This window comes from Erythrolamprus reginae, chromosome Z (genome assembly GCF_031021105.1).
Source record: "Erythrolamprus reginae isolate rEryReg1 chromosome Z, rEryReg1.hap1, whole genome shotgun sequence".
NCBI lineage: Eukaryota > Metazoa > Chordata > Lepidosauria > Squamata > Dipsadidae > Erythrolamprus > Erythrolamprus reginae.
Genome location: NC_091963.1, coordinates 56,932,621 through 57,494,408, shown reverse-complemented (window position 1 = coordinate 57,494,408; position 561,788 = coordinate 56,932,621). Strand labels below are relative to the sequence as shown.

At 41.9% G+C, this 561,788-nt stretch overlaps 4 protein-coding genes across 7 annotated transcripts; 2 read left to right on the top strand and 2 right to left on the bottom strand.

The window, feature by feature from the left end:
- Positions 1-72,589: 72,589 nt before the first annotated feature.
- On the bottom strand, positions 72,590-97,732 carry LOC139155002 (uridine phosphorylase 1-like). Its single transcript, XM_070730175.1, has 8 exons — positions 97,675-97,732; positions 97,007-97,079; positions 95,444-95,561; positions 80,211-80,369; positions 78,640-78,754; positions 78,341-78,550; positions 73,203-73,349; positions 72,590-72,808 (listed from the first exon to the last, which is right to left on the bottom strand). Exons 2-8 carry the CDS (start codon positions 97,057-97,059, stop codon positions 72,669-72,671), a joined length of 942 nt encoding a protein of 313 aa, XP_070586276.1. The 5' UTR covers positions 97,060-97,079; positions 97,675-97,732; the 3' UTR covers positions 72,590-72,668.
- Positions 97,733-128,942: 31,210 nt separating this feature from the next.
- CAPN7 (calpain 7) lies at positions 128,943-283,203 on the top strand. 4 transcript variants are annotated; one of them, XM_070726933.1, is made up of 21 exons: positions 128,943-129,141; positions 168,014-168,122; positions 175,107-175,264; positions 190,793-190,860; positions 196,733-196,912; positions 200,337-200,423; positions 221,991-222,117; positions 229,420-229,505; positions 232,758-232,851; positions 233,037-233,183; positions 234,856-234,962; positions 235,795-235,915; positions 241,633-241,777; positions 244,774-244,873; positions 246,233-246,368; positions 248,042-248,117; positions 257,046-257,191; positions 257,947-258,009; positions 282,122-282,252; positions 282,634-282,726; positions 282,817-283,203. In XM_070726933.1, the coding sequence occupies exons 1-21, from the start codon at positions 129,040-129,042 to the stop codon at positions 282,959-282,961; spliced, it is 2,421 nt and encodes an 806-aa protein (XP_070583034.1). In that variant the 5' UTR covers positions 128,943-129,039; the 3' UTR covers positions 282,962-283,203. The 4 variants fall into 4 exon arrangements, 3 of the variants coding, with proteins under 3 accessions (XP_070583034.1, XP_070583036.1, XP_070583035.1); XR_011556772.1 differs by lacking the exons at positions 282,634-282,726; positions 282,817-283,203 and adding an exon at positions 263,245-263,368 and having other exon boundaries at positions 282,122-282,201; XM_070726934.1 differs by lacking the exons at positions 128,943-129,141; positions 168,014-168,122 and adding an exon at positions 173,111-173,173.
- A 9,464-nt stretch (positions 283,204-292,667) lies between these two features.
- SH3BP5 (SH3 domain binding protein 5) lies at positions 292,668-417,430 on the bottom strand. Its single transcript, XM_070726436.1, has 9 exons — positions 416,715-417,430; positions 401,735-401,797; positions 366,043-366,171; positions 348,225-348,389; positions 345,811-345,941; positions 340,598-340,640; positions 308,930-309,149; positions 308,126-308,383; positions 292,668-293,231 (listed from the first exon to the last, which is right to left on the bottom strand). The coding sequence occupies exons 1-9, from the start codon at positions 416,802-416,804 to the stop codon at positions 293,056-293,058; spliced, it is 1,275 nt and encodes a 424-aa protein (XP_070582537.1). The 5' UTR covers positions 416,805-417,430; the 3' UTR covers positions 292,668-293,055.
- A 15,221-nt stretch (positions 417,431-432,651) lies between these two features.
- MTURN (maturin, neural progenitor differentiation regulator homolog) lies at positions 432,652-501,061 on the top strand. The gene is made up of 4 exons (XM_070767322.1): positions 432,652-432,722; positions 432,852-433,107; positions 496,872-496,994; positions 500,540-501,061. The coding sequence occupies exons 2-4, from the start codon at positions 432,946-432,948 to the stop codon at positions 500,645-500,647; spliced, it is 393 nt and encodes a 130-aa protein (XP_070623423.1). The 5' UTR covers positions 432,652-432,722; positions 432,852-432,945; the 3' UTR covers positions 500,648-501,061.
- Positions 501,062-561,788: the final 60,727 nt, after the last annotated feature.

Genomic DNA, 561,788 nt, shown 5'->3' with positions numbered 1-561,788 from the left:
GCAAACCAAGGACGTCTCGGCCAGTGAGGAGCTACCAATATCACCTCTGCCCCCTCCCGAATTGTTTTGTCTAGAACCTTTTGAACAAGACACGTCGGAGGAAAGGCATACAGTAACCCCTGGGGCCATGTTGACCAAAGGGCATTGACTCCCTCTGCCCCTGGCGTCGGGAACCTGGAGTAGAACCTGTCCAGTTGGGTATTTGCTGGGGTTGCGAAGAGGTCCACCAATGGAAGACCAAACCGCAACACTATCTGCTTGAAAAGTGCTGGGTCCAGTTGCCACTCCGAAGGATCCAGAGTGGCCCTGCTCAGCCAGTCCGCTTGCACGTTGCTGGTCCCCGCAATATGCTCCGCCATCAAAGAGGCCAGATGAGACTCCGCCCAGTCGAAAAGAGCCGTGGTCTGAACCATGAGACAGTGTGACCTCGTACCCCCTTGGTGGTTCAGGTGCGCCTTCGTAGCCACATTGTCTGTCAAAATCAGGACATGCCTGTTCTGAACCCAGGGAGCGAAGGCCTGAAGAGCTAAGAAAACTGCTCTGAGTTCGAGAACATTGATGTTTACCTGAGCTAAATCCTCCTGTGACCATAGACCCTGAGCGATATGAGGACCCATATGGGCCCCCCAGCCAGACAAACTCGCGTCTGTTGTGATAATCACGCGCTCGTGGCTGTGAAGAGGAGAACCCTGGAGCAACGCCGGGGACAGCCACCATGCCAGTGACTGTTTGACCGAAGCAGGAAGCGTCACCTTCCGATGCGAGTGACTCATCTTGTCCCTTTGGGCCGGAAGGATGAACCATTGGAGACCCCGTATGTGATGACGAGCCCATGGAACAATCCCTATTGATGAGACCATAGTCCCTAACACCTTGGACAACGTTGCCAACGGTATCTGTCGTTGCCGTCGAAGACTGGATACCAATTTCCTGATATTGAGTACCCTCTCTGGTGTCAGGGAGACAGTGTCTTTCTTGGTGTCTATGATGGAACCCAGATGTTGGATCGTCGTAGAAGGATGAAGATGACTCTTCTCCTCGTTGACCGTGTACCCATGCTTTTCCAGAGTCTGCCGTGTGAGCGCCAGATCGTGTTGCGCCTGGGTCATAGATTTGGACAGGACGATGATGTCGTCCAAGTATGCCATGACCCGTATGGACTGGGCCCTGAGATGTGCTGTCAGGATGTCCATCAGTTTCGTAAAGGTTCGGGGGGCCGAGGACAGGCCGAACGGCATAGCACGGTACTGGTAATGGACACCGTCGAGACAGAACCTGAGGAATCGACGATGAGCTGGCCACACCGGGACATGCAGGTAAGCCTCTTTGAGATCGATAGAGGCAAGGAAATCGTTGTGTCGCACAGAGACCAGGATCGATTGTAGGGAGTGCATGCGAAACCTGCGATACCGAATGAAGGTGTTCAGGAATTTCAGGTTCAGAATCATCCTGAACCCCCCCGATGACTTTGGTACGAGGAACACAATGGAGTAGAACCCCGAGCCCTTGGCATGCTCGGGCACCTTCTCTATAGCTTGTATGTTGAGAAGATGAGCTATCTCCCGTTGTAGATGACATCTTTTGATTGGGTCTCGTATGAACGGACAAGTGACAAATCGGTGTGGCGGGGGCTGCAGGAACTCCAGACGCAGTCCTCGGGATATCGTGGCGATTGCCCATTTGTCGGAGGAGGTATTTCTCCAGGAGGCACTGAAGCGTTGGAGTTTGCCTCCTATGGGCTGTACCGAAAGTAAGTCATTTTGTGCGCCTGAAGCCCCTCTGATTCCCTCTGAAAGGACGCCGAGCCTGCTGGTACCCTCTGGGCCTGTCTTGAAAGCCCGCGCGGTTTCCACGAAATGAGGGCTGGCTATATTGATTTTGCGTGTATGTTCTACTTTGTCCAACAGACAAGGAGGGATCCCACCGAAATGGCTGGCGGCGTGAGTAAGGAGTGGTCCTACGATCCTGTCGCCTGTACGCCCTAGGCAGGGTCTTCCTTTTGTCCTTATCCTCAATGAGGACAGGATCCAACGCCTCCCCAAAGAGCTTTTCCCCTTGATATGGAGAAGAGGTGAGATTCCATTTGGACTTTAAGTCTGCAGGCCAGCTTCTCAACCATAGGAGTCGTCTGGATGCCAACGATGTAGCCATCCCTCTAGCAGAAAATTTTGCGGCGTGTAGAGTGGCATCCGCCGAAAATTCTGCCGCCGCCAATAATTTACTCAGGTCCTGACGTAAACGGCCATCATCTGGACCAAGGCGGGCCTGCACCTCCTGCAGCCACATTATCGAAGCTCGATTGAAAAAGGAAGCAGCTGTTGACGCTCGAAAAGCCCAACTCGCCATTTGGTGAGATTTCCGCAATAAAATTTCCGCTTTCCTATCCTCCGGTTTCAAACTATCGCCAGTTTCTGATGGCACCAAGGCCTTTGAAATCAAAGTCATTACCGGCTGGTCGATAGGCGGAAATTCCAGCATTTTCTCCATGTCCTCATCCAAGGTATAAAACCTCCGCTCCATGACTGAAGGACCTTGAGCTGCTGCAGGCTGCTGCCAGGGGCGTTTGATGCTTTGTCTAAAAATCTCCGAGGATGGCACATGCTCAGACTCGGGTTGGGGCTCCTTAAATAATACCGTAGACGGCTTAGGGTCCTCAGAAGAGTCAGCTGCCTTGGTGGGGCCCGGTAAATCCGCCGCCTGCTTGGCCTTATGTAACAGAATCTTAAAAAGATGGGCCTTAAAGAGTCCAGCTGTTACAGGAGGATCTGGAGTTGTCTCATCATCAGAGAAATCATAATCTTTTTCAGTGTCCTCTAAAGGTGAGGTCTCCTCCATCCAAGACCCCATACCCGAAGGGGGCGGTGCAGTCCACAGGTTCCTGGACTGTATTGGACGGGAGTGCTGGCCACTTTGTTGCACCCCCACAGCCATCCCTTGAGAATAAACATCAGTGATGAGCCCTTGCAAGGCTGGGGACATTTGCTGCCAGGTACCCGGCTGCACTCGAAGCCCAGCAGCCGTGGGCGTAAAGGTGGCTGATGGAGCACTCCTCAGAGACTGACTAGCAGACCCTGGCCTTGCCTGCTGAAGTCCAGATAGAGGGACAGCCTGAGACATAAATGGATTCTGCCTCTCAGGGGACCAATCTTTCAGAGACAAGATTTCTGTAGGTCTCAACCCAGGCTGGCAAACAGACTGATCCCTGGCCTGTAAAGAGGGGGAGGTGGATCTCGGAGCCTGAAGAACTGCCTCCAACCTCTGCTCTAAAGCTTTTATACGCCTCTCTGCCTCCTTGATTGAAGAGGAGGTTTGGGACTTAGCTTTTTCTTTGGGCTTCCCCTTGCCTTTATCCTGAGGCATTATGCTGGGGGAAGACACTCTTTCAACACTCTTATCCTCCATGAGTACTCACGCTTGACAGTTGATACTTGTCAAACAAGGCCAGATGAGATACGTGAATAACTAATGTTACTGGTAACTCGATCACAGCAAAAATGGCGTTTAAGCACCTCAGAGCCCACGCATGCTCAGTATGCCGTTAGTCGCGCCCTTTGATTGGACGGAGAGCAACAGGTCTCCCGCCTAAACATGGCGGGCGTGGTAAATATTTCACACTAAAATGGCGCCTTCGCTGATTTGCCGCCCTTCCTCACTTGCAACTGAGTGCAATCTGGAGGAGCTTGCTGTAGACCCCCACAGCCCCGCTGAACGCAGCGGTTATTAGCGAGAAAAAACGGTGCCGAACAGTGGTCGGGGAGGCGGCGGCGGCTTTATTCGCTTTGCCGCCTCACAGCTGACAGGCGCTGGCCCTGCGCCAAGCTCACCCCCGGCCTGCCTGAATCCAGTTTCCGGGCTCCAACGGCCTCGGCGGCGGCAGCGGCAACGTTCTAAGTTATTTGCCGCCTCCCAGCTGATAGGCGCTGGCCCTGCGCCAAGCTCGCACACCGCCTGTCTCCAGCAAAATTTGAGCGCGATCACGGCTTCGGTGAGTGCTGCGGCGGCGGTAGCGGCTGCGGCGACTCTCTCTTTCCCGTCGCCACCTTACAGCTGACAGGCGCTGGCCCTGCGCCAAGGTCCTTTTATAAAAGCGTTTATAATCAAACCGCCGATTTCAAGCCTCCCAGTGTGGGGGACTGACCCCCACACCTTTGGCTGACAGCAGGGTATGGCCGCTGAGGCCAGTGACCCAGGCTGAGTTGCTCCTCGCTAGGAATGGTACCCTCTGAGGGAAGGGAAACCCGAGGAGAGGCACGGTGGAGGGTTATGCCCACTGAGGGCAGAGACCCCAAGAAGATCCCTTTTTCTTTCCAGCTTCTGCAAGAGAGAAAAGAGAGAAAAAACACAAAGGTTAATGCATTTATTTTGAATTTTAAACATTACTAAACTATAACTTTAACACCAGGAAAAACTCAACAGTCTCTACACTTAGACTGAGTTTTTAAAACTGAGGTATTGGGGGGCTGCTAAGGGGCGGTGACTACCTCATATTTAAATATTTAAATTAACTCAGTCTCTACCAATAAGATTGGTAAATTACCCATGTTGGACTCTCCTTCCAGATGCAGTGGAGAACCAAGGGTTCTCAGCCAAGAATTCTGAAAGAGACCGAGCTTTATGCAATCTCTCTTGGGATTAAAGGAGCGGGTACACAAAAAGAGGCGCTAGAAACACACGCTCAGTATCGGAGCTTCTTTCCTAAGCCCGAGATATCAAGGAAGAGATTTGGAGGTGGGGGGTGGAGGTGCGTGTGTGTGTGAGAGAGAGACAGAAATAAGAAGGGTCCTTTCTCAGAGTCCACAGAGATCTACACCGATGCTCCTTTTATAAAGGAATCTCGGGGGGGGGGGTGGCAATGAAAAGAATCCAGTCCTGGAATAAAAGTCAAACCGGCACAAAAGCCCAATTTGTTCACTAGAAACACACGCTCAGACATTAGTTTTGTTAGAGGCAAATTGTTTATTCGGAAAGGGACTGCCTCAGGGCTTTGAAAAAGTTACGATCTGAAGTCATTTGTCCCGAAATGCCTGGATTAGTAAATCGCTTTCGCTGGTTCCTTTTAAGTCCTTTGTTGCTTGGCCAGAAATTGTAGACCAAAGAATAACAGAAGACCTCAGGCATGGACTTATGGTTGCAAGATTTCCTCTCAGGCAAGTTGATCAGGTCCAAAAGTAGGGAAAGAAAGGAAAGGAAAGGAGGGAGGGAGGGAGGGAGGAAGGAAGGAAGGAAAGTTATGAAAACTCCGGGGAGGGGGCTGGAGAGAAACACTCCCCACAAAACTTCTTCCCCTCCTTCTTTTTTATAGTGAAACCGGAGTGGAGGAATATTATTGGACAGAACAGAAAAGCGGGGAGGAGTGGGAGGAAGGCAAGATCTGCTCCCAACACCCGTTGGGAACGTGGAAACCAAGGGTTCTCAGCCAAGAATTCTGAAAGAGACCGAGCTTTATGCAATCTCTCTTGGGATTAAAGGAGCGGGTACACAAAAAGAGGTGCTAGAAACACACGCTCAGTATCGGAGCTTCTTTCCTAAGCCCGAGATATCAAGGAAGAGATTTGGAGATGGGGGGTGGAGGTGCGTGTGTGTGTGTGTGAGAGAGAGAGAAATAAGAAGAGTCCTTTCTCAGAGTCCACAGAGATCTACACCTATGCTTCTTTTATAAAGGAATCTTCGGGGGGGGGGGGGGTGGCAATGAAAAGAATCCAGTCATGGAATAAAAGTCAAACCGGCACAAAAGCCCAATTTGTTCACTAGAAACACACGCTCAGACATTAGTTTTGTTAGAGGCAAATTGTTTATTCGGAAAGGGACTGCCTCAGGGCTTTGAAAAAGTTACGATCTGAAGTTGTTTGTCCCGAAATGCCTGGATTAGTAAATCGCTTTCGCTGGTTCCTTTTAAGTCCTTTGTTGCTTGGCCAGAAATTGTAGACCAAAGAATAACAGAAGACCTGAGGCATGGACTTATGGTTGCAAGATTTCCTCTCAGGCAAGTTGATCAGGTCCAAAAGTAGGGAAAGAAAGGAAAGGAAAGGAAAGGAGGGAGGGAGGGAGGGAGGGAGGGAGGGAGGGAGGGAGGAAGGAGAAGGAAGGAAGGAAGGAAGGAAGGAAGGAAGGAAGGAAGGAAGGAAGGAAGGAAGGAAGGAAGGAAGGAAGGAAGGAAGAAGGAAGGAAGGAAGGAAAGTTATGAAAACTCCGGGGAGGGGGCTGGAGAGAAACACTCCCCACAAAACTTCTTCCCCTCCTTCTTTTTTATAGTGAAACCGGAGTGGAGGAATATTATTGGACCGAACAGAAAGCGGGGAGGAGTGGGAGGAAGGCAAGATCTGCTCCAACACCCGTTGGGAACGTGGAAACCAAGGGTTCTCAGCCAAGAATTCTGAAGAGACCGAGCTTTATGCAATCTCTCTTGGATTAAAGGAGCGGGTACACAAAAAGAGCTAGAAACACACGCTCAGTATCGGAGCTTCTTTCCTAAGCCCTAGTCAAACCGGCACTTCAGCTGGAGTCACCTCCACCACCCTCTGTTGTCTTTTTAAAAACCTGATTGGGGGGGAGAGCTCAACAGCACAGCCACATGGTTACTGCAGGACTGGTTTCATGGGCAATGTAGTTCCCACCGAAGGGATCACGCCGCCCTCTGCCAGGTGATGGTAGTCTGAGGACTACTGTTCCCAGCATGCTCCCAGCTGAAGGACGAGGCAGCTCAAGAAGGCTCGCCAAAACACAGCAATGTTTCTCTGTTACATCAAAAGGGGAATGTTCGGCAGGCGGACTGTGGAAGAAGCGAAGTTCTCCCTTCATGAGCCTCTTTTCCCCGCTTTTCTGTTCGGTCCAATAATATTCCTCCACTCCGGTTTCACTATAAAAAAGAAGGAGGGAGGAAGTTTTGTGGGGAGTGTTTCTCTCCAGCCCCCTCCCAGGAGTTTACATAACTTTCTTTCTTTCTTTCTTTCCTTCCTCCCTCCCTCCTTTCCTTTCCTTTCTTTCCCTACTTTTGGACCTGATCAACTTGCCTGACAGGAAATCTTGCAACCATAATTCCATGCCTGAGGTCTTCTGTTATTCTTTGGTCTACAATTTCTGGCCAAGCAACAAAGGACTTAAAAGGAACCAGCGAAAGCGATTTACTAATCCAGGCATTTCGGGACAAACGACTTCAGATCGTAACTTTTTCAAAGCCCTGAGGCAGTCCCTTTCCGAATAAACAATTTGCCTCTAACAAAACTAATGTCTGAGCGTGTGTTTCTAGTGAACAAATTGGGCTTTTGTGCCGGTTTGACTTTTATTCCAGGACTGGATTCTTTTCATTGCCACCTCCCCCCTTGAGATTCCTTTATAAAAGGAGCATCGGTGTAGATCTCTGTGGACTCTGAGAAAGGACCCTTCTTATTTCTGTCTCTCTCACAGACACACATGCACCTCCACCCCCCACCTCCAAATCTCTTCCTTGATATCTCCGGCTTAGGAAAGAAGCTCCGATACTGAGCGTGTGTTTCTAGCGCCTCTTTTTGTGTACCCGCTCCTTTAATCCCAAGAGAGATTGCATAAAGCTCGGTCTCTTTCAGAATTCTTGGCTGAGAACCCTTGGTTTCCACGTTCCCAACGGGTGTTGGGAGCAGATCTTGCCTTCCTCCCACTCCACCTCCTCCCGGCCCGGCTCTTCCTCCTCCTCCCCACGTTACCAATCACGCTGTCCCCAAGCTTTTTGCACACCAGAGCTTTTCAAGTCATATTTCGCCTTTGGGTGGCTCCCGTGTGGGGAGCCAACCCCCTTCCTCCCGCAAGCTAAAGTTCAGGTTGGGGCATTGGAGGGATCGTGAGAGGTGGAAAAAAATCCTCTGGGCAAGTTGTGCCGGGAGAGAGCGTGTGGGCTGGGCAGGGATCCTCAGGTTCGGGGGGGGTGCTGGCAAGCCCCCCAGGCCGGCTGCGACCTTTTAAAACACCCGCGCCGCTTCGCAGCTGTCTCCTGAAGCTGAACGCGGAAGTTCGGCTTTGCCGTTGGGCTTCAGGAGACAGATGGGAAGCGGTGCGGCTCTTTTAAAAGGTCGCAGCCGGCCTGGGGGGCTTCCCAGCACCCCCCCAACCCCGAACCCGGGTTCGGGGGGGGTGCTGGCAAGCCCCCCAGGCCGGCTGTCACCTTTTAAAACAGCCGCAAAGCCGTTTTTTTGTGGGGGGTTTTTTGGTTGCACGGATTAATTGACTTTACATTGTTTCCTATGGGAAACAATGTTTCGTCTTACGAACCTTTCGTCTTACTAACCTCCTCCTTGCACCAATTAAGTTCATATCATGAGGTATTACTGTATATTATTTTAATACATTATAGTATAGCATACACTGTTTAGCATATTATGTGCAGTATTTTGTAATAGTATTTCTGTTTCTGTTATGAAATATAGGTAGTCCTTGATCTTATATTTTCTATTGCTAGCAAGATGTTCGTTAAATGTTGTCTTATTTTACCACCTTTCTTGTTAAGTGAATAACTGCAGTTAAAATAGTAACACGGTTGTTAATTGTATGTGGCTTCTCCATTAACTTTTCTTATCAGAAGCTCACAAAAGGTAATCTATTGCAACCATCATAAATACAAGCCAAATTTTGATCACGTGACCATTGGAGATGCTGCAGTTATCGTTGTTAAAATTGTCATGTCATTTTTCAGTTCCATTGTAAGTTCACATAAACATTACATGAATAGTTGTAATTCTAGGATTACTTGTAGCACAGATTAATAAACAGAATTTTAAATTATTTATGACTATTCATTGCTTCAAATCTAATAAATTATTATTATTATTAATTATTATTATTCAGGAGAGAAAAATATATGAAAAAATTACCGCATAGGAAGACAATAAATTTCTCTGTGGCCACATATTTATTTTCTTTCTGAGAAAAGCAACATAGATAAAGTTGGCTTTGATGTCTGTGGTTGCCCATGCACAGTCGCACCTCATACACATTTATTGAACAAACGTTTTGTAATGAGGAAATAATTTACTCTTGTTGCATGTTATCTTCCTCATAAAAATTATGTTAATCTGGCCTGTCAGAGATTTGGGATTAAGTAGGAAATTTGTGAAACACAGCTGCAGATGAAGATATGATTTTTTAAAAAAATCTTTATTAGTTATTTACATTCAAAACAGAAAAAAAGAACATAAACAAACATACAAACAAGAAACATTACATAACAAAGCATAATGCTTTATACAATAATTTACATTGGTATCAGAACTTAACATAAATGCCAGCTGTTTGGCTGGATCTTGTTGTCTACAGCTTATTTATTTACACCCATTTCATTTCCTAATTTCATTATAAATTAATCTTCTTAAATTACCTTTTGCTATCTCTCTATACTTCTTTCCTAGGTTTATATTTAACTGCGAATTAATGGTTCAATAAAAGTCAATGGTTACATTTATATACTTTTAAATATCGATTAATATAAATTAATATCAATTTTAGAGTTAATTGGGTTTTTCTTTTCAATTGATGGATAATTGGGGCAGGTGTGATAATATGTATGAAATGAGTGATTGTTATGGGTGGGATGGGTGGGGTAGGTGGGATTTTGGTATGGATGAGATGAATGGAAATGGTGTGAATGATTTAACTGGCCTACTTGACACTGGAGAGGTGGGAGGGGAGGGGGCACCGATCTCTGGGGTGGCAGAGGGTCGGAATATTCCGGTGTTGCTGGGGAGAGGCAGATATGGTTGGAGCCATAGAGCTAGCCGTTCCATGGGAACAAGAGATCGCTGCTTAATAACGATCCCTTGTTCCGGCTCTGTGAGCTCCACCCAGGGCCCTGGTGACGAGTGTAATTGTGGCCCTGGGCTCAGGCTGTTGCTACTCAATGCCAGGTCGGTGGTAAATAAAGCTCTCCTCACCCGGGATTTGATCCTGGATGAGGAGGCCAACCTGGCATGTGTGACTGAAACCTGGCTGGGCCCGAAGGGAGGAGTTTCTCTCTCTGAAATTTGATATCAGCCTTGACTCCAGGCAAAGGGGGGGGAGTGGCTATTATAGCCAGAGAGAGCCTTTGCCTGCATAAACTCGTTGCTCCAGAGATTGTGGGTTGTGAGTCCCTCCTGGTGAAGTTGGACTTAGGGGTTCAGGTGGGCTTGTTACTCACATACTTGCCTCCCAGCTGCGTGTCAACAGACCTGCCTGTGGTGCTCGAGGAGGTAGCCGTGCTGGCGGTGGGGGTTTTCCAGACCTATTGTCTTGGGGGACTTTAACCTGCTGTCGCTTGGCAAAACCTCTGGGCTAGCGCAGGAATTCATGGCCACCATGACAGCCATGGACCTGACTCAAGTAGTACACGGTCCGACTCACAAGGGGGGGCACACACCCGACATAGTATTCCTGTCAGCAATTGAGTAATGGTCTGAGACTAAGGGGTTTAGAAGTGTTGCCTTTATCATGGTCAGACCATTTTCTATTGCGGCTTGACTTCCTGGCCCCAATCCTTCCCCGCAGGGAAGCAGAATCGACTAGGTGGTTCCACCCCAGAAGCCCCAGAGGGCTTTCAGAGGGCGCTTGGGGATTGCACCATTGCGACCTCTCTGCGGCACTAGACCCCATCGAGCTCCATGGTTCAACGAGGAGCTCCGGTAGTTGAAACGCCAGAAGAGACATCTAGAGAAGCAATGGAGGAAGAGTAAATCCAAATCCGATTGAACACTTGTAAGAGCTCATATTAAGTCTTACAAAGTGACGCTCAAAGCGGCAAGAGGCGCATATCATGCTGCCTTGATTGCATCAGCGGAATCCTGCCTGGCTGCTCTGTTTAGGGTGACCCGCCCCCTTCTTAACCAGGGGGAAGTTGGGGAGCCCTTACAGAGTAGTGCCGAGGACTTTAACACGTTTTTCGCTGATAAAATCGCTTGGATCTGGGCGGACCTCGACTCTAACTGGTTAATAGAGTCGACTGACAATGAGTCAGACGAGGTGACTGGGGCCCATACTTGTCCATCTGTCTGGGAGGAGTTTGATGTGGTGACATCTAATGAAGTGAACAAGGCCATTGGAGCTGTGAGTTCCGCCACCTGCTTATTGGATCCGTGTCCCTCCTGGCTGGTCTCGGCCAGCCAGGTGACACGGAGCTGGGTCCAGGAGATTGTCAACACTTATTTGTGAAGGGGGTCCTTTCCAGATCTCTACAAGGAGGCACTTGTGCGCCCCCTCCTCAAGAAGCCTTCCCTGGACCCAGCCATTTTTAACAACTACCGGTCAGTCTCCAACCTTCCCTTTATGGGGAAGGTTATTGAGAAGGTGGTAGCGCTCCAGCTTCAGCGGTCCTTGGAAGAAGCCAATTATATAGGCCCTCAGCAGTCAGGATTCAGGCCCGGCTACAGCACGGAAACTGCTTTAGTTACGTTGATGGATGATCTCTGGCGGGCCCGGGACAGGAGTTTATCCTCTGTCCTGGTGCTTCTCGACCTCTCAGCGGCTTTTGATACCATCAACCATGGTATCCTTCTGCTCCGGCTGGAGGGGTTGGGAGTGGGAGGCACTGTCCTTCAGTGGTTCTCCTCCTACCTTTCCGGTTGGTCGCAGTCAGTGTTAGTGGGGGGTCAGAGGTCGACCTCTAAGCTTCTCCCCTGTGGAGTGCCTCAGGGGTCGGTCATCTCCCCTGCTATTTAATATCTACATGAAACCACTGGGCGAGATCATCCAAGGGCATGGGGTGAGGTATCAGTATGCGGATGATTCCCAGTTATACATCTCCACCCCATGTCCAGTCAACGAAGCAGTGGATGTGATGTGCCGGTGCCTGGAAGCTGTTAGGGTCTGGATGGGTGTCAACAGACTCAAACTCAACCCTGATAAGATGGAGTCGCTGTGGGTTTTGCCTCCCAGGGACAATTCCATCTGTCCATCTATCACCCTGGGGGCAGGGAACCATTGACCCCCTCAGAGAGGGTGGAGATGTATAACTGGGAATCCACAACTTTGGCGTCCTCCTCGATCCACAGCTCACATTAGAGAAACATCTTTCAGCTGTAGCGAGGGGGGCGTTTGCCCAGGTTTCCCTGGTGCACCAATTGCGGCCCTATCTGGAGCGGGAGTCACTGCTCAGTCACTCATGTCCTCACCACCTCGAGGTTCGACTACTTTAACGCTCTCTACATGGGGCTACCTTTGAAAAGTGTTCGGAAACTTCAGATTGTGCAGAATGCAGCTGTGAGAGCAATCATGGGCTTCCCTAAATATGCCCATGTTACACCAACACTCCGCAGTCTGCATTGGTTGCCGATCAGTTTCCGGTCACAATTCAAAGTGTTGGTTATGACCTATAAAGCCCTTCATGGCATCAGACCAGAATATCTCTGGGACCGCCTTCTGCTGCACAAATCCCAGCGACCAGTTAGGTCCCACAGAGTGGACCTTCTCCAGGTCCCGTCAACTAAACAATGTTGTTTGGCAGGACCCAGGGGAAGAGCCTTGTCTGTGGCAGCCCCGGCCCTCTGGAACGTTCTTCTCCCATAGATAAGAATTGCCCCCACTCTCCTCGCCTTTCGTAAGCTCCTTAAAACCCACCTCTGTCGTCAGGCATGGAGGAATTGAGATATTCCTTCCCCCTAGGCCTATACAATTTATGCATGGTATGATTGTGTGTATGTTTGGTTTTTAATAAAGGTTTTTAGTTATTTTAAATATTAGATTTGTTATATGCTGTTTTTTATTATTGTTGTTAGCCGCCCTGAGTCTACGGAGAGGGGCAGCATACAAATCTAATAAATAAATAAATTTTAGTAACAGTTTCTTTGTTTCGCCATTTTCCCTATTTTCTTTTGAGTATGTATGCAGTGTCAAAGTTTTTTTTTAAAAATTGGTTTATCCAAACATACCACCTGTTCCAAGTACTATGGGATTCTCTATTGTCTCTGTCCTGTACCTTCTGTGTTAGTTTGCTCATCTCTGCCACCTCATGAATTTTAGTTATCAGTTTTAATGTCGTAGGAGGGGTCTCCTGCTTCCAATTTTGAGCATATATAAGTCTGGCTGCCATTAAGTACAACATTAGATGTCTATCTTCTTTGGTGGTTTTGTGCCTAATTATCCCCAAGAGGAAGAGTTCTGGTCTTAGTGGGATTTTTTGGTCCATTATTTGTTCAAGGATGTCCTTAACTCTTCTCCAAAATTTCTTAACCATGGGGCATATGGAAGTATGTTCCTGACTTCTCTTTGCACTTCCAACACTTTGGTGATAATTTAGGGTACATTTTAGCTAATCGGGCCAGCAGTAAGTGCCACCTGTAAAACATTTTATGTATATTTTTTCTGTATGGTACAGAGAGCATTAGTTTGTAGTTGGACGTCCATAGCATTCCCCACTCATCTAGATTTATGGTGTATCCAAAGTTTTGGACCCATGCAACCATGTTGCTCTTAACTTGTTCCTCCACTAATTCCTGTTGCAAGAGGTATTTATATATTTTGGAGATTAACTTTTCATCAGGTCCTAAAAGTATTTTATCTAAATTATTGGTTTTTTGAAATCCCTGTTTATTTCTATCTTTGTTATACCTTGATTTGATCTGAAAGTAATGGATCCAATCTATGATAACCCTTTTTGCTGTAAATCTTGTTTTGTGATTAGCAAATCGTTTTCATCCAATAATTGGTCATAGGTTATTATCTTATTCATATTCATTGTATTTGGATATATAACGGCTTCAGTGGGCGACATCCATCTTGGGATTTGCGGGTATTGTGATTTTTAAATTTTCATCCATGATTCTATTAGGCTTCTCCTTATATAATGTTGTTTAAAGTGAGTGTAAGATTTATTTTTTGTCCCAAAAAGGAAGGAGTGAATTCCAAATTAAAACCCTCCAGTGCTAGTGTTCTTTTCCCCCTAAGGGTTATCCAATCTTTCACCCAGCTTAATGAAGCGGCTAAATAATATAATTTCCAGTCTGGAACTCTCATTCCCCCTCTAGTCCTGTGGTCTTGCATGTTTTTAAGCTTAATTCTTGCTTTTTTCTTATTCCATATAAATTGATGTGCTGTTTTATTTAATTTATCAAAAAAAACTTTTATGTAACCTAATAGGAACAGTTTGAAAGAGGAATAACACTTTTGGTAGCACATTCATTTTAATTAAAGTGATCTTGCCTAAGAGGGATAGTTGGAGGTTAGACCATTTATCTAGATCAGTCTTGTCTGTAGTGTATTATCATAATTATCCTTTTGTATTGAGCTACATTTTGCAGAGAGTGTTATTCCCAAGTATTTAACCTTTTTCGTAGTGCTAATATTTAAAGTACCTTCTAATTCCAAGTCCTGCTTAGCCGTCATATTTTTAGTTATTATCTTAGTTTTATTTTTGTTTATTTTTAAGCCTGCAACAGTTCCAAATTTCTCTATTTCATCTAATAGGAATTTACTGGTCTCTAAAGGGTCCTCCAAAATCAAGACCATGTTGTCAGCATATGGCTGAACTTTAGATTCCTCTTTTTTCACCCTTAACCTTTTATCTCCTTATTAGTTCTTATATTGATTAGTAGTGTTTCTAATGCCAAGATGAAGATTAATGGTGCTAGTGGGCAACCTTGCCGTACCCCTTTCTTAATTTGTATTTTGTCTGTCAGGTCTGTATTAACTATCACTCTAGCTTCTTGATGATTATATACTGCGCTAATTAAACCTGTAAGATTATCACCAAATTTCATTTTTCTTAGTTGCATGATAAAATATTTCCAAATAATTTTATCGAAGGCTTTCTCCACATCTACAAACATGAGAGCTACTTGTTTTTCTATATTTATGTCATAATATTCTATTGTGTTAAGTATAGTTCTGGTATTATTTCTAATTTGTCTATGGGATAGAAAGCCGCTTTGATCTATATGGATGATTTGGTTTAATACCTGCTTTAACCTTTCTGCTATAATTGCCGCTAAGATTTTGTAGTCAGTATTTAACAGAGTAATTGGTCTATAATTTTGAATTAAATGTTTATTAATTTCATTTTTTGGTATTAGACTTATATATGCATGTTTCTAAGATTCAGGTAGCTTCCCTCCCTTCATTATGTCATTGAATAAATCTAACATAGTTGATTATAGAGTATTCTGTAAAGCTTTGTATAATTCAAATGGGATTCCATCGGGTCCCGGGGATTTATTGTTCTTCTGTCTGCCCGTAGCCTGCCTTGGCTCTATTATTGTAATTTGCATTTAGTTTCCCCCATCTTCTTCCGAGATTGTTGGTAATTTGGTTTGCTCTATATACTCTATAATTTTCTTTTCCTCTACTTCTTCTTGGTAATATAAATCAGAATAAAATTGCTCCACTATTCCTTTTTTCAGTGCTTCATTTGTTTGCCTTTCACCAGTTGAATCAATCAATGCTTCAATATATCTTTCAGATTTTTGCTTTGCTAATTTACATGCCAACCACCTTCCAGGGTTATTGGCATATTCAAAAGTTTTTTGTTTTAATCTTTTTAATTTTTGTGCCAGTTCTTATTGGTTTAAGAGATTAATTTCATGCCTAGTTGTATTTGATTCTTCTAAAGTTTTTTTATCAAGTGGATTTTTATGTAGTTCTTTTTAAAATATATTTATTTTTTGGGTTAGAGCTTCTGTTTTACTCCATTTTTCTTTATTGCTTGTGGCTTGATATGCTATGAACAGACCTCTAAGGTAAGCCTTGGTAGTATCCCATAGGTTAACTTTAGTTGTACTGTATCACCACCATTTATCCAGAAAAAAATTTCTAACTCCTTCTCTATCATTGTTATGTATTTTTTTTCTTTAATTATAGACTGATTTAATGTCCATCTTTTTTTAATGCTTATCTCTGGCTCCTTCCATTTAATCCAAATGAGGTTGTGGTCTGCCCATATATTAGGCAATATATCTGATTTCTGTTAATTTTTTAATGAATTCTTGGCTGGCCTAGGCCATATCTATCCTGGACCATGATTTATGTGGGTATGAGAAGAAGGTACTGTATAATATCTACTGATTGGGTAGAAATGTCTCCAAGTGTCTTTCAATCATAGTTCTTCTGCCATTTGGATGAAAGTGAAGGGAGGTGTTTTTCTAATTTTTTTCCTATTATTGCTTTTATAATCTTTTTTCCTGTCTGCTATTGAATTATAATAGCCAACAATTACTAATTTTACTTGTTCTATTTCTAACAGTATCTTATGTATCTTTGCAAAAAAAATATTTTGATTTGAATTTGGGGCATATATTGAAACTACTGTATTACTGTGGAGCTAACTCCTTTATTTATTTGTACAATCAGAATTCTTCCTTCCTCATCTGCATATAATAGTTTTGGTCTCAACCATGTTTTGGCATCAATTGCAATCCCTTTTTAATGTGTACCTCTTGGAGACAGGCGATATCTGGATTTTGTTTCAATAATTTATATCATATTTTGCTTTTTTGGGGGGTGCATTTAGACCATTTATATTTATAGAGAATAATCTTATCTCGTCCTTTTGAGCTGTTTTTTTAACTTGGTTCCTTTGCCCCTGTCTGGGATCGTGTGATTGTTCCTTCCCTGTCATTGTCATTCTGTTTATATTTAATCTCTGGTTCTAGCATGTTTTCTTCTGAGGTCAGCTCTTCTCTACTTTCCCCTTCTCTTCCCTTATTTTCTCTTATCTCTTGTGCCTCTATCTCTTGATCATCGTGTTGATCATAAAAGTTTTTGGCTTCTTCTGCTGTGTTTCTATATTTTTTTCAAGAGTGAGTATAAGGCCTTCTGGAACTAACCATCTAAATGGTACTCTATGCCAATTAAGTTTGGATGACAAAAATTGGTAGGGTCTTCTTTTTTCCCTAATTCATCTAGGGACTTGTCTCAGGACAATGATTTATTTTCCTTTATAAATAAAAGTGGGAGGAAAGAGGGGGGAGACATAGAAAGGATAGAATTATGGATGCAAGAACTTGCTCATGTGTGATAGCGCACGCCCACACTTTCTTTCTTTCTTTCTTTCTTTCTTTCTTTCTTTCTTTCTTTCTTTCTTTACTTACTTACTTACTTACTTACTTATTTATTTATACTTATATGCCGCCCAGTCCCAAAGGGACTGTCGCTCAGACACTATACTTTTCCGCTCACCTCGAAAAAAAAATTAGATGGAACACTGCTCCACACCTCTACTTCTTTTGTTTTTTAACTGGGAAATCTTTAGGTGCCCGTGCATATTTTATTGATATATTAAATCAGGGACGAGCAGTGTTATATCTGTTAAAAAATCTGCTTTATGGTCTACAAGCAAAACTTCGTTTCTATTTCCTGCCTTCAATCTGTATTAGGAATGGCAGGGAGAGAGTTGTGGTGTGCAAATAATGACAGCGTGTGAGTATATGAGAATTGTGATATAGAAACATAGAAACATAGAAGTCTGACGGCAGAAAAAGACCTCATGGTCCATCTAGTCTGCCCTCATACTATTTTCTGTCTTTTATCTTAGGATGGATATATGTTTATCCCGGCATGTTTAAATTCAGTTACTGTGGATTTACCAACCACGTCTGCTGGAAGTTTGTTCCAAGGATCTACTACTCTTTCAGTAAAATAATATTTTCTCATGTTGCTTTTGATCTTTCCCCCAACTAACTTCAGATTGTGTCCCCTTGTTTTTGTGTTCACCTTCCTATTAAAAACACTTCCCTCCTGGACCTTATTTAACCCTTTAATATATTTAAATATTTCGATCATGTCCCCCCCTTTTCCTTCTGTCCTCCAGACCAGTGTTTCCCAACCTTTTTTGAGCCGCGGCACATTATTCACATTTACAAAAACCTGGGGAACATTGAGCGGGGGCGGGTGTGTGTGTGTAAAAATAAGTTTGGACAAAAAATATCTCTCTTCCTCCCTTTCGCTCTATTTTTCTCTCTCCCTCTTTTCTCTCTCTCTCTCTCTCCCTTCCCTCCTCTTTCTTTCCCCTCTCTCTCCATCTCTCTTTGTTTCTCCCTTCCTTCCTCTCTTTTTTGCCCTCCTTCCCTCTCTGTCTTTCCCTTACCCTCCTTCCCCCCTCTTTCTCTCTCTCTCTTGCTTTCTCTCTCTTGCTGTCTTTCTCTCTTTCTCTCTTCCCCTCTCTCTCCCTCTCTCTTTCTCTCTCTTGCTATCTCTCTTTCTCTCTCTCTCTTTTGCTTTCTCTCTTTCTCCCCCCTCTCTCTCCCTCTCTCTTGCTATCTCTCTTTCTCTCTCTCTTTTGCTTTCTCTCTTTCTCTACCCCCTCTCTCTCCTTCTTTCTCTCCCCCCTCTCTCCCTCTCTTTCTCTCTCTCCCTCTCTTGCTATCTCTTTCTCTCTCTCCCTCTCTCTATCCCTCTCTTGCTATCTCTTTCTCTCCCCCCCTCTCTCCCTCTCTTGCTATCTCTCCCTCTCTTGCTATCTCTTTCTCTCTCTTTCTATCCCCCCCTCTCTTCCTCTCTCTACCTCTCTTGCTATCTCTTTCTCTCTCTTTCTCTCCCCCCTCTCTCCCTCTCTTTCTCTCTCTCCCTCTCTTGCTATATCTTTCTCTCTCTTTCTCTCCCTCCCCTCTCTTCCTCTCTCTTTCTCTCTCTCCCTCTCTTGCTTTCTCTTTCTCTCCCCCCTCTCTCCCTCTCTCTTTCTCCCAGTAGCCATGGGGGCGACGGCAGGGTGATCAGCTGTGAAGCAGAGCTCCAGAACGGAGGCACAGACGGCGTTGGCTAGACGCCATACATTTCTGGCATTGCGCTGGGCATGGATGTGGGGCTTGAGCCTCCGTCCTGGTCCAGCCAGCAGGCAAGTGCCAGCCACGCAATTCCAGCATTTCCAGCCGCCGCCGTCGGTGCCTCTGTTCCTCTGTTCCGTAGCTCCGCCTCACAGCTGATCATCCTGACGTCGCCCCACGGCTACTGGGAGAAAGAGAGAGGGAGAGGGGGGGAGAGAAAGAGAAAGCAAGAGAGGGGGAGAGAGAGAGGGGACCACCCTGCCACCGCTCCACGGCATGGCTCCTGCCCGCTGCCGCCGCCATCACCCTCCCGCTGCGCGCCGCCCCTCCCGCTGCCGCTGCCCTCCCACCAAGCCCCAAAGCTCACCTGCTGACAGGGGAAGCTCCAGCTGGGCGGGGCGCCGCAAGCTGCTGGAAAACTTGGAAGGCGCAAAGAAGCAAGCTCAGCTTCCGGTCTCACAACTTTTTTCTCTTCGCAAAAAGTTGCGAGACCAGAAGCTGAGCTTATTTCTTGGCGGCACACCTGACCATGTCTCGCGGCACACCAGTGTGCCGCGGCACACCGGTTGGGAAACACTGCTCCAGACTATACAGATTGAGTTCATTAAGTCTTTCCTGATACGTTTTATGCTTAAGACCTTCCACCATTCTTGTAGCCCGTCTTTGGACCCATTCAATTTTGTCAATATCTTTTTGTAGGTGAGGTCTCCAGAACTGGACACAGTATTCCAAATGTGGTCTCACCAGCATTCTATATAGCGGGATCATAATCTCCCTCTTCCTGCTTGTTATACCTCTAGCTATGCAGCCAAACATCCTACTTGCTTTCCCTACCGCCTGACTGCACTGTTTCTCCCCATTTTGAGACTGTCAGAAATCACTACCCCTAAATCCTTTTTTTTAAGTATTTGCTAACACAGAACTGCCAATACAATACTCAGATTGAAGATTCCTTTTCCCCAAGTGCATTATTTTACATTTGGAAACATTAAACTGCAGTTTCCATTGCTTTGACCATTTATCTAGTAAAGCTAAATCATTTACCATAATACAGACGCCTCCAGGAATATCAACCCTATTGCACACTTTAGAGTCATTGGCAAATAGGCAAACCTTCCCTACCAAAACCTTCCCCTATGTCACTCACAAACATATTAAAAAGAATAGGACCCAGAACAGACCCTTATGGCACACCGCTTGTAACCTGACTCTGCTCAGAATACTCGCCATTAACAATAACTCTCTGATGTCTACGCTTCAGCCAGCTGCAAATCCATTGAACTATCCAGGGATTAAGTCCAATCTTCACTAATTTATCTATCAGCTCTTTATGTGGAACTGTATCAAAGGCTTTGCTGAAGTCCAGGTAGGCAATATCCACGGCACCACCTTCACCCCAACACCTTTGTTGACATTTATTTATTTATTTTATTTATTTATTTGATTTTTATGCCGCCCTTCTCCTTAGACTCAGGGCGGCTCACAACATGTTAGCAATAGCACTTTGTAACAGAGCTAGGCTATTGCCCCCCACAATCCGGGTCCTCATTTTACCCACCTCGGAAGGATGGAAGGCTGAGTCAACCTTGAGCCGATGATGAGATTTGAACCGCTGACTTTCAGATCTACAGTCAGCTTCAGTGGCCTGCAGTACAGCACTCTACCTGCTGCGCCACCCCGGCTCATAGTCAAAGAAATCAATGAGATTAGTCTGACATGATTTGCCTTCAGTAAAGCCATGCTGATTTGGGTTCAATCAGGGCCGCCATCAGGAATTTTGGGGCCCCATACAGCCTAAGTGTCTGGGGGCCCCCCTCCCCGCCATTTTAAAACTACTTTATATTGCGACATACCAATTATGTATGAAATTTACCTTCTTTGGGGAGGGGTGAAAGGGGAGAGTAAGAGAGGAAGGAGTGAAAGAAGGGAATGAGGGAGGAAAGAAGGGAGGAAGGAAAAGGAAAGCAAGAAATGGAGGGAGGAAAGGAAGGAAGGAAAGAAAGAAAGAAAGAAAGGGGGAAGGGACAGGAATAGAGGAAGGAAGCAAGGAAACTTATGAAAGGGGAGAGTAAGAGAGGAAGGACTGAAGGAAGGGAGGGGGGGAAGAAGGTAGGAAGGAGAAAGAAAAGAAGAAATAGAGGAAGGGAAGGTAAAAGAGAGAAAGAAAAAGAGCAAGAAAGAAAGCAAGAAAGAGAGAAAGAAAGAGAATGAAAGAGAAATAAAAATAGAGAGGGGGAATGAAAGAAATGGAAGGAGGGAAGGAAGGAGAGAAAGCGAAAGAAAGAAAGCAAGAGAAAGAAAAAAAGAATGAAAGAGCAAGAGAGCAAAAGAAAGAAAGAGAAAGAAAGAAAGGCAACTTCAAATAAAGGCTCACTGAGCATCTCTCCCTCTCTCTTTCTATCCCTCTTTCTTTCTCTCTCTTCCTTTCTATCTCTCCTCTTCCTTTATCTCCTCTCTCTCTCTGTCCCCCCTCTTTCCCCTCTCTCCCTCTCTTGCTATCTCTCCCCTCTCCCTCTCTCTTTCTCTCCCTCTCTTTCTCTCTCTTTCTCCCCCTCTTTTTCTCCCTATCCCTCTCTTTCTCTCCCCCCTCTCTCCCTCTCTTTCTCCCTCTCTCTTTCTCTCTCTCCCTCCTCTCTCCCTCTCTCTTTCTCTCTCTCCCTCTCTTGCTATCTCTTTCTCTCCCCCCCTCTCTCTCTTTCTCCCTCTCCCTCTCCCTCTCTCTCTCCCCCCCTCTCTCCCTCTCTCTTTCTCTCTCTCCCTCTCTTGCTATCTCTTTCTCTCCCCCCTCTCCCTCTCTCTTTCTCTCGGCGGCGGCAAGGTCGTCAGCTGTGAGGTGGAGCTCCGAACGGAGCACTGACCACGGCGGCTAGACATGTTGCTAGACGCCGTAAATGCTGTCCAGCCGCCGCGATCAGTGCCTCTGTTCCAGAGCTCAGCCTCCGCCTCACAGCTGACCACTCTGCCACTGCCCCACAGCTACTACCCGCTGCCTGGGACTGCTGAGAGAGAGGGAGAGGGGCCTACTACTCGCTGCGGCTGTCGCTGCCGCCGCCATCACCCTCCCGCTGCGCGTGGCCCTTCCGCTGCCGCTACCCTCCCACCAGCCCCAAATCGGAGGAGGGGAGGGGAGGGAAAGGAGGAGCCACCCCCGCCGTAGCGGCTTGTAGAAGAGGGAGCAGTGGCGCGCCCAGCCGATCGGGCAGGTGTGTGTGTGTGTGTGTGTGAGTGAGTTGCGAGGAAGGGGCTGGAGCAGTGGCTGCATCGCCCAACGCCGCGCCCCTGGGAAAAGGTAGAGCCGCGTTAAGGCCCCACAAAGCAGGGCCGAAGCGGCAGCCCAGAAGCCAGCATGTAGAAGCCCACGGAGAAATCCCACAACTTCCGCATCGACGCTCTCCTGGCCGAGGAGCCGGCGCGGCCGGTGCCCAGCGTCTCCCCGGAGAGCTCCGCCAGCAGCCCCCGGCGCCTACCTGCGCACCGAGACGCCTTCGCCCTGCGCCCCGCCGGGCTTGGTCCCCCTGCCCGCCGCCGCCTTTGTCCCCAAGCCCGGCTTGCTCAACCTGCCCCCGCCGGCCTCCCACGGCGGCTTGCCAGCCATCTACCCGCCTCTGCTTTATCCAATCCCGGCTCTGGCCGGCCAGCACGCCGCCTTCGCCTACCCCACGAGCCCCAAAGCTCACCTGCTGCAGCCGCCAGGGAAGCTCCAGCCGGGCGGGGCGCTGCCTGCAGTTGCCGGAAAACTTGAAAGGCCTAAGAAGGAAGCTCAGCTTCCTCTTCTCACAACTTTTTGAACAATTAGGGGCCCCGGCATTCTCATGCCAAATTTGTATCTCCTTGCACATGCGCAAAAGGGCCCGGTCTTGCGGGCCCTCTAATTCACCGGGTCAATTTCACCGGGCCCGGTACGGGGCTCCCAGTAATACCCGTCTATCGGCGGCCCTGGGTCCAATAAGTTATTGTTTTTTAGGTGCTGATTTATCCTCTTTTTGAGTAGAGTCTCCATCATTTTAACTATAACTGATGTCAAGCTAACTGGCCTGTAGTTACCAGCTTCTTCTCTACTGCCCTTCTTGTGAATAGGCACAACACTGGCCATTCTCCAATCCTCAGGAACTTCTCCTGTTAACAAGGATTGATTAAACAAATCAGTCAGGGGGGTAGTAATGACAGATCTGAGTTCTTTAAGAACTCTGGGGTAGATGCCATCTGGACCCATTGCCTTATTTATCTTTAATCGTTCAAGTTCTTCTAAGACATCGGCTTCTAAGATCACTGGAGCTGAATCCGTACAGCTGGAAGCAATGCTATATCCCTCTATATTTTTCGTTTTGTCTAGTGAACCGTTTGGGCATTAAAGTTCCTTCCAAATACTGGATTATTACCCATTCATAAAGAAGCCTTATAAAGAAGCCTAAGCATACACTTTTTGTCTTACATATTTACAGGCCTTTTGAAAATGTAATCCTTGTACAGTTACCAATAAGTCTTTAATTCAGTATTGAAAAGAAGATTAAAGCAAATTGCAGGTGTATATCTGAAGAGTATCTAAGGGTTTTGCAGAGGGAAAAATCTGCATTTATCCCCATAGGGCAGAGAATATAGGATGTTTGAGGAAATGCAAAATGTTTAATTTAAACTTTGCACTCTACAGGTATGAGGAATACAAATAAAGAATGGATCCACAAATTGACAAGTACATTGTTTATACTCATTGATTTTTTTTAAAAAGGGCGGGGGGAGCTGTCTTACTTCAATCCATTACCCTAAGTTAGCTTATATTTAAATTAATGTTAATGTTGTTATAAGATATGTAACATGAAATAAAATACATTTAATAAGCTGAACATTTCAAATCGCAATTTACCTCTTTGTTAATCCAAAAGGAACAGGAATGTACAGAAAATGGCAGTTTTAGTAACAGAATCCTGTGGAGACTCCATGTGGAAAGAGCCAAAGAGATCTAAAATGTTTACAAAATTTAAAGCTTTTATTTGTTTCTTTTTCTTTTCCTAGGGAGCTAGGAATGAATATATGGGAGATAGGTTAAATATGTGCCATACTTATTATGCTAAATATTGTTACTGATTTGCTTGTATACAAAGTTATATTAGTTTGCATTTAAGAAACAGACTAAACATTCTATTACAGGTAGTCCTCGACTTATGATAACAATTGAGCCCAAAATTTCTGTTGTTAAGTGACATATTTGCTAAGTGAGTTTGGCCTTATTTTATGACCATTCTTGCCACAGTTGTTAAGTGAATCTTTGCAGTTGTTAAGTTTGGAACACTGTTGTTAAGTAAATTTGGCTTCCCTGTTGACTTGGCTTATCAGAAGATCGCAAAAGACATGCAGTGGTCATAAATATGAACCATTTGCCAAGCATCTGAATTTTGATCACATGATCATGGTGTAGAAATCACTGACTCAGAGACATGATTTCTAGAACAATATTTTGTCCTGCTTGGAGATGTCTCTCTGGAATGAGCAGAGCTGCCTCGTATTGAGAAGCTCTCTGTCCTTCTTTGAACTTGGTTGGCGGGCCCCACGGGAAGAGCCTTTTCTGTGGCGGCCCCGACTCTCTGGAACCAGCTCCCCCCAGAGATTAGAACTGCCCCTACCCTCCTCGCCTTTCACAAACTCCTTAAAACCCACCTTTGTCGTCAGGCATGGGAGAACTGAGATATGTCCCCCGCGCCTATACAATTTATGTATGGTATGCTTGTGTGTATGTTTGCTTAATAATGGGTTTTTTTAATATTTAATATTGTAAATTATTAGATTTGTTATAAACTGTTTTTATTGTGTTGTGAGACGCCCCGAGTCTGCGGAGAGGGGCGGCATACAAATCTAATTAATAATAATAATAATAATAATAATAATAATAATAATAACTTACACTTTATTATTTATAACCAGTTTTTGTGTACACAAATATAACACATTAACTCTTCACTTAACCTAGTTACAATGTGAATGATTAATATGTGACACATAGCAAGCAGACAATAATCCTGTCAGCAAGGTGGCTAAAATAAACAGAGGAATATCTTAATTAGTTTTTGCCCTAGACCAGCATTTCCCAACCGGTGTGCCGCGAGACACAGTCAGGTGTGCCGCGAAGCTCCTAGGGAAGCTCCAGCTGGGCGGGGTGCTGCCGGTGCCTCCGACCTGGAGCTCCCACTCGCATCTGTTCCCCAGCTCCTGCCGGATGCCGCTGCTTCTGGTGCTCTCCTGCTGGGCCCCAAAGAAGGAAGACAGGAAAAAGGAGAGCTTCATTCTTCGCGCCTTCTTTTTCCCGCCTTCCTTCTTTGGGGCCCAGCAGGTTTGCGCCGGAAACAGTGGTATCGGGGGACAGCTGTGAGTGGGAGGTCCAGGTCGGAGGCACCGGCAGCGCCCCGCCCAGCTGGAGATTCCCTGGCAGCACCAGGTAGTAGCCGGCAATGCAACACCCTTTTCCAGTGCCGCGCAAGGAGCTGGGCGTTGGAGTTTGGGGTTGGGAGCGATGAAAGTGCGGAGGCCGGCGCCGTGGCTGCCCCCACCCCCCAGTGCCTCCGCCCCCCTCGCGCCCCTGGCTTCTCGCCGCTGACGGCCGGCCGGCCGATCTGCCCCTTTCTCCAGCTCCTCCCGCAGTGGTGGCTGCAACGGTGGCGAGCGCTCGGAGAAAACCTTCTCACAGCGGAGGTCGGAGAAGGTTCTTTGGAACGTCGGGGGTGCTTTGCCGGCCTCCGCAGAGAAGAAAGGAAGAGAGAGAACAAGAGAGACAAAGAAAGGAAGAGAGAGAAAGAGATAGCAAGAGAGACAGAATGAGAGAGAAAGAGAAAGAAAGAAAGAGACAGCAAGAGGGGGGAAGGAGGGAGAGAGAAAGAGCAAAAGAGAGAGGAAGGAAGGAAGAGAGAAAGAAAGAGATAGCAAAAGGGACAGAATGAGAGAGAGAAAGAAAGGAAAGAAAGAAAGAGACAGCAAGAGGGGGAAGGAGGGAGAGAGAAAAAGAGCAAAAGAGAGAGGAAGGAAGGGAGAAAGAAAGGGATGGAGAGGGAGAGAGAGAGAAAGAGGAAGGGAGAGAAAGAGGGAGGGAGAGAGAAAGAGAGCGAAAGGGAGGAAGAGAGATTTTTTTGTACAAACTTTTTTGCGCCCCCCCCCCCAATGTTCCTCAGGATTTTGAAAATGTGAATAATGTGCCGCGGCTCAAAAAAGGTTAGGAAACACTGCCCTAGACAAACAGAAGGATTTTAGTTACCTTAAACAAAGGAAGAACCCGGATTGTGGGGGCAATGTGCTGGCTCTGTTTTTTTTAAAAAGGTGCTATTACTGTACTAACATGTTGTAAACCACCCTGAGTCTAAGGAAAAGGGCTGCATAACAAATCAAATTAAATCAAATCAATCAATCAAATAAATAAATAAATGGAAGCTTAAAGGAATAATTATTTCCTTAGGATAATTCAAGCATGTAGGTTTTAATCCAATCATTGTTTGATTTAAACCTTTGCTTAGCTAGAATAAAAGAGCTGAATAAGCAAATAACCTTTATTTTAGATATAATCAAGTATAATTTTTATATTTAAATAATATAAAATAATGAGATGCTTATTGTCAAGATAGGTTTTCTGTATCGTTGCAATAATTTGGTAATCTACATCTCTCATTTTTCTGTTTTATTTAAGGCAATATCCTATTCAGGTTCATAATCATAAACGTTATTATACTGTTGCAGTTGCTTATATAATACATGAGCCTGAGTCTTATGTAAAGTATAGTTTTGTCACTTAACATACAATAAGAAATAATAGAAGATAGTCATTGCATAAAGCAGCAAAAGCAAATAAGTATAATAAAAATACCAAGGGCATAGTGAACAATAACTCTGATCCATCCAGTTAGAAGCCAAGACCATAAACCATTCCTCCAATAATATATAATATAATATATCCCTTTGCATCTGAGAGGCCAATTCTTTCAAGGTATCCAATTGATGTTTTACAATTTGAGATTCATCAGAAAAATTAAAACAATACATATTTTTTACAGATTTATAATGGAAGTGGTATACTAACAATAGAAATTGTATAGCAGCTCTATTGTCCAAGATTGTATGTCAGAGTTCAATCTGTTCTTGATTTAATGCTGCAATAGCTAAAGATGTGATAGTTTTGGCTAAAAAGCAAGCAAAGTGATAAGCAATTTGTTGATTGAGAATTGCTAAGGCTGGTACACCAACTATAGATACAGCAAGGGAAACATATTTAGCCTTGTTGAAAAGAAAGACTTTGCTGCCACGTTTCATCAAGGGCTATGGAAGATCTTTTAGAACAAAGAATAGTATCTTCTTTTGTAGGTAAGACAACTTAAACAACATTGATTTCAGACAGATTAGTAATATAATTAAAAGTCTGCTGGTCATGTATAAAAAATCTAACAGTGGGAAGTGTAATATGTACATAATTAAAAGATACGTTTTGATATTAAGAGCAATTCAATGAAGAAATTCCAGTGGATATACAGATAGGCTTGGCATCTGAAGTGGTAGAGTTCTTAATCTGAGCACATGTAATATAATTTCCATTAGCAACATAAGGTGTAAAGAAAGAGGCAGTGTGAGGAGGAAGAATTCTTGTAACAGGACCCCAACTTGTAGAATATTCATAATGAATTCAAAACATTAAAAAAAGTTAATACTAGAAAAAATAACCCAATGCACAGAAATGTCTAAATTGACCCTTAAAATAAAAGGCAAAGATGACTCACAATTCTATGAATGTTGGAATCTACTCTACCACTGGTTAGAAAACAGAAAAATCCTTGCTAAGTACATTACAAACATGTAATTGAAGAAAAAAAATTATACTTGATGAAAGCAAACAGAGCAAATAAGATAAAGGTATGAACTTCTAAACGAACATCTGATCTCTATGTTACTTATATAAGATGTTCAAGACACAATTATTGGAGAAGGGGAAGGCACTATTGAACCAACTGGGTATCGAGTTCGGAGAAAGCAGAGCAGTTGGAGAGCCACAAGGAGCAGAAGGAGGAGAAGATTATTCCAGCGGTCGTGGTACCCCAGATGAGGAGGAAAGGCAAAGGGAGGAGCAGATGAAGGAATTGTTGGGGAAGGTGTAGCAGAGGAGAAAACAAAGAGCCCAGCGCGAGAGGAAAGCGAAGAAGTGAAGAGTTGAAACTGACTCTGTGTCCACTTTTTGGAGGTGTTTCCGGAAATTATTGTCAATTTTTATTCTCTTTGAGAGAGATGGGAAAAAAGTAAAAGAAGGTATTATTCAAAGGAGGTTGAGAGGGTTCCCCCCCCCCCAAATATATTAAAAAGTGGTTGCAAGGAGAGCTCAGTGACGTAGGAATGTAATCAGCAGAAGTGCCTCATGATTGGATAAGGGAAATTCTTGTTCTCCCCCTCTTTGGCAGGGGGAGCATGGGGGAGGCACTTTGGAAGGGGTGATTGGGGTGAAGAAGGGGAAAATAAGTAAACCAAGAGCAAAACAAGAGGGAAAAAGGGTTATTTTTGTATATTATGAGTGAGCGTATTATAATGGTTTTTAATGTGAATGGTTTGGGATCGGACTTGAAATGTTATATGTTATTGAGGATTGCTAAGCAAAATAAGGTGGATATTATGATTTTGACAGAAACTCATAAAAGACAGGGAGGAAGGGATAAATTGGTTAATGATAGAAATTGGAAATGGGTCTATGAATCTTGAGGAACGCAAAATAGTAGAGGTACTGCGATTCTTATTTATCAGAGGGTTTTATTTGAGGAGGCTGGAGTTCAGAAAGATAGAGAAGGGAGGTGGGTCTTTGTTAAAGGGAAAATAAATCAAAAGAAATTGACATTGCTGGCAATTTATGCCTCGAATACGAAAACAAAACAATTTATGATAAACACTAAGAGGAAGTTGGATAACTTTATGGAAGGCACAATGTTTTTGGCAGGAGATTTTAATATGCAATTAACAAATAGAATTAGAAATAGCAGGATGTTACATTTAACATCCTCCATGCAGGATCTCCATGCAGATATACCAAATAGAGGTAGTTATTATTCAGCAAGATATCATACATTTAGTTGCATTGACTATATATTAATGAATAGGGTGGGCAATATACGATTTTAAAAAGTAGATATAAAGAGTATTTGATTGTAGATCATGCCCCACTATTGGCAGAATTGGAAATATGTCAGGAATGTAATCAAAGAATTTGGAGATATAATGCAGTGGTAACTTCTAATGAACAAGAGTTATAGACAGAGTTACATGAATATTTTAGAATTAATGTTGTAAGCGATATTCAACAATTGTTTGGGATGCATGTAAGGCATAAGGCAACGGGGTTAGAATCAAGATTGTATGAAGTTTTAATACCACTTTATAATGCCTTGGATTCAATTTTGATCACCATGATGCAAAAAGATTATTGAGACTCTAGGAAAGGTGGGGAGAAGAGCAACAAAGATGATTAGGGAACTGGAGGCTAAACATGAAGAACAGTTGCAGGAACTGGGCATGGCTAGTTTAATGAAAAGACTGACCAAGGGAGACATGATAGCAGTGTTCCAATATCTTGGGGTTGCCACACAGAAGGAGTCAACCTATTCTCCAAAGTACCTTAGGGTAAAAAATGGGTGGAAACTAAACAAGGAGAGAAGTAACTTAGAACTAAGGAGAAATTTCCTGACAGTCAGAACAGTTAATCAGTGGAACAGTTTCCTCCAGAAGTTGTGAATATCCCAACACAAAGTTTTTAAGCAGATGTTGGATAACCATCTGTCTGAAGTAATAGCTCCAATTGGTGGCAACAGACAGATGATTGGTGGTATTCCAGGAGATTGATCCAACTGCTAATCAGAAAGGAAGAACAAAGGGGGAGATAGCCAAGTTACAGTACTTCTCTTGCCTGTTGGAATCGGCAGAGCAGAAGTGATTGAAATGGCAGCTTCACTGGGGAAAACACAAGGCTCAATTTCCAGTGCCTTGTGTGGAGGTTAGTGTGCTGCAATCAGCCTCTGCTGACAGCAACATGGAGGAGCAGTGAGGTGGGCAAGTGTTAGAATGTCTAGGTGATATAATAAACCTTCAACAAATTTTAAATAGAGTTAATGTAGCAATGAGGGTTAGTCAGTCAATGAATCAGACTTAGTACAAAACATAACAATATTATATACAGATCACAGAGGCCAGAGCAACTGCTCCTGGCTGAGACCTGAGACCCATTGAGAGAAGGAGGAGAGAAAGGTAGTGCTTTTAAAGACATTTTCTATTTCTTGAATTCAAGAAGCTTGGGCAGATATTCCTGGCTAGGAAGAAGGAGAAAGGGACAATTTTATTGGCAGTTTGAGTTCAAGCACAGACCACTCACAGATTAGGCTGGGGCGGGACTAGACTGGGAAGGATAAAAAAGGAGGGGAAAAGCCATTTTAAATTGCACTTTCAGATCACAGGGGCCAGAGCAACTGCTCCTGGCTGGGACCTGAGACCTAGTGAGAGAAGGAGGAGAGAAAGGTAGTGGCCCATATAACTATAAACCAAAACAGGAAGAAGTTTGGTAGTGATAGGGTTGTTGATTTTCTTGCTAAGTACTTATATTTCAATAAATTGTTAAGATGTCTGGCTTGGTGCAGTGTAACACTTGTTTGGCTGTTGTGTTCCATAGTACATTGTGGATCTTGGGGTGTTGCCCTCTTTCCATAAGGACATCTAATTTATATGGCGAGATCTCTAGATTGCAGTCCTTAGTTTGTAGCTTGCAGTCAGAAGTGGAAAGATTGTCCCAGCCACATGCTGTAATGCAGCCATGTGTGCAGCCTCCACTTCCACAGATGCCCCCGGGGAGGAGGGCTGTGTGGACAACTGTCGGTTCAGGAAGATTATGTGCAGTGGAGCAAAAACATAGCAATTTTGGTCTCTCTGTATCTAATTCCTATAATGTTATTGTGGATTTAAATGGTAAGGATGTTGTAGATATTAGCAAGGCCCCTCAGGCGGAGGATGATGGGATGTTCCAAGGGGAAGTTGTTGTAAGTGAGGTGCATAGCACTTAGTAGAAATAAAAAGAGGACACATTTTCTGTTAGAGGCGTTGATTTGGGACAGAGTAAGGATGTGGTGAAGCTGATGAGGTGTCTCCCAGGGGCCACTGCTAGCAGGGACAGGAGGCAGATTAAAAATATTGTCAAGGCTGTGAGTAAAGGTAATAACGTTGATGTGGTGGTGCATCTTGGCACAAATGATTTGTCCCAGAGAAATGTTAATGAAGTAAAAAGAGATTCTTCCCCTGTGTCCTGCCAGACAACACTGTTTCATCGACGGGACCCGGAGAAGGCTAACTCTGTGGGACCTAACCGGTCGCTGGGATTCGTGCGCCAGACGGCGGTCCCAGAGATATTCTGGTCTGATGCCATGAAGAGCTTTATAGGTCATAACCAACACTTTGAATTGTGACCAGAAACAACCAATGCAGATTTCGGAGTGTTGGTGTAACATGGACATACCTAGGGAAGCCCATGATTGCTGTTGCAGCTGCATTCTGCATGATCTGAAGTTTCTGAACACTTTCAAAGGTAGCCCCATGTAGAGAGCGTTAAAGTAGTCAAACCTTGAGGTAATGAGGGCATGAGTGACTGTGAGCAGTGACTCTGCGTCCAGGTAGGGCCACAACTGGTGCACCAGGTGAACCTGGGCAAACACCCCCCTCGCCACAGCTGAAAGATGGTTCTTTAATGTAAGCTGTGGATTGAGGAGGAAGCCCAAATTGTGGACCCTCTCTGAGGGGGTCAATGATTCTCCCCCCAGGGTAATGGATGGACAGATGGAATTGTCCTTGGAAGGCAAGACCCACAGCCACCCTGTCTTATCAGGGTTGAGTTTGAGCCTTCAGACACCGGCATATCACTTCCACTGCTTCGTTGACTGGACATGGGGTGGAGATGTACAACTGGGTATCATCAGTGTACTGATGATACCTCACCCATGCCCCTGGATGATCTCACCCTGCGGTTTCATGTAGATATTAAATAGCAGGGGGGATAGGACCGACCCCTGAGGCACCCCACAAGGCAGAAGCATAGAGGTTGACCTCTGACTCCCCAGTAACACCGGCTGTGACTGACCGGAGAGGTAGGAGGAGAACCACTGAAGGACAGTGCTTCCTGTTGAATTCTCCTCAGCTTGTTGTAACCAGGGAAAATATGTAAATAAATGAACGCGCCTGATTGGCTAAGGCGCTGACAGCTCGCTTTAGGCGGGAACCAAACAAGTATAAAAGGAGAGCTTTCTCCCTGAAACAGCTGAGACGCGTTCCAGCTGAGTGTCACTTCTTAAAGAGCTGAGAAATAAAGGAACCGTCTCTTTACTCGTGGTCTCGAGTCTTTTTCACCTGGCGACGACGGAAGAAAGAACCTCGCTGTGCCGCTATGGATTCCCTGCCAGTCGGGAGAGCTCCGGAGTTTTTCGATCCGGAAAAATCGACTTGGGACGCCTACCTCGCCAAATTTGAAATTTTCCTCGAAGCAGCTGGCATGCGGGACGCCGACAACGATCGGAAGAGGGCGATTTTCTTAAACTACTGTGGTTCCAAAATGTTCGATCTAGCGCAGACTTTAACAGACCCGGTGCCTGCCAACTCCATCTCCTGGGATGCATTGAAGACAAAACTGTCTGCCCATTTCAAGCCAACGAAGCCGGCGATCGTCTTCAGACACCAGTTCTCGCGAATGGGACAACTGGAATCGGAAAGCATCAATCAATATGCTACTCGCCTCCGAACCGTTTTGACAAACCGGAAGCACACCTCATAGACGCCCTAATCTTCGGAATGAAGAATGCTACTGTCAGGAACAAGCTCCTGACCGAAGAGGAACCTTCACTTCAAACAGTCATCAAGTTAGCCCAAACTACAGAAGTAGCCGAAGCCGCGGCGAAAGAATTAAAACAGAATGACAAACAAGAAGTAGTGGCTCTCATCACCTCGCCTGCGTGCCGAGAGGAATCTCCAAGCAATGTCTACTCAGCCGTCCCCACCGAAGACGACTGCTTCCTGGTACAAGAGAATTCCCGTTTCCAAAAACAACCGCGCACAACAATACCGTGCTCAGGCTGCCGGGGAAACCATCCCCGACATCGTTGCCCCTTTCGGGACGCAATTTGGCACTGTTGTAACTGCCGTGGGCACATAGCCGAGGCCTGCAGAGCCCCCTTGCCGGATGACACATTCTCATCTCAACGGCCAACCAGATTCCAAAACCAACCACGCGAAAACAGAGGGTTCCGAGCGTCTGGAAGGAGAAATCACTACAACACTAACCGCGACTACTCAAGAGGTAAACAGGAAATTTCTATAAATAACTCTGTAGCGTCTAACAAATCCAAAATTACTATTTCTCTACTTTTGAACTCACACCCATGCCAAATGGAACTGGATACTGGGTCACGTTATAGCATAATGCCTTGGGAAAAGGTCAAACTGTATATGCCACATGTTGTAAAACAGGAGTTAATGTCTACTAATTTGATTATAAAAGATTTTCAGGGCAGGGTAATTCCTGTAATGGGGAAACTAAATGTTCCAATTGTTTTTTAAAATGTTAAAGTTGATCTTCCTCTGGTAGTGGTATCAGGCCCTAGACAATCCCTTTTGGGATTAGAGTGGATGCCTCCCTTAGGCATCGAGATATCTGGAATTAATGTGATAACCCAAAACTGCATGCCTGATTTCTTAAAAGAATTTCCGGAAGTTTTTAGCTCAACTTTGGGGTCATATAAAGGACCACCAATATCATTCTCTCTTGACCCTAATATAGCCCCTGTCCGCCTCAAGCCAAGGAGAGTTCCCCTGCCTTTGCTTCCACAATTGGATAGTCAACTTGATAAACTCATCCACCAAGGCATTCTTGTCCCAGTGGACCAAGCTCCATGGGAAACACCAATAGTAACTCCTCTCAAGCCAGACGGCACCTTACGAGTCTGTGCCGACTACAAAACAACCCTAAATAAGGCCTTACAGCATCACCCATATCCCATACCTGTCGTACAACAGCTGCTCCACTCCCTAGGGGGAGGGAAGGTGTTTGCAAAGATTGACCTCGCCCAGGCATACCAGCAATTGCCTGTGGACGGGCCTACCTCTTTAGCTCAAACTATCGTGACCCATAGGGGGGCCTTCCGATGCACCCGATTACAATTCGGCGTAAGTGTAGCCCCGGGAATATTTCAGAGCCTAATGGAGAGGTTATTAGCGGGAATTGGGGGAACTATACCCTACTTTGATGACATTCTAATTACAGGAGAGGATCAAACCCAATTAAACTTTAGAATCAGAGAGGTTTTAACCAGACTACAGGACAAGGGGCTCAGAGTAAAACCAGAGAAATGCGTTTGGGGAACCAATAGTGTTGAGTTCTTGGGATACCAGATAGATGGTAAGGGCATACATCCCACAACCGAGAAGGTCAAGGCAATCCACGAAGCCCCTGCGAAGCCCCTGCGCCCAAGAATAAGGCAGAATTACAGGCTTTCTTGGGCCTTCTAAATTTTTACTCTGTTTTTTTGAGACAGAAGGCCACAGCAACAGAACCTCTCCACTGGCTGCTTCAGAAAGGAGTCCCTTGGAAGTGGGGGAGAATTGAAAGTGAAGCATTCTCACGAATAAAGAATCTGTTAACCTCAAGAAGCGTAGTGGTACAGTAGAGTACATTACTTCCTCTACGTCTTACGTGCGATGCTTCCCCCTATGGGGTGGGTAGTGTCCTAGCTCATGTGCTGCCTAACAACACAGAGGCCCCTGTAGCGTTCTTTTCAAGAACGCTGTCCAGCACCGAAAGGAATTACAGTCAGCTGGACAAAGAGGCTTTAGCATTGGTAGCGGGGGTAAAGAAGTTCCACAATTACCTGTGTGGAAGGAAGTTCGAGTTGGTTACCGATCACAAACCCTTGTTAGGCCTTCTGGCCCCAGACAAACCGACACCGCCCTTCATGTCACCAAGGCTGATTAGATGGGCTATTTTTTTGTCAGGCTACCAATATGAACTAACGCATAGGGGTGGTACAACTATAAACCATGCAGATGGCCTTAGCAGGTGCCCCATTCCTGAAATAGTGGAGGACCCAGCCCCTTTTGAGGATGTTTTACTCATAGAATTAGATAATACCCCCCTAACAACTGCCAAAGAAGTGGCTGAACATACTAAACAAGATCCAATACTCAAAAAAGTAATAAATTGTGTATTAAGAGGTTGGAGTAGTGAACCTGATGTGAAAGACCTGTCTGAATTTAAGAGTAAGAGATTGGAGTTATCCTATGTTAAGGGGTGTCTGTTATGGGGGGACAGAGTAATAATTCCTGACAGCTTGAAATCTAAGGTATTGGATATGTTGCATGTGAGGCATCCTGGCATTATCAGGATGAAAGGATTGGCAAGGGGTCATTTCTGGTGGCCAGGCTTAGATGCCGAGATTGAGGGGTGGGTGGCCAAGTGTGACCCTTGCCAGGAATCCAGACCAAAACCCCCCAGAACTACACCCATGGATTGGAAGCAGCCCAAAGGGCCATGGAGCAGGATTCACATTGATTTCGCTGGGCCCATTGGCTCACAATATTTCTTAATTGTAGTGGACGCCTATTCCAAATGGGTTGAAATAATGGTAATGCATAATATCACTACATGTGCAACTATCAAAGCTTTGCGCCATCTCTTTACAACCCATGGCTGTCCAGATATACTGGTATCGGATAATGGGCCTGTACTGACAGCCAGACAATTTGAGTTATTTCTGGACCAATTAGGGGTAAGGCATGCCCTCATATCTCCTTACTCGCCCTGGGCAAATGGATTGGCTGAACGGTACGTTCGTGTGGCCAAGGAGGCCTTACGGAGGGCTGGCCCTGGAGAGGTGCAGGAGCATTTAGATAAGTTTTTATTGGCTCAGCATATAACTCCTAATGCGACAACCCACAGGAGCCCTGCAGAAATCCTCATGGGCCGAAAACTCAGGTCAACTCTAGACAGGTTACACCCTATGTATTGTAATTATAATATATTATCTGGAAATGCTGAAAGACATTTGTATTTGGGCCAATGTACGTTTGCAAAGAACTTTGATGGTGGTCAGAATTGGCTAAAAGGAACCGTGGTGCAACAAAAAGCACCAAAAACTTCTGTAATTAAATTAGAAGATGGATGATTGTGGACTAGACACATTGATCATCTAAGGAGGGGCCCAGAAAATGTGTCTACCCAAATTGCAAGTAACCTGCTCGACGCACTACCAACTGTAATAGACTTAAATGTGAACTCACCACAACAAAGAAGTTCAGCCAGCGCCGCAGGACCAACTTCGTCGGCGGAGGTCAGTGATGAGCCAGCCAGCTCGACTCTGGTGGCCGGAGTCCAGCCTAACCCCTTTGAAACCAGAGGAGGTACCAGCGAACCGACCTCCTTCCATGCCGACGGCGAAACAGCAACTGAACTGCGCAGGTCGGAGAGGACTACACAGAGACCACGCCGATTGGACGATTATGTCACATGGCTTTCTGACTAACTGGGGGTTTTTTTGTCTAGGAAGGGAGGGGTGTTGAATTCTCCTCAGCTTGTTGTAACCAGGGAAAATATGTAAATAAATGAACGCGCCTGATTGGCTAAGGCGCTGACAGCTCGCTTTAGGCGGGAACCAAACAAGTATAAAAGGAGAGCTTTCTCCCTGAAACAGCTGAGACGCGTTCCAGCTGAGTGTCACTTCTTAAAGAGCTGAGAAATAAAGGAACTGTCTCTTTACTCGTGGTCTCGAGTCTTTTTCACTTCCCACTCCCAACCCCTCAAGCAGATGCAGAAGGATACCACGGTCGATGGTATTGAAAGCTGCTGAGAAGTCGAGAAGCACCAGGACAGAGGATAAACCCCTGTCCCGGGCTCGCCAGAGATCATCCATCAATGCTACCAAAGCAGTTTCCATGCTGTAGCCGGGCCTGAATCTTGACTGCTGAGGGCCGAGGTAATCGGCTTCTTCCAAGGGCTGCTGGAGCTGGAGCGCCACCACCTTCTCAACAACCTTCCCCATAAAGGGAAGGTTGGAGACTGGTCGATAGTTGTCGAGAATGGCTTGGTCCAGGAAAGGCTTCTTGAGGAGGGGGCACACAAGTGCCTCCTTGTAGGGAGCCGGGAAAGACCCCTCCCCAAAGAAGCGTTGACAATCTCCTGGACCCAGCTCCGTGTCAGCCCCGTGCTGGCCGAGACCAGCCAGGAGGGACACGGATCCAGTAAACAGGTGGCGGAACTCATAGCTCCAATGGCCTTGTCCACTTCATCAGGTGTCACCAGATCAAATTCTTCACAGACAGATGGACAAGTACGGGCCACAGTCACCTCGACTGACTCATTGTCAGTCAACTCTGTTATCCAATTGAGTCGAGATCCGCTCGGATCCAAGCAATTTTATCAGCGAAAAACATGTTAAAGTCCTTGGAACTACTCTGCAACGGCTCCCCAAAGAAGAGTTAATAATCTCCTGGACCCAGCTCTGTGTCACCTCCCTGCTGGCTGAAACCAGCCAGGAGAGACACAGTTCCAGTAAACAGGTGGCGGAACTCACAGCTCCAATGGCCTTGTCCACTTCATCAGGTGTCACCCAGACAGATGGACAAGTATGGGGCCCAGTCACCGCGGGTGACTTGTTGTCAGTCGACTCTGTTATCCAATCGGAGTCGAGATCCACACAGATCAGCGAAAAATGTGTTAAAATCCTTGGAAATACTCTGCAAGGCCTCCCCAACTCCCCCCTGGTTAAGAAGGGAGCGGGTCACCCTAAAAAGAGCGGCCGGGCCAGATTGCGCTGATGTAATCAAGGTGGCATGATACGCGCATCTTGCCCCCTTGAGCACCACTTTGTAAGTCTTAATATGAGCTCTTACAAGTGTTCAATCAGATTCAGACTTACTCTCCCTCCGTCGCTTCTCTAGACGTCTCTTCTGGCGTTTCAACTCCTGGAGTTCCTCGTTGAACCATGGAACTCTACGGGGTCTAGTGCCAAAGAGAGGTCGCAATGGCACAATCCGGTCAAGAGCTTCCGCTGCAGCCTTGTTCCAGGCTTCAGCAAGAGACTTTGCCGAACTGTGGACAAGTGCATCTGGAATAACCCCAAATGCCCTCTGAAAGCCCTCTGGGTCCATCAGGCGTCTGGGGTGGAACCACCTAGTTGGTTCCGCCTCCCTGCGGGGAAGAATTGGATCCAGGAAGTCAAGCCATAATAGGAAATGGTCTGACCATGACAAAGGCAACACTTCTAAGCCCCTTAGTCTCAGACCATTGCTCAATTGCTCAGAGAAGAATAGCATGTCGGGTGCATATCCCCCCTCGTGAGTCGTATCCTGTACTACTTGAGTCAGGTCCATGGCTGTCATGGTGGCCATGAACTCCTGCGCTAGCCAAGAGGTTTCACCGAATGATGATAGGTTAAAGTCCCCCAAGACTGGGGAACCCCACCGCCAGCCCAGCTACCTCCTCGAGCAGCACAGCCAGGGCAGTTGACACGCAGCTGGGAGGCAGGTATGTGAGCAACAAGCCCACCTGAACCCCTAAGTCCAACTTCACCAGGAAGGACTCACAACCCGCAATATCTAGAGCAATGAGTCTACACAGGCAAAGACTCTCCCTGGCTATAATAGCCACGCCTTCCCCCCTTCCCTGGGGTCGAGGCTGATGCCCTACCTGAAACCCAGCTGGGCAAATTTCAAAGAGGAACTTCTCCCTCTGGATGCAGCCAGGTTTCAGTCACACATGCCAGGTCAGCCTCCTCATGCAGGATCAAATCCCGGATGAAGAGAGCTTTATTTACCACTGACCTGGCATTGAGTAGCAGCAGCCTGAGCCCAGGGCCAGAATTACACTAGTCACCAGCACCCTGGGTTGAGCTCATGGAACTGGAACATAATGTTGTTCGGGTAATGTGCATGAATGCTTGAGCAACAAGCTCTGTGAGTTAATGGCCATAATATCTAGAGATAATTTGGATATGGTTGCCATAACTGAGACATGGTTTAAGGATTCTAATGAAGGGGAAATATTCATACCAGGATATACCTTGTATAGGAAGGATACAATAGAGAGAAGGGGAGGTGGAGTAGCCATTTATCTTAAGGAAAGTCTAAAAACAACACTAATTCAAAATACATGTAAAGATCTGGAGACTCTGGGTTTGCATCCAAAATAAAGAGGGTTCTGTCATTAGAAATAATAATCATAATACTAATACTAATACTACTACTAATAATTTATTAGATTTGTATGCTGCCCCTCTCCGAAGACTCGGGACGGTCTATAGATCATTGGGGTGATCTATAGGCCTCCAGGGCAATCTGAGGAATATGACAACAAGATGGTGGATGAAATTACCCAAATGGCAGTAAAGGGAAATATTGTGGTTATGGGTGATTTCAACATGCCTGACGTTGAGTGGAATATCCCTAGTACCCCTACATGCAAAGGTAAGAATATAATAGAGGCCTTTACAGGAGCAGCTCTGGCACAGCTGGTTAAGACACCGACTAGAGGGGAGAATATTCTAGATTTAGTTTTTACGAATGGGAATTGGGTTTCAGAGGTTAAGGTGGGAGAAAATTTAAGTTGCAGTGACTACCTATGTTTGTGGTTTGGTGTAAAAACGGATTGTGAGCAATCCTGTACTGCAACTAAAGTATTGGATTTCAGAAAAACAAATTTTAATGCAATGGGGGAATATTTAAATAATGAATTAAAGAGGAGGGATAAAATGGCAGGAGTGAGCACCCAGTGGACTGTATTATAAAAGGCCATCTTAAAAGCCACTGGACTGTATTTAAAGCAAATAACTAAAGGTAAAAGGAAGAAGAAACCACTATGGTTTAGCAATGATGTAGGGGATATAGTCAATGAAAAAAAGTCTGCCTATAGGAGGTATAGAGTCTGGAAGTATAGCTGACAGAGAGGTGTTAAAATGAGAAAGAAGGAGGCGAAACATATAATAATTTTTTCCCAGAGAAATGTTAATGTAGTAAAAAGAGATTTCCAATGTCTAAGCATGGAGCTGGGCAAAATAACTGATTCAGTGACTTTCTCAGAGGTGTTACCAGTTTGTGGCCAGGAGGATAAAATAACTTGTATCAGAGAGTTTAATGTGTGGTTAAGGCAGTGGTGTAAAGCTGAAGGTTTTGGCTATGTAAGTCATGATGTCAGTAAGTGGTCAAATAGGGGGATGTTTAAGAGGGATGGTTTGCATCCATCATACAGAGGTACCCAGGTGCTCAGTGAGGAGTTCAGAACTTTTTTGGACAGGCATTTAAACTAGGTAAAGGGTACAGAGATGTAACTGATATGGATGATTTCTGTCCCCGACCACTGAGGATAAATCAGTTTCTGGAAGCTTATGAAAAGGGAGCTGCAAATAAAATAGATGCACTTGTTGATGATAAGGGGCAAACTAATAATGAAAACAATGTTCTTCGGGTAATGTGCACGAATGCTCGAAGCTTGAGCAACAAGCTCTGTAAGTTAATGGCCATAATATCTGTTCTGTCTGGGTTCCCCCAGACCTCAACACCAACTGGAAAAAACAGCCAGACACTCTGGTAAAAGCAAAAGTACTTTATAGCTGGAAAAAATAAACACAGAGGAAAACCTGTTCTTCCCAACAGACAGGCTATAATACTTTACAGCAGAGTCCTGATGTCCAGACAATACAGCAAGCTTCTTGCTGGCACACCCACCCCAAGGTTTCAGTAGTCAAAGGCACAAACCAGGATTCCAAGACGCCAAAGTTCACAGCCAGGTCCCAAGACTCTCAAAGATAAAACTCCACAAGCCAGGAAGGGTGGGTCTGCCTTTTAGCCTTTCCAAAGAGCACCACACCCAAACCCAGCTGTTGCCTCTTTAATGCTGAAAGTACCTAGCCAATTGGTCCCTTCGCTGTGTAGCTCTTCTCTGTCGCAGATCAATTATGGCTTGTGCATTTTCCTCTAAGGAATCCAGGCTGCTTGCTGGGGAGAGCTCCCTCTGGGGGAACTCTGGCTGTCCTCCCTCTTCTTCAGCCTGGGATTCCTCCTCCTCGTCTGCCTGCACCTCCTGTTCCTCATCCCCTCCCTCTGAGCTGGAAACCGACAGAAGATCAGCCGTTCCCTGAGGGGCCTCAGACGGAACCACAACAATATCTAGAGATAATTTGGATCTGGCTGCCATAACTGAGACATGGTTTAAGGATTCTAATGAATGGAAAATATCCATACCAGGATATACACTGTATAGGAAGGATAGAATAGAGAGAAGGGGGGACGGAGTAGCCATTTATCTTAAGGAAAGTCTAAAAACAACACTAATTCAAAATACTGTTCAGTTCACCTACAAAAAGATATTGACAAAATTGAACGGGTCCAAAGACGGGCTACAAGAATGGTGGAAGGTCTGAAGTATAAAACGTATCAGGAAAGACTTAATGAACTCAATCTGTATAGTCTGGAAGACAGAAGGAAAAGGGGGGACATGATCGAAACATTTAAATATGTTAAAGGGTTAAATAGGGTTCAGGAGGGAAGTGTTTTTAACAGGAAAGTGAACACAAGAACAAGGGGACACAATCTGAAGTTAGTTGGGGGAAAGATCAAAGGCAACATGAGAAAGTATTATTTTTCTGAAAGAGTAGTAGATCCTTGGAACAAACTTCCAGCAGACGTGGTTGGTAAATCCACAGTAACCGAATTTAAACATGCCTGGGATAAACATATATCCATTGTAAGATAAAATACAGGAAATAGTAAAAGGGCAGACTAGATGGACCATGGGGTCTTTTTCTGCCGTCAGTCTTCTATGTTTCTATGTTTCTACATGTAAAGATCTGGAGACTCTCTGGGTTTGCATGCAAAATAAAGAAGGTTCTGTCATTAGACTTGGGGTGATCTATAGGCCTCCAGGGCAATCTGAGGAATATGACAACAAGATGGTGGATGGAATTACCCAAATGGCAGTAAAGGGAGATATTTATTTATTTATTTATTCATTCATTCATTCATTTATTCACCCGTCCAATACACAAATACATAGGAAGAAACTAGACATGTGGTAATATATATAAGGGTAAAAGTGAACTTAGAGGAGAGGATATATGAAAGGAAGAGAATATATATGATAGGTGAAAGAGAGGAAAGACAATTGGACAGGGGGCAAAAGGCACACCAGTACACTTATGTACGCCCCTTACTGGCCTCTTAGGAACCTGGAGAGGTCAATTGTGGAGAGTCTAAGGGAGAAATGTTGGGGGTTAGGGGTTGACACAATTGAGTCTGGTAATGAGTTCCACGCTTCGATAACTCGATTGTTTAAATCATATTTTTTACAGTCAAGTTTGGAGCGGTTCGTATTAAGTTTGAATCTGTTGCGTGCTCTTGTGTTATTGCGGTTGAAGCTGAAGTAGTAATTGACCGGTAGGACGTTGCAGCATATGATCTTGTTGGCAAACCTCAAGTCGTGTTTTAGGCGATGTAGTTCTAGGCTTTCTAGGCCCAGGATTGTTAGTCTATTTTCATAGGATATTCTGTTTCGAGTGGAGGAGTGAAGGGCTCTTCTGGTGAAATATCTTTGGACATTTTCAAGGGTGTTGATGTCTGAGATGTGGTATGGGTTCCAGACAGATGAGCAGTAGTCTAGGATGGGTCTGGCAAAAGTTTTGTAGGCTCTTGTGAGTAGTGTGAGATTGCCTGAGCAGAAGCTGCGTAGGATCAGGTTAACAACTGGCGATATTGTTGCAGTGGGCTTTAGCACTTAGGTCATTCGATATTAGTATTTCAAGGTCTTTTACTGAGTGTGGGTTAGCAGTGAGAGATTGTTTATTCAGTTCGTATGTGCGGTTTGGATTCTTTTTGTCGATGTGGAGGGTAGAGCATTTGTTGGTTGATATTTGAAGTTGCCAGGTGTTAGACCAGTCTGAGACAAAGTCCAGGTCTTTTTGGAGAGTGAGTGTGTTATCAGTGGTGTTGAAAAGTTTCACATCGTCGGCAAAAAGAACACAGTTGCTTTAGATATGGCCACAGAGGTCATTGATGTAGAGAATGAAGAGAGTAGGACCTAGTACGCTTCCCTGGGGAATGCCGCTTATGACAGGGGTGGAAATGGCGCTACCAATTTTGACAATTAGTTGCCTGTTTAACAGGAATGCAGTAATCCAGTTGTGGAGGAGTCCTGAGATGCCATAGGATTTGAGTTTTAGGAGTAGTTTGTCGTGGACCCCTGAGTCGATGGCTTTGCAAAAGTCTATATAAATTGCATCAATGGATTTTCCTTGGTGGAGGTGGGTAGTCCAAATGTTTTTGCAGTGAAGTAGTTGTAGGTTGCAGGATAATTTCTTTCTGAATCCAAATTGTTTGTTTGAGAGTAGTTTATTAGATTCTAAGTAGAGGGTGACTGATCGATTTATAATTGATTCCATGATTTTACAAGGGACGCAACAGAGATATATTGGTCTGTAGTTGTCCATTAGTGAAGGGTCTCCTTTTTTGAAAATGGGGATGACTACTGCTTTTGACCACAGCTTGGGGAGCTGGTTCTGAAGGATTTTTGGAAGATAATGCTTAGGGGTTCAGCAAGAGCAGAAGAAAGTTTCCTTAGGAAGTATGCACAGAGACCATCTGGTCCGGCAGATAGGGAAGGTTTGAGGTCACGGATTGCTTTTTCTACACAGTCTACAGTGAAGACGATTTGGGTTAGGATTTTTAGTGGGTTTGAGGTGCGATTTGCGAAGATGGGGGAAGAGCTATTGCTGTTAACAAAAACAGAGCCAAAAAAAGAGTTGAAGAGGTTGGCTTTGGATGGGGCATCATGGTATTCTTTGTTATTGGGTCCTACGAGTGGTGGAATAGGTCTGGAGTCATTGAGTTTGTTGTTGACGAAGTTATAGAAAGCTCGGTTAGACTTGGTGCGAAGGAGGCTTTCCTCTTGTTTGCTGTAATAGTTGAGGCATTCTGCTTTTATTCGTTGGCATATGCTTTTGTAGCGGACTTTAAAGTTGGTTACTGGGCTTTTTTTGTTTCTACGCCAGAGGGATTTTTTTTTGGTTTGTAGTTTCTTTATCGAGACAGGTATGTTATTTTTTCGTTTACCTCTGGAAGAAGTGAATGGCACATGTAGTTCGATAAGTCTTTTGATTTGGAGTAAGAACATATTGTAGAGATCATCAGTGGTGATGCAGTTAGAGAACAAGGATTGCCAGTTAAGGATTGAGAGATTGGCATCTATGAGATCATAGTTGGCTTTCCTGAAATTGTACTTAGGAGCCACGTTATTCTGGTATTTAGATGATGTAGGTTGAGGTTGAAGTTGATCGTACTGTGATCGCTGTTGGAGAATGGTTCTTTTGTGTGCAGTCCATAGATAGCACTTTTGCTGTTGCAGAATATGAGGTCGAGACAGTTGTTGAGTCTGGTGTTGTTTGATACTAATTGTTCCAGTCCTAGGCTGGTGATGGTGTTATAGATGGAGGTATGTATAGGTTCAGTGGAGCATTCGTTTAGTGACCAGTTGATGTGTGGTAGGTTGAGGTCACCAAGGAAGATAATGGGATGGGGGCAGGAGGTTGCCCAATTTAGGAGGGAGGTTAGTTTAGTTGCATGGGTAATGTCGTAGTTTGGAGCTCTGTAGCACAGTAGGAAATGGAGTGTAGTGTTGAGGGAAATGTCACAAACTAGGCTTTCAGGGAGTATAAGATCATGTGCAACTTGAATGTTTTTTAGATTTTTTTAAATATTTTTTTTAATTAATTTTTAACAAATTTATATTACACACAACATAAAATAGTGCATAGTGAAATGTGCCTACCACCCAGACACACACACATTCCCCACCACCAAATCGGGGGTGTTCCTTGTATAGTCCACTTGACCCAAGAGCAATATATCTATTTACATATTATAGAGTGATTCCAATTTATTTCTTGTAGCTTGGTCTCAGATTCTGTTCGTCATATATCGTCTTACCTTGTCCCACCGTCCCATCAGTTGTCCCAACTCAGTTTCATTATCCGAATTTATCCTTTTATCCATTATTTCAAATTGAATATGGTCCACCATGTACCTATACCAATTTTGCATTGTCCATTTTGTCGCATCCTTCCAACCCAAAACTATTACTGCCTGAGCGCTTTCTATTGCTGCTTTTTTTATTTCTCTACATTCTCCCATCGCATTGCTTTTAACTAGTACTGCCATTTCCTTTTTTTCCCCCAATATTTTTATTAATTTTCTTTAAAATAACATACAGACTTACAAACATTTAACATACAATGTAGGGATGTATCATCCCTGCTCTTCTCAAAAGTATAATTGCAGATACAGAAAAAGGAATACACGATTGAGTATCTAATTCAATGCTACTAATACAGAAAATATCTAATAGGAAAAATTAATATCATATAAAAATTTCTAACTAGTTTAAAGTCAAGAAAATCTTTAAAAAAACAAAAACAAATTTCTATTCTATCTATATAAACTAAATCTAATATAAATCTCAATGAGAAAAAATTATCTAAAATATCTATACTTATTATTACTCTTCTTTCTTTATTTTTTTTGTTCTTATCTATCCATTCATAAACATTGTTCCATGTTTCATAAAATTTGGTTTCTTCCTGATCATTCAAGCGTCTTGTCATCATGTCCATTTCCGCGCAGTCTAATATTTTTGCAATAACTCCCTCTTCTTTGTGGATATCTTCCCCTTTCCAGTTTTGCGCGTAGATAATCCTTGCCGCTGTAAAAATATGTATAATCAAGTACAAAATTTCTTTTTTGTAATTTTGGTTAGTAATTCCTAACAAACAAAACTCCGGGGTGAAATCTATTTTCTGCTTTGTAATCTCTTTTGTCATTTTCTCTATCATTTTCCAGTACATTTTAGCTTTATTACATGTCCACCATTGGTGGTAGTAGGATCCTACTTCTTTCTTACATTTCCAACATAGGGGTGATGTCTTTGGGAACATTTTTGCTATTCTACTTGGTGGGAGATGCCATCTATAAAACATTTTAATTTGGTTCTCTTTCAAAGAAACTGACTTTGTCATCCTCCAATTGCACATCCAAACTTTCTCCCATGTATCTAAATCAATTTCTTTACCTATGTTTCTACACCAATGTATCATGCTATCTTTTAATGTTAACTCAATATTCTTATGGGTAATCAAATATTTATATATTTTTCCAATTGCCCTATTTTGATTTTTAGTAATTAAATCGCTTAACAAATTTTTGCATTTTGTTAAATATGTAAAGTATACTGTCTTTCTGATATCTGGATCTAATCTGTGCGTAATGCCACCAATCAATTTGTATCCCTTCATCTTGTAATTTAATTCTAGATTTCAATTTCATTTGGTTATCTAACAGGTCTTTATATCTTATATTTCTTGTGTCGTTAATGGAATTTGGGTGTATTATTGCATCCAAGGGGGTAACCCAATCCGGAATTGTTAAAAAGTGGTTTTTCTTTATATCTTTCCAGACGTCAAATAAGTATTTTCTCAGCGTATGTCTTTTAAAATAAGAATGATTTTTATCTTTATCATACCAAACAAATGCATGCCAGCCAAGCATAAGATCATGTCCTTCTAATTTTAATGTTCTCATATCCTCTAAAGTTATCCAATTTTTAATCCATGTTAAAGCGGCTGCCTGATAGTATAATTTCCAGTTTGGGAGGGCGAAACCCCCCTTCTCTTTTATATCTTCTAACATATTTATCTTAATTCTTGCCTTTTTCCCTTGCCATAAAAATTTTTTAACCACATTTGTTAAATTTTTAAAAAAGTTGGCCCCTGGATTAATTGGGATCACTTGAAATAAAAATAATACCTTAGGTAAGATATTCATCTTAATCGTGGCAATTCTTCCCAAAAATGATATTTTTAAATTGTTCCATATTTCTAAATCCTTTTTGATTTCATTAATTAATTTTATGTAGTTATCATTTTTCAATGTTATTGTTTTGGCTGTTAGCCATATTCCCAAGTACTTTACTTTTTTAACTATTTGCATTCCAGTAATACATTCTAAATTACTTTCTTGTATTTTACTCATATTTTTAGTTATAATTTTTGTTTTATTTTTATTTATTTTCAAACCTGCTACCTTACCATATTGTTCTATTGTTTGGATTAATCTTGGTGCTGTAACTAACGGATCTTCCATTATAAAAGTCAAGTCGTCTGCGAAAGCCTGGACTTTATATGTCTCTTTTCTAACTGTTAAGCCCTTTATCTTTGGGTCTGCTCTTATTTTTATTAAGAGTGTTTCTAAAGTCATAATGAAAAGAAGAGGTGAGATGGGACATCCTTGCCGCACTCCTTTATTTATTTTAAACGCTTCTAATTGCTCATTATTTAATATAATTTTTGTCGTTTGTTCTGAGTAAATAGCATCTATTAAATTAACAAATTTGGGGCCGAATCTCATTTTATTTAATTGCATCTTTATAAATGTCCAATTCACGTTATCAAAAGCTTTTTGAGCATCTAGGAACATTAGAGATAATGTTTTATCTGAGTATTGCTCATAGTACTCTAATACGTTAATGATTGTTCTAAGATTATTTTTAATTTGTCCACCTGGAAGGAAGCCATTTTGGTCTGAATGAATTTTGCTATTTATCACAGTTTTCAGCCTATCTGCATATATTGCTATAAAAATTTTATAATCTACATTCAATAAGGATATTGGTCTATAGTTTTTAATTTTTTCTTTTGCTGTACAGTATCTGGTTTATGAATTAAAGTTATCAAAGATTCCGACCATGATTTAGGAATTTTACCATCTACTCTACATTCATTAAAAATTTGCAACATATTATTTCTTAATACTTCATTTTCTATCTTGTACCACTCTGCTGGAATAGCATCCGGTCCCGTGGCTTTATTATTTTTCTGCTTTTTAATAACTATAAGGAGTTCTTCCATTGTTATTTGGCTCTCCATCTTTTCTTGTTGCTCTTCTGTTATTTGTGGTAACTCTGCACTCTCTAGGTATTTAAATACTACTTCTTCTTCAATATTGTCATCTTTATACAATTCTTTGAAAAAATTTTGAACTATATTTGCTTTTCCCTCTGAGTCATGTTTTATTGTTCCATCTTTATCTTCTAACTGTCTAATTAATTTAGATTGTCTCCGTTTTCTCAATTTATATGCTAACCATCTACCTGGTTTATTGGCATGCTCAAAATATTGTTGCTTAGCTCTTTTTATTTTTTCCAATGTCTGGTTTTGTTCTTGTAGTCTAATTTTATGTTTAATTAAATGTATTTTTTCCCCCAAGTCTTTATTTTTCACATTTTGTTGTGATAAAGACTCTAATTGTTTTAATTCATTTATTAATTGTTCATATTTTCTTTTTCTTTCTTTATTATATTTTGCAGTATAGGATATTGTTAATCCTCTTATGTATGCTTTAGTCGCATCCCATAAGTTCTGTGGAGTGGTGTCTGTATTTTTATTGATTTCAAAAAAGAGCCGTTGAACTTACCTGAACGGTCTTCTCCATGTCCTGGAAGGAGAGTCCAGCATGGGTTTAGCTCAAGTCTTATTGGTAGGGACTGAGTTTTAAATTAATATAATTAACATATTAATTAGGTACCGCCCCCTTGCTGCCCCAGTACCTCAGTTTAAAAAAAAACGAATGCAAATAGTAAATAGAATTTATTAACCAACTAACAACAACAATAACTGAACCGTAACAACTGTCCATGGTACCAATCTGGGAGGGTTTGGACTCTCCTTCCAGGACATGGAGAAGACCGTTCAGGTAAGTTCAACGGCTCTTCTCCCATGTCTCTGGAAGGAGAGTCCAGCATGGGATATACCCAAGTTCCGGTCTTAAAGGGTGGGTGATTGCCGGACCATGGGCTTTGTCTGTTCACACACTCTTTGCAGTACTCTCCTCCCAAACGATGCCTCCGCCGAGGCAAACACATCCAATTTGTAATGACGTATAAACGTCGTGGGTGTGGCCCACGTCGCGGCTCTACAGATGTCCTCGATGGAGGCCTGTGTGTTCCAAGCCGCCGACGTGGCAGCGCTCCGTGTTGAATGGGCCGTGATACCTCCCGGGAGAACAGTTGAGGAGGTCTTGTAAGTCTCTACTATGCATGACTTCAACCAGTGGCTAATTGATTGTGACGACACCTTAAGGCCTAATCGTTGTTGGCTAAAAGACACAAATAGGGCCTCAGTCTTACGGAATGAACTCGAGCGCCTGATATAAATCTTTAGGGCCCTTCTGACATCGAGCTTGTGCCACTTTAGTTCCAAAGGATGAGTTCCATGAACACAAAAATCCGGAAGCACCAGCTCCTGAGCCCGGTGGAAATGAGTATTAACTTTAGGAACAAATGTTGGATCCAAACGAAGAACTACCCTATCAGGGTAAAACACACATAAATCAGGCCTAACTGACAGGGCAGACAGCTCCGATACCCTGTGAGCTGACGTAACGGCCACCAAAAAGGCCGTTTTAATAGACAAATGCCGTAGAGAAATAGTTCTTAGTGGCTCAAATGGGGGTCCGGTGAGGGCGTTAAGCACCAAGGACAAGTCCCAAGTAGGAAACCGTCAAATCGGAGGAGCGTGTTGGTTAGAGGCCCCTTTTAAAAAATCCTTAATCGGCGGATGATGAGTCAGCAAACTCCCGTCCTGAGTCCGTATGACAGTCGCTAAGGCAGCCACCTGCCGCCTTAGAGTATTAGGGGCCAAGCCTTTGTCCAGTCCACATTGTAAGAATTCCAATACAGGAATTAATTGAGCATCCTGAGGCTGTAGATGACGTCCTTGACAAAACGATGTGAAGGCAGCCCAAGTTGCCTGGTAGATCCGGATTGTCGAAGGTCGCCTAGCCGACTGGATCGTGCTGATAACCTTATCAGGAATATTCCAGGCTCTCAATCTGTCCCCTTCAATAGCCAGGCGGTCAGCTGAAACCATTGCGGGTCCGGATGAAAAACCGCTCCCTGGTGAAGGACAATCAAATGGTCTGGTATCCTCCAAGGCCGGGCGATCGATAGTCCCAGTAAGTCCGCAAACCAGGGGCGTCGAGGCCAGTGTGGTGCTATTAGAATTACCTCTGCCCCCTCCGCCACAATCTTTTCGATTACTCGCGGGATCAGAGGAATCGGGGGAAAGGCGTACAAGAGACCCTTGGGCCATGGATGGTATAAGGCGTTGGTCCCTTCCGCTTCCGGTGTGTGGAACCTGGAATAAAACCTGGGTAACTGGGCATTGACTGGAGTCGCGAACAAGTCCACCGTGGGTTCCCCGAACCTGCTCACCACTTCCTGGAACACCTGCCGACTTAGACTCCACTCTGCTGGGTCTAGGGCCTTCCGGCTGAGCCAGTCCGCTGTTGTATTGAAATCCCCTGCTATGTGCTCCGCTTGGAGCGATGCCAGGTGTGATTCCGCCCAGTCGAAGAGTAGTACCGTCTCTTGCATCAGCCTGCAGGACTTGGTCCCACCTTGATGATTGAGGTGCGCTTTTGTTGCAACATTGTCGGTGCGCACCACTACATGCTTCCTTTCCAGGATTGTCGCAAAAGCCATCAAGGCCAGGCGCACAGCCTTCAACTCCAGGAAATTGATATTTACTGGCGTCAGGTCGTGAAGGGACCAAGATCCCTGGGTGACGTGGGGTCCCACATGAGCCCTCCCACCCCATGAGGCTGGCGTCTGTAGTCAGAATGATATACTTCTGATGGCCAAAGGGAGATCCTTGTTGCAGCCTCGGGGAACTCCACCACTTCAGAGACCGACATAGAGGTTGTCCTATGGTGACCAATCGGTTGGTGTGACTTAGGCGTAGCCTTTGAAATGGAAGTAAAGTCCATTGGAGAGTCCGAAAATGGTATCGTGCCCAAGGGACAATGTCCACGCACGACACTAGGGTGCCCAAAACTTGGGACAGGAAGCACAACGGAACCTTCCTTTGGGCTTGGAGTTCGGATACCAGGTTCCGCACCTTGAGTTGTCTCTCTGGAGACAAGTAAACTTCCCCGGCTATGGTGTCTATGAGAGCTCCTAGGTGGACCAGGCTGGTTGTTGGTTTAAAGTGGCTCTTTGCCATGTTTATAGTGAACCCATGGTCCTGTAACAATGTCATCGTGTCCTGTAGATCCCTGCATGCGGTGATAACATCCCTGGACAACAGCAAAATGTCATCTAGGTAGGCTAGAAGACGAATCGATTTGGCACGTAGGGTGGCACACAGTACCTCCAGGACCTGGTGAAGGTACAAGGGGCTGAGGACAGGCCAAACGGCATCGCCCTGTATTGATAGTGGACGCCCAGCAGGGAAAAGCGAAGGAACCTTCTGTGGTCGGGGTGTATAGGCACATGTAAGTAAGCCTCCTTTAAATCGATCGACGTCAGGAGGTCCCCCGGGCGTATTGATGCCAAGATGGCTCGTAACGATGTCATTTTGAATCGCCGATAAAGAACGTACCTGTTTAGGCGTTTCAAGTTCAAATGAGGCGACAACCCCCCTATGCCTTGGGTACGATAAACACCCTGGAGTAAAACCCCAGGCCTTCCAGTTGTGGTGGAACCAACTCGATGACCTGAATTTCCAGAAGATGGGAAATTTCCTGTTGCAAGAGAACCTTTTTGGCCGGATCCCTGGGGACAGGGCAGGTCACGTAGTGGTTGGAAGGGATTTGCAGGAACTCTATACGTAGTCCCCTGGACACCGTGGATTCCACCCAGGCATTGGAAGACGTACTCCCCCAAGAGGCGCTGAACCACTGGAGTCTGCCCCCCAAGGGAATATTCACCTCGCAGTCACTTTGAACGCTTGAAGGCCCGTTGGTTGGACCCACGAAACGGGCGTCTTGACTGCTGAAATCCTCTGCCTCTGTCCTGGAAGTAAGATCTGTCCCCTCGAAAAGGATAAGGTTGGTTGTATTGGCCCTGAGAAAAGGGTCTATTAAATTGACTGGTGGTGGAGGCCGGGTCCCATCGAAAGGGCTGCCGGCGTCGGTATGGTGCGGCCGTACGATCCTGTCTACGGTACGATCTAGGCAAGATTTTCCTCTTATCTTTGTCCTCCACGAGGACCGAATGCACACTTTGATTTGGCATCTGCCTGCCAATGCCGGAGCCAAAGAATACGTCGGGAAGATATGGTAGACGCCATTCCCCTGGCCGAAAATTTTGCTGCATGCAAAGTGGCATCTGCGGAAAATTCAGCCGCTGCCAAGAGTTTATTGAGGTCATGCCTCAAGCGTGCGTCCTCCGATCCCAGCCGAGCCTGAACCTCCTGGATCCACATGATGGAAGCACGATTAAAGAAAGAGGCCGTAGATGCGGCCCGAAGGGCCCATGCCGCCATCTGATGACTCTTCTTCAAAAGGGTTTCGGCTCTCCGTTCATCCGGCTTAAGACTATCTGCCGTCCCCGACGGTACGACTGCATTTGACACCAGAGTGGCCACCGGCTTGTCCACGGGTGGAAACTGAAGCAGGCTCTCGATGTCATCATCGAAGGTGTAAAAACGACATTCAAGGTTGGAAGGACCTTGCGCCGCCACCGGATGTTGCCACGGGCGTTTAATGTTCTCCAGGAATATTTCCGATGCCGGAATATTATCTGATTCCTTGGGTGGCTCTTTACAAAGCGAAGCAGAAGTTCTCATACCGTCTCCAGTATCAGTAGGTGCTGCAGAACCAGGGACATCCAAGGCCTGTTTAGCCTTGTGCAAGAGGACCCGAAACAATGTAGGCTTAAAAAGTCCAGCTGGGGCCGGCTGTTCAGGGAAGGTGTATTCGTCATCGGATAATTCATTGCCCTGATCACTTTCTCCTTCCAAAAGCCCCGTATCACCCGCCATAGATCCCAGCCCAGAAGGGGGCGGTGGCACTGTCCAAAGGCCTCTGGACTGTCCTATGCGGGGAGGCACCGATGGCTCACGTTGGGCTGCAGCTGCCATTCCCTGCGTATAGGCATTTGCGATTAAATCCTGCAGGGAAGCGGGAAAGGCTTGCCAAGCCTCAGGTTGGGTTCTTAGCCCTGCCGCTGTCGGTGTGAATGTTGCTGAAGGGACACTAGGTGATGTAGTCTGGTGTCCATACACCGACTGAGGGAGGGAGGCAGGTCTGTCAGGCCTGTAGACAGGTGAAGGCAATGGTTGTGTTGGACCTGAAGCTGCAAGGCGGTCAGGAGACCAATCCCTCTCCGTTGCAGAACCCCGGGAACCCATAGCCAGTCCAGGTGACAAGGGACCCGCAGATGGAAGTGGCTGAAATGGAGGTATGTGCAAAACTCCTGGTGTTGGGGGTGCTAGGGCAGCTTCCAAACGTTGTTCTAACGCTTTTATCTTTCTTTCAGCCTCTTTCAAGGAAGAAGAAGAGTGGGAAGCCTTAGCCTTGGAGGAGGCCTTCTCTTTGCCCTTGGAGGCCCCGGAGATGGGCTGGGCCTGTTCCTCCCCTTGGGGTAACTGTTGATCCGCCATCCATTTATACTAATAAGGGGCAGCTACTTACAATATTTTTTCAAATCACTAGCAGTGAACACTAAGCATAAAAGCAATGGCTCTGTCTCCTTCCCTGCACACTCAGACAAGCAGGGAACACGTCATCACCCCGGCCTCAGCAATAACCTTGGTCACGTGAGTGACTGCACCAATCGGGGGCTGTCGTCAGGCAGACTAGAGCTCCTGGCGCTCTGCCAATGCGCGCCAAAAACATGACAGGAAAGTTTCCCGTGCGCCCTTCGCCTCGAAAAAAATGGCGGGCGCGCCCATTTACACTCTGGGAAGGCAGGGCTTCCCTCAACCAGGCGATTTAACCGGCGATGGAAACAGCCGGAACGCAGCAAATATCTCTGCCGAAAGAGCCGTTTGCCGTTCCCTACGGCTGCTCGCGGCTCCGCCTGTCTCACGATTTGCAATCAGCTGAGAGGCGCTCCGTGGGCGGTTCTCAGATGCCGCGCCTAAAGGGCTCTCGTTCCCCTGGATATGCAGCCCCCGTTGTGGGTAGGGGACGGACCCCCCCGCACTCGGGGTGAATGGGCTAGATATGGCCTCGGAGGTCAGGGAACTGAAGCCCAATATCTCCTCTTCAGGGCAGTACTCGCGGGGAGAAGAGGCCCCATAAGGAGAGCGATGGGGGTGGTGCCCGCGGAGGGCAGAGACCCCAGCCGAAATTCACCTGTGAAAATATAAACAACATCATTAAACAACAATAAACACAAGTTTAATAGAAAAACAACACATTATATACATAAACTCCTAGCAAGGAATAAACTCAGAGTCCCTTTCCTTGACTGAGTTTTTTTAAAACTGAGGTACTGGGGCAGCAAGGGGGCGGTACCTAATTAATATGTTAATTATATTAATTTAAAACTCAGTCCCTACCAATAAGACTTGAGCTAAACCCATGCTGGACTCTCCTTCCAGAGACATGGGAGAATATTTTTAATTCCTTTTCAATCCATTCTTTATATTCTTTCTCTTTCAAAATATTTCTATTCATTTGCCAATTATGATATTTTTTAATATTTCTCATATAGACTATAACTGGATTGTGGTCCGCCCAAGTGTTAACATCTATTTCTACCTCTTGTATATACTCTGCTGTTGTTTTAGGAGCCCACACCATATCTATTCTGGTCCAAATTTTGTGGGGGTTTGAGTAAAAAGTATATTGCCTGCTATGAGGATGCCTTTCCCTCCAAATATCATTCAATAACAATTCTGCTTTCATTTTTTGAAAAGTTGAGGGCAATAAATTCTTTTTTTTCTTTTTACAACTTTTCTTCACCCCCGAATGATCTAATTGTCTATTTGTTATAGCATTAAAATCTCCAATAATTAACATGTTTTCCAAATTTAATTCTATAATTTTTTGATGTAATTTTTCATAAAATGCAGTTTGATCATCATTTGGGGCATATATAGAAACAATAACAAGAGGTTTAGGTTCAATATCAGCCTGGACAATCAAAATTCTACCTTCATTATCACTAAATAATTGTTTGGAATTTATAGAGCTCTCAACATACATTGCCACTCCTCTTTTCCTTTGATCTGCTAATGCAGCATACATATTTCCAATTTTATTATTTAACAATAAATTCCGATTGCTTTTTTTTATATGTACTTCTTAAAGTATCACAATTTGAGCTTTTTGGTTCTTAATTTTGGAAAACATTTGTTTTCTTTTCTTAGGTTCATTAAGTCCATTGACATTTACTGAAAAAAAATTTAGGTCTCTCAATGTGGTCATTTGTTGTATTTCTTGGTTTCGCGTTGAGGTTGCTTTCTTCTGGTCCCTTGGTCCTGCTCCTCCGCTTGGGCAAATGCCCCCATAGCTTCAGCTTGCATTGCTTCCAGTTCTTTTGTTAACTGTTCCATTTCGCTTATTCCACTATTTTCATAGAAATCTCTTGCTTGGTCTAAATTCTCCAACTTATATCTTGTTGATTTCCATGTCAATGATAGACCTTGTGGAATAAGCCAGCGAAAAGTTATATTTTCTTTAATCAAAAGTTTGGTCAAGAAATGATAGTCTCTTCTAGTCTCTCGAACACGTCTCGGAATTTGTTTTAATATTTTTATTTCTTTACCTTGGTGTTGTAATTGTCCCGCTCTTGACCAATGCAATATGTCATCTCTCATGCTTTTTCTTACAAATTTGATGTGAATCTCTCGTGGAAGATTAAAACGGCGTATGTAGCTGTTAGAAATTCTGAAGACTTCATCGATTTCTTTTTTTATGTCATCTGGGTCCATCTGGAGGATTTTCCCAATAATGTCAGCCATAATGGCCTTTAAATCTTCATCTTTTTCTTCTATTACATTTTGAAATCGAAGTCCATATGACGCACGTTGCATTTCCAAATGTGTGATTGATTCATCATACCCTCTGTAACGTGAAGCAGCTTTGTCCTCTAAGTGACCAATTCTTTTCTCCACCTTTTCCGCCTTTTCTTCCACTGCCTTCATTCGTTCCTCATTTTCTTGCAAAGCTTGTTTAATCTCTTTCATCTGGTCTTTCATCTCACCTGTATCCACTTTCATTTCAGCCATCTCTGCTTTAATTTCATCTCTCTGTTGAGTTGCATCTCATTGAGATTGTAACATAAAGTCATTTAATGTAGTTAGTGTCTCTTGGATTGAAGCCAGAGAAGGCTGTTTCTCTCTGTCCTTTTCCTTGGTGAACATAGTTGCTGATAAGACCGGCTGTGCGGGGGATGGATGAGGTGAACTTTGCGGAGAAGAAACAACAGTAGTCTGCTTCTTAATTGTTTTAGTATGGGTGGAAGTACTTGACATTTTCGAATTTAAATTTAATGTTATTTTATGTTGGCAGTATGTAGACAAATACTGTAAATTCCAAACCCACAATAACAGTTAAACTAAGTTAATAACAATAAAGATTCTAATTCAAATAAAAGGCTAAATTTCAAATACAATTAAAATTCAAAATATAAAATATAGCTAATTAATGCTCAACTTATTTATTCTTATTACTCTAAAGCCAAAATTTATAACAAGAAGAGAAAAAAAAGAAAGGAGAGAAGAAAGAAGAAAGGTTGGTTTAGCACAGCAATAGAAATAAAAAAGATAAGTCAGCAGAAAAAGAAAGAGAATGAAAACATATGAAGAAAGGGGGCAATCAAAGTTAAAAGTTATTGTTCAACTGGGAGGAACAGGAAACCAAAGACCAAAAAATTCAGCAATGCATAAACAAAACCAAGATTAATTATAATGTAATGTAATATAAAATTGAAATTCAAAAGTTAAAGTTATCAGAGGAAAAACACAAAAAGGAAAAAAACAATTATTAATATTCCAGTTGTAATAGAATAATTTGATTGAAGGTCTAATTTGTTGTCAGAAACACCTTAATAAAGGCTGCAAGGGCATTCCGTAATTTGAAGAGTACTGCCATTTCCTTAGTGATTGTCCATTGTATACTTAGCATTCTATTGATATCCTCTTTCACTTTTTGCCAAAATTCCTGCACTATCGGGCATTCCCAAAACATATGCATAAACACTCCTTTATCTTGACACCGATGCCAACAATTCCCCCTGACATTCTGCTGAAAGTGTGCGAGCTGAACGGAAGTAAAATACCATTTATGTAATATTTTCCTTCTCATTTCCCTGATTCTTGTATTTTTAATTTTCCTTATATTTTCTACTATTTTCCATCTCTTGTACCTCTACTTGTACAGTGGAACCCCGACATACGAGCAGCTCTACTTACGAGCTACTCGAGATACGAGCTGCGAGATTAGAGAAATTTTTGCTCGACTCACGAGCTCACATTCGAGATACGAGCCGAGAAGACCCGGGCTGGCTTGCTTTGCTTCCGAGCGGAAAAGCCGTGCGTGTGTTTTAAAACATTGGAGCCGGCATGGGGAGGCTTTTAATCAGCCCCCGAGCCCCCAACCCGGACTCGGGGGTTGATTGAGAGCCTCCCCATGCCGGCTCCGATGTTTTAAAACACACGCGCGGCTTTTCCGCTGACTCCTAAAGCGGGGAAGTTCGCCAGGAGGCAGCAGAAAAGCCGCGCGTGTGTTTTAAAACATCGGAGCCGGCATGGGGAGGCTCTCAATCAACCCCCGAGTCCGGGTTGGGGGCTCGGGGGCTGATTAAAAGCCTCCCCATGCCGGCTCCGATGTTTTAAAACACACGCGCGGCTTTTCTGCTGCCTCCTGGCGAACTTCCCCGCTTTAGGAGGCAGTGGAAAAGCCGCGCGTGTGTTTTAAAACATCGGAGCCGGCATGGGGAGGCTTTTAATCAGCCCCCGTGCCCCCAACCTGGACTCGGGGGTTGATTGAGAGCCTCCCCATGCCGGCTCCGATGTTTTAAAACACACACGCGGCTTTTCCGCTGACTCCTAAAGCGGGGAAGTTCGCCAGGAGGCAGCAGAAAAGCCGCGCGTGTGTTTTAAAACATCGGAGCCGGCATGGGGAGGCTCTCAATCAACCCCCGAGTCCGGGTTGGGGGCTCGGGGGCTGATTAAAAGCCTCCCCATGCCGGCTCCGATGTTTTAAAACACACGCGCAGCTTTTCTGCTGCCTCCTGGCGAACTTCCCCGCTTTAGGAGGCAGCGGAAAAGCCGCGCATGTGTTTTAAAACATCGGAGCCGGCATGGGGAGGCTTTTAATCAGCCCCCGAGCCCCCAACCCGGACTCGGGGGTTGATTGAGAGCCTCCCCATGCCGGCTCCGATGTTTTAAAACACACGCGCGGCTTTTCCGCTGACTCCTAAAGCGGGGAAGTTCGCCAGGAGGCAGCAGAAAAGCCGCGCGTGTGTTTTAAAACATCGGAGCCGGCATGGGGAGGCTCTCAATCAACCCCCGAGTCCGGGTTGGGGGCTCGGGGGCTGATTAAAAGCCTCCCCATGCCGGCTCCGATGTTTTAAAACACACGCGCGGCTTTTCTGCTGCCTCCTGGCGAACTTCCCCGCTTTAGGAGGCAGCGGAAAAGCCGCGCGTGTGTTTTAAAACATCGGAGCCGGCATGGGGAGGCTCTCAATCAACCCCCGAGTCCGGGTTGGGGGCTCGGGGGCTGATTAAAAGCCTCCCCATGCCGGCTCCGATGTTTTAAAACAAACGCGCGGCTTCTTTGCTGACTCCTGGCGAACTTCCCCGCTTCAGCCGACGTCTTTTCCCCTCAGCCCTCGGGCTTGCACGCATTAATCGCTTTTACATTGTTTCCTATGGGAAACAATGTTTTGACATACGAGCTGTTCGACGTGCGAGCCTCCTTCCGGAACCAATTAAACTCGTAAGTCGGGGTTCCACTGTATCTCATTTTGCCACTATTTAGTCAATCCTTCAATCGTGTCCCCATCTGACTGCACTAGCAATTTATATATATTGGTTGCTTGCGCCTTTATACCCTCACTTTTTTTCTCTTATTATTTTTTCTAACTCTGTCTCCTCCCTCAATAGTACTTCTTTATTCTCCCTTTCATTAAGATATTTACATATTGCATTTATTTGTAGCCACCTTCCCTTACCTAACCACCATTCTATAAGGTTTCTACTTGGCCTGCCATCCTTCTCATATAACTGTTCTATCCTAGTTATCCCTCTTCCCTTCAACTCTCCTATAACCCTATTTAAATTTGTTTCATTATCTCTATTTATTACATAAAGCGATGACAGTTTAGATTTATATAATCCTATTTTCCCCTGCCATTTTTTCAAAATTTCCATAGTCCCTTTCATGGGGCCTATTAATTTACCTAAGCTTTGTTTGTATCATGATGTACCACTGTATACAAAATATGTTTGGTGGTGAGCACTTAAACACTGAGCACTGACAATTGTTGTAAACACTGAGCACTGACAATTATTATAAAAAATAATAAAATAATAATAATAATAAAAGATAAAATCTTAATAAGATCACCCACCAAATTCATAATAAAAATGTATAATTATTTAATTCAATTTGATAACAGGAAAAAACAGTTAAAGATAGCATATTAGCATGGATGAAGAACTTTGGGTACTTGATACAATTAGAAGAATGGGCAAAATTATGGAAAGAAAACTGCAAATTAACACTATCGATACCCTCTAAAGAAAACCTCAAGATAATTTACCGATGGCATTATGCTCCCAATAGGCTCGCTAAGATTCATCTCAGCCTAGATCCTATCTGCTGGAAATGTAAAAAGGAACATGGAACCTAGTATCATTTATGATGGTCATGTCCAATGGTACAAAAGTACTGGTCAAAAATTAAGAGATGGATAAAAGAAATATCACAATGTGACATAGAATTGAAACCAGAAATATACTTATTACGTCTTCTTCGAGGACAATAACCAAAACCAAAATACTACCACATAATAACCGCAGCTAGATTAGCGTACACACAAATCTGGAAAGATAAAAATCTCAGACAATATAGTTATTAGTAAACTTATGGACTGGGCTGAAATGTCGAGGCTCACATTCGAATTGCAAAACAAACGAGAAAGATTTTTATATGATATGGGAAAATTTCTACAAAATATTAGAATTTAAAATAAATAATTGAATAAACAAATAAACAATATAGAGACATACCATATTTTGGTGTATAAGACGCACCCTTTTCCTCCCTAAAAGTGGCTGATAATTTGGGTGTGTCTTATACCCTGAATGTAGCCTTTTTTCCAGCCCTAACTAGCTACTAACAATATTCCCAGCTCTTAACTTGCAGGATCTTTCATTGTTTCTCTCTGCAAAGAATGTTTTCCAAGCCCTAAGTCTTTGCAGGGTTTTTTCCATTGCTCTAACTTGCTCCGAGTAAGTTTCTTTCCAGCCCTAACCAGATGCTAACAATGACCCCAGCTCTTACTGCTTGCAAGCTCTTTCATTGTTACTCTCTCTGAAGAATGTTTTTCAAACCCTATCTTTGTAGGGGTTTTTTCATTGTTTTGCTTGCTCCAGATGATTCTTTCCAGCCCTAACCAGGTGCTATTAATGTTCCCAAGTTCTTTCATTTCTAAGTATTTTTTATTAATTTGTTTTAAAAAGCATAATGAAGAAAATATATACATTGACATATTTGCAATATTTGCAATACACAAAAAATAAAATAGAAAAACATACATACACTTCTAAACAAACAAAAAACACCTGGACAATTACAAAATTACAAATAACATAAAAATATCATCAATTTCCTTTTGAGAGAAGTAGAGTTACAGTCTTGTTACATATCAAATTATTTTATGGTGAATAGAAGTCATCAGCATTCACTGTTGTTCTTTGTGGTTATCAATGTCTTCTCTATTATTATTATTATTATTATTATTATTATTATTATTATTATTATTATTTAAACTGCCTTCCGTACCCTTTTTTATTAATTAATTTAATTACATAAAGATTTGTTTTCACAAAAAATCATTGTAATTGCATCATAGTTCATCTTTCTGTTAATAAATACATAACTTAAAGCATCGTTATTATCGTAATTCAATTTGAACTTCTATTTCTCCTCTTAAACCAATCATAAAATATATTCCATGTTTTATAATAATCGGAGTCTTCTTTGGTTTTTAATTTTAATGTTAAGGCATCTAGTTCTGCACAGTCAAGAATTTTCTTTAGTATTAATGAGTCTTCCGGAGGGTTAGGTTTTTCCCAGCATTGGGCTATTCCCATTCTAGTTGCAGTCAGTATATGTATCAGCAGATAATATTTATTTTTGTCTAATTTTTTATTTATTATTCCTAGCAGGAACGCTTCCGGTCTTCTGTTTATTTTGATTTGGAGTATATCTGTTAGTCAATCTTGTATTTTAATCCAAAGTTTATTTTTGGGCAGGTCCAACAGATGTGGTAATAGGTCCCCATATGTTCTTTGCACCTCCAACATTGTGGATTTATCCCTTTGTACATTTGTGCAAGTCTTGCTGGAGAGAGATGCCATCTGTAATACATTTTGTACAAATTTTCCCTATATGCTGTTGATTTCATTAATTTGTAGTTTCTGGACCATATCGTATCCCATTTGTCTAGGCTTACACTATATCCAAAATTCCTACCCCAACTATGAATATTGTTTTTGACTATATAATCTTCCATTTTATAGTTTAATAGGTACTTATAGAATTTTGAAATCATTTTCTGGTCTGGACCTAATATTATTTTGTCAAGTTCTATTTCTCCTTTTTGTATCCCATTTGTTTTTTTATCTTCTTGATATCTCAATTTTATTATATTGTATGGCCATCAGTCTATTCTTATTTTTTCTAATTGCTCCCTTGTTTTCAGTTCACCTCTTCCATCTAGTAATTTATAATAATTAACCATGTTATTTAAATCTTTTGTATTGGGATGCATTATGGCCTCCATACTGGAGAACCATTGTGGGGTTTGTGAATAGTGTGATCTTTTAATCTTGGTCCATACTTCGAGGATCGAATTTCTAATAATGTGTTGTCTAAAGTATTTCTGGGTTCTATCTTTCCTGTCCCATAGAAAGGCATGCCACCCTACCATCGAGTCATGGCCTCCTAGAAATAGCAATAGTTTATTCTCTAATTTGATCCAGTCTTTTAGCCAATCCATAATTGATGCTATATAATATAGCTCAAAGTCCGGTAACCCGAAACCTCCCTGCTTTTTATTATCCTGTAGATCAGTGTTTTTCAACCAGTGTGCCGCGGCACACTAGTGTGCCGTGAGACATGGTCAGGTGTGCCGCGAAGCTCAGAGAGAGAAGGAAAACAAGAGAGAGAGAAAGAAAGAAAGAGAGAGAGAGAGAAAGCAAGAGAGAGAGAGAAAGAGAGAAAGAACAAGAGAGAGAGAAAGAAAGCAAGAAAGAGAGAGAGAAAGAAAACAGAGAGAAAGAAAGAGAGAGAGAGAAATAAAGCAAGAGAGAGAGAGAAAGCAAGAGAGGGAAAAAGAAAGAGAATGAGAGAGAGAGAGAAAGGAAGAGAGAAAGAGAACAAGAGAGAAAGAGAAAGAAAGAAAGAGAGAGAGAGAGAAAGAGAGGGAGGGAAGGTGGGAGAGAGAAAGACATAAAGGGAGGGAGGGAGAGAAAGAGCAAAAAAGAGGAAGGAAGGAAGAGAGAAAGAAAGAGGGAAGGAGAGAGAGAAAAAAGAGAAAGAGAGAAAGAGGGAGGGAAGGAGAGAGAAATAGAGCAAAAGGGAGGAAGAGAGAGAGAGATAATTTTTTTGTCCAAACTTTTTTTAGCTGCCCTCCCATCCACACTCAATGTGCCCCATGGTTTTGTAAATGTAAAAAATGTGCCGCGGCTCAAAAAAGGTTGAAAATCACTGCTGTAGATACTGTATTTTGATCCTTGATTTTTTTCCTGCCCAAATAAATTTTGTTATAATTTTGTTAAGCTTTTGAAAGAAGGTTTTTTTTAAAGGTAACTGGAATTGTTCTAAATAAATATAGTATTTTAGGGAGAATACTCATTTTGATTACAGAGATTCTTCCCATAAGAGAGATCTGTAATTTGTTCAATTTTTCTAATTTTTTACTAATCTCTTTGATCAGTACTGTATAGTTATCTTCCTTGATTGTAATTGCCTTTGAGGACAGATTTATACCCAAATATTTAACTTTTTTTACAATTTGTAGTTCTAATTTGTTTTCTAATATTTTCTTTTCTTTGTTTATTAATTTTTTTGTTATTATTTTAGTCTTTTGTTCATTAATATTTAATCCCGCTACTTTCCCAAATTTAATAATTTCATCTAATAATTTCCCGCTGCATTCAATGGGATCTTCTATGTTAAAAACTAGGTCATCGGCGAATGCCTGAAACTTATATTCTTGATCTTTTATTTTCAGCCCTTTAACATCCTTATTAGTTCGAATCTGTATTAGTAAAATCTCTATAGGCAGTATAAATATCAATGGAGAGAGAGGACATCCTTGTAGTACACCTTTGTCTATATTTATATTGTCTGTTAATTCACCGTTAATAATCACTTTGGCTGTTTGTTGGGTGTATATTGTTTGGATAGCCCTAATAAATTTTTCTTTAAATTTCATCTTTACTAATTGATTTATTAAAAAATTCCAATTTAAATTATCGAATGCTTTTTCTGCATCCAAAAATATCAAAGCCATGGTTTTCCCATTGTCTCATTGTATTCTAATTATTTATTATATTTCTTAAATTATCTTTAATATTTCTATTTGGTAAGAAGCCGTTTTGGTCTGGGTGTATTATTTCATTTATAATTATTTTGAATCTTTCTGCTAAAATCGTTGCAAAAATTTTATAATCCGAATTCAATAGTGCTATTGGTCTGTATTGTTTTATCAAATGTCTTTGATTTATGTCTTTAGGTATTAGAGTACAGTAGAACCTCGACTTACGAATTTAATTGGTGCCGGAAGGAGGCTCGTAAGTTGAAAAGCTCGTATGACGAAACATTGTTTCCCATAGGAAACAATGGAAAAGCGATTAATGCGTGCAAGCCCAAAAAAGCAGCCGCAGCGGAGGCCAAGTCTCGCTCCGGGCTGTGCCCCCTCCAAGCGCTCGCCGCCTGTCCCTGTCAGCGGCCCAGCCACCTTCACCCGTCTTCGCGGAGCTGCTTGTTGACGGCGCAGGTGAGGTCCAGGGCGGGCTTCTTGCTACTCAGGTTTCTCCCCTTCAAGGTCGCCCAGCAGCGGATGGAAGCGCCGCTTCTTGCCGCGGGCCGTGTTGGTCTGGGCGACGGCGGGCTCCTTGGGCAGGCGAGGCTGGAAGCGGCCCCAGGAGGCGGTGGAGACGCGAGCCAGGGCGGCGACGCAGCTCATCTCGGCTCGGTCTTGGTGGCCCGTCGGGTGGAGGTCGGCAGCCGGGCGGCCCCGCTGGGTGCGTGCCAGGTTCTCCAGGTGGTTGAGCTCGTTGCGCGCCACCCTCTCGCGCTTCTCATGGCGCTGCTTGGCGAACTGGGCAGGCACGTCGAGGGCTCGGAGGAGCCCCATCCCGGGCGGAGCAGCCTGAGGGGTCCGGTGCGGCACTGCCTCCTCCTGCGCCCCGCCCCCGCTCAGCAATCGGCCCGGCGCCATTGCTGGTGTTCCAGGCGGACCGCCCGGCATAAGCGGCGCTTTCGTGCCTCTCGGGCCGGGCAGACAAGAGGTGCGGCGCTCCCAAGGGGAAGGGAGAAGGTGGTGGCTCAAGCCCTTCCCCGTGCGCCCCTCCGGAGGAGCCCCTCTGGCGGTTGTCCGGGCGGGTGAAGATGGCTGGGCCGCTGACAGGGACAGGCGGTGAGCGCTCGTATCCCGAATTTGGGCTCATAAGTAGAACAAAAATATCTCTCCCCTCCTAGCTCGCATCTCGAAATGCTCGTATATAGAGCAGCTCGTATGTCGAGGTTCTACTGTAATTAAGCTGTCCTTCCATGATTGAGGGATTTTCCCTTTATTTAACACCTCATTTAACTTTATTAACATCAGTTTTTTTGTGGGTTCTTGCATTTGTTTGTATAGTTCCGCTGGGATCCCATCTGTTCCAGGTGTTTTGTTATTATTTTGTTTTTTAATTGCTCTCTCAAGCTCTATCATTGAAATATCTTTTTTTCATTCTGTCCATATTAATTTCTGACATCTGTGGTAGTTTGGATTCGTTTAAATATAGTTCTCTATCTTCTTCTCCTATCTTGTCTTTTTTGTATAGAGCTTGAAAATAATTTTTAATTATCTTTTCCCCCTTCTATTTCAACTTGTTTCTCTCCCATATCGTCCTCTAATTGCTGGATATATTTCTTTTCTTTTTCCTTTTTTAATATATATGACAACCATCTTCCTGGCTTATTCGCATGTTCAAATTGATTTTGTCTTGATTTTATCTTTTGAGCTATTTCCTGTACTGAAAGATTAATTTTATGTTTAATTAATTCCCTTTCTTCCTTTATTTCCACTTTTTCTGGGTCTTTTATCAATTTAGTTTCGAATTTTTCTAATTCATTTTGATTTTCTTTCATTTGGTTATTCTTATTTTTATTTCTTTTACTTATGTATGCTATTGTTAGACCTCTTACAAACGCCTTTGTCATGTCCCAAATGTTTTGGATTGATGCATCATTATTCCAATTTTTTTCTAGAAAGAAATTTAGTTTTTTATCTATATATTGTTTATATTGATTGTCTTCTATTATTTTAGTGTCCATGGTCCATCTATACCTCCTACTATAATCTCTTTAATTGGGTTCAAATTCAGCCGCTATTATCTCTTTTGGAGTTCTATATCTGTCCATACCATATCTATTCTGGACAATGACTTATGTGGGTTTGGGTAGTAAGTATATTTATATTCATCTTTATGGAGTTCCCTCCATATATCTTTCAGTTTAAATTCCTCTATTATATCTTTAAATTCATCTGACAATTCTTTTTTCTTTTTGTTTCTTTCCATTCCCTTATAATCTTTCTCAAAATTTGCTATTGCGTTAAAGTCTCCAACCACACAAATGTTTTCTTTCTCAAGTTTTATTATTTTTTGACAGTTTTTTATAAAAGGTTTTTTGGTCGTTATTAGGTGCATATATCACAATTAATGTTATTTTTCCTTTTAATTTCAATTTCTATAATAAGTATCCTCCCTTCTTAGTCTCTTTCTATTATTTTGGGATTTAACCAATTTTTTATATAGATTGCTATCCCTCTTTTCCTCTCCTCTGCTAAAGATGTAAATAATTTCCCCAATTTAGGCTTTTCCAGTATTGTTTTATCTTTTCTTTTTATATGTACTTCTTGAAGACATATGATATCCACATTTTGCTTTTTTAATTTACTAAATACTTGTCCTCTTTTTTTTTATGAGTTTAATCCGTTAATATTCACAGAGAATAATTTGATCTGCTTATCCATCCTGTTTTTATCTATTTTGTTCTTTTACTGCTTCTTAATTCTCGGTAGGTTTCAATTTTCCCCTCTCCTCCTTTTTTAGAATTAGTTATTCTTTCTTCTTCAATCTTTCCCTCCTCTCTACTTGCTCTCTCTAGTTCAATATTTCCTTCCCTTTCTGTTTTTAGATGTTCTGCTATAAATTGATCCGCCTGATCTACTGTTTCTATAGAGATTTTTTTTCCCCTTCCAGGTGACCATCACCCCTTTGGGTATCAGCCCCCTGAACTGTATTTCTTCTCTTATTAACTTTGTGGTGAAATAATGAAAATCCCTTCTTTTTTCTCTAATGCTTCTCGGGATCTGCTTTAGTACTTTAATATCTTTCCCTTTATACGCTACTATGCCTCTGGTATTCTTATAAATTTCGTCCCTTAGTGTTTTCTTCATGAATCTAACATGAATCTCCCTGGGGAGTTGATGCCTCCGGGCATAGTTGGTTTGCACGCGATAAATCTCGTCTATGTGTCTGCCTAATTCTTCTTTGTCTATTTTCAACTCCTCCGTAAATAGTTCAACCACTGTCTCTAATAGATTCCCCCCCTTTCGTCTGGGACGCTTTGCAACCTTAAATAAAAGGAAGCTTTTTCACATTCGAACTGGGCCACTGCCGTTTACAAATCCTTGTTTACTCTTTTAAGCTCCTCCTCATTTTCATTTAATCTCAATTTATTAGCTTCCACTGTCTTCTTCTACCTTTTTAATCTTAGTCTCCTGATTTTCCACTGTCTTTTGGACTCCTTCTATTATAGTATTAATTTTGACAAAGTTCTCGCATACCTCCTCAAATTTCTTTTGTGTTTCTAAATGGTTTTGTAGTATTGTTTCTTAAGTTTTATTTGTAGCTTCCTGTTGTTTAATCATAAACTCCTGCATTTTATCCAGAGAGTTCTGTAGCATTTGTAAGGTAGGAGTCTGTTCTTTACCCTCTGCGATGTTAATATCAGAGGCTGAGGAAGATTTTTGTACAGCTGGGGAGTTCTTTCATTGTTACCCTCTGTGAAGAATGTTTTCCAAGCCCTAGGTCTTTGCAGGTTTTTTTCCATTGGTTTAACTTGCTCCGAATGTTTCTTTCCAGCCCTAACCAGGTGCTAATAATGTTCCCAGCCCTTACCCGCTTGCAAGCTCTTTCATTGTTACTCTCCGCGAGAAATGTTTTCCAAACCCTGTCTTTGTGTTTCTTTTTCATTGCTTTACTTGCTTCCGAATGTTTCTTTCCAGCCCTAACCAGGTGCTAACAATGTTCCCAGCTCTTATGGCTTGCAAGCTCTTTCATAAAATATCTATTTATTTAAAACTGTCAGCCACAGTTCTTAGATTTGCCTAAATCATAACAATAAAGTTGAAGCAATAGAACAACAGGAAATTAAATATCATTGTGAAAAGATCATTACAGTAAAAATCATAAAGAAATAAATTAAGTTTTCTTTGGTATTTAAATTTTAAATCAAGTTGTAACAGACAAATCTCTTGAAAACTTTTGTAGAGTTGGATTTTGCAAGAAAAAAAACTGGGCCAATTTATATGCAAACCATACAGCAAGGATGAACATTTGTATTAGTTAAAATCAGGTACTTTAGTTTCCAATAAAGGAAAATACAGTGATATCTCATCTTACAAACTTAATTCGTTTCGTGACCAGGTTCATAAGTAGAAATGTTCATAAGGTGAAGCAATTTTCCCCATAGGAATCAATGTAAAAGCAAATAATGCGTGCAACCCCATCCCAAAAGTCACCCCTTTTGCCTTGTGCTGCTGGAAAACCCCACCTCCAGACTTCTGTTGCTAGCCGAAGCGCTGGGATTTCCCTGAGGCTCCCCTCGCTGGGAAACCCCACCTCCAGAATTCCTTGATTGGGATATTGTTTACATGACTTGCTTGAAATCATGATCTCATTTAATGTCACAGTGCTGTTCACATCCATAGATCAGGACTTAGCCAAAGTATTTATAATCACATTTTTCTGCATCATGTCTCACTTAATTAAATACAAGAAGATTAAAATGCCCAGGATTATAGATTTCATAAACCTCTGCTTAACCACATACTTCCAATTTGATGGACAAAATCACAAACAAGTTAAAGATATACCCATGTGATTACCGTATTTGCAGTTGTAGGATTCAAAATTTTCTGTGGGCATGGCTCAGTGGTCATTTGAGTGGGCTGTCACTTCTTTAACTGTACAACACCATATCAAACAACCATTATCATACTCACTATAGAAATACACAAAATCTCATCAAGCTGCACAAATTTCAAAGTGTAAAAGCTCTAGAGTTACACAAAATTTGCTTGCTGCAAGCAAACATACAAAATTAATTATCTACAACACTGAATCTTTTATGCTGAATTTAAAAAAATAGCAACCTAATCAAAATTAGATGAAGGCAGACAGGTAAATTCAATTGCTTGCAGGCCAATGAATTGGATGCAGTCACGTGGGATGTAAGCGAAGTAAGGTAGTGGGATTCAAACAATACTCGGGATTCAGGGGTCGCTTGTGAATGTAAGCTGGAGGCTGGGGATGGGGGCTAGCTTAGTTAGCTAGGCCTGCCTAGGGTGGAGCCACACCAGCAGTAAATCCAGCAAGCTGAGCTCTCGGGAAGGTGGAGGGGGGTGCTGTAAGCTCTGGGGTAGGGTTTAACGTGACTTGCAGGCTTACTTGTAAGCAGGCAGGTCAGAGCTGCTCAGTTGGGGTGCAGACACTATGTGGGTAGGCAGCTTAGGCAGACAAGCCATAGAGTAGAGACTGTGTACATGCTCAAGCAAGGACTGTGTGCTACATAGGTGAGTGGCAGATGGGCAGGAGTGAGTAAACTGTGACCGATGACCGATCGGGCAGGACCAGAGCCATCCAGAAATGGTATTTAGCATTAGCAATTAAACTTACATACTACTTCATAGTGCTTTACAGCCCCCTCTAAGCAATTTACAGAATCAGCCTCTTGCCCCAACAACCTGGGTCCTCATTTTACCCACCTCGGAAGGATGGAAGACTGAGTCAATCTTGAGCCTGATAAGATTCAATCTGCCAAACTGCTGGCAGCTGGTCATCAGCAGAAGTAGCCTGCAGTACTGCACTATAACCACTGTGCCACTGTATATGCCAGTTCTCCAAACAGGTAAAATTTATGCTACCAATTCACCTGAACTGGTCGAAAGCAGTTGCATACCACCTCTGCCCATTTGTAACCTATAGCAGAGGTCATTATACAACAAATAGAAGCCATCCCACTTTCATAAATATAACCCAAAATATGAATCAGATATGTATAGGACACCTTTGCCATATTAAAAAAGATCAAATTAGAGAACATCTACAGAAACATCAACATCTTTAGTTTACTAGAGAGGAATAAAACAGCCTACTATCCTTCCTGAAAATCTTAATCAGCAGAGATGAAATGGCAAACCAGAAGCACAAGTACACAGAAAAACTCTTATGCAATTAAGTATTGCACTACCAAATCAACAACCCAATCTCCCATAAGAGGAGCTGTGTCAGAACTTAATTTAGTTGAGCACAAAGTCACTGGAGCAATTCTGAATAGCCGAAAAAAGGAAACCGCACTTGTACAACATATCCCAACAAAATGGATATCCACGTAACTGTATCAAAAAATGCCTGATCACTCAACTCAATATAGCACAACACAAACCCTAATTAAATGAACAACACTGCCATCATAGTTCCCTCTAAGCTGAGCAGTGAGCAATCGCTCACTTAAAAATCATCATCAACTCAGAGTTTTCCAAACCTGCCCAGAAGCCGAGAGGGAAGGAGAGAGAGAGGAAGAGAGAGAAACAGATAGAAAAATGAGAGGAAGGAAAAGAGAAAGAAAAAGAATGGGAGTAAGGAAGAGAGAAAGAAAATCAAAATCTAGTTTGAAACTAGCTCAACTATTTAAGTGGCATTTTGATATTGATAGAGTTGCCCTATTATGAGCTCACTGTTATAGACACACAGTACAGTATTTTATTTTGAAATTCTCTGAGGCAAAACAGGGTGGGTTTTTTATTTGTTTGTTTGTTTGTTTATTTATTTATTATTTCTGTGCCGCCCAGTCCCGAAGGGACTGCCGCTCAGACACTATACTTTTCCGCCCACCCCTCCAAAAAATTAGAGGGAACACTGACTGCCATACATCAAAAACATCTTAGAATCCACCAACAGATTATTACAATCACATGGAATCCAAGTAGCATGCAAGCCAACTGAAGCCCTTCAAAATATTCAAAGTAAACCAAAAGACCCAGCAGCCCCAGAAGAAAAAATCAGAAGTAATCCACAACATACAGCATAATGACAGCAACAACCATTATGTAGGAAAAACAGGCAGAAAACTGGCAGAATGAATAGAATATAATAGATTTTTTTATTGGCCAAGTGTGATTGGATGCACAAGGAATTTGTCTTGGTGCATATGCTCTCAGCGTACATAAAAGAAAAAGATACATTTGTCAAGAATCATGTGATACAACACTTAATGATTGTCATAGGGGCCAAAGAAGCAAATAAGCAACAATCAATACTAATAAAAATGTTAGGATGCAAGCAACAAGTTACAGTCATACAGTCCTAAGAGAGAGGAAAAGGATGATAGGAATGATGAGAAAAACTAGTAGAAATAGAAGTACAGGTTTAGTAAAAAGTCTGGCAGTGTTGAGGGAATGTATTCATGAATGCCAACTAGCAGTCAAAACAGAGTCCTTTGGGAGTTGGGCGGCATATAGATTAAATTAATTATAATAATAAATGAATAAAACATGGAAAAAAAATTCATAGATGGATAACCATAGTTTCAATTGGGACTGATTGGGACTGTCAGTGAGCCAACACCAGTCAAAGATAGAGCTGCTGCGGGGCAGAGATGACAGTTGCTTTTTTGAAATTATAATTTAAATTGAGTTGATTTAAATCAAACCTTTTTACTAGTAATTTAAATCATAATTTAAATTGACTTGATTTAAATCAAATCCACCCTGGCCAGCAATACACATAAACAATATTTATATACTATACAGGAAATAATATGCCAAAAAAGATACAAAAATACCAAAGCACCTAGATGAGCATAGATTAATACCAAAATTAATTTTACACCAACAATCAACTAAACAATACTTCAATCAAGGAAATGCCAAACAAGCCAACAATAAGTAATCCAACCAAAGAACCTCGAAGATCACTCGACCAATACTGACAGGGCAAACTAATAGAATATAAACTGACAGCAAATCCCATTTCCTAATACTACTGATGATGTTACTTAATTGGCATAATGAAACATCTGCAAGAAAACAAGCAAGCTCAGAACACTAATGACTGCCATTAATTTAATAAATATTGTCTTTTGAAACAGTTGGGGGACTTATCGGCGGCCTCCCGAACGCCGAACCCAGAAGTTCGGCAAAGTTCGGGTTTGGCGTTCGGGTTCGGGAGGATGCCGAGAAGCCTCCCGGCTGTTTCAAAAAGCGACAGCCGGGTGGCGGGGCTTCTCGGCGGCCACCTGAACCTGAACTTTTGCTGAACTTCCGGGTTTGGCATTTGGGAGGCCGCCAAGAAGCCCTGCCGCCTGGCTGTCGTCTTTTGAAACAGCCGGAGGGCTTCTCGGCACCCTCCTGAACGCCGGACCCGGAAGTTCGGTTTTGGCGTTCGGGTTCAGGAGGACGCTGAGAAGCCGCGCCGCCCGGCTGTTAGCTTTTCAAAAGAGCCGCGGAGCTGTCGGGCTGGAAAGGAGGTGGGGAATCCCAATAGGGAATTCCATGGGTGGAGCTTTGACGTCACAAAGACGTCCTTCTTGGAGTCCACATTTCGGCCGGCCGGGAAGGACGTCCTTGTGACATCAAAGCTCCGCCCATGGAATTCCCTATTGGGATTCCCCACCTCCTTTCCAGCCTCCTGACCGGCCCGACAGCTCTGTGGCTCTTTTGAAAAGCTAACAGCCGGGTGGCGGAGCTTCTTAGTGTCCTCCTAAACCTGAACGCCGAACCCGAATTTTTGCCGAACTTCCGGGTTCGGCGTTTGGGAGAACGCCGAGAAGCCCCCTGGCTATTCCAAAAGGCAACAGCCGGGCGGCGGGGCTTCTTGGCGACCTCCCGACCGCCGAACCCGGAAGTTCGGCAAAAGTTTGGGTTTGGCGTTCGGGTTTGGGAGGACGCCGAGAAGTCCCCGGGCTGTGTCAAAAAGCGACAACCAGGCGTCGGGGCTTTTCGGCGGTGGCGGGGGGTTCGTAAGACAGAAAAAGTTCGGAAGAAGAGGCAAAAAATTTCCGAACCCGGGTTCGTATCTCGGATTGTTCATATGGCGAGGGGTTCGTATCATGAGGTACCACTTTATACTTAATGTACTTAATAGTGTATGTATCTATAGACATAGATATATCTATGTATACACACACACATATACATACAAATAAAATCCTATTAATTTGGGTATGTACATGTGTATGTATATGCATGCATGCATGAATATATACATATCCACATATATTTAAAAAATAGTTCAATTCTTTTTAAAGGATAAGTGTACATAGAATTTTTGGATATGATAACATGGAAATATTTTTAACAAGAATTCAAGTAAAAGTAAAGTTTCCTAGAAATATATAGTACAGAGGTCACTTTTCCCTAAGATGGTTTTTAATCAGCTGTCCCACCAGCTTCTGTGGTCTTGTCTGATACTCCTTCAAAATGTCATGAGGTGTAGAAATCTGGTCACCTTCAAGTCGGTTCAGCAATGTTACACATACTACAGCACCTTAACAGTTACAAAACAATATCAATATTAGTTTCCCCAAATTATTGAAAAATAATAATTTAATAATGTATAAACTAATAACAATCCACATTTACTGTGGAAAATTTATATTAAAATTATTTTATTATTTCCTATTAGAGAGAAACCATTTAAGGAAGATTCAATTTAATTAACAATAGTAGGGATAAGAGTAAACCGTGGTCCGTTAGCAAACCTTGACAGAACATGGGGAGTTGGTAAGCAATACTAAATCAGATTGCCTTCCCTGACATGATTTATTCCCTATCTTAAGATATGAGTATTACCATTATTCTATTATTCCTACTTAAATTAAAAACTCTTTTATATGTTAAAATTAAAGCTAGTGGATTAAATAACATATACATAGAGTTACCTTTGAGGCCACTAAGATTGCACATAGCTGCAAAAACAGAAGATTCCATCTCAATATTTCTTACTCCAGCCTTGTGAGCTTCCTTCAAATATTGCAGTTTCTCTTCTTCGGTATATGTACAGATGGCACCATCAAGGCGAGCTTGACCTACAAATGTATGACATGTCATTAAAGATGTACACATCTCTGCAATAAGATCCTGGACAGGTGATTAAAGGTCCACTAAACACCGTATTTTTCAGACTATAAGATGCATTGGAGTATAAGTTATACCTTAGTTTTAGGGGTGGAAAGGGGGGGGGGTCTACCTACCAAAGGCATTTTCAGAGGGAGTAGGAATGAAAACAAGCCTGCAAAGACTTAGGGCTGGAAAAAACCTTCAGAGAGAATAGGAAGCTGGGAAGATCATTAGTACCTAGTTAAGGCCGGGGGGAAAAAAGCTTCGAAAATGCTACATTTAAAGTATAAGACACATCCATATTTTCAGCCTCTTTTAGGGAGGAAAAAGATGCATATTACATTAAAAAAAAATACAGTATTCACCTTGAGACAGGAGCAATATTTATTTATTTATTAGATTTGTATGCCGCCCCTCTCCGCAGACTCAGGGCAATTGCAAGGGGGAACAAGTCAAATCAAGATAACAAAAGTATCTGGAATTATTTAGCCAGTAAGATTGACGTTGGACAGATGATTTGTATATGTATTATTAACAGATATCTATGTATTCGTGACCTGATAGAACATGGGGAGCTGGAAAGCAATACTAAATCAGATTGTCTTCCCTGACACGAGTTATGCCCTATCTTAAGATACAAGTATTACCATTATTCTATTATTCCTACTTAAATTTAAAACATTTAGACTGCAGTAAATCTTAAAGCATATTTGGTAGTTCTGAAAAGCTATTTTTTGTTCATACATTCACATGACTCACAATTTAGCGGGGGGTCAGAGTTTGACTCCTAGTCCCTACCTTGTAGGGTTTCTCAGGGGTCGGTCCTCTCCCCACTGCTATTTAATATCTACATGAAACCGATCATTCAAGGGCATGGGGTGAGTTACCATCAGTACGCTGACAACACTCAGCTGTACATCTCCATCCCATGTCCACTCAGCGAAGCAGTGGAAGTGATGTGCCGGTGTCTGGAAGCTGTCAGGGTCTGGATGGATGCCAACAGACCCAGACTCAATCCAGACAAGACAGAGTGGCTGTGGGTACTGCTTCCTAAGGACAAGTCCATCTGTCCATCCATTACCCTGGGGGGGGGGAATTATTGACCCCCTCAAAGAGGGTTCGCAACTTGGGCGTCCTCCTCAATCTACAGCTAACTTTGGAGCACCATCATTCAGCTGGGGCGAGGGGGGTGTTTGCCCGGATTCGCCTGGTGCACCAGTTGTGGCCCCATTTGGACAGGAAGTCTTTGCTCACAGTCACTCATGACCTTATCACCTTGAGATTCAACTACTGCAATGCTCTCTGTATGGGGCTATCTTTGAAGAGTGTTCGGAAACTTCAGATCATCGAAAATGCAGCCGTGCTTTTTAAATTAGAATTTTTTAAAAAGAATTGTTTTAAATGTATTATTAATTGGATTGTTTATTATTGTTTACTGTTTTTTGTATATGCTGTGAGCCGCCCCAAGTCCCCGGGGAGGGGCGGCATACAAATCCAATTAAATCTTAAATCTTAAATTTCTGCCCTTTCCTGAATAATTTTTACAGTTAGTTTTCTCTGGATTTATCCGTTAATCCAGCTTTATGTGCTACTTTTGAACACCGTAAAGAGCTCCTTGCTGACCTCTGCATTCACAAAACTTCCTTCCTTTCTCCCTCCCTCCCCTTTCTCTCTTGCATTTTCTATTTTTCCCTGCTTTTCTGCCTCAATCAGATTCTGTCACAATCATTAATAGTGTTTACCATATTTTTTGGTGTATAAGGTGTTTTACCTTTTTACCGAAAAAATGCGCTTTAAAAATTGGGTGCGTCTTATACATTGAATGCTGCTGAGGCCGCCCGGCAGCTCGGCCCCGGAGATGGGCAGGGCGCTGGGTGTAGTACCAGCAACAAAGCCTCTCTTTCCAGGCAGCTGCTTGGGGCCTCCAGCTGGCAGGGACAAGATGGAAGTGCTGCTCGAGTTAGCCAGTCCCAGCGAAGGCAGCGACTGGCAGCTTTCGTTTAAGGAGCAGCAGCACCGAGAGTGTCAGCCCCTGCCCAGCCTGTGCCACAGCCGCTCGCCCAGCCGAGCCTGCCACCCAACAACACAATGAGGGCGGGGGCTGATGGAGCTGAGCCCACTCGCGCTGGATGATGAAGGCTGCCCCACACACCTTTTCCACCAGCTGGAACGCCCGCCCGCTTCCCAGCTGCCACCACACGCCCTACCTTACTTGCCTGGCGATAGGCATTTCTCACGGGGTACCTGCCAGCACCCCTCCCAGTTTGGATGGGGGTGGCTAGTCACCATGGGCATACAAACAGGGCGCAGTGCCTGCAGGGACACTGCGAGAAACGCCCGCTGCCGGGCAAGTGAAGCAGGGCGCACAGCAGCAGCTGAGGAAAAGTGGGCGGGTGACGCCTCAGCACTTTGTGTATCCAGCTGGTGGAGAAGCCTGCAGGGTTGCCTTGATCGTCCAGTGCAAGGGGGCTCGCCTCCATCAGCCCGCACCCCAATCTTCTGTCTTCGGGGGAGCAGCGAGGCAGGTGAGGTGGGCGTGCATGACAGCAGCTGCAGAAAACTGGGGGGGGGTATCCCCTCGGCGCTCTGCACATCCAACGGGTTGCGTTGGAGAGCAACATGCCCCCACACTCCTTACCCCGGCGTCCCATCGCGCCATCCAAACTGGGGACAGAGGAAAGGGAAGGAGGTAGACAGAAAAGGCAGACCCTGAAACTTTTGAGCAGACAAGATGTTTTCACTTGTCTCCTCAAAAAGGCTTTGGAGGAAGCCAGAGTGAAGGAGAAGGGAGAGGAGAGAGAGAGAGGTGGGGGGAAGGAGAAAACTGTTTTCACTTTTTCCTCAACCAGATTAGGATTGCAGCAGTTAAACTGCGCAACAGAGAGCAACGGACCCTGTGTGTGTGTGTGTGTGTGTGTGTATGTAATGTTATCCTTAGCCAAGATTCTTCTCCCATGACTGGTGGAGAAATTCTGGGAGTTCAAGTCCACTAGTCTTAAAACTGTCAAGTTTGAAGACCCCTCAGTTAGGGGTTAGAAGTGCAAGGGTCTTCAAACCTGGCAAGATTAAGGCTTGTGGACTTCAACTCCCACTCCTAAATTAGCATGACTGGTGGAGGAATTCTGGGAGTTGAAGTCCACAAGCCTGAAGTACTTGTAAATGTCAAGTTTGAAGTTTGTAAAAAGTATACATGGTTTTAAAAAGTATACATGGTTGTAAAAAGTATTCTGCTACACTGGTATTTTATTAAAACAATATAATACTACACCATTTGGTTCAGAATACAATGGTACCTCTACTTACAAATGCCTCTACGTACGAACACTTTGAGATACAAACCGGGTGTTCATGGGTTTTTTGTGCCTCTTCTCACAAACCATTTTTAACTTACAAACCCTTGCTTCTCTCTTGGCTGCTGCTGCTGCAAACAGCAGCCAAAACAAGCGCTTTTAAGTTTATAGGCTCTGATGATCGCAAGGGAACTGGAGCCAGACTTTGCCATGGAGGGTCTCCATTCCCCCATCCCTTTGACTACCGTCATGGCAAAGCATGAAGACATTGGAGAAGAGAGAGAACAGGCGGCGAAGGTAGCAGGGGGTGAAGGGCACTTTGCAAGCAAGATCGGGCAGAGAACATAGCAGCAAGCAAGAGGTATTTTGAAGAGAGATCAGGCACAGAACCTAGAAGCAAGCAAAGGGCATATTTATGAGAGATCGGGTACAGAACATAGCAGAAGGCAAGGGGCATTTTGAAGACACATTGAGCTCATAAACTAAAGAAAACTGGAAGAGATTGTTTTGGGGTGAGAGAAAAGGAAGGCAAGGACACATTGAGCTCATAAAGAAGAGAAAGCTATTTGGAAGAGATCGTTTTGGGGTAATGGCAAGGACACATTGAGCTCATAAAGAGATTGTTGAAGAGAAATTGGGCACAGAACGTAGCAGCAGGCAAGAGATTGGGCGTAGCAGAGATTGGGCAACTGTGGAGAGCTCCTCGGACTCACTTCCAAATGCCCCTTGCTTGCTGCTACGTTCTGTGCCCGATCTCTCTTCAAAATGCCCCTTGCTTGCTGCTACGTTCTGTGCCCAATCTCTCTTCAAAATGCCCCTTGCCTGTTGCTTCCTCCGGTTGCCACTTCTTTTTTAAGCCTTAAAGTTTTGGATTATCCTAATTGGTTTGCATGCATTATTCGCTTTTACATTGATGCCTATGGGAAAAATTGCTTCTTCTTATGAACTTTTCTACTTACAAACCTAATCACGGAATGAATTAAGTTTCACTGGTACAGAGGTACCACTGTACTTTTTCCCTTGTTTTTCTCCTCTAAAATCTATACACCGAACGCATCTTATACACCGAAAAGTACGGTAATCTCCAATGGAAGAATGAAAGTTGGGGAAATTTCTCTAATGAGTTATGCTGTTTGATTGAATGGTTTGGATTGTATAACTGATCTATTTAATTTATATAATGACCTCACACGATCTTAAGATATCTTAATAATTATTAGTTCGGTGCAGGTCACAATGTGGTGCCTGATATGTTGTGCCTAGAGTTCAAATGCTGAACTTGTTGTATCTATGCAATTAAGGGAAGTCATTTTAAATTCAAGAAATGCACAGCTTTACCTATAATCAAAACAGAAAATTAAAAACAAATCAGTTTAAATAGATTTAAAAAGGATCACCTGACTGTAACCAAATAAATATAACTATGAGGTAAACCAATTTACACTTGGATGACCCCCCCCCCTTCAAAAAAAAAGTAGGTAGTCTCCATTCATGTCTTTTCCCATTTTCTTGAAAAATAATTCCATTACATCTGGAATTTACATATGCATTTTTTTCATGGTTTTTTATTTCTTATTCTATGTTAAGAAAAGTATGTTTTACTTCATCATCTACTTATTCAGACTCAAATTTTGTTTGCTACACACAAGGTAGTATTAAACTAGTGTTACCTTCATAGAAATCCAGAGTGCACAATGTGTTTCCAATAACTGTGTTGAACTGATCAAGTTCCTTAGCACACTCCATAAGGTCTTCAGTTAATTTTTCATCTAAGTATGTAGTGCGAATGACAGATTTTCCCAAAATAATCTGTTCCAACTGTGGCTTAAAGGTAGCATCTACAGCTTGCTTTGTGATCACCACAGAGCCTGGTGTCAAACCTACATTATAAATATAATTTGTATTTGATATAATATAATATAAATAAATAAATCACATATTTACTTTAAAGAAATAACGATAGAAATACCTATCCCACCAGATGTGCCAATACGAATAATGGTTAAATTGCAGCATTTGGCATGATACAGCAGCTTGATGAGTTCATGCAACATGATGGCAATTGAAGGGATTCCCATTCCATGCTGAAATTTAAAAATGGGAGGGGGAGAAATACTGTGAATATTTATTTATTATTTCATATGTTTTGTCTGTGTTTGAATGAGTATGCAAATTTACAGAGGAGTAAAACAGAATGACAGATTATTCTCCTTTACTTATAGAAGCTGAACATTTTTGCTTAATAAAGAATAATATATTTATCCTGAACCTTTTAACAAAGTATTCTAAATAGCCAGTGTTGTACAGCGGGGCTCTCAGCCTTCTCATCTGGCATTGTCTGAAAGGCTTGCAAGCTGAGTGGCTGTGAGCTTACCTGAAAAGTGTGTTAGATTTGAATAGCCACTCACTGGCTTGAAACTCCTTGTGTTTCCTGTTCTCATGATATAGGGTCGCGGCTCCCAACCTTTTGGGCACCAGGGACCAGTTCCATGGAGAAAGGCTTTTCCATGGACTGGAAGAAGTGTGGTTTTGTGTGCTGTCTGCATATTGCAGATGGGGCCTGGTTTCGGGTATGCTGCAGGTCGGTGTCAATCCATGCACCAGGGGTTAGGGATCCCTAATGTAGGGTGTCCTGCTTGACCAGGAGTTTGGACTAAAATACCTCCTCAGTCCCTTCCAACTCTATTATTCTATGTTTTTCTGAAACCAACATTGGATAAAATATTATTTGCTTTTCCCAGACATCAATCAGTTCTTTTATATCTGTTCTCTCTTTTGTCTATTTCTTGGAGCATAATTCACCTCCAAGCCAGGGATGAAATGCTCCTTGTTCAGGTATGCTGCTGCCCATTGGAGTGACAGTAGCAACCGCAGCACAACTTTGCCTAACCACCTGGATGCTACCATTTGGGTTCTTTTACCCTCTGCATGTGCAGAACACTTTGCGCATGCGCAGAGGGTAAAATGCCCCAGATGGTGGCACCTGGGCAAGTGGGTGAAGCTTTGGGTTGCCATTGCTATTGACTCTCTGAGGACCAGCAGGCACACCCAAACCAGGAGCATTTTACCCCTGCTCCAAATCATATCAACATCTCAATTGATTGGTTGGTTAAAAAACATGTCTGCAATCCAGATTTTTTTAATTTTCTTTATTTTTGTAATTGTATTGTGTCCAGAAGTATCTACATTTATTACATGTTCTATTAATTCATTTATTTTCAACAGCACTTTTTGCTCTCAGAAAAAAAGCAGACAAACTCAATTTTCAGATCTTTATTTGGAGTAAATAGTCATTGTATATATTAGTTGTTTGACAAATTGAAAATATTAAACTCATTTAAAAATTGATTTTTTTCAAAAAGAAAATTAATGCCAAGGAAGAATATTAGAGAATGTGAAAGCTTGCATAGTTACATGAAACATTCTAATTAGTCCAAATAAAAGTAAACGTTTAAAAGTCACAGACCTATCTATGTATCTTATTTGATATATTTTAATGTATATATTTTGTTTTTAAAATATATGCTATAGTATACTTACACTGACTGACAGTACAGGTCCGGCTTTGTACATTGCATACCGGTCTGTTCCAGCACATATATTGGGGTAATCATAACCTGGATTACCAATATCCAGCAAGTCAGCAATATAGGTAATAAAAGTTTTCATCCGTGAAGGACTTCCTCCAACACATACAAACTAAGTAGAAATAAATAAATAAACACATTCTTAGAAAAATTTTACCTTTTCAATATGCATTAATATTAAAAATGGTTTCAAAAACTACCTGAACTAAAATGATATCTAGATGTTGCCCCACAATGCAGCATTATTAATGTCTTCATTATAGGAAAATTATGTAAGTTTAGAATACATATTACATATTTTTCTGAGTATAAGACACTACTTTTTTTAAAAAAAAATTACTTAAAATTAAGGTTCCGTCTTATACACAGAAGGTCAAGGAGAAGGCAGCATATATGCAGCTCTATCATTCCTCTCTATTGTAGTTTTTCCTGTATCACATTGCCACTTCGAGATTTAATCTATATTGTTCTTCTAATGCATTTCCTGTTCTTGCTGTATTGCCCACTCTAACAAGATGGCTTCTGAACAGTGATGGCTTAAAATGTGCTTACTACAAGAAACTACATGAAACACGGGGGTCTCTTATACATGGGGTTGTGTTATACCTGGAAAAAGATGATAATTGGTCAATAAGTTTTCCAAGTGTAGTTTTCCACAGAACAGGGAAGAAGGTAGCAACTTGTGTGTCTCCCAGATTTTGTAGATAATATCACCTACCATCCTTCATCTTTGGCTATGCTACCTACAGTTGAGTACATCATCAGGAGAAATTAGGTTTTACTTTCTAATCTAGAGAATCTCAAATTTAGATTGAGTCTGATTGCACCAAAGCTCTGTACTGCCATATTTATTTAAATTATATATTTGGAATATATTGTAGAGAAAGAAGCTTGAAATACTGATCTTTTAAATAGGAATAAGTTGTGTAAAGAAGCTAACTCAAATGATTTATTATTGGACATGATTAACTTCATTTTCTAAGAACAGTACATAGCAAAATTCAACAATACATATGTAGCTGGAATTATTTTTCATTGAGCATATTAAATAAATAAATAATTTTGATGGAGATATTATTACTATATTTCATATCAATATGTTGAAAGCAGACTATATAGGTATTTCAGTGTGAGCATTCTTTGACAAAAAGGCATAAGAATATGACAGAAGTATTTGGAAGTAGAAAATGGCAGATGCAGAAGCTTATAGTTCTTGACTTAGAACATAAAGGAGCCTGCCCATTATAGTTGCAAGTCATGATGGTCATTAAGAGAGGCACCTCTATGATTATCTCACTTAGCAATCTCCATTCCTGCTTTCCCCACTGCAGCTATTAAGAAAACACATAGATCATTAAGCAGAGTGCAAGGTTTCCCAGGGTAAGGGAGGCTGTAGGCGGTCTAGAAACAGGTACAAACTCACACAGCAGCAACACCCCAGTTCACATATAGCTTGCCCCAGGTCTCCCAAGGCCTTCTACACCCACAGAGACATCCCATGCTTCTGACTTTTTATGGTTGCTGCAGTCCTTGGGTGATTGATCAGTCACTTTTCTTCCACAAATAGCTATTAGACTGCATGGCCTTCCTATATAGTGGGGGCCATGTGTCTCCATCCTGGAAGCAGGTGCCAAATTTGGGAGCTGTAATTTATTTCATATTAATTCATATTCACTGTGTATGAAGGTTTTGCAATGCAGCAGCTGCTTCCAGAAGATCTATAATAAAGGGTAAGTCTCTGATTGATAATGGGCTACAGGAAGGAGTAAGGATATTACAGTAGAATTGGAATCAGTCCAAGGGCTATGGGGAGCTAGTGAGAATATGATGTGGAGAAGATAGGTACAGTATCTCAGCAGATAGTACTAAGGGTGGTTGAATTCCCAAACATCATGTGATCCCAGAAGTGCTGCAACAACTGGAATTTTAAATCATTTTCAAGGATCCATCATAACTTCAAACTGTCTCCAAGTGACCAGTTGTAATTTGTGGACTCCATGTAATGAAGGATCCATTTTATTTGACTGCACAACATTTAAAATATCTTCCAAAGAATTTTGAAATGAGACTAGTGGCCTCCAGGAAGAAAGTGAAAGACCCAATTAAAAATTAAGTAACTAACAGGACACAATATTAACTTTAGATGGCTAGTCCCAGAAGGAATTATGGCAACATGGCAAGATAAGAAAATAAAAATTGACTCAATTGACAAAGCTAAAGAATTTTATGAAAAAAACTTTAATAATGACCGAACAGTAGATAAGAGAAATCAAACTGAATTAAGGGATCCGTCGAGAACAATATAACGATTAGAAGATCAGGAGTGGATTAGACATGACGAGACAATTGACAAGAATAAGAAACTTGATGGAAAAGATGGCTACACAGACGTACCAAAAGAAATTAGAAGCACAAGAGCAACTAGACCCAAATACAAATAATAAAAACATAGTCCCACGAAAAAAAGATAAACTTTGGAATTGAATTTTACTCCACAAATATAAATGGCTTAAATTCACCAAACAAAGGAAATAAAATTCTTAATAAACTATCCAAGACCAATCTAGACACAATTGCTCTGCAAGAGGTTCACATTAAAAATAAATTTGAATACAGTACTTACTCAAAAGGAACAAATTGGGGAATCTGTTCTCATCATTAGCGCAAGAGAAAATGAGAGGAGTGATTTTTTATATTAATCCAAATATTCAAGCCAAATTAACATACAAAGATTAGGAAGGTAGGATTCTAATAGTGGAAATTCAAAAAGACCAAGAAATTATAACTTTAATTAACATATATGCCCCAAACGAAGGGCAGGAAAATTTTTATAAAAAATTGCAGACTATCGTTAGAGATTATGTCACAGAGAATATTTGTATGATGGAGGATTTTAATGGAATAATCAACAAAGAATATGATTACAAAAATGGAGGTAATAAAAAACAAAACAAAAGAATTCTCCCAAATTCATTTTTTGAACTAATTAAAGAATATAAAATTAAAGACTGCTGGAGAGAAAGAAATGTACTAATCAAAAAGTTCACCCATTACTCTAATAGACACCAATCGTGGTCAAGATTAGATATGTTTTGGTCAACAACTGAACTCAATACACAAATAGAGGCAATTGAGATAGAGCCCAACTTAGCCTCTGATCATAGCACAATAAAGGCAATATGGAAAGGCCAAAAACAGTGCTATAGAGGAACATTTCAAAAATCGATTTTAAAGCAAGAAGATTTTAAACAAAAACTTAAAAAAGAAATTAATTTCTCTTTCCAAGAAAATGTTAAAGTGTACACTAACTTACAAAATCTCTGGGATACAGCTAAAGCAGTGATTAGGGGAATTGCAATCTCATATATGGCCAAAGATTACAAAAAAAGAAAAGAATAAAAATTGATGATCTGGAAGAGGAATATAAAATACTAGAAGAAGAATTACAAAAGCAACCGCAGAATAAAGATTTAAAAGAAAAGATGTCTTGGATTAAACATCAAGTAAATCTGTTAGACAAAGAGAAACTAGCTCAACAAATTAAAAGTACTTAATAATATAACTTTGAAAATGCGAACAAACCCAGCAAATGGCTAGCCAACAAACTTTAAAAAAAGAAAAGAAATTAATTAATTGCCTTAAAACAGAAGAAGGGGAATTATGCCACGACCTGAAAAAAAAACACCAAATAGCTAGAGACTTCTATAGTAAACTTTATGATAATCAGGGAAATGCAAACAAGGAAATACAAGAACAAAAAATACAAGACATTCTAAATCAGGCTTATCTCCCCAAATCCCAAATGAAACCAAAGAACTATTAAATAAGAAAATTTCAATCATTGAATTAAAAGAGACAATTAAAAAGCAAAAAATAAATAAGGCTCCAGGACCAGACAGCCTTCCAATTGAATTTTACAAAGATATGCCACAAAAAGCAGAAGAGACTCTTTTAGAAATTTATAACGAAGTCTTAGAGAAAGGCAAAATACCTTTGTCTTGGACGGATGCAAACTTGGCCCTGATAGCCAAAAAAGGGGACACAATCTAAAGTTAGTTGGGGGAAAGATCAAAAGCAACATGAGAAGAGGAGATCTACGCATGCGTCGGATGGACTAGACGCACCAAGGGAAAGCTCCCCCATATGAAGAAGAAAAAATAAAAGTTAACCCTTAACTACCCTCTCTAGCTTACTAAAAGTGGATTGAGAGGAGAGTGAACTGGATAAACTGTCGAAAAACTTCACCAGAAGGAGTTAAAAGTTGAAGTAAACAACTCTTTTTGACGCGGTTGGGTGAAGAAGTAAGAACAAAGCGAAGATGGCGTCTGCTGTGGAGCTGGAGGAGAAGATGGACTCGCTGCTTAAAGGTTTTGCTGACATGGGCAAATTACTCCAAGAGATGAAAAAAGATTTATCGGCACTGGGAACCGGAATGGCGGAACTGAAACAACAAACAAAAACTCAAGATCAAAGGATTGGAAAACTGGAAGCGGGGAAATCTCGCCAGGAAATTCGTATCATTAATCTTGAAGATAGACAGCGTCGTGCTAACATACGCTTGAGAGGCTTCCCCAAAGATTTTGGGGGGGGCAAACAACTTATTCAAGAAATCCACCAGTGGTTCTTTGAGAACAAAGTTACATGTGAGTTGCAAGAATTTGAAAGAGCGCATTGGGCTTTTGGTCCTCGCAGGGGTGATTCAAAAGACATTGTTATCAGATTTCTTTCAGAAAGAAGAGCTACAGAGATTTTTAAAGAACTCAAACAGATTTTAAACTTACGCTACAAAGCCTTTCCAATACGTGTTTTAAAAGATTTATCTGCCGAGACTCTCAAGATGAGGAACCAGATGAGAGAGATTTCTTCTCAGCTGTATGAAAATGGGATAAAATTTTCTTGGAGATATCCTGCCACCATTATTGTGTTTAAAGATACTAAATTTTTCCAGGCAAAGTCATTAGAAGAAGGAAGGAAGATGCTTTTACAATTGGGATTAAATCCAGAGGAAGCAATGCAGATCCAGGCACCGATCGACCAGCCTGACGCAGCAGAACATTTTCGCGAGCCAGAACAAACCAAGGAGGAGAAGATTGCCGAACTTCAAAGAGAATTGGCCTCACTGCAATCGGAGAAGCGTGATCAGCCTCGTGTGACCAGACAGAAGAAAAAATAATAAACTGAACTGAGTTGTCGTGCTAATATGGTATTAAGTTTTTCAACTAATTAACTTCTTTTTTTCCATACTTTTGTACTTCTTGTTGGGGGTTCACGTTAGTTAAGAAAGGGAAAGGAGGGAAGGAGGGGGGAATCTTTTATTGTTTTGTAAAATGGGGGAGAAGGGAGGGCTTTCAGAGGGAACGTAGATCTAAGAGTGCCTCTCAGTAACGGAAGATTTTTTTTTCCGTTGCCTTCCCCTGTGGGAGGGTCAGGGGAGGGGCACAGGGTGGGGATTCTTTGGGAAAATAAACAATTCTCCGGTAGGCTCTGTTTTGTTGAAAGAGGAAATGCATTTAGTTTATGCAGATGGGTGATCTAAGCCTTTTATCTCTCAATGTAAATGGTCTTTCATCACAGAAGAAGCGATGTAGAATCATGAAGCTGGCTAAAGACTGTTATGCAGATATTTTATTCTTGTCGGAGACCCACAAGGGAAGGGAAAAAACAAACAAATTAGTAAAAAATATTGAATGGGAAAAAACTTATCATTCGAAAGGAACGAATAAATCCAGAGGGGTGGCTATAATGGTTCATAGAAGAGTGGATTTTCAGTTAAGCAATATTAAGAGAGACAAGGATGGTAGAATGTTATTTATTAAGGGGAAAATAAGAAATAATCTAGTAACTTTAGCGGTTATTTATGCCCCTAACGTAAATGCAAAACAATTTATAATAAATGTAAAACGGAAATTAGATAACTTTGCGGAAGGTATAGTGGTTTTAGCAGGTGATTTTAATTTGGAACTAACAACAGGGAAGGGGGATAAGAAAAAGTTACATTTAAATAAAATTAATATGATGGACCTCCATCAAAATGTGGTTAAAAGAGACACTTTCTATTCTGCTAGACATAATAAATTTAGCTGTATAGATTATATGTTAATTAATAAAACAGATAAGGTTAAGTTGAAGAAAGCGGAAGTGAAAGCCATATGGCTATCAGATCATGCTCCTATGTTAGTTGTGTTAGAAATAGGGATTTCTAACAAACAAAGAATTTGGAGGTATAACCCCATTGTCTCTGCAAATGAGGAGAGCAGAACTAAATTACAAAAGGAACTCAATGGATTTTTTAGTATTAATGCAACAGGCGAGGTTAAAGAAACAATAGTCTGGGATACACATAAAGCAGTGATGAGAGGTAATTGTATTAGTACGGAAGCTTTCCTTAGGAAATCCTGGAATGTTAAGAGGAATAATCTATTAAAAGAGATAGAATTAATCCAAGAAACTTTAAAAATTACAAGAAACAGAGAATGGAATTTATTACTATCATTTAAGAAAAAGCAATTGCAATTACTTGATGAGGAAAATTGGAATAAAATGAAGATGATTATGAAACATAGAATTAGTAGCTGGAATAAGAAATCCATGAAGCAAATGGTATATTATTTAAAAAAAAGAAAAGAGAAATCTGTTATCTCTGCTTTAAAAGATAAGGATGGTCTAATAAAACGTAATACTGTAGAAATGGAAAAAATAATGAGAGACTTTTATGGGGAATTATATAAAAAAGAGTATGTTGTTTCACAAACTTCAGAGGTTAAAAAGCAATTAAAGAAAGAGGACAGTCAAATGTTAAATGCAAAAATTACAAGTGAGGAGATATCTAGAGTTATTAAGGGATTGAAACCTGCTAAAGCTCCTGGTCCAGATGGTTTTACAGCTGAATATTATAAAGTGTATATGAACGAATTATTACCGTATATGGAGAAATTGTTCAATAATGTAATGGAAACTTTTGAAACTCCACAAACGTGGAAAATGTCAGAAATTATAACAGTCCCAAAACCAGATCGTGATTTAATGGATCCTAGTTCCTATCGCCCTATTAGCTTGTTAAATCAGGACTATAAAATATTTATGAAAATATTGGCAAATAGGGTGGAGAATATATTACCAAAAATAATTGGAGAAGATCAATATGGATTTGTGAAAGGAAGGAAAATCTTTGAACCAATAAGAAACGTGATTAATGTTCTACATCATGCTACCAGTACCAAAAGGAAATTAAGCATTTTAAAATTAGATGTTTATAAGGCCTTTGATAAAGTTAATCATGAATACCTATTTCAACTATGTAAAGATTTAAATATGGGAAATAAATTTTGTAAAGTTATAGAAACAATATATAAGGATAATGTAGCTCAAATTAGAGTAAATGGCAATAGAACAGAAATGATTAAAATTCAAAATGGAACTAAACAGGGATGCCCATTATCCCCAATGCTATTTGCATTAGCAATTGAGACCCTAGCAAATAAAATTAGAAATGATAAGGAATGGAGAGGCTATCAAATAGGGGAACTTGAATTGAAATTAAACTTATTTGCAGATGATGCTATAGTAATGTCTCAAACCCCAATTGAAATGATGAAAAAAATAATGATATTACTTCAAGAATTTAAAGATCAATCTGGGCTCAAGGTTAATATAGAAAAGTCAGAGATAATATGCTTAAATACTGGCCCCAAAGAGCAAATTGAAATTCAAAAAATTTCAGGATTGAAACTAGGTTGTAAAAAAATGAAATATTTGGGAATTTGGTTATTTAAAAATCCATCCAAAATAACAATGGCCAATTATAACTTAATATGGAAAAAAATCCAGAAGCAGATCAAAAATTGGAAGGGAAAAAATTTAGGAAGAATGGCTAAGATAAGGGCCCTTAAGATGATGATAATACCAAAGATGATGTATTTGTTTCAAGTTTTACCGGGCAGCTTTCCTGAGGCAAAATTAAGAGAATGGGATAATAGACTAAACTTTTGGATTGAAGGAGAGAAAAAATCTAGAATAAGGAAGCATTGGCAGTATGCACAAGAAAAAGAAGGAGGTTGGGGAAGCCCATCTCTAGTAATATATAGAAATGCATTTCAAATTGAAAGGTTAATCGAGCTACAGCTATGGGGGGAAAAGAAATGGGTAGAATTAGAAAGAGAAATTAATAATATAAATAATAAAGAATTATTATTTAAAAATTGGAATAGAATTGAAATCAGTACCCTAAGTGATTCTTTTAAAGCATGTTTAGAAATATGGCTTAAATGGCAGAGGACAAGTGGAATAAAGCTATCCAAGCTATCAACGTTGCATGCACTGAATATAGGGGATGAGGATAATTTAATTAGAATCATTAAAATATTAAATAGTAAAGGGGTAATGAGAATGGAACAGCTATATGAGAAAGATGGAAGAGTTAGTAGAACTAGATTGGAATGGCTGATCGGTAAACAGCAATGGTTGCAGATTAATGCAATATGTACATGTTTAAATAAAAGGGAGAATAAAGAAACCTTCTTACGAGAAGAAAATAACTTGGAAAAAATAATAAGGGTAAAGATAAATGAAAGTAAAGGACAAGCCAGTAACATATATAGAATGCTATTGCAGAGGCAAGAAGAGGTAGTTAAAAGTCTAACAAGATGTTGGCAGGATGACTTAAAAATAGACGAAAGAGAAATGGAAGAAATAATAGTAAATATATATAAGATTAAAAATACGAGAGTTAAAGAGATGAGAAGAAAAATCTTACATAAGTGGTATTATACACCTGCACAACTTGCACATTACCAGGGGAAAGAGAAAGGTAAATGCTGGCATGGATGCCAGAAAAAAGGAATTTTTATGCACATGATCTGGGAATGTATAGAAATACAGAAATTCTGGAAGCTAATCCAGAATGAAATTAATAAAATGTTAAATATTAATTGGATAATTACAAAAGAAACAGCAATCTTAATTAAATATAGGGAACTAGGAGAATCTAAAGAAATTAAAACTGTAGCATTGGAAAGTGCTCAAGCGGTGATAGTATTAGGATGGAAAGACTCTACAAAATGGACACTACAGAATTGGTATTGGTACATGGTGGATTACATACACTTTGAAATTATGGAAATAAGATTAAATAATTTTGATGAGAATAAACTAGAGAAGCTGATGGTGCGATGGAACAAGGTAAAAGATTATATGTTAAGTAGAATCTGTGATGTAAATACGAAAAATAAACTACAATCACTCTTTTAGTAAAAAAAAGCGTTCAAGATAGAGCCAAGGATTAATAGATAGACAAATAATTCAAAAGTCTTTGAATCCTTCTATAGGGGTGGTGGGGGTGATGGGGGGTGTGTGTTGTTTGGTGATGGGCACATGCACTGTGCACTGTTATACGTTTGTTTTTTGTAAACTTATAAAATCAATAAAATTTATTAAAAAAAAAAAAAAGCAACATGAGAAAATATTATTTTACTGAAAGAGTAGTAGATCCTTGGAACAAACTTCCAGCAGATGTGGTAGATAAATCCACAGTAACTGAATTTAAACATGCCTGGGATAAACATATATCCATCCTAAGATAAAATACAGAAAATAGTATAAGGGCAGACTAGATGGACCATGAGGTCTTTTTCTGCCGTCAGACTTCTATGTTTCTATGTTTCTAAGATACAGATCCAACGGAAGTAGCAAATTATAGGCCCATCTCCCTTCTAAATGTGGATTACAAATTTTTTAGCTCCATACTAGCAAATAGGATCAAAGGCTATTTAAATTACTTCATACACCCTGATCAAAATGGATTCCTCCCGGGTAGACAATTAAGAAACAATATAAGGATGATAATAGACATCCTCAAATACTACGAAATTCATAGTGATAAACAAGTGGCTCTAATCTTTTTAGATGCCCAGAAGGCCTTTGACAACGTTTCTTGGAACTTTATGTTTAAACAATTAGAATATATGGATTTTGGTCAAAATTTCATAAACGCGATTAAAGCTATATACACCCACCAATTTGCATATATTATTCTAAATGGAGATGTAACAACTAAACATCCGAAAAGGTACAAGACAAGGTTGTCCACTTTCACCTTTACTTTTTATCTTGACGTTAGAAGTTCTTACTAGAATCATCAGGAAAAATGATGAGATAAAAGGGTTAAATTGTAAAAAAAAGTCATACAAATATTTATTTTAGAAGATCCGCTAGACTCCGGTCCAAAACTGTTCGCAATTCTAGATAATTATGGCAATGTGGCAGGACTAAAAATGAATAAACTCAAAACTCAAATTTTAGTTAAAAATATGAAAGAGTTGCAAAAAACTAACTTATCCTCAAAATTAGATATTCAAATAACTAAAAAAGTTAAATATCTAGGCATCAATTTAACTGCAAAGGCCTCAAGCTTAAAAGAAGATAACTACGACAAATTAAGCGACAAAATTTTAAAAATACAGAGAAATAGGGAAAACTGCAGCTTTCACTTTTGGGAAGAATAGCAGCAATTAAATTAAATGTACTACCTAAAATTATATTCCTATTCCAAACAATTCCGATTCACCTAACTCAAGACTTTTTTTACAAAACTGAATAAATTAACTAGTAATTTCATCTGGCAAAATAAACGCCCGAGAATCTGACTTAAATATATGCAGGAAGGAAGGAGGGCGGCCTCGCCCTACTGATATGGAAAGACTACTATAATGCTGTATCCCTAGCGTGGATACGAGAATGGATACTCCTAACTAATACCACACTGTTAAATCTAGAAGGTCACGATCTCCACTCAGGTTGGCATTTTTACTTATGGGAAAATAGATCAAAAATTCATAAATATTTTACTAACCATTTTATTAGAAGACCTCTTTTAAATGCTTGGTTAAAAATTAGGAAACAATTCTATAAAGGAATCCCAACATGGTATGTACCTCTAGAAGCCTATGTACACCCTAATTTACATAAAAGGAGCAACATAATAAGATACAATGATATAATAAATACTAATGGAGAAATTAAATCACGAATAGAATTGGAAACTATAGGCCAAAAGACAGACTGATGGGAATACCTACAAATTCAATCAAAATTCACTGAAGATAAAAATACGCTGGGCATCGCAAAAAATAATTTGCTAGAAAAAATACTTGTTGGACCACAGGGAAAACTAATTAAAAAATTCTATTGCTGCTTAACAACTAATGAATTTGACACAACCAAAATAAAAAACATTAAAAATGGAATTTTGATCTTAAATATGAAATCAAATCTGAAGAATGGCATCTTTAAATTGACTTTAGCTATCCCATATAAAGAAAATTTGATCAAAATGTTTTACAGATGGCACATTACCCCTATAAAATTAGCTAAGTTAAATAAAAAATTGTCTTCTACCTGCTGGAAATGTCAAAAAGAACAAGGCACTTACTTCCACCTATGGTGGCAGTGTGAAAAATCGCAGGCTTACTGGAAAAAAATAGGAATCTGGCTTGATGAAATTCTAAATTTTAAATTAGCCAAAACACCAGAATGCTTCCTTTTAGGTATTTTAAGGCAGAAATTATTTAAAAATCAAGTATACTTAATTATTCATATCACTACAGCGGCCAGATTAGCATTTGCTTAATGGTGGAAAAATGAAGACGCACCCAAAGATGATTTAATAATAGAAAAAATTAAATACTGTGCAGAAATGACCAAACTAACTCTGGAAATTAGAAATAAAGATGAATCTTTATTCAATAACTGCTAGAACCCCTTTTACCGCTGGTTAGATAAAAAGAACAATTTGCCCAACAAATGTTAAGAATTCTTTATATATAAAGATATATATCTGGTGTCTAAAGTATTTCAATGGATGAATGAGATAAAGATATATGTTAAAATTAAATTAATATTCAAAATCACTTTGCTTTGCTATACTCAACACTCCCTCTTATTTATTTATAATTCAGATTATTAGCTATATTGTAACAATCTACAGAGAATATTTATAGTTCATATTTTCAATACAGATCTACCGTACACTCGCCTGCCCTTTTCTTGTTTTTTGTTTCTTGTTTCTTGTTAAATGTATATTGTCTATGTTATATTTTATTGTACAATTTTTGTTTCTTTTCCTCCCCTTTCTTCTCTTCTTTAGCTCTACATGTTTATATTGTTATTTGTACTGTAAATGTATTTACTGTATTTATCCTTGTAAATAAAATTTATTTTTTAAAAAATAAGTAATGTCACTGATGAGCAATAAGAGGAGTTCCAGATTACCATAATTGATTATCACATGTTGCCTTCACCTTGTTCCTCTTGTGGCATGCTTATTACTTCGGGAGGAAGAACACAGAAATAGCAGGGCCGAGACAAAGGGCCAGTCTCTGATTAATGGTGGGACATAGAATACGAGTACAATGGTACCCCTACTTACGAACTTAATTCGTTCCGTGACTGGGTTCTTAAGTAGAAAAGTTCATAAGTAGAAGTAATTTTTTCCCATAGGAATCAATGTAAAAGCAAATAATGCGTGCAAGCCCATCCCAAAAGTCATCCCTTTTGCCTTAGTACCGCCGGCCTTCTGATCCTTGTTCGAGGGGGGGTAGAGGAGGGGGGGGGAGACAGTGGAGGCTGCCCAGAGGGAGCCTCATGGGTAGATTGACAGCGCAGGGAACTGCCTCGCCGGCGGGGCTTCTATCCTCCTTAACAGCCCTGCTGCCTCCTTTTCCTCCCCTTTCTTTTCCCCTCCTCTTCCTCCTCCTTTCTTCCTTCTCCTCTTCCTCCTCCTTTTCTCCTCTTCCTCTTCTTTCTCCTCTTCCTCCTCCACCTCCTCCTTTCTTTCTCTTCCTCCTCCATGGCACCCAAACAACCATCCCCTCACCTCCACTCCCTCTGGAGGAGGAAGGAGGAGGAAAGGAATCCTACAACCAACCCCTCCACTCCCTTCCCAAAGCCCCTTCATTCCTTCCTTCCCCAAGCTGTGCCAGCGCTGCCCTGCGGCACTCCAGAAGACATAGCCGGGAAAGAGCGATTGCCTTCTTCCCAGCCCTCCATGCCAGTGAAGGTGAGCGAGTGACCTTGTGGGGGGAAACAGCGGAGGGACAGGAGGACAGGGGGGGGAGGTTGTTTGGAAGCCAGTGGAAGAGGAGGAGGAAGAGGAGGAAAGGAATTCCGTAACCAACCCCTTCTCCTTCTTCCCAAAGCCCCTTCCTTCCTTCCTTTCTGAAGCTGTGCCAGCACTGCCCTGTGGCGCTCCAGAAGACACAGCCAGGGAAGAGCGATCGCCTTCTTCCCAGCCCTCCATGGCAGCGAAGGCGAGCAAGCAACCTTGCGGGGGGGAAACAGCGGAGCGACAGGAGGATGGGGATGGGCTTTTGGACGCCGGTGGAGGAGGAAGAGAAAGAAAGGGGGAGGGGGAGGAAGAGAAGGAGAAGGAGAGGAAGAGAAGGAAGAGGGGAAGAAAAGGAGAAGAAAGAGGAGAAAAGGAATCATCTAACCAATCCCTCCTCCCTCTTCCTAAAACCCCTTCCTTCCTTCCTTCCTTCCCCAAGCTGTGCCAGGAACAGAAAGAGGGGTTGCTTGCCGGATTCCTTTACTCTTCTTCCTTCTCCTTCTCCTTTTCCTTTTCCTCTTCCTCCCCCTCCTCCTCCTTTCTTTCTCTTCATCCTCCACCAGCGTCCAAATGAACGTTTCCCCATCCCCTTGGATTTGTCCTTGCATTCATGGTCAGTGAGCCTGCATTCCTTGCTGGCATCCTCCTTCTCTGCGCGGCTCTCCCCTCCCTGCCCCATGGGCATAGTTCCCTCTAAGCTGAGCAGTGAGCAATCGCTCACTTAAAAATCATCATCAACTCAGAGTTTTCCAAACCTGCCCAGAAGGCGAGAGGGAAAGAGTGAGAGGGAAGGAGAGAGAGAGGAAGAGAGAGAAACAGATAGAAAAAAGAGAGGGAGGAAAAGAGAAAGAAAAAGAATGGGAGTAAGGAAGAAAGAAAATCAAAATCTAGTTTGAAACTAGCTCAACTATTTAAGTGGCGTTTTGATATTGATAGAGTTGCCCTATTATGAGCTCACTGTTATAGACACACGGTACAGTATTTTATTTTGAAATTCTCTGAGGCAAAACAGGGTGGGTTTTTTATTTGTTTGTTTGTTTGTTTGTTTGTTTAGTTTAGTTTATTTAGATTTGTATTTATTTATTTATTATTTCTATGCTGCCCAGTCCCGAAGGGACTGCCGCTCAGACACTATACTTTTCCGCCCACCCCCCCAAAAAAATTAGAGGGAACACTGCCCACGGGTATTCATCTAGTTCCTCACATGGGCCAAGAGTGCTCCGAGCCCTGCTCCCGTGCCAAGCATAGCTGCCGGTGGGGTTTCCCCTTAGCCTGGCTTCCACACAGGCCAGGTGGGAGGGACTCAAAAATCCTGCCTCCGAAGCCGAGGGAGGGGGAAAACACTTGTCAATGCAGTTTGGAATGGGGGGTGTCATACTGCAGAACTGGGTCTGGGGGACAGTGGTGCAGTCCTGAGCTATGTGGCATTCATTCTGCCGCCTCCTCCTCCTTCTCCTTCTCCCCACCCACTTGCGTGCACCCTCATCCCCAACAGCTGCCCTCCCTCCAATTGAGAAGCCTTTTCACTTTTTTTGGCCTCTTGTTTGTTCCATGGGGAGCGGGATCAATAGGAGCAGGAGCAGGAGGGCGTGCGTCTCTCCTCCTCGCTTCCGCTTCTCCTTTCGCTGCTTCTTCTTCCAATTAAGACAGTTCTTGAGCCTGCAGGCAGGGGGAGGGGGGATTTGTCACCTGCGTGTGCGTGCCGCCGCTGTCCATTGGGGAGTCTCGGTGGTGGCAGTCACGAGGCCGGGGAATCCCTGCAGCAGTAAGAGAGCGCACGCACCCGGGCTTGAGTTCGTAAGTGGAAAATGGTTCGGGAGTAGAGGGAAAAAAATCTTAACACCCAGTTCGTAACTCAAAACATTCGTAAGTAAAAGTACCACTGTAATTGAGAACAACTAGCAGCCTCCCCTCTATTTTTCCGGCTCCAGGTTCTTTGATTTTAAGTTGATTCTGCAACTTTATCTCAACCCATTTCTGATATAATAGCACAAGAAAAAAGAAAGACATTCATAGGACTTGAATGCAGAATGGAAAATGAAAACAGTTGCTTTCATTTAACAGTCTACAATCATTTTCTTTCTTACCTTTATATCTCCAAATAAGGCAGGAAAATCATGGGTATTAGTCCCAAGAGCAAAATGATACAAGATGTCGTCTTTCATTTTCTTAAGGTGTGGATTAGGGACACAAACTCTGGCATCTCTATCAATAAAAGTTAAATAGATTTGTAATCTCAAAATAGCTATATGCAACCAATGTAGTATAATGTCTAAATTAGTTTATCTCTTCTTGAAAATTTTTATTTTACTAATATCATGAAAACAGTACATCTTTGTATGATCAACTTCCTTATTTACTATGCCGCAACACTAAACAGATGAAGTTTTATTCAGTATAATGGTTTGTTTGTTTGTTTGTTTATGTTTGTTTGTTTGTTTAATTTATATGCCGCCCAACTACTTAAGGACTCTGGGCAGCTCACAACAAAGAGAACAACATCTAAAAAGAACAATAAAAAGAACAATTTAAAACCCATAATAAAACCATGTATATCTTTTGTGGCCGGATCTAGATGATGCATCATTTGATCAATGACCCTAGGCCTGCCAGGAAAGCCACATCTTTACAGTTTTCTGAAGGGTCAGTAGGGTGGGGGCAGTATGGATCTCAGGAGGTAGCTGGTTTCAGAGAGCTGGAGCCGCCACAGAGAAGGCCCTCCCCCACGGCCCCGCCAACCAAAACTGTTTAGCTGACAGGACCCAGAGAAGGCTAACTCTGTGGGCCCTTATCAGTCACTGGGTGCTATGCAATAAAAAGCGATCCTGAAGATAGTCTGGACCTAAGCGATATAGGGCTTTATAGGTGATACCCAACACCTTGAATGGCATCTGGACAGATTGGGAGCCAGTGCAGATCGTGGAAAGTTGATGTGATATGGGTGTACCTAGCTGCATCCACAACAGCTGCACGGGTGCATTCTGGACCAGTTGTAGTCTAAATGCTATTCAGGGATAGCCCCAGGTAGAGTGTGTTGCAATAATCTAACCGTGAGGTGATAAGGGCATGAGAAAAACTTCCTGATGCAGGCAGGGTCGCAATTGATGCACCAGACAAACCTGTGGAAAGGTCCCCTTCTTATTGCTATTTTTGTTATTTTGCAGTAAAATTATTTATCGAAATTGCCCAACCACCAGTAAGGGGCTACCAAAATATTGACCACCACACTGTGGGCGTGGCTTATGCAGGACACCCTGCATTTTCTTTCAGCATCTTTCAGTGCAAATTGGGTGCTCTGGTGGAGCTCCATTTTCACTACCCCACTGGGGTCTCCAACCCCGACCCTCACCCACCCTGTCCAGGCAGTAGCCCACCCTTGCCAACCACCTATTGAAGGGGTAATTTCGTTACAATATAGTAGAGGGAAATTGGAGTTCTTAAAAATTATTTAAAATTCACATTCAAAATCAATAAATAATAATGCTATAATAAACACCGTGAAAATGGTCATACATTGCACCCCTATTTTTTAAAATGCATATTTATTTATTTATTTATTGATTGATTGATTGATTGCTAGATAGGATAGATTTGTTCCCTCCCATTCCTCATTTTGGAGGTATAGTGTCTAAGCTCCATTTAATTCTTACTCTGCAGGTTGCTTGTCTTCTGTCTTTTCCTTCAGAGCATGGTTAGTAGCCATTCTATTTCCTCAGACTCTGACTGGGGAAAGAATGGAAACGGAAAGTTGCACCAAACGCTATACAAATTATGCAAATAAACTGGTTTTTGAAAATACACGATCTCGGTATACGTTTCGTTGCGATGCACGTTTACTCAGCACGAGCACATTTCCCCATAAACCACATAAAAACACAGTCACAGTTAATGCAACAGAATTGAGTAACAGCGCTTCCTGCACGTCGACACCTCACGTTGCTTTCCCACGTTTTTATTCCATGCCAGTTCTGAGCGGATCGGCTTCTTTTGAGTGGGGTGTAGATCGAACAGAGCGGGAGACAAACAACCCTATTAGTCGGATAGGTCTGGAGCTTCATAACAGCAGGCCGACTACCAACCCCCCCTGCCCCCCGGTATCAATGGGGCGGGGCAGGCGGCCGTACGACATCATAATTGGCATCTGTGTTGGGCGCTGGGTCTCGCGCGCCGCCGAAATGGCAAAATCAGAAGGCTCGGGAGGAAGTGCGGCCGCTAGAGAGTCTTACTTTCCTACAAAACGCGGCCAGGGATCCTCGACAAAGCACCCCGCCCAGTCACCCCACCCTTCTTTTTCTTGCCCTCTTCTCAGTAGCCTTACCTGAGAAAGCCCAAAAAGAAGTGAAAGGAAAGAAAGAGACCACTGGCCGGTACAGAGCAGCGAGGATGGTGCGCGTGCGCACGCGTTTCTAAGCCTGTGAAAAAGCGAAGAAAGTTAACAGACGGCTGAAGGTTACAGGGAGACTGATAGTGCCCTGTTCGAGCTCGCTGGGAGGTGTCTGCTTTAGTCAATGTCATCACTGATGCAACGAATCTTACAAAATCTCTTCTTAATCATCCTTACTCCTGACGGTCTAGAAAGGTCAATTGAGGAAACCGGCAACTAGTAGGACCTTTTGGCATTGTTTTAGTAGACTCCTGCAAGAAAAAAGCTGTGTGAATTTGGCCCTGCTTTGTCTTTTTGAGAGAACCATTTGTTCACCATGTTGTCAGTTATTTTGATGATGGCTGTCTATAGCTGACTTGCCACATCATACTCTTAACTTATTATTTCTTTCTATCATAGTTGTGGAAAAGCAACGTTGAGTTCAGCAGTACAAAAATATCAGCTCCAAATAGCAAAATCTCTCCCTCCTATTAATATTTAGTTAACTACCATACCTACATTTTTTTAAAATGGCATACCATAAAATAACAGATCAAAGAATTAGCCACAATACCCAAACAGAAGTAGGTCAAATGAGTTCTAAATACAAGAGACTCATGTTCTACTTTGGCCCAATGCAAATAAGTATTTGAGTCAAATCAGCAACCAGTCACTAAAAATGTCTTACTGATGGCCAACAAAATAACAGAGTTGGAAGGAATGTTGGAGATGTTCTTTCCCAATCTCCTGTTCAAGCAGGAGATCTTATACTATTTCAGACAAGTGGCAGTCCAATATCTTCTTAAAAGTTTCTAGTGATGAAACACCCACAACTTCTGAAGGCAAGCTGTTCTATTGGCTGACTATTCTCACATCAGGAAATTTCTCTTTAGTGCTAGATTGCTTCTCTCCTTGGTTAATTTCCATCCATTTTGCCATCTGCTGTTTTGGAAAATAGATTTATACCCCTTTCTTTGTAGCAATCCCTCATATATTGGAACACTGCTACCATATCACTTGTAATTCCTTTTTCCACTAGACTAGACAAACCCAATTCCTGCAACTGTTCATTAGATGTTTCAGTTTTTAGCTCCCAACCAATGATGCACCAGTTCCATGAGAAAGAGAATTAAGCACCACACAATATGCCATTCTATTTGGTCTTGATGTCACAAACGAACCAGATATAGATAAGATACATAAGATTATTGCACCAAAATTACCAGTAGAAGAAATAATTGAAGTCTCTAGAGATGGCCCTGAATTTAAATACAGAGATGGCTCGATAGCACCTAAATTTTGTAGTCGTCTGCAAAACTAAACTCAGCAAACAAATATTCATTAATACTATAAACTCTTATTAACAGAAATGACTCCAATCCAAAAAAAAACCTATGCTCAAGGCCTGACTTATCAATATTACAATGTATCAAATCCCATGAACTCACAGCTGATCTTAAAAAAACACCAAGACCAAGGACAAACTGACCTTTATATCGATTACCGTACTGATTGTATCAAAGCAAAGACCTGTATCCCACCAACTAACCCTGCAACAATCATCACCCAAAATCATCCAAACCTCCAATCCATCACTAGCCAAGATCAACCAACCTTAAACCATATCTAACAAACCAACATTACCCAAAACTATCCTAACATTCAATCCTCCTCAAACCTAAACCAACTCTCAATGAACCAAAACTAGATATGAACATTCCTTACTTCCTCTGTATCAACCACTAATAATATTAAATGCAAACACATTAATTCAAGACGCATAGTCAACAAAATATCTGAACTACGTCTCCTACTGAAAACTGTTAATCTTGACATATTTTTCTGAGAAACATTTATTTATTTATTTTGTCCAATACACAATAAAACACAATGAAGGTAACAGAGGACACCTTCAAGGAAATAGAAAGAGAAAGAATAGGAGAGTATAGGATAAAATAATCAATGAGAGAATAGAAGAAAGATATAGGGATAGAAGAGAAGATATATGGGATATAGGAGAGACAATAGGACAGGGGTCGGAAGGCACTTTAGTACACTTATGCACGCCCCTTACTGACCTCTTAGGAATCTGGAGAGGTCAACCGTGGACAATCTAAGGGTAAAATGTGGGGGGTTAGGGGATGATACTACGGAGTTCGGTAATGAGTTCCACGCTTCAACATGGCTAAACACATCCCTTCCTGACTCCATTATTTCAACCAGAGACTATCACATCTACCGATCTGATAAAGAAACCCGTATAGGAGGTGTAGCTGCAATCTTCTATAAGAAATCTCTGAACCTAAAAAAGTGCAAATTAAACATGAACTTCAATTTCCTAAAACTATCTTCTGTGAATTGACCTTAGATACCACAGTTCGCTTCCTTCTATGTTATAGAGCCCCTGATTATGACATCTCACAAGCAAATAAGATAACCTCATTACTAACTTGGGCAGCTTCCTGCCCACATCCTCTTATATTTTTGGTGATCTAAACCTACCACCTATAAATTGGACCGAATGAATGTACAGCTGAACCCATACACTCAACCCTTTATAATGCTATTACAGTGGTACCTCGGTTCTCGACCATAATTCATTCCAGAAGTGTGGTCGAGAACCGATTTGGTCGAGTACCGAATTAATTTATCCCATAGGAAATAATGGAAATGGGTTTAATTGGTTTCCAGCCCCTATTTCCTTTATTTCCTATGGGATAAAGATCTGAGGAGCTCTATAGTCTAAGCACTCCAAGCTGTAGGAAGGGTGGGGGCAGCTGCAATACCGGCAGTTTTGGGGAGGGGCTCCTTTCCTCAGTGGTTTGTCTTGTAGCTGTATGCAGCTACACCACCTTTCTCCTTCCCGGTGGTGGCGACGGCGGTAGCAGCTTTTCTTCGAGCAGCAGCAGTGCCGGGAACGTCAAATGAGAAAGGGAAGCTGCTGACGTTCCCGGCGCTGCTGCTGCTCAAAGGAAAGCCGCTGCCGCCGTCAGGAAAGAGGAAGTTGGTATAGCTGCTTAAAGGGAACAAGATGAACCACTGAGGAAAGGAGGCCCCCCGAAGCTGCTGGTATTGCAGCCGCCCCCTCCCTTCCTACACTCTTCCGCTCCAAGCTGTAGGAAGGGTGCGGGCAGCTGCAATACTGGCAGTTTCGGGGGGGGGGCTCCTTTCCTCAGTGGTTCGTCTTGTAGCTATAGGCAGCTACACCAACTTTCTTGTTCCTGGCGGCAGTGGCGGCAGCTTTCCTTCAAGCAGCAGCAGCGCCGGGAACGTCACAGGAGAACGGGAAGCCGCTGACGCTCCCGGCGCTGCTGCTGCTCAAAGGAAAGCCACCACCACCGTCGGGAAGGGGAAAGTTGGTGTAGCTGCTTAAAGGGAACAAGATGAACCACTGAGGAAAGGAGGCCCCCCGAAGCTGCTTGGAGCGCTTAGACTAGAGACTGGGAGGCTGTTTAGTGGGCTGCCAGGATGGGCGTGTCGGATTCCGACTCCCATTCTGTCTCACCCCGTCCCCTCAGATCTTGTAGCATTTCGGATAATAAACAAAATTTTCTGTGGCTGTTCGGTATCCGAATTTTTGTTCAGATACCGAAGCAAATTTTTGCCGAAAATTTTGTTCGGTATCCGAAATGTACGAGAACCAAAGCATTCGAGAACTGAGGTACCACTGTACTAGTTTAGGACTAGATCAACTTGTCAGTAATAATACAAGACTCAACAATTGCCTAGACCTCATCTTCTGCAACAGTCTGCACTCAATTTACGGACTTCAAACAAAAGAACCTTTTTTCAACAGCGACCATAACACGATAGAATTCTATCTCAACTTACATCCTTTCAGAAACCACCTTAACAAAGCAACAACCAATTACAACTTTAAAAAGGCCAACTATGATATCATCGATGCATACCTTTCATCTCTTGATTGGCATTCTTTATTCTTCATCTGTATCACAACTGAAGACTCTCACAATACATTTTTACACAAAATCCAAAGAACCATCAAATTATATGTACCTATGATTTCCACCAAAACCAAGAAAAATAAATTACTCATAAAAATAAGAAAGCTTCAATCAAAAAAAAGACTTCTTTGGTGTAAAAACAAAACATGCTATGTTTCAAACTTTAAAAGCCGTTATAAAAATTTATGCCACCAAATTAAGACTGAATGTACTAACTACCATATCAATCAAGAAGAAAACCTTCTACGTACAAAGTCCATTTGGGCATTCTATAATTTTGTATACAACAAACTCAAAGACTCCAGATCCATCCCTCCCCTTAAACGACCAAATGATAAATGATAAAGACTACAATGATGAAACTTTTAAAGCTAACTTCTTTAACACATTCTTCAGCTCAGTCTTTGTTAACAGTCATGGATCTTGTCCATCATTTCCTAGTTGCACCTCAATCAACTTCAATGATCTAACACAAATAGATTTTACAGAAGAAAATGTTAAAAAGTCATTACACAACTTAAAACCATTTCTTGCAATTGGACCCAGTGGTCTATGTGCTTACTTCTTAAAAAAGCTCTCCTCTACCTTAGCCGAATCTCTAAGCATAATTTTTAATAAATCCTTCAGAACCAGCTTCTTATCCAAACTATGGTCACTAGCCACAGTCATCCCTATCTTCAAAAAAGGAGATCCCAGTAATGTTGAAAATTACCAACCAATTTAGTTGGGTTGTGTCACTTGAAAAGTTATGGAGTCAATTATTAACCAATCCATTACACTCCATCTTGAAACTAATAACCTACTTTCCAACAAACAATTTGGCTTCACGAAAAAGCTATCCTGTAATCTACAACTATTACACTGCAAAAATATATGGACTACTCAAATTGATCAAGGTAAATCAACAGATGCAATCTACATTGACTTTTGTAAAGCCTTCGATTCTGTAGTTCAGGTTTCTCCCCCGCCGACAGCTTGGGAGGGGCAGATCAGCTGTCAGGCGGGGAGAAACGGCACTGGCTCTGCGCGGGCTGGGAAAATGCTGTGCTGTCTTTGGGATTTGCCTGCGCCCCAGTGCACTGCGCAGGTTAGAGGGAAGATTGACTGCAGAGAAGGAAAAAGGAATGGAGTGAAAAGCCACACTGCCGAGGCCTTTTGAGTAGAGCTGCTACTGAATGGAGAATGCATTTTCCCAATGCCAATGCGGGAGAGTGGCTGGCATTGGGTGTATAGAGCCAGTGGCTGGAGGACAGGAGCGGTGATGGCAGTGGTGGCGATGGTGGCATCGAGAATGGGGGACTCTGAGACCAAAAGAGTCGATGTCTATCTGACTGCTGAGAGCAGCTATAGCTGACACACCCACTATTAAGCTTTGCCAATGCAATCAGTGGGAGCAATCAGTGGAGGCAGAGTTAGATAGTGGAATGGTGAGGGAAATGCAGTAGACAGAAGGGAGCAGGCAGGTGAGAGCTGCCAGTGGGAGCAAGACTTTAGAAAATGTTGAGAGAGAATCCCACTCTGGAGATTAACACCATAACAGAACACCCATTGAGGAAGATGAGACCGCAAACAGCACAGATTAACATCACTATAAACTATCATTAGCCAACATCTGCAAATAGATGCTGCTAAGATCTGAGCAACATGCTGCTGACCTCCTCCAGAACCCTTTGGACCATTATTGTTCTAGTGGACTTCACTGCAGGACATATTAATGAACATGGAAACAGACTATTCAGACTGAGAGAATTCCTTAAGAACATTTCCCCCCCTTCATTGGAAAGGAAAAGAGGGGGGAGAAATTTTTTACTTTGGACTTTGTGCTTTTAACAGCTGCTTTTTAATTATGGGGAGTTATTTTAAGAAAAGATAGCGCTCAATGGATTGGATGGGAAGAGTGAATGGGATAAATAATTTGACTAGAATGGCCAGCCTGCTGGACACTGGGGAAGCAAGGGGGATGGGGGCACCTATCTCTGGAGTGGTAGAGGGCCAGATTATACTGGACTTGCTGCGGAGAGGCAGATATGGCAGGAGCCATGGAGTTGGCTGCTCTCGGGGAACAAGATCTTGTTGCTTGAAAGCAATTCCCTTGTTGTGGAGCCAGGCAGACAGTGGGGAGCGGAGCTTCGGAGAATCTGAAGCCTGTAGCTGATTGATAAGCTTCACAGAAGCTGTAGAACCCTTGGAGGGTGGTCAGAAAATTGGGGGAATCCTGGTAGTCATTTTGGGATGGTGATCCAAATGGCAAATTAGAGAAACCCCAGGGAAGATCGATCAACTGGAAATGACAGTGTGTAATGGTGACTGAGTGAGCTCCTTGCTGGCAAAAGAGGTAGTGATTTTTTAGCAGGACTGTTCTGAGACATGACCTGTTCAAAGGTGGACCGAAAATCTGAATGGACTGTGAATAGAGAGAGGTGCAGTATGGAAAGAAGCCTCGGAAATGAGTTATTATATAGAAGGAGGCCAGCATGAGAAGGAAGGAGGAAGTTGCTATCTTTTCCCCCTCTGATAAGTGACAAGTAGAAACTAAGCCAACAAAGGGAAAAAAATACCGTACTGGCAAGAGGCTTATATTAGAAGGGAAATATCAAGCAAAATTCCAGAGGATTGTGAATAGAGGACTCAAAGGCTGGATTTAATAAAAACTTCCCTTTTATATTTATTTATTTATTTATTTATTTATTTATTTATTTATTTATTTATTTAGTTAGTTAGTTAGTTAGTTAGTTAGTTAGTTAGTTAGTTGATTTGTATGCCACCCCTCTCCGGAGACTGATCGGATAGAACATCAGGGGAAGATAAGAGGACTTTGTGGGGGGAGTGGAAGAACATCAGACGACATTTTGAAGGGTTTCAGCAAACAGGACTGAAAGTGAAGAGAATGTGTATTCAGTAACTGATTAAAGGTAACGGAATAGGAAAAAGTGAATGAACTGAAGGAACTGATTTGATTGATTAAGTTTCAATTGGAATGAATTGAACAGAACTGTATTAATTTATCTTAATTAATTGGAACTGAGCTGATTTGAATTAAATGAATTGATCTCTGCCATCCTGACACCATTTATTCTTCCTCTTCACATTATTATAATTTATTACAAATAAGTTGGACTTGAATCTGGATTTGGACTATACAATTTAGATAAATAACTTGGATTTCTTTATTTTGGACTTGAATTTACTCTGATTGAAAAGAGAAGGTGCCTATTCTTAATTATATTGATAGCATTTTGGTGATTGATATTTATATATTATAGATATGAATATATATATGAATTTTTTTGTCGAGTTTCCCTTCCTTTTTGTTATCAGCAAAATATGTTACGTGTGTGTGTGTGTGTTTTCTGTTGAATCACCCTGGTATACCCAATTATGAGAGGAGCTGAATGCTTCTTTTTCCCAATTTATAATCATATTGACTGCCATTTCCAAGGCAGTTAATTTATTCATAGCTGACACACTATATTCTGTATGTGTAACATGTTTTATCTGAATTTGAAAATTAAGGGAGACTAGGATACATCTATTTCAGCCTTGTTCTGGCCTCATCAGCTAGCCATACCCTCACTGGGATTTGAACTAGCAACGTTTGCCTTGTAAGGCAGAGAACTATATATAATGTTACCTTATTGTTGTACATACATACAAAATAAAGGGAACACTTAAACAACAGAATATAACTCCAAGTAAATCAAACTTCTGTGGAATCAAACTGTCTACTTAGGAAGCAACACTGATTGACTATCAATTTCATTTTGTTGTCAGTACATTCAACTTTGTACAGGACAAAGTATTCAATTAGAATATTTCATTCATTCACATCTAGGATATGTTATTTGAGTGTTCCCTTTATTTTATTTTATTTTTAGCAGTGCATATATAAACGTAAGACTATCTATAACAGCGGTTCTCAACCTGTGAGTCGCAACCCCGGCAGGGGTCGAATAACCAAAACACAGGGGTCACCTAATGCAGTGGTTTTCAACCAGTGGAGACATGATCAGGTATGCTGCGAAGAAGGAAGCTCAGGTTCCAGTCTCGCAACTTTTTGCTGAGGGCGCGAAGAGCAAAAAGTTGTGAGATCAGAAGCTGAGCTTCCTTCTTCGCGCCTCCCAAAGTTTTCTGGCAGCTGCAGTGCCTCGCCCGGCTGGAGCTTCCCTGGCGGCGGCAGGTGAGCTTTGGGGCCCAGCGGGAGGGTGCCAGCAGCAGCGGCACCAGGCAGTAGCCACAGGGTGGTGGCAGGGCGATCGGCTGCGAGTGGGAGCTACAGGGTGCCACGAGCTTTAAAGAGAAAGGCAGTGAAAGGGCGAGGCAAGAGCATGTGTGTGTCCTGTGGGGGGGAAATGGCGGTCGTTCCCGTTGCTCAGCTGACGGCGCTAGCAAAACCGGAGCTCTTGCCTCGCCCTTTCTCTGCATTTCCCTTTAAGGCTCGCCCTCCCAAAGATGCCCCTGAAGGCGGGAGATTGAGATGGGGGCCGATGGATCTGCGCCTCCTCCTGCCGGATGGTCAGGGCCGACTGAGACCGCATCACCCCGAGAGAGATGGCACCTGCCCGGCCTCTGCCACAGCCCTTCTGAGCGCTCTCGGACCTGCCCGCCTCTGCATAAGCCAAGCTGGGCGAGTGTTCCCCTTCTTTTCTGCATGACCCGAGCGCTGTGGGGAGAGTCTTGGAGAGCCCGCTGCAGCAGAGGAGAAGGGCCTCCTGGGCTGTTCTGCTGCCGTGCCTGCTGCCGCCATCATCTGTGCTGCAGCAACAGACTTCTGCCCCCGGCCAAAGAAACTCAGGGGTTTGCCCTGACATCACTGAACCCTGCTTGCTGCAGCTGGTGCGGTCCTGGTAAATGTGGCCCATTGTCTCCTTTTCCCTGCCCTTTCCTAGGGACTATACAGGGAAAAAATCAGCCGGTATTGGCAGGAGGAAGCCTGGTGCCATCCCGCTGTCTCCAGGCTCGCATTTCCTGCCGCTGAGATGGGAGAAGAGCCTGGGATGAGGCTTCTTTGCCTGGAAACCCCAGCAGTCAGGCTTAGGGGAAGGAAGATGCTTGTGTCTCTCCCAGGGAAGGCTATATTATTCATTGTTAGTTAGACAAAGTGACGTTTCCCATGGTATTTAAATTAAGTCATCACACAGAAATGAGAGAGACCTGGAGTGAGAGAATGAGAGAGAGGGTGAAAGGGGGGAAAGAGGGGGAGAGAGAAGTGGAGAAAAAGAAAGAAAAGGGAAAAAGAGGGAGGGAAAGAGAGAGATAGCAAGAGAGAGAGACACAGAGAGAGGGGGAGAAAGAGAGAGAAAGAAAGCAAGAGAGAGAGTGTGTGTGTGAGAGAGAGAGAGAGAAAGAAAGCAAGAGAGATAGCAAGAGAGAGAGAGTAAGAGAGAGACAGAGAGGGGAAATAGAAAGAAAGAAAGAGAGAGAGAAAGTAAGAGAAAGAGAAAGAAAGCAAGAGAGAGAGAGAGAAATGAGAGAAAAAAGGGGAGAAAAAAGAGAAATGAGAAAATGATTGAGGCAGAGAATGAGAGGAAAAAAGAGAGAGAAGTGACTCTTGATTTAAATCATATGATAAAAAGCACCCAAAGAATAAGAGAGGGAAAAAACCCAGCCCTCACCTGTTTTTGGAAAGAATAAGAGAGAAAACCCCCCAACCCTCAGCTGTTTTTGGAAATGGTTCAAGAGTTTTTGTAATTAATCACTATGTTTAAATTATATTGGATTTGTAGCAATGTGAATAGGTAATGCAAATCAGGTATTTACATTTTGAATCATAATTGTAGCAAAATTACAGTTTTGAAGTAGCCACCAAAATTATTTTTTGGATTGGGGTCACCACAACATGGGGAATTGTATTGCGGGGTCACGGTATTAGAAAGGTTGAGAACCACTGATCTATAACATCTATCTATCTATATATAAAATAATACTTATATAACTAATCATATTTTGGTAGATATTTTGTTAGAATATTAATGTGATTGAAGGCATGGTAAACTAGTGGTGTGATCTAAATATAATTAAAGATTTTATATTAAATAAAGGAATTGTAGAGGGCGGTGAAGATAAGGTGACTAAGTGGGAAGTGTGGTGGAAAAACTGTAAAATGACAAACATCAAATTGATCTAGAATAGGGTCAGGAAGAAGACCTTTTAACCAATTAACATCAGTGACCTCTAGCCCTTCAACACAACGTTCCCTAGAGGAAAAGATATAAAGGGAAAGATCTAGCTCTTTTAAAGACTCACAAGCAGTGTTCCCTCTAAGGTGCACTATGTGCTGTAGCACATTAAAAAATTATGCCTGGCGCACACTTTTCAAAGGCCGCACAGAGAGGAGGGTGGAGGAGGGCCCCTGTCCCCGCCTGCCGCCACAGCATTTTGCGCTTCCTCCTCCACCTCCTCCTCAGCGGCGGTTGCTCCCTCCCCTGGCGGTGGCGCTACCGTTGCTGCTGCTTCTGCTTGCAGCTCCCAGCTAGAGGTTGGCGGCCCACGCTGGGTGGGTGCGGGGAGCAGAGCCGTTGGTGGCAGGGGAGACAAAGGGGCCTTGGATGGCAAGAGGTGGGAGTGGGGAGGCAGGTTCAGAGGGGGCAAGGCCTGTGCTGGGATGGAAGGGGGAAGTGGCTTTGAGTTGATGTCAAGCCCTGCACCCAGGAAAACGGGGTGCTTTTCAAACGTGCCACTTTCCCGGGCAGCTTTGCCTCCTCCCCTGCTGCTCCGCTGGGGGCTGCCCCCCGCTGCCGTCTCTTACATCGAGAGCATGGACCCTGCCACCATTGAGCAGGTAGCAAGAAGCCGCTTTGAAAGCGAGCTAAGAGGGAGGGAGCACGAATTCCCATCGGGCGGAGAGAGGGAGAGGACGGAGGGCAAGAAGGAACTCAACACTCAAAAAACCTCCAACCCCAGGTATTCCCCTGTGATGCGGCTTGTGAGCCTGCACCCATTGGGCATGTGTGAGTATATAAATATACATCTAAGACTTTTGCTTTCCCAAGTTGTAAACACACGTGATGGGTGCCAAGAAAAGAGAGTGAGTGAGAGAGAGAAGAGAGCAAGGCAAGGAGGGAAGTGATTTGCCAGCTGCTCAAAGTGTGGGGTCAGAGGAACGCAGGAGGATCCACTGAGGACACCCTTGGGTGTTTGACAGATCTCTCTGACACCGCTGCCGCCTCCACATTCAAAGTCTTCGGAGTCTCTTCGTCTAATCCGCCTCCCCAATGCCTGCCTCCCCACCACCACCACCACCACCACCACCACACGCCACCATGACTGGTCTGGGTTGTATCTGATGGGTGGAATGGAAGGCAAATTTCAAGATCGCACACTGGCACGCACATTTCATCAAAACTTTTCTTTCTCCCCCCCAAAGAAAAGGGGCAGGGAATGAAAGTTAAAAGCAGTCCACAGCTGTCTGGCTTTTAAAGGATGTACATCACCTCCTGTTCCTCCTCTCCAACTTTCAAATTAAAACCCCAGTCTCTCTCAGATAATTCTTTCTCTCCTTCTCCTACACTCTCTGGTTCGTTCCTCTGTACACTCGCACACATACTACTCAGGCCCTTTATGAGAGAGAGAGAGAGAGAGAGAGAGAGAGAGGAGAGAGAGAGAAAGAGAGACAGAGAGAGGAGAGAGAAAGAGAGAGAGGGAAAGCAAGAGAGAGTGAGAGAGAGAGAGAAAGAAAGCAAGAGAGAGAGAGTGAGAGAAAAAGCAAGAGAGAGAGAAAGAAAGCAAGAGAGAGAGGCACCCATAGATGATACAGTGGTAGAAATTTGAGGAGGGATGATTGATTATTAAATATGAATTGACTATGGAATGATGGCAAAATATATATTTAGGTGTTGTTTAATATTAGGATGTATTAATTCGTAAAATTGGATTAGAATTATAGAACTATATAGAATTACATAGGTAAAATTAATGGAAGATACATAAGATAAATAAGGGGTTTATGATATGTATGTATGATTTTATGACTTTGCATTATGAATTTAAAATATACTTGGAAATGTAGAAGATTGATGAAAGTTAATAATAGTAAATGCTAAGTCCTGAAAATTAATGGAGCTTGGAAATATTGAATGAAATTATAGAAAAGCAAATGGAAATATACAGTATTAATTGATGCATTGGTGTTCAGATAAATTTTCATAGTATTATTAGATTACTATAATACTATGATAAATATTTAAGAAATGAAGATTTTAAAGCATGGATTTATTAATAGTTGTGTTTTTGGTTTTGCTGGTTGTTTTAGTTTTAATAGTAATAGATTTTGGTTTTATTTTATTATTAATTTCTTTTAATAAAAAAGGAGACATTTTTTTCCTAATTAGAAAAATTTGAATAAGGGTTTTTTGTTTCTTTTAAGAAGAATGTATAAGAAGGAGGAGTAGGCATGACAACCTATCTGGATTTATAAGAGGATAATGATAATGATATTAATTGAAATATAAAATAACATAGTGGGAAGGGACCTTATTATGCCCCAGCACCGAGCCCCAAATAATTACACAGTAAGTTGTCTTGGATGACATCTGTGAAAAAAAATCAGGCACTGATTTATTTATTTATTTATTTGATTTATTTATTTATTTATTTATTTATTTATTTGATTTATTGATTTATTTGATTTATTTATTGAATTTATTTATTTATTTATTTATTTATTGAATTTATTTATTGAATTTATTTATTGAATTTATTTATTGAATTTATTTATTGAATTTATTTATTGAATTTATTTATTTATTTATTTAGACTTCTGTGCCACCCAGTCCCGAAGGGCCTGCCGCTCAGACACTGTACTTTTCCGCCCACACTGAAAAAAAATTAGAGGGAAAATTGCTTACAAGCCATGCTCCTGCAAATGCAGGAGACTATGAACAAAAACCATATGGACATTAAAAGGAAATAGGGGATGGAGGGGCAGGGTCAATGGCCACGGTGCCACGGGGCTCCCTGGCTCCCATGAGGATAGCCCTGAATCCCCACCATTCAGGGGTCTCGTTTCTGCTGAACCAGACCCAATCGTCCCTGCAGGGGAGATGACATAGGGTACACTGCCGGGGGTCTGGTTGGGGGCTGGCAAACCCCCGCCAGGTGAACCAACTTGGTCTCACGCTGGCAGTGGTGCGAAGTCGACCAGGCTGTAATGCCTGTGTCAACATTAGCCGTGGACAACATCGCAATGCAGGAGATTGAAGAAGACTGGTAACATCTGGGAAGAGATTAAATATAAAGCATTGGCTACATGAAGAAAATTTAAGCAATGTGCTGTTGAGTCGAGAGTGCTAAAACAACTTAAAAAGAAATGTTGAAGAATTGGTTGTGATCGGAATCGGAAAAGCTGGAAATGGGTCACAGGGCTGCTTGAGAAGGAAAGCATACAGCGGCAGCGTTAACACAGCGTAATGCCTAATATTTTCTCTTCTTCTCTTTGAAGAGTTTTTAATGGCTGGGGAAAAAAAGAAGAAGAAGAATTTGGATTTGGAATGATCTGGTTGATATTTGGCTGAGCATTTTTGGTTTGCATCAAAATGATTTCCCTGGTTATTTAAGGAGGAAATGACGTGTTAGCTTTGAATATGATTTGCTATCTTTGATTCAAGGAGCTACCGTATAGAAGAAAGTATGGTGTTAATATTGCTAGCATCACTATTCCACAGAGGAGCCCAGCAGAGATACAAAAACAGTCCAGCAAAATAAGGCATCAAATTTAGAATCTCTTCTAGTTATGATATTTTCTCTTGGAGAGGCAATTGGAGATGTTCTACAGTGGAGTAACATGATGTAATACAGTGTGCTACGGGGTGTTATGAAGTACTACGGAGCGTAATACTTGAAAGTTAAAAAAAGAGGACAGTATGACTTGAAGTATTATTTGAAGGGGAACTACAGAAATATGGATATACTTCGTGCCAAGAGATCTTACTTTTTATAAAAAGTTGGTTTCAATTAATTCTAGATTGGACTGGATTGGATTTATAATATGGATTTATTTTCGAACAGGTATTACTGTTTTAAAGTTGTCTGGTATTACTAATACTACTAAGGGAAGGTGCTCTTTGAAAAGATGAAATATATTACCAATTTATAATCATATTGATCATAATAAGATGAGAATTATGTGAATTAGGTGCAGTTTTAAATTATAAGAAAAATGTAATGTTGGGGGGAATGCATTTCGGTTTGGGAATTGCATGGTTCGAGGAAAGGGGAGCTAATTTATTTGAAGAAAAATGATGTGCAATTAAGAGGTTTATTAGATTTAAAAAGTATTACATGGACAATTTCAAATTTAAAGTATAAATTTTGATATATTGAAATATTAGAAATATTAGAAATATTAGAAATATTAGAAATATTAGAAATATTAGAAATATTAGAAATATTAGAAATATTAGAAATATTAGAAATATTAGAAATATTAGAAATATTAGAAATATTAGAAATATTAGAAATATTAGAAATATTAGAAATATTAGAAATATTAGAAATATGGAAACATTCAGATGATAATATATTCATTTTTATGTACAGTATGTATTTTTTTTGTTTAATATTATTAACAAAATTATTAACGATATTAACGATTATTATAAATATATTGATTTATAAGGAGGAGAGAAGTGGAGTAAGGTCAGAGTTGAGTCAGGGTGAAGAGTAAGAATATAAGAACATAAGAAAATAATATTAAGGAACTTAGGGTATAGATAATAGGTTTGTTATTAGATATAATCAGCATGGAATAAGCATAGAAATGGAATTAGAAATGCAATGAATTTTGATGGATAATTTATGAATTGCTTTTTGATGCAAAACATTTTGAAATAGAATTAAGATATCCAAACTATTGTCTTAAAATATAAAATTTACTGATTTAAAAAGAAAAAAATTGATAATTTAGATGACATGGAAGAGTATGTTTGAAACACTTTTAAAGATGAAACTTATATAATATATTGTACTGATTACTGATAATATATAGATTACAGTCTATTGACAACAGTTTTTAGATTTCACTAGAATATTCAGATTATAATTTTTGAAAAGAGTAATAATTTATAAGAAGGTATGAGTTAATTTGGATTTGAGAAGGGGAAACTTTCTTCTTTAGCTATTGGGATCATTATTATTAGAAATAGGGCACAAGAATCCTGCTGCCTACACAGTGCTAATACTAGAGTAGGGCACAAAGATACATAACTTGATTCCCATGGGTTTTTGGAGAAGTTTCCTTTTTTTGGATTAAATTAGTTTTTCTTTTTTAATGTACAAGGCAAGAGAAATTATTATAAAAACATGTAAGAAAAATGGCGTACATGACATTGGTCAATTTAATTTATCCCATAGAGTGAAATGGGAGGCGTGTTTGTGAATGCGCAAAACAGGGCATCCTCGTGGAGGAAAGTGTCCTGGAGGGTCAGGAAAAACTTCATCATAAGGTGGAGGTTGACGCAGTCCGGATTCCTGGATGGGCGTGGGAACAGCCTCTGTAGGTGAGGTGGACATCATTGATCAAGGATACAGCACTCAGAGAGGTCAGGGAGGGATTGCTTCTTTTCCTTAGTTTTTGGCAAAAAGGGGCGCACGTGTCGGCCAGGAACCCACAACACATGATCTTCTAGTTGCACCGCAGCGTAACCTCGGCCCCAGGTGATGAGATCTGCGGGGCCTCTCCAGGTCAGATCTGGAAGTAACCTGTAATAAACAGGGGGTCGGGGGGGCAAGGATTCATGTGCAGCAAAATGTCGCTGTGCAGCAGTAGAGAGAGAGGAGGGCCCAGTTAAGTTTAAAAAATACTCTGTTTAATTGGTTTTGCAAGGACGGAAGGCCCGGAGGGATTTTCTCTGTTTTTAATTTTTCTAGCGCCCGTTTAATGGTTAAGTTGGCCCTTTCAGCCAGAGCCTGACCCTGGCTGTTAAAAACTATGCCAAATTTATGCGTGATGCCCCAAGTATTACAAAATTGCGCAAAGGCTGAGCTAGTATAAGCGGGACCATTGTCCGTTTTGAGTTCTTTAGGGCGTCTCATCGTTGCAAAGGTGCGAATACAATGGTTGATAACATGTTTCGTGGCCTCGCCTCTCTGTGGGGAGGCCATAATAAAGCCAGAATAAGTATCAACAGAAATATGTAAATATTTCCAGGGCGCAAAAGGTTGGAATTGCGTAACATCCATTTGCCAAATTTGTAAAGCCTCAAGACCACGCAGGTTGACCCACATAGGAATGGAGTTAGCATGCTGACTACATGTGGGGCACTGCTGAACAATGGCCGAGGCTTCAGATTTTGAGATACTAAATTGTTTGGCGAGAGCTTTGGCATTTTGGTGAAAATAGGAGTGGCTTTCCCAAGGGGTTGGGGAAGACAGAGAAAAAATAGCAGGTGACCGTACCGCCTTATCGGCAATGTCATTGCCTTCGGTTAGCATTCCTGGGAAAGGCTGATGACTGCGTATGTGAGCAACAAAAAAGGGGGCAGTCCTAGCCATAACTAGCTGCTGGAGAGTCAAAAACAGGGCCAATAAGGAGCTGTCAACATATTTTCTTTTGGCACTTGAGCTAAAAAAGATTTGCCATCACTAGTGGAAGGTCTCTTGTTTGAAGGGGGAGGAGAATTGGACTAGATGACCTATAATGTCCGTTCCAACTCTGTTAATCTGTAAATATGTCTTTATAGAATCAGGCACAGAATTTGGGAAGCAATGAATAAAGAACAGTAAACTGGTTGTAGGCTAGCTCATACCCCTGGGGGTCATGCAGATTTAGATCTGAAAGTCCAAACCACCTGTGCCTGTGCCTCTTCGGGGGTGGGGGTTTCATAAATTGGAGCAAAGATATATAGGTCACCATCAGAAGACATGCAGGGAATTGTATCTCTCAAATTCCATTTAATGGTCACCTATTTCAGTTTAGATTAAGCTGACCAGATGTCCCACTTTTGGTGGGACAGTCCCACTTTTGAATGATTTGCCCCATGTCCTGCAGCATTTCAAAAATGTCCTGATTTTTTAAAAGATCGGGTCACTTAATTCTAGGGGCCATCTGGTCAAGCCTTTCTTCTGAGTGAAGGAAGGCAAAACATGCATGGAGAAGGCTGAGGGGGCTTTGAAAGAGAGACTTAAATAAACTGGGGATTTTCTCTCTCTCTCTCTCTTTTTCTCCCCCCCTCCCTCCCTCACACACACACTTAGAGCCACAAAGGTTCTCTTCCCTCCTGCCTCCTTGCAAGAGTCTCCAACTTCGCAGCTGCCACTGCTCCTCACCTCTCCTGCCCTGGGAGTGGAGCCAGGCACCACCCGATGGCTGCAGCTGCCTGCCTTGTAGTGTCTTCCCTGCCGCAGCATCGGCCTGCCTGCCTTGCAGAGTCTGCGGTGGGGGGGGAGCCAGGAAAGGCTCCCCCGGGAGCCTCTTTCTGTCCTTGGTGGGGGTGCTGCAGCCTCTGGAGTCACAGCCTGCATGTGGCCTGGGAAGGAAGAGGCGCAGAGAGCCCCTGCCCACCATCCCTGCAGTAATGAAGTGGAAAGATTGTCCCAGCCACGTGCTGTAATGCAGCCATGTGTGGAGCCTCCACTTCCACAGCGCCTCCCAAGGAGGAGGGCTGTGTGGAGAACTGTGGTTTCAGGAAGATTACGTGCAGTGGAGCAAAAGCATAGCACTTTTGGTCTCTCTGTATTTAATTCCTATAATGTTCTTGCGGATTTAAATGGTAAGGATTTTGTAGATATTAGCGAGGCCCCTCAGGTGGAGAATGAGGGGAAGTTCCAAGGGGAAGTTGTTGTAAGTGAGATGCATAGTGTCACCAAACCATCAAGTGCAGTTAGTAGAAATAAAAAGAGGACACATTTTCTTGTGGGTGACTCGACTGTTAGAGGTGTTGATTTGGGACAGAGTAAGGATGTGGTGAAGCTGATGAGGTGTCTCCCAGGGGCCACTGCCAGCAGGGACAGGAGGCGGATTACAAATATTGTCAAGGCTGTGAGTAAAGGTAATAACGTTGATGTGGTGGTTCATCTTGGCACAAATGATTTGTCTCAGATAAATGTTAATATAGTAAAAAAAAAAAATCCAATGTCTAAGCGTGGAGCTGGGCAGAATAACTGATTCAGTGACTTTCTCAGAGGTGTTACCGGTTTGTGGTCAGGAGGATAAAACAACTTGTATCAGAGAGTTTAATGTGTAGTTAAGGCAGTGGTGTAAAGCTGAAGGTTTTGGCTATGTAAGTCATGATGTCAGTAGGTGGTCTAATAGGGAGTTGTTTAAGAGGGATGGTTTGCATCCATCATACAGAGGTACCCAGGTGCTCGTTGAGGAGTTCAGAACTTTTTTGGACAGACATTTAAACTAGGTAAAGGGGACAGAGGTATAACTGATGTTGATGATTTCTGTCCCCGACCAATGAGGATAAATCCGTTTCTGGAAACTTATGAAAAGGGAGCTGTAAATAAAATAGATGTAGTTATTGATGATAAGGGGCAAACTAATAATGATAACAATGTTCTTTGGGTAATGTGCACAAATGCTCGAAGTTTGAGCAACAAGCTCTGTGAGTTAATGGCCATAATATCTAGAAGTAATTTGGATTTGGTCACCATAACTGAGACATGATTTAAGGATTCCAATGAATAGGAAATATCCATACCAGGATATACATTTTATAGGAAGGATACAATAGAGAGAAGGGGAGGTGGAGTAGCCATTTATGTTAAGGAAAGTCTAAAAACAACACTAATTCAAAATACATGTAAAGATCTGGAAACTCTCTGGGTTTGCATGCAAAATAAAGAAGGTTCTGTCATTAGAATTGGGGTGATCTATAGGCCTCCAGGGCAACCTGAGGAATATGACAACAAGATGGTGGATGAAATTACCCAAATGGCAGTAAAGGGAGATATTGTAGTTATGGATGATTTCAACATGCCTGAGGTTGACTGGAATATCTCCAGTGACCTTACATACAAAAGTAAGAATATAGTAGAGGCCTTTACAGGAGCAGCTCTGGCACAGCTGGTTAAGACACCAACTAGAGGGGAGAATATTCTAGATTTAGTTTTTACGAATGGGAATTGGGTTTCAGAGGTTAAGGTAGGAGAAAATTTAGGTTGCAGTCAACCATCTATGTTTGTGGTTTGATGTAAAAACTGATTGTGAGCAATCCTATACTGCAATCAAAGTATTGGATTTCAGAAAAACAAATTTTAATGCAATGGGGGTATATTTAAATAATGAATTAAAGGGGAGGGATAAAATGGCAGGAGCGAGCACCGAGTGGTGGACTGTATTAAAAAAGGCCATCTTAAAAGCCACTGGACTGTATGCAAGGCAAATAACTAAAGGTAAAAGGAAGAAGAAACCGCTATGGTTTAGCAATGATGTGAGGGCTATAGTCAATGAAGAAAAGGCTGCCTATAAGAGGTATAAAGAGTCTGGAAGTGTAGCTGATAGAGAGGTGTATAGAGGTATATAGACAGAAGGAGGCAAAACAGATAATATATGCTGCTAAAGCCTCAAAAGAGGAATAAATTGCCAAATCTGTAAAGAAGAGGGATAAAACCTTCTTTAGATATATTAGTGACAGGAAGAAGAAAAACTGCAGCATCACAAAGCTTAGTTCCGGAAATAATACATATACAGTGATCCCTCGATTTTCGCAGGTTCAAACTTCGCTAAACGGCTCTATCACGGTTTTTAAAAAAATATTAATTAAAAAATACTCCGTGGGTTTTTTTCTATACCACGGTTTTTCCCGCCCGATGACGTCATACGTCATCACCAAATTTTCATCTGCCATTGCTGATTGGCCTAAATCTTGGCCAATCAGCGTTGTCATCGCAAAAATGTCACCCGTCATTGCTGATGTCCCGAAATCTTGGCCAATCAGCGTTGTCATCACAAAAATTTTGCCCCACAGTGCTGATGGACCGAAATCTTGGCCAATCAGTGGTGTTATTCCAGCGTGCATTGGTACAGTACTTTTACAACTTATTAAAACTTATTGGAAGATGCCTCCTAAACATTGCACGTGGAGCGGAGGCTGCAACAGTAAAAAGAGCAGGAAGATGCTGACAATTAAGGAGAAAATTGAACTTTTGGAAATGCTAAAAGGGGGTTGCTCTTATGCAGACGTTGGTCGGCATAATGGAATCAACGAATCAAGTATATAAGGCAAACATCTATGATAACATTCAACAAGGCAGCAAAAAGAATGGTGATGCCTAGAAACAAACGGCTTATGAAAATGGAAGCTGCTTTGTCCGTGTGGGTACAAGACTGCCGTAAGAAGAGCATTGCATTGGATACCAATATGATACGGACAAAGGCACAACAACTCTACACCCGTCTGGCAAACAAAGAAGGAGGTGATGCAGATGAGGGAAAAGAAGATGTTGATGAAGGTGCTGATGACTCAGAAGACCCCCAGCCATCAACATCCACTGCTTCTCCGACCCCATCCACATTCACAGCAAGTAAAGGATGGTTTGATAAATTTCAATGGCGCTATGGCCTGAGGAGTGTGTCATTGCACGGAGAAGCTGCCTCAGCGGATACAGGTGCAGCCGAACAGTACGTCCATGGCACGTTTAAAGACATAATTGAAGAAGGGGCCTACCTTCCAGAACAAGTGTTCAACATGGACAAAACAGGCCTGTTCTGGAAGAGGACGCCATCACAGACTTTCTTAATGCAAGACGAAGCCAAAGCCCCTGGTTTTAACGCCCAGAAGGATCGGGTAACTTTCATCATGTGTGGAAATGCATCAGGCTTCATGATGAAGCCAGGACTCATTTATAAGTCCCGAAATCCAAGAGCTCTAAAGAACAGAAATAAGAATGCATTGCCAGTGTACTGGATGCATAATCCTAAAGCATGGATTACAAAAGCCCTCACGCGGGACTGGTTTCATCAGTGCTTCATCCCACAGGTGAAGGATTATTTGGCTGGCAAAGGACTTAATTTCAAAGTGCTTCTCCTAATGGACAATGCTGGAGGCCATGATGACCTGGCACATGAACATGATGGGGTACAAGTCGAATTCTTGCCACCAAACACCACATCGCTTATCCAGCCGATGGATCAAGGTGTTATCCGCATATTTAAGACACTGTACACGCGAAATTCCCTTGGAAGCCTCGTGGAAGCAATGGACACTGATGAAAACTTCACATTGAAGGGCTACTGGCGTCAGTAGACGATCGCATCGTGTCTGAAAAACATTCAGAATGCCTTAATGGATATGAAGACACAGACAATGCCTGCTGGAAGAAATTGTGGCCAGAAGTGGTGCATGATTACCAGGGATTTGCTCCCGAAGAAATTCAACATGCTGCAGTCCAGAAATCTGTGAAGCTGGCACAGGCACTGGGTGGAGAAGGCTTCAGTGACATGACACTGGATGAAGTCCATGGGTTGTTTGATGAGCATGGCCTACCACTGACAGACAAAGATCTGGAGGAGCTGACCAGGTCAGCGAGTAAAGAAGAGGAAGAAGAGGAAGCTGAACAAGCTGAGGAAGAAGAAGAGGTTGGCCTAACGCTTGAACGGCTTGCAGAAGTGCACAGAAGTGTTGCACATCTCCAACTGATTGTGGAACTTTGGGATCCCAACATGACTCGCTCTATACACTTTAAGGCCTCCCTTGACAACATCGTTGCACCATACAGAGCCATGTTAGCCCAGAAAAAGAAACTGCACCAACAACTACCCATAACTATGTTCATCACGAAAACCAAGAGGTTTTCACACCATCACCTTCAGTGTCCATTGTAGAAATGTCCGATGAAATGGTGATTGAAGAAGATCCTTAGTTATGTTAATAATTTTTGCAAATAAAAAACCAAAAAAATGTTAATAAATATTTATAATATATAAATATCAGGATGACTACGTGTCTTATTCAATGGTGAATAGTACTGTACAGGTAATGGGAAGGGGAAATGGTAATTAAAGGAATGGGAAATGATAGTTTATAGGTTTAAAGTGTTGGGACTGAGCAACATAGAAGAATGAATGAATGAGTGAATGAATGAATACTGTATGTAAATAAATGCCCCGCCCTGCCTGTGTGTTTGTGTGTTTGTGTGTGAACTCTTGAACCATTTCCAAAAACAGGTGAGGGCTGGGTTTTTTTCTCTCTGTTATTATTTAAGTGCTTTTACCATACTGTATGCTTTCAATCAAGAGTCACTTCTCCCTCTCTTTCTCTCTCTTTCCTGTCATTCTCTGCTTCAATCATTTTCTCATTTCTCTTTTATCCTCCTCTTTTTTCTATCATTTCTCTCTCTCTCTCTCTACCTTCTACTCTCCCCCCTCTTGCTCTCTCTTTCTCCCTCTCTTTCTCCCTCTCTCCTTTCTATCTCGCTCTGTCTGTTGCTCTCTCTCTGTGAGAACGCCTGCCCCGTCTCTCCTGCAGCCCCCTCGCTGACAGCTGGGATGAAAGCGCTCTCAGCTAAGGGACTGCAAGAGAGGCGGGGCGGGCATTCTCAAAGCGCTCAACGTGGCTAGCGGCCGAATGAGGAGGATGAGTAGCCGTAGCCACCAGCGCTGCTGCAGGAGGACTCGTGCCCCAAGAAAGCCAGTGAGATGGCGAATCGGGCGGGTGGGGGGTAGCGGTGAGGGGGCCAGAGGCACTGGGGGGGGGGGGCGGGGGCGGCCGACATTCAAAACAATCTTTGCCGGCCTCCGCACTTTCGTTGCTCCCCGCCCCAACTTCAAGCCCGGCTCTTTGCGCAGCCTTGGAAAAGGGTGCGCGGAGGTAGTTTTTGGCTGTCCATAGCCAAAAATGGTGTTTTTACTTCCGCACTGCTACTTCACGGAAATTCAACTTTCGCGGGTGGTCTGGGAACGCAACCTCCGCGAAAATCGAGGGATCACTGTATCGATGGGAATAAGGAGGTCGCTGACCATTTCAATAGCTACTTCTGTTCAGTTTTCTCAAAAGATACCTTGCAATATAATACTATAGATGGATATAACATTGCTTCCAGCTGTACGGATTCAGCTCCAGTGATCTTAGAAGCCGATGTCTTAGAAGAACTTGAACAATTAAAGATAAATAAGGCAATGGGTCCTTATTTACTGGCATCCACCCCAGAGTTCTTAAAGAACTCAGATTTGTCATTGCTACCCTGCTAACTGATTTGTTTAACCAATCCCTGTTAACCGAAGGTGTTCTTGAGAATTGGAGAATGGCCAGTGTTGTGCCAATCCATAAGAAGGGCAGTAGAGAAGAAGCTGGTAACTACAGGCCAGTTAGCTTGACATCAGTGGTAGTTAAAATGATGGAGACTACTCAAAAAGAGGATAAATCAGCACCTAAAAAACAATAACTTATTGGACCCAAATCAGCATGGCTTTACTGAAGGCAAATCATGTCAGACTAATCTTATTGATTTCTTTGACTATGTCACAAAAGTGATGGATGAAGGTGGTGCCATGGATATTGCCTATCTGGACTTCAGCCTATCTGATACGGTTCCACATAAAGAGCTGATAGATAAATTAGTGAAGATTGGACTTAATCCCTGGATTTGCAGCTGGCTGAAGCATAGACATCAGAGGGTTGTTAATGGCGAGTATTCTGAGCAGAGACAGGTTACAAGCGGTGTGCCACAAGGGTTTGTTCTGGGTCCTATTCTTTTTAATATGTTTGTGAGTGACATAGGGGAAGGTTTGGTAGGGAAGGTTTGCCTATTTGCCAATGACTCTAAAGTGTGCAATAGGGTTGATATTCCTGGAGGCGTCAGTAATATGGTAAATGATTTAGCTTTACTAGATAAATGGTCAAAGCAATGGAAACTGCAGTTTAATGTTTCCAAATGTAAAATAATGCACTTGGGGAAAAGGAATCCTCAATCTGAGTATTGTATTGGCAGTTCTGTGTTAGCAAAAACTTCAGAAGGGAAGGATTTAGGGGTAGTGATTTCTGACAGTCTCAAAATGGGTGAGCAGTGTGGTCAGGCGGTAGAAAAAGCAAGTAGGATGCTTGGCTGCATAGCTAGAGGTATAACAAGCAGGAAGAGGGAGATTGTGATCCCGCTATATAGAGTGTTAGTGAGACCACATTTGGAATACTGTGTTCAGTTCTGGAGACCTCACCTACAAAAAGATATTGACAAAATTGAACGGGTCCAAAGATTGGCTACAAGAATGGTGGAAGGTCTTAAGCATAAAACGTATCAGGAAAGACTTAATGAACTCAATCTGTATACAGTAGTCCCTCACCTATCGCTGGTGTTACGCTCCAGACCTGGCCGCGATAGGTGAAATCCGCGATGGGGAATTTATCGACTGATAGTACAGTGGTACCTCATGATACGAACCCCTCGTCTTACGAACAACCCGAGATACGAACCCGGGGTTCAGAAATTTTTTGCCTCTTCTTACGAACTTTTTTCTTCTTACGAACACAAGCCCGGGTCCGTGGCCTCTCTAACTGCGCGTGCGCAAACTTACTGATGCAGGGATTCTCCTGCCTTGAGACTACCCCAGGGGATTTCCAATTCGTTTCCCGCAGCCCCGCCCCTCAATTCTCTGCCGAAAATACAAAGCCGGGCTGCCAATGCTGCTGCCGAAGGAGGCTGGAGCCTCCCGTTCTCTCCCCCACCTCGCCGCCCCTCGTATCCTGGGTTTAGCGCTGGGGAGGGTGACAGGCTGCCGTTCTGCTCCCCCCAGCACAAAAGAAAAAACTTCCCAGAAAAAACTTTGTAGCGCTGCTACTGAATGAGGCTGCAGCCTCCCGTTCTTCCCTCCCCCCCACTCGCCGCTGCTCGTACCCTGGGTGAAGTTCTGGGGAGAGTGACAGGCTGCCTGTTCTGCTCCCCCCAGCACAAAAGAAAAAACTTCCCAGAAAAAACTTCGTAGCGCTGCTACTGAATGAGACTGCAGCCTCCCGTTCTTCCCTCCCCCCCACTCGCCGCTGCTCGTATCCTGGGTGAAGTTCTGGGGAGGGTGACAGGTTGCCTGTTCTGCTCCCCCCAGCACAAAAGAAAAAACTTCCCAGAAAAAACTTCGTAGCGCTGCTACTGAATGAGGCTGCAGCCTCCCGTTCTTCTCTCCCCCCCACTCGCCGCTGCTCATACCCTGGGTGAAGTTCTGGGGAGGGTGACAGGCTGCCGTTCTGCTCCCCCCAGCACAAAAGAAAAAACTTCCCAGAAAAAAATTCGTAGTGCTGCTACTGAATGAGGCTGCAGCCTCCCGTTCTTCCCCCCCCCACTCGCCGCCGCTCGTATCCTGGGTGAAGTTCTGGGGAGAGTGACAGGCTGCCCGTTCTGCTCCCCCCAGCACAAAAGAAAAAACTTCCCAGGAAAAACTTCGTAGCGCTGCTACTGAATGAGGCTGCAGCCTCCCGTTCTTCCCTCCCCTCCCACTCGCTGCTGCTCGTATCCTGGGTGAAGTTCTGGGGAGAGTGACAGGCTGCCTGTTCTGCTCCCCCCAGCACAAAAGAAAAAACTTCCCAGAAAAAACTTCGTAGCGCTGCTACTGAATGAGGCTGCAGCCTCCCGTTCTTCCCTTCCCCCCCACTCGCCGCTGCTCGTATCCTGGGTGAAGTTCTGGGGAGGGTGACAGGCTGCCTGTTCTGCTCCCCCCAGCACAAAAGAAAAAACTTCCCAGAAAAAACTTCATAGCGCTGCTACTGAATGAGGCTGCAGCCTCCTGTTCTTCCCTCCCCCCCCACTCGCCGCTGCTCGTATCCTGGGTGAAGTTCTGGGGAGGGTGACAGGCTGCCTGTTCTGCTCTCCCCAGCACAAAAGAAAAAACTTCCCAGAAAAAACTTTATAGCGCTGCTACTGAATGAGGCTGCAGCCTCCCGTTCTTCCCTCCCCCCCCCACTGCCGCTGCTCGTACCCTGGGTGAAGTTCTGGGGAGGGTGACAGGCTGCCTGTTCTGCTCCCCCCAGCACAAAAGAAAAAACTTCCCAGAAAAAACTTTGTAGCGCTGCTACTGAATGAGGCTGCAGCCTCCCGTTCTTCCCTCCCCCCCACTCGCCGCTGCTCGTACCCTGGGTGAAGTTCTATCTATCTATCTATCTATCTATCTATCTATCTATCTATCTATCTATCTATCTGTCCATCTATCTATCTATCCATCTATCTATCTATCTATCTATCGATCTATCGATCTATCCCTCTCTCTATCTGTCTGTCTATCTGTCTGTCTGTCATCTGAAGTGGGGGGGAGGGAAGAACGGGAGGCTGCAGCCACATTCAGTAGCAGCGCTACTAAGTTTTTTGTTGGAAGTTTTTTCTTTTGTGCTGGGGAGAGCAGAACGGCAGCCTGTCACCCTGATAGATAGAGAGAGAGATAGAAACAGTACTGTAGATAGATAGATAGATAGATAGATAGATAGATAGATAGATAGATAGATAGATAGATAGGATAGATAGATGGACAGATAGATAGACAGACAGATAGAGAGAGGGAGAGATAGATAGATAGATAGACAGATAGATGGACAGATAGATAGAAAGACAGACAGATAGAGAGATGGATAGATAGATAGATAGATAGATAGATAGATAGATGGACAGATAGATAGATAGACAGACAGATAGAGAGAGGGAGAGATAGATAGATAGATGACAGATAGATAGATAGATAGACAGACAGATAGAGGGAGAGATAGATAGATAGATAGATAGATAGATAGATAGATAGGATGGACAGATAGACAGACAAATAGAGAGAGGGAGAGATAGATAGATAGATAGATAGATAGATAGATGGACAGATAGATAGATAGACAGACAGATAGAGAGAGGGATAGATAGATAGATAGATAGATAGATGGACAGATAGATAGACAGACAGACAGACAGATAGAGAGAGGTAGAGATAGATAGATAGATATATAGATAGATAGAGAGAGATAGATAGATAGATAGATAGATAGATAGATAGATAGATAGATAGATAGATGGACAGATAGATAGACAGACAGATAGAGAGAGGGAGAGATAGATAGATAGATAGGTAGGTAGGTAGGTAGGTAGGTAGGTAGGTAGATAGATAGATAGATAGATAGATAGATAGATAGATGGACAGATAGATAGACAGACAGACAGATAGAGAGAGGGATAGATAGATAGATAGATAGATAGATGACAGATAGATAGATAGACAGACAGATAGAGAGAGGGAGAGATAGATAGATAGATAGATAGATAGATAGATAGATAGATGGACAGATAGATAGATAGACATACAGATAGAGAGAGGGATAGATAGATAGATAGATAGATAGATAGATGGATGGACAGATAGATAGATAGATAGACAGACAGATAGAGAGAGGGAGAGATAGATAGATAGATGACAGATAGATAGATAGACAGACAGATAGAGAGAGGGAGAGATAGATAGATAGATAGATAGATGGACAGATAGATAGATAGACAGATAGAGAGAGGGATAGATAGATAGATAGATAGATAGATAGATAGATAGATAGATAGATAGATAGATAGATGGACAGATAGATAGACAGACAGATAGAGAGAGGGAGAGATAGATAGATAGATAGATAGAGAGAGAGAGAGAGAGAGAGACAGACAGACAGACAGACAGACAGACAGATAGATAGAGCTTCACCCAGGGTACGAGCAGCGGCGAGTGGGGGGGTTAGGGAAGAACGGGAGGCTGCAGCCTCATTCAGTAGCAGCGCTATGAAGTTTTTTCTGGGAAGTTTTTTCTTTTGTGCTGGGGGGAGCAGAACAGGCAGCCTGTCACCCTCCCCAGAAATTCACCCAGGATACGAGCGGCGGCGAGTGGGGGGGAGAGAAGAACGGGAGGCAGCAGCCTCATTCAGTAGCAGCGCTACGAAGTTTTTTCTGGGAAGTTTTTTCTTTTGTGCTGGGGGGAGCAGAACGGCAGCCTGTCACCCTCCCCAGCGCTAAACCCAGGATATGAGCGGCGGCGAAGGGGGGTGGGGGGGGAGAACGGGAGGCTCCAGGCTCCTTCGGCAATGACGGCCCTCCCTCCGGGTTTCTGAGTTTTGGGCTTGCACGCATTAATTGCTTTTCCATTGATTCCTATGGGCAACATTGTTTCATCTTATGAACTTTTCACCTTACGAACCTCCTCCTGGAACCAATTAAGTTCGTATCATGAGGTACCACTGTACTTATTTAAGTATTTATATTGTAATTGTTTGGTAAGTTTTCATTGTTTTAAGTGTTTATAAACCCTTCCCACACAGTATTTATTTTAGATACAGTATTTAAATACAGTATTTACAATTTTAGATATATATATATTTTTGAAAAACCTGCCAATTGAGTTCGGTGGGCTGTTTAAATCTGCCGATCGACTTCCTCAGAAACCCGTGATGAAGTGAAGCCGCAGTAGGTGAAGCGCGGTATAGCGAGGGACTACTGTAGTCTGGAGGACAGAAGGAAAAGGGGGAACATGATTGAAACATTTAAATATGTTAAATGGTTAAATAAGATTCAGCAGGGAAGTGTTTTTAATAGGAAAGTGAACAGAAGAACAAGGGGACACAATCTGAAGTTAGTTGGGGGAAAGATCAAAAGCAACATGAGAAAATATTATTTTACTGAAAGAGTAGTAGATCCTTGGAACAAATTTCCAGCAGACGTGGTTTGTTAAATCCACAGTAACTGAATTTAAACATGCCTGGGATAAACGTACAGTGATGCCTCGTCTTACAAACGCCTTGTCATACAAACTTTTCGAGATACAAACCCGGGGTTTAAGATTTTTTTGCCTCTTCTTTCAAACTATTTTTACCTTACAAACCCACTGCCGCCGCTGGGATGCCCCGCCTCTGGACTTCCGTTGCTAGCGAAGCACCCATTTTTGCACTGCTGGGATTCCCCTGAAGGTCCCCTCCATGGGAAACTCCACCTCTGGACTTCCGTGTTTTTGTGATGCTGCAGGGGAATCCCAGCAGGGCAAAAACGGGCGCTTCGCTGGCAACAGAAGTCCGGAGGTGGGGTTTCCCAGCGAGGGGAGCCTCAGTGAAATCACAGCATTGCAAAAACACAGAGGTCCGGGGGTGGGGTTTGGAGGACTTCGGTGTTTTTGCGATGCTGCAATTTCACTGATGCTCCCTTCGCTGGGAAACCCCACCTGCAGATTTCCATTGCCAGGAAAGTGCTCATTTTTGCGATGCTGGGATTCCCCTGCAGCATCGCAAAAACACAGAAGTCCGGAGGTGGGGTTTCCCATGGAGGGGAGCCTCAGGGGAATCCCAGCAGTGCAAAAACGGGCGCTTCAGCTGGCAAAAGGAGTGATTTTGGGCTTGCACGCATTAATCGCTTTTCCATTGATTCCTATGGAAAACATTGTTTCGTCTTACAAACTTTTCACCTTAAGAACCTCGTCCCGGAACCAATTAAGTTTGTAAGACAAGGTATCACTGTATATCCATCCTAAGATAAAATACAGGAAATAGTATAAAGGCAGACTAGATGGACCATGAGGTCTTTTTCTGCCATCAATCTTGTATGTTTCTATGTCTCCCGGGGAGGAAGCCTATCCAGGCACTCAGCTGGCTCCACACAGAGAAAAAAGAGAGAGGAAGGAAAGAAGGGGGGGGAGAGAGAGAGAGTGAGAGAAAGAAAGGGAAAAAGAGGTAGAGAGAGAGAAAGAGAGGGAGGAAGAGAAACCCAGACAGAAACACAGCGAGTGGGAGGGAAGGAGGGAGAGTAAAAGAAAGAGGAAGAGAGAGAGAGAGAGAAAAAGGGGAAGGAAGGGAGAAAGAAAAAAAGAGAGTGAGGAAGGAAGAGAAAAAGAGAAAAGGAGCGAGGGAAGGAAGGAGAAAGAGAGAAATAAAAAAGAGAAAGGGAGAGAGGGCAAAAAGAGAGAGGAAGAAAAGGAGAGAAAGAGAGGGAGAGGGAAAGACAGAAGGGAGAGAGAGAAAAAGGGAGGGAAAAAGGAGAGAGAGAGAGAGAGACAGAAAAAGAGAGGGGGAGGAAGGAAGGGAGAGCAAGCAAAATCTAGTTTGAAACTAGCTCAACTATTTAAGTGGCATTTTGGTACTTAGCAGAGTTGTCATCTGATTATTTGCTATCCAGGCTTTTTCTGGAGAATTTAAAAGACCGTGTATGCAACCAAAAGCAAATTGGTCATGTTTAATGTTTCTAGGCAGGATAATGATAAATTCCCTTCTAATTTTATTGTAAATGTATTGTACAGATATCATATTTTCAGTTTTTTTAAAAAATCAGCAACTTATTTGTGTATTTGAAAAATATTTAAAAATCTCATTGAAGGTGCTTTTAATTGCTGCTAAATGATGTTGCTTTTGCTTTTGCACAAAACAAAAACAAAACAAAAAAACCAAAACAACCTCCCTAAGGTGCAAATCTAGAGAGACTGAAAGTAGATAATTCATTAACAATCAAGGTATGTCAAAGCGATCTTGGTTTCCTGAACTGGAGCACATAGATACTAGATGTAGAAGTTGTTTATAGTTATTCTGGGTTTCTGGAAGTACTGTCTACAAGGTAGGAAGATATTCCTCTAAAGAGATGTCTCTTGTGGCTTGTATAGATATTTTAAAATGTGAAACATTTGTATAATATTAATAACAGAGTTTGAAGGGACCTTGAAGGTCTTTTAGTACAACCCGCTGCTTATGCAGGAAACCCTACACTACTTCAGACAAATGGGTATCCAACATCTTCTTAAAAACTTCCAGTGCTGGAGCATTCACAACTTCTGGTGACAGGCTGTTCCATGGATTCATTCATTGTTCTACTATCAAGAATTTTCTTAGTTATAAATTGTTTCTCTTTTTGTTTAGTTTCCACACATTGCTTCTTGCCTTACCCTCAGGTGTTTTGGAGAATAGCTTTACTCGTCTCAGATAATTTAGGTAAATTATTTATTTAATAAATTTTTAATCAAGGAATCCAACACACACACCAATGGTTTCCCGCTTTACCAATGTGAAAATCTGGTCATCTTAGTTTAGATCTTATACTCCATAAAAAGACGATTCGATAAAAGAAACAGCAGGTGTGAATCCAACATGAATCGATATTGACAGCTATTCCTGTAAATTGGGAGAATAAGGGAAATTTCGCGTCCGAGATCTAAATGCATGTGATTAAACGTTTGCCCCCTAAAACATAAGCCAAAATCAACAGCCGAGTCTTTCGAGTACAGTACTATGAGACTAAATATTTTGGTGCCAAACATTAAGGCGGAGGTCTGTAGTCCGCATGCGTCTACAGTAAAAAATAGTCCCGCAAGAAAAAACGCGCCTATCCCTTTTCCGAGATGGGGCGGGGCTACGGGGATTGCCCTGATGTCAGCGAGGAGGAAGCGGAGATCGAAAGTAAAGGCCGGTGTTTAGGCCCCGAAGCCGTCCCTGGATCGCGCGGCTATTCCTCTGCCATGGACAGTGTAGCGCAAGAGCAAGACGCGGTGAAGTTCGCACAGCTGGCTGTTCAGAAAGACCAAGAAGGGAAATACCAAGAGGCGGCATTTTACTACAAGGTGCAGGAAAGGGTGGGTGGGCGCCCAAAGGGAAAGGCCCACGTGTTCATGAAGGCGTGGCGGAACACGATTCTTTCTTAGCACTCACCCAGTCAGAAGAGGCGGGTGGCAAGAGGAAAAGGGCACCGATTGACGAAGCAATTCGTATTTGTTTTGGTGCCTAATCATTGGGGTAGAATTATTTCCCGCAGTTTCATCAAACCTGAAACCTATGCGACTTCTGATTGAATTAGCCTTTGGGAATTAAGAACTCGGAGGAATAATAAGCTTGAGTTTATTTTTCTCAAAATCATTGTTTGTAGCTCCCTTAAATAGAAATCCGATTGGCTGAAGTTAATGTGAATGATTAGTGGGTCTATGATTCTATTTCCAATTCTGTTCTCCATCTTAATAACTTTCTCATTCATATGTGCAGTAACTGGATAGAGAAAGGGAACCTGGGATATCAAAACTTATTCGTGATAATTAGATGAATAAACTCACTTTAATTCACATTTTCGGCCAGTGATCATGCATTTTTGTTGATATACAGCTTGAATTCTAACCTCAGGATCGCACTGAGGTTAATAAACACCAAAACATGAAAGCATAGTTTTAAAAAAAACTTGGACTGAATTATCTTATACTCATTAAGTATAATGAATCTTATACTTTTTATTTTTTTAATTTTTTTAATTTTTAAATGAAAAACAAAACATTACAAACAAACAAACAAACAAACAAACATGAAAAGACCAAACGAAACACATAACATAAAAAGGAGCTACAATTGCACCGCTCAGAATAGAAGTCTTCTTAATACAAAAAGGAAAAACTGTTATAGGTTAGATCAGTTCAGATAAATAAACACATCTATTATAAAACTCTATGAACATTTCAATCTAATATATTTAACTATTACTGTATTTTAACATCATTAAGCATTTTTTAATTCAACCAGATATAGACCCTCTGCCAAATTTTATAAAATTCTGATTCTTCTTGATTATTCAACTGCCTCATCATGTCTAGCTCTACAAATTCTATAATTTTCCTAAATACCTCCTCTTCTTTAGGTAGTTCCATTTCTTTCCATCTTTGTGCAAAGACAATATTAGCAGCTACTAAAATATGAGTTATTAAGTAATATATTTCTTTTTTATAATTTATTATTTGTAATACCTAATAAAAATTCTGGAGTTTTCCTAATTTCTTGTTTTGTAATTTTCCTTAACCATCTTTCTACATTATTCCAGTAAAGCTTAGCTTTTTGGCGAGTCCACCATAGATGATAATAAGAACCAAGTTCTTTTTCACACTTCCAACAGTTAGGGGATGTATACATTTTTGAAAGTACATTAGGGGGCAAGTGCCAACTGTAAAACATCTTAATTTGATTTTCTTTAAAGGAGACTGATTTAGTAACTTTCCAAATATTTGTCCAGGCCTTTTCACAACTGTCTAAATCTATTTCTCTACTGAAGTTTCTACACCAACTAATCATGTTATCTTTTAGAATCCAACCAACAGTTTTAGAACTTATCAGAAATTTATATACTTTTCCAATCAATTTTTATTGATTTTTAGTTAGTAATTTCCCTAAAATGTTGTTATCTTTTCTAAATATATATGTTCTTATATCTTTTTGGAATCTGGACTTAATCTGGGCATATTGCCACCAATCCATTATTACTCCTAATTCGTGTAGTTCTTGTCTAGTTTTCAATTTCAATTGTTTATTTAATATATCCTTATATTTCCATATTTTACCTTCTTGTAATAAATTAAGGTGGCATATAGCTTCAATTGGAGAAATCCATTCTGGAATTACTAGAAAATGATCTTTTTTTATATTATTCCATACGTCCAATAATGCCTTTCTGATTATATGTCTACTAAAGTATGAGTGAGTTTTATACTTATCATACCACACAAAAGCGTGCCAGCCTAACAGTAGGTCATGGCCCTCCAGATTTAATAATCTTTTATTTTCCAAAATTAACCATTCCTTAATCCATGATAAAGCTGAGGCTTGGTAATATAATTTGGGAGGGCAAGCCCGCCTCGCCCTTTCACATCTTCTAATGCACTTTGTTTTATTCTTGCATTTTTCTCTTGCCAAATAAATTTTTTGGTGATCTTTGTTAGTTCTTTAAAGAAATTTCCCCCCTGGGTTGATTGGAATTACCTGAAATAAAAACAGGACTTTAGGCAAGATATTCATCTTAACTGTAGAAATTCTTGGAAGTTGTGATAATTGTAAGTTATTCCATATTTCTAAATCTTTTTTAATTTGACCTAAACGTTTTGTATAATTATCATTTTTTAAAGACATAGATTTGGCTGAAATCCAAATGTCCAAATATTTTACTTTCTTTGTTATTTTCATATTTGTCAAATTTTCCAATTGTTTTGTCTGTAAATCTGTCATATTTTTAGTTAACAATTGTGTCTTATTTTTATTTATTTTTAAACTTGCCACACCCATATTCTTCTATTAGATCTATTAATTTTGGAATTGAGGTTAGGGGGTCTTCTGTGATAAGGACGACACCGTCAGCAAATGGTTGTAGTTTATATGCTTCTTTTTTAATCTCTGATACTTTAATATTATTGTTTGTTCTTGTTTTGATTAACAATGTTTCCAATGTTAAAATAGAAACATAGAAACATAGAAGTCTGACGGCAGAAAAAGACCTCATGGTCCATCTAGTCTGCCCTTATACTATTTTCTGTATTTTATCTTAGGATGGATATATGTTTATCCCAGGCATGTTTAAATTCAGTTACTGTGGATTTATCTACCACAACTGCTGGAAGTTTGTTCCAAGGATCTACTACTCTTTCAGTAAAATAATATTTTCTCATGTTGCTTTTGATCTTTCCCCCAACTAACTTCAGATTGTGTCCCCTTGTTCTTGTGTTCACTTTCCTATTAAAAACACTTCCCCCCTGGACCTTATTTAACCCTTTAATATATTTAAATGTTTCGATCATGTCCCCCCTTTTCCTTCTGTCCTCCAGACTATACAGATTGAGTTCATTAAGTCTTTCCTGATACGTTTTATGCTTAAGACCTTCCACCATTCTTGTAGCCCGTCTTTGGACCCGTTCAATTTTGTCAATATCTTTTTGTAGGTGAGGTCTCCAGAACTGAACACAGTATTCCAAATGTGGTCTCACCATCATTCTATATAGTGGGATCATAATCTCCCTCTTCCTGCTTGTTATACCTCTAGCTATGCAGCCAAGCATCCTACTTGCTTTCCCTACCGCCTGACTGCACTGTTCACCCATTTTGAGACTGTCAGAAATCACTACCCCTAAATCCTTTTCTTTTGAAGTATTTGCCAACACTGAACTGCCAATACAATACTCAGATTGAGGATTCCTTTTCCCCAAGTGCATTATTTTACATTTGGAAACATTAAACTGCAGTTTCCATTGCTTAGACCATTTATCTAGTAAAGCTAAATCATTTACCATATTACAGACGCCTCCAGGAATATCAACCCTATTGCACACTTTAGAGTCATCGGCAAATAGGCAAACTTTCCCTACCAAACCTTCCCCTATGTCACTCACAAATATATTAAAAAGAATAGGACCCAGAACAGATCCTTGTGGCACACCGCTTGTAACCTGACTCTGCTCAGAATACTCGCCATTAACAATAACTCTCTGATGTCTACGCTTCAGCCAGCTGAAAATCCATTGAACTATCCAGGGATTAAGTCCAATCTTCACTAATTTATCTATCAGCTCTTTATGTGGAACCGTATCAAAGGCTTTGCTGAAGTCCAGGTAGGCAATATCCACGGCACCACCTTCATCCAACACCTTTGTGACATAGTCAAAGAAATCAATGAGATTAGTCTGACATGATTTGCCTTCAGTAAAGCCATGCTGATTTGGGTCTAATAAGTTATTGTTTTTTAGGTGCTGATTTATCCTCTTTTTGAGTAGAGTCTCCATCATTTTAACTACAACTGATGTCAAGCTAACTGGCCTGTAGTTACCAGCTTCTTCTCTACTGCCCTTCTTGTGAATAGGCACAACACTGGCCATTCTCCAATCCTCAGGAACTTCTCCTGTTAACAAGGATTGGTTAAACAAATCAGTCAGGGGGGTAGCAATGACAGATCTGAGTTCTTTAAGAACTCTGGGGTGGATGCCATCTGGACCCATTGCCTTATTTATCTTTAATCGTTCAAGTTCTTCTAAGACATCGGCTTCTAAGATCACTGGAGCTGAATCCGTACAGCTGGAAGCAATGCTATATCCCTCTATAGTATTATTTTGTAAGGTGTCTTTTGAGAAAACTGAACAGAAGTAGCTATTGAAATGGTCAGCGATCTCCTTATTCCCATTAATGCATGTATTATTCCCGGTACTAAGCTTCGTGATGCCGCAGTTTTTCTTCTTCTTATCATTAATATATCTGAAGAAGGTTTTATCCCCCTTCTTTACAGATTTGGCAATTTCTTCCTCTTTTGAGGCTTTAGCAGCATATATTATCTGTTTCGCCTCCTTCTGTCTCATTTTATATACCTCCCTATCAGCTATACTTCCTGACTCTTTATACCTCCTATAGGCAGCCTTTTTTTCATTGACTATAGCCCTTACATCATTGCTAAACCATAGCGGTTTCTTCTTCCTTTTACCTTTAGTTATTTGTCTTACATACAGTCCAGTGGCTTTTAAGATGGCCTTTTTTAATACAGTCCACTGGATGCTCGCTCCTGCCATTTTATCCCTCCCCTTTAATTCATTATCTAAATATTCTCCCATTGCATTAAAATTTGTTTTTCTGAAATCCAATACTTTGGTTGCAGTATAGGATTGCTCACAATCAGTTTTTACATCAAACCACAAACATAGATGGTCACTGCAACCTAAATTTTCTCCCACCTTGACCTCTGAAACCCGATTCCCATTTGTAAAAACTAAATCCAGAATATTCTCCCCTCTAGTTGGTGTCTTAACTAGCTGTGCCAGAGCTGCTCCTGTAAAGGCCTCTACTATATTCTTACTTTTGCATGTAAGGGCACTGGGGATATTCCAGTCAACATCAGGCATGTTGAAATCACCCATAACCACAATATCTCCCTTTACTGCCATTTGGGTAATTTCATCCACCATCTTGTTGTCATATTCCTCGGATTGCCCTGGAGGCCTATAGATCACCCCAATTCTAATGACAGAACCTTCTTTATTTTGCATGCAAATCCAGAGAGTCTCTAGATCTTGACACGTATTTTGAATTAGTGTTGTTTTTAGACTTTCTTTAATATAAATGGCTACTCCACCTCCCCTTCTCTCTATTCTATCCTTCCTATACAGTGTATATCCTGGTATGGATATTTCCCATTCATTAGAATCCTTAAACCATGTCTCAGTTATGGCAACCAGGTCCAAATTATCTCTAGATATTATGGCCATTAATTCACAGAGCTTGTTGCTCAAGCTTCGAGCATTTGTGCACATTACCCGAAGAACATTATTTTCGTTATTAGTTTGCCCCTTATCATCAACAACTACATCTATATTATTTGCAGCTCCCTTTTCATAAGCTTCCAAAAACTGCTTTATCCTCATTGGTCGGGGACAGAAATCACCCACATCAGTTACATCTCTGTCCCCTTTACCTAGTTTAAATGCCTGTCCAAAAAAGTTCTGAATTCCTCACCGAGCACCTGGGTACCTCTGTATGATGGATGCAAACCATCCCTCTTAAACAACTCCCTATTAGACCACCTACTGACATCATGACTTACATAGCCAAAACCTTCAGCTTTACACCACTGCCTTAACCACACATTAAACTCTCTGATACACGTTGTTTTATCCTCTTGGCCACAAACCGGTAACACCTCTGAGAAAGTCACTGAATCAGTTATTTTACCCAGCTCCACACTTAAATAACAAAGGTGAGGTGGGACAACCTTGTCTAACTCCTCTTTGTATCTCTAACCTTTCTGTTTGATCATTATTTAATATAAATTTGGCTGTTTGGTTTGAATATATAGCATCTATCAAATTAATAAATTTGGTGCCAAATTTCATTTTGTTTAATTGTAATTTTATAAAAGTCCAATCAACGTTGTCAAAGGCTTTCTTTACATCTAAAAATACCAGTGACATTTGTTTTTCTGGATGTTGTTCATAAAATTCCAATGTGTTTATAATTGTCCTCAGATTGTTTTTAATTTGTCTGCCCAGTAAAAATCCATTCTGGTCTTCGTGAATAATTTAGTTCATAATTTTTTAAAGTCTAAATGCCTATATGGAAACAAATATTTTATAATTTACATTTAATAAAGATATTGGCCTATAATTTTGTATTTTTTCCTTCTCTGTTCCTGGATTATGTACTGTATTAACGTTATTAATGCTTCTGACCATGATCTAGGAATTTTACCATCTGCAATTATCTTATTAAAAATCTCTAACATATTCAAAGTAAGCAAATTGCTATCTAGTTTATAAAATTCAGCAGGTATAGTGTCGGAAACTGTAGCTTTGTTATTTTTTTGGTTTTTAAGTATTTGTAATTCTGCCATAGTAAATGGTGCATTAAGCTTTTGTTGTTGTCCTTCTGATAGTGGTGGTAAATCTATAGAGTTTAGAAATTCGCAGATCTTCTCTTCTTTTGTTTCTTCTTTTGATATAAATTTTTATAAAATTCCACCACTATTTCCTTCTTTTCATCTGTTCTATATCTTAATGTACCTTTACTATCTTCCAGTTTCTTTATCATTTTAGATTCTCCGTGTTCTCCATACTGAGAGAGCGGGTCCAGCAGTCACGTGAGTTGTTCGCTGTCCAATCCATCGAGGACCGAGCCTAGTCTTTAAAAAGCCTGCTGGATCCGCCCCTTCCCCAGAATTCGCTCGGTCCTGCGATCTAGCAGGACTCGTGGTGGTTCGTTCCTCTCGCAAATCACCTTCCCTTCGTCTTCTTTCTATCCAGATAAGTAAAAAGTTATTGCCTTTTACTTAAAGCTTGCCTTGGTTGCGTGCCAGCCTTACTGGGCTTGGCGCCGAAGGAGAAGCCACGGCGCAGCTATTGCGTTTTTTTCTAAAACGCCCTGCTTGCGCTGCTGCCGGATTGTATTTTCTTGTAAATCTACTCGGCCAGGAGGTTTACTGGCAAGCTAAGGATATAATAAAAGGTTTTTTTTTTTTAAAAAAAAAGGGCTTTCTTCCTCCTGCGGTGTGGGACTGTTAGCAAGCTTCCCTTGATTGTCCCCCGGACTTTAGTATTCCCTCCGTTTGCAAAATCTCAGAGCAGTTTATTTTGGCTTTACAGTAGACCCCCGCTCGTTGCGAGGGTTCCGTTCCAGGACCCCCCGCAACGAGCGGGTTTTCGCGAAGTAGCGCTGCGGAAGTAAAAACACCATCTGCGCATGTGCAGATGGCGTTTTTACTCCCACAGTGCTAGCGAGGAGCCGAAGATTGGGGGCGGGGCGGCTGTTTGCCGCCGGCATGGAGGGCTTCCTAGCAGCCCCCCAAACCCGGGTTGGGGATCCGGGGGGCGCTGGCTCTCGGCGCTTTTGAGCTGAGTCCGGAAGCGAATTCGCTTCCGGACTCAGCTCAAAAGCGCCGATAGCAAGCGGCAAGGAACGGCTTGTCTCGGCGCTTTCGAGCTGACCGGACTCAGCTCGAAAGCGCCGAGACAAGCCGTTCCTTGCCGTTCCTTGCCGCTTGCTATCGGCGGTTTTGAGCTGAGTCCGGAAGCGAATTCGCTTCCGGACTCAGCTCAAAACCGCCGATAGCAAGCGGCAAGGAACGGCTTGTCTCGGCGCTTTCGAGCTGACCGGACTCAGCTCGAAAGCGCCGAGACAAGCCGTTCCTTGCCGCTTGCTATCGGCGCTTTTGAGCTGAGTCCGGGAGCGAATTCGCTCCCGGACTCAGCTCAAAAGCGGCGAGAATGAACGGCGTGGGCGGGCGAAGGGCGGGCGGCAGCGAGGAGTTTGCGTGGGCGGTGGGGAAACTCCTCGCTGACGCCAGCAAGAGGGGGAAGACCCAGGGAAGCCGCTGCCATCTACGCATGCGTGCCCGGCACGCATGCGTAGATGGTATTTTTGACTTCCGGGTTGAAAAATAGCGAAGTACCCTGTTCGCAATGGTTGGGGACGCAATAAACGGGGGATCACTGTATTTTGGTTTATTCTCAGTATCCAGCAATTGTTAGCACTTGCGGATCACCCACACGCGTCCTACCTGGCGCCAGTAAGTCTGCTGCTTGGCCCTGGAGTAAGCTTTGAGACCTTCAGGCCTTTTCTCCTTGGCTAGGCCTCCAAACCAGTATGCCTTGGGTTACTTTGATTAAGGTTAGCGAGGCCTGCCCCTCTGCACTCCCTGGCACGAACTCTGGTACTGACCAGATTGACTGTGAGTTGCAGATGCTCCTGGGCCTAAGAGCAGGGGCCCCCTTCCTCTTGGGAACGTTGCCCTAGAAGCTTCTCCCACCAAAAATTTTGGCTCAAGTCTTGTCCCTGTAATTTGTTCAGGCCATGACTTCGTTTCCCAAGAGAGGCACATCTAAAGGTCCCAGAGAGGTTAGGCCTACTGGTGATGAAATTGATAATATCCCCAAGGCCTCTTCCTCCTCTTCCTCAGGAGCCCCTACAATGGCTAGACCTACCAGGGTTGAGAAGAGAAGGGACCAAGCTTTGTAAAACGCTTAAAGGTTCAGGCCCAAGTGCACATTAGCCCTGACCCCCTAGTGGCTTCTAACCTGCCTCCCTCTGGGGTCCCTGTGCTCTCTCTGGATGAGCCAAACCTAAACAGACCCCAACCTAACTTATGGGGCTTAGATCCAGAGGAGCCAGACATTATGGAAGATCCCTCCGAGCCAGACCCATCCCAGGCCTTCAGGGAATCTCCATCTTTACCTGCAACCATTACTAATCTGCCTCCAGAGTTTCAATCTATGTTTTCTGCCTTATCTAAAGCCATTGATGCCAAGCTCTCGGCTATTAATGTGCCTTCTCACTCTCGTCCCCTTCCACGCGCCCCTCGGCCCGTGAGTTCTCTCTCCTACAGAATTCCAATTAATGAGGATTCGGATCCTTCTCAGGATGAGAACGATGATGTGGACATAGAGGATAAAGATGACCCGAGGAATCTCAAATCAAAATTCTAACCCGGCTGCGATTTTTCCATTTCAGCTCTTCAAATCTCTTCTATTTAAGGCAAGAGTTTCTACAACCTTAGCCTGGCAAGATAAACAATCTGTTCCTTCCACAGATCCTCCTGAGGAAAATCTACCATACTTCATGGAGGAACAGGAAGACAAAGAGGTCATCCTCATACCCAAATTGTTTAAAGATGCTCTGCTCAAGCAGTGGGACCATCCAGCCTTTGGCTTCAATCCTACAACTAAAGGCAAGAAACTATATAAGCTTTCCCCTTCTTATGAAGACCTTCTTCTCTGCCCTAAACCTAATGAACCGGTTAAGACTCTACACTCTGCGGCTGCTATGCCTGGTGAAGCAGAGGAGGTACTAAAACCTGAAGACAAATGCCTAGAGCAAATGCTCAAAAGATGTTTCTTCATGGATACCTGGGCTATCAAGAGTGCAGCAGCAGCATCTATCTTTTCTAGAGCTATGCTTTTGTGGCTCCAAGAGCTCCAGCAGCACATCCCCCCTGATGATCTACGGGGCCAACAGGATTTCAACAAAATTTTTGCAGAAGCCCAATATATATCTTATGCAGCCAGGTCAGTAGCGGCCTCAACAACGGCCAAAAGACTTCTATGGCTGCGCCCTTTGCAGGCGGTAGTGAGGCAAAAATGGCAGCTGGCCATGGGTCCTTTGAAGCGCAACCTCCTATTTGGTGACCTTCTGGACCCTCTTCTCACTGAAACCACTGACAAAAAACGTTTTGGGGCCACCAACAAGAAGGCCATCAAAACTCAACCTTTTTGACATCTCAACAGTCAACAGGATCAAGGGTTCGCTTTCCAGAGAAACTCAGGTCAGTATTCCCTTCGTTTTTGCCCCCAAGCTGGCAGAAACCCCAGGGGTAGAGTATCCCGTTACCAAAGAGGTTCCTCCTCGACCAGAGCTTCCAGAAAGCCCAGATGGTGATCTTCATTCCACTCCCATAGGGGGGCACCTGGCTTGGTTCTCCTTCAGCTGGCGCCATTTCTGCAACAACCCCTGGGTTATTGCTACTATGGAATGGGGTCTTCAGTTGGAGTTTATTTCCATACCTCCTAAACGTTTCATTTCTTGCCCATTCTCCAGGTCTTCTCCATCTCGTCTTTGAATGGAGGAAGCTATTCAACATCTGTTGTCTGTCAGGGCTATCCAACCAGTTCCTGCTTCCCAAAGAGGTCTGGGCTTCTACTCCATCCTCTTCATGGTCCCTAAGACATCTGGAGGATGGAGAGCCATCTTAGATCTTAAAAATTTGAACCAGTTTATTAAATATAGGAAATTTCTTGTCATCCTTCCTAGCCGCTATCCATCCTGGGGACTTTATGGTCTCCTTGGATCTCGCGGAAGCCTATCTCCATATTCCCATTGCCAAAGGTCACCGGAAATTCCTATGCTTCACCTTCCAGGGCAAGTGCTATCAATATAGGGCCATGCCCTTCGGGCTCTCCTTGACTTCTCGAGTCTTTACTAAGCTCCTAGGAGCCCTGGCAGCTCACATCTGAGCCACGCCCATTCATATTTTATGCTATTTGGATGACATATTAATTCATGGGGCCTCTAAAGAGGGCACTTGTTCAGACCTCAACATTACCATGTCTATCCTACAGGATCATGGTTTCTCCATCAATCTCAAGAAAAGTCAGCTCCATCCGTCTACTTCTATTCAACACCTGTGGGCTATCATAAATTCTGATCTCTCTGAGGTTTTTCTCTCTACTGAGAGAAAAGTCAGTATTAAGGAGCTTGTTTCCCAAATATGATCTCAGAGAAAGACTTCCATCGTTATCCTGTCTTCTCTACTGGGAATGATGGTGTCCTGCATTGGCATTATCCCTTGGCCCGTCTTCACGCCAGAGATCTCCAATGGCTTCTGTTACCGTTCCAGAGATCGGGGAAGAGCAACTCGGCATGCCTCATCACTGTCCCAACCACAGTTTTAAGATCCCTTACGTGGTGGACCTCCCCCGCTCTGGACAAAGGATCCCCCTTCAGGTGTCCAGATCAATTCACCATCACCACGGATGCCAGTTCAATGGGCTGGGGAGCCCATGCCCAGGGCCTGATAGCCCAAGGCACATGGTCAGTGGAGGAGGCTTCCAGACCTATCAACTGGCTGGAATTGAGAGCACTGTCTTTGGCCCTCAGACAATTCAAACCGCACATCATTAATCAACATGTCCTGATTCTCACGGACAATATAGCTGCAAATAGTCATATTTGCAGTCAAGGGGGGCACCAGGTCCAAGGCCATGATGAGAGAAGCCCTGAAGTTGGGTCTCTGCGCAGAGAGGCTTCTACAGTCGTTAGGGGCTGATCACATATCGGAGTCTTCAATGTATAGGCGGATTGGCTTTCCCGGCCGACTCTGGATCCAAGAGAGTGGAGCCTTCATTCAGCTCTGTTTCAGCAAACTTGCCTCAGGTTCGGTCACCCATTGCTAAACCTATTTGCGACCGAGGCCAATGCTCAACTCCCTTGATTCTACTCCAGGTTCCCATCCCTGGGAGCAGAGGCAACAAATGCACTCAGAATCCCTTGGCCTCGAGGGCTGCTTTACGCCTTCCCTCTAATTCCAATTCTTCCAGATGTGATCCACAACATCATCCTCGAGAAGGCCCAGATGATTCTGATAGCCCCTCACTGGCCACGCCGGCCCTGGTTCGCGGACCTACAACGTCTGTCCGTCCAGGACCCCTGGCGACTCCCCGTTTCGGAGCATACAAATCCAATAAATAAATAAATAAAATATGTTGCAGCAGGGGGCCTCTCTCCATCCAGATTTGGAGTGGTTCCACCTCACTGCTTGTCTATTATCCGCCGCGACTTAGATCTGCGAGGATACGACCCGGACACTGTAGAAATAATCCTAAAAGCCAGATGGGTGTCCACCAACAGGACTTATGACCATACTGGTCCAAATTCCACCAATGGTGCTCTCAGGAGGATCTATCCCCCCCTGTGTATTCCTATCCACAGGATAGTAGCTTTCCTCATGAAGGGGTTCCAGCAAGGCCTTTCATCCAGCACCATCCATCACCATCTGGCAGCCCTATCTTCGGTCTTAGCAGGGCCTCGCAGACAACCACTCTGCTCCTTTCCTGAAATTCAAGAATTTCTAAGAGGTATTTGGAACCTCAGAGCTTCCAGGGTTCACAGATACCTGTCCTGGGACTTACCACGGGTTCTCCATTCCCTCATTCAGGCACCATACGAACCCCTAAGATCAGCATCTTTCATGTACCTATCTTACAAGGTAGCATTCCTGATAACATCTGCCCGACGCATCTCAGAATTGGCAGCCCTTTCCATTGGGCAAGATCTATGCCAGTTCCATTCGGACAAAGTAGTCCTGCGCTTGAACCCCACCTTTCTACTCAAGGTCAGTTCCATGTTCCACAGATCCCAGGACATTGTGTTGCCTTCATTTTGTTCCAACCAGAACCATCATCTTGTGGTCAGATGGCACACCTTAGATCTCACCAGAGCGCTGAGAATCTACATCCAACGGACGAGACCCATTCGAAGGTCTGAAGCCCTATTCATGGCCTACCATCCCAGATCCATGGGATCCAAGGTATCTTCAACCCTAATAGGTCGTTGGATCCGAGGGACTATCTCAAAGGCTTATGAGTCAGCTTCCCTCACCATACGTAGAAGTATCACAGCACATTCCACAAGAAGTGCAGCCACATCTGCCGCATGGGCAACTCAAGCTCCATTGGAAGAAGTCTGCAAAGCAGCCACTTGGGCCTCTCCAAACTCTTTCATAAGGCATTACAAAATTGAGTGTTACGCTTCAGCAGATGCTGCCTTCGGCATAAGAGTCCTCAATTCCATTGTCTCTCCCAATAGGGAACTAATCCCTCCCTAGGGACTTATCTATTGGATATGTCCCATGTGATTTCTGGACCCGCTCTCTCAGTACAGAGAATAGGCGTTGATTGCTTACCTGAACGCCTCTTCTTGTACGATGAGCGGGTACAGCAGTCACTTCCCTCCCTGTTTCTCATTTTTAACTATGGTTATTCCTTTAACCCAGGGGTCCCCAAACTTTTTACACAGGGGGCCAGTTCACTGTCCCTCAGACTGTTGGAGGGCCAGACTATAAAAAAACCCCTGCGGTTTTCTTAATGCCGCCGCCTTGAGGGAGGAGGAGGAGGAGGTGAAGTGGAGGAAGTCCCCAACTTCTTGCCGAGTTTTTTCTTTCTTTCTCTCTCTCTTCCTTTCTCCTTTTTTCCTCTCTCTTTCTCTCTCTCACACTCTCTCTCTTTCTCTCTCCCACTCACTTTCTTTGTATCTCTCCCCCTTCCTTTCTCTCTCCCTCTATTCCTTTCTCTCTGTCTTTTCTCTCTCTTGCTTTCTTTCTGTCACTCATTCTCTTTCTATCTCTCCCTCTTCCTTTCTCTCTCTATCTCCTTTCTCTCTCTCTCTCTTGCTTTCTTTCTCTGTCCCTCTTTCTCTCTCTTGCTTTCTCTCTCTCTATTGATTTCTTCCTCTCTCTCACTCACTTTATCTCTCCGTCTTCCTCTCTCCCTCTCTATCTCTCCCTTTCTTTCTCTCTCTCTCTGTCCCTCTCTTGCTTTCTTTCTCTCTCACTCTTTCTCTTGTTTTTCTCTCTCTCTCATTATCTCTCTCTTTCTATCTGTCCCTCTTACTTGATTTTTTCTTTCTCTCACTATCTCTCCTTCCTCTCTTCCCCCCCTCTCTCTCCCTTTCTTTCTCTCTCTCTCTCTGTCCCTCTCTTTCTTTCTCTCTTTCTTTCTTTCTCTCTGTCCCTCTCACTTGATTTCTCTCACACACTCTTTTTCTCTTGCTTTCCTTCTCTCTCATGTTCTCTCTTGCTATCTCTATTTCTCCCCCCCTCTTGCTCTCTCTTTTTCTCACTTTCGCTCTCCTTTCTATCTCGCTCTGTCTGTTGATCTCTCTCTCATACTCTCTCTCTCTCTCGTTCTCTCTTTCTCTCTTCCTTACCTCTCTGTGGAGGCCGGGGGGCGGGGAGGCATGGCATAGGCACATCCGCAACAGGCAGGGGTGGGGGCAGCCACGTCTTTCTTCTCCCACTGCCTATATCTACCGCCGTCGCCTCCAGCCAAGCTGGCAGCAGTCGCCGTAAGTTCCTCGGGTGGGTTCTGCCACTTTCTAATAATCTCTGCAGTTTCTACGGCTGCCTGGCTGGGCTGCCCAGAGGGAGTGGCAGCTCCCACCCAAGGAACCTGCAGCGATGGCTGCCGGCGAGAGAAGGAAAGGGAGCCGCGGCCGCCCCCTCCCACCGTGGATGGGTGGGTGCCGAGCCTCTCGGTTGTGGCCTCTCCGCCTCCATCCCCCTGCCAGCCCACAAGGGGATGGGGAGTGTGCGCACAAGCGCAACATTCAGAATAAGAAAAACCTTCGCCATTCAAAAAAAGAAAGACTTTAGCCGGCCTCGCACTTTCGTCGCTCCCTGCCCCCAACTCCAACGCCCGGCTCCATGTAAAATCTCGTGTGCTGCCGCGGGCCGGATAAATTGCCTCAGCAGGCCGCATCCGGCCCCCGGGCCATAGTTTGGGGACCACTGCTTTAACCTGTATCTTTTCTATCATGAGAGTTGAACGCTATTGAGCCACCACAATTGAGCCTAAGTCTATGGATTCGCGAATTCTGGGGAAGGGGCGGATCCAGCAGGCTTGTTAAAGACTAGGCTCGGTCCTCGACGGATTGGACAGTGAGCAACCCATGTGACCAGTGTTCCCTCTAACTTTTTTTCGGTGTGAGCAGAAAAGTATAATGTCTGAGCGGCACATTTCCATGCCTGGGCATGGATCGGTTAGAAACAAAAGGGGGTCACGTGACCTCAGGACACAGAGCCACGGTCATAAAAATGAAACGGCAACAAAGTTTTGATCCTCCGATCATCGGTCTGCTGCGAAGGTCCTAAGTGTTAAAAATGGCCATAAGTCACTTTTTTCAGGACCGTTGCAACTTTGAACGGTCAGTAAATGAACCAATGAGGCCAATATTTCTATCTCTTGAGTAAGACGGTTATTAAGTGAGTTCTGCCTCATTTTACCACTTTTCTTGCCACAGTCGTTAAGTGAATCCCTGCAGCTGCTTGAACCTCCCAAAAAGATGTTCACATAACCGTGGGACACGGCCACCATCATAATTAACTTGTCAAGTGTCCAAAATTTGATCCATTTTAATAAAGTTAGAAGTATTGATTATAATAAGATATGCAGTAGGTGATACTGATTTGGATTAATGCATAAATGGAATTGAATTTAGCACTTTGGCATACTGGTTAATAAGTTAGAAATATAATTGGTGTTGTACTTTTTGAAGGAACATTAAGGAGGGAATTTAACTAAAAGAAAATGTATGTAACTGGATGACAAAATTAGAAAAAAAAACTTTTGCAACTTTTGGGATGATTGATATTTGTTACTAAGAAAATACTGCATTTTATTCATGGAAAATTAGATGGTACATTGTATTGTTTGAATGAATGTTCACCCTCCCTCTCCAACCTCCACCCGTTTCCGAAGTTTCACAACTCCTCCCATTGTCTCAGCACTCACAATGGAAAGCTTGCATCTCTTTTGACTGCCGGATTCTCCATTTCAAAATGGGGGGGGGGCAATTTTCCAGGGCCTACTTTAAACCCCCTCAGGAGGCTTTTGAGACTCCTTCACAGCGATCGGGTAGTTGCTGTCAGCAGCTTTGCTGGCCATCACAGGTCTTGAGGTCAGGGGGCCTCTGCTGCCCTGACCGCCGTGCTTGCCTTGTGCTATGGGGGGGCACATGCAAGCCCCTTGCCTCCACCGCCTCCTTTTCTACCGCCCAGCTTCCTGAGCCCATTTACAAGGGGCTGGTGGAAGACCCGATGTCGCTTTTGCTAAAGGCAGGGGGAAAAAAGAGTAAAAGCAACATCGGATCTTCCACCAGCCCCTTGTAAACGGGCTCAGGAAGCAGGGCGGTGGAAGAGAAGGTGGTGGAGACAAGGGGCTTGCACGCCCCCCTCTGCGACACAGAGCCCCGGTGATGTCAAGACTGCCCGGGGAAGCGGCACGCAGCGACAGAGACGGAGAAGCTGGGCGGGGCTTAGAGCCCATGAGTGCCGGCTCCATCGTGTTGGCATGGAAAACTGTGGGCTGAGCTTGGTTTTTCCCCATGCCCCAGCGCGCTGCACACGTTAGAGGGAACATTGCACGTGACTGCTGTACCTCCTCATTGTACGAGAAGAGGCGTTCAGGTAAGCAATCAACGTCTATTTTCTCAATTTAAAGGCCAACCATTGTCCCGGTTTATTTGCGTGTACAAATTTTTTTTGTAACAGGCAACATAGCTATTTTATGTTCTCGTAATCTACTGCTTAAAATCAATTCATGTTGTATTTGTGGTTGTTTTCTCCTAGCACCTTGAGTTTCCTCCCTCTCCTGGCTGGTAGCCCCCTGCTCCTCTCTTCTGTCTTTAATTTTTTTGCACAATTGTTCAATCCTGTTCAGGCCACTTTCTTCAAAAAAATCCTTTGCTTCATCTACATTCTCAATCTTTATTCTTGCTCCTTGCCAGTACAGTGAGAGGCCTTCTGGGATAAGCCATCGGAAGGTTATATTTTCTTTAATTAATATTCTGGTTAGAAAGTAATACTCCCTTCTGCTTTCCCTGACTCTTTTTGGAACTTGTTTAAGGATTATAATGTCTTTTCCTTTATAGTCCAGACTTTGATTTTGTGTCCATTTTAAAATATCATCTCTGATGGTATTTCTTATAAATTTAATATGGACCTCTCTCGGTAAATTATGTTTTCTGGCAAAACTTGTCTGTACTCTATAAATTTCATCAATTTCTTTTGTCAGTTCCTGAGGATCCATCTGTAGAATCTCTCCTATTATCTCTGCCATTTTTGAGCCTAAACCTTCTTCCTATTCTTCAGTAACATTTTGAAATCTCAATCCGTATGAGGCACATTGTAATTTTAGATGAGTTATTGCTTTGTCAAATCCTCTATTAATTATACTACTATGCTCTTCAAATTCTTCCATTTTCTGCTCTACTTTCTCCATTTTGCCTTCTACTGTTTTGATCCATTGGTCGTTCTCTTTTAGAGTTTGTTGTATATCTTCTATTTTTCTATCCATTACTTTCATGTTTTCTTTAACTTCTCCTATTTCAACTTTAAGATCTCCCATTTCTGCTTTTATATCTTCGTGTTGCTTTCCTGCTTCTTCTCTATTTGTGTCAATAGAGATCTGAGTTTTCTTCATAAGGTCTTGTACGACAGCTAATGAATCTTGGATAGTTTGGAGAGTTGGTTGTGTTGAAGCTTTCTCCTTCTCTTTCTCTTTGGCTAACATACTTGTTATTGTCCTTTGTTGTGATGGAGATGGAGATGGAGATCCTTGTGGAGCCGAAGATGGAGTCAAAGTCTGTTTTTTTGAAGTTTTTATAATGGTAATCGTATTTGACATCTTAAAAGAATCCCGGTCGACCAGACAATGTCTACAACATTAACCTCTTTGCAGGAGATGATGCTCAGGATGCAAGAGCCTATCAACAGGAACTATGAAGCAATGACAGGCACTATGGGAATAATGAAGGAGGATATAAAGAAAATTGATGATCGGGTCGGTCGCCTCGATGGAAGGATGGAACTAGTTCATGAAATCCTCACAAAAAATGACCAAAAAATCCAAAATATTGAAGAAACCAATGAAAGAATAGAAACCCGCCTCCAACAGGCTGAAGGTAGAACGGAGTAGATAAAGAAAGATCTCGAAGAAGCCTTTATAAATCTTGAACTTGAAAAATCAGCGTTCTATTTAAGATTCCAAAATGTAACTGAAATGAAAGAAGATTTACCCCAAGTGATGGCAGAAATCTTAGCCACTATGACTAAGAAAACCGCGCAAGAGATTACACAACAAATGGATGAAATGTACAGGATTTCCACATCATATGCTAGGAGAAATCAACTTCCTAGAGAAGTTCACATCCGCTTCTTGAAACATACCTTCAGAGATGAAATATATAATGCATCTAAAGACAACTCTGTCTCTTTTAAACAGAAAGAAATCATAACACTTCCCCAAATACCAAGATGTGTTAGGGAAAAAAGAAAACCATACCAGGCATTGGCACTAAGACTCAATAAGAACAAGATACCCTTCAGATGGCTAGTCCTGAAGGGCATGCTCATATCTCTTAGTGAAAAGAAACATAAAATTACCACGGTAGAAGAGGCTAAAGATTTTCATGAGCATGTTATTAAAATAGTGGAAGAACACTATCCCCCGGAACAGGAAATAAAAGACAAGACCAGTATTGACAAATTTAGTTCCGAAGATGCCCTTTCAGACAAAGAAACGAGAGATAATCCCAGAAGACAAGAACATGACAGATATGGCCCAACGACTATAGCCCAAACTGATGCCAGAAAGGAGAAGAGATGACAATGTTGAAATACACCACCAGTACAAGGAAATAACATTATTCTCCGTAAATATTAATGGCCTAAATTCCCCTTCCAAGAGGAAGAAAACTTTCCATAAATTAACAAAACAAGACTTTGATCTAATTTGCCTCCAAGAAATTCATATCAAATCCCAAGATGCCGAGGTACTATCATGTCCCAGACTTGGTGAAAAATTTATAGCACCTGCAAATGTAAAAAAGAGAGGAATAGTTGTATACGCTAAGCCAAATTTTGCCCCAAAATTAATTTATTCGGACAATAATGGTCAGATTTTAATAATACAAATCTCTCTGGGTTTAAAAAGACTAAATATAATTACAATATACATCCCATTGAAAAATCTATATTTTTCTCCAATCTCCACAAAAAAATTGTGGAATTAAAACTAGAAAATTTAATAATCATGGGTCATTATAATGCGATACTTAACAAAAAATTGAATTATAAAGGCTCTAAAGCTAAATCCAGAAAACAATTACCATCAACCTTTGAATACTTAAGCACTGAATTTGCACTGCAAGACGTCTGGCGCTATTACAACCCAGACTGTCTAGAATATACTTTCTTCTCTGCCCCACATAAATCATGGTCATGCATTGATATGGTCTGGTCCACCCCTGAAATCATTAACGAAATTACGGATGTGCAGATACTTCCGAATACATGGGCGGACCATAACCCTATAACTCCGAAATTGAGAATCCGTGCAAATTCCTATTCCCAAAGATGATCCATGAATCAAGCAGTAATTAATGAAAAAGACTTCCAAAATTTAATTAAAAATGAATTACAGATTTTTCTTCAAATTATCCTACACAAGAGGCATCTACATCGCGTACACAGCCAAAAAGAAAAAACAAAACAAAACTCAATTTGATACACTAAATATCAAAATAAAAAAATTAGAAGAAAAACTACAATTAAATCCAACTAATTATAAAATTCTAACTGAAATAAACTTGATTAAACATGAAATAAACATAAAAACCCAAGATGAAATATCCCGAAAACTAAGAGACTCCAGGCAAAAACAATTTGAATTTGCCAATAAACCTGGTAGATGGCTATCTTTTCAGCTTGCCCAACAGAAGAAAGATAAAAATATCAAAGCTCTATATGATGAACTGGGAATCTTGAAAACCTCCCACAATGATAAAAAACAATTGAACTTTTTTTTCTAATCTGTATAAAAAAGAGGACATAGATGACCATTTAATCTCAGAATTATTACAACACTTAGACTTAAGTAAAATAAAGGAGGAACACCAGGAACTCATGAATAAGAAAATAACGTCACTAGAATTAGAAAAAGCAATTTCCAATAAAAAAAATAACAAAACCCCAGGGCCGGATGGCATTCATGCGGAGCTATATAAACTAATCTCAGAAATTTTGAATCCTATACTTTTGAAATTATTTAATGAAGCCTTAGAAGAAGCCCTAATCCCTGCCACTTGGAATGAGGCCCATATAACATTAGTTCCGAAAGATGAGACAAATAGATCCCATATACAGATTTATCATCCTATATCCCTATTAAATTCAGATTATAAAATTTTTGCATTTATTATAGCCGAGAGAGTAAAAAGGATTTTAAACACTATTATATACGCAGATCAAAATGGTTTTCTTCCGGCAAGGAATATTAGAAGTCTGACGGCAGAAAAAGACCTCATGGTCCATCTAGTCTGCCCTTATACTATTTTCTGTATTTTATCTTAGGATGGATATATGTTTATCCCAGGCATGTTTAAATTCAGTTACTGTGGATTTATCTACCACATCTGCTGGAAGTTTGTTCCAAGGATCTACTACTCTTTCAGTAAAATAATATTTTCTCATGTTGCTTTTGATCTTTCCCCCAACTAACTTCAGATTGTGTCCCCTTGTTCTTGTGTTCACTTTCCTATTAAAAACACTTCCCTCCTGGACCTTATTTAACCCTTTAATATATTTAAATGTTTCGATCATGTTGCCCCTTTTCCTTCTGTCCTCCAGACCATACAGATTGAGTTCATTAAGTCTTTCCTGATACGTTTTATGCTTAAGACCTTCCACCATTCTTGTAGCCCGTCTTTGGACCCGTTCAATTTTGTCAATATCTTTTTGTAGGTGAGGTCTCCAGAACTGAACACAGTATTCCAAATGTGGTCTCACCAGCATTCTATATAGCGGGATCATAATCTCCCTCTTCCTGCTTGTTATACCTCTAGCTATGCAGCCAAGCATCCTACTTGCTTTCCCTACCGCCTGACTGCACTGTTCACCCATTTTGAGACTGTCAGAAATCACTACCCCTAAATCCTTTTCTTTTGAAGTATTTGCCAACACTGAACTGCCAATACAATACTCAGATTGAGGATTCCTTTTCCCCAAGTGCATTATTTTACATTTGGAAACATTAAACTGCAGTTTCCATTGCTTAGACCATTTATCTAGTAAAGCTAAATCATTTACCATATTACAGACGCCTCCAGGAATATCAACCCTATTGCACACTTTAGAGTCATCGGCAAATAGGCAAACCTTCCCTACCAAACCTTCCCCTATGTCACTCACAAATATATTAAAAAGAATAGGACCCAGAACAGATCCTTGTGGCACACCGCTTGTAACCTGACTCTACTCAGAATACTCGCCATTAACAATAACTCTCTGATGTCTACGCTTCAGCCAGCTGCAAATCCATTGAACTATCCAGGGATTAAGTCCAATCTTCACTAATTTATCTATCAGCTTTTTATGTGGAACCGTATCAAAGGCTTTGCTGAAGTCCAGGTAGGCAATATCCACGGCACCACCTTCATCCAACACCTTTGTGACATAGTCAAAGAAATCAATGAGATTAGTCTGACATGATTTGCCTTCAGTAAAGCCATGCTGATTTGGGTCTAATAAGTTATTGTTTTTTAGGTGCTGATTTATCCTCTTTTTGAGTAGAGTCTCCATCATTTTAACTACAACTGATGTCAAGCTAACTGGCCTGTAGTTACCAGCTTCTTCTCTACTGCCCTTCTTGTGAATAGGCACAACACTGGCCATTCTCCAATCCTCGGGAACTTCTCCTGTTAACAAGGATTGGTTAAACAAATCAGTCAGGGGGGTAGCAATGACAGATCTGAGTTCTTTAAGAACTCTGGGGTGGATGCCATCTGGACCCATTGCCTTATTTATCTTTAATCGTTCAAGTTCTTCTAAGACATCGGCTTCTAAGATCACTGGAGCTGAATCCGTACAGCTGGAAGCAATGCTATATCCCTCTATAGTATTATTTTGTAAGGTGTCTTTTGAGAAAACTGAACAGAAGTAGCTATTGAAATGGTCAGCGATCTCCTTATTCCCATTAATGCATGTATTATTCCCGGTACTAAGCTTCGTGATGCCGCAGTTTTTCTTCTTCTTATCATTAATATATCTGAAGAAGGTTTTATCCCCCTTCTTTACAGATTTGGCAATTTCTTCCTCTTTTGAGGCTTTAGCAGCATATATTATCTGTTTCGCCTCCTACTGTCTCATTTTATATACCTCCCTATCAGCTATACTTCCAGACTCTTTATACCTCCTATAGGCAGCCTTTTTTTCATTGACTATAGCCCTTACATCATTGCTAAACCATAGCGGTTTCTTCTTCCTTTTACCTTTAGTTATTTGTCTTACATACAGTCCAGTGGCTTTTAAGATGGCCATATTGGAATGAATACTAGAATTATACTTGACTCTTTAGAATATTACAATAAAAATATTGATAAACCCGTTGCGTTCATATTCGTCGACCTTTATAAAGCTTTTGATAGTCTACACTGGCAATTTCTTATTTCACAACTGGAAATCATGAAGCTTGGCGATCACTTTGTTAATCTAATTAGAGCGTTATATACTAACCCAATAGTGAAAATATTAGTTAATAATGATACCACAGAGAAGATAAATATTGATAAAGGTGTCAGACAAGGATGTCCCTTAGCTCCTTTTCATCCTGGCTCTAGAAACTTTGTTAAACAATATAAGAGCAAATAAAGAAATCCAAGGTCTCAAAATAAAACAGGAACATTTTAAAGTCCAGGCTTTTGCTGACAACATGGTCTTCATATTACAAACCCGTTAAAATCAATTACAAACTTTATTAAAGAAATGGAAAGATTTGGTACTGTGTCTGGATTAAATGTTAATAAAGAAAAAAACAAAATGATAACCAAAAATATGTCTCAAAACCAGATGGATAAATTAGAAGAATTATCAGAACTCAAATCCACAAAAAAATTAAATACTTAGGCTTATGTATTACCGTGAATTGTGCAACAATAAAAAAAGACAATTATGATAAGCTCACCAATGATGTAGATAAAGACTTAAAAAATGGACAAAACTTCCTCTTTCCCTAATGGGAAGAATAGCCACGATTAAATCAAACATTCTCCCATGATATTTAAATTTATTCCAAACTGCCCCAACAAAATTAAATGAAGTCTTCTTTGAGTCACTACATAAAAAATTCTGTAAGTTTATCTGGGAAAAGAAGGTGAGGATAAAAATTAAATGTATGTTTGATCACTGCACAAGAGGAGAATTTGGACTTCCTAACATGGAGTTGTATCATAAAGCCTCAACTCTCAATTTAATTAAGGAATGGATAACTCTGAAAAACAGAAGGCTATTAGCGTTAGAAGGCTATGACCTTATGACGGGATAGCATGCTATCTTATTAACAGATTTGCCCAAAATATCATCTTATTTCAAACAACACTACATTCGCAATGCTCTAATTCATGTTTGGCAATTTATTAAGAAGAATTATTATCTTGCCACCCCAAAATAGATTTCACCATTTGAAGTACCGTATTTTCCGGCCTATAAGACGACTTTTTAACCCCTGAAAATCTTTTCCAAAGTGGGGGGTCGTCTTATACGCCGGATATAGGACAGTGGCGCCGATATTTGCGATGGCTGGGAGGGGCGAGAACACCGCCTCCCAGCTGGGCGAGCCTGCGCGGAGCGCAGGCTCGCCCACACGCTGCCTTTGGCAGCACAAGCGTGCCTGTCCGGCCGGGGAAGAATCGCCCCGGCCGGACCTCAGTTTCAGCTGGGGGGGGGGGCGAGAACAGCGCCTCCCAGCTGGGCGAGCCTGAGCGGAGCGCAGGCTCGCCCACATGCTGCCTTTGGCAGCACAAGCGTGCCTGTCCGGCCGGGGAAGAATCGCCCCGGCCGGACCTCAGTTTCAGCTGGGGGGGGCGAGAACACCGCCTCCCAGCTGGGCGAGCCTGCGCAAAGTGCAGGCTCGCCCACACGCGATATGTCTAGCCGCCGCCGTCCGTGCCTCGGTTCCGTAGCTCCGCCTCACAGCTGATCACCCTGCTGCCGCTGCTGAGAGAAAAAAAGAGGGAGAGAGGGGGGAGAGAAAGAGATAGCAACAGAGGGAGAGAGGGGGGGTTAGCAACAGAGGGACAGAGAGAAAGAGAGGGGGGGGGATAGCAACAGAGGGAGAAAGAGAAGGAGAGAGAGAGAAAGAGAGAGGGAGGGGGGCAGAAAGAGAAAGAAAGAGATAGCAAGAGAGGGAGAGAGAGAAAGAGAGATGGAGAGAGGGGGAGAGAAAGAGATAGCAAGAGAGGGAGAGAGAAAGAGGGGGGGAGAGAAAGAGATAGCAAGAGAGGGAGACGGGGTTAGCAAGAGAGGGACAGAGAGAAAGAGAGGGGGGATAGCAACAGAGGGAGAGAGAGAAAGAGAGAGGGAGAGAGGGGGGAAAGAAAGAGAGATAGAGATAGCAAGAGAGGGAGAGAGAGAAAGAGAGAGGGAGAGAAAGAGATGGCAAGAGAGGGAGAGATAGAGGGAGAGAGAGAGGGGAGACAGAAAGAGAGAAAGAGATAGTAAGAGAAGGAGAGAGAGGGGGAGAGAAAGAGAGAAAGCAAAAAAAAAGAGAGAGAAAGAGAGATAGCAAGAGAGAAAGAGAGGGAGAGAGAGGGAGAAAGAGAAAGACTTTGTCATTTCCCCAGGTATTTTTGTACCTACTTGACCAACATTATTAGTGGTTGCAAAATTGAATGTATGAACTTTTTCATTTCAATAAAAAGAGCCAGGGAAATGATTGAATGTTAAACTGGATGCATTTATTTCTGCCTGTTTGTATTTGTTCTTATGTTTAACCATTGAAAATGTACTTTTCCTCCAAAAAGAATCATCTTTTCATATTTCTTAGGCAACATTTTAAAATAACTTTAAAAGCTGAGGTCATATTATTCACCCTGCTCTGTATCATAGCACACTGCACAGTACTGAAAATTGGCAGGGTCACTAATTAAACCCGACAAGTTAAAATCTGTTTAAGTGACATTGCAAGAGGATAAAGACAGAAAGTGCGGAAAGAGGAAAAAATGGATGGGCTGTTTGGATTGCCATATCATGATATCACATACAGATTCTCATTCCATAATAGATTCTCACATAGGTGTCAGCATGCTGCATGTTAGACTGAAAGATACCTACAGAATAGATGGTAGGAGAAAGAAAAATAGCCAGGTTCACCTTTTTGTGTTGACAAATTATGATGAGTTATAATAATAAACTTAATTGTGGTGAGGAGAAATATGAGAGGCAGACAAGACAGATAGACAGAGACATATGGAGAGATAGACAGAAGAGTGCTCCCACTTGGCTCTCTCTCTCTAAATAATTCATTCATAATTTTAACAATAAGTAATTAAAATATTGTGTTATCATGTTCAGAAATGATTTTTTTCTCAATGCAAGTACATCATAGACCTAGACTCAGTTTTTGACAGTCAGAAGAGGGGTAGTCTTATACGGCGAGTATATCTCAAATTCTATATTTTAACTGGAAAAGTTAGGGGGTCGTCTTATACACCCAGTCGTCTTATACGCCGGAAAATACGGTATTTACATACCCAAACCCTCTTCCCATAAACAAGATAATAACTTATGAACAGTTACTTGACTCTAATGATGCCTTAATACCCAAACAAAACCTATTAGAGACTGGCTTCAACCTAGACTGGTACCAATATATCCAACTACATAATATCTACATTAAACATAAAAAGAATTTTGGATTTCAAAAAAATAACATATTAGACAAGATCTTATTTGGCCCCAAAAAGAAAATAATATCTAATATATATAAGACTTTGTTACAACAGCACACAATAGAAGAAACAGTCAAAACATCAATGATTGCTTGGGGTCAAAATTTTGGTTATAACATATATCTATAAAGGGAATACAGAATTATTTGGACCCATTTTATTAGAAACATACAACGAAATATTAGAACAGGCAAAAATTCCGGACTCATGGAGAGAGTCGTATATAACAATGATACCAAAAGAGGGTTTAGACAAACAAAGAATAAGGAATTATAGACCAATATCACTGTTAAACGTGGACTATAAGATTTTTATGGCGATTCTAGCAGAAAGAACAAAAAAAAAAATTAAATAAAGTAATCAATACATATCAAAGTGGCTTCCTACCACTTAGACAAATTTCAAATTGTACAAGGACAGTACTAGATATTTTGGAGTATTGTGAAGCTCATCCAGGAAGGCAAATAGCTCTTGCCTTCCTGGATGCGTAGAAAGCATTTGATAATGTCAACTGGCCATACCTATTAGAACTAATTAAAGAATTAAAATTAGGCAACAAATTTGAAAATATCATCAGAAATATATATAGACTACCCAATCGGCTAGAGCAGAGGTCCTCAACCGCCGGTCCGCGGACCGGGACCGGGCCGTTGGGGCTTTTCAGCCGGTCCGCGGCGCCAGGGCCCCCTCGGCCTTTCCGCACCACCAGCGGCGCCCCCCCCGCCAGCCAGCCAAGCCCCGCGCCCGCCGGAACCGGCTCCTCGCTCTCCCCTCGCCGCCCGCCGCGTTTGCAGGAGGTGGGGAGGGTTGGGCGGCCCGCCAAGGCCAGGAGGGACGCCGCTGCCCCCCCCTTCCCTCTCTCCACCCGCCGCTGCGCCTCCTTGACGCCGGGAGGAAATGCCGGCAAAGGCTTTCCTCAGCGGAGGCCGGCGAAGGTGATATTGAATGTCGGGGGAGAACGGGCGTTTGCACGCGCTCCCTATCTCCCTGCTAGCCCACTCGGAATATTCAAAATAAGAAAAACCTTTGCCGGCGAAGGCTTTTCTTATTTTGAATATTCCGAGTGGGCTAGCAGGGGGATAGGGAGCGCGTGCAAACGCCCGTTCTCCCCCGACATTCAATATCACCTTCGCCGGCCCCGCCTCTCCTGCAAACCCCCTTGCTGAGAGCCCGGGGCGAAAGTGCTCTCGCAAAGGTGAGGCGGGCAGGGCGTGCGCGCGTCATCGCTGAGAAGAACGGAGAGAGAACGAGAGTGAGTGAGAGCAACAGACAGCAAGATAGAGAGAAAGTGAGAAAGAGAGAGTGAGAAAGGGGGGAGAGAAAGAGATAGCAAGAGAGAGAACAAGAGAGAGAAAGAGCGTGAGAAAGAAAACAAGAAAGAGTGAGAGAGAGAAAGCAAAAGAGACAGAAAGAAAACAAGAGAGAGAAAGTGAGAAGAAGAGAGAGAAAGAGGGGGAGAGAGAAAGAGAGAGGGGGGAGAGAGAGAAAGAGAGGGAGAGGGAGAAAGAGAGAGGGAGAGGGGGGAGAGATAGCAAGAGAGGGAGAGAGGGAAAGGGGGAGAGAGGGGGAAGAGAAAGAGAGAGGGAGAGAGAGAGGAGATAAAGGAAGAGGAGAGAGAGAAAGGAAGAGAAAGAAAGAAAGAGGGATAGAAAGAGAGAGAGAGTGAGAGATGCTCAGTGAGCCTTTCTTTGAAGTTGCCTTTCTTTCTTTCTCTTTCTTGCTTTCTTTCTTGCTCTTTTTCTTTCTCTCTTTTACCTTCCCTTCCTCTATTTCTTCTTTTCTTTCTCCTTCCTACCTTCTTCCCTTACTCTCCCCTTTCATAAGTTTCCTTGCTTCCTTCCTCTGTTCCTGTCCCTTCCCCCTTTCTTTCTTTCTTTCTTTCTTTCTTTCCTTCCTTTCCTCCCTCCATTTCTTGCTTTCCTTTTCCTTCCTCCCTTCTTTCCTCCCTCATTCCCTTCTTTCACTCCTTCCTCTCTTACTCTCCCCTTTCACACCTTTCCTTGCTTCCTTTGCACCCTTCTTTTGTTCCTGTACCTTCCCTCTTTCCTTCCTTCCTTCCCACCCTCCGTCCATTCATTCACCCATTCCTCTCTTGATCGCCCCTTTTACGGCGCCGCTGACAGCTAGCTCCCCCCCCCCCCACCGGGCCATGGAAAACTGGTCTAGCTTAAAGCCGGTCCCTGGTGCAAAAAAGGTTGGGGACCTCTGGGCTAGAGCAATAATAAATAGTGATATGACAAAACTAATTCCTATAGAAAAAGGAGTACGTCAAGGCTGCCCAATGTCACCCCTTCTATTTATACTAACACAAGAAATATTACTAAATAAAATACGACATAATAAAGAAATAAAAGGAATTAAAATAAAAGACGAAGAATATAAACTGCAGGCATATGCAGATGACATAGTCTTTTTTTGGAAGACCCTATAAGCTCAGGCCCCGAGTTAATCAAAGAAATAGAAAGCTTCGGTGAATTCTCAGGATTAAAAATTAACAAACAAAAGACAATGCTAATGACAAAAAATATGACCACAGAGCAAATTAAGAAACTGGAAGAAATCATGAATCTTCAAACTACAAAACCCCCCAAATATTTAGGACTAATAATATCTAACAAAACTATATTCCTCAAAAAAGACAATTATGATAAACTATTACAAGAAACAAAAAAAACCCTAGAAAAGTGGAAGGACCTACAATTATCAATGCTAGGCAGAATCGCGGTAATAAAAATGGATATTCTTTCAAAATTTCTTTATCTCTTCCAAACAGCCCCAATTAATATAGAACAAAAGTTCTTTAGAGAGATAAACAAAAAATTTTCAAAATTTATTTGGCAAAACAAAAAACCGAGAATCAAATTTGCATAACATGGATAAAGGAATATTGGTACTGGAAGGCCACGACCTACAAATAGGTTGGCATGCCCATCTCTGGAAAGATGAAAGACAAAAACAAACTATTTTTAATAAACATTAGATCAGAAAATCCCTGTTAAAAACATGGTACGAAATCAAAAAGAAACATTATAATAAAATCCCCAGGTGGTTATCCACCATGGAAGCCATTATATACCCAAATCTGATAGACCCAACCAAGACCATAAACTATACAAACATTTTACATCCAAACGGAGATTTAAAAACTAGACAAGAATTGGAATCGCAAAACTATAAGATAGATTGGTGGACATACACACAAATAAAATCTAGATACAAAAAAGACAGACAAACACCAGACATTGAAATCTCTACCAAAACTCTAGACAAGATTTTAATAGGACATGAGGTAGCCAAAATATATCAGCTACTACTCGAACAGGACAGAATAAAAGATACAGTTAAAAACTCTATGATAGCTTGGGAAAAAAACATACAACGTGAAATACATATAGCAGAATGGGAAAGAACCTGGAATACAATATCGAAAATTACACTATCAGCAGCATACAAAGATAACTACTACAAGCTTTTCTATAGATGGTATATCCCACCGGCAAGGCTAGCGAAGATATATCCAACATTACAAGATACATGCTGAAAATGCAAAAAGGAAAAAGGCACCTTTTTTCACATGCGGTGGTCCTGCCCTAAACTACAAAAAACATGGAAAACAATTCATAGATGGCTTATGGAAATCACTAAAGAAGAAATAGAATACACCCCGGAAGGTATGCTTTTAGGAATTTGGAAGTGACACTACTCTAAACAAACACTTCTTCTCATAACACACATAAATACAGCAACCAGAATAGCGATAGCACAAATGTGGAAAAATGAACAGACTCCAACAGAAAATTTAATAATAGACAAAATATACACATGTGTAGAAATGGATGAAATCACAAACTTAATTAAGGAAAACAAAATTAATGAATCAAAACGAACATGGTACAAATGGCATTAATGGATTCAAAAGAAACCACAAAAATAATACAATACAAAGTATCAGTACAAACAGAAAAAATAACAGATAGAAACATAGAAACATAGAAGTCTGACGGCAGAAAAAGACCTCATGGTCCATCTAGTCTGCCCTTATACTATTTTCTGTATTTTATCTTAGGATGGATATATGTTTATCCCAGGCATGTTTAAATTCAGTTACTGTGGATTTATCTACCACGTCTGCTGGAAGTTTGTTCCAAGGATCTACTACTCTTTCAGTAAAATAATATTTTCTCATGTTGCTTTTGATCTTTCCCCCAACTAACTTCAGATTGTGTCCCCTTGTTCTTGTGTTCACTTTCCTATTAAAAACACTTCCCTCCTGAACCTTATTTAACCCTTTAATATATTTAAATGTTTCGATTATGTCTCCCCTTTTCCTTCTGTCCTCCAGACTATACAGATTGAGTTCATTAAGTCTTTCCTGATACGTTTTATGCTTAAGACCTTCCACCATTCTTGTAGCCCGTCTTTGGACCCGTTCAATTTTGTCAATATCTTTTTGTAGGTGAGGTCTCCAGAACTGAACACAGTATTCCAAATGGGGTCTCACCAGCGCTCTATAAAGCGGGATCACAATCTCCCTCTTCCTGCTTGTTATACCTCTAGCTATGCAGCCAAGCATCCTACTTGCTTTCCCTACCGCCTGACTGCACTGGTCACCCATTTTGAGACTGTCAGAAATCACTACCCCTAAATCCTTTTCTTCTGAAGTATTTGCTAACACAGAACTGCCAATACTATACTCAGATTGAGGATTCCTTTTCCCCAAGTGCATTATTTTACATTTGGAAACATTAAACTGCAGTTTCCATTGCTTTGACCATTTATCTAGTAAAGCTAAATCATTTACCATATTACAGACGCCTCCAGGAATATCAACCCTATTGCACACTTTAGAGTCATCGGCAAATAGGCAAACCTTCCCTACCAAACCTTTGGTGGTATATCAGCAGTTGCTGATGGATTTAGGTGTGGAATGCCATAAGCCAGTTGTGGTTTATGAGGACAACCAGTCAACTTTGAGTATGGCTAAAGGAAAAGCTGTTAAGATTCGATCAAAGCACGGACATAAGATACAATGTAAGAGAGGGTGTTAAAGATGACTTGATAAAACTAGAGTACTGTGAGAGTACTGATAATATCGCTGACAATTTCACCAAAGCGCAAGGAGCTAAACTACATATTGAGAATTGTACCAGGTATAACCTGAAGCAGTAAATGTAACTGTATTTAACCATTGTCAACCCCAAGGAGGGATATTGTTAGTACATGGTACTCACCAATATTTGGGGTTGCCATGTATGTAAACTACCAATGGTAGTTTGTACCTTTATGGATGCAATATACTTTTAAGGACTTTGGCTGGTTTGCCATAAGAGGGCACCAGCACTCTCTCCCGATGATGATGCTGGATAGCTCATTCATTCTTTGCCTTTACCTTGTGGGGGGAGTATATTCTGCTTCGTGCTGCTATGTGTGGTTTGTTGTTTATTTCTGCTTTGTGCTTGTAAATATATACAGTAATACCTCATGATACGAACTTAATTGGTGCAAGGAGGAGGTTCATAAGACAAAAGGTTCGTAAGACGAAACATTGTTTCCCATAGGAAAAAATGTAAAGTCAATTAATCCGTGTAACCAAAACCCCCCCCGCAAAAAAACGGCTTTCGGCAACTGCTGGGAAGCGGCGTGGCTGTTTTAAAAGGTGACAGACGGCCTGGGGGGCTTGCCAGCACCCCCCCGAACCGAACCCGGGGTTCAGCAAAATTTTGCCTCTTCTTACGAACTTTGTTCGAGTTACGAACCGGCGTTCGGGAGGCTTCTGGGAAGCCCTGCCGCCCGGCTGTCACCTTTTAAAACAGCCGCGCGGCTTCCCAGCAGTCTCCGAACGCCGGTTCGTAACTCGAAAAAAGTTCGTAAGAAGAGGCAAAATTTTGCTGAACCCCGGGTTCGTATCACGAGTTGTTTGTAAGACGAGGGGTTCGTATCTTGAGGTACCACTGTATATGTAAGTAATACTTGTTTAGCATACTAAGTCTGTATCGTTACTGGCTGTATCACACATCCACACTCTTACCTTAAACTCTGCTCTGCATATGTCAAAGGTCTCACAGTCTAGCTGCACAGAGACATACTAACAACGAATTATCCCTTGTCTTATTCCGTGGATGTAGTTTTTTACAGTTAATATTTCTACATAAGATAATTGTTCTGTCCCCTCCACATCTTAATCCAATGATGGTGAGCCTTTTAGATAGAGTGCCCAAACTGCAAACTAAAACCCATTTATATATTGCAAAGTACCAATACTAATGAGATTTTACTGTTTAAAATTATGATAAACAAGGCAGAATTCAGCTAATTGTTCTAAGAAAGATGTGATAAATGCACTTTTATTTCCCTTCATTTTTTCTGCTTTTGAAATATTACATTTAGCAACAGTAAAAAATAAAAACTTTTGTAATATCATTTTCCCTTCCTGTCTTCCCCCCTTTCCCTCTTCCCTCTCTTTCCCTCCTTCTCTCTCTTTCCCTCCCCCTCTGTTTGTTTCCCTTTCCCTCCCCCTCTCTTTCTCTCCCTCCTTCCCTCGTTTTTCTCTCTCCCCTTCTCTCATTCTCTTTCCTCCCTCTTTCCCTCCCTCCCTCTCACCTCTTTCTCTCCTCTCCCTCCCTCTCTCTCCCCCTCATTCTTTTCCCTCCCTTTCCCTCCATCGCTTTCTCTTTCCCTTCCTCCCTCTGCCCCCTTCTCTTTCCAATCTTCTTTCCCACCCTTTCTGCCTCTACCTACCTACCTACCTACCTACCTATTTATTTGATTTGTATGCCGCCTCCCTCCATAGACTCGGGGCGGCTAACAACAATAATAAAACAACATATAACAAATCTAATGTTTAAAATAACTAAAAACCATTATTGAAAACCAAACATACACACAAATATACTATGCATAAATTGTATAGGCCTGGGGGGAATGAATATGTCAATTCCCCCATGCCTGACGACAGAGGTGGGTTTTAAGGAGCTTACGAAAGGCAAGGAGGGTGGGGGTAATTCTGATCTCTGGGGGGTGCTGATTCCAGAGGGTCGGGGCCGCCACAGAGAAGGCTCTTCCCCTGGGTCCCGCCAAATGATATTATTTAGTCGACGGGACGGGACCCAGAGAACGCCAACTCTGTGGAACCTAACTGGTCGCTGGGATTTGTGTGGGATTCTCTTTCCCTCACTCTCTGTCTCTTCCCATTTCTCTCCCTCTCTTCATTTTTCTCTTTCCCTCTTTCTTGCCCTCTCTGCTTCTCTCCATTTCTCTTTTCTTCCTTTGTTTTTTTCTCTTTCCCTCCCTCCCCTGGGGGGGAAAGAACCCTTGAATTGGTGCTGGGTTGAACCCTTGAATTGGTGCTGTTCAGCCAACTAGCCCAGGAGCAGTGCACTGAAGACCATCTGGCTGATGGGGAGACTGAGCATTACAATGCCGACAGTTCTGCAAGGAAAGTAATTGACATCCAAGAGGCAAGAGCAAGCTGATAATGACACAGGGTCACTGTGTGGCTCCATGTCGTAAGGGGCTCCAAGAGAAGGGGATCCTGTGTCCTTTATTATGAAGCATACTAAATTTCACTGAGCTCTACAAGGCACTGCAAGAGCAGCGGGCAGGCCATGGAGGCAGGAATAGCAAATGTGCCACGGCGAAGGTGGAATACTGTTCCACGCATTTTTTTAGTCCCACAAACTTTTGTTTCCCTGCAAATGATGGCAAAAAATGTGACAGAAACACAATGGAGCTGGGCTGGGGCAATGTTGAGCGTGCCCACAGAGAAGGCTCTGAGTGACACCTTTGGCATGCATGCCATAGGTTTGCCACCACTTTGTGAAGCTCGACATGCAGCTAAAAGCAATTATTTGTTTAATTTATTTATTGTATTTATATGCCGCTCATTCCGAAATGGACTCAGAGTGGCTATCCTTCAATAAAGCTGACTGTTTTATTGGGTCTGTTTATAGATGTGACTGCTTTATTGGGAGAACAGGATATGGTGAAACTGAGGAAAATAGGGATATATACAATGAGAATCAAATTAAGATAGGCAATATTAACTTACTGCTGAATATAACAATAAATACAAGAAGTTTGAATCTCACCAGCGATGATGTGTGTGGGATGTAGGTTTGTCCTTGCATGACCATGTGCCACAGATTAAGATATCTGCTTCTTTGTGCTTCCGCCTTCTCCAAAAGCTAAAGGAAATGGAATTTAGGTTCCCAGTATGCACTTGATTTGAGAATGTAGGCCTGTGATGGCGAACCTATGGTATGTGTGTTACAGGTGGCATGCAGAGTCATATGGGAGGGCACGTGAGACTTTTCCATTTTTCAGCTCCAGGGTGCGTGCACGTGCTGGCCAGCTAATTTTCGACCTTGGGAAAAGCTGTTTCATCCTCCATATTCTTCAGGGAAGCTTTTGGCATTTTCCAAGAAGGAGCTTCTCAGCTGTGCTTTGAATGAAGACATTAAGACGAGGGCGATCTGGAGGACTTTTTCCGACATGTAGATCAGTGTTTCCCAACCAGTGTGCCGCGGCACACTAGTGTGCCGCGGGACATGGTCAGGTGTGCCGCGAGCCCGGCCTGGCTGGAGCTTCCCTAGCGATGACGGCGTGAGCTTTTGGGGCCCGGTGGGAGGGCACTGGCCACTGTTGCTTCTAAGCTGCGTGGGCGGGCGCCCGCACAGCCATTAGGAACCCCCCCCCCACACAGAAATTTTTGAAGTGGTGCAAAGCCACGCAGTCCTGAATCGCTCCCTTCTCCGGCCAGCAAAGTCTGCTGCCTAGGAAAGCGGCGCATTTGAAAAATGCGTGTTTTAAAAGCGCGCCGCTTTCCCTGGCAGCCGGCTTGCTGGCCGGAGAACCGAGCGATCCGGGACTGTGTGGCTTTGCGCAACAACGGCGCTGTGGTGGCTTTCAAGCGCCGCCCTTCGTGGCGCCCCACCACCCATTCCTGCAGGTAGCAGTCAGGTGGGGTACCGGGAGGCGGAGGCGGAGCGTGGCCGGGCGCTGAGCACCATGGACACCTGGGAGGGCGAAGGGGTGAATGTGGCTGCTGCCTCTTAGGCGGAGGCGAAGGCGGAGTCCGTGCTGGGGCCATGCGGGGCTGCTGATCCAGGGGGTCGCGGACCAGCAAGCCGCCCTCCATTCTCTCTCCGCTCTCTCTCTTTTTCTCTCTCTGTTGCTGGTGTGGTGCACGAGAGAGAAAGAGAGAGAGAGAAAAAAAGGAGGAGAGAAAGCAAGAGAGAAAGAGAGAGAAGTAAAAGCAAGAGAGAAATCAAGAGGGAGAGAAAAAGAAAGCAAGAGAGAAAGAAAGAGTGTGTGTGAGAGAGAAAGCAAGAGAGAGAGAGAGAAAGAAAGAAAGAGAAAGAGGGAAGGAAAACGAGAGAGAAAGAGAGAAAGCAAGGGAGAGAGAAAGAGAGAATAAAAGAGAGAGCAAGAGAGAGAGAATGCAAGAGAAAGAGAGAAAGCAAGAAAGAGAGAAAGAGGGAGGGAAGGAGGGAGAGAGAAAGAGGAAAAAAGAGAGGAAGGAAGGAAGGAAGAAAGAAAGAGGGATGGAGAGAGGGGGAAAGAAAGAGGGAGGGAGAGAGAAATAGGATGAAAGGGAGGAAGAGAGGGTTTTTTTGTCCAAACTTTTTTAGCCCCCCCCCTCAATGTTCCCCAGGATTTTGTAAATGTGAATAATGTGCCGCGGCTCAAAAAAGGTTGGAAAACACTGATGTAGATGCTGGGAAAAAGATTGCCGAAAATTGCATCAGTGGCTTCCTACCAGTGCAGCATTCCAAATCACACCAAGATGAGCCCACTACTGCCTACCAGGCTTCAGAAAGGCCTTGGCGCATGTGCGTGGGGCAGCATGGGGTGGAGTGAAGGGATGTGGGCACGTGCACCCATGCTAACACACCCACACTTTTTGACAGGCAAACCAAAAAAGGTTCACCATCACTAGTTTAGGCTGATGAGTAAATGGGTGGAGTTAACTTCAAACAATATAGTTGGGGCATATTTGTCACTCCACTAGATGAGGCTAGAGAGTAACAACTATATAAAGTTTTATGTTGTGCCATGATGCTAATTATTTGCAGGAAAAATCTTATAAGGCATTGATATTTTATATATTCATAAATTGTAAAAAAAACTTTTAAAATACAGTGGAACCCCGACATAAGAGCTGCTCTACTTAAGAGCAACTCGAGATAAGAGCTGGGAGGGGAGAGATATTTTTGTTCTACTTACAAGCCCAAATTCGAGATACAAGCGCCAAGGAGCTGTCTCCTGAAGCCAAACGCTAACTTCCGCGTTCGGCTTCAGGAGACAACTGCGAAGCGGCGCGCGTGTTTTAAAAGGTTGCAGCCGGCCTGGGGGGCTCGGAGGGGTGCTTGCAGCTTTCTTTCTTGCTCTTTTTCTTTCTCTCTTTTACCTTCCCTTCCTCTATTTCTTCTTTTCTTTCTCCTTCCCACCTTCTTCCCTCCCTCCCTCCCTTCACTCATTCCTCTCTTACTCTCCCCTTTCATAAGTTTCCTTCCTTCCTTCCTCTGTTCCTGTCCCTTCCCTCTTTCCTTCCTTCCTTCCCACCCTCCGTCCATTCATTCACCCATTCCTCTCTTGATCGCTTAAAGCCGGTCCCTGGTGCAAAAAGGGTTGGGGACCTCTGTCCTACAGGATTGGGTGGCAGAGAAGTTGAACATATGTAAATTTAAAAGTTTAAGAAAGTTTACAAGTTAAGTGAAAGAAACTTCATTATTCATTTATATGTACATGTACATTTCTTCATTAAAAACATGTCTTTCTGCATAATTTAGACTAACTTTGTGAGTTTTTTGAGGGCTGGAACCAATTAAAATTATTTACATTAATTCCTATGGGGAAAAGTCGTTCGAGATAAGAGCTGCTCGACTTAAGAGCCCAGGTCCGGAACGAATTAAACTCGTATCTCGAGGTACCACTGTATATTTAAGATCATATCCATATGTCTGCTTTGGCTTCTCAAGGATTTGAAATTGGGTATTTCCCAAACCTCTTATCTAATAGGCAATCAGATATGTACCTTAAAATTATTTACAGTACTTTGATCCTGAGTAGTACATACCTTTTACTACAAGATGAATCAGTCCAATGTGTCTTAATGCACTAGCATCTTGTTTGGACTCATGACTTTTTAAGTCTAACCATGATAACTTCTTTAAGTTCCTTAAGTTAATGCAACCTCATTAAAGTGACTATACCATCTTAAAGGCATATCTAAACTTTGTATTTAGATATTTAAAGGGACTCAAATGAAGCTTTAAAGCAGCGGTCCCCAAACTATGGCCCGCGGGACGCATGTGGCCCGCTGAGGCCACTTATCCGGCCTGCGGCAGCGCATAAAATTTTACACACGGACATGCAAAAACAACCCCCTGCGCAGTCTTTTCCAAGGCCGCGCAATGGAGCCGGGCATTGGAGTTGGGGGCGGGGAGCAATGAAAATGCAGAGGTCGGCGAAGGTTTTTCTTATTTTGAAAGTTGCGTGCGCGTGCGTGCGTGCGTGCTCTCCATCCCCCTGCCAGCTTGCCGGGGGGCGGACGGGTAGGCCACAACCGAGAGGCTCGGCACCTGCCCATCCGCAGCAGGCAGGGGCGGCTGCGGCTCCCTTCTCCCACCGCCTATGTGTACCGCCGGTGGCCGTCGCCATGGGTTCCTCGGGTGGGAGCTGCCATTTCACTCTGAGCAGCCCAGCCAGGTGGCCATAGAAAGTGCAGATTATTGCACTTTTTATGGTCGCTTGGCTGGGCTGCCCAGAGGGAAGTGGCAGCTCCCGCCTGAGGAACCCCTGTTGACGGCCGATGGCTTGGCGGGAGGCGATGGCGGTAGACATAGGTGATGGAAGAAGGAAAGGAAATTATGGCCACCCCTGCCCACTGCGGATGTGCCAGTGCCGAGTCTCCCCACCCCTCCCCAGGCATGTGTGACATTTAAAATAAGAAAAACCTTTGCTGGCCTCCGCAGAGAAAAAAGGAAGAGAGAAAGAGAAAACAAGAGAGAGAGAAAGAGAGAGAGAGAGCAAACAGAGAGCAAGATAGAGGGAGAGAGAAAGTGACAAAAAGAGGGGGGGAGAGAAAGAGATAGCAAGAGAAACAAGAGAGAAAGAAAGCAAGAGAGGGGCAGAAAGAGAGAGAGAAAGAAAGAAAACAAGAGAGAGAAAAGAGAGAGAGAAAGCAAGAGAGGGACAGAGAGAGACAGAAAGGAAGAGAGAGAGAAAGGAAGAGGGAGAGATTGAAAGAGTGAGTGAGAGAGAAAGAAAGCAAGAGAGAGAGAAAAGAAGATGGAAAGATAGAAAAAGTGAGTGAGTGAGAGAAAGAAAGAGAGAAAGGGACAGAGATAGAGAGAGAGAGAAAGGAAGAGGGAGAGAGAGAAAGAGAGAGAGAGAGAGGGAAAGAAAGCAAGAGAGAAAGAGGGAGAGATAGAGAGGGAGAAGGAGAGAGAAAGGAAGAGGGAGAGATAGAAAGAGTGAGTGAGAGAGAAAGAAAGCAAGAAAAAGAGAAAAAGAAAGGGAGAGAGAAAGGAAGAGTGAAATATAGAGAGTGAAAGAAAGCAAGAGAGAAAGAGGGAGAGAGAGAAAGAAAGAGAGAGAGAAAGAGGGAGAGAGAAAGGAAGATGGAGAGAAAGAAAGCAAGAGAGAGAAAGAGTGAGAGAGATAGAGAGAAAAGGCGAGGAAGGAAGAGAGAGAGAGAGAAAGAGAAAACTCGGCAAGGAGTTGGGGACTTGCTCCACTTTGCCCCCTCCTCTTCCCCCAGGGCAGCATTAAGAAAACCACAGGTTTTTTAATACTACGGCCCTCCAACAGTCTGAGGGACAGTGAACTGGCCCCTTGTGTAAAAAGTTTAGGGACCCCTGCTTTAAAGTTTAAACCATTTGCTGAGGCCCTTATAACTTTTTTTTAAATGAACATTTTGGCAATGCTCTATCTGATATCACTGACCTGACTACCATCAAGTCTATTTTTTTTAAAAAAAACTTCTGTTTTATTCATAATTAGAAAAGCAGTTATGTATAAGCATACACATTTTGGGAATCCTTTGCAAAATTGTACAAAGGTACCAAGTTTTAATGTATCTTTGAAATCCGGTTGCCACATCTGTTTATACTGATATCATTAAAACTACCATATTAGAAAATTTCATACTTGGGATATGTTTTCTTTCCACAGGAAGCTGCACAAGCCTTGATTTATGCTGCAATGGCAGGATCAATCTTAGAAAATATTCCAGAGAAAATAAATGAATATTTAGAAAGAGTTCAAGCTTTATATACTACAGGTAAATAATAAAAGTACTTTTTGTTTTCACTACCATGCTATTTAACAGTCTGATACAGTATTATTTCCCAAATCCAGAACACATCTCTTCATATAGGAAGTAAATACTTTTCATGGACTTACAAAATTTAGAGTGAGGTCCCACTTTTTCTTTTCTGGAAATAAATGAATTTTTGTCTTAATTCCTTTTAAGAGCAAAAATATGCCATTATTTCTCTTAAATCGAATGGTTATTCCTTTTAAAGTTCCTACCATTATATTTTATTGTCCAAATGTCTCAGTTTTTGAGAGATTTTGTTAAATTGTATTTAACAAGAAGAATGTACAGGGGATGGACAGAAAAATGGAAACACCTTGAAAAATCATCAAAATATCTTTTAATATGGTGTTGGTCCACCTTTTGCAGCAAATACAACCTCAATTCTCCAAGGTATTGATTCATACAAATTGTGAAATGTTTCCAAAGGAATTTTAACCCATTATTCAGTTAAAGCACCCTCCAGTTCTTTTAGAAACAATGGTGGTGGAAATTGACTTCTTGCTTGAATCTCTAATGTCGATCATAAATGCTCAATAATATTGAGGTCTGGTGATTATGGTGGCGAGATGAGATGCTAAACTTCGTTAGAATGTTCCTCGTGAGATTCTTTAACAATTCCTGCTCTATGGATTGGAGCATTATCATTTTGAAAGATGGCATCCCCCTCTGGAAACAGTTCTTGAACCATAGGATGAATTTGGTCAGCCAAAATTCCTAAATAGTGATGGCTGTTATTTCTTCCATGAAGGGAAATCATTGGCCCGGCGGATTTCCAAGAAATAGCACCCCAGATCATCACTGAATTCCTGCCATGTTTGACGGTTGGGAGAAGGCAATCTGGATGAAATGATTCTTTTGGCTGTCTCCAAACGTAAACATGGTCAGAGGTCGGAAAAAGGGTAAACAATGATTTGTCAGAGAAAATCACATTTTGACAATGCTTGAGGGACCATTGCTGGTGGTTTCTATGCCACTCTAAACGATTTGAAACATTTGTCTTTGAGAGCAGAGGTTTTCTAATTGCAGCTCTTCCGTGGAATCCAGATTTGTGAAGCTCCCTTCGAACAGTTTTGTGGAAACTGGGTTCTTTACGTGTCTATTGAGCTCTGCAGTGATTTTAGGAGCTGTGGTCTTGCCATCCACTCTAACAATTCGCTTTAGAGTCTAACAGTTTCTCTCAGACAACTTTGACTTTCGACCAGTCCTGTGCTTGGCTGAGGACATTTTCCCTTCTCTTTCAAAAGCAGTCATTACTTTTGAGACATTACCTCTTGAAATGCCAAACATTTGGGCACTTTCTGTTACACTAGCGCCTGCCATTCGAGTACCAAAAATTTGGCCTCTTTGAAAGTCTGAGAGGTCTGCCATTTCTAGAAGGTTATAATCAAGTTCCTTAAATTTCTGTTAAAAAAAAGGTAGTTTAAAAAAAAACATATGGCCACTCTGTTTAGGGTGACCTGCTCCCTTCTTACAGAGTAGTGCCGAGGATTTTAACATGTTTTTCGCTGATAAAATCGCTCGGATCCGAGCGGACCTCGACTCCAATTGGAAAACAGAGTCGTCTGACAACGAGTCAGTCGAGGTGCCTGGAGCCCGTACTTGTCCACCTGTCTGGGAAGAGTTTGATCTGGTGACACCTGATGAAGTGGACAAGGCCATTGGAGCTGTGAGTTCCGTCACCTGTCTGCTGGATCCGTGACCCTCCTGGCTGGTTTCGGCCAGCAGGGAGGTGACACGGAGCTGGGTCCAGGAGATTGCCAATGATTCTTTGGGAAGGGGGTCCTTCCCGGATCCCTACAAGGAGGCACTTGTGCGCCCCCTCCTCAAGAAGCCTTTCCTGGACCCAGCCATTCTCAACAACTATCGCGCAGTCTCCAACCTTCCCTTTATGGGGAAGGTTGTTGAGAAGGTGGTGGCGCTCCAACTCCAGCGGTCCTTGCAAGAAGCCAATTATCTAGGCCCTCAGCAGTCAGGATTCAGGCCCGGCTACAGAACGGAAACTGCTTTGGTCGCACTGATGGATGATCTCTGGCGGGCCCGGGACAGAGGTTTATCCTGTGTCCTGGTGCTTCTTGACCTCTCAGTGGCATTCGATACCATCGACCATGGTATCCTTCTGCACCGGCTGGAGGGGTTGGGAGTGGGAGGCACTGTTCTTCAGTGGTTCTCCTCCTACCTCTCCAGTCGGTTGCAGTCGATGTTAGTGGGGGGTCAGAGGTCGATCTCTAGGTTGCTCCCTTGTGGGGTGCCTCGGGTTGGTCCTTTCCCCCCTGCTATTTAATATCTACATGAAACCGCTGGGTGAGATCATCCAAGGGCATGGGTGAGGTATCATCAGTATGCGGATGATACCCAGCTTTACATTTCCACCCCATGTCCAGTCAGCGAAGCAGTGGAAGTGATGTGCCGGTGCCTGGAGGCTGTTGGGGTCTGGATGGGTGTGAACAGACTCGAACTCAACCCTGATAAGACGGAGTGGCTGTGGGTTTTGCCTCCCAAAGACAATTCCATCTGTCCGTCCATTACCCTGGGAGGGGAATTACTGACCCCTTCAGAGAGGGTCCGCAACTTGGGTGTCCTCCTCGATCCACAGCTCACATTAGAGAAACATCTTTCAGCTGTGGTGAGGGGGGCATTTGCCCAGGTTCGCCTGGTGCACCAGTGGCCCTATTTGGACCAGGAGTCACTGCTCACAGTCACTCATGCTCTCATCACCTTGAGGTTCGACTACTATAATGCTCTCTACATGGGGCTACCTTTGCAAAGTGTTAGGAAACTTCAGATCATGCAGAATGCAGCTGCGAGAGCAATCATGGGCTTTCCCAGGTATGCCCATATAACACCAACACTCTGCAGTCTGCATTGGTTGCCGATCGGTTTCCGGTCACAATTCAAAGTGTTGGTTATTACCTATAAAGCCCTCCAATTGCATCGGACCAGATTATCTCAGCAACCAGTTAGGTCCCACAGAGTGGGCCTTCTCTGGGTCCCATCAACTAAACAATATCATTTGGCAGGGCCCAGGGGAAGAGCCTTCTCTGTAGCGGCCCTGGCCCTCTGGAAACAACTCCCCCCAGAGATTAGAATTGCCCCCACCCTCCTCGCCTTTCGTAAGCTCCTTAAAACCCACCTCTGCCGTGAGGCATGGGGGAACTGAAATATTCTTTCCCCCTAGGCATTTACAATTTATGCATGGTATGTTTGTTTGTAGGTATGATTGATTTAAAATAAGGTTTTTTTAGTTGTTGTAGTATTGGATTTACATGCTGTTTTTATTATTGTTGTTAGCCGCCCCGTGTCTACAGAGAGGGGTGGCATACATATCCAATAAATAAATAAATAAATAAATAAACAAATAAATAAATAAATAAATAAATAAATAACAAATAACATATTTTTTAAAAAAACATTAAAATAAGTCAAGTTTTGATTGATTTGAACATGTTCAAACATTATGATGCCAAAAAGTCAAGTGTTTCCATTTTTTGTCCACCCCTGTATATCCAGCCTTTTATGCAGATGTTGCATCTCTAATAAGAAAAGTTCTACCAGCTGAATTTTACAAATTGGACACAGAAATACTTTTTAAAAATATGCTTGAAACATATAATCAAATACTGGTAGAAGGCAAAGTACCAAAAACATGGTCAGAAACTTTAATAACTTTAATACATAAAGTTGATACGGAAAAAGAAAAAATGGAAAATTACAGACCCATTTCTTTATTAAACGTAAATTATAAATTTTTTATATCAATATTTGCTAGTAGACTTAAAAGTATTATAAATAATATGATACATAGTGATCAAAATGGATTTCTACCAGGAAGACAAATAAAAAATAATTTAAGAATAATAGTAAATACATTAGAATATTACGAGCAACATCCAGAAAAGCAAATGGCTCTTATATTTTTGGACGCAAAGAAGGCATTTGATAATGTAGATTGGAACTTTATGAAAGTACAATTAAATAAGATGGAGGTAGGAACAAAGTTTTTTAACATAATAGATGCTATATACACAGAACAAAGAGCTAAAATTATAATAAATGGTGAACAGACTAAAAAAGTGGATATACAACGAGGAGTAAGACAAGGTTGTCCAATATCGCCACTATTATTTATTTTAACATTAGAGGTATTGTTGATAAAAATAAGAGCAGATAAGGAAATAAAAGGATTGAAGATTAAAAAAGAAATTTACAAAACACAAGTATTCGCAGATGATGTGGTGTTTGTTTTGGAGGAACCAACAAAATCCATTTTAAACTTAATAAATTCAATTGAAGAATATGGGAAAGTTGCAGGATTGAAAATAAACAAAGAAAAGACGCAGATACTAACCAAAAATATGACTGAAACACAAAAAAAGTATTTAGGAGATTTATCAAATATGAAAATTGCAAAAAAAGTGAAGTATTTAGGGATATGGATGACATCCAAAGCTGCATCTCTGAAAAATGATAATTATCTAAAATTATTAAGTCATATTAAAAAAGATTTAGAAATATGGACTAATTTACAACTATCACTGGTTGGAAGAATCGCTACAATTAAAATGAATGTACTTCCCAAAATTTTATTTCTTTTTCAAGTTATTCCAATAAATCCAGGACCGAAATTCTTTGCTGATAAGATAACAAAAAAATTTATTTGGCAAGGTAAAAAAGCAAGAATAAAACAAAATTCACTAGAAGATCGTAAGGAAAGAGGAGGCCTTGGCCTCCCCAACTGGAAATTATACTACCATGCCACTGCCCTGACATGGATAAAAGAATGGTTGACCTTAGAAAATCAAAGGATGCTTAACTTAGAAGGTCACGACTTGATGCTTGGTTGGCATGCATTTATATGGTATGATAAATAAAAACACATTCATATTTTATAAACCATATTATTAGGAAAGCATTGATAGAAGTATGGAATGAAATAAAGAAGAACCATTTTTTGGTAATGCCAGAATGGGTTTCACCCTTTGAAGCTATTACGCACCCGAATTTTAAAGAAAAAGGTAGGACTTGGAAATACAGGGATTTGTTAGATAATCAATTTAAATTAAGAACAAAACAAGAATTATATGATTTAGGTATCGATTTAGATTGGTGGCAATATATGCAGATCAGTTCTAGATATCAAACAGACATAAAGACTTATATTTTTAAAAAAGAAAATAATGTATTGAACAAATTATTATTTCAAAACCAAGTAAAAATAATTGGAAGTGTGTATAAATACTTATTAAATTATAGAACGATAGGTTGGATATTGAAAGACAATATGATTAGTTGGCGCAAAAATTTAGGCAAAGAGATAAACTTACATACATGGGAAGAGATATGGCTGTATAATTGGAAAATAACAAAATCAATTTCCTTTAAAGAAAATCAAATTAAGATGTTTTATAGATGGCACCTTCCACCATATAGAATTTCTAAAATGTTTCCGTCTGTATCGCCTATTTGTTGGAAATGTAAAAAAGAAATTGGTACATATTATCACCTGTGGTGGACATGCTCTGAGACAAAAATATTTTGGAACAAAGTAGAGAATTGGATAAACGAAATAACAAAAGAGAAGATTAAAAAATCTCCTGAATTTTTTTTATTGGGTATTTCAAACACAAAGTATAAAAAAGAAACTTATTATTTAATAATACATATACAGTGATCCCTCGAGTTTCGCGATCTCGATCTTCGCGAAACGCTATATCGCAATTTTTCCACCCGATGATGTCACTCTCTTCCTTCCTTTCTCATCTTTCTTTCTCTCTCTCTTTCTCTATCTTGCTTCTTCCTCTCTCACACTCTCTTCCTCCCTCTCTCATCTCTTTCTTTCCTTCTCTCTCTTTCTCTATCTCTCCCCCTCTTGCTGGCGGGCGAGCGGGGCATCAGCAAGGAGCCGGGTTTCCCCTTTGCGTGGGCGGTGGGGAAACCCCGATCTGCGTCTGCTCACTGCTGCTGCGGCCGCCTTGCAGCTGATCTGCTTGGCAGCGCAGCAGCAGCGAGCAGACAAAGATCGGGGTTTCCCCGCCGCCCACGCAAAGGGGAAACCCCGATTTGGCTCCTCGCTGCTGCCGCGCTGCCGAGCAGATCAGCTGTTGGGCGGCCGAAGGAACCTTCCCTGGGTCTTCCCCTTTGCAGCAGCGAGCAGACAAAGATCGGGGTTTCCCCGCCGCCCACGCAAACTCCACCATCTGCTCATCCGCGGCCATGGAAGAAAGGGCGCGCATGCGCAGATGGTGTTTTTACTTCCGCAACCCTACATCGTGAAAAATCGATTATCGCGAGGGGTCTTGGAACGGAACCCTCGCAATAATCGAGGGATCACTGTATTGGTTGCGGCAAGAATAGTATTTGCACAGAAATGGAAAGAAAAGACAATACCAAAAGACACTGAAGTATTTAAAAATATTATAGAATGTGCGGAACTAGATATGATGACTAAACGTTTAAATAATCAAACTGAAACAGAATTTTATAAAATATGGAATAAAGTATATGACTGGTGGAATTTTAAAAATGGTATTAATAGTTAATTATAAGATAGAATGAATTAGCATATAGTATAACTAACTTAGAAGTGTATATTCTTTCATTTTTCTTTTTTTCCTGTATTACTAATAACTTCTTTTTTTGTTGTTGAAGTATAGAATATCTTAAAATATAAATAAATTTAAATATTAAGTTTAATATAAAAATAGAGTTGAATTTAATAAGAATGTAACTTACATGTGTGGTATTACTGCTTTGATCTGACTACAGTTAGGTTTTTTATATTTCTGTAATAGTTAGACTTCTATGACAAGCGGAGCAATGGCAGCTCCTTAAATGTTTAATGTTGTATGTCTTTGTCTTTTTTTTGAAAATCAATAAAAATATTTATTAAAAAAAAGAAGTTCATCAGTTACTAAATAAAGTGAGCTAATAATTTTCTCCCTAATTTAGTTCAATTGCAGAAAGTTGATCCCTTGAAATCAAAGCAGCAGCTGGACTTGGAGTGTGCCCATTTCCTGGTTACCCAGGCTTTTGATGAAGATGAAAAAGGCAACAACGAGGAAGCCATAGAGCTGTACACGGAAGCGGTGGAGCTCTGTTTGAAAACAGTACGTTAAGCTACCACTTAACTTAGTGGATTTATGTTATTGTAAGAAATCCTTCCCTTTATTCAGGTGACTTTCAGGCAGATGTGTACATACATCCATATTTTCTTGAATGTTTTAGAAACTTGAATATACTATATCTGGTTAGCACCAACAAGAAAGACGTGGAAGGCAATAAAGTAAATATTTTTTTAATGATGAGAAATATGACGCTAGGACACCAATTCTCCATTGCAGGGAGGTGGAGCCGATTAGGTGATTCCGCCCCAGACACTTAATGAACCCACAAGGATTCCAGAGGGCATTTGGGGAAATACCCAACTCTCTTGCCCACAGTTCGGCAGAGTCCTTGGTGATTGCCTGGAATAGGCCTTCTTTGGGGACACTGGACCAGATGCGCCTTTGTAACATCCCTGTGGCAGATCCCGGAGAGCTTCCTGGTTTACCAAGGAGGTCTGAGAAATGAAATGCCACAAGAGACATCTACAGTGGCGTTGGAGGGCCAGTAAATCTAAATCCCACCGGACACTGTTAAGAGCTTTTATTAGGATTTATCAAGTGCTATATGGACGGCAAAATGTTCACATTTTTCTGCTCTTATTGTATCTGCAGAATTGCTCCAGCCACCCTTTTTAGGATTTATTATTTATTTATTAGATTTTTATGCCGCCCCTCACCGCAAACTTGGGCCGGCTAACAACAGTAAAAAAGACAATATAAACAAATCTAATATTAAAAGTAATTTAAAAAACCCCAATTTAAGAAAAACCAATTATACATATAGATATACCATGCATAAATTTTATAAGCCTAGGGGGAAGGGAATATCTCAATTCCCCCATGCCTGATGACAGAGGTGGGTTTTGAGGAGCTTACAAAAGGCAAGGAGGGTGGGGGCAACTCTGATATCTGGGGGGAGTTGGTTTCAGAGGGTCGGGGCCACCACAGAGAAGGCTCTTCCCCTGGGCCCCGCCAAATGATATTGTTTAGTTGACGGGACGCGGAGAAGGCCAACTCTGTGGGACCTAACTGGTCGCTGGGATTCGTGCGGCAGAAGATGGTACTGGAGATATTCTGGTCCGATGCCATGAAGGGCTTTATAGGTCATAACCAACACTTTGAATTGTGACCGGAAACCGATTGGCAACCAATGCAGACTGCGGAGTGTTGGTGTGACATGGGCATATTTAGAAAAGCCCATGATAGCTCTTGCAGCTGCATTCTGCAGACTATTGGGGCCTGGATGGGTGTCAACAGACTCAAGCTCAACCCGGATAAGACGGAGTGGCTGTGGATTTTGCCTCCCAAGGACAATTCCATCTGTCCGTCCATCACCCTGGGGGGGGGGGAGTTATTGAGCCCCTCAGAGAGGGTCCGCAACTTGGGCGTCCTCATTGATCCACAGCTCACATTAGAGAACCATCTTTCAGCTGTGGCGAGGGGGACGTTTTCCCAGGTTCGCCTGGTGCACCAGTTGCGGCCCTATTTGGACCAGGAGTCACTGCTCACAGTCACTCATGCCCTCATCACCTCGAGGTTCGACTACTGTAACGCTCTCTCCATGGGGCTACCTTTGAAAAGTGTTTGGAAACTTCAGATCGTGCAGAATGCAGCTGCGAGAGCAGTCATGGGCTTCCCCAGGTATGCCCATGTTACACCAACACTCCGCAGTCTGCAGTGGTTGCCGATCAATTTCCGGTCACAATTCAAAGTGTTGGTTATGACCTATAAAGCCCTTCATGGCATCGGACCAGAATATCTCCGAGACCGCCTTCTGCCGCACAAATCCCAGTGACCGATTAGGTCCCACAGAGTGGGCCTTCTCTGGGTCCCGACAACTAAACAATGTCGGTTGGCGGGCCCCAGGGGAAGAGCCTTCTCTGTGGCGGCCCCGACTCTGGAACCAGTTCCCCCCAGAGATTAGAACTGCCCCTACCCTCCTTGCCTTTCGCAAACTCCTTAAAACCCACCTTTGTCGTCAGGCAGGGGGGAACTGAGCCTCTATAATTTATGTATGATATGTTTGTTAGTATGTCTGCTTAAAAATGGTTTTTTTAAACTATTTTAAATTTTAAATTGTAAATTATTAGATTTGTCAGGAACTGTTTTTATTGTGTTGTTAGCCACCCCGAGTCTACGGAGAGGGGCAGCATACAAATCAATCAAATAAATAAATAAATAAATAAATAAATTCTGCACGATCTGAAGTTTATGAACACTTTTCAAAGGTAGCCCCATGTAGAGAGCATTACAGTGGTCGAGCCTCAAGGTGATGAGGCAGGAGTGACTGTGAGCTGTGACCCTTGGTCCAAATAGGGCCGCAACTGGTTCACCAGGTAGACCTGGGCAAATGCCTCCCTCGCCACAACTGAAAGATGTTTTTCTAATGTGAGCTGTGGATCGAGGAGGACTCCCAAGTTGCGGACCCTCTCTGAGGGGATTAATGATTCCCTCCCCCCAGGGTGATGGACGGACAGATGCAATTGTCCTTGGGAGGCAAAACCCACAGCCACTCCGTCTTATCAGGGTTGAGTTTAAGACTGTTGACACCCATCCAGACCCGAACAGCCTCCAGACACCGGCACATCACTTCCACTGCTTCACTGACTGGGCAAGGGGTGGAGATGTAAAGCTGAGTATCATCTGCATTCTGATGATACATTACCCCATGCCCTTGGATGATCTCACCCAGCGGTTTCATGTAGATATTAAATAGTAAGGGGGAGAGGACCGACCCCTGAGGTACCCCACAAGGGAGCGACCTAGAGGTTAACCTCTGACCCCCCACTAACACCGACTGTGACCAACCAGAGAGGTAGGAGGAGAACCACTGGAGAACAGTGCCTCCCACTCCGAACCCCTCCAGCCGGCGCAGAAGGATACCATGGTCGATACCAAAAAGGATACCAAAGCCGCTGAGAGGTCAAGAAGCACCAGGACAGAGGATAAATCCTGTCCCGGGCCCGCCAGAGATCATCCATCAGAGCGACCAAAGCAGTTTCCGTGCTGTAGCTAGGCCTGAATCCTGACTGTTGGGGGCCTAGATAATCGGCTTCTTCCAAGAATGACCTGCTCCCTCTTTGACACGGAGAGGGAGCCATTATAGGGTAGAGCTGAGGAATTTGTTCAGTTTCTTGCAGACAAAGTCACTCAGATTTGGATGTGTCTGGACTCTGATTGGGCAATATTGACTGAGGTGGGGGTGGGGGCAAATCTTAGTCCCATTGTATCAGACAAGTTTGATTCTGTGACACCTGATGAAGTGGACAAGGCCATAGGAGTGATGAACTCCTCCACTTGCTTACTGGACCTGTGCCCCTCCTGGCTGGTTTCAGCCAATAAGGAGGTGACACGAGGCTGGATCCAGCAGTTGTGTAATGAGTCCTCCCCGCAGTCTCTGAAGAAGGCTGTGGTGATGCCCCCCTCCTCAAGAAACCTTCCCTGGACCCAGCTGATTTAAAACTGATCAACCAGGCTACAACCTTCTTTTTATTGGGAAGATTGTCGAGAAAGTGGTGGCATTCCAACTCCTACAGTCCTTGGATGAATCTAATTATCTAGATCTTAACAGTTGGGTTTCAGGCCCGGCTACAGCACTGAAACTTCACACATAGATGATCTCTAGCGAGCCCGAGATAGGGTCATTCTGCTATCTTGGTGCTCCTGGACTTCTCCGTGGCTTTCGATACTGACCATGGTATCCTTCTGCAATGTCTGGAGGGCCTGGGAGTGGGAAGCACTGTATTGCAGTGGTTCTCCTCTGACATCTCTGGTTGATTGCGGTAGGTTGGTGGGGAGGCAGAGGTTGACCTCTAGATCCCTCCTCTGTGGAGTGCCTCAGGGATTGTTTCTCTCCTTCTCCTATTTAACATGAAAACGCTAGGTGAGATCATCTGTTGACACGGGGTGAGGTTCCAGCAATATACTGATGACACCCAGGTTTATATCTCCATCCCGTGCCAATTCAGTGAAGCAGTGGATGTGATGTGCTGATGCCTGGAGGCTGTGAGGGTCTGGATGGGAGTTAACAGACTCAAACTCAATCCTGACAAGACGGACTGGCTGTTGGCATTACCTCTGAAGGATTGTTCCATCTGTCCATTCTTGGTTTGAGGGGGGCGACATTAACCCCCTCATAACAGATCCACAATCTGGGTGCTCTCCTAGAACCTCAGCTGTGATTGGAACAACATCTCTCAGCTGTGACTAGGGGGACTTTTGCATAGGTTCACCTAGTGCACCAGTTGTGACCCTATTTGGATCTAGAGTCTCTTCTCACAGTCATTCACTCCCTTATCACCTCTCGACTTGACTATGCAACATGCTCTACATGGGGCTACCCTTAAAAAGCATTTGGAGACTGCAATTAGTCTAGAATGCAACCACATGAGCTATTGTGGGTGTGCCCACATACATCCACATTATACCAATAATTTGCAAGCTGTACTGGCTCCCAAACGGTCTCCAGACACAATTTAAGGTGTTGGTTATCTCCTATAAAGCCCTTCATGGTTTAAGGCCAGTCTATTTACAGAACTGTCTTCTGCTGCATACCTCCCAGTGGCCGATTAGGACCCACAGATTTGGCCTCCTCCAGACCAGACAATGTCGGTTGGCGGGGCTGCATGGAAGAGTCTTCTCTGGTGGCGCTGGCTCTGTGGAACCAACTACCCCCAGAGGTCCGTACTGCCCCCACCCTCCTGGCCTTTTGGAAAGCCATTGAAACCTGTCTCTGCTGACAGGCCTGGGGTCGTTGAGCATGACCACCTAGATCCAAGGAAGAATGGATGATTTTATTTTAAGGGTTTTTAAATTGTATTTGTATTGTTTTTAATTGTTGTACGCTGCCCAAAGCCCAGAAGGAGTTGGGCAGCTTATAAATCAGGTTGGATCAGGTTAGCCCTTTGAATTAGTTTCTGATTTTTATAGCAGAAAATATGATGTATGCACATATCCTTCACCCCTGGATAAAAAAGTGGTGCCTGTGTACCACATTCAGGAAGGTATTTGTGATTTGAATATTGTTGAGAATTATCCTGAGCCTTTATTTCAGACTTACTGTATTTTTCAGTGTATAAGACACACCTTTTTACTTCAAAAAAGTGTGCCAAAAACTGGGTGCTGTTGGGTGGTGGTCAATGGTAGCGGCAGCAGTCTTCCCCTAGTCTCACCACAGTGGCTTTTCACACAATTTGGTGGCTGGCGCTGGCTGCCAATACCAAACTGCAAGAGAAGCCGCTATCACCAGACTATGGGAAGGTTGCTGCCGCTGCTACTGACCGCCACAGCCGGACTATGGGACTACGCCCCAAGTTTAACGGCATGGGGGGGAAACCCGAGAGTCTATCCTCCATCATGTGAGCACCTCTCTCCCTTGGTAGGTTCATCTCGCTTCCTCCTCTGTAAACCAACTCGGCTCTTCCTCCTCTTGAAACGTTTCATTCCAACATGGGGAGGACAGGAGGCTGCTGTTTTCGCCGCTGCTGCTTCTAAAGGAGACTGAGGCAAATGAGCAGCACTACGTTCTCATCACACCTGCTTCATCCTTCCTCCTCAGCCGCCCCTCTTTGGATGCAACTGAAACCGGGGTGGTTGAGGAGGAAGGATGAAACGGGTCTGACTAGAGCGCAGCGCTGCCCATTTGCCTCAGCCTCCAAGGGGATGAGGATGAGCTCCTTGGCCCTTCAAAGATGATGAGCCAAGGATGAGCTCCTTGGCTCTTTGTGATCTGGCAATGTGGCTAGTCTCTCTCGGAGGTGGATCCCGGTAGCAGAGGAATTCTGGGATTTGGAGTCCACAAGTCTTGAAGCTATTAAGTTTGAAGACTCCTGGGTTAGGTGTTAGGGGTGCAAGGGTCTTCAAACCTGGCAAGTTTAAGGCTTGTGGACTTCAACTCCCATTCCTAAGGTAGCATGACTGGTGGAGGAATTCTAGGAGTTGAAGTCCACAAGTCTTGAAGCTGTCAAGTTTGAAGTTTGTAAAAAGTGTACATTGTTTTTAGAAGTATACATGATTGTAAAAAGTATTTTACACTGGTATTTTATTAAACAATATAATACTGCACGCACCAGTGTATAAGACACACCTAGATTTTAGAGGAGGAAAACAAGGAAAAAAGTATTCTGAACCAAATGGTGTAGTATTACTCATTTTTCGGAATATAAGACGCACCTTAGTTTTTGGGGAGGAAAATAGGGAAAAGAATCTGCTTACCAGATTCATCTGGCTAGCATTCTTAGTCTGGTCAGCTTCAGCATATTATTTTATCCCCTGGTTAAGGGCTTAAAAAATATTCTGAGAGAGTAACAATGAAAGAGCTTGCAATGAAAGAGCTGGGAACATCATTAGCACCTGTAAAGAAACAGTCTGAGCAAATAGAGCAATGGACAAAACCCTGCAAAGACTTAGGACTTGGAAAACATTCTTCTTTGCAGAGAGTAAGAATGAAGGAACTTGTCAGAGGGTAAGAGCTGGGAACATCATTAGCATCTGGTTAGGGCTGGAAAGAAACATTTGGAGCAAGTTAGACCAATGGGGAAAAAATCTGCAATGACGTAGGGCTCGTAAAACATTCTTCGCAGAGAGTAACAATGAAAGAGCTTGGATACATTAATAGCACCTGGTTAGGGCTAGAAACAAACATTTGGAACAAAAAGAGAATGAAATAAAAAAATAAAAGACAGGGTTTGGAAAACATTATCCTCAGAAAGTAACAGTGAAAGAGCTTGCAAGCCAGTAAGAGCTGGGAACATTGTTAGCACCTGGTTAGGGCTGGAAAGAAACTTAGAGTGATGAAAAAACCCTGCAAAGACTTAGGGCTTGGATAACATTCTTTGCAGAGAGAAATAATGAAAGAGCCTGCAATTTAAGAGCTGGGAAGATTGTTAGTTAGTTAGGGCTGGGGGGGGGGGGCGAGGGGAAACTACTGTACATTCAGAGTATAAGACACATCCTAATTATCAGCCACTTTTAGGGAGGAAAAAGGTGCATCTTATACACCGAAAAATGCAGTATATTGTTTAATAAAATACCAGTGTAGCAGAATACCTTTTACAACCATGTATACAGTATAAAACCATGTACCCACTTTTGGGTTGCGGCAGCGCTGCGACGGGAGGCAGGGGATTGAGCTCCATCCTTGAACCTCCGATTCTCTTCTTGGGAGCCGTGATTTGCGGTCCGACCGGGCTTGGAGGGCTCGGTCGCAGAAACGGGGGTCTCCCGGATCCAGAAGGGCTGATCGCCACGGCTCTAACGGAGAGGGATTGCCCCGCAGCTCTGACATGGAAAACTGAGACCCAGCGATGGCACGTTCTCAGCCATAGTAGCGCGCACACGCAGAAGGAGGGAAAAAAGTGGTAAAAGAAGTCAAATAAAGCAGATAACCAGAGAAGAAGAAAAGGTAAAAGGAAAGCGGAAAGCATAAAATTAATTAATTCTATAAGGAAAGATTTTGAAATAAGGTGAACATAGAGAAGTTTAAAAAAAAAAACGTAAAGCCCGCATGAGTGGAAAATTACTAATCGGAACTTGAATACTCGTGACCATATTGCAAGAACAAAGAACAAAGAAGCTGTGTAAACTGCATTAATATCTCTCTTTCCCTATTTGTTTGACGATCCTAACCCTGTAAACAACTGAAAACTAAGAATTTTTAAAATACATCTCAATTAAGTCTTAGGGGTTAGGGGTTTAGGATTTGTACTGTATGACTTTTTTCTTATAAACCAAATAAAATGAAGAGTTTGTCCTGAAGCATAAACAGTGAATCGTGTGATCTTAAAGAGACAGAGAGAAAGAAGCTACAATATAAAATAAGAATTGACTATATGATGTTATAAAAAAATTAAGTAATTGAACCAACACCACTAGAACAAAAAGAGAAAATCTTAAATTGATGGACTAATTTAAAAGATTTAAGATTCCAGAGATTTTAACTATTTTTGGATTACCTTATAATGGAATATTTTGGATTGGAATTGAACTTTTGATTTGGAATAGCAACGAAGCAAGAGGATTAATTCTTATTTTTATTTTTGATGTATTAAAGCATTGGGACTAAAATATTTTAAGCCATTGTTAGTTTGAATAGTGATTTAAAGTGTCTATCAAAGAAATTCCTTTTTTTTCCTTTTCCCTCTCTGAACCAGACTACAACTCCACCTGGGCATCATTTGAATTATATTTTTGGCTTATAACTTGGACTCTCTTTTTGACATTATATAGACTTTGGACATTGATTTACTTTTAAACAATAATAAGACAGAGTTGCCTTATTTTAACTACTAGAAGAAGAAACTTGGACTATTTTGGACATTAATTGGATTAAAGTTTTTTTTCCCCTTCTCTTTTTTCTTTTAACTATTGTGGTTAATTTTTCTTTCTTTCTTGTATCTAACTTACACTTAAAGTATAAATGAATTGCTAAATTTCTTCTCCCTCCCTCTTCCTTGGTAAGCCCCTATTTCTTTTCATATATATTACATCTTTTTTACCCAATTCTTTTTCTTTCTCCCCTTTCGTCTTTCATAGTATAATAAGTGATTTGTTATATTAGACCTATAATAATTGTGTTAATTGAGTCAGTACTTAAATATTGAATATTCTTTTTTTACATTGATTAATTAGGTGTATACATTTGGAAATTTCCTCATTCATTTTTTTTAATGTAAAAATATTTTAGATCATTAATACAGTAATACCTCATGATACGAACTTAATTGGTGCCAGGAGGAGGTTCGTAAGGTGAAAAGTTTGTAACATGAAACAAAGTTTCCCATAGGAATCAATGGAAAAGCGATTAATGCGTGCAAGCCCAAAATTCACCCCTTTTGCCTCATTTCCGCCGGCATTCGGATTTTGTTCGGGTGTGGGTGGAGGGGGGGGAGACGGGGGGAGACAGCGCAGGCTGCCCGGAGGGAGCCTCGTGGGTGGATTAACGGAAAAGTCAACAGTTACTGTCCGGCTTGCAATGACTGGAAGGGAAGGGAGGGAAACGCACGGGCGGTTTGTACGTGCGTCTTCTCTGATTTCCTCCCTCCCTCCTTCCCCCTCTCCCTCCTGGCCTCCCTCCTCCTCCTCCTCCTCCTGTATTCCGCCTCCCTCCCAGCCTCTGGGCCACATTCTCCGCGCCGCCGGCCGGCCGGCTGTCATCTTCTAAAGAAGCAAGAAGAGGAGGAGGAGCTGGGCGCCTTCCTCCACCACCACCGGTGCCCAGCTCCTCCTCTTCTTGCTTCTTTAGAAGATGACAGCCAACCGGCGGCGCGGAGGGTGGGCATGGTGTGCGTGTGTGGAAAGGGTCAGCGGGAGAACTGGGGGGAGCCGTGGCCACTGCCCCGTGGAAGGGATCCGGATGGGAAGCTCCCGAAGGTGTGGGCAGGGGTCTTTCCGGGAGAGCAAGCAGCAGGCGTGGGCTGGGGTCCCCCCAGTTCTCCCGCGGACCTCTTCCACACATCCCGACTCCTGCAGCCTCCGCGTTTTTCTTTCGGCTTCGGGCTGGACAGGGGGAGCTAAGCCAGCCCAGCGGCTTTTTACATTGGGGAGATGTTACCAGCCCAGCGGCATTGATTCCTCCCACCGCTTAGCTCCTCCCATCCACCCAGAAGCCGAAAGTTCTGGCCTTTGTTCACCAGCCTCCACGTTTTTCATGTCTGCATCCTGGTCGGGCGGTTGGGCGAGGAGGCGCGACCGACCGGCTCAGGCTCCGGCTAGGACGGGGCGGGCAGCGGCTGGGCGCGGCGGCGAGGGTGCGTCCAACTCGGTGCTGGTGGCGCCCGATGCACCGGGGAACATCAGCTCAGCGGATCAAGCCCGGCTCCTTTCGGCCGAGCATCCCGGGCCAAGCGGCTGCCTTCCGTCACTGAGCCTGGCTGGCCCGGAAGATCGTAGCGCGCGTTGGCTGTGGCGGCGGCGTTGCTGCCGGCTTGGCTTCCCTCGCCGGCGCAGGCAACACGCGCTGCCATCTTCTGGGCCGGCCAGGCTTAGCGGATCAAGCCCGGCCCCTTTCGGCCGAGCATCCCGGGCCAAGCGGCTGCCTTCCGTCACTGGGCCTGGCTGGCCCGGAAGATCGTAGCGCGCGTTGGCTGCGGCGGCGGCGAGGTTGCTGCCAGCTTGGCTTCCCTTGCCGGCGCAGGCAACACGCGCTGCCATCTTCCGGGCCGGCCAGGCTCAGCGGATCAAGCCCGGCCCCTTTCGGCCGAGCATCCCGGGCCAAGCGGCTGCCTTCCGTCACTGAGCCTGGCCGGCCCGGAAGATCGCAGCGCGCGTTGGCTGCGGTGGAGAGGGCTTGCGATGGAGGGTGGAGGAAGCGGCAAAGGGAGGGCGAGCTGCCTCAGGGGGGAGGAGGATCGGGCGGGACCAGGTGGGGCCTGGAATTTCTCCGCTGGGAAGAAGCGGCGATGGATCATCCTTCTACCTCTGTCGGCTGCTCCGGGCCACAGGGGCGAGGGGCGCTGCTTCTCCGGTCGCCCGGTCCTCTCCTGCCTCCCGCGCCGATCGAAAGGGGCTGGAGTGGCAGAGCCGAGCACGCCTTCCGCCCTTTCATCCTCGCCCCCGTGGCCCAGAGAAGCCGACAGAGGTAGATGGAGGATCCATCACTGCTTCTTCCCAGCGGAGAAATTCCAGCCCCCACCTGGTCCCGCCCGATCCTCCTCCTCCCTGAGGCAGCTCGCCCTCCCATGGCCGCTTCCGGGAGCAGCCCGGAGCAGCCGACAATGTTGCCTGCTGCGTCGGGCGCCACCAGCCCCGAGTCGGGCACAGCCTCGCCGCCGCCGCCGCCCCCAGTCGCTGCCCACCCCGTCTCGCTGCCCGCCCCGTCTCGCTCGGCCGCGCCTCTCCTGCCTCCCGCGCCGATCAAAAGGGGCTGGAGCGGCAGAGCCGAGCACGCCTTCTGCCCTTTCATCCTCGCCCCCGTGGCCCGGAGCAGCCGACAGAGGTAGATGGAGGATCCATCGCCGCTTCTTCCCAGCGGAGAAATTCCAGCCCCCACCTGGTCCCGCCCGATACTCCTCCCTGAGGCAGCTCGCCCTCCCATGGCCGCTTCCGGGAGCGGCCCGGAGCAGCCGACAATGTTGCCCGCTGCGTTGGGCGCCACCAGCCCCGAGTCGGGCAGAGCCTCGCCGCCACCGCCGCCGTCCCCAGTCACTGCCCGCCCCGTCTCGCTGCCCACCCCGTCTTGCTCGGCCGCGCCTCCTCGCCCGCTGCCCGCCCAGGATGCAGACCTGCTGCCTCACCTCACGCCCGCCGCCGGCCCGATCCTGCGCCTCCTGCTCCCCCCCGCAGCCAAAAATACAAAGGTGGTCTGCCGCCGCCCGCGGAGCAATGGGAAGCTGAAGCCGCCGGCGGTTTCAGACTCCCTTTGCTCCAGGCTGCTCCGCCCTGCCTGTCATGCGGCGGCAGACCGTCTTTGTGTTTTTCGCTGGGGGGGGGAGCAGGAGGACCTTCCTGACTCCCTCCCCCAGCGCCGGACCTCCTGCCCTCCCTCCCAGACAAAAACCCAAAGTGGCCTCCCGAACCCGAACGTTTTCCATCTTACCAACCTGCCACCGCCGCCGAGAAGCCCCGCCGCCCGGCTGTCACCTTTTAAAACAGCCGGGGGGCTTCCCAGCAGCCTCCCGAAGCCGAACGCCAAACCCGAACATCCGGGTTCGGCTTCGGGAGGCTGCTGGGAAGCCCCCCGGCTGTTTTAAAAGGTGATAGCTGGGCGGCGGGGCTTCCCAGCAGCCTCCCGAAAGCCGAACCCGGAAGTTCGGGTTTGGCGTTCGTAACATGAAAAACGTTCGCAAGAAGAGGCAAAAATTTTAAGAACCCCAGGTTCGTATCTCGGGTTGTTCCTAAGACGAGGGGTTCGTATCTTGAGGTACCACTGTAATTGTTTTAACTGATTTAACACTCAGATATTATACTTTATATTTTTACATTTTATATTGAATAATAAGTTGCATATATATTTTGAAAAATATTTTTATACTTATACAAGCTAGTTTAAGGATTATTGATATACTTCCTTAATTTTTTCCTTCCTCTCTCCTTTTCCTTTTATATATATAATATAAGTGTTTTTTCTATGTAAGTATATTTTTCTCCATTTTTGAATATTTGATACTCTTTAATTTTAGATATATGTTAAATCAAATAATTGAGATTATAATAACTGATTATCAAATATTACAAAGCATTAAGTAAATTAGAAACAGAATATTCTCTTTCTTAAACTCTGTAAGTTGTTAAGTTGATGTCATTTTGGAAGCAGATAAATTTTACAGGTTTCAGAAGATCCAAAAACTTCTCCAAGATGTCCACTACGTCTACGTCAAAATCTCCAAGAAACAGACTTCAACCCCATTTTCTACACCACAAGGCTCTCCATCACCATCTCCATCTTCAGCACCACAAAGAACAATAACAAGTATGTTGAGTAAGGAGAAGGAAAAAAGAAAAGACTGTGACACAGCCATCTCTACAGACCATTCAAGATTCCCTAGCTCTCCTCCAAGATTTTATGCAGAAAACTCAGATCTCAACTGATGCCAATAGAGAAGAAGCCTGTGAAGAAGCAAAAAAGCACTATGATGATATAGCGGCAAATATAAAAGCAGAAATGGGCAACTTGAAAGCTGAACTTGTAGATCTGAAAGTAGAAGTAGGCGATGTGAAGGGAAGTGTCCAAGCAATGGAGGGAAAATTGAAGTGATACAACAAAACTTAAAGGAAAATTAACAAAGGATGAAAATTGTCGAAGACAAAATGGAAAAAGCAGAACAGAGAATGGAGGAATTTGAAGACCATAGCAATTTAGTAAATCGAGGTTTTGATGAAGCCATCACCCATTTGGAATTACAACGATCCTCGCATGGCTTGAGATTCCAAAATGTTTTAGAAGAAAAAGACGAAAATCTGGGTTCAAAAATGGCTGAGATAATTGAACAGATTTTACAGATGGACCCACAAGAACTAATAAAAGAAATTGATGAAATTTACAGAGTTCAGACTAATTTTGCTAGAAAACACAACTTGCCGAGAGAGGTACATATCAAATTCATTAGGAATACCATAAGATATGACATCTTAAAATGGTCAAGAAGTGAAAACTTAAACTATAAAGAAAAAAGACATTATAATATTAAAACAAGTGTTTAAAAGAGTATGGGAAAGTCAAAGGGAATATTACTTCTTAACTAGAATTTTAATTAAAGAAAATATAACCTTCCACTGGCTCATTCCAGAAGGCATTTCTTTATATTGGCAAATATCCAGAATAAAATTGAAGAGTGTTGATGAAGCTAGAGCTTTTTATGAACAATCTGGTCTTTTTAGGTCAGACCAATCTTACAAAGAAACCAGAGTAAGAGAAGAGGACCAAGGGGCAACTTCCAAGGAAAGGGAGGAGGCTCAAGATGCCAAAAAAAACAACCTCAAATTCAACAAGAATTGGTGTTAAGTAGCAGATTTTGAGAACCCAAATAAGTTAAAAAATACTTCAAATAGATATGTATTCAGATTTTAAAAATTTCTCTGTAAATGTAAATGGATTAAATATCCCAAGAAAAAGAAAACAAATATTTTCCAAACTCAAGAAACAAAGAGCACAAATTATAATTCTATAAGAAGTTCATATTAAAAATTCAAAATGATCTTTATTATATAATCCAAAATTAGGCAATATTTTTACTAGTTTGGCGGATCAAAAAAGAAGAGGTATAGCAGTTTATATATATATGAAATGATTGAGACCAAACAACTTTATAACGATGAAGACGGTAGAATTTTAATTTTGCAAGTAAAGTTGGAAACTGGACGCCTCGTCATTATATCGATCTATGCACCAAATGAAAATCAAAAATCATTTTATGAGAAATTACATGAAAAAATAATCGAATTATCTATTGAAAATATAATTATAATAGGAGATTTTAATGCTATACCTAATAGTCAAATGGACTACTCAGGTAAAAAGAAAGACAAGAAAAAGAAAACAATACTACTAACAACATTTTGGAAAATGAGTTCGGAATTACTTTTGCACGACGTTTGGTGTGAACACCACCCTTTAATAAAACAATACACTTTTTATTCAAACCCTCATAAAATTTGGACCAGAATAGATATGGCTTGGATATCTACTCATATCTCTGAATATATTTTGAACATTGAAATAGAAACAAACAATTGGGCTGACCACAACCCATTGGTAATTTACTGGAAAGGAAATAAAAAACCTTTGAAATACAAAGAGGAGTTAGACCGGGCTGTCCTATTTCTCCATTGTCATTTATATGAACATTAGAAACCCTATTAATAAAAGTAAGAGCAAATAAAAATATTAAAGGTTTAGAAATTAAAAAAGAATCTTACAAACTCCAGGCATTTGCCGATGATATAGTTTTTATAACAGAAGATCCTTCAATACCAAAATTAATAGAAGTTATAGAAGAATATGGTGGAGTAGCAGGCCTAAAAATCAATAAAAGAAGACCCAATTAACAACAAAAAATATGGCTGAACCTCAGACAAAATCACTAGAAAAAATATCAAAAATGAAGATAATAAAAAAGTAAAATATTTAGGTATTTGGATATCAGCTAAATCTATGTCTTTGAAAAAAGATAACTATTTGAAGCTTTTAAAGCAAATTAAAAAGGACCTTGAAACCTGGAATAATCTTCAATTATCTTTTTTAGGTAGAATATCTACAATAAAGATGAATTTTTTACCTAAGGTTTTGTTTCTATTCCAGGCAATCCCAATAAATCCAGGAAAAGATTTTTTCAAAGAATTAACGAAAATAACAAAAAAATTTATATGGCAAGGGAAAAAACCCAGAATAAAACAATGTGCATTAGAAGACATGAAAGAAAGAGGAGGCCTCGCCCTCCCAAATTGGAATCTATATTACCAAGCAGCAGCCTTATCTTGGATTAAAGAGTGGCTTACTTTACAAAATAGAAGGTTACTAAGCTTGGAAGGCCATGACTTGATGTTAGTTTGGCATGCTTTTATATGGTATGAAAAATATAAAACCCATTCATATTTTAAGAACCATACAATTAGAAAGGCCCTTTTAGAGGTTTGGATTAATATGAAAAAAGATCATTTCTATATTATGCCAGAATGGATATCCCCGATTGAAGTTATAAGTCACCCAAACTTAAGACAAGAACAAAAAATATGGAAATATAGAGATCTATTAGATAATCAATGGAATTTGAAATCAAGACAGGAATTATTACAATTATACAATTCATGTATGGTATGTTTGTGTGTATGTCTGCCTTAATAATTGGTTTTTAAAAACATTGACTTCTAATTAGAGGGATTTAGTTTTTAATCCACATTAGCTTCTAATTAGTTGTATCTGAGCAATTTTAGTTTATGCATTGGTGATGGAAGGTTCTAATAGCCTGATTTGATTATACCGTCTTCATTTTCTATAAATAGTTGTGTAGTAAATGGAAAAGAAAATTTATTGACAGCTGATTTATTTTATAGATAATTTAGTAGACTATTTTCCTTCTTATTTTTTCAATGTTCCAGTCTAGTGAAACATCAGAAACAGTTATTCAAACTAAACTGAAGCAACTAGCTCGGCAGGCATTGGACAGGTAAACTTCTTGGAATTTTGTACATGTATATTGTATGATAGCTTCCATTATTTTATTACTTATAACATTGAATGTGGTAGAAAGAGGAGAGAAGTTTCAACAGCTAAACAACTAAAAGGTTTCATATGTATTCACAATCATCACTACGCTTTTTTTTGCAGCCAATGTTGTTGTTGTTGTTGTTGTTGTTGTTGTTGTTATTATTATTATTATTATTATTATTATTATTATTATTATTATTATTATTATATCCTGCTCCACTCCGAAGATTCAGGGTGACTTACAGCATATGAAGAAAACAATACAAATGCTGAAATCCAATATTAACTAAACAAGCAGTCTAAACCTCCAATTTAATTAAAAGCAGTCATTTCTAATTGACCAACATACATACCATTTAGCATACATTCATTCATAGGCAGGGGCTGATGACTAATGTCCCCAGGCCTGTCAGCACATCAGCACAAGTGTGTCTTCAGACTCTTACAGAAGGCAAGGAGGATGGGGGCAGTATGAATCTCTGGGGGGAGTTCATTCCAGAGGGCCGGAGCTCCCACAGATACGGCTCTTCCCCTAGGCCCCACTGAGTGATACTGACTAGTTGATGGGACCTTGAGAAGGCCAACTCTGTGTGATCTAACTGGTCACTGGGGATTATGCTTCAGATGGAAGAAGGAGGTCTCGCAAGTAATCTGGCCTGATACCATATAGGGCTTTATATGTCATAACCAACTCTTTGAATTGCGTTCAGAAGCCGATCAGCAACCAATACAGCCGGCGGAGTGTTGGAAAAGGCCCATGACCGTTCATGCAGCTGTATTCTGCACGATCTGTAGTTTCCGAATACTCTTCAAAGGTAGAGAGCATTGCAATAGTCGAACCTCAAGGTATAAGAGCATGAGTGACTGTGAGTAGTAACTCCCTGTTCAGATAGGGCCACAGCTGGTACACCAGGAAACCTGGGCAAACGTTCCCCTCGCCACAGCTGAAAGTTGATGGTCTAAAAGTCAGCTGTGGATCAAGGAGGACGCCCAAGTTTCAAACCTTCTCTGAGGGGGTCAGAAGTCCCCCCCCCACAGTGTGATGGACGGACAGATGGAATTGTCCTTTGGAGGCAAAATCCATAGCCACTCCATCTTGTCGGGGTTGAGTCTGAGCTTGTTAACACCCATCCAAACCCTAACAGCTCCAGACACCGGCACATTACTTCCACTGCTTTACTGAGTGGACACGGGGTGGAGATGTATAGCTGAATATCATCAGCATACTGATGATAACTCATCTCGTGCCCTCGGAGGATCTCACCAGCAGTTTAATGTAAATGTTAAACAGCAAGGGAGAGAGGACTGACCCCTGAGAAACCCCACAAGGGAGGGACCTAGGAGTCATCTCTGACCCCCTGCTAACACCAACTGTGACCGACCAAAAAGGTAGGGGGTGAACCACTGTAAAACAATGCTTCCCCCTCCAGCTGGGCAGAAGTATACCATGGTCAATGGTATCAAAAGCCGCTGAGAGGTCAAGAAGCACCGGGATAGAGGATTGACCCCATCCCATGTCCAGAAATCATCTGTCAGTGCGACCAAAGCAGTTTTTTTACTGTAGCCGGGCTGAATCCTGACTGTTGAGCGCCCAGATAATCGGCTTCATCTAAGAATCGTTGGAGCTGGAGCGACACCACTTTCTCAACAATCTTCCCTATAAAAGGAAGTTTGGAGATGGGACGATAGTTGTTTAAAGTGGCTTAATTAATTAATTAATTAATTAATTTGCTATTTTTATATACAGAATAAAAATATAAAGCAACATTATGAAGGTCACTCTAAATGTCCCCTTTCCCCATTTTAAGCAATTCACTATTGACTTGGTTGGTTAGGAACCGTATGATATTTGTTCTGCATGGTCTGGAGAGCCTTAGATTTCTATACTCACAATCCAGAAAATGGTCCAGAACTATGGCCTAAAACATGTTTCAGGTACACAAGAAGACATTTTAATTGTTTGAAAATAATGCTGAATATTTTTTAAATTCTGGTTTGTTCTCAAGGTTTGGCATAATTATTAAATCAGACATTTTATACAGTGCAGGAAAAAATATATAGTCAGCCACCAATTGTGCACATTCTCTCACTAAATAAGATGAGAGAGGCCTGCAATTGATATCATAGGTAGACCTATGGAAAGGTGGCAGAGGGTCAGAATATCCCAGTGCTGCTGGGGAGAGGCAGATATGGCGGGAGCCACGGAGCTAGCCATTCTGGGGGAAGGAGAGATCACTGCTTAATAGCGATCCCTTGTTCCAGCCCCATGACCTCAACTCAGGGTACTGGTGATGAGTGTAATCCTGGCCCTGGGCTCAGGCTGATGCTACTCAATGCCAGGTTGGTGGTAAATAAAGCTCTCCTCATCCAGGATTTGATCCTGAAGGAGAAGGACGACCTGGCATGTGAGACAAACCTGGCTGGGCCCAGAGGCAGGAGTTCCTCTCTCTGAAATTTGCCCAGCGACTTTCGATACCACCGACTATGGTATCCTTCTGCGCCGGCTGGAGGGGTTGGGAGTGGGAGGCACTGTTCTCCAATGGTTCTCCTCCTATCTCTCCAGTTGGTCGCAGTCAGTGTTAGTGGGGGGTCAGAGGTCGACCTGTAGCTCTCCCTTGTGGGGTGCCTCAGGGGTCGGTCCTCTCCCCCCTGCTATTTAATATATAAATGAAACCGCTGGGTGAGATCATCCAAGGACATGGGGTGAGGTATCATCAGTATGCTGATGATATCCAGTTATACAACTCCACTCCATTTATTTATTTATTCAATTTTTATGCCGCCCTTCTCCTTAGACTCAGGGCGGCTTACAACATGTTAGCACTAGTGCTTCTTAACAGAGACAGCCTATTGCCCCCACAATCTGGGTTCTCATTTTACCCACCTCGGAAGGATGGAAGGCTGAGTCAACCTTGAGCCGTTGATGAGATTTAAACCGCTGACTTACAGATCTACAGTCAGCTTCAGTGGCCTGCAGTACAGCACTCTACCTGCTGCAGCACCCCGGCTCATGTCCAGTCAGCGAAGCAGTGGAAGTGATGTGCCAGTGCCTAGAGGCTGTTGGGGTCTGGATGGGTGTCAACAAGCTCAAACTCAACCCTGACAAGACGGAGTGGCTGTAGGTTTTGCCTCCTAAGGACAGTTCCATCTGTCCATCCAGTACCCTGGGGGGGGGGGAATTATTGACCCCCTCAGAGAAGGTTCGCAACTTGGGTGTCCTCCTCGATCCACAGCTAACATTGGAACATCATCTTTCGGCTGTGGCAAGGAGGGCGTTTGCCCAGGTTCGCCTGATGCACCAGTTGCAGCCCTATTTAGGAGTCATTGCTCACAGTCGCTCATGCCCTCATCACCCCGAGGTTCGACTACTGCAACGCTCTCTACATGGGGCTACCTTTGAAAAGTGTTTGGAAACTTCAGATCGTGCAGAATGCGGCCGCGAGAGCTATCGTGGAGCTTCCCAGATTCGCCCACGTTTCTCCAACACTCTGTGGCCTGCACTGGCTGCCGATCAGTTTCTGGTCACAATTCAAAGTGTTGGTAATGACCTTTAAAGCCCTACATGGCAGCGGACCAGAATACCTCTCGAATCAACTCCCCACAGAGATTAGAACTGGCCCCACCCTCCTTGTGTTTCGCAAATTACTTAAGACCCACCTGTATCGACAGGCATGGGGGAACTGAGACACCTCCCCCAGCCTTTTACATTTTATGTATGGTATGCATGTGTTGCATGGTTTTTTAAATGATGGGGTTTTTAACTGTCTTTTAAGATTTTAGATTTGTTTTCAATTGTAACATTGTTATTATTGTTGTTGTGAGCCGCCCCGAGTCTTCAGAGAGGGGCAGCATACAAATCTAATAAATTATTATTATTATTATTATTATTATTATTATTATTATTATTATTATTATTACAGTATTATTATTACAGTATTATTATTACAGTATTATTATTATTATTATTATTATTATTATTATTATTATTATTATTATTATTATTATAAATGGCTACTCCACCGCCCCTTCTCTCTACTCTATCCTTCCTATACAATGTATATCCTGGTATGGATATTTCCCATTTATTAGAATTTTTAAACCATGTCTCAGTTATGGCAACCAGATCCAAATTATCTCTAGATATTATAGCCATTAACTCACAGAGCTTGTTGCTCAAGTTTCAAGCATTCGTGCACATTACCCGAAGAACATTATTATCATTATTAGTTTGCCCCTTATCATCAACAACTACATCTATTTTATTTACATCTCCCTTTTCATAAACTTCAAGAAACTGATTTATCCTCATTGGTCGGGGACAGAAATCCTCTATGTCAGTTACATCTCTATCCCCTTTACCTAGTTTAAATGCCTGTCCAAAAAAGTTCTGAACTTCTCATTGAGCACCTGGGTACCTCTGTGTGATGGATGTAAACCATCCCTCTTAAACAACTCCCTATTAGACCACCTACTGACATCATGACTTACATAGCCAAAACCTTCAGCTTTATAGCACTGCCTTAACCACACATTAAACTCTCTGATAAAAGTCTGGCAATCTCACACTACTGACTATAGCCTACAAAACCTATGCCAGACCCATTCTCGAATACAGCTCGTCTGTCTGGAACCCACACCACATCTCAGACATCAGCACTCTCGAAAACGTCCAAAGATAATTCACCAGAAGAGCCCTTCACTCCTCCACTCGAAACAGAATACCATACGAAAATAGACTAACTATCCTGGGTCTTGAAAGCTTAGAACTGCAGCGCCTAAAACACGATTTAAGTATTGCCCACAAGATCATACGCTGCAACGTCCTTCCGCTTCCTACTTCAGCTTCAATCGCAACAACACAAGAGCACGCAACAGATTCAAACTTAATATTAACCGCTCCAAACTTGACTGTAAAAAATATGACTTTAACAATCGAGTGTGGAACTCATTACCGGACTCAATAGTGTCAACCTCCAACCCCCAACATTTCTCCCTTAGACTCTCCACGATTGACCTCTCCAGGTTCCTAAGAGGCCAGTAAGGGGCGTACATAAGTGCACTGATGTGCCTATCGTCCCCTGTCCAATTGTCTTTCCTTATCTCATATATCATATATATTCTCTCCTTCCCTTCTACTTCTCTTCTTTCTTACTTTCTGTCTTCATATATATTACTTAATGTCTATTCTCTTTCACATGTATTGTATATTGGACAAAGAATAAATAAATAAATAAAATAAATAAATAAAAAGTTGTTTTATCCTCCTGACTACAAACCGGTAACACCTCTGAGAAAGTCACTGAATCAGTTATTCTGCGCAGCTCCACGCTAAGACATTGGAAATATCTTTTTACTACATTAACATTTCTCTGGGACAAATCATTTGTGCCAAGATGCACCACCACATCAACGTTATTACCTTTACTCACAGCCTTGACAATATTTGTAATCCGCCTCCTGCCCCTGCTGGCAATGGCCCTTGGGAGACACCTCATCAGCTTCATCACATCCTTAACTCTGTCCCAAATCAACACTTGATATCAATTACAGGCCTCTCTCATGTTTTTAAGTGGGAGAGCTTGCACAATTGGTGGATGACTAAGTACCCCCCCACACACACTTTATGTAATAATAGCTCATATAAATATGATTTAGGTTTTGTATAAAGTAACTTGGAATAATTGAGTTGAACGTAATTCTCAGCTACTCATCATTTTAGTTGGTTAGAGCAGAATCCAGTTGTGTTTGATTCATATAAAAGCAAAGGTTTAAGAATGAACACATTCCTTTTTGCTTCATTACAATTGCTATTTCCTTTAACTTAATTGTAGAGCTGAAGCACTGAAAGATTCAAAGACATCTCAAAAAGACAAGCTAACTCCAGTGAAGCAAAGTCAGCCAGTGAGAACTTTTTTCCCATTGGGACCTGATTTTTCTTTAAATGATAAGCCACAGTCCATCAGTGAGCCTCAAGGTCAGCGATATACTGTGGAGGAGATCCAAGTGCTCAGGTGAGAGAGGGAAAGTACATCTGCAACATGTTTATGTAAAATGTAATTTCTAATCTAGGCTACAGCCCAGTTTATTGAATAAGCTAACTTTTAAATAAATGAGTATAGACTTTCATGCTGAAAAATACTATCCTAGAGATAAATGCAGCAGATAGTCTATATAGGCTAAATTTGCTATTTCATAATTCTTAAAATCAGCATATAGACTTGCTTATTGATGAGTGTATTCAAAATATGCAGTCAAATACATTTTCTTCAGGAAGCAAATGGATGACAAAAAACTGTTGCTAATATTATGGTCTAAAATTTCCTTCATCCCAAGTTAGCTTTGAATAATTTATATAGACACATCTACCATATTTTTGGAGTATAAGATGCACCTTCCCCGCCCCGCCCACCAAAAAGAGGGTGGAAATGTCAATGTGTCTTATACACCGAATGCAGCCATTTTTGCTGTCCTGAAGGGCCCCCGCCCCCCCATCTCGAAAGAGCTCTTGGGTGCTGGGGATGGCAAAAATGCCCCCCTTTTGCAAAAGGGTCTGGGAAGTCTGCAGAGAACTTGGGAACTGGGGAAAGGCAAAAATGCCTCTATTTTTGTGAAAAAATGGGCATGGTCTGTTTTGGCCAACACCCAGCACCCAGAACTCCAGACCAATTTTTGTGGTAAAAAACTGATAAAAAACAGCCTATCTTTCACAAAAATGGGAGTGCTTTTGCCTTCTAATTACCCTATCTAGCATGACTGGGGGAGGAATTCTGGGAGTTGAAGTCCACAAGTCTTAAAGCTGTCAAGTTTGAAGTTTGTAAAAAAATGTATCTTGTTATAAAAGGTATACATGTTTGTAAACAGTATTCTGCTACACTGGTATTTTATTACACCATTTGCTTCAGAATACTTTTTTCCTTGTTTTCCACCTCTAAAATATAGGTGTGTCTTATACTCCAGTGCATCTTATACTCCGCAAAATACGGTATATATGTTTTCTGTTTCAGGAGAGTAGTTAATTGCTGCCGCTTTCTGGGTGCTTTCATTCATTGTCTAATCCAGAGTTCCCCAACCTAGTCTAATCTGACCATTTGCCTGGAAATTCCCAGCTAGTCCATCTTAAGTTTCTTCATTAAACAAGTTCAGCTACATGCTTCCACTCTTTTTGAAGATAGTTGTAATATTGCATAATAAATAACTGAATCAGCTTTCTTCAAGCTGCTCCCTTTCAGATGTGATGGGCTGCAGATATTTAGAATAGAATTTGTGGAGATTTGAAAAGTTGGTACTCATTGCATGATAGGAGACAACAGTTTGGGAAAGGCTAGATTTAGTTTATTTAGCATCACATTTTTATACAGTGGTACCTCTACTTAAGAACGCCTCTACTTAAGAACTTTTCTAGATAAGAACTGGGTGTTCAAGATTTTTTTGCCTCTACTTAAGAACCCGAGTCCCGAAAAATTTCCCAGGAAATTTGAGAGCGGCATGAAGGCCCGGCCAGTTTCCTGCCATTCCCCCTTTAATCCCGGCCATCTGGGCTGCCAGAGGAGCCTTTTGGTGGTGCTTAAGGTGGCTTTGGCAGTCCAGAGTTAATGAAGCATTTTCCTTTCTGGGTGCTTGGACAGGGAATAAACCTCTGCCAGCGCCCAGAGAAAAGAAACACTCCCTTTGCTCTGGGCAGCTGAGGAGTCACCACAGCGAAGGAAAGGCGCAGGCTACAAAGCGAACCACCGAGAGGAGAGGGGAGCCCTTCAGCATGGGAAGGAAGAGCAACAGCAGCCAATGTATAGGAGGCAGTGACTCTCTTCTTCCTCCTCCTCCTACCCAAATTCCAAACTTTTATTTCTTTCCTAATGGGTTTGCATGCATTATTTGCTTTTACATTGATTCCTATGGGAAAAATTGCTTCTACTTAAGAATGTTTCTATTTAAGAACCTGGTCACAGAATGAATTAAGTTCTTAAGTAGGGGTACCACTGTATGTTTAAAACAATTAAATATAGAATTTTGTTTAAAACAATAGAGGTAGTCCTCAACTGGCACAGCAGTTTCCATTATTAAGCAAGGAAGTTATTAAGTCAGTTATGCCACTGAAGTTTTTAGGTTAATTATGTGGTTGTTAATGTACATATCTCTCCCCATTGACTTTGCTTCTTGGAAGCCAACCGGAAAGGTTGCAAATGGCAATTACATTATCCCAGGATGCTGCAACCATTGTAAATACATGCTGGCTGCCAAATGCCCAAATCTTGGAGATGCTGCAATAGTCATAAGTGCAATGGCTAGTTATTAGAATAGAATAGCATAGAATAGAACAGAACAGAGCAGAATAGAACACAATTCTTACTAGCCAAGTATAATTGGACACATAAGGAATTTGTGTTTGGTGCATATGCTCTCAATGTACATAAAAGAAAATATACATTTGTCAAGAATCATGAGATAATTCAAATAATCAAATAGTTTCTCCCTAAAATGGCTTTCAAATTACAGTATTTGAGCTTTTATCCACTGTCTGTAGTTTTATAGTTTCTCTTGGATCTTTTCTGCCTTTTCATTTCCAGTTCCCTCCCCCCCCGCCTCTATTTTTCAATTTGCCATTATTTTACTTCTTCTTTTTTTCATATTCTTGTTACTGCAAATCATTAAAGTAAAAGTTGGTAAAAATTTCACCCAATTTCAATGTTCTCTCCACACACTGCTCCTGCACAATCTTGGTTCCTGATTGTCCCAGGTTCAGGGCTGCTGTTCAGGGAGAGCTTGCTTAGGATCTAACAAGGAATTTGCAGATTCCTAGTGATCGGCAAAGCTCTTCTCCTTCTTTCACTGTCTCTGCAAGACAGCTGTAACCCCTGAGTCTCCTGACAGTGGTTATCTAATGGATTCCTACGAATCCTTGGGTTAATGAATGGTAGTCTCCAAGGATAATCTGTATAAGGGAATTCTGGACTCTTTGATTAGATAGTTGAAAAAACTTCCTGGAAAAAGTCCCTAGCAACCATCTTATAATAATATCAAGAAAAATGCATGGATTTAACTGTAGAAATTATTCAATTACAGCATTTTCCCTAAGCAAAAGTATATAGGGTCTTCTCAGCAGGAAATGTATTTAAATAGTTTTTAAGTTTTTCAAAGTGATCATCATGTAGTTTTAATTATTCTATTACCTATCTCCATTGCTCTGTCACTTTGAAAGATGGAATATTGGAATACTTTTAAAATAGTACTTTTAGAATAATAGTTTTCTCTGTAAACAGACCTTCAATGCAAACTGAAGAAAAATTATGCTGAAGACGTATATGTTTAATTCAGGTCTCATAGTGGGACGGGACCAAATACTAGGCAGAACAAATTCCCATTAAGCAGTGGGTATGAAGAGAAAGAAATAGAATTTGAACAGGTCTGTTTTTCTAACATCTTATCCTTTATATTTAGGAAGACATCAAAAATAAATGGCATTGAATATGTCCCTTTCATGAATATTGACCTGAGAGAACGTTTTGCTTTTCCAATACCTTTCTCGTAAGTTTATCTTTATACTCACCAAATATTTTTTCACTGCTCAGCATTTAGAGCAGGGGTGTCAAACACACATCATCACAATGGCATCACATGATGTATTGGGACTTTCCCCCCCTTTGCTAAACTGGGGGGGGGAAGGGTGGCAAGCACATGACACATCCAGACCATGGGCTGAGAGTTTGAGAGCCCTGATTTAAAGCTTTTCAGTATTATTGAACTGTAATACTATAAAAAATCAGCAATGCACTTACTGATATGTATGTATGCATACTGTATATATGTGTGTGTGTGTATGTATGCATGTATTGTGAATGTGAAGATTTATTTATTTATTAATTTATTAGATATCTATGCCACCCTTCTCAAAGCAACTCAGGATGGCCTACAACATTGTAAATGCAAACAATATATGTGAGAAATCTAATTATTTTAAAAGGACATGTACAAAATTAATAAAAATCTAAAATCCCTTATGCAGTCATCCACATTCATCCAATTTAATCATTCATTTTAACCCGGGACAATCTCGTGGCTCATGGTTCCCATGCCTGCTGGCAGAGGTAGGTCTTCAGAGCTTTACGAAAGACCAGGAGGGAGGGAGTGGTACTTATCTCTGGGGGGAGTTCATTCGAGAGGTAGATAGATGCATGAATGGACAAACAGATGGATTTAAAAATGGTTCATGATGTATGGTCATCAATAGCAATTTTTCAAATTGTGCTTTTTGGAAAAATATGTACAACTTTAATCTGAAAAATAATGCTGTGTATTGCATATGAGTACATAAACCATGTTTTAAACCAGAGGTCTCCAACCGCCGGTCCGCGGACCAGGACCGGGCCATTGGGGTTTTTCAGCCAGTCCGCGGCGCCAGGGCCCCCTCGGCCTTTCCGCGCTGCCCACCGCCCGCCCGATCTGCCCCCTCTGCTCCTCCACCACCTCCTGCCTTTCACCGCAGCTCCTCCCACACCCGGAACGCACGCCCTGCCCGCCTCACCTTTGCGAGAGCACTTTCGTCCCGGGCTCTCAGCAAGAGGGTTGCAGGAGAGGCGGGGGCGGCGAAGGTGATATTCAATGTCGGGGGCGCACGGGCGGTTGCGCGCGCTCCCTATCTCCCTGCTAGCCCACTCGGAATATTCAAAATAAGAAAAGCCTTCGCCGGCAAAGGCTTTTCTTATTTTGAATATTCCGAGTGGGCTAGCAGGGAGATAGGGAGCGCGCGCAACCGCCCGTGGGCCCCCGACATTGAATATCACCTTCCGCCGACCCCGCCTCTCCTGCAACCCCCTTGCTGAGAGCCCGGGACGAAAGTGCTCTCGCAAAGGTGAGGCGGGCAGGGCGTGCGCGCGTCACCGCTGAGAAGAACGGAGAGAGAACGAGAGTGAGTGAGAGCAACAGACAGCAAGATAGAGAGAAAGTGAGAAAGAGAGAGTGAGAGAAAGGGGGGAGAGAAAGATAGCAAGAGAGAGAGAACAAGAGAGAGAAAGAGCATGAGAAAGAAAACAAGAGAGAAAGAGTGAGAGAGAGAAAGCAAAAGAGACAAAAAGAAAACAAGAGAGAGAAAGTGAGAAGAAGAGAGAGAAAGAGGGGGAGAGAGAGAGAAAGAGAGAGGGGGGAGAGAGAAAGAGAGGGAGAGGGAGAAAGAGAGAGGGAAAGGGGGGAGAGATAGCAAGAGAGGGGGAGAGAGAGAAAGAGAGAGGGAAAGGGGGAGAGAGGGGGGAGAGAAAGAGAGAGGGAGAGAGAGGAGAGAAAGGAAGAGGAGAGAGAGAAAGGAAGAGAAAGAAAGAAAAAGGGATAGAAAGAGAGAGAGAGTGAGAGATGCTCAGTGAGCCTTTCTTTGAAGTTGCCTTTCTTTCTTTCTCTTTCTTGCTTTCTTTCTTGCTCTTTTTCTTTCTCTTTTACCTTCCCTTCCTCTATTTCTTCTTTTCTTTCTCCTTCCTACCTTCTTCCCTCCCTCCCTCCCTTCAGTCCTTCCTCTCTTACTCTCCCCTTTCATAGGTTTCCTTGCTTCCTTCCTCTGTTCCTGTCCCTTCCCTCTTTCTTTCTTTCCTTCCTTCCTTTCCTCCCTCCATTTCTTGCTTTCCTTTTCCTTCCTCCCTTCTTTCCTACCTCATTCCCTTCTTTCACTCCTTCCTCTCTTACTCTCCCCTTTCACACCTTTCCTTGCTTCTTTGCACCCTTCTTCTGTTCCTGTACCTTCCCTCTTTCCTTCCTTCCTTCCCACCCTCCGTCCATTCATTCACCCATTCCTCTCTTGATCGCCCCTTTTACGGCGCCGCTGACAGCTAGCTCCCCACCCACCCACCGGGCCATGGAAAACTGGTCTAGCTTAAAGCCGGTCCCTGGTGCAAAAAAGGTTGGGGACCTCTGTTTTAAACAAACATCGAAATTAGGCTTTATTTCTTACCTAAATGCCTCTTCTCATCCAGTGGAACCAGCCTTCAGAGTGGTTTTGACCTTGACTAATCAGCTTGAGTTACGCAATTTGCATGCATGCCAGGATCCGCCTAATGTAGCCGAGATCTGACACATCCTGAAGACTAGACTTGAGCGTGGTGACTCAGTGCCAGATACATGGCTGAGTGGACTCCCTCGCCAAACTTAGAGAAAGCAAAAAACCTTATAATATCTAATGAGCTAAAAAATAAACTAATATACTATTGATACAGTAAGGGATGGAAACTGAAGACTGGTTCCATCAGATGAGAAGAGGTAAGGAACAATGCCTATTCTCCATCCTAGAGTGGAACCAACCTTCAGAATGGGACCTACCAAATCAGAGGTCCTGGGGGAAGAATGTCTTATCACTCCGCTAAATGTCCACCACTTGCTGTAATACTCTCCTGCCAAAGGTGGAGTCAGCAGAAGCAGAAGTACTACAATTCTGTAGTGGTGAATGAACTGAGACAGGTTAGTCTATGTAGCGGTTCGACAGACCTTCTCTAATGATAACTGTCATTCAGGCAGCTGCGTGGCAGTGCTTCTAGTGGAATGTGCTGTGATGTCCTCAGGAATAGTTAGGAAGCCAGCTACTCAAAATGCTACTTTTGATCCAGGGTCCTATGGTGGCTGACAAAGCTTGGTCTTCTCGAGATCTAGGGTAGAAGCCGACGAAGGGGGCCTTTGACTTCCTGAGGTGTTTTATGCAGTGTAGATAAATGTTGAGTGCTCTGCACACATCCAGAGCATGCCAACGGGATTCTGATGGGTGAACCGGATGGGTGCAGAAGGAAGGAAGAATGAGCTCTTAAGATCGATGAAACACAGTTTACCTTAGGGAGAAAGAATTGATCGAGCCGGAGAGTTATCTTGTCCGCCTGGAAGATACACAGATCCTTCTTGACTGAAAGACCTTACAATTCTGAGATATGTCAGGCCAAAGTGATGGCCACTAGGAATGCCAACTTAAGGACAGATATTTTAATGAGACTTCCCTAAGGGGTTTGTAGGATGGGCCTGATAAAGACGCCAGTACTCAGGGGAGATTTCAAGTGGGGTACTGATGGATCATTTGGTGGTTTTATGTTAGTCGGCCCCTTAAGGAAATGGTAGATTGGCGGAAGCTGGGATAAGGATTCACCCTGGCTGCAAGACAGGATCAATGAAAGGCCGCCACCTGTCTGCGAAGAGTGTTTGGAGCGAGACCTTTTTTAAGGCAGTGTTTCAGAAACCTCACAATTTTGCCTCCTGGGCCATGGCTACGGCCATCTTGTTATGTCACTTTCTTTGGCTCCGGAATTGGCAGGCGGATACCAAATCCAAGTGGTGGCCTGGCTTCTTCCACCTTCCATGAAACAAAGCTCTTTGGTGAGTCATTGGACTCTGTCCTCATTGAGGACAAAGAAAAGAAGGTGATGCCCAAGGCCTGTAAACGCTCTGACTGATGGTCCACACAGGTTTGTATGCTGCCCTGAGTCCTCAGAGAGGGGCGGCATACAAATCTAATAAATTATTATTATTAAGTTATTATTATTATCTGGAGGTGGACCTGTTTGCCACCCACCTCAATTCCCAACTCCCACGGTTCTTCTCCTGCTTCCCATCCTTGGCAGCGGAGGGGGTGAACGCTTTTTGCCTTTTGTGGGCTGGAGGGCCTTCTCTATGCCTTCCCTTCACCTATCTCATCCTGAGAGTAGTAAAGATCCTCTCCGAACAAGCGGAAGTGCTTTTGGTGGCTCTGTACTGGCCTCGTTGTCCCTGGTTCTCCAACCTATCGATTGCCAGACCGTGGAAGATTCCAGACCTTGTGATCTCCCTCAGCCAGGTGTCCATCCTCCATCCAGAACCCCAGTGATGAAAACTAGCCGTTTGGCACTTGAGGGGGAGCGACTAAAACGAGAACTGTTACTGGACAACATAATCGCTACCATACAAGCCTCTCGTAGACCTTCCACCACCCAGATCTACGAGGCTACTTGCGCAGCCTATTGTGCCTTCTGTAAAAAAGGGAACCTTGACTTGAGTGGTCTCCTTGAAACAGCTGCTAGCCTTCCTCCAGGCTGGTTTGGACAAAGGGTTAGCGCCAAATACCTTACGTAAGCATGTGGCAGCCCTTTCTACAGTGCTGCGCTGGAACCATTTTCAATCCCTTTCTCAATATCTTTGCGTTAAGGACTTCCTCCGGGGCACTTCAAATCTCCATCCTCCAAAGGTTCACTGTTGCCCTACATGGGACCTTTCCCTTGTGTTACAAGCTCTCACAGGTCTCACCTTTGAACCACTTTGAACAATCCCTTTGCGTTTTTTCTCACTGAAGACAGCCTTTCAAGTTGCCATCACTTCAACCAGACGGGTGTCAGAAATGTTCAACCTAGTTTCCAAGGGAAAGAAGTTTTCAAATTGACCAAATATAAGCACTTGAAATAAAGAATTTTCGGTGCAAATCACACAGACTCACAAATAGTAAAAGTATATAGTGGTTTTGAACAGAGCAGCAGGATTAAGGCTGGTTCCACTCTAGGATGGAGAATAATAGTATACTGTGTTCTCTGACATTGGAGTTTTCAGGATGACTGATATTCTGGGTAGATGTCCCAAAGGAAAAGGTCAGCGATGGCAAAACTTTTTTCGCTCAGGTGCCGAAAGTGTACCTCTCCTACATGTCGTGCCCCCAGTACATGCGCAAAACAATGGTGAGAGAGGGGAAAAGCCACCCATCCCCAAACAATGCTGGGAGGGGGAAAAGTCTCTTTCCCCAAATGCAACTGGGAAGGGGGGGAAAACCTCTTTCCCCAAATGATCTGGGGAGGGGGGGGAAGCTTCCCATCCCCAAACAGAATGGGGAGGGGGAAAAGCCTCCTTTCTCCAAATGGGGCTGGGAGGGGGCAAAAGTCTTGCGTCCCCTAACAACACTGGGGAGGAATCTCCAGATTTCTGGGAAGGCATGAGCCTCAGAAAGTGAGGAGAAAGCCTGAGCTTGTCTGACCCAAAAATCAGCTGGCCATTGGGAGGCACTCGCACTCTTGCAGGTCAGTGGCTCATGTGCCTAAAGAGAGGAATCTGCTTGTCACTTGTGGCATGCATGTCATAGGTTCACCATCATGAGTCTAGGTTATTGGAGGTTGAAAGGTGGAGGAAGAGTGAATGGAATTAGCAAAGGAAGTGGTTTCCTCCCCCCCCCCCCCACTTGTCTGGTTTTGGTTTTGGTTTTTGTCCTGCTGACTTTCCTTTTCTATAGCACCGTTTTCTTTGCCCAAATTAGGGTGCAGTCAATAACTTCCTAATACTGTATTTCCCCCCAAATAAGTCCCTGTTTTATATTTTTTGAACCCTGAAAGCCCTGGGCCTTATTACTATGCATTCAAAATTCCAATTGGGCTTATTATCAGGGGATTTGGGGGGAAACAGAGCAGTTCTCTTCAAATGTTTCTCTGCTTTAACATTTTGAATATTTTATTTTTCTTTGTCTAATATTTCTTTTGAAAAAAAGTTTTTTTATTTTTCTGCACCATAAAAACATGCTTACAACATCATATACCTTCAATACAATTTAAACATCTTAAGTACATTTTTTTAAAAGAAAAAAGTCACCCATCAATTCAATTATCTCTTAATCCAAGATATATATGATTTAACTTCCTCTGCCTCCTAATTTCTAATTTTGTCATCCAGATAACCCAATTATCTTCCAATTAAAATCATCATTGATATTCCTTCATGTATTTAAAGCAGTATCTCTAACTTCTTAAAACTATGCCATAGATCCTCCTTCACTTCCTTTCATTTTTCTAAAAAACAAAACCCTAATAAGAGGTCTCTGGTTTTTTTTAAAAAAATCCTTCAAATCTTTTTTCTTTTCCTTCTTAATGATATCATATATATTCACTAACTCTAGATTTCCTAAATTTGAAATTTTCGTTGAAACCCAATTCAATTTGCCTATATTTTTAATTATGACCAGTCTTTCTTTTAGCTGCATATATGTATTTTACTTAATATAAAGAATGATATCAATTTATATGCTTTTAATAAATTCCATATATTTACCCATTTCTTCTTCCTAGGTCATATCAACACTTAACAAACTTAAATTTCCCTTTAAATTTATATTTAACAATATTAATATCTCATTATAATAATAAACTATAAAAGAAATTAATTCTCCCTCTAACCATTATTTTAATTATTTATAAATCTTAGTAGTCAAATCCCAAGCATCCTTATTTTTTAAAATTTCATAAATTTGCTTCAATTGTAATCATACTAACTTCTAATAACCTCTAAATGTTTAACAATTTCAAATCTATTCAATTAATAACCTTTAAATCAGCTTATGTCCCATTAATATATTTTATTTATAATACTTATTAAAATCAATAATCCATTAATATATTTCATTAATTTTACTTATATTTTTCCCATGTACAGTGTTCCCTCGATTTTCACGGGGGATGCGTTCCGAGACCGCCTGCAAAAGTTGAATTTCCGCAAAGTAGAGATGCGGAAGTAAATACACTATTTTTGGCTATGAACAGTATCACAAGCCATCCCTTAACACTTTAAACCCCTAAATTACAATTTCCCATTCCCTTAACCATTTAGATTATTACTCACCATGTTTATTAAAGTTTATTTTAAAAAAAATATTTATTAAAGGCAGGACAAAAGTTTGGCAATGACATATGACATCATCGGGTGGGAAAAACCATGGTATAGGGAAAAAACCCGCAAAGTATTTTTTAATTAATGTTTTTGAAAAACTGTGGTATAGACTTTCCGTGAAGTTTGAACCCGCGAAAATCGAGGGAACACTGTATTCATGCATATATTTATAATATATTTATCAACATTAATACCTCTACAATTACCAAAAACAAACTTGGGATATATATGTAAAATAACAAATAAAAAATTAGTTATGAAATAATCAAATTCCAATCAACCTTTTTCAAACTCCCATTGTTCTTGTCTAAACTCAGCAACTTTTTTTATCTCTTTGTACCACCTTTTTCCTGCATTTCTAAATTTCATCCCTTTATATTCCTTTCTTTTTTAAATTTCAGTTATATTTTTAATTTGTTTTTTAGTCTGCCAGATCCCATACCTCACACCCTATCCATTTCTTATTAGTACTAATCTCAATACAGTGATCCCTCGTTTATTGCGGGATTTACGTTCCAGGACTACCTGCGATAAACGAAAGTCCACGATGTAGGGATGTCTCTCTCCCACACACATTGTCCCTCACTTCCCCCCTCTCTCTTTACCTCCCGTTTCTCTGCCTCCATCTCTGGGGACATCTCCTCTTTCCTGCTATTTACCCCTTCAGCATTAGCCTAAAGTTGCCTCTTTGTGGCAACGTGTTACAGCTTGCAGCAGATTGCTGCTTGTGCAGGGGACACTTCCTACCAGTCGGTGCGGCGCAGCTGCCCCACATTAGGGATTCCCTAACCTTTTCAGCAGCAGCAGCAGGAGGATTAGGAACTAGCTCGGCGAGAGGCAGCAGAAGTTGCATAGAGGAGGCTGCTCAGATTTTAAGTGCTGGGAGAAGCTTAAAATGAGTTCTCCGAAGTTTACGGGCGAGAGGAAATCTGGCCGGAGAACCAAGAGAGCCACCTGAGTTTCTCTTAACGAACAGCTCTTTTTTCCAGGAAGTTCTCCTCAAAAATAGTGACTCCGATTCTCCCAGCAGCAACCCGCGATGCACCGAGTCCATGAAAGGTGAACTGTGAAGTGGCTAGGGATCACTGTATAATCATAATGTAACATGTGACCTTTAGCCCTTTCATTAGCCATATCATTTTCTAAATCTTCTTTTGTTTTCCTGTAAATTTCCTCTTCTTCCCCATTACTGTTTGTTTGTTTGTTTGTTTGTTTGTATTTTTACAAACCTCCACAGACTAAGGGTAGCTTACAACAAATGGATACAAAAATACAATATATAAGAAATCTAATTTAAAACAGTTTTAAAATCCAATACATCAATACATTCCATATATACTGCTCAAAAAAAAAAAAAAAGGAAACACTCAAATAACACCTCCTGGATCTGAATGAATGAAATATTCTCATTGAATACTTGGAGTTATATTCTGTTCTTTAAGCATTCCCTTTATTTTTTTTGAGCAGTGTACAATGGCCAGAGCTAGACATAACAACGGCCTCAGACCTGCCAGCAGAATCGACTTTTTAAGGCCTTGCAGAAGTCCAGGAGGGTGGGGGCGGTATGAATCCCTGGAGGGAGTTGATTCTAGAGGGCCGGGGCTGCCACAGAGAAGGTTCTTCCCCTAGGTCCCACCAGGCAACATTGGCAGACATGACCTGGAGAAGGCGAACTCTGTGGGACCTAACTGGCCATTGGGATACCTGAGGCAGAAGGCAGTCCTGTAAGTAATCTGGTCCTAAGTCATGTAGGTCTTTATAGGTGATAATCAACACTTTGAATTGTGTTTGGAGACCAATCGGCAGCCAGTGCAGTTCACAGAGTATTGATGAGACATGGGCATATCTTGGGAGTTCTTCAAAGGAAGCTCCATGTAGAAAACATTGCAATAATCAAAACTCAAGGTAATGAAGACATGAGTGATATTGAGAAGAGACTCCCTGTCCAAATAAGGCCGTAACTGGTGCACCAGGCAAACCTGTGCAAACGCCCCCTTTGCCACAGCTGACAGATGGTATTCTAAGCTCAGCTGTGGATTGAGGAGAATGCCCAAGTTGCGGACCCTCTCTGAGAGCAGGGTAATGGATGGACAGATGGGATTGTCCTTGGGCACAGCCACTCTGTCTTGTTGGGATTGAGCTTGAGTCTGTTAACACCCATCCAAACCTAACACTGGAACATCACTGCCACTGCTTCACTGAGTTGACACCAGGTGGAGATGTACAGCTGGGTGTCATCTGCGTTCTGATGGTAAGTCACCCTGTGTCATCAGATGATCTCACCCATCAGTTTCATGTAGCTATTAAACAGCAGAGGGGAGAGGACCAACCCATGAGGGACCCCACAAAGGAAAGACCTAGGAGCCGACCTCTGACACCCTGCCAACACCTACTGTGACCGACCAGAGAGGTAGGAGGAGAACTACCGTAATATGTGGCTCCTATCCTCAACCCCTCTAATTGGCGCAGAAGGATATCATGGTTGATGATATCAAAAGCTGCTGAGAGATCAAGAAGCACTAGGATAGTGGCCCACTAGAGATTATCCATCAATGTGCCCAGAGCAGTTTCTGTACTGTACCTGGGCCTGAAACTGGACTGTTGAGGATCCAGTTACTTGGCTTCATCCAAGGACTGTAGGAGTTGGAGTGACATCACCTTCTCTACAATCTTCCCCAGAAAGGGAAGGTTGAGATTGGATGATAGTTATTTAAAATAGCCAAATCCAGGCTTCTTGAGGAGGGGGTGCACAACTGCCTCCTTTAAGTGAGGGGAACCCCTCCCTCAAAGAAACATTCACAACCACCTCGATCCAGCCTCATATTACCTCCCTCCTGGCCGAAACCAGCTAGGAGGGGCATGGGTTGAATAAACAGGTGGCAGAGCACACAACTCCAATGGCCTTGTCCACTTCATCTAGTGTCACTAGGTCAAACTCCTCCCAAACAACAGGACTAAAATGGGTCCCTGTCACCTTGACTGACTTGTTGTCAGCCAACACTTCATTCCATTTGGAGTTCATGTCCGTCCGGATCTGAGCAATTTTATCTGCAAAAAAATCATTAAAATCCTCAGCACTACCCTGCAAGGGTTCATCACTCCTCTTTATATTAAGGGCGGCTGGACGAGATTCCGCTGATGCAACCAAGGTAGAATGATACATGCATCTTGCTGCCTTGAGCGCTACTAGGTAAGTCTTAATGTGAGAACTTAATAGTGTGCAATCAAATTCAGATTTACTGTCCCTCCACTGCTTCTCTAGACGTCTCCTGACATTTCATTCCCCTGAATTCCTCAGTATACCAATGAAGTCTCTTGGGTCTACTGCCACAGAGAGGTTACAAAGGCGCAATCCGGTCAAGAGCCCCCGTAGTGGCTGTATTCCAGGCCACTACCAGGGACTCCACTGAATTGTGTATAAGCGAATGCGGTATTTCCCCAAGAACCCTCTAAAAGCCCTCTGGGTCCATTAGGTGTCTGGGGCGGAACCACCAAATTGGTTCCGCCTCCCTGCGGTGGAGGATTGGAGCTCTAAAATCAAGCCATAGCAGAAAATGATCTGACCATGACAAAGGCAAGATGTCTAAGCCCCTAAAATTCTGATCATTGTTCAGAGTAATGCCATGTCTCCGAGTGATGGCACATTAAAGTCCCCCAAGACTATTAATCTGGGGAACTCAACTGCCAGCCTGGCTACCTCCTCAAGTAGCACAGGCAGGCCTGTTACCATGCAGCTGGGAGACAGGTGCACAAGCAACAAGCCCATCTGAAACCCTAGGTCCAACTTCACAAGGAGAGACTCACAACCAGCTGACTCGTGTAGTGAGCATGGATAAGCCGAAGGTCTCACGGGCTATAATGGGCACACACCCCTTTCCTGGGGTCATGATTGATGCCACACCTGGAACCCCACTGAGCAAACTTCTGAGAGAGGAACATTTCCCCTGTGGCCCAGCCAGGTCTCAATCACAAATGGCAGGTCAGTCCCGGATGAGGGGAGCTTTATTCAAAACTGACCTGGCATTGAGCAGCAGCAGCCTGAGTCTAGGGTCCAGAGTTCACCTATACCAGCATTACAGGTTGAGCTCGGGGGGGGGGATCGCAGAATGAGGGATCACTTTCAAGCAGTGTTCCCTCGTTTCCCGTGAGCGGCCCATTCTCCCGTGAGTGGCCTACCCCCCCCCCCTGTTAACTCTGCACAATTAACAGAGTAAGTAATACATCCATTGGTTTGTCCATTTTCTTTTCTTTTTTTTTTTTTTTAACAATTTTTTTTATTATTTTTCATAAAACAGACATACAGACGTACAAACATTAAACATAAAATGGGGATGTATTTCCCCGCTTCTTTTGAAAGTATACATTCAAATAGAAAAAAGAATACATAATCAAACATTTGTTAAATGTTAAAAAGTCTAGTAAAAATTTTTCAAATCTTAAATGCAATATTAGTACGGTATAAGTAAAAATGCTTAATATGTTATTTATGTGTAATATATTCATCTAATCAAACATTCAAACAAATCTCAATTGCTAAACATACATAAAACAAAATTTTTAATATATCGCTTGTGAGTAAACTACTATATCAAAATCATCAACAAATACATCTAATATTGTTATTACCTAAATAAAAACAGATCTATCTCTTATTTTTTCTTATCTAACCATTTATATATGTTGTTCCATGTTTCATAAAATTTTGTATCTTCTTGATCGTTTAATCGTCTTGTCATCATATCCATTTCGGCGCAATCTAATATTTTAGCTATAACTTCTTCTTTCTTGGGGATTTCCTCCCCCTTCCAGTTTTGCGCATATATTATTCTAGCCGCAGTTAATATGTGTATGATTAAGTAAAGAGTTTCCTTCTTATAAGTCTGATTAGTAATTCCTAATAAGTAAAATTCCGGGGTGTTATCTATGTCATATTTTAATATTTCTTTTAATATCTTCTCAATCATCTTCCAATAAGTTTTAGCTTTGCTACATGTCCACCATTGATGGTAATAAGTTCCTATATCTTTCTTGCATTTCCAACACAGTGGGGATGTTTTAGGAAACATTTTAGCTATCCTGTTTGGTGGAAGGTGCCATCTATAAAACATTTTAATTTGGTTTTCTTTTAATGAAACTGACTTGGTCATTTTCCAATTATTAATCCAGACTTTTTCCCAAGTATCTATATCTATTTCCTTACCTATATTTCTGCACCATCTTATCATGGTATCTTTTAGAGTCAACTCTATATTTTTGTGAGCGATAAGAAATTTATATATTTTCCCTATCATTTTTACTGAATTATTAATAATTAAATGACTTAGCAAATTCTTACTTTTATTAAAAGTGTAGAGAGTTATATCCTTCTGGTATCTGGATCGAATCTGGGCATAATGCCACCAATCTATTATTATCCCTTCTTCTTGTAGTTTATTCCTAGGCTTTAGCTTCATCTGATCATTTAATAATTCTTTATATCTATAAAATATTTTCGTGTCTTTTATAGATTTTGGGTGTGTTATTGCTTCTAGGGGGGCTATCCATTCTGGAACATTTAAGAAGTGATTTTTCTTTATGTCCTTCCAAACCTCTAGTAAATACTTCCTTAATGTGTGTCTTTTAAAATATGAGTGATTTTTTTCCTTGTCATACCATATAAATGCATGCCAACCCAGCATAAGATCATGTCCTTCTAAATTTAATATTCTTTTATTCTCTAAGGTTATCCAATCTTTAATCCATGTTAAGGCGGCGGCCTGATAATATAATTTCCAGTTTGGAAGACCAAATCCTCCTCTTTCTTTAATGTCTTCCAAACAGTTTATTTTTATTCTTGCTTTTTTCCCTTGCCATATAAATTTTTTAACTAAGTTTGTCAAAGTTTTAAAGAAAGTTCCCCCTGGGTTTATTGGAATTACCTGAAAGAGAAATAAAACCTTAGGCAGAATATTCATCTTGATTGTGGCAATTCTTCCTAAAAATGATATTTTCAGGTTATTCCATGTTTCTAAATCTTTTTTAATTTCTGATAATAATTTTATGTAATTATCATTTTTTAAAGTTATTGTTTTCGCTGTTAAATTTATTCCTAAATATTTTACTTTCTTTACGGTTTTTATTCCAGAAATATTTTCTAATTTAGTTTCTTGTATTTTATTCATATTTTTGGTTAAGAAAGAAGTTTTGCTTTTATTTATCTTTAAACCTGCTACCTTTCCGTATTGTTCAATAGTTTGCAATAAGGAAGGAACAGTTGTTATCGGTTCTTCAATTATAAACGTTAAGTCATCTGCAAAAGCTTGGAGTTTGTAAGTTTCGTCTCCTATAGTTAAACCTTTTATTTCGGAATCCGCTCTTATTTTAATTAATAAAGTTTCAAGTGTCATAATAAATAACAATGGTGATATAGGACATCCTTGACGAACTCCCTTGTTTATATCAAGTGCTTGTAATTGGTTATTATTTAATATTATTTTAGTCGTTTGTTTTGAGTATATAGTATCTATTAAATTAACAAATTTTGAGCCAAATCTCATTTTATTTAATTGCATTTTTATAAATGTCCAGTTAACGTTGTCAAAGGCCTTTTGAGCATCTAAGAACATTAAGGATGCTGTCTTATCTGGGTGTTGTTCATAGTATTCTAATGTGTTTATTACTGTTCTAAGGTTATTTTTAATTTGTCGCCCTGGTAGAAATCCATTTTGGTCTTGATGTATTATTCCATTTATAATTCTTTTAAGTCTATCTGCATAAATGGCAATAAATATTTTATAATCTACATTTAATAAAGATATGGGTCTATAATTTTTGATTTTTAGTGGGTCAGTGCCGGATTTATGTATTAAAGTTGTCAGCGATTCTGACCAAGATTTCGGAATTTTACCCTCAAGTCTACATAAATTAAAAATTTCTAACATATAGTTTCTTATTATTTCATTGTCTATCTTATACCATTCTGCCGGTATAGCATCCGGACCAGTGGCCTTATTGTTTTTCTGTTTTTTAATTATAGTTAGGAGTTCTTCCATTGTTATTGGACCATCCAACATAGTCTGTTGATCTTCTGTTATTTGTGGTAATTTTGAGGCCTGTAAGTAATTAAAAACCTCATCTTCACTAACATTGTCTTTGGCATAAAGATCTTTATAAAAATTATAAACAATGTCCGCCTTTCCTTCTGTATCATATTTTATTGTACCATCTTTGTCTTCTAATTTTTTTATCAATTTGGATTGACTCTGCTTTCTAAGTTTATATGCTAACCATCTGCCTGGTTTATTTGCATGTTCAAAATAATGTTGTTTTGCTCTTTTAATTTTTTCAGTTATTTGATTTTGTTCTATAATTCTAATTTTATGTTTAATTACATTTATTTCTGTTTTAAAGTCTCTGTTCTTGGTGTGTTGCTGCGATGCAAATTCCAATTGTTTTAATTCATTTATTAGTTGTACGTACTTTAATTTATTTTCCTTATTGTATTTTGCTGTATAAGATATTGTTAACCCTCTTATATAAGCTTTGAGTGTATCCCATATATTCTGTGGAGTGGTGTCTGGGGTTTTATTAATTTCAAGAAATATTTTTAATTCCTTTTCAATCCAATCTTTATATTTCTTATCATTTAGTATATTTCTATTCATCCGCCAAATATTCTGTTTGTTGTTCCTTCTTATATAAACCACTATTGGGTTGTGGTCAGCCCATGTATTAACATCTATCTCTACTTCCCTTATTTCTTCTGCGACCATTTTTGATGTCCATACCATGTCTATTCTTGTCCAAATTTTGTGGGGATTAGAATAAAACGTAAATTGTCTTTTATGGGGGTGTCTTTCCCTCCATATATCATTTAGCAATAATTCTGTTTTCATTTTTTGGAAAGTACTAGGTAGTAGATTTCTTTTTGTTTTTTTCCTTTTATTATGACTCCCTCCCCCTGAATGGTCTAATTGCCTATTCACAATAGCATTAAAATCACCTATTATTAATACATTCTCAATAGCTAAATCTATTATTATTTGATGTAAATTTTTATAAAATGTCATTTGGTCTTCATTGGGAGCATAAATAGAAACAACCACTATAGGTCTAGGTTCAATATCAACTTGTACAATCAATATTCTACCATCATTATCCTTATATATCTGTTTGGAATTTATAGAATTCTCTACATACATCACCACACCTCTTTTTTTTTGATCTGCTAATGCAGCATACATTTTTCCAATTTTGGGATTCAACAATAATTTTTGGTTATCTTTTTTGATATGTACTTCTTGTAATATTGCAATTTGAGCATTTTGATTTCTGATTTTAGAGAAGATTTGTTTCCTTTTCCTTGGTTCATTAAGTCCGTTAACGTTTACCGAAAAGATCTTTAGATCTTTAGTTGTTGTCATTTAGTGGGTTTTTTGGTTTCTCGCTGAGGCTGAACTCTTCTTATAGCACCTTGGTCCTGCTCTATTACTTGAGCTGTGGCCCCCAATAGTTCCTCTTGTTGGATTGCTAGTATCTCCCCTGGTTGGTGTTGTGCTGGTTGTTGTTGAGCCTCTTGTTGTTTATCTGAAAAGTCCATGTGGCTGATGCCACTATTTTCAAAGAAATACCTAGCTTGTTCTACATTTTCCAGCTTGTATCTTGTAGAACGCCATGTCAGAGAGAGACCTTGTGGGATTAACCAACGATAGGTTATATTTTCTTTGATCAAAATTCTGGTAAGAAACTGGTAATCTCTTCTGCTCTCTCTGACACTTCTTGGAACTTGTTTTAATATTTTTATTTCCACTCCTTGATGTTGGAGTTTGGAGTTTCTTGCCCAATGGAGTATGTCATCTCGCAAAGTTTTCCTGGTGAATTTGATATGAATCTCTCTTGGAAGATTGTGGCGACGGATGTAACTATTCGAAGTCCTGTAAACTTCATCGATTTCTTTCACTAGCGCAGCAGGATCCTCCTGGAGTATTCCTCCAATCGTTTCCGCCATAGTCATTTTTAAATCTTCATCTTTTTCCTCTTTCATGTTCTGAAATCGTAGTCCATACGAAGCACGTTGCATCTCCAGCTGAATAATTGATTCATCATGTCTTCTGTGTCTTGCATCAGCTCTCCCTTCGAGATAATCAATTCTTTTTGCGTTTTTGTCGGATTTCTCTTCAACCTTTTTCACTCGATCATCACTTTCTTGTAGTGCTTGTTGGATCACCTTTATCTGGTCTTTCACCTCGCCCATATCAGCTTTCAGTTGGGCCATCTCCTTTTTAAATTCTGCCAAGTCTGCTTTTATAGCTTCCCTTTGTTGTGTTGCATCCTCTTTTATAGCCTCTCTTTGTTGGGTGGCATTCTCTAGAGATTTAAAGATAGAGTCCTGCATATTGTTTAAAGTTTCTTGTAATGTTGCAAAGTTGGGCTGCGTTGTTTTGTCTTTTTCTTTATCCTTGGAAGACATAGCTGAGGCCTGGTGCGTCGGGGAAGGACGTGGGGACACTTGTGGAGAAGAGATTGTTGCAGTAGGTTGTTTTTTGACTGTTTTAACAACGGTTGAAGAAGTTGACATTATCAATTTTGGATCCGCTGTTTAGAATTTGAATTAATTTAAATCAATCTAAATTTATATATAGTGAAAAGGAGAAAATTTCTATAAATTCCAAATCTATTCAATCTGTTTTATTAGCGGTTACGCTTAAATTATAACTATTCAATTATCAAGAAAATTCAAAATTCAAAATCCAATATATATTGTTATTAATTATTTTAAAAATTTAAAAATTTAAAGATATAATAACTCAGGAAACAAATATAAAACTTTTAGGAATAGAAAACCAATAAAAGTTAAAAATAAATGGTCTAATAAAAAGACAAAATAAATGACAGCAAAGAAAGAGTAATAACTATTTTAAAAAGGGAGACTTTGAAAAAGTACAGAGAAAAAAAAAGGAAGAGAAAAAAGACTTAATAAGGCAGCAAGAAGAGGGAGAAAAAGGGAGAGAGAAAAAAGAAATGGGGAGTATTTCAATTCAAATAATTAGAATAGAGCAGGAAACCAAGGTTTGCTAACAATGCATAGTCTTCAATTCAAACTTCTTTTAAAAATAGGAATAAAAAGAAGGAAAATCAGAAGGAGAACAAAAAAAGAGTTAATTAATCAAAAAGAAAACACAATATGTATAGTTATGTTCTTCTTATAAATCAGGAAATTATATTAGATGAATAAAGAGTGTGAATCCCAATGTCAGAAAATACAATTGTACTTAATCCCAATTGCAGGTCTCACGAAAAGAAAAAAAAAGTCAAATTAATAATTTTCTTGTAGTTAAAATGGAGTCTATGTTCTTTTCCAAATTCTAGACAAAGGCAAAAAAAAATAGATCCCAAGATGGAGTCAGGTTAGAAATCAGAAGTTCATATGATCAGGCAGATGTGAAAAGGTTCTCAGAAGAAAAAATAATCCCAAGGAAAAAAAGCAATCAGCAAGTAATCCAAAGTAGTTCAAAGGCAATCAGCAAGTAATCCAAGTAGGTTAATCCAAAGGTAAATATTCCAAAGGAAAGGTATCAGTTCCTTCTATTTCCCATTTATTTTCAAGTTGTTATATAATGTTATTATGTTGCAAAGACAACAGGATGAGAAAAAATAAGGCAACAAAGTTATATTCCTCCGCTGTTAAGATGTCAGCCCGGAACACAATGTTTTGACAGACTATAAAAAAGAAATTTTAGTCATCTTTACTAATTTCTTTTAAGCATTGAAATCTTCTAAATAGTCATTTCCAGTTCAAGATCTTTTATTAAAGCATAGGGTAAAAAAAATGTTTTATAGATTCCAAACTTCAAATACAAAATGGAAACAATGAAAATGAGAGAATTTAGTCTCGGCTGTTATTTGCGGATGAGACTCAGAAAAAAAAACTTTCACTTTCGCCTCGTTAAAGAAAGCTTTCCCTTGAGGCTTGCGAACGATCAAATCTTCAGATTTTGGTCTTGAAACAAAGAGGAAATTTTTTACCTTGAGTCCTTTATCGGATGTATTCTTTTTCAGTTAGTTAAATGTAGAACTTTCAATTTAGAGCTTTTTCTCAGCTTCCCGCTGGGTGAGGGGAGAAAGCGCTGGCCGGTCCTCTCAGGCGAAGAGGATCGGTTCTCCCGTCTTCGAAGCTGCGGGGCGAACCGCTGCCTCTGGAGTCTCAGCGATGGCTCCTCGGGCAGAGGGGAGCCCCCTGTTCTGGGATCGGGCCATCCGAGCCCGATCCGATCGCAAATGCGACCTTCGAAGGGGGTAGAAGGGATCGCTTGGCAGAGCCCTGCCAAGGATGTCCCGCCGCGATCACCGCCAAACCGGAAGCCCTTGGTTTGTCCATTTTCAATCTCATTTTTATCCCCATATCTTCCTGAAATCTCCTCAATCTGTTTGTCTACAATTTTTTGTTTGATATCTTTATCACAATCTTTACTGAGAGTCTCCTTTATGTCCAAGACTCCCTGTGTTTTTCTTCTCATTCAAGTTGTAAGCTCAATCAAATCTCTCATTACATCTTTACCTTCCCTAAGATTTCTTCAAAGATCATTGTAAATATACATTAACTCCTGAATCTCCATCTCCTTATCCAAAGAAGCAACTTTTTCCAGCTGTCTACTAGTATCTTTCCAACAGCCTAAAAGACGTCACTTTAATCTATTCCATATGCAGGGATTATTTTTCATATTTAATATAGCTTTCTCTCTCTCTCTCTTTTTAAAAGTTCATTTAGAGTTCAAACTTACAATTCAGCAATATCAACAATATCTCCTTTTGTTTCTCCTTTATCCTATTTTGTAGAAAAGAAAAAACAGCAATACAATGTTCCCTCGATTTTCACTGGGGATGCGTTCCGAGACCGCCCGCGAAAGTCGGATTTCCGCGAAGTAGAGATGCGGAAGTAAATACACTATTTTTGGCTATGAACAGTATCCCAAGCCTTCCCTTAACACTTTAAACCCCTAAATTACAATTTCCCATTCCTTTAGCAACCGTTTAGATTATTACTCACCATGTTTATTTATTAAAGTTTATTTTAAAAAATGTTTTTAAAAGGCAGATGAAAGTTTAGCAATGACATATGACGTCATCGGGTGGGTAAAACTGTGGTATAGGGGGAAAAAACCACGAAGTAGTTTTTAATTAATATTTTTGAAAAACCATGGTATAGACGTTCCGCGAAGTTCGAACCCGCGAAAAAAGAGGGAACACTGTACTTTGCATAGCCCAGTGGTTCTTGCTTCAAACAAACCAAGTCTAGTGTAAACCATATGCAATCTCTCACCAACAAATCTTCCACCAGCAGATGGCAGCACTGCAGAGTTCCAGAATCCCAGTCTCTTTTAAATTTATTTTAAGTGGAAAATATTAAAACTTTAAGTTTTAAAGTTTTTTCTAAATCCAAAATTTAAGTCAAAAAATAATAAATAAATAAATTCCACCAACATGGGTTTTAGTTCTTGCTTTTCAAGTCCTCAATGTTAATTGAACACTTCCGATAGCTAATTAGCTAATGAGGATCTGGTTTGATTCCACTGGAATCGGCACCCCTGAACAACAGGGATTCTGGTGCAGAGCACAGAGAACTACATTGCCATGGCAGCTGACCACGTCCCATCTCTCTGCTGATCATTCCCTCTCTCCCTAACCATGCCCCCTCTCCTGACCACACCCCCTTTTTCTAATATTGTAGCAAAATTTTCTGAATGCCGAGGTCAGCGATGGTGAACCGTTTAGACACTAAATGCCCAAACTGCATGTGCACATTCCCAAACTGAAAGTGTGTGTGCACACGCAAATGTGTGCATGTGTAGACATGTGTACTCACATCTGTGGACATGCACACATGTGCAGCAGAGACCCGAAGACCGCTGAATGGGGTGAGGTGGGACAGCGCGGCAAGAGGTAAGATATTTTTCTTTTGTGAGGTTCTGTTTCATCGTTTACAGGGAAATAGAAGCTCATGAAAGAAATACCACAGAGATCTGACCCGAGGCAATGACGCCTGTGCCAGCAGAGGGGGCTCTGAGTGCTACCACTGGTACACGTGCGGTGGGTTTGTCATCATGGCTCTAGATGGTTTTCTTTTTGGCAGAATGTTCCCCCAAGGCTTACCAAATAATTTAAATTTATGTCAGCAAATATAACTGGCATATCAGTTTGGTAATCTGTTAAAGCAGTGGCCTCTTGCAGGCCTTTTCTAATGAATTTTTAAACAGTACAATTAAAAGATGAACAGTGTTAATAGATGCAAGTATTTCGTATTGACTCATCAGTACCAAACTTGAAAATTAGCATAAAATATAGGATCTAACAAGAAATGTTAATTAAACATATAATGTATGTGGGGAACAACCAATGGCAAATCTCAAGGCCACAGGAAGTGTAGATTGACACACAGCTGTTTCTGCACACCTAAAGAAGGCTTCAATCGATTGATGTCAACCGCTTCGGCAAACTGCAGAAAACGAGAGTTCCTGTGGTGCAATAAAACTTTGAATACAGTGTTTGGATCAATTTGGTGACACATAGCTAATGTCTCGCAGTGGTCAAACAAGGCATTTTGTGACCATGATTTGCTGCTGTTGAATTACTCAAAGCTGTCTGGACCCAGTTCGGGAAATGCTCTTTCATTCTGAAAGCCAAATACCTATCAGTTCTGAATGTAATTGTCTCTACAAATGCAAACAAATTGATAAATATTAACACACTTTGGTGCTGATAGGTTGTGCTTCTTTGATGACAGCAGTAGTCTTTGGGTTTGATGCAGTACAAGGATCTTGGCCTTAATTGTTTCTATTAAAATATTTAAATGTTGAGTCATCAGGCATGCTAATTAATAATGAATTAATTAATTAATAATGTTTTTTACAGTACTTCCTTTGGCCTGTTCAGACACTTTATGTCTGAAATGTAGACTTTCTGTTAACACTTGATTACATGTTGTGCCAAATAAGCCAAAATAGCTTTATTCACACATATCAGATAATACACATATTATCATATATATCAGATAATATCAGATCATATGTCATGGTTTACAAACCATAAGAATAAGGTTTTCCACTAGACTAGAATGTGTTAATCTTGATAGCAGAATCTTGTAGATCTTAGCCAATGAGGGAATAGTTTGTATCTTAATAGAACCAGGGTAAGTTAGAGAACATATGTTCAATGATTTCAGAAATAAAAAAGCAAATCAAAATGAAAATAAGGAATGTTCTATAATAAAGAGACTAGTTTGAATGTAACGGGCTCAAATTCAGAATAGAAACTAAATGATTTTTATTAAGAACTGGGAAGCTAAGAGCAAAACCATAAGAATGTAGTTTGCTGATCGTATGCATTAAAATGCTTAGATTTCATATTTTAAAAAATTTATCCTGAATAATAACATTTGATGAAATGATGTTTGCTAAAGATAGTATACTTACCAAGTAGTTTTGATTTCAGAGATAAATGTGGCCCATTGCCCTTATCTCCTAAACAAAAGGCCATGTTTTCTCGATGGATGCGGCCAAACGATATAACAAATAATCCTACTATGATTTATACTGTGTCAAGCTTCAGCATTAAACAGGTAAACCTAATTTTTTTCAGTTTATCTCTCACCTGAAATCTTGCTTTCTAATATACATTGCACACTTAAGTTTGTGAAAGTTTTAACAATTGCAACTTCATCTCTAATCAACATGTTTTTAAATTAAACAACGTGACCATTAACTTGTGATTTTATTGCTGCTTTTCCATTAATTCTGCTTTCAAAAGCCAGCTGTGAAATGCACAAATAGTAATCCCATGATGGTAGGAGACTACAGCAATCATAAATGCTGGTTTTAAAGCACTGAATCTTAATCTCATGATTGTGGAGACATTGCAATGATCTTAAAGTGCAAGGACTCATGGTAATGTTACTTTTTTCAGCATCATTGCAATTTTGAATAATCATTAAATGGGGCAGTAACTAGATAAGATGAACCTGTAACTTCACTATATTTGTTTTTACTGTAAAAAGAAGATGGAAGATTGCCTTACTCGGTTTCTTCTCTCTGTTTGCAAGCTCTACAACCATCCTATGTTAATAAATTCTGAGAATATTGTCTAAAAGTGCAACTTCCTTTTGTGTAAGAAAAATTCCAAGAGACCAAGAGAATAAAAGGAAAAACACTTTATTGACAACAAAATAAAGAAAAAATAGACCGGTATGCATACAGGGACCCAAAGAGATCACGGAGAGACACCTTTGTATCTCTGGGTGATTTGCTCAATACAAGGCACATCATTTATAGGTTTCTTATTCATGCCCCTTCCTCATGTCCATATTTAGAGTTGTTTATCACAAGTGCTTTTACTTCATTTTCACCTTGGTGTCTCTTGTTTCCTTCGGGGCCTTTTTTGACATTTCATCCTTAATTGATATTTATCTTCTTGTTTATTCTTTCTAAAGGTCCCTTTTCCCCATTTCTTGGCTTTGTAATAAACATATTTGTCTAAAATATTTCCTGGCAGACACTGGCATCATTTTTTTCTTTTTTCAGAGTTGCCAGGGCAGGCCTGTTATTGAAAACAAGATTTTCTATTTCCAAAATATGCTATAGAATTCTCTTAATTGAAATATAGGCCCTAGATTTTTCTTATAATGTGTGTCCAATCACACTTGGCCAATAAAGGATTCTATTCTATTCTATTTTTCTATGTTCTATTCTATTGTTCCATTTGTAGTATCACACCAGGGGTGAAATGCTCCTGGTTCGCTTGTGCCTGTCAGTTGTCAGAGAGCCGGTCACAAAGCGAGTGTGAGGCTCCACCCGCCTACCTGGACATTGCCATTTGGGTACTTTTACCCTCTGCGCATGCTCAGAACACTTTGCTCATGCACAGAGGGTAAAAGAATCCAAATGACAGCATCTGGACAGGTGGGCAGAGCTTCACACTCTCTTCTTGACTGGCTCTCTCACAACTGACAGGCACGAGCAAACTGGAAGCATTTCATTCCTACGTCAAACCCATTGAAACTACTTGTTTTGCAGCGAGGGCAAAGAAGAGGGGGAGAGAACTAGTGACAAGGGTTATCATTAAACACATTGAGAATACTTTTGAATTTAGTTTCAATCTGTCAGAGAAGACCCGTTGTACCTACCTGAACGGTCTTCTCGATGCACTGGAAGGAGAGTCCAACATGGGTTATTTACCAATCCTATTGGTAGAGACTGAGTTAGAATTTACATAATTATTAAGCACCGCCCCCCATACTGCTCCCATGAGCCCAGTTTTAAAAACGAACAAACCAAGTAAGAGGATAACCAACATTTATTAACACAACCATAACTTAAACACCCATCTCCGGCGTCCCTGAGACTCAACATGCCAGGTGGGTTTGGACTCTCCTTCCAGTGCATCGAGAAGACCGTTCAGGTAGGTACAACGGGTCTTCTCCACTGCATCTGGAAGGAGAGTCCAACATGGGATATGCCAAAGTTTTAAGGCCCATGGGAGGGAGAAGGTCTTGCAAGGGACGTTGGAGATGAACAAACTTTCTGTAGGACACGTCTACCGAAGGCAGCCTCCGCTGATGCAAATGAATCTAACTTGTAATGTTTAATGAACGTAGACGGTGCCGCCCAGGTAGCCGCTCTGCAAATATCATCAATAGATGCCTGCGTAGTCCATGCTGCTGATGCGGCTGCACTCCTGGTCGAGTGAGCCGTGAGTCCTACTGGTGGACTATGTCCTCCCGCTCTATAGGTTTCCATAATACATTCCTTCAGCCAACGACTAATAGATTTGGCTGAAACTCCAAGTCCCATTTGATGTTGAGAAAAAGACACAAACAATTTTTCTGACTTCCGGAATGATTCAGTCCGTCTGATATATATTTTCAGGGCTCTCTTGACATCCACCTTGTGCCATAGTAGCTCTGAAGGATGGTTTCCATGTGTGCAGAAATCAGGCAGTATTAGCTCCTGTTTCCTATGGAAATGGGTGTTCACCTTTGGTATAAAGGTGGGATCTAAACGTAACACCACTCTGTCCGGATGGAAGATACATAAGTCCGGTCTCACGGACAGAGTGGAGATTTCCGACACTCTGCGTGCGGATGTAATTGCTACCAAAAAGGCTGTCTTTATGGATAAAAGTCTTATCGGGATTGTTCTTAATGGTTCAAAGGGTGGCTTTGTTAATGCCTGGAGAACTAGTGTCAGGTCCCACGATGGGAACCTTCTTACTGGCGGGGCGTGTTTGTTTGAAGCGCCCCTCATGAAGTCTCTGACCAGCGGATGATAGCCAAGTGATCGTGCCTCCGCCGTCTGGACCATGGTGGAGAGAGCTGCTACTTGTCTCTTCAGGGTGTTAGAGGCTAGACCCCTTCCTATTCCTGCTTGTAGAAATTCCAATACCGTGACGACAGATGCTTCCGTGGGATCTTTGTTTCCCTTCTCACAAAATTTGCAAAAGGCTGCCCACGACGCCTGGTAGATCCTAGAAGTGGAGGGGCGCTGTGCCGCCTGTATCGTGTCGATGACCTCCTCTGGTAATTGCAGATGTCTCAGCCTGTTCTGCTCAAGTGCCATGCGGTCAACTGTAGCCATTGCGGGTCCGGATGTTGCAGGATCCCCTGGCTGAGAGAGATGACCTGGTCCGGGATCCTCCACGGTGGTGATATTGACATTGCTGTCAGGTCGGCGAACCACGGACGGCGAGGCCAATGTGGTGCTATCATTAGCACCTCTGCTTTCTCCCTCAGAATCTTTTCCACTACTCTGGGAATCAGGTTCACTGGAGGGAACACGTATAGCAAGCCGGGAGGCCATGGTGTCAGTAAGGCGTTGACCCCTTCCGCTCCCGGTTCCGGAAACCTCGAGTAAAATCTTGGTATTTGCGTGTTTTGTCGCGTTGCGAACAGGTCTACTGAAGGTTCCCCGAACCTGTGAGATATCTGCCGAAATATTCCTGGGTCTAATCTCCACTCCGATGGGTCTATTGTGGACCTGCTGAGCCAATCCGCCTGAGTGTTGATGGCTCCCGCGATGTGCTCTGCCGACAGCGTAGCAAGGTGTGTTTCGGCCCAGCTGAACAGACTGTTTGACTCCTCCATCAGGCGCTGCGACCTCATGCCCCCTTGGTGGTTTAGGTGGGCTCTGGTCGCCACATTGTCGGTTAAGACCAATATATGTCTGTTCTGCACAATTGGAAGGAAAGTCCGTAGAGCTCGAGGAAGTTTATGTTTACAGGACTTAGGTCTGAGACCAACCATGTGCCCTGAGCTATGTGATGCCAATGTGTGCTCCCCAACCATAAAGGCTGGCATCCGTGGTAAGGATGACTTTGTCCTGCATTTGAAATGGTGAGCCCTTGTGAATAGCCTGGGACGTCCACCACTTCAGGGACACTCTGACTCTCCGAGGTAGCTTGACCCGTCAATGAGAGTGGCTCATCCTTGACCTTTGTTCTGGCAGTAGAAACCACTGCAAAGTCCGGATATGGTGCCTGGCCCAAGGAACGATTCCTATAGCCGACACCAAGGTTCCCAAAATCTTCGATAGGAGCGATAATGGAACCTTCCCACGGTGGTTGAGACTGGTGATCAGACGTTGGATGTTCTCTAGTCTCTCTGGTGAAAGCGACACTGTGTTGGTTCGAGTGTCTATAATGGCCCCCAGATGTTGAAGTCTGGTTCTGGGCGACAGTTGGCTTTTCTCCTTGTTTATGGTAAATCCATGGCCTTCCAGTGTTTGGATGGTCTGAGTCAAGTCTTGCCTGGCCTGAGCCGGGGATCTGGACAGTATAATGATGTCGTCCAGATATGCCATCAGCCTTATGGCGTGTCCGCGCAGGTGGGCCGTCAAGGCATCCAGGAGCTTTGTGAAAGTTCGTGGAGCCGAGGAAAGGCCGAATGGCATAGCTCTGTACTGGTAGTGCGTTCCTTCGGTACAGAAGCGTAGATATTTCCGGTGTGCCGGGTGTATGGGCACGTGGAGGTATGCCTCTTCTCTTTTGAGGTGTTCGCGTAATTGGGCAATGGATAAACCGATTGGGGGGTCGCCCAATGAATTCCAGACGTAATCCCTCCGACACTGTGGCAAGCACCCACCGGTCGGATGAGGTGCTGCGCCAGGAGGTACTGAAGTGTTGCAGCTTTCCCCTGAGAGGCAGCTGGTTGTCCCAGTCATTTGGACCGACGGAAACCTCTTTGGTTGCTCCCCCGAAAGAGCCGCCTGGATTGCTGATATCCCCTGGATCTGTCCTGGAACGACCTCCTGTCGCTCCTGAAGGTTTGTTGTGTGAACTGACCTTGGTTGAATGGTCGATGATGTTGTGTGGCGGTTGTTGAGTTGTCCCAACGTGGCGTTTGCCGCCTCGCATAAGGTGTAGACCTCCGGTCTTGCCGTCTGCCCAATTTGGGAAGTACTTTCCTTTTGTCTTTGTCCTCCACGAGGACTTTGTTCAAGATGTCACCAAACAGGGCTGTGCCTTGGAACGGGGCTGATGCCAACTGCCACTTGGACTTCAGGTCCGCTGGCCAGTTCCTCAACCACAGAAGGCGACGGGCCGATAAGGCGGTGGCCATACCTCTGCTGGAGAACTTTGCAGCGTGTAACGTCGCATCCGCAGAGAATTCCGCTGCTGCCAGCAGTTTGCTCAGCTCTTGACGCAACCTGCCATCTTCCGGCCCCAGTCGAGATTGCATCTCCTGGAGCCACAGGATCGATGCCCTGTTCAGGAAGGAAGCAGCGGCCGCTGCTCTGAATCCCCAACTTGCCATCTGATGAATCTTCCGCAGAAGCGTCTCCGCCTTCTTCTCCTCTGGTTTCAGGCTTTCTCCTGTCTCCGAGGGAACCAAGGCGCTGGAGACCAAGGTCACGACTGGGTCGTCGATTGGCGGGTATTCGAGCAGCTTTTCCACCTCTTCATCGAAGGTGTAGAATTTCCGCTCCAGGTTGGATGGGCCCTGGGCCGCTGCTGGATACTGCCATGGTTTTTTGACCCCTTCCACGAATATGTGAGATGCTGGAAAATGGTCAGACTCGGGTTGAGGCTCCCTGAGGAGAGTAGTTGAGGTCTTGCCCCCTTCCTCAGCTGCTTTAGCCGTCCCAGGTAGGTTCATTACCTGCTTGGCCTTAAATAGCAGAGTCCTGAATAGGGTTGGCTTGAACAAGCCTGCCGGAGTTGGTTGTTCTGGGGGTGCCTCATCCTCAGACATGTCGTATTCTTTGTCACTGTCCTCTCCTAGCAACAGTTCTTCTGAGAGGGACCCCAAACCCGAGGGGGGCGGTGCTGACCACACGTTCCTTGGTGTCTGTGCCTGCTGTGGGGCATACTGGTTGGCTCCAGTCGCTATGCCCTGCGAGTATACGTTTGCAATCAGCTCCTGCAAGTCTGGTGGCATCTCCTGCCATGTACTCGCCTGTGCTCTTAACCCAGCCGCCGTGGGGGTGAAGGTGGCTGAAGGCCCCTGAGAATCCCTTCTGGGATGTCCAGTTGACCCGGGCCTGGTCCACGATGGAGCTGGTGAAGGTGCCACAGGAGGTATTGCAGTGGCTTGTTGGTCAGGTGACCAGTCTCCTTCATATCTGGCCCCTGGAGCACCAAAGGAGGATAGTGGGGTCCATGGCTCCGGGTTCAAGGTTGGCCTTTGGGTTAATGGCACCGCTGAAGGGGAGGTATGCAAGGCTGCCTCCAGCTTTTTCTCCAGGGCCTTAATGCGTTTTTCGGCCTCCTTAAGGGAGGAAGAGGCCTTTGATTTTTCTTTGGCCTTCCCCTTGGGCTTTTCCTTAGGCCTGACCGGTGATGCCGGCTTGTCATTGCCTGATTGCTCTTCCATTACTACTCACTCTTTCGAAGCTGCAGAGTTCTAGAGGAGTCTGGCGATTTGCCCAGAAAACGCTATGTCAGCCCAGTAAAAAATGGCGTCTCGCCTCGTTCGAGGCTCTGCGCCTGCGCTCTGAGGCTCATTAGCCTGCTCGCGCTCAACAGCTGCCGGAAATACATCCGGTGGGCGCCCTGGGTTTCGCGCCGAAATCTGGCCACAAAATGGCGCCGCCCTAGCCGTTCCCGGCATCGCCCGGCTGTTCCGGCCGTTCCGGCGGTGCTGGCCGCTCTACGCCGCTTTCCAGCTTCGGCACCAGCCGCCTGCTCCATGCCCAGGCCCCTCACATTCCAGCGGCTGCTGTAGCTCGCTCGGGGCGGCAGTTCTCTGTTCCGGCGGCGGCGGCGGTCTTCCCGGCCGCCGAACAGCTGATAGGCGCAGCTCCGCTTCTTCCCTTTCGGCGTCTGGAGCTGTAGCGCCTTCGAGCCTCCCAGTGGGGGGGCGGACCCCCCCACCTTCGGCTCGCAGCCCTGGTCTGGCCACGGAGGTCAGGGACCCCAGGCTGGATGCTCCTCTACGGGGTGTTCCCACGGAGGGAATACAAAACCCCTGAGGAGGGTCGTTGGGGGTGCTGCCCGCGGAGGGCAGAGACCCCTTCCTCCTGTTCTTCTGCGGTATTCTGGATCTGAAAGACAAAGCACAGGATTAAACAGGTAAAAACACAGGGACAATATTTAATTACTCAAACATTCCTTATATCTCTAACTCCTAGAGCAAAACTCAGTAGGTCTCTACCCTTGGACTGAGTTTTTAAAACTGAGCTCATGGGAGCAGTATGGGGGGCGGTGCTTAATAATTATGTAAATTCTAACTCAGTCTCTACCAATAGGATTGGTAAATAACCCATGTTGGACTCTCCTTCCAGATGCAGTGGAGAATTGACAGGTTTCTATCTCAACTAAGGAAATAAAAATAGTTTTGGGTTGGATCAAAGTTGTCTCCAATATTATGCTGAACTGTAAGAACTAAATTCCTGAATTCTGTTTGTATTTGTTTACTGTATTTGGTTCTTAGACAATTGTATCAGATTGTTCCTTTGTTGCTTCACTTGCTATCAGTGCAGCTTATGAGAGAAGATACAACAAGAAATTGATTACAAGGTACACTTTTTTCTGCTCAGTGATATGCAGTGTTCTTTAATAATTTTATTTGTTGCCAATAACATTTTACATGGGATACACTTTATTCTGATTTAAACTTACTTTAGAATTCAATAGCATTGATTTTAGATTATAGTTTCAATATATTTTGTCAAATTGTTTTTCATTTATTGCTGATCAAATGATAAAGAAGGGAGATAAATCATTCAAAAATATAATGCCTTAGCAGCCAAAAAAAGGTGTAAACTTGTTATAGAAAAGAAGTGATTGTGCAGGAGATTCTGCAGTACTCATTGTGAGTTGTTCCATAAATATCACAAATGTTTGTCAACAGATGTTTTCATACTTGCATTGTAAATTACACACACAGAAAAAATTTGCTTTGTATAATCTTGTGAATGTTGTCTTGTTCCAAATTGTACAATGGGACCCTAAACTAGTGTTTTCCAACCTGAAGAATTTTAAGATGGGTGTTCCTATTCTGGCTGGAAGAATTCTGGGAGTTGAAGTCCATCCATCTCAAAATTCCTAAGACTGAGAAACCCTGGTCTGGTTATAAGGTTTAATGCAGGGGGTCAAACTCAATGATCTAGCCCACCAGGTGCTTAAATCTGGCCTGCATGGCCGACCTGGAAATAGCAAAAGACGAGTCTGCAGTCTCTCTGGCAGCCAAAATGGGACAGGGGAGGGCCACACACACAGTCCCCTGTGCCCCATTTTGGCTGCCAGAGTGCTGCAGGAGCCATCCAGGCTGAAAACAGGGCATGGGGGCTCCACACATGTGCAGTGTGGAGTGCCCCAGTGCCCCATTTTGGTCAACAGGGTGCTGTAGGAGGCATCCATCCTTTCTTCCCACCGCCAGCTGGCCCACAGAGGAGAACTATAATGCTAATGCGGCCCTCAACGAAATCCAGTTTGACACTTCTGGTTAAACATAAAGTTTCTGCATATCAGTGACAATATCTGAATTCTAAATGTAGAACACTTCAGGATAATTCCACTATAATTTATAATCCTTGCTTAATTTTTAAGTTGTTTTATTTGGTGATGCTATCATTTTGTTAAGGAAAATATGCCAAAAGTAAGTTTTCCCATAAAAGTGAAAAGCAATAATAATCTATACAGTGATACCTCGTCTTACGAACTCCTCTTCATATGAACATTTTGAGATACGAACCAGGCATTCAGGATTTTTTTGCCTCTTCTCACAAACCATTTTCATCTTATGAACCCTCGCTTCTCTCCCGGCTGCTGCTGCTGCAAGCAGCAGCCAAAAGAAGCAATTTTAAGTTAGCAGGCTCTGATGATCGAAAGGGAACTGGAGCCAGGCTTTCCCAAGCGGGGTCTCCCCCCTCCTCTCACCCATCTGCTAGAAAACGGTTCGTAAGATGAGATATAACTGTATTTGTTATTAAGTTTTCTGGTAAGTGATATCTTTATGCTTCATTTTTCTTTTTCATACAGTGTTTTCATTTCTAATATGTTTTTTAATTTTTTTAAAAATTCCTCCAGAATTTCTATTTTTATGTCAACACATATATTTTAAAATGTCAATAACATACATTTATGTTCAATCAATCAAAAATAAGTGTCTTATTTTGCACCTATTTTATCCTGTTCATCAGTTTGCTTTCCTTCATTCCATTACACTCCTCTCCTTCTATCTCCATCTCTTCCTTCTTCCTTCTTCTTCCTTCTCTTCCCCTCCTACGTCCCTCTCTTCATCTTTCTACTTCCTCTTTCTCTCTCTTTACCTCTCCCTGAATGCTTCTTATCCTAATTAATCTCATATTAACAGACTGGTGATATATAGTTTTAAACTAGCGGTGCCTCTTCTATAATTTACATCTTTTCTATATATGTAACTCTTTACTCTAGGTATATGTTATTCCTCTGATGCTGCCTCTTCCAAACCTAGTTTTATCTCCTCAGTCTAACACCAATTAATTTTCAATTTTATTCCCAAATTAACTGCTTAACTTCCAAAACATTTATTGTCTCTCGTGTCTCTTAATTCTAATCCGTATTGCTCCCTCCCCTCACTTAATATCTTTATTCATTGTTTCACTTTACCTACTCCCCTAATTCTAACATTTCTAAATGCCCTGAATTCCTAATTTTTTTTCTAACTTTCTGACTAAAATTTTCTCTATTTTAATTCATTCACTATATTAAAGCTGATAGTCTTTATCATTACTCTTCCATATATTGGTTGAAAATTGAGTTCCCCATGAAAAAAATTCCAAAATTCTGTTTTCTCTGTTAGTACAAATATTTAATTATATTAAATCAAAAGTTTAACGCCACCAAACATTTATCAATCTAGCATGAAGTTATTAACCTATAAAAAAACCTTTTAACTAAATAATTATGTTGATTATACCAAATTATAAACAATTGATATTTTATCACAATTAGGTATAATAATTCTAAAAGGAGAAATATTCTGCAACATTCCAGTACCAATCATCCATTTTCTTTTAATTTTTCAATTGTTACCTTCTTTTCCACCCCCTTTTCTTAGCTCCTTCTTTTCCACCCCCATTTTCCACCCCCATTTTCTTAGCTCCTTCTTTTTCTTTCTTTTACTATTACACCAACAACTTATTTTTCCCCAAACTCCTTTTCTCCTTTTAAAATGTATTATTTGTATATGTCTACCTTCTATTCCTCTTAATCTTTTCTTCTATTTCTCCCTCTTGTTTCTTTTTTGTTGTTGTGAATCCCAGTGGAGTCATTATAAATCTCAATAAAATCATCAGCCTGTCCATCATTTTTAATGTCTTTTTCTCTTTTGTCACTGCAGTTCCCCATATAATCAGCAATTTGTTCTTTCCTTTCAGATCTCTTCTCCTCTTTTTTTCATTTTCTTTGTTTTCATTTCTTGTCAATATTATTTGTAAATGTTCATTGTATTCCAACTGTTTTTCTATTTCTTTTCCACCTCCAATCTCCATAACAGATATTATCAGTTAACGAGGTGATTCTTTTTTTACAAATATGTCTCTGTTTATATCCAAAGAGTGCTTTAAGGATTATTTTCTTCAAATTATTTTATTTTAACCTCATCATTTTACAAAGTTTGGTGGGTGGTGGGCATGGGTGCCCAGGTGGGGGAGCCATCCCCTTTTCTCTCTGTAGGGCTGCCAGGCTGAAAAGGTTGGGACCGTTGGCTTAAATGATGTATTTATATGTAATATAAGTGTATATAGAATGTACTCTAATTTTGTCTACATATTTTCCTCAACATAGCATAATTTACCCACAGAATAAAAAAGGAGAACCAGAATATAATCCATGTGGAAAGTACATGGTCAAGCTTCACATCAATGGTGTCCCTAGAAAGGTAGAGATTTAAAATTTTAACAAGTTCCACAAGCCCTGCATCCTATCATCCACTATGTTTCTAACAGTCTTCTAGATTGCTTTTGCAAACTTTATGTAGTAATTTCCTCAAACATTTTACTAAAAGATTAATTATTGCAGTTTGGATTGCATATTGTTTGATCTTATTCCATCTGTTTTGAGCAGGTGGTCATTGATGATTTGTTACCAGTAGATCATAGTGGAGAACTTCTCTGTTCCTATTCAAACAACAAAAATGAGCTCTGGGTGTCATTGATAGAAAAAGCTTACATGAAAGTCATGGGAGGTTATGATTTTCCAGGTTCAAATTCGGTAAGTGTTATGTGATTCTTGGCAAGATGTTAGGAAAAAATTTGCTGGCAAAGGTCCCTTAAGAGATAATTTTCCTTTTAATCTAGATCAGTTTTTTTCACTGCATTGGCCTCCAAGTATTTTGAAAGGCAACTGTCAATAAGGCTGTTACTTTATCTATCTATCTATCTATCTATCTATCTATCTATCTATCTATCTATCTATCTATTTATTTGATTTGTATGCTGCCCCTCTCCGTAGACTTGGGGCGGCTAACAACAGTGGTAAAAACAACATGCGACAATCTAATACTAAAGCAGCTAAAAACCCTTATTTTAAAACCAATCATACATACAAACATATCATACATAATGTTGTGATTCAGTCTGAGGCTCCTCAGGGAACGGCTGGAACTCTGCCGGCTCCATGCTCAGAGGGGGAGGACGAGGAACAGGAGGAGGAGGAGGACCAGGCAGACGGGGAAGAGGGATGTCAGGACGAGGAGGAGGGAGAGCAGCCTGAGACCCCCGGGGGGAGCTCTCCCCAGCAAGTAGCCTGGAGTCATTAGATGAGAATGCACAAGCCATCATAGATATGAGGCAGAGACGGGCAGCACAAAGAAGGGGCCAATTAGTCAGGTATTTCCATCCCTAATAGGCAACAGCTGGGTTTGGGTGTGGTTCTCCTCAGCAAGGTTGAAAAGGCAGGCCCGCCCTTCCTGTATTGTGGAGAGTTATCTTTTGGGAGTCCTGTGACCTTGCTTCGATCCTTGGCGTCTCTGATTCTGGCTTGTGGCCTAGAAGGCTGAAAACTTGGGGGAGGCGTGGGTTTTATTATCTACAGTAGTGTGTGTGCCAGCAAGAAGCCTGTTGTATTGTCTGGCCGTCGTGACTCTTCTGTGAAGCTTCATAGCATTCCAGTTTGTAAGAACAGTTTTTGTTATCTGTGTTTGTTTTCAAAGATATAAAATGACTTTGCTTTTTACCAGCGTGTCTGGCTACTCTTTTTAGTTGGTGTTGGCGTCTGGGGGAACCCAGACAGAACACATAAATTGTAGAAGCCTAGGGGGAAAGAATATCTCTATACTCCAAAAAAATTGTAATGCAAAAACTACAAAAATTGTAATTAAAAATTAAAGTTACAAAGTTGTAATTAAAATTGTAAAATTAGAAAAAGTACAAAAAAATTGTAGTATAAAAAACATTGTAGTCCCAAAAAGGTTTGTTGAGAACGATTGAACATGAAAAGTGTACTTCAGTATACACAGAGTAAGTGAGAATACTTTCATCTATTTGTAGCCTGTGAACAATATATGCTTTTTCTTATGGTTGTCTTTCTTTTTTCAGTATGGCAAATAATGTATTTTGCAATTAACCATATTTGGAATTGGCACCAGTATTTTGGTGCCCTCTACAAATATGAGAACATTCCTTGATAGCTAATACTGAGCTTTAAAATAAAATTCTAAAAACAAATTTCATTTCCTTCTGAGTGTGTCTATGTGTGTACATGTGTGTGTGTGTGATGAAATCCTTTCAGCCTTATTACAATCATATTTTAAATATAATCTCCTTTTCAAAGAACCATTGTATTTTACATAGCTGTGGAATTATTATTGAAATGTATGGTTATCTAAAACTGTACTTTCCTGGAAGTATTAATCTGAATTATGCATTTTTGTTGGTGATGACAGAATATTGATCTTCATGCATTGACTGGTTGGATACCTGAGAGGATTGCCATGCACTCAGACAATCAAACATTTAACAAGGATAGTTCCTTCAGAATGCTTTACCAAAGGTAATTTTTTTCCTATTTCCAAAAATGTTCTCACGGTCACAATGTTGTAAAAGTTCAAAGGTTGTTTAAAAAAAAAAAAAAAAATCCATAGTGAACCCTGATTTTTTGCACAGCCTCCAAAAGCAGCAGAGTAAATGCTTGTAGAATGAAACTGATTGAGCATAAGTACTTGCTAATGCAACTCAGAAATCCTCCTGAACTTGTGGCTCCTGTTGAATCTGGAAATGGAAGCCATAGCCAAGGATGTCTTTGTCAAGTTGCATGTAATGCACTATTTATGGTCCAACCTCAAATCAGAAAACCTGGTTGCAATGTCTTACGGCTCCATTGCTACCTAGTTGACCTAAAATTCAGTACCCCACATATTATCTTGCAGCTATTCAGTGGAATATATTATACATGTACCTACTCACACCTGTACAAGTCCTTGAATTGGTTTTCTCTTGGCAGTTAGTGGGACTGGTGTTAATTTTAAACCTGTTTAAATCTTCTCTCCAAACTATCTTCCTGACTGTTGTTCCAATAGAACTGACCTGACTGATTCTATTTTTTTGAGAAAAGCAGCTGGTGGTTCTCAATTTTGTGGAGATATATGGGGGCAAGACCCAGAGATGTAGTCCTGAAAGAAACTTCCATGGGAAGTGTGAGGCAGAATTATAAACAGGTTCAAAGAATCCTAGAATTTTCTTGAACATTAGTTCTGCCAACGTGTAGTTATATTTTCCAAATGTTATATGTGGGGTTTTTTTTCCTTTAGAAAACTAAATAGGCAAAAACTGCATGGAGAAACATTAGCAGCCAAGTCTAAAGTATACTTTTTGTTCTTGGGCAGATTTCACAAGGGGGATGTGCTTATTACAACAGCTACAGGGGTGATGACTGATGAAGAAGGGGAGCATTGGGGTTTAGTACCAACCCATGCCTATGCCGTTTTGGATATTCGAGAATACAAGGTAACCCTGAAATAAGAACCTTTGGATCTACTCTTAAATTGACATGTTTTGCTTTTAATTATTTTAAAAAATCTGATCTATTGTACCACTACCAAAAAGCTGAGGGAAAGAAAAACTTTGAAATGTGTCCAATTCATCTTTTTCGTTCCAAACTGGGATTAAACTGCTTAGAATAATGGAATTTTTTTTCCTGGTTCCAGTGAGACAGCAGGAAGGAGGGAAGAAGCTGCAGCTCCCCGGACGACGGGTGAAACATCTAGAATATAGAGTGATTGGATGTGTTAGCGAACTTGTTTCTGGCAGTTTCAGTGGGGTGAATTGTCCCTGTCTTTGAAGCCCCCCACCCGAGACTTCCATGTGCCAATTGAGAACTGTACTTGCCACGGAAGAATCGGGTCTCGATCAGCTGGGCTGTGGGCAAAAAAAAATAGCGGCCACCACTGAGGACTGACTCACTCCGAGAGATTAAAGAGGAGATTGAGGAGGAGAGAACGAGTTGAGGTGGAGATGGAGACGAGATGAGAGAACAAGAGGCGATTGGCGTGGCTAGTGCTGGCTAGAGGTGATGTTGTTTGAGACGGCCTGAAACAGCCTGGGCGCACCAGATGGACCCGGGACACTGGTGCGCTTTTTAGTGGGAGCGCCCAGCGTTGGAAGGTCTGCCGGGTGAAAGGCCTGCACGGAGAGGCTGAGTTGGTTGTGGCTGTCGAGGAGGAGGCCCGTGACAGGAGAGGAGGCCAGGGACGATGTCGAGGCGACGTCGAGGCCATGCTAAGAGTGTTTGGAGGCCCTGCAGTACTGTTTGGCAAATGGAGAACCAGAGATGTCGCCCAGAAATCAGCGACGCCATTGGAAGCTTATTGAGGGGCAACCAGCGAGAACTGGGACAGAGAGAGAAGACCTGGGAGTGTCGGCTGATGGCAGCGGCTGGAGCCAAAAAGCCGGGGAACAGTGTAATTAACATCTAGAAGAGACTATTTTTACCCAGGTCTTGGACATTCCCCCACGGGACATTGAACACTCTAACAATCCAGAACTTAGCAATTGAGAACTTGATGCTACTTTGCTGCTGACCCAATCTCGTATACTCTCTCTATATATATTATTTTTGTTTTAAATAATACATACAATTCTTGGGGGTTAATTATATTAATTGATATTAATTAGTATTAATTATTAATGTGTTTTAATTATTAATTTATACATTTTAACTAATTATTGGGGGGTTTTAATTGATGGATAATTGGGGTGGATGGGTTGATATGTATGGAATGAACAATTGGGGTGGGTGGGATGATATGTATGAGATGAATGTGAATAATATGAATGATAACTTTTGGCCTACCTGACGATGGAAGGGAGCACCTATCTCTGGGGTGGCAGAGGGTCAGAATATTCCGGTGCTGCTGGGGAGAGGCAGATATAGTGGGAGCCACAGGGCTAGCCATACTGGAGGAAGAAGAGATCGCTGCCTAAAAGTGATCCCTTGTTCCGGTCCCACGAGCTCAATCCCGGGTACTGGTGATGAGTTCACTCTGGACCCTGAGCTCAAGCTGCTGCTACTCAATGCCAGGTTGGTGGTAAATAAAGCTCTCCTCATCCGGGATTTGATCCTGGAGGAAAAGGCCGACCTGGCATGTGTGACTGAAACCTGGCTGGGCCCGGAGGGAGGAGTTCCTTTCTCAGAAATTTGCCCAGCTGGGTTTCAGGTATGAGCATCAACCTCGACCCCAGGGAAGGGGGGGAGGAGTGGCTATTATAGCCTCCTGAGATTGCGGGTTGTGAGTCCCTCCTTGTGAAGTTGGACTTAGGGGTTCAGGTGGGCTTGCTGCTAACGTACCTGCCTCCCAGCTACGTGTCAACAGCCCTGCCTGTGCTGCTTCAGGAGGTGGCTGGGTTGGACTCATTGTCTTGGGGGACTTCAATCTGCCAGCACTCGACGGTTCCTCTGGGTTAGCACAGGAGTTCATGGCCACCATGACAGCCATGGACCTGACTCAAGTAGTTCAGGGTCCAACTCACGAGAAGGGACATGCACTCGACATGGTATTCCTCTCGGAACAATTGAGTAATGGTCTGAGACTAAGGGACTTAGAAGTGTTTCCTTTGTCATGGTCAGAACATTTTCTACTGCGGCTTGATTTTCTGGCTCCAATCCTCCCCCGCAGGGAGGCTGATTAGGTGGTTCCGCCCCAGATGCCTGAGGGATCCAGAAGGCTTTCAAAGGGCGCTTGGGGTTATACCACATGTCCACAGTTCAGTGGAGTCTCTTGCCGTGGCCTGGAACAAGGCTGCGATGGAGGCTCTTGACTGGAGTGCGCTGTTGCAACCTCTCTGTGGCACTAGACCCCGGAGAGCTCCTTGGTTCACCAAGGAGCTCTGGGAGTTGAAACGCCAGAAGAGACGTCAAGAGAAGCTATGGAGGAAGAGTAAGTCCAAGTCCGATCGAACACTTGTAAGAGCTCACATAAAGACTTACAAAGGGGCACTCAAGGCGGCAAGATGTGCGTATTGTGCCGCCTTGATTGTATCAGCGGAATCTCACCCGGCTGCTCTGTTTAGGGTGACCAGCTCCCTTCTTAACCAGGGGGGAGCTGGGGAGCCCTTGAAGAGCAGTGCCAAGGACTTTAACACATTTTCCGCTGATAAAATTGCTCAGATCTGGGCGGACCTCAACTCCAATTGGATAACAGAGTCGACTGGCAACGAGTCAATTGAGGTGACTGGGGCTCATCCTTGTCCATCTGTCTGAGTTTGACCTGGTGATACCAGATGAAGTGGACAAGGCCACTGGAGCTGTGAGCTGGGTCCAGGAGATTGTCAATGCTTCTTTGGGGAGGGGGTCCTTCCCGGCTCCCTACAAGGAGGCACTTGTGCGCCCCCTCCTCAAGAAGCCTTCCCTAGACCTAGCCGTTCTTAACAACTATCATCCAGTCTCCAACCTTCCCTTTATGGGGAAGGTTGTTGAGAAGGTGCTGGTGCTCCAGCTCCAGTGGTCCTTAGGACAGGGGTTTATCCTCTGTCCTGGTGCTTCTTGACCTCTCAGCGGCTTTTGATACCATCGACCATTATTATTATTATCATTATTATTATTATTATTATTATTATTATTATTATTATTTATTAGATTTGTATGCCGCCCCTCTCCGAAGACTCGGGGCGGCTCACAACAATAATAGAAACAATATAATAGTGAAACAAATCTAATATTAAAAAATAAAACATATCTAAAACCCCAGCTATTAAAACCATAAAACACATACATACCAAACATAAAATATAGAAGCCTGGGGGAGGATGTCTCAATTCCCCCATGCCTGGCGATAAAGGTGGGTCTTGAGTAATTTGCGAAAGACAAGGAGGGTGCGGGCCGTTCCAATCTCTGGGGGGAGTTGATTCCAGAGGGCCGGGGCTGCTACAGAGAAGGCTCTTTCCCTGGGGCCCGCCAAACGCCATTGTTTGGTTGACGGGACCCGGAGAAGGCCAACTCTGTGGGACCTTATCGGCTGCTGGGATTCGTGCGGTAGAAGGCAGTTCCGGAGGTATTTTGGTCCAATGCCATGTAGGGCTTTAAAGGTCATTACCAACACTTTGAATTGTGACCGGAAACTGATCGGCAGCCAATGCAGGCCACGGAATGTTGGGCGAATGGGCGAATGTAGGGACACCACGATGGCTCTTGCTGCCACATTCTGCACGATCTGAAGTTTTCGAACACTTTTCAAGGGTAGCCCCATGTAGAGAGCGTTGCAGTAATCGAACGACGAGGTGATGAGGGCATGAGTGACTGTGAGCAATGACTCCCTGTCCAGGTAGAGCCGCAACCGGCGCACCAGGCGAACCTGGGCAAACGCCCTCCTCGCCACAGCTGAAAGATGGTGTTCCAATGTTAGCTGTGGATCGAGGAGGATGCCCAGGTTGCGAACCCTCTCTGAGAGGGTCAGTAATTCCCCCTCCAGGGTAATGGATGGACAGATGGAATTGTCCTTGGGAGGCAAAACCCACAGCCACTCCATCTTGTTGAGTTTGAGCTTGTTGACACCCATCCAGACCCCAACAGCCTCCAGGCACCAGCACATCACTTCCACTGCTTTGTTGACCATGGTATCCTTCTGCACCGGCTGGAGGGGTTGGGAGTGGGGTGTACTGTTCTTCAGTGGTTCTCCTCCTAAAGCTCCGGTCGGTCACAGTTGGTGCTAATGCGGGGTCGGAGGTCGACCTCTAGGTCTCTCCCTTCTGGGGTGCCTCAGGGGTCGGTCTTCTCCTCCCTACTATTTAATATCTACATGAAACTGCTGGGCGAGATTATCCACGGGCATGGAGTGAGGTATCATCAGTACGCTGATGATACCCAGCTGTACATCTCCACCCCATATCCAGTAAAGGAAGCAGTGGAAGTGATGTGCCGTGCCTGGAGGCTGTTAGGGCCTGGATGGATGTCAACAGGCTCAAACTCAACCCTGACTAGATGGAGTGGCTGTGGGTTTTGCCTCCCAAGGACAATTCCATCTGTCCATCCATTACCCTGGGGGGGGGAATCATTGACCCCCTCGGAGAGGGTCTGCAACTTGGGCGTCCTCCTTGATCCATAGCTAACATTAGAGAACCATATTTCGGCTATGCCGAGGGGGCGTTTGCCCAGGTTCACCTGGTGCACTAACTGCGGCCCTATCTGGACCGGGAGTCACTGCTCACAGTCACTCATGCCCTCATCACCTCGAGGTTCGACTACTGTAACTCTCTCTTCATGGGACTACCTTTGAAGAGTGTTCGGAAACTCCAGATCGTGCAGAATGCAGCTGCGAGAGCAATCATGGGCTTTCCCAGATATGCCCATGTCACATCAACACTCCGCAGTCTGCATTGGTTGCCGATCAGTTTCCGGTCACAATTCAAAGTGTTGATTATCACCTATAAAGCCCTTCATGGCATCGGACCAGAATACCTCTGAGACTGCCTTCTGCCGCACAAATCCCAGCAACTGATTAGGTCCCACAGAGTTGGCCTTCTCCGGGTCCCGTCGACAAAACAATGCCATCTGGCGAATAGCCTTCTCTGTGGCGGCCCCCACCCTCCTTGCCTTTCGCAAACTCCTAAAAACCCATCTTTGCCACCAGGCATGGGGAAGTTGATTTCCCCTGGCCGTTTTGTTTTATGTTTGGTTTGTTTGGTTGTATGAGTGTTTTTAAATTAAGAGTTTTAATTGTTTGGCTGTTTTTAATTATTGGATTTGTACTTTGTATTCTTGTGAGCCGCTCTGAGTCTTCAGAGAGGGGCAGCATACAAATCTAATAAATAATAATAATAATAATAATAATAATAATAATAATAATAATAATAATAAAAAATAAGGTTGAGAGGTAAACAACATAGCAGAGGCGAAACCTTGAAAAGAAAAATGTAAAAAACATCACCCCTGCTTTTTGTGATATCCTGTGTCCACTTCATATCCCTCATATGACTCCTCCATGGCCCTTCTTGTCTGTGGTGGTTGAATTCTTTCAAATACAAAGAATGGTTGATTTCAGGTATTGCAATATAATGCTATTAAAAATCTTATTTTACTAGGTTATTTTAGGAATTTAATTGCAGAGAGAGAAAAACAAGATAAACATCTATTTTACTCCATGATTAATAAAATTAATGACATTTAACTTATTTTCTTTATTCTCAAAAAGAAATGTATTATAAAGTCATATTTTGTATCTCTTTTTCAGGGACTTCGCTTCCTCCAGTTGAAAAATCCTTGGAGCCACCTACGTTGGAAAGGAAAATACAGTGAAAATGATCTCAGGAGCTGGACTCCTGAACTTCAGAGATACTTAAACTTTGATCCCAGAACAGCTCAAAAAATAGACAACGGTAAAAGATCAGTATGATTTTTGAAGGGGGAAAAACGGCTACAAATGATTTGTTTTCCTGTGGTCCAAGAGAAAAACTGCAAAGAGAGCAGAGGAATCACAACTCTCATCAATCTGAAATAGGATTAGTATCAAGGATGGTCTTTTGCAAGACAGTAAAGCAGAGTTGAATGAATGATCAATGAATGATCATTGAATGAATCTTCTGCTCACTAACAATTTAGAATCCTCTTGCAGGACTAAAAGGCTGTTAATGACAGATTGTTAATGTTACAGACTAATGCATGTTTACCGGAGATGAACATCGCTGAAGTAGTGATGTTAACATTGGAATAATTGTGAATAAGAAATTGTAACTTCAAAGAACAGTTTTATCTGGATGAAGTTGTTGATTGGGTGGGTGAAGTTAACCACCTTCACTGGGCATTTTAAGTTTGGCAGAAGAAAGGCAGAAAGTGAGAGCCAGTGTATTTTACCAGTGTATTTTATCATTTATCATACTTACAGTGGGGGTAAGGGGATATTTAATCAGACATCAAGTGTGCAAGTTCTTCCACTTAAAAAGATGAGAGGTCTGTAATTGGCATCATAGGTAGACCTCAACTATGAGAAACAAAATGAGAAAACACATCCAGAAAATCATATTGTCTGATTTTTAACAAATTTATTTGCAAATTATTGTGGAAAATAAGTATTTGGTCACCTACAAACAAGCAAGGTTTCTGGATCGCACAGATCTGTAACTTCTTTAAGAGTCTCTTCTGTCCTCCACTCATTAGTAATTACACCTGTTTGAACTTGTTATCAGTATAAAAGACACCTGCCCAGAACCTCAAATAGTCACACTCTAGACTCCACTATGGTGAAGACCAAAGAGGTGTTGATGGACATCAAAAACAAAATTGTAGTCCTGCACCAGACTGGGAAGACTAAATTTGTAATAGGCAAGCAGCTTGGTGTGAAGAAATCAACTGTGGGAACAATAATTAGAAAATGGAAGACATACAAGACCACTGATAATTTTCCTCGATCTGGGGCTCCATGCAAGATCTCAAACCATGAGATCAAAATGATCACAAGAACTGAGCAAAAATCCCAGAGCCACTAGGGGAACCTAGTGAATGGCATGCGGAGAGCTGGGACCAACGTAACAAAGGCTACCATCAGTAACACTACGTTGCCAGGGATTCAGTTCCTGCAGTGTCAGATGTGTCCCCCTGCTTAAGCCAGTACATGTCCGGGGCTATCTGACGTTTGCTAGAGAACATTTGGATGATCCAGAAGAGCATTGGGAGAATGTCATATGATCAGATGAAACCAAAGTAGAATTGTTTGGTAGAAACACAACTCCTCGTGTTTGGAGGAGTAAGAATGCTGAGCTGTATCCAAAGAACACCATACCTACTGTGAAGCATGGGGATGGCAACATCATGCTTTGGGGCTGTTTCTCTGCAGAGGGACCAGGACAACTGATTCGTGTACATGAAATAATGACTGGGGCCATGTATTGTGAGATTTTGAGTGCAAACCTGTCAGCAAGGGCACTGAAAATGAAACGTGGCTGTGTCTTTCAGCATGACAATGATCCCAAGCACACCGCAAAGGTAATGAAGGATTGGCTTCATAAGAAGCATTTCAAGGTTCTGGAGTGGCCTAGTCAGTCTCCAAATCTTAACCCTATAGGAAACCTTTGAATGGAGTTGAACATCCGTGTTGCCCAGCAACAGGCCAGAATATCACTGCTCTTGAGGAGATCTGCATGGAGGAATGGGCCAACATACCAGCAACAGTGTGTTCCAACCTTGTGAAGACTTACAGAAAACGTTTGACCTCTGTCATTGGCAACAAGGAATATATAACAAAGTATTGAGATGAACTTTTGTTATTGACCAAATACTTATTTTCCACCATAATTTGGAAATAAATTTGTTAAAAATCAGACAATGTGATTTTCGGGACGTGTTTTCTCATTTTGTCATTGAAGTCTACCTATGATGTCAATTACAGGCCTCTCTCATCTTTTTAAGTGGGAGAAGTTGCATAATTGATAGCTGACTAAATACTTTCCCCCCCCACTGTATGTATGTGTGACTGGGGAGTTCACAATGTGATTTGGGGCTAGTCCTGCTTTTGTTCATCCTATTTTATACTTGCTAATTTCATAGATTTAGAGTGAAATATAAATATAGGAAATAACACAATGTAAGAAATGAGTGATGATTTTGCTTTATTAAAAATTGGAATATCTGTTCATCAGTTTTAAAAGATCTTGATAAAATTACAAATAATTTCTGCAATTGTAAAAACAAAACCAATACAGAAATGCATAGTATTTAACTACTAAACTGAAACCTATTGCCACTTTTTAAAAGTATTATAAAATAAACTTTATTTACAAACACAACACATACAAGAGAAACAAAACATTAAAATGAGAAAATTGGACAATTTGTGACGTGCTTGTAATACAATTCTGATAGTGCTTCTTTTCTATTACACAAGTCATATTTACATAATATACACCAAGTCTTAGCAGTGATCTTAATCAGGTATATCTTTCTTTTTTATTCCCTTTTATATCCAAACCTCTGACCTTTACCCTGCAAGTTTTCTACTTCTTATTGACTCTCTTTTTCTTTTTCCTTTTCCTCTTTCCCCCCATCCAATCATAAAACTTATCCCAACAGTTAATAAATTCTTCCTCATCTCTATTTTTTATTTCCTTATTCCTATTGCCACTTTTGAATAGGTGGAAAATTGTAAGCTACTTTGATTTAGGAACTTCTCTGTACTAATATATAATACAGTCTTACAATAATGTGCATACGTTCTGGGTGTTTATTTCATTGAATTCTGTGGAACTTTGAGTAAAAATGCCCAATATTGTAGTATCTTTAGTCCTTTTTTCCTACTGTTTAATCATTTAATATTCAATCATTGGTATTGGATGATATGTCATTGGAAAAATAATTAAAACAGTTTTATGTTTTTATATAGGAATTTTCTGGATTGCTTGGGAAGACTTATACAAGCATTATGATGTTATTTATTTGAGTTGGAATCCAGGTCTTTTTAAGGAATCCACCTGCATTCACAGGTTTGCCCAATAAAAAAGGATATAAAATGTTTATTCTTGTATATTTATTGCAGAGTGTAGAGATGGAAGTAGCAAGCATGTTATTGACTTTCCTTCACCTAATATTCAAGTATTAATCTGTGATGCCTTTCTTTACATAAAGAAAGAATAAATGATTCATGTACAAGTTGTTGAAAAGTGACACTTTTTGAGCATTTATAAGCTAAGACTTGTACAGTACATCTACAGTTTTTGCTTTATGCCAGGCTTCATGTTATGAGCCCCAATTAAGTCTGAAGTGTAAATTCAAACCACACACTGTTGTAAAGTAAACAAAGAGTCGGTTTATCAAAAGAAAATATTTTATACACGCTCTTTAATCAGCAAAGTGCTCTCCCACAAACTACAATCCTGGAATCCTGTGAAAAGCAAAAACAAAAGAAGAGCAGATAAAGGCAGCTATGAAGATGTCACAGCCACCCCCTTCAATAGTCCTCAAGCTGTACTTAACTGTAAAATATTCAAAAAGTCCTGGTAAATCCTGGAGCAGTCCAAAATCAAACAGCACTCATCTCTCACCAAACGGATAATCTCCCATGCACGCTCTCAGCAATGCTGGCAATTTATCAGCAGCCCCATTAGCCTAATTCCCCCAGCCACAGGTGTTCTCCCTTATTTTCTATAATACTTGCGCAGTTGTTCCCTTCTCGTCATAAACCTGTGCCTGCGAGCATCTATGAATCCTTCTTCCTCTGAATCGAATGATGATTCACTAATGGGGTCATTAGCTAATGGGCTGCCTGTAATTACCTCATCATCCGATCCTGCTTCACTCCCAGAATCTGCCCTTGACACAGAATCCTCACTGTCCGAAGCTTTTGGCAGCAAAACCGGTCCCTGATAACGTGAGGATTCTCCCAAACCAACACCCACAGTCCTCGCAGCAGGAACTGGCCCAGAGCCAACCACAACAATTTCTCCCTAGTATTTCATGCTAATTTGCAAGAGCAAATTAAGAGCAACTGGTAGCTTTCATGAAAAGTAATTTATTTATTTATTTATTTATTCAATTTTTATGCCGCCCTTCTCCTTAGACTCAGGGTGGCTTCCAACATGTTAGCAATAGCACTTTTTAACAAAGCTAGGCTATTGCCCCCACAATCCGGGTCCTCATTTTACCCACCTTGGAAGGATGAAAGGCTGAGTAAACCTTGAGCCGGTGATGAGATTTGAACCGCTGACCTTCAGATCTACAGTCAGCTTCAGTGGCCTGCAGTACAGCACTCTACCTGCTGCGCCACCCCGGCTCAATTATATTTGTTGATTGCAATTTTTTTTAATACACAGGACTCTATTTCTGTTTTTCTCTTTTTTGAATAGTACCTGGGATGCAGAACAGGGTCCTGTTAAAGATGCTTACAGTTTGGCTAATAATCCACAGTACAGGCTGGAGATTCAGTGCCCACAAGGTGGTGCTGCAGTCTGGGTTCTACTCAGTCGACACATTACCAACAAGGTATTCATCATTTTTCCAAATTACTTGTAAGGGAAGCAAAATGCAGCTCTAAGATATGGGTGTTCTTTATGACAATTGAACTACCAGAAGTATATCTGAAATATTAAAAACATATTAGATGTATACAGTGTTCCCTCGATTTTTCCGGGTTCGAACTTCGCGGAACGGTTTTTTAAAAATATTAATTAAAAAATACTTCGTGGTTTTTCCCCCTATACCGCGGTATTTCCCGCCCGTTGACGTCATATGTCATTGCCAAACTTTCGTCTGCCTTTAAAAAACATTTTTTAAAATAAACTTTAATAAATAAACATGATGAGTAATAATCTAAATGGTTGCTAAGGGAATGGGAAATTGTAATTTAGGGGTTTAAAGTGTTATGGGAAGGCTTGGGATACTGTTCATAGCCAAAAATAGTGCATTTACTTCCGCATCTCTACTTCGCGGAAATTCGACTTTCACCGGCGGTCTCGGAACGCATCCCCCGCGAAAATCGAGGGAACACTGTATCCATCTTCCACAAGTTGCCGTGTTCTTATATCTGATCACACAACACTGTACAATCACAGTGATACCTCATTAACTGCTTTGCAAACTAGACATGACTAGAAAATATGGTAGATTTGGAAGGTCTGAAACAATATTTATTTGTTTGTTTGTTTGTTTATTTATTATTTCAATTTATAGGCTGCCCTTCTGATATACTTAGAGTGGTGTACAAAATTAAAAACAAAGATACAAAATTTAGGACCCCCAAAATAAAAAAATGCTCATCCATCTCTGAATCATAACTAGCGGCTGGGGAATGATGTCATAGCTCAACAGCCCCAAACGTGCTGGCAAAGCCATATTTTTAAGGCCTTTCAAAAGGCTGGGAGGGTGGGGGCAGTGCAAATCTCTAGGGGGAGTTAGTTCCATAGGGCCAGAGCTGCCACAGAGAAGGCTCAACCCTGCAGCCCTGCACAGTTATATTTAGGGAAGCCCTATTATGACATAGGGATGTTCTTCTTAAAATGACCCTCAGCAGGGATTCTTTGAAGTTCACGATAAAACTAATAATCCAAGCATAAAATATTGCCCAGTCTAAAGAAAAAGGCTGCCTCCTGCAGTAGCTTCCATTACTAGGGTCCACAGTCAGCTGTACCAATGGAGATCAGAAGTCTAAGTCCCAAGATTCTCAAAAGTCCCAAGAGAAAGGAGGACCATGCATGCTGAGGGTCTTCCAATTGTCCTCAGTTTTCCAAGGTTATAGATTGTTCCCCCCAAATAAACCAGCCTTAGTTCTCCTCTCCATGCCTGGTTGTCATCCAGCTGCTCCAGCTGTTCTCCTCAGCGCCCAACTGCTCTCACCAGTCAGCATCCGTACTATGCTGGCTGTCACCTGTGGTGTTATCTTTGGTGCTTTCACTGGTCAGGAACCCCCGGCGTCCTCAGCAAGCTCTCCAAATGCTGATTAGTGCGTTCCCAGCAAGCCTCTGATTAGTGCGTTCTCGGCAAGCCTCTTCAGGCACCGTCCAAGACGCCGACCATTCTCACCTGTTGGCATCCAGGCAAGCCACTTAAGCTGCCATAATGTACAAAAGGAAGAATGTTGAAGGAAATCATGATCATAAATAGTATATACATATTTGGTTTGGAGGATTAAAGTAATTTTTGTAATCACTTTACTATAGGATGACTTTGCACACAACCGAGAATTCATCACAATGGTGGTCTATAAAACTGATGGGAAAAAGATATACTACCCTGGTATGTATATTACAGTTTTCTCTCCTTTACATAATCAAGAAGATTTGTTGTTGAAAAAAATAGGAAATGTGGACATAACTTTTCTGTGAGAAATATGTTTGCTAACCACAACATCCACTAGGACTAGAGCAGGAGTCAGTAACTTGCGGCTCTTCTGGCCCTCTACTGCAGCTCCATGTTGGCTGATCGCAACACTGGCTGGCCCTGCCCTTACTAGCCTAGTCACTCCTCGCCTGACCTGAGAAAGTAAGGGCAATATCAGGTGATGGAGACTTACTCAATATCCCAGAGAGGAAGCAAAACACCCTGTATTTGCCTTTGTGCAGCAACAGCATTCTGCCTTCATCATGGTACATTTGTGCTCAAGGCAGTTCTCACCTCCCGCTGCTTTGTGCTCAGAGCTATAAGCTCCTTTGGGCTCAGAGCTATTGCTGCCTCGATGGCCTGCCTGCTGCTCTCACAGTTCCTTGCACAGCACAGTGAAATTTAGCACGTTTCACAATAGGGGAGGCAGAGTCCCCTTCTTCTCCTGGAGCGTTTTACGATGTGGACCCTCAGCACGACTCTGCCCCACTCACCAACAGCAGCAGCGTTAGTGACAGAGAGAGAAAAGAGACACACAGAGATACACAGTGAGAGATGGAAAGAGAGAAATAAAGAGAGACAGAAGGGAGGGGGGCAAAGACACACACACTCAGAGAGAGAGAGAGAGAGAGAGAGAGAGAGAGAGAGAGAGAGAGAGAGAGAACAACACACCCAAGGTCGACTGTTGCAAGAGGTGGTTATGAGGAGGGGATGAGGTGGGTTGGGTTGGGCTGGGTACAGCAAATAATTTAACAACCAGTTCTTTGCCTTAATGACTGATCAGGTAGGGGCCATGTGACTGGGTGGAACTCCCATCCAGTCACACCAGTTGTTAAATTATTGGTTTCCATTGTTTTCTTTTCAGTGGGAAATGGGTGCAAATGGCTCTTTGAGTGTTTAAGGTTGCAGACCCCTGGACTAGAGGAATGTCAAAAAAGGCAAGATGATGGCCACAGCAGCACATGGACAGAAAAATTAATGGCACAGGGATCATAACCTCATCCACCTTAAAATATATTTTCATTGATTTCTTAAATTGAAGATATGGACTAGAAATGTAATACCTGCCTATCTCCATGTGTTGATGCAGATAATTTATTCTCCAGTGCACTACTACGGAGAGTCCAACATGGGTGATTCTTCAGCCTTATTGGAAGGGACTGAGTTAAAAATGAGCATAAATAACAGGTCCCACCCCTTGCTGCCCTTAGTCTTAAAAACTCAGTCATAGTGAAGGGACGCATGAGTTTTCTCTCCTATGACTTTCCTTAGTCTGAATTAAATTTAATTTCTCTTTAATAGTCTATGGTTGAAATCCTTACTAATAATTTTCCTTTTCTCCTTTCGTTATAGAAACAGCGATTTGACTAGACTTACCATCGCTCTGAGGAGTATTGTCTGCAACTTCTTTCTCGGTCGGAGCCTCTTCCCTGCACGGGTACTGCTCCAGGGGATCGGGAGTCGCAATGGTGGGGTCCCTGGCCTGTGTGGCCATACCCCCAGACCCAGCGACCGACGTAGAGGACCTGGACAGGGCCGGCCAGTGCTGAAACGGAGTGCAGAGCGGCAACGATAGGTGACAAGGAAGGAAGCCAGGATTCGAATTTCCCGCTCGACCCTGTGCCCGGTTATGTAGGGGAACCTTGAACAGTGCCGCCATCATCAGGGGCCTTTCCAACCTTCCCGGACTCTGCCACTAGATTGTGCAAGGCACCGCCAGCATAGGGAAATACCCCTTAACGGCGAACCCGGCCTGCCATAGAGTGGAAGTCTAGTCAGGACGCCACCATTTTTAGAGCATTACCTGAGGCAGTAACTTCTGCCCGCCATTTTTGGGGGCATGATTGACAGCGGTAGGCTCCAATCAGATTTAAGCCAGGATATCTTGAAAGACACAGGAAGTGGTAATACCGAAACAACGGTCACCATTTTCTTGGGGCCTCATTTTATTACAAACGCAGCTAACAAGCAGTTTTTTGTGCGATCGCAGCCCTTATTCTTCCTAAATGGCGAATTTACCCCAATAGATGGTAGCAGATCCACCCATATCAGGGGCTCCTAACCCAAAGGCCAAGGAGAAAACACACTTCTCAAAATCCAAATCTAAAAGTTCCCAAGCATCTTCTGCCCTAAAAGAAGCAGAAAAACACATCAAGGCCTTAGAACAACTAGAGGGACAACTAGAAGCAGCTCAAAGGCAGGCACCAGCACTACCAGTCCTCGCAAATATTGCAGCAGGTCAGAATCTAGGCCCTATGGTCACTTCTACCCCGCCCAGACTGCCAGAGGGAACTGGATCAGCCACAGACAGGGACTGGTCACCAGATAGATCAGTGGCTCCAGTCCTGGCAACAGAGGCCCCATTGAGACCTGAGATAGCCATGCCATCCACTTCAGTGTGGCATTATTCTACCCAGCCCTTGGCACCTTCGGCTACATTCACCCCAACAGCAGCAGAGGCTCCACTCTTCCCCAGACACATGGCATCGCATGTCCCCAGCCATACAGGACATGATTGCCTCAGCATACACACATGATATCGCTGCGGGGGTTCAGCAATACTCAATATCTGCTGCCCCTCCTCCACCTCAACCTTCACCCTCAACGCACAGAAATATCTGCGTGGCCCCAATACCCCCATCTCCTGTGCATGACTCCCTGCATAAGGGCTCAGGGCTGAGAGATCCTGGTTCAGAGCCAAATGGTTGTTTATCAGAAGATGAGAAAACACCTCCAGAACCACCAGCCTTCACAGGTCTTTTGAGACCATGCTTGTTTTGTATTCTCCTTAACAAAGCAAAACAGATGGTTGCTCTAGGCACGGCAGATAAAGCAGTAAACCCAACAACGGGCATCCAACCTGCCACAAGACTTTTCACTGAACCTCAGAAGGATTCGGACTATATACCCTCCTCGCAGTTGTTGCTTGACAACATTAAGAAACCATGGGAACACCCAGCGGGAGCCCTATGCCCAACAGCCTCAGAGTGCAAGTTTTATACATGCGACTCAGAGATGGAGAATTTGCTACAATTTCCTATCATCGACACTCCAGGAGCAAGCCTGGCATCCAATGCACTAGTCCCATCAGACATGGCTGATGGCTTAAAACTAGATGACCGTAGAGCTGAAGGTTTGATTAAAAAATCCCACCAGATGACGGCATGGGCTCTAAAGGCGGCTTCAGCCTCATCATTTTTCAACAGGGCATCAATCCTTTGGCTTCAGGACATACTCACGAAACTGGGACTGGAGGATGGCCGCCTGAGGCAAGATATCAACAAACTTCTAGCAGCAGCCGAATTCTTGATGGACGCCACACTATCGGCAGCCAGATTTTTTTCGCGAGCCTTGGCTATGAACCTGTCCTCCCGCCACCTCCTTTGGCTCCGCACTTAGCAAGTGGATGCCAAGTCTAAATGGTGCCTGGCCTCAGCTCCCTTCAATGGGTCCAAACTGTTCAGTGAGTCTCTAGGTAAGGTTCTCATTGAGGACAAAGACAAAAAGAAGATTCTGCCTAAAATATATAGGCACCATGATTGGCACCCAACTCCATATTTTAGATGGCAGCCCTTTCGGCTGGAAGCTTCCTCGACTGCACCCCCAGCCAGCAGGCCATATACCCAGGATCCTATAACCAGTTCTCTTATAGATCTGATAGGAGCAACTTCGGAGACAGAAACAGACAATTTCAACAATCCAGAAAGCCTTTCAGAGGATCTAATAGGGGAGGCTATTTACCATTTGCTGGAAATTGGCGCTATCGTGAAAGTCCCCATACAACAAGGAGTCCAGGGGTATGACTCCATAGTGTTCATAGTCCCCAAGGCTTCAGGCGGCTGCCACCTCATATTCAACCTCAAACAGTTAAACATCTATGTGCGTTAAACACAGTCCTCTCATCGATTCATAAAAGAGACTGGCTAACGTCCATAGATTTGAAAGAGACATACCTGTACCTATCGGTTCTTCCGGAACACAGGAAATTCCTAAGATTTTGCTTTGAGAATTACTCAATACAAGGCCATGCCCTTTGGCCTGTCTTCAGCCCCAAGAACGTTCACAAAACTCCTGGATGTTCTGATGGCAGACCTCAGAATCCATCCATTATACCTGATGGCATATTTGGACGACATTATTATACTGTCCAGCAACCCCCACCAAGCACGGAACGACTTAGCAGAGACCATCAGGATGCTAGAAGCCCACGACTTCACGGTCAATTACCAGAAAAGCCATTTGACACCAACCAGGTGCCTACCACATCTGGGCACCAACATCGATACCATGACCGGCAAGGTGTTACTGTCCACCGAGCGCCAGAACAAGATCAGAGACATGGTATCTGACCTACAACGTAGGAGAAAAGTTCCACTAACCTTCCTTTCCCAGCTGCTGGGGATGTTTATATCTTGCATAGACATTGTTCCCTGGACCAGGCTCCATGCCAGACCCCTTCAGTGATTCTTAATTCCCTTCCAAAAGGGGCGAACCAGCCACTCTCGCAGACCCGTATCAATTACGACAGAAGTGCACCGATCGCTCTCATGGTGGAGGTCCTCAGCACTCCAACAGGGTTCACCGTTCCTACTACATCAGGAGGTGACAATAACAACAGATGCGAGTCTTTCGGGCTGGGGTGCCCATTCCACTTCACGGATGGCCCAGGAGTTGTGGACCCCAGAGGAACTCTCAAACCCCAACATCAACCTTTTAGAGCTCTGAGCAGTCTACTTAGCGCTACGGAACTTCACTTCACTGGTGGAAGGGTAGCATGTACTTATCCTAACAGACAATGTAGCCATATGGACCCACATCAACCACCAAGGGGGTATGTGATCGGGCTGCCTCATGCTGGAAACTCACAACCTATTCAAATGGGCAGAACGACACCTCGCCTCTTTGAGAGCTGAACACATCTCCGGCATCTCGAATGCTCAGGCAGATTGGCTGAACCGGATGACTATCGACCCAGTAGAATGGAGCCTGAACCCAGATCTGTTCCAGGATGTCATCCATAGATATGGGAGGCCAGAAGTAGATCTTTTTGCAACACATCTCAACAACCAACTGCCAAGATTTTTCTCCCATTTCCCAATACCAGGAGCGGAGCAGATGAATGCGCTACTCTGCCCGTGGCCAGAGGGACTACTTTACGCCTTCCCGCCGGTGTGCCTGATCCCAAGAGTGATAAGCAAACTACTACAGGAGCGAGCAGAGGTCCTCCTAGTAACTCCATACTGGCCCAGGCACCCATGTTTCACCAATCTGACGGACCTGTCAATCTCCCCTCCTTGGCACATCCCATGCCACCAGATATCATTGACACAGGGGTTCGTATCACATCCAGACCCCCAGTGGTGGAAGCTTGCCGTATGGCACTTGAGGGGAATAGACTAAGGAGGGAGCGAGTGCCAGAAAAGGTCATCAACACCATTCAGGCATCATGGAGACCATCTACAACTCGAATTTACCAAGCCGCCTGGGCAGTATACTGCACCTTCTGCAGAACACAGAACTTCGACCCACAGTCCCCTCGGTGGTTCAACTGTTGTCATTCCTACAAACAGGCCTGGACAGGGGCCTAGCACCTAATACCCTGCGCAGACAGGTGGTGGCCATAGCCACCATCCTCAAAACTAACTTTTCTCAACCCATTTTGCATCACCCGTGAGTGAGGGATTTCATCAGGGGAGCAGCCAATATACGGCCCCCAAAAATACATCGCTTCCCAACATGGGACTTACCTCAAGTACTGCAGGCCCTCATTGCCCCCCCTCCCTTATTCGAGCCTCTACACAAGGCTCCGCTATGCCTATTATCCCTTAAGACAGCATTTTTAGTAGCCATCAGAAAATTAAGTGTCAGAGTTATCGGCTCTGTCAATCAAACCAGACTTGTGTGTCTTTCACCCAGACATGGTGGTACTACGCTTAGACCCTTCTTTCTTTCCCAAAGTCAACACAATCTTCCATCAAGCACAGGAAAGTACCCATGGGTCACACTCATTGGAATTGAAATGGCATAAACTCAATGTACGACATGCCCTAAAAATCTACATCAGATGCATGAGTACATTTAGAAAGATGGAATCCCTATTTGTGTCCTATTTCCCACCATCCATGGGATCTAGAGTCTCACCTAGGATAGTTAGCCACTAGATCAGTGCCTGTATCATCACAGCATACAAATCAGGTTCCACATCACTTCCGAAGGGCATCACGGCCCACTCCATGAGAAGTGCAGCCACATCAGCAGCATGGGCAACACAAGCACCGATCAAGGACATTTGTCACGCGGCAACCCGGGCCGCTCCTAATACTTTCATCAAACATTACTATCTGGATGCACACGCTTCGGCTGAAGCATCATTCGGACGCAAAGTGCTGCAGAGGGTGTGCGAAATTCCTGCGCCACTGATCCAGCCTGTTCCTGCCCTAGTTAATTAAGCTTGGGTATATCCCATGTTGGACTCTCCGTAGCAGTGCAGTGGAGAAGAACTGTTGAACTTACCTGAACGGTCTTCTCAATGCACTGCAAGGAGAGTCCAAACCCTCCCGACCATTTGGCCCAGGGGCACAGTTCTCCTTGTCTTAGTTTGCTTAAATGTTTAATAATGGTTAATAAAAGTTTTTGGTTTACTTACACTATGACTTCGTTTTTATTATAAACTGACCCAGGGCAGTCTATAATAAGGGCAGCAAGGGGGCAGGGCCTGTTATTTATGTCAATTTTTAACTCAGTCCCTTCCAATAAGGCTGAAGTATCACCCATGTTGGACTCTCCTTGCAGTGCATCAAAGAAAGGTAAGTTCAACAGTTCTTTTAGAAATTTAAGAGTGCTTTAGAGTGCTGTATTTATGTTGCCTCACTACAGTGCCGTAGTAGAATATTAATTTAGTAATTATTTTAATAAGAGTAATTTCAGATAGAATAGAATAGAATTTTTATTGGCCAAGTGTGATTGGACACACAAGGAATTTGTCTTGGTGCATATGCTCTCAGCGTACATAAAAGAAAATATACATTTGTCAAGAATCATGTGGTACAACACTTAATGATTGTCATAGGGGTCAAATAAGCAATGAAGAAGCAATATTAATAAAAATCTTAGGATATAAGCAACAAGTTACAGTCATACAGTCAACATGGGAGGAAGTGGGTGATAGGAATGATGAGAAAAACTAGTAGAATAGAAGTGCAGATTTAGTAGAAAGTCTGACAGTGTTGAGGGAATTATTTGTTCAGTAGAGTGATGGCGTTCGGAAAAAACCTGTTCCTGTGTCTAGTTGTTTTGGTGTGCAGTGCTCTGTAGCGACGTTTTGAGGGTAGGAGTTGAAACAATTTGTGTCCAGGATGTGAGAGGTCAGTCAATATTTTCCCCGCCCTCTTTTTGACTCGTGCAGTATACAGGTCCTCAATGGAAGGCAGGTTGGCAGCAATTGTTTTTTCTGCCATTCTGATTATCCTCTGAAGTCTGTGTCGGTCCTGTTGGGTTGCAGCACCAAACCAGACAGTTATAGAGGTGCAGATGACAGACTCAATTATTCCTCTGTAGAACTGTATCAGCAGCTCCTTGGGCAGTTTGAGCTTCCTGAGCTGGCGCAGAAAGAACATTCTTTGTTGTGCTTTTTTGATGATGTTTTTGATGTTAGGTGACCATTTTAGGTCTTGAGATTTGATAGAACCTAGAAATTTGAAGGTCTCTACTGTTGATACTGTGTTGTCTAGTATTGTGAGAGGTGGAAGGATGGAAGGGTTTCTCTTAAAGTCTACCACCATTTCTACGGTTTTCAGTGTGTTCAGTTCTAGATTGTTCTGGTCACACCACAAGGATAGTTGTTCAACTTCCCGTCTGTATGCGGATTCATCATTGTCTTGAATGAGTCCGATCACTGTTGTATCATCTGCAAACTTCAGTAGTTTAACAGATGGATCGTTTGAGATGCAGTCATTAGTGTATAGAGAGAAGTGGTGAGAGTACACAGCCTTGGGGGGCACCTGTGCTAATTGTACATGTATCTGATGTGATTTTTCCTACCTTCACCTGCTGTTTCCTGACTGTTAGGAAGCTTGTGATCCACTTACAAGTGTGTTCAGGTACCGCTAGCTGATTTAGTTTGGTTAAGAGAATGTCCGGTACGATGGTATTGAATGCTGAACTGAAGTCCACAAAGAGGACCCTAGCGTAGGTCATTGGAGATTCAAGATGTTGAAGGATGTAGTGTAGAGCCATATTAATAGCATCATCTGTTGATCTATTTGCTTGGTATGCAAATTGCAGGGGGTCTAACTGGATCCGTGATGGTTTTCAAGTGAAACATCACTAGCCTTTCAAAGGTTTTCATAACTACAGATGTTAGAGCAACTGGTCTGTAGTCATTCAGTTCCTTAATGGAGGGCTTCTTCAGCACTGGGATGATAGTCGAGCGTTTGAAGCAGGAAGGAACATAGCACAACTCTAGTGATTTGTTGAAGATTTGGGTGAAGATGGGGGCCAATTGGTCAGCACAGACTTTTAAGCAAGAAGGAGTTATCTTGTCTGGGCTTGGTGCTTTTCCAGGCTTCTGTCTGAGAAATAGATCTTTCACTTCCTTTTCTGTGATCACTAGGGGTTGTAAACACAATGGGATGGGTTCAGTTGTAGAAGATTTGGCTGTTGTTGGTGTGTCTGGGATGGAGGTTGTGCAGATAAATGGTTGAGGTTTCTTTTCAAACCTGCAGTAGAACACATTCAGGTCATTTGCCAATTGCTGATCTCCTTCAGCTTGGGAAGGTGGTTTGCTGTAACAGGTTGGTCTATTCTAAATAATTTTTAAACATAAATGTACTTTTTCTTTTTTAGCTGATCCTCCACCATACATTGATGGGATTAGAATCAATAGTCCCCACTATCTAACCAAAATAACACTCACTTCTCCAGGAATTCACACATTTACACTTGTGGTTTCTCAATACGAAAAACAGAACACAATTCATTACACCCTGAGGGTAAGTGTAAAATATTAATTGAAAATCATTAGTACTGCCAAATGTTTAACTTCCATGATGCCCATTCTGGAAAAATCATGTGTATATAATAAGCTTGATAATAACCATCAGTCTTTCACTGATTACCATCAAAATCTATAGTGACTTTGTTTTCATTTCTTCGGGCTCTGTAGTGTGAAAGCATGAGAAATGCCACAAATTTAAGTTTCATGAAAACATTACCAAATAAAGGTTTGTGGATTGGAAATATAGAAATTTTTGTATCTTGGGTATATAAAATCCTACTGCCAACTTTAAGGAGAATTTTCAGCTGTAATTCTATTCCATCAAGTTGTTTTATTTGAGATAATTACTTCCTTTGCATAAAAAATAGGTCATAACTATGTTGGATACTAGGGCATCTGGAGTACCAGAAGAAGATTACTACAGATTAAAACTTATTACTCATTTAGCTATCATGGATACAAAATACCTAATTTCTTTTGAAATATTTTAATGAGCATTATGTTTATTTTAAAAATAAGGTTTCCCCATTATTTTCATATGTTCACCCCCCCAAAAAAAAAATTATATAAATATATTTTAGAAAGTTAATATTTGTACAAAAACTGTATAATAATATGGCTGTTCAGTGAGAAGAAATCAAAATGTATAGTTCCATTCAGTTCCAGCCTTGCATGTTTTCTCAGTACATTTTCTTTTTCTTGATAGTATGAATCATTCTGGGTTAAAGATTAATTTCTTCTTGATCTTAGGTGTATTCAGCTTGCAAGTTTACTTTTTCTAAGATTCCAACACCATATGCTGTATCAAAAAGGGTAAGAAATAGTTAAATTCTGTAGTTAAAATTTAGCTACCACTTATATATAAATATTAGTTATCTATAGTCTGTTCTGTCTGGCCAGCTCAATCAATTAGAAAGCAACCCACACACACTGGAAACATTCATTCGAAGCAAAAGGATGATTATTACACAAAAGTCCAGCAATAAATAAATAACTCTAAAGCATTTTCAGGCTGACAGCATTTCCGTGTACGAAACATAGATAATACTCCGGGATGCATGCCAGCTAAAGGTATAAATCTTCACTAATTAACTGTGTCTGATATTTATCACTTCACTCTCACTTCACCGTTCAGAGCTTAACTATCTTCTGTCAAAACAGGAACAGAAATCCAAGAATTCAGAAACAGTCTCTTGAGGCACTATTTTCAAGTTGAACGTTGCTTACCACACTTCTCTCAGCAGCCTGTCCTATATATAAGGGTTGCCCAGAAAGTAATGCACCACATTTTCTTTTCTCAGCCTACAGTAATGGTATAAATAGTGGGTGAGGCCATTAGAACAAGGAGTGGTACAGACGGGCATATACGCCCTTGTGTCTCGCTTGAGGATGGCCATAGAACGGGATGGAGATTACATGGAAAAATAGGGAGTATAGAAGAAATATCATTCTTTCTTGTGTATAAGTTTCATTGTGTTCAATAAATAATTGTTGAAGAAAAAAATGCGCATTATTTTCTGGGCGAACCTCATATGGGGGGGGGAGTATTTAATCAGACACCAATTATGCAAGTTCTCCCACTTAAAAAGATGAGAGAGACCTGTAATTGACACCATAGGTAGACCTCAACTATGAAAAACAAAATGAGAAAACCCATCCAGAAAATCAAATTATCTGATTTGGAACAAATTTATTTGCAAATTATGGTGAAAAATAAGGATTTGGTCAATAACAAGTTTATCTCAGTACTTTGTTATATATCCTTTGTTGGCAATGACAGAGGTCAAACATTTTCTGTAAGTCCTCACAAGGTTGCCATACACTGTTGCTGGTATGTTGGCCCATTTCTTCATAAGAGATGTCCTCTAGAGCAGTGATGTTTTGGGCTGTTGCTGGGCAACATGGACTTTCAACTCCCTCCAAAGGTTTTCTGTAGGATTGAGATCTGGAGACTGGCTAGGCCACTCCAGGACCTTGAAAAGCTTCTTATGAAGCCACTCCTTCATAGCCCTGGTGGTGTGCTTGGGATCATTGTCATGCTAAAAGACGCAGTCACATTTCATTTTCAATACCCTTGCTGATAGAAGGAGATTTGCACACAAAATCTCACAATACATGGCCCCGTTCATTCTTTCATGTACACGGATCAGTCGTCCTGATTCCTTTGCAGAGAAACAACCCCAAAGCATGGTGTTGCCACCCCCATGTTCTTTGGATTGCAACTCAGCAGGAGGCACATCTGGCACTGCAGGATCTGAGTCCCTGGCAGCGTGGTGTGTTATTGATGGTAGTCTTTCTTATGTTGGTCCCAGGTCTCTGCAGATTTTTCAGTAGTCCCCCCCTGTGGTTCTGGGATTTTTGCTCACTGTTCTTGTGATCATTTTGACCTCATGGGGTACAATCTTCTTTGGAGCCCTAGATTGAGGGAAATTATCAGTGGTCTTGTATGTCTTCCATTTTCTAATTATTGCTCCCACAGTTTTTTTCTTCACATAAAGCTGCTTGCCTATTGTAGATTCAGTCTTCCCAGCCTGGTGCAGGGCTACAATTTTGTTTCTGGTGTCCTTCAACAACTCCTTGGTCTTCATAGTGGAGTTTTTTATACTGATAACAAGTTCAAACAGGTGCCATTAATACAGGTGATAAGTGAAGGACAGAAAAGCCTCTTAAAGAAATTGTCACAGGTCTGTGTAAGCCAGAAATCTTGCTTGTAGGTGACCAAATACTTATTTTCCACCATAATTTGCAGATAAATTCATTCCAAATCAGACAATGTTATTTTCTGGATGTATTTTCTCATTTTGTCTCTCATAGTTGAAGTCTACCTGTATGATGTCAATTACAGCCTTCTCTCATCTTTTTAAATTGGAGAACTTTCAAAATTGATATCTGACTACTCCCCCCCCCCCCCACTATAGATTGAGTGTGACTAAATGTCCCATAGATCTAAACGTCTAACACCTCTGCTAGAGATATATTCATGCCTGGCTCTCATTCACATTTAAGAGAGGCTCCTCAAAGTCCCCATCATCCTCAGACAAAACCCTAACTGGGGATTGTACAATCTCTGGTGGTTCCCCAGTCTCCAATTCCTCTTCACTCTTACTCTCAGATTCCGATAGTAAGAACATTGGCCTCCGATGCCAGTATTCTTCCATCTCCTGATCCTCAAAATCCATGACCAACTGAGCCAGACATTTATCCCCCACTGTAGGGCCCTTCCCCTGGGTCCATCACAGGAGATGTGGTCTGGACAGAAACTGCAAATGAATAGCATGAATCAAGTCAGAGGCTTCAACATAAATTGCATCCACCCAGGAGCAATTGTCCGTCCACCCTCCTTCCACTCGACAAGGTACTGGAACCGATCCTTGATCCATGAGAATCTCGAATGCTGGCAATCTCTGACTCAGGCAGATAATCTTGGGCACTGGGCACTGTCCAGTTATAGCTGGAATAAGCATAGCTGGAATAAGCAGCCGCAGAGGGCAGTCAAGACTTAACTGGAACCAGGAGAGACCGATGAACCACTGGATACACACCTAGGGAACTGGGCAAGGTCAGATAATAGATCACTGGATTGATGACCTTTTCCTCTAGGAACACCCATTAAGTGTTGATCAAACTTACGACGTGGTTTTTCTGAGAACAAATACTTGCTGCATAGCCAGACAGTGTCCAACAGCCAAAGGTGGGGTGTCTCTACGGGAGCGTACTGCAAATCTCTTGTAGTTCTCTTTAGCTTTATTCACATACTGCTTGACCATGGACTGGGGCTCTGACAAGTAGTCTTCTGCGACTGGAACTGGAGAATCAAGGAGTGTGAGTGGGAAGAATCTGGGATGATAACTGTAGCTGGCAAAGAATGGAGTGGTCTGAGTGGAAGTGTGTTGGGAGTTGTTAAAAACGAATTCGGCCATGGCAAGGTATGCTGATCAATCATTCTGCTGGTCATTGACAAAACAACACAGGTACTGCTCTAAGATGCCAGTCGCTTTCTCTGTACCACCATCAGTCTCTGGGTATTGTGTGCATGCTAGGCAAACTTCGACTTCAAGAGACAACATCGGTTCTTTCCAAAACTTAATGAGAGGGAAGGTTACTAGCTACAACAAATTCCTTTCTTAGAATCCAAGGTCATCTTTTGTTCTGCATCAATGGATGTAAGGAAGTGGTTGTGGAAAGCCCTATACTTGGATTGGTCCTCATGATGAACTTGTGGGTGTGGGGATGGAGGATGAACCTTAACCTGGGTGGTGAACTGGAAGGGAGTTAGTATCGGGATTGGCAATGGCGTGATCAACATAGCTCTGATAATAAATCGAACCTTGGATGAGATAATTGGATTGGAATTTGATTTATTTCTCATGATATTTGGGACACTGACATTTATCCTGATATTCCTATTTCCTTGGGGACGTGAACTCCCATCCCTCCTCTCCCAGCCACTGGCAGAGAGAAAACTCAGGAGAAATGGAAGAAAAAGGATTAACCAAAAAGCTTGAGGTTTTCAACCCCTCTCTCCTGGAGGAAACAACAAGAATTGAAGATACAGGGGAAAGCCCCCAGCATGGGAGATGAGAGCCTGGGGGGAGAGCCCTGATATGAAGACTTCTGGAGCGGTATATATCACAGGGATGGGATGGGCTCAGTGCCAATGGGCTCCTAGCCTGCCCCCTGCCCATGGGGCCCAGCAGCCACCTCTCTTCATTGCAACCATGAGAACAAGTGCTGCTTCCTTCTCTGCCCAGCTGCCTCTCCCTTCCAGTGGAGGGCTTCATCATGAAGCCCTCCCCCTCAGCAGGGAGGTCCGTCAGTGGGGGGGGGTCATCCTCTATTTGCCTGCTGCCATGCCTGCTGCTGCCTTTCCTGGCATGGCAGGCTCACCTTTCCAAGCCAAATATGATGGGAGACCCCAATAAGTTGGCCTATTTCCTTCATTGAACTGATGAGGAAAAGATTCTTTGATGTTGCAAGCCCAGGTGGAGGCAGAGAAGCAGATTGGCCTATTAAGACATTCAGGACGACCTATGAAGGAACTTGTGCGGGAATTCAGACAGGCTGTCGGCAAGCTGAGAGAATGGCCAGAAAGACTTTTGGTCCATACTTTTAAAAATGCCGGGACCTCCGGTTTTGGCGCCACATTGACAGCTGGGCAGCCTCCACCTCTCACGGTTGCTCCGGCTTTTTCACACTTTTTGACTGCTGAAAGGCGATCGTGGCTTTGGATGAGTCATTATCCGATAGGGGAAATGCCACCGCTTAAGGCGGAGCAGGCAAGCTCTCTAGACAGTGGGGATACTCCTGGGTCAGGCATGAAAGAGATCAGCATTTTTGCCGGTCGGGAAATGTGGCAAGCCAGCACCATTAGAGGAACGAGTAAGTAAAGCAACTGGAGCCGGTAAGAAGCTGAGGTTGTGAAGTGATAGTCATCAACATGAAGGTGGACTCAGAGAGAAAGCCTTTCTGCCATAAATACGCAGATACGGACTTTGCCACAAGAACGGAAAAGCAGCTGCTTTGTACTCGGCTGAGATTTACCAAGGTACAAGGGGACAGGCGGCAAACTGTTTAAATACAGCCTAGAGTTGAAGTCTGCTGTAAAACCATCAGTGTTAAGTCATAAAAATCGCTAATGGTGGAGAGGATTTAGATCGTATGCAGATAAGGCAAGAAAGTTACTTTTTGGAGGTTGTAGAAGGTTTGCGGAAGTGGCTAAAAGAGGAAGTGAAAGTGAAAGAGAAAGTGTTCCTAAGCTGAAAGTTGGCCTCGAAACTTGCATGAGACCAGAGGCTTATCTTTTTTTCCTCCTTTCTTTTCTTTTTCCTTTTTTATCTACACTTGTGACTTATCCCTTTGATAGATTAATACTGATTGACTGTGGAATTGACTCTGGACTTTTCTTTCATTGCTGTGTTCCTGGATTTCTTCCCCGCCATTTGCTGCTGTATTTACTGGACTGAAATAGAAAGACAAGATCAAGATATAACACCAGCTAATAGCTGCACTGACTTTTGATGACTTTTGATGATTTCCTTTTGCAAATAGGAGAGAAAGAAAGAAGAGGAAGTAGAAAAAAACCAGACAAGAAATTCGGATACTAAACTTTGAACCTTCTCTCAAAGGCAATTTTTCCTTTTCACTTTCTGGATTTGAAACGGACTAACCTGTGGTACACTCTATCTCTTACATATTATTGAAATTAATTGATAATTTGGTTATTTCATCACATATCTATTTGTAACCTAAATATCTATCTATTTATTGAACTAGAAATTTTGACAAGTTAAATCTTTTTTATTTCTTTAAATAATCAAATAGTTTAAAAATTAATTTGTCTCAATATGGAAGTAATACTAAGTGTTCTCCCTCTATTTCCTGAACTTTTTCTTTCTTTCTCTTTGTTGCTTTTGACCAATGCAATTAGATTATAAGGTCCTTGTTATTGTTATTATAAGGTATTGATTAGTATTGATAAGTTAGAATTTGAATCTGAATTTGACATTGTCCCTTTGACTTTAAGGTGCTATAAATAGAGAGGTGTAATATAAAGGGGAACAACTATAACTATCAGTGTAACCATTTTGATTAAACTGTTAGGGAAATCTTTGGAAATGTCGACCAATGTATCCTCAGTTATTATTTAGCAGTGGAAAAAAGTGACAGCACCACCATCCACACCCCAAAGTCAACATAGCTCTGAAATGCCCTCTAGTGACAAGGTAAAGACATACAAACCCTATCTACTCTGACTGTGATACAGGAAATTATGGTTAAAATACAAGAATCAATCAATAGAAATTATGAGGCCTTGACAGGGACCAAAGAAGAAATAAAAAAATTGATGAAAGAGTTGGGCGACTTGATAATAGGGTGGAGACATTTCATGAGGCGATAGGAGACAATAAACAAAAAATTCAAAAAACTGAGGAACATACGGAGAGAACGGAGACAAGACTATAATTTACTGAAGGTGAAACAAAAGAACCGTTGAACCTGAACGGTCTTCTCGATGCACTGGAAGGAGAGTCCACGTGGGTTATACTTTTTTATTTATTTTTTATTTATTATTTATTTATTTATTTATTTTAAATATTTTTTATTGATTTTTAACAATTTAACATCACACAACATAAAACAGTGCGTAGTGAATTGTGCCCACCACCCCGACATACACACATTCCCCACCACCAAATTGGGGGTATTTCTTGTATAGTCCACTTAACCCAAGAGCAATATATCTGTTTACATATTATAGAGTGATTCCAATTTATTTCTTGTAGCTTGGTCTCGGATTCTGCTCGTCATGTATCGTCTTACCTTGTCCCACCGTCCCATCAGCTGTCCCAACTCAGTTTCATTATCCAAATTTATCATTTTTTCCATAATTTCAAATTGAATATGGTCCACCATGTACCTATACCAATTTTGCATTGTCCATTTTGTCGCATTCTTCCAACCCAGAACTATTACTGCCTGAGCGCTTTCTATTGCTGCTTTTTTTATTTCTCTAAATTCTCCCATCGCATTACTTTTTACTAGTACTGCCATTTCCTTAGTGATTGTTCATTGTATATTTAACATTCTATTGATATCCTCTTTCACTTTTTGCCAAAATTCCTGCACTATCGGGCATTCCCAAAACATATGCATAAACACTCCTTTGTCTTGACAACCATGCCAACAATTCCCCCTGACATTCTGCTGAAAATGTGCGAATTGAACGGGAGTGAAATACCACTTATGTAATATTTTCCTTCTCATTTCCCTGATTCTTGTATTTTTAATTTTCCTTATATCTTCTACTATATTTTCCATTTCTTGTACCTCTACTAATATCTCATTTTGCCACCATATAGTCAATCCATCGATCGTGTCACCGTCTGACTGCACTAGCAATTTGTATATATTAGTTGCTTGCGCCTTTATCCCCTCACTTTTTTCTCTTATTATTTATGTTTTTTATTCACATGGGTTATACTTGAGTCTTATTGGTAGGGACTGAGTTTAGATTTACATATAAATTAAATGCTAATGATGTACCGCCCCCTAGCTGCCCCAGAGGCTCAGTTTAAAAAAACAAAGAGAGTAATAAGGAAATGCAAATTTTATTAAACATAATAATAGCCCAACTTAATAACTGTAACTATAAAACCGAACTGTCGAAATTTCGACACCCCTGGGCCAAAGGCCGGGTGGGTTTGGACTCTCCTTCCAGTGCATCGAGAAGACCGTTCGGGTAGGTTCAACGGTTCTTCTCCAATGCATCTGGAAGGAGAGTCCACGTGGGATATGCCCAAGTTCAATTAGTAAGGGAGGGAGAAGGCTGGACCAGGGGCGCAGTCGGCACGCACACCTTTTGCAGGACTCTTCTCCCAAAGGCTGCCTCCGCCGAGGCAAAGGTATCAAGTTTGTAGTGCTTTATGAATGTCAGTGGAGCAGACCATGTGGCTGCCCTGCATATGTCTTCCATGGAAGCCTGCGTGGACCACGCAGCTGAGGTGGCCGCACTTTGTGTTGAATGTGCAGTAATTCCGTCCGGAGGAAGACACGAGCGTGCTCCATAAGCCTCCGAGATACACATTCTGATCCAACAACTAATAGTCCGTGATGACACTTTGAGGCCCATTCTATGTTGGTCAAATGAAATAAGCAGGGCCTTCGTTTTCCTGAGTGTCTTGGTATGTCTGACATAAATCTTAAGTGCTCTCCGCACGTCAACCTTGTGCCACTTCAGTTCTGACTGGTGGCTGCCATGCCTACAAAAATCTGGAAGTACGAGCTCCTGTGATCTATGGAACCAAGTGTTCACCTTAGGTCCAAGCGCAAGACAACCCTGTCCGAGTGGAAGGTGCAGCGATCTGGACGAACGGAGAGAGCCGCCAGCTCTGACATGCATCGAGCAGAGGTGATTGCCACTAAGAATGCCATTTTAAGGGAAAGAAGTCTCAACGAAATCGTCCTAAGTGGTTCAAATGGAGGACCGGTGAAAGCCCAAAGAACCAATGACAGATCCCAGGTTGGGAACCAATGCACCGGTGGCAAGTGAGTGTTGGAGGCTCCCCTTAAGAAATCTTTGATCCACGGGTGATGTGCTAGGGAACCACCCTCCTCGGTCTTTAAGATGGTTGAGAGGGCGACCACCTGTCTCTTTAATGTGTTAGGTGCTAAGCCCTTGTCTAAGCTGTTTTGGAGAAATTCCAAAATTGGAATCAGTGATGTGCATTGCAGTTGGATGTCTCTCCTGGAGCAGAAGGTCACAAACGCGGCCCAGGTTGACTGGTAAATCCTCGTCATGGAGGGCCCCCTGGCCGCTTGGATTGTGGAAATGACCTTGTCTGGTAATCTGTGGCCTCTTAGTCTGTCCCCTTCAAGTGCCAGACGGTTAACTGGAACCATTGAGAATCCAGATGGGTTATGACCCCCTGGCTGAGGGAGATCTGTCGATCTGGAATCCTCCATGCGGGTGATATTAACAGACCCACGAGATCGAAGAACCAGGGCCAACGTGGCCAATGTGGTGCTACTAATAGTACCTCCACTTGCTCGGAGATGATCTTGAGAATCACTTTCGATATGAGCCTTGTTGGCGGGAAGGCATAGAGGAGAGCTCGGGGCCATGGGAGGTGTAACGCATCGATTCCCTCGGCTCCCAGCATTGGGAACCGCGAATAGAATCTGGGCAGTTGGGTATTGAGGTGTATTGCGAAGAGATCCACCTCTGGCTCTCCAAAGCATTTGGCAATCCATAGGAAAATGTCTGGGTCCAAACGCCATTCCCCAGGATCTAGTGATGCCCGGCTCAACCAATGCATGTTGGATGTGCCCGCAATGTGTTCTGCCTTTAGTGAAGCCAGATGCCTCTCCACCCAATTGAACAGAGACACTGTTTCTTCCATTAACCTGTGTGACCTCGTCCCCCCCTGATGATTCAGGTGGACCTTGGTTGCTACATTGTCCGTTAAGACTAGTAAGTGTTTGCTCTCTACTAACGGTGCAAAATTGTGCAATGCGAGCCGAACTGCTCTGAGCTCCAAGACATTGATATTGGTCGGTGTTAGGTCCTTCCAAGACCAGAGACCTTGTGTCACATGGGGGCCGATATGCCCTCCCCAACCGGTAAGACTGGCGTCCATCGTAAGGATGGTAGGTTCGTGGTGACGAAAGGAAGAGCCCCGGCAAAGGGCTGTGGACGTCCACCACTTGAGGGAAGAACGAACCCCTCTTTTCAAAGTGATCTGCTTGTGCGAATGGCTGATCCTCCTTTTCTGGTAGGGAAGTAGCAGCCACTGTAAGGGATGAATGTGATAACGTGTCCAAGGAACAATGCCGATGCAAGAAACCAGGGTCCCTAGTAATTTGGACAGAAAGGATAGAGATACCCTGCGTTGACCTTGGAGGGTGTTTACCAGCTTTCGTATGTTTGATTGTCTCTCCAGTGAAAGGTACACCATACTGGTAGTAGTGTCTATCGTTGATCTCAGGTGCAATAGTCTGGTGGTAGGTTCTAAGTGACTTTTTGGAACGTTGATGGTGAACCCATGGTCCTCCAAGAGCTGAATGGTTGCCTGCAGATCTTGCCGAGCCCTTGCTGGAGTTCTCGCTAGAACTATAATGTCGTCTAGATAGGCCAATACCCAGACACACCGAGACCATAGGTTGGCTGTCAGGGTGACCAGGAGCTTTGTAAAGGTGCGTGGGGCCGAGGCGAGGCCAAACGGCATTGGACAGTACTGGTAGTGTCTTTCCTCCACACAAAAGCGGAGGTACTGTCGATGCTCCCTGTGGATCAGGTAGGCCTCCTTCAAATCCACCGATGTGAGAAGATCCTGGGTGCAGACTGACTCCAGTATGGATCGGAGGGAGTGCATTTTGAACCTTCTGTAGCATATAAAAAGGTTCAGCTGCTTTAAGTTCAGTATTAGCCTGCACCCCCCCGATGATTTTGGAACAATGAATACCGTGGAGTAGAATCCGGTTCCCTCTATCCGGTGCGGTACCCTCTCTATAGCTTGTATTTTCAGGAGGTGTGAGATTTCCTGGTTCAGGAGGTCTCTCTTGGAATGGTCACGGATCAGAGGGCAGGAAAAAAACCTGTTCAGTGGCTGTTGGGAGAAATTCCAAATGCAGGCCTTGAGACACCGTGGAGAAGACCCATGTGTCTGAGGACATAACTCCCCAGGAGGCACTGAAGAATTGAAGTCTGCCTCCTAAGGGGTTTGTGTCTGCAGTGTCACTTGGAATGCCTAAAGTTCCTCTGGTTGGATCCTCTGTAGGATCGCTTGGGTTGTTGGAAACCCCTACTTCTGTCTTGAAAATATGCCCTATTGCCTGTATAGGGCATCTGATTGAACTGACCCTGTCCGTACGACCTTGCCGGCTGGGTCGCGCCAGAGGAAGACTCCCACCGAAAGGGCTGTCTACAAAAATAGGGAGTGCCATGACGATCCTGGCGCCTATAGATCCTTGGAAGGACCTTCCTTTTGTCTTTATCTTCCACAAGCACAGGGTCCAGTACTTCTCTGAAAAGTCTCTCCCCTTGAAAGGGAGAAGAGGCCAGACGCCAATTTCGATTTGGCATCTGCCTGCCAATTTCTAAGCCACAAAAAACAGCGCAATGACAATGTAGACACCATTCCCCTAGAGGAAAACTTTGCTGCATTCAAGGTAGCGTCAGCAGAAAACTTGGCTGCCGCCAGTAACTTGCTCAGGTCTTGTCTCAGCCTGCTGTCCTCAGGGGCCAGTCTGGATTGCACTTCCTGGATCCACAATATGGATGCTCTATTAAAAAATGACACTGCTGATGCGGCTCTTAGTGCCCATGCCGACATTTGATGGGCCTTACGTAGTAACGTTTCTGCTCTCCTGTCCTCTGGTTTCAGGCTGTCTTCTGATTCTGATGGTACCAGGGCTGTGGACACTAATGTGGCTACCGGCTTATCGATAGGCGGGAATTGTAAGGCTGTCTCGATTACCTCATCAAAGGTGTACAACCTTCGCTCCATCATGGATGGGCCCTGTGCTGCCGCTGGGTGCTGCCACGGGTTTTTAATGTTCTCCAAAAATATCTCGGACGATGGTATATGGTCCGATTCTTTGGGAGGCTCTTTAGTCAGGGCAGTTGACGTTCTAGCGGTGTTTGTTGCTTCCAAGGGTGTAGTGGAACCCTGCAGTTCGAGCACTTGCTTAGCCTTGTGTAACAGCATTCTGAATAAGGCTGCTCAGGAAAGTTGCCCTCACCATCTGACAGATCATTATCCTGGTCGCTATCCTCTTCCATCAGCGGGGAGTTTTCCATCATGGAGCCCAACCTCGGTGGCGGCGGTACTGACCAAAGGTCCCGAGGAAGGGCTGGGCACGGTGGTTGGAGTGTGGATTGGCATAAAGTTCAAATTGATGAAATAAAGCTCTTATCCGTAAATATAAATGGGTTAAATTCTCCACAAAAAAAGGGGGGGGGGAGGAATTCATAGGTTAATGGAGCAAAGTGTAGACATCTGCATTCAAGAAATCCACATCAAAAAAGAAAAGTCTAATTTATTATCCTTTCCCAAATTGGGAGAAGTCTTTTTATCTCTGTCTTCAGTTAAGAAAACTGTAGCTGTGTACATCAAGCCAATGTTGGATCCAAAATTAATATATAGCGATGAGAATGGAAGGATTGTGATTGTGATGGTGCTCCTTCAACTAATCAGTCTTCCTTCTTTCAGAGTTTGCATGAAAAAATACAGGAACTTGATAGGGACAATATATTAATAATTGGAGACTTTAATGCAATTAGTGATAGAAACAAAGATTATAATAGCTCAAAAATAATAATAAATTATGAAAAGAATTACTGGCAATTTTGGCTTAGTAAAATTGGAATTTGAAATAAAAGACATTTGGAGATATTTCCATCCAAACAATAAACTACTTTCTACTCCTGCCCTTTTAGGTCATGGTCCAGAATAGACATGGCGTGGGCAAGTATGGGACTAATAAATTATATTATAAAAATAAACATACTGCCCAATGCGTGGGCCGACCACAATCCCATTCTTCTAAATTGGCGAAGTTTGAATTAAAAAAACAAACTGAAAATGGACCTTAAATCCTACAGTTATAAATAATAAAAATTATATAGATAAAATGACAAACAAAATTGATATATTTTACCAAATAAAAGATGATGGGAATACATCCCTTCAGAATCTGTGAGATACAATGAAGGTGTATCTTAGAGGGATAACAATTGCATACTCAGTAAATTTGAAAAAACAAAAAAAAATCTAAATTACAATTTTTATAGTCGAAAGTAGCAAAATTAGAGAAAGAACTTCAAAAAAAAAAACCCAAAATAATAAAACACTTGGGCAATTGAATTTAGTTCAGCATAAAATAAATTTGATAACCCAGGAACAACTTGCACACAAAATTAAAAAAGCAAAACAAAGCTATTTTGAGTTTGGGAACAAACCAGGAAGGTGGTTGTCCCACAAATTAGCAAAACAAAAAGCTGACAGAACAATACATACCCTATATGATAAAAATGGTGAGTTAAAAACAAATAACTAATAAGAAACAAATTGCCCAAATTTTCTATGAAGACCCTTATAATACAGGAAACCCAAACCCAGAATCAATAACAGGCTACATAGCAAACCTATGCTTATCAAGTAGACAGATCAATGCTCAATGAAAAAATAAATGTGATGGAATTTAGAAAAGCTTTAACTAAACAGGAAAACAAAAAGTCCCCTGGCCCAGATGGCATCCCTATTAAAATTTATTTTTAAAAAATTGAACCTAAAATGTTAGAGCTTTATAATGAAATTTTATAAACTGGCATTTTACCAAACTCATGGAATGAATCTTACATAACCCTAATACCAAAAGATAATGGAGATACTCATCATATACAAAATTACAGACCTATATCCATACTAAATTCATATTACAAGTTATTGGCATCAATTATGTCTGAATTTTTTTAAAAAAATATTAAATAAAATCATACACCCAGACCAAAGTGGATTTCTTATACGACAAAATATTTCAAATAATACAAGAATTGTTTTAGATATACTGGAATATTATGATTAAAAAATTGATAGACAGCGCTAATATTCATTTATTTTATTATTTATTTTATTTATTAGATTTGTATGCCGCCCCTCTCCGTAGACTCGGGGCGGCTCACAACACAATAAAAACCAGTTCCTGACAAATCTAATAATTTACAATTTAAAATTTAAAATAGTTAAAAAAAACCATTTTTAAGCAGACATACCTACAAACATACCATACATAAATTATATAGGCCCGGGGGAGATATCTCAGTTCCCCCATGCCTGACGACAAAGGTGGGTTTTAAGGAGTTTGCGAAAGGCAAGGAGGGTAGGGGCAGTTCTAATCTGGGGGGAACTGGTTCCACAGAGTCGGGGCCGCCACAGAGAAGGCTCTTCCCCTGGGGCCCGCCAACCGACATTGTTTAGTTGACGGGACCCGGAGAAGGCCCACTCTGTGGGACCTAATCGGTCGCTGCGATTCGTGCAGCAGAAGGCGGTCTCGGAGATATTCTGGTCCGATGCCATGAAGGGCTTTATAGGTCATAATCAACACTTTGAATTGTGACCGGAAATTGATCGGCAACCAATGCAGACTGTGGAGTGTTGGTGTAACATGGGCATACCTGGGGAAGCCCATGACTGCTCTTGCAGCTGCATTCTGCACGATCTAAAGTTTCCGAACACTTTTCAAAGGTAGCCTCATGTAGAGAGCGTTACAGTAGTCGAACCTCGAGGTGATGAGGGCATGAGTGATTGTGAGCAATGAGTCCTGGTCCAAATAGGGCTGCAACTGGTACTAGGCGAACCTGGGCAAACGTCCCCCTCGCCACAGCTGAAAGATGGTTCTCTAATGTGAGCTGTGGATCGAGGACGACGCCCAGGTTGCGGACCCTCTCTGAGGGGGTCAATAATCCCCCCCCCCAGGGTGATGGACGGACAGATGGAATTGTCCTTGGGAGGCAAAACCCACAGCCACTTCGTCTTATCCGGGTTGAGCTTGAGTCTGTTGACACCCATCCAGGCCCCAACAGCCTCCAGGCACCAGCACATCACTTCCACTGCTTCGTTGATTGGTTCATAGCTATTTAAAAAGCTTTTGACAGCGTTTATTGGAACTTTTTCATAAACCAACTTGAGCATATGAAGTTTGGACACAACTTTATAAGTTTAATAAATCAATTTACTCAGACCAAACTGCAAATATCATTTTACACAGTGAAATTACTCCCAGAATAAACATTAAGAAAGGTGTCTAGCAAAGGTGTCTACTGGCCCCTCTGACATTCATTTTAGCTTTAGAAACATTGCTAAAGAAAATACGTGATAAAAAGGAAATTAAAGGTTTAGAAATAAGGAAGAATTCAAAGTGCAAGCACTCGCAGATGATGTGACATGGCTTTGGTAGTAGAGGAGCCAATGGAAGGAGGTAAAAATGTGATAAATGAAATCGAAGCTTTTGGAGAAATAACTGGGTTAAAAATGAACAAAGGGAAAACAAAAATAATCACAAAAAACATGTCTTGCGCACAAAAGAAAAAACTAGAAGATATGTTAAATATTAAAGTAGTCAAGAAAATAAGGTATCTAGGTTTAATAATTACTTCAAATTATAGTACATTAAAAAAGAAAATTAAGATACTTTAGTTGATAACATTTAAAAAGACTTTGATAGATGGTTTAAACTCCCATTATCTTTAATGGGAAAAATTGCAGTAATCATGTTCTCCCAAAACTGTTTTTTTATTCCGGGTAGCAACAATAAAACTCTCAAAAACTTTCTTTTTAAACCTAAATAAGAAAATGTCCAAATTTATATGATCAAAGAAAAAAGCAAGGATAAAATTTAAATTGTTACAAGAAGTAGAGGGGGATTTAATTTACCAAATTTTTAACAATACTACCAGGCCACGACCCTAAAATGGACACAGGAGTGGATACTCCTTCAAAATACAAGATAATTAACACTGGAAGGTTTTGATCTTCAAACCAGTTGGCACACATTTCTTAGCAGTGATAAATACAAGAAACACTCCTATTTTAAAACACACTATATAAGAAAAAGTTTAATAGATAATTGGATTCATATTAAAAAGGAATTTTACCACGCAACCCCCAAATGGATATCTCCACCTGAGGCTACATCCAACAATCTGGACAAAAGACAAAAAAAATATTTATCAACAAATTCTTGATGGAAACAACAAAATTTTATCTAAACCAACTTTAGCAAATAAGGGAATAAATTTGGATTGGATAAACTACTTGCAAATCAAATCAAAATTTAATGAAGACAAGAAATTACGGTTTCCAGAAACATAACAAATTAGATACAGTAGTTTTAGGATCAGATATCAAAACAATAGCGAAAATATACAACATACTACTTGTACATTTAATGGTAGGAGAGCAGGTTAAGCCAACTATGATAGCTTGAGCACAAAATTTTGAGTACTCGATACACTTAAACGATTGGGAAAAGATTTGGAATCAAAATTATAAATTAACCCTGGCAATTCCTTATAAAGAAAACCTTTATAAGTTGTTTTATCATTGGCACCTTCTCCCATCCCATATTGCCAAGATGTTTTCAAACTCTTCACCAAACTGTTGGAAATGTAAAAGAAAAATTGGGTCTTACTTTCATGCTTGGTGGACATGCCCTTTAGCAAAAAAATATTGGAACAAAAATATTGGAACAAATCATAAAACAAAACATTCATTTAAAACCGGAATTATTTTTATTAGGAATTTGCAAGGAAAACCTTTAAAAAGAGGATAGATATCTTGTTCTCCATATATTGACTGCTGCCAGAATATTATATGCCCAATATTGGAAAAAAGACACAATCCCATCTACTCTACATTTTATAAACAAGGTACATGAATTATTATTATTATTTATTGGATTTGTATGCTGCCCCTCTCCGCAGACTCGGGGCGGCTAACAACAATAATAAAAAACAACATGTAACAATCCAATTTAATAAAACAACTAAAACCCCTTATTATAAAAACCAAACATACTCACAAACATACCATACATAACTTGTAATGGCCTAGGGAAAGGAATATCCTAACTCCCCCATGCCTGGCGACAAAGATGGGTCTTGAGTAATTTGCGAAAGACAAGGAGGGTGGGGCCCGTTCTAATCTCTGGGGGGAGTTGATTCCAGAGGGCCGGGGCTGCCACAGAGAAGGCTCTTCCCCTGGGGCCCGCCAAATTACATTGGTTGACTGGACCCAGAGAAGGCCAACTCTGTGGGACCTTATCGGCCGCTGGAATTCGTGCGGTAGAAGGCGGTTCCTGATGTATTCTGGCCCAATGCCATGTACGGCTTTAAAGGTCATTACCAAAACTTTGAATTGTGACCGGAAACTGATCGGCAGCCAGTGCAGGCCGCGGAGCATTGCAGAAACGTGGGCGAATCTAGGAAGCCCCACAATGGCTCTCGCAGCCGCATTCTGCACGATCTGAAGTGTGGAACTGACTAAATGACTTATGAAATCCAAAACAGAGATAAAACGGTCTTCTACAGCACTTGGGATCAATGGTTCAAATGGGTAAAATGATTCAAATACAGTGAAAAGTAAAGGAAAAGAAATAAACAAATCTAAAATAACAAAGAACACACCCCAAATAGGAGAAATATTATATTTCAGATAAGAGATATAGCAAAAAAGATTTTTTTCTTGATTGATGATACATCTTAATTATTTTTATATTTTATCAGATAATTATCTGATAAATTGTGAAATATAAAAATAATTAAGATATACAAATATATACAACAAATTTTGAAAGGTCGCAGTTTTAGCAGTCAACAATACAGTTGACAACTCGTTTTATTTATGTGTGTGTGTAATGTTTTCTTAATTTCTTGTTTGTTTTTGTTGTTTGTTTTTTTTCTTTAATGTATTAAACTAATAAAGATTATTTTATTTTAAAAAATGCCCTTGGCCCAGAATTGAAATACGTGGGGTCCTCTGGGCCATTCAGAACTGGTATGTCATGGCTATCACTTTGGTTATAAATTTTTTATTGTTTTTCCACACCTTACAGAGATTAAAATAAATTAATTTAATTAATTAATTAAAATTAAAATACAATATAATACCAATTGTCAAATTCTTAATCCAAATTTTCCTAATTGTTTATCTGTTTTATTTTGATATACATCATTCATCTTGTGCTACCTCCTTTTCTAATTTTATCATCCGGGTTATTTTCCGCTTTCATACAAGCTAAAAATGCTATTAGCTAACAAAATTTCTCTTGGCTATTTGCTTCTTTCTACTAAAAACTAGGCTGTTGTGATTCAGTCCATTTCTTATATTCTTTATCTCATTCCTGCTTTTTAAACCCTCATTTTATCATAGCTGCCCTTTTCAAAGAAAGTTCCAAATTTACTTCTCTTCATACAACAAGAAAAAATATTGATTCATATCATGTTTTTGATCTAATTATTACAATAGCAATACAGTGATCCCTCGAGTTTCGCGATCTCGATCTTTGCGAAACGCTATATCGTGATTTTTCCACCCGATGACGTCACTCCCTTCCTTTCTCATCTTTCTTTCTCTCTCTATCTTGCTTCTTCCTCTCTCACACTCTCTTCGTCCCTCTCTCATCTCTTTCTTTCCTTCTCTCTCTTTCTCTATCTCTCCCCCTCTTGCTCTCAAGCGGCGGGCGGCACCCAGGGAAGGTTCCTTCAGCCGCCCACCAGCTGATCTGCTCGGCAGCGCAGTAGCAGCAAGGAGCCGAAGATGGGGTTTCCCCTTTGCGTGGGCAACGGGGAAACCTCATCTTCGGCTCCTCGCTGCTACTGCGCTGCCGAGCAGATCAGCTGCGGCGGGCGGACAAGCGGCGGAAAAGCGGCGGGCGGACAAGCGGCGGACAAGCGGCGGAAAAGCAGCAGCTGGACAAGTGGACAAGCGGTGGACAAGCGGCGGGCGGAAAAGCGGTGGAAAAGCGGCGGCCGGACAAGCGGAAAAGCGTCGGAAAAGCGGCGGCCGGACAAGCGGAAAAGCGGTGGACAAGCGGCGGAAAAGCGGCGGGCGGACAAGCGGAAAAGCGGCGGGCGGACAAGCGGAAAAGCGGCGGAAAAGTGGCAGCCGGACAAGCAGACAAGTGGCGGACAAGCGGGCAGGCAGGCGGCTCCTCAGCTGCTGGGTCTTCCCAGGTGCGGAAGTAAAAACACCATCTGCGCATGCGCGGCCATGGAAAAAGGGGCGCGCATGCGCAGATGGTGTTTTTACTTCCGCACCACTACATCCCGAAAAATCGATTATCGCGAGGGGTCTTGGAACGGAACCCTCGCGATAATAGAGGGATCACTGTACACAGAGGAGGAAAGGTAATTATTAAGAATTTAAATAATATTTTCTTCTTTCTGTGCTTAGACATTAGATCATTCCTTTCATTTTACAAATATATCATTTCTAATTAAACAAATCATAATTATTGTGTAACATATTTTTCTATTTTTCACCAAAAGTATCTTCCACTATCAATCCCAATACAATAGTAATTCTCCCTACTCTATATACTTTTCACTGTCGTTCTCAGTGTAATAATCTTCCCTAATCTATAAATTCCACTGCCAAACCCAGTGTAATAGTCTTTCCTAATCTATTTGATTTCACTGCCATTTGCAGTGTGATTATCTTCCCTAATCTATGTATCTTCCCTATTCTATATATCTTCCACTATTGAACTCAGTGTGATAATCTTTCCTAATCTAATTACAGTGATCCCCCGGGTATCGCGCTCCCGATCATTGCGAATGGGCTAAATCGCGATTTTTCAACCCGAAAGTCAAAACACCATCTACGCATGCGTGCCCTTTTTTTTATGGCCACGCATGCGTAGATGGCGCCGGGCAGATCAGCTGCTGGGTGGCTTCCCTGGGTCCCTTCGCCCGCCCACGCCGTTTGCTCGGGCCGCTTCCCAGCTGAGTACTCAGCTGGGAAGCGGCCCGAGCGAACAGCTTGTCCGCCGCCTGCCTGCCCGCGCCCGCGGCTCGCCCGCCCTTCGCCCCGCCCACGCCGTTCGCTCGGGCCGCTTCCCAGCTGAGTACTCAGCTGGGAAGCGGCCCGAGCAAACGGCTTGTCCGCCGCCTGCCTGCTCGCGCGCCCGCCCGCGCTTCGCCTGCCCACGCCGTTCGCTCAGGCTGCTTCCCAGCTGGGAAGCGGCGCTGGGGGTCTTACTGGCCGCCGCCGCCTGCCTGCCCTTCGCCCGCCCACGCCATTCGCTCGCGCTGCTTCCCAGCTGGGAAGCGGCGCGAGCGAACGGCGTGGGCGGGCGAAGGGCGGGCGGGCAGGCAGGCGGCGGACAAGCGGCGGGCGCGGCAGCAGTGAGGAGTGGGCGGCCGGTAAGACCCCCAGCGCCGCTTCCCAGCTGGGAAGCGGCGCGAGCAAACGGCGGGCGGCGGGGAAACCCCAATCTTCGGCTCGCTGCTGCGGCTATAGTAAAAACACCATCTGCGCATGCGTAGATGGTGTTTTTACTTCCGCAGCGCTACTTCGCGAAAAACCGGTCATTGCGAGGGGTCCTGGAACGGAACCCTCGCAATGATCGGGGGATCACTGTAATTTAACTGTCATTCCCAAAATAGAACTCTTCCTTGCTCTACCTATCTTTCACTATAATGCCCAATATAAACACAATATTATTTATTTTCCCCATATTAATCCTCCTTTAATAATCATAGCTTTATTATATCCCTTTTCTCCTGTTTTTTTTTACCATTATAAATCACATTATAATCTTATTATTCAAATAATCAGTAAGAATATTAAAAATATTAATCATCCATAATAATCATAACCATTTTCAATTTTCTCTTCCTTATTCAACCATTCCATTTTAGCATTATTTATCTCTAATAACATTTTTTTACAATAACTGCTTGCAATAATTCCTCCAACCATGAGATGGCAGACTTTCATATCTTCCAAAGTAAAATATTCCTCTTCATTCAATGTATACAAAAAAAAGAAGCAGCCACCACAAAGAAAAATTATAATCTCTAATTTAAAAGTCCAAATTCAAAAAAAGAAAACAACATTAAATATCTTAATAATCCAGTCTTGGGCAATTTGCTGTGTTCTAAAGCCTCGCTATTCACCCCATCGCTAAATAGCTGATTATGCTTCCATTTCTGGCAGTTTTAGCTTTGTTAAAAATGAAAATCAGAAAAAAAAACGTGAAATCCGCTCGGCCATCCTCACTCACCAGCACATCATTTGATCTTTTTGAAAAAAAATTAACTTTATTGAAATACACATATCAACACAATACACAAAACAACACAAAATCATTTTAAAAAGAAAAGAAAGTTGGACGAAAGTGTGGCTAATCCTAATATTGATTCTAACTATGTTGACATTCTAATACAGTTCATATTCGATAGGTCATATACACCAGTTTTGTTAACAGTAAAATCCTAAATCAAATAAATAATCTTCTATCTCTAATATTTTTTTTACAATCTATACGATTACCAGGCAATAACTTTGTTAATAAAATATTAATCCAATGTACATTAATTACTTAATCCTTTTTTCTAACTAACAGTAGAACATATCCCAACGTTTGTAAAAATCGGATTCGTCTTTATTTTGAATTTCCAGCATTAATTTATCCATCTTAGCACAGGTTGTAATTTTTTCTATGATCTCTTCCTGATGAGGTACCCTTTTATATTAATCTAGCTGCTGTTGTTATATGGATGTACAAATATGTCTGGTGCCTTTCTAATTTTTGTTGAAGTATTCCCAACCTTCCAGAGTTTTATTTATTTTGGTACTTAAAATTCCTTCCAGCCAGCTTATAATCTTTTCCCAATAGGATTTTGCTTTTTCACATTTCCCCCAAAGGTGAAAATAAGAGCCAATTTCTCCTTTGCATTTCCAGCATTTGGGTGTAAGTTTTTATCAATTCTAGCTAGCTGAATGGGTGTTATGTGCCATCTATAATACATTTTGAACCAATTTTCTTTGTACGCTGTAGCTAATGTCAATATTAGATTTCTCTCCCATGATTGTTGCCATTTATCTTGAGTTAGTAGGTAGAGATATAATTTCTGAATTGATTTTTCCTGTTGTCCTAGAAGTAATTTATCTAGTATTTTTTCCTTCTCGATTCCTGGTTCTCTCGTCCTTATCGTATTTTGATTTGATCTGTAAATATTCCCATCTTCCTTAATTATGTGTTTATATGTAATGATTTTACCCAGTCTCCTGAAATTTGGGTGGATAAAGGCTTCTGATGGTGAGAATCAATTTGAAATACCTCTATATTCCTGTCTTTTTAATTTTTTGCTAGACTTTTAACAGATATTTTCTAATAAAATGATTTGTAAAATATCTATGAGTTTTAGCTTTCTCTTCCCATAAAGAAGAATGCCATCCAGAGTACAAATCATGGCATTCTAAATTTAGTAACCTGGTGTTGTCTAGTTGAATCCAATCTTTAATCCAAGTTAGAATAGATGCATTATAATATTCTTTCCAATCAGGTAAACTAAGACCACCTTCTTTTAACATTTGTAGGTATTTAAACCGAATTCTAGGTTTTTTGTGCTGCCAAAGAATTTACTCATTAATCTATTCAAATTTGTAAACTAATATTGCTTAAGATTTATAGGAATATTTTGTAATTAAAAAAGAATTTTTGGTAAAACAGTAATACCTCATCTTACAAACTTAATTGGTTCCGGGACAAGGTTCGTAAGGTGAAAAGTTCATAAGATGAAGCAATGTTTCCCATAGGAATCAATGGAAAAGCAAATAATGCGTTCAAGGCCAAAACTCACCCCTTTTGCCCATCACTGCCGGCATTCAGATCCTTGTTCGGGGGCGGGTGGCAGGGGGGTGGATGTGACATTCCTGGTGCTGCTGCTGCTGCTCAAAGGGAAATCACCGCCGCTGCCACTATCCTCTTGTCCTGGCCAGAGGGATGGAATCCGCCAGGACATGGCAGCCCCACCCTTTGGGAGGGCAGGGCTGGAGCAGAGGGGTGGCTACGAAGGGGCTGGCTCGGCGAAAGCGCTTCCAGCAAAGGAGCTGTGAGAGGGTTTTCTCCAAGCGCTTCAGGAACACCTGCCCCACCCCTCTCGCAGCCCCTTCGCTGGGAGCGCTTTCAGTGAAGGGGGCTGTCAGCGAAGGGGCTGCAGGAGAGGCGGGGCAGGCATTCTGGAAGAGCTTGGAGAAAGCGATCGCAGCGAAGCGGCTGCGAGAGCATTTTCTCAGAATGCTTTAGGAACACCTGGTCTGCCTCTTCTGCAGCCCTTTCGCTGACAGCCCTGGATGAAAGTGCTCCCAGCAAACGGGCTGCGAGAGCGGCGGGGCGGGCGTTCCAGAAGCGCTCGGCGAAAGCACTCCCAGCGAAGTGGCTGTGAGATGGGAACGCCTGCCCCACCTCTCCTGTAGCCCCTTTGCTGACAGCCCTGGACGAAAGCGCTCCCAGCGAAGGGCCTGTGAGGTCTTCACTGGGAGCGCTTTCACTGAGCGCTTCGGGAACGCTTGCCCTGCCTCTCTCGCAGCCCCTTTGCTGGGAGCGCTGTCAGTGAAGGGGCTGCAAGAGGGCCGCTTGAAGCTGCCCGCCAGGATCCTCGCTAGTGGCCGGAGAAGCTGCAGCCAATGCTGCGGGTGGAAACATCCCCCAAGGCAGGAGGTGCAGAAAGCCGGAGAGGGGCGGATCGGGCGGGCGGGGGGCTGCGGCGTGAGGTCAGGGGCATGATGGGGCCAAAGGAGGTGCAAAAACTATTGCAAACTTCGGAGGCTGCAGCGGTGGTGATGGCGGTGGCATCTCTGAGCAGGCAGCGGCTCCAAAGCGGGCTCCAGGTTCAGGCGCGGTTCTCCCCCCCCCTGCAGAATCCTGCCAGAGGCTGTAATCAAATGGGAAATCTCGGCGGTGACAGTCAAAAGGCAGGTGAATCCCTGCGGCAGTCAGAGAGCGCACGTGCAGTATGAGAGCACACGCGCAGTAAGAGAGCCCACGCACCTGGGCTCGGGTTCGTAAAACAAAAATAGTTCTTAAGACAGAGCAAAAAAATCGTAAAACCCAGGTTCGTATCACGAAAAGTTCATATGAAGGGGCGTTTCTAAGACGAGGTATCACTGTACATTCATTTTAATTGTAGCAATCCTTCCCATAAAAAATAGTTGAAGTTTCCCCCAATTGTCCAAATCTATTTTTATTTTTTGAGTCAATTTATCATAATTGTTGGATTTAAGTTTTGCACACTTAATCAGAAAATTGTAGTTTGTGTTACTGATTCAAATCCAATTCCCCTTTCTGGAATATCTCACCTCCCTAAAATTATGTATAGGTAGTCTTCAATCTAAGACCACTATTGAGTCCAAAATTTCTGTTGCTAATTGAGACATTTGTTAAGTGAGTATTTTGTCTTTTTTGTCACAGTTATTAAGTGAATCACTAGAGAGTAGTGCAGTTATTAAGTGAATCTGGATTTCCCATTGGCTTTATTCGAAGGTCACAAAAGTGATCAGATGACATGGGATACAGTAGCAGTCATAAATATGAACCATCTGTGAAACACCTGCATTTTGATCAAATGATCTTGGGGATGCTGCAAAGGTCATAAATCTGAAAAATGGACATGAGTCACATTTTTCAGTGCCACTGTAATTTTGAATAGTCCCTAATCAAACTGTTGTAAATTGAGAACCACCTGTACTAAGCATTGGGTCAAATTAAATTAATGAGATTTGCTGAGGAATCAACTTTATCTTTGAAATGAATAATAAGGACTGATTAAATAGGAGAGATTAAATTAAATTGAAAGTTATTTTAAGAAAGAAGAAGAAAATAGGTGTGCTAGCTAAGCTTTTGGAATGATTTTTTTCAGGTGAATGGACAGTGGAAAGCTCGCAGCGCAGGAGGATGTGGAAATTTTAGAGATACTTGCAAGAATAACCCAATATACCAGTTTCAAGTGGGCAAGACTGGGCCGCTCCTGCTTGAATTAAGAGGACCAAGGTTTGTATAGTGTTAAATAATTGGAACAATACAGTTAACTACTTACAGGTAAGACTTGCAGTTTCAGACTTAAAAATTTTCAGCCCATATTGCCAGCAATTAGAACCAAATAATAGTTTTCTTTTTAAAAATGTTGTTTATCATTCTGAGCTCAACCTCAAACTCTGAGGCTGCCTTCATACATCACATTAATCCATAAACAATTATTACAGTGACTAGTATTGCATGGGATCTTTGGGAGAAGTTAAACACTCTCTTATGACTTAGCACAAACTGCAGATCAAATATAGATCCAGTTAGAATCAGAGAATATAGACCACATTTTAAAAGTTTTAATTTTGCTTTCAATTCAGAAGCTTCCAACTTCTGGTTCATTTATAGGCAGTACAGTGTGGGACTTGAAATTGTAACAGTCTCTTCAATAGGAGACCCGGGATCTTTGGGTTTTCAGAAGAAAAACAGTGGTGATTACAGGTAATGGCTCATCTAATTTCTGCATATTTTATCACTATTATATGAGATCTTATATAACAGTACCCTTTTCTCTCTATTTTACTTTCCAAGGTGTGGCTTTTGTTATCTGGAAATTGAGAATATATCTCCTGGTACTTACAATATTATTCCAAGCACTTTCCTTCCACAACAAGAAGGACCATTTTTCTTGGACTTCAATACTGCCACCCCTCTTAAAATATCACAGCTGCAATGAGGTTACCTGCAAAACTATTTTTAATAAAAATGGCAAAGTATGCCTGCCACACTGAAGAACTATCTAAGAACCTACTGAGAAAATATTTATATGGGATACAGAAAAGGAATGTGGATTGTCATAAGAAGATTTGCACTCAAATTTAGAACTGCCTAATCTTTATGGTTGGCAAAACAATGGAAAACATGGATTTCTGTTATTTGTACAGAGGCAAAGTTGAGGCAAGCAAGAAAATTTACTCATGTACCCTGGTATTTAATTTTGCAAGGCTTTGATTATACAAATCCTTCCCTGGTGCAGAGCTGAAGGGATTGGATACTGTAGCCTAGAGGATAATTCTCCTAGTCTCCCTTAATTTTCAAATTCAGCAAAAAAACATGTGACAATATGTCACGTTTTTTGCTGAATTTGAATATATATATATATATATATATATATATATATATATATATATATATATGCGCAAAACATTACACAGGGCAAAACCCGAACTCAGAACAATCTACATACATATACCCGTGAAAATTTACGAAAACATATATATATATATATATATATGTATGTATGTATGTATGTATGTATGTATGTATATGTATGTATATATATATGTATATATATATATGTATGTATGTATGTATGTATGTAGATTGTTCTGAGTTCGGGTTTTGCCCGGTGTAATATTTTGAGTGTCTATGCGACGTTTCGGTGAAATCACATTCACCATCATCAGGCTGAAGTTATAAGCTTCGTGCTGCTGTAAATATTTATCCATATTTACAGCAGCACGAAGCTTATAACTTCAGCCTGATGATGGTGAATGTGATTTCACCGAAACGTCGCATAGACACTCAAAATATTACACGGGGCAAAACCCGAACTCAGAACAATCTACATACATATACCCGTGAAAATCTACGAATCAGGTATATGTATGTAGATTGTTCTGAGTTCAGGTTTTGCAATCTACATACATACATACATAAATACATACATATGTATGTATATATATATGTATATATATATATATGTAGATGTATATACTGTAATGCCAATTCCATCGACTTAATATGGGATAGTTGTCCTGGAGAAAATTAGCCATTTTTCCTACTTTATCTGAGGATGAAGTAAAATTGATGCTTGTTGGCCACTATTGATGCTTGTTTATCACTGCTTGTTGGCCACTGTTTTCTTCATACAAGGGTGGAAAGAATTGGATATACAGAATATATAAAACTGTTATTAGAGTGGCATACTTTATGGACATACATGTTTGTAAAAGTATGGGGCATGGCTGATATGCTTTTGAGTTAAAAGCTGCATTCTTAAGACTAAAACTCATCTCCAACTTTTATTTCATGATGTATTATAAAATCCTCCAATATAGTTTCACAACAGAAATTCAATTGTATTAAAACTGTACACAAACATTTGAACTTTTGCTTTTGTTGCCAATTTCTGCAGCACCTTTGGAAATAATGAGTATTTTACCCCATCAACAGTACTTGTTACATTTGTAGAGTTCACAGAGAAATATATTACTGAGTGAATGGTTGGATGGATGGGATTACAGAAAACTAGCCCAGAGTTTATTTTTCTTTTAATTCCTTATTTCGGGGTGGTGTTGGTGCGGAGTGGATCTTGGCACTAAGTGGCCTATGACCTATATTTCAAAGCAGGTACTTTCTCTGTATCCTGATAGAGAAACATCTGCTGCTGCCTAGGATTGAATCCTCAACTTTCCAAGTGGAAGGTGAGCCTCTTTACCTCTAGGCCCTAGTGCTGCTCAAACCAAGAGCACATTTGGTTTCTTAAATTTATAAAACAGGTGAAACAGATGTAATTCTGTGAAGTAAACCAGATAGCCAAGATCTTTTTGTTTATATTTCAATGATAAGTATGTTGGTACATTTGAATAATTGTTAGTTTGATTTTATCTATGCAAAAGAATAAGATCATTTTTCAGAGCTTTTCCTTGAGTCTTTAAAACCTGTGAGCTTTCTGAGCATCAGTCTTCTGATTGGACAAAAAGATTAAATCAAACTGTCTCTTAACTCTAAGTTCAGTTAGGAGTAGTCAATATTTCTAAACATTAAATACAAGTTAGCTAAATTTATTAAGAATCTTGCATCTCCAATAGAAGACAGCCTTAAATTTTTGAAGGTACAGTGATCCATCGATTTTCGCGATCTTGTTCTTCGCGAAACGCTATATCGTGATTTTTCCACCCGATGACGTCACTCTCTTCCTTCCTTTCTCATCTTTCTTTCTCTCTCTCTTTCTCTATCTTGCTTCTTCCTCTCTCACACTCTCTTTCTCCCTCTCTCATCTCTTTCTTTCCTTCTCTCTCTTTCTCTATCTCTCCCCCTCTTGCTGGCGGGCGGCGGGCGGCCGCATCAGCGAGGACCTGGGGTTTCCCCTTTGCGTGGGCGGCGGGGAAACCCGGATCTTCGTCTGCTCGCTGCTGCTGCAGGCAGGCAGGCGGCGGACAAGCGGCGGGCGGACAAGCGAGGCGGCGGACAAGCGGCGGGCAGGCGGCGGACAGACAAGCGGCGGGCGCGGCAGCAGCGAGCAGACGAAGATCGGGGTTTCCCCTTTGCGTGGGCGGCGGGGAAACCCCGATCTTCGGCTCCTCGCTGCTGCGGCGCTGCCGAGCAGATCAGCTGCTGGGCGGCGGAAGGAACCTTCCCTGGGTCTTCCCAGGTGCGGAAGTAAAAACACCATCTGCGCATGCGCGGCCATGGAAAAAGGGCACGCATGCGCAGATGGTGTTTTTACTTCCGCACCACTATATTGCGAAAAATCGAGTATCGCGAGGGGTCTTGGAACATAACCCTCGCGATACTCGAGGGATCACTGTATTTGCAAGATAGCACAGCTAAGCACAGCTAGGCCTTTTCCCTTTCAGCAGCCCACCAAGCAAGACATTTCTTAGCACTGAGTGCAGCTTCCTAGAAGTGAACTTTAAACAAATCAGCACTATGGATTTTAAAAGTTGACTTCATGGCTGACAGATTTAGGAGATAAATTATAGCCCGCATGGACTACAATAAATCAAATCTGAGAATCGATGGATTAAAGTAGAGAAACAGCTTTCAAACGAAGTTAATTTTATTAGAAAATAAGAAAATATATCTAATGCCTAACAGAGGCATCTTCTATGCGTGCTACATCTTTGAAGACAAAAGAAAGAAGATGGAGTCTTTGGAGAAGAAAGGAAATGATGCATGTATGACAGGCAGGATTTTACATCATAATGGGCGGAGCTAACTAACATACACATTATTAACTATTTAATTACTGAATGTCTCTGGGGCTGGCAATGCACAGTGTGGCAATGGCTGCATATTTTTCAGGCTCCCCACCCAAGGCCCCAGAGCCATGCTTTCACTCCTTTTCAAAAAGCCAGGAGAGCTGGGATCTGCCCAGCCCCTGGGGGAAGATTATACCTGGACTGAACAGTCCAGCTTTCTAAGGTAATTAATGAGATGGCAATATTAAAGGCAAACCTTCCGTTGTAAGTCAGTAATCAAATAAAGAACACAATAACTGATTTAAGGATGAATTAGGGCTATTCTACAGAACATCAATTTTCCACGTATCTCACGAATTGCCTAAGAATTTTTGATGTAAATACATTTTGTCTGCCCATTACACATACAAATGATAACTCCCTATTATGTGCATATAGTGAAAGTAGGCAACTGAATTTTATTTTTAATGTGTGCCTGAGTGCTCACAGTAAAAAATGACAGTAAAAGTTATCTTAGTATTTCAAAGATACATAAAGTAAGATTTAATTGATTTGGACAATATGGGACTACTGCAAATTAGTACTGAGCCTTTCTAATGAAGCTGAATAACACATTTAGGGAAAATACCAGAATCAAAGCCATGCAACTTGTGGTGCAGAATGCTTCATCAGCTAGAACAAAACTATTAGTAACCAGATTTATGAATCAAGCTCTACATTATTGCTAGCACCATCAGTCAAACACGCTAGTTTTTAAGAGCATAAAAATCTATGACAATATTACAATAGAATAACAAAGTTGGAAAGGACCTTGGAGGTCTTCTAGTCCAACCCCCTGCTTAGACAGCAAACCCTACACCACTTAAGAGAAATGGTTATCCAACATCTTAACAACTTCCAGTGTTGGAGCATTCACAACTTCTGGAGGCAAGTTGATTAGTTGTTTTAACGGTCCTTAGTTTTAAGTTGTTTCTCTCCTTGATTAGTTTCCACCAATTCCTTCTTGTCCTACCCTCAGATGCTTTGGAGAATAGCTTGACTCCCTCTTCTTTGTGGCAACCCCTGGAATACAGTATTGGAACACTGCTATCATGTATCCCCTAGTCCTTCTTTTCATTAAACTAGACCAGTGATGGCGAACCCTTTTTCCTTCAGGTGTCAAAAGTGTAGGCGTCCATAATTCAATGACACCCCCCCATGCATCCTGCCCCCTGCGTATGTTGATGCATGTGCTCCCCCCATGCATGCAGGCATTACACTCTGCACCCCATTTTGAGCCTAGCAGGCCTCCCTAAAGCCTCCAGAGGGTGAAAATGGCCTCCCATGCCTCCCTAGAGGCCAGAAATAGCCCGTTTCCTGACTTCCAGTAGGCCCATTTTTCGCCCTCCAAAGGCTTTCCTGAAGCCTCCAGAAGACAAAAACGGCCTCCCCATCCCTCCAGAGACAAAAAATGCCTCCCAGAGCCTCCGCACCAGCTTTGTACTTGTGTGATATCCAAAATGGGCCACATGGAGACTCCTCGGAGGGAAAGAGTAGCTGGGCAGGGCCAGCCAAAAATCAGCTAGATGGTGTGCACATGCATGGTGGAGCTGAGCTACAGCAACAGCTTGCGTGGCCACAGATATCGCTCTGCATGCCACCTGTGGCATGCCTACCATAGGTTCGCCATTACAGAACTAGACATACCCAGTTCCTGCAACTGTTGTTAATATGTTTTAGCCTCTGGTCCTTTAATCATCCTTGTTGTTTTTCTTTGCATTCTTTCTAGACATCTTTTTTATATCATGGTGACCAAAATTGAATGCTGTATTCCAAGTGCGGTCTTACCAAGGCCTTACAAAGTGGCATTAACACTTCATGTGATCTTGATTCTATCCCTCTTTACACAGCAGAGAACTGTGTTGACTTTTTTTTTTTTTGGCAGCTGCTGCACACTAATGGCTCATATTTAAATAGTTGTCCACTAGGACTCCAAGAGCCCTCTCACAATTACTACTATTGAGCAAGGCACCAATATTACACCTGTATATTTTGTTTTTCTTGCCTAAATGTAGAATCTTAATTTTTTTCACTATTGAATTTCATTTTGATAGATAGTGCCTAATGTCAAAATCCATCTGTATTAAGCCTATCTTCTGAAGTGTTGCCTATTACTGCCAGCTTGCTGTCATCTGCAAATTTGATGAGTTTCCCATCTATCCCCTTGTCCAAGTCATTGATGAAGATATTGAAGAGTACTGGGCTTAAAACAGATGCATATTTTCCTCCATGTAGATGCAGTTCCATTGAGGATTACACGTTGAGTGCAGTTAGTCAGCTAATTACGAATCCATCTGGTGGTGATGCTATCTAACCCACATTTTTCTACTTTATCTAGTAGTAGGTTATGGTCAGCGGGGGGCTACTAGCCAGAATGCTAAATTGTGCTTGCCGCCGCGGCTCATTAGTGATTTTGCTTCTGCACCTGTGGAGGTAGCAAAATTGCGCATGGAGCCGCAGGTGCACCTGTGTTTCAGCAAGTTTTTTTGCTTCTGCGCATGCTGAAACATGAGCGCACCTGCATCTCCATGTGTGATTTTGCTACCTCCATAGGTGCAGAAGCAAAATTGTGCTGGCCCCGTAAGCATATACTAGCTGCGGCGGCGAGTGCAATTTAGTGTTCCGGCTAGTAGCCCACCGCTGGATCATCAAATATCTTACTGAAGTCCAAGTAAATTATAGCTGGCAGTCCACTAATTTTGTCACTTTGTCACAGAATGCATGATACAAATGTTACAAAAACTGAATATTTTTTCCCTCACATTTGAACTTAGCCTGCCAACATGATTTACTTTTAGGACATAGCATTCATTGAGAAGGCAGACATAAACCTTAGAATTAACTCTTCCCCTGCACCTTACTAGCCATGTTGTCTGTTTACTGTTTCAGCTCTCTGCAACAGAAATTACCTCAAGTGGTTCTATAGAAATAGGATTACACTATACAACTTTTTTGTGCCCTTCCCATTTTATTTCCCATTGGATGATAAAGGCATTTTAAAGGTTTTCTACCATAATTTTTTTTTAGAATGGCTGTATCAGCCCGTGCACTGCAAATAAAATGGGAAGGTTACAAAAAGTACAATATGTTCTGTAGTGTAACCTTAATGGTCTTTATAACAAATCAGCAAATACAGAAAATGGTCACTTATCCCTTAACTAGAATGTTGAAAATTGCTGTTAATGTGTAAGGGTAAAAATTTACCACAGAAAAATTACTCTCATAACATCCATGAAACAAAGCTGGTTAATTTTGTCTCTCATAGTTTTTATAAAAGTAATCCCTATACACAGACACAGACTTACTACTAATATTTCTAGTTCTCATTTTATTACCATTCAAATTGTTAATTATTACCATTCCAATTGTTCCAAAATCCTCAGCCAAAGTATAACCAAAACATATATGGAAGACATATATATTTGAAGACTGAAGTTATAATATTAAAAATAACCATGCTACATATGAAAACAAAAAGGGCAGAGGAGACTTAGTGTGAAATAATCTTTATATTAGTTTTAAGAATAACATTGAAAAAATAAAACAAATTAATCCAAATAAAAAAATACTGAAAGACTTATTGCTAATCAGTAACACTAAAAAATAATGTCCATTAAAGATGACCTAGGTCAATTTATAGAAATGTTAACTACTAGTTAACTAGTTTATTGTAGTAACTTTATGATTTTAACTATTTCTTACTAGCATAAATTCTAATTCTCTATTAGCTGTTGCTTACATCTTCAACTTCCTTTTCACCTTATTTATATTTTTACTTAAATAATACTAACTTCTAACTTTTTTTAACTACTCCTGAAATAGTTTACAGTGGTACCTTTTCGAGATACGAACCCAGTGTTTAAGATTTTTTTTGCCTCTGCTTCTGAACCATTTTCACCTTACGAACCCAAGCCCAGGGGCGTGTGCTCTCTTACTGCGTGTGCACTCTTACTGCTGCAGGGATTCCCCTTCCTTGTGACTGCTGCGCCGCAGGGATTCTCCACCTCCGGGCTGCCAATGCCGACTGTTTTCAGCCGAAGCAGATTGTTGCTTGAGGAGGGGATTCCTGGCTGTAGCAAGGACCAGCACTTCAGCCTTAGACAAGGCTCCCTGGCTCTCACTCCGTGCCTGGCACCCACTTCCTCCGGGGGAGTCTCTTCAAGGCCCCCAAAGCAGCGGGCTTTAATTCCTCCTACCTTCCATCCCCGCGGACCCTTCCTGACGCCTCCCTGCCAACCGTCGAGGAAGAAGAGTGTGGAAAATTTGTGAGGGATGGCAGAAGGGCCCACATGGGGAACTAGAAGGATGCCCATGGGGTGGGGTGGGGAGAGCCGGGCAGAGGAGGAGGAGGGCGCAAGGCAGAGTTTATCCCCAGCCTTGTTCCCGAAGGCCAGGCTGCGAAGCAAGTGTCGGAGTCGCCACGGTCTTTTGGGGAGCGCTCCATAATGGAGGTCTCCAAGTTTTGGCTACAGAAGGCTTCGGCGCACAAAAGCCGAGGACAGGTGCTCCCTTCTGGGGAGTGGGACTTGGACCGAATGACTCTCCATTGGAGTTTTTACCGGTCCATGGTGAGAAACCGGGCTACAGCAGGAAATGTGCCGCCACCACCGTGCTCTGGTTTCCCAAGACTGCAGTCCAAAATCCTTTCTGCCTTGGTGGGTTTTTTGCCTGTTGCCATGAGATTCTCCCAGCGGCAAGCAAGGCTCGATGTTCTGACTCCCAAGGAGCTTGTTCGCCCATCTTCCCAGTCCTGAAATTGCCTTGCAAGGAAAAGAGGCAACGATATCCCTGCGGGTGAAGATGGAAGGAGAAAGTTCCTTCTGGACAGTAGGGAGGACTAGACGATGCCCAGGGGCAGAATGCCAAGATGGAAAAGGTTCCTTCGGATTTGTTTTCACTGCCGCTTCTTCTTAGCGACTTATTTCTTTTCTTTCATTCGGTTAAAAACGCTACCCTTCATTTGTTCCTCCTTTCCTCTCTCTCTCTGTCTCTCCGAGCATCTGGGCTTTTTGAGTGAGGGAGGCTGTGTTTATTTTCTTTCTCGGAGCTTGGGAAGGAAAGCTCCGAGAAAAAAAATAAACACACACGCACAAACACACACACCTTTCTTCCTCCCCTCGTCCCCTCAACTCCTGTTCCGGGCTGTATAATCATCAGGTCAAAGTTTGAGGTGTGTTTGTTTTTCGGAAATCACCTGGAACAAAGCAAAAAAACCTACTCCACCATGAGGTTTTAACGGAGATGTTAACAAATAGTCCACTGGCTCTCAAAAGGGCGCATTTTGTGTTTTAGGAACAAAAAGTTAGTTTGTTTTCACCAAACAGAACCTCGCAGCTTCAAAATGTCTTTTTCTCTCCCTCTTTTTTCCTTCGCGCTGCTCAGGTGGAGGCTGTTCAAGGGCTTTTTTTTAAAAAAGCGTTAACATCTCTGTTCTCCTAAGGTCAAGGTTGGAGGAGAAAACCTGCCTTGTGCCCTCCTCCTCCTCTTCCAGGCTCTCCCCACCCTGCCCCACGGGCGTCCTTCTAGTTCCTCATGTGGGCCCTTCTGCCATCCCTCACAACTTTTTCACTCTCCTCTTCTTCCTCAGTGGTTGGCAGGGAGGCGTCAGGAAGGGTCCGTGGGGATGGAAGGTAGGAGGAATTAAAGCCCGCTGCTTTGGGCGCCTTGAAGGGACTCCTCCAGATTCGTCTTTGCCTGCCGCCGCCACCGAAAACTTTCAAGGAGAGTGAAAGCCCTGTTGGCTGACAAGCCGCCAGGCAGCTTCCCACACATTTCAATCCACCCATCAGGTTCCCTCCGGGCAGCCTCCACTGTCTTTACTCCCACCCGCCCGCCTTTTCCACCCGCCCCCGAACAAGGATCTGAATGCCAGCGGTAATAAGGCAAAAGGGATGGTTTTGCATGCATTATTTGCTTTTACATTGATTTCTATGGGAAAATTTTCCTCTACTTACAAACTTTTCTACTTACGAACCTGGTCACGGAACTAATTAAGTTCGTAAGTAGAGGTACCACTGTACTTAATAATTTAGAGATACTGGAAAATATTCCCCATATCAATGCGATGACAACTATTCCATTCATGCACAGTTGTCTTTTTTACTTGATGGGATATGGGGGAATCTTCCTGTTTATGCTTAGTGATTATCATGATTGGTTCTTCACAACAAAGTGGTATGCTGCATTAATGTTTTCGCTGACCATTTTGTTTTGATCATAATATATATATTTATATATATCAAAACTACTTCCCATCTTCATCCTCTCCTCCTTCCCAGCTATGTAAAAAGTTAAAGGGATCCTGTGTACCAATATTAACTTTTTAATTACCTTTGAGGTGTAATGTATGAATCTATAGGAAGACTGAATTCTTAAATTATGTTATATGCAGCAGCTTCCCAAACACAATACAAGGTATTTCAAAGGATATGCCGCTAGCATCCTGGAATTTAATGGCATTAATCAGCAGCTCAAATTACAAACAAGATACCAGGTAATCCTCCAAATCTGGCTTTGCTCTGAGTGCCAGAATGTCCTAAACTTCACAGAGGACTCATATTGGTTATTGCTTACCCCAGATTATTACAAAATATTTAAAGTATTTCTATCCTTTACAATTTCTGTCCTGACCAGGATTTCTGATACATATTTCTATGCACATATTTTAGCCCTCAGCAATTATATAAGCCTTTATTGTGCTGTAAAGACTTAAAAATTTGGCACATATTAGTTGTTGGCACAAGATTCTGACAATCTGAAAACATTTGTGTATAAATAAATTTTTCATGAGCCCCTGGATATTACGTCACCCAATTTGTACTATTTGTTTGTTGGCACAAACCCCATCCTTGATTTTCAGGCATTGTAGGGAAAGCAGCTTCAACTGATTGTCCAGCACTGGGCCACTGGAAGAAGAGCTGCTACCTACATTCTTGTTCATTGTGTTAAGTATCTTGTTTTCCACTCCTTCTGCTCTGTCTCCTGTGAAGATGAGATGGAAAGATTTTGCATCTTTGGAATATAAAACAAGGATAAAATTCCACAATATAATCATAACTTGGGTTGGATTCATATTCAGCTTACAAAGTGTGTGTGTTTCTGAGTCCAGTCCAAAAAGATATTTAATTAACAACTAAACTGGGAAAATTTGGAATAAACTATAAATGTAATCAGTCTTAATTTCACTCCATTTGATGGCCACAAAACCATGCATTTTATTATAAAGCTTTATGTCTGTAGAGATACTAAGTCATCCAGGTCATGGTTATCCCAAAGGATTTTCAGGAGACAAATGGACTTTGTTTTTGTTTTTTTCCTTTTAATTTTGTGTTCTGTAAAAAAACACACCTTAATGTTCTGTTCCCGGGTCTATTTGACCCGGACTGCAAATTGTTCATTTTAGGTACCGTATATACTCGAGTATAAGTCGCTCCGACTATAAGTCGAGGCACCTACTTTTGCCACAAAAACCGGGGTAAATTTATTGACCCGTGTATAAGTCGAGGATGGAAAATGCAGCGGCTACTGGTAACTTATTAAAATGGAAACCAATAAAATTACATCAATTGAGGCATCAGTAGGGTAAATGTTTTAGAATATTTATTTCAAAGAAAACCAGTAAACTAGCTCTGTAAGTTTAAAAGAGGGTAAACAGGTATATGTACCCCAAGGGAGTATAGGCAGAAAAAATGCAAGTACTGTACTTACCTCAATCCCCCACTGCTCCTGCTGGTTTGGGTTAGGGTTAGGATATTTGGCCTCTCCTTGCCTCAAAGAGATACAATTTCCCTCTCTATTTACTATTACTGAACATCCAAAATATACTATTTAATTCTATGTATATATGCCATATGTATACATACATATTACACACAGGCACACAAAAATACACCGTACATTGTTTACTATATAAACTGTATATGTAGTATATTTACAGAGAGAGAGAGAGAGGGAGGGAGCACTTGTAAAATTACCGATATACTGTATACGGTACATTCAATCTCACTTACTGTAATAGGAAAAACAAACCCAGAGTCCACTTTCTGCCACACATTTAACCATAACTAGAACATTACACATACCTTCAGATGTACCAGTACTTCCCTAGCTTGCACATCACTGTTACAGCTAGGAAATGTCATGGATTGAGTAAAATGTGGTGATTCTCATTGAACAACGCTTTTGTTTAGCAACCACAATTTTGGGCTCAATTGTGGTCATAAGTTTGTCTTTCTTTCTTTCTGTCTCTCTCTCCTTCCTTTCTTCCCTCCCCCTTTCTTTTTCTGTCTGCCTATCTTCCTTCCTTTTTCTTTCCTTCTTCCGTCCCTTCCCTCCCTCCCTTTCCTTTTTTGTCTTTTTTCCTTCCTACCATCTTTCTTTGTCTCTCTTCCTTTCTACCATCTTTTTTTTCTTTCTTTCTGTCCTTCTTTCCTAACTCCTTCCTTCCTTCCCTCTCTCCCTCCCTCTTTCCTTGCCGCCCAACTCCAACAGGACTCTGGGTGGCTCACAACAATCACAACAACTAAAAAGCAATATAAAATGTAACACCAATACAACAGCATATAGCATAAAATGCATAAATAACCCTTAAAATGCCTTGACACTGGCAATGAGTAAAATGCCAACTGTATAAGACAGGGACTTTAAGACAGAGGAGGGGAGCACCCCTGCTCAGGTGCAGAGCACAAAGCAGGGCTAAGTCTCCAAATGAAAGATGCAGAGAACTACCGTAATTTTCCTGGAAGGCTTGAGCACCGGTGCTTTTCATTCTAGAAAAACAACTCAGCCTGGCATCCCCCTCCCCCCTCCCCACCACGGAAATACCCATTGACAGGACGCCTGCCGGTGTCTCTTTCGGCTGCACCCACAGTTTACGTCACGCTCCCTTTAGCCTTCTGGGAGCCGTAGTGTCTCTTTGGGCAGAGCGGCTGAGCCCGCCTCCTCGAAAAGACTACAACTCCCAAGAGGCACCGGGAGGGAAGTGTGGGCAAAGGGGGCGGGCGCCCGCAGAGTTGGTCGTGGGAATAGTAGAATGAAAAGGCAGCCAAGTCGGCAAAATAAAGGCGAGTGAGTGAGGGAAGGGAATGTCGAAAGGGAATGGCTCACTGCTTTTCCACCCAGCCAGCCCCTTCCCACTGAGACGAGGGGGGTCATGCAGTCTGGCAAACGTTTTTCACCTGGCAGGAGCCTTGGCGCAGGGCAGGCAGAAAGTGAAGTCCCGGCAAATGTGTAGCTGGCAAGGACCACACGCTCCCATCCGCCCCTTGCTCTGGCCATTTCAGAGGACAACCCCCCTCCATCGCCCACTCCGGTAATTTTCTAATGGAAAAATCCATTGCTGCAATCCCAAACATTCATTTTTTAAAAAAGCTGAGAAGCTGGGATTGCAGCAAGGAATCCCAGGGCGGGCGGGGGAGGTGCCTCCACGGACATAATCATCTTCTTTTGGTGATTGCTGCCTGCTTGGAACCCCATCACCATCAGGTCGCGATTTCCTTTCCTACAACGAAAAGAGGCGGCACCTTCCTGAAGCGCTCAGTTAAGCGGCTGGAGGAAGGCGGGGCAATTGTCGCCTCTTTCGAGCTGAAGGAAAGGCAGACCACCACCTTTCCCTCAGCCGCTTCCCGGAGACCGCTTTGGGACATCGCTTTGGGTGCGCCTGCTTTTCCTACAACAAAGAGAGGTGGCTGGGGGAAGGGCTGGCCAGTTGCCGCCTCTCTCCGCTGTAGAAGAGGCAGGCGCACCCGAAGCGATGTCCCTAAGCAGTCTCCGGGAAGCGGCTGAGGGAAAGACAGTCATCTGCCTTTCCTTCAGCTCGAAAGAAGCGGCAACTGCCCTGCCTTCCCCCAGCCGGTTAACTTGAAGCGCTGGGTTAAGTGGCTGGGGGAAGGCGGTATTCTCACCACCACCCTGGGTTTTTTTCTCTCTAATGCGGCGTTCGAGTGGTTGGCTGGTTCCTTTGCTTGCGCGCTAGAGAAAAAAAGCCGGTGGGGTGGCCTTCCCCCAGCCACTTAACCCAGCGCTTCAAGTTAACCGGCTGGGGGAAGGCAGGGCAGTTGCCACTTCTTTCGAGCTGCAGGAAAGGCAAGACAGCTGCCTTTCCCTAAGCCGCTTCCTGGAGACCGCTTAGGGATATCGCTCTGGGAGAGGGGGCAACTGTTCCAGTTAAGAAGCAATAATCCACCCCCCACCGGCTTTTTTCCTCTCTAGCGCACAAGCAAAGGAACCAGCCAATCACTCGAACGCCACGCTAGAGAGGAAAAAAGGCGGTTGGCTGGGGGTGTGGATTCTTGCTTCTTAACCGGGCAGTTGCCCCCTCTCCCAGAGCAATATCCCTAAGCGGTCTCCAGGAAGCGGCTTAGGGAAAGACAGCCGCCTGCCTTTGCTTCAGCTCGAAAGAAGCGGCAACTGCCCGGTTAAGAAGCAAGAATCCACCCCCTAGCCAACCGGCTTTTTTCCTCTTTAGCGCGGCGTTCGAGTGGTTGGCTGGTTTCTTTGCTTGCGTGCAAGAGCCAACCACTCAAATGCCGCGCTAAACAGGAAAAAAGCCGGTTGGCTGGGGGGGCTGGATTATTGCTTCTTAACCGGGCAGTTGCCGCTTCTTTCGAGCTGAAACAAAGGCAGATGGCTGTCTTTCCCTAAGCCGCTTCCTGGAGACCGCTTAGGGATATCGCTCTGGGAGAGGGGGCAACTGCCTGGTTAAGAAGCAAGAATCCACCCCCCCCAGCCAACCGGCTTTTTTCCTCCTTAGCGCGGCGTTCGAGTGGTCTTGCGCGCAAGCAAAGGAACTAGCCAACCACTCGAACGCCACGCTAAAGAGGAAAAAAGCCAGTTGGCTAGGGGGTGGATTCTTGCTTCTTTACCGGAACAGTTGCCCCCTCTCCCAGAGCGATATCCCTAAGCGGTCTCCAGGAAGCGGCTTAGGGAAAGCCAGCCGTCTGCCTTTGCTTCAGCTCGAAAGAAGCGGCAACTGCCCGGTTAAGAAGCAAGAATCTACCCCCTAGCCAACCGGCTTTTTTCCTCTTTAGCGCGGCGTTCGAGTGGTTGGCTGGTTCCTTTGCTTGCGCGCAAGAGGGAGAAAAAGCCGGGAAGAGGCTAACCCGCCCAAGCCAGCAATGCCAGCCAGGCTCCCGCTTGCGCCCTCTTGTGGTGACTTGTCAGTCACCCGAGTATAAGTCGAGGTCGGGTTTTTCAGCCCATTTTTTTGGGCTAAAAAACTCGACTTATACTCGAGTATATACGGCACTTATATTTGGTCTTTTTGAAAGCTTTTTTCACTTGGAAACAAGTTTCAACATTTCTGCACACAATGAAATGAAAATTGAAATGGAAAAATTAATGCTTATTGGTTTATTTTTATCATACAATGCCCCCCCCGTTTTTTGTGAATTTATTTTAATTTATAGATAGTTTTGCCTGCAAAATGCATTCTATTTTACTAAGGTTGGTGTGGGATTGGTAGCTTGAAAATTTCTGAACATAATGATATGAAAATTGAACTGAAAAAAATGATGCTTATTTGTTTATTTTGCTCATAAATGCTCCCCCGGCTGTGTTCAATTATTTCAATTTATATAAAAATTATACTGTTAATTTCAAAATTACATACTTGTTTTTAGTAAAATGGATTTCTTTCATAAAATTAGTTGTCTGGCTATCATGTGCTTGCTTTTCAAAAGGATATTCCAAATATTTCTAACCAAATCTACCGTATATACGCGAGTATAAGCCGACCCGAGTATAAGCCGAGGCACCATTTTTTGGCACAAAAACTGGGAAAACTTATTGACCCGAGTATAAGCCGAGGTTAGAAAATGTAGTGGCTACTGGTAACTTATAAAAATGGAAACCAATAAAATTACATTAATTGAGACATCAGTAGATTAAATGTTTTACAATATTTATTTTAAAGAGGGTAAACAATATTTATTTCAAAGTGGGTAAATAAAAGCAATCTGATATTTACAATAAATTAAATAAAATTAAATAAATTAAAAAGTAAAAAAAGTAGTTCAATCAGCAACCAAGCTAAAACCTATGAGTCAAAATCCCTCAAAACAGGATTCTTCCTCCTCATCTGTTTCTCCAAATAGAGCTTCAGCATTAGCTGCTGTGAGATTATCAGCATAGATATTATCATCATCGCTGAGTTCACAGTCATCACCATCACTGCCATCATTCTCAAACAAAGCACTGTCTTCATTACCGTCCATGGCATTACTAATGCCACATTTCTTGAAAGCACGTTGTACCATGTCTTCTGGGATGTCTTTCCAGGCATCACGGACCCACTTTGTTATTAGTTCTATGTCGGGCTTCTTTAGATTTCCGACTTTTGTTAGATGGGCTTCACCAGATGACATCCATTCATGCCACATCTTCCTAACACGATCCTTGAAAGGTTTGTTTAAGGAAACATCTAGGGGCTGCAATACAGATGTAAGCCCACCTGGAATAACGGCCAAAGTGACTTGGGAAGACTTTGCCAGTTTTTTAATATGATCAGATATGTGGGCTCTGAACATATCCCAAACAAGCAATGATGGTTTTTTCTTTAAGGCTGCTCCTGGTCGTCCGTTCCAAATCTGTTCCAGCCATTTTTTTGTTCCGTCTTCGTCCATCCAGCCTTTTATGTGTGCACACACAGTAATTCGTGGTGGGAATTTTACATGCTTGGGCAAGGTCTTTCTTTTAAAAATAATGACAGGCCGTAGCTTTGTTCCATTAGCCAAACATGACAGAACAACTGTGAAATGGTTTTTGTCATTTCCTGTGGTTCTGAGTAAAATAGTTTTATCTCCCAAACTTGCCACAGTTCTGTTGCTTGGAAGATCAAATGTCATAGGTGTTTCATCCATATTCCCAATATCTCCCAGGTCATAGTTATGGATCTTTCTTTGTTTTATGATGAATGAATGAAACGACATCACTTTTTCATCAAGGTCTTTTGGCAATTTTTGTGAAATCTTTGTTCTTTGCCGCAAACATAGGCCAAACCTGTTCATGAAACGGGTACACCATCCTGCTGATGCAACAAAATTTTCAATGCCTGGTGCTTTCAATTTGTCATCTTTAGCCATCTGAAGGGCACGCAGGCGAATTCCCATTCGTGTTACACAGTAGCCATTTTGACGACACTCCATAACCCATTCATACAACTGAGTCTCTAGAGCCCCATATGACGTTGATAAACCACGTCGAGCTTTTTTTGTCTTTGGAATCTTCTCCAAGTCAGCTTTCATTTTTCTCCACTCTCTCACTTGTTTTTCGTCAACACAAAATTCCCTACTTGCAATACTGTTATTGCTTGCTTCTGCTCTTGACACAACCTGAAGTTTAAAACTAGCTGCATATGACCTCCGTTTTTGTTTTGGTCCAGGATTACCGGTAGATGTACTAGGATCCATTTCTAAGAGGATAAAAAAAAATTGTTTTAATAAACCCTCTGCTTATCTCAATCCCCTGCTGCTCTGCCTCCCTGCTGCTCTGTCTTCTTACCGGCACAGAGCGTGTGATGTTATCATGCTGCCTGTGCCAGATACCGGTACTCCAGATAGCCGCAGGTCTGCGGCTGTCCAGAGTCCACTGTGGAGCAGGGAGCGCTCACTCTCTGCCCAGTAGTGGTAGCTCTTCACCTGTATGCACCCCCTGAAGAGTTGCATATACGGTACTGTATTTTTCAGACTACTGTACTATAATAGGCACAGGAGCATAATCGCATAGATTTTAGAAGTGGAAAACAAGGAAAAAAGTACAGTACCATATTCTGAACAAAAAGGTTTAGTAGGTATTGTTTAATAAAATACCAGTGTACAACCATGTATACTTTTTAAAACCATGTACACTTTTTACAAACTTCAAACTTGACAGCTTCAAAGACTTCAACTCCCAGAATTCCTGCACCAGCCATGCTACCTCAGGAGTGGGAGTTGAAGTCCACAAGCCTTCAAACTGTCAAGTTTAAAGACCCTTTGCACTTCTAACCCTAGTTTTAAGGCTAGTGGACTTCAACTCCCAGAATTCCTGCACCTCTTGCAGTAGACTGGCTACTGGTAATGGGAACTGCCTGATTGATAGGATTTATACGGTACTGTAAAAGGTGGTCGGGAAGGGAGAAAGATCCCCAGGGGAGTGGGAGAGGCCCATACACAAAATACTTTTGCAGCACAAAAGCCTCAAATCTCCCTCACATGAGCGCAGGAACCGTCGTCTCCACGGCAAGCACTTCAGGAGCCAAGCATGGGAACTGAAGGGAACCGCGCATGCGTGGGCATGCACTTTTCCCGCCCAATCCCTCTCGAGCAATTGCATTATTCAGGGAGTTTGCAACAGATTGCATTATTCAGGGAGTTTGCAACAGATTGCATTATTTAGGGAGTTTGCAATAGATTGCATTATTTAGGGAGTTTGCAATAGATTGCATTGCTCGGGGAATTTGCAACAGACTGCATTATTCAGGGAGTTTGCAATAGATTGCATTGCTCGGGGAATTTGCAACAGACTGCATTATTCAGGGAGTTTGCAACAGATTGCATTATTTAGGGAGTTTGCAATAGATTGCATTGCTCGGGGAGTTTGCAACAGATTGCATTACTCAGGGAGTTTGCAACAGATTGCATTGCTCCGGAAATTTGCAACAGACTGCATTATTTAGGGAGTTTGCAATAGATTGCATTGTTCGGGGAATTTGCAACAGACTGCATTATTCAGGGAGTTTGCAACAGATTGCATTGCTCAGGGAATTTGCAACAGACTGCATTATTCAGGGAGTTTGCAACAGATTGCATTATTTAGGGAGTTTGCAATAGATTGCATTGCTCGGGGAGTTTGCAACAGATTGCATTACTCAGGGAGTTTGCAACAGATTGCATTGCTCGGGGAATTTGCAACAGACTGCATTATTTAGGGAGTTTGCAATAGATTGCATTGCTCGGGGAATTTGCAACAGACTGCATTATTTAGGGAGTTTGCAACAGATTGCATTGCTTGGGGAGTTTGCAATAGATTGCATTGCTCCATGCATTCGGATCAGAGGGCACCAAAGAGAAGTGGCGAAACAGAAGGACCAGGATTCCCATTTTTGAGAGTCAGACGTGGAGATCGGGCTGTGGAGGTCGCGCTTTTCCACCCTTCGGGGCTCCAAATTCCAATGTAAGAAAGAAAGGTGGCGTGGAGGGACGATAAAAGCGCTGAGGCACTGCCTTTAAGGCAAATTTAAGGTGTTTTTTATTCTTGCTTTTCATAAAAGGGACAGGCAAAGGCTTCCCTCAGAGCTACCACGAAAGAAGCAAAGCTGCTGCCAGCGCCACCATGCTCGCCCCCTCCTTCAGCCTCCAGCCCCATTCTTCTTCCTCTTGGTTTGAGAGGCGAAGGGCACTCCGATCGAAGCGGCTGTGGGAGGGGTGGGGCAGGTGCCTCCTCTCCCGGGCTGAGGTCCACCCATACCAGTAATTGCCCAAAGCTGAGAACCCCTGCATTCAAACTTAAGAAACTTGGCCAGTTTTAACCCTGCTGTTCTGTTCGGGTCGTATGTGACCCGAAGCCAAGTTTGAGTCCCCTCTAAAAAATTTTCCCTGCATATCTGAAACTTGCAATTTCATGACTTTTCATCATTTCAGGGGTTCTCTCTATGAGAATTTTTTTGGGGTGGGGGGTGGGGGGTTTCTTTCTTGCTGGAAAAAAAAAAGTCACACTTCTGTTCCCGGGTCACCCTTGACCCGGACCGAAAGCTCTTCATTTGAAGTGCTTATGTTTGGTCCATTTGAAAACTTTTTTCTCTTGGAAAGTAGTCTGAACATTTCTGCACACAATGATATGAAAATTGAACTGAAAAAAATTATGCATATTGCTTTAATTTGGTTATAAAAGGCAGACACCCCCTTTTTTCTGAATTTTTTTCAATTTATAGATAGGTTAGCTTGCAAAATATGTTCAATTTTACTAAAGTTGGTGTGGGATTGGTAGTTTGAATATTTCTGAATACCGTATAAGAAAAAATATAAATGGACTGAAAAAAAAAAGATTCTTATTTGTTTATTTTGCCTCAAAAGGGCCACACACCCCTCGGCCTTGCCTCAAAATGGCACACACCCCTGTGCCATTATGTTCACTTTTTATATATATTTGGCTAGAAATATTTGGAATATCCTTTTGAAAATCAAGCACATTGTAGCCAGAGAACTAATTTTATGAAATAAATCCATTTTACTAAAAAAAAGTATTTAAGTTTGAAATTAACAGCATAATTTTTATATAAATTGAAATAATTGAACACGGGGGGGGAGGCATACTTTTATGTGCAAAATAAACCAATATGCATAAATTTTTCCAGTTCAATTTTCATATTATGTTCAGAAATGTTCAAGCTACCAATCCCACACCAACTTTAGTAAAATAGAATGCATTTTGCAGGCAAAATTATCAATAAACCTAAAACAAATTCACAAAAACGGGAGGGGGGAGGCACATTTATGTGCAAAATAAACCAATAAGGATTAATTTTTTCAGTTCAATTTTCATTCCATTGTGCGCAGAAATGTTCAAACTTGTTTCCAGGTGAAAAGAACGTTCAAAAAGACCAAATGTAAGGTACCTAAAATGATCAATTTGCAGTCCGGGTCAAATAGACCCGGGAACATAAGATTAGGGAGTTTTTTCGAAAAGAGCAGCAGGGTTAAAAGGGGGGTTACATAACTCCATCAAAGTGGTATCAGACACAAATCATGCCTTAGTTGTCCCTACCAGTTTGATCGTGCGATCTCTGCCTTTTTTGCTCACTTGCAAAGAATGGACGTGTTGCCTCTAGCTCCTGCAGGCACTCACGGGGAAACCAAAGCAGCACCGTTGAGAGGTTAAAACACGCATGCCTGTTGCCAACGCTTCTCTCCCTCTCCCCCTCCCTAAAGTTCCTCAGGAAAAGACATTTTAGACTACGGTACCCTTCTCCTCATTGGCCGCTTTCCTCCCATCACGTGCATCTACCATAAGTCCATACTCCCCCCTGGGTCTCATTCTCTTTCAGAGGCAATGGGCACCAATACCTTTGCACCCCTTCCTATCTCTGTCTCTCTCTCGCGCGCACTCAGTTTCTTCGGCTTGGGTTACATGTACCGGGTCTGTGTGCGCCTTTTCTCTCCACCTGCCCCACCAGCGTTTCTGTTAACGTGTCCCCCGGCTCCAGTTCTAAGAGGAGAGGCAAAGGGGGCTCCGAGCAGTGGGAAGGGTGGTGCAGCTGCCTTCCCTTCTCCGGGTCCAGCAAAGTTGCCAGCCAACTGCTCCGACGGCGTGCGAGAGAGGAACAGACGATGCGAAGGTGGGGGGGGGACTCATGAAGCAGGAATTCCCTCCCCCCTGACTTCGCATCGTCTGTTCCTCTCTCGCAGGCCGTCGGAGCAGTTGGCTGGCAACTTTGCTGGACCGGAGAAGGGAAGGTAGCTGCAAGGCGCCGACAGGAGCTCCAAGCAGGAAGTAAAAGGGGGCTCCGAGTGACGCGGCTGTGGGAAGGGTAGGGCAGCTGCCTTCCCTTCTCCGGTCCAGCAAAGTTGCCAGCCAACTGCTCCGACGGCCTGCGAGAGAGGAACAGACGATGCGAAGGTGGGGGGGGGACTCATGAAGCAGGAATCCCCTCCCCCCTGACTTCGCATCGTCTGTTCCTCTCTCGCAGGCCGTCGGAGCAGTTGGCTGGCAACTTTGCTGGACCAGAGAAGGGAAGGTAGCTGCAAGGCGCCGACAGGAGCTCCAAGCAGGAAGTAAAAGGGGGCTTCGAGTGACGCGGCTGTGGGAAGGGTAGGGCAGCTGCCGGGCTCCCGCGGTGCGCCCTCTTGTGGTCACCCGGCGCCCTCTAGTGGTGACCCGAGTATAAGCCGAGGTCGGGTTTTTCAGCCCATTTTTGGGGTTGAAAAACTCGGCTTATACTCGAGTATATACGGTATATAAAAAGTGAAAATAATGGCACACAGCAAGGCCAAGGGGTTGGCCCATTTGTGAGCAAAATAAACAAATAAGCATCATTTTTTTCAGGTCATTTATATTTTTCCCATGATCAGGAATGCTCAATTTAGTATATCAAAACTTTTGGGGGGAAATTCCTTGGAGATTTGTAGCCTAAAAAACCCCCATAAACTTACACAAAATGCTTAAAAAATAGAGAGGGTTTTTTAATCAAAATACGCCAATAAGCATCGATTTTTCAGTTCCATTTTCATATCATGTTCAGAAATGTTCAAACTATAGATTCAATGCAAAAGGTTTTCAAAAAAGTTGCAACTGGCAGGCTAAAAAAATGTAAATTGAAAATGATTGCACACGGCCTGGGGGGAAGGCCTTATTTCTGATTTTAAAAAACCAATTAGCATAATTTTTTTCAGTTCATTTACATTTTTCTTATGTTCAGATATGTTCAAACTACCAATTCCACACCAACTTTAATAAAATTGAACGCATTGTGCAGGCTAAACTATCTATAAATTGAAAAAAAAGTTCACAAAAAAGGGGGGGCTGCCTTTTATGAGCAAAATAAACCAATGAGCATTAATTCTTTCAGTTCAATTTTCATATCATTGTGTGCAGAAATGTTCAGACTACTTTCCAAGTGAAAAAGGTTTTCAAATTGACCAAACATAAGCACTTCAAATAAAGAATTTTTGGTCCGGGTCACGGTGACCCGGAGGAGAACTTTAGGGACTGTTTTTTCAGCAAGAAAGAAGCCCCCTACCCCCCGCCCCCAAAAAAATTTCTCATAGAGAGAACCCATGAAATGATGCAAGTCATGAAATTTCATGTTTCAGATATGCAGGGAAATTTTTTTACAGGGTGTCAAACTTTGATTTCGGGTCTCACAGACCCGAACAGAACACCAAGGTTTTAAAGACATTTTGCTTCTCATGCAAGAAGCTTATTCAGCTGTGACAGGGATAGTGGAGAATGGAAAGATTTATACTCCAAAACTGGCCTTTTGTATCTTTTGTGGTTGAAGCCCTTAGGTTTATCTGTGTCCTCAGTACAGCTCCTGGTTCTATAGTCTACAATTTTTCCTCTGGAAATCCACTCCTACACCATTCAAAAGTTGTTCATACCAAATTGTAGCTCCATTTGATGGCCACAAAACCATATATTTTATTAAAGGCTTTTATGTCTGTAGAGATTCTTGGGGATCCAGGTCATGGTTGTCCCAAAGGTGCATTTTAAGGAGGCAACTGGAGTGAAAAAAAGCAGCTTTGGGACAACCATGACCTGGATGACTGAAAATCTTTACAGACTTTTAGCTATACAATTTGGGATGGAACCCTTTTGAATGGTGTGGGAGTAGGAATGGATTTTCAGACAAAAATGGTAGACCACAGAAACTACTTAGATGACCCTGAGGACAAAGATCCAAGTGCTTCAACTACCTTTTAAAAGGAGAAAAATTACCAGCTGTCTGCAACCAGTTATAAATCCTTTCATTCATCATTATCCTGTCACCAATGTTCCCTCTAACGCGCACAGCACACTGAGGCGCAGGAAAAAACCAAGCTCAGCCCAGAGTTTTTCATGCCAGTGCGATGGAGCCGGCGCCCTGTGGGCTCTAAGCCCCATCCAGCTTCTCTGGCTCTGTTGCTGCTTGCTGCTTCCCCAGACAGCCTTGACGTCAGCGGGCCCCTGTGCCGTGGGGGGGGGGTGGCGCGTGCAAGGCCCTTGCCTCCACCACCTCCTCTTCCACCGCCCTGTTGCTTGAGCCATTTACACGGGGCGGGTGGAAGATCCGATGTCTTTTACTCTTTTTTCCCCTCTACATTTAGCAAAAGCGACATCCGGTCTTCCACCAGCCCCTTGTAAATGGGCTTAGGCAGCAGGATGGTGGAAGAGGAGGCGGTGGAGGCAAGGGGCTTGCATGCCCCGCCCATGGCACAAGGCGAGCACGGCGGTCAGGGCAGCAGAGGCCCCCTGACGTCAAGATCTGTGACAACCAGCAAAGCTGCTAACAGCAACCACCCAATCGCTGTGAAGGAATCTCAAAAGCCTCCTGAGGGGGTTTAAAGCAGGGACTGGAAGATTCCTCCCCCTGCCGCATTTTGAAAGGGAGAATCCGGCAGTCAAAAGAGATGCGAGCTGTCCATTGTGAGTGCTGAGACAATGGAAGGAGTTGTGAAACTTCGGAGAGAGGGGTGGGGGTTGGAGAGGGAGGATGAAAAGGTGGGAGGGGCTGCAGCCGAGTGCCTGGTAGCACGTCTCTTCCCCACCCCATTTCCCTCCAGCACGGCCAGGAATCTGCTCCAGGACGATCCTTCCTTTATTTCTTTATTGGCCAAGTGTGATTGGACACACAAGGGAAGAGAGATAAATGAGAGAGTGAAGGGGGAGAGAGGGAGAGGACGCAGGAATAAGAGAGACCTGGAAGGAGAGAATGAGAGAGGGAAAAGAGAGAAGTGGAGAGGGAGGAAGGAAGGAAGGAAGGAAGGAAGGAAGGAAGGAAGGAAGGAAGGAAGAAAGAAGAATGAAATGAAAGGGAAAGAGCGTGGAAGGACCTTTTGAGCGTGGAAGGACCTTTTTTTTCTCTCAACATACATTCATTCAAACAATACAATGTACCATCTAATTTTCCATGAATAAAATGCAGTATTTTCTTAGTAACTAATATCAATCATCCCAAAAGTTGCAAGTTTTTTTCCCCTAATTTTGTCATCCAGTTACATACATTTTCTTTTAGTTAAATTCCCTCCTTAATGTTCCTTCAAAAAGCACACCAATTATATTTCTAACTTATTAACCAGTTTGCCAAAGTGCTAAATTCAATTCCATTTATGCATTAATCCAAATCAGTATCACCTACTGCATATCTTATTATAATCAATACTTCTAACTTTATTAAAACAATCAGCAATTCCTAAATTCATATATCTGAATAGAAAAATAGAAGTTAAAAAAAGAGCAAACAAAACAATACAAGCTTAATCAACCCTTCTCAAACTCCAATTTCTTCAATCTTTTTTCCTTTTTTGTATCCCCTTTTAATCCCCTTTTCCATTTTATTCTTTCAATTCTTCCTTCTAGGAAGAAAGGATTTTGTTAGAAAAATAAAGGGGTTATTGGATCAAACTTTGGACACTTGACAAGTTAGTTATGATGGTGGCCATGTCCCAGGGTTATGTGAACATCTTTTGGGATGTTCAAGCAGCTGCAGGGATTCACTTAATGACTGTGGCAAGAAAGGTGGTAAAGTGAGGCAGGACTCACTTAATAACCATCTTACTCAGGAGATAGAAACATTGGCCTCATTGGTTCATTTACTCACCGTTCAAAGTCACAACGGTCCTGAAAAAAGTGACTTATGGCCCTTTAACACAGGACCTTCGCAGCAGCCCGATGATCGGAGGATCAAAACTTTGCTGCCGTTTCATTTTTATGATAGTTGCTGTGTGTCCTGAGGTCATGTGACCCCCTTTTGTTTCTAACCGATCCACGCCCAGGCATGGAAATGTGCCGGTCAGACATTATACTTTTCTGCTCACACCGAAAAAAAATTAGAGGGAACACTGCCTGTCACATCTGAAGAACTCTCTTGGATGAGAAGCAAAACATCTTCAAAGGAAAACAAGAAAATCCAGTTGCCTCCTGAAAAAGCACTTTGTGACAAGACTTTATGCTTCTTATTGCAGATCTGATTTAGAAGTTACATGTCACAAAATGCAGGTAAAGTGCATTTTCTTCAAAACTTCCAGATCATTTTGTTCCCTTTTCTGGCTTTCACTATATCTACAGTATCCTTTTGAAATATGGCAACAAAACAGCATATACTTTTCCCCAAAATTATGTATCTCACATCTGCACTATTTGTCCTTAGCCATTCTCTTATCTCTGTCTTTGTATTGAGCTTTGCTTTCATCAATCTAACTTACCTCTTTCAATTTCACATTCAGGAGAAGATGCCCCACTACATTCACTGCGAGGTCCTAATAGAGGAAATGCACCAAATTCAGATAGTGATATAGGGCTAGACAAATCCAAGCTTTTAGGTTGAGTCAGTGAAAGAAACTGAGCTGGTATATCAAGAGGGCTTGTTGGACCAGAACTGAAACTAGATAGAGACTGAGCTTCAGAGTCTTCTTCAGACACAAAACTGCTGCAGTTGTCATCCTCAAATACTTCTGATGCCACTGTGAAAATGTTCAAATAATAATTAGCATTAATTAAAGAATGAATAAGCTAATAGGCCATCTCAGTCACAATTATTTGAGGGTAATAAATTCTTAACTTGGATCAAAACAGAATAAAATTCCAAATTTTCAGCCTCCTTTGGGAGGGGGGGAAGGTTTTTCCTATTTTTGGGAGGGGGGAGAAGGTTTTTCCTATTTCTACTAAACCTGAGAAATTCCCATAAGTCCACCCAAAGGACTTTTATCAGACTCAAAATATAAGAAGCAACAGACATTTGCATAACAGAAAAAGTAAAAACAGCACTTTCTCAAAACAATCGATTTCAGCAACATCTTTTTTAAAAAATTAAAGTACCATGGAAATGGGGAAAAATTATTTGGTAAATTGAAAATCACCTTGGCACTATATTAATTATATGCTCCTTATCACTTAGTACTTTCTGACCAGCTCTTACTTGTTGATATATAACTGTAGGGGCGGGGGCGGGGGGGGGGGGGGAGAGATATCGACATGGCCAAAACTTTACACCTTTTTCTATTACTTACTGGAAACATTATCGGAATCTAACTTGCATGTTTGAAGGTCTTCTGCTGAAGTAGTATTGCCTCCAGCCCCAACGCCACATCTTCTGGGCCCCATTGATGAAGCTTGCCGCCTCTCATGAATCTCATCGGAGATCACCTCCAAGTTATTCAAGGCTGTTTTGTATTCACCCTTTGCCAAAGCCAATTTTGCTTGCAGGTCATCAACTATCTTCTTTAATTGCTAATAAAACAGGCAGAAAGATTTCCTTACTCAAAGAAAAGCTTCTAAACATCTATATACAATAAACTGCATTACTTTTTTGGTTTTCAGACAAAAAATATCTACAATATGTTCCACAGATTTAAAGTGAAGAAAGACTTGCATTTCATGCAAGTCTCCTCAGCTTCCCCATAAAGCTGTTCACCAAAATAACCAGGCTGTCACAATCAGCAGATTTACAGAGAATTCTTTTTTTTCTTACACAATTGTCTGATCATTCAATCTAACATGTCGAAGTATTCTAACTTTAAAGCAAACTCCACCCAATTTTAAGATCCTTCCAGCATGTTGGACTTTGATTTCTTTGACTCATCAAGCATGATAATCCAATAATTTAGGGGTAATTGATAATGGAAGTCCAACATTTAAGGAGGATGCTAGTTAAAGAAATCATGAAAAAAAAATTCAAGTTCTGGTGCTGCTGGATCAGGGAAAGTTTTGAGTGAAAGGTTATAGCTCAAATATGCTATACAGTGGGGGGGGGGGAGAGTATTTAGTCAGACACGAATTATGCAAGTTCTCCCACTTAATAAGATGAGCGAGGCTGTAATTTACACGACAGGTAGACAACTATGAAAGACAAAATGGGAAAACACATCCAGAAAATCAAATTGTCAGATTTTTAACAAATTTATTTGCAAATTATTGGGTCTCATAGACCTGTAACTTCTTCTTTAAGAGGCTCCTCTGTCCTCCACTCATTATCTGTAATAGTGGCACCTTGAACTTGTTATCAGTATAAAAGACACCTGTCCAAAACCTCTAAAGTCACACTCCAAACTCCACTATGGTGAAGACCAAAGAGCTGTTGAAGGACACCAGAAACAAAATTGTAGCCCCACACCAGACTGGGAAGACTGAATCTGCAATAGGCAAGCAGCTCGGTGTGAAGAAATCAACTGTGAAAGCAATAATTACAAAATGGAAGACATACAAGACCACTGATAAACTCCCTCAATCTGGGGTTCCACGCAAGATCTCACCCCGTGAAGTCAAAATTATCACAAAAACGATGAGCAAAAATCCCAGAACCACATGGGGGAACCTAGTGAATGACCTGCAGAGAGCTGGAACCAACATAGCAAAGGCTATCAGTATTATTATTGTTGTTGTTGTTGTTGTTGTTGTTATTATTATTATTATTATTATTATTATTTAGATTTGTATGCCGCCCCTCTCCGTAGACTCGGGGCGGCTCACAACAGTGATAAAAACAATACATGGTAACAAATCTAATAATTAAAATCTAAAATAAGTTTTACATTAAAAGGTCTAAAAAGAAAAACAACCCCAATAGATAAAATACATACACACAGTCATATCATGCACAAAATTACATAGGCAAGGGGGGGATGTCTCAGTTCCCACAAGTCTGACAACAGAGGTGGGTTTTAAGGAGTTTACGAAAGGCAAGGAAAGTGGGGGCAGTCCTAATCTCTGGGGGGAGTTGATTCCAGAGGGTCGGAGCCGCCACAGAGAAGGCTCTTCCTCTGGGTCCTGCCAGACGACATTGTTTAGTCGATGGGACCTGGAGAAGACCAACTCTGTGGGACCTAACCGGCCGCTGGGATTCGTGCGGCAGAAGGGGGTCTCACAGATGTCCAGTGCCACAAAGGGCTTTATAAGTCATAACCAACACTTTGAATTATGACCAGAAACTGATTGGCAACCAATGCAGACTACGGAGTGTTGGAGTAACATGGGCATACTTAGGAAAGCCCATGATTGCTCTCGCAGCTGCATTTTGCACAATCTGAAGTTTCCGAACACTTTTGAAAGGTAGCTCCATGTAGAGAGCGTTACAATAGTCGAACCTTGAGTTGATGAGAGCATGAGTGACTGTGAGCAGTGACTCCCGGTCCAGATAGGGCCACAACTGGTGCACCAGGCGAACCTAGGCAACCCCCCCCTCGCCACAGCTGAAAGATGTTTCTCTAATGTGAGCTGTGGATCGAGGCAGACGCCCAAGTTACAGACCCTCTCTGAGGGGGTCAATAATTCCCTCCCCCCGGGTAATGGACAGACAGATGGAGTTGTCCTTGGGAGGCAAAGCCCCAACAGACACCGGCACATCACTTCCACTGCTTCATTGACTGGACATGGGGCGGAAATGTAAAGCTGGGTATCATCTGCGTACTGATACCTCACCCCATGTCCTTGGATAGCAGGGGGGAGAGGACCAGTGTTCCCTCTAATTTTTTGGGGGGGTGGGCGGAAAAGTATAGTGTCTGAGCGGCAGTCCCTTCGGGACTGGACAGCACAGAAATAATAAATAAATAAATAAACAAACAAACAAATAAAAAACCCACCCTGTTTTGCCTCAGAGAATTTCAAAATAAAATACTGTACTGTGTGTCTATAACAGTGAGCTCATAATAGGGCAACTCTATCAATATCAAAATGCCACTTAAATAGTTGAGCTAGTTTCAAACTAGATTTTGATTTTCTTTCTCTCTTCCTTACTCCCATTCTTTTTCTTTCCCTTTTCCTTCCTCTCTTTTTTCTATCTGTTTCTCTCTCTTCCTCTCTTCCTCTCTCTCTCCTTCCCTCTCACTCTTTCCCTCTCGGCTTCTGGGCAGGTTTGAAAAACTCTGAGTTGATGATGATTTTTAAGTGAGCGATTGCTCACTGCTCAGCTTAGAGGGAACTATGGAGAGGACCGACCCCTGAGGCACCACACAAGGGAGAGACCTTGGGGTCGACCTCTGACCCCCCCACTAACACCGACTGCGACCGACCGGAGAGGTAGGAGGAGAACCACTGAAGAACAGTGCCTACCACTCCCAACCCCTCCAGCCGGTGCAGAAGAATACCATGGTCGATGGTATTGAAAGCCGCTGAGAGTTCAAGGAGCACCAGGACAGAGGATAAACCCCTGTCCCTGTCCCGCCAGAGATCATCCATCAATGTGACTTATTAAAGATAAATAAGGCAATGGGTCCAGATGGCATCCACCCCAGAGTTCTTAAAGAACTCAGATCTGTCATTGCTACCCCCCTGACTGATTTGTTTAACCAATCCTTGTTAACAGGAGAAGTTCCTGAGGATTGGAGAATGGCCAGTGTTGTGCCCATCCACAAGAAGGGCAGTAGAGAAGAAGCTGGTAACTACAGGCCAGTTAGCTTGACCTCAGTGGTAGTTAAAATGATGGAGACTCTACTCAAAAAGAGGATAAATCAGCACCTAAAAAACAATAACTTATTGGACCCAAATCAGCATGGCTTTACTGAACGCAAATCGTGTCAGACTAATCTCATTGATTTCTTTTGACTACGTCACAAAGGTGTTGGATGAAGGTGGTGCCGTGGATATTGCCTATCTGGACTTCAGCAAAGCCTTTGATACGATTCCACATAAAGAGCTGATAGATAAATTAGTGAAGATTGGACTTAATCCCTGGATAGTTCAATGGATTTGCAGCTGGCTGAAGCGTAAACATCAGAGAGTTATTGTTAATGGCGAATATTCTGAGCAGAGTCAGGTTACAAGCGGTGTGCCACAAGGGTCTGTTCTGGGTCCTATTCTTTTTAATATGTTTGTGAGTGACATAGGGGAAGGTTTGGTAGGGAAGGTTTGCCTATTTGCCGATGACTCTAAAGTGTGCAATAGGGTTGATATTCCTGGAGGCGTTTGTAATATGGTAAATGATTTAGCTTTACTAGATAAATGGTCAAAGCAATGGAAACTGCAGTTTAATGTTTCCAAATGTAAAATAATGCACTTGGGGAAAAGCAATCCTCAATCTGAGTATTGTATTGGCAGTTCTGTGTTAGCAAATACTTCAGAAGAAAAGGATTTAGGGGCAGTGATTTCTGACAGTCTCCAAATGGATGAACAGTGCAGTCAGGCGGTAGGGAAAGCAAGTAGGATGCTTGGCTGCATAGCTAGAGGTATAACAAGCAGGAAGAGGGAGATTATGATTCCGCTATATAGAATGCTGGTGAGACCACATTTAGAATACTGTGTTCAGTTCTGGAGACCTCACCTACAAAAAGATATTGACAAAATTGAACGGGTCCAAAGACGGGCTACAAGAATGGTGGAAGGTCTTAAGCATAAAACGTATCAGGAAAGACTTAATGAACTCAATCTGTATAGTCTGGAGGACAGAAGGAAAAGGGGGGACATGATCGAAACATTTAAATATGTCAAAGGGTTTTTAATAGGAAAGTGAACACAAGAACAAGGGGACACAATCTGAAGTTAGTTGGGGGAAAGATCAAAAGCAACATGAGAAAATATTATTTTACTGAAAGAGTAGTAGATCCTTGGAACAAACTTCCAGCAGACGTGGTAGATAAATCCACAGTAACTGAATTTAAACATGCCTGGGATAAACATATATCCATCCTAAGATAAAATACAGAAAATAGTATAAGGGCAGACTAGATGGACCAGGAGGTCTTTTTCTGCCGACAGACTTCTATGTTTCTATGCTTCTATGTTTCTATGTGACCAAAGCAGTTTCCGTGCTGTAACCAGGCCTGAAACCCAACTGTTGAGAACCTAGATAATCGGCTTCTTCCCCTCATGAGTCGGACCCTGTACTACTTGAGTCAGGTCCATGGCTGTCATGGTGGCCATGAACTCTTGTGCTAGTCCAGAGGTTTCACCAAGCGATGGCAGGTTAAAGTCCCCCAAGACAATAAGTCTGGGGAACCCCACCGCCAGCCCGCTACCTCCTCGAGCAGCACAGGCAGGGCTGTTGACACGCAGCTGGGAGGCAGATACGTGAGTAACAAGCCCATCTGAACCCCTAAGTCCAACTTCACCAGGATGGACATGCTGGGCACATTTCAAACCTCCCTCTGGGCCCAGCCAGGTTTCGGTCACACTAGCCAGGTCGGCCTCCTCATCCAGGATCAAATCCTGGATGAGGAGAGCTTTATTTACCACTGACCTGGCATTGAGTAGCATCAGCTTGAACCCAGGGCCAGAATTACACTCATCACCAGTGCCTTGAGTTGAGCTCATGGAGCCGGAAGAAGGGATCGCTACTAAGCAGTGATCCCTCCTTCCCCTGGAAAGGCTAGCTCCATGGCCCCTACCATATCTGCCTCTCCCCAGCAAGACTGAGATATTTTGACCCTCTGCCACCCGAGACATAAGTGCCCCCTCCCCTCCTGCCTCTCCAACATCAGGTGTGCCAAGAATTTCATTCATATCGTATTCTTTCACTTCATACATATTATAATCCCACCCACCCACTCCATTCCATCTACCATCCCACTCCCATCCACTCCCATTCACACCATTCCATTAATTCCAGTAGTTATAGACATCCATTGTTAGGTGACCCTAATAATTAATTTAAAATGCAAATTAATTAAAACATTAATAAAATAGTCCATTCACTCATAACATATATAAGTTAACCCCTTAAATTAGTTAAAAAAGAATTAATATACACCCATCCCAATTATCTATCAATTAAAATCTCCAGATGTATATTATAAAATATATAAAATATACAAAAAATGTATAGAATATATAAAATAGGGAATCAGTTATTAATTAATAGTTCTTGGTCATAAGTCAGCTAGAAAGCTATTTTAAAAAACCAGCAGCAACAGCAAGATGGTGCCAGGGTACAGTCTGGCAAGTTCTAGAAAGTCCAATGCTGATATCCATTTTCATTTTATTTATTTATTACTGATTTATTTATTTTTTCTTATGAATTTGTTAATTTATTTTTATTTTTTAACAAACTTAAGCAACGTTGTGATCATGGCGAAACTAACCTATACATAGAACCTATACATAGGCTCTGAATGCATCAGAACCAAAACCCACAACCCTTCATCTCCCAACCCACCGCCCCTCCTCAGCCATCCTAAACTTCTCTACCTACCATCCCTCACCAACAAATAGATATCCCCAGCACTTCCAACAAAGAATAGGAAAGCACGCCCCTTACTACCTCAATTCAATCCAACTTCAGCTCAACTCAATCTAATTTCATTCCTGAACACAAATTCAATCTCAAATGTAAACTAATCAATGCAAGAAGTACAGTGAACCCTCGAGTTTCGCGTCTTCAAGTATCGCGAAAGGGCTATTTCGCGAGTTTTCAACCCGGAAGTAAACTCCACCATCTGCGCATGCGTGCCCTTCCACGCATGCGTAGATGGTGGAGTTTCCCCGCTGGGCAGAGGCTTCCCTGGGTCTTCCCCCTCTTGCCCCCGTAAGACCCCAGCGGCGGCGCGAGCAACGGCGTGGGCGGGCGGGCGGCACGCGCGGGGACACCCCAGCTTGGCTCCCCAGCTGGGAAGCGGCCCCAGCAACAGCGTGGGCGGGCGGGCGGTGCCCGCGCGCTTGGGGACATCGCAGCTCCGCTCCCCAGCTGGGGAGCCGAGCTAGGGAGTCCCCACCGCGCGCGCGTTGCTGGGGAAAGCGCGCGCGCTTGGAGACTCCCTAGCTCCGCTTCCCAGCTGGGGAGCGGAGCTGCGATGTCCCCAAGCGCGCGCGCTTTCCCCAGCAACGCGCGCGTGGTGGGGACTCCCTAGCTCGGCTCCCCAGCTGGGAAGCGGCCCCAGCAACAGCGTGGGCGGGCGGGCGGTGCCCGCGCGCTTGGGGACATCGCAGCTCCGCTCCCCAGCTGGGGAGCCGAGCTAGGGAGTCCCCACCGCGCGCGCGCACCCCAGGCGCGAGCAACGGGGTGGGCGGGCGAAGGGCGGGCGGCAGTGGAAGTAAAAACACCATCTGCGCACGCGCAGATGGTGTTTTTACTTCCGCACCGCTACTTCGCGAAAAATCGATCATCGCTTGGGGTCCTGGAACGGAACCCTCGCGATGATCGAGGGTTCACTGTATTATTAACAAGTTGTCTGAATTCCTCCTCCTACTTGACACTAATATATTTGATATAATCTTTGTTTGTGAAACATGGCTGAATACATCCTATCCTGACTCCATCATCACACCAAGTAACTACCTTGTTTTCTGGTCTGACCATGAACTCCGCAGAGGAGGTGGTGTAGCTATATTCGATAAAAAATCATTCAATCTAAAAAACATCCAAGTTGCACATGATCTTATCCTTCCTGAAACCATAATATGTGATCTTTCCCTCAACTCCATACTCCGCTTCCTGCTTTGCTACAGAGCTCCAGATTACAACATTACTCATGCAACAAAACTAACCTCCTTACTCATGTGGGCAACCTCCTGCCCCTATCCCATTATATTCCTTGGTGACCTCAACCTACCACACATCAACTGGACCCTAAACGAATGCTCCACAGAACCTATACATACTGCCCTTTACAACACCGTCACCAGCCTGGGACTTGAACAATTAGTATCAAACAATACTAGACTCAATAGCTGTCTTGACCTCATATTCTGTAATAGCAAAAGCGCTATCTATGGACTGCATATAAAAGAACCCTTCTCCAACAGCGATCACAGTATGATTAACTTCAATCTCAATCTACACCATCCTAACACTCACCTGAATAACGCGACACCTAAGTACAATTTTAGGAAAGCCAACTATGAACTCATTGATGCCAATCTCTCAATTCTCAACTGGCAATCTTTGTTCTTCAACTGTAATACCATTGATGATCTCTACAACATGTTCTTACTCCAAATAAAAAGACTTATCGGACTATATGTGCCACTCACTTCATCCAGAGATAAAAGAAAAAATAACTTACCTGTCTCGATAAAGAAACTACAAACCAAAAAAAGATCTCTTTGGTGTAAAAGCAAAAAAGGCCAAGTAACCAACTTCAAAAGCCGCTACAAAAGTATATGCCAGCAAATAAAAGCAGAATGTCTCAACTATCACAGCAAACAAGAGGAAAACCTCCTACTCTTTTCATTCTCTACATCAATGACCTCTGCGATCATATCGCAAGCAACTGTGTTCTTTTTGCCGACGATGTAAAACTTTTCAACACCATTGACAACACATTTTCTCTCCAAAAAGACCCTGAATTTGTCTCAGATTGGTCTAACACTTGGCAACTTCAAATATCAACCAACAAATGCTCTACCCTCCACATTGGCAAAAAGAATCCAAACCTCATATATAAACTGAATAAACAAAATCTCACAGCCAACCCTCACTCAGTAAAAGACCTTGGAATACTAATATCAAATGATCTAAGTGCCAAAGCCCACTGCAACAATATCGCCTAAAAGGCTTCTAGAGTTGTTAACCTGATCCTACGCAGCTTCTGCTCTGGCAATCTCACACTACTCACCAGAGCCTACAAAACTTTTGCCAGACCCATCCTTGAATACAGCTCATCTGTCTGGAACCCATACCACAACTCGGACATCAGCACCCTTGAAAACGTCCAAAGGTATTTCACCAGAAGAGCCCTTCACTCCTCCACTCGAAACATAATACCCTATGAAAATAGACTAACAATCCTGGGTCTAGAAAACGTAGAACTACGGCGCCTAAAACACGATTTAAGTATTGCCCACAAGATCATATGCTGCAATGTCCTACCGGTCAATGACTACTTCAGCTTCAACCGCAACAACACAAGAGCACGCAACAGATTCAAACTTAATATTAACCGCTCCAAACTTGACTGTAAAAAATATGACTTTAACAATCAAGTTGTCGAAGCGTGGAACTCATTACTGGACTCAATAGTGTCAACCCCTAACCCCCAACATTTCTCCCTTAGACTATCCACAATTGACCTCTCCAGGTTTCTAAGAGGTCAGTAAGGGGCGTACATAAGTGCACTAGTGTGCTTTTCGTCCCCTGTCCAATTGTCTTTCCTTTATCTCATATATCATATATATTTTGTTCCTTTCATATATCTTCTCCCCTATTTTTACATATTATCTTTATATATATTACTTCATGTCTATTCTCTTCCATATGTATTGTGTATTGGACAAATGAATAAATAAATAAAAATAAAAATAAGATGAAAAAAATAAAGACATTTGATAATGTTGGAATGTTTTTGTAAGAGCTTTTCTTGTGGAAAACATGATGCGGCCCACCTCACCCAGACTCTACCTCCAGTGGCTCCCAGGTAAATTGAGTTTGAGACACCTGATTTAGATGGTTAATTACAGAAGGCCTCCTAGTCACCCTTCTTGAAAAAAACCATAGAATAAACAGTAGAGGAGGCCAAAAATTTCCATGATCAGAACATCAAAGTGATAGACACAAGGGACAAGAGAAACAAAGAGAAAAGAAGGGGAGAGCAGAGAAGAGTTGATATCAGAAGAGAACCTGCAAGAACCAGAGATTAGATATAAACGGAATGACAATGACAGAGAAGGAGCAATTACAAGATCACAGACAGGAGCAAGGGAACGGAGTTAAAAAAAACACAATCCTACACAATGAAATAAGATTACTCTCTATAAACATAAATGGTATAAACGCACCAAAAAAAAAGAAGTAAAATATGTTACAAATTAGTGAAACATAATCCAGACATCACCTGTCTCCAAGAGGTACACATTAAAAAGGCTCAACACCAAGTCTTAGAATGCCCAAAGTTGGGGAAACTTTTTGTAGCCCTGGCCCCAGTTAAAAAGAGTGGGATTGCAATTTACGTCAAAACATGGCTGAAACCCAATAACTATATTCAGATAAGGAAGGATTCTGATTGTACAAATAAACAAAGGAACTACCCCCACAGTAATAGTTTCAATATACGCCCCCAATGCAAATCAAAGCAAATTCTATTCAAAGATACATAAAATATTACTAGAAATAGAACCAGAAAAAGTAGTGATCGTTGGTGATTATAACTCAATAGTAGACAGGAAAAAAGACTATACACTGTAAATGTAACAATAGGAAAAAAATTAGGAAAACACTGCCCCCTACCTTTACTCAAATGGCAGAAGAACTCCACTTGAAAGATACTTGGAGACATTTTTATCCAGACAACAGATATTATACCTTTTTTTCATATCTGCATAAATCATGGTCCAGAATAGATATGGCCTGGTCCAATCAAGAATTTATAAAAAACTTAATAGAATCCGAGATACTGCCCAATACATTGCAGACCATAACTCCATTTGGATTAAATGGAGGGAGCCAGAGACAAATATTTTAAAAAGATGGACATTAAATCAATCTATAATTAGAGAAAAGAAATATACAACAATGATGGAGAAACAATTAGAAATCTTTTTTAAAATAAATGATAACGATGATACAACTAAAGCCAATCTATGGGATACCACCAAGGCCTACATTAGAGGCCTATCCATAGCTTACCTAGCAGCAAGCAACTAAGAAAAGCGGAGTAAGATACAAGCTCTAACTCAAAAAGTAAACCTGTTGAAAGAAAAATTACATAAAAATCCATGTGATAAAAAAAATCTTAGAAGAATTAAATTTGGCTAAACACAAAATTGTTCTCCAAAACCAAGAAGAATTGGGTCAAAAATTAAAAGGCTTAAAACAAAAAACCTTCAAATGTGCCAATAAGCCTGGAAGGTGGCTAGAATGGAAATTGGCAAACCAAAAATCTGAAAGATATATTGAAGCACTGGTTGACCCAACAGGTGAAAGGCAAATAAACAAAGCAATTAAAAAAGCAATAGTGGAGCAATTTTATTCCAATTTGTACAACCAGAAAGAAGTAGAAGAAGAGAAAATTATAGATTACTTAGAACAAACTAATCTACCAACAATTTCTGAAGAAGATAGGGGAAGATTAAATGCAAATATCACAATAACAGAATTAAGGTCAGTCATTGACAGACAGAAAAATAACAAATCCCTGGGGCCTGATGGAATCCCATTTGAATTATACAAAGCTCTACTAAACACTTTAGAATTAACTATCTTAGACCTATTTAATGACATAATGAAGGGAGGAAAGTTGCCAGAATCCTGGAAAAATGCATATATAAGCCTAATACCCAAAAAATGAAGTAGATAAACACTTAATTCAAAATTATAGATCAATCACTTTCTTAAACACTGATTATAAAATTATAGCAGCAATCATAGCAGAAAGATTAAAACTGGTACTAAATCGAATTATTCATACAGATCATACTACCTCATAGACAAATTAGAAACAATACAGTGGTACCTCAAGATACGAACCCCTCGTCTTACGAACAACCCGAGATACGAACAGGGGGTTCAGAAAATTTTTGCCTCTTCTTACGAACTTTTTTTGCCTTACGAACCCGCCGCCGCCGATCGGTTTTTGTGATCTGCGGCTCTGTCAGCAGGTCAGGAGGCTCCAACTGAGGTGGGGAATCCCAATAGGGAATTCCAGGGACGGAGCTCTGACATCACGGAGACATCCTTCCTGGCCAGCCAAAACGTGGACTCCAGGAAGGAGGTCTCCGTGACGTCAAAGGAATGGGAGGGGAGAGAGAACCGTACGTCAGAGGAGCTCTCCGCAGGCGCCCCATCTGGCTACCACTTTCCCCTCTTGCCCTTTGCTTCCTGCGCTTGGAAGTGAGACGAGGAAGTATCGGGCCAGGGGATTTCCCCCATCTCGCTGTCAAAATGTGTCCGTGGGAGACCCATCCATCCATCGCCCACTGCCCCCTCCTGCCAGAAGCCCGCAAAGAGCCAAAGCTGGGTGAGGAGAAAGGCAAAACTTTCAGCTCCTGGATGGACCAGAGAGCCTGGACACGCCACCTTCCTGCCCGCCCGCCCTGCCGATCGCCCTCCCACCCTCCGCCAACAGCGCCTGTCCCACCATCTCCAAGAGCTGCACCGAGACCGCCCGGGAGCCACTGCTTCCAGGAGGGTTCCCCTCGCTAGCCTCCTCTAGATCTGCCGTTCAAGGCTTTGGTAACTTTGGAGGATCCCTGCCCAGCACACCCGCGCTCTCCCAGCACAACTTGCCCAGAGGATTTTTTTCCACCTCTCACGATCCCTCCAATGCCCCAACCTGCGGGAGGAGGGGGGTTGGCTCCCCACACGGGAGCCACCCAAAGGCGAAATATGATTTGAAAAGCTCTGGTGCACAAAAAGCTTGGGGAGAGTGTGACATGGTAACGTGGGGAGGAGGAGGAAGAGCCGGGCCGGGAGGAGGAGGAGTGGGAGGAAGGCAAGATCTGCTCCCAACACCCATTGGGAACGAGCAAACCAAGGGTTCTCAGCCAAGTCTTCTGAAGGAGACCGAGCTTTATGCAATCTCTCTTGGAATTAAAGGAGCGGGCGCCCGTACACAAAAAGAGGCGCTAGAAACACACTCTCAGTATTGGAGCTTTTATAAAAGAATCTCAAGGTGGGGGGGCTGGCAATGAAAAGATCCAATCCAAGCTTTTCAGGACAATCAACTTCAGAACGTAACTTTTTCAAATCCCTGAGGAAACCAGTCCCTTTCCAAATAAACAATTTGCCCCTACCAAAACTAACGTCTCAGTGAAGGGATTAGGTTTCTGTTCCTCTGAACAGCCCGGTTTGACTTTTTATTCCAGGGCTCTGGATTCTTTTCATTGCCAGCCCCCCCCCCCCCCCCCGAGATTCTTTTATAAAAGAAGCATCAGCCTATAGATCTCTGTGGACTCTGAAAAAGGATCCTTCTGCTTTCTCTCTCTCTCATACACGCACCTCCACCCCCACCTCCAAATCTCTTCCTTGATATCTTGGGCTCAAGGAAAAGAAGCTCCAATACTGAGCGTGTGTTTCCAGCAAAGGGATTGAGTTTTTATGCTTCTGAACAGCCCGGATTGACTTTTATTGCAGGGCTCTGGATTCTTTTCATTGCCAGCCCCCCCCCCCCACCTTGAGATTCTTTTATAAAAGCTCCAATACTGAGAGTGTGTTTCTAGCGCCTCTTTTTGTGTACGGGCGCCCACTCCTTTAATTCCAAGAGAGATTGCATAAAGCTCGGTCTCTTTCAGAAGACTTGGCTGAGAACCCTTGGTTTGCTCATTCCCAACGGGTGGTGGGAGCAGATCTTGCCTTCCTCCCACTCCTCCTCCTCCCGGCCCGGCTCTTCCCCCTCCTCCCCACATTACCATGTCACACTCTCCCCAAGCTTTTTACGCACCAGAGCTTTTCAAATCATATTTCGCCTTTGGGTGGCTCCCGTGTGGGGAGCCAACCCCCCTCCTCCCACAGGTTGGGGCATTGGAGGGATCGTGAGAGGTGGAAAAAAATCCTCTGGGCAAGTTGTGCCAGGAGAGCGCGTGTGTGCTGGGCAGGGATCCTCCAAAGTTACCAAAGCCTTGAACGGCAGATCTAGAGGAGGCTAGCGAGGGGAACCCTCCTGGAAGCAATGGCTCCCGGGCGGTCTCGGTGCAGCTCTTGGAGAGGGTGGGACAGGCGCTGTTGGCGGAGGGTGGGAGGGTGATCGGCAGGGCGGGCAGGCGGGAAGGTGGCGTGTCCAGGCTCTCTGGTCCATCCGGGAGTTGAAAGTTTCACCTTTCTCCTCACCCAGCTTTGGCTCTTTGCGTGCCTCTGGCAGGAGGGGACAGTGGGCGATGGATGGCTGAGTCTCCCACTGACACATTTTGACAGCGAGATTGGGGAAATCCCCTCTCCCGACGCTTCCTCGGCTCGCCTGTCCCCACTGTGTTCTCCTCCACTTCGTCCGCCCACCGCTTTTAAAAAAAACTTAAAGTTTTGGATTTTCCTAATGGGCTTGCACGCATTATTCACTTTTCCATTGATTCCTATGGGAAACATTGTTTCGTCTTACGAACTTTTCACCTTACGAACCTCGTCCCAGAACCAATTATGTTCGTAAGACGGGGTATCACTGTACTAGAACCATGCTTAATGCAATTGAATATTACGATGTACATATAGAAAACCAAACAGCCTTAATATTTGTAGATGCAGAGAAAGCCTTTGATAAAGTAGTCTGGAAATATTTCACTTTGCAATTAAGAAAAATGAACTTGGGTGACAAACTTACGGGATTAATTAGTGCGATATACAGGCATCCGATAGTTAGGGTGGTAGTCAACACAGACGTGACCGAAGAAATACAAATAAAGAAAGGGGTACGACAAGGGTCCCCTCTAGCACTGTTAATCTTTATTCTGGAACTAGAAATATTATTAATTAATATAAGAAATAATAAAAAGATAAAAGGTCTAAGGGTAAAAAAAAGAGGAATTTAAAGTCCAAGCCTATGCTGATGATATGGTCTTTATTTTGGAGAACCCATTAGAAACTAGCAAACCCCTACTAGAAGAGATTGAGGACTTTGGAACCATTGCCGGATTAAAAATAAATACAAATAAAAATAAGATAATAACAAAAAGCATGACCCTTAAACAAGATTTGTAACTAGAAGACAGGTTAGGTATTAGTATCACACAAAAATGTTAAATATCTAGGAATAATACTTTCAGCAAAATGTAGTTCAATACAAAAGGATAACTACAATAACCTTTTACAAACAATTAAGATAAACTTGGACAAATGGTCCAAATTCAAACTATCCCTTCTAGGTAAGATTGCTGTAATTAAAATGAAAGTGCTACCAAAAGTCCTATTCCTCTTTCAAATGGTCCCTATTAGGTTAATTTTTTTTTAATAAACTAAAGAAAATGATGCATATATGGAGTAAGAAAAAAGCAAGAATTAAATATAAAAACATGCAAGACCATAAGATTAGAGGGGGAATGGGAGTTCCAGATTGGAAATTGTACTACCTAGCTGCTTCACTGTGTTGGGTGAAAGACTGGATAACTCTCAGGGGGAAGAGAATACTAGCACTAGAGGGCTTTAACCTGGAATTTGGATGGCACTCCTTTCTATTTGGGACCAAAAATAAATCTTATACTCATTTCAAACAGCATTTTATAAGTGAAAGTTTGATAGAATCCTGGATAACAATTCAAAAATCTCAATATTTACAAATCCCAAGATGGATGTCACCTAATGAAGCTACTACATACCCCAACACAATGAATATGAATAAAATAATAATATATGATCAAATACTAGATAAGAATAATTTGTTAATCACAAAACAAGATCTGCAACAAAAAAAGGGATTAATCTAGACTGGATCCAATGCTATCAGATCAAACCAAGATACAATGAAGATAGAAATAAACAGGGATTCCAAAAAACAAGTAAATTAGATAAAATCCTTTTCAGACCAGATGAAAAATTTATTTCCGATAAATAAGCACCTCTTATAACAAGAATTAGTGGAGGAAGAAGTAAAGGGCCCCATGATAGGGTTGGGGCAAAATTTTGGTTATACTATAAATTTAGATGAGTGGGAGAAACTATGGATGTCTAACTATAAATTAATGTTATCTGTCCCATACAGAGAAAACATATACAAAATGTTTTACAGGTGGCACTTGCCACCTGCTCGATTAGCCAAGATGTATCCTAGACTATCCCCGAAGTGTTGGAAATGTAAAGAGAAGATAGGTATATACTACCATATGTGGTGGATGTACCCACTAGTCAAGGAATTTTGGAAGAAAGTTAAAGATATTATCGAACAAATAATAGGGGGGGAAATATCATTAAAACGAGAACTCTTCCTCCTGGGAATAATTAGGCACAAAGTTACTAAAAATGATAGACACTTAATACTACATATAACAACCGCAGCAAGAATCATATACGCCCAACACTGGAAGCAGGAGACCCTCCCAACTATGTTCAACTTGATATCAAAGGTCTACGAGGTTGTAGAGATGACTAAGCTTACTTAAGAATTACAGGGAAAAAATAACAAGGAAATTTCACAATACCTGGGACAGGTGGTATGTCTGGATAAATAAATAAAAAATATACAAATACTTAAAATTTTGATTGCAAATACACATTCAAATGAAAACGGAGAAAATGGAAATAAAAACAAACTGCTGTCAAATGTAAATATAGTTACTTTAATGAACCACTATATCACAGAATAAATATAGTTGAAACAGAAAGAATCAAAGAGAAATATACTGATAATTTAAGGAGACTAATGTGCAGCAGTAAGTAGGAATTGAAATGGTTGCAAATGAATAAGCTGCAAATAAAAATATCCTGTACTGCAGCAGGTATCCATTCTAAATTCTGATACCAAAGTTACTCAATGTATAAAGCATAATGCTTTATTGTGTCTTGTTTGTATGCATATAGATGTCTTCTTTTTATGTTGTCTTGTTTTTATCAATGTAAATAATCAATAGATATATTTTTTTTAAAAGACAATGATCCCAAGCACACCGCAACGAAGGGTGGCAAGGAGAAGAATTTCAAGGTCCTGGAGTGGCCTAGCCAGTCACTAGATCTCAACACTATAGAAAATCTTTGGAAGGAATTGAAAGTCATGTTGGCTAGTGACAGCCCCCAAACATCACTTTCTTGAGAAGATCTATATGGAGGAATGGGCCAACATATCAGCATCAGTGTGTGTCAACCTTGTGAGGACTTTCAGAAAACGTTTGACCTCTTGTCATTGCCAACAAAGGATATATAACCAGGTACTGAGATAAACTTTTATTATTGTCCAAATACTTATTTTCCACCATAATTTGTAAATAAACTCATTAAAAATCAGACAATGTGATTTTCTGGATGTGTTGTCTCATTTTGTCTCTCATAGTTGAGGTCTACCTTTGATTGATTGATTGATTGATTGATTGATTGATTTTTTTGAGTTGAAAGGGACCTTGTAGGTCGAGTCCAACCCCCTGCTTAAGCAGGAAACCTTACACCTCCCCAGCCAGATGGCATTCCAATCTCCTCTTGAAAACATCGAGAGAGGGCAGGCCATTCCACTGGTTGATCGCTCTGACCATCAGGAAGTTCTTCCTTATTTCCAGGTTGAATCTCTCCTTTGTCAGCTTCCATCCATTGTTCCTTGTCTGGCCCTCTGGTGCCCGGGAAATAGTGTTGCCCCTTCCTCGTTGTGGCATCTCCTCAAATACCTGTATACAGTGATCCCTCTATTATCGCGAGGGTTCTGTTCCAAGACCCCTCGCGATAATCGATTTTTCGCGATGTAGGGTTGCGGAAGTAAAAACACCATCTGCGCATGCGCGCCCTTTTTTTCTATGGCCGCGCATGCGTAGATGGTGGAGTTTGCGTTCCCCGCCGCCCACGCAAAGGGGAAACCCCGATTCGGCTCCTTGCTGCTGCTGCGCTACCGAGCAGATCAGCTGCTGGGCGGCCGAAGGAACCTTCCCTGGGTCTTCCCCCTTTTGCTGGCGGGCGGGCGAGCGGCGGGCATCAGCGAGGAGCCGGGGTTTCCCCTTTGCGTGGGCAGCCGGGAAGACCCAGGTTGGGGGTTCGGGGGGGTGCTGGGAAGCCCCCCAGGCCGGCTGCGACCTTTTAAAACAGCCTTTGGCGTTTGGCTTCAGGACTCAGCTGGGAAGCGGCGCGGCTGTTTTAAAAGGTCGCAGCCGGCCTGGGGGGCTTCCCAGCACCCCCCCGAACCCAGGTTGGGGGTTCGGGGGGTGCTGGGAAGCCCCCCAGGCCGGCTGCGACCTTTTAAAACAGCCGCGCCGCTTCCCAGCTGACTCCCGAAGCCAAACGCGGAAGTGGTTTTTTTTTTAATTAATTTTTTTTTAAAATCGCGATATAGCGTTTCGCAAAGATCGAGATCGCGAAACTGGAGGGATCACTGTACTGCTATCATGTCCCCTCTGGCCTTTCTTTTCTCAAGACTATCCATGCCCAGTTCCTGCAATTCTCTTCGTATGTCTTGGTTTCTATTTCCCTTATCATTTTGGTTGCTCTTTTCTGTACCTTTTCCAGAGTTTCTATGTCTCATTTGAAGTGTGGAGACCATAACTGAATGCAATACTCCTGGTGAGGTATGATTATGGTATTATAGAATGGTATTAATACCTCTCTAGTGTTTGCATCTGTTGATGCAGCTTAGGATTGTGTTGGCTTTTTTGGCCGCTGCTGCACATTGCTAGCTCATATTTAGTTGTTTATCCACCAGGACTCCGAGATCTCTCTCACAGTCACTGGTGTTAAGTGTGGTTTCTCCCAGTCTGTATGTGTGTCTACGGTTTTTTTAACCTAGGTGAAGGACTTTGCATTTATCAACATTGTTGTTCTGGGCCCACAGTGTTAATCTATCTAGGTCCTTCTGTATTTGGAGCTATCCTCTAGGGCAGAGGTCTTCAAACTTGGCAGTTTTAAGACTTGTGGACTTCAACTCCCAGAATTCTCCAGCCAGTATAGTTGGCTAGAGAATTCTGGGAGTTGAAGTCCACAAATCTTAAACTTGCCAAGTTTGGGGACTCCTGCTCTAGGGTGTTGGCAACCCCCGCCAGCTTGGTTTCATCTGCAAATTTGATTAGTTCCCCCTCTATTTCCTCATCTAGGTCATTAATGAAAATGTTGAAGAGCACAGGGCCTAGGATTGCACTCTGTGGTACCCCACTGCCTACTTCTTTCCATGTGGATTTGGAGCTGTTGAAGACCACTCATTGAGTGCGGTTGGTCAGCCAAATGTTTATCCATCTACATGTGTTAGAATCTACCCCGTTTTTTTCTAATTTGTGGAGTAGGAGATTATGGTCTACTTTGACAAAAGCTTTGCTGAAGTCCAAGAATATTAGGTCTACAGCATTGCGTTGGTCTACTGATTTGGTTATGGTGTTGTAGAATGATATGAGATTGGTTTGGCATGATTTGTTTCTTGCAAACCCAAGTTGGCTGTTGGTTATTATCTTGTTTGTTTCAAGGTAGTACCAGAGCTGTTTTTTGATTATTTTTTCCAATATTATTCCAGGTATAGAAGTCAGATTGATTGGTCTGTAGTTGCCTGGGTCTGTTTTTTTCCTTTTTTGTGGATGGGGACTACATCAGCTCATTTCCAGTCTTCCGATAAATCTCCTGTGTTCCAGGATTTTTGATAGATAAGGAGTAGTGGTTCCACAATAGTGTCTGCCAGTTCTTTTAGGACTCCAGGGTGTAGTCCGTCTGGTCCTGGCGATTTATACTCATTGAGCTCGCACAAGAGGTTCCTTATTGTGTTTTTATTTATGTTGAATTCAGTTCTGGGGCTGTTTTTTGTAGTTGAGTTGCAGGTTAGTTGGTTGGTGGTTTCTTTTTGTGTGAAAACTGATAGGAAGTAGGCATTGAGCAGCTGTGCTTTATCTATATTGTCTGTGATTTCTTTAACGTCTTCATTTTTAGTGTGGCAATTGTTTCCTTGATTTTCTTCTTGTTTGTGTCTGGAAGAAACTTTTTTTGTTGTCATTGACTTTCATTGTAAGGTATTGTACATGTTGGGCTTTTGCTTTTCTTATTTTTTGTTTACAGATTCTGGCTGCTTGTTGAAATTCTGCTTTGGTTGTGTGTCCTTCTTTCCATTTTTTGTATTTGGCCTTTTTTTCTTTCAGGCTGTTTGTGAGGTCTTTGCTTAGCCATGCTGGTTTATATTTGGTTGTCTTGTTTTTCTTTCTCATATGGATTGTGTTGATTTGGGTATCTATGATAGTGTCTTTTAGGGCCTCCCAGGCTTCCTGTGTGGTTTTACCCTTTAGAACTTCCTTTCAGGGGATTTTTCCCAGATTGTCTCTGAGCTTATTAAAGTCCAGTTTTCTGAAGTTTGGTCCAGCAGCTAGTGACTGCATTATATTGTATTTTAGGATGACGTGGTCACTCTCACCCAACGTCCCTTCTACTTCAATACCCTCTATCATTATTATTGTATTGCAGTATAGTATAGTATTGCAGTCCCTCTGGTCCCTGCTTCCACTTTTTGGGCCAGAAAATTATTTGCAATACGGGTTATGAATCTATTAGACTTTCCGCTTGGTGCTGAGTTGGCATTCCAGTTAATGTCAGGGTAGTTAAAGTCCCCCATTATTATTATATTGTGCTTTTTGCATATTTCCATTAATTGGTTTGTAAAGAGGTTGTCCATTGTTTCAGTTTGGTTTGGTGGTCTGTAGTATACTCCTATTGTAGTATTGCAGTTTTTTTATTTTATGTTAACCCATATGCTTTCTAGGGGGTTGTCTTCTTTGGTTGGGTGTAATTCTGTGGCAGTGTAGTGGTCTTTTATGTATAGTGCTACTCCACCTCCCTTATTTTTCTTGAATAGTTTGTATCCCTTTATCTGTGTGTTCCAGTCGTGTGTTTCATCCCACCAGGTTTCCGTTATTCCGATTAGATCATATTCATCCTCATGCGTAACTGCTTCCAATTCGTCCTGTCAATGATGTCAATTACAGACCTCTCCCATCTTTTTAAGCGGGGGAACTTGCACAATTGGTATCTGACTAAATACTTCCCCCCCCACACACACTGTATATATACAATTTTGTAGACTATTGTGATACCGTGTTTCCCCGATAGTAAGGCAGTGTCTTACTATCTTTTTACCCCCAAAAGCCCCACTGTGTCTTACTTTGGGGGTATGTCTTACATTGTCCCGGGCACCGGGCCCGGCTCGTCTTCGGGCGCGGGGAGCTGCCCGAAAGGAGGCGGGCGCCGACCTCGACGTTCGGCGGGTTGCGGGGAGCATCCCCTCGCCGCTCCCGGCAATGTTTCTCGGCAGGGGAGGCCAACTCCGCGGCGACACGGACGCTCGGCTGGCTGGCTAAAGGCAGGCCAAGGGGTGGATGGGCAGTCAAAAAGGGTGAGCGGCCGCCGCTGTGCCCTCCTTCGCCAGCCTCCTTTCCGGCAGCTCCCTGCGCGCCCCTCGCCTTCGCTCGCCTCGGAGCCGATCGGCCTTCGTTCGCCGCGGCGCCACCGCCTCTTCCCCTGCCAAGGCTCAGCTGCAAGCGGCCAGCGAGGCCGATCGGCTCCGAGGCGAGCGGAAAGGAGGCGGGCGAAGGAGGGTGCAGCTCCGGCCGCTCACCTCGGAGCCGATCGGCCTCGCTGGCCGCTTGCAGCTGAGCCTCGGCAGGGGAAGCGGCCAGCGAGGCCAATCGGCTCCGAGGCGAGCGGCCGGAGCTGCGCCCTCCTTCACCAGCCTCCTTTCCGGCAGCTCCCTGCGCGCCCCTCGCCTTCGCTCGCCGCGGCGTCACCGCCTCTTCCCCTGCCAAGGCTCAGCTGCAAGTGGCCAGCGAGGCCGATCGGCTCCGAGGCGAGCGGAAAGGAGGCGGGCGAAGGAGGGCGCAGCTCCGGCCGCTCGCCTCGGAGCCGATCGGCCTCGCTGGCCGCTTGCAGCTGAGCCTCGGCAGGGGAAGAGGCGGTGGCGCCGCGGCGAGCGAAGGCGAGGGGCGCGCGGGGAGCTTGGAAGCAATGTCATCGCCCCCTCCCCCGCAATACCCCCGTGTTTCCCCGAAAGTAAGACATATGTCTTACTTTCGGGGTATGGCTTATATAAGCCGACCCCCCTGAAACCCCCCATATGTCTTACAATCGGGGGGGTCTTACTATCAGGGAAACACGGTAGGTGGAGATACTTTTTGTTGTGAGTGGTCCATGACCAGTTAGTCGCAGATTCTGAGGAGGATGAACTGGGTCCATCTTGGAACCCTAGGCCAGTGTTCTTGATAAGAGAGTGAGAATGAGGGAGAATTGGCACCTGAGAAACCTCCAAAGACTGTAGAAACCTCAATGATGGTAATGTCGGACTCAGAGGAGGAGGGAGACACTGAGAATCAGAAGCCACTGTTAGATGCGAGATACAAAGCAGACTGGAATATCTTTATGAGAGAAATTCTAGAAGGTAAGTCTGAAAGAAAGTCTATTCAGTGAATATATTTAGGAAACAGTTGGTATATAAGGGAGGAATTATGGATAAGAGGTGTGGCATTTCAACGTTTGTAATGATGAAGGTCCTTTATTCGGGGTTCCAGAAATGGTTTATTTATTTATTTATTTATTATTTGGATTTGTATGCCGCCCCTCTCCGAAGACTCGGGGCGGCTCACAACAAGTGAAAAACAATCCAATACAATTCAATTAATTAAAATATTATAAATTTAAGAAAATCCCCTATACTAACATACACACATACAAGCATACCATATATAACTTCAACGTGCCCAGGGGGAGATGTTTAGTTTCCCCATGCCTGACGGCAAAGGTGGGTTTTGAGGAGTTTACGGAAGGCAGGAAGAGTAGGGGCAGTTCTGATCTCCGGGGGGAGTTGGTTCCAGAGGGCCGGTGCCGCCACAGAGAAGGCTCTCCCCCTGGGGCCCGCCAACCGGCATTGTTTAGTTGACGGGACCCGGAGGAGGCCCACTCTGTGGGACCTAATCGGTCGCTGGGATTCGTGCGGCAGTAGGCGGTCTCGGAGATATTCTGGTCCAGTGCCATGAAGGGCTTTAAAGGTCATAACCAACACTTTGAATTGTGACCGGAAACTGATCGGCAGCCAATGCAGCCTGCGGAGTGATGGTGAAACATGGGCATACCTGGGTAAGCCCATGACTGCTCTCGCAGCTGCATTCTGCACGATCTGAAGTTTCCGAACACTTTTCAAAGGTAGCCTCATGTAGAGAGCAATGTAGCTGGCAAACTGCTATTCTTTAAAATCTATTGAGCAGAGATGCAGCTGTCTGAGGAAAATCTGGAAATTCATTAGTATGTGTTGTTCGAAGGACATTATCTCACCGAGGAATGTCTAAATTCGCTTTGACTCCTGGCTGCAGCCCATTCCTTATCTCTTAACCAATTTGACTGGAAAAGCTTCTAACATGAACTAAAAAGCCTGACCTTGCGGCGACTTCCGGTTTCGCTGAGGATCGCAGCGGAGTCTCTTGGCAGGGCTCTGCCTCGAGACCCCTCCAACCCTCCCAGAGGTCGCCCCAGCGCGATCGGATCGAGTCCGGATGGCTCGATCCTAGAAAAGGGGATTCCCCTCTGCCCGGGGAGCCACCGCCGAGGCTCCGGGACAGAGGGTTCATCCTGCAGCTCTGGTGCAGGGAGCACCGGTCCTCTTCCAAGAGGACACGGCCATTGCGATCCCACCTAACCAGTGGGAAGCAAGAAACATCAAGAGAGTAAAAAGCAGAGAAACTGAACAACCCTAATCGAAAAAGGAATATTGCCAAAGAAGCTACAATTAAGGTAAAAAAAATTTCTATGTTCCATGCTAAACAAGAAGTTTAAAAAACAAGAAAATTGAATCGGAGTTTAAACGAAGGCGAAAGAGAAAGTTGTTAAAACAACATTGTATCCAGGCGCGAATGAACAGCCGGAACTTATTCTAACCACTTTCACTTGTTTTGAACTGTTAAATCTTTGCAAACAAGGAGATCCAGAAGATTTTAGAATGAGACATTAAAGGATTTATTATTTACAAAATGACATTATTTGGTTGAAAAAACTTTTTTTCCTTTTTTGAAACATTTTTGAAACATTTGGTTACGGAAAATTGAAAAATGAAGTCCGGGCTGGGATTTTTCTAGTGGAAGGACCAGACTGCTCACTATTTACCTACAAATTCTGAATAAATATATATAAAGAAAAAAACCTCTTTTCCTACATTTGAGAACTTTAAAATTTGGATTATTTAACCGACGTTTTTTTTTTTTTGATTATTCTGTTGGACTATTTCCATTGGATTTCGTTTGGATTAATAGCGGTTTGTGGATTAACAGCATTTTCGTTGGATTTACTGCGGAGAGATTTCTTCCTGGGCTGAGAGAGACGGACCGACTTCATTTTAACTTCGTGAAATTAAACTGCATTTGCTTGGAAAAAGTTTTATAAATTTTCTAAAGACTATACTTTTCTTCAAAAAACGGAATACCTTTGCAGTACTCATTAAGGTGTTTCTGACAACAAATTAGATCTTCAATCAATTGTTGTTGTTTTTTTTGCGTTTTCCCTTTGATAATTTTAATTTTTGAATTTTAATTCTATATTACATTATATTACAATTGGTTCTGTTTATGCATTGCTAAATTTTCTTTTGGTCTTTGGTCCCCTGTTCCTCCTAATTGAACAATAGTTTTTAACTCTGATTGCCCCCTTTCTTCATATGTTTTTACCCTCCTTCTCACTTTGCTGACTTTTCCTTCTTATCTTTGCTGCTGTGTTAACCTAACCTTTTCCCCTTTTTCCCCTTTTCTTCTTCACATCTTCTTGATATAAATTTTGACTAGAATAATAAGAATTAATAAGTTGAGCATTAATTAGATATATTTTAAATTTTAAGTGTATTTGAAATTTAGCCTTTTATTTGAATTAGAACTTTTATTGCTATTAATTAATTGCTATTAATTTAGTATAACTGTTACTGTGGGTTTGGAATTTACAGAATCTCTTTACATACTGCTAACATAAAATAACACTAAATTTAAATCTGAAAATGTCAAGTTCTTCCACCCATACTAAAACAATCAAGAAGCAAACAACTGTTATTTCTTCCCCGCAAAGTTCACCACATCCATCTCCTGCACAGCAGACTTTATCTGCAACTATGTTCACCAAGGAAAAGGACAGGGAGAAACAACCATCTCTGGCTTCAATCCAAGAGACATTAACAACATTAAATGACTTTATGCTAAAATCTCAACAAGATGCAACACAACAGAGAGACGAAATTAAAGCAGAGATGGCGGAAATGAAAGTTGACATAGGTGAAATGAAAGACCAGATGAAGGAGATTAAGCAAGCCTTGCAAGACAACGAAGTACGAATGAAGGCAGTGGAAGAAAAGGCGGAAAAGGTGGAGAAAAGAATTGGTCACTTAGAGCAGAGGTCCCCAACCGCCGGTCCGCGGACCGGCACCGGGCCGTTGGGGGTTTTCAGCCGGTCCGCGGCGCCAGGGCCCCCTCGGCCTTTCCGCACCACCAGCGGTGCTCCCCCCGCCAGCCAGCCAAGTCCCGGCTCACCGGAACCGGCTCCTCGCTCTCCCCCCGCCGCCCACCGCGTTTGCAGGAGGTGGGGAGGGTCAGGCGGCCCGCCAAGGCCAGGAGGGACGCCGCTGCCCCCCCTTCCCTCTCTCCACCCGCCGCTGCACCTCCTTGACGCCAAGAGGAAATGCCGGCAAAGGCTTTTCTCAGCGGAGGTCTTCAATGTCGGGGGCGCACGGGCGGTTGCACGCGCTCCCTATCTCCCTGCTAGCCCACTCGGAGTATTCAAAATAAGAAAAACCTTTGCCGGCGAAGGCTTTTCTTATTTTGAATATTCCGAGTGGGCTAGCAGGGAGATAGGGAGCGCGTGCAACCGCCTGTGCGCCCCCGACATTGAATATCACCTTCGCCGGCCCCACCTCTCCTGCAAACCCCCTTGCTGAGAGCCCGGGGCGAAAGTGCTCTCGCAAAGGTGAGGCGGGCAGGGCGTGCGCGCATCACCGCTGAGAAGAACGGAGAACGAGAGTGAGTGAGAGCAACAGACAGCAAGATAGAGAGAAAGTGAGAAAGAGAGAGTGAGAGAAAGGGGGGCAGAAAGTGAGAAAGAAAACAAGAAAGAGTGAGAGAGAGAGAAAGCAAAAGAGACAGAAAGAAAACAAGAGAGAGAAAGTGAGAAGAAGAGAGAGAAAGAGGGGGAGAGAGAGAGGAAGAGGGAGAAAGAGAGAGGGAGAGGGGGGAGAGATAGCAAGAGAGGGAGAGAGAGAAAGAAAGAGGGAAAGGGGGGAGAGATAGCAAGAGAGGGAGAGAGAGAAAGAGAGAGGGAAAGGGGAGAGAGGGGGGAGAGAAAGAGAGAGGGAGAGAGAGAGGAGATAAAGGAAGAGGAGAGAGAGAAAGGAAGAGAAAGAAAGAAAGAGGGATAGAAAGAGAGAGAGAGTGAGAGATGCTCAGTGAGCCTTTCTTTGAAGTTGCCTTTCTTTCTTTCTCTTTCTTGCTTTCTTGCTTGCTCTTTTTCTTTCTCTCTTTTACCTTCCCTTCCTCTATTTCTTCTTTTCTTTCTCCTTCCTACCTTCTTCCCTTACTCTCCCCTTTCATAAGTTTCCTTGCTTCCTTCCTCTGTTCCTGTCCCTTCCCCCTTCTTTCTTTCTTTCCTTCCTTCCTTTCCTCCCTCCATTTCTTGCTTTCCTTTTCCTTCCTCCCTTCTTTCCTCCCTCATTCCCTTCTTTCACTCCTTCCTCTCTTACTCTCCCCTTTCACACCTTTCCTTGCTTCCTTTGCACCCTTCTTCTGTTCCTGTCCCTTCCCTCTTTCCTTCCTTCCTTCCCACCCTCCGTCCATTCATTCACCCATTCCTCTCTTGATCGCCCCTTTTACGGCGCCGCTGACAGCTAGCTCCCCCCCCCCCCACCGGGCCATGGAAAACTGGTCTAGCTTAAAGCCGGTCCCTGGTGCAAAAAAGGTTGGGGACCTCTGACTTAGAGGACAAAGCTGCTTCACGTTACAGAGGGTATGATGAATCAATTACACATCTGGAAATGCAACGTGCGTCATACGGACTTCGATTTCAAAACGTAATAGAAGAAAAAGATGAAGATTTAAAGGCCATTATGGCTGACATTATTGGGAAAATCCTTCAGATGGACCCAGATGACATAAAAAAAGAAATCGATGAAGTCTTCAGAATTTCTAACAGCTATATTCGCCGTTTTAATCTTCCACGTGAGATTCACATCAAATTTGTAAGAAAAAGCATGAGAGATGATATATTGCATTGGTCAAGAGCGGGACAACTACAACACCAAGGCAGAGAAATAAAAATATTAAAACAAATTCCAAGACGTGTTCGTGAGACTAGAAGAGACTACCATTTCTTGACCAAACTTCTGATTAAAGAAAACATAACTTTTCGTTGGCTTATTCCACAAGGTCTATCATTGACATGGAAATCAACGAGATATAAATTGGAGAATCTAGACCAAGCAAGAGACTTTTATGAAAACAGTGGAATATGCGAAATGGAACAGATAACAAAAGAACTGGAAGCAATGCAGGCCGAAGCCATGGGGGCACTTGCACAAGTGGAGGACCAGGACCAAGGGGCCAGAAGAAAGCAACCTCAACGCGAAACCAAGAAATACAACAAATGACTACATTGAGAGATTTAAAAATCTTTTCAGTAAATGTCAATGGACTTAATGAACCAAAAAAAAGAAAACAAATGTTTTCCAAAATTAAGAATCAAAAAGCTCAAATTGTGATACTCCAAGAAGTGCATATAAAAAAGAGTAATCGGAATTTATTGTTAAATAATAAAATTGGAAAGATGTATGCTGCATTAGCAGACCAAAAGAAAAGAGGAGTGGCAATGTATGTTGAGAGTTCTATAAATTCCAAACAACTATATAGTGATGATGAAGGTAGAATTTTGATTGTCCAGATTGATATTGAACCCAAATCGCTTGCTATTGTTTCTATATATGCCCCAAATGATGACCAAATTGCATTTTATGAAAAATTACATCAAAAAATTTTAGAATTAAATTTGGAAAATATTTTAATTATTGGAGATTTTAATGCCATAACAAATAGACAATTAGACCATTCGGGGGTGAAGAAAAGTTGTAAAAAGAAAAAAAAGAATTTATTGCCCTCAACTTTTCAAAAAATGAAAGCAGAATTGCTATTGAATGATATATGGAGGGAAAGGCATCCCCACAGCAGGCAATATACTTTTTACTCAAACCCCCACAAAATTTGGACTAGAATAGATATGGCGTGGGCTCCCAAAACAACAGCAGAGTACATACAAGACGTAGAAATAGATGTTAATACTTGGGCAGACCATAATCCAGTTATAGTCTATATGAGAAATATTAAAAAACATCGTAATTGGCAAATGAATAGAAATATTTTGAAAGAGAAAGAATATAAAGAATGGATTGAAAAGGAATTAAAAATATTTTTTGAAATTAATAAAAATACAGACACCACCCCTCAGAACTTGTGGGATGCAACTAAAGCATACATAAGAGGATTAACAATATCCTATACTGCAAAATATAATAAAGAAAGAAAAAGAAAATATGAACAATTAATAAATGAATTAAAACAACTAGAGTTTCTATCACAACAAAATGTGAAAAATAAAGACTTGGGGAAAAAAATAAATTTAATTAAACACAAAATTAGATTACAAGAACAAAATCAGATACTGGAAAAAATAAAGAAAGCTAAGCAACAATATTTTGAACATGCCAATAAATCAGGTAGATGGTTAGCATATAAACTGAGAAAACAGAGACAATCTAAATTAATTAGAAAATTAGAAGATAAAGATGGAATAATAAAATACGATCCAGAGGGAAAAGCAAATATAGTTCAAAACTTTTTTAAAGAATTGTATAAAGATGATAATATTGAAGAAGAAGCCGTATTTAAATACCTAGAGAGTGCAGAGTTACCACAAATAACAGAAGAGCAACAAGAAAAGATGGAGAGTCCAATAACAATGGAAGAACTCCTTATAGTTATTAAAAAGCAGAAAAACAACAAAGCCACGGGACCGGACGCTATCCCGGCAGAGTGGTATAAAATAGAAAATGAAGTATTGAGAAATAATATGCTCCAAATTTTTAATGAATGCAGAGTGGATGGTAAAATTCCTAAATCATGGTCGGAATCTTTGATAACTTTAATTCACAAACCAGACACACCAAAAGAAAAAATTAAAAACTATAGACCAATATCTTTATTGAATGTAGATTATAAAATTTTTATAGCAATATATGCAGACAGATTGAAAAATGTGATAAATAGCAAAATTCACTCAGACCAAAATGGTTTCCTTCCAGGTAGACAAATTAAAAATAATCTTAGAACAATTATTAATGTATTAGAATATTATGAGCAGCACCCAGACAAAATATTATCTTTAATGTTCTTAGACGCTCAAAAAGCCTTTGATAACGTGAATTGGACATTTATAAAGATACAATTAAATAAAATGAGATTCGGCCCCAAATTTGCTAATTTAATAGACGCTATTTATTCAGAACAAACGACAAAAATTATATTAAACAATGAACAATTAGAAGCGTTTAAAATAAATAAAGGAGTGCGGCAAGGATGTCCCATATCACCTCTTCTTTTCATTATGACTTTAGAAGCACTCTTAATAAAAATAAGATCAGATCCAAAGATAAAAGGTTTAACAGTTAGAAAAGAGATATATAAAGTCCAGGCCTTTGCAGATGACTTGACTTTTATAATGGAAGATCCGTTAGTCACAGCACCAAGATTAATCCAAACAATAGAACAATATGGCAAGGTGGCAGGTTTGAAAATAAATAAAAATAAAACAAAAATTATAACTAAAAACATGAGTAAAATACAAGAAAGCAATTTAGAATCTATTACTGGAATGCAAATAGTTAAAAAAGTAAAATATTTGGGAATATGGCTAACAGCCAAAACAATAACATTAAAAAATGATAATTATATAAAATTAATTAATGAAATTAAAAAGGATCTAGAAATATGGAACAATTTAAAAATATCATTTTTGGGAAGAATTGCTACGATCAAGATGAATATCTTACCTAAGGTATTGTTTTTATTTCAAGTGATCCCAATTAATCCAGGGGCTAACTTTTTTAAAAACTTAACAAATGTGGTTAAAAAAATTTTATGGCAAGGGAAAAAGGCAAGAATTAAGATAAATATGTTAGAAGACATAAAAGAGAGAGGGGGTTTTGCGCTCCCAAATTGGAAATTATATTATCAGGCAGCCGCTTTAACATGGATTAAAAATTGGATAACTTTAGAGGACATGAGAACATCAATATTAGAAGGACATGACCTCATGCTTGGCTGGCATGCATTTGTGTGGTACGATAAAGATAAAAATCATTCTTACTTTAAAAGACACACGCTGAGAAAATACTTATTTGATGTCTGGAAAGACATAAAGAAAAACCACTTTTTAACAATTCCAGATTGGGTTACCCCCTTGGACGCAATAATACATCCAAATTCCATTAATGATACAAGAAATATAAGATATAAAGATTTGTTAGACAATCAAATGAAATTAAAATCTAGAATTAAACTACAAGATGAAGGGATACAAATTGATTGGTGGCATTACGCACAGATCAGATCCAGATATCAGAAAGATAGTACACTCTACATATTTAACAAAAGTAAAAACCTGTTAAGTGAGTTAATCACTAAAAACCACAACAGAGTAATTGGAAAAATATATAAATATTTGATTACCCACAAGAATATTGAATTAACATTAAAAGATAGTATGATACATTGGTGTAGAAACATAGGTAAAGAAATTGATTTAGATACATGGGAGAAAGTTTGGATGTGTAACTGGAGAATGACAAAATCAGTTTCTTTGAAAGAGAACCAAATTAAAATGTTTTATAGATGGCATCTCCCTCCAAGTAGATTAGCAAAAATGTTCCCAAAGACATCACCTCTGTGCTGGAAATGTAAGAAAGAAATAGGATCTTATTACCATCAATGGTGGACATGTAATAAAGCTAAAATGTATTGGAAAATGATAGAAAAAATGACAAAAGAAATTACAAAGCAGAAAATAGATTTCTGGAGTTTTGTTTGCTAGGAATTACTAACCAAAATTATAAAAAAGAAATTTTGTACTTGATTATACATATTTTTACAGCGGCAAGGATTATATACGCGCAAAACTGGAAAGGGGAAGATATCCCCAAAGAAGAGGGAGTTATTGCAAAAATATTAGACTGCGCGGAAATGGACATGATGACAAGACGCTTGAATGAACAGGAAGAAACCAAATTTTACGCAACATGGAACAATGTTTATCAATGGATAGATAAGAATAAAAAAATAAAGAAAGAAGAGCAGCAATAAGTATAGATATTTTAGATGATTTTTTCTTATTAAGATTTATATTAGATTTAGTTTACATAGATAGAATAGAAATTTGTTTTTTTCTAAAGATTTTTTTTGACTTGAAATTAATTAGAGATTTTTATATGACATTAAATTTTTTACTAGATATTTTTTGTATTAGTAGCATTGAATTAGATATTCAACTGTGTATTCCTTTTTCTGTATCTGCAATTATACTTTTGAGAAGAGCAGGGATGATACATCCCTACATTGTATGTTAAATGTTTGTAAGTTTGTTTGTCATTTTAAAGAAAATTAATAAAAATATTGGGGGGGGGGGGGGGAAAAGCCTGACCTTGCTTGTACAAATCCTTTTTTTAATATAAATGTGTTTGAATTGAAATATCTGTGCATGGATTCTACTTTGTTCCAATCCGAGTAGACCCAGAGCAGAACACTCTTCACCTTGGACATATATTTCTAAGATTACATATAAAAGTCACCTTCCCATATGTACAGATTAACTTATTTTTAGGAGAAACGTTTTCATGCATTATTCAGAGCAAAACTTCCACCTCAGTGAAATATATTGTCTACATGCTCCACACTACAAGGCAAATAATGGCAATGTTCTTGGAGTGTGGAGGGAACTAGATTGTCCCTTTTTTTATAGGGTCAACTGTCCTATGAGAAGACTTACCACACTTCATGATCTGGTTCCTGTAAAGGTGATATAAAATTAATTTGAAATAAATAAATATTCTAAATGCTTGGAATTTAGTTTAAGTAAACTAAACACAGTAGTTTAGATAATGAAATACGTGCAAATAACCAAGCACAGAAATATCAAGGACCCCACACCTCAATTGACAACTATATTCTACACAAAATAAATAAAGAGTACATACCTCTAATTGTACATAATATTTTGCTTTGAGTTCAAAATAAGGCCTATAAGGATGAGAATATAATAGCATTATTACTTATTACATTATTATTATTATTACTGATAGAACAACAATGTTTCCCTTTTAATCCTAATCCATCTACCAATCTGTTGATATAAAAAAAATCTAGCCATCCTATCACTTCAATATATGGAATTTGTTTATACTAAATTTATACTGTGCTAATAAATTTATATGACACTCCTACCTACCCCAAAAAACCCTAATAATTTCATTGGGCTTCAGGGTGGGCAATAAATAAATATACCTAAACTTAATCTATATATGACAGCACACAGATTCTATTTGAGAATTTCTATTTCTATTCTCAAATAGAATCTGTGTGCTAATAATAGAATAGCGAGAGTTATATAGCGATGTTGATGAAGACATACAAGGCATCCCACTATCAAAGCAAAGAGGAGTAAAACACTAGATTCAGAATATCCAGATAATATTCAGAAGTGATTCAAATAGATACTTTATTGAACTACATGAAGGAGGAAGTATACAATAAAGTTTGCAAAAATCTGTTATTATAGCCAGCCTTAATAAAAGTAGCTCAAGCCTTCTTATAGAGTTGTCTTCTTGAACTAATCTACCTCCTAATGGGTGTGGCAGCAAGGAGTGAAGCCTGGAGAATGTTGGAAATTTTCTGCCTCTAACAAGCAAGATCAAATTCAAATAAAACCTGATCTATTTTGCCCAGTTACTCAGGACCACTTAGAGCAGATGGCAAATCTTTTTTGGTTCACATGCCAAAAGGATGTGTATGCATTTGCTGGCATGCATGCATGTGCCCACACCCATTTTCTCCCCCCCCCCCAGGTATGCATACATACCCTGTGCTATCCCTGTGCATGCACACAATTCCCCACCCCATCCCTGTGCATGTGTACAAGCCTCAATGAAAAAACGGGCAAACCAAAAGTTTGGAAAAATGGACTTCCGTTTTGTTTGATGTCTGTTTTTTGCACTCTGGAAGGTTCAGGGAAGCTTCCTAAAGCCCCTGAGTGAAAAACAGCACAATGGGCAAAGTGGAAGTCCATTTTTTTGAACTTCCAGTTTGCCCATTGGGTGGTTTTTTGCACTCCGGGGCTTCAGGGAAGCTTCCCTGAACTCTCTGGAGGATGAAACAGCCTTCCTGAAGGCTGAAAATCAGCTGCCTAGTGCATGCATGCACACTGGAGCTGACATAGGGAAACACCTCCTGTGCCCTCTGATATGACTCCACATGCTATTTGTGGCATGCATGCCAAAGGTTCGCCATCATGGACCTAGAGGCTTCTGATCCTGAATTTGAAAACCCATGGATTAAATCAGGTGGATTCCTCCCAGTTCAGACCAGTTCACCTGAACCAATAACAGCCCGCTGGTGATGTCACTGAGCCGGATCGCTTGGTGCTGGTCCATGGGCACCACCATCTTTTAAAAAATTTTAAATTATTTTTCTCTATTATTTTCTTCTGAGCATGTGCAGAAGCTGAGTTTATGGCACTGCTTGCAGTCACCATCTTGTTTTCGTCTTTCATTTTTTCAATTTTTAAAAATTTATCTTATTATTTTTCTGAGCATGTGCAGAAGCCAGGTTTCCGGCATTGTGTATGCTTTTGCCATCTTGAGGAAGCAAACTGACAGCGAGGTAAGTTAGAACCCACTCCTGCTCGGATTCCCTCAACTTTTCAGGCCCAGAAAGAGCTGAAAAATGCCCTTCTCATGTTTTGTAGCCATGCACCATTTTCTGCCCTTGCCTCCTTCTGAAAGCAAAAGGGAGTGAGGGAGAAGGGGAGAAGGATCCAGAAGTGCGAAAGGATTGGGAAGAATGAGGATGAGGTGGGTTTCCCAGCTCAGGGAAATCTTGAAGAATCCAGAAGATGCCTGGATTGCTTTTACCCCCACCCCATCCCACTCCATTCCCAAGCTATCTGCCTGCAATCGTGTATCTATTAAGAGTAAATCCCACTAATAGCCTTACTGCCAAGTAAACTTTTTAAAGGTTAGTCCCGTTCTTCCCTTTCCCCTTTTTCCTTGAGGTGCTTTTATTTCTAAAGCCTCCTCTCAGTCCACTCTTTCCCCCTAAAAACAGAGCTCTTGATCCGAAGCAATTGGTGTGATATGAAAGCAAGATTGAAAGTTGAGCTAATTTATAAGGAAAATAAATAAGTTCAGCGCAAACCACACTAATATTCCAAACTTAATGTCTGGTTAAAATGGGTTTGACTTCTACTTCCGTTAGTACAGTCTAGCAGACACTGAAAAACAATGCTGTACTACAACAGAAAAAAACTACCAAAGTATTGAGATGGTTTCATTTACCAGCCTCAAACAATAATCTTCCTACTAATATAATCTGACTAAGATACGCTTTTAAACAATCCTGAAAGGCACTTGAAACACAAGATAGTAGAACTCAAACTGAAAAATGAAGCTCCAAATATCAGGGCACAGCACAATTCATCACGTAAGATAGTGGCTAAGCCATAATGTAGTTTTCCTGTGGTTTTGTTAAAACCACAATTAAACTATATTTAATCCTCATTGATGAAACAAACCAATGATTAAGACCACCAGTCCAGAGAACTCATAGCTGTTAATTCAAATTTACAGAAGATTTTATGAAGAACTCTTTAAGTAAGACTTTTAATCTCTACCTGGCTATGTTGCAGACCACTGAGGAATAGCAATAAATCTGTGAGTTGTTTTCAACTAACCTTTGGCCTTTTGATCCAAAAATAACCCCAGTTTTTGTCTATCACGTCAACTTTTTAAGCTACAGGATACTTTCAAAAGTCATACAAATTGTGCACACATAAAGGAAAGTGAAGTGAAAACTTACCAAATATACTATTTAAAAAGAATAATTTTATTCATATAAAGGCTATAAAAAGTTAATTCAAGTTAAATTGTGTTCATACGAATAGTTGTTTTTTTATTGAATGGTAATTATACATATTAAGGTAAAGATTTTCACTTATAGATTTTTCTGTGGACATTCTCGCTTGATGCTCCAACAATAGTCAGCCATTAAATGTACATCCCATTTACCTTGATACCGTGTCTCCATGACCTTCAAATCTTGGTGGAATCACTCACCCTGTTCATCACTGACTGCATCAAGATTTTCGGGAAGTTAACAAGATGGTTATGTGAAAAATGAAATTTGATGCTCATGTTGCCTAATTAACTATCATATATATATATATATATATATATATATGATAGTTAATTAGGTGAAGAGAAAAAACTTGATGTGATAGAAGAAAACTAACTATAGTTTTGAAATCACCTAATTAACTATAAAAAAGCTCAAAAATAAAACTCAACAAATTGTGTTACAAATTGTTTCCCAGTGATTTGCACTGAATCACACACTATACAATCACTTACATCCTCTAGAGATCACAGAAAAGAAAGTGAAAGATCTATTTCACAGACAGAAGCCTGGAAAAGTACCAGGCCCAGACAAGATAACTCCTTGCTTAAAAGTCTGTGCTGACCAATTGGCCCACATCTTCACTCAAATCTTCAACAAACCACTAGAATTGTGCTATGTTCCTTGCTGCTTCAAATGCTCTACTATCATCCCAGTGCTGAACAAGCCCTCCACCAAGGTCTGAATGACTACAGACCAATTACTCAAACATCTGTAGTTATAAAAACCTTTGAAAGGCTAGTGATGTCCCACTTGTTAAACCCCCTGCAATTTGCCTACCAAGCAAATAGATCGACAGATGATGCTGTTAATATGGCTCTTCACTACATCCTACAGCATCTTGAATCTCCAATGACCTACACGAGGGTCCTCCTTGTAGACTTCAATTCAGCATTCAACACCATCATACCAGATATTCTCTTAACCAAACTAAATCAGCTAGCGATACCTGAACACATTGTAGGTGGATCACAAGCTTCTTAACAGACAGGAAGCAGCAGGTGGAGCTAGGAAAAATCACATCAGATACATGTACAATTAACACAGGTGGCCCCCAAGGCTGTGTACTTTCACCACTTCTCTCTATACACCAATGATTACGTCTGAAACAATTCATCTGTTAAACTACTGAAGTTTGCAGATGATACAACAGTGATCGGACTCATTTGAGACAATGATGAACCGCATACAGACGGGAGGTTGAACAACTAACCTTGTGGTGTGACCGGAACAATCTAGAACTGAACATACTCAAAACTGTAGAAATGATGGTAGACTTCAGGAGAAACCCTTCCAACCTTCCACCTCTCACAATACTAGACAACACAGTATCAACAGTAGAGACCTTCAAATTTCTAGGTTCTATCATATCTCAAGACCTAAAATGGTCACCTAACCTCAAAAACATCACCAAAAAAGCACAACAAAGAATGTTCTTTCTGCATCAACTCAGGAAGTTCACACTGCCAAAGGAGTTGCTGATACAGTTCTACAGAGAAGTCATTGAGTCTGTCATCTGCACCTCTATAACTGTCTGGTTTGGTTCTGCAACCCAACAAGACTGACACACACTTCAGAGGATAATCAGAACTGCAGAAAAAACAATTGTTGCCAATCTGTCTTCCATTGAGGGCCTATATACTGCAGTCAAAAAGAAGGCTGTGAAAATATTTACTGACCCTTCGCATCCTGGACATAAATTGTTTCAACTCCTACCCTCAAAACGTCGCTAGAGCACTGCACACCAAGACAACTAGATGCCATCACTACTAAACAAATAATTCCCTCAACACTGTCAACCTTTTACTAAGTCTGCACTTCTTTTTCTACCAGTTTTTTCCCATCATTCCTATCACCCATTTCTTCCCATTTCAGACTGTATGACTATAACTTGTTTCTTGTATCCTAAGATTTTTATTAATATTATTTCTTCATTGCTTATTTGACCCCTATGACAATCATTAAGTGTTGTACCTCATGATTCTTGACAAATGTATATTTTATTTTATGTATGCTGAGAGCATATGCACCAAGACAAATTCCTTGCATGTCCAATCACACTTGGCTGATAAAGAATTCTATTCTATTCTATACTGCTGAGCTGTAATCCCATTATTTACTTTTGTAATTCAAGGCTGCCTTTGATATTTTCCATGGTTTCTTGTGGTTCTGTTTACATAGGTTAGAAAATCACTCAACAATTATAGCATCACATGATTCTTTGGAGATTCTTTAAACTTACTTGGATTTGTTGATAGCTCTTTTCAGCTTCTTCTCCAACTGTTTCATTCTGCCCATGGCAGCATTGTATTTGGCTGCTGTTTCTTTATGTACATGTTCACTTCTAGTTTTTGTCCGCTCTGCTTCCATAACCTTTAAAAAAGCATTATGAATTTTTTTTTTTGAGTTTAAGCTACTACAGTATATGCAAAGCTTGGTTTGTTTTTAGTAACAGTATTCCTCAAATTTCTAAGTGATATCTGGCAAAATAGCACAACCACATAGAAAAAAGAGGACTCAGTAGAATCTGCGTTATAAATATTTTGCTATTATTTATTAAGGTTAGCAATATGCCATTGACTATACATTAGTGTTACAAAATGCAAAAAATTAGAAACTCCCAGGTAAATTATGGAATCATGGAATCACTGAATTTGAAGTTTGTTTAAATTACTATTTCAAGGTCTTTCTAAAAAGATTTTTCTTTTTAACATGGGCTATTATTAAAGATAAAATTACTGGGCACATAGAAAAGCAGGCATTGCTGAAAGAAAATCAACATGGTTTCTGCAAAGGCAAATCATGCCTTACTAACTTGTTAGAATTATTTGGGGGTGTAAATAAACACATAGATAAAGGGGAGCCAGTTGATATTGTATATCCTGACTTTCAAAAGGCTTTTGACAAAGTCCCTCACCAAAGGCTCCTAAAAAAGCTCTTCAGCCACGGAATTACAGGATAGGTCTTGTCCTGGATTAGAAACTGGCTAAATTGTAGGAAGCAAAGGGTGGCAATAATTGGACAATTCTCTGGATGGAAAGAAGTGGGAAGTGGTGTACCCCAAGGTTCAGTTTTGGGACCTTTACTTTTTAATTTATTTATTAATGATCTGGATGTAGAAGTAAATAGTGAGGTAGCAAAGTTTGCTGACGACATTAAATTGTTCCAGGTAGTGAAAAGTTAAACTGATTGTTGGGAGCTCCAAAAGGATCTCTCAAAATTGAATGAGTGGGCAACAAAGTGGCAAATGCATTTTAACCTAAACAAGTGCAAAGTTATGCATATCATGGCAAAGAACCCCAATTATACCTACCAACTGATGGGGACCAAGCTTTCTGAGATAACCCAAGAAAGGGATCTTGGGATTTTGGTGAACAGCTCAATGAAGATGTCAACCCAGTGCGCAGCAGCAGCAGCAGCAATAAAAAAAAGCAAATTCCATGCTTGGCATGATTAAGAAGGGAATCAAAAATAAGTTATTGTATTGCCTCTTTACAAATCGATGGTGAGACCACACTTGGAGTATTGTGTACAGTTCTGGTCACCTCACCTCACCTCACGAAGGATATAATGGAACTGGAAAAGATGCAAAAAAGGGCAACAAGTATGATCAAGGAAATGGAGCACCTCCCTTATGAAGCCAGGTTACAACGCCTTGGTCTCTTCAGCCTTGAAAGACGGTGTTTAAGGGGTGACTTGATAGAAGTGTATAAAATCATGCATGGGATAGAAAAGGTGGATAGAGAAAAAGTATTTTCTCTATCACACAATACTAGGACAAGGGGGCACTCCCTAAAGCTCATAGTAAGAAAGCAAGGACAAATAAAGGGAAATATTTCTTCACCCAGAGGGTTGTTGGTTTATGGAATTCACTTCTAGAAGAGGTTGTGACAGCTGTCAGCCTTGATAGCTTCAAGGCAGGATTAGACAGATTCATGGATGCCAAGTGTATCGGTGGTTATTGAAACGGATGTCCATGTGCCGTCTCTATGTTGGTTGAGGCAGGCAGGATTCCCTTGAGTACCATTTGTTGGGGGTCAAGGGAAAGGGAGGATTTTGCCTTCTCTTTCTGCTCAAGATCCCCATGTACAATGGGTGGGCCACTGTGTGACACAGAATGCTGGACTCGATGGGCTTTGGCCTGATTCAGCATGGCTCTTCTTATGTTCTTGTGTTTTTATTTTCCTACCAAAAAAAGCTGCTTTCATTTAATCATAAATAATGCCCAAAGCCTGATTAATATTAAACAATGATTACAAATCAATCCCCCTAGCTTTCTGAAGATAACCATAATGCTTGGAAAATAGGGGGGGAAATGATGACCAGCAGCAGTTGGATGGAGTCAGTTTTGGTAGCTATTGATGAAAGACCTGAAGGAATAAGTTATACGTCTTTATTTGTGCAGTAGCAAGCTCATTGTATATCATTCATGGACAGATTCAGCCTTTTTCTACATCTTACTAACTTGTAATTGTTTACTTGTTTTAGAAGTTAGAAAGTTACATACAAATAGCCTTACTGCTTTTGTCCTGATATCTATGATTAAACTTCCCTGAAGTAGGTGATAGAACTTGTGCAATATTCTGTAAAGTATTAATTCTGTCTCCTTGCCTAAAATGCTTTAAAACTTATAGCAAGAGTAGTAATACAACGTACCCGCTGGGTGGCATGATTGAGCATTTCTTGCCATGCAGAATCAAATTGACGTTTATCATCTTCCAGCAGCCTCTGTTCTGCAAGAGAAATGGTTTCCTTAGCAGCCTGTAGCACTTCTGTGGCTCTCTGAAAATCCTGTGTTGCTTTCTGAGCTTCTAACTGAGCCTGCAATGAAAGATTAAATTAGTCTACTACTTTAGAAGGAAAGGAACAATTCAAAGTCCAAGCGTTCGCGGACGACATGGTCTTTATATTAAAAGATCCATTAAAATCAGCTGTAAATCTGATAAAAGAAATGGAGAAATTTGGTACTGTGGCCGGCTTAAAGATAAACAAAGACAGAACCAAGATAATAACCCAAAATATGACATTCAACCAAATAAATAAACTTGAACAAATATCTAAACTTAAAACCACAAAAAAATAAAATATGTAGAATTATGGATTACGGCAAATTGTAGCACAATTAAAAAGGATAATTACGACAAACTTACTAACGATATAGATAAAGACCTCAACAGATGGACAAAGCTACCTCTCTCACTAATGGGGAGAATTGCTACGATTAAATCAAACATACTTCCATGTTTTCTGTACTTATTCCAAACTGCCCCAATAAAATTAAATAAATCCTTTTTTTTAATGTCTGAACAAGAAATTCCGCAATTTCATCTGGTCCAAGAAAAAGGCGAGGATAAAAATTAAATGTCTTCATGATCACCGCACAAGAGGGGGATTTGGACTTCCAAATATGGAGTTATATTATAAAGCCTCAATTCTTAATTTAACTAGAGAATGGATAACACTCAAAAACAGAAGATTATTAATATTAAAGGGCTATGACCTTTTGACAGGATGGCATGCCCTCTTAACAACAGATCCACACAAAATACCCTTATATTGTAAACAACATTATATCCGTAAAGCCTTAATTGATGTTTGGCAACATATCAGGAAGAACTATTATTTATCCATCCCAAAATGGATATTATCCCCAATCGAAGTCATTACTTATCCCAATGTCCTTCCTCTTAATAAGATAAATAACCTATGAACACTTACTAGATACTAATAACAATTTAATTTCTAAACAAAATCTTTTAGAAGTGGGATTTAATTTTGACTGGTACCAATATATCCAAATACAAACCATCTATAATAAACATAAAAATAAATTTGGATTCCAAAAAAACAATACACTAGACAAGATTTTATTTGGCCCACACAAGAAAAGAATATCCAACGTATATAATAATTTATTGCACTATCGAAGAATCCATTAAAACCTCAATGATTGCTTAGGCTCAAAATTTTGGATATACTATTCATTTGAATGAATGGGAAAAAAATTGGAAATATACAATGGCCACCACCCAGAAAGAGAATCAATATAAAATGTTTTACAGATGGCACTTGCCTCCAGCTAGGCTTGCCAAAATCTACCCAAATATATCCCCAAAATGCTGGAAATGTAAACAAAAAAACCGAACCTATTATCACGCCTGGTGGACATGTGAAATTGCTAAAGCCTACTGGCAAAAACTTAAAATAATCATAGAACGAATTACCTCTCTAACTATCCCTCTAAAACCAGAACTATTCCTTTTGGGAATATCTAGGCAAAATATTAACAAGGATGACTACTATATTATGATTCCCATTCTAACTGCCGCAAGTGTTTTGTATACGCAGTATTGGAAACAAGAAAAAATGCCAACTATGCTAAACCTTTTAATTAAAGTTATGGACTATGCAGAAATGTCCAAACTAACTATGGAAATACAAAACCGGGAGGCTACAGATTTCTACCAAACCTGGGGCAAATGGTACAATTGGTTAAGAAGAAGAAAATATCTGCAAACTCTACAAAAAGGAGATAATCCAACAAATTACCATTTTAATGATTGATAAATATCAACTAATACATTACTATCCATATACACCGTAAATACCATATGTGCAACATTGCAAGATCAAAATCATCTACTCCCAAAAATAAACAACAAAAAACCCCCCTACTACAGTATATATATCTTAAGGCAATAAGATGGGACTGCATACACCAACTACGTCATTAAACATACGTCGTACTGAGCCATAGCACCAGCCAAGCTGCTGGTCCTTCTTTACTTATTCTCTATACCCCCTTCCTTGACTCTACTTCCCCTCAACATCTTTTTCTCTTTTCTCTGTCTATTCTTTTCTCTTTTTTTCTTAATTCTTCTCTACTTCTTTCCTTACTGTTGAAAATTCCTCAAACAATACCTGATGTTTATCGTAAAGATTACTTGATAAACCATAATGCATAACCTTACTATTTCTGTTTGTTCTTTCTTTTCTTTTCTAGGACTAACGTCCCTGTTCTAGGGGGTCCAAATGTTAGCCTCACTGTTTATTTTATTTTTTATTTTTTATTAGAGTTGAAAGGGACCTTGCAGGTCATCATGTCCAACCCCCTGCTCAAGCTGTGTTTCATCCTTCAACTATGCTTCATTAGAAACGGGGGTGGGGGTGGAGGGAGGTGTTTGGGATTTGGGAGGGGGGAAGTCTGCGGGAAGAGTCCAAGAAAGTTTCATTTCTCCTGAGAAGGGGTGATAAAATGGTGTGCATTCCAAAAGTATGGCACACTGGTTAAGATGCGTCCATCTGATGAAGATGGACAATGGGGATTGGGTAAAATGTCAAGGGGATATTGGGGTTACTTTGCAATAGACATCTCTTGCACCTTTTTCCTCAGACTTTTCTTTTCTTTTGATCATTCACTTCTGATTTAGTAAAGATGACCTTAGAAGTTCAAAATGGACTCTGAGCTTTACTTTTTCTAAATTATGAGCGAAGCAAACCTGACAGGATCTTGGAGACTAGCAGCAGATCCTTAAATCATAGAATAGCAGGATTAGAAGGGACCTTGGAGGCCATTTATCCAACCCCCTGCTCCGAGATCTTATATTATCAGGATTATTTTGGTGCTTCTAACAGAGAGGAAAAATACCAGAAAGAAGTTTACTAGGACATGGCTATCATGCAGAAGAAAGCAGAGATGGTCCTTGATTTATGACCACAATTGAGCCCAAAATTTGGGTTGCTAAGCAAGAGTTTTAAATGAGTTTCACCACATTTACTCAATCGATGACATCTCCTGGCTCCCAACAGTCACGTGCAGGCTAGGGAAGAACATCTGAAGGTATGTTTAACATTCTAATGTTCAGAGGTTATAGTTAAACGTGTGGCTGAAAGTGGACTCTGGGTGTGTTTTTCCAAATGTAGTAAGTGTAATTGAATATGTTTAGCTTTAAAAGAACTCTGTATGGGGGGGTGTGTGTAGGTGTGGGTATATATATGTACATACATATATAATATATATAATAGATAATGTATTTTTTTCTAGATACACTATACCAGTGGGTCCCAATGTGGGCCCACACCACACAGGGGGGCAATTTAATTGTTAATGTGAGCAATTGGAACCTTGTTTAAAACTTTTAGGCATCTTCTTGAGTAGAGTTCACTTTTTGAATAGTAAGAATTATATGTCGCGGGGAGGGAGGCATCAGGATTTTAGAAATGCTTAGGGCACAGCCAAAAAAAAAGGTTGGGAACCACTGCACTATACAATGTAATATGTATCTGGAGAAGGGCAGCGTAGAAATGTGTGTATGTGTGTATGTATGTGTATTGTATATATATTGTGTGAAATGTTCTCAAACAGTTTACAGTGATCCCTCGAGTTTCGCGATCTCGATCTTCGCGAAACGCTATATCGCGATTATTTAAAAAATATTAATTAAAAAAAACCCACTTCCGGGTTTGGCTTCGGGAGTCAGCTGGGAAGCGGCGCGGCTGTTTTAAAAGGTCGCAGCCGGCCTGGGGGGCTTCCCAGCACCCCCCCAAACTCCCAACCCGGATTCGGGGGGGTGCTGGGAAGCCCCCCAGGCCGGCTGCGACCTTTTACCTTTTAAAACAGCCGCGCCGCTTCCCAGCTGAGTCCTAAAGCCAAACGCGGAAGTTCGGCGGCCGGACAAGCGGCGGACAAGCGGCGGGCGGACAAGCGGCGGGCGGACAAGCGGCGGACGGACAAGCGGCGGACGGACAAGCGGCGGATGGACAAGCGGCGGGCGGACAAGCGGCGGGCGCGGCAGCAGCGAGGAGCCGAAGATCGGGGTTTCCCCTTTGCGGCGCTGCCGAGCAGATCAGCTGCTGGGCGGCGGAAGGAACCTTCCCTGGGCCAGGTGCGGAAGTAAAAACACCATCTGCGCATGTGCGGCCATGGAAAAAAAGGGCGCGCATGCGCAGATGGTGTTTTTACTTCCGCACCACTATATTGCGAAAAATCGAGTATCGCGAGGGGTCTTGGAACGTAACCCTCGCGATACTCGAGGGATCACTGTATTCAATTTCTACTATTCCCTACAATTCTCAACGGATTTCATACTCAAGAGACCATCTGCTAAAAATTAAGGAACATTTCCTTAAGGAGCAGCTCTCTGCAGCTTCACCTCCACCTGTCTTTACAAACACGGAGATTTTAGCACAGGAGGAAGCCATTTCCCAGCAACCATGGATCACCAAAAACAAACACAGGCAATTTTTTTCATTAATTTTCATAAAATAAACAGACACACATACAAACACTAAACATAAAGTGGGGGTGTATTTCCCCCGCTTCTTTTGAAATTATACATTCAAGTACAGAAAAAGAATACATAATTGAATATATGTTAAATGTTAAAAGGTTTAGTAAATTTGGGTTCAGGTTTTACAATCTTGAATACAATGTAAATATTAAGTAAAATTAGTATAACATAATCATCAAAAAATACCTTTAATGTAATCTTAATTACTATAGTAAGATGCCATATTCATCAAACAAAACGTTTAAACTAATTTCAACTATTATACATATATAGACCAAAATTCTTAATATGTTACTTATACGTAAACTACTATGTCGTAATCATCAAAAAATGCATTTAAACTAGTATTAATATTGTTATCACCTAGGTAAAAACAAATACAAAAAATTAACTAAAAATAAATGTGTATATCTTATTTTTTCTTATCTATCCATTTATAAACATTGTTCCATGTTTCATAAAATTTAGTATCTTCTTGATCATTTAATCTTCTTGTCATCATGTCCATTTCAGCGCAATCTAGTATTTTAGCTATAACTTCTTCTTCCTTGGGGATTTCCTCCCCCTTCCAATTTTGCGCATATATTATTCTAGCCGCAGTTAATATGTGTATAATTAAATAAAGAATTTCTTTCTTGTAAGTCTGATTGGTAACTCCTAATAAGTAAAATTCCGGGGTATTATCTATATCTTGCTTTACTATTTCTTTTAATATTTTCTCGATCATCTTCCAATATATTTTAGCTTTACCACATGTCCACCATTGATGGTAATAGGTTCCTATATCCTTCTTACATTTCCAGCATAATGGGGATGTTTTGGGAAACATTTTTGCTATCCTATTTGGTGGGAGATGCCATCTGTAGAACATTTTGATTTGATTTTCTTTTAATGAAACTGATTTGGTCATTTTCCAGTTATTAATCCAAACTTTCTCCCATGTATCTATGTCTATTTCCTTGCCAATATTTCTACACCATCTTATCATAGTATCTTTTAATGTCAACTCTATATTTTTATGAGCTATGAGAAATTTATATATTTTCCCTATCATTTTTATTGGATTAGTAGTAATTAGATTGCTTAAAAGATTCTTACTTTTATTAAAAATATAAAGAGTTTTATCCTTCTGGTATCTAGATCGAATCTGGGCATAATGCCACCAGTCTATTATTATCCCTTCTTCTTGTAATTTAATCCTAGATTTTAGCTTCATCTGGTCATTTAGTAGTTCTTTATATCTATAAGTTATTTTCTTGTCTTTTATGGACTTTGGATGCGTTATTACTTCTAGGGGAGCTAGCCATTCTGGGATATTTAAAAAGTGATTTTTCTTTATGTCTTTCCAGACTTCTAGTAGATACTTCCTTAATGTGTGCCTTTTAAAATATGAATGATTTTTTTCCTTATCGTACCATACAAATGCGTGCCATCCAAGCATGAGATCATATCCTTCTAAGTTTAGTATTCTTTTGTTCTCTAGAGTTATCCACTCTGTAACCCATGTTAATGCGGCAGCCTGATAGTATAATTTCCAATTTGGAAGGCCAAATCCTCCCCTTTCTTTGATATCTTCTAAGCAATTCATTTTTATCCTTGCTTTTTTCCCTTGCCATATGAATTTTTTAACTAGGTTTGTTAAAGTTTTAAAAAAGATTCCCCCTGGATTTATTGGAATTACCTGGAAGAGAAATAAAACCTTGGGTAAAATATTCATCTTAATTGTTGCAATTCTTCCTAAAAATGATATTTTCAGATTATTCCACATTGCTAAATCTTTTTTAATTTCTGTTAGTAATTTTGTATAGTTATCATTTTTTATTGTTATTGTTTTCGCTGTTAAATTTATTCCTAAGTATTTTGCTTTTTTTACAGTCTTTATTCCAGAGATGCTTTAGAAACATAGAAACATAGAAACATAGAAGTCTGACGGCAGAAAAAGACCTCATGGTCCATCTAGTCTGCCCTTATACTATTTTCTGTATTTTATCTTAGGATGGATATATGTTTATCCCAGGCATGTTTAAATTCAGTTACTGTGGATTTATCTACCACATCTGCTGGAAGTTTGTTCCAAGGATCTACTACTCTTTCAGTAAAATAATATTTTCTCATGTTGCTTTTGATCTTTCCCCCAACTAACTTCAGATTGTGTCCCCTTGTTCTTGTGTTCACTTTCCTATTAAAAACACTTCCCTCCTGGACCTTATTTAACCCTTTAATATATTTAAATGTTTCGATCATGTCCCCCCTTTTCCTTCTGTCCTCCAGACTATACAGATTGAGTTCATTAAGTCTTTCCTGATACGTTTTATGCTTAAGACCTTCCACCATTCTTGTAGCCCGTCTTTGGACCCGTTCAATTTTGTCAATATCTTTTTGTAGGTGAGGTCTCCAGAACTGAACACAGTATTCCAAATGTGGTCTCACCAGCATTCTATACAGTGGGATCATAATCTCCCTCTTCCTGCTTGTTATACCTCTAGCTATGCAGCCAAGCATCCTACTTGCTTTCCCTACCGCCTGACTGCACTGTTCACCCATTTTGAGACTGTCAGAAATCACTACCCCTAAATCCTTTTCTTTTGAAGTATTTGCCAACACTGAACTGCCAATACAATACTCAGATTGAGGATTCCTTTTCCCCAAGTGCATTATTTTACATTTGGAAACATTAAACTGCAGTTTCCATTGCTTAGACCATTTATCTAGTAAAGCTAAATCATTTACCATATTACAGACGCCTCCAGGAATATCAACCCTATTGCACACTTTAGAGTCATCGGCAAATAGGCAAACCTTCCCTACCAAACCTTCCCCTATGTGACTCACAAACATATTAAAAAGAATAGGACCCAGAACAGATCCTTGTGGCACACCGCTTGTAACCTGACTCTGCTCAGAATACTCGCCATTAACAATAACTCTTTGATGTCTACGCTTCAGCCAGCTGCAAATCCATTGAACTATCCAGGGAATAAGTCCAATCTTCACTAATTTATCTATCAGCTCTTTATGTGGAACCGTATCAAAGGCTTTGCTGAAGTCCAGGTAGGCAATATCCACGGCACCACCTTCATCCAACACCTTTGTGACATAGTCAAAGAAATCAATAAGATTAGTCTGACATGATTTGCCTTCAGTAAAGCCATGCTGATTTGGGTCCAATAAGTTATTGTTTTTTAGGTGCTGATTTATCCTCTTTTTGAGTAGAGTCTCCATCATTTTAACTACAACTGATGTCAAGCTAACTGGCCTGTAGTTACCAGCTTCTTCTCTACTGCCCTTCTTGTGAATAGGCACAACACTGGCCATTCTCCAATCCTCAGGAACTTCTCCTGTTAACAACGATTGGTTAAACAAATCAGTCAGGGGGGTAGCAATGACAGATCTGAGTTCTTTAAGAACTCTGGGGTGGATGCCATCTGGACCCATTGCCTTATTTATCTTTAATTGTTCAAGTTCTTCTAAGACATCGGCTTCTAAGATCACTGGAGCTGAATCCGTACAGCTGGAAGCAATGCTATATCCCTATAGTATTATTTTGTAAGGTGTCTTTTGAGAAAACTGAACAGAAGTAGCTATTGAAATGGTCAGCGATCTCCTTATTCCCATTAATGCATGTATTATTCCCGGTACTAAGCTTCGTGATGCCGCAGTTTTTCTTCTTCTTATCATTAATATATCTGAAGAAGGTTTTATCCCCCTTCTTTACAGATTTGGCAATTTCTTCCTCTTTTGAGGCTTTAGCAGCATATATTATCTGTTTCGCCTCCTTCTGTCTCATTTTATATACCTCCCTATCAGCTATACTTCCAGACTCTTTATACCTCCTATAGGCAGCCTTTTTTTCATTGACTATAGCCCTTACATCATTGGTAAACCATAGCGGTTTCTTCTTCCTTTTACCTTTAGTTATTTGTCTTACATACAGTCCAGTGGCTTTTAAGATGGCCTTTTTTAATACAGTCCACTGGATGCTCGCTCCTGCCATTTTATCCCTCCCCTTTAATTCATTATCTAAATATTCTCCCATTGCATTAAAATTTGTTTTTCTGAAATCCAATACTTTGGTTGCATTATAGGATTGCTCACAATGAGTTTTTACATCAAACCACAAACATAGATGGTCACTGCAACCTAAATTTTCTCCCACCTTGACATCTGAAACCCAATTCCCATTCGTAAAAACTAAATCTAGAATATTCTCCCCTCTAGTTGGTGTCTTAACCAGCTGTGCCAGAGCTGCTCCTGTAAAGGCTTCTACTATATTCTTACTTTTGCATGTAAGGGCACTGGGGATATTCCAGTCAACATCAGGCATGTTGAAATCACCCATAACCACAATATCTCCCTTTACTGCCATTTGGGTAATTTCATCCACCATCTTGTTGTCATATTCCTCGGATTGCCCTGGAGGCCTATAGATCACCCCAATTCTAATGACAGAACCTTCTTTATTTTGCATGCAAATCCAGAGAGTCTCTAGATCTTGGCACGTATTTTGAATTAGTGTTGTTTTTAGACTTTCTTTAATATAAATGGCTACTCCACCTCCCCTTCTCTCTATTCTATCCTTCCTATATAGTGTATATCCTGGTATGGATATTTCCCATTCATTAGAATCCTTAAACCATGTCTCAGTTATGGCAACCAGGTCCAAATTATCTCTAGATATTATGGCCATTAATTCACAGAGCCTGTTGCTCAAGCTTCGAGCATTTGTGCACATTACCCAAAGAACATTATTTTCGTTATTAGTTTGCCCCTTATCATCAACAACTACATCTATATTATTTGCAGCTCCCTTTTCATAAGCTTCTTGTGTTTTGTTCATATTTTTAGTTAAAAAATGTGTTTTGCTTTTGTTTATCTTTAAACCTGCTACCTTTCCATATTGTTCAATAATTGCAGTAAAGTAGGAACTGTTGTTATCGGTTCTTCAATTATGAACGTTAAGTCATCTGCAAAGGCTTGGACTTTATAAGTTTCATCTCCTACAGTTAGACCTTTTATTTTAGGATCCGCTCTTATTTTAATTAATAGAGTTTCAAGAATCATGATAAATAACAATGGTGATATAGGGCAACCTTGACGAACTCCATTATTAATATCAAGTGTTGGTAATTGATTGTTGTTCAATATTATGTTAGTTGTTTGTTTTGAATATATAGTATCTATTAAGTTAACAAATTTTGGGCCAAATCTCATTTTATTTAATTGCATTTTTATGAATATCCAATTGACGTTATCAAAGGCCTTTTGAGCGTCTAGAAACATTAAAGATGCTGTCTTGCCTGGATATTGTTCATAATACTCTAGTGTATTTATTACTGTTCTAAGATTGTTTTTAATTTGTCTCCCTGGTAGAAATCCATTTTGGTCTTGGTGTATTATTCCATTTATAACTCTTTTGAGTCTGTCTGCATAAATGGCGATAAATATCTTATAATCTACATTTAATAATGATATGGGCCTATAGCTTTTAATTTTTTCTGGGTCTGTGCCCGGTTTATGTATTAAAGTTGTCAGTGATTCTGACCAAGATTTAGGAATTTTACCCTCAAGTCTACATAGATTAAAGGTTTCTAACATGTGGTTTCTTATTGTTTCATTTTCTATCTTGTACCATTCTGCCGGTATGGCGTCTGGGCCAGTGGCCTTGTTGCTTTTCTGTTTTTTAATTGTTGTTAGGAGTTCTTCCATTGTTATTGGTCCGTCCATGGTGGCCTGTTGGTCTTCTGTTATTTGTGGTAATTTTGAAGCTTGTAAATAGTTAAAGACTTCATCTTCACTAACATTATCTTTGGCATATAGATCTTTATAAAAATTATACACAATGTCGGCCTTTCCTTCTGTATCATATTTTATTGTACCATCTTTGTCTTCTAGTTTTTTAATTAATTTTGATTGGCTCTGTTTTCTAAGTTTATATGCTAACCATCTGCCTGGTTTATTTGCATGTTCAAAGTAGTGTTGCTTTGCTCTTTTAATTTTTTCAGTTATTTGGTTTTGTTCTATGATTCTGATTTTATGTTTAATTACATTTATTTCTGTTTTTAAGTCTCTGTTCTTAATATGTTGCTGCGATAAAAATTCTAATTGTTTCAATTCATTTATTAATTGTGCATACTTTAATTTATTTTCCTTGTTATATTTTGCAATGTAAGATATTGTTAATCCTCTTATATAAGCTTTAGCTGTATCCCATAAGTTCTGTGGCGTAGTTTCTGAAGTTTTGTTGATTTCAAAAAATATTTTAAATTCCTTTTCGATCCAATCCTTGTATTTCTTATCATTCAATATATTTCTATTCATCCACCAATTATTCTGTTTATTATTCATTCTCATAGAAACCACTATTGGATTGTGATCGGCCCATGTATTAACGTCTATCTCTACCTCTCTTATTTGCTCTGCAACCATTTTTGGTGCCCATACCATGTCTATTCTTGTCCATATTTTGTGGGGGTTAGAGTAGAAAGTGTATTGTCTCTTATGGGGGTGTCTTTCCCTCCAAATATCATTTAGCAATAATTCCACTTTCATTTTTTGAAAAGTACTAGGTAGCAAATTCCTTCTTGTTTTTTTGCTTCTTTTCCTTTTATTGTTACCTCCCCCCCCTGAATGGTCCAATTGTCTGTTCGCAATAGCATTAAAATCACCTATTATTAATACATTTTCAATAGCTAGGTCTATTATTATTTGATGTAAATTTTTATAAAATGTCATTTGATCTTCATTAGGAGCATAGATAGAAACAACAGCTAAAGGTCTAGGTTCAATATCAACTTGTACAATCAATATTCTACCCTCATTATCTTTAAATATTTGTTTGGAATTTATAGAATTCTCAACATACATCACCACACCTCTTTTTTTTTGATCTGCTAATGCAGCATACATTTTTCCAATTTTTGGATTCAACAGTAATTTTTGGTTATTTTTTTTAATATGCACTTCTTGTAATATTGTAATTTGAGCATTTTGATTTCTAATTTTAGAAAAAATTTGTTTCCTTTTCCTTGGTTCATTAAGTCCATTGACGTTTACAGAAAAGATTTTTAAATCTTTACTTATTGTCATTTGATAGGTTTTTTGGTTTCTCGCTGAGGTTGAACTCTTCTGGCACCTTGGTCCTGCTCTATTACCTGAGCAGTAGCCCCCAGATCTTCTTCTTGCTGAGTTGTTAATTTTTCCCCTGGTTGTTGTTGAACTGGTTGTTGTTCAACCACTTGTTGCTTATTTGCATAATCCAGGCGGCTGATGCCACTGTTTTCAAAAAAGTACATAGCTTGTTCTACATTTTCCAATTTGTATCTTGTAGAGCGCCATGTCAGAGAAAGGCCTTGTGGAATAAGCCAACGGTAGGTTATGTTTTCTTTGATCAAAATTCTGGTTAGAAAGTGGTAATCTCTTCTGCTTTCTCTGACACTTCTTGGAACTTGTTTTAATATTTTTATTTCAACTCCTTGATGTTGGAGTTTGGCATTTCTTGACCAATGAAGTATATCATCTCGCAGGGCTTTTCTTGTGAATTTGATGTGTATCTCTCTTGGGAGGTTGTGGCGACGGATGTAACTATTCGAGATTCTGTAAACTTCATCGATTTCTTTCAGTAGTGCTGTGGGATCCTGTTGGAGTATTCCTCCAATAGTTTCAGCCATAGTCATTTTTAAATCTTCATCTTTTTCCTCTTTTATATTCTGAAATCGAAGTCCGTACGAAGCTCGTTGCATCTCCAACTGAGTGATTGATTCATCATATCTTCTATATCTTGCATCAGCTCTCCCTTCAAGATAGTCCATTCTTTTTTCATTTTTGTCAGATTTCTCTTCAACTTTTTTAACTCGGTCATCACTTTCTTGTAATGTTTGTTGAATCTCCTTTATCTGGTCTTTCATCTCACCCATATCAACTTTCAATTGGGCCATCTCCATTTTAAATTCCGCCAGGTCTGCTTTTATGGCTTCTCTTTGTTGTGTTGCATCCTCTTTTATGGCCTCTCTTTGTTGGGTGGCTTCCTCTTGGGATTTAAACATAAAGTCCTTCAAAGTGTTCAAAGTTTCTTGTAGTGTTGCAAAATTAGACTGCGTTGGTTTTTCTTTGTCTTTGTCCTTGGTAGACATGGTTAACACCTGGTGCGACGGGGAAGGATGCGGTGACCCTTGTGGAGAGGGAATTGTTGCTGTAGTTTGTTTTTTAACCGTTTTGACAAAGGTTGAAGTATTTGACATCGTCAAATTTGAACCCACTCTTTAAAATTTGAATTGGTTTAAATTAATTTCAAATTATATGTAGTAAAAAGAAAAGAATTCGTATAAATTCCAAATCTGTCAATCTATTTTTTGACAATTTCCCTTAAAATATAACTATATATACCAATTCAATTGCCAACAATTACCAACAAAATTATTGTGATTTTTAAAACTCTAAATATGCAATGCCAAAAAAAGCAGGTGTAAAACTTTTTTTAAAAAAAAAATAAGTGAAAAGTAAGAGTTAAAAATAAGTGATCTGGTAGAAGGACAAAGTAGATAAAAGAAAGAAAAGATATTAGCTATTCATAAAAATAAAAAAAAAGATGGAAAAGAGAAATTATAAAAAGAAAAAAGGAGGGGGAGAGAAGAGGGAGGAGAAAATTAATAAAGAGAGTGGAGGGAATTGTTCTAGGGGAAAGAAAAAACAAAAAGGAGGTGATATTTTAGTTCAGCTAATTAGAATAGAGCAGGGGACCAAGGTTTGTTAACAATGGATATGTTTCAAATCAGGTTTCTTTTAAAACTAGCAGTGCACAGAAGAAAAAAGAAAGAAAAGAATCAAGGAGAGATCAGGAAAAAAAGGAGTAATTATTCAAAAGACACAATATCAATATTATATACTTATGTTCTTCTTATAGATCCAGTAGTTGTGCTGAAGAGTAAGAATGTAAATCCAAATATCAAAGGATAAAGTTATGTTTAATTCCGATTTCAAGTTCAAAGGGAAAGTCAAATTAGTAGTTTTCTTGTATTTAAAATGAAGTCAATTTATTTTCCAAGTTCAAGACAGAAGCAGGGAAACAGATCCCAAGATGGAGTCAGGTTAAAATCCGTGCAGCAAGGCAGATGTTAAAAAGTTCTCAGCAAATAATCCAAAAGCAGTCAGCAAATAATCCAGAGACGCTCAGCAAGTAATCCAAATAGGTTAATCCAGTACTAAATAGTCCAAAGGAAAGGTTTCAGTTCCTTCTATTTTCCATTTATTTTGTAATTATTGGGTTATTTCATTGTTGTGAAAAAAGACAACAAGATGAGAAAAATGGCAGCAAGACTGTGTTCCTCCGCTGTCAGAGTTTAAGCCCGGAACACTGTATTTTTAGCAATCTATCAAAAACAAATTCTAATCATCATTACAAATTTCCTTTAGCAATTTAAATTTTCTAGATAGTCATATCAAGTTTGAATTATTTTATTAATCCATAAAGTAAAAAAAGATATTTTTTAAGTTCCAAAGTTCAAGTACAGGATGGAAAAAATGAAAGTGAAAAAATTAGATCCGGCTGTTATTTGCGGATGAATCCAACAAAGGAAAAAACTTTCACCTTCGCCTTGTTGAAAAGAAAAAAAGCTTTCACTTAGAACTTTTACGATTGAGTCTTCTGCTTTTAAACATGAAACAAAAAGAGGTGGTTTTTTTTTACCTTAGGTCCTTTCTCTGGTGTATTCTTTCTCGGTCAAATTGATTTTAATACTTTCACTTCTGAGCTTTTTCTTGCTTCCCACTGGGTGAGGGGAGAAAGCGCTGGCCGATCCTCCTATGCAAAGAGGATCGGTTCTCCCGTCTCCGAAGCTGCGGGGCGAACCGCTGCCTCCGGAGTCTCAGCGACGGCTCCTCGGGCAGAGGGGAGCCCCCTGTTCTGGGATCGGGCCATCCGAGCCCGATCCGATCGCGATTGCGACCTTCGGAGGGGGTGGAAGGGATCCCAGGGCAGAGCGCTGCCAAAGAGATCCCGCTGCGGTCTCCTCCAGAAAAAAAAAAAAACAAACACAGGCAAAGAGGTAAAAGGGTGGGAATTTTAAACAGACTAAGGAACAAGGGATTTATAACAACCCTGCTCCCTTCAATCTTTCTTAACAATTTACGTTCACTTGCCAACAAGATGGATGAAATACTGCTTTTAAACAGATGCAATTCTGATTTTCACAAGGAATCTGCCCTATGCTTTACCTGGCTAAATGAGGAAATTGATTATAATAGAATGCCTATACCAGGGTTCCAGATTATTTATTTATTAGATTTATTTTTATTTATTAGATTTGTATGCCGCCCCTCTCCGAAGATGCAGAATTATCGTGGGGGGGGGGGGGAGGCTTATGTATATAGCTTGTCTCAGGATCATTATGCAAAATTCTGTGATGAAAACCTGGAGTCTTTAATTATTAATTGCAAACCCTTTTATTCTCCTCAAGAGATCAATTCTTTCCTAATATTTGCGGTTTACCTCCATCCACAAGCATCTGTAAAAAAAGACACTAAGAACTCTAACTGATCAGATTACAGAGGCTGAATACCCTGATTCACTGGCCATTATTTTGGGAGATTTAAACAAGGCAAACTTAAGAGATGAGCTACCAAAATACCTTCAACATGTAAATTGTCCCACCAGAGGCAATAATATCTTAGATCACTGCTACACAACACTAAAAGATGCTTATCATTCCTTACGAAGAGCGGCTGTGGGCCACTCTGATCATTGCATGATTCACCTTGTACCTGCTTACAAACAAAGATTTAAAGCCACAAAACCAACAATTAAATCAGTGAGAACTTGGACTGAAGAAGCAAAGTTAAAGCTAAAGGCTGTACAGACTGGAATATTTTTAAAGAAACCTCTGCAGACCTAGATGAACTCACAGATACTATAACATCATATGTCAGCTTCTGTGAAGACCTATGTGTAATACCAGGAACTTGCAAATATGCAGTAACAATAAACTTTGGTTCACAGCCAAACTTAAGCAGTTACGTCATTCCAAAGAGGAAGACTACAAAAAAGGTGATAGAATGCTGTACAATCAGGCCGGAAATATATTAACAAGGGAGATCTGAGCAGCAAAAAGAAACTACTCTGAAAAGCTAAAGAATCAATTCTCAACAAATGAACCAGCAAACATGTGGAAAACTCTCAATATCACCATTACAGCAAACCACCTTCCCAAGTTGAAGGAAATCAGCAACTGGCAGATGACATGAATGTGCTCTACTGTAGGTTTGAAAAGAAACCACAACCACCTACCTCCACAACCCCCATCCCAGACACACCAACAACAGCCAAATCTTCTACAACTGAACCCATCCCATTGGGTTTACAAACCCTAGTGATCACAGAAAATGAAGTGAAAGATCTATTTCACAGACAGAAGCCTGGAAAAACACCAGGCCCAGACTAGATAACTCCTTCTTGCTTAAAAGTCTGCGCTGACCAATTGGCCCCCACTTTAAAACCGTAGAGTTGTGCTATGTTCCTTTCTGCTTCAAATGCTCTACTACCCTGTTTCCCCGAAAATAGAACAGCGTCTTATATTAGTTTTTGCTGCCAAAGATGTGCTACGTCTTATTTTCAGGGGATGCCTTAATTTTTTTCAATGAAGAAGAATTCAGATTTATTGCTAAACAAAAAAATGAACATTTATTATACACTGTGCAGTAGTTGTCATCACAAACCAACATAACCAGACAAACTATGAATCCTATCAAGAATTTCCTACTACTACCCTACCATTATTTCCATTCCAATTATACTTTTTTCAAATATATGTTATATATGTTCTGTTCGGGGATGCTATGAAATGAAACGACTCCTACGTCTTACTTTTGGGGGATGCCTTATATTAGGCAATTCTACAAAACCTCTCCTGTGTCTTACTTTTGGGGGTGACTTATTTTCGGGGAAACAGGGTATAATCCCAGTGCCAAAGAAGCCCTCCATCAAGGAACTGAATGACTACAGACCAGTTGCTCTAACATCTGTAGTTATGAAAACCTTTGAAAATCATCAGGGATCCACGGTTAGACCCCCTGCAATTTGCATACCGAGAAAATAGATCGACAGATGATGCTGTTAATATACACATCCTATCACCCTTTTCTTCCCACTTAGGACTGTATGCTCAAAAAAATAAAGGGAACACTCAAATAACACATCGTAGATCTGAATGCATGAAATATTCTCATCAAATACTTTTTCTGTGCAAAGTTGAATGTGTTGGCATGTGAAATTGATTGTCAGTCAGTGTTGCTTCCTAAGTGAACAGTTTGATTTCACAGAAGTTTGATTTACTTGGACTTATATTGTGTTGTTTAAGTGTTCCCTTTATTTTCTTGAGCAGTTTGTGTGTGTGTGTGTGTGTGTGTATACATACACACACACACTCACACACTGCTCAAAAAAATAAAGGAAACACTTGTTTAAGTGTTTTTACAATTTAAACAATTTTACAATTTTTACTTACATACGTACATACATATATACATACATACATACGTATATATAAACGCACATATATATATACAGTATAATCTATGAAAATCTTCCCGTGTAGGATTTGGAAATTTCTAGCGACGTTTCGATGAGGTCCCACTCCTCCGATATCTCCTCCCATATTTGGGTATACCATGTGATTCAACAGAAAAAACATAACACTTCCCTGGTATAAAGCTGAAGGGATGGGATCCTGTAGCCTAGAGGTTAATTCTATGCCTTACAAGGCAAAGGCTGTAAGTTCAAATCCCAGTGAGGGTATGGCTAGCTGATGAGACCAGAATAAAGCCGAAAGAGATCTATCCTATCCTAGTCTCCCTTAATTTTCAAATTCAGCAAAAACATGTGACACACACACACACACACACAAATGAATATACAGCATATGCCATATATGCATAAGATTAAATAGTGAGGCAGGAAGAGGCCAGGCAAAGTGAAATTGGCCACACACCCCAGTCATATGATCATCCAGCCATGCCCACTCAGTCACATGAACACCAAGCCATGCCCATAGAACTAGTAATAAAAAACCTTTAATCCCATCATGGATTTGCAGATCATCTGCTATAAAGAATACCATTGCATTTTTATTGTGCCTCTATTAACTCAAGTTGTATTCCAGTCAACTAATTGCTTAGTTTTTCAATTGTATTCTTACCTGCCTGGCAACCTTTCTGGCTTCCCAGTAAGGCTTTGAATCTTCTACAGATTTTCCCATCTTCTTCACAAGTTCATCTAGTTTTATTGTAGCTTCCACCAGAATTGAATGGAATTTCTGACGTGCATCCTACAAAGAAAAACACATCAAATCTGCTAATACATATTCATCACCAATCACTGGCAGCTAAGTTAATTTAGATAAAACTAGAGTTAGTTACCTAGCAGAACAATATTTGTATAGCTCAATTTCAAACTTAATAAAAATTAGTGAAAAGCCGAGATAATGTTAATATATTCCAATGTTACTAAATTTCTAACACTTTTTGACACAACCTGGTCTAAAAAGAGATAGACTTTTTAAAAGATGTGAATGTTTGTTCGCATAATGAAGTAATCTTCATTAAGCTTTAATCTAAATAAAAAGCAATATTGCATAACATCTGCTCTGATACGGACTTCAACTCTTAATGCAGCATTGAGACCAACATAAGTAAACAACTTTTTATATTTTCAAGGAGAAAATTCTTTGGCTGTTCCAAAACATTAATCCCTTTCCACATTCCTTAACAGGTCACACTATCCAAATGACTAACTACTTATTAAAGGGAGAGGGGAGCCCTATTTAATTTTGTACCAATATCCAATTAATTAATAGCTTCACTGAGTAAAATTAGTGGATTTTCAATCTCTTTTCTTCAACCACCCCTCCTTATTTTGTGTATAGTATGACCTGTACAGACTGGGGAGGGGATGGGAGGGGATTCCGGGCCAATTTTAACCAAACATCAATGTACGGTTCCTGATCAGGGTGGCCTAGGGTGGGATCAAATACAAGTCTGTGGACAGCCAATATGGTGGGAATATCAAAGGTTCCTATATCTGGCCATCCCAAATTAAAGGAGGGCCACTCTGACGTACAGAAGTTGGTCAGTGTGTGTCGACTCCACTTCATACCATATTCTCAGGTTCGGTTGTCATAAACCTGGTTGAAGTGTTTCATTACACACGCGAAAGGGGTTTGGGGCACACTCGGTTTCCCTCCCATTTTCCACCCAGGGCACCAGACAGAACAGGGAGGGAATAATACAAGAGAGGTAAGGGGTTCTTCCCTTGAGACACAAGAGGGTTCTATTCACTTAATACAGCTTCTACCGGCCCAAGGTCCTGGACGATCACAGTCACCTGTGGGAACTGCAGATCACATACACACAAACACACTTTTCCTTAAGATGGGCCTAACACTTTCTGAGCCCGTTACCCAATACTGAGTCAAAGCAAAGCTGATCAGTCTTCGCCTCTGTCCCTTACCACAGGAAGGGATAGACTCGTACTTATCTCTAAAGCAATACTTATTTCTAAGGACTTGCCTTTTGTCTTGGAGACACAGTGATTCCTCTGGCTGGCATACAGGTGTCCTGGTCTCTGGTCTCCCGGGAGTGGTTCTTGGATTGCAAACCGTCAGCGCGGCCGTCCCAGTGTCAACAGGAAGGTCCTCGGAGGAAGGTTTTCGATGGCGCCTGGACAGTTCCTCCTTCACACAACGGGGCGAGCGGCGCTGAGGTGGGCGTCCAGAGGGATCCAAATCCCGTCTGTCCCATCTGGGTCGCCAGAAAATGTAGCGGGAAAACTACCTTTTACCAGTTAGGGAACAGAGACCACGAGGAGATAGAGTAACTCAGGTTTATTGCATGAGGTTCAGAAGACATCAAAGAGCATCTGAACAACCACAGGGTTGTCCTTCAAGGTTTTTATACATTTCCAAAAGCGTACAGAAGAGAAGTGCCGTTAACCAATCATATGTCAGTTCTCAATATTGCCTTATACAGAAAGTAAACAAAGTTATATGATGTCAAAATGCAGAAGCAAAAATACAGAAACGAAAGTACCTGTGATGGGACAAAAGAGGAACTTGTGGTTAGTATGTGGTTATATTTGTCAAGCTATATGCCTATAGAGCAGGTGGCAACTTATCTTTACACCATCCAAAATATGTTCCTTTCCTGTCTTCATGCCTTGTTGCATTTCAGCGCCGCAGCTGTGTCTTACAAGAAGCAAGGCACAGAATGTGAGCGTAGATTGTAAGCATAAAATGCACTTTTTGTACCATTTAAAATATCAAGTGCAACCATGTATATGGGGCATAGGTCAAGTCTTAAGAATTGCATAGTTTTGGGGGGCTAGCATTGCGAGCACTAGATAAGGGTGTATATATCAGGCTACAGCCTAGCTTCCTCAATACAATTATTAACTGCTGATCCCAACACCACTACAGTTCCAGACGTCAGAAAAGTGGACTTCAACAAGCTCAAAGACAACTTGGAAAATATCCCTTGGAAGGAGGTTCTAAAGGGTAAATCCACACAGGAAGCCTGGGAGGCCCTCAAAAACACAATCATAGATGCCCAACACAAAACAATCCCTATGAAAAAGAAAAATAGGTGTTGTGATTCAGTCTGAGGCTCCTCAGGGAACGGCTGGAACTCTGCCGGCTCCATGCTCAGAGGGGGAGGGGGAGGAACAGGAGGAGGAGGAGGACCAGGCAGACGGGGAAGAGGAATGTCAGGACGAGGAGGAGGGAGAACAGCCTGAGACCCCCCGGGGGGAGCTCTCCCCAGCGAGTAGCCTGGAATCATTAGATGAGAACGCACAAGCCATCATAGATATGAGGCAGAGAAGGGCAGCACAATGAAGAGGACAATTAGCCAGGTATTTCCATCCCTAATAGGCAACAGCTGGGTTTGGGTGTGGTTCTCCTCAGAAAGGTTGAAAAGGCAGGCCCACCCTTCCTGTATTGTGGAGAGTTATCTTTTGGGAGTCCTGTGACCTTGCTTCGATCCTTGGCGTCTCTGATTCTGGCTTGTGGCCTCGAAGGCTGAAAACTTGGGGGAGGTGTGGGTTTTATTATCTACAGTGGTGTGTGTGCCAGCAAGAAGCCTGTTGTATTGTCTGGCCGTCGTGACTCTTCTGTGAAGCTTCATAGCATTCCAGTTTGTAAGAACAGTTTTTGTTATCTGTGTTTGTTTTCAAAGATATAAAATGACTTTGCTTTTTACCAGCGTGTCTGGCTACTCTTTTTAGTTGGTGTTGATGTCTGGGGGAACCCAGACAGAACAATAGGAAAGCTAAAAAGAAACCAGCATGGCTAAACAAAGACCTCACAGACAACCTAAAAGGAAAAAAGCCAAATACAAAAAATGGAAAGAAGGACACATAACCAAGGCGGAATTTCAAGGGAGGGATTAGTTCGCTATCATGAGGGATAACAGATTGGAGGACTCTTCTGCCGAAGGCAGCATCCACTGAAGCGTAAGAGTCAATTTTGTAATGCCTTATGAAAGAGTTTGGAGAGGCCCAAGTGGCTGCTTTGCAGACTTCTTCCAATGGAGCTTGAGTTGCCCATGCGGCAGATGTGGCTGCACTTCTTGTGGAATGTGCTGTGATTCTTCTAGATATGGTGAGGGAAGCTGACTTAAGCCTTTGAGATAGTCCCTCGGATCCAACAGCCTATTACGGTTGAGGATACCTTGGATCCCATGGATCTGGGATGGTAAGCCACAAATAGAGCTTCAGACCTTTGAACGGCTCTTGTCCGTTGGATATAGATTCTCAGTGCTCTGGTGAGATCTAGGGTGTGCCATCTGACCGCAAGATTATGGTTTTGGTTGGAGCAAAATGAAGGCAACACAATGTCCTGGGATCTATGGAACATGGAACTGACCTTGGGTAGAAAGGTAGGGTCCAAGCGCAGGACTACTTTGTCCGGATGGAACTGGCATAGATCCTGCCTAATTGAAAGGGCTGCCAATTCTGAGATGCGTCGGGCAGATGTTATCGCCACCAGGAATGCTACCTTGTAAGATATGTACCTGAAGGACGCTGATCTTAGGGGTTCGTATGGTGACTGAGTAAGGGAATGGAGAACCCGCGGTAAGTCCCAGGACGGGTATCTATGAACCCTGGAAGGCCTGAGGTTTGAAATATCTATAAGAAATTCTTTAATTTCCGGAAAGGAGCGGACTGGTTGTCTGCGAAGCCCTGCTAAGACTGAAGATGGCGATGGATGGTGCTGGATGAAAAGCCTTGCTGGAACCCTTTCATGAGGAAGGCTAATATCCTGTGGATGGGAATACACAGGGGGGGCGGTAAATCCTCCTGTGAGCACCATTGGTGGGATTTGGACCAGATCCTGTTGGTGGACGCTCTTCTGGTTTATAGAATTATTTCTACAGTGTCCGGGTCATATCCTTGCAGGCCTAACTCGCACTGGATAATAGCCAAGCGATGAGGTGGAACCATTCCGGATCTGGATGGAGAGAGGCACCCTGCTGCAACATATCCTCCGAAATGGGGAGTCGCTAGGGGTCCTGGACGGACAGAGGTTGTAGGTCCGCGAACCACGGCCTACGTGGCCAATGAGGGGCTATCAGAATCACCTGGGCCTTCTCGAGGATGATCTTGTGGATCACATCTGGGAGAATTTGAATTGGAGGGAAGGCATAAAGCTGCCCTTGAGGCCAAGGGATTCCGAGTGCGTTGGTCGCCTCCCTCCCGGGGATGGGAACCTGGAGAACAATTGAGGGAGTTGAGCATTAGTCTCGGTCGCAAATAGGTCTAACGATGGGTGAGCTAACCTGAGGCAGATTTGCTGAAACAGAGCCGGATGAAGGCTCCACTCTCCTGGGTCTAGAGTCGACTGGGAGAGCCAATCCGCTTGTACATTGAGGACTCCCAATATGTGGTCGGCCTTTAACAACTGAAGATGCCCCTCTGCCCAGAGACCCAACTTCAGGGCTTCTCTCATCAGGGCCTTGGACCTGATGCCCCCTTGTCTACAAATATGACTCTTTGTGGCTATATTGTCCGGGAGAATCAGAAAATGTTGATTGATGATGTGCAGTTTGAATTATTTGAGGGCTACGGACACTGCTCTCAATTCCAGCCAGTTGATAGGTCTGGAAGCCTCCTCCGCTGACCACGTGCCTTGCGCTATCAGGCCCTGGGCACAGGCTCCCCAGCACGATAAGCTGGCATCTGTGGTGATGGTGAATTGGTCTGGACACCTGAAGGGTGATTCCTTGTCCAGGGCAGAGGAGATTCACCACATAAGGGATCTTAAAACTGTGGATGGGACAGTGATGAGGTGTGTTGAATTGCTGTTCCCCGATCTCTGGAATGGTAACAGAAGCCATTGGAGATCCCTGGCATGAAGATGGGCCCAGGGGATAATGCCAATGCAGGATACCATCTTTCCCAGTAGAAAAGATAGGATAACAATGGAAGTCCTTCTCGGAGATCGTATTTGGGAAATGAGCTCCTTAATACTGATTTTTCTCTCAGTAGAGAGAACAGATGTTAGACAACAGATGTTGAATAGCTTCCTCCATTCGGAGACGAGATGGAGAAGACTTGGGGGATGGGCAAGAAATGAAACGTTTAGGAGTTATGGAAATAAACTCCAACTGAAGACCCCATTCCACAGTAGCAATAACCCAGGGGTCCTTACAGGAATGGCACCAGCTGGAGGAGAACCAAGCCAGGCGCCCCCCATGGGAGTGGAATGAAGCTCACCATCTGGGCTTTCTGGAAGCTCTGGTCGAGGAGGAACCTCTTTGGTAACGGGATCCTCTACCCGTGGGGTTTCTGCCAGTTTGGGAGTGAAAACGAGGGGAATACTGACCTGAGTTTCTTTGGAAAGCGAACCCTTGAGCCTGTTGATGATTGGGACGTCGAAAGGGTTGAGTTTTGATGGCCTTCTTGTTGGTGGGCCCCAAAACTTTCTTTTTGTCAGCGGTTTCAGTGAGAAGGGGGTCCAGGAGGTCGCCAAATAGGTGATCGCGCTACAAAGGACCCATGGCTAGCTGCCATTTTTGCCCCACCTGCCACAGTCCTAGCCATAGAAGCCTTCTGGCCGTTGTTGAGGGCGCTACTTACCTGGCTGCAAATCTTGATGATTGCAGGGTAGCATCAGCTACATATTGGGCCGCTGCAAAAGCTTTGTTAAAGTCCTGTTGGCCTTGTAGATCATCAGGGGGAATATGCTGCTGGAGCTGTTGAAGCCATAAAAGCATAGCTCTACAAAAGAAAGATGCTGCTGCTGTACTCTTGATAGCCCAGGAAACATCATTTGAGCATTTGCTCTAAGCGTTTGTCTTCAGGTTTCAAAACCTCCTCTGCTTCACCCGGGATAGCTGCCGCAGAGTGTAGAGTCTTAACAGGTTCATCAGGTTTAGGGCAGACAAGAAGATCTTCATAAGAAAGGGAAAGCTTATATAATTTCTTGTCCTTGGTTATGGGGTTGAAGCCAAAGGCTGGATGGTCCCACTGCTTGAGCAGAGAATCTTTAAACAATTTGGGCATTGGAATGACCTCTTTGTCTTCCTGTTCCTCCATGAAGTATGGTAGATTTTCCTCAGGAGGATCTGTGGAAGGAGCATACTGTTTATCTTGCCTGGCTAAGCCTGTAGAAACTCTTGCTTTAAATAGAAAAGATTTGAAGAGTTGGAATGGAAAGATCGCAGCCGGGACTGGAATCTTAATTTGAGATTCCTCATCTTCTGACAGGCGCTGAAAAGGGTCATCATTATCCTCTACGTCCACGTCCTCATTCTCATCCTGGGAAGAATCGGAATCCTCATTAATTGGAACTCTGTAGGATGAGAGAGAACTCACGGGTCGGGGGGCGCATGGAAGGGGATGAGAGTGAGAAGGCACATTGATAGCCAAGATCTTGGCATCAATGGCTTTAGACAAGGCAGAAAACATAGATTGAAACTCCAGAGGCAGATTAGTAATGGTTGCAGATAAAGATGGAGATTCACTAAAGGCCTGGGATGGGTCTGGCTTGGAGAGATCATCCATAATATCTGGCTCCTCTGGACCTAAGCCCCATAAGTTAGTTTGGGGTCTGTTTAGGTTTGGCTCATCCAGAGAAAGCACAGGGACCCCAAGAGGGAGGCAGGTTAGAAGCCTCTGGGGGGTCAGGGCTAATGTACACTTGGGCCTGCACCTTTAAACGTTTAGCTGATTTTTCATGGATTCTCTGCAATGCTAGGTCCCTTCTCTTCTCAGCCCTGGTAGGTCTAGCCATTGTAGGGGCTCCCGAGGAAGAGGAGGAAGAGGCCTTGGGGATATTATCAATTTCATCACCAGTAGGCCTAACCTCTCTGGGACCTTTAGATGTGCCTCTCTTGGGAAACGAAGTCATGGCCTGAACAAATTACAGGGACAAGACTTGAGCCAAAATCTGATGGGAGAAGCTTGCAGGGCAACGTTCCCAAGAGCCAACTGCCTTTCTGGAGGTGCTTCATAATATTCTCATATATCCAAAACAGTTCTCATGTTATATTTTATCTGTCTTGTTGGTAAAAAGCTGTTTTGGTCCGAATTAATAACTTTAAAAATATTTTTTAATTCTTTCCACCAATATTGTCATGAAAATTTTGTAGTCCGCGTTCAACAATGAAATAGGTCTATAACTTTGAATTTGGACTTTCTCAGCACCCTCCTTCGTGATTATTGTCACATAGATCTTCCTCCACGTGTTGACTATTTTGGCTCCAGAAAGGACATTATAATAATTTATTAGACTTGTATTCTGCCCCTCTCCGAAGACTCAGGACAGCTCACAACAGCAATTATTACACAGTTCCAGTAGAATGTTTTCAAATAAATTACTCATTTTTTATAATATTCCCCTGGGAATCCATCCGGGCCTGGTGACTCTTTGTTATTTTGGGTTTTTTTAAGGCAATTAGGCTTATCTCTTTATTTAACATTTCCTTATCTAAATATCTGCAGTGTATTTATTTATTTTAAATACAGCGGTACTTCTACGTAAGAACTTAATTTGTTCCATGACTAGGTTCTTAAGTAGAAAAATTTGTAAGTAGAAGCAATTTTTCCCATAGGAATCAATGTAAAAGCAAATAATGCGTGCAAACCCATTAGGAAAGAAATAAAAGCTCAGAATTTGGGTGGGAGGAGAAGGAGGAAGAAGAAAACGAGGACAGTCGCTGCGAAAGGAAGAAGGTGAGGTGAGGGGAATCAAAAAACATCCAAAACTTAAGGCTTAAAAAAAAGGACCGCCTACCATAAACTGCGCCAGAGAGAGAAACCCAGGTGGGCGAGAGGGGGGAACCTCCCACTCCTTTGACCAAAAGGCAACTGCTGCTGCTGCCTGCTTCCCATGCTGAAAGGCTCCCCTCCCCTCCCCTCTCCTCTCGCTCGCTTTATAGCTGGCGCTTTTCCTTCACTGAGGTGACTCCTCGGTTTGGCTGAAGCTGAGTTGATCCAGCTGGGGCGAAGTGCCCCCTTTTGTCTTTCTGCGCCCAGACGCTCTGGGAGGCAACCTCGCGTCAGGTGTATGGGAGGCAGCATGAGGGAGTCACCACAGCAAAGTGGTTTATTTCCTCTCCAAGTGCCCAGAGAAAGGAAAATGCTCCTTTTGCTCTGGGCTGCCCAGAGCAAAGGGAGAATTTCTTTTCTCTGGGTACTGTCAGAGGTTTATTACCTCTCCAAACGCCCAGAGAAAAGAAAATGCTTTGTTCGCTCTGGACTACCAAAACCTCTTTAAGCACCACCGAAAGGCTTCTCTGGCAGCCCAGAAAAGCCTGAGATGGCCGTGATTAAAGGGGGAATGGTAGGAAACTGGCTGGGCCTTCGTGCCGTTCTCAAATTTCCTGGCAATTTTTTCCAGGCTCACATTCTTAAGTAGAAAATGGTTCTTAAGAAGAGGCAAAAAAATCTTGAACACCCGGTTCTTATCTAGAAAAGTTTCTTACGTAGAGGCGTTCTTAGGTAGAGGTACCACTGTATTTGATTATTTTGTCTGTCGCAATTGGTTCTTGTTTATATAATTCTCTATAATAATCTAAGACTATTTCTTTTATTGTATCTTCTGAATACCATAGTTTCCCTGTTTTATCAAGTAGTTGATATATTACCTTGTTTTTTTCCTTAATTTTGTGAGCCAGCTATCTGCTGGGTTTGTTTATTAGCTTATTCAAAGAATGTTTGTTTGGTTAGTTTAATATCCTTTATGTATTCCTATTGTTCTAGTAAGTTTATTTTATTCATTTATTTATTCGATTTCTATGCCGCCCATCTCCTGGGACTCAGGGCGGCTTACAGCATATTAGAAATCTACATAATCTACACAAAAGTATTCTAAAAACCCACAGTTAAAACTAAGTAAACAGATTCACACATCCAACATTCATTCTTTGGGCAGCACAAGATGTCAAAGGTTCAATGGCCCCAAGCCTGCCAGCAGAGGGGGTCTTCAAAGCTTTGTGGAAGGCAGGGAGAGTGGGGACAGCACAAATCTCTGTGGGGAGCTCATTCCAAAGGGTTGGGGCAACCACCAAGAAGTCTCTTCTCCTAGACCTCGCTAGCCAACATTGTCTGGCTGATGGGATCTGGAGAAGGCCGACTTTGTGGGCCCTGACCAGGCACTGGGATATATGAGGTAGAAGACAGTCCTGTATGTAATCTGGTCCCATGCTGTGTAGGGCTTTATAGGTCATTACCAACACTTTGAATTATGTTTGGAGACCCATCGGCAACCAGTGCAGCACAGGGCGTGCTATAGAGACATGGGCATATCTTGGAAGGACCATGATTGCTCATGTGGCTGCATTCTGTATTACCTGTAGTCTCCGAACATTCTTCAAAGGTAGCCCCATGTAGAGAGCATTGCAGTAGTTGGACCTCGAGGTGATATGGGCATGAATGACTGTGAGTAGAGTATCCTGTCCAGAATTACACGTCAAAAGAAGAAATAATGAACTGAACTGAACTGTTAACATGGTATTATTGTTCTCAACTAACTTGCTTCTTTGTGTATTTTATTCTAATTAACAAGGGATAAAGAGAGAAGGAGGGGGGATTTCCTTTATTGCTTTTAAAGGGGAAAGGTGGGGGAGTTCTCCAGTGGAATGCAAATCCAGGGGTGCCTCTTGGATAAACGAAAATTCTTTTTGTTGCCTCCCCTTTGGGGGGGTGCAGAGGAAGGGGCACTAGGGTGGGGGTTCAAGGCAATTAACAAAAACTTTTCCAATAGGCTCTGTTTTGCAGGAGGGGAAAACACATTCAAAAGTATGTATAATGGGTGAAAGGGTTTTATTGTCATTAAATGTGAATGGAATGTCATCGCAGAAAAAACGTTATAGAATTATGAAATTGGCCAGGGACAGTAGAGTTGATTTTTTGTTTTTATCAGAAACTCATAAAGGGAGGAAAAGATCAGACAAATTAGTTAATAATAGTGACTGGAAATGGATTTATGAATCTAGAGGGAACACAAAAAGTAGAGGAGTGGAAATTCTGATAAATCAAAGAGTACCATTTCAATTAATTAATATTACCGTGCTTCCCCGAAAGTAAGACAGTGTCTTACTTTCTTTTTACCCCCAAAAGCCCCACTACGTCTCACTTTCGGGGTATGTCTTACATTGGAAAAAAATTGAAAGGGTCGCGTTCCCGAAGGCACCTCCCCAGAGTCCAGAAGGGCTGCTGCGGGACAGGAGCCTCGTGAGCCCTTTTCCAAGTTCAACCTCAGGGCTCCAAGCGGCGTGCACGCGTGGAGCCACAGACGCGTGTCAGGGAAGCGTGTGTCTGGAGGGGAGGAGCCGATCTGCGCAGTTGGGCAGCCCCACCTGCCTGCCGGAAAGGAGGCGGGCGAAGGAGGGCGCAGCTCCAGCCGCTCGCCTCGGAGCTGGTCGGCCTCGCTGGCCGCTTGCAGCCGAGCCTCGGCAGGACTCGGTTGCTGGGACGAGCGCCTTCGCTGCAAGCTGCCGCCCGCTCGGCTCGCTTCGGACCAGCGCCGTCCTTCGCTTTGCCAAGCCGGGGAAGAGGCGGTGGCGCCGCGGCGAGGCGAAGGCGAGGGGCGCGCGGGGAGCTTGGAAGCGACGTCATTGGGCTCCCCCCCCCGGCAATACCCCCGTGTTTCCCCGAAAGTAAGACATGTCTTACTTTCGGGGTACGGCTTATATTAGCCGACCCCCCTGAAATGGGGGTGTCTTACTATCGGGGAAACAGGGTAAAAGAGATAAAGATGGTAGAATGTTATTCATTAAGGAGAAAATAAATAATAAGGTAATAACCTTAGCAGTAATCTATGCTCCTAATGCAAATACAAAGCAATTCATAATAAATGTAAAGCGTAAGTTAGATAATTTCGCAGAAGGCATAGTGATCCTAGCATGTGATTTTAATTTGGAATTAACAGCAGGGAGGGGAGAAAAGAAAAAGTTACACTTAAATAAAATTAATATGTTGGACCTCCATGCAAACGCAGCAAACAGGGATACATTTTATTCAGCAAGACATAATAAATGTAGTTGTATTGACTATATATTAATGAATAAAACGGGGGAGGCACACCTCAAGAGAGCTGAAGTTAAAAGTCTTTGGTTATCAGATCATGCTCCATTGTTAGCAGTGATTGAAATGGATGCTAATAGACAACAAAGGATCTGGAGATACAACCCTGTGGTTTCGGCTAGTGAAAAAAATAGACTCAAATTACAAAAGGAATTGTGTGAATTCTTTAATATTAACGAAACAGGAGAAATTAAGCAAACAATAGTTTGGGATACACACAAGGCTTTTATGAGAGGTAATTGCATTATCACTGATGCTTTTATTAAGAAATCTTGGGAAGTTGAAGGAGTAAGAATATCAAAAGAGATAGACCTAATCCAAGAGAGCCTGAAAATCACAAGAAATAGAGCCTGGAATACATTACTATTACTTAAGAAAAAGAAACTACAATCTCTTGAGGAACAGAGATGGAATAAAATGAAGATGATTGTAAAACAGAGAATTATGGGATGGGGAAACAAATCAATGAAACAAATGATACATTATCTGAAAAAAAGAAAGGAGAAATCCTATATCCCTGCTTTAAAGGATAAGGAAGATGCAATAAAACGTAGTAATATTGAACTAGAAAAAATAATGAGAGACTTCTATGGAAATTTATATTAAAAAAAACAAATCACAATGCAAACTATAGAAGTTAATGAGAAATTAACGGAAGAAGATAGACAAAATCTTAAATGCAAAAATAACAAATGATGAGATATCTAGAGTTATTAAAGGGTTAAAACCTGCTAAAGCTCCAGGCCCAGATGGTTTTACTGGTGAATATTATAAGACTTATAAGAATGAATTATTACCGCATTTGGAGAAATTGTTTAACAATGTTTTTCAGACCTTCAACATTCCACAGTCATGGAAAATTTCAGAGATTATAATTATCCCAAAGCCGGATCGTGATTTAATGGACCCAGGTTCCTATCGCCCTATCAACTTATTTAACCAGGATTATAAAATATTTATGAAAATATTGGCAAACAGGATAGAGAATATTTTACCAAAGATAATTGGAGAAGACCAATATGGATTTGTTAAAGGAAGAAAGATTTACAAACCAATTAGAAACGTTAATGTGATACACCATGCTACCACTACCAAAAGAAAACTAGGTATTTTAAAGTTAGATGTGTACAAAGCTTTCAATAAAGTTAACCATGATTACTTGTTTCAATTATGTAAAGATTTAAATATGGGAGACAGCTTTTGTCACAATTATAAAAGCAATTTATAAGGATAATATAGCTTATATTAGGGTAAATGGTAATAGAAAAGGTTAAAATTCAGAATGGAACTAAGCAGGGTTGCCCACTATCCCCAATGTTATTTGCATTGGCAATTGAGGTCTTAGCAAATAAAATTAGAAATGACAAGGAGTGGAGAGGTTACCAAATAGGAAAACTTGAATTAAAACTAAATCTTTTTGCAGATGATGCTATAGTATTGACTGAAACCCCAATTGAAATGATGAAAAGAATAAAGATTTTACTCCAGGAATTCAAAGATCAGTTGGGTCTTACAGTTAATATAGAGAAATCAGAGATAATTTGTTTAAATACAGGCCCTAAAGAGCAAATTGAGATACAAAAAGTGTCAGGATTGAAACTAGGACGTAAAAAAATGAAATATTTTGGAATTTGGCTGTTAACGAATCCTAACAAAACTGCGATGGTTAATTATAACTCAATATGGAAGAGACTTCAAAAGCAGATAAAAAACTGGAAGAAAAAAAGGTTGAGAAGAATCGCTAAGATTAGAGCCCTTAAAATGATGATTACACAAAAAATGATGTATTTATTTCAGGTTTTACCAGGTACCTTTCCTGGGGCAAAATTGAGAGAATGGGATAGTAAACTAAATTTTTGGATTGAAGGAAACAAAAGGCCTAGAATAAGGAAAAAATGGCTGTTTGCCCACGAGAAAGAGGGGGAGTGGGGAAGCCCGAGCTTAGAATTATATAGGGAAGCATTTCAAATAGAAAAATGAATGGAACTACAGTTATGGGGGGGAAAGAAGTGGGTGAAATTGGAAAAGGAAATCAATAATATAAATAATAAGGAGTTATTATTTTAAAAAATGGAGTAAAGTAGAAATTAATAATTTAACCGACCCTCTGAAAGCAGATTTAGAAATATGGTTTAAATGGCAGGGGAAATTGGGAATTAGAAATTCAAAATTATCAACATTACATGTACAGTGATACCTCAAGATACAAACCCCTCGTCTTACGAACAACTCGTGATACGAACCCGGGGTTCAGAAAATTTTTGCCTCTTCTTACGAACTTTTTTCGAGTTACGAACCAGCACCCCCCCGAATCCCGAACCCGGGTTCGGGGGGGTGCTGGGAAGCCCCCCAGGCCGGCTGCGACCTTTTAAAACAGCCGCGCCGCTTCCCATCTGTCTCCTGAAGCCGAACGGCAAAGCCAAACTTCCGCGTTCGGCTTCAGGAGACAGATGGGAAGCGGCGCGGCTGTTTTAAAAGGTCGCAGCCAGCCTGGGGGGCTTGCCAGCACCCCCCCGAACCCGGGTTCGGGAGGTTGCTGGGAAGCCCCCCAGCCCGGCGGTCACTTTTTAAAACAGCCGGGCGGCTTTCCAGCAGCCTCCCGAAGCCAAACAAACCCGAACTTCCGCGTTCGGCGTTCGGAGGCTGCTGGAAAGTCCTACTTCTCCCCCCCAGCCAAAACCCCAAAGCCTGTTTGCTGCCACACGATTTAGCCAGGACAGGAGCGAAGTGACGTGGAGGAATGGGGAGCTGAAACCGGGCGGTTTCAGCTTTCCATCCCTTCACGTCACTTCGCCGCTAAATCGTGTGGCAGCAAACATGCTTTGGGGTTTGGCTGGGGGGGAGGGAGTTAGGAAGGTCCTACTTCTTCTCCCCCCCCCAGCCAAATCCCCAAAGCATGTTTGCTGCCACACGATTTAGCGGCGAAGTGACGTGGATGGATGGAAAGCTGAAACCGGGCTGTTTCAGCTTTCCATCCCTTCACGTCCCTTCGCCGCTAAATTGTGTGGCAGCAAACATGCTTTGGGGATTTGGCTGGGGGGGAGAAGAAGTAGGACCTTCCTAACTCCCTCCCCCACAGCCAAACCCCCAAAGCATGTTTGCTGCCATACGATTTAGCCAGGACAGGAGCGAAGTGACGTGGAGGAATGGGGAGCTGAAACCGGGCGGTTTCAGCTTTCCATCCATCCACGTCACTTCGCCGCTAAATCGTGTGGCAGCAAACATGCTTTGGGGGTTTGGCTGGGGGGGAGGGAGTTAGGAAGGTCCTACTTCTTCTCCCCCCCAGCCAAATCCCCAAAGCATGTTTGCTGCCACACGATTTAGCGGCGAAGTGACGTGGATGGATGGAAAGCTGAAACCGGGCTGTTTCAGCTTTCCATCCCTTCACGTCCCTTCGCCGCTAAATCGTGTGGCAGCAAACATGCTTTGGGGATTTGGCTGGGGGAGAGAAGAAGTAGGACCTTCCTAACTCCCTCCCCCACAGCCAAACCCCCAAAGCATGTTTGCTGCCACACGATTTAGCGGCGAAGTGACGTGGATGGATGGAAAGCTGAAACCGCCCGGTTTCAGCTCCCCATTCCTCCACGTCACTTCGCTCCTGTCCTGGCTAAATCGTGTGGCAGCAAACAGGCTTTGGGGTTTTGGCTGGGGGGGGAGGGAGTTAGGAAGGTCCTACTGCTTCCTCCCCCAGCCAAAAACACAAAGCCAGGCAGCCTCCAGCCGCCAAAGGAGCCTTCTGATTCTCCCCGCTTCTCTGTCCCGCTCATTACCCATGTCCGGCCGAAGCTGCTGCCCGATTGCTCTTAGCCGGCGGGATGCAAAGTGCTGGGGTGGGAGGGTGTCCTGACAGCCCCTCCACCCCAATGCGAGCGGCGGGGAGTTACCCATGGCCGGCAGAAGATCGCTCTTGCCCGGCTTCCCCGCGAGGCATCAGGTCAGCATTCTGGACGGGCGGGCGGCGGGCGAGGATGGGGGGAAGCCTCGTGGGGAAGCCGGGCAAGAGCGATCTTCTGCCGGCCATGGGCGAGCGGCGGGGAGTCGCCCATGGCCGGCAGAAGATCGCCCTTGCTGACCTGCTGCCTCACGGGGAAGCCAGGCAAGAGCGATCTTCTGCCGGCCATGGGCGACTCCCCGCCGCTCGCCCATGGCCGGCAGAAGATCGCTCTTGCACGGCTTCCCCGCGAGGCAGCAGGTCAGCATCCTCGGCGGGCGAGCAGCGGGGAAGCCGGCGGCTGTGGCAGCTGCTGCAAGAGGCTTCCCCGCCTCCTCAAAGCAGCCTTCCAAACCCGAACTTTCGCTGAGAAGCCCCGCCGCCCGGCTGTCACCTTTTAAAACAGCCGGGGGGCTTCTCAGCAGCCTCCCAACGCCGAAGCCCCCAGGCTGTTTTAAAAGGTGACAGCCGGGCGGCAGCGTTTTTTTGCGGGGTTTTTTTGTTGTTGCACGGATTAATTGACTTTACATTATTTCCTATGGGAAACAATGTTTCGTCTTACGAACCTTTCGTCTTACGAACCTCCTCCTTGCACCAATTAAGTTCGTATCATGAGGTATTACTGTATTGAATACAGGTAATGACGTTAACTTAAGCAGAATTATAAAAGAGTTAAATAGTAAAAGGATAATGAGAATTGAACAATTATATGAGAAGGACGGGAGAGTTAGCAAAACTCGGCTGGAATGGTGGCTGGGTCAACAGAAATGGCTGCAGATTAATGCAATACGTAAATATTTAAATAAAAGTGAGAATAAAGAAGCTTTCTTGAGAGAAGAAAATTGCTTAGAGAAAATATTAAAAGAAAAGATCAATGATACAAAAGCACAAGCTAGTAATATATATAGAATGTTTTCGCAAGCAGAAGAGGAAGTAATAAAAGGCTTGACAAGATGCTGGCAAAATGATTTACAAATAGATGAAAGTGAAACGAAAGAAATAGTAGAAAATATACATAAGATTAAGAACACAAGAGTTAAAGAGATGAGAAGAAAAATCTTACATAAATGGTATTATACACCAGCACAACTTGCACACTTCCAGGGGAAAGAGAAAGGTAATTGTTGGCATGGTTGCCAAAAGAAAGGAATTTTCCTGCATGTTCTGGGAGTGTGTAGAAATTCAGAAATTTTGGAAGGAAGTGCAGAACGAAATAAATAAAATGTTAAATATCAATTGGACAATTACAAAAGAAATAGCGATATTAATTAAACAAAGAGAACTAAGATTTTAAAGAAATAAAAACTGCAGCACTGGAAAGCGCTCAAGCGGTAGTGGTATTGGGTTGGAAAGAGTCTATAAAATGGACACTACAGAACTGGTACTGGTACATGGTGGATCACATTCATTTTGAAATCATGGAAATAAGATTAAACAACTTTGATGAAAATAAACTGGAGAAGCTGATGGCACGATGGAATAAGGTGAAAGGTTATATGCTGAGTATAATCTGTGATGCAAATGTGAAAAATAAACTCCAATCACTCTTTCAATAATAACAAATGCAAAGTAGAGCCAAGGAAATATATATATATAAACTAGTAAATATTTGAACCCCCTGCAATTGGTGGTGGTGGTGATGGTTATTGTCGGTCGGGTGATGGGCACACGCACTGTGCACTGTTTTATGTTTGTTTTATGTAACCATATTTACAAAATCAATAAAAAAATATTTTAAAAAAAAACTTACTCCATGCCCTCAGATGATCTGGCCAGCAGTTTCATGTAGATATTAAACAGCAGTACCAACCCCTGAGGAACCCCACAAGGGAGGGACCTATAAGTCGACCTCTGTCCCCCTCCTAACACCGACTTGACTGACTGGAGAGATAGGAGGTGAACCACCGCAGAACACTGCCTCCCACTCCTAATCCTTCCAGCCGTGCAGAAGGATATTATGGTTGATGGTATCAAAAGCCGCTGAGAGGTCAAGAAACACCAGGATAGAGGATTGACCCCTATCCTGGCCCGCCAGGTTTATCTGGTTTCCATAAGTAATTTATATGTTTCGTTATTTTGGGGGTCTTGCTGCAGAATGTGTTCCAGTTGTTTAATGTCTTTCATTTTTAAAATTATATTCCTCCCTTTTGTCTATTTTTCTTTGCCATGTAGGCTATTGTTATCCGTCTTGTATATGCTTTCAGAGCGCCCCAGAGATTTTGTATAGTTGTTGGCTGTTTCTTATTATCAATCATGAATAATTTAATTTCCTTATTTAGTGTATTTATGTATCTTCTAATAATTTTGTGTCTATCTTCTTATGTTTCTTTTCCTTCCTCACCGTATTATTATTCATGATTATGGTCTGCCCATATGCTTTGGGCTATTTCTACTATTTTTACTTTTTTGTATAATTATTTGTTTGTCCAAACCATATCTATTCTGGAGAAGGATTTGTGCAGAATTGAACGGAATGTAAATTGTTTAACTGCGGGATTTCATAATCTCCATAAATCTATTAGGTCTAATTCTTCTTTCATATCAGAAAGTCTGGGCTATGCCGAGAAACATTAAGGCTGTTAGAGGCATTTCTGAAAACACTTAAAGCAGCAGGTGCAGCAATTAAGATAAGGATACAAGCATGCTAGAATCTTTCTTTCCTGGGTTCCTTGCAGGATTGGCCCTGTAAAGTGGAAAGGGATTTCTTCTAACAATTGGTTGTCTGAACTGCTCAGAAAATTAACATGCGGTTCTCCTGAACAGGTCTGAATCAGTAGGAGCCTGAGGTGACTGGTTGTATTTTATCTACTGATATGGGTGATATAGGAGAAGCTTATCGTGACATCACAACCAATGTTCTCTCTAATTTTTTTCCGGTGTGGGTAGAAAAGTATAATGTCTGAGCGGCACATTTTCATGCCTGGGCGTGTATCAGTTAGAAACAAAAGGGGTCACATGACCTCAGGACACACAGCAACAGTCATAAATATGAAACGGCAGCAAAGTTTTGATCCTGCGATCATCAGGCTGGTGCAAAGGTCCTAAATGTGAAAAGCGGCTTTTTTCAGGGTCGTTGCGACTTTGAACAGTCAGTAAATGAACCATTGTAAATCGAGGATAAACTGCCTTCCCCCCTAGATGTTTTCTGTGGAGTTTCAAAATGGAGTCCTGATCTGCTGATCTGCTTCTAAAAGAGTGCACTGGTCAGACAAATAATCCTCAACTTCTGTTCTGACCCCAATGGAGACCCACGTTTCTATCTCCTGAGTAAGACGGTTATTAAGTGAGTTCTGCCTCACTTCACCACCTTTCTTGCCACAGTCGTTAAGTGAATCCCTGCAGTTGCTTGTCAGAAGATCCCAAAAGATGTTCACAGAACCCTGGGACATTGCCACCATCATAACTATGTTGTCAAGTGTCCAAAGTTTGATCCAATAACCCCTTTACTTTTCTAACAAAGTCCTTCCTTCCTAGAGGAAAGAATAGAAAGAATAAAATGGAAAAGGGGATTAAAAGGGGATACAAAAAAATAAAAAAGAAAAGGGTTCGGTTCAAAGTTCTGCTCAGATTAAAGAAATTTGAGTTTGAGAAGGGTTGATTAAACTTGGAATATTGTTTTGTTTGCTCTTTTTAAATTATTTTTTCTATTTAGATATATGAATTTAGGAATTGCTGATGTCTTTTAATAAATTTAGAAGTATTGATTATAATAAGATATGTAGTAGGTGATACTGATTTGGATTAATGCATAAATAGAATTGAATTTAGAATTGTTGGGGAGATTAATGATATTAATGATTTTTACTTGATTGAAAATAGAGAATATTTAGATTTTTTTTCCTTTTCTCAAATTGAAATTTAAGATGAATAATTAAGTAAGAAATGTAGAATAGTATTAATTGGCTAAATGTTAGATGGGCTGAAGTAATTTTTAAATTTTGGATTAGGTAAATGTACTATTTAGAGGGGGGGAGAAGTCTGAAATTTGTATATGCTTATGTTTTGTTTTTAATTTTCTTTTGTTAACATCTGATTGGCTATACAGTAATACCTCATGATACGAACTTAATTGGTGCAAGGAGGAGGTTCGTAAGACGAAAGGTTCGTAAGACGAAACATTGTTTCCCATAGGAAACAATGTAAAGTCAATTAATCCGTGCAACCAAAAAAACCCCCGCAAAAAAACGGCTTTCGGCGACTGCTGGGAAGCCGCGCGGCTGTTTTAAAAGGTGACAGCCAGCCTGGGGGGCTTCCCAGCACCCCCCCGAACCCGGGTTTGGGGTTCGGGGGGTGCTGGCAAGTCCCCCAGGCCGGCTGCGACCTTTTAAAACAGCCGCGCCGCTTCCCAGCTGTCTCCTGAAGCCGAACGCGGAAGTTTGGCTTTGGCGTTTGGCTTCAGGAGACAGCTGGGAAGCGGCGCGGCTGTTTTAAAAGGTGACAGCCGGGCTGGGGGGCTTCCCAGCAACCTCCCGAACCGAACCCGGGGTTCAGAAAAATTTTGCCTCTTCTTACGAACTTTGTTCGAGTTACGAACCGGCGTTCGGGAGGCTTCTGGGAAGCCCCGCCGCCCGGCTGTCACCTTTTAAAACAGCCGCGCGGCTTCCCAGCAGTCTCCGAACGCCGGTTCGTAACTCGAAAAAAGTTCGTAAGAATAGGCAAAATTTTTCTGAACCCCGGGTTTGTATCATGAGTTGTTCGCAAGACGAGGGGTTCGTATCTTGAGGTACCACTGTACAAGGTTTTTTTGGTTTATAGAAAAACGTATAAAGAAAAAAGGAAGCACTTTGGCATAATGGTTAATAAGTTAGAAATATAATTGGTGTTGTACTTTTTGAAGGAACATTAAAGATGGAATTCAATTAAAGGAAAAGTATGTACATGGATGACAACATTAGAAAAAAAACTTTTGCAACTTTTTTGATGATTGATATTAGTTAGTAACAAAATACCGCATTTTATTCATGGAAAATTAGATGGTACACTGTATTATTTGAATGTATGTTGAGAGAAAAAATTTAAAAAATTTACCCCCCCCCCCAAAAAAAGTCCTTCATTCCTCCGTCCCTCCATTCATTTCATTCTTCCTTCCTTCCTTTCTTCTTTGTTCCCTCCATTTCTTTTTCCTCCCTTCCTTCTGTCTTTCCTTCCTTCCTTTCCCCTCCATTTCTCCTTCCTTCCCTCCTTCCTTCCTCTCCTTTTCTCTTTCTTTCTCTCTTGCTCTCTCTCTCTTCCCTCTTTCTCTCTCTCTCTCTTTCTCTTTTTTCTCACTTTCTCTCTCCCTATCTTTCTTTCTCTCCCCCCTCTATGTTGCTCTGTCTGTTGCTCTCTCTCTCTTGCTTTCTCTCTCTCCCTCTTTCTCTCCCCCTTTCTTTCTCTCTCTCTCTCTCTTCCCCCCCTCTCTCCCCCTTTCTTTCTCTCTTTCTCTCACCCCTCCAGACGATCATAGGGCTAGCGCCGGCAGCCCACAGAGCGTGGATCCACGCTCCCCCAAATGATCATCAGGCCGGCACCAGCAGCACGCGGGGCATGGATCTGCGCCCTCCTCCCAGTGGGCTGGCAGGAGGATGGGGAGCGTGCATGCATGCCACATTCAAAACATGGAAAACCTTCACTGTCCTCCGCACTTTCGTCGCTCCCCGCCCCAACTCCAACGCCCGGCTCCATTGTGCGCGGCCTTAGAAAAGGCTGCACAGGGGGTTGTTTTTGGGCACGCGGCCACACGGTCACACGCCTTAGAGGGAATATTCATCACAACCAGTGGTTTTATTTTTGTTATTATTTTTTGCTGTGAAAAATAAACCAGATTCAGAAAAAAAACCCAAGCATTTTGCATTATTACTGGCTTATAGGCTCACCTTGTTTGGACCAGCCTAACTAGAGATTCTAGAATTTATATATTATATCTGTCTGCAACTCATTAACATTACATATGCAAAATTGGATGTGAGAAGCTGAGTCACCCCCCACCTTGCTAGTTCATAATAAGTTAGGAATTCTGAATTATTGATATATCTAAATATAATTTACAATTGCTCTGGTGTAACATAATCTTTGAGTGTCACGTGGCTTCACATTCACAGAAAAGAAAGATCAGAAATTATATTCTTTTTTTAAATGAATTTTTATTAAGATTTATTTACATTTAAAAACAATATTGAAAAAGAAAATTAAATACCAACTTTACAAACAATACAACTAACATCACACCCACAACAAAAATAATAAACAAAAAAGGCCCAAAAAAGCATTCCACTCCCCTGTCCTAATACTGTCTGTAGTGACAGCTAAGCTGTGATCACTTATTCGCATTAATTTCTAAGTAAATGTTACGGTGCCAAATATTGACAATAAATAAATATCAAAAATAAAAATTTGAACGACAAATATTTTTCATAATGGTATCCCTAAGGAATTTTTATTACCTAATAAAACTTTTTATATAGTTTTCTATTAGGTAATAAAAACATTTTAAGTACAATATAATCGGCTTCCTATTTTCTTTTTGCTAACCATTCATAAAATGTGTTCCAGACCTTGTAGAATTCCTTCATCTTTCTCCTTCAGTTTCAGTGTCATGTTGGCTAGTTCTGCACATTCAAAGATTTTTTTAAAATTATTGTGCTATCCATAGGTATAGTTTTCATTGTTGTGCAAAGCAGAACCTTGCTGCAATCAAGATATGTTGTATATTATTATTATTATTATTATTATTATTATTATTATTATTATTATTATTATTTAGATTTGTATGCCACCCCTCTCCGAGGACTCAGAGCGGCTCACAACAAATGTAATAACGTTGGGGTTTTTTCATTTTTTGGTCCATAATCCCTAGTAGACAAAGTTCTGGTTTTATCTCTAATTTTTGCTTTATAATTTCTGTTAGCCAATTCCCAATTTTACACCAAAATTTCTTTACCTGTGGGCATGTCCACCACTTATGAAAATATGATCGATTCCGAGTAATTTGGAAGTAAATTTGCGTACATTTTTGCCAGTCTCACTGGTGCTAAATGCTACCTATAATACACTTTATAACTTTTTTCTTTGTAAATGGTTGATTTTGTCAACTGGTAATTTTTGTCCAGATTTTGTCCCATTGTTCCAAATCGTGTCCAATATTCCTCGCCCAGCTGATCATTTTTCCTTTTACTATTTCTTCTTCCATTTTGTAGTCTAATAAAAGTTTATAAACATTGGTGATTAATATTTGCTCTTGGCCTATAAATTTTATAATTTTATCCAGTACCGAATTTTGTTTTTGTCTTCCAAATTATTTCTTATATTTATCAAATCTTGACTTAATTTGGAAATATGGCCACCAATCTATTTTAATTCCCTGTTGCTCCAATTGTTGAATGGACTTTAAATTCCATCTAAAATTTCTGCATATCTTACCATTTTATTCAAATCAGTAGTATTGGGATGTATCATTGCTTCCATACACAAAACCATTTTGGTAATTTAATATAATGCTGTTTTTTAATTTTGTTCCAAATTTCCAATAATTAATCTCTGATCTTATGTCTTCTAAAATATGAATGTGGGTTATACTTCTTGTCCCAGAAAAATCCGTGCCATCTTAATTGCAGGTCATCTACCTCTAATTTCAGAAGCCTTTTATTTTTAAGTTGAATCCATTCTTTGAACCAGACAAAAATTGATGCTTGGTAGTATAATTTTCAGTCTGGGTGTTCAAATCCCCCGAGTTCTATAATCTTGTAACCATTTTAATTTAATTCTGTGTTTATTCCCCGTCCATATAAATTTTGATAACATTTTATTTAATTGATCAAAATATCTTTCAAAATATACAGTTTAATTGGAATTGTTTTAAAGTTATACAAAAATTTGGGTAAAACTGTTTTTCTATTTTTAAAATTATTGTCATATACAGTGGTACCTCAAGATACGAACTTAATTGGTGCCGGGGGGAGGTTCGTAAGATGAAAGGTTCGTAAGACGAAACATTGTTTCCCATAGGAAACAATGTAAAGTCAATTAATCCGTGCAACAACAAAAAAAAAACCCGCAAAAAAAACCGCTGCCGCCCGGCTGTCACCTTTTAAAACAGCCGGGGGGGGGGCTTCCCAGCAGCCTCCCGACCCGGAAGTTTGGCAAAATTTTGGGGTTCGGGAGGCTGCTGGGAAGCCCCGCAGCCTGGCTGTCACCTTTTAAAACAGCCGGGCATGGCGGTGACGGCGGCGGTGCTGCTGCTCCGGTCGCCCGATTGTCTCCTGCCTCCCACGCCCTTCGCTTTGGAAATGGACCCCAGCGGGACTCGGGAGGAAAAGTGGGAAGGGGCGCCAGTGAGGAGACCCTTCTCCGTGGGGATGCTGGTCCAGTCATCCCTCCCGCCCACGAGAAGCGGGTTGCGGTTTTCCCCGCACACCGATGAAGGTTGGGGAGAGCGGGAACCCCGGATCCGCCCCCTCCCCAAGTCCAGGGGGCAAGGAGCGAGGGGGCTGCGAAGGGGCGCGCGGCAGAGCTCCGGCGGAGGAGCCGCGCACAAAGGCAGAGGCAAGGCTGAGCAGGAGGAGAAGCCAACCAGCGAGGCGGTGGGCTGGGAGCCGCAGGCGAAAGGAGCTCGGGCATCGGAGCGCGGTGCTAGGCATTGTTCTCCGGACCCCGCCCGCTCAGCCCCGCGGCGGCCCTTTCCCTCTCCAGGCTGCGGGCGAAGAAGAAGGGGAACCCCGGATCCGCCCCCTCCCCAACCCATTTCACTTTTTAAACAATGCCAGGGAAGGTTTCAGGTTTGCCTGGAAAGAAAACTGAAACAGTTGCCAGTCCGGGATACGTAACGAAAATTGGGGGGGGGGGGGAACGGGACTTTCACTTAGGCAGCTTCGTTTATCATTGCAAAGGAGAGGCAAAGATCAAGCTGTTTCTATTCCGTTCTAAGGCAAGCCTCTGTATCAATGAGGCTTCCTCCCATATGTGCCTCACGCAGCTTCGCAGCCTCGTGTTTCCCCGGGTGGGGGTTTCCTTTTTTTCTTTCTTTCTTTCTTTCTTTCTTTCTTTCTTTCTTTCTTTCTCTCTCTCTCTCTCTATCTATCTATCCATCAATTATCTCTCTATCTCTCTCTCAGTCTCTCAATCTCTCTATCTATCCATCCATCTATCCACGATCTCTCTATCTCTCTATCTCTCTATCTCTCTATCTCCCTATCTATCCATCCATCCATCCATCAACCCCCCCACCCACCCATTCATTTATCCATCCATTTATCCATCCAGCCAGGTTTGCCTGAAAAGAAAACTGAAACAGTTGCCAGTCCGGGATACGTAACGAAAATTGGGGGGGGAGGAACGGGACTTTCACTTAGGCAGCTTCGTCTATCATTGCATTGGAGAGGCAAAGATCAAGCTGTTTCTATTCCGTTCTAAGGCAAGCCTCTGTATCAATGAGGCTTCCTCCCATATGTGCCTCATGCAGCTTCGCAGCCTCGTGTTTCCCCGGGTGGGGGCTTTCTTTCTTTCTTTCTTTCTTTCTTTCTTTCTTTCTCTCTCTCTCTATCTATCTATCTATCTATCTATCCATCCATTATCTCTATATCTCTCTCTCAGTCTCTCAATCTCTCTATCTATCCATCCATCTACCCATCCATCTATCCACGATCTCTCTATCTCTCTATCTCTCTATCTCTCTATCTCCCTATCTATCCATCCATCCATCCATCAACCCCCCCACCCACCCATTCATTTATCCATCCATTTTTTTTTTAACAATTTTTTTATTATTTTTCATAAAACAGACATACAGACGTACAAACATTAAACATAAAATGGGGATGTATTTCCCCGCTTCTTTTGAAAGTATACATTCAAATAGAAAAAAGAATACATAATCAAACATTTGTTAAATGTTAAAAAGTCTAGTAAAAAATTTTCAAATCTTAAATGCAATATTAGTACGGTATAAGTAAAAATGCTTAATATGTTATTTATGTGTAATATATTCATCTAATCAAACATTCAAACAAATCTCAATTACTAAACATACATAAAACAAAATTTTTAATATATCGCTTGTGAGTAAACTACTATATCAAAATCATCAACAAATACATCTAATATTGTTATTACCTAAATAAAAACAGATCTATCTCTTATTTTTTCTTATCTAACCATTTATATATGTTGTTCCATGTTTCATAAAATTTTGTATCTTCTTGATCGTTTAATCGTCTTGTCATCATATCCATTTCGGCGCAATCTAATATTTTAGCTATAACTTCTTCTTTCTTGGGGATTTCCTCCCCCTTCCAGTTTTGCGCATATATTATTCTAGCCGCAGTTAATATGTGTATGATTAAGTAAAAAGTTTCCTTCTTATAAGTCTGATTAGTAATTCCTAATAAGTAAAATTCCGGGGTGTTATCTATGTCATATTTTAATATTTCTTTTAATATCTTCTCAATCATCTTCCAATAAGTTTTAGCTTTGCTACATGTCCACCATTGATGGTAATAAGTTCCTATATCTTTCTTGCATTTCCAACACAGTGGGGATGTTTTAGGAAACATTTTAGCTATCCTGTTTGGTGGAAGGTGCCATCTATAAAACATTTTAATTTGGTTTTCTTTTAATGAAACTGACTTGGTCATTTTCCAATTATTAATCCAGACTTTTTCCCAAGTATCTATATCTATTTCCTTACCTATGTTTCTGCACCATCTTATCATGGTATCTTTTAGAGTCAACTCTATATTTTTGTGAGCGATAAGAAATTTATATATTTTCCCTATCATTTTTACTGAATTATTAATAATTAAATGACTTAGCAAATTCTTACTTTTATTAAAAGTGTAAAGAGTTATATCCTTCTGGTATCTGGATCGAATCTGGGCATAATGCCACCAATCTATTATTATCCCTTCTTCTTGTAGTTTATTCCTAGGCTTTAGCTTCATCTGATCATTTAATAATTCTTTATATCTATAAAATATTTTCGTGTCTTTTATAGATTTTGGATGTGTTATTGCTTCTAGGGGGGCTATCCATTCTGGAACATTTAAGAAGTGATTTTTCTTTATGTCCTTCCAAACCTCTAGTAAATACTTCCTTAATGTGTGTCTTTTAAAATATGAGTGATTTTTTTCCTTGTCATACCATATAAATGCATGCCAGCCCAGCATAAGATCATGTCCTTCTAAATTTAATATTCTTTTATTCTCTAAGGTTATCCAATCTTTAATCCATGTTAAGGCAGCGGCCTGATAATATAATTTCCAGTTTGGAAGACCAAATCCTCCTCTTTCTTTAATGTCTTCCAAACAGTTTATTTTTATCCTTGCTTTTTTCCCTTGCCATATAAATTTTTTAACTAAGTTTGTCAAAGTTTTAAAGAAAGTTCCCCCTGGGTTTATTGGAATTACCTGAAAGAGAAATAAAACCTTAGGCAGAATATTCATCTTGATTGTGGCAATTCTTCCTAAAAAAGATATTTTCAGGTTATTCCATGTTTCTAAATCTTTTTTAATTTCTGATAATAATTTTATGTAATTATCATTTTTTAAAGTTATTGTTTTCGCTGTTAAATTTATTCCTAAATATTTTACTTTCTTTACGGTTTTTATTCCAGAAATATTTTCTAATTTAGTTTCTTGTATTTTATTCATATTTTTGGTTAAAAAAGAAGTTTTGCTTTTATTTATCTTTAAACCTGCTACCTTTCCGTATTGTTCAATAGTTTGCAATAAAGAAGGAACAGTTGTTATCGGTTCTTCAATTATAAACGTTAAGTCATCTGCAAAAGCTTGGAGTTTGTAAGTTTCGTCTCCTATAGTTAAACCTTTTATTTCGGAATCCGCTCTTATTTTAATTAATAAAGTTTCAAGTGTCATAATAAATAACAATGGTGATATAGGACATCCTTGACGAACTCCCTTGTTTATATCAAGTGCTTGTAATTGGTTATTATTTAGTATTATTTTAGTCGTTTGTTTTGAGTATATAGTATCTATTAAATTAACAAATTTTGAGCCAAATCTCATTTTGTTTAATTGCATTTTTATAAATGTCCAGTTAACGTTGTCAAAGGCCTTTTGAGCATCTAAGAACATTAAGGATGCTGTCTTATCTGGATGTTGTTCATAGTATTCTAATGTGTTTATTACTGTTCTAAGGTTATTTTTAATTTGTCGCCCTGGTAGAAATCCATTTTGGTCTTGATGTATTATTCCATTTATAATTCTTTTAAGTCTATCTGCATAAATGGCAATAAATATTTTATAATCTACATTTAATAAAGATATGGGTCTATAATTTTTGATTTTTAGTGGGTCAGTGCCGGATTTGTGTATTAAAGTTGTCAGCGATTCTGACCAAGATTTCGGAATTTTACCCTCAAGTCTACATAAATTAAAAATTTCTAACATATAGTTTCTTACTATTTCATTGTCTATCTTATACCATTCTGCCGGTATAGCATCCGGACCAGTGGCCTTATTGTTTTTCTGTTTTTTAATTATAGTTAGGAGTTCTTCCATTGTTATTGGACCATCCAACATAGTCTGTTGATCTTCTGTTATTTGTGGTAATTTTGAAGCCTGTAAGTAATTAAAAACCTCATCTTCACTAACATTGTCTTTGGCATAAAGATCTTTATAAAAATTATAAACAATGTCCGCCTTTCCTTCTGTATCATATTTTATTGTACCGTCTTTGTCTTCTAATTTTTTTATCAATTTGGATTGACTCTGCTTTCTAAGTTTATATGCTAACCATCTGCCTGGTTTATTTGCATGTTCAAAATAATGTTGTTTTGCTCTTTTAATTTTTTCAGTTATTTGATTTTGTTCTATAATTCTAATTTTATGTTTAATTACATTTATTTCTGTTTTAAAGTCTCTGTTCTTGGTGTGTTGCTGCGATGCAAATTCCAATTGTTTTAATTCATTTATTAGTTGTACGTACTTTAATTTATTTTCCTTATTGTATTTTGCTGTATAAGATATTGTTAACCCTCTTATATAAGCTTTGAGTGTATCCCATATATTCTGTGGAGTGGTGTCTGGGGTTTTATTAATTTCAAGAAATATTTTTAATTCCTTTTCGATCCAATCTTTATATTTCTTATCATTTAATATATTTCTATTCATCCGCCAAATATTCTGTTTGTTGTTCCTTCTTATATAAACCACTATTGGGTTGTGGTCAGCCCATGTATTAACATCTATCTCTACTTCCCTTATTTCTTCTGCAACCATTTTTGATGTCCATACCATGTCTATTCTTGTCCAGATTTTGTGGGGATTAGAATAAAACGTAAATTGTCTTTTATGGGGGTGTCTTTCCCTCCATATATCATTTAGCAATAATTCTGTTTTCATTTTTTGGAAAGTACTTGGTAGTAGATTTCTTTTTGTTTTTTTCCTTTTATTATGACTCCCTCCCCCTGAATGGTCTAATTGCCTATTCACAATAGCATTAAAATCACCTATTATTAATACATTCTCAATAGCTAAATCTATTATTATTTGATGTAAATTTTTATAAAATGTCATTTGGTCTTCATTGGGAGCATAAATAGAAACAACCACTATAGGTCTAGGTTCAATATCAACTTGTACAATCAATATTCTACCATCATTATCCTTATATATCTGTTTGGAATTTATAGAATTCTCTACATACATCACCACACCTCTTTTTTTTTGATCTGCTAATGCAGCATACATTTTTCCAATTTTGGGATTCAACAATAATTTTTGGTTATCTTTTTTGATATGTACTTCTTGTAGTATTGCAATTTGAGCATTTTGATTTCTGATTTTAGAGAAGATTTGTTTCCTTTTCCTTGGTTCATTAAGTCCGTTAACGTTTACCGAAAAGATCTTTAGATCTTTAGTTGTTGTCATTTAGTGGGTTTTTTGGTTTCTCGCTGAGGCTGAACTCTTCTTATAGCACCTTGGTCCTGCTCTATTACTTGAGCTGTGGCCCCCAATAGTTCTTCTTGTTGGATTGCTAGCATCTCCCCTGGTTGCTGTTGTGCTGGTTGTTGTTGAGCCTCTTGTTGTTTATCTGAAAAGTCCATGTGGCTAATGCCACTATTTTCAAAGAAATACCTAGCTTGTTCTACATTTTCCAGCTTGTATCTTGTAGAACGCCATGTCAGAGAAAGACCTTGTGGGATTAACCAACGATAGGTTATATTTTCTTTGATCAAAATTCTGGTAAGAAACTGGTAATCTCTTCTGGTCTCTCTGACACTTCTTGGAACTTGTTTTAATATTTTTATTTCCACTCCTTGATGTTGGAGTTTGGAGTTTCTTGCCCAATGGAGTATGTCATCTCGCAAAGTTTTCCTGGTGAATTTGATATGAATCTCTCTTGGAAGATTGTGGCGACGGATGTAACTATTCGAAGTCCTGTAAACTTCATCGATTTCTTTCACTAGCGCAGCAGGATCCTCCTGGAGTATTCCTCCAATCGTTTCCGCCATAGTCATTTTTAAATCTTCATCTTTTTCCTCTTTCATGTTCTGAAATCGTAGTCCATACGAAGCACGTTGCATCTCCAGCTGAATAATTGATTCATCATGTCTTCTGTGTCTTACATCAGCTCTCCCTTCGAGATAATCAATTCTTTTTGCGTTTTTGTCGGATTTCTCTTCAACCTTTTTCACTCGATCATCACTTTCTTGTAGTGTTTGTTGGATCACCTTTATCTGGTCTTTGACCTCGCCCATATCAGCTTTCAGTTGGGCCATCTCCTTTTTAAATTCTGCCAAGTCTGCTTTTATAGCTTCCCTTTGTTGTGTTGCATCCTCTTTTATAACCTCTCTTTGTTGGGTGGCATTCTCTAGAGATTTAAAGATAAAGTCCTGCATATTGTTTAAAGTTTCTTGTAATGTTGCAAAGTTGGGCTGCGTTGTTTTGTCTTTTTCTTTATCCTTGGAAGACATAGCTGAGGCCTGGTGCGTCGGGGAAGGACGTGGGGACACTTGTGGAGAAGAGATTGTTGCAGTAGGTTGTTTTTTGACTGTTTTAACAACGGTTGAAGAAGTTGACATTATCAATTTTGAATCCGCTATTTAAAATTTGAATTAATTTAAATCAATCTAAATTTATATATAGTGAAAAGGAGAAAATTTCTATAAATTCCAAATCTATTCAATCTGTTTTATTAGCGGTTACGCTTGAATTATAACTATTCAATTATCAAGAAAATTCAAAATCCAATATATATTGTTATTAATTATTTTGAAAATTTAAAAGTTTAAAGATATAATAACTCAGGAAACAAATATAAAACTTTTAAGAATAGAAAACCAGTAAAAGTTAAAAATAAATGGTCTAATAAAAAGACAAAATAAATGACAGCAAAAAAAGAGTAATAACTATTTTAAAAAGGGAGACTTTGAAAAAGTACAGAGAAAAAAAAGGAAGAGAAAAAAGACTTAATAAGGCAGCAAGAAGAGGGAGAAAAAGGGAGAGAGAAAAAAGAAATGGGGAGTATTTCAATTCAAATAATTAGAATAGAGCAGGAAACCAAGGTTTGCTAACAATGCATAGTCTTCAATTCAAACTTCTTTTAAAAATAGGAATAAAAAGAAGGAAAATCAGAAGGAGAACAAAAAAAGAGTTAATTAATCAAAAAGAAAACACAATATGTATAGTTATGTTCTTGTTATAAATCAGGAAATTATATTAGATGAATAAAGAGTGTGAATCCCAATGTCAGAAAATACAATTGTACTTAATCCCAATTGCAGGTCTCACGAAAAGAAAAAAAAAGTCAAATTAATAATTTTCTTGTAGTTAAAATGGAGTCTATGTTCTTTTCCAAATTCAAGACAAAGGCAAAAAAAATAGATCCCAAGATGGAGTCAGGTTAGAAGTCAGAAGTTCATATGATCAGGCAGATGTGAAAAGGTTCTCAGAAGAAAAAATAATCCCAAGGAAAAAAAGCAATCAGCAAGTAATCCAAAGTAGTTCAAAGGCAATCAGCAAGTAATCCAAGTAGGTTAATCCAAAGGTAAATATTCCAAAGAAAAGGTATCAGTTCCTTCTATTTCCCATTTATTTTCAAGTTGTTATATAATGTTATTATGTTGCAAAGACAACAGGATGAGAAAAAAAAATAAGGCAACAAAGTTATATTCCTCCGCTGTTAAGATGTCAGCCCGGAACACAGTGTTTTGACAGACTCTAAAAAAGAAATTTTAGTCATCTTTACTAATTTCTTTTAAGCATTGAAATCTTCTAAATAGTCATTTCCAGTTCAAGATCTTTTATTAAAGCATAGGGTAAAAAAAAATGTTTTATAGATTCCAAAATTCAAATACAAAATGGAAACAATGAAAATGAGAGAATTTAGTCTCGGCTGTTATTTGCGGATGAGACTCAGAAAAAAAAACTTTCACTTTCGCCTCGTTAAAGAAAGCTTTCCCTTGAGGCTTGCGAACGATCAAATCTTCAGATTTTGGTCTTGAAACAAAGAGGAAATTTTTTACCTTGAGTCCTTTATCGGATGTATTCTTTTTCAGTTAGTTAAATGTAGAACTTTCAATTTAGAGCTTTTTCTCAGCTTCCCGCTGGGTGAGGGGAGAAAGCGCTGGCCGGTCCTCTCAGGCGAAGAGGATCGGTTCTCCCGTCTTCGAAGCTGCGGGGCGAACCGCTGCCTCTGGAGTCTCAGCGATGGCTCCTCGGGCAGAGGGGAGCCCCCTGTTCTGGGATCGGGCCATCCGAGCCCGATCCGATCGCAAATGCGACCTTCGAAGGGGGTAGAAGGGATCGCTTGGCAGAGCCCTGCCAAGGATGTCCCGCCGCGATCACCGCCAAACCGGAAGCCCCATTTATCCATCCATTTATCCATCCAGCCAGGTTTGCCTGAAAAGAAAACTGAAAGTTGCCAGTCCGGGATACGTAACGAAAATTGGGGGGGAGGAACGGGACTTTCACTTAGGCAGCTTCGTCTATCATTGCATTGGAGAGGCAAAGATCAAGCTGTTTCTATTCCGTTCTAAGGCAAGCCTCTGTATCAATGAGGCTTCCTCCCATATGTGCCTCACGCAGCTTCGCAGCCTCGTGTTTCCCCGGGTGGGGGCTTTCTTTCTTTCTTTCTTTCTTTCTCTCTCTCTCTCTCTATCTATCTATCTATCTATCTATCCATCCATTATCTCTCTATCTCTCTCTCAGTCTCTCAATCTCTCTATCCATCCATCTACCCATCCATCTATCCACGATCTCTCTATCTCTCTATCTCTCTATCTCCCTATCTATCCATCCATCCATCCATCAACCCCCCCCCCCATTCATTTATCCATCCATTTATCCATCCAGCCAGGTTTGCCTGAAAAGAAAACTGAAACAGTTGCCAGTCCGGGATACGTAACGAAAATTGGGGGGGAGGAACGGGACTTTCACTTAGGCAGCTTCGTCTATCATTGCATTGGAGAGGCAAAGATCAAGCTGTTTCTATTCCGTTCTAAGGCAAGCCTCTGTATCAATGAGGCTTCCTCCCATATGTGCCTAATGCAGCTTCGCAGCCTCGTGTTTCCCCGGGTGGGGGCTTTCTTTCTTTCTTTCTTTCTTTCTTTCTTTCTCTCTCTCTCTCTCTATCTCTCTCTCTCTCTCTATCCATCCATTATCTCTCTATCTCTCTCTCAGTCTCTCAATCTCTCTATCCATCCATCTACCCATCCATCTATCCACGATCTCTCTATCTCTCTATCTCTCTATCTCTCTATCTCCCTATCTATCCATCCATCCATCCATCAACCCCCCCACCCACCCATTCATTTATCCATCCATTTATCCATCCAGCCAGGTTTGCCTGAAAAGAAAACTGAAACAGTTGCCAGTCCGGGATACGTAACGAAAATTGGGGGGGAGGAACGGGACTTTCACTTAGGCAGCTTCGTCTATCATTGCATTGGAGAGGCAAAGATCAAGCTGTTTCTATTCCGTTCTAAGGCAAGCCTCTGTATCAATGAGGCTTCCTCCCATATGTGCCTCACGCAGCTTCGCAGCCTCGTGTTTCCCCGGGTGGGGGCTTTCTTTCTTTCTTTCTTTCTTTCTTTCTCTCTCTCTCTCTCTCTCTATCTATCTATCTATCTATCCATCCATTATCTCTCTATCTCTCTCTCAGTCTCTCAATCTCTCAATCTATCCATCTACCCATCCATCTATCCACGATCTCTCTATCTCTCTATCTCTCTATCTATCCATCCATCCATTCATCAACCCACCCACCCACCCACCCATCCATTTATCCATCCATTTATCCATCCAGCCAGGTTTGCCTGAGAAGAAAACTGAAACAGTTGCCAGTCCGGGATACGTAACGAAAATGGGGGGGGGGGGGGACGGGACTTTCACTTAGGCAGCTTCGTCTATCATTGCAAACGAGAGGCAGCCCGGCTGCCAAAGACAAAGCTGTTTCTATTCCGTTCTAAGGCAAGCCTCTGGATCAATGAATGGATGGGTGGGTGGGTGAATAGATACGGCCAGCTTGCCTCTCCAGCGCTAAAAAGAAAAGTTGCCAGCCAGCGCTGCGAACGACCGAGTCCTGAGCCTCCCGTTCTCTCCTGTTCTCTCCCCCACTGCCCCTTCGCCATCCCTGTGTTCCTAGGAGAAGCTCTGGGGATTGAGACAAGTCAGCCCTTCTGCTCCTCCCCAGCGCTTCTCCCGGAACCGCTGGGAAGCCTCCCGGCTGTTTTAAAAGGTGACAGCCGGGCTGGGGGGCTTCCCAGCAACCTCCTGAACCCTGAACTTTTGCCGAACTTCCGAGTTCGGGGTTGGGGGGGGTGCTGGGAAGCCCCCCAGCCCGGCTGTCACCTTTAAAAACAGCCGTGCGGCTTCCCAGGAGCCTCCGAATGCCGAACCCGGAAGTTCGGGTTTGGCGTTCGTAACACGAAAAAAGTTCGTAAGAAGATGCAATTTTTTTCTCAACCCCGGGTTCGTATCACGAGTTGTTCGTAAGACGAGGGGTTCGTATCTTGAGGTACCACTGTAGTTATCTTCTTTAATCCTGGTACTTTTCATTGATAGTATTACTCCTAAATATTTAACTTTCTTTACAATTTGGATCCCTAGTTTTTCTTTTAGTTCTTGAATTTCTATTTTAGTCATATACCTAGTTATAATTTTAGTTTTCTATTTATTAATTTTTAACCCTGATACTTTTCCAAATCTGTCTATCTTGTTTGGTAATTTTGGCCCTACTTCTAGTGGTTCTTCTATATTCATCACCAAATCATCTGCAAAAGCTTGAAGTTTGTAATCCTGATCCCTTATTTTTAATTCCTTAATGTTCTAGTTTTCACGTATTCGTTATAGTAGCATTTCCAAAAGCAATATGAACAATAGGGGGGACAGCGGACATCCTTGGTGGACTCCCTTTGCAATTGAAAAGCTTTCAGTTGTCTCTCCATTTATTATGATTTAAATATATTGTTTTAATGGCTTTGATATATTTTTCTCCAATTTTCATTTGAAATTGAAAATTAGTTGGTTTATAAGAAATTCTCAACTCAAATTATCAAAGGCCTTCTGGGCATTGAGGAATATAAGAGAGACAGATTTCCCGGGATGAGTTTCATAAAATTCCATAATATTTAAAATTGTTCTTGTATTGTTTCTTCTATATCTACCAGGTAGGAAGCCGTTCTGATCTGGGTGTATCATTTCATTCATTATTGGTTTATATTTTCATGAGTAAATTTATATTTACCAACAAAAAAATAATGAGAGATAAATATAAATTAAACACAAAAAGTTTGTCATGAAAGTGACTGCCTATAAAGGTTTTTGGATTGTGGTTGAAAAGTGAAAGCGGAAGCAGTATGCTCCATCCCATATTTAGGTAGATCATGTTGCCCTGATAAAAACACATATTTTCATGTGGTCTCAAATTAACTTCTTTGAAAGCTGAGCTGGATTGTTTTTTGCGGTTTTCAGGAATTTAGAAATATAATAATTCTATTACTACTATATTTTTGCATGTTTTCACATTTTTATTTTTAATCATCTATATAGTTTTTGGATAAATGAATTTTATTTATAAGTTTACTTTCCTGCTTTTTTCTAATTTTTGTACCTTAATAAAATTTATGTTTTAAGAAAATAAAACAATATTTTGAAACAACATTAATTGCCACTTGGATTCACATGGATGATTTTTATGGTCGGCATAAAGAAAATTAATGGACTCCATGGTACTATGCACCAAACACTTAATCCAATTTCAGTATCAGAGATGGATATACTATGTAGTTGACTTACTTTTCCTTCATTCACTGATTTAATTCAAAAAAATATTTTCATCAGTTTCTTCTGCAAAAATCTAAACAAATATTTTCCAGCTGAAATGTATTAAATAAAAGAAATATAGTTGGATGTTTAAATAAAACAACAAAGAAAATGTGTACCTCAAGCTCTGTTTCTCTCCGATTAATATCATCTGTAGATTGATTCAACTTTTCTAGTTCTCCCTAGAAGAAAGCCAAAATAATATGCTGAGTAATAAGACACTGAGCAGTGGGAGGAATCAAGTTATTAAATGTCATTTGGCAATTCACAGAGAGGCCCAAAATGGAATGTTAAATGGAAACAGAAGGATAGAAAACATTTAAAAGTAAAACTGAACTTTACCTTAGTTAGACTGTTTGAAAGGGCAGAAACAGAGGCCAGACAGCTTTTGAATTTGAATTTTTAACATAATTCTAATTAAAGTTTCAGGGTTTTTCCTATTTCTATTGAAGCTCTGGATAATTATTTAGAGTGACACTATTAGCAAAATGACAAATGATCAAAGAGGCATATGATTGTGAAAAAATTGGGATAAAAATACGATATATTTTCCTAGTTCTTGAAGACTCTAAGTACAGTGGTACCTCTTCTTACGAACTTAATTCATTCCGTGACCAGGTTCGTAAGTAGAAAAGTTCCTAAGAAGAAGCAATTTTCTCCATAGGAATCAATGTAAAACCCATCCCAACAGTCACCCCTTTTGCCTTGTGCCACTGGGAATCCCCACCTCCGGACTTCCATTGCCAGCCGAAGCACCCATTTTTGCGTTGCTGGGATTCTCCTGAGCCTCCCCTCACTGGGATTCCCTTCAGTTTTGCTGGCGCTACTTTGAATCCCAGCGAGGGGATCCTCAGGGGAATCACAGCAATGCAAGAACAGGCGCTTCGGCTGGCAACGGAAGTTCGGAGGCGGGGATTCCCAGCGAGGGGAGGCTCAGGGGAATCCCAGTGCTTCAGCTGGCAACGGAAGTCTGGAGGCAGGGCATCCCAGCGTAAGGCGAAAATAGTTCAGAAGAAGAGGCAAAAAAATATTAAATACCGGGTTCATATCTCAAAAAGTTCATTAGTAGAGGCATTTGTAAGAAGAGGTACCACTGTATTTGATTCCATTAGTAAATAAAGAAATTCAATGCAAAAGTCATAGCATAAAATACTAAAATATTTTTCTATATATTATATGTTCACTCTGTCATTCTTTCAAGCTCTCACATTCTAGAAACATAGAAACATAGAAGTCTGACGGCAGAAAAAGACCTCATGGTCCATCTAGTCTGACCTTATACTATTTTCTGTATTTTATCTTAGGATGGATATATGTTTATCCCAGGCATGTTTAAATTCAGTTACTGTGGATTTATCTACCACGTCTGCTGGAAGTTTGTTCCAAGGATCCACTACTCTTTCAGTAAAATAAAAATAATAATATTTTCTCATGTCGCTTTTGATCTTTCCCCCAACTAACTTCAGATTGTGTCCCCTTGTTCTTGTGTTCACTTTCCTATTAAAAACACTTCCCTCCTGGACCTTATTTAACCCTTTAATATATTTAAATGTTCGATCATGTCCCCCCTTTTCCTTCTGTCCTCCAGACTATACAGATTGAGTTCATTAAGTCTTTTCTGATACGTTTTATGCTTAAGACCTCTCCACCATTCTTGTAGCCTGTCTTTGGACCCGTTCAATTTTGTCAATATTTTTTGTAGGTGAGGTCTCCAGAACTGAACACAGTATTCCAAATGTGGTCTCACCAGCATTCTATATAGCGGGATCATAATCTCCCTCTTCCTGCTTGTTTATACCTCTAGCTATGTAGCCAAGCATCCTACTTGCTTTCCCTACCGCCTGACTGCACTGTTCACCCATTTTGAAACTGTCAGAAATCACTACCTCTAAATCCTTTTCTTCTGAAGTATTTGCTAACACAGAACTGCCAATACAATACTCAGATTGAGGATTCCTTTTCCCCAAGTGTATTATTTTACATTTGGAAACATTAAACTGCAGTTTCCATTGCTTTGACCATTTATCTAGTAAAGCTAAATCATTTACCATATTACAGACGCCTCCAGGAATATCAACCCTATTGCACAGGGTCATCGGCAAATAGGCAAACTCTCTAAAAAAGTAAAAAGACTCCCTGAAATACAGATTTACTTCTAGTAAGAGAGAGACTGGACAAAGCTCACATGACTATCAAGGTTCTTAATTGAATTCCTTCTCCTGTCTTAAGTATAGATTCTTAAGTACAGAGTTAGCCGTTTCAGGGGAAAGAGGGATCGTTGCTTAATAACGGTCCCTTGTTCTGACTCTGTGAGCCCAATCTTGGGTACTGGTGATGAGTTGTAACTCTGGCCCTGGACTCAGGTGGCTGCTGCTTAATGCCAGGTCGGTGGTAAATAAAGCTCTCCTCATCCGGGATTTGATCCTGGATGAGGAGGCCGACCTGGCATGAAACCTGGCTGGGCCCAGAGGGAGGTGTTCCTCTCTCTGAAATTTGCCCAGCCTGGGTTTCAGATATGGCATCAACCTCGACCCCAGGGAAGGGGGGAGGAGTGGCTATTATAGCCAGGGAGAGCCTTTGCCCTACGTAGACTCATTGCTCCGGAAATTGCGGGTTGCGAGTCTCTCTTGATGAAGTTGGACTTAGGGGGTTCAGGTGGGCTTATTTCTCACGTACCTGCCTCCCAGCTGCGTGTCAAAAGCCCTGCCTGTGCTACTCGAGGAGGGTAGCCGGATTGGCGGTGGAGTTCCCCGGACTCATTGTCCTGGGGGACTTCAATCTGCCGTCACTCGGCGAAACCTCAGGGTTGGCACAGGAGTTCATGGCCACCATGACAGCCATGGACCTGACTCAAGTAGTTCAGGGTCCGACTCACAAGGGAGGGGCACGCACCTGACATGGTATTTCTTCCCGAGCAATTGAGTAATGGTCTGAGACTAAGGGGCTTAGAAGCATTGCCTTTGTCATGGTCAGACCATTTTCTACTACGGCTTGACTTCCTGGCTCCAATCCTTCCCCCGCAAGGGAGGCGGAACCAATTAAGATGTTCCGCCCCAGACGCCTGATGGACCCAGAGGGCTTTCAGACGGCGCTTGGGGTTATTCCAGAGGCACTCGTCCCCAGTTCGGTGGAGTCTCTTGCGGAGGCCTGGAACAGGGCTGCGGCGGAGGCTCTTGACCGGATTGCGCCTTTGCAACCTCTCTGTGGCGCTAGACCCCGTAGAGCTCCATGGTTCAACGAGGAGCTCCGGGAGTTGAAACGCCAAAATGAGACGTCTAGAGAAGCGGTGGAGGAAGAGTAGGTCTGAATCTGATCGAACACTTGTAAGAGCTTTTATTAAGACTTACAAAGGGGCGCTCAAGGCGGCAAGATGCGCGTACCATACCGCCTTGATTGCATCAGCGGAATCCCGCCCGGCCGCTCTGTTTAGGGTGACCCCGCTCCCTTCTTAATCAGGGGGGAGTTGGGGGAGCCCTTGCAGAGCAGTGCCGAGGATTTTAACACATTTTTTCGCTGATAAAGTCACTCAGATCCGGGCTGATCTCGACTCCAATTGGAAAACAGAGTCGACTGACAACGAGTCAGTCGAGGTGACTGGGGCACGTACTTGTCCACCCTGTCTGGGAAGAGTTTGATCTGGTGACATCTGATGAAGTGGACAAGGCCATTGGAGCTGTGAGTTCCGCCCCGTTTACTGGATCCCGTGTCCCTCCTGGGTTGGTCTCGGCCAGCAGGGAGGTGACACGGAGCTGGGTCCAGGAGATTACCAACGCTTCCTTGGGGAGGGGGAGTTTTTTCCAACACTCTATAAATAAGCGCTCGTTGCGCCCCCCTCCTCAAGAAGCCTTCCCTGGACCCAGCCGTACTTAATAACTATCGTCCAGTCTCCAACCTTCCCTTCATGGGGAAGGTTGTTGAGAAGGTGGTGGCACTCCAGCTCCAACGGTCCTTGGAAGAAGCCGATTATCTAGGTCCCCAGCAGTCGGGTTTCAGGCCCAGTTACAGCACAGAAACTGCTTTGGTCGGGTTGATGGATGATCTCTGGCGGGCGCGGGACAGGGGTTTATCCTCTGTCCTGGTGCTCCTTGACCTCTTAGCGGCTTTCGATATCATCGACCATGGTATCCTTCTGCACCGGCTGGAGGGGTTGGGGGTGGGAGGGCACTGTTCTCCAGTGGTTCTCCTCCTACCTCTCTGGCCGGTCACAGTCGGTGTTAGTGGGGGGGTCAGAGGTCGGCTCCAAGGTCTCTCCCTTGTGGGGTGCCTCAGGGGTCGGTCCTTCCCCCCCTGCTATTTAATATCTACATGAAACCGCTGGATGAGATCATCCAAGGACATGGGGTGAGGTATCATCAATACGCTGATGATACCCAGCTTTACATCTCCACCCCATGTCCAGTCAACGAAGCAGTGGAAGTGATGTGCCGGTGCCTGGCAGCTGTTGGGGCCTGGATGGGTGCCAACAGAGTCAAACTCAACCCGGATAAGACGGAGTGGCTGTGCGTTTTGCCTCCCAAGGACAATTCCATCTGTCCGTCCATTACCCTGGGGGGGGGAATTATTGACCCCCTCAGAGAGGGTCCGCAACTTGGGCGTCCTCCTCGATCCACAGCTCACATTAGAGAACCATCTTTCAGCTGTGGCGAGGGGGTGGCGTTTGCCCAGGTTCGCCTGGTGCACCAGTTGCGGCTCTATTTGGGACCGGGACTCATTGCTCACAGTCACTCATGCCCTCATTCACCTCGAGGTTCGACTACTGTAATGCTCTCTACATGGGGCTACCTTTGAAAAGTGTTCGGAAACTTCAGATCGTGCAGAATGCAGCTGCGAGAGCAGTCATGGGGCTTACCTAGGTATGCCCATGTTTTCACCATCACTCCACAGTCTGCATTGGCTGCCGATCAATTTCCGGTCACAATTCAAAGTGACCTTTAAAGCCCTTCCATGGCACTGGACCAGAATATCTCCGAGACCGCCTCCTGCCGCATGAATCCCAGCGACCGATTAGGTCCCACAGAGTGGGCCTTCTCCGGGTCCCGTCAACTAAACAATGTCGGTTGGCGGGCCCCAGGGGAAGAGCTTTCTCTGATGGGCAGCACACAACTCTCTGGAACCAACTCCCCCCCAGAGATTAGAACTGCCCCTACTCTTCCTGCCTTCCGTAAACTCCTTAAACCCACCTTTGCCGTCAGGCATGGGGGAATTGAAACACCTCCCCCGGGGCATGTTCAATTTATATATGGTATGCTTGTGGTGTGTGTCTGTTAGTACAAGTGTTTCCCAACCTTTTTTGAGCCGCGGCACATTATTCACATTTACAAAATCCTGGGGAACATTGAGCGGGGGGGGGGAGGGGTGTGTGTAAAAAAAAGTTTGGACAAAAAATATCTCTCTTCCTCCTTTCGCTCTATTTTTCGCTCTCCCTCTTCTTTCTTTCTTTCTTTCTCTCTCTCCCTTCCCTCCTCTTTCCCCTCTGTCTCCATCTCTCTTTGTTTCTCCCTTCCTCCCTCTCTTTTTTGCCCTCCTTCTCTCTCCCTCCTTCCTTCCCTCTCTCTGTCTTTCCCTCACCCTCCTTCCCCCCTCTTTCTCTCTCTCTTGCTTTCTCTCTCTTGCTGTCTTTCTCTCTTTCTCTCTTCCCCCCTCTCTCTCCCTCTCTCTTTCTCCTCTCTAGCTATCTCTCTTTCTCTCTCTCTCTTTTGCTTTCTCTCTTTCTCTCCCCCCCTCTCTCTCCCTCTCTCTTGCTATCTCTCTTTCTCTCTTTTGCTTTCTCTCTCTACCCCCCTCTCTCTCCTTCTTTCTCTCCCCCCTCTCCCTCTCTCTTTCTCTCTCTCCCCTCTCTTGCTATCTCTTTCTCTCTCCCCCCCTCTCTCCCTCTCTCTCTCTCCCTCTCTTGCTATCTCTTTCTCTCCCCCCTCTCTCCCTCTCTCCTTCTCTCTCTCCCTCTCTTGCTATCTCTTTCTCTCTTTCTATCCCCCCTCTCTTCCTCTCTCTCTTCTCTCTCTACCTCTCTTGCTATCTGTCTCTCCTTCTTTCTCTCCCCCTCTCCCTCCTCTCTTTCTCTCTCTCCCTCTCTTAGCTATCTCTTTCTCTCTCTCCCCCCCCTCTCTCTCCCTCTCTTGCTATCTCTTTCTCTCCCCCCCTCTCCCTCTCTCCTTCTCCCTCTCCCTCTCTTGCTATCTCTTTCTCTCCCCCCTCTCTCCCTCTCTCCTTCTCTCTCTCCCTCTCTTGCTATCTCTTTCGTCTCTCTTTCTATCCCCCCCTCTCTTCCTCTCTCTTTCTCTCTCTACCTCTCTTGCTATCTCTTTCTCTCTCTTTCTCTCCCCCCTCTCTTTCTCTCTCTCCCTCTCTTGCTATATCTTTCTCTCTCTTTCTCTCCCCCCTCTCTTCCTCTCTCTATTTCTGTCTCTCCCTCTCTTGCTTTCTCTTTCTCCTCCCCCCTCTCCCCCTCTCTCTTTCTCCCAGTATCCGTGGGGCGACGGCAGGGTGATCAGCTTGAGGCGGAGCTCCAGAACGGAGGCACAGACGGCGGTGGCTAGAAGCCGTACATTTCTGGCATTGCGCTGGGCATGGACGTGGGGCTTGAGCCTCCGTCCTGGTCCAGCCAGCAGGCAAGTGCCAGCCACACAATTCCAGCATTTCCAGCCGCCGCCATCGGTGCCTCTGTTCCTCTGTTTCCGGAGCTCCGCCTCCAGAACAGAGGAACAGAGGCACCGACGATCACCCTGACGTCGCCCCACGGCTACTGGGAGAAAGAGAGAGGGGAGAGAGGGGGGAGGGAAAGAGAAAGCAAGAGAGGGGGAGAGAGAGAGGGGACCACCCTGCCACCGCCCCATGGCATGGCTCCTGCCCGCTGCCGCTGCCGCCGCCATCACCCCTCCCCCTTGCGCGCCGCCCTCCCGCTGCCGCTGCCCTCCCACCAAGCCCCCAAAGCTCACCTGCTGACAGGGAAGCTCCAGCCGGGCGGGGCGCCGCAACTGCTGGAAAACTTGGAAGGCGCAAAGAAGCAAGTTCAGCTTCCGGTCCTCACAACTTTTTTCTCTTCGCAAAAAGTTGCGAGACCAGAAGCTGAGCTTATTTCTTCGCGGCACACCTGACCATGTCTCGCGGCACACCAGTGTGCCGCGGCCACACCGGTTGGGAAACACTGTGTTAGTATATGGGGGCTCTTTTAAATCTTAAATATTTTAAAGTTATTTGGATTATTTATGATTTGTTCTATCGTGTTGTGAGCCGCCCCAAGTCTTCGGAGAGGGGCGGCATACAAATCTAAATAATAAATAAATAAATAAATAAATAAATAAATAAATAAATAGATGTCTGCACGATGTCTCTATGGCAGAGAAGAGGATAAGTATGTCACATGTATTATGAAGTCATGAATTATGTAATTTGCATTATTTTCAGGGTCATGCCACATTATACATTTTATCATTCCTTGTATCAGATAGTTACATCAATATTATAACTAGAGTTTGCATTTCTAAACTTTTAGTCAGCAAAAGGAAATCCCAATTGGCATCACTGAATGAATCTATTTGTGCCAAACAACTGGCAATACAAATATTTTAGTGGGCCACAAATCTGCCACAGAAAAAAACACATTATAGAAAGAATTTTGTAGAAAATATGCAATTGTTATGCTATTTAAAATGTGCTATTTTCTTAGTCAATAATAAATCATTATTCTAGTTCCCAAACTGACATTTCCACTGACAACTTTCACAAACTGGCCAGGTTTGTAGTAGGGAAGGAGATGCTTCCTACAACTTTCTCAATTTTGCAGCAATGGGAAAAAAAGTGGGAGATTGTAACAGATAAAATATACAATATCCCTTCTCATGCATTCTGTCAGAGTGGCATTAATTATGTTAATCTCCCCAAACTGATCCTTACATTAAAGTTACATTAAATCTGCATCTATTAAGAGGCTTTGCCAGCAGTCTTTTGGCTCTGGCAAAGATTTTATTTTATTTATTTATATAGTCAAGTACTGTACATATTGGTAGTGTACAAAGAAATAACAGTTTATATAAATGATATTGCTACTAATGAGTTTGAGTTTGTATCTGTTATGTGCTTGTGTATTGTTGTGGTTGAAGATGAAGTAGTCAATGACAGGAAAGACATTGTAGCAGATGATTTTATGCACTATGCTTAGGTCATATTTAAGATGACGAAGCTCCAAACTTTCTAAGCCTAGGATTTCAAGTCTGGTTATTCTGCTGCAAGTAGAGGAGTGGAAGACTCTTCTCATAAAGTAACTCTAGACCAGTGAAGGGGCTGCCCATTGCCGGTACTACCGGTGTGCTCCTGGCGATGGGCGCAGGAATGCATGCATCCGGCGTGTGCGCATGCAGAAGCCAGCGCAAGATTTGACTTCTATGCATGCGGCTCAAATGAAATCTCATGCAAGGACGCTCGTGCATGGGAGTTCACTGATTTTAGCTGATTTCTTTCTAGAAAATGAGTACAGAACTATTATTAAAAAGATGTATGGCGCGAATGCCACCCACAAAATAAACAATATACTTTTTACTCAAACCCCCACAAAATTTGGACTAGGATAGATATAGCTTGGGCACCAGCACACACAATGGAAAGGATTAAGGACATTGAAATAGAAACCAACAGTTGGGCAGACCACAGTCCAGTAATAATACTGTATATTGGAAAGGTAGGGGAAAATCTAAGAATTGGCACATGAATAGAAATGTTTTTTACGTGACCCTGAGTATAAAGAGTGGAACTTTTAAAATAAATAAATAAAAATAATGATACAACCCCACAAAACCTTTGGGATACAACAAAGGCATACATTTGAAAATAAAGAGAAAAAGATACAATATCAAAAATTAGAGGAAGAATTGAAAAAAATAGAATTAGAAATGCAACAAAATGAACAAGATGATAAAGTTAAAAATCAGAGGTCTATATTAAAACATAAAATAAAGTTGATGGAACAAGAACAAATTGCAGAAAAAATAAAAAGAGCAAAACAAGAATATTTTGAATATGCAAATAAACCAGGAAGATGGTTGGCTTATAAATCAAGGAAGGAAAGAGAATCTAAAATTATCTAAAATTATTAAAAAATTGTTAGATAGTGATGGAGTACAGTGATCCCTCGAGTATCGCGAGGGTTACGTTCCAAGACCCCTCGCGATACTCAATTTTTCGCGATATAGTGGTGCGGAAGTAAAAACACCATCTGCGCATGCACGCCCTCGCGCATGTGCAGATGGTGTTTTTTACTTCCGCACTTGGGAAGACCCCCGCCCAACAGCTGAGGACCCGCCTGCCCGCCGCTTGTCCGGCCGCCGCGCCGCTCGTGCCGCCGCTGCTGGCGCGAGCAACGCCGCTTCCCAGCTGAGTGGCGCGAGCAACGGCGTGGGTGGGCGAAGGGCGGGCGCGCGGACAAGGGGCGCACGAGCGGCGTGGCGGCCGGACAAACGGCGTCCGCACGAGCAACGCAAGCGGCGTGGCGGCCGGACAAATGGCGGCCGCGCCTGGCGGCAGCACGAGCAACACAAACAGCATGGCAGCCGGACAAACGGCGGCCACACGAGCAACGCAAGCGGCGTGGCGGCCAGACAAATGGCGGCCGCGCCTGGCGGCAGCACGAGCAACACAAACAGCGTGGCGGCCGGACAAACGGCGGCCACACGAGCAACGCAAGCGGCGTGGCGGCCGGACAAACGGATTCTCCTCCGACCTGCCCTCAACTTAGCTTCCAGCTGATGCTTCGATCCTTGGAAGAGGCCAGAGCGCCTTTCTGCACCACACTCTGCGCTCGGGTTCCTTTCCGGAAGATGGAAGTTTCTCTCTTTCCATCCTTTCTAGCAATACAATACTCGATGGTTAAAACCGTTGCTCGCGCCAGCAGCGGCGGCACGAGCGGCGCGGCGGCCGGACAAGCGGCGGGCAGGCGGGTCCTCAGCTGCTGGGCGGGGGTCTTCCCAAGTGTCCGGCCGCCATGCTGTTTGTGTTGCTCGTGCTGCCGCCGTTTGTCCGGCCGCCACGCCGTTCGTGTTGCTCGTGCTGCCGCCAGGAGCGGCCGCCGTTTGTCCAGCCGCCACGCCGCTTGCGTTGCTCGTGCGGCCGCCGTTTGTCCGGCCGCCACGCCGCTCGTGTGCCCAATGTCCGCGCGCCCGCCTTTCGCCCGCCCACGCCGTTGCTCGCGCCACTCAGCTGGGAAGCAACGCTGGGGTTTCCCCGCCGCCCACGCAAAGGGGAAACCCCGGCAAGAGGGGGAAGACCCAGGGAAGCCGCCCAGCAGCTGATCTGGCCAGGGGGAAGCAAACTCCACCATCTACGCATGCATGGCCATAGAAAAAAAAATGGCGCGCATGCGCAGATGGTGTTGTTTACTTCCGGGTTGAAAAATCGCGATATAGCGTTTCGCAATACTCGAGATCGCGAAACTCGAGGGATCACTGTAATAAGACACAATATAGATGAAAAGAAGGAAATAATGTTAGAATTTTACAGGGAATTGTATGAAAAAGAAGAAATAAAAGAAGAGGCGATTTCAGACTATTTAAGTACTATAGACCTACCGATATTAACTGAAGATCAGCAACAAAAATTTAACAACCCTTTCACGGCATTAGAATTACAGCAATATATTAAAAACCAGAAAAATAATAAAGCCACCGGCCCTGATGCAATACCCGCAGAATTTTATCAGTTAGACAGTGAAATAGTTTTTTCTAATATTTTAGAGATATTTAATAACATAACAGCAGACGGTAAATTACCTAGAACATGGACAGAAACCTCAATAACATTAATACATAAAGTGGGAACAGAAAAGGAGAAAATTGGGAATTATAGACCAATTTCATTACTAAATGTAGACTATAAAATTTTCATATCAATATATGCTCTCAGGCTTAAAAGCATTATAAATGAAATAATACATGAAGACCAGAATGGATTTTTACCAGGTAGACAAATTAAAAATAATTACCTTAGAATATTATGAACAGCACCTTGAAAAACAAATGGCACTTGTATTTCTTGATGCCAAAAAGGCATTCAACAATGTAGATTGGACTTTTATGAAAATACAATTAAATAAGATGAATGTGGGAACTAAATTTTTTAATATAATTGATGCAATCTATTCCAACCAATCAGCAAAAATTATAATAAACAATGAACAAACTGAAAGATTAGAAATACAAAGACGAGTTAGACAAGGCTGCCCCATATCACCATTATTATTTATTTTAACATTAGAAACAATATTAATAAAAATAAGAACAGAAAATGATATAAAAGGTTTGAAGATTAAAAAAGAAATATACAAAATTCAAGCATTTGCTGATGATGTGGTCTTCGTAATAGAAGACGCCTTGACATCAATATTAAAACTAGTAGACTTAATAGAAAAATATGGAAAAGTAGCTGGTCTGAAAATTAACAAGGAAAAGACACAAATGCTTATAAAAAATATGACGGATGTACAGAAAAAACTATTAGAAAATGAACAAATATGAAAATAACAAAAAATTAAAGTATTTAGGCATTTGGATTTCTGCAAAAGTCGTGTCTTTAAAAAATGATAACTATATAAAGCTTCTAGGTCAAATTAAAAAAGATTTGGAAATATGGAATAATCTACAGTTATCTTTAGTAGGAAGAATTTCTACAATTAAAATGAATATTCTTCCCAAAGTATTATTTTTATTTCAGGTAATCCCAATAAATCCAGGAGGGAATTTTTTTGAAGGAATTAACTAAGATTACTAAAAAATTTATATGGCAAGGTAAGAAACCAAGAATAAAACAAAGCTCATTAGAAGATCAGAAAGAAAGAGGAGGACTTGCTCTTCTAAATTGGAAGTTATACCGTGTTTCCCCGATAGTAAGACACCCCCCGATTGTAAGACATATGGGGGGTTTCAGGGGGGTCGGCTAATATAAGCCATACCCCGAAAGTAAGACATATGTCTTACTTTCGGGGAAACACGGTACTAAAAGCAAGGGAGGCGTCGGAGCAGTTCGCGGCGCTGGCGAGGGGGCTCCCAAACCCGGGTCTCCCAAACCCGGCGCGGATAAGGACTCCTCGGCCGGTGGAGGAAGCGCGGCGGCGGCAGCAGGCTCTGGAGGGAGCTCGGGCGGTGGGCGAAGAAGATGGGATTCCGGGTGCCGAGCACCACCTGCCCGCCATTCACGCCAAGGACAGGCAGCCCCAGTTCCAGCACCTTGGCCTGCTCGCCCAGCCTCTTGCCCGGCGGGGAGAGCAAAGGCGGCGGCGGGAGTAGTGGAGGCGAGGCGGAGAAGAAAGAAGCGGCGGATAGCTGGCGAGGCGCCGGCTAGAGGGCTGGACCCCGCCGCTTTGCCGCCGCTCCCCGCCACCGCCTTTGCCTCTTGCCCGGCAGGAAAGGCGACGAAAAGGGCTATCGGGTCCCTTCCAATTGCCCGGCCGGCATCGCCTTAGTCAGCAGCGGAAAAGCAAAGGAAGCAGCAGGAGAAGCAAAGTTCTTGAATGGTGGCGGCGGCCCTTGATCGCAGCCGATGAGGTTCGGCTTTCTTCGCTTCTCCTGCTGCTTCCTTTGCTTTTCCGCTGCTGACTAAGGCGATGCCGGCCGGGCAATTGGAAGGGACCCGATAGCCGTTTTCGTCGCCTTTCCCGCCGGGCAAGAGGCAAAGGCGGCGGCGGGAGCGGCGGCCAAGCAGCGAGGTCCAGCCCTCTAGCCGGCGCCTCGCCAGCTATCCGCCGCTTCTTTCTTCTCCGCCTCGCCTCCACTACTCCCGCCGCCGCCTTTGCTCTCCCCGCCGGGAAAGGCGACGAAAAGGGCTATCGGGTACCTTCCAATTGCCCGGCCGGCGTCGCCTTAGTCAGCAGCGGAAAAGCAAAGGAAGCAGCAGGAGAAGCGAAGAAAGCCGAACCTCATCGGCTGCGATCAAGGGCCGCCGCCACCATTCAAGAACTTCCGCGAAAGACGCAGGAGCGGCGGCGGCGGCGGAACGCTGCTTGAACCGCCCCCGCCTTCTGCTTAAAACCCTCGGTTCGTGCCTTTCCTGCCCGCCTCCACTCACCCGCGCTTCTGCCACTTCTTTCATCAAGCTCCCCGAACCAAGGATGATGAGCAGCTCAAAGGACCAATCAGCACTTCCTAGCACCAGCTACGGTGGCCAAATAAGACCAAAATCTTCCCGCTTCTGAGTCCTTAAAAGAGGTACAGTACCGTATACTTAAATGATTTATCATGCAGGCTACATTGCCCCCCCCCCGCAAATTGTAAAGTCTAGATTTTATTTATTACATATTTCAAAATAAGAAATTAAAAAATTGCCCGGGACAATATAAGACATACCCCCAAAGTAAGACACAGTGGGGCTTTTGGGGATAAAAAGAAAGTAAGACACTGCCTTACTTTCGGGGAAACACGGTATTACCAAGCCACGGCACTATCATGGATAAAAGAATGGTTAACCTTGGAAAATAGAAGATTATTAAATTTAGAGGGCCATGATTTAATGTTAGGCTAGCATGCCTTCAGATGGTATGAAAAGTTCAAAATTCACACATTTTTTAATAGGAATATAATTAGAAAGGCATTAATAGATGTTTGGAAAGAGATTTAAAAAAATCATTTTTAGTAATGTCAGAATGGATTTCACCGATCGAAGCAATCTCTCATCCTAATTTGCTAAAAGAAGGTAAAATATGGAAATACAGTATAGAGATTTACTTGATAATTAAAACTGAAAACAAAACAAGAATTGCAGGAGTCAGGGGCAGAAACAGACTGGTGGCAGTACGACCAGATAAATTCTAGATACTAAAAAGATATGAGAATATTTAAGAAGGACAATAATATACTTGGGAAATTACTAACTCCAAATCAAGGGAAATTGATTGGGAAGTTATATAAATATTTAATGAATTACAGGGCGATTGGTTGGATACTGGAAGATAATATGATTAGTTGGTGCAAAAATTTCAGAAAAGAAATAAATTTAGATACATGGGAAAAGGTTTGGATATATAATTGGAAGATAACTAAATCAATTTCTTTCAAAGAAAATCAAATCAAGATATTCTGTAGATGGCATCTTCCACCAAACAGGATCCCAAAGATGTTTCCAAGTGCCTCTCCTATTTGTTGGAAATGTAAAAAAGAAATTGGCATATACTTTCATGCTTGGTGGACATGCCCAAAATCTAAGATTTATTGAAACAAGGTAGAAAAATGACTGAAATAAATATACTATTTAATAATTCATATATTAGTAGCAGCAAGAATAGCATTTGCACAAAAATGGAAAGAAAAGAAAATTCCAAAAGACAAGAGGTTTTTAGGAAGATTATGGAATGTGCAGAAATGGATATGATGACCAGAGGTTAAATAACCAAGTGGAAACTGAATTTTATAAAACTTGGGAAAAAGTTTATAAATGGTGGAATTCAAAAAAGGACTATTAAAGATAATAAAGTATGGAATAGTTAAATGTACAACATTGAATATAACATAAAGTGATATTTGATGATGAATAAGTTTATTTTTATTAATTGAACTTAACTACTTTATAATTACATAATGAACAGAAAATATTTGAAAGTTTAGATTTTTATATTAGTATTGTATACAAAGAGATATTTCATCGATAAGTCTAATTTTCTGTATTGATCTAAAATAGAATTTATTTATTTCTGAATTAAGAAGACTTCTATAATAAGAGGAGCAATGGTAGCTCCTATACATGTTAAATGTTGTTTGTTTTATTTGTCTCATATTTTAAAAAATCAATAAAAAATATTTGAAAAAAAAAAGAAAGAAACCGGAGCATCTTTCCTTTGCAATGAGTTTTTCCAGCCAGCTGCAGAAATCTAATACTGTAAAGCCAAAGTCAAAAACCCGTAAAATAACGGGGGTATAACAGATAAAAGATGCCCGATGAAGAGAAAACGAAAGATATTCACGAAAATTCAAAGAGCTTAACCAAGAGTGTACAATGCGTCCTTACTTTGTAATTACAGACCTGCTCGCGCCTCGGTGCTATCACCCACCCATTTTCCACTGCAATCGCGCTTTTGGGGCCGTTCTCTCTAGGATCTCGGATAGGGCAATCGAAGGCTCCGCTTACTTGAATCCTGGGGTCCACTTCTTCCTCTTCTTCCGGGGGCTGCAGCGGGCTTCCTTCCTCCGCCGCGATCCTCTTAGAGCCAGGATCCATGTTGGATGAACGTGATTTCCTATCCAGAGAAGGAAACCGATCCTACTTCTGCACTTTGGGGAGCCGAGGGGCCGCCGCCAAACTGCTTTAGCAGCCTAACCTCCACGAGCGGAAGACTGCGCCGTCCCTGTGCGGTGGTCTGACTCTGACCCTTTTGCTCCTCGCCGCGAAGCTGCGTCAGAAAGAAGGAACTGCTTCTCCTTTAGTAAAAAGGGAAAGGAAATGTGCCCTCACCTCTTTCCTGTCGCCGCAACTGCTGTTATTAAAGTGGCGGCGGTGATTTAACAGAGTGGCTCCGTGACACCTATATGCGAAAACCACTGTCTCAGGAGCCTCCTTCCCCGAAGCAATATAAAGGAAGGCCTCCGAAGAATAATACATTAGCCCCAACAAAGCGGTTAAATGCGGTTAATTAAATACAAGCTCCCCCACCCTGGCCCATCTGATTCTTTTAGTACTGCAGAATTGCTCCCCTCTGCTTGGGATTGCTTTGGCAATACTCGCGTATCACCACCCTACTCCAGTTACCGCGCGAACTAGAAGGCCCTAGATTCAACCCGTTTGTTTCTGGCGAACCCGCAAGAAAATTGGTGGGCGCCTGACAAGTTTAAGGACTCGAGATGGATGGCCCGGAAGCTTTTGTTGAGGCTTCATTAGGCCCAGGCACACGGCTTGTTCCTCCATCAGCAATTAGGTGTGCACTGCATATAGGGAATGGATGTAAACCTACGGCAGGTAAACACCAATTATTGGTTGATTGATTTGTACATCAACAAGTTTGATACCCATGAACTGGACTCTAAATGTAGTACCTAACTACATCTAGTCACCTTTTCTGGTGACTAGAAAAGTACAGAAAGACTGTACAGATGTGCCATACCAATTATTGAAGATATTATACAAAATCTGTTTGAATTTTGTGGAAAGCTATTTACTTACATCTTTATTTTTTAAATCTCAGAAATATTGGGGCATTCAGGATGAATTATCATATCCCTTAGAAACATAGAAGTCTGACCGCAGAAAAAGACCTCATGGCCCATCGAGTCTGCCCTTATACTATTTTCTGTATTTTATCTTAGGATGGATATACAGTATGTTTATCCCAGGCATGTTTAAATTCAGTTACTGTGGATTTATCTACCACGTCTGCTGGAAGTTTGTTCCAAGGATCTACTACTCTTTCAGTAAAATAATATTTTCTCATGTTGCTCTTGATCTTTCCCCCAACTACAGATTGTGTCCCCTTGTTCTTGTGTATACTTTCCTATTAAAAACACTTCCCTCCTGGACCTTATTTAACCCTTTAATATATTTAAATGTTTCGATCATGTCCCCCCTTTTCCTTCTGTCCTCCAGACTATACAGATTGAGTTCATTAAGTCTTTCCTGATACGTTTTATGCTTAAGGCCTTCCACCATTCTTGTAGCCCGTCTTTGGACCCATTCAATTTTGTCAATATCTTTTTGTAGGTGAGGTCTCCAGAACTGAACACAGTATTCCAAATGTGGTCTCACCAGCATTCTATATAGCGGGATCATAATCTCCCTCTTCCTGCTTGTTATACCTCTAGCTATGCAGCCAAGCATCCTACTTGCTTTCCCTACCGCCTGACTGCACTGTTCACCCATTTTGAGACTGTCAGAAATCACTACCCCTAAATCCTTTTCTTTTGAAGTATTTGCCAACACAGAACTGCCAATACAATACTCAGATTGAGGATTCCTTTTCCCCAAGTGCATTATTTTACATTTGGAAACATTAAACTGCAGTTTCCATTGCTTTGACCATTTATCTAGTAAAGCTAAATCATTTACCATATTACAGACGCCTCCAGGAATATCAACCCTATTGCACACTTTAGAGTCATCGGCAAATAGGCAAACCTTCCCTACCAAACCTTCCCCTATGTCACTCACAAACATATTAAAAAGAATAGGACCCAGAACAGACCCTTGTGGCACACCGCTTGTAACCTGACTCTGCTCAGAATACTCGCCATTAACAATAACTCTTTGATGTCTACGCTTCAGCCAGCTGCAAATCCATTGAACTATCCAGGGAATAAGTCCAATCTTCACTAATTTATCTATCAGCTCTTTATGTGGAACCGTATCAAAGGCTTTGCTGAAGTCCAGGTAGGCAATATCCACGGCACCACCTTCATCCAACACCTTTGTGACATAGTCAAAGAAATCAATAAGATTAGTCTGACATGATTTGCCTTCAGTAAAGCCATGCTGATTTGGGTCCAATAAGTTATTGTTTTTTAGGTGCTGATTTATCCTCTTTTTGAGTAGAGTCTCCATCATTTTAACTACAACTGATGTCAAGCTAACTGGCCTGTAGTTACCAGCTTCTTCTCTACTGCCCTTCTTGTGAATAGGCACAACACTGGCCATTCTCCAATCCTCAGGAACTTCTCCTGTTAACAACGATTGGTTAAACAAATCAGTCAGGGGGGTAGCAATGACAGATCTGAGTTCTTTAAGAACTCTGGGGTGGATGCCATCTGGACCCATTGCCTTATTTATCTTTAATTGTTCAAGTTCTTCTAAGACATTGGCTTCTAAGATCACTGGAGCTGAATCCGTACAGCTGGAAGCAATGCTATATCCCTCTATAGTATTATTTTGTAAGGTGTCTTTTGAGAAAACTGAACAGAAGTAGCTATTGAAATGGTCAGCAATCTCCTTATTCCCATTAATGCATGTTTTATTCCCAGTACTAAGCTTCGTGATGCCGCAGTTTTTCTTCTTCTTATCACTAATATATCTGAAGAAGGTTTTATCCCCCTTCTTTACAGATTTGGCAATTTCTTCCTCTTTTGAGGCTTTAGCAGCATATATTATCTGTTTCGCCTCCTTCTGTCTCATTTTATACACCTCCCTATCAGCTATACTTCCAGACTCTTTATACCTCCTATAGGCAGCCTTTTTTTCATTGACTACAGCCCTTACATCATTGCTAAACCATAGTGGTTTCTTCTTACTTTTACCTTTAGTTATTTGTCTTACATACAGTCCAGTGGCTTTTAAGATGGCCTTTTTTAATACAGTCCACTGGGTGCTCGCTCCTGCCATTTTATCCCTCCCCCTTAATTCATTATCTAAATATTCCCCCATTGCATTAAAATTTGTTTTTCTGAAATCCAGTACTTTGGTTGCATTATAGGATTGCTCACAATGAGTTTTTACATCAAACCACAAACATAGATGGTCACTGCAACCTAAATTTTCTCCCACCTTGACCTCTGAAACCCAATTCCCATTCGTAAAAACTAAATCTAGAATATTCTCCCCTCTATTTGGTGTCTTAACCAGCTGTGCCAGAGCTGCTCCTGTAAAGGCCTCTACTATATTCTTACTTTTGCATGTAAGGGCACTGGGGATATTCCAGTCAACATCAGGCATGTTGAAATCACCCATAACCACAATATCTCCCTTTACTGACATTTGGGTAATTTCATCCACCATCTTGTTGTCATATTCCTCGGATTGCCCTGGAGGCCTATAGATCACCCCAATTCTAATGACAGAACCTTCTTTATTTTGCATGCAAATCCAGAGAGTCTCTAGATCTTGACATGTATTTTGAATTAGTGTTGTTTTTAGACTTTCTTTAATATAAATGGCTACTCCACCTCCCCTTCTCTCTCTTCTATCCTTCCTATACAGTGTATATCCTGGTATGGATATTTCCCATTCATTAGAATCCTTAAACCATGTCTCAGTTAGGGCAACCAGGTCCAAATTATCTCTAGATATTATGGCCATTAATTCACAGAGCTTGTTGCTCAAGCTTCGAGCATTCGTGCACATTACCCGAAGAACATTATTTTCATTATTAGTTTGACCCTTATCATCAACAACTACATCTATTTTATTTGCAGCTCCCTTTTCATAAGCTTCCAAAAACTGCTTTATCCTCATTGGTCGGGGACAGAAATCACCCACATCAGTTACATCTCTGTCCCCTTTACCTAGTTTAAATGCCTGTCCAAAAAAGTTCTGAATTCCTCACCGAGCACCTGGGTACCTCTGTATGATGGATGCAAACCATCCCTATTAAACAACTCCCTATTAGACCACCTACTGACATCATGACTTACATAGCCAAAACCTTCAGCTTTACACCACTGCCTTAACCACACATTAAACTCTCTGATACACGTTGTTTTATCCTCTTGGCCACAAACCGGTAACACCTCTGAGAAAGTCACTGAATCTGTTATTTTACCCAGCTCCACACTAAGACATTGAAAATCTCTTTTTACTACATTAACATTTCTCTGGGACAAATCATTTGTGCCAAGATGCACCACCACATCAACGTTATTACCTTTACTCACAGCCTCAACAATGTCCGTAATCCGCCTCCTGTCTCTGCTGGCAGTGGCCCCTGGGAGACACCTCAGCACCTTCACCACATCCTTGCTCTGTCCCAAATCAACACCTCTAACAGTCGAATCACCCACAAGAAAATGTGTCCTCTTTTTATTTCTACTAACTGCACTTGATGGTTTGGTGATATTTACGACAACTTCCCCTTTGAACACCCCCTCATTCTCTGCCTGAGGGACCTTGCTAATATCTCCAACATCCTTACTATTTAAATCCGCAAGAACATTATAGGAATTCGATACAGAGAGACCAAAATTGCTATGTTTTTGCTCAACTGCACGCAATCTTCCTGAACCGACAGTTGTCCACACAGCCCTCCTCCTCGGGGGGCGCTGTGGAAGTGGAGGCTGGACACATGGATGCATTACAGCACGTGGCTGGGACAATCTTTCCACTTCTGACTGCAAACTACAAACTAAGGACTGCAATCTAGAGATCTCGCCATCTAACCTAGATGTCCTTATGCAAAGAGGGCAGCACCCCAAGTTCCACAAGGTACTACGGAAGTCAACAGCCAAACAAGTGTTACACTGCACCAAGCCAGTCATCTTAACAATGTATTGAAATACAAGTACTTAGCAAGAAAATCAACAACCCCTATTGCTACCAAATTTGCTAATTTTGGTTTATAGTTATATGATTCGCGCGCCGTTAGGCCACTACCTTCCTCTCTCCTTCTCTGTGATCTGGAAGTGCAAATTAAAATGGCTTTTTCCTGCCTTTTATCCTTCCCAGTCTAATCCTGCCCCAGCCTAATCTGATTTGTCTGTGCTTGAACACAAACTGCCAATAAAATTGTCTCTTATAGCCAGTAGTATCTGCCCCTCCTCCTGGAATTCAAAAAATGCAAAATGCAAAAAGTAAAATGCACTACCTTCCTCTCTCCTTCTCTGTGATCTGGAAGTGCAAATTAAAATGGCTTTTTCCTGCCTTTTATCCTTCCCAGTCTAATCCTGCCCCAGCCTAATCTGTAGAAAATGAATATGCATATTACCAGGAACACTATGATCTCCACATCAAAGATCATTTTGAAAAGGATTGGCTACAAAAAAACAGATTTAGGTTGTTGGAGAAATGACAATCTTAATTTAATTTAATAATAATAATAATAATAATAATAATATATTAGATTTGTATGCCGCCCCTCTCTGAAGACTCAGGGCGGCTCACAACAATAATAAAAACTATTATAGTGAAACAAATCTAATATTAAAAAAGAAATATATAAAACCCAATCATATTAAAACCGGACAACACATACATACCAAATATAAAATATAAAGAGCCTGGGGGAAAGATGTCTCAAATCCCCCATGCCTGGCGGTATGAGTGAGTCTTGAGTAGTTTACGAAAGATGAGGGTGGGGGCAGTTCTAATCTCTGGGGGGGGGGAGTTGATTCCAGAGGGCCGGGGCCGCCACAAAGAAGGCTCTTCCCCTGGGCCCCGCCAGATGACATTGTTAGTCTAGGCTGCCTCTGCTTTTCCTATCCTGTAAGCTTAATAATTTTATCCTTGGTTTCTTATTTTGCCATATGACTTTTGTAACTGTTCTATCCAATTCATTATAAAACGGGGTCTAATTTGATGGGGGCTGCTTGAAATAGGTATAAAAATTTGAGTAATATACTCATTTTTACTACTGTGATCCAACCTAATAGGGAGAGTTGTAAAAGTTTCCATCTCTCAAAATCCTGTTTTGTTTGTTGTAGTAATGTCATAATTATCTTATCTAATTGAGGAGCATTTATTTGTTATTATTAGTCCCAAATATTTGATCTTTTGGTTATTTGTAAATTCAACAATCTTTCCAGTTCTAATTTTTGCATTGATGACATGTTTTCCACTATCAATTTAGTCTTTTGTTTGTTAATTTTTAATCCTGCCAGCTCCCCATATTCCTCAATTTCTTTGATTAATTCTTGTCCTGATTGTATCAGTTGTTCAAGAAAAAAGACCACATCATCTGCATATGCTTGCAGTTTATATTCCTCATCTCTTATTTTTGTACCCATAATTTCTTTATTGCTCCGTATTTTGTTTAGTAATCTCTCCAAGGTTAATATGAAAAGCAGAGGCGATATAGGGCATCCCTGATGTACTCCTTTAGTTATTGCTAATGGTTGCATCATGTCTCCATTTATCATGACTCTGGCTGACTGGGAGGTATAGATGTTTTTTTATTTTTTCAAATTTATCACCGAATTTTAATTTTTTAATTAATTCTAATAGGTACTGCCAATTTACATTGCCGACTGCTTTCTGTGCATCCAGAAAGACAAGGACTATCTGCCTTTCTGGATGTGCATCGTAGTATTCTAAAATATCCAAAACGGTCCTTGTGTTATTATTAATTTTTGTTAACTTGTCCAAATCTGATTTGGTCTGAATTAATGATTTGTTTAATATTTGTTTAGTATTTTTTTTAGTCTTTCTGCCAATATTGTCATAAAAATTGTGTAATCTGCATTCAACAATGAAATTAGCCTTTAATTTTGAATTTGATTTCTCTCAGCTCCTTCTTGTATGATTCTCTCCATGAGTCAGGGATTTTGGTTTCCAACAGTTTAACTATGGAGATTAAGGGAACTAGCAATTCAGTGTATTATGACATTTGGAAAAATTGGTACGAATGGATGGGTAACAAAAGTAAAAACAGGAATAAAATGTGAAAGGATGTATCAGAAGGAATATAGAAATATGTAACATAATATATGTATCTATAAAGAGATGATATAAGAAATGTAACATATACAAGATATCGGGTTTAAATCTGTATTAAATTATTGAAATGTTTTCTTTTAAAAATTTGGAAAAATTAGTAAATATTATTTTATAAAAAACAAATTATAAACAAATACAGTGATACCTTATCTTAAAAACTTAATTGGTTCGGGGATGAGTTTCGTAAGGTGAAAAGTTCATAAGACAAAACAATGTTTCCCACAGGAATCAATGGAAAAGCGATTAATGTGTGCAAGGCCAAAATTCACCCCTTTTGCCAGCCGAAGCGCCCGTTTTTGCGCTGCTGGGATTCCTGAGGCTCCCCTCCATGGGAAACCCCACCTCCAGACTTCCGTGTTTTTGCGATGCTGCAGGGGAATCCCAGCATCGCAAAAACACCGAAGTCCTTGAAACCTCACCTCCGGACTTCGGTGTTATGCTTACTTAGTTTTCCATTTTTCACTACAGTATTTATTTTGAAGACAAAGGGGGGAAAAATTTAAATCATCCAAACTTAACCATTAAATCATTTCCAATGTTTTAGTAGTGGGGGGAAAACACACAAAAAGAATCAGTCCAGGCACTGCACAGGTTTTGACCCATGCCTCTTATACTTTAATGAAATCAGGCTTTTTCCAGATCTGTCAAAGGCTCAAAATCTTGGTTGCTGCTAAGTTTTGGGAAGTGTACAATGAAATACCCTGCCTCACCCTTTTGAATCAAACTCTCCAAGAAAATACTGTAAGTTCTTGGGAAAAATTCCTCCCAGAGTTTCAATATAGAAATAAGGAAGAACTTCCTGACGGTCAGAGCAAACAACCAATGGAACGGCCTGCCAGCGGAGGTTGTAAACTCCCCAACTTTGGACATTTTCAAGAGGAGATTGGACTGTCATTTGGCTGGGGTGCTGTAGGATTTTCTGTTTAACCAGGGGGTTGGACTTGATGACCTGCAAGGTCCCCTTCAACTCTAATAAATAAATAAATAAATAATAAGGTTGAAAAAAGAAAATCTCACCCAGATCACTCATGCTGAGTTCTTCTCAGTCACCTCTTCCATGGGGAGCTGGGAGCTACTCCAGATTGTTCTGGTCATAATGATAGTTTTTTTCTCCTGCTGGCTTGAGGGCTTCCTCTGGCCCTGAAAGGGGCTGCTTTCCTCCTCACGATCCATGGAACACCATGGAGCGTTCCTTCCATTTCGTCACTTCTCTGGAGTGCCTCCTGAAAGATAGAATTTGGCTGGCTTAGCAGAGCCTTGCTAAATCATTATGTACTACCACGACATCAGCTCTGAATCTAAGAGGGTTCATTGTTGAATAGACCACCAGGGTTTGTGGTTCTTGGCAGCTGACTAAATGGAGGTGATAGTGAGGGTTTTCCCCCCCCCATTTTATTTAGCAGTTTATTAAGTGTACAAGCTTAAATATATTCACATGAATTTTGAATTTAGCTTTCCAGCTCTCAGACAAACAATATGTTGCTTTCTGTATAAATATTTCTATATTCCATGTTTTCTCAAAATGTGCATGCTTTAGCCAGCAAAGCTATTTGACCACTATCCATTTCTCACCAAGTATTTGCCTACAACTTGTGCATGTTGTCTCTGCTGAACCAGCAGTGTATTTTCGACAATGGGGACATTTTGATTGAGCAGCTGGTGGAACAATGACTTTATAGGCAGACTCCTCCCAAATATCACTACCTTCTAAGTTTATCAGAAATGTGCCTTTAATCATATCATCAGCATTCACATCTCTAGGTAGTTCAGTCAGCAATATTGTCTGTGATGCCATCATTATTTCATTTAACTGAGATGTACTAGAGCACTCCTCAGGTTGCAGCACCTCAATTAATTCAAAGAATAGCCCAGGCTCAATCACTAGAATCACCTGATATTCCACAGCATTTTTGTCTGCAATAAAGTCAAGTAAACCATCTCTAATTGCATATCCACTGCTTCTTCAAGGCCTGGTTTCTTCTATGCAGTACTTGTGGTCATCCATCTGGAAAGAAACACACTATCTGATTCTCTTCTGTATGAAATATACTGGAATACTTCTTCAGACAGATGTAGAAGAATTGATGCAAAAGAACAAACCATTGTATCCAAAACTGCTGCCAAGGCTGTTTGATATGAATGGCATTTAGAATCTTTCTCCTCTTCACAATAAAATCTGTCCTTAAACTGAAATAAAAACTGGAGAGATCTTTACTACAAAAGACTTGAAGTAATCGGATCACTTTTCCATAGTCATGTTCCTTTTATGCCTGTGTAACCTTGTTAGCAAAGCCATGGAGTGGATGGAGTATGTACTTGTCAATCACATACATCTCCGATATGAAGTTTTGTATACCTTCTTTTGGCTTTGCATTTGAACTTTCTGTTCCTGAAGGGCATTTATTCTATTATTGGATTCCTATGGGGCCATGTAGGGGTTATGTAGGGGTCATAGCTGGTTCTATACCCAAAAGAGGAAATGCAAATCCAAGGTGTTTGTCTGAGCTCCCACATATGGTTTAATTTTGGAGTGATGCAATCTGCCTGAGCAGCAATCCAGTCCAAGCCATTTAAGTATAATAAAGGCTAATAAGAGTGGCCTTTAACAGTTAAGCACCATGACAAGTGATTGAGCACAGGACACCTAGACAAACTTCCTCATCAGCATAAGTTTATATGTAATTAATATGATATATTTTTTTCTAAATTTTTAGCTACAGAAATAATTTGCCAGAAACAAATATATACTAATTTGTTTCCTGTTCTTACTATTTTGATAATGTATAGCTGCTTTGACTGAAAATCATACAAAAAATTGTCTAGTTTATATGTATCATATTTTCCAGAGTATAAGATACACTTCCCCCGCCCTAAAAGATAATGAAAATTTGGGTGCATCTTATACATCGAATGTTGCATCAGCCATACCTGGGGGAAAGAGGGATAGAGTTTGTGTGGCAGCAGCAATGGCAACAGGCAGCTGATTGGTGGTATTCTGGGAGATTGATCCATCGCCAATTGGATAGGTGGGAATCAAACAGTTCAGCCAAACCGTTTGTTAAAGAGAGAATTGGATGGTCCCACCACCTGTTCATCAAGCAGTTCATCGAGGACATCCTGCTGCAGCCTGCCCCCCTGCCTCCGGGCCTGCTGTCCCACTATCACCACCTGCTGCCCTGCCACCACCACCTGCCACTGGGCCTGCAACCCTGCCGGACTTGCCACCCCACCACCAGGCCTGCCACCCTGCTGCATCACCACTGGGCCTGTTACACTGACACCACCTGTAATTCCATTGTACTGCTGAGCCTGCCACATCACCTGAACTGCATGGACTTTGAGCCCAGGCACACAGAGAAGTATGGGTTGGCTTCCTTCACCAGAAAGGGCAGGCAAGGGTCATTATCATTGGGGAATGCGTGGAGAGATGGGCTCCTCTTGCCATCCGTTTTGCCCCCATCATTGGGCATGGCATGGCTTCCTGCCCTACTGCAGACATCGATGCAATTTTGGGGTGGCAGACTGTGTTTTGTTAGCATGGGCAGGCACGCTAGAACCAGCCTATTTCTCTTTGTAAAGATAAAATGGCTAAATATTCTTTTTCGGGAGGAAAAGAATCACCAATGTTCTAAAATTCTCAGCTATTGTTACTGTAATAAAATACTATAGAGCGTAATAACCTAGTGTGGGGCATATACTATATACAGCATACCAGTATCTTGTGCTTGAATGTATGAATATGGTTTCAGCTACAGTGCTCTGTACACATAAAGAACACATTACTGTTCTTTCTTGCAGAAAAATGCTATGGCACCTCCTGATGCTACATATCGGTACAAGGATGTCAAAGCAGAAAAGGCAAGTATAATCGGCACACGATTCAGCTTCTGTGCATGTGCAGGAAGTGAAATATTGCGCAAGGATGCTCGCACATGCGAGATTTCTCTGATTTTAGGCAATTTCTTTTCTTGCCCGGAAGCAAAAAACCACCAAAAGTTGGCAAAATCTCTCACACACGAGCATCCTCATGCAAGATTTTGCTTGTGGTGCATGCGCAAAGCCAAATCTTACGCGAAGAGCATGTGTACACATTGGGGACGTGCAGCTGCATGCACATTGTGATTTTCATTACCACATTATAGTGTGGCCCATACCAAGTGCAGCCACTACTGATTCAAAGTTTACATGCAAACAAATGGATGGTTTCTGGTAATCATGATCTGACACCTACTGGATGAATGAGATGACCCACTATCACTCAAATTTGTGAATGGATGGAAACATCATGGTATTCAGTGAAGGATAAAATCATTACATGGTCATTCAAAAAAAAAAAAGGCATTATAATGCCTTTCAGTGGTTTTCAACCTTCCTAATACCACAACCCTTTAATACAGTTCCTCATGTTGTGGTGACCCCCAACCATAAAATAATAAAATTATTATGAAACTCATGGGTGGGTTCTAACTTACCTTGCTGCTGGTTCACTTCCTCCTGCACTGCACAGCCGTGTCTTGTGGGTGCATGTGCCCTTTGCACATGCATGCATGCATGCATCCACAATGCCATTTTTAAAAAAAAGAATGCAAAAGCGAAAACAAGATGGCAACGCATGCACAGTGCCAAAAATTCAGCTTCTACGCAAGCTCAGAAGTTCCCATGGTACAGGTACCACATTTTTTGGAGTATAAGATGCACTGGAATATAAGATGCACCTTAGTTTTGGGGGAGGAAAATAGGGAAAAGAACCTGCTTACCAGGTATTCATCTAGCTAGCATCCTTAGTCTGGTCAGCTTCAGCACATTTTTTTATCCTTTGGTTAAGGATTTAAAAAAAAATATTCTGAGAGGAACAATGAAAGAGCTGGCAACATCATTAGCACTTGGAAAGAAACAGTCTGTCAGCCTCGCTATGTTTCATCTCTCCACACGCTTCGGCTACCATGAGTAACGGGGGTGAGGGTGGGGTATGGGATATTTGGCAGGGGAAGATTCTGGAGGGCCCTGATAAGTTTTGCTTTCCCGGCAAAGGCCAGGATAACTTTCAATTTCCTGGAAAGGAGGATACATTCCATAAGTATGGCATGGGGTGAAGATGCATCCACCTGACAAAGATGGACAATGGGGATTGGCTATTTCCCAAAGGGGGACAAGTAGGATTTTTTTTAATATGAGCTACTGTCGCACCTTTTTCTTTAGTCTTTGCTATGCTCGATGCTTTCATTACTGATTTGAATCAAATTCACTTTTGAAGTTCAAAATGGTTTTATTTTTCTTAAATTCCAATTGAAGCTGACACCATGTGAGTAAGTAGAGCAATGGAAAAAACTTAGGGCGTGGAAAAAAATCTTATTTGCAGTGAGTAACAATGAAAGAGCTTTCAAGTGGGTTAGAGCTGGGAATATTGTTAGCACCTGGTTAGGGCTGGAAAGAAACATTTGGAGCAAGTCAGACCAATGGAGAAAAAACCTGCAAAGACTTAGGGCTTGGAAAACATTATTTGCAGAGAGTAACAATGAAAGAGCTTGGGTACATTAATAGCCTCTGGTTAGGGCTGGAAAAAAATATCTGGAGCAAGTAAAGCAATGAAAAAATAAACCCTGCAAAGACAGGGTTTGGAATACATTATTGGTAGAAAGTAACAATAAAAGAGCTTGCAAGCCAGTAAGAACTGGGAAATCATTAGCATCTGGTTAGGACTGGAAAGAAACTTACTCAGAGCAAGTTAGAATAATTAAACAAACCCTGCAAAGACTTAGGGCTTGGAAAACATTCTTCACAGAAAGAAGCAATGAAAAAGTCTGCAAGGTAAGAGCTGGGAAGAGCGTTAACAGCTAATTAGGGCTGAAAAACAAAGGTACATTCAGAATATAAGATGCATCCTAATTATCAGCCTCTTTTAGGGAGGAAAAAGGTGTGCCTTATACACCGAAAAATATGGTATTTATTTTTGCAGTACAGTGTTCCCTTAATTTTCGCGGGTTCGAACTTCGCGAAGTCTATACCATGGTTTTTCAAAAATATTAATTAAAAAATACTTTGCGGGTTTTCCCCCCATACCAGTTTTTCCCACCTGATGATGTCATATCTCATCGCCAAACTTTTGTCTGCTTTTAATAAATATTTTTTTAATAAACTTTAATAAATAAACATGGTGAGTAATAATCTAAATGGTTGCTAAGGGAATGGAAAATTGCAATTTAGGGGTTTAAAGTGTTAAGGGAAGGTTTGTGATACTGTTCATAGCCAAAAATAGTGTATTTACTTCCGCATCTCTACTTCACAGAAATTCGATTTTCGCGGGTGGTCTCAGAACGCATCCCCCGCAGAGAGCAAGGGAACACTGTATATATACATGTAGGCGGACATATCTGGAGATGGATAGAGAAGCTGTGTCTCAGTTCCTAAGATCATTGGGAATATGTTTATTCCAATAGTCTTTGGTGACCCCTATGAAAGAGTTGTTCGATCCCCAAAGGGGTCATGACCCACAGGTTGAGAAATGCTGTCCTAGATGGAACTGAAGATGATATCATATATGACAGTAGCCAAGAAAGTGATTGTGAGCACTTCCTAAATTCTGACGCTAGCGATGATGAGTAATTGGAGTTTCCAGAAATTAGAAGAGTGCTTGAATCTTAAAGTCTCTCCTCATTGGTTAATCATAGTGATGATAGTTCTTAATACGGCTGTTGACTTTACATGGTTGTAAAAATTATACTATATTTTATTAAATATATTACTACACTATTTGGTTCAGAATATTTTTTTTCTTGTTTTCCTGTTCTATTTTTTTAATAAACTTTAATAAATAAACTTTTATAAATATTTTTTTCTTTTCCTGTTCTAAAACCTAGGTCCGTCTTATAGTCAGGTGCATCTTATATTCTGAAAAATACGGTAAGTTACAGCAGCTATGATCAGCTGGCTAATCAACCTGGTTTGTGGAAACATCTAGGTTCACTGTGTCACCTGATTATATTGCTAGCTTGCAGAAAGAGGCCATTAGAGGTTACTGCACAGATTTATTTTATAAATCCTAATAAGAGTACAGTAATTCATGGAATAGTAGGTTTCAAAAGAAAATTTACAGAATGAACTAGTGTGAACTAGTACACAGATTTTTAATCAATAGTCTGGAAGCTTCATGCTATACAGGTAATCCATAAATAGTTGCAATATAATGAAAAAGAACATTCATTCACCTTTTTTTTTCTGATGATGGAGAACAAAGACATTTTAACCATTTAAGGAGTAGATGAATTAGACCTTCCCACAAAGCCAATCATTTCATTAGTAAATTGATTTTGAAACTGAGGTTACAGATAATTAGTCTAAAATTATCCTTTGCTGTGTGAAGGCTGCTTCTTTGTTTCAATGAGAAAAAAATTATCACAAAGACAATGGGATGCTGTGGTGATTTAGTAGCTATGAAACAGGGAAAACACTGAGAGGTATGATAAGGCAGTAATTTATCCCACCAAATCTCAGCTATCCTCAAGGTTTAACTGCAAAAATGTATTCCAACAATTTGTTATATTGGAGCCAGAAATGAATTGGATCTGTTGTTCACAAAAATGGTGGCATGTGAGTAAACAAATGCAAGTATTTTTCAGAAGAGAACAAATGGCATATCAGAAAGGCCATAAATATACTAGTGCCCTATATGTTGCTGAGCAATGGGGAAGAGGAGGTTCAAGAATCATTAAATTAAAAAAATTCAATTTAGAGGCCAAAAGATGAAACCATACTGACAGGTTTTTGCCCATATAAGATGGACAAAATCCAAGAATGACAATTCAAAAAATCCCTTCAAGTATATTATGGTTCTGAACAGTCTAAAATTACTGTAGTAACAGTGTCCAGTTATAGAGGGGACTGCCTTAATGTTTGTTTATTCATTAGGTTGTTTTAATCACAATGATTTAGAAGCCCTCTGGTGATTAATGTAAGAAAGGATGTAAAACATATTATAAAACAATAAACACTTACTGTACAAAGCATTATGATCACACTTTGATGGCTAAAAGGAACATGGTGGTGTGTGCCTTCTGACCACACAAGATGTGAGGGTGGAGGGAGGGGCATACTAAGTTTACAGGCTTTTCACTTACACATATCGCCTTCCAATTTAAATAATTAAATCATTAAAAATGCCAGCCAGAGACATCTGTGTAAAACATAACACCATACCGGCCATATTTTTAAAGACTAGAATTTAAAAAAAATTACACTACTGAAATGTAACAAAAGACCACTGTTACACTTTTAGTTTTGAGATTCACCTTAATATTCGAAAATGCAAGTTCCACTTTAGTTGAATTTGTTAAAGATCCAGAATGTTGAATGCGATTTTGTAAGACTCTAATGCATTCAATTGCTTTGGAGTAGGCCCAACTTGGTTTTTGTTTTGGAGCAAAAATCGACGTAGAGAAAAAGAGTTGTCATTCAAATATTGGCAAGGGCCTTTAGAACTTAGGATATCCGGTTTTATTTATTCGGGCTAGCAGAATATTTCAAAAAGTACTATTTTACGTTAATAGGAGGTGTCTTCAAGCAGGTGGAGAAGTGGATGCAGCTCGCGAGCTTAACAGAAGTCTCGGGTTTGAGAAGACCAGGAGGATCCAAGTAGGATCCGGCAAAATCCAGCTTTTCCCCACACCCGTTAATTGACCCCCCACAAAACTTAGCGCAGTTGCCCTGAGCTTATGTTAGGCGGCCGCCTAAGAGGAAAAGGCGGTGGCAGGAGGCGGGGAAAAGACAGTGAGGCAGCAAAGCAGCCCTCTATACTCAGTATGTAAACAATATATGGAAGTTATCAAGTAATGTTAAGCTAGTAAGCAGCAAAATCACCAGGGTGTAAAGGAGGCCCCTGGCCTGAAGCGCCCCCCAGTAATCCTTCCTTTTCCCTACCCACAAAAGGGCCGACTTGCCTGGTTTCCTAGCGGGCGAGGAGAACAGAATCGGATACAGTCACATACCGAGGAAGGAGAAGCTGAGGGCAGTACAGAAGAGGATGGATTTCCAGCAGCTGGCTGACGTTGCGGATAAATGGTGTTCCAACACCCCCTTTGAGCTTATTGCCACGGAGGAGACCGAGAGGAGGATGGATTTCTACGCAGACCCAGGCATTTCTTTTTACGTCTTGTGCCCGGAGAACGGATGCGAAGACAATTTTGTAAGTGGAGGAAGAGGAGGTGGGCGAGTGAATGAGTGAGCGGGAACCATCGTTTTTTGGTCGGGGCAAAAGGCTGTGGAGCGGGGAGGCTGCTCGCGGTTTTTGATTTCGTCCAAGTTCCATTCCTCCTCTCCCCGCTCGTTTGCGGGGGAAAAGAGACGTTTTTCCCTTTCTTCTCCCACACTTAACTGGATGGAAGGAAGATGGAAGAGCCTTCCATGAGTGAAAAGGACGTCCAACCTATTTATTCTGGATCGTTTTTGGGAAGTCTAGCAAGACATTATTATTGCTCTTTCCTCTCCGCCCCTCCTCCCCCAATTTCCAGAACATAATGGAAATGTCATCTGAGTTTTTTTATTCATATTGGTCCAAAAAGGTTAAATGGTGAAGTGTGTGTTTTGGTGTGGTATACATCATGGCCTATTGTGGCAGCTAAACAATAACCATTTACTGTGATTTTTCCCACTCTGTCATCTATTCAGCATGTGAAATACAACCTTTGCTTGTTTGCTAAGGGCTATTGCTTCTCTCAATTTCTCTTAAATTCTAGTTAGCATTTGTCTCCCCTCAGGATTGTGTTTGTGCTCTAGAACTTTCAGAGCATCAGAAAAGGATCTCTGGGGTTATGTAGAGCAGTGTTTCCCAACCTTGGCCACTTGAAGATATTTGGACTTCAACTCCCAGAATTCCCCAGCCAGCATTCGCTGGCTGGGGAATTCTGGGAGTTGAAGTCCAAATATTTTCAAGTGGCCAAGGTTGGGAAACACTGATGTAGAGCAGTGTTTTTCAACCAGTGTGCCACGGAACATGGTCAGGTGTGCCGCGAGAGGGGAGAGAGAAAGAGAAAGAAAGAGAGAGAAAGAGAGAAAGAAAGCAAGAGAGAGAGAAAGAAAGCAAGAGAGAGAAAGAGAGAGAGAGACACTGAGGGAGAGAGAGCAAGAGAGAAAGAGAAAGAAAGAGGGGGAGAGAGAAAGAGAGAAAAAAAGAGAGAGAGTGTGAGAAAAAGAAAGCAAGAGAGAGAGCGAAAGAAAGCAAGAGAGAGAAAGAGTGAGAGAGAGAGAGAGAGAAAGCAAGAAAGAGAGAGAGGAGAGGAAGGGAGAGAGAGAGAAATGAGAGAGAAAAAATAAATGAGAAAATGACTGAGGCGGAGAATGAAAGGAAAGAGAGAGAAACAAAAGAGAGAGAGAAGTGACTCTTGATTTAAAGCACCCAAAGAATAAGAGAGGAAAACTCCCAGCCCTCACCTGTTTTTGGAAATGGTTCAAGAGTGTGTATACACACACACACACACGCACATACACAAGGGGGAGATAATATGTTTAATATGTATTGTCTTAGAGTGTCATTTTGTGTCATTTTGGTTGGTGGTGTGCCCAAGGATTTTGTAAATGTAAAAAATGTGCCGCGGCTCAAAAAAGGTTGAAAATCACTGATGTAGAGTATGTAACTGTATGTAACTTGAGCTTTGGAAGTAGAATCACATCTAGATTACTTTGAGAACAGAAATTTCAGATACTGATTGAGTTCACCACAGTTTGGCTAAGGAACCCAAAGTTTATTCTGGTTTTCTAATCCTTGGGGGCTTAAAAATATATGGACTTTTACTTCCAGAGTTCCTCAGCATGACTGAATGAGAAATTATGAGAATTGAAGTCCACATATTATCAAGTCAAAATTGAAAAACACTGGTTTATTCTGTTAACCAAGTATTTTGTTACCCTTAGTACACTTCAGCCATGTGGCCTTGGTTTTATACAAAGGCTGGGCCAAACTGTTTCATTAGCTGTTACTGATTTAGTATGTCATGGTAGCATCAGTAGACAATATGATTATTTATCAAGTATACTGAATATTATCTGAAGAGCCAAGAGTTCCCAATGTTACTTGATACATGGCTTTCCCCTTTTGCAGTTATCTATAGCAAACTCCTTTTTCTATTTTCATGTGATGCTTAGCACAAAACTGGTAGTTTTAAGCTATTCTTAAATATCAAAGCAAGAGTTTTCTCCAAAAACAGGTTTTGCCATGGATGCAATCAGACTCATTTTACTAATAGTTGATTAAGAACATCTATAAAATGTGATCAGTCTGGCATTTATTGACCATTTTGATTAGTATGAATTGTCTTTCTCCACTTCAAATTTTGGGTACTGTTTTTAAGGGTCTGCTTTTGATAGGGAGCAAGTCTAGGTCTTTCAAATTCAGCTCACCTTGTTTGATCACTACCAGTAGGCCTGAAACTGATTCCTGGACAGAGAACTTAAAATCAGCTGAATAGTGATTATAGTGGGATTGTATAATAGACCAAAGAAAGAGAAAATTCACTCTTCCTATACTCTCCATGGCATGATTCTTTCCATGCCAGTTTTCACACTACTTTTTGAATGGGGTTGAAAGGTGGTTTAAGTCACATTGATTATAGCTGCCCAAAATATTTGAGCAAGTCCAGAGATGTTTTGCCAGAAAGCTAAATAGTCTAGTCATCGATTAGCACTTACCCCCTGTTCCAGCTCCAGACCACGTTAAGAATTTAATTTAATTTATTTGACTTCTATGCTGCCCAATCCCAGTGGGACTCAAGGCAGCTTACAGCAAAAATAGTACATGCAATAAACAAGTCAAATAATTAATAATAAGAACATTTAAAAAAACATAATAAACCAAAAAAGAATGAACCAATCGAATCCACAATTATAAAGAACAGTTGCGGTTGGATGTAATAAGTCATTACAATTCACCGATGAGGATGGTAGATGTCCCCCCACCCAACACATCAGTTGGTGACTTTGAGTGGAGGGTGATGGAAACAAATGTTGTATATACCCTCCACCACCACCACCAAGATTTTTTTTTTTTGAAAAACCACTGTGGAAAAATGTATTTAATAATTTAAGCAAACAAATGGTTTTAGAATGGGACATACCTTCCTCAACCAGGTCTGTCTGTCTATAGAACATGACAGGCAGGAGATAGCTATTTTCTGCCAACAGCATGTCTTAGTTTGCCAGAGTAGCAAATGTCTCACCTTTCTCTTAGTAATAATAGAGATAAAAAGCAAAACTAGTTTGGTTAACTATAACAGGAAAAGGCAATTTGTGTTATTTTATAACTGCTAATCTACTCATTAACTCAAATTCTCAATCAAAGCTTTTTGGATGAGAAGCAAAATGTTTTCAAGGAAAAAGCCCAAGAAAGTCCAGTTGCCTTTTTGAAAAAGCGCTTTTTGGATAATCATAACCTGGATAATTGGCAATCTCCTTAGACTTATAGACTTTGAAAACTGGACATCTAGAGATTGCTGCAAAAATAAATGTAATAGGAATCAACTTTGTGCCTTTTTTATACTTAAGTTTTTATTTTATGTCTGTCTGTCTGTCTGTCTATCTATTTATTTTGACTTATATGTCGCCCTCTCCCACAGGACTTAGAGCGGCTCAGAACAATGAAACAGTATAGTAAAAGTCAAATTCAAACATTAAAACAGTAAAGCTTATTCATAAAAATCTTCAACACGAAATCTTCTCAATAGATACCGATGATGCAGATAGACTTTTAAATGTCAGAATGTCTAGTCCAATAGGGGCGCTTAGTATATATAATTTGTATGCACCAAACGCAGACCAGCATACTTATTATACTGAGATCCAATACCGATTATTAGGAGACTCCTTCCCTAATAAGATATTGGGGGGATATAGGAATGAAGTTGTCTCACTGCTGGAGGATAGGAAATGAAATATGAGCATTGTAAATGCACTGGGGGAAACCCAAACTTGCCTTGCAAACTTCCTAGGTAACACCCAACTACTGGACAGTTGGCATTTCATGCATCTGAATGGGAGAGAATACAGTGATCTCTCGATTAGCGCGGGGGTTACGTTCCAAGACCTCCCGCGCTAACCGATTTCCGCGTTATACTGGATGCGGAAGTAAAAACCACCATCTGCGCATGTGCGCCATTTTTTCATGGCCGCACATGCGCAGATGGTGGAGTTTGCGTGTGGGCGGCGGGGAAGACCAAGGGGAGGTTCCTTCAGCCGCCCAACAGCTGATCTGCTCCGCAGCGCGGAAGCAGCGAGGAGCCGAAGATGGGGTTTCCCCGTTGCCGCGCTGCGGAGCGGATCAGGTGTTGGGCGGCTGAAGGAACCTTCCCTTGGTCTTCCCGCCGCCCAGGCAAAGGGGAAACCCCAAGATCACTTGCCGCTTGCCGTATTGCAGCTTGGAGCCTTGCTTCGCCTCCTTCGCTGCAATACGGCAAGCGGCAAGCTGCCTGGGCGGCGCTGGGGCCATGCGGAGCCGCTCATCTAGGGGGGCGTGGACCGGCAAGGTGCCCTCCGCTCTCTCTCTTTCTCTACCTGTTACTGGTGTGGTATAAGAGAGAGAAAGAAAGAGAAAGGAGGGCGACTTGCCAGTCCACGCCCCCCTGGATGAGCGGCCCCGCATGGCCCCAGCGCCGGACTCCGTTGCCGAACGCCGAAACCGGAAGGGGCGAGGTGGGGGGGGGAGAACGGGAGGCTCAGCATTCCGTCAGTCGCAGCGCTGGCTGTCAACTTTTCTTTTTAGCACTGGGGAGGCAAGTCAGCTCCTGCCCAGTTTTAAAAAGAAAAGTTGACAGCCAGCGCTGCGGCTGACGGAATGCTGAGCTTCCCGTTCTCTCTCCGCCCCCTCGCCCCTTCGCCCCCCTTTGTTCCTAGGAGAAGTGCTGGTGAGGAGCAGAAGGTCTGTCTTGCCTCAATCCCCAGCACTTCTCCTAGGAACACAGGGAGGCGAAGGGGCGAGGGGGGGGGGAGAGAAAACGGGAGGCTCAGCATTCCATCAGTCGCAGCGCTGGCTGTCAACTTTTCTTTTTAGCACTGGGGAGGCAAGTCAGCTCCTGCCCAGTTTTAAAAAGAAAAGTTGACAGCCAGCAATTGTTCCGCTGCCGCCAGCATGGCCTGGCTGGCAGCGGAAGATGTAACGGAGCCCACGGGGGATTCGCCTTCCTCCCACCTGCAGCCGAGACTGATCGTGGGCTCCTTCGCAACCTCGGAGAGCTTCCAGGGCATGAAAGCTCACGAAAACCAGGAAGCTCTCCGAGGTTGCGAAGGAGCCCACGATCAGTCTCGGCTGCGGGCGGGAGGAAGGCGAATGCCACGGGGCTGGGCTCGGCTCCCCCCTCGGCTCCCCCCCTTACCAGCCCCGCCGCGGAAGGCTCCATTCTGTTCCCTGCCGGCCCGATTGAGCGGCCGGCGGTCTCCATTCAGGGAACCGGCACCCAGCGTCCCCACGCCGCCTCCACCTCCCGATAATGCGCCCGACCTCTGCCTCTCTCTTTCTCTCTCATATACCACGCCGGCAACAGGGAGAGAAAGAGAGAGAGAACTAGCGTGGACTTATTTTTTATTTTTTAATATTTTATTTTAATTTTTTATTTTTTTAATTAATATTTTTTGAAAAACCGCGTTGCAGCGTTTCGCGCTAATCGAGACCGTGCTAATCGAGGGATCACTGTATACCCATTATTCACACCCCCATGACTCATGGTCACCTATTGACTATATTTTACTCAACCTATCCCTCCTACCTAGTGTTCTGCCGGCGGGTGCCACACGCCCTTAATTACAGTTTAATTAATCCAAAAAGACACACACACAGAATATAATGCAAATAAATGTTCTTTATCAACAGAAAAGAAAAACCTCCCTTTTAAACTTCAAATTTCTTGTACAAACAAGGCACACTTGGAATACAATCCAAGAATGATGTCCCGTAATAAATCCAATTACTAACCCAGTAACTGGGAATTGGTTCACAGCTACTGTTGTCCAAACGCTGATAAACACTCACAATGAAGTTTAGTCCAGAGACCGGAAATCCTAACAAAGTCTTGAATACAGCAAGGCACGGTCTTGATGAACTATGATCAGATAATCTTCCACAACGGCTAAGCCAGCACGCTGCTCTTTTATCAGCAGCTCTAATTACTGGAGCCCCACCCAACCACAGGTGGCCTCTTATCTCCTATAATATGTCTTAAGTTGTTCTCTCCTATGTATAGCTCTATGCATGCGTGGGTCTGTCATAAGTTCCTCATCGGAATTCAACGAAGATAAGGAAGATTGATCTCCTCCTGGGCTGTCAGCCAAGCCCCCCTCTTCCATCTCACCCACTCTTCCTTCGTCATCGGATAAGTCACTAGCTGACTTTGTTGGGAGCAAAACAGGCCTCGGACTTGTGGATGTTTCCCCCACATCCACCTCCACATTCCTTGGGGCAGGAGCTGGGCCAGAGCTAACCAGAACACCTAGGAACTCATCAGTAAATATTGAAGATTTAGTAATTTCAGATCATTCTCCTGTTTCATTGAATATGCAAGAAATATACCCAAAAGGTTTATTTTGGGTATATTTCTTTTTAGAAATATAGAGTTTACTGAGTGGTTAAGGCAGTGGTGTAAAGCTGAAGGTATTGGATATGTTAGTCATGATGTTAGTAGGCGGTCTAATAGGGAGTTGTTTAAGAGGGAGGATTTGCATCCGTCATACAGAGGTACCCAGGTGCATGGTGAGGAGTTCAGAACTTTTTTGGACAGGCATTTAAACTAGGTAAAGGGACAGAGATGTAATCGATGTGGATGATTTCTGTCCCCGGACAGTGAGGATAAATCAGTTTGCTGAAATTTATGAAAAGCGAGCTATCAATGAAATAGGTGTAGTTGTTGAGGATAAGGGACAAACAAATAATGATAATAATTTATTTGGGTAATGTGCACAAATGCTTGAAGCTTGAGCAACACGCTCTGTGATTTAATGGCCATAATATCTAGAGATAATTTGGATCTGGTTGCCATAACTGAGACATGGTTTAAGCCAACTTCAATGAATGGGAAATATCCATACCAGGATATGCATTGTATAGGAAGGATAGAGTAGAGAGAAGGGGAGGTGGGGTAGCCATTTATGTTAAGGAAAGTCTAAAAGCAACACTAATTCAAAATACATGTAAAGAGCTGGAGACTCTCTGGGTTTGCATGCAAACTAAGGAGGGTTCTGTCATTAGAATTGGGGTGATCTATAGGCCTCCAGGGCAATCTGAGGATTATGACAACAAGATGGTGGATGAAATTACCCAAATGGCGGTAAAGGGAGATATTGTGATTATGGGTGATTTCAACATGGCTGATGTTAACTGGAATATCCCTAGTGCCCTTACATGCAAAAGTAAGAATATAGTAGAGGCCCTTACAAGAGCAGCTCTGGCACAGCTGGTTAAGACACCAAATAGAGGGGAGAATATTTAGTTTTTACGAATGGGAACCGGGTTTCAGAGATTAAGGTGGGAGAAAACCTAGGTTGCAGTGACCACCGATGTTTGTGGTTTGATGTAAAAACTGATTGTGAGCAATCCTATACTACAACCAAAGTATTGGATTTCAGAAAAACAAATTTAAATAAAATGGGGAAATACTTAAATAATGAATTAAAGGGCAGGGATAAAATGGCAGGAGCAAGCACCCAGTGGACTGTATTAAAAAGGCCATCTTAAAAGCCACTGGACTGTATGTAAGACAAATAACTAAAGGTAAAAGAAAGAAGAAACTGCTATGGTTTAGTAATGATGTAATGGCTATAGTCAATGAAAAAAGTCTGCCTATAGCAGGTATAAAGAGTCTGGAAGTATGGTTGACACAGAGGTGTATAAAATGAGACAGAAAGAGGCGAAACAGATAATATATGCTGCTAAGGCCTCAAAAGAGGAAGAAATTGCCAAATCTGTGAAGAAGGGGGATAAAATCTTTTTCAGGTATATTAGTGATAGGAAAAAGAAAAACTGCAGCATCACAAAGCTTAGTACTGGAGATAATACATACATTGATGGGAATAAGGAGGTCGCTGACCATTTCAATAGCTACTTCTGTTCAGTTTTCTCAGAAGGCAGCTTACAATATAATACTATGGGTGGATATAACATTGCTTCCATTTGTAGGGATTCAGCTCCAGTGATCTCAGAGGCCGATGTCTTAGAAGAACTTGAACGATTAAAGACAAATAAGGCAATAGGGCCAGATGGCATCCACTCCAGAGTTCTTAAAGAAATCAGATATGTGATTGCTATCCCCCTAACTGATTTGTTTAACCAATCCCTTTTAACAGGAGATGTTCCTGATGATTGGAGAATGGCCAGTGTTGTGCCTATCCACAAGAAGGGCAGTAGAGAAGAAGCTAGTAACTACAGGCCAGTTAGCTTGACATCAGTTATAATTAAAATGATGGAGACTATTCAAAAAGAGGATAAATCAGCACCTAAAAACCAATAACTTATTTTCCCCAAACCAGCATGGCTTTATTGAGGGCAAATCATGTCAGACTAATCTCATTGAATTCTTTGACTATGTCACAAAGGAGTTGGATGCAGGTGTTGCCGTGGATATTGCCTATCTGGACTTCAGCAAAGACTTTGAAACGGTTCCACATGAAGAATATATGTGTATGTATAGAATATACAATATGTATATGTAAAGAATATATGTAATATGGTGAATGATTTAGCTTTATTAGATAAGTGGTCAAAGCAATGGAAACGCCAGTTTAAGGTTTCCAAATGTAAAATAATGCATTTGGGGAAAAGGAATCCTCAATCTGAGTATTGTATTGGCAGTTCTGTGCTAGCAAAAACTTCAGAAGAGAAGGATTTAGGTGTAGTGATTTCTGACAGTCTCAAAATGGGTGAACAGTGCGGTCGGGCAGTAGGGAAAGCAAGTAGAATGCTTGGCTGCATAGCTAGAGGTATAACAAGCAGAAAGAGGGAGATTGTGATCCCGCTGTATAGAGTGCTGGTGAGACCACATTTGGAATACTGTGTTCAGTTCTGGAGACCTCACCTACAAAAAGATATTGATAAAATTGAACGGGTCCAAAGACGGGCTACAAAAATGGTGGAAGGTCTTAAGCATAAAACTTATCAGGAAAAACTTAATGAATTCCATCTGTATAGTCTGGAGGACAGAAGGGATAGGGGGGACACGATCGAAACATTTAAATATGTTAAAGGGTTAAATAAGGTTCAGGAGAGAAATGTTTTTAATAGGAAAGTGAACATAAGAACAAGGTGGTACAATATGAGGTTAGTTGGGGGAAAGATTAGAAATAATGTGAACAAATGTTATTTTACTGAAAGAGTAGTGGATGCTTGGAACAAACTTCCAGCAAACGTGGCTGGTAAATCCACAGTAACTGAATTTAAACATGCCTGGGATAAACATATCCATCCTAAGATAAAATACAAGAAATAGTATAAGGGCAGACTAGATGGACCATGAGGTCTTTTTCTGCTGTCAATCTTTTATGTTTCTATGTTTCCAAAAGGTAAAAATTATATTTGGAGATTCCCATTCTTTTTACTAAAAGATGAAAGTTTTGACCTGTTACTCAAGAAATGGGGGCATGAATATGTAAGTGACAACTGTATACATGCCCAAGATCATATCCTCTTTTGGGAAACAACAAAAGCTGTTCTACGGGGTAGAATTATGGCCCATGTCCAGTCACTAAAAAGATAACAAGACAGCAATATTCCTCGACATCTGCCAACGTGAGAACTGCTTATACAAACTTCCTCTCATCCCTAACTTTTTTAAACAAAGACCTATGGGTTGAGGCCCAAAGGGCCTTTGATATGTGGGCAGAGCAGAAAGTGGCATTTGTATGATCTTTACTAGAAGTGAAATTACACTGGTTTGGAAATAAATCTCTTAAACTACTGGCCAACCTAGCAAGAGGTACATTACCACAGACAAATATACACAGACACAAACGACCCAATGGAACATATACTACCCAGGAAATAGTAGATATTCTAGGAGACTACTTCACTCAATTTTACAGTGATACAATCTCCAATCCTTCCCCGCAGGGAGGCGGAACCAATTAGGAGGTTCCGCCCCAGACGCCTGATGGATCCAAAAGGTTTCCAGATGGCGCTTGGGGTTATTCCAGATGCACTTGTCCACAGTTCGGCAGAGTCTCTTGCTGAGGCCTGGAACAAGGCTGCAGTGGAGGTTCTTGACCGGATTGCGCCGTTGCGACCTCTCCGCGGCACTAGACCCCTTAGAGCTCCATGGTTCAACGAGGAGCTCCGGGTGTTGAAGCGCCAGAAGAGACGTCTAGAGAAGCGATGGAGGAAGAGTAAGTCCGAATCCGACCGAACACTTGTAAGAGCTCATATTAAGACTTACAAAGTGGCGCTCAAGGCGGCAAGATGCGTGTATCATGCCGCCTTGATTGCATCAGCGGAATCCCGCCCGGCTGCTCTGTTTAGGGTAACCCGCTCCCTTCTTAATCAGAGGGGAGTTGGGGAGCCCTTGCAGAGTAGTGCCGAGGATTTGAACACGTTTTTCACTGATAAAATCGCTCGGATCCGAGCAGACCTCGACTCCAATTGTAAAACAGAGTCGACTGACAACGAGTCAGTCGAGGTGACTGGGGCTAAACGTCTTTGTCCATCTGTCTGGGAGGAGTTTGACTTGGTGACACCTGATGAAGTGGACAAGGCCATTGGAGCTGTGAGTTCCGCCACCTGTTTACTGGATCTGTGTCCCTCTTGGCTGGTTTCGGCCAGTCGAGGGGTGACACGGAGCTGGGTCCAGGAGATTGTCAACGCCTCCTTGGGGAGGGGGTCCTTTCTGGCCCTTTACAAGGAGGCACTTGTGTGCCCCCTCCTCAAGAAGCCTTCCCTGGACCCAGCCGTGCTTAATAACTACCGTCCAGTCTCCAACCTTCCCTTCATGAGGAAGGTTGTTGAGAAGGTGGTGGCACTCCAACTCCAGCGGTCCTTGGAAGAAGCCGATTATCTAGGTCCTCAACAGTCTGGATTCAGGCCCGGCTACAGCACGGAAACTGCTTTGGTCGCGTTGATGGATGATCTCTGGCGGGCCCGGGACAGGGGCCTGTCCTCTGTCCTGGTGCTCCTTGACTTCTCAGCCGCTTTCGATACCATCGACCATGGTATCCTTCTGCACCGGCTGGAGGGGTTGGAGTGGGAGGCACTGTTTTTCAGTGGTTCTCCTACCTCTCCGGTCGATCGCAGTCGGTGTTAGTGGGGGGTCAGAGGTCGACCCCGAGGTTTCTCCCTTGTGGGGTGCCTCAGGGGTCGGTCCTCTCCCCCCTGCTATTTAATATCTACATGAAATCGCTGGGTGAGATCATCCAAGGGCATGGGGTGAGGTATCATCAATACGCCGATGATATCCAGTTGTACATCTCCACCCCATGCCCAGTCAACGAAGCAGTGGAAGTGATGTGCCGGTGCCTGGAGGCTGTTGGGGCCTGGATGAGTGTCAACAAACTCAAACTCAACCCAGACAAGACGGAGTGGCTGTGGGTTTTGCCTCCCAAGGACAATTCTATCTGTCCGTCCATTACCCTGGGGGGGGAATTATTGACCCCCTCAGAGAGGGTCCGCAACTTGGGCGTCCTCCTCGATCCACAGCTCACATTAGAGAAACACCTTTCAGCTGTGGCGAGGGGGGCGTTTGCCCAGGTTCGCCTGGTGCGCCAGTTGCGGCCCTATTTGGACCGGAAGTCATTGCTCACAGTCACTCATGCCCTCATCACCTCGAGGCTCGACTACTGTAACACTCTCTACATGGGGCTACCTTTGAAAAGTGTTCGGAAACTTCAGATCGTGCAGAATGCAGCTGCGAGAGCAATTATGGGCTTCTCTAAGTATGCCCATATTACTCCAACACTCCGCAGTCTGCATTGGTTGCCGATCAGTTTCCGGTCACAATTCAAAGTGTTGGTTATGACCTATAAATCCCTTCATGGCACCGGACCAGAATATCTTCGGGACCGCCTCCTGCCGCACGAATCCCAGCGACCGGTTAGGTCCCACAGAGTCGGCCTTCTTCGGGTCCCGTCGACCAAACAATGCCGTCTGGCGGGAGCCAGGGGAAGAGCCTTCTCTGTGGGGGCCCCGACCCTCTGGAACCAGCTCCCCCCTGAGATTAGGATTGCCCCCACCCTCCCTGCCTTTTGTAAACTCCTTAAGACCCACCTCTGCCGTGAGGCATGGGGGAACTAAACATCTCCCCCTTGCCCATGTTGTTTTGCCATTTGATTGATTGACTGTGTGTCTGTTTTTATATACATTGGGATTGTTTTATGAATTTATTAATTTTAAATTGTGATTAGATTGGTGGGCATTGGATTTGTTATTATGTACTGTTTTTTATTATTGTTGTGAGCCGCCCCGAGTTTGCGGAGAGGGGCGGCATATAAATCCAATAAATCTAAATCTAAAAGTAAATGATACCAAAGGTATGGAATTCCTTCAGGGGGTTAATATGCCACGATTATCTGTAGAACAACTAGAGACATTAAATGCCCCAATTATGACAGGAAGTACAAAAAACCATCAAGTCACTATATCTACGGACAAAGCCCCAGGCCCAGATGGTTACACAAGGGAATTTTATAAAGCAATGCAGGAACAAATCACTCCATTTTTACAGGACTGTATTTTTTACTATCAGGACCCCAATTATCAAACTCTTTAAATATGGCACAAATTAAATTATTGCCAAACCTAGGAAAACTTGTGACATAGACTTAAAAAGTATATCCAAACTAGTGGCAAACCGATTGGCAAATATTCTCCCTACATTAATAACACTTACACAGGTAGGTTTTATCCAAGACAGGGCTACAGTTACCAACGTGAGGAAAGCCCTATTAGCTCTGGATCAGGCAACCACTGGGGTATCACTGGGACCAGCACCAGCCCTAATCACTATAGATGCTGAGAAAGCTTTTGGTAGTGTGAAATGGCAGTGGCTGGGACAGGTACTTGATCATATTGGACTACAGGGTCCTTTCCATACCTATATACAAAGCCTCTACCAAGCACCTAAGGCAAGAATATGTACTAGGGGATTTATGTCACACCTTTCTCTTTGTTGAAGGAGACTTGCCAAGGGTGTCCTCTTTTACCCCTACTTTTCAATTTGACCTTTGAGCTCCTGGTGAGATTTCTAGTGGAAGAAAATACATTTAAAGGAATACAAATAGGATCTTCCACACTCAAGACTACATTTTTTGCAGATGATATCCTTCTATTCATATATGACCCATGCAGGGATCTTCACGAAATTCTAACTTTTTTAAAGGACTTTGGGTCATTTTCTGGATTCAGAATTAATAAATCTAAATGTGAAATCCTATTCCTAGAGGGAAACAGAGCGGTGGGAAGTACAGGAAAAGAGATAGGAGGGATACCTTTAGTATCAAATTTTGTGAAATATTCGGGCATAAAAATTGGACGTACAGCTGAATCGGTATATAGGCTAAATTACCCCCCATCAATTATGAAAATAATTCAAGAACTACAACGATGGCATAACCTCCCCATTTCTGTTTTGGGACATACCATATTTTTCAGTGTATAAGACGCACCAGTGTATAAGAGGTACCTAGATTTTAGAGGAGGAAAGCAAGGAAAAAAGTATTCCGAACCAAATGATGTAGTAGTATATTGTTTAATAAAATACCAGTGTAGCAGAATACTTTTTGAATACAGAATATCATGTATACTCTTTAAAACCATGTACACTTTTTACAAACTTCAAACTTGACAGCTTCAATACTTATGGACTTCAACTCCCAGAGTTCCTCCACCAGTCATGCTAGCTCAGAAATAGGAATTGAAGTCCACAAGCCTTAAACTTGCCAGGTTTGAAGACCCTTGCTCTTCTAACCCCTAACTCAACCAAACAAATAAAACAAACAAATGAGGACAATTCATTTTGTTAATTGTTCCTTTAGTCACAGAAATGGCTAGTGATAGAATCATTTACAATTACAGTTCCCTGCTGAGGTTGCCTTAATATTATTACTATACCATAAGGTTTTCAAAGACCCCTCTCTTGACTACTCCAGTTTTCACAATTGAAGTGCATGGAAATATATGGTGATGATGATAAACCTGAGATACTCCTTAAAAGGAGTGTTTCTAGAGCAGGGATCTCCGACCTTGCAACTTTTAAGACTTGTGGACTACAACTCCCAGAACTCCTCAGCCACCTTTGCTGGATGAGGAACTCTGGGAGTTGAAATACACGTCTTAAAGTTGCCAAGGTTGGAGACCCCTGCTCTAGGATAGCGTTTCTCAATCTTAACCACTGTAAGCTATGTAGACTTCAACTCCCAGAATCCCCCGGACAACCTAAGCCATGAGGAGCCCCCCTCCCAGACAAAAGCTGCAAGTCCATCCAGAACTGAAGAGGGAGGCACCTTTTCCTGAATCTGAGAGGATTCAACAAAAGGATCTACTGGATCCTTCTCTGAACTTGCAGGGATCGTGTTGCCCTGCATTTCAGCAATCCCGTCTGCTGGGGACCCTTTCTCTAGAGCTTATCCCCTCTTCAAGAATGCCAAAGGAGCAATCCAGATACCAACTGCCCCCACTTTGAATTCTACAGTCCAGCCTCATTTTAATCTGGAGTCGGCTTGATTCCGGAATCCCTGCCTTTTTGAGCAAGCAGCATTCCTGATGAAGGCAAATGAGAGCCAGCGGATGGTTGTTAAAGGCAGCCACGAGTGGATTCTGCCTTCCCCGTTCTGGAAGGAAACTGCCTAGGGGATGAGGAGGGCACCTGGGGTGCAACAGCATCAGCTCGTCAGCCCGGAAACGCCCCCTCCATGGCCAGTGGCAGGTCCTGGGAGATTGATTTGTCCAGGGTCTGGGGCATCGCTGCCGCCGCGGAAAGGCAGCTGAGGGGAAAAGTCACCTCAGCAGTTGCCACTGCCGCCTCTGCCGGGACCAGCTAACTCGAGTGGCATGCGTTGGCCCTGCCAGCTGGGACCCCTACCAGTTGTCATGGCCCAGGAGCCCTCCCAGCAGGCTGAAAAGTGGCTTGGGCGAGCGGCTCCTCTGTTCTGAGCCGCTCACCCAAGCCACTTTTCGGCTTGTTGGGAGGGCTCCTCAGTCAACACCTGCCTGTCTCCCACAGGGAGAGAAGCCGTAGACTGCCAGGCAATCTTAGCAACATTCTGTGTATTTTAAAGCAGCTTTTAAAGAAATAAAGGTGCATCTTATACACCAAAAATACGGTAATAATCTAATAAAAATGATGTCTTTTTCCAAACCATTATATCCAATGCAAACAATCCCCTTTCTTATAAAGCATGCTGATATCATGAAACTCAATAAAGCTATATCCCATTTTTTATGACAGGGCAAGCCCCTACGCATCCACTACCATAAGCTGATAGCTGCAAAGGAAAAAAAGGAAAAAGGAGGGATTAATGCCCCCAATATTAGGGGATACAATTTAGTATGCATAATGAAGCACATTTGTGATTGGTTAAAAGGCACAAGCATTTTTTCAGCATATGATTTAGAATACTGTGCACCCTGGGATTTGGCCACCTTACTACATGTTAAGATAACTCAATTACCATCATATATTAAAAAATGAAACATGAAAGGCCGTACGAATAAAATACCACCTATTGTTCCAAATATCGAAGTATCTACCACTGTGGACTCACTCTGGGTTCCCACAGAGCTGAGAAAATAAGATATTTAGGGAATGGAAAACAAAAGGCATACTGCTAATAAAACACCTCCTGCATGAAACAACCTAGATGGTGAGATAGGGAAGAGTTGCTAGATAAATATAAACTGGGACCAGCACATGAATTGCCATATGCTCAAACACGGGGTTTTCTAGTACCTATATTATATGATGTAAAAGATGAAATCAGACAAAATGAAATGGATAAAATTCTCTCACTAAATCTAGGGAGCAGGACAGTGACAATGCTGTGTCACCATATGAGAAATCTAGATGTGAAAAGACATTTGGAAACGTTCTTCTCCTCATGGGCATTACAGTTTGGGAATAAGGGCATTGGAGATACAATCCTAACAGGATGAATTACATTATGTAAGACCATGATCAATAAATATTGGTATGAGACTCAATTAAAAATTATACATAGAGCTATATATACATTCAATCTCCCAATAACTACAAGTAGACTGGACAGATTAACAGCATGACCAAAGTGTGGTACATCCCACATTGATTTATACCATGGATTATGGGAATCTCCATATGTTATAAAATTCTGGAAATAAATAGAAGAAATTATTTAAAAAATTTGGCCAAAAGAAAATAACCTTTCTTCTAAATTATGTTTATTTCCTTGTGGACATGACGATTCATCGAGTAAACCTAAACTACTGCATAATCTATTGTTAGTTAGCAAAAAATATTTGCTAAAATGCTGGCTAGAACCTGCAGTCCCCACGCTGGCCATGGTGGTAGATCAAATGAAACAACTCTTTCATGTAGAATGCTTAGAATCAGAAAAATCCAAAAGCAAGTTCACAGCCCCATTCTTTAGAAAATGGAGGCGTTTACTGAGTAAATACAGTAATACCTCGTCTTACGAACCTAAATGGTTCCGGGGGGAGGTTCGTAAGACGAAACATTGTTTCCCATAGGAAACAATGTAAGATCAATTAATCCATGCAACGAAAAAACCCAAAAATAACCGCAACCGCCCGGCTGTCATCTTTTGAAACAGCCAGGGGTGCTTCTCAGCGTCCTCCTGAACCCGAATGCCAAACCCGAACTTCTGGGTTTGGCGTTCGGGAGGCCGCTGAGAAGCCCCCCCGTCTGTTTCAAAAGGTGACAGCCAGGCGGCGGGGCTTCTTGGCGGCCTCCCGAACGCCGAACCCAGAGGTTCGGCAAAAGTTCGGGTTCAGGAGGTCGCTGAGAAGCCCCACCGCCTGGCTGTCACTTTTAAAACAGCCGGGGGCTTCTCGGCGGCCTCCCGAACCCAGAAGTTCGGGTTTGGCGTTCGGGTTCAGGAGGACGCTGAGAAGCCCCCCGGCTGTTTTAAAAGGTGACAGCCAGGCGGCGGGGCTTCTCAGCGCCCCTCCCGAACCCGAACTTTTGCCGAACTCCCAGGTTCGGCGTTCGGGAGGCCGCCAAGAAGCCCCGCCGCCCGGCTGTCATCTTTTAAAACATCTGGGGGCTTCTTGGCGGCCTCCCGAACGCCGAACCCAGAAGTTCGGGTTTGGCGTTCAGGTTCAGGAGGACGCTGAGAAGCCCCCCCGGCTGTTTTAAAAGGTGACAGCCGGGCGGCGGGGCTTTGCGGCGGCGGATTCGTAAGAACGAAAAAGTTTGTAAGAAGAGGCAAAAAATTTCTGAACCTCGGGTTCGTATCTCGGGTTGTTCGTAAGATGAGGGGTTCGTATCATGAGGTACCACTGTACTTTACACAGACAAGAGTTGGATGTAGTGATACGTCCATTCACTCTGACAGAATGGTATTTACAAGAAAGGTTAAAAGGTTCCTTGGGGATACTCCAAATAATTGAAAGGGCAGATGATGAGGGAAGGAAAAATAATATGTTTGCTTCAAAAGGTAGGATTACAGTTACAGGTTACTCTGTAACATTTTATATGTTTGCAGAAATATATGAATATTCATTTCAGACAAGGAAGGGAATACTTTATAAGGACCTATGGAACTGTATAATTTCTTATGAATCCAATGACCTGTGAATGAAAAATGATTCATTATATAACTGTGTAATTATTATTTTGACTTTGTCATGTTTTATTGTTGTTTGTAACATAAAATTTGAAAATAAAAATAATAAAAACAGTAAAAAAATTCCATTAATATAACCCCACTATAAAAATAAAAACCCCTAATGTTTAATAATAATTAAAACCCCCTGATCCAGACAATACAATCATACCATCATACTCTCCTCCTTCAACATTTGAACAACAGAGGTTCTAACTTAATTGAATCCAAAAGGCAAAGAAGTTTGGAAGATTTAGAGGAGATGCATGTTAATCTACACGTAGCAACGAGGAAGAGACTACTACTACATTGAGTACTACAACTATATACTTTGCTAAATTGGCAGCATAAACATGGATTTTAAATGAATAAAAATGGGGCAAATGTTCCCCCCCCAATAAATAAAAGGTATTTCATTATTTGAAAAACAAGATATGATTTGTTAACAGGAAATGCACATAAGAAAATTAAGAAATATTTGACTTATAAAATTTCAGTCAATAATTTACTTTGGTGGAGACAAGAAAGTAAACTGATACATAAACCCACAACATTCAAAACTGATACTAAACAATGTTAATATGTGACATATATGGTAGATTTACAGGGTTTAAAATAGTATGTATGAATGTATGAATGAAACTGCAAAAATACTGGCAAGCAAAAATACTGCTTTATTTTTTTTAAGCTATTAATTGAAATGTGTTCTCAGTATTTTGCTTTTCAAGGTGAAAACATAAATATTTTATTGTTGCTTTTCAATCAGAATTTTTTATTAAAATTAGCCACAAGTTGGCATTGCTATTCCATGGAAATTATGTTGTTCAGTTTGAGGGCATAGACTCCAACCACTTAATATAAGTGACTTTATTAAAATGAAAGGACATTCAATAAAATGTGAAGGTGTAGTGCAGTGATGTCAAAGCTTTTTTTCCTCAGGGGCCGAAAGAGCTTGCGTGCGGGCTACTGCGCATGTGCGAGTGCCCCACATCCATAATTCAATGCCTGGGGAGGGTGAAAACAGCTTCCCTCCCCCCCGGAAGCCCTCTGGAGGCTGGAAGTGGCCTGTTTCTCAACTTCTGGTGGGTCCAGTAGGCTCATGTTTCACCCTCCCCAGGCTCCAAAGGCTTCCGTGGAGCCAGGGGAGATTAAAAACTCCCTTCCCCACCCCACCCCCGGAAGCTCTCTGGAAGCCATAAATGCCCTCCCAGAGCCTCTGTGCAATACAAAAATCAGTTTGCCAGCACACACATGCACGTTGGAGCTGAGCTAGGGCAATGGCTTGCGTGCCAACAGATATGGCTCCATGTGCCACCTGTGGCACCCGTGCCATAGGTTCGTCATCACTGGTATAGTGACTGTCTTGAATCATAACAAAAGTTTTGCTAATTCAAAATTCTATGTCTATATGGTGATGAACCTAAGGAAATAGGTAAGCATAGGCAAGTATAATAAAACTAGATTTCTACATGCCTCAGGTCTGTGATGGCAAAACTATGGCATGCGTGCCAGAAGTGGCATGCAGAGCCATTGCCCCTTGCTCTTCCTGGTTCTGGTGTTCCCACCAGCTTGTTTTCATGCACATGGGCACACTAGAAACCAGAAGAATAGTCGCCCATTGTGTATGTGTGCTCCAGGAAGATAATCTTTCTGTTTTCAGTGTGTGCATGCCCACCAGCCAGCTGGTCTGGTTTCTGGCACTCATGCACATGCCAAAAGATGTAGAGAGGAGATCCTGGTAGTCTCTTCCTAAGGCAGCAGAGCAAAGTAAGCTTCACTTCCCTCCCTCGCTGCCCATGTGGGCTTCTTGCACAGGTGGTCCAGAGCAGCAGTGGACAAGCAGCTCAGGAGGGCAGAGTGCAATGGGTGTCCAAGATTTTTCTTGTCGATTGCTGAGTTTTGGATTTTTTGGCTGAAGGAGAATGGGTATGGCACCACAGAGATTTTTGCTCTCTGGAGTATGATGATAAACTCAAGTTTCATCTTCTGTCTCTATAAGGTTGAAAAAAGCCTCGCCTTAAATCTTGAAACAGACAAGAAATTCTTGGGCGGTACTGACTGTCGATTTTGTGTGCTTCAGTAAGCACCCTGGGCACCTATCACAGCAGCGCTCATGCCCGTAGCATTCAGGTAACATATTACAGCACATACTTCACACTTGGAGTGATACGGAATGAGGACGTTCATCTCTATCTTTCACAACGCCAGTCAATGATTTATTGATGACTGGCACTGCTTGTTTGCTTCCTCTGGCTTCTCGCTACACAATAATAATACCAACTTCTCCCGCGAATATTCCCTGCGAGAGCTACCCTGTTTCCCTGAAAATAAGTCACCCCCGAAAGTAAGACATAGAGATTTCGTAGAATTGCCTAATATAAGGCATCCCCCGAAAGTAAGACGTAGGAGACGTTTCGTTTCACAGTATTCCCAAACACAACATATATAACAATGCTGTCCATAAATTGCATCCCTAAACACTGCATCAATCAGATTCAAAACACATCCAACACGCATCCAACATGCGGCGGCATGTTTGGATGTGTTTTTGCTGCAGGAAACAAGTTTTTGCTACAGGATACAATTCACTGGGGGGAAAATAAGACATCCCCTGAAAATAAGACGTAGCACATCTTTGAGAGCAAAAATTAATATAAAACGCTGTCTTATTTTCGGGAAAACACAGTACATACCTTGTAACCTTACTTTCTGGATAAGCTTAATAAATATTTATTTATTTGAGTTATATGCCGCCCAATCCCAACGGACTTAGGGCAGCTCACAACAATAAAACTAATATAGTATCATGTATAATATAGACAATTTTGTTTTTAACTGAGGGAAAAAATAACTTTGCTTACTCTTTTTTAACTGCTATGATGGATGTAAAAACAATTAAACCCCTCCTCTCCCCCCCCTTTCTTAGCTAGCAACCGTATATATTTAACAGGGTGTGTCCTATTATTTCAATAATAGTACTACTTTTCTACTCTTAATATTAAAGCAGCACCTGTTTTTGGCTCTTCTTGAAAAGTTCATGTTGGGATGACTTTAACTGCTACCAATATTTGGATAGGAGGCCTTGGGGAAATCTCAGGGCTGTAGAATTAGATAGCAAAATTAGAAAACACTCTGGGCAAGAGCACAACCTTCATGCAAGAAGAATTATGTAAATACTTTTTATCTCAGTGCTGAATCACAGAGGAGGAATTGTATATATTGATTTTATCTTTCGAAGGCTTTATTAATGTTCAACTAATTTTGTGATTAGTTCTACATTTATTTAACATAGTGCTATTTCAAGAAAAAACAAATCTTGAACAGTGACTTAAGTTCAGGATGAGACTGTGGCTATTAACCACTGCAAAGCACTACTTTTGATTTAGGAAAATACAGTCATACCTCGTCTTACGAACCTAATTGGTTCCAGGGGGAGGTTCGTAAGATGAAAGGTTCGTAAGATGAAACATTGTTTCCCATAGGAAACAATGTAAAGTCAATTAATCCGTGCAACCCAAAAAACCCCCGCAAAAAAATGGCGTTCGGCGACTGCTGGGAAGCCGCGCGGCTATTTTAAAAGGTGACAGCCGGCCTGGGGGGCTTCCCAGCAACCTCCCGAACACGGAAGTTCGGCAAAAGTTCGGGGTTCGGGAGGTTGCTGGGAAGCCCCGCCGCCCGGCTGTCATCTTTTAAAACAGCCGCGCGGCTTCCCAGCTGTCTCCCGAACGCCGGTTCGTAACTCGAAAAAAGTTCGTAAGAAGAGGCAAAATTTTTCTGAACCCCGGGTTCGTATCACGAGTTGTTTGTAAGACGAGGGGTTCGTATCTTGAGGTACCACTGTATAGAATATCCTATATCAAACTAAGATTTCCACTCGTATCATCCTACATTAGGAGGGAAGGAAGGAATTAATGGCTTTAGTTTCATTCAGTTTGGTTTATGAACCTTTAAATAAATATCTAAATATACAATTTAGATGGTGTGGTAGTATAATTTACCGTATTTTTCGGAGTATAAGATGCACCTTCATTTTTGGGGAGGAAAAAAGGGAAAAGAATCTTCTTACCATCCTTAGTCTGGTCAGCTTCAGCACGTTATTTTATCCCCTGGTTAGGGCTTTAAAAAAAACCTTATTTGGAGAGAGTAACAATGAAAGAGCTTACAAGCCAGTAAGAGCTGGGAAAATCATTAGCACCTGGTTAGGGCTGGAAAGAAACATTATGAGCAAGTAGAACAATGAAAAAAACCCTGAAAGACTTAGGGCTTGAAAAGCATTCTTTGCATCTTTAATTTCTCTGAATTCTTCCCTATCACTCCTTATTACTAATATTGCCATCTCCTTTGTAATCACAAATTTTGTATTTAACATCCTCTTGCACCTCTTTCCAGAATTTCTACAGTACCAAACACTCCCAAAACATGTGCCTAAACATCCTTCTCTATCCTGGCATCCATGCCAACAGGCACATTCTGATTAAAAAAACGGAAGTTGTGCAGGTGTATGATACCACTTATGTACATTTTCCCCTCATTTCTTAACCCTTGTATTCTTAATTTTTCTTATATTTTCCACTATATTTTTCATCTCTTGTACATCTATTTGTAATTCACTTTGCCACCATCTAGTTAATCCATGGATCACGCACCCATCTGCCTGCGTTAAAATCCTGTATATATTACCTACCTGTGCCTTTGTACTATCGCTTTTTTCTCTTAAAATTTCTCTAATTCTGTCTCTTCCCTTAGTAGTGCTTCTTTATTTTCTCTTTCATTCAAGTATGTGCATATTGTTTTTATTTGCAACCATCTCTGCTAGCCCAATCACCATTCTATCCTTCCATCTTTCTCATATAACTATTTTATCCTATTTACCCTCTTGCCCTTCAGCTCACCTATTACCTTGTTTAAGTTTATTTCATTGTCTCTATTTATGACATACAAGGTTGAAAGCTTTGATTTATTTAATCCTAATTTCCCCTCCCACTTTTTCCAAAATTTGCCCAAGCAGTAATAGTTTTACATTGGAAGGATGCAACAAAATGGACAACACAAAATTGGTATTGGTACATGGTGGAACACATTCAGTTTGAAATTATGGATATAAAGATGAATATAATTAATGAAAATAAAGTGAAGGAACTGATGGGATGATGGGACAGGGTTAGAGGTTACATGGTTAGTAGAATTTGAGACCAAGGTATAAAGAATAAACTGGAATTGCTCTATAATTTGTAAATATTGTAATGTTCTTGGGTTTAAAATGATATAAAAAAGATACAGCCTCATTTTGGCGGAGGGGTCTGAATGATGTTGGGTGGTGGGAGCATGTCTCACTGTGCACTGTGTTTTATGTAGTGTGTATCTGTTATTAAAAATTAATAAAATTTATTTTAAAAAAGAGAAACATTCTTTGCAGAGTAAGAATAAAAGCTTGTAAGAGCTGGGAACATTGTTATTACAGTGGTACCTCATCTTATGAATGGCTCTTAATACGAACTTTTTGAGATACGAACCGGGCATTCAAGATTTTTTTGTGTCTTCTCATGAACCATTTTCGTCTTACGAACCCTCACTTCTCTCTTGGCTGCTGCAGCTGAAACGGTGCGTCACAGGAACTCTCCGCAGCCACCCCATCCCGCTACCAAAATCCCCCCTCGCCTACCGCTTCCTTCGCCCCATGTTGCATACAAAATCATGTCTCCAGCTGCCTCCATTTCTCTTTGTTTGGTCCTCTATTCCCCATTTTTCCATGCTACCTGTCTCCATTCCGTTTATCTTCGTTTGGTCCTCCGTTCCTCTCCATGTGACATCCAGGTTTCATGGAGGGTTTCAAAGATTTCCTCTTCCCCATTCTCTGTGAAAGCTGGAGGACACATGGAGAGTAAACGGTGAAGAGGAGAAATTATAAACCCTGAGTGAAAGCTGGAGAGCATACTGGAAAAGGAGAGTTTATAAACCCTCCATGAAAGCTGGAGGACATATGGAAAGCAAACGGTGAAGAGGAGAGCTTATAAACCCTCCGTGAAAGCTGGAGGACACATGGAGAGCAAACAGAAAAGAGGAGAATTTATAAACCCTCCGTGAAAGCTGGAGGACACATGGAGAGCAAACAGTGAAGATGAGAGATTATAAGCCCTCCGTGAAAGCTGGAGGACACATGGAGAGCAAACAGTGAAGACGAAAGCTTATAAACTCATGGTGGCGTGAGGTCGGCCAGGCTGTAATGCCTGCGTCGACACTAACCGTGGACGACAACGCAATGCAGGAGATTGAAGAAGACTGGTAACATCTGGGAAGGGAATAAAGTTTAAGCATTAGCGAGGTGAAGAAATTTTAAGCGGTGTGCTGGTGAATTTGGAGTGCTAAAAGAATCTAAATGGGGGGGCGGAGCCAACTGAGGAACCGAACGGACGGTGTGGAGTGGAGCTCCGTCAAACATCGCCATTTTATAGGTATTCAATCTGTCCTGTGGGACCACAGACCTTGCGATAAAAGGTCTGTAGGAAAGGGGGTGCCGTTAGTTTGATCTTTGGAGCGGCAGCCTGATCGACGAAACGGATTATCCCTGATAGACTGAGTGCCTATAAGTTAGGAGCATCATGGCGGCCTAGAGAGTTCCCAGCTGGAGGAGATTAAGCCGATACTAGCGAGGGCGACCGCGACGGTGGAGTTGACCATAAACATACTGGAGTTGGATACATCAGGAGATTTATGTTTATAAGTGAGTTTACCTACGGGAACGACGTTACTTCCCAATCTAACCAACAATAGTCAAGGTCTGAGAAGAAAGGAGGGAGGAGATGCCATCTTCCTCCCCCCTGTTGGCGACGAACTACAATCAAAGTCAAAGTAAACATCTTAAAAAAACAACGTATAAAATCTTTACTACTCACTAAGAAAACCTGACATCCCCCGAGGCTATAAATAAGCTATAAATAGCGCTCTTTTTCTTCTTCCTTTCCCCCCCGAAAACATCGACTGTGGATCTGGCTGAACACTGTGACTCTCTCATCTTCTGCTGCTGTTTTTTTTTCTTCCGCTTTGTTGCTGCGTCACACTCTGGATGGTGTTTTGAACGTCTGTCTGAATAGCGCCTCGACTTGCTCGTTTACAAAAAAGAAAAAAACAAGGTTTGGACCTGGAGGCTCTGGCTCGGAGAGGTCCCAGAGGTCTGTGCTGCTTGCCGTAGTTACAGAAGGGAAAGGAGAGGCGCCTGGAGAGACTCGGGCAGCTGGCTACGTTTAAAGAGGCTGTGTGGCTGGACGAGCTACTCTGTATGCGTGGAGGAGAGTATAGCTGGGTGAATCTTTGACAGAAAACCTTTAGTGTTGCCCGAGACAAACTGAAAGACCCCGAACAGACCAGGATCTATCTGTTAACCCGGCAGAGACTGCAAAAAGGAGAGGGAGCGATTTGTAAGATCCAGCCACCCGCGGAGAGGCTACGTGGTGTCATATAACCAGACAGCCTGCTATCTACTCACAGAGGAAAGAAGAATCACAGCGCTGCTCCAAGAGAGCGTAAAGTCCTAAATTGACTAATATTCTACTGTCTTCTCCTATTAACTCATTATATTTTGGAAACTTAGCCTGAACCTACAGATACTGACACGAAGATTCAGAAGAAGGGTTTGATTTAAGTAATTAATTTAACTGAATATCCATTTAATTCATTTAAAAAAAAATTACTTGCTGTAAAGACACTGTAATTCATAATTATAATAGACAGTTTATATATGTACCTATATTAATTGACATTTATATACATTCTATCAACTTATTGGTATAGTAGACCATTAGATTTATTATTATGCTACGCTATTTTTCCTAATAAGTATTAGTGCTACCATTAATCTTTAGAAACATTACCCTTTAGAAATATTACTCAACTTATTAATGAATATTATAGAGCTCTAGATTAAATATTTTCTAACATTTTCTTAGCTTATATATATAACTGTGTTTATAACAATAATATATTACTTACTTAATTGCCTAATTTATTACTAATACTAATAATAATATATAATACAGTGGTCCCTCGACTTGCGCGTTCTCGATTAGCGCGAAACGCTGCAACGCGGTTTTTCAAAAAATATTATTTAAAAAATAAAATATTAAAATATTATTTTAAAAAAAAATTTTTTTTTAAAAAAATTTTTTTTTAAAAAAAAATTTTTTTTTATTCTGTTCCCTGAATGGAGACCGCTGGCCGCTCAATCGGGCCGGCAGGGAACAGAATGGAGCCTTCCGCGGCGGGGCTGGGGGAGCCGAGCCCAGCCCCGTGACATTCGCTTTCCTGCCACCCGCAGCCGAGTGATCGTGGGCTCCTTTGCAACCTCAGAGAGCTTCCTGGTTTTCGTGAGCTTTCATGCCCAGGAAGCTCTCCGAGGTTGCGAAGGAGCCCAGGATCACTCGGCTGCAGGAAAGCGAATGTCACGGGGCTGGGCTCGGCTCCCCCAGCCCCGCCGCGGAAGGCTCCATTCTGTTCCCTGAATGGAGACCGCCGGCCGCTCAATCGGGCCGGCAGGGAACAGAATGGAGCGTTCCGCGGCGGGGCTGCTATGGGGGGGGAGACGAGCCCAGCCCCGTGACATTCGTTTTCCTGCCGCCGGCAGCCGAGTGATCCTGGGCTCCTTCGCAACCTCGGAGAGCTTCCTGGGCATGAAAGCTCACGAAAACCAGGAAGCTCTCTGAGGTTGCGAAGGAGCCCACGATCACTCGGCTGCAAGCGGGAGGAAGGCGAATCCCACGGGGCTGGGCTCGGTTATCCCCCCGGCTCCCCTCCTACCAGCCCCGCCGCGGAAGGCTCCATTCTGTTCCCTGAATGGAGACCGCGGGCCGCTCAATCGGGCCGGCAGGGAACAGAATGGAGCGTTCCGCGGCGGGGCTGGGGGAGCCGAGCCCAGCCCCGTGACATTCGCTTTCCTGCCACCCGATTGAGCGGCCCGCGGTCTCCATTCAGGGAACAGAATGGAGCCTTCCGCGGCGGGGCTGGTAGGAGGGGAGCCGGGGGGATAACCGAGCCCAGCCCCGTGGGATTCGCCTTCCTCCCGCTTGCAGCCGAGTGATCGTGGGCTCCTTCGCAACCTCAGAGAGCTTCCTGGTTTTCGTGAGCTTTCATGCCCAGGAAGCTCTCCGAGGTTGCGAAGGTTACATCTTCCGCTGCCAGCCAGGCCATGCTGGCGGCAGCGGAACAATCGCTGGCTGTCAACTTTTCTTTTTAAAACTGGGCAGGAGCTGACTTGCCTCCCCAGTGCTAAAAAGAAAAGTTGACAGCCAGCGCTGCGAAACCGCCGAAACCGGAAGGGGCGAGGTGGGGGAGAACGGGAGGCTCAGCATTCCGTCAGCCGCAGCGCTGGCTGTCAATTTTTCTTTTTAAAACTGGGCAGGAGCTGACTTGCCTCCCCAGTGCTAAAAAGAAAAGTTGACAGCCAGCGCTGCGACTGACGGAATGCTGAGCCTCCCGTTCTCCCCCACCTCGCCCCTTCCGGTTTCGGCGTTCGGCAACGGAGTCCGGCGCTGGGGCCATGCGGGGCCGCTCATCCAGGGGGGCGTGGACTGGCAAGCGGCAAGTGATCTGGCGGGAAGACCAAGGGAAGGTTCCTTCAGCCGCCCAACACCTGATCCGCTCCGCAGCGCGGCAGCAGCGAGGAGCCGAAGATGGGGTTTCCCCTTTGCCTTTACCCCATCTTCGGCTCCTCGCTGCTTCCGCGCTGCGGAGCAGATCAGCTGTTGGGCGGCTGAAGGAATCTTCCCTTGGTCTTCCCCGCCGCCCACACGCAAACTCCACCATCTGCGCATGTGCGGCCATGAAAAAAATGGCGCACATGCGCAGATGGTGGTTTTACTTCCGCATCCAGTATAACGCGGAAATCGGTTAGCGCGGGAGGTCTTGGAACGTAACCCCCGCGCTAATCGAGAGATCACTGTACTCTACATATCTAGAAGGTTCTTACGATTTTAAGAAATTTTTGAATTAATTAACTTTCTTTTCTTTTTTTGGATGGTTCATCATTTTATAAAAATATAATATAAGAATCACTCCCCATTGTATATATACATTGCTGTAAATTTTGATCAACTTTCTGAAAAGAGCTATTGTTACAAAATTGATAACCACTGAAAGAAATTGCAACTGTGATACTGTGTGCCCTACCAGTTACTCTTGATTATTGTCTACATTATAACCTATCGGAAATATAAATCTTTCTAATTTGTCTGATATAAATAATATTCTCATCGTTTTCTCTAAACTACTCTTCCCATCTCTATTTAAAGGTAGACCTCAAGGCCTTTAAAACTAACCATAAGAACCTCATTACCTGAATTCTTTATACTTAACTCAAATATACCTTTCTATTTAAACTCTGGAAGGGACTATAAAAGATTTATATAAGTGGTCTAGTTGGTGGAATATTATTAAAATGACAAGCCTTTCCAACTTGACTAGACTGGGAACAGGGAAGAGACCAATTAACCAATCTACCTTAGCTATACCTAGCCCCTCTACTCAGAGATCATTAGAGGATATGTTACCTAGAGAAAGGTCCAACTCTTATAAAGATCTACAAACAATGTTGATGCAAATGCGGGAATTAATGCTTAAGAATCATGAGGATATTAAAAAAGAAATTGGTGAAGTGAGAAATGACACATCTGAGTTAAAAGAAAGAATGCAAAATATGGACAAAAGACACGAGGCCTTTGAACAACAGATGCTAAAACAAGAACAAAAAATTCAAGATTTGGAAGACAAATGGAGGACCTGACTGAAAGACTAGTTCAAGCTAATAAGGAGTTAGAAAATACCGTAATTCAACTTGAAAACGAAAAAGCCAATCACTTTTTCAGATTCCAAAACCTAAGGGAGGACAAAAGTGAGGATTTACCAGATATTATGGCAGACATTCTGTCAAAGGCGCTGGGCATTGAAAAAGATACGATGTTAAACGAAATAGACGAAATTTACAGAATCAATACCAACTATGCCAGATGCCACAATCTCCCTAAGGAAGTCCATATTAAATTAGTTAAAAAATCAGTCAGGGAGGAAATACTTCACAGAGCCCGTGAAGATCCTATAGAATATAAGGGGAGACAGCTGGTTATCTTAAAGCAAGTTCTGAAACATGTAAGAGATCTACGTAAGCCATATACCTTCCTATCTACCAAACTGACTAGGCATAACATAAACTTCAGATGGCTAGTCCCGGAGGGAATGCTAGTGACCTGCCAGGATAAAAAAATAAAAATAGACTCGATCGACAAAGCAGAAGAATTTTTCGAAAAAAACTTTTCTAATGAACAGATGGCTGAAAGCAAAAATTATAGTGAAATAAGGAACCCTCTGCCAACCACAGAACAACCAGTAGATCAGACCCTAAATAGAACAGAAGAAGTATTGGCTACTAATAATAAAACTAATGGAGAAAATGGCTATGCAGACATACCAAAAGATATCAGAAGCACTAGGGCAACTAGAAACAAATACAGATAAATCAAACTTAGCACAAAGAACGATTAACTGGGGAATTGAGATATATTCAATCAATATAAATGGTTTGAACTCGCCAAACAAAAGAAACAAAATTCTAAATAAATTCACCAAATTGAACTTAGATATCATTGCTATGCAAGAGGTTCACATTAAAAATAAATTCGAACATTTAATTAAAAGGAACAAACTTGGAAATCTATTCTCTTCTTTAGCCCAGGAAAAAAAGAGAGGTGTAATCTGTTATATCAACCCCAACATACAAGCTAAACTGAAATATAAAGATAGAGATGGTAGAGTCTTAATATTAGAATTACAAAAAGAATCAGAAATAATAACTTTAATTAACATGCCCCAAATGAAGGCCAAGAAAATTTTTATAAAAAATTATTAATTACTATTAATGAATATGCTACGGACAATATTTGCTTATTAGGGGATTTTAATGGAATAATTGACAAGGAATTGGACTATAATAACGATGGAAAGAATAAACAAAAGAAAAGAATCTTACCCAAAGCCTTTTTCGATTTAACTAAAGAGCTAAAACTCAAAGACGACAGTTGGAGAGATAGAAATCCAAAACTTAAAAAATATACTTTCTACTCAGATAGATATCAATCCTGGTCAAGACTAGATATGGTTTGGACAACAACAGAACTTAATACAAAAATACAGTCAGTTGAGATAGAATCTAATCTTATCTCAGACCAAATTAATATGGAAAGGAACTAAACAATGCCACAGATGGACACTTCAAAAATCAATTCTAAATCAGGAAAATTTTAAACAGAAACTTAAATTGGAAATGAATTTCTTTTTTCAAGAAAACACTAAAGAACACACAAGTGTTCAAAATCTATGGGATACAGCCAAAGCAGTAACTAGGGGAATTGCTATTGCTTATATGGCCAAAGAATATAAATTAAAAAGGCGGGAAATAGAAAAATTAGAAGAAGACTATAAATTATTAGAAGAAAATCTGCAACAATATCCTCAAAAGAAAGAAATAAAACAAAAAATGTCATTGATAAAACATCAATTAAATTTAATGGATCAAGAAAAACTAGCACAACAAATTAAAAATAGCAATCAATATAATTTTGAAAACATAAATAAACCTAGCAAATGGCTAGCCAATAAACTCAAAAAACAAAGAGGAAAGAAACTTATTAACTGTCTCAAAACAAAAAACGGGGAATTATGCCATGATTTGGAAATGAAAAAACAGATTGCTAGAGACTTGTATAGCAATCTCTATGGCAACTATGAAAATACAACTCACAAGATCAAAAAATACAAGAAATCCTGGAACAGTCCAATCTCCCTAAAATACCAAAAGAAACAAAAGATTTATTAAATAAGGAAATTACCACTAATGAATTAAAAGAAGCAATCAAAAGACAAAAAACTAATAAAGCCCCGGGCCCAGATAGTCTACCAGCCGAATTCTACAAAGATCTTCCAATAGAACTGGAAAAGGCCTTGTTAGAAACTCTGAACGAGGCCTTAGAAAAAGGTATAATTCCAACATCCTGGACCGAAGCAAATCTATCATTATTGGCAAAAAAGGATACTGACCCTACAGAAATAGCCAACTATCGACCTATCTCTCTACTAAATGCTGATTACAAGATTTTTAGCTCCATCTTAGCTAATAGAATTAAAGGCTTTTTAAACCAATTTATACATTCGGATCAAAATGGCTTCCTTCCAGGGAGACAGTTAAAGAATAACATCAGAATAATATTAGACACCCTTGAATATTATGAAATCCACAGTGAAAAACAAGTGGCATTAATATTCTTAGATGCCCAGAAGGCTTTCAATAATGTATCCTGGAATTTTATATTTAAACAACTTGAACATATGGAATTTGGCGATAAATTCATAAACGCTATTAAAGCTATATACACTTATCAATCCGCCTACATTATTCTCAACGGAGATACAACAACAAAAATCTCCATACATAAAGGCACAAGACAAGGCTGTCCACTGCCCCCCTTACTTTTCATCTTAACACTAGAAGTCTTAACTAGAATCATTAGAAAAAAGGAAGCAATAAAAGGTCTAAAGTGTAAAAATGAAATTTATAAATTACAAGCATTTGCGGATGACCTAGTATTTATTCTAGAGGACCCCTTAGAATCAGGACCTAAATTACTTGCTATTTTAGAAGATTATGGCACAGTAGCAGGGCTTAAAATTAACAAAACAAAAACTCAGATTCTAACCAAAAATATGAGAGATACACAGAAAGCTATTTTAATGTCCAAACTAGATATCCAAATAGTAAAAAAAATTAAATATCTTGGTATCAACATGACGAATAAAGTTTCTAGTTTAAAAGAAAATAACTACGACAAACTAATAGATAAAATACAATGCAATTTGGTGAAATGGAAGAAACTACAGCTCTCATTATTAGGGAGAATAGCGGCTATTAAACTTAACATCTTGCCTAAAATACTATTTCTATTCCAAACAATTCCAATCCACCTGAAACAAGAATTTTTTATAAAACTGAACAAAATTACTAGTAACTTCATCTGGCAGAACAAGCGTCCTAGAATCCGTTTAAAATATCTACAAGATAGAAAAGAAGAAGGAGGCCTGGCACTTCCAATTTGGAAAGACTATTACATCGCCGCATCCCTAACATGGTTAAGAGAATGGATAACCTTGTCTAATATTAGGTTATTAAGTTTAGAAGGTCACGACCTTCATCTAGGATGGCATTATTACCTCTGGGATGAAAAACCTAAGACGCATAAATATTTCACCAACCATTTGATTAGGAAACCCCTAGTACATACCTGGAAAAAAGTTAAGATAAAACTTTACAAAGGAATCCCACTATGGTACGCTCCGTTAGAAGCATATGTACACCCTAATTTTCATTAAAAAAACAACATAATAAGGCTAATGGAGAAATCAGATCAAGAACAGAATTAGAAAATTTGGGCCAAAAAACGGAATGGTGGGAATACCAACAGATACAATCTAAATTTAATAAGGATAAAAATAAACCAGGAATAGTTAAAAATGCCCCTCTAGACAAACTATGTACAGGATCCCAGGAACAATTAATTATAAAATTCTATTGCTATCTAAATTACAATGAATTGGATAACACTAATATAAAAATAAACGTAAAACAATGGAACCTGGATCTTAAAAAAGAGATAAAAGAAGACGATTGGCAATTACTCTGGAGCAGAAACTATAAACTAACCATAGCTACACCCTACAAAGAAAATTTAGTTAAAATGTTTTACAGGTGGCACATTACTCCGATAAAACTAACAAAAATAAATAATAAACTTTCACCATATTGCTGGAAATGCAACCAAGAACTAGGTACCGTGTTTCCCCGATAGTAAGACACCCCCGATTGTAAGACATATCGGGGGTTTCAGGGGGGTCGGCTAATATAAGCCATACCCCGAAAGTAAGACATATGTCTTACTTTCGGGGAAACACGGGGGGTATTGCCGCCGGATCCTCTCTAGCGAAGGCAACACCCCTCTGCGCCCACCTCGCGCGACGAAGGGGGAGGGCCGGGCCGGAAAGCGAAGCTAAGTGAGTTATCACGGCGGCTTTGCTCTCGCTGGCTCCCTTTTGCGCTTCTGTTACGCTTGCTTTTGCCGCCGCCGGCAGTCTACGAGCGTCCGCTGGCCGCTGCTGCAGTCACTTTCTGCCTCCGCTGGAGCCGGCTGTGGTTTCATCCTCTGCTTGGAGAGGTAGCATCCTCTGCTTGGAGAGGACTTTGGAAGTGACGCCGGCTGCTGTACCAGTTTCTTTCCTTCTCCCCCACCCCCATTTTTGTAAGGAAGCGCTGAAAGACACCGCGGAACTTACCGCTGAGTAAATTTATTATTTTAAAGCAGCCAGCGTCACTTCCAAAGTCCTCTCCATGGCAACTCCTGTCTTGTTTGCCTTCGGACCCCAAAATACCCCCCCGCGTGCCCTTTTCCATGGGCGCGCAGTCCCCATCCCCCTGCCAGCCTGCGGGGGGCGGGGAGGTGCCGGCAGTAGAAGGCGCTGCCCCCGCCCGCCTGATCCGCTCTCCTCTTCCGCCGAAAGGCAAACGGCGCGCCCCGCCGCTTAGGCTTTTGCTGCTTCTGGAGGGGTGGGCGCCGATGCCGAAAGCCTCAGCGCCGTTTGGCTGCCGGGGGGGTGGGGATGAGAAAATCCTCCCCCCCTCCAGGAGCAGCAAAAGCCTAAGCAGCGGGGTGCGCCGTTTGCCTTTCGGCATCGGCGCCTTCTCCTCCACAAGCAGCAAAAGCCTCAACGACGGAGCCGAAAGGCAAACAGCGTGCCCAGTCGCTTAGGCTTTTGCTGCTTCTGGAGGGGTGGGCGCCGATGCCGAAAGCCTCAGCGCCGTTTGGCTGCCGGGGGGGGCGGGGAGGAGAAAATCCTCCCCCCCTCCAGGAGCAGCAAAAGCCTAAGCGGCGGGGCGCGCCGTTTGCCTTTCGGCATTGGCGCCTTCCCCTCCACGAGCAGCAAAAGCCTCAACGACGGAGCCGAAAGGCAAACAGCGTGCCCAGTCGCTTAGGCTTTTGCTGCTTCTGGAGGGGTGGGCGCCGATGCCGAAAGCCTCAGCGCCATTTGGCTGCCGGGGGGCGGGGAGGAGAAAATCCTCCCCCCCCCTCCAGGAGCAGCAAAAGCCTAAGCGGTGGGGTGCGCTGTTTGCCTTTCGGCTCCGATGCTTAGGTTTTTGCTGCTCGTGGAGGGGGTGTTGGCGGTGCCAATGCCAAATGCTTTCCCTCAGCGGTGGGGGGTGCAGGGCAGGCACAGTCAGCCCCAGGAGACAAAGAGAGAATGAGAGAAAGGAAAGAGACAGAAAGGGAGGGAGAGAAAGAAAGAGTGAGAGATAGAAAGGATAGAGAGAAAGAGGGAATGAGAGAAAGGAAAGAGACAGAAAGGGAGGGAGAGAAGGAAAGAGTGAGAGATAGAACGGATAGAGAGAAAGAGGGAATGAGAGAAAGGAAAGAGATAGAAAGGGAGGGAGAGAAGAAAAGAGTGAGAGATAGAAAGGATAGAGAGAAAGAGGGAATGAGAGAAACTAAAGAGACAGAAAGGGAGGGAGAGAAGGAAAGAGTGAGAGATAGAAAGGATAGAAAGAGGGAATGAGAGAAAGGAAAGAGAGAGAGAGAGAAAATAAGAGAGAGAACAAGAGAGACATATAAGACATACCCCGAAAGTAAGACGTAGGGGGGCTTTTGGGGGTAAAAAGAAAGTAAGACGCTGTCTTACTATCGGGGAAACACGGTACCTATTTCCACCTATGGTGGCAATGTATAAAAGCACAGAATTATTGGAATATAATTGGACTCTGGATTGATGAAATACTAGGTTTGAAAATAGAAAAAAACCCGGAATGCTTCCTTCTGGGTATTCTTAGACAAAACTTGCCTAAATCCAAAATACACCTAATCATCCATCTAACTACTGCAGCCAGATTAACATTTGCGCAGTGGTGGAAAAACGAAGACATACCTCCTAAAGACGCAATAATTAAAAAAATTAAATATTGCGCAGAGATGACTAAACTAACCATGCTAGTCAGAAATGAAACTGTGTCCTCATTTAATAACTGTTGGGATCCCTTCTACAGATGGCTAAAAAAAAGAGAGAACATTACGTCGTAATATTGAAATGAATGATATAAATTTGACCAGATACAAATCTGGTATATAGTTCCTTTTTATCTCTCTAATACCGTGTTTCCCCGAAAGTAAGACAGTGTCTTACTTTCTTTTTACCCCCAAAAGCCCCACTACGTCTTACTTTCGGGGTATGTCTTACATTGGAAAAAAATTGAAAGGGTCGCGTTCCCGAAGGCATCTCCCCAGAGTCCAGAAGGGCAGCCGCGGGACAGGAGCCTCGTGAGCCCTTTTCCAAGTTCAACCTCAGGGCTCCAAGCGGCGTGCACGCGTGGAGCCACAGACGCGTGTCGGGGAAGCGTGTGTCTGGAGGGGAGGAGCCGCTCTGCGCAGTTGGGCAGCCCCACCTGCCTGCCGGAAAGGAGGCAGGCGAAGGAGGGCGCAGCTCCGGCCGCTCGCCTCGGAGCTGGTCGGCCTCGCTGGCCGCTTGCATCCGAGCCTCGGCAGGACTCGGTTGCTGGGACAAACGCCTTCGCTGCAAGCCGGCGCCCGCTCGGCTCGCTTCAGACCAGCGCCGTCCTTCGCTTTGCCAAGCCGGGGAAGAGGCGGTGGCGCCGCGGCGAGGCGAGGCGAAGGCAAGGGGCGCACGGGGAGCTTGGAAGCGACGTCATCGGGCTCCCCCCCCATCAATACCCCCGTGTTTCCCCGAAAGTAAGACATATGTCTTACTTTCGGGGTATGGCTTATATTAGCCGACCCCCCTGAAACCCCCGATATGTCTTACAATCGGGGGTGTCTTACTATCGGGGAAACAGGGTAGTAACAAAAGATCTCAGATATATAAAGATAGAATATTTACTTCTATTTTCAAAATCTCTATATTTTGATTAATTCAACGCTTGCATTTACATATCTGTATGATTAATCTGAACCAAGGTAATGAGCTAACAAATTAGAACCAGTTCTCGTTTTGAACACAGCTTCACCGTACACTCGCCCACCCCTTTATTTTCTCTCTTTCCTTTCCTTTGTTTTCCTATCTCTTTTCTCTTCCCTTCCCACTCCTTCCCTATCTATTCTTTATCCCTCTTCTACCCCTCTCTCTATATGTCTATATGTTTATAAACTGTTATACATTATACTATAAGATCTAAATGTTACCTGTTTTGAATATTCTTTTTATGTTTTGTATATTTGTAAATATATTTTTTTTAAAAAGAATCTAAATGGATCTGTTGGAGAATTTGTTGCGATTGGAATTAGAAAAGCTGGAAATAGATCGCAGCGGCTGCTGGTGAAATCCATGGATTAACCATCTACTTAATCCATGGATCACGCACCCATCTGCCTGCGTTAAAATCCTGTATATATTACCTACCTGTGCCTTTGTACTATCGTTTTTTTCTCTTAAAATTTCTCTAATTCTGTCTCTTCTCTTAGTAGTGCTTCTTTATTTTCTCTTTGTGAAAGGAGGCAAACAGTGGCACCATGAATCAGCGCAATGCCTAATATTTTCTCTTCTTTTTGAAGAACTTGAAAGGCTGTAAAAAGATGGAATTTTAGATCAGAGCCGATTTGGTTTTCATTTGGACTATTGTTTTTCTTTCGTCGAAATTGTTCCCCTTTATATTTGAGGAAATGACGTGTTGGCTTGGAAGATGATTCGCCATCTTGGATTTGAGAAGCTATTACATCATAGAGACCTAGATATTAATATCGCTATGGAATAGAAGAGCTTTGTAGAAAATACTGTATAGGAACAGTCTAATAGAATAAGTCATCACTTACTGGATACCTTCTAGCTGTGACATTGACATTTAGAGATACATATGGAGAAGATCTACGGATTGGGAATTTGAAAGACAACATTAATTTTAACATTAACAGTATTATCAGAAGAAAAGAGCCGTTTGAGACATGGACATACTATTTGGCAAGAGATCTTACCCATATAAAAACTCACTTCTATTGAAGTTACTGGATTTATTAAGAGACTTATTTATGGATTTGAATAATATTTTTTGATAATATTAACATCATTAAGGAAAAAAGTTCTTTGAAAAGATTATATAACATAAGTTTTTTTAACTATGTTAAGATGGGGATTATATGAAATATGACGTGTTCATACTAGAAAAAAAAGTATAATTTTTAGAGGGAATGTATTTCGGTTTGGAGACTGCATGGAGGAAAAGGGAATTAATTATTATGAACAAAGATATCTATGTTGCATACGATGTGAATATAACAAGAAGTTTTTTAAGGCTTAAAATATATTTCTTTTACATATGATGTGAATACAATGAGGGGGGTTTTTTAGGCCTAAAAATATTTTCTGGGTAAAGTCTAAAGTTAAATGTAAAAATTAAGGTATAAATTTTGAAACATTGAAATAGGGAATTATCGAAACAATGAATTGAGAGATGAATTATGGTTTTTTTCCTCTTGTTCTGGAAGACTGCTTTTAATGATTATTAGAAATATATGGTTATATGAAATTATAGGGATTTAAATGGAGGAGAGGAGCGAAGTAAAATAAGTATTGGGAAGAATATAAGAAAATAATTTTATGGAATTTAAGGTGCAGCTAATAGGTTTTTATTAGATAAAATTAGCATGAAATAAGTACAGTGTTCCCTCGATTTCCACGCAGGATGCGTTCCGAGACCGCCCACGAAAGTCGAATTTCCGCGAAGTAGAGATGCGGAAGTAACTACACCATTTTTGGCTATGGACAGTATCACAAGCCATCCCTTAACACTTTAAACCCCTAAATTACCATTTCCAATTCCCTTAACAACCATTTACTCACCATTATTACTAGTACTCACCATTAAATAGTGATCCTGATATTTATAAACATAATTATTTATTAACAATAATTATTATTTTTTGTTATTTATTTGCAAAAATTATTAGTTTGGTGATGACGTATGATGTCATCGGATGGAAAAAAACGTGGTATAGAAAAAAAACCGTGAAGTATTTTTTAATTAATATTGTTTGAAAAACCATGGTATAGGCTATTTGCGAAGTTCGAACCCGCGAAAATTGAGGGAACATTGTACTGATAATGGAATTAATAATGGAATGAATTTAGATGGATAAGAAATGAACTGATTTTTGATTTAAGATATTTTGAAATGGAATTAAGATACCTAACTTACTGATTTTAAGAGTATAAAAAGAAAAAAAAGGGTTTTTTCTTTAAAAAATCTTTTTTAATTTAGAAGACAAGGAGGATTATGGTTGATAGAATCTTTTTTTAAAGATGATACTTATATAACAGAGATTATTGATTATATATCTTAGAGAGCTTTGCACTATTCAGATTGTAATAGACAAAAAGTATACTAAAATGATGGTCAAATTATAAAGAGTTATAAGCTAATTTGGATCAAAGAAGGGGAAGCTTTCTTTGTATCTATTGGAATCAATATAATTAGAATAGGGCATGAGAATTCTGCTGGGCATGCAGCGATAAAATTAGAATAGGGCATAATGATTTAGCTGGTAATCCAGCAATATATTTACAAGTTGATTCCAGTGGGTTGTTGGAGGGTCTTTGCTTTCGCGATTTAAAATTTTCGTATGCATAGGCGTATTAATTGTTGAAGGGCTATAAATTGAGGTAGGATTAAGGAAAGAGAATTTTCTTTTTTTTATCTATTGGGATCAACATTTTAGGATAGGGCATGAGGATTCCGCTGGGCATGCAGCGATAAAATTAGATTAGGGCATGAAGATTCAGCTGGGTATGCAGCATTATACCTAGAAGTTGACTCCAGTGGGTTATTAAGGGATTTTTTCCTTCTTTTTTTCTGCTTTCCTTTTTTTAAAAGAATAGGACAGGGTGATTTTATTGTATTTACACTGATGTGTGACCACAGAAGCTATTATTATTTTGTTGGTATTGTATTAATATAACTAGAAGTGGGGTGTGAAGATCTGGTTGAGTTTTTTACTATTAGATTTACAGACACATTTTAAGACCCTGTGAACATGGATGGCGTTATATGGAGGTATCTGGGGAAGTTAGGGAGAAGAGGAAAGTTTTCTTATATCTCTTCCTCTTTTTCTTTCTTTTTTTGTTTGGCATTCTTTTTTTTTCTTTCTCTTTTTTCTCTGCTATTGTTTTTCTTTTTTTACGTATTTTTTTTCCTTTTATTTAAACTTTTTTCTTAATCTTTCTTCCTTTTTTAATCTTTATAATTTGTATTTTTATCTATTTATAATTTTTATACAAAGGAATTATTAATTTGGTTTGTAATTTGGTCAACTTGGTAATATTATGTGATATTTTTTGGTTATTGACTATATATGAAAATCAACATGGAAGAGATTTGAAGAAATTTGAAATATTACAGCCTAATGATCATCAGGTTTAAAAAATTTTGAACAGCTTAAAAGGTGATTTAGCTAATAGCATACTTGTACAACATAAGAAAATTGAGCAGCTATTTTTTATCCAGATGTCAAAAGTGAAGGAGGCAGTATTTGATTTGCATACCATAATTTGTAAAATTGATTTATTGTAAAGCAATTTGATGGTGTTGGTATATTTTTTTACTGTATTGTGATTGGAAAGAAAATTAAAAAAATTATTTGCCGTAAAAAAAAGGAAAGCTTAGAAAACCTCAGTGAAAGCTGGATGACACATAGAGAGCAAATGGGGAAGAGGAGAGCTTAGAAACCCTCCATGAAAACTGCAGGACACATAGAGAGCAAATGGGGAAGAGGAAAGCTTCCTTCACTGCTCTGGCTCGATGGTGGGCTGGGGTTAAAGGAGCCTTAGCCCTGTTAAGGCAGAATTAGGGCTAAAGCCAGGCCAGCAGCCTGCTTTGGCTCTTAAGCCCCAGTGGAGGTCGTCAACGAGGGCGGACATGTCAATCCATCCGTGAGGCTCCCTCCAGGCCAGTGATTTTCAACATTTTTTGAGTCACAGCACATTTTTTACATTTACAAAATTCTGGGGCACATCACCAACCAAAATGACACAAAATGACACTCTAAGACACTCTCCTCTCTTTTTCCATCCCTGTCTCCTCCCCCCCCCCCGTGTGTGTATACACACTCTTGAACCATTTCCAAAAACAGGTGAGGGCTGGGGGGGGGGTTTCTCTTATTCTTTCCAAAAACAGGTGAGGGCTCTTATTCTTTGGGTGCTTTTTATCATATGCTTTAAATCAAGAGTCACTTATCTCTTGTTTTTCTCTCTTTCCTCTCATTCTCTGCCTCAATCATTTTCTCATTTCTCTTTTTTTCTTCCCTTTTTGCTCTCATTTCTCTCTCTTGCTTGCTTTCTCTCTCTTGCTTTCTCTCTCTCTCTCTTTCTCTCTTTCCCTCTTTCTTTCTCTTTCTCTTGCTTTCTTTCTCTCTCACTCACCCTCTCTCTCTCTCTTTCTCTCTTGCTTTGTTTCTCTCTATCTCACCCTCTCTCTCTTGCTATCTCTCTCTCTCTTTCTCTCTCTCGTACACCACACTGGCAACAGCGGCATCAGGCAGTAGCCATGGGGTGGCGGCAGGGTGGTCGGCTGCGAGCGGGGGCTCCAGGGCAGAGGCACCGACGGCAGCGGCTGGACATGTTGCTGGACACCGTACATGCTGGCACTGTAATGGGCATGGGCGCGGGGCTGGCACCTCTGTCCCGGCCCAGCCAGCGAGCCAGTTCCAGCCTTGCTAGGCCCCAAAGCTCACCTGCCACCGCCAACAGGGAAGCTCCAGCCGGGCAGGGCGCTGCAGCTGCCAGAAAACTTGGAAGGCGCGAAGAAGGAAGCTCAGATTCTGGTCTTGCAACTTTTTGCTCTTCGCAAAAAGTTGCGAGACCGGAACCTGAGCTTCCTTCTTCGCGGCATACCTGACCTTGTCTCGCAGCACACTGGTTGAAAAACACTGCTCCAGGCAGCCTCCACTGTCTTCCCCCCAGCTGCTTCCTCCACCCGCTCCTGAACAAGAATCAGAATGCCAGCGTTGGTTAATTACAATTCACAGATGGGTTTGCACTCATTATTCACTTTTACATTGATTCCTATGGGAAAAATTGCTTCATCTTACGAACTTTTCTACTTACGAACCTGATCAGGGAATGAATTAAGTTTGTAAGATGAGGTATCACTGTACCTGGTTAGGAATGGAAAGAAATATTCAGAGCAAGGAGATCAATGAAAAAAAACCCCTACAAAGACAGGGTTTGGAAAACATTCTTCACAGAGAGTAAGAATAAAAGAGCTTGCAAGTGGGTAAGACCTGAGAACATCATTAGCACCTGATTAGCGCTGGAAAGAAATTTATTTGGAGCAAGTTAGCGCAATGAAAAAAACCTGCAAAGACTAAGGGCTTGGAAAACATTCTTCGCAGAGAGTAACAATTAAAGAATCTGCAAGATAAGAGCTGGGAAAATCATTAGCAGCCAGTTAGGGCTGGAAAAAAAAGCTTTTGGGGAAAAAAAAGCTATATTCAGAATATAAGACGCACCTGAAAAAGGTGCATTTTATACTCTGAAAAATACAGCATGCTCTTTTTTATATCTGGGAATCGAGCAGATTTACTCTTAACACTTTAAAATATCCAGTTCTGCATGTTACTGTTTTCCTTCCTTTTTAAAGTGTAGATTAATTTCTATTTTTCCCTTTCAGCTTCCTATGCAACTATAGTGGAATCTTTTCCAATGTGAATTTTTATTCATCCATCCTTTAATGGGCTTTACGAAGTATAAAGAGACAATACTTGTCTGAGGATCTTATAATTTAAAATTTAATAGCTTTGGGAAAATAAACTGAGAAAGGCAATGGAAGATTAAACAACAACAAAAAGCAACCATGCTTTTATTTTATTTGAACGTATTTAGTTCTCGTGTTTTTCTTGGTGTAGATGAGCAATCAATGATTATTTTATTTAACAGATTTTATTCTACTCCTAATGGTTCTAGACATTTATAAACATAATGAAAACAAAATTTTATCTACCAATATGCACAGAAGAGAAACTCAAGAACAGTGATGGCAAACCTTTTTTTCCTCAGGTGCTGAAAGACTGTGTGCGCATGCTATTGCACATGTGCGAGTGCCCACTCATAATTCAATGCCTGGGGAGGGCAAAAACAGCTTCCTTCACCCCCTGGAGGTCCTCTGGAGCAATGTTCCCTCTATTTTTTTTCCAGTGTGGATGGAAAAGTATAGTGTCTGAGCGGCAGTCCCTTTGGGACTGGGCGGCATAGAAGTGTGTATATATATATATATATATATATATTTTTCTTAAGTCGGATCACCCTGGTATATTTAAGGAACGTCACAGCTCCTTCGTCCTCCGTCACAGGCCGAAATGGGACCATCCTAGTCTCCCTTAATTTTAAAATTCCAGCTGAAAACATTTTAACATATATATATATATATATATATATATATATATATATATATATAAATAATTCCCTTATTTTTTATTAAAATTAATTACGAATAAAACAAAACCAAAATCTATTACTATTAAAACTCAAACAACCAGCAAAAACTGTAATTCTATATACTGTATATGTAATTTTATATACAGTGATACCTCGTCTTACAAAGTTAATTGGTTCCGGGACAAAGTTCTTAAGGTGAAAAGTTTGTAAGACGAAACAATGTTTCCCATAGGAATCAATGGAAAAGCAATTAATGCGTGCAAGCCCAAAATTCACCCCTTGTGCTAGCCGAAGTGCCCATTTTTGTGCTGCTGGGATTTCCCTGAGGATACCCTCCATGGGAAACCCCACCTCCGGACTTCTGTTGCCAGAAAAGCGCACGTTTTGCGCTGCTGGGATTCACCTGCTGGGATTCCCCTTCAGCATCACAAAAACACGGAAGTCCGGAGGTGGGGTTTCCCATGGAGGGTAGCCTCAGGGGAATCCCAGCAGCACAAAAACGGGTGCTTCGCTGGCAACGGAAGTTCAGAGGCGGGGCATCCAAGTGGCGGCGGTGGGTGTGTAAGGTGAAAATAGTTTGTAAGAAGAGGCAAAAAAATCTTAAACCCCGGGTTTGTATCTCAAAAAGTTTGTATGACGAGCCGTTTGTAAGACGACGTATCACTGTACTGTAGTTCTAAAATTCTAATCCAATTTTTTAAATTAATACATCCTAATATTAAACAACACCTAAATATATCCTTTAGCAATGTTCTATAGTCAATCCATATTTAATAATCAATCATCCCTCCTCAAATGTCTACCACTGTTCTCATTTCTGGATCCCTCTTCTGTGTCTCCCCCTTTTCTGTCTCATTTGCTTCTCATTTCGCCCTCCCCTTTTCTCTCATTATTTCCCCCTCTCACTTCTCCTCTTTTTCCTTTTTTTTGGAATAATTTTTATTGATTTTTTAAAATATAAGACAGACAAAACAAACAAACAACATTTAACATATATAGGAGCTGCCATTGCTCCTCTTATTATAGAAGTCTTCTTAATCCCTGTCTCCTCCCCTCTTGTGTGTGTGTGTGTGAACTCTTGAATCATTTCCAATAACAGGTGAGGGCTGGGGTTTTTTTTTCTCTGTTATTATTTGGGTGCTTTTTACCATATGCTTTAAATCAAGAGTCATTTCTCTTTCGTTCTCTCTCCCTCTTTCTCTCTCTCTCTTTCTCACTTTCTCTCTCCCTCTTTTTCTATTTCACTCTGTCTGTTGCTCTCTTTCTCTCTCTCTCGTTCTCTCTCTTTTATTTTCTCTCTCTCTCTCTCTTGTTTTCTTTCTTTCTCTCTCGCTTTCTTTCTCTCTTGTTTTCTTTCTCTTTCTTTCTCTCTCTCTTTCTCTATCTCTCTTTCCTCACTTCCTCCCTCTCTCTTTCTATCTCACTCTGTCTGTTTATCAGTGAGGGGGCTGCGAGAGTGCTTTCTCTGAGCGCTTCGGGAACACCTGCCCTGACTCTACTGCAGCCCCCTTGCTGACAGCCCGGGACGAAAGAGCTCCCAGCGAAGGCGCTGCGAGAGGGACGGGGCGGGCATTCCCAAAGCGCGTGGGGAAAACCCTCTCGCAGCCTCCTGGCTGATAGCGAGGAGGAGGAGGAGGAGGAGAAGCTGCAGCCGCTACCGCCGCTGCAGCCACCGCCGCAGGAGAAGTCGCGCCCCAAGGCAGTAGTCAGAGGAAGAGAAAGCTGGAGTGGGGGCAGATTGGGGAGCAGGCGGCAGCGGCAACAGGCCAGGGATGCGAGGGGGCCAGAGGCACCGTGGGGAGGTGGGGGCGGTCGCAGCTCCCTTTCCTTCCACTCATGTCTACTGCCGGCGCCTCCCCGCCCCCGCCCCCCACAGGATGGCAGGGCGATGGGGATCTCCACACTTTAGTTGCTCCCCGCCCCCAACTCCCAACGCCCAGCTCCTTGTGCAGCCTTGGAAAAGGGTGCGCGGGGGGGTATCTTTGGGTGCGCAGGCATGCGAGCGCACAGCTTAGAGTAAACAGTGCTCTGGAGGCCAGAAACAGCCTGTTTCCCTACTTCTGGTGGGCCCAGGAGGCTCACGTTTCGCCCTCCCAAGGCTTCCCTGGAGCCAGGGGAGGGTAAAATGCCCTTCCCCATCCCACCCGGAGGCTATCTGGAAGCCAACAACTCCCTCCCAGATAAATAGCAACAGTGATAATGGGCAACTTTGTCTCATTCCCTTAGCAATGTCAACCTTTTTAGTCATTTCTCCATTTATTATTGCTGTTTGTTTATTATATATTGCTTCTATAGCATGTAGAAATCTAGTCCCAAAGTTCATATATTATAATTGTTGATTCAAAAATTGCCAATTTAAATTATCAAATGCTATCTGTGCATCCAGGAACATCAGTGCCATTTCTTTCTCAGGATGTTGCTCATAATATTCTATTGTATTCAAAATTACTGGTATATGGATATTATCTCCTATCTGTCTTTTAGGGAAAAACCATTTTGATCTGTATGTATGAATTCATTTAAAAATATTTGAAGTCGAAAACGTCTGGGTGGGGATCCAGCCACGCTGGGAGGACGGGGATAGAGCTCCGTCCCCGTTACTCCTCTTTTTCACATTGGGGGATCGCCCCTTGCGATTCGATCGAGCTCAGAGAGTCCCGAGGGGCAGAACGCCACTGCCCCAGAGGGAAAGGAACACCCCGCAGCCCCAAATGATGAAGAACTGCACCTCCGTTCCGGCTGGGACACGGCCATAACGGCTCGCTCCCAAAGGAGTAAGCATAAACAATCAAAACAGAGGTCAACAGAATAAAAATCAACAGAAAAGAAAGAAAAGAAGCACAGAAAAAGGTATACTTTTGGATTTTATCATCTTTGGAAAAATAAAATAAAAGAACTCGAAATAAATAAGGCGAACAAAGAAAAGTTTTTCTTTTAAGAATCATATCCTTGGGCGTAAAGACAAGCTACAACCGGATCTACTTTTTTCTTATTTTCTTTTTAGTTACTTATTGTTTCTTCTTTAAAGAAACTAAGTAGGTAAGAAATACCCTTTAATTATTTTACATCCCTGAAAAGAACAACATGATTGCTTTGCAATAGGGGATGAAATTTAAATAAAAGGGGAATTTAACCAACTGAAAATATTGCGGACTTAATGATTTCTGGTTTCTGAAGAACGATCTCATTTCTAAAGAACATCATACATAATTGGGATTAAAATTAAAATATTGCAAGACTATACACTAGACTTTGAAAAACTATTAACTAACTCCTGATGAGATGAATTACTTGATTCTACCGTATAAAATGGATTTTTGAGGTTTAGATGAACTTGTAGAGGGACTACTTTACAAGAGACTGTTGCGCATGGATCAAAAGGACTAAATACTTTTTACTATTTACTTTTCCCCCCTTTTTTCTTTTCATGGATTGTGGATTAAAGATCGAGGATTGACACTAAGCTTTTCTTTGGACTTTATTTTTTAATTGGTTCTATGGATTAAAACAATTGTGAACTTGACTAAGTGAGAGCAGAATAAACATCACAGACTAAACATTACAATATTAAAGATAGACGAAATGAAGAAAAAGAACTTAAGGATCTAGGAAGGATTAAATTCAAAATTTTTGTTTTTCTTTTTTGCTACATTTGGAATTACACATATTGAACATATAATCTAAGTATTCACTGACTTTATTTTTTTTTACATTTTTCTCTCTATTGTTATATTTTATATTATAGGGTTTTCCTTTTATTAAATGATGTGTTAGAATTTTAATTTCCCCCCTCTCGATCTGGTATACCCCCAATTCTCATAGATAGGTTCTCTATAGGTTGATACGTACTTGCCCTTTTTTCCCCTTCTCTCTCTCCTTTCCTTTCTCTTTCCTTTTTTAGCTCCCCCCCCATTTCAGTATTTTTAAGTCTTTGTTGATTTCATAGATTAAATAGTATAAATAGTATAAATAGATTGCATTATTAATAACTAATTGATTATTTATATATTGTTATTTTTTTCTTTTTCTTTTTTCTTTTAATTTTTTCAAATATATATATCAATTGTGTAAACAAATGTTTTAAGTGAAAATAACTTAGTGTGTGTTTTAAAATTATAGACATAATTTTATTTTATTTAAGTTCCCTTTTCTTTTCTCTCCTCATATTAGTATTACTATTTAATTATTGTATTTCTCTTTTATTGTTTTGTCTTTTTATTTTATTATTATTTAGTTTGATTATAGTTGCTTTAAATACATAATATATAATTTTAGTATTAAGTATAATACAGAGCAAATTAAGATATTGTACTATTAATTTGAAGCTAGATTGAAAATCTTCAGAGATATGAGAGGTTCCTCCAAGATGCAAAGTACGACTACCACTACAATAGCAACAAAAAAAAACCAGACATCCACCGCAAAGGTATCTCCAGTAACATCTCCACTATAACAAAGATCAATAACAACAATGTTGGCCAAGGACAAAGGAAAAGAAAAGGAGAAAACTCCAGCAGAACCAAATTTTCAGATTATACAAGACTTCTTGGCTACCACCCAAGACTTCATGCAGAAAACCCAAATCTCAATGGATACAAATAGAGAAGAAGTGAAAAAATATCTAGAAGAAACGAAAACTGAGATGGGAGATCTGAAAGTCGAAATGGGAGATCTCAAAGCCAATATGGGAGAGGTGAAAGGAAGTATAAAAGAGATGGATGGAAATATTAAAGTAATACAACAAAATTTAAATGAGAATGAAAAAAGGATTAAAACAATGGAAGACAAAGTAGAGGATGTAGGACAAAAGATGGAAGAATATGAAGAACAAAGTTATGTAATCAACAGAGGCTTTGACGAAACAATAACCAATTTGGAATTACTCTTTGCCTCACATGGACTGAGATTTCAAAATATAAGCGAAGAGAAAGATGAAGATTTAACTGCAAAGATTGCAGAGATAATAGGAGAAATCCTACAGATAGACCCACAAGAATATATAAGAGAAATAGATGAAATATATAGAGTCCAGACTGGTTATGCGAGGAAACACAACCTAGCGAGAGAAGTTTATATTAAGTTCTCTAGGAGAATAATTAGAGACAACATCTTAAAACAGAGAAGAACTCAAACTTGGAAGTATAAAGGGAAAGATATTATAATTTTAAAACAAGTTCCAAAAAGAGAAAGCAGAAGAGAATATTACTTCCTTACTAGTATATTAATAAAAGCAAACATAACTTTTCGATGGTTAGTACCAGAAGGACTTTCCTTATTTTGGCAAGGGGCGAGGATCAAGATAGAGAATGTAAAAGAAGCAGGAGCCTTCTTTGCACAAAGTGGATTGAATAAAACTGAATAGCTACATAAAGAATCCAAAGATAAAGAAGAGGAACAGGGGGCTGCCTGTAAAGAGAGGGAGGAAGTACAAGATGTTAGAAAGAAACAACCACAAATTCAACAAGAATTGGTGTTAAGTAGCAGACTATGAGAACCCAAAGAAACCAAAAAATACTATAAATAGAGATGTTACAAGATTTAAAAATCTTTTCAGTGAATGTAAATGGATTGAACAACCCTAGAAAAAGAAATCAAATATTGACCAAACTCAAAAAACAAAGAGCACAAATAAATATTCTACAAGAAGTTCATATTAAAAAATCAAATAGAAAATTGTTCAATAAACCAAAATTAGGAAAAGTTTATGTGAGCTTAGCAGATAAAAAAAAGAGGTGTAGCAATGTATATTGATGAAACAATAGACTCAAAACAAATATACAGTGATTATGAAGGAAGAATTTTAATTGTCTGCGAGTCTGCGGAGAGGAGCGGCATACAAATCTAAATAAATAAATAAATAAATTGTACAATTAGACTTAGAACCAAACCCTCTCGTTATTATATATACACCGAATGACAACCAAAAACAATTCTACAAGGAACTACATGATAAAATAATTGAATTATCAATAGAAAATATGATAATAGTAGGCGATTTTAATGCAATTTCTAATAGCCAAATGGATTACTCAGGGGAAAAGAAAGAAAAGAAAGGTAATTCTACCAACAACTTTTTGGAAAATGTGTACTGAACTGAATACCACCCACAAAATAAAATATATATTTTATTCAAACCCCCACAGAATTTGGACAAGGATAGATATGGCCTGGGCACCAGCACACACAATGGAACGGATTACCAATATTGAAATAGAAACTAACAGTTGGGCAGACCATAATCTATTAGTTATATACTGGAAAAGTAAGGAAAAACCCAATAATTGGCATATGAACAGAAATGTTCTGCGCGATCCTTTATTTAAGGAATGGATTGAAAAAGAATTGGAATTCTTTTTTGAAATAAATAAAAACAATGCTGCAACCCCACAAAATCTTTGGGATACAACAAAGGCATATATTTGTGGACCGACAATTTCTTATATGGCAAAAAAAAAAGAGAGAAAAAGGCACAATATCAAAAATTAGTGGAAGATTTTTAAAAAGTAGAATTAGAAATGCAACATAATTAACATGATGATAAAATTAAAAACCAGAGGGACCTACTAAAACATAAAAGAAAGTTAATAGAACAAGAACAAATAGCTGAAAAAATAAAAAGAACAAAACAAGAATACTTTGAACACACAAATAAACCAGGCAGATGGTTGGCTTATAAATTAAGAAAAGAAAGAGATTTTGAAATTATTTAAAAATTATTAGCTAGTAAAGGAACAATAAGACACAGAATAGATAAAAAGAAGGAAATAGTATTAGAATTCTATAGGAAACTGTATGAAAAAGAAGAGACAAAAGAAGAGGAGATTTTGGACTATTTAAGTTCGATAGATTTACCTACATTAACTGAACACCAACTATAGACCGATTTCATTATTAAATGTAGACTATAAAATTTTTATATCAATATATGCATCTAGGTTTAAAAATATTATAAACGAAATAATACATGAAGACCAGAATGGATTTTTACCAGGAAGACAAATTAAAAATAATTTGAGGACAATAATAAATACTTTAGAATACTATGAACAACACCCTGGAAAACAAATGGCACTTGTATTTCTTTATGCCAAAAAAACATTTGATAATATAGATTGGACTTTTATGAAAATACAATTCAATAAGATGAATGTGGGAACTAATTTTTTTAATATAGTTGATGCCATTTATTCCAATCAATCAGCAAAAATTATAATAAATAACGAACAAATATAAAAATTAGAAATACAAAGCAGAGTTAGACAAGGTTGCCCTATATCACCATTATTATTTATTTTAACATTAGAAGCATTATTAATAAAAAATAAGAGCAGAAAATGATATAAAAGGATTACAGATCAAAAAAGAAATATATAAAGTTCAAGCATTTGCGGATGACGTGGTTTTTATAATAGAAGATCCCTTGACATCAATACTAAAACTAATAGATTTAATAGAAGAATATGGGAAAGTGGCAGATCTGAAAATTAATAAGGAAAAGACAAATACTCGCAAAAAACATCATGGATTTACAGATAAAACAATTAGAAAAATTAAAAATTAGAATATGAAGATAACCAAAAAAGTAAAATATTTGGGCATCTGGATCTCTGCTAAAGCTATATCTTTAAAAAATGCTAACTATATAAAACTTTTAGGTCAAATAAAAAAAGACTTGGAAATATGGAAAAATTTACAGTTATCATTAGTAGGAAGAATCTCTACAATTAAAATGAATATTCTCCCCAAAGTATTGTTTTTATTTCAGGTAATCCCAATAAACCCAGGAGGATTTTTTTTTAAAGAATTAACTAAGATTACTAAAAAATTTATATGGCAAGGTAAGAAACCAAGAATAAAACAAAGTTCACTCGAAGATAGAAAAGAGAGAGGAGGACTCCCCCCTCCCAAACTGGAAGTTATATTACCAAGCGGCAGCACTATCTTGGATAAAAGAATGGCTAACCTTGGAAAATAAAGGATTACTAAACTTAGAGGGCCATGATTTAATGTTAGGTTGGCATGCCTTTGTGTGGTATGAAAAGTCCAAAACTCATTCATACTTTAAAAGAAACACAATTAGAAAGGCATTAATAGATGTTTGGAATGAGATTTTTAAAAATCATTTCCTAGTAATGCCAGAGTGGATTTCACCGATAGAAGCTATTTCTCACCCTAATTTATTAAAAGAAGGTAAAATATGGAAATATAGAGATCTACTTAATGATCAATTAAAACTGAAAACAAAACAAGAATTACAGGAGTTAGGGGAAGAAATAGATTGGTGGCAATACGCCCAGATTAACTCTAGATACCAAAAAGACGTAAGAACATTTATATTTAAGAAGGAAAATAATATACTCGGGAAAGTACTAATCCAAAACCAGGGCAAATTGATTGGGAAGTTATATAAATATTTAATAAATTATAAGATAATAGGTGGAATATTAAAAGATAACATGATCAGTTGGTGTAAAAATTTAGGAAAAGAAATAGATCTAGATACATGGGGAAAGGTTTGGATATATAACTGGAAAATAACGAAATCAGTCTCTTTTAAAGAAAAGCAAATCAAGATGTTCTATAGATGGCATCTGTCACCTAATAGAATTTCAAAGATGTTTCCAAGTGCTTCCCCCATTTGCTGGAAATGTAAAAAAGAAATTGGCACTTACTTTCATGCATGGTGGACATGCCCAAAATCTAAGATTTACTGGAACAAGATAGAAAAAGGGTTAAAGGAAATTACAAATAAGGAAATTAGGAAGACTCCAGAATTTTTTATATTAGGTATTACAGATATTAGATACAAAAAAGAAATATATTATTTAATAATTCATATATTAGTAGCAGCAAGAATTACATTTGCACAAAAATGGAAAGAAAAGGATATTCCGAAAGACGAATATGTTTGTAGGAAGATTATGGAATGTGCAGAATTAGATATGATGATGAGACGGTTAAATAATCAAGTTGAAACAGAATTTTACAAAACTTGGCAGAAAGTCTACAATTGGTGGAATGCAAAAAAAGATTTTTAAAGATATTAAAATAAAGTATTGAAATAGTTAAATTTACTAGGTTGAATATACTATATAATGATATTAAATAAATAAGCTTATTCTTATGAACTGATTTTAATTATAATTATATAATTATGATTTTAATTATAATTATATAATTGCTAGAAAATATTGAAAAGTCAAGATTTCTATGTTACTATTGCTTATATAGTGATTTTTTATTGATAAGATTATTTTTCTGTATTGCTCTAAATTAGAATTAATCTTTTTTTTCTGTATTAAGACTTCTATACTTAGCGGAGAAATTGTAGCTCCCCTATATGTTAACTGTTGTATGTTTTGTTTTGTCCTACATTTTAAAAAAATTAATAAAAATATGTTAAAAAAAATAAAAATCTTTTAAGTCTATTAGCTCTTATAGATGCAAATATCTTATAATCCACATGGTATGGGTCTATAGTTTTTCACTCTGTGATTGCCCGTTCCTTCTTTTGGTATTAAAGTTATACAGTGATACCTCTACTTACGAACTTAATTCGTTCTGTGACCAGGTTTTTTAAGTAGAAAATTTGTAATTAGAGGCAAGTTTTATTTATTTATTTAATTATTAACTTATTTATTTATTTACTAGATTTGTATGCCGCCCCTCTCTGAAGATTCGAAGCGGCTCACAACAATAAAACAGTACAAATCCAATTGATTAAAACAATTTAAAAACCCTTAATATAAAAAGCAATCATACATCTCATATAAACCATACATAAAACAGAAACAGCCCAGGGGAATCAATTTCCCCATTCCTGATGACAGAGATGGATTTTAAGGAGTTTACGAAAGGCAAGGAGGGTGAGGGCAATCCTAACCTCCGGCTCCGGGGGGAGTTGATTCCAGAGGGTCAGGGCCGCCACAGAGAAGGCTGTTCCCCTGGGTCCGGCCAGACAACATTGTTTCGTCGACGGGACCTGGAGAAGGCCCACTCTGTGGGACCTAACCAGTCGCTGGGATTCGTGCGGCAGAAGGCGGTCCCGGAGATATTTTGGTCCAATGCCATGAAGGGCTTTATAGGTCATAACCAACACTTTGAATTGTGACCGGAAACTAATCAGCAACCAATCCAGACTGCGAAGTGTTGGTGTAACATGGGCATACCTAGGGAAGCCCATGATTGCTCTCGCAGCTGCATTCTGCACGATCTGAAGTTTCCGAACATACCCCATGTAGCCCCATGTAGAGAGCATTACAGTAGTCGAACCTCAAGGTGATGAGGGCATGAGTGACTGTGAGCAGTGACTCCAGTCCAGGTAGGGCCGCAACTGGTGCACAAGGCGAACCTGGGCAAATGCCCCCCTCGCCACAACTGAAAGATGGTTCTCTAATGTGAGCTGTGGATTGAGGAGGACGCCCAGGGTAATGGATGGACAGATGGAATTGCTCTTGGAAGGCAAGACCCACAGCCACTCCATCTTATCAGAGTTGAGTTTGAGTCTGTTGACATCCATCCAGACCCAGGCACCGGCACATCGCTTCCACTGCTTCGTTGACTGGACATGGGGTGGAGATGTACAGTTGGATATCATCAGTGTACTGATGATACCTCACCCCATGCCCCTGGATGATCTCACCCAGCAGTTTCATGTAGATATTAAATAGCAGGTGGGAGAAGACTGACCCCTGAGACACCCCACAAGAGAGAAACCTAGAGGTCGACCTCTGACCCCCCACTAACACCGATTGACTGACCGGAGAGGTATGAGGAGAACCACTGAAGGACCGTGCCTCCCACTCCCAACCCTTCCAGCCGTTGCAAAAGGATACCATGGTGGATGGCATCAAAAGCCGCTGAGAGGTCAAGAAGCACCAGGACAGAAGATAAATTCCTGTCCTGGGCCCGCCACAGATCATCTATAAACGCAACCAAAGCAGTTCCCGTGCTGTAGCCGGACCTGAAACCTGACTGTTGAGGACCTAAATAATCAGCTTCTGGAGCTGGAGCGCAACCACCTCAACAACCTTCCCATAAAGGGAAGGTTGGAGACTGGACGATAGTTGTTGAGAATGGCTGGGTCCAGGGAAGGCTTCTTGAGGAGGGGGCACACAAGTGCCTCCTTGTAGGGAGCCGGAAAGGACCCCCTCCCCAAAGAAGCATTGACAATCTCTTGGACCCAGCTCAATGTCACCTTCCTGCTGGCCAAACCAGCCAGGAGGGACACGGATCCAGGTGGCGGAACTCACAGCTCCAATGGCCTTGTCCACTTCATCAGGTGTCACCAGATCAAACTCTTCCCAGACAGATGGACAAGTATAGGCCTCAGTCACCTCGAATGACTTGTTGTCAGTCGATTCTGTTATCCAGTTGGAGTTGAGGTCCGCCTGGATCCGAGCAACTTTATCAGTGAAAAATGTATTAAAATCCTTGGCACTGCTCTGCAAGGGCTCCTCAACTCCCCCCTAGTTAAGAAGGGAGCGGGTCACCCTAAACAGAGTGGCCGGGTGAGATTTCGCTGATGCAATCAAGGCGGCATGATACACATATCTTGCCGCCTTGAGCGCCACTTTGTAAGTCTTAATATAAGCTCTTTCAAGTGTTCAATCGGATTCAGACTTACTTTTCCTCCATTGCTTCTCTAGATGTCTCTTCTGGTGTTTCAACTCCTGGAGCTTCTTGGTAAACCAAGGAGCTCTCTGGGGTCTAGTGCCGCAGAGTGGTCGCAATGGCGCAATCCGGTCAAGAGCCTCCGTTGCAGCCTTATTCCAGGCTACAGCAAGAGACTGCCGAACTGTGTACGAGTGCATCTGGAATAACCCCAAGCGCCCTTTGAAAGCCCTCTGGGTCCATCAGGTGTCTGGGGCGGAACCACCTAGTCGGTTGCGCCTCTCTGCGGAGAAGGATTGGAGCCAGGAAGTCAAACCTCAGTAAGAAATGGTCTGACCATGACAAATTTTTCCCATAGAAATCAATGTAAAAGCGAATAATACATGCAAGCCCATCCGAAAACTCAGCCCTTTTTCCTTATTACTGCTGGCATTCTGATCCTTGCTTGGGGGCAGGTGGAGGAGGGGGGGGAGACAGCGGAGGCTGCCCGGAGGGAGCCTTGTAGGCAAATTGACAGTTTTTGGTAGTGGCAGCAGGCAAAGGGGAATCCGGGGGAGTCCCTTCAAGACGCCCAAAGCAGCGGGCTTTAATTCCTCCTACCTTCCATTCCAGCGGACCCTTCCCAATGCCTCCCTGCTAACTGCCAAGGAAGAAGAAGAGTGCGGAAAAGTTGTGAGGGACGTCAGAAGGGTCCTCGTGAGGAATTAGGAGGACGCCCATGGGACGGGGTGGGGAGAGCCAGGCAGAGGAGGAGGAGGGCGCAAAGCAGGGTTTATCCCCAGCCTTGCTACCGAAGGCCAGACCATGAAGAGAGCGTCGGAGTGGCCGTGGTCTTTTGGGGAGCGTTCCGTCATTGAGGTCTCCCCAGAGAAGACCAACCCTGTGGGTCCTTACTGGTCACTGGGAGTTATGTGGTTTCATAGAAAATCTGGCCATAAGCCATGTAGGGCTTTAAAGGTAATGACCAACACCTTAAATTGCGCCCAGAGACCAATCAGGAGCCAGTGCAATCTGTGGAGGATAGGTGTAATGTGTGTGTACCTAGGTGTACCCACAACAGCACGCGCGGCTGCATTCTGGACCAACTGTAGTCTCCGAATGCTCTTCAGGGGTAGCCCCATTTATAGTGTGTTGCAAAGACCCCACTAGCTACAGCTGTCAGATGTTAGTCTAATTTTAACTGTAAGTCTAGATGGACACCCAAATTATGCACCATTCTGAGAGGTAATTTTCCCCCTCCCAGTCAATATAACTTTTCAGAGGCAATACCCACAGCCATTCAGTCATATCAGGCTTAAGTATGAACCTGTTTATTCCCATCCAGACCCCACAGCCTCCAGGCATTGGCACATCACATCCACTGCTTCACTGAACTGACATAGGGTGGAGATATGTAACCAAATATCATCAGCATATTGCTAGTACCTCACCCCATGTCATCAGATGTTTGCACCCAGTGGTTTCATGTAGATATTAAATAGGAGAGGAGAGAGGAGCAAACCCTGTGGCACCTCACAAAGCAGGGATCTGGGGGTCCACCTCTGTCCTTTTGCCAACACTGACTGCGATTGACCAGAGAGATAGGTGGAGAACCATGGTATCATAGTGCCTCCATCTTCCAACTCCCTTAGTATACTATACTAAGGATACTATGGTCAATGATACTATGGTCAGTGGTATCGAAAGCAGTTGAGAGGTCAAGTAGCACCAAGATAGAGGAATGACCTCTATCTCAGGCTCACCAGAGATTATCCATCAGAGTGACTACAGCATTTTCTGTGCTGTAGCCAGGTCTGAAGCCCGATTGAAAAAGGTCTAGATCAGTGATGGCGAACCTTTTTTTCCTTGGGTGCCAAAAAAGTGTGGGTGTGCACTACGCACATGCGCGAGTGCCCACACCCATAATTCAATGTCTTGGGAGAGCAAAAACAGCTTCCTCCACCACCTGGAAGCTTTCTGGAGGCTGGAAACGGCCTGTCTCCTAACTTCTGGTGGGTCCAGTAGGCTCATGTTTCACCCTCCCCAGGCTCCAAAGGCTTCCCTGAAACCGAAAGAAGGTAAAAATGTTCTCCCCCATCCCCCTGGAGGCTCTTTAGAAGCCAAAAACGCCCTCCCAGCACACACATGCATGTTGGCGCCGAGCTAGGGCAACAGCTTGTGTGCCAGCAGATATGGCTCCACATGCCACCTGTGGCACCCATGCCATAGGTTCGCTATCACAGATAATCTGTTTCATCCAATGACTGTAGTAGCTGGAGTGCCACCAGTTTCTCTACAACCTTTCCCACAAAGGGTATGTTGGAGATTGGATGAAAGTTCTTTAAATCAGTTGGATCCAAGAAAGGCCTCTTGAGGAGGGGCCTCACAATCACTTCCTTTAATGGTTGCGGAAAGGACCCCTCCCTCAAGGAGACATTGACCAATGCTTGAAGCCAGCCTCATGTCACTTCCCTGCTGGCCGAAATCAGCCAGGAGGGGCACGGATCAAATAAATATGTGGCGGAACTCATTGCTCCCATAGCCTTGTCCACATCCTCAGGAGTCACAGACTCAAATTCATCCTACACAATAGGATTAAGACCTACCCCTTGTCATTTGGAGTTAGAGACTTTGGGCTCCCACAGTAGAATAGTATCATGGGCAATGTACCCTCGAAGGTGCGCACCCGCGTGCCCGCGCACCACAAAACACCCCCTGCACATCCTTTTCCAAGGCCGTGCAAGGAGCCGCGGCTACCCCCGCCCCCCAGTGCCTCCGCCCCCCTCGCGCCCCTGGCTTCTCGCCACTGCCCCCCACCGGCCCACCCGCCCATATCGCCCCTCTTTCTTCTCTTCCGCTTCCCACCTTGGGGCGCGACTCCTCCCGCAGCGGTGGCTGCAGCGGCACTGGTGGCTGCAGCTTCTCGTCCTCCTGATCCAGCTGCTAGCTGCTTCGAGAACGCCTGCCCCTCTCACAGTCCCTTCACCGAGAGCGCTTTCGTCACGGCTGTTGGCAAAGGGGCTACAGGAGAGGCGGGGCGGGCGTTATTCTATCAGTGGAGGCAGGCGAAGGTGATTTGGAATGTCGAGCACGCGTGCATGCACGCTCCCCATCGCCCTGCCATTCAAAATAAAAATCTTCGCTGGCCTTCGCAGAGAAGAAAGGAAGAGAGAGAAAGAGAGAACAAGAGAGAGAGCAACAGACATAGCGAGAGAGAGAAAGTGAGAAAGACAGAGAGAGAGAAATAGGGGGCAGAGAGAGAGGGAAAGAGAGATAGCAAGAGAGAGAGAACAAGAGAGAGAAAGTGTGTGTGAGAGAGAAAGAAAGCAAGAGAGAGGAAACGAGAGAGAAAGCAAAAGAAGGAGAGAGAAAGAAAACAAGAGAGAAAGAGTGAGAGAGAAAGCAAGAGAGAGAGAGAGAAAACAGAGAGAAAGAGAACAAGAGAGAGAGAGAATTGAGGCAGAGAATGACAGGAAAGAGAGAGAAACAGAGAAGAGACTCTTGATTTAAAGCATATGGTAAAAGCTCTTAAATAATGACAGAGAAAAAATCCCAGCCCTCACCTGTTTTTATTAATAATAATAGATTTTGGTTTTATTTTATTATTAATTTCTTTTAATAAAAAAGAGGGGATTTTTTCTTATTTATTTATTTATACTTCTATGCCGCCCAGTCCCAAGGGGACTGCCGCTCAGACACTATACTTTTCCACCCACCCCGAAAAAAAATTAGAAGGAACATTGATCATGGGTACTGGGAGGGATAGTTGCATAGGAAGGAAAGTTACTAGCCTCAACAAATTCCTTTCTTAGAGTCCAAGGTCATTCTTTGTTCTGCACCAATAAATATACAAAGGAGGTCGATGGTCCACATGATGAACTTGTGGGTGTGGGAACGAGGGGTGAACCTTAACCTGGGTGGGATACTGGAAGGAAGTTAGTACCAGTATGGCTACAGTGTAACCAACATCACTCAATTAATAAATTGAACCTTGGAGGAGAAAAATGTACTGGAATCTGATTTATTTCTCAGATGCTAATTGGAGCACTGACACCCCTGTCACCTTGGTTGGAATTGCCCAATCAGAGTCCAGGTCAAATCTGCACCCCAATTGCTTCTGTTTGCAAACTTAGCAAAGGGGCCTCTATTTGTTGCCCCCGGCTCCCCCAACCCACTCCTGCCATCCCCAACCCCCACCCACGCATACACAACCTGATATAAAAAACTAATTATAAATTCAAATTTATAATTAAATTAAATTAAAAATTACTAAAATTTTGGATAATAAAAAGGAAGCAGCAGCCAGAGGAGGAAAAGTGGAAGAAGTAGTGGCTATCAAGGTTTCGGGGCTAGGGGCACAGATAGGCAAACTCCACTGCAAGATGGTCATGGTCCACATAGAGATAAATGTCATCGGGGCTGGCCGGCACCCCCTGCCAAGTGACTGAGCAGATGGCCCAATGCATTCCGATAGGCCAAGAAGAGTTCCGTCAGCCCAAAAATCTTAAAGACCGTACAGCCTCAGCTTCAGGCCTACTCTGTCAGAGGGAAAGCCTCATTGGTGCCCACTGCTGTCTCCACCCAGGTGCCTGACTCCAGTTCCATGGGGAAGAGCAGCTCGTCCTCCTCTGGCTCCTCCAGGAAATCTTCAGCCCTCCCGGTCACCACTTCCATCTCCTCCCCAAACTGCCACCCAATCCTCCCATGTCCGAGCCAGCATTCAGGGTGTATTTCCAACTCCACAGCCAACTTTTGCTTCCTTGGTCTTGACGAACATTCCCAACGTGGGAGAAAAAGCCTCCCTGTCTCTGGAGTCTGGTTGTTGTAGTCGATCGTGTCTTCTTTTCTCCAGTGGATGTGGAAGGAAGCTGTGTGCCCAGGACTTAATGTTGATGCATGAAATTATTTTGCCTAAAAGCATGGAAAGCAGATGCAGAGGATTCTAATAAATGGGAAATATCCATACCAGGATATACACTGTATAGGAAGGATAGAATAGAGAGAAGGGGAGGTGGAGTAGCCATTTATGTTAAGGAAAGTCTAAAAACAACACTAATTCAAAATACATGTAAAGATCTGGAGACTCTCTGGGTTTGCATGCAAAATAAAGAAGGTTCTGTCATTAGACTTGGGGTGATCTATAGGCCTCCAGGGCAATCTGAGGAATATGACAACAAGATGGTGGATGAAATTACCCAAATTACAGTAAAGGGAGATATTGTGGTTATGGGTGATTTCAACATGCCTAATGTTGACTGGAATATCCCCAGTGCCCTTCCATGCAAAAGTAAGAATATAGTAGAGTCCTTTACAGGAGCAGCTCTGGCACAGCTGGTTAAGACACCAACTAGAGGGGAGAATATTCTAGATTTAGACTTTACGAATGGGAATTGGGTTTCAGAGGTTAAGGTGGGAGAAAATTTAGGTTGCAGTGACATCTATGTTTGTGGTTTGATGTAAAAACTGATTGTGAGCAATCCTATACTGCAACCAAAGTATTGGATATGAGAAAAACAAATTTTAATGCAATGGGGGAATATTTAAACAATGAATTAAAGGGGAGGGATAAAATGGCAGGAGCGAGCACCCAGTGGACTGTATTAAAAAAGGCCATCTTAAAAGCCACTGGACTGTATGTAAGGCAAATAACTAAAGGTAAAAGGAAGAAGAAACCACTATGGTTTAGCAATGATGTAAGGGCAATAGTCAATGCAAAAAGGCTGCCTATAGGAGGTATAAAGAGTCTGGAAGTATAGCTGATAGAGAGGTGTATAAAATGAGACAGAATGAGCCAAAACAGATAATATATGTTGCTAAAACCTCAAAAGAGGAAGAAATTGCCAAATCTGTAAAGAAGGGGGATAAAATCTTCTTCAGATATATTAGTGATAGGAAGAAGAAAAACTGCAGCATCACGAAGCTTAGTACTGGGAATAATACATGCATTGATGGCAATGAGATCGCTGACTATTTCAATAGCTACTTCTGTTCAGTTTTCTCAAAAGACACCTTACAATATAATACTATAGATGGATATAGCATTGCTTCCAGCTGTACGCATTCAGCTCCAGTGATCTTAGAAGCTGATGTCTTAGAATAACTTGAACGATTAAATAAGGCAATGGGTCCAGATGGCATCCACCCCAGAGTTCTTAAAGAACTCAGATTTGTCATTGCTACCCCCCTGACTGATTTGTTTAACCAATCCCTGTTAACAGGAGATGTTCCTGAGGATTGGAGAATGGCCAGTATTGTGCCTATCCACAAGAAGGGCAGTAGAGAAGAAGCCGGTAACTACAGGCCAGTTAGCTTGACATCAGTTATAGTTAAAGTGATGGAGACTCTACTCAAAAAGAGCATAAATCAGCACCTAAAAACAATAACTTATTGGACCCAAATCTGAAGGCAAATCATGTCAGACTAATCTCATTGATTTCTTTGACTATGTCACAAAGGTGTTGGATGAAGGTGGTGCTGTGGATATTGCCTATCTGGACTTCAGCAAAGCCTTTGATACGGTTCCACATAAAGAGCTGATAGATAAATTAGTGAAGATTGGACTTAATCCCTGCATAGTTCAGTGGATTTGCAGCTGGCTGAAGCATAGACATCAGAGAGTTATTGTTAATTATGAGTATTCTAAGCAGAGACAGGTTACAAGCGGTGTGCCACAAGGGTCTGTTCTGGGTCCTATTCTTTTTAATATGTTTGTGAGTGACATAGGGGAAGGTTTGGTAGGGAAGGTTTGCCTATTTGCCAATGACTCTAAAGTGTGCAATAGGGTTGATATTCCTGGAGGCTTCTGTAATATGATAAATGATTTAGCTTTACTAGTACGTGAGCAACAAGTCCACCTGTATCCCTAGGTCCAACTTCACAATGAGGGACTCACAACCCCAATTCAATCAGCTGTTGATAAGAAGAGATGAAGTATGCTGAGGATGGATGGCTGTCACTAAAATAAGTGGAATATTATCCCAACAATGACCACACATCCTGTCAACAGCGAGGACTGAGTCAAAAGTGGGCCATGGAGACAGAGGGAGAATTGACATTAAAACATACTCAGTCCTCATTGGCTGATGGACTGGAGAAAGTATAAATTTTCTGGTCACATGCAGAATGTGTGCAGAATATCAACTTGCAAAGCATACCTGATATCTTTTTGTTATTTTTTGCGGCTATATGGCAGATGTTATTCATGAAAAAGTTAGGACTTAAATGTAACTATAATACAGTAATAGTAAACCAGAAAATTTTGAATTTGGGGGTGGGGATTCATAGTGCCAGGTATTAACTTCTTTCTTGATACTCTTACTCTCCATAGATCAGATTAGAAACCATTGTCAGCACTCCAATTAGCACCCAAGAAATAAATCAGTGTCCAAACCTTGGCCTTCTTCTAAGTTCCAATTTATTAACAGAGCCATGTTGGTTACGAACTAAGGAACTGTCTCCAAGTTAACAGTGCTAGACAGAATGCAAAAGTTTATTTCTGCCAAATCACCCACCTTGGTTCAGTGGGGTTAAGCTTCTTAGAATAAGGTAGGAGTTGATCCTTTCCGTTGTCTTGCATTGACCCAGCTGCAACTGCCACATTCCTGGCATCTGACTGGATCACGAATTTGCACTCTGGATCCAGGTGTTGGAGGATGGGCTCTTTTGCAAAAAGTCTCTTAAGTCTTTCAAAAGCTTTTTGGCATTCCATAGTTCATCCAATTAATTGGGATGGCTTGGACTTGGCTGGGGATGGGCCCATTTTTATTTTTATTATTATTTATTAGATTTGTATGCTGCCCCTCTCCGCCGCTCTGCCACTTCAGCGAAAACTGGGATGAATTGTCTGTAAAAGTTAGCAAAGCCTAAAAAGCTTTGATTTTATTTGTGAGTGTGAGGTGGTTGTCAGTCAAGTACCACTTTCACTTTTGCCTGGTTCATCTCTCCTCCCACCTTTGAAATATGATATTCTAAGTAGTCTATTGAGGTTTTGTGGAATTCTCATTTCGATAGCTTAACATAGAGCTTGGCTGCTAGCAGTTTTTAAAAAAACTTTCTGCACCTGTTTTGTGTGTTCTTCAATGAATTCATTGTGTATAAGGATATTGTCTTAATTAACGAGCATTCCCTTATAAAGGTCAAGGTGCAGCACCTCACTAATGTACTGCATAAACACTGTGGGGGTTTCTTGCAGCCTGAAAGGCATGACTGTTCCTTAAGGGGCAGTCTAAAGCAGCTTTCCACTCATCCCCCTCCTTTATTCTTATGCAGTAATAAACCTCTCTCAAAGACAGTTTAGTAAATACTTTCCCCTTGAACAGATGATCAAGTCTTTCATGAGAGGGAGGGGTGTTTTTCACTCATATTGCATTTAAATTTCAAAAATCAACAACCAAATGCTCCCATCTTTCTTCTCTTTAAAAAGTATGGGGGTGGCCACTCTTGACTTAGCAGGCTGAATAAAACCCCTCTCCAAATTCGTTTCTATGTATTTCCTCAGTTTCTCCAGTTCTTTCAGTGTAATGAAGTATATTTTGGGTTTTGGGAAAGTTGCCCCAGTTCAAACTTTATTGTGCAATCTGTTGGCCAGTGAGGAGAGAGTTCATTGCAATCTTCCTCACTAAATATTCCTTCCAAGTTCCGGTACTAAAGTGGCACCTTTTGGACCTCTTTCACTGCAGTGGCAGAGGGGGGGCCTCTGCTGAGTCTTGAGAAGGCCATTTCCTCCCTCAGGTTTCTGGTGGAGGAATGGAGCCAATGTGAAGGTTTATTCATCTTCTCACCTTATAGTGGGGGTCCATTTATCCAACCAGGCTAGGCCCAACATGACTGCTTCTGACATCTTAGGGGCAACTATAAACTTTCAAGGTTACGGCCCATCTGCAGTTCCACTAACTCATTTAGGATGGTAGCTGGATCCCCCTCCCCCAATTAGAGATGCATCCACTTGTTAGAATTGGCTGGGGTTGGCTAAAGGACTTGTTTTGATTCTCAATTTTTCTACTACTGTTTTGCTGATCAGGCATCTCGAGCAACCCATATCTATCAGGGCATCTGCCTCCCCATCTTCCCCCGAGTCTATCTTCTTAATTCTTGCCTTAAGGAGGAATGGGAAGACAGCTTCACTCACCATTGGATCCTCTTCTCCACTTCCTCCCTCGTCCCATCTCAGGTTAAGTTCTTTTGTCGGAGATCTGTTGTTGTCGTGGAAATCCACCAGCAATTGACTGCAAGACATTGGCAGAGAATTTTCACTTTTGGATCAGGCTGCAATCATATTTCTCGATGGCCTCCACTCAGGGTTCGATGCCCATGCAGCCCCCATCTGGGCTTCACACTCTTGGTACAAAGATAGACTTAACTCAGCTTGTTCTTTCTTCCCCATTCCACCTGAGTCTTCCCACTGCCCGATACCTGGAAAGGTGGTTGCAGCTCAGGAGCCTGAACCTACCCCAACTGGGGGTAGCTCGATGAGATGAAAGATAGGAGTGTCGAGTTAATGTCAGTGGTCCAACTAGCTTCTAAGATATAAATCAGAATCCAAACTTCTGCCCTCTTCAAATTCCAATTTATTAACAGAGCCATGTTGGTTACGAACTGCAGTCAACCTGATACTAACTTTTCCTGCAGTTCTCCACCCAGGTTAAGGTTCATCATTCGTCCCCACACCCACAAGTTCATCACATGGACCGCTCTAGTTCTCTCAATGTCCACGATCCTCCTCTGTATTTCTGACTGGTGCTGAACAGAGGATGACCTTGAATCTTTGGAAATAATTTATTGTATGTTTCCCTCTCATGCAACCTCTCCTCCCAAATTCCCACAGTACTATTCTACTTGTGGCAGGCCAAAGTCTAACTCAAAACAATGGATTCAGCATGACAGCCATTGTCTTCCAGATATTGCTGAACAACAACTTCCACCATCTTCCACCAATTGGCCATGCTGACTAGAGTTGCTGGGACCTGTAATTCAGCAACATCTGGAGCATCAGAATATCATCTTCCTCTTTCAGAGTTTCAAATAACATTTGCATGTTGGAATTTTTCATTTCTGGCTAGTTAACCTTACCTTGTCTTTCAGCATGTTTGGAGTGAAAGTGAGGACTGCTTGCCTTTTCTGCAGTTGGCTCAGGACTACATTTCTTCTTGTGGTAAAAAGACACTACATGAAATTCTGGAAAAAGTCTTCAAATCATTTAGACCTGTAAGTGCGCATTTTCTTTTCTAATGGTTTGAAACCAATATACTAGGTAAATATGATACATTTCTTCTAATATCTCATAAGCTGTCTGGCAAAACAGAAATAAATGTTTATTTTCATAAGCCTCACTTTATTTTCTCCATCTCTGATCTTCCATTTTGCAGATTCCCTGCTGGGATAGAGCCAGACCATACTAACTCCCCAGCCAAATAATAAATTATGTGAGGCTTGTTATTCAAATGTCTGAACAACTATAGTGAGGATGTCTATATTGATTTTTTATGATGAAACTATTTTCTACTTCTTTTTATGGAATTTCATAATATAAATGTATTGATTTTCATGAGAAGGACTCAATGATCAAGTACTCTTTTTTTCTTCACAAACTGAAAAAGAAATGTGCATCCTGTTAAAAAAGTTTACTTTAAACGTTTTTATCTTTTCCACACTTTTCAAAACACTCAAAATAGGTAACAAAATAATTTGCTAGCTGTTTGTGATTTATTTCAAAACTAATAAAACCCTTTCTGGATATAAATAGCATGGAAGATTAAGTATTCTTAATCTCAATATTCTTAATTACCTTTTATGTATTAATGAGATTAAGTATTCTTTCTCTCATAGGATCTCAGATGATCAGATTAGTAGATTGATGTAAGATAGACAAAGGGAGGAAAATAAACTTTGGCCCTTAATATGTAACTTTTAGATATGGTTTTATGATTCAAAACCCCGAGTCTGTGGAGAGGGGCGGCATACAAATCTGATTAATAAATAAATAAATAAATAAATAATAAAATGTAAATTATTGAATGTAGTATTTTTTATGTCAATATAGACATAACTACAGTAATACCTCATCTTACGAACTTAATTGGTTCCAGGACAAGGTTCTTAAGGTAAAAAGTTTGTAAGATGAAACAATGTTTCCCATAGGAATCAATGGAAAAGCCAATAATGCATGCAAGCCCATTAGGAGAATCCAAAATATTAAGGGTTAAAAAAAAAAGCGGTGGCCAGACAAAGCTGAGGCGAACAGAGTGGGGAGAGGGAGTCCCAACGAAGCAAGGTGAAAAGAGCCTCTCTTGAGCTCCATGAGTCCCTGCCTCCCGTTTTTGTCCCCCCCCCCCACTCTGCTCATCTCCCCCACACCTTTCTCCTCTTTTGAGTTCCATGAGTTTTTCCCTCCCGTTTTTGTCCACCTCACTCTCCTCATCTCCCCCACACCTTTCTCCTCCCTTGAGCTCCATGAGCCTTTCCCTCCCATTTTTCCCTACCTCACTCTCCTCATCTCCCCCATACCTTTCTCCTCCCTTGAGCTCCATGAGCCTTTCCCTCCCGTTTTTGTCCACCCCACTCTCCTCATCTCCCCCACACCTTTCTCCTCCCTTGAGCTCCATGAGCCTTTCCCTCCCGTTTTTGTCCACCTCACTCTCCTCATCTCCCCCACACCTTTCTCCTCCCTTGAGCTCCATGAGTCTTTTCTTCCCGTTTTTGTTCACCTCACTCTGCTCATCTCCCCCACACCCTTCTCCTCCCTTGAGCTCCATGACTCTTTTCTTCCCATTTTTGTCCACCCCACTCTCTTCATCTCCCCCACACCTTTCTCCTCCCTTGAGCTCCATGAGTCTTTTCTTCCCGTTTTTGTCCACCCCACTCTCTTCATCTCCCCCACACCTTTCTCCTCCCTGGAGCTCCATGAGTCTTTTCTTCCTGTTTTTGTCCCCCCTACCCTGCCCAGCAGAGTCCCTGTTTTTGCAATCCTGGGATTCCCCTCCTGGGATTTCCCTACAGCATTGCAAAAACGCGGAAGTCAGGAGGTGGGGTTTCCCATGGAGGGGAGCCTCAGGGGATCCCAGGATCGCAAAAATCTGCGCTTGGCTTGCAATAAAAGAAAGTCCGGAGGCGGGCCATCTCATTGGCGGCGGCAGGTTCGTAAGGTTAAAAAAGTCCGTAAGAAGAGGCAAAAAAATTCCGAGCCCTGGGTTCATATCTCAAAAAGTTTGTATGATGAGGGGTTCGTATCACGAGGTACCAGTGTATTTACAAGCATATGTATTTGAAAGTGGTTTTATTATGTAACTAAAAACATTGGGCTACTTAATCTGCTATCATTTATACAAAAGAAGCCAAGACTGAAAAATGAACAATACTAATTTATATTGTTCATTTTTAGTCATTGCTTCTTTCTGTACATGAATTAATTCAGATACATTTTATGCACATTACTAATATATACTTTCTGCAGTTTTCAATTTTAGTACTTAAACACACATATTTTCTGTATATCATGTTTTAAGTTGCAAATTACTTAACAAATATAATTAGTCATTGATTTCAGAATATTCACATATACTGATTTTCATGGAAAAGTTAAAAATTTAAGTAGGCTATATTTGTACTTATCAGCGGAACGATAGATTAACTTTTTGTTCCCCAGCTCAAAATGTATGTAGCACTCTTATCCAAATTAGAATATTAGACAAATATAGTTTTCATTTGATAATTTCAGTGGCTTTTCAGGTATATTTATTTTAAGGGATGTTTCCATCTGGAAGTTTTCTGATGCATTTGTGCATCTATTCAGTCTTTTTCTTTAGTTAAATTTTAACTTAAAAATATAGAATCAAAAAAGTTACACTGTTGAGCTTATTTTTTTACAATTATATGATTAAATGTATATTCCACCTTTTTTCTTATATTACAAGCAAATTCCAATCCTAATTATTTGAAAGCCATTTACACATCTTTCATCTTGAAATGCTCCTATTTCTATTGATACCTGAAGCCCCTTCTGATTTACTAATAATTGAACAGTAATAGGTTTATAAGTCTATTACACTTTTCCATATGGAGATCTTAAAAATGTCCTAGAATGTACAAATGAAGAATGAACAACTGTATTTGCAGACTTAAATGTTTTATTTAAAATGTCTGAATGTGTGTGTGAGAACTAGAATTGGCTGCAATTTCTGAATAAATAAATATTTTAAAATTCTTTGCAGCAGATGAAATTCTGACATTGAGTGAGATATGGAGCACCGTGATAAAATTCTGCTGTAACTAGTCACTCGTTAAATTTTCTATTTTCTTGAAAACATCTGTCATCATGATGATACAGAGTTAGATTTTAGAAGCCTTCATTCACTAATAGATATTAAAAATTTGTGAGCATGTTCATGGTTCTGTCTGATGCTTTTCTGCCACGTGACTTAGCCAGTTCTGTCTTGTCTTTCATCTTTCTATTCAAAAGAGATCGAAAACTGGTCAAAATATTTTTCATTTTCATTGTATTGAAAGCTAGATTCAGAAACAGAAGGGGCTATTTGTCTAGAAGTGCCTATAAATAGAATCTAGTCTAGTTTTGCTTCTTATATATGAAAAGTATTATACCGGTGCTACTTATTTGACACATCTTTTCATTTTAAATTGAAATATATAATTCAACAAATAGTTGTTTTCAGGTTTGTTCTGGAATATAAATTATATTTCTCATGTCATTATTTCATATTAAGCTTACAGTTAATTTCTTCCTTCTTTATAAATAGCTGTTGGGACTTCCAGATGTAGACGATGCATTTGAAGAATATCATGCAGATGTGGAAGAAGATGAGGCCGAAGCTGATCCCCAGCAGATGGGTATCAGTCAGAAGTAGTATTCAGAAGAATTAATATATAATCTTACCAGGTGGGGTCTTTTGCTTCTGCATTAGCATTTTTGAATTAGCACATAATACTGGGGAATCTGCTGAATAAAACAGCAATATTATTTTTGAAAGTCTGTGAAAGTTTGCTAAGATGTGAATTAACTCCTGCTTCAGTTAAGATATTACGATGTTGTCTTGGTAGCATTCTGCCATTGTTAACTTATTTTTTTTCTCTCACAGACTTGACATTTGTTGTTGTTGATATTATCATTTTTGTTTATATAGAAGAGGAATTAACATTTCACTGATCTGAATGTGATTTGAATATTGAACTGGTTGGTGTGTTAAATACTTGCGGGCCCTTACTGAGGACCGTCCATGCAGAGAATAAATGCAATCAGCACCTTTGATTCCCCCCCTCTCTCTCTGTGTCTCTCTCACTTTTGTTTTTAAAGAAATATTACAGATTAAGACCATGTTACAAATGGATAGCCTGCCATCAATTAATGCATTCCCAAGCCTCCCTAACTTTTGTTGGAACAGGTATTTATTTTTATTAAAATCTGTAATTGAGGTACAATCTTCAGACAAAACTGTGTGTGTCCTCCAGGTCATCTTTTTTAATCCCCATCTCTTGCAGCCTACAGTGATCATGATTGCTGAAAAATGAAAGTGGTTTCCCAGATCCCGTCCTAATAGGCTCTTCTTAAATTCTACAGTGCTTGGCTCACCACCACCAACAAAATTGTCCATGTTGCCAGTTCCTAAAAGCCTTGGAAACATAGAAACATAGAAGATTGACGGCAGAGAAAGACCTCATGGTCCATCTAGTCTGCCCTCATACTATTTCCTGTATTTTATCTTAGGAAAATGCTATATCCACCTTTATCCACCTCCTGCAAACTTTTTGTTTATTTATTAGAGTTGGAAGGGACCTTGTAGGTCATATAGTCCAAGTCCCTGCTCAAACAGGAGACCCTATACCATTTTGGAGAAATGGCAGTCCAATCTCCCCTTGAAAGTCTCAAATGTTGGAATGTTCACAACCTTCGCAGGCAAGCTATTCCATTGGTTGATCATTCTCACTGCCAGAAAATTCCTTTCCTTCCTATATTTTTATTTAACACTAATTTTGTGTTATAATTCTGGCTATGTTTTCTTGTAGTTGGCTTCTAAATAATTTGCAACCTTTGTTAAAATGTCATGCTCGTAGTTAGTTAGTAATAGTTCAGATACAACATTTACATCAGTTACCCCTTCCGGTGTTTTGGTTGCAATTCCAATAATTGTCCAATTATCATGGACTCTTGCTGGAAAATACTGAAAGTTGCAATAACACTAATGCATTGAATGAATGAAGGCTGCACTGGTTATATTTAGGGCTAACACATGGATGGAGACAAGTATTAGTGTAGGTAGGGAATAGGTGTAATGTCTAATCATATTTACTTGATTTTGGCTAGAATATTCAATAAATAATCAGTGACAATTATGGAAAAAGATTCTTATAGATTAAACAATTCATGAATAGTACTTAAACATTGTGCAGGTTTTCCATACGGAGGAGTGGGGCCAGCAGTCACATGTGTATGCTCGCTGTCCTATCCAATCAGACTGAGCCTTCAGGCTTAAAAAATCCTGCTGGATCCGCCCCTTCCCCAGAATTCGCTCGGTCCGCCATCTAGCAAGACATGTGGTAGAACTCTCCTCTCCTTGGCTTATCAATCCTTCCCATTCTCCACTTTTCCACCTGGTTCTCCTACAGAAAAACAAAACAACAGTCAGATAAGTTTTTTCTTATATTGTTGTCCCCCCCCCCCTGTAGTTCAGGGGAGTTCGCAGCTCATTAGAGCCAGCCCTTGAGGCCGCAAAGTTAACAGAGACCTCATGGTGTGACTTAAAACAGTCAGTTGCTGGCCACTTCCTCGGCGGCGGCGGCTGTTTTCCACCTTAGTCGAAATTGCCCGGTTCCTTCTATTGTGGAGTGAGTCTCAGAACAAGTTGTTTGTTCTTGGCTCCAGGGCTTAGCACTTATGCTATTTTAAGGCATCCAGGGCAAGGTTCTGTGCTGCTAATTAAAACCGCACCAGCAGCCTGCCCATGCGAGCCGTTTGGCACTAAAAAGCCCACCACAGGCCCTGAGCATGCCATGAGTAGCTCAGGCACTCGCTCCCTTACTAGGCCTCTCTCTCTTCCTGCATGGGCCTCTTAACCTGCCTTAAACCGCGCTGGCCTCATGTCTGTACCTTCTGCTGGAATTTGGAGTCGCTCCAGATAGGATTAAGGTAGCAGAAGCCCCAGGACCAGGCGCTAGGCCTGTCTCCAGGGGTAATTTCTAGCTCTCCAGTTCTCCTTATTTGGCTCTGCCTCCGGCCTAGTTCATAGGCCATGGCTCCTAGAAACCCCAAAAGTACTCCAGCAAAAATACTCAAAAAGATGCTAGGCCTTCAGGGGATGAAATAGAACCCATTCTCCAGTCCTCTAGCTATGGAAAATGTATCTTCCAGGCCCACTAGAGCAGAATAGCGACAAGACTTTACAAAGTCTGCATGAACAATCAGCCAAATGCCTAAGTGTTCAGGCCCAAGTTCATGCCAGTCTACCTGCTCCCACAGATCATCCAGATCCGTCTAATCCAGATGGCCAGAATTCAGTCCTAGATGAGCCTAACCTGAATAGATTTCAACCTGATATCTGGGGCTCAGGTTCTATGGGGATGGAGACTAGCCAGGGAAACCTTCCTGCGCCAGGCCCAGTCCAGGTTCCCAGGGCAGACCCAGGTCTCTCTCAATCTCTCCCTAATCTACCTCCTGATTTTCAAACTATGCTGTCTGTCTTGTCCCAGACCATTGACTCCAGAACCATGGCATTTAATGCGTCTGCCATTGCTACTTCTCAACCTAGCAGACCAAGACTATTGGGCTCCACTACTCTACGTAGGCCCCCTACTGACATCTCTAATTTCTCTTCCTCTCAGAAGGACAATGATGAAGAGGAGGACCAGGATGACTCCAGAGAAGATCCCTTCCAGGGTCTATCAGAAGATGAGGAATCCCAATCCAATTCTCCAGTTTCCTCAAGCATCCTTCCTCCTCATCTATTCAAAGCCTTACTTCATAAGGCAAGAGTGGTAACAGGTTTGACTTCTCAAGATCAACCCTCTACATCCACAACTGCCTCCCAGGAAGAGATTTGTGCCTTCTTCATGAGGAACAGGAGGACACTGATGTTATCCCTATGCCTAAATTATTTAAGAAAGCCCTCCTGAATCAATGGTCTTTCCCCACTATGGGGCCTACTCCCTCATCCAGGGACAAGAAATTTTACAAGGTCTCACTTTCCTACGAGGAACTCCTCGTGTTTCCCAAGGCAGATAAGCCCGTGAAGATCCTCCAATCAGTGGCAGCCATGCCAGGCGAAGCGGAGGAAGTCCTTAAACCAGAGGACAGGCCTTTCGAACAGATGCTAAAGAAAAGCTTCCTATCTGATGCTTGGGCCATTTGATCAGTGGTCTCCGCATCCTTCTTCGCCAGAACTATGCTGCTGTGGCTACAGCAAATACAGCACCACATTCCGCCAGATGAATTACGAGGTCAACAGGACCTTAATAAAATCTTCACCTCTGTGCAGTACGTGGTGGACATCACTCTCCAGGCTTCCAGATTCTTAGCCAAATCAGTGGCCACTTCCACAGTGGCTAGAAGGCTACTCTGGCTCCGCCTATGGCAAGCAGGAGTCAGACAGAAATGGCAACTAGCCATGGGCCCACTCAAGTGCAAAGACCTCTTTGGAGACCTGCTTGAGCCCCTCCTAACACAGACAGCAGACAAGAAAAAAGTCCTTGGGCCCAATTCCCAAAAGGCTATGAAACCTCAACAATCCTTTCGGCAGCCCTTTTGGCAGCCAAACTCAAACTTCTCGTACCAGAGATCACCAGGTCAGTATTCCTCCCGCTTCCGGAATCAATCTGACAGAACCTCTAGAGGTAGAGGATCCCGTAGCCATAGAGGATCCTCTGTCCCCAAGTCTTTCAAGAGGACCAGATGGGGGGGGAAGGGCAGAGTCAATGGCACTGGTGGCACAGAGTTTCCCCTCACCTGTGGGGTAACTCCGAATTCCTGCTGCCCAGGGGGCTTTGGTTCCCATGGAAACAAGTCTGATCCTCCCTGAAGGGGAGGTGATGTGGGGATGCTGCCGGGGGTCTGGTTTGGGGTCGGCATACCCCGACAGACAAATCAGTTTGTCTCGCACCGGCAGCAGTGTGAAATGGCTGAGAAAATTAAGTTTCTATTATATAAATAAGTTCAAAACATTTTTTGTGGAATTAACAAGATTGCCCCCTACTGGTTGGAGGAATAATGACAGAAGAAGATTTTTTGGACCCATAATCTGTTTTTCAACCTTGGCTCCTGGAAAATTTTATCTATGTTGACTGTGATTCTGAACTTTTTAAATTATTTCCATCTGGAGGCTATAACACTTTGAAGAGGAGAATTTACATTGTTCTACAATAATTATTTTATAGAACTGGAGAAACATGTGGATATTACAGATTTTATTTGCAGCACAGAAATTGAATTGAGAAAAGGGACTAAACATTATTTAAAAATAATTTAAAAAAATAAACGCAAGAAAGTAAAAGAAGAACTGAAATGAGAAGGAGCAGATGGGAGAAGATTTGGACAATGATAAAACTACAAAATCTATAAAATTGATAAATGGTCATTTAATTATTAATTGAAGTATTAATTGAAATGTGAGATAGCCTATATTTATTTTATTTATTTATTAGATTTCTATGCCGCACCTCTCCGTAGACTCGGGGCGGCATACAAATATTTGCAATATTAAAATTGAATTGTGAAAAGCTAGTAGCTATTCTCCGTACTGAGAGAGCGGGTCCAGCAGTCACGTAGGTTGCTTGCTGTCCAATCCGTCGGGGACCGAGCCTAGTCTTTAAAAAGCCTGCTGGATCTGCCCATACCCCAGAATTCGCTTGGTCCTGCGATCCAGCAGGACATGTGGTGGCTTGTTCCTCTCGCGAAACACCTTCCCTTCTTTCTATTCAGATAAGTAAAATTTAATTCTGTCTTTTACTAGAGCTTGCCTTGGTTGCGTGCCAGCCTTACTGGGCTCAGCGCCGAGGGAGAAGCCGCAGTGCGGCTCCTGCGGTTTTTTTACAACCGCCCTGCTTGCGCTGCTGCCGGATTGCATTTACAAGTAAATCTACTCGGCCAGGAGGTTTACTGGCAAGCTAAGGATTGATTTTAAAAGGAAAAAAGGGCTCTTTTTCCTCCTGTGGAGTGGGACTGTTAGAAAGTTTTCCCTTGATTGTCCCCCGAACTTTAGACTCCCCTCCGTTTTTAAAATCTCGGAGTGGTTTATTTCGGTGGGAAGGCCCTCAGCCCAGTAATTGTCGGCCCTTGCGGATTGCCCATACACGTCACGTCTGGCGCCAGTAAATCCGCCGCTTGGCCCTGGAGTAAGTTTTGAGTCCCTCAGGCCTTTTCTCCCTGGCTAGGCCTCCAAACCAGTGTGCCTTGGTTTACTTTTTTGATTAAGGTTAGTGAGGCCTGCCCTTCTGCACTCTCTGGCACAAACTCTGATACCTACCAGATTGACTTTGAGTTGCAGACGCTCCTGGGCCTAGGAACAGGGGGCCCTTCCTCTTGGGAACTTTGCCCTTCAAGCTTCTCCCATCAGATTTTGGCTCAAGTCTTGTCCCTGTAATTTGTTCAGGCTATGACTTTGTTTCCCAAGAGAGGCACATCTAAAGGTCCCAGAGAGGTTAGGCCTACTGGTGATGAAATTGATAATATCCCCCAGGCCTCTTCTTCCCCTTCCTCAGGAGCCCCTACAATGGCTAGACCTATCAGGGCTAAGAAGAGAAGGGACTTAGCATTGCAGAGAATCCATGAAAAATCTGCTAAATGTTTAAAGGTGCAGGCCCAAGTACACATTAGCCCTGACCCTCCAGAGGCTTCTAACCTGCCTCCCTCTGGGGTCCCTGTGCTTTCTCTGGATGAGCCAAACCTAAACAGACCCCAACCTAACTTATGGGGCTTAGGTCCAGAGGAGCCAGATATTATAGATGATCCCTCCGAGCCAGACCCATCCCAGGCCTTTAGGAAATCTCCATCTTTACCTGCAACCATTACTAATCTGCCTCCAGAATTTCAATCTATGTTTTCTGCCTTGTCTAAAGCCATTGATGCCAAGCTCTCAGCTATCAATGTGCCTTCTCACTCTCATCCCCTTCCATGCACTCCCCGGCCCGTGAGTTCCCTCTCATCCTACAGAGTTCCAATTAATGAGGATTCGGATTCTTCCCAGGATGAGAACGAGGATGTGAACAGAGGATAATGATGACCCTTTTCAGCGCCTGTCAGAAGATGAGGAATCTCAAATTAAGATTCCAGCCCCGGCTGCGATCTTTCCATTCCAACTCTTCAAATCTCTTCTATTTAAAGCAAGAGTTTCTACAGGCTTAGCTGGGCAAGGTAAACAGTCTGCCCCTTCCACAGATCCTCCTGAGGAAAATCTACCATACTTCATGGAGGAACAGGAAGACAAAGAGGTCATTCCAATGCCCAAATTGTTTAAAGATTCTCTGCTCAAGCAGTGGGACCATCCAGCCTTTGGCTTCAACCCCACAATCAAGGACAAGAAATTATATAAGCTTTCTCCCTCTTATGAAGATCTTCTTGTCTGCCCTAAACTTGATGAACCTGTTAAGACTCTACACTCTGCGTCAGCTATGCTGGGTGAAGCAGAGGAGGTTTTGAAACCCGAAGACAAACACTTAGAGCAAATGCTCAAAAGATGTTTCCTGATGATCTATGAGGCCAACAGGACTTTAACAAAGTTTTTGCAGCGGTCCAATATGTAGCTGATGCTACTCTGCAATCATCAAGATTTGCAGCCAGGTCAGTAGCGGCCTCAACAACGGCCAGAAGGCTTCTATGGCTGCGCCCGTGGCAGGCGGGAGTGAGGCAAAAATGGCAGCTAGCCATAGATCCTTTGAAGCGCGATCATCTATTTGGTGACCTCCTGGACCCCCTTCTCACTAAAACCGCTGACAAAAAGAAAGTTTTAGGGCACACCAACAAGAAGGCCATCAAAACTCAACCCTTTCGATGTCCCAATCGTCAACAGGATCAAGGGTTCGCTTTCCAAAGAAACTCAGGTCAGTATTCCCCTCGTTTTCGCTCCCAAGCTGGCAGAAACCCCAGGGGTAGAGTATCCCGTTACCAAAGAGATTCCTCCTCGACCAGAGCTTCCAGAAAGCCCAGATGGTGAGCTTCATTCCACTCCCATAGGGGGGCACCTGGCTTGGTTTTCCTCCAGATGGCGCCTTTCCTGTAAGGACCTCTGGGTTATTGCTACTGTGGAATGGGGCCTTCAATTGGAGTTTATTTCCATACCTCCTAAACATTTTATTCCATGCCCATCCCCCAGGTCTTTCCCATCTCGTATCCGAATGGAGGAAGTTGTTCAACATTTGTTGTCTATCAGGGCTATCCAACCTGTTCCATTTTCCCAAAGAGTTCTGGGCTTCTACTCCATCCTCTTCATGGTCCCTAAGACTTCTGGAGGATGGAGAGCCATCTTGGACCTTAAAAATTTGAATCAGTTTATTAAATATAAGAAATTCAAGAGACATTCTTTGTCATCCATCTTAGCCGCTATCCATCCTAGGGACTTTATGGTCTCCTTGGATCTCACGGAAGCCTATTTTCATATTCCCATTGACAAAGGTCACAGAAAATTTCTACGCTTTGCCTTCCAGGGCAAGCACTATCAATATACGGCCATGCCCTTTGAGCTCTCCTTGGCTCCTCAAGTCTTTACTAAGCTCTTAGGAGCCCTGGCAGCTCACATTCGAGCCACATCCATTCATATTTTATGCTATTTGAATGACATATTAATTCATGGGGCCACTAAAGAGAGCACCTGCTCAGCCCTCAACATTGCCATGTCTATCCTACAGGATCATGATTTCTCCATTAATCTAAAAAAAAAGTCAGCTCCATCCGTCTACTTCTATTCAACACCTGGGAGCCATCATTAGCTCAGATCTCTCTCAGGTCTTTCTGTCTACTGAAAGAAAAGTCAGTATTAAGGAGCTCATTTCCCAAATACGATCTCAGAGAAGGACTTCCATCATTACCATATCTTCTCTACTGGGAAAGATGGTATCCTGCATTGGCATTATCCCCTGGGCCCATCTTCACGCCAGGGATCTCCAATGGCTTCTGTTATTTATTTATTTATTATTTAGATTTGTATGCCGCCCCTCTCCGAAGACTTACCTTTCCAGAGATCGGGAACAGCAATTCGACACGCCTCATTACCATCCCATCCACAATTTTAAGATCCCTTACATGGTGGATCTCCTCTGCCCTGGGATCTCCCTTCAGGTGTCCAGACCAATTCATCATTACCACGGATGCCAGCTTATCAGGCTGGGGAGCCCATGCCCAGGGCCTGATAGCCAAGGCACGTGGTCGGTGGAGGAGGCTTCCAGACCTATCAACTGGCTGGAATTGAGAGCAGTGTCCTTAGCCCTCAAACAATTCAAACCGCACATCATCAATCAACAACTTCTTCCATTCGGATACGAGATGGGAAAGACCTGGGGGATGGGCATGAAATAAAATGTTTAGGAGGTATGGAAATAAACTCCAATTGAAGGCCCCATTCCACAGTAGCAATAACCCAGGCGTCCTTACAGGAATGGCGCCATCTGGAGGAAAACCAAGCCAGGTGCCCCCCTATGGGAGAGGGTCGGCATACAAATCTAATAAATTATTATTATGTTCTGATTCTCACGGACAATATAGCCACAAAGAGTCATATTTGTAGACAAGAGGGCACCAGGTCCAAGGCCCTGATGAGAGAAGCCTTGAAGTTGGGTCTCTGGGCAGAGAGGCATCTTCAGTTGTTAAAGGCCGACCACATATCGGGAGTCCTCAATGTACAAGCGGATTGGCTCTCCCGGTCGATTCTAGACCCAGGAGAGTGGAGCCTTCATCCGGCTCTGTTTCAACAAATCTGCCTCAGGTTCGGTCACCCATCGCTAGACCTATTTACGACTGAGACCAATGCTCAACTCCCTCAATTCTTCTCCAGTTTCCCATCTTCAGGAGCGGAGGCGACCAACGCACTCAGAATCCCTTGCCCGCATGGACAGCTTTACGCCTTCCCTCCAATTCCAATTCTCCCAGATGTGATCCACAAGATCATCCTCGAGAATGCCCAGGTGATTCTGATAGCCCCTCACTGGCCACGAAGGCCCTGGTTCGCGGACTTACAACATCTGTCCGTCCAGGACCCCTGGCGACTCCCCGTTTCAGAGGATATGTTGCAGCAGGGCGCCTCTCTCCATCCAGATCCGGAGTGGTTCCACCTCATCGCTTGGCTATTATCCGGCGTGACTTAGACCTGCGAGGATACGACCCGGACACTGTAGAAATAATTCTAAAAGCCAGAAGAGCATCCACCAACAGGCTCTACGACCATACTTGGTCCAAATTCCACCAATGGTGATCACAGGAGGATCTATCCCCCCTGTGTATTCCCATCCACAAGATAGTAGCCTTCCTCATGAAAGAGTTCCAGCAAGGCCTTTCAACCAGCACCATCCGTCACCATCTGGCAGCCCTATCTTCGGTCTTAGCAGGGCCTCGCAGACAACCAGTCTGCTCCTTTCTGGAAATTCAAGAATTTCTTAAAGGCATTTCAAACCTCAGACCTTCCAGGGTTCATAGCTACCCGTCCTGGGACTTACCTTGGGTTCTCCATTCCCTTACTCAGGCACCATACGAACCCCTAAGATCAGCGTCCTTCAGGTACCCATTTTACAAGGTAGCATTCCTGGTGGCGATAACATCTGCCCGACGCATCTCAGAATTGGCAGCCCTTTCAATTAGGCAGGATCTATGCCAGTTCCATCCGGACAAAGTAGTCCTGTGCTTGGACCCCACCTTTCTACCCAAGGTCAGTTCCATGTTCCATAGATCCCAGGACATTGTGTTGCCTTCATTTTGCTCCAACCAAAACCATCATCTTGCGGTCAGATGGCACACCCTAGATCTCACCAGAGCACTGAGAATCTACATCCAATGGACAAGACCCATTCGAAGGTCTGAAGCTCTATTTGTGGCCTACCATCCCAGATCCATGGGATCCAAGTTATCCTCAACCGAAATAGGCTGTTGGATCCGAGGGACTATCTCAAAGGCTTATGGTCAGCTTCCCTCACCATATCTAGAAGAATCACAGCACATTCCACAAGGAGTACAGCCACATCTGCCGCATGGGCAACTCATGCTCCATTGGAAGAAGTCTGCAAAGCAGCCACTTGGGCCTCTCCAAACTCTTTCATAAGGCATTACAAAATTGACTCTTACGCTTCAGCGGATGCTGCCTTTGGCAGAAGAGTCCTCCAATCCGTTATCTCTCACGATAGCGAACTAATCCCTCCCTAGGGACTCATCTATTGGGTATGTCCCACGTGACTGCTGGACCTGCTCTCTCAGTATGGAGAATAGGCGTCGATTGCTTACCTGAATGCCTCTTCTCGTGCGATGAGCGGGTACAGCAGTCACTTCCCTCCCTGTATTTCTTTTCTAACTATGGTTATTCCTTTAACCTGTTTTTTTCGTATCATGAGAGTTGAACACTATTGAGCCACCACAATTGAGCCTAAGTCTACGGATTCGCGAATTCTGGGGAAGGGGCGGATCCAGCAGGCTTTTTAAAGACTAGGCTCGGTCCTCGACGGATGGGACAGTGAGCAACCCATGTGACTGTTGTATACGCTCATCGTATGAGAAGAGGTGTTCAGGTAAGCAATCAACGCCTATTTGGTAATTATAAATAAGAAAATAAAAGAAGAGTTGAAAGGAGAGGCAGCAGGTGGAAGAAGATTTAAATAATGATAAATTTATAACTATAAGGTTATTAAATGGATTTGTAGAGACAAATTTCAATTTATTGATCTGAATTATATGATTATTATAATGTGAATTATAATGGTAAAGAAAAATGGGGGATAGGGAAAAGGTTATAATAATATAATATAATAAGCTATGATTACTAAAAAACTGATTATGATTAATTTTTTTCTTTGAAGTATCTGGGATTTCACTTGAATAGATTAGGGAAGATTATTATTTTCAGAAATATGGTGAAAACAAATAGTTGAAAGATTACTATACTGAGATGATTAGTGAAAATCAAATTAGGGATTATTATTATATTGGACATGACAGTGAAAGATATATAGCTTAGAGAAGTAGTATTATACTGGGAATGACAGTGAAATTAAATAGATTAGGGAAGATTATCACACTGAGTTTGACAGTGTAGATATATAGAATAGGGAAGATACATAGATTAGGGAAGATATATAGATTACGGAAGATGATCACATTGCGAATGGCAGTGAAACCAAATAGATTAGGGAAGATTATTACACTGGATTTGACAGTGGAAGTTATGGATTAGGGAAGATTATTACACTGGATTTGACAGTGGAAGTTATGGATTAGGGAAGATTATTACACTGGGAATGACAGTGAAAAACACATAGATTAAGGAAAATTATTACTGTACTGGGATTGATAAAGGAAGATACTTTCAGTGAAGAATAAATAGAAAAATATCTTACACTATAATTATGATTTGTTAAATTAGAAATATTTGTAAAATGAAAGGAATGATGTAATGTTTAAGCACAGAAAGAAGATAATATAATTTACATTTTTAATAATAACCTCCCGCCCGGATTGCTATTGTTATAATTAGATTTAAGGTGTAATATGAACCTCTTTTTTTTCCTTGTTGTATGAAGAGAAGTAAATTTGGAACTTTTCTCGTAAAGGGCAGTTATATTAAAATGAGGGTTTAAAAAACATGGACAAGATAAGAATATAAGAAATGGACTGAAACACTGTGGCATAGTTTTAGTAGAAAAAAGCAAATAGCCAAGATAAATTTTGATAGCTAATAGAATTTTGAACCCGAATGAGAACAGAAAACAATCTTTGAAATCTGGATGACAAAATTAGAAAAGGAGGTAGCGCAAGATAAATGATGTATACCAAAACAAAACAGATAAATAATTAAGAATTTTGATTAAGAATTTGGTAATTGATATTATATTGTATTGTATTCTAATTTGATGGTATGTGAATTTGTATTTCTGTAAGGTGTGGAGGAAAAAAAATAAAAAAATTATACCCCCCAAAAAGAGAACCAGATGGGTTTTATCAACCATCCACTGGGGATTGCAATTGGAATTTCTGTCTATTCCCCCAAACATTTTATCCCCTGTCCATCTCCCAGGTCCTCTCAGTCTTCAAGTCTGATGGAGGAAGCCATCCTTCATCTCCTTAATATCGGAGCTATTCAACCAGTTCCCTATTCTCAAAGAGGACTAGCATTTTACTCCATCCTCTTCATAATCCCTAAGACATCTTGGCCTCTCTCCATTCAGGAGGTTTCATGGCTTCCTTGGATCTCATCAAAGCCTATCTCCATATTCCCATCTTGAAAGGACACCGTCAATTCCTTAGATTTGCTTTTCAGGGTAAGCATTTCCAGTGTAAGGCTATGTCCTCACTAAACTCTTGGGGCACTAGCAGTCCATATTCAATCTGTCCCTATTCACATCCAATGCTACTTGGATGATATCCTCATTCATGCTCCCTCTAAAGAGGCCACTATTACAGCTCTCCACTCTACTGTGCTAGTATTACAAAGCCATGGGTTTTCAATCAATCTGGTCAAAAGCCAGCTGATTCCCTCCATGACTATTCAACACTTGGGAGCGTTGATAAATTCCATCCAATCCATGGTCATCCTCTCTGCAGATAGGGAGTCCAACATTAGGAATTTAGCTTCCCAGATCAGATAGGAAAAGAGAGCACCTATTGCTCTTGTGTCCTCCCTGTTAGGGAAAATGGTCTCATGCATAGGCATCATCTCCTGGGCCAGGGTTCATATTAGAGACCTATTTCCCTTTCAGAGGTCTGGAGACAGCAATTCCTTTCACATCATCCAGGTTCCTCCTTCTATCTTGTGATCTCTCACTTGGTGGACCTCTCCCGCTCTCAACAAGGGATCCCTCTTCTGGATTCTGAAGCAACTTGTCATCACAACAGACGCCAGCCTGTCAGGCTGGGGAGCCCACTCCACAGGTATGATTGCACAGGGCATGTGGTCGCCGGAGGACGCCCACCGACCGATCAACTGGCTGGAGTTGAGAGTGATCTTCCTAGCCCTCAAACACTTCAGACACCACATCAACTATCAACACATCCTGATCCTGAGGAACAATATGGCTACAAAGAGCCACATCTGTTGCCAGGGGGGCACTTGCTCCAGAGCTCTAATGCAGGAGGCAATGAAACTAGGCCTCTGGGCAGAAAGACACCTCCAGTCCCTATCAGAGGACCATATCTCAGGAGATCTCAATCTCTAGGCCAATTGGCTCTCTCGCAGAGCATTGGATCCAGGAGAGTGGATGTTTCTCCCATCCCCTTTTCACCAGATTTGCTTCAAGTTTGGTCTCCCATCGCTAGACCTGTTCATGACCACTGACAATGCATGTTCCCTCACTTTTTCTCCCGGTTTCCCTCCCCTGTAGCAGAAGCAACCAATGCCCTGAGGAATCCCTGGCCTCGGGACCTGTTATACGCCTTCCCTATGATCCCAATCATTCCAGACTTGATCCACAAGATCATCCTCGAACAGGCTCAAGTAATTGTAATGGCACCATACTGGCCATGTCGTGCCTGGTTCGTGGACCTACAATCTTTCTCCATCAAGGCCCTCTGGCAACTCCCCGTTTCAGACGATATGCTTCAACAGGGTGCCTCCTACCATCCGGACCCAGAATGGTTCCACCTAACCATATGGCGATTATCCAATGTGACCTAGAACTTTGAGGCTATGATCTGGACACCGTACAGGTCATCCTAACATCCAAAAGATCATCCACAAGACAAATATATGACCATACCTGGACCAAGTTCCACAACTGGTGCCTCCAGGAGAACATCTCTCCAATCTGCATTCCCATCCGCAGAATTGTTGCCTTTCTCATGAGGCTTCTCTCAAGGCTTCTCAGTAAATACCATTCGCAGACAGGTGGCGGCCTTATCTTTGGTCCTCACAGGGCCCTGATGAGAGTTCTTCCTGAAATACAAGAGTTATTTAAAGGAATATCAAATCTCAAACCCCCCACCGTCCACAGATATCCCACCTGGGACTTACCTCGGGTCTTGTCATTGCTCACATAGCTCCATAGGAACCACTCAGATCTGAATCTCTCCGATATCTGTCTTGCAAGGTGGCCTTCCTCATAGCAATCACCTCTGCCAGAAGAATATCAGAGCTGGCAGCTCTCTCCATCCGCCAGGACTTATATCATGTCCACCCAGACAAAGTGGTCCTCAGGTTAGACCCTTCCTTCCTTCCAAAAGTCAGCTCCATGTTCCATAGAACACAAGACATCATCTTATCTTCCTTCTGTGCCAACCCAGATCACCATCTGAGCATCAGGTGGCATACTCTGGATGTCACCAAAGTGCTGCACATATACATCAAGTGCATCAAGGCCTTCTGCAAATCAGAAGCCTTATTCATGGCCTATCATCCCAGGTCCCTCAGCTCCAAGGTCTCATCAATCATCCTCGGCCAATGGATATGGAGCACCATTGCGAAGGCATACGAATCAGCCTTACTGCCCATTCCCAGGGGCATCACTGCTCATTCAACCAGAAGCGCAGCAACATCTTCAGCTTGGGCAACCCAAGCTCCATTAGAAGAGGTCTGCAAAGCAGCCACTTGGTCCACACCAAATTAATTCATCTGCCACTACAAAATAGACTCCTACGCCTCAGCAGGCACAGCCTTTGGCCGGAGAGTCCTCCAAAGCGTTATCTCTCATGACCTCTGACCTTTCCCCAACCTAGGGGACAAATCTATTCGGTATGTCCAATGTGACTGCTGACCCTGCTCCTCAGTATGGAGATTAGGTGTTGGACACTTACCTGAATGCCTCTTCTCATATGCAGAGTGGGGAAAGCAGCCACCGCCTTCTCTATAACTTCTTCTTTTTCCTCCTCCTTAACCTTAAGCCAAGGATTGAGTATCCTATGAGCCACCACCATCAAGCCAGTCTACAGATTCGTAAATTCTGGGGAAGGGGCAGATCCAGTAGGCTTTTTTTAAGACTGAAGGCTCGGTCCTGATTGGATAGGACAGCGAGCATACCCATGCTGTTCCCATTCTGCGTATGAGAAGAAGCGTTCATGTAAGTGTCCAACGCCTTTTTTTGTTAAAATAAGATTTTTTTTTAATTTTTAAATTTAAAGATGGGTAAAACAACTAACATTATTGATCTGTTTTATATACTTTTGTTATCAAATACACATTTAAATCTTGTTTTAACAAAAAACACAAATAAATTAAAAATGCAGACTTACTCCCTATCTTTTATATTAATAAAAGAGATGGTGATGAATGAAAATTATCCTTTGTGATTGCTTTTGGATAAGGAAGCTATTACTGGTTTGCCTTTTAATAAATATCAACGCCAAAGAAATGTTAATATAGAACTTTTCAGTATTTAATGTCAGGAGCAGACAGCAGACTTCCTGGGAATCTTTCTGTCAGAGCAATGTCATCAACTTGCCTTCTGGTAAATGGGTGTTTTATGACCAAACATTGTGATTTTATGGGAGATTCACAGTGTATTTTCCAGGTTCCAAATGGGTTCAGCCATTTCCTAGAGAATCTATAAATTAACTGGGAGTCCTTCATTGAATTAATGTGGAGTCCTCCACTGAATTAATGTTGAACCCCATGTGGTACATAACCAATGAAAACTTCCATGAATAATAGAGTAATTGGCAGCATTTCATATAATGCATCCTTGCATTATGAGTTCCTTGCATTATGACACCATTTAGAAGCAGCTCTTCTGTTTATCTCTACCTTTCTGAATTTACAGACTCTTCCATAGCTAATCAAATGAGCCAATCCTTCAAAAGGGGCTTCCCTCTTCTGGATGGCAGTATAAATCCAGCTATATATCTTTGGCTTAGACAGCTCCAACAGTTTAATCGGTTTTGTAAGGCTTGGATTGGATTTCTGCATTTCAGTTTGTATAACTGATACTCCATGCCACTGTTACATTCATAATCCCTGTTTATATCACTTTGTTCAAAGCTCTCGGAGATTTGATGGAGTTTGGATCTTGGAGTTAACAAAATGTAAACTATTTTTAAAGTTAAATCTCTCTAGCTTTCTGGCTAAATTAACTTATCAACAATTAAAATAAGTTTTCCACATTAAAAAAGAATAAAAATATTTGATCAACATTTTATCCATGAATTCTCCTCTATATCCAAAAGTAACCCACAGCTGGGCTCCTAAATAAAATAAATAAACAAACAACTATTTTATTTTATTTATTTTATCTCTAAGATTTTTCAAAAATAAAAATATTCTTAAGTGCTGTTTAATATTTACAAAACAAGGATTTCTTAATTTAAATGTCTTTAATAAAAGAATATTTTTATAATTTCTAATGATTGATATCATCTCTGCTAAGACTATTTCCAAAGAAAGGGTTTTGGGGGACAGTATTTTCTTCTGGAATTTTTGGCTGGAGAAGGTTGTTTTAAATATTATGATTAATCTCATCTTTTTATTTATAATTTAAAGGAGTGAATATTCATAATACTCCTGTCTCCTATTTTCTCCATTACAATCATCCTGTGAGGTGGATTGGGTTGAGAGAGAATGAAAGGCTGAAAATATCAAAATATAATGTACCACCTGATTTCTGTTTCTGTCTTCAACACTGTTCATATTCCATGTCTGGTCTCTTCCATGTCTTGATCACAATGTAGTGTAGGTAGACCTTGCATTATTAAATGTAACCCACACATTCAGCTAAGAATAGATCTCGTATTATGTTAAGCAAGCTTTAATGTAGGAACACTAAAAATAGAAATCATCTATGTTACCTGCTTTTATAAAAACATATACTATTGATTGGGTTCATCTATTGCAGTAAACTATGGTTTGTATAACCAGGGCTTATAAACGGTAAATTGGCTAAACTAAATTTAATAGTACTGTAGTTCGGTTCAGGATGATTTGTGAATCATGTCACTATCAATTTGTGTGTGTTTGTGTACACACACATTTCAAATATTTAAAGAAGTTAACCAATTCTTATCCTTTGATCATTTGCTATTTAACAATTCCAAATAATCAAAATAGAGTTGAGCTTTCTAGATAACTAATTGTATTAACATATTCACATCTGTCTGAAGCTTTGCAAACATAATACAGTAGGATTAAACTTCTGAAATAAGGTTTTGAATTTAAAGACGTAGGTTCCATATAACACTAGTGACAGCGTACTAGAAGAAAAAGTAACGTGTAATCATACTCAGGCTAGGAAGTAATATAAATGTACCTGCTAGCTGTTTTTTTAAGGACATAAAACTATAAATTAGGTTTATTGACTGGTATTTGTGAATCCAATGCATGTGATTAACTTGTGCTGTATGCTTTTATAATTAGGCTAACTGTGCAGTTAGGGAAAGTGTATCATTTGAACAAAGCTGGTATGGAAATAAGCTCTCACTGAGTTTGCTGCTTCTCTGTTATATATTCTCAACAACCAGTTTCATAGTTCTATCAAATCTGATCTATGAAAAACCAGATATTTATTAGATATAATAAGGGAGCATCTGGATTTTTGCAACCTAGATCTGGTGGCTTCACATATACATGACCAAAAATAGAATGAAGAGTGCAAAGATAAAAATGAAAGAAAGAAGTTTGATAATCAGGATGGATGCACCAAAAACTGGAAGCATTTTTGTTTACCTCATTTTAATTTCTCAGTAAATTTATATTTACATTCATTTTAAAAATGGGAAAAAGTGACATACAGATAGTCTTTGACTTTCAAACATTATGCCCATTATAGTCATAAATCATGACAGTCCTAAAGTAGGTCACCCAAGTGACTCAACCAATTTTACAGCCTTTTTTGTTGCAGGTGTTATGAATATTAACCAAACCTGTTGTTCACTATGGGGTGTTTTTGCTCAAAACTGGAAGTAAATGCTTTTGCAAAAATTTAAATCATAGTTGTGTGGTTTACATTTTTGTGTAGTTACATGCTTTTTTGGGGAGGGGGTGGCTGCCTGAACCAGGTCATAAGTAGCTTTTGGAGGGTTTGTCATAACTTTGGTCCCTAAACAACCAGTCCTAAGACAAAGACTGCCTATGTAGTATTTGAAAATTCTATTGCAAAATATGTTCAGTCATTACTGAAAGATTTCCTGAGTTGTGATACTTTACCATCATTGATACCAATCAGTATCGGAGAAGGGCAGCATAATACAAATCTAATAAGTAATAATAATAATAATAATAATAACAACAACAACAACAACAGCATGACCTGATCAGTAAATGAGCCAAGGATTTTTACAAAGTGGGAAGGAGTAGGGGGTTTTGAAGGAAAGATTTAAGGGTTTGCAGAAGGAAATTCTCACTAAGTACAAGTTCCAGCTTTCTGTAATCTAATTCTTTTTTTAAAATCAAGTTTTTTTCCTCCACACATGTATGCAGTATCATATATCTTCACTCTTCAATATAATATAATAACAATTACCAAATATAATCTTTAAAAATTATTAATTCATATCTATTTATTTTTGGTATACAGGATACGTTCCAAAAGTAATGCAATTATTTTTATAAAAAGTAATTTATTGAACAGATTTGCACAAACACTTAAAATTCTTCAAAGTACTGTCCTTGGGCCTCTACACATTTTTTCCAGCAACTCTGCCATGACCGGAACGTGCCCTGAAAGGTGTTTTCGGGGACCTCTCGCAAGGTCTTCGTCACGGCTGATTGGATCTCTTCTATGGACGAAAAATGGGTTTCTTTCAGGGCTGCCTTACTCCAAAGGAACAAAAAGAAGTCTGCTGGGGCAACGTCAGAACTATAGGGCGGGTGGAACAACATTGGGACCTGGTGTTTGGCCAGGAATTTGTGGACTCGTAGAGTATTGTGGCAAGGAGCTTTGTCGTGATGCAGTTGCCAAGTAGCGGAGATATCTTTTCTCGTCCTTGTGACCCTTTTTCGGAGTCTTTTCAGCACATCCACATAGTAGGCAGCATTAACTGTCTGTCCTTTACTGTCAAAAAAGACAATGGGCATTGTTTTCACTTTTGATTTGCTCATTCTTGCCTTTTTGGGTTTGGAGGACTGGTCGGTGTGCCACTCAGAGCTTTGGCGTTTTGTTTCTGGATTGTATTAAAAAATCCAGGTTTCATTACCAGTGATGACGTTATCCAAATAATCAGGTTCAATTTCTATACATTGCAAAAGTTCACTTGAAATTTACGCTCAGTTGGTCTTTTCGTGACATAGTTAGCGTGCAGAGGTTTACAATAACTGACATCCTGCTGCTTCCACAGCTTGGAGAGCACTGAGACCAGTTTCGTGGCAAAGCTTAGCATCCCCCCCACCTACTCCAAGTGCTTTGGTCCCACTCCGACCAATAGGAGCGGTGCTGGAAATTCAATTGCATTACTTTTGGAACGCACCCTGTACATCAATTCTCTCCTGCTTCCTCTTTTTCTAATTTTGCCACCTGGATTACTAAAATTGTTTTCTTTTCTATTCGAAATTAAATGCTGTTAGCTGTTACAGCTAGTTGGTTTCTCTTGCCAATTAAATCTAAGCCATAGTACTTCAATCATCCTTATATCTCTACTTATTTCATTCATATTTCTTAACCCTTATTTATAAATATATGCCCTTTAAAAAGAAAATCCAAATTTACTTATCTTCAAACAATGAGTATCAATTCACATCAACGATTTCATGCCTTATGTCTAGTTATAACAATACAGAGGAAAAACAATATTCAAATTCCAAAAACTAAGATTACATTACATTAATTTCTGTCATTGCTTATTCATTTTGTTATATTTTTCATGTTACAGCTGTATCATTTTAGGATTTATTCAACAAATCTTGTCCCACCCAATGAATGAATTTTGGATGTGTGATGGGTGAATCCGTTTATTTAGTTTTAATTGTGGGTTTTTAGCATACTGTTTTTATATAGATTTCTAACATAGAAACATAGAAGTCTGACGGCAGAAAAAGACCTCATGGTCCATCTAGTCTGCCCTTATACTATTTTCTGTATTTTATCTTAGGATGGATATATGTTTATCCCAGGCATATTTAAATTCAGTTACTGTGGATTTATCTACCACGTCTGCTGGAAGTTTGTTCCAAGGATCTACTACTCTTTCAGTAAAATAATATTTTCTCATGTTGCTTTTGATCTTACCCCCAACTAACTTCAGATTGTGTCCCCTTGTTCTTGTGTTCACTTTCCTATTAAAAACACTTCCCTCCTGGACCTTATTTAACCCTTTAATATATTTAAATGTTTCGATCATGTCCCCCCTTTCCCTTCTGTCCTCCAGACTATACAGATTGAGTTCATTAAGTCTTTCCTGATACATTTTATGCTTAAGACCTTCCACCATTCTTGTAGCCCGTCTTTGGACCCGTTCAATTTTGTCAATATCTTTTTGTAGGTGAGGTCTCCAGAACTGAACACAGTATTCCAAATGTGGTCTCACCAGCATTCTATATAGCGGGATCATAATCTCCCTCTTCCTGCTTGTTATACCTCTAGCTATGCAGCCAAGCATCCTACTTGCTTAAATGTTGTAAGCCATCCTGAGTCCCAGGAGAAGGGTGGTGTAGAAATCAAATAAATAAATAAATAAATAAATAAATAATATGAGTAGCTTAAAAATCATATCATTAAAGAATAGTATTCGAATATCAGTGTAGTAATCATGTCCTAATCTATTTATTTTTTCACTGAAAATCCCAGTGTTCATGCCCTATTCTATTTGTTTTTCCACTGTAAATCCCAGTGAAATAATCATGCACTACTCTGTTTTTCCTAATCTAATTCTTATTGAAAGCCAGAACTTCAAACTGAGCAGTGTTAAATACATTCAGGTTTTATAGCAGTGTTCCAATATCTCGGGTTGTCACAAAGAAGAGGCAATCTCCAAAGCACCAGAAGGTAGGACGAGATATAATGGATGGAAACTTATCAAGGAAAGAAGCAACCTAGAAATAAGGAGAAATTTCTGACAGTTAGAACAGTTAACCAGTGGAATAACTTGCCTCCAGAAGTTGTGAAGGCTTCCAACACTAGAAGTTTTAAAGAAGATATTGGATAACCATTTGTCTGAAGTGGTGTAGGATTTCCTGCCTGAGCAGAGGGTTGGACTAGAAGACTTCCAAGGTCCTTTAGGTCCGTTATTCTATTCTATTCCTGTTCTTGAGGCAAAACTTAATTTACTTTCCATTTCCTTTTGCTTTCTCCCATGGGAGAGGGAAGAGTCACCAAAGGGAGCTAATACTGCTTATGTTATTTCTTCAATAATGCTTAAAAAGATTTATCGGAAGCCCTTTTTCAGAAATAGGATTTACTTGGCAGTTACTAATAAGCCATTTGTGGCATTCTATCTCTTTGTCTTAATTAATGGTTCATCCAAGAATGAAAAGGTTCCAAGAAGGAGCAACTCAGATGTCCTTGGGCAATGCTGGCTCAGAAGATCCAATGGTTCATCAAACTATATTTTCATGCTAGTTATAGGTAGTCCTCAACCTATTATTGTAATGGAGCCTGAAACAGGTCCATAAAACAGACGGACAAGCAACAAAAAGCTCTGTTAACCCAAAACATCTCAGCAGGGGGAAAGAGTTCAGCTAGTTTACAGCTGAGTGTTACATTCCATTGCTAGAGAGGCTTTCAGACAAGCCTCAGTACTTGGCCAATTAAGCCATGCTTATGGGCTGACCCTCTGCCCCAAACAGCTGGCCAGATTGCAAATATCACCAGGCTCTTGCTAGGCTTTTGGAAAACTCAAGAGGAGCTCCCCAAAACCTTTCCTTGCTTCTCCCTCCTTCAAAAACCCACATTTCTTCAATAAAGAAAACAAAACAGCAGAGGGGGAAGGAACAGACTAGTTTCCCTAATTAGTACTGATGGCGATGTAAACAAATGCTTAGACAGAGAGTGGGCATCCAAGTTTGAACAAAAATGTTAAAAACATTGGAATCCCGGTACTGGAGTTACCAGGTAACCGTCCAATTAGTTAGACAGACTAGAACTAGCATTAAACGGATCTAATAAATAAATAGAAAACGTGCAGCCATGAGGAAGCAGCAACCTACAGGACAAAGGCAAAGACAAAAACATCCAAAGAAGCCATGACCATCTGGAATCTACAAACTGTAAGTGACCGATCCCTACTGCCCGTATAAATCAGCCCTAGCAAGTCTACCCCAGCAAGTCTACTCCAGTGCATCCCCCAGCAATCTCGCAATTAAAAAGCATAAACTTGCTGTGTGTCCATCCAGAACTTCCCTACAAACTCCAGCTGAGCTACCATCCGAGGCTTGGAGCCGCAACGGAGCAATCTCTTAGCTTCTTGCCTTGATCCTCTGCCAATAGCTTGATCCCCCTGCCGTGACTACTGTTGAGAGCCTGCAATCACAGTGAAAGGGCTCCCAGCCTGCTGAGGCAGTACCAAGCAAGGCAATCTGAGGCTTGGATCTGCAGCGGAGCTGTCCCGAGTTTCCCAGCAACAAAGTACTGCAGCAGAGCCAAAGCTTCTAATAAACGACTAATAAACAAAGGAACAAGAAGGAGTGAGTCACAGGGGACTGACAGTAGTAGCTGCTATTATTTTCCCCAGCCCAACTGCGACTGCTCTGAAGCCCTGATTCCTCCCTGGCACCCTGAAAGAAAGTGGGAAAGGATAGCCCCGGCTCTGAAACACCCAGACGGTGTTAGGAGATGGAAGAAGCAAAATAACCTATTAAACTAAAATAAATCAAAGCTAATTGACTGAAGTTGCAAAATTACACCAATAAATGGAATAAATAAACCTAAGTTTATTAGTTAAGAGCCATTCTCAATGCAACAGTCAATTCACGGATTTTCCATCATTACTGTAAAATACAAAGCTCCATCCCACGTGGTTATCCACAGATCTATAAGCATCTCGAAGAGGTAGCCAGGTTTTCAAAGCATCCTCAAGCAGTAAGCATCCATTTCCTGCTCCCCAGCTCTATAAATTCCATTGCCTCCCCCTCCACTCATCATACCATAAAACAATAAAGCTACAAACCTCAGTGCTACAATCCCAGAGAACAGTCATGCTAGGGGGGGGGGGGGGAACCCTAAAAAACTTCAATTACAAGATCCAAGCAACAATCCCTGCTTTATATGCTAAGACACTATAAATAATTTTGATAAATACATGAAATGTCAAACCTGCAAAAATTCTGCACACCACTCTTGCCTGAACATAACTAACCATATAGCCACCTTTCTCCATGGAAACTCTTCATTCTTCTACCTCTGTTCTAGCCCTAAATTAGAGATCCTCAATAGCCTTTCTGAAGATATCAATACATTGAAAACAACCTCCAAAACACATCAAACATTATTTGAAAACAGAACCATGCCTACTATCCATAGAAAAAAATAATCAGGTACTGTTAAACACTAAACCTCCAAACCCAATTCCCTCTACCACTCCACCGCCACCTGTCTACACCCCATCAAGTCCACCTCAACCACCTTCGATAACACAAAGACGGTCCAACTCTTCTCCAGACATCCCTACTCTTGTCAAAGATGCAATGGAACGTGAACAAAAACACCGGAATGCCACCCTCTTCGGCCTTGAAGAAAATGATGAATCTGATATAACAAAAATACAGAACATTATCCGTCAATAGCATTCACACTCTCAATCAATCACCTCAGAAGATATATTAGAAGTTTCCACAAATGGACCAGAAAACAAGTTCAGTGATGGCTCGGTGGCACCACATTTCTGCTGACTGGTCTGCAAAAATGAACCTGCAAAACAGCTTTTCATCAAGACCATTAACCACATAGTCAGAAACAATATCAATTTCAACAAACTTAGATCCAGACCAGACCTTTCACTACTTCAGTGCATCCGCTCCCGCGAACTAAGGGTGGAATTAAAGAGACATCTCAGTCTGGGTGAAACTAACTTATACATCGACTATCGCATAGATTGCATCAAATCCAGGACCCACCACCCTCCCTACACCTTCCAGCCTAACATCTCTCATCAACCACCCTATTTCTTCCAACTGACCATCTCACAACAACAAATTGACACTTACCAACCAGCACTACAACAACAACAAAAAAATGTCATCCCTAACACTACAAACAAAGATTAGGAAAGCATGCCCCTTACTACTTCTAACTGACCCAAAACCTACTCCCAACACAAAACCAAAATGCAAATTATTAAATGCCAGAAGTATAGTCAATAAGATGTCAGAATTCCTCCTCCTTGACTCCTTAGTCTTTGATATTATTTTTGTCTGTGAAACATGGCTCAATGCATCCAACCCAGACTCCATTATTACAACAAGGAACTATATTGTCTCTCATTATGACCATGAATCCCGCAGAGGAGGTGGAGTAGCTATATTCTAAAAAAACCCTCTAAACCTAAAAAACATCAAAGTTGCGCAAGATCTATTAATCCCTGAAACTATTGTTTCTGATCTATCCCTAAATACCACAATTCGCTTCATACTCTGCTACAGAGCTCCAGACTATGACATCGCACATGCAAACAAATTATCAGCACTACTAACGTGACCTACCCACTGCCCACACCCCATCATTTTCCTCGGAGACCTCAACCTACCACACATTAACTGGACATTAAATGAATGTAGCATGGAACCTATCCACTCTACTATATATAACACCGTCACCAGTCTACTTGATCAACTAGTAACTAACAATACTAGATTAGATAACCGTCTGGATCTCTTCTTCTGCAACAGCAAAAGCGCAATATATGGTTTACAAATAAAAGAACCTTTTTCCAACAGTGACCACAGCATGATAAACTTCAGTCTCAGCCTAAGCCACACTAAGACCCACCCAAATAATGCGACATTGAAATTCAACTTCAAAAAAGTGAACTATGAACTCATTGATGCCCATTTTTCAACATTAAACTGACAAACTTTATTCTTTAACTGCAACTCTACAGATGACATCTACAAAACATTCTTGCTCGAGATGAAAATAATCATCAGACTTTACATAGCATTAACATCTACCTCAATCAAGAAAAATAACCTCTCCATCTCAATAAGAAAATTACAAACAAACAAAAATATCTCTGGCGTAAAAACAAAAAAGGACAAGTAGCAAACTTCAAAAGCCGTTATAAAAGCATATGCAATCAAATAAAAGCAGAATGTCTCAACTATCACAGCATACAAGAGGAAAACCTCCTACGCGCCAAATCCAATCGAGCCTTCTACAACTTTGTCAACAACAAACTAGACCTATCCCACCTCTCAAAGGACCCAACAACAAAGAATATCACGACGATTCATTCAAAGCTAATCTCCTCAACTCATTCTTTGGCTCTGTCTTTGTCAACAGTAATGGCTCATCCCCCAAATTCATCACTTCCACCTCAAATTCTCTCAATGACCTAACCCAAATAGACTTCACTGAAGACCGAGTTAAAAAAGCATTACATGATCTTAAACTTTCTCTATCAGTTGGACCAGATGGTCTATGTGCATACTTTCTGGATGGGTGTCAACAGGCTCAAACTCAACCCTGACAACAGGCTGTGGGTTTTGCCTCCCAAGGACAATTCCATCTGTCCGTCCATCATCCTGGGGGGGGAGGAATTATTGACCCCCTCAGAGAGGGTCCACAACTTGGGCGTCCTCGTCGATCCACAGCTAACATTATAGCACCATCTTGCAGCTGTGGCGAGGAGGGCGTTTGCTCACAGTCACTCATGCCCTCATCACCTCAAGGTTCGACTACTGCAACGCTCTCTACATGGGGCTACCTTTGAAGAGTGTTCGGAAACTTCAGATCGTGTAGAATGCGGCCGCAAGAGCAATCGTGGGCCTCCCCAGATATGCCCATGTTTCAATAACACTTCGTGGCCTGCACTGGCTGCTGATCAATTTCCGGTCACAATTCAAAGTGTTAGTTATGACCTACAAAGCCCTACATGGCATCGGACCAGAATACCTCCGAGACCACCTTCTGCCGCACGAATCCCAGCGGCCAATTAGGTCCCACAGAGTAGGCCTTCTCTGGGTCCCGTCGACTAAACAATGTCATCTGGCGGGACCCAGGGGGAGAGCCTTCTCTGTGGCAGCCCCGGCCCTCTGGAACCAACTCCCCCCAGAGATTAGGACTGCCCCCACCCTCCTTGCCTTTCATAAGTTATTAAAAACTCATCTTTGTCACCAGGCATGGGGAAACCTACACACACCTCAATTGGCAAGGCTGGTGTATGGTTTGATTGGTTGTGTGATTATTTTATTTTATTATAAGGGTTTTAAATTGCATTTTAAAATTGGATTTGTACAGTGTTTATGTTGTTGTGAGCCGCGCCGAGTCCTCGGAGAGGGGCGGCATACAAATCTAATAAATTATTATTATTGTTGTTGTTGTTGTTGTTATTATTTCTAAAAAAACTCTCTTCTGCTATAACAGAACCACTGAGCATAATCCTCAAAAAATCCTTCAGAACCAGCACACTTCCTAAACTATGGTCAAAAGCTATGGGCATCCCCATCTTCAAAAAAGGAGATCCCTCTCTTGTCGATAACTACAGACCAATATCACTATGCTGCGTCCCATGCAAAGGGATGGAACCCATTCTAAACCAATCAATTACTCTCCACCTAGAAACTAATAATCTGCTCTCTAACAAACAATTTGGATTCAGAAAAAAACTATCCTACAACCTGCAGCTCCTCCACTGCAAAAACATATGGACAACTCATCTTGATCAAGGAAAACCTATAGATGCAATTTATATTGACTTCAGTGGTCCACAACAAACTACTTTTAAAACTCAAATCCTATGGCATCTCAGGATCCCTCCACAGCTGGATTACAGCATTCCTGTCAAACAGACAACAAGTGGTTAAAATAGGAAGCACCATATCTACCCCTGTCCCTGTTAAAAGCGATGTCCCCCAAGTTAGCGTGCTGGGACCAACGCTCTTCATTCTCTACAACAATTACCTTTGTGATCTCATCACAAGCAACTGTGTTCTCTTCGCAGATGATGTAAAACTCTTCAACACCACCGATAACACAACTACTCTCCAAAAAGACCTAGACTCTGTTTCTGATTGGTCTAACACATGGCAACTACAAATCTCAAACAGCAAATGTTCTGTCCTATACATTAGCAAAAAGAATCAGAACTCCAAATACAAACTGAATAAACAAATTATCATTGACAATCCCCACTCGGCCAAGGACTTTGGAGTACTAATAACAGACCTAGGTGCCAAAGCCCACTGCAACAACATCACCAAGAAGGCTTCAAGAGTTGTTAATCTAATCCCACGTAGCTTCTGTTCTGGCAATCTCACACTACTTACCAGAGTTTACAAAACTTTTGCAAGACCCATCATAGAATACAGCTCATCTGTTTGGAACCCATACTGCATTTCTGACATTAACACCCTCTCTAAACTGTCCAAAAATACTTCACCAGAAGAGCCCTTCAGTCCTCTACCCAAAACAGAATACCCTACGAAACTAGACTTACAATCCTGGGTCTAGAAAGCTTAGAACTACGACGCCTTAAACATGATCTAAGTATTGCCCACAAGACCATATGCTGCAACATCCTGCCTGTCAAAGACTACTTCAGCTTCAACCACAACAACACAAGAGCATACAACAAATTCAAGCTTAATATTAACCGCTCCAAACTTGACTGTAAAAAATACGACTCTAGTAATCAAGTTGTCGAAGCATGGAACTCATTACTGGACTCCATAGCATCAACCCCTAACCCCCAACACTTTACCCTTAGACTATCCATCGTTGACCTCTCCAGATTCCTAAGAGGTCAGTAAGAGCATACATAAGTGCACTAGAGTGCCTTCCGTCCCCTGTCCTATAGTCTCTCCTATATCTCATATATCTTCTCTTCTATCCCTATATCTTTTCTGCTATTCTCTCATAGATATATTTTATTCCTATATTTTCTCTTCTCCTCTTTCTTTAATACATTTTACTCGAGTATATCCTCTATAACCTTCGTTGTGTATTATTGTGTATTGGACTAACTAACTAAACTAAACTAAACTAAACTAAACTAAACTAAATAAATAAATAAATAAATAAATAAATAAATAAATAAATAAATAAATAAATAAATAAATAAAACTCTCCATCTCTGCCCTCCAATCTCAATCTTTTTTAACCACCTTATTTGCTAAATTTACTGCATGCCCAGATCATCGTATCAGGACTGGCTGTAGGGTTTTCCAGGCTCATGGTCCAGGTAACTTTAATTTATTGTTGCTTGGTGGACCTTCTGATGCAGTGCAGAGGTTCATGGTTTCCATGACAACCATGGACCTGACCCAGTAATTCAGGGTCTGACTCATGGGGGGGGGGTGTCACACACTGGATCGTGTATTTCTCTTAGGGCAATGGAAGAAAGATCTGGTTTTAAGGGATATAGACATCACACACTTGTCATGGTCAGATCACTCCCTGCTGAGGCTGGACTTTGAAAAGCCAATCCCCCATCGCAGGGAAGTGGAACCGGTTAGATGGTTCCACCCTAGGCACCTAATGAACCCAGAAGGGTTTCAGAGGGAACTTGGGGAAATACCCGACTCATTTGTCCACAAGAAGTGGACAGAAGTCCTGGTGTGAACCTGAAATAAGGCTGCATCAAAGGCTCTGGGCTGGATTGCTCCTTTGGGGCCTCTTTAATGCAGTAGATCCAGGAGATCTCCTTGGTTTTTACTGAGGAACTCCAAGAGATGGAATGCTGAAAGAAATGCCTAGAACGATGATGATAACTCTGAACCAGACAAAAGTTAAGAGCTTTTATTAAGACTTACCTTGTGGCAATAGAGGCTGTAAAATATGCACATTTTCCTGCTCTTATCGCACCTGCAAATTCTCACCCAGCCGCCCTGTTTAGGGTGACCCGTTCCCTTCTAAACAAGGAAGAGACGGCAGAGCCCTTACAGGGTAGAGCTGAGGAATTTGTTCCGTTTCTTGCAGATAAAGTGACTCTGATTCAAAATGACCTGGACTCCAGTTGGGCAATTCAGAATGAGATTACAGGGACAGGTCTCTGTCCTATTTTATGGGATGAATTTGACTTGCTAACGCCTGATGAAGTGTAAAAGACCATGGGAGCTGTGAGTTCCTCCACTTGCTTACTGGACCCATGTCCCCCTTGGCTGGTTTCATCAAGAGAAGTGACATGTGGTTGGATCCAGACATTGATTAATGCTTCCTTGAGTGAAGGTTCCTTTCCTCAACTGCTAAAATAAATAGTTGTATGACTCCCTCCTCAAGAAACCATCCCTGGATCCAGCCGAGTTGAGAAACTTTAGACCAGTCTCCAACCTACCCTTCTTGGGTAAGGTTGTAGAGAAGGTGGTTGCGCTCCAACTCCGGTGGTCCTTGAATGAAGCCAATTCTCTTGACTCTTTTCAGTCTGGTTTTAGGTCTGGTCACAGTACAGAAACCACTTTGGTCACACTGTTGGATGATCTATGGCAGGCCCAGGATAGGGGTTATTCCTCTATCCTGGTGCTTCTTGACCTCTCAGTGGCCTTCGATACCATTGGTCATGGTATCCTTCTGTGACAGCTGGGGGGATAGGTGTGGGAGGCACTGTTTTATGGTAGTTCTCCTATCTCTCCGGTCGTTCATAGTCAGTGTTAGTGGGGAACAGAGATCCACCCTTCAACCCCTATTTTGTGGGTTGATGCAGGTGTCTTTCTCTCTTACTATTTAACATTTACATGTAGCTGCTGGATGAGATCATCTGAAGACATGGGGTGAGCTATACATCTCCATCCAATGCCAATTCAGTGAAACATATACATGTGCAAAAACTGCAATGCAAGTTCAAACAGAATTTCGAAATCTCTGTGTAGCAGTTCTTACAGATCTATTTTTCTGTGACTTCCATTCTTCCCTTCTCATAATCCATTCAACAGCATAGGCAGGAGGGACAAAGGGGTGGATATTGATTTGTAATTTCCATTCTGGTATCTTATTCCCTTTGTAAAGAATATAGAATAGTTGTGATTAGATGTTTTCATACTACCATGTTTTCCTGAAAATAAGATTTTGTCTTTTATTTGAACCCTAAAATAAATGTTTGATCTTATTGCCATGTACTCAAAAGCCTGATGGGGCTTATTATAAGGGGATGTCCTATTTTGTGGAAAACAGGGTAGTTATGATTAATTTTGTATTCTTTCAAAATATTCAAATTTTCCATGCCAAAAATTTATTCTGATTCTTTCTTATTAGTTCTGGCTCAAAGAAACTTTTATTTTGAAATTTCTTTCAAATAAAAGTTGGATTTAGACAAAAGTCTCATAGTTGGGAGTAACATTCTTAGATTAACTTCATTGTAGGATGACCAAAAAGTAAATGTCTTCTTTTTCATTGTCCCATAATGTTTTTCCTCCATAATTTCCTCCATACTAACTATGCTAACCTACACTGGCTTCCTGTTCTGGGGAATCCAGAGCATGATACCATGGTCTTTCGAGGCTGAAGGATGCCAATGCATAATGTCTTTATTGGTCTGCAGTCCCCTATCTTTCTCTGTCATTAGTTAAGTTCTAAGGGAAGAAGACCTCATGAGAGAACTCCATTGAGCTTCTTTCAAATTGGAAAATGTGGACGTCCCAGTTTTTTTCAGGATTATGGAAAGATGTGTGTGAGAAAAGAAGCATCCAACAACAACAATAACGTAAATTCAATTAAAACCAATTTAAAAGAATGTGAAGTACCCTGCAAATAAAGTTTTAAAAAGTAGGGTTTTTTCTCAAGGGGGAAAATCTGAAATTATAAGAGAGATTTGAGAGTAGACTTTTTGTTAGAAAAGTTAAGGGCAACAGTCATTAGCCTGAAGTTTGTTGGATTTGAAAATATTGAGAAGGCACCAAAAGAAATAGCATAATAAGATTATTGACTGGAGAGTTTTTTCTTTTCAGGTTTCCCTTTCTGTCAGGCTATTTGACAATGAATAGCTGTATTGCTGCATTTCAAAGACCTCAATTTTCAAATTTGACTTAACTTTTGTTTTGTCTTGATTGACTTTATATTTTATTTGTAATACATATATTGATCCAAGCATAAAGACAGGAAACAGAAAAGCACTTCTATCACAACTATTGCCCAGGCTGGTGGAGGATTGCTGAAATTGTCCTTCAACAAAAAAGTACATTAAAGTAACAAAGTGCAATAAAATCTTTTGAATATTTATGCACACAAAGGTTTTCTTTATATATACGAATTATCTATGTTTAACAAGATGACTTATAATAAACGAATTAGTTACCTCAATGTAATTAGATACACCCTTGATAAACTAGAATCTAAAATACATTACATTTCAAATGTATGTTAAAGAATTGAGGCAGGTTTTCATCATTTTCTTGACAACTTTATTTGTGTTTTAGGAATTGTAGTTTTGCAATATTTGGAGGGCTACAGATTCCTTGGTTTTTTTTAAAGCTTTTTAAGAGGAATCCTTTAGTGTAATTATTATTATTATTTAGAGGTTTCAAACCTGTAAAATATATTGCAAAAGAAAGATTTATTTATTTTATTCATTCATTCATTTATTAGATTTGTATGCCACCCCTCTCCGACGACTCGGGGCGGCTCACAACAACAAGGGCAATTCAAATCTTTGAGGGGAGTTGATTCCAGAGGGCTGAGGCTGCCACAGAGAAGGCTCTTCCCCTGACTCCCGCCAAACGGCATTGTTTAGTCGACAGGACCCGGAGAAGGCCAACTCTGTGGGACCTAATCTGTCACTGGGATTCGTGCGGCAGAAGCGGTCCCAAAGGTATTCTGGTCCGATGCCATGTAAGGCTTTATTGATCATAACCAACACTTTGAATTGTGACAGGAAACTGATTGGCAACCAGTGCAGGCCGCACAGTGTTGGCAAAACGTGGGCATATCTAGGAAGCCCTACGATAGCTCTCGCGGCTGCATTCTGCACGATCTGAAGTTTCCGAACACTTTTCAAAGGTAGCCCCATGTAGAGAACATTGCATAGTAGAACCTCAAGATGATGAGGGCATGGTTAATGTGAGCAATGACTCCCTGTCCAAATACGGCCGCAACTGGTAACCCAGGAGAACCTGGGTAAACACCCTCCTCGCCAAAGCTGAAAAATGATGCTCTAATGTTAGCTGTGGATCGAGGAGGATGCCCAAGTTGCGGACCCTCTCTGAGGGGGCCAATAACTCCCCCCCAGGGTAATGGACGGACAGATGGGATTGTTCTTAGGAAGCAAGACTCACAGCCACTCCGTCTTGTCAGGGTTGAGTTTGTGCCCAGCGGCTTCATGTAGATATTAAATAGCAGGGGGGAGAGGACTGACCCTTGAGGCACCCCGCAAGGGAGAGACCTAGAAGTCGACCTCTGACCCCCCACTAACACTGACTGCGACCAACCGGAGAGGTGGGAGGAGAACCAGTGAAGGACAGTGCCTCCCAAACCTTCCACCTGGTGCAGAAGAATGCCATGGTCGATGGTATCGAAAGCTGCTAAGAGGCCAAGAAGCACCAGGACAGAGGACAAGCCCCTGTCCCAGGCCCGCCAGAGATCATCCATCAGCACGACCAAAGCAGTTTCCATGCTGTATCCGGGCCTGAATCCTGACTGTTGAGGGCCTAGATAATTGGCTTTTTCTAAGGACCGTTGGAACTGGAGCGACACCACCTTCTTGACAACCTTCCCCATAAAGGGAAGGTTGGAGACTGGATGGCAGTTGTTGAGCACAGCTGGGTCCAGGGAATGCTTCTTGAGGAGGGGGCACACAAGTGCCTCCTTGTAGGGAGCCGGGAAGGACCTCCTCCCCAAAGAAGCATTGACAATCTCCTGGACCCAACTCCATGTCATCTCTCTGCTGGCCGAGACCAACCAAGAGGGACACGGATCCAGTAAACAGGTGGCGGAACTTACAGCTCCAATGGCCTTGTCCACTTCATCAGGCGTCACCTTCCAGACAGATGGACAAGGACGGGTATCAGTCATCTTGACTGACTCGTTGTCTGTCGACACTGCTGTCCAATTGGAGTCAAGGTCAGTCTAGATCTGAGCGATTTTATCAGCGAAAAACATGTTAAAATCCTCGGCACTACCCTGCAAGGGCTCCCCAACCCCCCTCTGATTACGAAGGGAGCGTGTCACCCTGAACAGGGCAGCCGGGCGGGATTCCGCTGATGCAATCAAGGTGGCATGATACGCGCACCTTGACGCTTTGAGCGCCACTTTGTAAGTCTTAATATGAGCTCTTACAAGTGTTTGATCAGATTCAGACCTACTTTTCCTCCACTGCTTCTCCAGATGTCTCTTCTGGCGTTTCAACACCCGGAGTTCCGTGGTGAACCAAAGAGCTCTAAGAGGTTAGTGCCGCAGAGAGGTCGCAACAGCACAATCTGGTCAAGAACCTCCGCTGCGGCCTTATTCCAGGCAACAGCAAGTGACTCTGCCAAACTGTGTATGTGAATCCGGTAAAACCCCAAGCAGCCTCTGAAAACCCTCTGGGTCCATCAGGCGCCTGGGGCGGAACCACCTAGTCGGTTCCACCTCCCTGCAGGGGAGGATTGGAGCCTTGAAGTTAAGCCATAGCAGAAAATGGTCTGACCATGACAAAGACACAGTTTCTAAGCCCCTTAGTCTCAGACCATCGCTCAACTGCTCCGAGAGAAATATCATGTCGGGTGCACGTCCCCCCTCCTGAGTCGGACCCTGAACTACTTCGGTCAAGTCCATGGCTGTCATGGTGGCTATGAACTCCTGCGCTAGTCCAGAGGATCCATTGAATGGCGGTAGATTCAAGTCCCCCAAGACAATAAGTCTGGGGAACTCCACTGCCAGCCTGGCCACCTCCTCGAGCATCACAGGCAGGGCTGTTGACACGCAGCTGGCAGGCAGGTACATGAGCAACAAGCCCACCTGAACCCCTAGGTCCAGCTTCACAAAGAGGGACCCACAACCCGCAATCTCAGGAGCTTCACCTGCTGCTTCCTGCCTGTTAGGAAGCTTGTGATCCACTTACAAGTGTGTTCAGGTACGATGTCCGGTACGATGGTATTGAATGCTGAACTGAAGTCCACAAAGAGGACCCTAGCGTAGGTCATTGGAGATTCAAGGTTGAAGGATGTAGTGTAGAGCCATATTAACAGCATCATCTGTTGATCTATTTGCTCAGTATGCAAATTGCAGGGGGGTCTAACAGTGGATCCATGATGGTTTTCAAGTGAAATATCACTAGCCTTTCAAAGGTTTTCATAACTACAGATGTTAGAGCAACTGGTCTGTAGTCATTCAGTTCCTTGATGGAGGGCTTCTTCGGCACTGGGATGATATTCGAATATTTGAAGCAGGAAGGGATGGGATAACCATCGGAGTTTAGCTTTGTTGAAAACAAAAGTTCATTGCTGCTGATAGTGTGTGTGTGTGTGTGTGTGTGTGTGAAAGAGCTCCCAAAGCCCCCACACACACTTTAGGGACTCTATACCTGAACAGAGAAAAAGGCATGGGATCGTCTAGATGCCCACAGCATGAACGGACCTCTCTCTCTCTCTCTCTGCAAACAAGGAGAGGTCATTAGCCGAGAAGGGGGTTAGACTAGATGGCCACTGAGGTTCCTCACCTCTCTATCATTCTGTAAGACTCCTGAATGAGAATGTTGGTCAGACTATATGGCCATTGAGGTCCCTTCCCTCTCTATCATTCTGTAAGTCTCCTGAATGAGAAGGGGGGTCAGACTAGATGGCCACTGAGATCCCTTCCATCTCTATCATTCAACTGGTGTGTGTGTGTGTATGAAAGAGCAAACTGTCCCATTCTTTCCTTCCAAAAGTAGCGTTTTGTAACAACCGTTCTGATTGGATGGTAGCGAAGTGTCCCATGTGGCCAAAAGGCTGTGGCTGAATGTGGATTTTTGGGACCAAAGGGCTGGGGCAAAGAGCTAGGGGCCTTTGGGCAAGGGAGAGAAGGCAGCAGCCAATCAGCTGCTGCGGAGGAAAGAGCTTCATCTAACTGTTGAAGGCAAAACGTCCCATCCCCAGTGGAGCGGCAGCTTGGGGACCTAGTGCACTATTTCAGTCAGCAGTCAATGTCTGGGGATCCAGACACATAGGAAGACATGGGCATTCAGACGATGACCTCTCTGAAGATGAGGAAACAGTTCCAGACCAATCTTCATAGGCCTTTTCAAACCAGCCTTGTTTAAGACTCTTTTACACAGAGAGAATTTTATGAGTTTGCTCCGGAGATTGAAGATCATCTTCAGTTCCCGCCGGTGGATCAACCAGTGGCCAGTCATATGTCCAACACTCTGGTTCCGGCTGACATGGTGAAGGGTCTCAAGCCAGATGATTAGAAGGCTGACAACCTGATCCATAAGTCACACCAAAAGGCAGCTTGGGCCTTGAGACCTGCTTCCACAGCCTCATTTTTTAACCGCACTTTGATAATGTGGCTACGCAATATTCAATCACGAGTAGGACCTGATGATTCGAGGGTCCACCAGATCCGGAATAAACTATTAGCGGCAATGTTCCCTTTAATTTTTTTCAGTGTGGATGGAAAAGTATAATGTCTGAGTGGCACATTTTCATGCCTTGGCATGGATTGGTTAGAAGCAAAAGGGGGTCACGTGTCCTCATGACATACAGCAATGGTCATAAATATGAAATGGCAGCAAAGTTTTGAGCACCCAATCATTGGGCTGCTGCGAAGGTCCTAAGTGTGAAAAGGGGCATAAGTCACTTTTTTCAGGGCCGTTGCGACTTTGAACGGTCAGTAAATGAACCATTGTAAGTCAAGGACAACTTGCCTTCCCCACTAGATGTTTTGATCCAATAATCCCTTTATTTTTCTAACAAAGTCCTTCCTTCCTAGAAGGAAGAATAGAAAGAATAAAATGGAAAAGGGGATTAAAAGGGGATACAAAAAAAATAAAAAATAAAAGGGTTCGGTTCAAAGTTCTGCTTAGATTAAAGAAATTGGAGTTTGAGAAGGGTTGATTAAGATTGGAGTATTGTTTTGTTTGCTCTTTTTTAACTTTAATTATTTTTTCTATTTAGATATATGAATTTAGGAATTGCTGATCTGTTTTAATAAAGTTAGAAGTATTGATTATAATAAGATATGTAGTAGGTGATACTGATTTGGATTAATGCATAAATGGAATTGAATTTAGAATTTTTGTGGAGATTAATGATATTATTGATTTTTAATTGATTGAAAATAGAGAATATTTAGAATTTTTTTCCTTTTTTTCTTTTCTCAAATTGACTGAAATTTAAGATGAATAATTAAGTAAGAAATGTAGGTAAGTATTAATTGGCTAAATGTTAGATGGGCTGAAATATTTTTAAATTTTGGATTAGGTAAATGTACTATTTAGAGGGGGGAAGAAGTCTGAAATTCATATATGTTTATGTTTTGTTTTTAATTTTCTTTAGTTACCATCTGATTGGTTATACAAGGTTTTCTTGGTTTGTAGAAAAATATATAAAGAAAGAAGGAAAGCACTTTGGCATAATCGTAAATAAGTTAGAAATAAATTTGGTGTACTTTTTGAAGGAACATTGAGGAGGGAATTTAATTAAAAGAAAATGTATGTTACTGGATGACAAAATTAGAAAAAAGCTTTGCAACTTTTTTGATTACTAACAAAATACTTAATTTTATTCATGGAAAATTAGATGGTACACTCTATTGTTTGAATGTAGGTTGAGAGAAAAATGTAAAAAAAATTACACCCCCTAGGCTTTTTTTTCTCTGTCCCTCCATTCAATTCATTTTCCTCCTTCCTTCCTTGTTCTCTCCATTTCTCCTTCCCTCCCTCCTTCCTTCCTCTCCACTTCTCTCTTTCCCTCCCTCTTTTTCGCTTTTCTTTCTTTCTCTCCACTTTTCTCTTTCTCTCTCTTTTCCCCTTTCTTCCTCTTTTTCTTTCCCTCCAGGTCTCTCTCATTTCTGTGTACTTCTCCTTCCCCCTTCTCTCTCTCGTTTGCTTCTCTTCCCCTTTTGCTCTCATTTCTTATATTTTATTATTTCTTTCACCTTCCTTTCTCTTTTTCTCTCTCTTTGATCTCCCTTTTGATTTCCCTTGGGCTACAGGATTGGGATGGAGCCCTCACACCGATCAAGGCCACTCTGCGGCCCGCGGGGGGCACTCTGCTGCACTTATGCACGCCCTGTGCCAGCTGAGGATGATGGGCGTTGTGGTCCTCCTCCTCACGGACCCTCCCTCATGCTTTTCCCCTGAGGAAAGGGGCACCAGGCTCAGTGGGGGGCAGGCAGCTCCAGGGCATAGGGCCGGTTCCCTCCCTCCCAAGAGCCGACAGCTTGGGGGGCGGATCAGCTGTCGGGCAGGGAGCAACTACACTGGCTCTGCGCGGGCTTGAAAAATTCTGCGCTGTCCTTAGGATTTGTCTGTGCCACAGCGCGCTGCACAGTTTAGAGGGAACATTGATTAGCGGCGGTGGAGTTCTCTGCGGATGCAACTTTGAATTCCATGAAGTTCACCTCCAGGTTTTTGGCAGCTACAATGTCATCTTGCCGCCTGCTATGGCTAAGAAGTTAGCAGGCCAATGCACATTCCAAGTGGCCTCCCTATATGGGGGTATCAAACCTTTGGGGGCATCCTTGGATTCTGTCTTAATCGAAGACAAAGACAAGCGCAAGGTACTCCCAAGGGCCTATAAAAGACAGGATAGGAGACCAGTACCTTATTTACGAAGGCAGCCCTTTTGTGCTAACCTTACCTCTGGCACATCCCAAACCCAGAGATCATACAACCAGGGGTCATATAGACAGGACCGACCTGTATTCCCAGACAGAAATAGACAGTTCTCCTAACAGAAACGTTCCTTTTGCGGATCAGCCTCCAAGGGCTTTCACAGACAAAAGTGACTCTGGATATCCCCATAGGGGGCAGGCTGCAGTACTTCCCCTAATGGGAACGCACATCTGCAGATGCTTGGGCCTTGGCCCTGTCAAATTTAGTCTCTTAATAGAATTTTTGATCCCTCCTCCAAACCATTTCATCCAATGCCCCACCTCATCTGACCCCATGAAACAACCTCTACTGCACCATGTACCCCCCAAGGTACAGGTACTCCCAAGCCAGGAGAGACAAGGATTTTACTCAATCATCTTCCTGGTACCCAAGGCCTCAGGGGGGTACCACCTCATCTTGAACCTAAAGCAACTCAACATCTACGTGGATTACAAATGTTCAAGATGCAGTCTCTTAAATCCATAATAGCCTGTATACGACAACAAGATTGGCTCACCTTGATAGACCTTCAGGAGGCCTACCTCCATGTACCAATACACCCAATGCACAGAAAGATTCTACGCTTCTGCCTACAGGGTCATCACTTTCAATACCATTCCTTGCCCTTTGGTCTGTCGTCCGCCCCCAGGGCATTCATGAAGCTCTTCGATGTAGCGACAGCACACATTAGGACTCATTCAATTCGTCGTAGATGTACCTTGACAATATAATTATCCTGTCCAGATCTCCCAGGCAGGCTCGAGCTGTCCTTCATCTGATGAAGAGTCAGCTTCAAACTAACAGATTCTTCATCAAACTTGCCAAGAGCCATCTAGAGCCTACTATCTCTCTGCTGCACGTGGGCACCATTATCGATACAGTGAGTTGCCAGGCATTTCTTTCTCCAGACCATCAGTCCAACATCCTGGACGCCATAGCTCACCTTCAGCGCAGACAGCAGGTATCTCTCTTCCTCTTATTTCACCTCTTGGGAATGTTTGTGTCCTGCAAAGATATCGTTCCCTGGGTAAGGCTTCACTCCCACCTGTTACAATGGTTTCTTCTGACTTTTCAAAAGGCAAGGACCAGCCACACGAAGAAACTGGTAAGCTTATCCTATCATGTCTGCTGATCCCTGCCGTGGTGGATGTCATGAGCCATTCAAAAGGGATCTTATTTCAAAGACCACATGTGTATCACTATCACAACGGATGCCAGTTTGTTGGGCTGGGGGGGGTGCTCATGTCCGGTCAGATAGCGCAAGGCATTTGGACTTTGGATGAGTTAGTCGATACCAATAACAATTACCTAGAACTGAGAGCAGTCTCACTGGCACTTCACCACTTCCAACATCTTCCGACATCTGGTCTTAGACCGTGCATCTGGTCTTAGACTGTCCAATTTTCATCCTGACAGACAATATGGTTACACATGCCTACATAAACCACCAAGGGGGTACCAAGTTTTGTCATCTTATTGGTCACTTGGGCAGAGAACCATGTTGAATCTTTGAGGGCAGAGTACATTTCAGGCTCAAGCATTATTCAAGCAGACTGGTTGAGTTGTTCCATGTTGGACATGGGGGAATGGCATCTGGACCCAGTCATGTTTTGGGACCTATCCCGCCATCTTGGGACTCCACAGGTGGACCCGTTCACTACCCATCTCAACACCCAGTTTCCCCACTTTTTCTCCCATTTTCCATCCCCAGGAGCGAAGGGCATCAATGCACTGCAAGCCCCTTGGCCAAGGGGCCTACTTTATGCTTTCCCTCCCATTCCCCTCATCCCCAGGTTGGTGGGAAAGGTTCTTGAGGGCAGAACTGCTTTTAGAGCCACCGCATTGGCTGTGGTGTTCATGGTTTTGGGATCTTTGGACGTTTGGGTGTTTTGCTTTTTTTTATGTTACTCACTGTTTTCTTTTTCACTTTTTCTTCTTTTCCCCTTTTTTTGCCAAAGTATTGGATGAACTGCATGATTGTATTTTGATTTTATAATAATAATAATAATTTTTGCTCTTTTTTCTTATTTCAATTTATTATTGCTCCCTTTTCTTTTCCATTAAAGGATTTATTTTGGACTATTGGCAATTCTACAGTTTTTTTCTTTTCTTTTTTTTTCCCTTTTTGGGGGGAAGAGTTCAGGAATAAAACAGTTTTGTTCTGGTGTGACAACCTAGCCGTGGTGCACATCATTAACTCACTGTCGTCTAAGAGCGAACGTGTGATGCGTCCAGTTCGCCATGTCATTAGCAGGTGCCTTGAAATCAATGTTTTATTCATGGCCCGTCACGGCCCGGGCATGGAGAACGGCCTAGCTGATGCTCTATCATGGGGACAGCTGGCCAGGCTTCGGGAGATGGCACCGGAAGCACAGCAGTCACCACACAAGGTTCCACCTCACCTATGGCAGCTTGGGAATTTGAGGTCAACAGAGCGGTAAGCATGTCGGTAACTCCTGGCACCAGGCAAGCATACTTCAAAACAGGTGAGGAGTTCTGGGCTTTCAGGCATAACAGAGATCATATACAGACCTGGCCCATTCTAGTAGAGCACCTGCTGGAATTCTGCGCCGAAAAGCACAGAGCTGGGTGGGCTCCAAGGACAATACGTGGTAAACTGGCAGGTTTTGCATTTCTTGCAAAAGCTGGTGGTTTCCAAGATACATCCAGGGAATTCAGAGTTAGAAAGATGCTAGAGGGATGGTCCAGGGAGCAGGTGCCAAGAAGGGGCGACCAAAGGAATCCACTTTCTGTTACCCATTTAATAGGGATCTCCGAACAGTGAGGGTCATTATGTTCCTCAGGTTACGAAAAACTTCTATTTCATGCGGTGGCTTCCATATTGCTTTTGGGGCGTTTAGAGTCAGTGAGGTCCTGGACTCTTCCTACAACGTTTCATCCTTAAGAGCCTTTCAGGCTAAGGACCTGTCTATTTTCAACAATAGGGTGTCACTACACTTGATATTGTCCAAAACAGACCAGCTGGGTAAAGACAGAGTGGTCCATCTTTCAAGTCCGGGGTTAAAGAAATATGTCCTGTCTCAACTTTAATGCGCTTTATAGAAGCAAGAGGAGACAAGGATGGCTATCTGTTTTGTCACCAGAATATGGCACCTTTAATGAAATATCAGTTCTGGACCATCACCGAGAAAGTCCTATCAGGTATTGGCTTGGATCCCCTGCTATTTGGGACACACTCCTTCCGGATAGGAGCTGCATAAACAGCGGCAAGGTTGGGGCTCCCAGCGAGCCAAATCCAAGACATAGGCAGGTGGAAATCTTTGGCTTTTAAAGGACATAAGGACATCAGTGGAAACACTGCCCCATGCCCAATAATTAACCTCGCTTTTTCTTTCTCATGGTTCTAGGTCCTGGCCCGGCTCCACTGTGTGTTGTGTAACGTGTGAAGGAGGTGCTCGCGAGTCTGCCCACAATACAGATGTGTGGGCACAGCATGATTTTCTGGGCTGGCAGAAGAGCTGCAACTTCTCATTGGGGAACACAGTTGGCTTTGAGTCGCCATGCCAAGGTGGAGTGGCTGGGACACTTCTCCCACTGCTGAGAAGCTGGAGCCACGGAAGGGCTGGACCCAGTGTGTTGGTGTTGCACTTGGGTGGTAACAACCTTGGATTGTTGAAGGGCTTGGCGCTTGTGGCCCAAGTCAGTGAGGACCTTCAGGTCATGAGGAATATGTGACCCAGCACATGGCTGGTGTGGTCTTGGATCCTGCCTCGCAAGGTTTGGAGATATGCACAGCATCCAAGGGCAATTGACAAACAGAGACTACGGGTTAACAAGGAAATTGAAAATTTATTTTGGGCCGAAGGGGGATTTATAATTAGGTATCCTGACATTCACATTCATATTCCAGATCTATACCGCCCAGATGGGGTACACTTGACAGATGTTGACAACGACATCTTCCTGACAGACCTGCAGAGGGGCCTGCGTGAGCTGGTGCAGGCTTAGGGTGGGTGCTGGGGGCCAAGATAGAGATCTGACCCTCAACTGTGGCAGAAATGGGGCGGAAAGGGTGTCAGTAGCAACCGTGTGTTCTCCCTTGGGCATCTCTTGAAAGATGATGGGCTCCTTCATCACACAACTCATGCTTCCTCCCCGGACGGAGCGGTGGGAAGGAGGAGCGCTTGGGGCTCATCTACGTCATTTCAGGTTCCAGGTCATGGAGGTGAGCCCTCCTACACGCTGGGCATGGCTGCCACATTTGGGTGAAGGCGTGGCACGCTTCACCCTTACCAAGCAAGGAATTCGCCCATTAGTTGCCCAGGTATGTTGTGTTTAGGCATTCCGCCCCATTTAGCTCCCTCTGCAGGTCTCTTTCTGTAATCAATAAAGTGACCCATTTTCATCCAGCTCTTGTGTTCGAGTGTTCATTCCATGTCCAACGCAATTGAGAGGCCGGCGATTCACGCCGGGCCGACATTTGCGGTGGCAGGAAGGGGCAAGAACACTGCCTCCCAGCTGGGTGCACCCACACACTGCTAAAAAGCAGCAAACAAGGCATTTTGTCAGCCTGGGTGAAAATGCCGCCGGCCTGACATTCCCGCCACCGGGGAGGGGCAAGAACACCACCTCCCAGCTGATTCGCCCCCCGCAGGCGCATCCTTGAGCCATAATTGGCTCGCAAGGGCTGCTGGGAGTGAGGGGAGGGGTTTACCCTCTCCCCTTCACTCCCTGCTCACTTCCCGATCGGCCACCCACCCACCATCCGCTCTATCCAGGGTGTCTTTCGGAGGTCGCCCATTGGAGGCCGAGAAGGAATTTTTTGCAATCTAGTAATTTTATTACAGATTGTTTTTTCGCCTTCTCCATCCTGGTCATGTCTGGGGTTTAAAGGGTTAGGGGGTGTAATAATAAATTCTAAGCCTCTTATTCTACCCACTTCCAATTATGGGCTATTCTGTCTCTTATTTGATTATTTACTTGACAGCATCATTTTCCCTAGTCTCCCAAGGAATTTCTTACATATTGTTACAGGATAACTGAAAGGGGAGTTAAATAGAGGATTTGCTTATAGGATGGCTTCAACTGCCTAGCATGGATTGTATCACCACAACCTGTTCCTTTTTCTGATTTGTGCACCCCCCCAGTATGAATGGGAGGGAAGCAATCAATGGTCAATGTGTCTCCAGAGGAGTATAGTTTAGTCCAGTGATGCTCCATGGCTGTCAAGACCCAGAACATGCCCCTCCTGCTGGATATGATGGGACAGGTAGATATAATTGGGTATAATTAGGCATAAGTGGTCTCTTGGCACCATATGTAGGGCCTTAAAGAGCTTAACCTGCACTTTGAATTGGAAACAAGCCAATAACCAAAGCAATTTGCGTCACAGAGGAGTTCTGGAATCGCACATAATTGCTTCTACCACTGTATTTTGCAATAACTCAACCTTCTAGTTATTCTTCAAATTCAGGTCCATGTAGAGTGTTAGCACAATAATCCATTTTGGGAGATGATTAAAGTGATTGAAAGCAGAGTCTCCTAATCCGGGGACAGGTAAAATTGCCATACAACAAGAAGCTGTGCAAAGGCCCTTTGGCCATAACTACTACCTGCTCTTTTAGCAGAAGTAATGAGGACAGAAGGATCCCTGAATTGTACATTAAGTTATTATGGGGTACTATATCTCTATCCACTCATAATATGGCAAATCCATGGCTACCAAACATTTTGCCAACTGCATGTTTACTGTAATCTTTTCTCATTCCCTACTGTAAACCATGTAATGTAAACTATAGGTAGCCTAATTCTGCTAGTGTTATTTTGCTTTAATATCCGGCCTTGAATTGAGGAATGCCTTTATTGAAAGTTTGTCTATCTGAGAAAGAAAACTAATTATAAAACCAAAACTATCATTTTCAAACATCCCAAAGGAAAAGAAAGAAGTGTTGTTCAGATAACAAGAATTTAATAGGATTATTATTTATTAGATTTGTATGCCGCCCCTCTCCATAGAGGGGCGGCATACATGCAGTGTTTAATATACAGCAGTGATTGAGACATACTTTATGAAGTTATTGTACTATATTCATTATCTTAGGAAATAAATTAATTGAAGGGTATTTTCTTAGTGCATTTTATTGTTAACAATATTTTAATTGGTCTCCGATATTCCTTTAAACAGAGTACAGAGACCTGTAAAATAGATTTAGTGTGCTACCCTCTAAAATACTTGGTCATATGCTGTAATAAATTAGAATAGGATACAATAAATAGATAATAGTGGTGTCACAATCTGTTCATGCTATCCCGTTTCACAGATATTAAATCTAACAGGAGTATGTTAATAATGAAATATTAGCAAGAGATTGCACAGGAAACTGTCTCTGTGAAGCTCCTCATGAACTCACATGAACCCTTATGTGCCCTAACTGGACCAAGTTAGAAATATTATTCAAGGCTCACAAGAAAAAAGATAAAAATCTATTTTTTATTGTTAATGGAGTTGCAATTAATCTGAGTATATAAAATAACACAATTTCCAAAGAGTGGTGACGGGTAGATCCCATTACCAAGTAGGCCAAGTAATTAGCAGCACTCCTTATGTTGCAATAGCATTTATTTAATTCTAATCTATTGCTAAGTCCCTGTCTGCAAAGTATCATGCTTGCTTCCTCTCATCCAGCTGTCATCCAAGTGCCACTTAGATGCACTATCTTCAATTTTAATAGGACTCAAATACTAACAAAACACAAAAGAGACATATCAGAAAATAAAAAGTTATTTTTGAGATTTATAAAACTACATTGGTAGGAAAAACTTTGGAATAATGAAATAATATTATCAAAAGCGAAATTGAAAATAGTTAGGTTTGGTAGGATGATTAATATTAATGATTAATGATTAATATTTGGAGGGGCGGAATGGTGAAGAATGGAAAAGAAAATAACAGTAAGAACGAACGTTATAGCTAAAAGATTTTTACTAGGAATAAACAAAGATTATGGAATTATATGTAGATGAATTATGATATAGAATGCAAAAACAAAAAGCATAGAAATAGAAAATATTTTTAATGATATTTGTTGATACCTATTTGTTAAAGAAAAGGGAATAATAATAATCTTTTAAACTATTAAATTTAATTTAATGATTTTTTTCCTTTTTTTCCTAGAATGGGGTATGATGATTCTATTGGATTGAAAGTATCATAATTAGAGTAGGGCAGATTATTCCACTGGGTTTACAGTGACTTTTCTTTTCTTCTAGAATATGATATGATGATTCTATTGGATTGAAAGTGCTATAATTAGAGTAGAGCAGATGATTCCACTGGATTTACAGTGGAGGAGATTTTGAGAAAATTTAAGCATTATGGCTTAGTTAATTAGATGTGATTAAGAATAGGAACAGCCTAAAATGTATATTGGCTAACAGTCTTTTTGTTATTATATAAGAAATTGGAGTAATTATTTTTGTTCAGATGTCAAATGTTAAGGAGGTAGCATTGGTTAAACTATGTATACCGGAATTGTGAAAATGATATATTGTACTATAACTTAAAATTAATGATATTTTTGTTTTTCTGTACATGTGATTGGAGAGAAAAATAAAAAAATTATTTACCCCCCCCCCAGAAAAAGAAAATAAAAACAGCAGAAAACTGAATGCAATGACTTGAATTAAATATAGGCAGTGCAAGTTTTTGAATTTAAAATGACTGTCTAAATTGGGGGGCATGGCTTCTTCCGTGTGCGTCGGCAGCTTCTTCCCAAGCTCAGGGAGGGGGCTAGCCATTCCGCGGCAATTTGGGGGTGCTTTCCTGCACCAATCCTGACTTGAAGCGTTGGGATTGAAAGGGGAAGATCTGGAGATCCATAGGGTGAGTGCAAAACCCTGGTGGAACCAGTCCCTTTTGACCAATTGCTGCTGGAGGTACATCTCATGTTACCTTAAGCATGGCGAAACAGTGGCAGCAAAGAAGAAAACTGCAAAGTGAAGTCATCTGGGTGAGATAACCTGAGAGCAAAATGAGGGAAAGAGACTCCTACACATTCCAGCGGCAAATGTATGATTGATTTATAATGTCCTTTCCCAAAGTGGATTGCAATTAAGAAGTGCATTTGAAAAAGTTTGTTTCTTTTTGCCGACGATGTGAAACTTTTCAACACGACTGATAACACACTTACTCTCCAAAAAGACCTGGACTTTGTCTCAGACTGGTCTAACACCTGGGAACTTCAAATATCAACCAACAAATGCTCTATCCTCCACATTGGCAAAAAAAATCCTAACCGCACATACGAACTGAATAAACAATCTCTCACTGCCAACCCACATTCTGTAAAGGACCTTGGAATACTAATATCGAATGACCTAAGTGCTAAAGCCCACTGCAACAATATCGCCAAAAAAGCCTCTAGAGTTGTCAACCTGATCCTACGCAGCTTCTGCTCAGGCAATCTCACACTACTCACAAGAGCCTACAAAACTTTTGCCAGACCTATCCTAGACTACTGCTCATCTGTCTGGAACCCATACCACATCTCAGACATCAACACCCTTGAAAATGTCCAAAGATATTTCACCAGAAGAGCCCTTCACTCCTCCACTCGAAACAGAATATCCTACGAAAATAGACTAACAATCCTAGGCCTAGAAAGCCTAGAACTACAACGCCTAAAACACGATCTGAGCATTGCCCACAAGATCATATGCTGCAATGTCTTACCGGTCAATGACTACTTCAGCTTCAACCGCAATAACACAAGAGCACGCAACAGATTCAAACTTAATACGAACCGCGCCAAACTTGACTGTAAAAAATATGATTTCAACAATCGAGTTATCGAAGCTTGGAACTCACTACCGGACTCAATTGTGTCAACCCCTAACCCCCAACACTTCTCCCTTAGACTCTCCACGATTGACCTCCAGGTTCTTAAGAGGCCAGTAAGGGGCGTACATAAGTGTGCCTTTCGTCCCGTGTCCAATTGTCTTTACTTTTTTTTCACCTATTTCATATATTCTCTTCCTTTCATATATCCTCTCCTCTAAGTTCACCTTCACCCTCTTTTTATATTATCACATGTCTATTTTCTTCCTATGTATTTATGTATTGGACAAATGAATAAATAAAATAAATAAAGAGACAAATAATTGAAAATTTTCTCTTTTTGTTTCTTGAGAATGCTAAGTACTACTATTTGACTATTTTTTGAATCTGGAAACAGGAAGAAATATTGTTTACAACGTTTTAGACTGGTTTCTATTATATTTTTATTTTTTGACTTTTGGGGGGGAGAACAGAATACTGCCATCTAGTGGTGTGGTGAGCGGATAAGGCTACATTTTAAATGTCAGGTTTCTATGATTGCCTTATCAATGACCTTGGGCAGTTAGAATTTCCCATAACAAGACCATCTGGTGGGAAAGTTAAGATTCTGTGGTTGCTGTTTTTTTGCTTTGCTTTGTTTGGAACTTCTGTTAATTTTGGACCAAGACAGTGCAAAAGATTTTTTTTTTTAAAAGACCTTTGTTTATTCTTTCTTTTTTCGTATTATTTTTATGTTAAAAAACAGAGAGAGAGAGAAAGAAAAGAAAAGTGGGAGGCCAGTCGCAGTCGGTGTTAGTGGGGGGTCAGAGGTCGACTCCTAGGTCTCTCCCTTGTGGGGTGCCTCAGGGGTCGGTCCTCTCCCCCCTGCTATTCAACATCTACATGAAACCGCTGGGCGAGATCATCCAAGGACATGGGGTGAGGTATCATCAATATGCGGATGATACCCAGCTTTACATCTCCACCCAATGCCCAGTCAACGAAGCGGTGGAAGTGATGTGCCGGTGCCTGGAGGCTGTTGGGGCCTGGATGGGTGTCAACAGACTCAAACTCAACCCGGATAAGACGGAGTGGCTGTGGGTTTTGCCTCCCAAGGACAATCCCATCTGTCCGTCCATTACCCTGGGGGGGGAATTATTGACCCCCTCAGAGAGGGTCCGCAACTTGGGCGTCCTCCTCGATCCACAGCTCACATTAGAAAAACATCTCTCAGCTGTGGCGAGGGGGGCGTTTGCCCAGGTTCGCCTGGTGCACCAGTTGCGGCCCTATCTGGACCGGGACTCATTACTCACAGTCACTCATGCCCTCATCACCTCGAGGTTCGACTACTGTAATGCTCTCTACATGGGGCTACCTTTGAAAAGTGTTCGGAAACTTCAGATCGTGCAGAATGCAGCTGCGAGAGCAGTCATGGGCTTACCTAGGTATGCCCATGTTTCACCATCACTCTGCAGTCTGCATTGGTTGCCGATCAGTTTCCGGTCGCAATTCAAAGTGTTGGTTATGACCTTTAAAGCCCTTCATGGCATTGGACCAGAATATCTCCGAGACCGCCTCCTGCCGCACGAATCCCAGCGACTGATCAGGTCCCACAGAGTGGGCCTTCTCCGGGTCCCGTCAACTAAACAATGTCGGTTGGCGGGCCCCAGGGGAAGAGCCTTCTCTGTGGCGGCACCGGCCCTCTGGAACCAACTCCCCCCGGAGATTAGAACTGCCCCTACTCTTCCTGCCTTCCGTAAACTCCTTAAAACCCACCTTTGCCGTCAGGCATGGGGGAACTGAAACATCTTCCCCTGGGCATGTTTAATTTATATATGGTATGCTTGTGTGTATGTCTGTTAGTATATGGGGTCTTTTAAATCTTTTAATTTTAAATTTGTTAGATTATTTACGATTTGTTTCCACGTGTTGTGAGCCGCCCCGAGTCTTCGGAGAGGGGCGGCATACAAATCTAAGTAATAAAATAAAATAAATAATAAAACACTGCTATCCCCCCATTTGATTTTTACTTTGGATGTATGAATATTTTACCTTCTCCTTTTTTCACTGTTTCTTGTTTTTCCTTCTCCCTCTTTTTGAGGGGAAGTTTCATTTTTTGTGGAGGGGGGTTGGACTTTTTTGAGGGGACTCCCCTCCCTTTGGATCTATTCTTTATTTTTTTGGATTTCGGGAAGTGTGTGGTTGTTGTTTTTTGTTTTGTTTTTTTGAGGTTTTCCTGGTTTCTCTTGGATTACTGAAAAGTCTTTTCTTATTGGATTACTTTTGTGGGCGTTCTTTGGAGCACTGGGGTTGTTTATCCATTGGATTATAAATATTCCTATTTTTACCCATTGGATTACAAATATTGTTATTTTTACCTATTGGATTACAAATATTCTAGCTTTTTACTCATTGGATTACAAATATTCCTATTTTTACCTATTGGATTACAAATATTCCTATTTCTACCCATCAGATTATAAACATTCCTATTTTTACCTATTGGATTATAAATAGTCTAATTTTTACCTATTGGTTTATAAATATTCTTGTTTTTTATTCATTGGAGTACAAATATTCCTATCTTTACCTTTTGGATTACAAATATTATAAATATTGGATTACAAATATTTCTATACTTTTTGATTGAATTGCATCTGTTCTGCTTGACCAATTGAATTGCACGATGTCAGCAAAGAGAACACCCTCACATTCTGCAAGTACACCACCACCATTTTTGTTAGGTATTGGGGAAAAGCTGGATATAGCAAAAATTAAAAATTTGTTTCAAATCTTAAATAAAGGCTTTAAATCTCTTAAAGAGGAATTTTGCTCTATAAAGGAAAGTTTGGGTCAAGTGAATGAGAATGTAAATCAGATGAAAGCAGAAATGAAAGAAATGATGGGGGGAAATGATCAGTGTTTACAAAAGAAGAAAAGGTAGAAAGGCATGATTCAAAGCTCGAGGACTTGGGTACAGTTGATGAAGTCCAGGAAAAGACTATGATTATTATGCAAATCAACCAATCTGAATTGTATCTACATTTTCAAAATATTCCAGGATTAGATTAGATTAGATTTATTGGATTTATATGCCGCCCCTCTCTATAGACTCGGGGCGGCTCACAACAATGGTAAAAACAATACATAGTAACAAATCTAATATTTAGCAATCTAAATTATAGTTTTAGGTTAAAAAATCCAAAAGAAGCCCCAATATATAAAAAACGAGCACACAATCGAATCATACGCAGAAACTACATGGGCAAGGGGGAGATGTTTCAATTTCCCCATGCCTGATGGTAGAGGTGGGTTTTAAGGAGTTTCCGAAAGGCAAGGAGGGTGGGGGCAATCCTAATCTCTGGGGGGAGCTGGTTCCAGAGGGTTGGAGCCACCACAGAGAAGGCTCTTCCCCTGGGTCCCGCCAGACGACATTGTTTAGTTGACAGGACCCGGAGAAGGCCCACTCTGTGGGACCTAACCGGTTGCTGGGATTCATGCGGCAGAAGGCGGTCCCAGAGATATTCTGGTCCGATGCCATGTAGGGCTTTATAGGTCATAACCAACACTTTGAATTGTGACTGGAAACTGATCGGCAACCAGTGCAGACTGCGGAGTGTTGGAGTAACATGGACATACTTAGAGAAGCCCATGATTGCTCTCGCAGCTGCATTTTGCACAATCTGAAGTTTCCGAACATTCTTCAAAGGTAGCCCCATCTAGAGAGCATTACAGTAGTTGAGCCTCGAGGTGATGAGGGCATGAGTGACTGTGAGCAGTGAGTCCTGATCCAGATAGGGCCGCAATTGGTGCACCAGGCGAACCTGGGCAAACGCCCCCTTCGCCACAGCTGAAAGATGTTTCTCTAATGTGAGCTGTGGATCGAGGAGGACGCCCAAGTTGCGGACCCTCTCTGAGGGGGTCATTACTTTCCCCCCCCCAGGGTAATGGAAAGACAGATGGAGTTGTCCTTGGGAGGCAAAACCCACAGCCACTCCGTCTTATCCGGGTTGAGTTTGAGTCTGTTGACACCCATCCAGGCCTCAACAGCCTCCAGGCACCGGCACATCACTTCCACTGCTTCGTTGACTGGACATGGGGTGGAGATGTACAGCTGGGTATCATCAGTGTACTGATGATACCTCACCCCATGCCCTTGGATGATCTCCCCCAGCGGTTTCATGTAGATATTAAATAGCAGGGGGAAGAGGACCGACCCCTGAGGCACTCCACAAGGGAGAGACCTTGAGGTCGACCTCTGACCCCACACTAACACCAACTGCGACCAGCTGGAGAGGTAGGAGGAGAACCACTGAAGAACAGTGCCTCCCACTCCCAACCCCTCCAGCCGGCACAGAAGGATACCATGGTCAGCGGTATCGAAAGCCGCTGAGAGGTTGAGAAGCACCAGGATAGAGGATAAACCCCTGTCCCAGGCCCGCCAGAGATCATCTATCAATGCGACCAAAGCAGTTTCTGTGCTGTAACCGGGCCTGAAACCCTACTGATGATGACCTAGATAATCGGCTTCTTCCAAGGACTGCTGGAGCTGGAGCGCCACCACCTTCTCAACAACCTTCCCCATAAAGGGAAGGTTGGAGACTGGACAATAGTTATTAAGTACGGCTGGGTCCAGGGAAGGCTTTTTGAGGAGGGGGTGCACAAGTGCCTCCTTGTACGGAGCCGGGAAGGACCACCTCCCCAGAGAAGCGTTGATAATCTCCTGGACCCAGCTCCGCGTCACCTCCCTGCTGGCCGAGACCAGCCAGGAGGGACACGGATCCAGTAGGCAGGTGGCGAAACTCACAGCTCCAATGGCCTTGTCCACTTCATCAGGTGAGGAAAGGGGAGAGGATTTGTGAGAAATAATTGCTGAAGTATTATCAGAATCTTTAGAGGAAGAAACATAGAAACATAGAAGATTGATGGCAGAAAAAGACCTCATGGTCCATCTAGTCTGCCCTTATACTATTTCTTGTATTTAATCTTAGGATGGATATATGTTTATCCCAGGGATGTTTAAATTCAGTTACTGTGGATTTACCAACCATGTCTGCTGAAAGTTTGTTCTAAGCATCTACTATTCTTTCAGTAAAATATTGTACCCCCTTGTTCTTATGTTCACTTTCCTATTAAAAACATTTCTCTCCTGCAACTTATTTAACCCTTTAATATATTTAAATGTTTTGATCATGTCCCCCCTTTCCCTTCTGTCCTCCAGACTATACAAATTGAGTTCACTAAGTCTTTTATGCTTAAGATGTTCCACCAGTTTTGTAGCCCGTCTTTGGATCCGTTCAATTTTATCAATATCTTTTTGTAGATGAGGTCTCCAGAACTGAACATAGTATTCCAAATGTGGTCTCCCCAGCGCTCTATACAGCAGGATCACAATCTCCCTCTTCCTGCTTGTTATACCTCTAGCTATGCAGCCAAGCATTCTACTTGCTTTCCCTACCGCCTGACTGCATTGTTCACCCATTTTGAGACTGTCAGAAATCACTACACCTAAATCCTTCTCTTCTCAAGTTTTTGCTAGCACAGAACTACCAATACAATACTCAGATTGAGGATTCCTTTTGCCCAACTGCATTATTTTACATTTGGAAACATTAAACTGCAGTTTCCATTACTTTGACCACTTATCTAGTAGAGCTAAATCATTTGCCATATTACAGACTCCTCCAGGAATATCAACCCTATTGCACACTTTAGAGTCATCGGCAAATAGGCAAACCTTCCCTATCAACTGGCCTGTAGTTACTAGCTTCTTCTCTATTGCCCTTCTTGTGGATAGGCATAACACTGGCCATTCTCCAATCCTCAGGAACATCTGTTTAAAGGAATCGGTTAAACAAATCAGTCAGGGGGGTAGCAATCACATATCTGAGTTCTTTATGAACTCTGGGGTGGATGCCATCTGGAGCCATTGCCTTATTTGTCTTTAATCGTTCAAGTTCTTTTAAGACATCGGCCTCTGAGATCACTGCAGTTGAATCCCTACAGTTGGAAGCAATGCTATATTCACCCATAGTATTATATTGTACATTTCACTTCCTACCTTGTTACAGAACCTCAGACTACAACATCAAACATGCAAACAAATTAACTTCACTGTTAATGTTTGTAGCTTCCTGCCCATACCCCCTTATCTTTCTTGGAGACCTCAGTCTACTTCTTATTAACTGGACAAATGCATGACTGAACCCATCCATACAACACTATAAAGTGCTATCACCAATCAGGGACTCAACCAACTAGTAGTGAACAGTACTAGACTCAACAACTACCTTGACTTCATATTCTACAACAACAAAAGTGCAATTTATGGACTACAAATAAAAGAACTCTTTTCTAATAGTGACTACAGCATGATAGACTTCAGCCTTAATCTACACCATTGCAAGAATCACCTTAATAATGGGATACCCAAGTACAACTTTAAAAAAGCCAACTATGAACTCATAGACACCAACCTCTCAATTCTTGACTGGCAAGCTCTATTCTCTGGCTGTAACACTACCAATTACCTCTACAACATATTTTTTCTAGAAATCAAACAGACTTTCTGACTGTATGTATTACTAATAACCACCATAACCAAGAAAAACAAACTACCCATATCAATAAGCAAGCTACAATTTTTAAAAATCCCTCTGGCAAAAAAACAAAGCAGGCTCTGTAGCTAACTTCAAACTTCAAAAATTGCTATACAAATATATGCCACCAAATAAAGATGGAATTCTCCAATTATCACAGCAAACAAACTGCGCACAAAATCCAATGAAATCTACAACTTCATAAATAACAAACTCAAGAATTCAAGACCCATCCCACCACGGAAAGGACCCAACGACAAAGAATGCTATGACAAAACAGTTAAAGTTAATCTCTTCAACAGATTCTTTGGCTCAGTCTTTGTAAACAGCAATGCCTCATCCCCCAAATTCCCTATTTGCACCTTAAACACTCGCAACAATTTAACACAAATAGATTTCATTGAAGACAACATTGAAAAAGCATTGCGTGGCCTAAAACTTTCTCTATCAATTGGACCTGATGGGCTATGTGCATACTTCCTGAAAAAAGTTCTCCAAGCCATAGCCGAACCACTAAGCATAAAAAATCCTACAGGACCAGTTCCCTACAAAATCTCTGATCACTAAATCACTAGCCACAGTCATCCTCATCTTCAAAAAGGGAGATCCCAGTCTGGTAAAAAACTACAGACCAATCTCACTATGCTGCGTCACATGCAGTCATCGAATCAATCATAAACCAATCCATTACCCTCCACCTAGAAACTAACAACCTACTTTCAAACAAGCAATTCGGTTTCAGGAAAAAAATTATCCTGCAATCTACAACTGCAAAAACATAACGACTTCAAAACTTGACCATGGCAAAACAATAGATGCAATTTACTGTAAAGCTGTAAAGCCTTCAACTCAGTCACTTATGATAAACTACTTCTGAAACTGAAATCCTATGGCATCTCTGAACCCCTACAAAACTGGATAACTGTGTTTCTGTCAAACAGACAAGTGATCAAAATAGGGAGTATCCTATCTAATCCCATTCCTGTTGACAACAGCGTATCCCAAGGCAGCGGACTAGGACCAACACTCTTTATACTTTATATAAATTACCTTTGTGATCATTACAAGCGAGTGTGTTCTCTTAGCTGATTATGTAAAAATCTTCAACACCAACACCACTGCTACTCTCCAAAAAGACATTGTCTTTGTGTCAGAATGGTCAAATACTGTATCTGGCAACTCCAAATTTCAACCAACAAATGATCTGTCCTACACATTGGCAAAAAGAATCAGAACACAAATACAAGTTGAATAAACAAGACCTGGCAGATGACCCTCACTCTGTCAAAGATCTTGGAATACTCATATCTAATGACCTAAGTGCCAAAGCCCATTATAACCACATTGCCAAAAAGGCTTCAAGAATGGTTAACCAAATCTTACGTAGCTTCTTCTCCGGTGATATCACACTACTAACCAGAGCATACAAAACTTTTGCCAGACCAATTCTTGAATACAGGTCAGCTATCTGGAGCCCACATTGCATTTTGGATATAAATACATTAGAAAGTGTCCAGAGATATTTCACAAGAAGAGCCCTCCATTCCTCCACCTGCAACAGTATACCTGACACAGGACTTGAAATCCTGGGCTTAGAAAGCTTAGAACTATGTCACCTTTGGCACGACCTAAACATAGCTCATAAAAGTATCTGCTACAATGTGCTTCCTGCCAATGACTTTTTCAGCTTCAGCCACAATACATGAGCACACAACAGATACAAACTCAAAGTGAACCATTCCAAACTTGACTGTAGAAAATATGACTTTAGCAACAGAATAGTTAATGCCTGGAGCTCACTACCTGACCCTGTGGTTTCGTCACCTAACTCCCAAAACTTTACCCTTAGACTGTCTACTGTTGACCTCACCCTAAGAGGTCAGTAAAGAGCATGCATAAGTGCACCAGTGTGCCTACCATCCCTGTCCTAATGTTCCCTCTTATTAGTACCCATGTTATGTGTATAAACAATGTTATATCTATGTATACTACATATTTGACCAAACAAACAAATAAACCTGGATATGCCTATTAATTTATCTGGTCAAATCAATTGAGAAATGGCTAATTTATATTATAAAAAAGCAAAATGTTGTGGTTTGATGTTGATGACTTATTTTACTGAAACAGAGGAAGTTGGAAGTCAATACTTCCTCCACAACCTTTTCTCGCTTCTCTTCCACCTCTTCCCTCACTGCTTTCCTATTTAATTTTGTATTTTATATCTTATAACTTAATAAAATGTTTAAAAGGTGTTTTTTTAAAAGAAGTGTTTTCAGACAACACTGACTCCCTCAGCTAAAAAGTAGAGAAGAGCACTGCCCCTAGAGTTGGACATGAGTGGAAAGGGGAAACCTTTACCTTTATCTTTATAGGAAGTCCTTAATTTACAACTATAATCGAGCATGCCCATTATGGTTGTAAGTCATATTTAAAATTAAATTTTATTGATTTTTATAATAATAATAATAATAATAATAATAATAATAATAATAATAATACACACTACACAAAAAACAATGCACAGTTGATATGTGCTCCCGCCACCCAACATCATTCATTCTATCCCTCCCCCAAATGAGGGTATACTGCTTTATAATATTTTAAACCAGGAACATTAGCATGTTTACAAAATATAGAGTGATTCCAATTTATTCTTTATAATTCAGTCTCGAATTCTACTGACCATAAAACCTCTAACCCTATCCCATCTTCCCATCAGTTTTTTCACTTTATTTTCATTGATCGTATTCATTTTAGAATCCATAATTTCAAATTGAATGTGTTCCATGTGTTTTGTATTGTCCATTTTGTTGTATCCTTCCAACCTGAAACTATTACCACATGGGCACTTTCTATAGCTGCTTCCTTAATTTTTCTGAAATCACCCATATCCCTCCTCATTACTAATACTGCCAACTCCTTTGTAATCACCCGTTTTATATTTATATTTAACATCCTATTAATCTCATTTTGCACCTCTTTCCAAACTTTCTGCACTACCAAACACTTCCAAAACATGCAGGAACACTCCTCTCTCCTGACATCCATGCCAGCAGATTGCCTTAACATTCTGAAAATTATGCACAAATTATGCAGATGTATGGTACCACTTATGTGATATTTTCCTTTTCATTTCTCTAACCCTTGTATTCTTGATTTTCCTTATGTTCTCCACTATATTCTTTATTTCTTGTACATGTATTTGAAGTTCAATTTTCCACCATCTGGTTAATCCTTGGATTACACCCTTGTCTGCCTGCATTAACATCCTATATGTATTACCTGCCTCTGACCTTATATTGTCACTTTTATGTCTTAAAATTTTCTCTAATTCTGTCTCTTCCCTTAGTAGTACTTTTTTATTCTCTCTTTCATTCAAATATGCATACAGTGGTACCTCTACTTAAGAACTAAATTCGCTCTGTGACCAGGTTCTTAAGTAGAAACGTTCTTAAGTACAAGCAATTTTTCCCATAGGAATCAATGTAAAAGCAAATAATGCGTGCAAAACCATTAGGAAAGAAATAAAAGCTCGGAATTTGGATAGGAGGAGGAGAGTCGCTGCCGAAGGAAGACGAGATGAGGGGAATCAAAAAAATCCAAAATTTTAAGGCTTAAAAAAAAAGAGGGACTCTGAGGCAGCAAGGAGGTGCACGCACCTCCAATACACCTGGCACGAGTCTGCCTCCCATATACTGTCTCACATACACTGGCTGCTGTTGCTGCTACCTGCTACCTCTTCCTTCCCATACTGAAGGGCTTCCGTCTCCTCTCGCTCGCTCACTTTGTAGTCGGTGCCTTTCCTTCACTGTGGTGATTCCTTGGCTGCCCAAAGCAAAGGGAGCATTTCTTTTCTCTGGGTGCTGGCAGAGGTTTCTTCTCTGTCCAAGCACCAAGAGAAAGGAAAATGCTTCGTTCGCTCTGGACTGCCAAAGCCTCCTTAAGTGCCACCAAAAGGCTCTTCTGGCAGCCCAGATGGCTGGGATTAAAGGGGGAATGGCAGGAAACTGCCCAGGCCTTCGTGCCACTCTCAAATTTCCTTGGAAATTTTTCCAGGCTCGGGTTCTTAAGTAGAGGCAAAAAAATCTTGAACACCCGGTTCTTATCTAGAAAAGTTCTTAAGTAGAGGCGTTCTTAAGTAGAGATACCACTGTATATTGTGTTTATCTGCAACCATCTCTGTTACACCATTCTATCTGAGTTCTACTAACTCTTCCATCGTTGTCATGTAACTGTTCCATCCTATTTAAGCTCGTATTCTTCAACTCACTTATTATCTTATTTAGGTTTGTTTCATTATCTCTGTTTATAACATACAACATTGAAAGCTTACATTTATTTAATCCTATTTTCCCCTGCCACTTTTTCCAGATTTCTAAGGTCCCTTTCAAAGGACCTATTAATTTATCTAAATCACTTTTGTTCCAACTTGTAAATATTGACTCTCTATTTCTTATCCCATTAATCTCTTTTTCCAACTTAACCCATTTATTTTCACATACTTGCAGCTCCATTGTTGTAAATCATGATATTCACAGCGGCACATAGTTCCCTGCACTTCACAAGGGAACCCAGAATTCCAGCTGCCTGGAGACCCAGTATGAGTTGGTACTGGGTCAGAATCTCTCTGGTGGGCAGGGGACAAAGACAGGCGCCAGTTTCCCAGAGAATCAACACCAGCCTCCCAGTCAGCTGTGGAAGACAACCTGCTGTCATCCTAGCTGTGGCAGCCACAAACAAAAGGATTACTTAAAGAGATTGTGAGTCATCTGAGGAACAGGATCGAAGCGTGTCTGTAGAGAGAGGGGAGATGTAAAAACTGGTGAGTGTTTGACTGATTTAAAGACTATAAGAAGAAAATTAAAAATTCAACGGGAGAGAAAAATGCTTCAAAATGGAGAAAATGGCTATCAAGTAGAAAAACCATAGAGAAAATAAAAGGAACTTGCGGTTTGCGCATGTGCCAAATTGAATTCTAGGTGCTCCACCTCTAGCTCCGAACTAATATATTGTGTAAAGGGAAATCTCTCCCTTAAAAATATTATAAATCCTTCTTGAAGAAGAGCAGAAAGAACAGGAATCTGCAGACATCAAAGAGAACTTAAAGATTTACGGTTTTAAGCAAAGATGGAGATTCTTTCGCTATAACGAGGGAGTGATAAGTGAGTACAATAAATCTTAAAATGGCGGAGGGAGGGAAAGACTCAAGCTTAGCGAACATCAAAAAAACCCTGGATAAATTGTTGGACATCTGTTCTGGATTTGACCAGAGATTTATTACAGTGGAGTCAACAATTGGAAATCTGGCTTCGGAAGTAAAATTGATTTAAAAGGAGGAGGAGTCTTCTGCTGGAAAGATACAGAAAGTTGAAAAACAAGCTAAGGATCATGATGAATTAATTAAACAAATGAATTATAGAATCGCTAATCTGGAGGATTGTCAGAGGAGAAGAAATTTACGTCTGTGTGGGTTTAGATCAGACTTTGCCTCTGGTTTAAACTTAATTGAAGCAGTATCTGCTTGGATAAATAAGCAAGCTGGTGTTCAAGTCGGCTCGGAAGATATATTACGGGTTCACTGGGCTGCTCCATGCAGAAACAGGGAGAGGCAAAGAGACATTGTTATGGCTTTGGTCAGTGAAAAAAAAGCAGAGATTGTTTACAAGTCTTAAACAAGATGGAAATAAGATAAGAGTTTTGAGAGATCTCTCTTGGGAAATCTTGAGAGCGAGAGTTACCTTACACCCAATTTCAAGCCGTTTATATCAAAGTGGAAAAAAGTTTACTTGGGGGTTTCAAGCTGCTATTTTGGTGTTCCAAGAAAATAAAATGTACAGGGCATGTATATTGGAGGAGGGAAAGGCATTATTGGGTCAACTGGAGATCAGGTTTGAAGAAGTTGGAGCACAAGGAACAATGAGTGACACAAAAGAAGCAGAGGAAGGAGAAGATTTTTTGGACGGTCGGAGTACCTCAGACGAGGGGGAACGACAAAGGGAAGAGCAGCTGAAGGAGTTAACTAGGCAGGTGGAGGCCATTAGAAGAGAGCAGAGAAAAACACGAGTTCAGCGTGAGAAGAAAGCCAAAAAGTGACCTTGCTGGCTCTCCTTATCTTTTTGAATTTTTTTCTTGGAGATGTTTTTGGATTCTTGTATATCTGTTATTCAGTGGGGGAAGTTTAAGGGGGGGAAAGGGTTAAAGAAATTAAAGTTAAAGAAGGAATTGTCTAAAGGATAAAGGAGGGTGGGAGGGGAATATTTCTCTTTTATTACAATTAAAAGTGGTTGAAAGAGGAGCTTAGTTGTGTGGGAATGCAATCAAGAGAATGTGACTCATAAATGGACAAGGGTTTTTCTTGTCCTTCCCCCCTTTGGTGGGGGTAGCACGGGGGGAAGGCACGTTGGGGGGGGTGACAGGGGTAAGGAAATCCATCCTCTTTCCAGATGTTTCCAGGCTTCTTTAATCTCTGTGTTGCATAGTCTTCCACGGTTAGCGTCAGCCAGGCATGGTGTCATGGCCAACTTTGCGCCACCGCTGGCTTGAGACTAAGCTGGTTCGTCTGGTCGGGCATGCCAGCCTCAAACCAGACCTCCGGTAGCGTCCCCTATGTCACCTCCCCTGCAGGGAGGATTGGGCCCGGTTCAAAAGAGCCAGGACCCCCGGATGGTACAGATTTGGGGCTTCCCTCATGAGAATGAGGGAGCCTGTGGTGCCGCAGCCATTGACCCCGCCCCTCTTCCTGGGCAAGTGTGGATCAAGGAACATGAAATGGAAATATGGACCCTGATAGGATTTCCAAAGAAGAAAATTTATACTAAGGGACTTAAACGAAGATTTAATTTTTTTTAATTGGACCATTAATTTAAACTAGACTTTAATTGGACTTTATTATAAGGAAAGTGTAATGAAATTCCAAGAAAGAATTTGCTCTGATAGAGGGGCGATTAATTAAAAATTAAGATTTTAATTTAGTTGTATATGAAATATTGTTCAATTAAGATATTTGAGTAGGGAAGATTAGTATTAATGATTAATGTAAAGATTAAGATTTTAAATGAGTTGCATATGTAATAGTGTTTAACTAAGATATTATTGAGATTGATAAAACTACTTTGGTGGGAAAAAATTTGGAATAATGAAATAATATTATTAAAAGTGAAATTGAAAATGATTGTTCAATATTGTTCAATTAAGATACTCGAGACTCATAAAACTACTCTGGTGGGCAAAATTTTGGAATAATGAAATAATATTATTAAAAGAGAAATTGAAAAGGAAGATTAGTATTAATGATTAATGTTAAGATTAAGATTTTAATTGAGTTGTATATGTAATAATGTTTAAGATATTTTTGAGATTCATAAAACTGGTGGGAAAATTTTTTGGAATTATACAATAATATTATCAAAAGTGAAATTGAAAATGATTAGGTTTGGTAGGACGATTAATATTAATGATTAATGGTTAATTTGGTAAATATTCTTGTTGGTTTAAACATTAGGAGGAGAGGGATGGTGAAGAGGAAGGGAAAAGAAAATAACGGTGAGAACAAATGTTACAGCTAAGAGGTTTTTTACTAGAAATAAACAAAGATTATGGAATTATATAAGTAAACAAATTATGCAATAGAATTTTAAAAAAGTATGGAAATAGAAAACAATTTTAATGATATTTGTTGATACCTATTTGTTAAAGAAAAGGGAGTAATGATAATTAGAAATATTGATTATAGA

Excerpts from the sequence above, each read along its gene's own strand:
- LOC139155002 (XM_070730175.1), bottom strand. The coding sequence starts at position 97,059 with ATGGCTACTAACCATGCTCTGAAGGAAAAGACAGAAGACAAGCAACCT. Across the intron at positions 78,755-80,210 it reads GACCTGTACTGTCAGTCAGT|CATGGAATGGGAATCCCTTC; the intron begins GTAAGTATACTA and ends TTTAAATTTCAG. Across the intron at positions 78,551-78,639 it reads TGGCACATCTGGTGGGATAG|GTTTGACACCAGGCTCTGTG; the intron begins GTATTTCTATCG and ends TTTATAATGTAG.
- CAPN7 (XM_070726933.1), top strand. The coding sequence starts at position 129,040 with ATGGACAGTGTAGCGCAAGAGCAAGACGCGGTGAAGTTCGCACAGCTG. Across the intron at positions 200,424-221,990 it reads GCTTTTCCAATACCTTTCTC|AGATAAATGTGGCCCATTGC; the intron begins GTAAGTTTATCT and ends TTTTGATTTCAG. Across the intron at positions 282,253-282,633 it reads CTTGAATTAAGAGGACCAAG|GCAGTACAGTGTGGGACTTG; the intron begins GTTTGTATAGTG and ends GTTCATTTATAG.
- SH3BP5 (XM_070726436.1), bottom strand. The coding sequence starts at position 416,804 with ATGGATCCTGGCTCTAAGAGGATCGCGGCGGAGGAAGGAAGCCCGCTG. Across the intron at positions 401,798-416,714 it reads AAGTGGACCCCAGGATTCAA|GGAGAACTAGAAAAGTTGAA; the intron begins GTAAGCGGAGCC and ends GCTTTCTTCTAG. Across the intron at positions 340,641-345,810 it reads AGAGCTATCAACAAATCCAA|GCCTTATTTTGAACTCAAAG; the intron begins GTAAGTTTAAAG and ends TCATCCTTATAG.
- MTURN (XM_070767322.1), top strand. The coding sequence starts at position 432,946 with ATGGATTTCCAGCAGCTGGCTGACGTTGCGGATAAATGGTGTTCCAAC. Across the intron at positions 433,108-496,871 it reads ACGGATGCGAAGACAATTTT|CATGTTTGGAGTGAAAGTGA; the intron begins GTAAGTGGAGGA and ends CTTGTCTTTCAG. Across the intron at positions 496,995-500,539 it reads TCTTCAAATCATTTAGACCT|CTGTTGGGACTTCCAGATGT; the intron begins GTAAGTGCGCAT and ends CTTTATAAATAG.